Source organism: Pimephales promelas, chromosome 20 (genome assembly GCF_988280905.1).
Source record: "Pimephales promelas chromosome 20, fPimPro1.hap1.1, whole genome shotgun sequence".
In the NCBI taxonomy this organism is placed as follows: Eukaryota; Metazoa; Chordata; class Actinopteri; order Cypriniformes; family Leuciscidae; genus Pimephales; species Pimephales promelas.
Genome location: NC_142788.1, coordinates 10,165,192 through 10,741,907, shown reverse-complemented (window position 1 = coordinate 10,741,907; position 576,716 = coordinate 10,165,192). Strand labels below are relative to the sequence as shown.

The 576,716-nt window shown below is 40.7% G+C and overlaps 6 protein-coding genes, 2 long non-coding RNA genes and 1 pseudogene across 17 annotated transcripts in view; 3 read left to right on the top strand and 6 right to left on the bottom strand.

Annotated features, from left to right (window-relative positions):
* bmp7b (bone morphogenetic protein 7b) overlaps positions 1-1,587 on the top strand; it is a 58,992-nt gene extending 57,405 nt beyond the window's left edge. The window contains exon 7 of the mRNA XM_039669955.2: positions 1,056-1,587. Within this exon, the coding sequence (XP_039525889.1) occupies positions 1,056-1,205 (150 nt within the window). The 3' untranslated portion in view covers positions 1,206-1,587. The remainder of the gene's footprint in view (positions 1-1,055) is intronic.
* A 238,420-nt stretch (positions 1,588-240,007) lies between these two features.
* Positions 240,008-299,321, top strand: ppp1r12b (protein phosphatase 1, regulatory subunit 12B). 5 transcript variants are annotated; one of them, XM_039689911.2, is made up of 8 exons: positions 240,011-240,584; positions 268,510-268,526; positions 268,643-268,775; positions 275,542-275,646; positions 276,014-276,064; positions 277,291-277,341; positions 278,089-278,160; positions 292,944-293,034. In XM_039689911.2, exons 1-7 carry the CDS (start codon positions 240,483-240,485, stop codon positions 278,119-278,121), a joined length of 492 nt encoding a protein of 163 aa, XP_039545845.1. In that variant the 5' UTR covers positions 240,011-240,482; the 3' UTR covers positions 278,122-278,160; positions 292,944-293,034. The 5 variants fall into 5 exon arrangements, with proteins under 5 accessions (XP_039545843.1, XP_039545841.1, XP_039545845.1 ...); XM_039689907.2 differs by lacking the exons at positions 278,089-278,160; positions 292,944-293,034 and adding an exon at positions 290,553-292,022 and having other exon boundaries at positions 240,009-240,584; XM_039689908.2 differs by lacking the exon at positions 278,089-278,160 and having other exon boundaries at positions 240,014-240,584; positions 292,944-299,321.
* LOC120491896 (uncharacterized) lies at positions 250,962-253,217 on the bottom strand. Its single transcript, XR_005625352.2, has 4 exons — positions 253,112-253,217; positions 252,603-252,688; positions 252,380-252,474; positions 250,962-251,171 (listed from the first exon to the last, which is right to left on the bottom strand). It is a non-coding gene; the product is annotated as an uncharacterized LOC120491896 (long non-coding RNA).
* On the bottom strand, positions 298,159-471,074 carry syt2a (synaptotagmin IIa). Of its 5 annotated transcripts, none has more exons than XM_039689932.2 (9): positions 471,001-471,074; positions 331,632-331,853; positions 328,110-328,270; positions 315,041-315,172; positions 312,963-313,130; positions 312,675-312,842; positions 309,127-309,244; positions 305,789-305,922; positions 298,159-305,706 (listed from the first exon to the last, which is right to left on the bottom strand). In XM_039689932.2, exons 2-9 carry the CDS (start codon positions 331,825-331,827, stop codon positions 305,491-305,493), a joined length of 1,293 nt encoding a protein of 430 aa, XP_039545866.1. In that variant the 5' UTR covers positions 331,828-331,853; positions 471,001-471,074; the 3' UTR covers positions 298,159-305,490. The 5 variants fall into 5 exon arrangements, with proteins under 5 accessions (XP_039545866.1, XP_039545863.1, XP_039545862.1 ...); XM_039689929.2 differs by lacking the exon at positions 471,001-471,074 and adding an exon at positions 470,748-470,970; XM_039689928.2 differs by lacking the exon at positions 471,001-471,074 and adding an exon at positions 363,136-363,353.
* Positions 471,075-481,863: 10,789 nt separating this feature from the next.
* On the bottom strand, positions 481,864-546,214 carry LOC120491856 (Fc receptor-like protein 5). The gene is made up of 20 exons (XM_089124597.1): positions 546,190-546,214; positions 544,172-544,426; positions 541,179-541,433; positions 540,306-540,590; positions 539,907-540,158; positions 494,991-495,281; positions 494,263-494,520; positions 492,234-492,524; positions 491,693-491,947; positions 491,074-491,349; positions 490,375-490,632; positions 489,988-490,278; positions 488,322-488,576; positions 486,845-487,111; positions 486,544-486,645; positions 485,899-485,955; positions 483,517-483,573; positions 483,216-483,281; positions 482,524-482,571; positions 481,864-482,367 (listed from the first exon to the last, which is right to left on the bottom strand). Exons 1-20 carry the CDS (start codon positions 546,212-546,214, stop codon positions 482,360-482,362), a joined length of 3,852 nt encoding a protein of 1,283 aa, XP_088980723.1. The 3' UTR covers positions 481,864-482,359.
* Positions 509,198-510,257, bottom strand: LOC148970545 (E3 SUMO-protein ligase KIAA1586-like; annotated as a pseudogene).
* LOC120491841 (uncharacterized) lies at positions 512,401-539,033 on the bottom strand. The gene is made up of 9 exons (XM_089124583.1): positions 538,859-539,033; positions 534,263-534,517; positions 530,625-530,891; positions 527,865-527,966; positions 524,872-524,928; positions 520,849-520,902; positions 520,539-520,607; positions 515,705-515,752; positions 512,401-512,865 (listed from the first exon to the last, which is right to left on the bottom strand). Exons 1-9 carry the CDS (start codon positions 539,031-539,033, stop codon positions 512,858-512,860), a joined length of 1,035 nt encoding a protein of 344 aa, XP_088980709.1. The 3' UTR covers positions 512,401-512,857.
* A 5,755-nt stretch (positions 546,215-551,969) lies between the features above and the next one.
* mybpha (myosin binding protein Ha) overlaps positions 551,970-576,716 on the bottom strand; it is a 37,363-nt gene continuing 12,616 nt past the window's right edge. The window contains exons 6-14 of one of the 2 annotated variants that reach the window (XM_039689837.2): positions 575,930-576,018; positions 575,655-575,850; positions 575,344-575,483; positions 571,122-571,281; positions 567,545-567,714; positions 557,923-558,109; positions 557,650-557,698; positions 552,492-552,540; positions 551,970-552,243 (exon numbers count right to left, since the gene is read on the bottom strand). In XM_039689837.2, the coding sequence (XP_039545771.2) occupies positions 557,664-557,698; positions 557,923-558,109; positions 567,545-567,714; positions 571,122-571,281; positions 575,344-575,483; positions 575,655-575,850; positions 575,930-576,018 (977 nt within the window). In that variant the 3' untranslated portion in view covers positions 551,970-552,243; positions 552,492-552,540; positions 557,650-557,663. The remainder of the gene's footprint in view (positions 552,244-552,491; positions 552,541-557,649; positions 557,699-557,922; positions 558,110-567,544; positions 567,715-571,121; positions 571,282-575,343; positions 575,484-575,654; positions 575,851-575,929; positions 576,019-576,716) is intronic. The other variant, XM_039689838.2, reaches the window with a different exon arrangement.
* LOC120476319 (uncharacterized) lies at positions 563,604-565,843 on the top strand. Its single transcript, XR_016148041.1, has 6 exons — positions 563,604-563,868; positions 564,344-564,398; positions 564,859-564,982; positions 565,283-565,322; positions 565,450-565,510; positions 565,610-565,843. It is a non-coding gene; the product is annotated as an uncharacterized LOC120476319 (long non-coding RNA).

Here is a 576,716-nt window from a genome sequence, read left to right as displayed (position 1 = left end):
ACATTTAGTTTTATGTGAAAATCGCTCTGTGAACTACATCTCCCGGGAAGCGAAACGAGATCCGCTGCTCGTGTGTGTGTGCAGTCTGGTACAAAACACTCAGGTAGGACGGCGTAACGTTAACTCACGATTATAACGTAAGACTGTAGAAACAATGACAGACAGCCTCAGTAAAGTTAGCTTCATTCATTGAGAGAAAATGTGCGCCTTTGGGGTTTGTAGTCTTTGTAATTACGTATTTTCACAGTCTTTTACCTCAACGGGTTTACATCAAACTGCGACTTTCTTTACTTTAAAATCTATCTTTTAAATTGACAAACATCATATGTGTAATTCAGGGCACAATTCAAACGAGATCAAAATATTTGTTATCTCTCGCCATTGACTACCGTTCAATATTTTTCTGAAATAAGGTCCCATGGTTGTCGACCGGAAGGGGAGGGTCTTGGGCTCTCTATATGTCATATAGTTCAATGTTGCTTGCAGTTCTGATGTTGCTAGGCAACCACAGACAGCCTGCAGTAACTCAGGCATACAATGTCCGATCTGCCCCAAACTTCACATGTTTGATAAGAGTCCTGTTCTGAACACATGACCATGCTCATATTTGGTTATATCAATAGCGCCACCTGCTGGTATCAAGAAGTGTGGCAAATACAAATACTTTGACATAGTCCTCCTATATTTATTATCATTACATACTGCCCACCGTGCTCTGTCTTCCTAAAACCGCCGGGTGGTGGCGGCACAGGTGAGAGGGCCCTTTTCATCGCTGCTTGCAGCTTTAATTGTAGTTGTAATTACACAGAGACGATAACAGTATTATTTTCAAGAACTTGCACTTTGAAACCCCATTTTCAAAAGTTTGTGTTTTTATACCCCCCAAATGTGACTGTTGTGTTGGTACTTGAACAGCCAAAACGCATAAACGTCCCCTAAAGTTGCCATTCCTAAAACTACCAACGAGTCAATAAAACCAAAAAAGTGTCAATTTTTAACCTTGCATCTAGCAATACAATAACTTGTTTGTTTTGACCGTATTTTTCTTTTCTCAGGTTCACTTCATCAACCCCGAAACGGTTCCAAAACCATGTTGCGCCCCCACACAACTCCACGCAATCTCCGTCCTGTATTTTGACGACAGCTCCAATGTCATCCTGAAGAAATACCGCAACATGGTGGTCAGAGCGTGTGGCTGCCACTAGAGTCCCATTATACACACACACACACACACACACACACACAGTATAGACAATACACAGACATTCACACATCTGACTGGTCCGCATTTGTTATAAAAAAGGAGCAACCATATGAAGATCTCAGGCCAATCCCAGGATTTTTTTTTTACCATGGACAATGTGCTAAGTTTTCTTATATGTACAACAGTTAATGTTTTAAATATGGTATAAAAAAGGAAATTACCAGAAAAGACACAAACACCAACATTTGTATGCACACATATACATGCTCACATGTACACACTTTTATATGATACTTGTGCTTTCTACTGTGTAAATAGTTTTTCAACAAAAGAAACAAAAGTGTATTTATTTTCCTGGTCTTCCAACATGGAGTCTAAACATCCTTGTCTTCTGGTCTGTTTTTAATGTGTCCTCCACACTGTTTAAAAAAAGAATTTTTTTGGACCATAACACTTTTTATATATATGAAGAGTTCAGATGCAAAAGCCTCTAAATGCCATTTGAAATTTTCTTCTTTAATGATGATTTTTATCAAACTTGTATATTTAAGTTCAGTAATTTCACTTAAATGGCAATGATAATTACCTATTAATTGTTATTTAAGTTAAATTAATGAAATAAAATATACAAGTTTGATAAAAATCATCATTAAATAAGAAAATTTCAAATGGCATTTAGAGGCTTTTGCATCTGAACTCTTCATATATAAATGTTGATTAATTCAATACAAGTCATAAAATTACAACATGTGGGATTACCAGCTGCCATATAAAGTTATACCACAGATACAATAATACATCAGTGTAATGTATGCAACAAATAGCATTCATTTTCATATTTTGGGGATTTTTAGGATTTTATTCATGGATTTGCCAAACTATGCTAGTTTCTTCACCCTTGTGAAAAAGAAGCGTACACTTAAAGTGTACTTCAAGTACACTTATTTGTTGACTAAAAAAAGCACATGTAAAGTATTTTATTAAAATTGTAACCATAGTGTGTTATTAGATATTACATTTAAAGTTAATGGATTTTAAATGTATTCAATTTCAACTTAATCACGAATTAAAGGAGTAGTTCACTTAAAAAAAAAAAAAAAAGTTTTGCTGATAATTTACTCACCCCCATGTCATCCAAGATGTCCTTGTCTTTCTTTCTTCAGTCGAAAAGAAATTAAGGTTTTTGATGAAAACATTCCAGGATTTTTCTCCATATAATTGACTTCAATGGGAACCAAACTATTCAAGGTCCAGATGAGAGTTTCAATGCAAACTGTTCAAAGGGCTTTAAACGTTAAAATTAGCGTTCGTGACTCTCCTGTTCGAACTCGTTCATCAAAATGAACAAATCTTTTTTCGAGTCATGACTCAATAAGACCCTTATTCATCGTCTGGTGTCGTTTAAAGCCCTTTGAAGCTGCACTGAAACTCTCATTTGGACCTTGAACCGTTTGGTTCCCATTAAAGTCCATTATATGGAGAAAATCGTGGAATGCCATCCATCCATCCATCTTCTTCCGCTTCATCCGGGGCCGGGTCGCGGGGGCAGCAGTCTAAGCAGAGATGCCCAGACTTCCCTCTCCCTAGACACTTCCTCCAGCTCTTCTGGGGGGACACCGAGGCGTTCCCAGGCCAGCCGGGAGACATAGTCTTTCCAGCGTGTCCTAGGTCTTCCCCGGGGCCTCCGCCCAGTGGGACGTGCCCGGAACACCTCCCCAGGGAGGCGTCCAGGAGGCATCCGGAACAGATGATGAAGGGATCGCCCAGCCACCCTGCGGAGAAAGCTCATTTCGGCCGCCTGTATCCGGGATCTTGTCCTTTCGGTCATGACCCAAAGCTCATGACCATAGGTGAGAGTAGGAACGTAGATTGACCGGTAAATCGAGAGCTTTGCCTTACGGCTCAGCTCCTTCTTCACCACAGCAGACCGGTACATCGACCGCATTGCTGCAGAAGCTGCACCGATCCGTCTGTCAATCTCCCGTTCCATCCTTCCCTCACTCGTGAACAAAACCCCAAGATACTTAAACTCCTCCACTTGAGGAAGGATTTCTCCACCAACCTGAAGTGAGCAAGCCACCCTTTTCCGACTGAGGACCATGGCCTCGGATTTGGAGGTGCTGATTCTCATCCCAGCTGCTTCACACTCGGCTGCAAACCTCGCCAGTGCATGCTGAAGGTCAAGGTGTGAAGGGGCCAACACGACAACATCATCCGCAAAAAGCAGAGACGAAATCGTGCTGTCCCCAAACCTGACACCCTCCGGCCCCTGGCTGCGCCTAGAAATTCTGTCCATAAAAATTATGAACAGAACCAGCGACAAAGGGCAGCCCTGCCAGAGTCCAACATGCACTGGGAAGATGTCTGACTTATTACCGGAAATGCGAACCAAGCTCCTGCTTCGGTCATACAGGGACTGGACAGCCCTTAGCAAAGGACCCCGGACCCCATATTCCCGGAGCACCCTCCACAGGCCGCCTCGGGGGACACAGTCGAATGCCCTCTCCAAATCCACAAAACACATGTGGACTGGTTGGGCAAACTCCCATGAACCCTCCAGCACCCTGTAGAGAGTATAGAGCTGGTCCAGTGTTCCACGGCCCGAACCACACTGTTCCTCCTGAATCCGAGGTTCCACTATCGGCCGTATTCTCCTCTCCAGTACCCTGGCATAGACTTTCCCAGGGAGGCTGAGAAGTGTGATCCCCCTGTAGTTGGAACACACCCTCCGGTCCCCCTTCTTAAAAAGAGGAACCACCACCCCGGTCTGCCATCCCAGAGGCACTGTCCCCGACCGCCACGAGATGCTGCAGAGGCGTGTCAACCAAGACAGCCCCACAACATCCAGAGACTTGAGGTATTCAGGGAGTTTCTTGACTACCTCGGTGACCTCAGCTAGGGTGATGGATGAGTCCACCTCTGAGCCCTCAGCCTCTGCTTCCTCAATGGAAGACGTGGCGGCGGGATTGAGGAGATCCTCGAAGTATTCCTTCCACCGCCCGATGACATCCCCAGTTGAGGTCAACAACCGCCCACCCCTACTGTAAACAGCATTGGTGGGGGACTGTTTCCCCCTCCTGAGGCGCCGGACAGTTTGCCAGAATCTCTTCGAGGCCAACCGATAGTCCTTCTCCATGGCCTCACCGAACTCCTCCCAGGCCCGAGTTTTTGCCTCCGCAACCACCCGGGCCGCAGTCCGCTTGGCCTGCCGGTACCTGTCAGCTGCCTCCGGAGTCCCACGAGCCAACCAGCCCCGATAGGACTCCTTCTTCAGCTTGACGGCATCCTTTACTTCCGGTGTCCACCACCGGGTTCGAGGATTGCCGCCTCGGCAGGCACCGGAGACCTTACGGCCACAGCTCCGAGCAGCCGCTTCGACAATGGAGGTGGAGAACATGGTCCACTCAGACTCAATATCTCCAGACTCCCTCGGAATCTGGTCGTAGCTCTGCCGGAGGTGAGAGTTGAAGATCTCTCTGACAGGAGATTCGGCCAAACGTTCCCAGCAAACCCTTGCAGTACGCTTGGGTCTGCCAAGTCTGTCCAGCCTCCTCCCCCACCATCGGATCCAACTCACCACCAGGTGGTGATCAGTTGACAGCTCCGCCCCTCTCTTCACCCGAGTGTCCAAGACATACGGCCGCAGGTCAGATGAAACGATCACAAAGTCGATCATCGACCTACGACCTAGGGTGTCCTGGTGCCACGTGCTCTGGTGGACACCCTTATGCTTGAACATGGTGTTCATTATGGACAAACTGTAACTAGCACAGAAGTCCAATAACTGAACACCACTCGGGTTCAGGTCGGGGGGGCCGTTCCTCCCAATCACGCCCCTCCAGGTGTCACTGTCGTTGCCCACGTGAGCGTTGAAGTCCCCCAGTAGAACGACGGAGTCCCCAGTTGGAGCACTTTCCAGCACTTCCCCCAGAGACCCCAAGAAGGCCGGGTACTCTGCACTGCCGTTCGGCCCGTAGGCACAAACGACAGTGAGAGACCTGTCCCCGACCCGTAGGCGCAGGGAAACGACCCTCTCGTTCACCGGGGTAAACTCCAACACATGGCGGCTGAGCCAGCGAGGTGACGTTCCACGTCCCTAAGGCTAGTTTCTGTGTCCAGGGATCGGGTCGCCGAGGCCCCTGCCTTCGACTGCCGCCCGATCCTCTCTGCACCGGCCCCTTACGGCTCCTCCTGCAGGTGGTGAGCCCACGGGAAGGCGGCCCCACGTCGCTCCTTCGGGCTGAGCCCGGCCGGACCCCGTGGGGAGAGGGCCTTAAATGTACTGTTCTCATAAGGGGGTTGTTGAACCGCTCTTAGTCTGACCCGTCACCTAGGACCTGTTTGCCTTGGGAGACCCTACCAGGGGCATATAGCCCCAGACAACATAGCTCCTAGGGTCATTCGGGTACTCAAACCCCTCCACCACGTTAAGGTGGCAGTTCAAGGAGGGGTTTTTTCATCAAAAACCTTAATTTCTTTTCAACTGAAGAAAGAAAGACGTGGACATCTTGGATGACATGGGGGTGAATAAATTATCAGCTAAAAATTTTAACAAGAGTTAACAACACCTTTAAGATGAGCAACACTTTTTGCCAAGCAAATTACACATACTATATATTTAAATATATGACTCAAGATAGAAGTGACATATTTCAGTTTACCATAAATGCTTGTCAGTACATCCAGCAGAAACTTTAACCATATTTCAAAGAAAATAAGTAATTATGAAATTACATAAGAGGGTAACTAAGTGGGTCAAAAAAAAACCTCTAAATTTGCATATAATTGAAATTAAGTGCCCTGAAATCTTTACATTCAGTTCACTTAAATATATATATATTTTTTTGTAATAAATACTTTTTTCAAAAGAATGACACTTTTTTTTCTTTTTCACAAGGACGATGTTTTGAATGATAAACAGTTTGTAAGTGTAATTTGTTAGACAGGTCCAAAATTAATTTTTTGCCAAGCCAACAACAAGTGAAATATGAAAATGGCATAATTACCTTGATATAATAAGAGGATTTTGTTGATTCCTTCACAGCCTTTCAAGGCTCACCTGGAACCTGTCATTTTATTTTCCCTTTTGTTGAAGACACAGAACATTCCCTTCTCCACCCCCCATTTATAAATGGCATTTATGAGGAGCATGTGAGGTGAGGATATCATTCCAGACTCTGATAGTGTTTTACTACAGGCATGGCCCAATAAATAAGTTTGAATAAACACAGGCGGTCCTCTCAGTACAGCGAGCACCTCATACCCCGGCAGTGACCCCGAGACCCACGGCCTCCGCAGGACACGCACACACAACATCTCTCAGTTTACTCTCCTCTCGCTTTCCTTTGACGAAAAAAACCCGAAGGAATGCTAATGGCATTTCTATCCATATATAATTTGCACTGACCGTTATAGGATAAACACCACTCCTTTAAAAATATCTTAGAATCAAATAAGGTCCGGTTGGATAAACTGAAATCTTACTTTAGTCCAGTTGGTCAACAGGTGGTGTACAAATGCTAAAGAAAAGTGAAACACGGGTTTACTTCATATTGTGACAGGCAAAATAATGTTTTCATCAACTTACAGGTTATAAAGTTTATTGTAGCTTTATTCAATGCTATGTGGGCTCTCAGGGTTATTTGGTCAAAATCGCATGTCATAAAATGACAGTATTGGCTGTGATACTGCAAATTTGCGTGCAGCACTATGTTCACAAGTTATGTGGGCGGAGTTATGAGGTTCGACAGTTTGAGGATCCAATGGAGATATGAGGTTTAGTCACAAGCTCTTTTAATACTTTTCATTGGTTATGTGTTTACCAGACACACAGATATAAGTAAAGGCTGACCAATAGTTTATGAAAAAAGCAGTAATTAAAATGTTATTAATTAATAAAAGAGTTTTCTTAGAGTTTTAGAGCATTAGAGTTAAATAATAATAATAATAATAAATATTTGTGAAATAATTGTAATTATTTTTTATGTAATATGCATCTGAATTGTAATTGCCATTGTAATTGGTCCCCCTGAATATACGAGTATAGGCATGTGCCTAAATATCAATGCATAAATCCAGCATAATAGTAATGCTTTATCTGTAACCACGCTTTGAACACAACTGAATTGAATATGGGGGGAAATGAGAGCTAAAGTGCTGCATTTGCATGCAGGATGTTTTGTGCTAATGACAAATTAGCATAATCTTGCTCCAGCAGCGCTTTAGTGTTGTGCTGATAGCAGATTATACTCAGTGTGCTGTGACTGAAGGATTCATAAGCATGTGTGAGAGGGAAAAAAGTTTGTAATGTTAAATGAAAAAAAGTAAAACTACAGTAAAACATGTTAATTGGTTTACATGTGGTGAAAATCTATGTTATACAATGAAAATAAAATATTTTAATATTATACAGTAATTCACCATATAGAAATAAATACAAACGAGGAGTAATTCACTAATGAGTTTGCCAATGTAACGTTAAAGGGGTTTGTTGTTGTGGGAAGAAGGAGGCGGGAATCAGCGAACATTTAAACATTTTAATAGTAAAATGAACAAATACAAAACGAAAGTATAAGCCAACAGCCCCTCATTGACGACTGATGTCCGCACACAACATAAAATCAAGCCTGTTTCTCTCTCGATCTGCCGTTTATGCTCCCGCTCCTCTGTGAGAGATGCGAGACCGGTCGGTGCGTCTCTTGTCTTTCATTATCACTCACGCCACCGGCCTCGCGCCGTCCTCTCGCGCCGCTCTCACGTCCCTCGTCCTGCTCGCCACAGCCAACTAATTAGAAATTTTGTGTGAAATGAATTTCAAACTCTGGTGACAGCTAACGTTAGCCTTGTTGACGAAAGAATGATTTCTCTGATGTACGCTGTTCCGGATTAGTGGGTGTGGCTTGCAGAGCTGTGCAATGTGGTGCATTGTGGGAGTTGTAGTCTTTCATACAAATGCGCCCTTTTCTCGGTCAAGAGGGCACCAAATTCAAAAATTCTTTTACATTTCGACTACATACAGTATATGATCCACTTTCAATAAATATTAATGTTGAAATGGGTGAAATGCTCCTTTAAGTCATATTCAGAGATGCAAATGTCACAAATACTAAAAAAATATAGTTGGTGTTGTCAAAAAGACGCAGTTGTGCGATTTAAAGTTACAGTTACTTTTTATCACTTTTTACTCTGAGGCAGAAACACTGGCTTCCATAGTCATAACCCAGAGAGAGTGAAAACACCTAATGAATAGAGAGCGATGGACACACTGAGGCTGTTACAGGAGAGTCTCCAAACCAACACCTTTATCAGCACAGCCTCTCTGCCCCGTCCCGTCCCGCTCACCTTCTCTCTCCCTCTCTCCAACATCCTGTTTATAGCGGAGGCTGTTTCAGATTAGCGCTAGCTCCGTGCCACCCGCAGACATCCAAATGCAGACCATGTGTGTGTGCGCGAGGTCACGGGGCACACTCCCCACTTTCTCTTTCTCTGAGGCCAGGGGCACAAGCCTGGCCTCTTCTTTCCTCTCATGTATCCCGCTCTCCAGCGCAGCCCTCCTCTGCTCTCCGCAACTTGGGGTCAGAGGTTAATGGGGTGGTAATGTGGGACTAAGAGGGAAAATCTCTACGTCAACCCCCAGAAACCATTAACATCACAGTCTCGCAACCACTGTCATCTTTCAGCATGGCTAACCTGGACTTCCTCTTGGTGTCATGTTGTTTTATGACCTCCTTTTCTTTAAACCCATGGGTCTCCTGCTCGCTCACAAACCTGATGAGGAGAATGAAAAATGGTGAGTATTTATTTCCACCTCAGGACTGATCCTTGACCTATACAAGTCCAAGGAAAGATGCACACAATTTACAATTGAAGAGAACTTTAAGCCCATACATAAAAGTACAATATGTTGAGGCTGCTAGTGTGTGCTGCTGCGCTATGGCTAACATGTTCTGTTGCTGCGTTCGAGTCATCTCGTATAGATCGTAATTACGAGTTCAACACATTTGAACGCCACCACAATGTCGTAAATACCAGTGGGGAGCTCGGGATTTTCTTTAAGCCCCGATCTGTACGAGTTGGAGGCGTGTCAGTGAGAAACATGGGGGAATCAATGGATGCAACGTCTGTAGTTGACGGTATATTTTAATTGAATTTCAATGTTTACTCATTGACACTGTAAGGCTTTTTCATTTATAAAGCAAGCTCTCTGTACAAAATATGATATCTTGTAATATACAAATTACACCTAATGATAGAGTTTACATTGGCTTCATAAGCTAATAAAAAACATAAAAAGAAAAACACACCTGATGCACATTCTTTGTTCTTCTCTTTCTATTAGCAAAGTTAACAAACCTTGCTGTATTTTCGTATGATTAATTAAAAGGTACACCGCCATTTTGCTCCGACGAAACTGACTGGAACGCACCTCACGTCGTAAACAGGACTGCCCCCCTCTTACGTACAGTACAAACAGGAGGACTTGAACGCAGCATGTGCGTTTGTTAGCACATTGCTAGGTGGTTGTTAGAGTAATTTTAAAGGAGTAGTTCACTTAAAAAAAAAAAAAAGTTTTGCTGATAATTTACTCACCCCCATGTCATCCAACATGTTATGTCATTCTTTCTTAAGTCGAAAAGAAATTTAGGTTTTTGATGAAAACATTCCAGGATTTTTCTCCATATAATGGACTTCAGCGGGAAGCAAACGGTCAAGGTCCAAAAGACAGTTTCAGTGCAAACTGTTCAAATGGCTTTACGATTCCAGACGATGAATAAGGCTTTTATCAAGCGAAACGATCGCTCATTTAATAAATAAATAACAACGTTTAAGTTTTATAAGCACAAATGCTCGCCTTGCTCTGTTCTGTGATGAGCGTTTGTGACTCTCCTGAAAATCGTTTATCAAAATGAACGAATCTTTTTTCGTGTCATTTGGTTCATTCAACGAACAAAATGAACGAGTTGACTCGGGAAAAGGTTCGTTCCCCAGATAGCAAACTGACATTAAATCAACGTGGAAATATGACATCGAAACAACGTTGATCTGACATAGTTTTGCTCATCGAATTAACGTTGAACCAACGTCAGACGCGTCATTCTTTCAAAACTAACGGAAAATCAACTTGAAATCAACGCGTTGTTTCAACGTTATGAAAGCAAACCAATTTTCGATTTCATTTAGCTTTGAAGAATGCCGCGTCTGACGTTGGTTCAACGTTAATTCGATGAGCAAATCAACGTTGTTTCAATGTCATGAGAGACGTCGTTTCCACGTTGATTCAATGTCAGTTTGCTGTCATTTTGATGAACGAGTTCGAACAGGAGAGTCACTGTCTTTTGGACCTTGAACCTTTTGATTCCCATTGAAGTCCATTATATGGAGAAAAATCCTGGAATGTTTTCATCAAAAACCTTAATTCCTTTTCGACTGAAGAAAGAATGACATGGACATGTTGGATGACATGGGGGTGAGTAAATTATCAGCAAAAGTTTTTTTTTTTAAAGTGAACTACTACTGTTAATTACATACAAGGTAAAAAAAGATCCAGTTTCTCTCATATACTGCTGTTGTGCTCACTGTGTGAAGAGTTTTCAAAAAGTGACCTGAGCATCAAGAAAAGTGTCTTAGCTAGCGAATGTAAAAACCCGTAACCACAAAGGACACAAGCAAGCCGACCGCAGTAGCTCAGCTCACAGTGTGCTGACATTTTTAATATCTTCATCTCCCAGGGATAGCAAAGTGTCCAATGGCTGCACACTTCAGGATCTCAGCACATGCAGTAGGTCATCCAGGTTGGTATATTGTCTATCTACTGTATCATGAATACTGAGCATTAGCCATCCAATGGGCTTTATGCACAGCTGCACTACTTCCTGAACTTCAGCCAGCTCCTTGTTTCCTGTCTGCCATTATTGGCCAAATTGATTAATTCAGGTGTGTCTGATTATTGTTGCCATGACTACTGAGGTCAGGTACACCTGAATTAATCAATTTGGCCAATAATGGCAGACAGGAAACAAGGAGCTGGCTGAAGTTCAGGAAGTAGTGCAGCTGGGCATAAAGCCCATTCATTTGCCATACCTAATTTTGCATATTAAGACTGGTTATATTTCTTTTGTCCAATAAAAATTTGCGTTTCCAACTTGAAATTACGGCATTTGCAATTTACTAGGCCTACATTTCCATAGTTAGAAACATTGTCCTAAAAAGTATGTAATCAAACTGCTAATATTTGGCAAGGTTCTCTCAAAGTTATGAACAAACGTCCTTCCAATAACAGTAATAGAACAGTTGTTCAATGTTATGGTCTTTAAAAATGTTAGCACAAAAGCATTTTTATGCATACATGGAACTATTTCTCCTGAAAATGTTTAGTTAGGGCGTTCATGTTCAACATTCAGCACATTCAGAAATAATGTTTTCATAACTGTATAGCAACGTTAGAAAAACGTTCTCAGAACATATTTTAGTTAACTTGTTTAGTTAACCAGCCAAATCTTTTCACAAGGCCACATTACCAACAATTCTGTGTATGGAGAGGTCAATGCTGCCCTCTAGTGGTCAACACGCCTCACTGCATGTCTTTATGCTCCTATTCTTTACTGAAGATACAAAAATATCTAGTTTAAAACTTTAAATAAGTCAATAGAAAAATAAATAACAGAAAAGACTGTATAAGATGTCAAAAAAATTGTTTCAAATACACTAAAAATATGTAACCATCAAATAAAAAGTAATATCATAATTCATCTAAACCATAAATTCTTCACTTAAAGTGGTGCTTTCAAATTATTGTTTGTAAGAATTGCATTGTTAATGTATTTGAGCAACTTAGAACCGGACAAATGAGCATCATCATGATTCAAAATCAGTTACAGTGTGTTCCTTCCTACTGCTGTTTAATCTCCTCCCAAAGTCACTCTATCCTGTGTCCTGTGTCTCTCTCTCCCTCCCTCTCAGTCCATCCATCTCTCTCTCTATCCCTTCTTCTCACACCCGCTGCAGTCTTTCCTCCGCCGACATCAGGAACGATGCAAGACTGTTTGCTCAGGTACAGTTTTCAACCTAATCTCTCATCTCTCCAACAGCTGCATGCCCCTTCTGTATCCCGGGATCTCGAGCATCCCTTCTCCTACTGGGACCGGCTCGCCGCTGGTCAGTGTGTGTGTGTGTGTGTGTGTGTGTGTGTGTGTGATCTGTGGCCTTGAGGAATAACTAATGTCTTGGAGTTAAGACACTTTCCGTTAATTGCATTTACTTCTCTGATCTGAGTTCACGTCTTAAGTCTCTTGTAACTTTATGAAGACTTGTGGAATTCTGAGGGAATTGATATTCATAATATCGAAATATGCATTACTCCATAATATTATGTTCTCTTTGCATGTGAGAAGTTTGAACAGTTAATTTTGCATGAATGTTTACATTATTATTCTATTTACGTTATTTATAATTATTTCAAGATAATGAATGCCATTATAAGATGCACGATATATTGTATCAATAATGATACTGGGCAATATTTTATTATTTATTATTAAAATATCGAATATCATCTAATATAGTGTCTAATATTATCTAATATCTAATATATCTAATATTAAAATATTAGATAATATCTACTTATATTATTATTATTAATAATAATAGGAGTAGAAGTAGTACTGCATTTTTTTAAAGTCTGTTGTTAATCTTATTGTATTAAATGTAATACTAAACAGTTCAACCTTTTAATGCTGGGTACTGGATATTATTATATTAATATATGGAAATATTTTTTTTATTATAGATTTATTTCATCTAAGATTCCAGATAAGATATACAGTATAATATATATATATATATATATATATATATATATATATACAGTGTATATATATATGAAGGGTTCAGATGCAAAAGCCTCTAAATGCCATTTGAAATTTTTTTTTTCTTCTTTAATGTTGATTTTTTATCAAACTTGTATATTAAAGTTCAGTGATTTCACTTAAATGGCAATGATAATTACCTATTACTTGTTATTATTGTTTTATTGTTTTCACTATTGTTTTATGTCTGATCTCATGACATTTCACACTTTTTTCATACATATTTTACAATAATTCATACGAATTTGTACGAGTGCGGTCGTAATATTTAGATTCCTCATAACATGCATACGAATCGCTGTGAGATCGGATTGATCTACACACAGTATTTACCTCAATTACATCAGAAGTTACTGTAATTAAATTACAGATAAATGAAGAGTAATCCCTTACTTTACATTTTCAAGGGAAAAGTAATTAAATTACAGTAACTAATTACTTAGTAATTAGTTACACCCAACACTGCTCATAAATGTAAGTACACATTGATGGCCTAATACACAAAACGAGCGGTTTGTGTGAGAAAACGAACAGTATTTACATCGTTTTTACCTCTTGTAACCACAGCCACGTCCAAGTGATCTGAAGGCACGGGCGCTTCGGTCTGCGCTTGCGCCGGAAGTGATCTCTCGCGCCACTGAATCCGACGTCTCTGAGGAACCGGGTTGTAGAGTGTTCCACAAAACCTTGACAACCCGCTTCCACTGGATAAACCTGGACTCTCCATCCTCGCTGTTCTGCTTCAGTGGCCAGATGAGCATACCGCAGTTTCTTCCTCTCATATGCCTCATCTACCGCATCCTCCCATGGCACTGTTCACTCTATCAGTTGAACAATGCGTGTTGGTCGCAATATCTGGTCGAAGGTTAGTGGTGGCAATCTCAGGTGGAAAAATAAGCCGTTGATCAAGATCAGCCAGCATCTTCCAGTCGCTTTCAGCTTCCAGTTGTTCAAGAATTGGTGTCAACACCTTTTCTTGGTGGTTGCTCGCCTGGGCGGAGGAATATTGTCTTCTGCGTGTAATGTTTTGCAGGCGGCAACTTATTGGTCACACTACTTATTGGCCACACTACGCTTGCCTTCCAATGCTAAAGCCAAACATCGCAGTACTTGGTCATGGCGCCAAGTAAACCGACCTTGGCTAAGAGCCACCTTACATCCTGTCACAATGTGTCTTAATGTAGCAGGTGAAGAACACAAGGGACAAGAGGGATCCTCTCCTATCCAGAGGTTTGGGTTCTGCGGTGATGGGAGGACATCATATGTTGACCTTATAAGAAAACTGATCCTACTCTCTTCCATTGACCAAAGGTCTTGCCAGCCCAACTTGCATTGTTCCACACTCTCCCATCTCATCCACTCTCCCTGCTTGGGAGACAAGAACGGTTTGACCTAAAAATATCAAAATTGAAACTACTGCGGAAACAAAGACACCTGCATCTTGGATGCCCTTGTGGTAAGCTAAAACATACCAAACATTAATTTCAAAAAGAACTATCCCTCTAAAGAAAATGAAATATGTTATTAGAAGGTGTAATGTGCTTATGTATCATGAAATAAAGGCACAATGTAAATAAGTCTTACTTAGGCTTAATATTCTTTCAAAAAAGATTTATGACCTTATGATCTGGTCATGTTTTTGTGAGATCTCTTTTGCTCATCGAGGCTGCATTTGTTTGCTATTACAAAGTGTATGCTACACTAAAAAAAAAAAAAAAAAAAAAAATATCCATTCATTCTTAACCAAGGACAGCATCTTACAGGCTATAGCCTACATCCTTATCTTGTTATTGTGTTTTTGTTCACTGCAAAGATGTGTATTTTTTGTGTTATTTCGATTTCTCAGTCCCTCATGTATCCTGTCTCAGGACACACATGATCCCAGTGAGGGATGAGGATGCAGAGTCTCAGAGGAAGGCCAAATCACGGCAGGCCAGACAGACTCGACGTGCTACACAGGTATGATTTATGGACACTGTTGTCCTCGCAAAACACATGGGGCAAAATATGGTACTTCTGTATCATTTCATTAGAATTGCATATTGCCTGATATGAGAGTCAGTAAGCAGTTCATTTGCAGTCATCAAGTTACCACAAAATAAACCAGGACAGGACCCCAATGCGAAGCTTAAATTAAAGCTAGCTTTCTCTATCTATTTACAATGTACTGAATACTGGTGAACACTGCAACGATGTTATTTATTATTTTTGGTTGCAACCCTAGTTCTTTTTTATATGGGCCGGCTAACTGAAAAAAATGATATAGTCCCAGGCCATATAAAAATGTAGGCTAACATTTAGGCTATTTTAAGTTCTTACTCGTCCAGTTCTTCGTAGGCTACTGTATTTCTTACCGATTTGTTGTTCTCTTCTGACCGATGAGAGAGAGAGAGAGAGAGAGAGAGAGAGAGAGAGAGAGAGAGAGAGAGAGAGAGAGAGAGAGAGAGAGAGAAGGCCAAATCCATCATATTAGGACACAAATAATACAATTTCATGATCTTTTCCTAACACATGACTTTTAATATTGTTTGTTTGTTGTTATTGTAATGTTTCTAGGCTTAAATATTAATTATACCAATTATAATGTTCATTTTAATGTTCATATTATTAAACATTATAATACATTTTTATTGTTAATATTTACGTTTTTTTAGACACTACTTTCTGCTATTTTCCATCTTATTCGGAGACAATTTTTTTTTTTTTAAATCATGACTTTTTCATTTTTTATTATTATTTTAATGTTTGTAGGCCTATATATGATTTGCATTAATTTAATTTTTATTTTTAAAGACTTAATTTATTCATGCTTGTGTTAATGTTAATTATCATACATCATTTTTTTACATTTACATTGTTAATTTGAATGTTTATATATATGTTTATATATATATATATAATTTGATTTTTTATTATACATTATTGCCTACTTTATTAATGTAAATTAAATTGAATATTAATATATCGATATTGATACATTTATTTAGCATTTTTTTGTTGAATTTAATGTTTGTATATGTATACACTCATTATTAATATATGTAATGATGATTATTTACTTATTTACTTATTTTACTTTTTATGTTAATGTAAATGACAAATATGATACAACAGGCTTTTAGTTAATTATCATTGAATTTCTTATATATATATATATATATATATATATATATATATATACACACTGTAAAAAATATTGTAGGTTTAACTTAAAAAAGTAAGTAACCTGGTTGGCTTAAAAATTTTAAGTTCGTTGAACTGGAAAAGGTGAGTTAATACAATGAAGGAGATTAATTTAATCATCAGAAACTCAAAATAATAAGTTATCTCAACTAAATAAATTATTATAAAGTTGACTTGACAAAAGAAAAAATGTTGTGATTACTACACTTTAAAAAAATATTGTTGGTTTAACTTAAAGGAGCATTTCACCCATTGTAACATTAATCTTTATTGAAAGTGGATCATATACGTATGTAGTCGAAATGTAAAATATTTTTTTTAATTTGGTGCCCTCTTGACCGAGAAAAGACAGAAAATAACCAAGGGGCGCCTTTGTGTTAAAAAACTACAGTTCCCAGAATTCCCCAACATTGCACAGCTCCGCAAGCCACACCCACTAAACCACCCACCCACCGGAACAGCGCAAACAGAGACGCAAACACACTCTTCCGTCTACAACGCTAACATTAGCTGTTATCAGAGTAAGAGTTTGAAATTCATTTCAAACAAAATGTCTAGTTAGTGGCTGTGGCGAGCAGGACGATCGAGGGCGAGGGATGTAAGAGCGCTGGTGCGTTTGTGCGTTTCTCACGAAGGAGCGAATGCATAAAATGGGGAGCGACGACGGCAGATCGAGAGAGAAACAGGCCTGATTTTATGTTTATTTGTTTCTGTTGTGTGTAACGCTGGCTCACTTTCGTTTTGTATTTGTTCATTTTACTATTAAAATGTTTAAATGTTCGCCAGTTCATGCCTCTTTCTTCCCACAACAAACCCAGTTCATGTTACATTTGTAAACACATTAGTGAATTACTCCGCGTTTGTATTTATTTCTGTATGGTGAATTAATGCATGATCTGAATCTGATCATGTTCTGAAGGCGAAACTATCATAACACAAACGTCCGTGTGCTCGTCTGAAATTCTCTGCAGCAGACGGACTCTGTGTCCGTAGGCCGTGACACGCAGCGAGAGTACTGGCAACAGCAGGCCGCCGAGCTCGACCCAGTCCGGGCGTCTCGACCGACAGCCAGGCGTCTCCTGCTCCTTCATCAGCCTCAGCTGCACTAAACTATACTGCAGCTCGTAAAGATAGCCACGAACATCGGATTCGAGCAGCAGACTTTCAAAACCCTCCTCTTCCATATCATGTTTAGTTTCTTCCATCGTTATCATAACTTCATATCTCCACAGGGCTTGTTAGCTTAGCTTCCAAACAAGATGGCGGAAATTGATTTCAGTCTCTGCAAGTGAAGTCCCACCCACTGATCTGTAATAGGCCTGTGGGTGAGTGGGTGCCACACCCTTGAATAATAATGAGCTTATCATTGTAGTCTGTTGACATTTCAATGAAATGTGACTTCCTGCTTATCGTGACGCAAAATGACGATTTTTACGTCACGATAAGCAAGAAAAAAAAAACACTTATGCTGCGTCCCAATTCGCTTACTTATACTACGTCCTAAAAGTATGTACTCTTTTTGTGAGGAAAAAGTACATACTTTTGAGTGTGTAGCAAAAGAGTATGCAAGCTTTGGGACACTATCACGTCATCTTTAACGGACAGCTCTGTCGCGTGCTGCGTGCATCCTGTCACCGTAAACTGCCCTGTTAATCATCTTGTCACAGTTAAAATCCTCCATTCTATCTAATTTTATTTCCTACCGTTTCGGAGAGCACGTTCATCTGTCAGTTGTGGGTCTTTCATGCTCTCCTCGTGTTTGCAATTTGAATGATGATGCGTTTAAAACGTAATGGCTAAATGTGTCTTTACAAAAGTTCACATTGTTGCTGCAAATGCAATAATGTGGACAATATTGGATAAATTCATTTTCGTCAGGTTAGATACTGATAATTAATCACTCAAAGCTCTTTATCTATACCTCTCTACACAACCGTGGGGACTCGTGCGTCCTCCGTATCGACTACGTGTCTGTAGTTTTTTTTAACACTTTTTACTCGTGTTTGTAGTTCTAACCAAATCCTCGTCCAACGCGCAATGGTTTGTGGGCAATATCAGCCGTTAGAGTGTGCATCGATCTACACTTCGGATTCAGACCGGAAAAAGTAGACCATCCGGCTATCTTTGAAACACTCATTTCAACATACTACGATTTGGGAGGTACTAATTCTATTTTCGAATACTATTTAGGACGGATAGTATGCGAATTGGGACGCAGCATTAAATCCTTATTTCTCCCATCTCAGGGGAAAGTAAGGGAATAAACCACGACCATTCAAAAATATGACTGGGTTTCTAAAGATACAAATGGGTGAAGTGACCCTTTAAAAAAGTAAGTAACCTGGGTTGCTTTAAAATTTTAAGTTGATTGAACTGGAAAAAGTGAGTTAATATAATGAATGAGATTCATTTAATCATCAGAAACTCAAAATGATATGTTATCTGAACTAAATAAATTATTTAAGTTGATTTGACAAAAGAAAAAATGTTGTGATTACTACACTGTAAAAAAATATTGTTGGTTTAACTTAAACCCTGGGTTGCCTTAAATTTTAAGTTGATTGAACTGGAAAAAGTGAGTTAATACAATGAAGGAGATTAATTTAATCATCAGAAACTCAAAATAAGAAGTTATCTCAACTAAATAAATTATTATAAAGTTGATTTGACAAAAGAAAATATGTTGTGATAACAAATCTTGAAAATATTTTTACAGTGCATATATATATATTTATATATATATATATATATATATGCGCTCCCATGTTCAAACGATATACACGTCTGTCTCATGTTGAAACACTCATAAAAAGTGTTCATTCATAGGTTTTCTCATTTTCTCAATTGATTTCTGTTCAGAGTGACCCTGGCTATTACTGTCTTTATTATCAAATCATTTTATAGTTTTGGAGAAAAGTGCAGGCAAACCCAGCCCAATTATCAAAGTGCATTATAGCACTTAAACCATGCCCCATGTTCAAACACTCATAAAAAGTATTCCTTCATAGGTTTGCTCATTCTCTCAAGTGATTTCTGTACAGAGGGACCCTGGCTATTACTGTATGTATTATTAAGTCATTTTACTGTATAGTTTTGGAGAAAAGTACAGGCAAACTCAGCCCAATCATTAAAGTGTGTTCTACCACTTAAACCACGTCCCATGTTCAAACACTCATAAAAAGTGTTCCTTCATAGGTTTGCTTATTCACTCAACTGATTCCTGTTCAGAGGGACCCTGGCTATTACTGTCTTTATTATTAAGTCATTTTACTGTATAGTTTTGGAGAAAAGTGCAGGCAAACTCACCCGAATCATCAGTGTGTTCTACCACTTAAACCATGTCCCATGTTCAAACACTCATAAAAAGTGTTCTTTTATAGGTTTGCTCATTTTCTCAACTGATTCCTGTTCAGAGGGACCCTGGCTATTACTGCATGTATTATTAAGTCATTTTACTGTATAGTTTTGGAGAAAAGTTCAGGCAAACTCAGCCCAATCATCAAAGTGATTCTAGCACTTAAACCAAGTCCAATGTTCAAACACTCTTATAAAGTATTCCTTCATAGGTTTGCTCATTCTCTCAATTGATTTCTGTACAGAGGGACCCTGGCTATTACTGTATGTATTATCAAGTCATTTTACTGTATAGTTTTGGAGAAAAGTACAGGCAAACTCAGCCCAATCTTTAAAGTGTGTTCTACCACTTAAACCACATCCCATGTTCAAACACTCATAAAAAGTGTTACTTCGTAGGTTTGCTCATTTTCTCAACTGATTCCTGGTCAGAGGGACCCTGGCTATTAATGTATGTATTATCAAGTCATTTTACTGTATATTTTTGGAGAAAAGTACAGGCAAACTTACCCCAAAGTGCATCAAAAAGTGCGTTCTAGCACTTAAACCGCATCCCATGTTCAAACAGTCATAAAGTGTTCCTTCATAGGTTTCCAAAACTATAGACCTAATGCACCAGAGAAACGTGGGCGCCATTTTCTTTAGAATATTGTCTTTGAACTTCCGGTTTTGCGGTCACTCTGTATATTTCTATGGCATCGCTGTCGAGGAGTAATTAGCTGGTGAAGTGGATTTACTTATTGTAGAGTTACCAAAAGATATCATGAGCATTGTAATGTTTATCCTAAGCACTGTAAAGCAGATGTCTTAACAAATGTTGACCAGGAATTTTTTTTTACGAGCAGTTCATTCATACGCTGTGAAAATACGCAGACAGGGCACGACGCTGAAAAGGGGCGGGGCTACATAAGGTCTATACAGTAAAATGACTTGACAATACAGTAATAGCCAGGGTCCCTCTGAACAGGACTCAGTTGAGAAAATGAGCAAACCTATGAAGGAACACTTTTTAAGAGTGTTTTAACATGGGACGTGGTTTAATGAAAACCAATAGGTCGTTATGGCAGAGGCGATTCCGTGTATAATAGGTCAACACGGGTATCTCTCCACTGGAGGGTGTTAATGCAAACGTGTAGGCCTAAGTTTCACGTTTGAGGGGGTTAAACCGTGACATCTACACGTTTTCCGAAGTCAAATTAATCCTTTTTTTTACCTTGAAAATAATAAATGTTTTTTACATTTTAAATAATAGACCATTTCAGTGATTGTCAATAAAACAAAATTAAATTTTTCTTGGTTTATTGAAAACCAATAGGTCGTTATGGTAAGTGTAAGTTTCAGTTTAGGTGTAAGTTTTTAGTTTGAGGGGGCTAAAACATGACATCTACATGTTTTCCAAAGTGGACCAACGTGATTATTTCACGTCTTGTCTTGATACCGGAGGGCTGTTTCACAAAACCAAGATAGCGGATTAAGCCGGGATTTTCCAGTTATCCTGGCTGAATTAATCCAGGACTCGGTTTCAGGAAAGCAGTAGCACATAAATTACCATGGCGATTTATTCTGTGCAGCTAGCCTGGTCCAGACCAGGCTAACAGCCAGGCTTAGTCAATCCTCGTGAAACCAATGTTTTTTGTCAGTTATTCCGTTTTGTCATCTATGTTTATGGTTTTGTTAAACCGTGACATCTACCCGTTTTCCAAAGTGGACCAACGTGATTATTTCACGTCTTGTCGTGATACCGGGTTGGGCACTTGAAGTTACAGGAGTTTCTACTCATTGCTAAGCAACGTAACTAGGTCGAGTATTTAAAAGGTTATGGTTAACAAGGTTAATGCGTCTTAACGTCGAAGTAATAAGTTGTTTTAGCGTACCTTTTGCTCAAACGAGGAGCTGGGGGACGCCGGAAAAATAGACATTTTACTCATTAAGCTGCTTCATTAAAAACGTGACATTTAGACGTTTTCTTCGGCGTGGATCAAGGTAAATGAATCCTTTTCACCTTGAAAATAATAAATGTTTTTTTTTTGCATTTTAAATAATAGACCACTTTTCAGTGATCGTCAATAGAACAAAATTACATTTTTCTTGGTTTAATGAAAACCAATAGGTCGTTATGGTAAGTTTAAAAGTTTCACATTTGTGGGGGTGAAACAGTGACGTCCAAACATTTTCCAAAGTGGACCAACGTGATTAGACTTGTTGGCTGGAGAAATGTTGTTTGGCCACTTTGTTTGATATAATCACAACAATTTAACGTAAGCAAGAATGGGATTTGAACTCAGGTCTTCTTGATTTAAGCCCAACGCTTTATCAACTGAGCCACTGAGTCTGACTTCAAGGGTTTATTGGAAGGTTTTTATTGCAGGTTTGGTTCTCTTACGAGAGGTTCTCTCGTATTGCGTAAGCTAGCTTACGCTACGGGAAAGATTCATCTTTGCTGAGAAGTTGAAGCCAAAAAATTATTCCATAATTTTGTAATCATTGTCAACGCAGTCTCTTCTGAGGCAGACCATGAGCGGGCTAGCTAGCGGCTCATTGGTTCGCTCAGAGAGAATGCACGAACCTATGGGAGAGCGGCGCTGAGTCCGCGGCCAATGAGCGGCCGGCATCGAAGAAGAACTAACGCGCCTCCTTTCACAGGCCGTTAGCCGCCTGGGTCTCGAGTGGTCTCCTCCCCCTGAGCAACCACCGAACCGCATGGATGGGAAGTTCCTGCACCGGCGCCCGGCCCCCGCCTGCAGCCGCGCTGCACCATTCCTGCCTGAGTTACACAATGAGCTCACGAAATCCTGGAATGCTCCTCTTTCGGCTCGTAATCGCTCCGATGTGTCCGCTTCGCTGCGCTCAGTGGACGGAGCCGCCGAGAAGGGTTATACTGCCATGCCGCCCGTTGAGGACTCGGTTGCCGCTCATCTCTGCCCGCCCTCTGCTAGATGGCGTTCTTCTCATACGCTTCCCTCTAAAGCATGCAGAGCGACCTCTAACTTCCATGCCCGCGCCTATTCCGCCGCCGGTCAGGCCGCTTCAGCGCTGCATTCGATGTCTGTCCTCCAGGTGCTCCAGAGCGACATCTTGTGCGAAATGGCGAGCAGCGGGAGGCACCCGCCCGTCCTTTCGGATCTGAGAAGCGCTACGGATCTTTCCCTTCGCGCCACTAAAGCCGCCGCACAAGCCCTGGGGAGATGCATGGCCGCCCTCTGTGTCGCCGAGAGACACTTATGGCTCACGCTTACCGACATGGGAGAGTCAGAACGCGCCGTGTTCCTCAACGCGCCTATTTCTCCTACCGGGCTCTTCGGATCTGCCGTCACGGGCATCGTTGACCGCTTCTCCGAGGTACAGAAAGCGACTCAGGCCATGAACTTGTTCCTGCCCCGCCGCTCGAGCTCTTCGACGGGCCGCTCTCACGAGCCGCCTGCCAGAACCCCACAGCAGCGCCCGCTTTAGCAAGCTCAGCAGCCCCAGCGTAGACAGGGCGGCCGCCCTCGCTCTCGCTCAGACAGCCGCCGCAGACAGCCTCCTCCCCGGGGGCCTCGACCCAAGATCGCGCTGAAGCCCGATCAACAGAAAAAGACGGCTTTCTCCCGCTGCGGCCGGACCGCCGTCAAAGCTTCGCCCACTGTTAGTCCCCGTCTCACCGCTGACTGCAGTAGTGTTTACTGCCACAAACAAGCCGGTTTCCCTGCCCGCTTGCGAGCGTCTAAAAGCCGTTTTCAAGGCTACCCAGAGAGTTCACAAAAAGAGCATAAAAGCCTCAAGTGTAAAAAATGTGCCCACAAGCATGTGCTCACGTACACACACAAGCACCTTATGCCCAGGGTCTCTCACAGAGCCCATTCTCACGGAGCGAGCACTTTCCGCTCCAGTAGCAGAGAACATAAGCACGCCCACGAGCCCGTGCGCGTGTCCCCCCTCTGCCCGCTCTGTCACACGGCCCAAAAACTCCTCTCTGAGTGTAAGTCCCGTTGCCACCCACATTATAAGCGTGCCCACACCCAGTGTCCAGCCCGCTATGTGCAGCAATCAGGGCGAAATCGCCATTCAACCGCTAGCCGCATGCTACGAAGCGTGGGAAGCCATCCCCGGCATCTCCCCGTGGGTTTTAAGCATAATAAAGAATGGTTATCGATTACAGTTTCGTCGCCGCCCGCCACGCTCGCACGTGCGGCTCGAATCCACTGTCAGCCCGGCTGCTATGAACACGCTTCGCTTAGAAATAGCCAAGCTACTGCAGAAGGGCGCTATAGAGAGAGTCCCACCATCTATAACCGAGTCGGGGTTTTACGGCCGTTATTTTCTGGTTCCCAAGAAAGACGGCGGCCTCAGGCCGATCTTAGATCTCAGGGCTTTGAACAAAGCGCTCATGAAGAGACCGTTCAAAATGCTCACAGTCAGGAAACTCCTCGCGCACGTCCGCCAGGGGGACTGGTTCATCTCTCTAGACCTGAAAGACGCCTATTTTCAGATCCAGATAAACCCTCATCACAGGCCATTCCTACGTTTCGCCTTCGAGGGCCAACTTTACCAGTATGCCGTTCTCCCGTTCGGCCTATCCTTAGCACCCCGTACGTTCATGAAGTGCATGGATACAGCGCTCGCCCCCCTGCGAAGTCAGGGGCTGCGCATACTGAATTATCTGGACGACTGGCTGATTCTAGCAGATTCCCAGACGGAGCTGCTGTCGCACCGCACAGTTCTCCTCAGCCATCTGGAAGCGCTGGGACTCTCTGTCAACTGGACAAAGAGCTCTCTCCAGCCCAGTCAAACTATTTCGTTCCTTGGAATAGATTTGAACTCTATCACTATGACGGCTCGCTTATCCACACAGCGCGCGCGCCGTGTTCAGCGCCTAGCCGCCTCGTTTCAGATGGGTACCCATACATCTCTGAAATCGTTTCAGAGGATGCTGGGTCATATGGCTTCAGCCTCCGCTGTGCTACAGCTGGGTCTTCTGCACATGCGCCCCCTTCAACTCTGGTTAAAGAGCCGCGTAACCCACCGCGAGTGGACGACGGGCCGCCAGATGATCAAGATTACGCAGACATGTATCACTGCACTGCAGCCATGGTCAGTAATCGAGTGGTTTCAGAGGGGCGTTACCATGGGGACTTTTTCTCGCCGGAAAGTCATCTCGACAGACGCATCCAACTCGGGTTGGGGTGCGGTTTGCGAGGGCTCACCGGCCGCCGGCCAGTGGTCGAGCCACGAGAGTTCCCTACACATAAACTGTCTGGAAATGATCGCGGTCGAGAACGCGCTGCTGTTTTTCCTCCCGCGCATACACGGTCACCACGTCCTGATTCGCTCCGACAATATGGCCGTGGTATCATACATCAACCGTCAGGGCGGCGTCAGATCCAAGAATCTCTTTCATCTGACACGCCGCATCCTATTGTGGTCCCAGAGTCACCTGCTCTCGCTCAGAGCGACGCACGTACCGGGCCACCTGAACGACGGCCCAGACATGCTGTCCAGGAACCTGGTCTCCCCCGGAGAATGGTCCCTGCACACTCAAACAGTCCAAACGCTGTGGCGCCTATTCGGCAGAGCGGAGATAGATCTTTTCGCGTCAGAAGAGAACGCTCACTGCCCAATATTCTTTTCAAGGAGCGAGGACGCGCTAGCCCAGGATTGGCCCCGCCGCCCGCTCTATGCTTTTCCCCCGATTTCCCTGCTTCCGCAGGTCATTCAGAGAATCAGGGACTCACGCCACTCGGTGCTCCTCATAGCCCCGCGCTGGGAGAATCAGATTTGGTTCCCGGAGCTAACGCGGCTGTCACAGACAGCCCCGTGGCCCATTCCAATCAGAGCAGATCTCCTCACTCAAGCCCGCGGCTCGATCTGGCATCCCCATCCACAGCGCTGGGCGCTTCATGCATGGGTGACCAACGACTACGCGTCGAATTGCCAGAAGGAGTTATGAACACGATCAAACACGCCAGAGCGGATTCTACCAGAAAGCTCTATGCTGCAAAATGGTCTGTGTTCTCCAAATGGTGCACCGACAAAAATTTGGACCCACGGACGTGCGAGGTTTCGTCTTTACTAGTGTTCCTTCAGGAGATGCTGGATAAGGGCAGGTCCCCATCCACTCTGAAGGTTTACGTGGCAGCCGTCGTGGCGTTCATTGAACCCCGGCGCGCCCAGTCTCTGGGCAAAGACGAGCTAATCATCCGCTTCCTCAGGGGAGCCAGAAGGATGAACCCCCCTCGCCCCCCTACGGTGCCGGTCTGGGATCTTTCTATAGTTCTAGAAGCTCTGAAAGCCCCACCGTTTGAACCACTTGAGTCCGTGGAGCTTAAATACCTCTCGTTAAAAACCGTTCTTGTGACGGCACTCGCCTCAGTAAAACGTGTGGGGGACATTCACGCGCTGTCTTCGAGCACTGCGTGCCTAGAGTTTGGACCGAATGATTCCATAGTCATTCTAAAACCTAGACACGGTTATGTTCCAAAAGCGATTGGTACCCCTTTCAGGGCGCAAGTGGTCTCTCTATCGGCGCTGCCTGCATCGGATAGTGAACGTGACGCTGACCGCCTCTGCCCGGTTCGGGCTCTCAGAGTGTACACTACACGCGTTGCCGCGTTCAGACGCTCGGAGCAGCTGTTTGTGTCGTTCGTTGGCCGCACCAAGGGACTAGCCGCCTCGAAACAGACCCTATCCAGGTGGATAGTAGACGCGATTGCCTCTGCTTATGCCGCTAAAGACCTGCCTTGCCCTCTGGGCATCAGGGCTCATTCCACCAGAGGCATGGCCTCATCGTGGGCATGGTCCTGCAGGATTTCCATTCACGACATTTGTGTGGCTGCGGGATGGGCCTCCCCCTCCACTTTTGTCAGATTTTATAACTTGGAAGTTCCAGCCTTACAGGCTAAAATTCTGGCGGTCTAGTACTCATAGCTCTCCTATAGAAGCCGCACTATCGGGAGTTCCATCACAACCGGCTCACCCCTTGTGTTCCCCTATGTGCTTATGCATTAGCCTACACATCACGGCCCGCTTCGCCGGCCGCCTTTGGGCGTTTTGCACTAGATGATAACGGCCGCTATGCTGGCCGCCTTATTATCTTCATCCACTTAAAGATTCCCCCGGTGTTCCCCCTGGGATGCTTAGTGGTTACTTAGCGCGCACGGCGTTGACCAGGTGTTCCCGTAGCGTAAGCTAGCTTACGCAATACGAGAGAACCTCTCGTAAGAGAACGAATCGGTTACCTAACGTAACCTCGGTTCTCTCCAGATGAGGGAACGAGTATTGCGTTCCCGGCCGTGCTTGCACCACTAGCGTTTCGCTTCATGCTACAGAATCAACGAATGAGCTGGGAGAGCGACCTTTATACACTGTAGCCACGCCCCTTTTGGCGGGCTGTGACGCAGTGAGCGAGCGCCGTCCGCTCATTGGCCGCGGACTCAGCGCCGCTCTCCCATAGGTTCGTGCATTCTCTCTGAGCGAACCAATGAGCCGCTAGCTAGCCCGATCATGGTCTGCCTCAGAAGAGACTGCGTTGACAATGATTACAAAATTATGGAATAATTTTTTGGCTTCAACTTCTCAGCAAAGATGAATCTTTCCCGTAGCGTAAGCTAGCTTACGCAATACTCGTTCCCTCATCTAGAGAGAACCGAGGTTACGTTAGGTAACCGATTCGTTTTATTTGTTGGAAAAATAAATATAGAAATATAATTTGACACAAGAGGGCAGTATACCCCTATTTATGATTTTGAGTTTAAACTATCACAGTTAAACCGTGACATCTACACGTTTTCCAAAGTGGACCAACGTGATTATTTCACGTCTTGTCGTGATACCGGCTTGGGCACTGAAGTTACAGGAGTTTCTTCCCGTTGCTAAGCAACGGAACTAGGTCGAGTATTTAAAAGGTTATGGTTAACACGGTTAACGTGGTTTAACGTCGATGTAATACGTTGTTTTAGCGCACCTTTTGCTTAAATGAGGAGCTGGGGGACACCAGAAAAATAGACATTTTACTCAATAGGCTGCTTCATTAAACGTGACATTTAGACGTTTTCTTCGGCGCGGATCAAGGCAAATGAATCCTTTTCACCTTGAAAATAATAAATGTTTTTTTGCACTTTAAATAATAGAACATTTCTCAGTGATTGTAGGCTACATAATACAAAATTCCATTTTTCTTGGTTTATGAAAACCAACAGGTCGTTGGCAGAGGCGATTGCGTGTAGAATAGGTCAACACGGGTATCTCTCCACTGGAGCGTGTTAATGTGTAAGTTTCACGTTTGAGGCGGTTCAACCGTGACATCTACACGTTTTCCAAAGTGGACAATTTAGGCTGCTTCATTAAAAACGTGACCTTTGGACGTTTTGTTTCGGCGTGGATAGAGGCAAATGAATCCTTTTCACCTTGAAAATAATAAATGTTTTTTTTTTTTTTTTTTTTTGCATTTTAAACAATAGACCATTTCTCAGTGATCGTCAATAAAACAAAATCCCATTTTTTTTTTGGTTTAATGAAAACCAATAGGTCGTTATAGTAAGTTTCAGTTTCAGTGCAAGTTTCACGTTTGAGGGAGTTAAACCGTCTACACATTTTCCAAAGTGGACCAAAGTGATAATTTCACGTCTTGTCGGCTGAAGAAATGTTGTTTTGGCCACTTTGTTTGATAAAATCACAACAATTTAATGTAAGCAAGAAAGGGATTTGAACTCAGATCTTCTTGATTAAAGCCCAACACTTTATCAACTGAGCCACTGAGCCTGTTGAGTTCAAGGATTTATTGGATGGATTTTATTGCAGGGTTGGTTTTATTTGTTGTAAAAATAAATATAAAAATATAATTTGACACGAGAGGGCAGTATAGCCCTATTTATGGTTTTGTTAAACCGTGACATCTACACGTTTTCCAAAGTAGACCAACGTGATTATTTCACGTCTTGTCGTGATACTGGGTTGGGCACTGAAGTTAAGCAACGGAACTAGGTCGAGTATTTAAAAGGTTATGGTTAACACGGATAACGTGGTTTAACGCGTACCTTTTGCTTAAACGAGGAGCTGGGGAACGCCAAAATAGACATTTTACTCATTAGCATAAATATGTCAATATCTCAGCTCAGCTCTTTTTTTTTGGGTCGAAATTTTGAGTTTCTCTGATCTTCTTGAAACTCTGGATTCTGATAGAGGGCCATGGGACTTGGACCTGAGTGCAAAAATGGAGGCTCTAGACCCTTCCAGAGCTGAGATATTGAGATATTTATAATGGCTCAATATCTCAGTATCTCATAAATATCTCAATATCTCAGCTCTGAAAGGGTCTAGAGCCTCCATTTTTGCACTCAGGTCTAAGTCACATGGCCCTCTATCAGAAACCAGAGTTTCAAGAAGATTGGAGAAACTTATTTTTTCGCCCCCCCCCCCCCCACCAAAAAAAAACCGAAAGGGGTACCACTGTTGTTTTTTTTTTGGGTCGAAATTTTGAGTTTCTCTGATCTTCTTGAAACTCTGGATTCTGATAGAGGGCCATGGGACTTAGACCTGAGTGCGAAAATGGAGGCTCTAGACCCTTCCAGAGCTGAGATATTGAGATATTTATAATGGCTGAATATCTCAGTATCTCATAAATATTTGATAAATATCTCAATATCTCAGCTCTGGAAGGGTCTAGAGCATCCATTTTTGCACTCAGGTCTAAGTCCCATGGCCCTCTATCAGAATCCAGACTTTCAAGAAGATCAGAGAAACTCAAAATTTCGACCCAAAAAAAAAAACGACAGTGTTAACACTTACGTTTTTTTTTTGGGCGAAAAATTAAGTATCCCCAATCTTCTCAAAACTCTGGATTCTGATAGAGGGCCATGAGACTTAGACCTGAGTGCAACAATGGAGGCTCTAGACCCTTCCAGAGCTGAGATATCGAAACTCAAAATTTCTACCCGAAAAAAAAAACGACAGTGGTACCCCTTTCGTTTTTTTTTTTCGGACGAAAAATGAAGTTTCTCCAATCTTCTCAAAACTCTGGATTATGATAGAGGGCCATGAGACTTAAACCTGAGTGCAAAAATGGAGGCTCTAGACCCTTCCAGAGCTGAGATATCGAAAATCAAAATTTCGACCAGAAAAAAAAAACGACAGTGTTACCCCTTACGTTTTTTTTTTGGGCGAAAAATTTAGTATTCCTAATCTTCTCAAAACTCTGGATTCTGATTGAGGGCCATGAGACTTAGACCTGAGTGCAACAATGGAGGCTCTAGACCCTTCCAGAGCTGAGTTATCGAAACTAAAAATTTTGACCCGAAAAAAAAAACGACAGTGGTACCCCTTTCGTTTTTTTTTTTCGGGCGAAAAATGAAGTTTCTCCAATCTTCTCAAAACTCTGGATTCTGATAGAGGGCAATGAGACTTAAACCTGAGTGCAAAAATGGAGGCTCTAGACCCTTCCAGAGCTGAGATATCGAAACTCAAAATTTCGACCCGAAAAAAAAAAAACGACAGTGGTACCCCTTTCGTTTTTTTTTCAGGCGAAAAATGAAATTTTTCCAATCTTCTCAAAACTCTGGATTCTGATAGAGGGCCATGAGACTTAGACCTGAGTGCAACAATGGAGGCTCTAGACCCTTCCAGAGCTGAGATATCGAAACGCAAAATTTCGACCAGAAAAAAAAACGACAGTGTTACCCTTTACGTTTTTTTTTTTGGCGAAAAATTTAGTATCCCCAATCTTCTCAAAACTCTGGATTCTGATAGAGGGCCATGAGACTTAGACCTGAGTGCAACAATGGAGGCTCTAGACCCTTCCAGAGCTGAGATATCGAAAATCAAAATTTCGACCCGAAAAAAAAAAAACGACAGTATTACCCCTTACGTTTTTTTTTTTTTGGCGAAAAATTAAGTATCCCCAATCTTCTCAAAACTCTGGATTCTGATAGAGGGCCATGAGGCTCTAGACCCTTCCAGAGCTGAGATATCGAAAATCAAAGTTTTGCCCCGAAAAAAAAAACGACAGTGTTACCCCTTACTTTTTTTTTTTTGGCGAAAAATTAAGTATCCCCAATCTTCTCAAAACTCTGGATTCTGATAGAGGGCCATGAGACTTAGACCTGAGTGCAACAATGGAGGCTCTAGACCCTTCCAGAGCTGAGATATCGAAACTCAAAATTTCGACCCGAAAAAAAACAACAACAGTGGTACCCCTTTCGTTTTTTTTTTTCGGGCGAAAAATGAAGTTTCTCCAAACTTCTCAAAACTCTGGATTCTGATAGAGGACCATGAGACTTAAACCTGAGTGCAAAAATGGAGGCTCTAGACCCTTCCAGAGCTGAGATATCGAAATTCAAATTTTCGACCAGAAAAAAAAAACGACAGTGTTACCCCTTACGGTTTTTTTTGGGGCGAAAAATTAAGTATCCCCAATCTTTTCAAAACTCTGGATTCTGATAGAGGGCCATGAGACATAGACCTGAGTGCAACAATGGAGGCTCTAGACCTTTCCAGAGCTGAGATATCGAAACTCAAAATTTCGACCCGAAAAAAAAAAAACGACAGTGTTACACCTTACGTTTTTTTTTGGGCGAAAAATTTAGTATCCACAATCTTCCTAAAACTCTGGATTCTGATAGAGGGCCATGAGACTTAGACCTGAGTGCAACAATGGAGGCTCTAGACCATTCCAGAGCTAAGATATCGAAACTCAAAATTTCGACCCAGAAAAAAAAAACGACAGTGTTACACCTTACGTTTTTTTTTTTTTGGGTGAAAAATTTAGTATCCCCAATCTTCTCAAAACTCTGTATTCTGATAGAGGGCCATGAGACTTAGACCTGAGTGCAACAATGGAGGCTCTAGACCCTTCCAGAGCTAAGATATCGAAAATCAAAATTTCGACCAGAAAAAAATGACAGTGTTACCCCTTACTTTTTTTTTTGGGCGAAAAATTAAGTATCCCCAATCTTCTCAAAACTCTGGATTCTGATAGAGGGCCATGAGACATAGACCTGAGTGCAACAATGGAGGCTCTAGACCCTTACAGAGCTGAGATATCGAAAATCAAAATTTCGACCCGAAAAAAAAACGACAGTGTTACCTCTTACGTTTTTTTTTTTTGGCGAAAAATTTAGTATCCCCAATCTTCTCAAAACTCTGTATTCTGATAGAGGGCCATGAGACTTAGACCTGAGTGCAACAATGGAGGCTCTAGACCCTTCCAGAGCTGAGATATCGAAACTCAAAATTTCGACCCGAAAGAAAAAAAAAAGACAGTGGTACCCCTTTCATTTTTTTTTTAGGCGAAAAATGAAGTTTCTCCAATCTTCTCGAAACTCTGGATTCTGATAGAGGGCCATGAGACTTAGACCTGAGTGCAACAATGGAGGCTCTAGACCCTTCCAGAGCTGAGATATCGAAACTCAAAATTTCGACCCGAAAAAAAACAACAACAGTGGTACCCCTTTCGTTTTTTTTTTTCGGGCGAAAAATGAAGTTTCTCCAAACTTCTCAAAACTCTGGATTCTGATAGAGGACCATGAGACTTAAACCTGAGTGCAAAAATGGAGGCTCTAGACCCTTCCAGAGCTGAGATATCGAAATTCAAATTTTCGACCAGAAAAAAAAAACGACAGTGTTACCCCTTACGGTTTTTTTTGGGGCGAAAAATTAAGTATCCCCAATCTTTTCAAAACTCTGGATTCTGATAGAGGGCCATGAGACATAGACCTGAGTGCAACAATGGAGGCTCTAGACCCTTCCAGAGCTGAGATATCGAAACTCAAAATTTCGACCCGAAAAAAAAAAAACGACAGTGTTACACCTTACGTTTTTTTTTGGGTGAAAAATTTAGTATCCACAATCTTCCTAAAACTCTGGATTCTGATAGAGGGCCATGAGACTTAGACCTGAGTGCAACAATGGAGGCTCTAGACCATTCCAGAGCTAAGATATCGAAACTCAAAATTTCGACCCAGAAAAAAAAAACGACAGTGTTACACCTTACGGTTTTTTTTTTTTTGGGTGAAAAATTTAGTATCCCCAATCTTCTCAAAACTCTGTATTCTGATAGAGGGCCATGAGACTTAGACCTGAGTGCAACAATGGAGGCTCTAGACCCTTCCAGAGCTAAGATATCGAAAATCAAAATTTCGACCAGAAAAAAATGACAGTGTTACCCCTTACTTTTTTTTTTTGGGCGAAAAATTAAGTATCCCCAATCTTCTCAAAACTCTGGATTCTGATAGAGGGCCATGAGACATAGACCTGAGTGCAACAATGGAGGCTCTAGACCCTTACAGAGCTGAGATATCGAAAATCAAAATTTCGACCCGAAAAAAAAACGACAGTGTTACCCCTTACGTTTTTTTTTTTTGGCGAAAAATTTAGTATCCCCAATCTTCTCAAAACTCTGTATTCTGATAGAGGGCCATGAGACTTAGACCTGAGTGCAACAATGGAGGCTCTAGACCCTTCCAGAGCTGAGATATCGAAACTCAAAATTTCGACCCGAAAGAAAAAAAAAAGACAGTACCCCTTTCATTTTTTTTTAGGCGAAAAATGAAGTTTCTCCAATCTTCTCGAAACTCTGGATTCTGATAGAGGGCCATGAGACTTAGACCTGAGTGCAACAATGGAGGCTCTAGACCCTTCCAGAGCTGAGATATCGAAACTCAAAATTTCGACCCGAAAAAAAAAAACGACAGTGTTACCCCTTACGTTTTTTTTTTGGGCGAAAAATTTAGTATCCCCAATCTTCTCAAAACTCTGGATTCTGATAGAGGGCCATGAGACTTAGACCTGAGTGCAACAATGGAGGCTCTAGACCCTTCCAGAGCTGAGATATCGAAAATCAAAATTTCGACCTGAAAAAAAAAAACGACAGTGTTACCCCTTACTTTTTTTTTTTTGGGCGAAAAATTAAGTATCCCCAATCTTCTCAAAACTCTGTATTCTGATAGAGGGCCATGAGACTTAGACCTGAGTGCAACAATGGAGGCTCTAGACCCTTCCAGAGCTGAGATATCGAAAATCAAAATTTCGACCAGAAAAACAACGACAGTGTTACCCCTTACGTTTTTTTTTGGGGCGAAAAATTAAGTATCCCCAATCTTCTCAAAACTCTGGATTCTGTTAGAGGGCCATGAGACATAGACCTGAGTGCAACAATGGAGGCTCTAGACCCTTCCAGAGCTGAGATATCGAAAATCAAAATTTCGACCCGAAAAAAAACCGACAGTGTTACCCCTTACGTTTTTTTTTTTTTTTGGCGAAAAATTTAGTATCCTCAATCTTCTCAAAACTCTGGATTCTGATAGAGGGCCACGAGGCTTAGACCTGAGTGCAACAATGGAGGCTCTAGTCCCTTCCAGAGCTGAGATATCGAAACTCAAAATTTCGACCCGAAAAAAAAAAACGACAGTGTTACCCCTTACGTTTTTTTTTTTTTGGGCGAAAAATTAAGTATCCCATATCTTCTCAAAACTCTGGATTCTGATAGAGGGCCATGAGACTTAGACCTGAGTGCAACAATGGAGGCTCTAGACCCTTCCAGAGCTGAGATATCGAAACTCAAAATTTCGACCCGAAAAAAAAACGACAGTGTTACACCTTACGTTTTTTTTTGGGTGAAAAATTTAGTATCCACAATCTTCCTAAAACTCTGGATTCTGATAGAGGGCCATGAGACTTAGACCTGAGTGCAACAATGGAGGCTCTAGACCCTTCCAGAGCTAAGATATCGAAACGCAAAATTTCGACCCGAAAAAAAAAAACGACAGTGTTACACCTTACGGTTTTTTTTTTTTGGGTGAAAAATTTAGTATCCCCAATCTTCTCAAAACTCTGTATTCTGATAGAGGGCCATGAGACTTAGACCTGAGTGCAACAATGGAGGCTCTAGACCCTTCCAGAGCTAAGATATCGAAAATCAAAATTTCGACCAGAAAAAAATGACAGTGTTACCCCTTACTTTTTTTTTTTGGGCGAAAAATTAAGTATCCCCAATCTTCTCAAAACTCTGGATTCTGATAGAGGGCCATGAGACATAGACCTGAGTGCAACAATGGAGGCTCTAGACCCTTACAGAGCTGAGATATCGAAAATCAAAATTTCGACCCGAAAAAAAAACGACAGTGTTACCCCTTACGTTTTTTTTTTTTTGGCGAAAAATTTAGTATCCCCAATCTTCTCAAAACTCTGTATTCTGATAGAGGGCCATGAGACTTAGACCTGAGTGCAACAATGGAGGCTCTAGACCCTTCCAGAGCTGAGATATCGAAACTCAAAATTTCGACCCGAAAGAAAAAAAAAAGACAGTACCCCTTTCATTTTTTTTTAGGCGAAAAATGAAGTTTCTCCAATCTTCTCGAAACTCTGGATTCTGATAGAGGGCCATGAGACTTAGACCTGAGTGCAACAATGGAGGCTCTAGACCCTTCCAGAGCTGAGATATCGAAACTCAAAATTTCGACCCGAAAAAAAAAAACGACAGTGTTACCCCTTACGTTTTTTTTTTGGGCGAAAAATTTAGTATCCCCAATCTTCTCAAAACTCTGGATTCTGATAGAGGGCCATGAGACTTAGACCTGAGTGCAACAATGGAGGCTCTAGACCCTTCCAGAGCTGAGATATCGAAAATCAAAATTTCGACCTGAAAAAAAAAACGACAGTGTTACCCCTTACTTTTTTTTTTTTGGGCGAAAAATTAAGTATCCCCAATCTTCTCAAAACTCTGTATTCTGATAGAGGGCCATGAGACTTAGACCTGAGTGCAACAATGGAGGCTCTAGACCCTTCCAGAGCTGAGATATCGAAAATCAAAATTTCGACCAGAAAAACAACGACAGTGTTACCCCTTACGTTTTTTTTTGGGGCGAAAAATTAAGTATCCCCAATCTTCTCAAAACTCTGGATTCTGTTAGAGGGCCATGAGACATAGACCTGAGTGCAACAATGGAGGCTCTAGACCCTTCCAGAGCTGAGATATCGAAAATCAAAATTTCGACCCGAAAAAAAACCGACAGTGTTACCCCTTACGTTTTTTTTTTTTTTTGGCGAAAAATTTAGTATCCTCAATCTTCTCAAAACTCTGGATTCTGATAGAGGGCCACGAGGCTTAGACCTGAGTGCAACAATGGAGGCTCTAGTCCCTTCCAGAGCTGAGATATCGAAACTCAAAATTTCGACCCGAAAAAAAAAAAACGACAGTGTTACCCCTTACGTTTTTTTTTTTTTGGGCGAAAAATTAAGTATCCCATATCTTCTCAAAACTCTGGATTCTGATAGAGGGCCATGAGACTTAGACCTGAGTGCAACAATGGAGGCTCTAGACCCTTCCAGAGCTGAGATATCGAAACTCAAAATTTCGACCCGAAAAAAAAACGACAGTGTTACACCTTACGTTTTTTTTTGGGTGAAAAATTTAGTATCCACAATCTTCCTAAAACTCTGGATTCTGATAGAGGGCCATGAGACTTAGACCTGAGTGCAACAATGGAGGCTCTAGACCCTTCCAGAGCTAAGATATCGAAACGCAAAATTTCGACCCGAAAAAAAAAAACGACAGTGTTACACCTTACGTTTTTTTTTTTTGGGCGAAAAATTAAGTATCCCCAATCTTCTCAAAAGTCTGTATTCTGATAGAGGGCCATGAGACTTAGACCTGAGTGCAACAATGGAGGCTCTAGACCCTTCCAGAGCTGAGATATCGAAAATCAAAATTTCGACCAGAAAAAAAAAACGACAGTGTTACCCCTTACTTTTTTTTTTTTGGGCGAAAAATTAAGTATCCCCAATCTTCTCAAAACTCTGGATTCTGATAGAGGGCCATGAGACATAGACCTGAGTGCAACAATGGAGGCTCTAGACCCTTCCAGAGCTGAGATATCGAAAATCAAAATTTCGACCCGAAAAAAAACGACAGTGTTACCCCTTACGTTTTTTTTTTTTTGGCGAAAAATTTAGTATCCCCAATCTTCTCAAAACTCTGGATTCTGATAGAGGGCCATGAGACTTAGACCTGAGTGCAACAATGGAGGCTCTAGACCCTTCCAGAGCTGAGATATCGAAACTCAAAATTTCGACCGGAAAAAAAAAACGACAGTGTTACCCCTTACGTTTTTTTTTTTTTGGGCGAAAAATTAAGTATCCCATATCTTCTCAAAACTCTGGATTCTGATAGAGGGCCATGAGACTTAGACCTGAGTGCAACAATGGAGGCTCTAGACCCTTCCAGAGCTGAGATATAGAAACTCAAAATTTCGACCCGAAAAAAAAAAAAAGACAGTGGTACCCCTTTCGTTTTTTTTTTTCAGGCGAAAAATGAAGTTTCTCCAATCTTCTCGAAACTCTGGATTCTGATAGAGGGCCATGGGACTTAAACCTGAGTGCAAAAATGGAGGCTCTAGACCCTTCCAAAGCTGAGATATCGAAAGTCAAAATTCCGACACGAAAAAAAACAAAACGATAGTGTTACCCCTTAAGTTTTTTTTTTTTTTGGCGAAAAATTTAGTATCCCCAATCTTCTCAAAACTCTGGATTCTGATAGAGGGCCATGAGACTTAGACCTGAGTGCAACAATGGAGGCTCTAGACCCTTCCAGAGCTGAGATATCGAAACTCAAAATTTCGACCCGAAAAAAAAAACGACAGTGTTACCCCTTACGTTTTTTTTTTTTGGGCGAAAAATTAAGTATCCCATATCTTCTCAAAACTCTGGATTCTGATAGAGGGCCATGAGACTTAGACCTGAGTGCAAAAATGGAGGCTCTAGCCCCTTCCAGAGCTGAGATATCGAAACTCAAAAATTCGGCCCGAAAAAAAAAAGACAGTGGTACCCCTTTCGTTTTTTTTTTTCAGGCGAAAAATGAAGTTTCTCCAATCTTCTCGAAACTCTGGATTCTGATAGAGGGCCATGGGACTTAAACCTGAGTGCAAAAATGGAGGCTCTAGACCCTTCCAAAGCTGAGATATCGAAAGTCAAAATTCCGACACGAAAAAAAACAAAACGATAGTGTTACCCCTTAAGTTTTTTTTTTTTTTGGCGAAAAATTTAGTATCCCCAATCTTCTCAAAACTCTGGATTCTGATAGAGGGCCATGAGACTTAGACCTGAGTGCAACAATGGAGGCTCTAGACCCTTCCAGAGCTGAGATATCGAAACTCAAAATTTCGACCCGAAAAAAAAAACGACAGTGTTACCCCTTACGTTTTTTTTTTTTGGGCGAAAAATTAAGTATCCCATATCTTCTCAAAACTCTGGATTCTGATAGAGGGCCATGAGACTTAGACCTGAGTGCAAAAATGGAGGCTCTAGCCCCTTCCAGAGCTGAGATATCGAAACTCAAAAATTCGGCCCGAAAAAAAAACGACAGTGGTACCCCTTACGTTTTTTTTTTTGGGCGAAAAATTAAGTTTCTCCAATCTTCCCAAATTCTGATAGAGGGCCATGAGACTTAGACCTGAGTGCAAAAATGGAGGCTCTAGCCCCTTCCAGAGCTGAGATATCGAAACTCAAAAATTCGGCCCGAAAAAAAAAAACGACAGTGGTACCCCTTACGTTTTTTTTTTCGGCGAAAAATTAAGTTTCTCCAATTTTCCCAAATTCTGATAGAGGGCAATGAGACTTAGACCTGAGTGCAAAAATGGAGGCTCTAGCCCCTTCCAGAGCTGAGATATCGAAACTCAAAAATTCGGCCCGAAAAAAAAAAGACAGTGGTACCCCTAACATTTTTTTTTTTTGGGCCAAAAATTAAGTTTCTCCAATCTTCCCAAATTCTGATAGAGGGCCATGAGACTTAGACCTGAGTGCAAAAATGGAGGCTCTAGCCCCTTCCAGAGCTGAGATATCGAAACTCAAAAATTCGGCCCGAAAAAAAACGACAGTGGTACCCCTTACGTTTTTTTTTTTTGGGCGAAAAATTAAGTTTCTCCAATCTTCCCAAATTCTGATAAAGGGCCATGAGACTTAGACCTGAGTGCAAAAATGGAGGCTCTAGCCCCTTCCAGAGCTGAGATATCGAAACTCAAAAATTCGGCCCGAAAAAAAAAACGACAGTGGTACCCCTTACGTTTTTTTTTTTTTGGGCGAAAAATTAAGTTTCTCCAATCTTCCCAAATTCTGATAGAGGGCCATGAGACTTAGACCTGAGTGCAACAATGGAGGCTCTAGACCCTTCCAGAGCTGAGATATCGAAAATCAAAATTTCGACCAGAAAAAAAAAACGACAGTGTTACCCCTTACGTTTTTTTTTTTGGGCGAAAAATTAAGTATCCCCAATCTTCTCAAAACTCTGGATTCTGATAGAGGGCCATGAGACATAGACCTGAGTGCAACAATGGAGGCTCTAGACCCTTCCAGAGCTGAGATATCGAAAATCAAAATTTCGACCCGAAAAAAAAACGACAGTGTTACCCCTTACGTTTTTTTTTTTTTTGGCGAAAAATTTAGTATCCCCAATCTTCTCAAAACTCTGGATTCTGATAGAGGGCCATGAGACTTAGACCTGAGTGCAACAATGGAGGCTCTAGACCCTTCCAGAGCTGAGATATCGAAACTCAAAATTTCGACCGGAAAAAAAAAACGACAGTGTTACCCCTTACGTTTTTTTTTTTTTGGGCGAAAAATTAAGTATCCCATATCTTCTCAAAACTCTGGATTCTGATAGAGGGCCATGAGACTTAGACCTGAGTGCAACAATGGAGGCTCTAGACCCTTCCAGAGCTGAGATATAGAAACTCAAAATTTCGACCCGAAAAAAAAAAAAAGACAGTGGTACCCCTTTCGTTTTTTTTTTCAGGCGAAAAATGAAGTTTCTCCAATCTTCTCGAAACTCTGGATTCTGATAGAGGGCCATGGGACTTAAACCTGAGTGCAAAAATGGAGGCTCTAGACCCTTCCAAAGCTGAGATATCGAAAGTCAAAATTCCGACACGAAAAAAAACAAAACGATAGTGTTACCCCTTAAGTTTTTTTTTTTTTGGCGAAAAATTTAGTATCCCCAATCTTCTCAAAACTCTGGATTCTGATAGAGGGCCATGAGACTTAGACCTGAGTGCAACAATGGAGGCTCTAGACCCTTCCAGAGCTGAGATATCGAAACTCAAAATTTCGACCCGAAAAAAAAAAACGACAGTGTTACCCCTTACGTTTTTTTTTTTTGGGCGAAAAATTAAGTATCCCATATCTTCTCAAAACTCTGGATTCTGATAGAGGGCCATGAGACTTAGACCTGAGTGCAAAAATGGAGGCTCTAGCCCCTTCCAGAGCTGAGATATCGAAACTCAAAAATTCGGCCCGAAAAAAAAACGACAGTGGTACCCCTTACGTTTTGTTTTTTTGGGCGAAAAATTAAGTTTCTCCAATCTTCCCAAATTCGGATAGAGGGCCATGAGACTTAGACCTGAGTGCAAAAATGGAGGCTCTAGCCCCTTCCAGAGCTGAGATATCGAAACTCAAAAATTCGGCCCGAAAAAAAAAACGACAGTGGTACCCCTTACGTTTTTTTTTTTGGGCGAAAAATTAAGTTTCTCCAATCTTCCCAAATTCTGATAGAGGGCCATGAGACTTAGACCTGAGTGCAAAAATGGAGGCTCTCGCCCCTTTCAGAGCTGAGATATCGAAACTCAAAAATTCGGCCCGAAAAAAAAAACGACAGTGGTACCCCTTACGTTTTTTTTTTTGGGCGAAAAATTAAGTTTCTCCAATCTTCCCAAATTCTGATAGAGGGCCATGAGACTTAGACCTGAGTGCAAAAATGGAGGCTCTAGCCCCTTCCAGAGCTGAGATATCGAAACTCAAAAATTCGGCCCGAAAAAAAAAAACGACAGTGGTACCCCTTACGTTTTTTTTTTCGGCGAAAAATTAAGTTTCTCCAATTTTCCCAAATTCTGATAGAGGGCAATGAGACTTAGACCTGAGTGCAAAAATGGAGGCTCTAGCCCCTTCCAGAGCTGAGATATCGAAACTCAAAAATTCGGCCCGAAAAAAAACGACAGTGGTACCCCTTACGTTTTTTTTTTTTGGGCGAAAAATTAAGTTTCTCCAATCTTCCCAAATTCTGATAAAGGGCCATGAGACTTAGACCTGAGTGCAAAAATGGAGGCTCTAGCCCCTTCCAGAGCTGAGATATCGAAACTCAAAAATTCGGCCCGAAAAAAAAAACGACAGTGGTACCCCTTACGTTTTTTTTTTTTGGGCGAAAAATTAAGTTTCTCCAATCTTCCCAAATTCTGATAGAGGGCCATGAGACTTAGACCTGAGTGCAAAAATGGAGGCTCTAGCCCCTTCCAGAGCTGAGATATCGAAACTCAAAAATTCGGCCCGAAAAAAAAAAAACGACAGTGGTACCCCTTACGTTTTTTTTTTTTGGGCGAAAAATTAAGTTTCTCCAATCTTCCCAAATTCTGATAGAGGGCCATGAGACTTAGACCTGAGTGCAAAAATGGAGGCTCTAGCCCCTTCCAGAGCTGAGATATCGAAACTCAAAAATTCGGCCCGAAAAAAAAACGACAGTGGTACCCCTTACGTTTTTTTTTTTGGGCGAAAAATTACGTTTCTTCAATTTTCCCAAATTCTGATAGAGGGCCATGAGACTTAGATCTGAGTGCAAAAATGGAGGCTCTAGCCCCTTCCAGAGCTGAGATATCGAAACTCAAAAATTCGGCCCGAAAAAAAAAAAACGACAGTGGTACCCCTTACGTTTTTTTTTGGGCGAAAAATTAAGTTTCTCCAATCTTCCCAAATTCTGATAGAGGGCCATGAGACTTAGACCTGAGTGCAAAAATGGAGGCTCTAGCCCCTTCCAGAGCTGAGATATCGAAACTCAAAAATTCGGCCCGAAAAAAAAACGACAGTGGTACCCCTTACGTTTTTTTTTTTGGGCGAAAAATTAAGTTTCTCCAATCTTCCCAAATTCTGATAGAGGGCCATGAGACTTAGACCTGAGTGCAAAAATGGAGGCTCTAGCCCCTTCCAGAGCTGAGATATCGAAACTCAAAAATTCGGCCCGAAAAAAAAAACGACAGTGGTACCCCTTACGTTTTTTTTTGGGGCGAAAAATTAAGTTTCTCCAATCTTCCCAAATTCTGATAGAGGGCCATGAGACTTAGACCTGAGTGCAAAAATGGAGGCTCTAGCCCCTTCCAGAGCTGAGATATCGAAACTCAAAAATTCGGCCCGAAAAAAAAACGACAGTGGTACCCCTTACGTTTTTTTTTTTGGGCGAAAAATTAAGTTTCTCCAATCATCCCAAATTCTGATAGAGGGCCATGAGACTTAGACCTGAGTGCAAAAATGGAGGCTCTAGCCCCTTCCAGAGCTGAGATATCGAAACTCAAAAATTCGGCCCGAAAAAAAAACGACAGTGGTACCCCTTACGTTTTTTTTTTTGGGCGAAAAATTAAGTTTCTCCAATCTTCCCAAATTCTGATAGAGGGCCATGAGACTTAGACCTGAGTGCAAAAATGGAGGCTCTAGCCCCTTCCAGAGCTGAGATATCGAAACTCAAAAATTCGGCCCGAAAAAAAAAACGACAGTGGTACCCCTTACGTTTTTTTTTGGGGCGAAAAATTAAGTTTCTCCAATCTTCCCAAATTCTGATAGAGGGCCATGAGACTTAGACCTGAGTGCAAAAATGGAGGCTCTAGCCCCTTCCAGAGCTGAGATATCGAAACTCAAAAATTCGGCCCGAAAAAAAAACGACAGTGGTACCCCTTAGGTTTTTTTTTGGGCGAAAAATTAAGTTTCTCCAATCTTCCCAAATTCTGATAGAGGGCCATGAGACTTAGACCTGAGTGCAAAAATGGAGGCTCTAGCCCCTTCCAGAGCTGAGATATCGAAACTCAAAAATTCGGCCCGAAAAAAAAAACGACAGTGGTACCCCTTACGTTTTTTTTTTGGGCGAAAAATTAAGTTTCTCCAATCTTCCCAAATTCTGATAGAGGGCCATGAGACTTAGACCTGAGTGCAAAAATGGAGGCTCTAGCCCCTTCCAGAGCTGAGATATCGAAACTCAAAAATTCGGCCCGAAAAAAAAACGACAGTGGTACCCCTTACGTTTTTTTTTTTGGGCGAAAAATTAAGTTTCTCCAATCATCCCAAATTCTGATAGAGGGCCATGAGACTTAGACCTGAGTGCAAAAATGGAGGCTCTAGCCCCTTCCAGAGCTGAGATATCGAAACTCAAAAATTCGGCCCGAAAAAAAAACGACAGTGGTACCCCTTACGTTTTTTTTTTTGGGCGAAAAATTAAGTTTCTCCAATCATCCCAAATTCTGATAGAGGGCCATGAGACTTAGACCTGAGTGCAAAAATGGAGGCTCTAGCCCCTTCCAGAGCTGAGATATCGAAACTCAAAAATTCGGCCCGAAAAAAAAAACGACAGTGGTACCCCTTACGTTTTTTTTTTGGGCGAAAAATTAAGTTTCTCCAATCATCCCAAATTCTGATAGAGGGCCATGAGACTTAGACCTGAGTGCAAAAATGGAGGCTCTAGCCCCTTCAAGAGCTGAGATATCGAAACTCAAAAATTCGTCCCGAAAAAAAAAACGACAGTGGTACCCCTTACGTTTTTTTTTTTGGGCGAAAAATTAAGTTTCTCCAATCTTCCCAAATTCTGATAGAGGGCCATGAGACTTAGACCTGAGTGCAAAAATGGAGGCTCTAGCCCCTTCCAGAGCTGAGATATCGAAACTCAAAAATTCGGCCCGAAAAAAAACGACAGTGGTACCCCTTACGTTTTTTTTTTGGGCGAAAAATTAAGTTTCTCCAATCTTCCCAAATTCTAATAGAGGGCCATGAGACTTAGACCAGAGTGCAAAAATGGAGGCTCTAGCCCCTTCCAGAGCTGAGATATCAAAACTCAAAAATTCGGCCCGAAAAAAAAAACGACAGTGGTACCCCTTACGTTTTTTTTTTGGGCGAAAAATTAAGTTTCTCCAATCTTCCCAAATTCTGATAGAGGGCCATGAGACTTAGACCTGAGTGCAAAAATGGAGGCTCTAGCCCCTTCCAGAGCTGAGATAACAAAACTCAAAAATTCGGCCCGAAAAAAAAACACGACAGTGGTACCCCTTACGTTTTTTTTTTTGGGCGAAAAATTAAGTTTCTCCAATCTTCCCAAATTCTGATAGAGGGCCATGAGAATTAGACCTGAGTGCAAAAATGGAGGCTCTAGCCCCTTCCAGAGCTGAGATATCGAAACTCAAAAATTCGGCCCGAAAAAAAAACGACAGTGGTACCCCTTACGTTTTTTTTTTTGGGCGAAAAATTAAGTTTCTCCAATCTTCCCAAATTACGATAGAGGGCCATGAGACTTAGACCTGAATGCAAAAATGGAGGCTCTAGCCCCTTCCAGAGCTGAGATATCGAAACTCAAAAATTCGGCCCGAAAAAAAAACGACAGTGGTACCCCTTACGTTTTTTTTTTGGGCGAAAAATTAAGTTTCTCCAATCTTCCCAAATTCTGATAGAGGGCCATGAGACTTAGACCTGAGTGCAAAAATGGAGGCTCTAGCCCCTTCCAGAGCTGAGATATCGAAACTCAAAAATTCGGCCCGAAAAAAAAAACGACAGTGGTACCCCTTACGTTTTTTTTTTTTGGGCGAAAAATTAAGTTTCTCCAATCTTCCCAAATTCTGATAGAGGGCCATGAGACTTAGACCTGAGTGCAAAAATGGAGGCTCTAGCCCCTTCTAGAGCTGAGATATCGAAACTCAAAAATTCGGCCCGAAAAAAAAAAAACGACAGTGGTACCCCTTACGTTTTTTTTTTGGGCGAAAAATTAAGTTTCTCCAATCTTCCCAAATTCTGATAGAGGGCCATGAGACTTAGACCTGAGTGCAAAAATGGAGGCTCTAGCCCCTTCCAGAGCTGAGATATCGAAACTCAAAAATTCGGCCCGAAAAAAAAACGACAGTGGTACCCCTTACGTTTTTTTTTTGGGCGAAAAATTAAGTTTCTCCAATCTTCCCAAATTCTGATAGAGGGCCATGAGACTTAGACCTGAGTGCAAAAATGGAGGCTCTAGCCCCTTCCAGAGCTGAGATATCGAAACTCAAAAATTCGGCCCGAAAAAAAAACGACAGTGGTACCCCTTACGTTTTTTTTTTTGGGCGAAAAATTAAGTTTCTCCAATCTTCCCAAATTCTGATAGAGGGCCATGAGACTTAGACCTGAGTGCAAAAATGGAGGCTCTAGCCCCTTCCAGAGCTGAGATATCGAAACTCAAAAATTCGGCCCGAAAAAAAAAACGACAGTGGTACCCCTTACGTTTTTTTTTGGGGCGAAAAATTAAGTTTCTCCAATCTTCCCAAATTCTGATAGAGGGCCATGAGACTTAGACCTGAGTGCAAAAATGGAGGCTCTAGCCCCTTCCAGAGCTGAGATATCGAAACTCAAAAATTCGGCCCGAAAAAAAAACGACAGTGGTACCCCTTACGTTTTTTTTTTTGGGCGAAAAATTAAGTTTCTCCAATCATCCCAAATTCTGATAGAGGGCCATGAGACTTAGACCTGAGTGCAAAAATGGAGGCTCTAGCCCCTTCCAGAGCTGAGATATCGAAACTCAAAAATTCGGCCCGAAAAAAAAACGACAGTGGTACCCCTTACGTTTTTTTTTTTGGGCGAAAAATTAAGTTTCTCCAATCTTCCCAAATTCTGATAGAGGGTCATGAGACTTAGACCTGAGTGCAAAAATGGAGGCTCTAGCCCCTTCCAGAGCTGAGATATCGAAACTCAAAAATTCGGCCCGAAAAAAAAACGACAGTGGTACCCCTTACGTTTTTTTTTTTGGGCGAAAAATTAAGTTTCTCCAATCATCCCAAATTCTGATAGAGGGCCATGAGACTTAGACCTGAGTGCAAAAATGGAGGCTCTAGCCCCTTCCAGAGCTGAGATATCGAAACTCAAAAATTCGGCCCGAAAAAAAAACGACAGTGGTACCCCTTACGTTTTTTTTTTTGGGCGAAAAATTAAGTTTCTCCAATCATCCCAAATTCTGATAGAGGGCCATGAGACTTAGACCTGAGTGCAAAAATGGAGGCTCTAGCCCCTTCCAGAGCTGAGATATCGAAACTCAAAAATTCGGCCCGAAAAAAAAAACGACAGTGGTACCCCTTACGTTTTTTTTTTGGGCGAAAAATTAAGTTTCTCCAATCATCCCAAATTCTGATAGAGGGCCATGAGACTTAGACCTGAGTGCAAAAATGGAGGCTCTAGCCCCTTCAAGAGCTGAGATATCGAAACTCAAAAATTCGTCCCGAAAAAAAAACGACAGTGGTACCCCTTACGTTTTTTTTTTTGGGCGAAAAATTAAGTTTCTCCAATCTTCCCAAATTCTGACAGAGGGCCATGAGACTTAGACCTGAGTGCAAAAATGGAGGCTCTAGCCCCTTCCAGAGCTGAGATATCGAAACTCAAAAATTCGGCCCGAAAAAAAACGACAGTGGTACCCCTTACGTTTTTTTTTTGGGCGAAAAATTAAGTTTCTCCAATCTTCCCAAATTCTAATAGAGGGCCATGAGACTTAGACCAGAGTGCAAAAATGGAGGCTCTAGCCCCTTCCAGAGCTGAGATATCAAAACTCAAAAATTCGGCCCGAAAAAAAAAACGACAGTGGTACCCCTTACGTTTTTTTTTTGGGCGAAAAATTAAGTTTCTCCAATCTTCCCAAATTCTGATAGAGGGCCATGAGACTTAGACCTGAGTGCAAAAATGGAGGCTCTAGCCCCTTCCAGAGCTGAGATAACAAAACTCAAAAATTCGGCCCGAAAAAAAAACACGACAGTGGTACCCCTTACGTTTTTTTTTTTGGGCGAAAAATTAAGTTTCTCCAATCTTCCCAAATTCTGATAGAGGGCCATGAGAATTAGACCTGAGTGCAAAAATGGAGGCTCTAGCCCCTTCCAGAGCTGAGATATCGAAACTCAAAAATTCGGCCCGAAAAAAAAACGACAGTGGTACCCCTTACGTTTTTTTTTTTGGGCGAAAAATTAAGTTTCTCCAATCTTCCCAAATTACGATAGAGGGCCATGAGACTTAGACCTGAATGCAAAAATGGAGGCTCTAGCCCCTTCCAGAGCTGAGATATCGAAACTCAAAAATTCGGCCCGAAAAAAAAACGACAGTGGTACCCCTTACGTTTTTTTTTTGGGCGAAAAATTAAGTTTCTCCAATCTTCCCAAATTCTGATAGAGGGCCATGAGACTTAGACCTGAGTGCAAAAATGGAGGCTCTAGCCCCTTCCAGAGCTGAGATATCGAAACTCAAAAATTCGGCCCGAAAAAAAAAACGACAGTGGTACCCCTTACGTTTTTTTTTTTTGGGCGAAAAATTAAGTTTCTCCAATCTTCCCAAATTCTGATAGAGGGCCATGAGACTTAGACCTGAGTGCAAAAATGGAGGCTCTAGCCCCTTCTAGAGCTGAGATATCGAAACTCAAAAATTCGGCCCGAAAAAAAAAAACGACAGTGGTACCCCTTACGTTTTTTTTTTGGGCGAAAAATTAAGTTTCTCCAATCTTCCCAAATTCTGATAGAGGGCCATGAGACTTAGACCTGAGTGCAAAAATGGAGGCTCTAGCCCCTTCCAGAGCTGAGATATCGAAACTCAAAAATTCGGCCCGAAAAAAAAACGACAGTGGTACCCCTTACGTTTTTTTTTTGGGCGAAAAATTAAGTTTCTCCAATCTTCCCAAATTCTGATAGAGGGCCATGAGACTTAGACCTGAGTGCAAAAATGGAGGCTCTAGCCCCTTCCAGAGCTGAGATATCGAAACTCAAAAATTCGGCCCGAAAAAAAAACGACAGTGGTACCCCTTACGTTTTTTTTTTTGGGCGAAAAATTAAGTTTCTCCAATCTTCCCAAATTCTGATAGAGGGCCATGAGACTTAGACCTGAGTGCAAAAATGGAGGCTCTAGCCCCTTCCAGAGCTGAGATATCGAAACTCAAAAATTCGGCCCGAAAAAAAAAACGACAGTGGTACCCCTTACGTTTTTTTTTGGGGCGAAAAATTAAGTTTCTCCAATCTTCCCAAATTCTGATAGAGGGCCATGAGACTTAGACCTGAGTGCAAAAATGGAGGCTCTAGCCCCTTCCAGAGCTGAGATATCGAAACTCAAAAATTCGGCCCGAAAAAAAAACGACAGTGGTACCCCTTACGTTTTTTTTTTTGGGCGAAAAATTAAGTTTCTCCAATCATCCCAAATTCTGATAGAGGGCCATGAGACTTAGACCTGAGTGCAAAAATGGAGGCTCTAGCCCCTTCCAGAGCTGAGATATCGAAACTCAAAAATTCGGCCCGAAAAAAAAACGACAGTGGTACCCCTTACGTTTTTTTTTTTGGGCGAAAAATTAAGTTTCTCCAATCTTCCCAAATTCTGATAGAGGGCCATGAGACTTAGACCTGAGTGCAAAAATGAAGGCTCTAGCCCCTTCCAGAGCTGAGATATAGAAACTCAAAAATTCGGCCCGAAAAAAAAAACGACAGTGGTACCCCTTACGTTTTTTTTTGGGGCGAAAAATTAAGTTTCTCCAATCTTCCCAAATTCTGATAGAGGGCCATGAGACTTAGACCTGAGTGCAAAAATGGAGGCTCTAGCCCCTTCCAGAGCTGAGATATCGAAACTCAAAAATTCGGCCCGAAAAAAAAACGACAGTGGTACCCCTTAGGTTTTTTTTGGGCGAAAAATTAAGTTTCTCCAATCTTCCCAAATTCTGATAGAGGGCCATGAGACTTAGACCTGAGTGCAAAAATGGAGGCTCTAGCCCCTTCCAGAGCTGAGATATCGAAACTCAAAAATTCGGCCCGAAAAAAAAAACGACAGTGGTACCCCTTACGTTTTTTTTTTGGGCGAAAAATTAAGTTTCTCCAATCTTCCCAAATTCTGATAGAGGGCCATGAGACTTAGACCTGAGTGCAAAAATGGAGGCTCTAGCCCCTTCCAGAGCTGAGATATCGAAACTCAAAAATTCGGCCCGAAAAAAAAACGACAGTGGTACCCCTTACGTTTTTTTTTTTGGGCGAAAAATTAAGTTTCTCCAATCATCCCAAATTCTGATAGAGGGCCATGAGACTTAGACCTGAGTGCAAAAATGGAGGCTCTAGCCCCTTCCAGAGCTGAGATATCGAAACTCAAAAATTCGGCCCGAAAAAAAAACGACAGTGGTACCCCTTACGTTTTTTTTTTTGGGCGAAAAATTAAGTTTCTCCAATCATCCCAAATTCTGATAGAGGGCCATGAGACTTAGACCTGAGTGCAAAAATGGAGGCTCTAGCCCCTTCCAGAGCTGAGATATCGAAACTCAAAAATTCGGCCCGAAAAAAAAAACGACAGTGGTACCCCTTACGTTTTTTTTTTGGGCGAAAAATTAAGTTTCTCCAATCATCCCAAATTCTGATAGAGGGCCATGAGACTTAGACCTGAGTGCAAAAATGGAGGCTCTAGCCCCTTCAAGAGCTGAGATATCGAAACTCAAAAATTCGTCCCGAAAAAAAAACGACAGTGGTACCCCTTACGTTTTTTTTTTTGGGCGAAAAATTAAGTTTCTCCAATCTTCCCAAATTCTGATAGAGGGCCATGAGACTTAGACCTGAGTGCAAAAATGGAGGCTCTAGCCCCTTCCAGAGCTGAGATATCGAAACTCAAAAATTCGGCCCGAAAAAAAACGACAGTGGTACCCCTTACGTTTTTTTTTTGGGCGAAAAATTAAGTTTCTCCAATCTTCCCAAATTCTAATAGAGGGCCATGAGACTTAGACCAGAGTGCAAAAATGGAGGCTCTAGCCCCTTCCAGAGCTGAGATATCAAAACTCAAAAATTCGGCCCGAAAAAAAAAACGACAGTGGTACCCCTTACGTTTTTTTTTTGGGCGAAAAATTAAGTTTCTCCAATCTTCCCAAATTCTGATAGAGGGCCATGAGACTTAGACCTGAGTGCAAAAATGGAGGCTCTAGCCCCTTCCAGAGCTGAGATAACAAAACTCAAAAATTCGGCCCGAAAAAAAAACACGACAGTGGTACCCCTTACGTTTTTTTTTTTGGGCGAAAAATTAAGTTTCTCCAATCTTCCCAAATTCTGATAGAGGGCCATGAGAATTAGACCTGAGTGCAAAAATGGAGGCTCTAGCCCCTTCCAGAGCTGAGATATCGAAACTCAAAAATTCGGCCCGAAAAAAAAACGACAGTGGTACCCCTTACGTTTTTTTTTTTGGGCGAAAAATTAAGTTTCTCCAATCTTCCCAAATTACGATAGAGGGCCATGAGACTTAGACCTGAATGCAAAAATGGAGGCTCTAGCCCCTTCCAGAGCTGAGATATCGAAACTCAAAAATTCGGCCCGAAAAAAAAACGACAGTGGTACCCCTTACGTTTTTTTTTTGGGCGAAAAATTAAGTTTCTCCAATCTTCCCAAATTCTGATAGAGGGCCATGAGACTTAGACCTGAGTGCAAAAATGGAGGCTCTAGCCCCTTCCAGAGCTGAGATATCGAAACTCAAAAATTCGGCCCGAAAAAAAAAACGACAGTGGTACCCCTTACGTTTTTTTTTTTTGGGCGAAAAATTAAGTTTCTCCAATCTTCCCAAATTCTGATAGAGGGCCATGAGACTTAGACCTGAGTGCAAAAATGGAGGCTCTAGCCCCTTCTAGAGCTGAGATATCGAAACTCAAAAATTCGGCCCGAAAAAAAAAAAACGACAGTGGTACCCCTTACGTTTTTTTTTTGGGCGAAAAATTAAGTTTCTCCAATCTTCCCAAATTCTGATAGAGGGCCATGAGACTTAGACCTGAGTGCAAAAATGGAGGCTCTAGCCCCTTCCAGAGCTGAGATATCGAAACTCAAAAATTCGGCCCGAAAAAAAAACGACAGTGGTACCCCTTACGTTTTTTTTTTGGGCGAAAAATTAAGTTTCTCCAATCTTCCCAAATTCTGATAGAGGGCCATGAGACTTAGACCTGAGTGCAAAAATGGAGGCTCTAGCCCCTTCCAGAGCTGAGATATCGAAACTCAAAAATTCGGCCCGAAAAAAAAACGACAGTGGTACCCCTTACGTTTTTTTTTTTGGGCGAAAAATTAAGTTTCTCCAATCTTCCCAAATTCTGATAGAGGGCCATGAGACTTAGACCTGAGTGCAAAAATGGAGGCTCTAGCCCCTTCCAGAGCTGAGATATCGAAACTCAAAAATTCGGCCCGAAAAAAAAAACGACAGTGGTACCCCTTACGTTTTTTTTTGGGGCGAAAAATTAAGTTTCTCCAATCTTCCCAAATTCTGATAGAGGGCCATGAGACTTAGACCTGAGTGCAAAAATGGAGGCTCTAGCCCCTTCCAGAGCTGAGATATCGAAACTCAAAAATTCGGCCCGAAAAAAAAACGACAGTGGTACCCCTTACGTTTTTTTTTTTGGGCGAAAAATTAAGTTTCTCCAATCATCCCAAATTCTGATAGAGGGCCATGAGACTTAGACCTGAGTGCAAAAATGGAGGCTCTAGCCCCTTCCAGAGCTGAGATATCGAAACTCAAAAATTCGGCCCGAAAAAAAAACGACAGTGGTACCCCTTACGTTTTTTTTTTTGGGCGAAAAATTAAGTTTCTCCAATCTTCCCAAATTCTGATAGAGGGCCATGAGACTTAGACCTGAGTGCAAAAATGGAGGCTCTAGCCCCTTCCAGAGCTGAGATATCGAAACTCAAAAATTCGGCCCGAAAAAAAAAACGACAGTGGTACCCCTTACGTTTTTTTTTGGGGCGAAAAATTAAGTTTCTCCAATCTTCCCAAATTCTGATGGAGGGCCATGAGACTTAGACCTGAGTGCAAAAATGGAGGCTCTAGCCCCTTCCAGAGCTGAGATATCGAAACTCAAAAATTCGGCCCGAAAAAAAAACGACAGTGGTACCCCTTAGGTTTTTTTTTGGGCGAAAAATTAAGTTTCTCCAATCTTCCCAAATTCTGATAGAGGGCCATGAGACTTAGACCTGAGTGCAAAAATGGAGGCTCTAGCCCCTTCCAGAGCTGAGATATCCAAACTCAAAAATTCGGCCCGAAAAAAAAAACGACAGTGGTACCCCTTACGTTTTTTTTTTGGGCGAAAAATTAAGTTTCTCCAATCTTCCCAAATTCTGATAGAGGGCCATGAGACTTAGACCTGAGTGCAAAAATGGAGGCTCTAGCCCCTTCCAGAGCTGAGATATCGAAACTCAAAAATTCGGCCCGAAAAAAAAACGACAGTGGTACCCCTTACGTTTTTTTTTTTGGGCGAAAAATTAAGTTTCTCCAATCATCCCAAATTCTGATAGAGGGCCATGAGACTTAGACCTGAGTGCAAAAATGGAGGCTCTAGCCCCTTCCAGAGCTGAGATATCGAAACTCAAAAATTCGGCCCGAAAAAAAAACGACAGTGGTACCCCTTACGTTTTTTTTTTTGGGCGAAAAATTAAGTTTCTCCAATCATCCCAAATTCTGATAGAGGGCCATGAGACTTAGACCTGAGTGCAAAAATGGAGGCTCTAGCCCCTTCCAGAGCTGAGATATCGAAACTCAAAAATTCGGCCCGAAAAAAAAAACGACAGTGGTACCCCTTACGTTTTTTTTTTGGGCGAAAAATTAAGTTTCTCCAATCATCCCAAATTCTGATAGAGGGCCATGAGACTTAGACCTGAGTGCAAAAATGGAGGCTCTAGCCCCTTCAAGAGCTGAGATATCGAAACTCAAAAATTCGTCCCGAAAAAAAAACGACAGTGGTACCCCTTACGTTTTTTTTTTTGGGCGAAAAATTAAGTTTCTCCAATCTTCCCAAATTCTGATAGAGGGCCATGAGACTTAGACCTGAGTGCAAAAATGGAGGCTCTAGCCCCTTCCAGAGCTGAGATATCGAAACTCAAAAATTCGGCCCGAAAAAAAACGACAGTGGTACCCCTTACGTTTTTTTTTTGGGCGAAAAATTAAGTTTCTCCAATCTTCCCAAATTCTAATAGAGGGCCATGAGACTTAGACCAGAGTGCAAAAATGGAGGCTCTAGCCCCTTCCAGAGCTGAGATATCAAAACTCAAAAATTCGGCCCGAAAAAAAAAACGACAGTGGTACCCCTTACGTTTTTTTTTTGGGCGAAAAATTAAGTTTCTCCAATCTTCCCAAATTCTGATAGAGGGCCATGAGACTTAGACCTGAGTGCAAAAATGGAGGCTCTAGCCCCTTCCAGAGCTGAGATAACAAAACTCAAAAATTCGGCCCGAAAAAAAAACACGACAGTGGTACCCCTTACGTTTTTTTTTTTGGGCGAAAAATTAAGTTTCTCCAATCTTCCCAAATTCTGATAGAGGGCCATGAGAATTAGACCTGAGTGCAAAAATGGAGGCTCTAGCCCCTTCCAGAGCTGAGATATCGAAACTCAAAAATTCGGCCCGAAAAAAAAACGACAGTGGTACCCCTTACGTTTTTTTTTTTGGGCGAAAAATTAAGTTTCTCCAATCTTCCCAAATTACGATAGAGGGCCATGAGACTTAGACCTGAATGCAAAAATGGAGGCTCTAGCCCCTTCCAGAGCTGAGATATCGAAACTCAAAAATTCGGCCCGAAAAAAAAAACGACAGTGGTACCCCTTACGTTTTTTTTTTGGGCGAAAAATTAAGTTTCTCCAATCTTCCCAAATTCTGATAGAGGGCCATGAGACTTAGACCTGAGTGCAAAAATGGAGGCTCTAGCCCCTTCCAGAGCTGAGATATCGAAACTCAAAAATTCGGCCCGAAAAAAAAAAACGACAGTGGTACCCCTTACGTTTTTTTTTTTTGGGCGAAAAATTAAGTTTCTCCAATCTTCCCAAATTCTGATAGAGGGCCATGAGACTTAGACCTGAGTGCAAAAATGGAGGCTCTAGCCCCTTCTAGAGCTGAGATATCGAAACTCAAAAATTCGGCCCGAAAAAAAAAAACGACAGTGGTACCCCTTACGTTTTTTTTTTGGGCGAAAAATTAAGTTTCTCCAATCTTCCCAAATTCTGATAGAGGGCCATGAGACTTAGACCTGAGTGCAAAAATGGAGGCTCTAGCCCCTTCCAGAGCTGAGATATCAAAAACTCAAAAATTCGGCCCGAAAAAAAAACGACAGTGGTACCCCTTACGTTTTTTTTTTTGGGCGAAAAATTAAGTTTCTCCAATCTTCCCAAATTCTGATAGAGGGCCATGAGACTTAGACCTGAGTGCAAAAATGGAGGCTCTAGCCCCTTCTAGAGCTGAGATATCGAAACTCAAAAATTCGGCCCGAAAAAAAAAAACGACAGTGGTACCCCTTACGTTTTTTTTTTGGGCGAAAAATTAAGTTTCTCCAATCTTCCCAAATTCTGATAGAGGGCCATGAGACTTAGACCTGAGTGCAAAAATGGAGGCTCTAGCCCCTTCCAGAGCTGAGATATCAAAAACTCAAAAATTCGGCCCGAAAAAAAAACGACAGTGGTACCCCTTACGTTTTTTTTTTTGGGCGAAAAATTAAGTTTCTCCAATCTTCCCAAATTCTGATAGAGGGCCATGAGACTTAGACCTGAGTGCAAAAATGGAGGCTCTAGCCCCTTCCAGAGCTGAGATATCGAAACTCAAAAATTCGGCCCGAAAAAAAACGACAGTGGTACCCCTTACGTTTTTTTTTTGGGCGAAAAATTAAGTTTCTCCAATCTTCCCAAATTCTAATAGAGGGCCATGAGACTTAGACCAGAGTGCAAAAATGGAGGCTCTAGCCCCTTCCAGAGCTGAGATATCAAAACTCAAAAATTCGGCCCGAAAAAAAAAACGACAGTGGTACCCCTTACGTTTTTTTTTTGGGCGAAAAATTAAGTTTCTCCAATCTTCCCAAATTCTGATAGAGGGCCATGAGACTTAGACCTGAGTGCAAAAATGGAGGCTCTAGCCCCTTCCAGAGCTGAGATAACAAAACTCAAAAATTCGGCCCGAAAAAAAAACACGACAGTGGTACCCCTTACGTTTTTTTTTTTGGGCGAAAAATTAAGTTTCTCCAATCTTCCCAAATTCTGATAGAGGGCCATGAGAATTAGACCTGAGTGCAAAAATGGAGGCTCTAGCCCCTTCCAGAGCTGAGATATCGAAACTCAAAAATTCGGCCCGAAAAAAAAACGACAGTGGTACCCCTTACGTTTTTTTTTTTGGGCGAAAAATTAAGTTTCTCCAATCTTCCCAAATTACGATAGAGGGCCATGAGACTTAGACCTGAATGCAAAAATGGAGGCTCTAGCCCCTTCCAGAGCTGAGATATCGAAACTCAAAAATTCGGCCCGAAAAAAAACGACAGTGGTACCCCTTACGTTTTTTTTTTGGGCGAAAAATTAAGTTTCTCCAATCTTCCCAAATTCTGATAGAGGGCCATGAGACTTAGACCTGAGTGCAAAAATGGAGGCTCTAGCCCCTTCCAGAGCTGAGATATCGAAACTCAAAAATTCGGCCCGAAAAAAAAAACGACAGTGGTACCCCTTACGTTTTTTTTTTTTGGGCGAAAAATTAAGTTTCTCCAATCTTCCCAAATTCTGATAGAGGGCCATGAGACTTAGACCTGAGTGCAAAAATGGAGGCTCTAGCCCCTTCTAGAGCTGAGATATCGAAACTCAAAAATTCGGCCCGAAAAAAAAAAACGACAGTGGTACCCCTTACGTTTTTTTTTTGGGCGAAAAATTAAGTTTCTCCAATCTTCCCAAATTCTGATAGAGGGCCATGAGACTTAGACCTGAGTGCAAAAATGGAGGCTCTAGCCCCTTCCAGAGCTGAGATATCGAAACTCAAAAATTCGGCCCGAAAAAAAAAACGACAGTGGTACCCCTTACGTTTTTTTTTTGGGCGAAAAATTAAGTTTCTCCAATCTTCCCAAATTCTGATAGAGGGCCATGAGACTTAGACCTGAGTGCAAAAATGGAGGCTCTAGCCCCTTCCAGAGCTGAGATATCGAAACTCAAAAATTCGGCCCGAAAAAAAAACGACAGTGGTACCCCTTAAGTTTTTTTTTTGGGCGAAAAATTAAGTTTCTCCAATCTTCCCAAATTCTGATAGAGGGCCATGAGACTTAGACCTGAGTGCAAAAATTGAGGCTCTAGCCCCTTCCAGAGCTGAGATATCGAAACTCAAAAATTCGGCCCGAAAAAAAAAAACGACAGTGGTACCCCTTACGTTTTTTTTTTGGGCGAAAAATTAAGTTTCTCCAATCATCCCAAATTCTGATAGAGGGCCATGAGACTTAGACCTGAGTGCAAAAATGGAGGCTCTAGCCCCTTCCAGAGCTGAGATATCGAAACTCAAAAATTCGGCCCGAAAAAAAACGACAGTGGTACCCCTTACGTTTTTTTTTTGGGCGAAAAATTAAGTTTCTCCAATCTTCCCAAATTCTAATAGAGGGCCATGAGACTTAGACCAGAGTGCAAAAATGGAGGCTCTAGCCCCTTCCAGAGCTGAGATATCAAAACTCAAAAATTCGGCCCGAAAAAAAAAACGACAGTGGTACCCCTTACGTTTTTTTTTTGGGCGAAAAATTAAGTTTCTCCAATCTTCCCAAATTCTGATAGAGGGCCATGAGACTTAGACCTGAGTGCAAAAATTGAGGCTCTAGCCCCTTCCAGAGCTGAGATAACAAAACTCAAAAATTCGGCCCGAAAAAAAAAAACGACAGTGGTACCCCTTACGGTTTTTTTTTTGGGCGAAAAATTAAGTTTCTCCAATCTTCCCAAATTCTGATAGAGGGCCATGAGACTTAGACCTGAGTGCAAAAATGGAGGCTCTAGCCCCTTCCAGAGCTGAGATATCGAAACTCAAAAATTCGGCCCGAAAAAAAAAACACGACAGTGGTACCCCTTACGTTTTTTTTTTTGGGCGAAAAATTAAGTTTCTCCAATCTTCCCAAATTCTGATAGAGGGCCATGAGACTTAGACCTGAGTGCAAAAATGGAGGCTCTAGCCCCTTCCAGAGCTGAGATATCGAAACTCAAAAATTCGGCCCGAAAAAAAAAACGACAGTGGTACCCCTTACGTTTTTTTTTTGGGCGAAAAATTAAGTTTCTCCAATCTTCCCAAATTCTGATAGAGGGCCATGAGACTTAGACCTGAGTGCAAAAATGGAGGCTCTAGCCCCTTCCAGAGCTGAGATATCGAAACTCAAAAATTCGGCCCAAAAAAAAACGACAGTGGTACCCCTTACGTTTTTTTTTGGGGCGAAAAATTACGTTTCTCCAATCTTCCCAAATTCTGATAGAGGGCCATGAGACTTAGACCTGAGTGCAAAAATGGAGGCTCTAGCCCCTTCCAGAGCTGAGATATCGAAACTCAAAAATTCGGCCCGAAAAAAAAACGACAGTGGTACCCCTTAGGTTTTTTTTTGGGCGAAAAATTAAGTTTCTCCAATCTTCCCAATTTCTGATAGAGGGCCATGAGACTTAGACCTGAGTGCAAAAATGGAGGCTCTAGCCCCTTCCAGAGCTGAGATATCGAAACTCAAAAATTCGGCCCGAAAAAAAAAACGACAGTGGTACCCCTTACGTTTTTTTTTTGGGCGAAAAATTAAGTTTCTCCAATCTTCCCAAATTCTGATAGAGGGCCATGAGACTTAGACCTGAGTGCAAAAATGGAGGCTCTAGCCCCTTCCAGAGCTGAGATATCGAAACTCAAAAATTCGGCCCGAAAAAAAAAACGACAGTGGTACCCCTTACGTTTTTTTTTGGGCGAAAAATTAAGTTTCTCCAATCATCCCAAATTCTGATAGAGGGCCATGAGACTTAGACCTGAGTGCAAAAATGGAGGCTCTAGCCCCTTCAAGAGCTGAGATATCGAAACTCAAAAATTCGGCCCGAAAAAAAAACGACAGTGGTACCCCTTACGTTTTTTTTTTTGGGCGAAAAATTAAGTTTCTCCAATCATCCCAAATTCTGATAGAGGGCCATGAGACTTAGACCTGAGTGCAAAAATGGAGGCTCTAGCCCCTTCCAGAGCTGAGATATCGAAACTCAAAAATTCGGCCCGAAAAAAAAAACGACAGTGGTACCCCTTACGTTTTTTTTTTGGGCGAAAAATTAAGTTTCTCCAATCATCCCAAATTCTGATAGAGGGCCATGAGACTTAGACCTGAGTGCAAAAATGGAGGCTCTAGCCCCTTCAAGAGCTGAGATATCGAAACTCAAAAATTCGTCCCGAAAAAAAAACGACAGTGGTACCCCTTACGTTTTTTTTTTTGGGCGAAAAATTAAGTTTCTCCAATCTTCCCAAATTCTGATAGAGGGCCATGAGACTTAGACCTGAGTGCAAAAATGGAGGCTCTAGCCCCTTCCAGAGCTGAGATATCGAAACTCAAAAATTCGGCCCGAAAAAAAACGACAGTGGTACCCCTTACGTTTTTTTTTTGGGCGAAAAATTAAGTTTCTCCAATCTTCCCAAATTCTAATAGAGGGCCATGAGACTTAGACCAGAGTGCAAAAATGGAGGCTCTAGCCCCTTCCAGAGCTGAGATATCAAAACTCAAAAATTCGGCCCGAAAAAAAAAACGACAGTGGTACCCCTTACGTTTTTTTTTTGGGCGAAAAATTAAGTTTCTCCAATCTTCCCAAATTCTGATAGAGGGCCATGAGACTTAGACCTGAGTGCAAAAATGGAGGCTCTAGCCCCTTCCAGAGCTGAGATAACAAAACTCAAAAATTCGGCCCGAAAAAAAAACACGACAGTGGTACCCCTTACGTTTTTTTTTTTGGGCGAAAAATTAAGTTTCTCCAATCTTCCCAAATTCTGATAGAGGGCCATGAGAATTAGACCTGAGTGCAAAAATGGAGGCTCTAGCCCCTTCCAGAGCTGAGATATCGAAACTCAAAAATTCGGCCCGAAAAAAAAACGACAGTGGTACCCCTTACGTTTTTTTTTTTGGGCGAAAAATTAAGTTTCTCCAATCTTCCCAAATTACGATAGAGGGCCATGAGACTTAGACCTGAATGCAAAAATGGAGGCTCTAGCCCCTTCCAGAGCTGAGATATCGAAACTCAAAAATTCGGCCCGAAAAAAAAACGACAGTGGTACCCCTTACGTTTTTTTTTTTGGGCGAAAAATTAAGTTTCTCCAATCTTCCCAAATTCTGATAGAGGGCCATGAGACTTAGACCTGAGTGCAAAAATGGAGGCTCTAGCCCCTTCCAGAGCTGAGATATCGAAACTCAAAAATTCGGCCCGAAAAAAAAAACGACAGTGGTACCCCTTACGTTTTTTTTTTTTGGGCGAAAAATTAAGTTTCTCCAATCTTCCCAAATTCTGATAGAGGGCCATGAGACTTAGACCTGAGTGCAAAAATGGAGGCTCTAGCCCCTTCCAGAGCTGAGATATCGAAACTCAAAAATTCGGCCCGAAAAAAAAACGACAGTGGTACCCCTTACGTTTTTTTTTTGGGCGAAAAATTAAGTTTCTCCAATCTTCCCAAATTCTGATAGAGGGCCATGAGACTTAGACCTGAGTGCAAAAATGGAGGCTCTAGCCCCTTCCAGAGCTGAGATATCGAAACTCAAAAATTCGGCCCGAAAAAAAAACGACAGTGGTACCCCTTACGTTTTTTTTTTTGGGCGAAAAATTAAGTTTCTCCAATCTTCCCAAATTCTGATAGAGGGCCATGAGACTTAGACCTGAGTGCAAAAATTGAGGCTCTAGCCCCTTCCAGAGCTGAGATATCGAAACTCAAAAATTCGGCCCGAAAAAAAAAAACGACAGTGGTACCCCTTACGTTTTTTTTTTGGGCGAAAAATTAAGTTTCTCCAATCATCCCAAATTCTGATAGAGGGCCATGAGACTTAGACCTGAGTGCAAAAATGGAGGCTCTAGCCCCTTCCAGAGCTGAGATATCGAAACTCAAAAATTCGGCCCGAAAAAAAACGACAGTGGTACCCCTTACGTTTTTTTTTTGGGCGAAAAATTAAGTTTCTCCAATCTTCCCAAATTCTAATAGAGGGCCATGAGACTTAGACCAGAGTGCAAAAATGGAGGCTCTAGCCCCTTCCAGAGCTGAGATATCAAAACTCAAAAATTCGGCCCGAAAAAAAAAACGACAGTGGTACCCCTTACGTTTTTTTTTTGGGCGAAAAATTAAGTTTCTCCAATCTTCCCAAATTCTGATAGAGGGCCATGAGACTTAGACCTGAGTGCAAAAATTGAGGCTCTAGCCCCTTCCAGAGCTGAGATAACAAAACTCAAAAATTCGGCCCGAAAAAAAAAAACGACAGTGGTACCCCTTACGGTTTTTTTTTTGGGCGAAAAATTAAGTTTCTCCAATCTTCCCAAATTCTGATAGAGGGCCATGAGACTTAGACCTGAGTGCAAAAATGGAGGCTCTAGCCCCTTCCAGAGCTGAGATATCGAAACTCAAAAATTCGGCCCGAAAAAAAAAACACGACAGTGGTACCCCTTACGTTTTTTTTTTTGGGCGAAAAATTAAGTTTCTCCAATCTTCCCAAATTCTGATAGAGGGCCATGAGACTTAGACCTGAGTGCAAAAATGGAGGCTCTAGCCCCTTCCAGAGCTGAGATATCGAAACTCAAAAATTCGGCCCGAAAAAAAAAACGACAGTGGTACCCCTTACGTTTTTTTTTTGGGCGAAAAATTAAGTTTCTCCAATCTTCCCAAATTCTGATAGAGGGCCATGAGACTTAGACCTGAGTGCAAAAATGGAGGCTCTAGCCCCTTCCAGAGCTGAGATATCGAAACTCAAAAATTCGGCCCAAAAAAAAACGACAGTGGTACCCCTTACGTTTTTTTTTGGGGCGAAAAATTACGTTTCTCCAATCTTCCCAAATTCTGATAGAGGGCCATGAGACTTAGACCTGAGTGCAAAAATGGAGGCTCTAGCCCCTTCCAGAGCTGAGATATCGAAACTCAAAAATTCGGCCCGAAAAAAAAACGACAGTGGTACCCCTTAGGTTTTTTTTTGGGCGAAAAATTAAGTTTCTCCAATCTTCCCAATTTCTGATAGAGGGCCATGAGACTTAGACCTGAGTGCAAAAATGGAGGCTCTAGCCCCTTCCAGAGCTGAGATATCGAAACTCAAAAATTCGGCCCGAAAAAAAAAACGACAGTGGTACCCCTTACGTTTTTTTTTTGGGCGAAAAATTAAGTTTCTCCAATCATCCCAAATTCTGATAGAGGGCCATGAGACTTAGACCTGAGTGCAAAAAAGGAGGCTCTAGCCCCTTCAAGAGCTGAGATATCGAAACTCAAAAATTCGTCCCGAAAAAAAAACGACAGTGGTACCCCTTACGTTTTTTTTTTTGGGCGAAAAATTAAGTTTCTCCAATCTTCCCAAATTCTGATAGAGGGCCATGAGACTTAGACCTGAGTGCAAAAATGGAGGCTCTAGCCCCTTCCAGAGCTGAGATATCGAAACTCAAAAATTCGGCCCGAAAAAAAACGACAGTGGTACCCCTTACGTTTTTTTTTTGGGCGAAAAATTAAGTTTCTCCAATCTTCCCAAATTCTAATAGAGGGCCATGAGACTTAGACCAGAGTGCAAAAATGGAGGCTCTAGCCCCTTCCAGAGCTGAGATATCAAAACTCAAAAATTCGGCCCGAAAAAAAAAACGACAGTGGTACCCCTTACGTTTTTTTTTTTGGGCGAAAAATTAAGTTTCTCCAATCTTCCCAAATTCTGATAGAGGGCCATGAGACTTAGACCTGAGTGCAAAAATGGAGGCTCTAGCCCCTTCCAGAGCTGAGATATCGAAACTCAAAAATTCGGCCCGAAAAAAAAACGACAGTGGTACCCCTTACGTTTTTTTTTTTGGGCGAAAAATTAAGTTTCTCCAATCTTCCCAAATTACGATAGAGGGCCATGAGACTTAGACCTGAATGCAAAAATGGAGGCTCTAGCCCCTTCCAGAGCTGAGATATCGAAACTCAAAAATTCGGCCCGAAAAAAAAACGACAGTGGTACCCCTTACGTTTTTTTTTTTGGGCGAAAAATTAAGTTTCTCCAATCTTCCCAAATTCTGATAGAGGGCCATGAGACTTAGACCTGAGTGCAAAAATGGAGGCTCTAGCCCCTTCCAGAGCTGAGATATCGAAACTCAAAAATTCGGCCCGAAAAAAAAAACGACAGTGGTACCCCTTACGTTTTTTTTTTTTGGGCGAAAAATTAAGTTTCTCCAATCTTCCCAAATTCTGATAGAGGGCCATGAGACTTAGACCTGAGTGCAAAAATGGAGGCTCTAGCCCCTTCTAGAGCTGAGATATCGAAACTCAAAAATTCGGCCCGAAAAAAAAAAAAAACGACAGTGGTACCCCTTACGTTTTTTTTTTGGGCGAAAAATTAAGTTTCTCCAATCTTCCCAAATTCTGATAGAGGGCCATGAGACTTAGACCTGAGTGCAAAAATGGAGGCTCTAGCCCCTTCCAGAGCTGAGATATCGAAACTCAAAAATTCGGCCCGAAAAAAAAACGACAGTGGTACCCCTTACGTTTTTTTTTTGGGCGAAAAATTAAGTTTCTCCAATCTTCCCAAATTCTGATAGAGGGCCATGAGACTTAGACCTGAGTGCAAAAATGGAGGCTCTAGCCCCTTCCAGAGCTGAGATATCGAAACTCAAAAATTCGGCCCGAAAAAAAACGACAGTGGTACCCCTTACGTTTTTTTTTTTGGGCGAAAAATTAAGTTTCTCCAATCTTCCCAAATTCTGATAGAGGGCCATGAGACTTAGACCTGAGTGCAAAAATGGAGGCTCTAGCCCCTTCCAGAGCTGAGATATCGAAACTCAAAAATTCGGCCCGAAAAAAAAAACGACAGTGGTACCCCTTACGTTTTTTTTTTTTGGGCGAAAAATTAAGTTTCTCCAATCTTCCCAAATTCTGATAGAGGGCCATGAGACTTAGACCTGAGTGCAAAAATGGAGGCTCTAGCCCCTTCTAGAGCTGAGATATCGAAACTCAAAAATTCGGCCCGAAAAAAAAAAAAACGACAGTGGTACCCCTTACGTTTTTTTTTTGGGCGAAAAATTAAGTTTCTCCAATCTTCCCAAATTCTGATAGAGGGCCATGAGACTTAGACCTGAGTGCAAAAATGGAGGCTCTAGCCCCTTCCAGAGCTGAGATATCGAAACTCAAAAATTCGGCCCGAAAAAAAAAACACGACAGTGGTACCCCTTACGTTTTTTTTTTTGGGCGAAAAATTAAGTTTCTCCAATCTTCCCAAATTCTGATAGAGGGCCATGAGACTTAGACCTGAGTGCAAAAATGGAGGCTCTAGCCCCTTCCAGAGCTGAGATATCGAAACTCAAAAATTCGGCCCGAAAAAAAAAACGACAGTGGTACCCCTTACGTTTTTTTTTTGGGCGAAAAATTAAGTTTCTCCAATCTTCCCAAATTCTGATAGAGGGCCATGAGACTTAGACCTGAGTGCAAAAATGGAGGCTCTAGCCCCTTCCAGAGCTGAGATATCGAAACTCAAAAATTCGGCCCAAAAAAAAACGACAGTGGTACCCCTTACGTTTTTTTTTGGGGCGAAAAATTACGTTTCTCCAATCTTCCCAAATTCTGATAGAGGGCCATGAGACTTAGACCTGAGTGCAAAAATGGAGGCTCTAGCCCCTTCCAGAGCTGAGATATCGAAACTCAAAAATTCGGCCCGAAAAAAAAACGACAGTGGTACCCCTTAGGTTTTTTTTTGGGCGAAAAATTAAGTTTCTCCAATCTTCCCAATTTCTGATAGAGGGCCATGAGACTTAGACCTGAGTGCAAAAATGGAGGCTCTAGCCCCTTCCAGAGCTGAGATATCGAAACTCAAAAATTCGGCCCGAAAAAAAAAACGACAGTGGTACCCCTTACGTTTTTTTTTTGGGCGAAAAATTAAGTTTCTCCAATCATCCCAAATTCTGATAGAGGGCCATGAGACTTAGACCTGAGTGCAAAAATGGAGGCTCTAGCCCCTTCAAGAGCTGAGATATCGAAACTCAAAAATTCGTCCCGAAAAAAAAACGACAGTGGTACCCCTTACGTTTTTTTTTTGGGCGAAAAATTAAGTTTCTCCAATCTTCCCAAATTCTGATAGAGGGCCATGAGACTTAGACCTGAGTGCAAAAATGGAGGCTCTAGCCCCTTCCAGAGCTGAGATATCGAAACTCAAAAATTCGGCCCGAAAAAAAACGACAGTGGTACCCCTTACGTTTTTTTTTTGGGCGAAAAATTAAGTTTCTCCAATCTTCCCAAATTCTAATAGAGGGCCATGAGACTTAGACCAGAGTGCAAAAATGGAGGCTCTAGCCCCTTCCAGAGCTGAGATATCAAAACTCAAAAATTCGGCCCGAAAAAAAAAACGACAGTGGTACCCCTTACGTTTTTTTTTTTGGGCGAAAAATTAAGTTTCTCCAATCTTCCCAAATTCTGATAGAGGGCCATGAGACTTAGACCTGAGTGCAAAAATGGAGGCTCTAGCCCCTTCCAGAGCTGAGATATCGAAACTCAAAAATTCGGCCCGAAAAAAAAACGACAGTGGTACCCCTTACGTTTTTTTTTTTGGGCGAAAAATTAAGTTTCTCCAATCTTCCCAAATTACGATAGAGGGCCATGAGACTTAGACCTGAATGCAAAAATGGAGGCTCTAGCCCCTTCCAGAGCTGAGATATCGAAACTCAAAAATTCGGCCCGAAAAAAAAACGACAGTGGTACCCCTTACGTTTTTTTTTTTGGGCGAAAAATTAAGTTTCTCCAATCTTCCCAAATTCTGATAGAGGGCCATGAGACTTAGACCTGAGTGCAAAAATGGAGGCTCTAGCCCCTTCCAGAGCTGAGATATCGAAACTCAAAAATTCGGCCCGAAAAAAAAAACGACAGTGGTACCCCTTACGTTTTTTTTTTTTGGGCGAAAAATTAAGTTTCTCCAATCTTCCCAAATTCTGATAGAGGGCCATGAGACTTAGACCTGAGTGCAAAAATGGAGGCTCTAGCCCCTTCTAGAGCTGAGATATCGAAACTCAAAAATTCGGCCCGAAAAAAAAAAAAAACGACAGTGGTACCCCTTACGTTTTTTTTTTGGGCGAAAAATTAAGTTTCTCCAATCTTCCCAAATTCTGATAGAGGGCCATGAGACTTAGACCTGAGTGCAAAAATGGAGGCTCTAGCCCCTTCCAGAGCTGAGATATCGAAACTCAAAAATTCGGCCCGAAAAAAAAACGACAGTGGTACCCCTTACGTTTTTTTTTTGGGCGAAAAATTAAGTTTCTCCAATCTTCCCAAATTCTGATAGAGGGCCATGAGACTTAGACCTGAGTGCAAAAATGGAGGCTCTAGCCCCTTCCAGAGCTGAGATATCGAAACTCAAAAATTCGGCCCGAAAAAAAACGACAGTGGTACCCCTTACGTTTTTTTTTTTGGGCGAAAAATTAAGTTTCTCCAATCTTCCCAAATTCTGATAGAGGGCCATGAGACTTAGACCTGAGTGCAAAAATGGAGGCTCTAGCCCCTTCCAGAGCTGAGATATCGAAACTCAAAAATTCGGCCCGAAAAAAAAAACGACAGTGGTACCCCTTACGTTTTTTTTTTTTGGGCGAAAAATTAAGTTTCTCCAATCTTCCCAAATTCTGATAGAGGGCCATGAGACTTAGACCTGAGTGCAAAAATGGAGGCTCTAGCCCCTTCTAGAGCTGAGATATCGAAACTCAAAAATTCGGCCCGAAAAAAAAAAAAACGACAGTGGTACCCCTTACGTTTTTTTTTTGGGCGAAAAATTAAGTTTCTCCAATCTTCCCAAATTCTGATAGAGGGCCATGAGACTTAGACCTGAGTGCAAAAATGGAGGCTCTAGCCCCTTCCAGAGCTGAGATATCGAAACTCAAAAATTCGGCCCGAAAAAAAAACGACAGTGGTACCCCTTACGTTTTTTTTTTGGGCGAAAAATTAAGTTTCTCCAATCTTCCCAAATTCTGATAGAGGGCCATGAGACTTAGACCTGAGTGCAAAAATTGAGGCTCTAGCCCCTTCCAGAGCTGAGATATCGAAACTCAAAAATTCGGCCCGAAAAAAAAACGACAGTGGTACCCCTTACGTTTTTTTTTTTGGGCGAAAAATTAAGTTTCTCCAATCTTCCCAAATTCTGATAGAGGGCCATGAGACTTAGACCTGAGTGCAAAAATTGAGGCTCTAGCCCCTTCCAGAGCTGAGATATCGAAACTCAAAAATTCGGCCCGAAAAAAAAAAAACGACAGTGGTACCCCTTACGTTTTTTTTTTGGGCGAAAAATTAAGTTTCTCCAATCATCCCAAATTCTGATAGAGGGCCATGAGACTTAGACCTGAGTGCAAAAATGGAGGCTCTAGCCCCTTCAAGAGCTGAGATATCGAAACTCAAAAATTCGTCCCGAAAAAAAAACGACAGTGGTACCCCTTACGTTTTTTTTTTTGGGCGAAAAATTAAGTTTCTCCAATCTTCCCAAATTCTGATAGAGGGCCATGAGACTTAGACCTGAGTGCAAAAATGGAGGCTCTAGCCCCTTCCAGAGCTGAGATATCGAAACTCAAAAATTCGGCCCGAAAAAAAACGACAGTGGTACCCCTTACGTTTTTTTTTTGGGCGAAAAATTAAGTTTCTCCAATCTTCCCAAATTCTAATAGAGGGCCATGAGATCTAGACCAGAGTGCAAAAATGGAGGCTCTAGCCCCTTCCAGAGCTGAGATATCAAAACTCAAAAATTCGGCCCGAAAAAAAAAACGACAGTGGTACCCCTTACGTTTTTTTTTTGGGCGAAAAATTAAGTTTCTCCAATCTTCCCAAATTCTGATAGAGGGCCATGAGACTTAGACCTGAGTGCAAAAATGGAGGCTCTAGCCCCTTCCAGAGCTGAGATAACAAAACTCAAAAATTCGGCCCGAAAAAAAAACACGACAGTGGTACCCCTTACGTTTTTTTTTTGGGCGAAAAATTAAGTTTCTCCAATCTTCCCAAATTCTGATAGAGGGCCATGAGACTTAGACCTGAGTGCAAAAATGGAGGCTCTAGCCCCTTCCAGAGCTGAGATATCGAAACTCAAAAATTCGGCCCGAAAAAAAAACGACAGTGGTACCCCTTACGTTTTTTTTCTTGGGCGAAAAATTAAGTTTCTCCAATCTTCCCAAATTACGATAGAGGGCCATGAGACTTAGACCTGAATGCAAAAATGGAGGCTCTAGCCCCTTCCAGAGCTGAGATATCGAAACTCAAAAATTCGGCCCGAAAAAAAAACGACAGTGGTACCCCTTACGTTTTTTTTTTTGGGCGAAAAATTAAGTTTCTCCAATCTTCCCAAATTCTGATAGAGGGCCATGAGACTTAGACCTGAGTGCAAAAATGGAGGCTCTAGCCCCTTCCAGAGCTGAGATATCGAAACTCAAAAATTCGGCCCGAAAAAAAAAACGACAGTGGTACCCCTTACGTTTTTTTTTTTTGGGCGAAAAATTAAGTTTCTCCAATCTTCCCAAATTCTGATAGAGGGCCATGAGACTTAGACCTGAGTGCAAAAATGGAGGCTCTAGCCCCTTCTAGAGCTGAGATATCGAAACTCAAAAATTCGGCCCGAAAAAAAAAAAAAACGACAGTGGTACCCCTTACGTTTTTTTTTTGGGCGAAAAATTAAGTTTCTCCAATCTTCCCAAATTCTGATAGAGGGCCATGAGACTTAGACCTGAGTGCAAAAATGGAGGCTCTAGCCCCTTCCAGAGCTGAGATATCGAAACTCAAAAATTCGGCCCGAAAAAAAAACGACAGTGGTACCCCTTACGTTTTTTTTTTGGGCGAAAAATTAAGTTTCTCCAATCTTCCCAAATTCTGATAGAGGGCCATGAGACTTAGACCTGAGTGCAAAAATGGAGGCTCTAGCCCCTTCCAGAGCTGAGATATCGAAACTCAAAAATTCGGCCCGAAAAAAAAACGACAGTGGTACCCCTTACGTTTTTTTTTTTGGGCGAAAAATTAAGTTTCTCCAATCTTCCCAAATTCTGATAGAGGGCCATGAGACTTAGACCTGAGTGCAAAAATTGAGGCTCTAGCCCCTTCCAGAGCTGAGATATCGAAACTCAAAAATTCGGCCCGAAAAAAAAAAACGACAGTGGTACCCCTTACGTTTTTTTTTTTGGGCGAAAAATTAAGTTTCTCCAATCATCCCAAATTCTGATAGAGGGCCATGAGACTTAGACCTGAGTGCAAAAATGGAGGCTCTAGCCCCTTCCAGAGCTGAGATATCGAAACTCAAAAATTCGTCCCGAAAAAAAATGACAGTGGTACCCCTTACGTTTTTTTTTTTGGGCGAAAAATTAAGTTTCTCCAATCTTCCCAAATTCTGATAGAGGGCCATGAGACTTAGACCTGAGTGCAAAAATGGAGGCTCTAGCCCCTTCCAGAGCTGAGATATCGAAACTCAAAAATTCGGCCCGAAAAAAAACGACAGTGGTACCCCTTACGTTTTTTTTTTGGGCGAAAAATTAATTTTCTCCAATCTTCCCAAATTCTAATAGAGGGCCATGAGACTTAGACCAGAGTGCAAAAATGGAGGCTCTAGCCCCTTCCAGAGCTGAGATATCAAAACTCAAAAATTCGGCCCGAAAAAAAAAACGACAGTGGTACCCCTTACGTTTTTTTTTTGGGCGAAAAATTAAGTTTCTCCAATCTTCCCAAATTCTGATAGAGGGCCATGAGACTTAGACCTGAGTGCAAAAATTGAGGCTCTAGCCCCTTCCAGAGCTGAGATAACAAAACTCAAAAATTCGGCCCGAAAAAAAAAAACGACAGTGGTACCCCTTACGGTTTTTTTTTTGGGCGAAAAATTAAGTTTCTCCAATCTTCCCAAATTCTGATAGAGGGCCATGAGACTTAGACCTGAGTGCAAAAATGGAGGCTCTAGCCCCTTCCAGAGCTGAGATATCGAAACTCAAAAATTCGGCCCGAAAAAAAAAACACGACAGTGGTACCCCTTACGTTTTTTTTTTTGGGCGAAAAATTAAGTTTCTCCAATCTTCCCAAATTCTGATAGAGGGCCATGAGACTTAGACCTGAGTGCAAAAATGGAGGCTCTAGCCCCTTCCAGAGCTGAGATATCGAAACTCAAAAATTCGGCCCGAAAAAAAAAACGACAGTGGTACCCCTTACGTTTTTTTTTTGGGCGAAAAATTAAGTTTCTCCAATCTTCCCAAATTCTGATAGAGGGCCATGAGACTTAGACCTGAGTGCAAAAATGGAGGCTCTAGCCCCTTCCAGAGCTGAGATATCGAAACTCAAAAATTCGGCCCGAAAAAAAAACGACAGTGGTACCCCTTACGTTTTTTTTTTGGGCGAAAAATTAAGTTTCTCCAATCTTCCCGAATTCCGATAGAGGGCCATGAGACTTAGACCTGAATGCAAAAATGGAGGCTCTAGCCCCTTCCAGAGCTGAGATATCGAAACTCAAAAATTCGGCCCGAAAAAAAAACGACAGTGGTACCCCTTACGTTTTTTTTTTGGGGCGAAAAATTAAGTTTCTCCAATCTTCCCAAATTCTGATAGAGGGCCATGAGACTTAGACCTGAGTGCAAAAATGGAGGCTCTAGCCCCTTCCAGAGCTGAGATATCGAAACTCAAAAATTCGGCCCAAAAAAAAAACGACAGTGGTACCCCTTACGTTTTTTTTGGGGCGAAAAATTAAGTTTCTCCAATCTTCCCAAATTCTGATAGAGGGCCATGAGACTTAGACCTGAGTGCAAAAATGGAGGCTCTAGCCCCTTCCAGAGCTGAGATATCGAAACTCAAAAATTCGGCCCGAAAAAAAACCGACAGTGGTACCCCTTAGGTTTTTTTTTGGGCGAAAAATTAAGTTTCTCCAATCTTCCCAATTTCTGATAGAGGGCCATGAGACTTAGACCTGAGTGCAAAAATGGAGGCTCTAGCCCCTTCCAGAGCTGAGATATCGAAACTCAAAAATTCGGCCCGAAAAAAAAAACGACAGTGGTACCCCTTACGTTTTTTTTTTGGGCGAAAAATTAAGTTTCTCCAATCTTCCCAAATTCTGATAGAGGGCCATGAGACTTAGACCTGAGTGCAAAAATGGAGGCTCTAGCCCCTTCCAGAGCTGAGATAACAAAACTCAAAAATTCGGCCCGAAAAAAAAAAACGACAGTGGTACCCCTTACGGTTTTTTTTTTGGGCGAAAAATTAAGTTTCTCCAATCTTCCCAAATTCTGATAGAGGGCCATGAGACTTAGACCTGAGTGCAAAAATGGAGGCTCTAGCCCCTTCCAGAGCTGAGATATCGAAACTCAAAAATTCGGCCCGAAAAAAAAAACGACAGTGGTACCCCTTACGTTTTTTTTTTTGGGCGAAAAATTAAGTTTCTCCAATCTTCCCAAATTCTGATAGAGGGCCATGAGACTTAGACCTGAGTGCAAAAATGGAGGCTCTAGCCCCTTCCAGAGCTGAGATATCGAAACTCAAAAATTCGGCCCGAAAAAAAAACGACAGTGGTACCCCTTACGTTTTTTTTTTTGGGCGAAAAATTAAGTTTCTCCAATCTTCCCAAATTCCGATAGAGGGCCATGAGACTTAGACCTGAATGCAAAAATGGAGGCTCTAGCCCCTTCCAGAGCTGAGATATCGAAACTCAAAAATTCGGCCCGAAAAAAAAAACGACAGTGGTACCCCTTACGTTTTTTTTTTGGGCGAAAAATTAAGTTTCTCCAATCTTCCCAAATTCTGATAGAGGGCCATGAGACTTAGACCTGAGTGCAAAAATGGAGGCTCTAGCCCCTTCCAGAGCTGAGATATCGAAACTCAAAAATTCGGCCCGAAAAAAAAAACGACAGTGGTACCCCTTAGGTTTTTTTTTGGGCGAAAAATTAAGTTTCTCCAATCTTCCCAAATTCTGATAGAGGGCCATGAGACTTAGACCTGAGTGCAAAAATGGAGGCTCTAGCCCCTTCCAGAGCTGAGATATCGAAACTCAAAAATTCGGCCCGAAAAAAAAACGACAGTGGTACCCCTTACGTTTTTTTTTTGGGCAAAAAAAATTAAGTTTCTCCAATCTTCCCAAATTCTGATAGAGGGCCATGAGACTTAGACCTGAGTGCAAAAATGGAGGCTCTAGCCCCTTCCAGAGCTGAGATATCGAAACTCAAAAATTCGGCCCGAAAAAAAAACGACAGTGGTACCCCTTACGTTTTTTTTTTTGGGCGAAAAATTAAGTTTCTCCAATCTTCCCAAATTCTGATAGAGGGCCATGCGACTTAGACCTGAGTGCAAAAATTGAGGCTCTAGCCCCTTCCAGAGCTGAGATATCGAAACTCAAAAATTCGGCCCGAAAAAAAAACGACAGTGGTACCCCTTACGTTTTTTTTTTTGGGCGAAAAATTAAGTTTCTCCAATCATCCCAAATTCTGATAGAGGGCCATGAGACTTAGACCTGAGTGCAAAAATGGAGGCTCTAGCCCCTTCCAGAGCTGAGATATCGAAACTCAAAAATTCGTCCCGAAAAAAAAAACGACAGTGGTACCCCTTACGTTTTTTTTTTTGGGCGAAAAATTAAGTTTCTCCAATCTTCCCAAATTCTGATAGAGGGCCATGAGACTTAGACCTGAGTGCAAAAATGGAGGCTCTAGCCCCTTCCAGAGCTGAGATATCGAAACTCAAAAATTCGGCCCGAAAAAAAAAACGACAGTGGTACCCCTTACGGTTTTTTTTTGGGCGAAAAATTAAGTTTCTCCAATCTTCCCAAATTCTGATAGAGGGCCATGAGACTTAGACCTGAGTGCAAAAATGGAGGCTCTAGCCCCTTCCAGAGCTGAGATATCGAAACTCAAAAATTCGTCCCGAAAAAAAAAACGACAGTGGTACCCCTTACGTTTTTTTTTTTGGGCGAAAAATTAAGTTTCTCCAATCTTCCCAAATTCTGATAGAGGGCCATGAGACTTAGACCTGAGTGCAAAAATGGAGGCTCTAGCCCCTTCCAGAGCTGAGATATCGAAACTCAAAAATTCGGCCCGAAAAAAAAAACGACAGTGGTACCCCTTACGGTTTTTTTTTTGGGCGAAAAATTAAGTTTCTCCAATCTTCCCAAATTCTGATAGAGGGCCATGAGACTTAGACCTGAGTGCAAAAATGGAGGCTCTAGCCCCTTCCAGAGCTGAGATATCGAAACTCAAAAATTCGGCCCGAAAAAAAAACGACAGTGGTACCCCTTACGTTTTTTTTTTGGGCGAAAAATTAAGTTTCTCCAATCTTCCCGAATTCCGATAGAGGGCCATGAGACTTAGACCTGAATGCAAAAATGGAGGCTCTAGCCCCTTCCAGAGCTGAGATATCGAAACTCAAAAATTCGGCCCGAAAAAAAAACGACAGTGGTACCCCTTAAGTTTTTTTTTTGGGGCGAAAAATTAAGTTTCTCCAATCTTCCCAAATTCTGATAGAGGGCCATGAGACTTAGACCTGAGTGCAAAAATGGAGGCTCTAGCCCCTTCCAGAGCTGAGATATCGAAACTCAAAAATTCGGCCCGAAAAAAAAACGACAGTGGTACCCCTTACGTTTTTTTTTTGGGCGAAAAATTAAGTTTCTCCAATCTTCCCGAATTCCGATAGAGGGCCATGAGACTTAGACCTGAATGCAAAAATGGAGGCTCTAGCCCCTTCCAGAGCTGAGATATCGAAACTCAAAAATTCGGCCCGAAAAAAAAACGACAGTGGTACCCTTTACGTTTTTTTTTTTGGGCGAAAAATTAAGTTTCTCCAATCTTCCCAAATTCTGATAGAGGGCCATGAGACTTAGACCTGAGTGCAAAAATGGAGGCTCTAGCCCCTTCCAGAGCTGAGATATCGAAACTCAAAAATTCGGCCCGAAAAAAAAACGACAGTGGTACCCCTTACGTTTTTTTTTGGGGCGAAAAATTAAGTTTCTCCAATCTTCCCAAATTCTGATAGAGGGCCATGAGACTTAGACCTGAGTGCAAAAATGGAGGCTCTAGCCCCTTCCAGAGCTGAGATATCGAAACTCAAAAATTCGGCCCGAAAAAAAAACGACAGTGGTACCCCTTAGGTTTTTTTTTGGGCGAAAAATTAAGTTTCTCCAATCTTCCCAAATTCTGATAGAGGGCCATGAGACTTAGACCTGAGTGCAAAAATGGAGGCTCTAGCCCCTTCCAGAGCTGAGATATCGAAACTCAAAAATTCGGCCCGAAAAAAAAAAACGACAGTGGTACCCCTTACGTTTTTTTTTTTTGGGCGAAAAATTAAGTTTCTCCAATCTTCCCAAATTCTGATAGAGGGCCATGAGACTTAGACCTGAGTGCAAAAATGGAGGCTCTAGCCCCTTCCAGAGCTGAGATATCGAAACTCAAAAATTCGGCCCGAAAAAAAAAAACGACAGTGGTACCCCTTACGGTTTTTTTTTTGGGCGAAAAATTAAGTTTCTCCAATCTTCCCAAATTCTGATAGAGGGCCATGAGACTTAGACCTGAGTGCAAAAATGGAGGCTCTAGCCCCTTCCAGAGCTGAGATATCGAAACTCAAAAATTCGGCCCGAAAAAAAAAAACGACAGTGGTACCCCTTACGGTTTTTTTTTTGGGCGAAAAATTAAGTTTCTCCAATCTTCCCAAATTCTGATAGAGGGCCATGAGACTTAGACCTGAGTGCAAAAATGGAGGCTCTAGCCCCTTCCAGAGCTGAGATATCGAAAGTCAAAAATTCGGCCCGAAAAAAAAACGACAGTGGTACCCCTTACGTTTTTTTTTTGGGCGAAAAATTAAGTTTCTCCAATCTTCCCGAATTCCGATAGAGGGCCATGAGACTTAGACCTGAATGCAAAAATGGAGGCTCTAGCCCCTTCCAGAGCTGAGATATCGAAACTCAAAAATTCGGCCCGAAAAAAAAACGACAGTGGTACCCCTTAAGTTTTTTTTTTGGGGCGAAAAATTAAGTTTCTCCAATCTTCCCAAATTCTGATAGAGGGCCATGAGACTTAGACCTGAGTGCAAAAATGGAGGCTCTAGCCCCTTCCAGAGCTGAGATATCGAAACTCAAAAATTCGGCCCGAAAAAAAACCGACAGTGGTACCCCTTACGTTTTTTTTTGGGGCGAAAAATTAAGTTTCTCCAATCTTCCCAAATTCTGATAGAGGGCCATGAGACTTAGACCTGAGTGCAAAAATGGAGGCTCTAGCCCCTTCCAGAGCTGAGATATCGAAACTCAAAAATTCGGCCCGAAAAAAAAACGACAGTGGTACCCCTTAGGTTTTTTTTGGGGCGAAAAATTAAGTTTCTCCAATCTTCCCAAATTCTGATAGAGGGCCATGAGACTTAGACCTGAGTGCAAAAATGGAGGCTCTAGCCCCTTCCAGAGCTGAGATATCGAAACTCAAAAATTCGGCCCGAAAAAAAAACGACAGTGGTACCCCTTACGTTTTTTTTTTGGGCGAAAAATTAAGTTTCTCCAATCTTCCCGAATTCCGATAGAGGGCCATGAGACTTAGACCTGAATGCAAAAATGGAGGCTCTAGCCCCTTCCAGAGCTGAGATATCGAAACTCAAAAATTCGGCCCGAAAAAAAAACGACAGTGGTACCCCTTACGTTTTTTTTTTTGGGCGAAAAATTAAGTTTCTCCAATCTTCCCAAATTCTGATAGAGGGCCATGAGACTTAGACCTGAGTGCAAAAATGGAGGCTCTAGCCCCTTCCAGAGCTGAGATATCGAAACTCAAAAATTCGGCCCAAAAAAAAAAACGACAGTGGTACCCCTTACGTTTTTTTTGGGGCGAAAAATTAAGTTTCTCCAATCTTCCCAAATTCTGATAGAGGGCCATGAGACTTAGACCTGAGTGCAAAAATGGAGGCTCTAGCCCCTTCCAGAGCTGAGATATCGAAACTCAAAAATTCGGCCCGAAAAAAAAACGACAGTGGTACCCCTTAGGTTTTTTTTTGGGCGAAAAATTAAGTTTCTCCAATCTTCCCAATTTCTGATAGAGGGCCATGAGACTTAGACCTGAGTGCAAAAATGGAGGCTCTAGCCCCTTCCAGAGCTGAGATATCGAAACTCAAAAATTCGGCCCGAAAAAAAAACGACAGTGGTACCCCTTACGTTTTTTTTTTGGGCGAAAAATTAAGTTTCTCCAATCTTCCCAAATTCTGATAGAGGGCCATGAGACTTAGACCTGAGTGCAAAAATGGAGGCTCTAGCCCCTTCCAGAGCTGAGATAACAAAACTCAAAAATTCGGCCCGAAAAAAAAAAACGACAGTGGTACCCCTTACGGTTTTTTTTTTGGGCGAAAAATTAAGTTTCTCCAATCTTCCCAAATTCTGATAGAGGGCCATGAGACTTAGACCTGAGTGCAAAAATGGAGGCTCTAGCCCCTTCCAGAGCTGAGATATCGAAACTCAAAAATTCGGCCCGAAAAAAAAAACGACAGTGGTACCCCTTACGTTTTTTTTTTTGGGCGAAAAATTAAGTTTCTCCAATCTTCCCAAATTCTGATAGAGGGCCATGAGACTTAGACCTGAGTGCAAAAATGGAGGCTCTAGCCCCTTCCAGAGCTGAGATATCGAAACTCAAAAATTCGGCCCGAAAAAAAAACGACAGTGGTACCCCTTACGTTTTTTTTTTTGGGCGAAAAATTAAGTTTCTCCAATCTTCCCAAATTCCGATAGAGGGCCATGAGACTTAGACCTGAATGCAAAAATGGAGGCTCTAGCCCCTTCCAGAGCTGAGATATCGAAACTCAAAAATTCGGCCCGAAAAAAAAAACGACAGTGGTACCCCTTACGTTTTTTTTTTGGGCGAAAAATTAAGTTTCTCCAATCTTCCCAAATTCTGATAGAGGGCCATGAGACTTAGACCTGAGTGCAAAAATGGAGGCTCTAGCCCCTTCCAGAGCTGAGATATCGAAACTCAAAAATTCGGCCCGAAAAAAAAAACGACAGTGGTACCCCTTAGGTTTTTTTTTGGGCGAAAAATTAAGTTTCTCCAATCTTCCCAAATTCTGATAGAGGGCCATGAGACTTAGACCTGAGTGCAAAAATGGAGGCTCTAGCCCCTTCCAGAGCTGAGATATCGAAACTCAAAAATTCGGCCCGAAAAAAAAACGACAGTGGTACCCCTTACGTTTTTTTTTTGGGCAAAAAAAATTAAGTTTCTCCAATCTTCCCAAATTCTGATAGAGGGCCATGAGACTTAGACCTGAGTGCAAAAATGGAGGCTCTAGCCCCTTCCAGAGCTGAGATATCGAAACTCAAAAATTCGGCCCGAAAAAAAAAACGACAGTGGTACCCCTTACGTTTTTTTTTTTGGGCGAAAAATTAAGTTTCTCCAATCTTCCCAAATTCTGATAGAGGGCCATGCGACTTAGACCTGAGTGCAAAAATTGAGGCTCTAGCCCCTTCCAGAGCTGAGATATCGAAACTCAAAAATTCGGCCCGAAAAAAAAACGACAGTGGTACCCCTTACGTTTTTTTTTTTGGGCGAAAAATTAAGTTTCTCCAATCATCCCAAATTCTGATAGAGGGCCATGAGACTTAGACCTGAGTGCAAAAATGGAGGCTCTAGCCCCTTCCAGAGCTGAGATATCGAAACTCAAAAATTCGTCCCGAAAAAAAAAAACGACAGTGGTACCCCTTACGTTTTTTTTTTTGGGCGAAAAATTAAGTTTCTCCAATCTTCCCAAATTCTGATAGAGGGCCATGAGACTTAGACCTGAGTGCAAAAATGGAGGCTCTAGCCCCTTCCAGAGCTGAGATATCGAAACTCAAAAATTCGGCCCGAAAAAAAAAAACGACAGTGGTACCCCTTACGGTTTTTTTTTTGGGCGAAAAATTAAGTTTCTCCAATCTTCCCAAATTCTGATAGAGGGCCATGAGACTTAGACCTGAGTGCAAAAATGGAGGCTCTAGCCCCTTCCAGAGCTGAGATATCGAAACTCAAAAATTCGTCCCGAAAAAAAAAACGACAGTGGTACCCCTTACGTTTTTTTTTTTGGGCGAAAAATTAAGTTTCTCCAATCTTCCCAAATTCTGATAGAGGGCCATGAGACTTAGACCTGAGTGCAAAAATGGAGGCTCTAGCCCCTTCCAGAGCTGAGATATCGAAACTCAAAAATTCGGCCCGAAAAAAAAAACGACAGTGGTACCCCTTACGGTTTTTTTTTTGGGCGAAAAATTAAGTTTCTCCAATCTTCCCAAATTCTGATAGAGGGCCATGAGACTTAGACCTGAGTGCAAAAATGGAGGCTCTAGCCCCTTCCAGAGCTGAGATATCGAAACTCAAAAATTCGGCCCGAAAAAAAAACGACAGTGGTACCCCTTACGTTTTTTTTTTGGGCGAAAAATTAAGTTTCTCCAATCTTCCCGAATTCCGATAGAGGGCCATGAGACTTAGACCTGAATGCAAAAATGGAGGCTCTAGCCCCTTCCAGAGCTGAGATATCGAAACTCAAAAATTCGGCCCGAAAAAAAAACGACAGTGGTACCCCTTAAGTTTTTTTTTTGGGGCGAAAAATTAAGTTTCTCCAATCTTCCCAAATTCTGATAGAGGGCCATGAGACTTAGACCTGAGTGCAAAAATGGAGGCTCTAGCCCCTTCCAGAGCTGAGATATCGAAACTCAAAAATTCGGCCCGAAAAAAAAACGACAGTGGTACCCCTTACGTTTTTTTTTTGGGCGAAAAATTAAGTTTCTCCAATCTTCCCGAATTCCGATAGAGGGCCATGAGACTTAGACCTGAATGCAAAAATGGAGGCTCTAGCCCCTTCCAGAGCTGAGATATCGAAACTCAAAAATTCGGCCCGAAAAAAAAACGACAGTGGTACCCCTTACGTTTTTTTTTTTGGGCGAAAAATTAAGTTTCTCCAATCTTCCCAAATTCTGATAGAGGGCCATGAGACTTAGACCTGAGTGCAAAAATGGAGGCTCTAGCCCCTTCCAGAGCTGAGATATCGAAACTCAAAAATTCGGCCCGAAAAAAAAACGACAGTGGTACCCCTTACGTTTTTTTTTGGGGCGAAAAATTAAGTTTCTCCAATCTTCCCAAATTCTGATAGAGGGCCATGAGACTTAGACCTGAGTGCAAAAATGGAGGCTCTAGCCCCTTCCAGAGCTGAGATATCGAAACTCAAAAATTCGGCCCGAAAAAAAAACGACAGTGGTACCCCTTAGGTTTTTTTTTGGGCGAAAAATTAAGTTTCTCCAATCTTCCCAAATTCTGATAGAGGGCCATGAGACTTAGACCTGAGTGCAAAAATGGAGGCTCTAGCCCCTTCCAGAGCTGAGATATCGAAACTCAAAAATTCGGCCCGAAAAAAAAACGACAGTGGTACCCCTTACGTTTTTTTTTTTTGGGCGAAAAATTAAGTTTCTCCAATCTTCCCAAATTCTGATAGAGGGCCATGAGACTTAGACCTGAGTGCAAAAATGGAGGCTCTAGCCCCTTCCAGAGCTGAGATATCGAAACTCAAAAATTCGGCCCGAAAAAAAAAAACGACAGTGGTACCCCTTACGGTTTTTTTTTTGGGCGAAAAATTAAGTTTCTCCAATCTTCCCAAATTCTGATAGAGGGCCATGAGACTTAGACCTGAGTGCAAAAATGGAGGCTCTAGCCCCTTCCAGAGCTGAGATATCGAAACTCAAAAATTCGGCCCGAAAAAAAAAAACGACAGTGGTACCCCTTACGGGTTTTTTTTTGGGCGAAAAATTAAGTTTCTCCAATCTTCCCAAATTCTGATAGAGGGCCATGAGACTTAGACCTGAGTGCAAAAATGGAGGCTCTAGCCCCTTCCAGAGCTGAGATATCGAAAGTCAAAAATTCGGCCCGAAAAAAAAACGACAGTGGTACCCCTTACGTTTTTTTTTTGGGCGAAAAATTAAGTTTCTCCAATCTTCCCGAATTCCGATAGAGGGCCATGAGACTTAGACCTGAATGCAAAAATGGAGGCTCTAGCCCCTTCCAGAGCTGAGATATCGAAACTCAAAAATTCGGCCCGAAAAAAAAACGACAGTGGTACCCCTTAAGTTTTTTTTTTGGGGCGAAAAATTAAGTTTCTCCAATCTTCCCAAATTCTGATAGAGGGCCATGAGACTTAGACCTGAGTGCAAAAATGGAGGCTCTAGCCCCTTCCAGAGCTGAGATATCGAAACTCAAAAATTCGGCCCGAAAAAAAACCGACAGTGGTACCCCTTACGTTTTTTTTTGGGGCGAAAAATTAAGTTTCTCCAATCTTCCCAAATTCTGATAGAGGGCCATGAGACTTAGACCTGAGTGCAAAAATGGAGGCTCTAGCCCCTTCCAGAGCTGAGATATCGAAACTCAAAAATTCGGCCCGAAAAAAAAACGACAGTGGTACCCCTTAGGTTTTTTTTGGGGCGAAAAATTAAGTTTCTCCAATCTTCCCAAATTCTGATAGAGGGCCATGAGACTTAGACCTGAGTGCAAAAATGGAGGCTCTAGCCCCTTCCAGAGCTGAGATATCGAAACTCAAAAATTCGGCCCGAAAAAAAAACGACAGTGGTACCCCTTACGTTTTTTTTTTGGGCGAAAAATTAAGTTTCTCCAATCTTCCCGAATTCCGATAGAGGGCCATGAGACTTAGACCTGAATGCAAAAATGGAGGCTCTAGCCCCTTCCAGAGCTGAGATATCGAAACTCAAAAATTCGGCCCGAAAAAAAAACGACAGTGGTACCCCTTACGTTTTTTTTTTTGGGCGAAAAATTAAGTTTCTCCAATCTTCCCAAATTCTGATAGAGGGCCATGAGACTTAGACCTGAGTGCAAAAATGGAGGCTCTAGCCCCTTCCAGAGCTGAGATATCGAAACTCAAAAATTCGGCCCGAAAAAAAAACGACAGTGGTACCCCTTACGTTTTTTTTTGGGGCGAAAAATTAAGTTTCTCCAATCTTCCCAAATTCTGATAGAGGGCCATGAGACTTAGACCTGAGTGCAAAAATGGAGGCTCTAGCCCCTTCCAGAGCTGAGATATCGAAACTCAAAAATTCGGCCCGAAAAAAAAATGACAGTGGTACCCCTTAGGTTTTTTTTTGGGCGAAAAATTAAGTTTCTCCAATCTTCCCAAATTCTGATAGAGGGCCATGAGACTTAGACCTGAGTGCAAAAATGGAGGCTCTAGCCCCTTCCAGAGCTGAGATATCGAAACTCAAAAATTCGGCCCGAAAAAAAAAACGACAGTGGTACCCCTTACGTTTTTTTTTTGGGCGAAAAATTAAGTTTCTCCAATCTTCCCAAATTCTGTTAGAGGGCCATGAGACTTAGACCTGAGTGCAAAAATGGAGGCTCTAGCCCCTTCCAGAGCTGAGATATCGAAACTCAAAAATTCGGCCCGAAAAAAAAAACGACAGTGGTACCCCTTACGTTTTTTTTTTTGGGCGAAAAATTAAGTTTCTCTAATCTTCCCAAATTCTGATAGAGGGCCATGAGACTTAGACCTGAGTGCAAAAATGGAGGCTCTAGCCCCTTCCAGAGCTGAGATATCGAAACTCAAAAATTCGGCCCAAAAAAAAAACGACAGTGGTACCCCTTACGTTTTTTTTTTTGGGCGAAAAATTAAGTTTCTCCAATCTTCCCAAATTCTGATAGAGGGCCATGAGACATAGACCTGAGTGCAAAAATGGAGGCTCTAGCCCCTTCCAGAGCTGAGATATCGAAACTCAAAAATTCGTCCCGAAAAAAAAAACGACAGTGGTACCCCTTACGTTTTTTTTTTTGGGCGAAAAATTAAGTTTCTCCAATCTTCCCAAATTCTGATAGAGGGCCATGAGACTTAGACCTGAGTGCAAAAATGGAGGCTCTAGCCCCTTCCAGAGCTGAGATATCGAAACTCAAAAATTCGGCCCGAAAAAAAAACGACAGTGGTACCCCTTACGTTTTTTTTTTGGGCGAAAAATTAAGTTTCTCCAATCTTCCCGAATTCCGATAGAGGGCCATGAGACTTAGACCTGAATGCAAAAATGGAGGCTCTAGCCCCTTCCAGAGCTGAGATATCGAAACTCAAAAATTCGGCCCGAAAAAAAAACGACAGTGGTACCCCTTAAGTTTTTTTTTTGGGGCGAAAAATTAAGTTTCTCCAATCTTCCCAAATTCTGATAGAGGGCCATGAGACTTAGACCTGAGTGCAAAAATGGAGGCTCTAGCCCCTTCCAGAGCTGAGATATCGAAACTCAAAAATTCGGCCCGAAAAAAAAACGACAGTGGTACCCCTTACGTTTTTTTTTGGGGCGAAAAATTAAGTTTCTCCAATCTTCCCAAATTCTGATAGAGGGCCATGAGACTTAGACCTGAGTGCAAAAATGGAGGCTCTAGCCCCTTCCAGAGCTGAGATATCGAAACTCAAAAATTCGGCCCGAAAAAAAAACGACAGTGGTACCCCTTAGGTTTTTTTTGGGGCGAAAAATTAAGTTTCTCCAATCTTCCCAAATTCTGATAGAGGGCCATGAGACTTAGACCTGAGTGCAAAAATGGAGGCTCTAGCCCCTTCCAGAGCTGAGATATCGAAACTCAAAAATTCGGCCCGAAAAAAAAACGACAGTGGTACCCCTTACGTTTTTTTTTTGGGCGAAAAATTAAGTTTCTCCAATCTTCCCGAATTCCGATAGAGGGCCATGAGACTTAGACCTGAATGCAAAAATGGAGGCTCTAGCCCCTTCCAGAGCTGAGATATCGAAACTCAAAAATTCGGCCCGAAAAAAAAACGACAGTGGTACCCCTTACGGTTTTTTTTTTTGGGCGAAAAATTAAGTTTCTCCAATCTTCCCAAATTCTGATAGAGGGCCATGAGACTTAGACCTGAGTGCAAAAATGGAGGCTCTAGCCCCTTCCAGAGCTGAGATATCGAAACTCAAAAATTCGGCCCGAAAAAAAAACGACAGTGGTACCCCTTACGTTTTTTTTGGGGCGAAAAATTAAGTTTCTCCAATCTTCCCAAATTCTGATAGAGGGCCATGAGACTTAGACCTGAGTGCAAAAATGGAGGCTCTAGCCCCTTCCAGAGCTGAGATATCGAAACTCAAAAATTCGGCCCGAAAAAAAAACGACAGTGGTACCCCTTAGGTTTTTTTTTGGGCGAAAAATTAAGTTTCTCCAATCTTCCCAAATTCTGATAGAGGGCCATGAGACTTAGACCTGAGTGCAAAAATGGAGGCTCTAGCCCCTTCCAGAGCTGAGATATCGAAACTCAAAAATTCGGCCCGAAAAAAAAAACGACAGTGGTACCCCTTACGTTTTTTTTTTGGGCGAAAAATTAAGTTTCTCCAATCTTCCCAAATTCTGATAGAGGGCCATGAGACTTAGACCTGAGTGCAAAAATGGAGGCTCTAGCCCCTTCCAGAGCTGAGATATCGAAACTCAAAAATTCGGCCCGAAAAAAAAAAACGACAGTGGTACCCCTTACGTTTTTTTTTTGGGCGAAAAATTAAGTTTCTCCAATCTTCCCAAATTCTGATAGAGGGTCATGAGACTTAGACCTGAGTGCAAAAATGGAGGCTCTAGCCCCTTCCAGAGCTGAGATATCAAAACTCAAAAATTCGGCCCGAAAAAAAAAACGACAGTGGTACCCCTTACGTTTTTTTTTTGGGCGAAAAATTACGTTTCTCCAATCTTCCCAAATTCTGATAGAGGGCCATGAGACTTAGACCTGAGTGCAAAAATGGAGGCTCTAGCCCCTTCCAGAGCTGAGATAACAAAACTCAAAAATTCGGCCCGAAAAAAAAAACGACAGTGGTACCCCTTACGTTTTTTTTTTGGGCGAAAAATTAAGTTTCTCCAATCTTCCCAAATTCTGATAGAGGGCCATTAGACTTAGACCTGAGTGCAAAAATGGAGGCTCTAGCCCCTCCCAGAGCTGATATATCGAAACTCAAAAATTCGGCCCGAAAAAAAAAACGACAGTGGTACCCCTTACGTTTTTTTTTTTGGGCGAAAAATTAAGTTTCTCCAATCTTCCCAAATTCTGATAGAGGGTCATGAGACTTAGACCTGAGTGCAAAAATGGAGGCTCTAGCCCCTCCCAGAGCTGAGATATCGAAACTCAAAAATTCGGCCCGAAAAAAAAAAACGACAGTGGTACCCCTTACGTTTTTTTTTTTGGGCGAAAAATTAAGTTTCTCCAATCTTCCCAAATTCTGATAGAGGGCCATGAGACTTAGACCTGAGTGCAAAAATGGAGGCTCTAGCCCCTTCCAGAGCTGAGATATCGAAACTCAAAAATTCGGCCCAAAAAAAAAACGACAGTGGTACCCCTTACGTTTTTTTTTTTGGGCGAAAAATTAAGTTTCTCCAATCTTCCCAAATTCTGATAGAGGGCCATGAGACATAGACCTGAGTGCAAAAATGGAGGCTCTAGCCCCTTCCAGAGCTGAGATATCGAAACTCAAAAATTCGTCCCGAAAAAAAAAACGACAGTGGTACCCCTTACGTTTTTTTTTTTGGGCGAAAAATTAAGTTTCTCCAATCTTCCCAAATTCTGATAGAGGGCCATGAGACTTAGACCAAAGTGCAAAAATGGAGGCTCTAGCCCCTTCCAGAGCTGAGATATCGAAACTCAAAAATTCGGCCCGAAAAAAAAACGACAGTGGTACCCCTTACGTTTTTTTTTTGGGGCGAAAAATTAAGTTTCTCCAATCTTCCCAAATTCTGATAGAGGGCCATGAGACTTAGACCTGAGTGCAAAAATGGAGGCTCTAGCCCCTTCCAGAGCTGAGATATCGAAACTCAAAAATTCGGCCCGAAAAAAAAAACGACAGTGGTACCCCTTACGTTTTTTTTTCTGGGCGAAAAATTAAGTTTCTCCAATCTTCCCAAATTCTGATAGAGGGCCATGAGACTTAGACCTGAGTGCAAAAATGGAGGCTCTAGCCCCTTCCAGAGCTGAGATATCGAAACTCAAAAATTCGGCCCGAAAAAAAAACGACAGTGGTACCCCTTACGTTTTTTTTTTGGGCGAAAAATTAAGTTTCTCCAATCTTCCCAAATTCTGATAGAGGGCCATGAGACTTAGACCTGAGTGCAAAAATGGAGGCTCTAGCCCCTTCCAGAGCTGAGATATCGAAACTCAAAAATTCGGCCCGAAAAAAAAAACGACAGTGGTACCCCTTACGTTTTTTTTTGGGCGAAAAATTAAGTTTCTCCAATCTTCCCAAATTCTGATAGAGGGCCATGAGACTTAGACCTGAGTGCAAAAATGGAGGCTCTAGCCCCTTCCAGAGCTGAGATATCGAAACTCAAAAATTCGGCCCGAAAAAAAAAAACGACAGTGGTACCCCTTACGTTTTTTTTTTGGGCGAAAAATTAAGTTTCTCCAATCATCCCAAATTCTGATAGAGGGCCATGAGACTTAGACCTGAGTGCAAAAATTGAGGCTCTAGCCCCTTCCAGAGCTGAGATATCGAAACTCAAAAATTCGTCCCGAAAAAAAAACGACAGTGGTACCCCTTACGTTTTTTTTTTGGGCGAAAAATTAAGTTTCTCCAATCTTCCCAAATTCTGATAGAGGGCCATGAGACTTAGACCTGAGTGCAAAAATGGAGGCTCTAGCCCCTTCCAGAGCTGAGATATCGAAACTCAAAAATTCGGCCCGAAAAAAAACGACAGTGGTACCCCTTACGTTTTTTTTTTTTGGGCGAAAAATTAAGTTTCTCCAATCTTCCCAAATTCTGATAGAGGGCCATGAGACTTAGACCTGAGTGCAAAAATGGAGGCTCTAGCCCCTTCCAGAGCTGAGATATCGAAACTCAAAAATTCGGCCCGAAAAAAAAACGACAGTGGTACCCCTTACGTTTTTTTTTTGGGCGAAAAATTAAGTTTCTCCAATCATCCCAAATTCTGATAGAGGGCCATGAGACTTAGACCTGAGTGCAAAAATGGAGGCTCTAGCCCCTTCCAGAGCTGAGATATCGAAACTCAAAAATTCGTCCCGAAAAAAAAAACGACAGTGGTACCCCTTACGTTTTTTTTTTTGGGCGAAAAATTAAGTTTCTCCAATCTTCCCAAATTCTGATAGAGGGCCATGAGACTTAGACCTGAGTGCAAAAATGGAGGCTCTAGCCCCTTCCAGAGCTGAGATATCGAAACTCAAAAATTCGGCCCGAAAAAAAACCGACAGTGGTACCCCTTACGTTTTTTTTTTTGGGCGAAAAATTAAGTTTCTCCAATCTTCCCAAATTCTGATAGAGGGCCATGAGACTTAGACCTGAGTGCAAAAATGGAGGCTCTAGCCCCTTCCAGAGCTGAGATATCAAAACTCAAAAATTCGGCCCGAAAAAAAAAACGACAGTGGTACCCCTTACGTTTTTTTTTTTGGGCGAAAAATTAAGTTTCTCCAATCTTCCCAAATTCTGATAGAGGGCCATGAGACTTAGACCTGAGTGCAAAAATGGAGGCTCTAGCCCCTTCCAGAGCTGAGATATCGAAACTCAAAAATTCGGCCCGAAAAAAAAACGACAGTGGTACCCCTTACGTTTTTTTTTTTGGGCGAAAAATTAAGTTTCTCCAATCTTCCCAAATTCTGATAGAGGGCCATGAGACTTAGACCAGAGTGCAAAAATGGAGGCTCTAGCCCCTTCCAGAGCTGAGATATCAAAACTCAAAAATTCGGCCCGAAAAAAAAACGACAGTGGTACCCCTTACGTTTTTTTTTTGGGCGAAAAATTACGTTTCTCCAATCTTCCCAAATTCTGATAGAGGGCCATGAGACTTAGACCTGAGTGCAAAAATGGAGGCTCTAGCCCCTTCCAGAGCTGAGATAACAAAACTCAAAAATTCGGCCCGAAAAAAAAACGACAGTGGTACCCCTTACGTTTTTTTTTTTGGGCGAAAAATTAAGTTTCTCCAATCTTCCCAAATTCTGATAGAGGGCCATGAGACTTAGACCTGAGTGCAAAAATGGAGGCTCTAGCCCCTCCCAGAGCTGAGATATCGAAACTCAAAAATTCGGCCCGAAAAAAAAAAAACGACAGTGGTACCCCTTACGTTTTTTTTTTGGGCGAAAAATTAAGTTTCTCAAATCTTCCCAAATTCTGATAGAGGGCCATGAGACTTAGACCTGAGTGCAAAAATGGAGGCTCTAGCCCCTTCCAGAGCTGAGATATCGAAACTCAAAAATTCGGCCCAAAAAAAAACGACAGTGGTACCCCTTACGTTTTTTTTTGGGCGAAAAATTAAGTTTCTCCAATCTTCCCAAATTCTGATAGAGGGCCATGAGACTTAGACCTGAGTGCAAAAATGGAGGCTCTAGCCCCTTCCAGAGCTGAGATATCGAAACTCAAAAATTCGTCCCGAAAAAAAAAAACGACAGTGGTACCGCTTACGTTTTTTTTTTTGGGCGAAAAATTAAGTTTCTCCAATCTTCCCAAAATCTGATAGAGGGCCATGAGACTTAGACCTGAGTGCAAAAATGGAGGCTCTAGCCCCTTCCAGAACTGAGATATCGAAACTCAAAAATTCGGCCCGAAAAAAAAAACGACAGTGGTACCCCTTACGTTTTTTTTTTGGGCGAAAAATTAAGTTTCTCCAATCTTCCCAAATTCTGATAGAGGGCCATGAGACTTAGACCTGAGTGCAAAAATGGAGGCTCTAGCCCCTTCCAGAGCTGAGATATCGAAACTCAAAAATTCGGCCCGAAAAAAAAACGACAGTGGTACCCCTTACGTTTTTTTTTTTTGGGCGAAAAATTAAGTTTCTCCAATCTTCCCAAATTCTGATAGAGGGCCATGAGACTTAGACCTGAGTGCAAAAATGGAGGCTCTAGCCCCTTCCAGAGCTGAGATATCGAAACTCAAAAATTCGTCCCGAAAAAAAAACGACAGTGGTACCCCTTACGTTTTTTTTTTTGGGCGAAAAATTAAGTTTCTCCAATCTTCCCAAATTCTGATAGAGGGCCATGAGACTTAGACCTGAGTGCAAAAATGGAGGCTCTAGCCCCTTCCAGAGCTGAGATATCGAAACTCAAAAATTCGGCCCGAAAAAAAAAAAACGACAGTGGTACCCCTTACGTTTTTTTTTTGGGCGAAAAATTAAGTTTCTCCAATCTTCCCAAATTCTGATAGAGGGTCACGAGACTTAGACCTGAGTGCAAAAATGGAGGCTCTAGCCCCTTCCAGAGCTGAGATATCGAAACTCAAAAATTCGTCCCGAAAAAAAAACGACAGTGGTACCCCTTACGTTTTTTTTTTTGGGCGAAAAATTACGTTTCTCCAATCTTCCCAAATTCTGATAGAGGGCCATGAGACTTAGACCTGAGTGCAAAAATGGAGGCTCTAGCCCCTTCCAGAGCTGAGATAACAAAACTCAAAAATTCGGCCCGAAAAAAAAACGACAGTGGTACCCCTTACGTTTTTTTTTTTGGGCGAAAAATTAAGTTTCTCCAATCTTCCCAAATTCTGATAGAGGGCCATGAGACTTAGACCTGAGTGCAAAAATGGAGGCTCTAGCCCCTCCCAGAGCTGAGATATCGAAACTCAAAAATTCGGCCCGAAAAAAAAACGACAGTGGTACCCCTTACGTTTTTTTTTTTGGGCAAAAAATTAAGTTTCTCCAATCTTCCCAAATTCTGATAGAGGGTCATGAGACTTAGACCTGAGTGCAAAAATGGAGGCTCTAGCCCCTCCCAGAGCTGAGATATCGAAACTCAAAAATTCGGCCCGAAAAAAAAAAACGACAGTGGTACCCCTTACGTTTTTTTTTTGGGCGAAAAATTAAGTTTCTCCAATCTTCCCAAATTCTGATAGAGGGCCATGAGACTTAGACCTGAGTGCAAAAATGGAGGCTCTAGCCCCTTCCAGAGCTGAGATATCGAAACTCAAAAATTCGGCCCAAAAAAAAACGACAGTGGTACCCCTTACGTTTTTTTTTTGGGCGAAAAATTAAGTTTCTCCAATCTTCCCAAATTCTGATAGAGGGCCATGAGACTTAGACCTGAGTGCAAAAATGGAGGCTCTAGCCCCTTCCAGAGCTGAGATATCGAAACTCAAAAATTCGTCCCGAAAAAAAAAAACGACAGTGGTACCCCTTACGTTTTTTTTTTTGGGCGAAAAATTAAGTTTCTCCAATCTTCCCAAAATCTGATAGAGGGCCATGAGACTTAGACCTGAGTGCAAAAATGGAGGCTCTAGCCCCTTCCAGAACTGAGATATCGAAACTCAAAAATTCGGCCCGAAAAAAAAAACGACAGTGGTACCCCTTACGTTTTTTTTTTGGGCGAAAAATTAAGTTTCTCCAATCTTCCCAAATTCTGATAGAGGGCCATGAGACTTAGACCTGAGTGCAAAAATGGAGGCTCTAGCCCCTTCCAGAGCTGAGATATCGAAACTCAAAAATTCGGCCCGAAAAAAAAACGACAGTGGTACCCCTTACGTTTTTTTTTTTTTGGGCGAAAAATTAAGTTTCTCCAATCTTCCCAAATTCTGATAGAGGGCCATGAGACTTAGACCTGAGTGCAAAAATGGAGGCTCTAGCCCCTTCCAGAGCTGAGATATCGAAACTCAAAAATTCGTCCCGAAAAAAAAACGACAGTGGTACCCCTTACGTTTTTTTTTTTGGGCGAAAAATTAAGTTTCTCCAATCTTCCCAAATTCTGATAGAGGGCCATGAGACTTAGACCTGAGTGCAAAAATGGAGGCTCTAGCCCCTTCCAGAGCTGAGATATCGAAACTCAAAAATTCGGCCCGAAAAAAAAAAAACGACAGTGGTACCCCTTACGTTTTTTTTTTGGGCGAAAAATTAAGTTTCTCCAATCTTCCCAAATTCTGATAGAGGGTCACGAGACTTAGACCTGAGTGCAAAAATGGAGGCTCTAGCCCCTTCCAGAGCTGAGATATCGAAACTCAAAAATTCGTCCCGAAAAAAAAACGACAGTGGTACCCCTTACGTTTTTTTTTTTGGGCGAAAAATTAAGTTTCTCCAATCTTCCCAAATCCTGATAGAGGGCCATGAGACTTAGACCTGAGTGCAAAAATGGAGGCTCTAGCCCCTTCCAGAGCTGAGATATCGAAACTCAAAAATTCGGCCCGAAAAAAAAACGACAGTGGTACCCCTTACGTTTTTTTTTTTGGGCGAAAAATTAAGTTTCTCCAATCTTCCCAAATTCTGATAGAGGGCCATGAGACTTAGACCTGAGTGCAAAAATGGAGGCTCTAGCCCCTTCCAGAGCTGAGATATCGAAACTCAAAAATTCGGCCCGAAAAAAAAACGACAGTGGTACCCCTTACGTTTTTTTTTTTTGGGCGAAAAATTAAGTTTCTCCAATCTTCCCAAATTCTGATAGAGGGCCATGAGACTTAGACCTGAGTGCAAAAATGGAGGCTCTAGCCCCTTCCAGAGCTGAGATATCGAAACTCAAAAATTCGTCCCGAAAAAAAAACGACAGTGGTACCCCTTACGTTTTTTTTTTTGGGCGAAAAATTAAGTTTCTCCAATCTTCCCAAATTCTGATAGAGGGCCATGAGACTTAGACCTGAGTGCAAAAATGGAGGCTCTAGCCCCTTCCAGAGCTGAGATATCGAAACTCAAAAATTCGGCCCGAAAAAAAAAAAACGACAGTGGTACCCCTTACGTTTTTTTTTTGGGCGAAAAATTAAGTTTCTCCAATCTTCCCAAATTCTGATAGAGGGTCACGAGACTTAGACCTGAGTGCAAAAATGGAGGCTCTAGCCCCTTCCAGAGCTGAGATATCGAAACTCAAAAATTCGTCCCGAAAAAAAACGACAGTGGTACCCCTTACGTTTTTTTTTTTTGGGCGAAAAATTAAGTTTCTCCAATCTTCCCAAATCCTGATAGAGGGCCATGAGACTTAGACCTGAGTGCAAAAATGGAGGCTCTAGCCCCTTCCAGAGCTGAGATATCGAAACTCAAAAATTCGGCCCGAAAAAAAAACGACAGTGGTACCCCTTACGTTTTTTTTTTGGGCGAAAAATTAAGTTTCTCCAATCTTCCCAAATTCTGATAGAGGGCCATGAGACTTAGACCAGAGTGCAAAAATGGAGGCTCTAGCCCCTTCCAGAGCTGAGATATCAAAACTCAAAAATTCGGCCCGAAAAAAAAAAGACAGTGGTACCCCTTACGTTTTTTTTTTTGGGCGAAAAATTAAGTTTCTCCAATCTTCCCAAATTCTGATAGAGGGCCATGAGACTTAGACCTGAGTGCAAAAATGGAAGCTCTAGCCCCTTCCAGAGCTGAGATTTCGAAACTCAAAAATTCGGCCCAAAAAAAAAACGACAGTGGTACCCCTTACGTTTTTTTTTTTTGGGCGAAAAATTAAGTTTCTCCAATCTTCCCAAATTCTGATAGAGGGCCATGAGACTTAGACCTGAGTGCAAAAATGGAAGCTCTAGCCCCTTCCAGAGCTGAGATTTCGAAACTCAAAAATTCGGCCCGAAAAAAAAACGACAGTGGTACCCCTTGCGTTTTTTTTTGGGCGAAAAATTAAGTTTCTCCAATCTTCCCAAATTCTGATAGAGGGCCATGAGACTTAGACCTGAGTGCAAAAATGGAGGCTCTAGCCCCTTCCAGAGCTGAGATATCGAAACTCAAAAATTCGGCCCGAAAAAAAAAACGACAGTGGTACCCCTTACGTTTTTTTTTTTGGGCGAAAAATTAAGTTTCTCCAATCTTCCCAAATTCTGATAGAGGGCCATGAGACTTAGACCTGAGTGCAAAAATGGAGGCTCTAGCCCCTTCCAGAGCTGAGATATCGAAACTCAAAAATTCGGCCCGAAAAAAAAAACGACAGTGGTACCCCTTACGTTTTTTTTTTGGGCGAAAAATTAAGTTTCTCCAATCTTCCCAAATTCTGATAGAGGGCCATGAGACTTAGACCTGAGTGCAAAAATGGAGGCTCTAGCCCCTTCCAGAGCTGAGATATCGAAACTCAAAAATTCGGCCCGAAAAAAAAAACGACAGTGGTACCCCTTACGTTTTTTTTTTTGGGCGAAAAATTAAGTTTCTCCAATCTTCCCAAATTCTGATAGAGGGCCATGAGACTTAGACCTGAGTGCAAAAATGGAGGCTCTAGCCCCTTCCAGAGCTGAGATATCGAAACTCAAAAATTCGGCCCGAAAAAAAAAACGACAGTGGTACCCCTTACGTTTTTTTTTTTTGGGCGAAAAATTAAGTTTCTCCAATGATCCCAAATTCTGATAGAGGGCCATGAGACTTAGACCTGAGTGCAAAAATGGAGGCTCTAGCCCCTTCCAGAGCTGAGATATCGAAACTCAAAAATTCGTCCCGAAAAAAAAACGACAGTGGTACCCCTTACGTTTTTTTTTTTGGGCGAAAAATTAAGTTTCTCCAATCTTCCCAAATTCTGAGAGAGGGCCATGAGACTTAGACCGGAGTGCAAAAATGGAGGCTCTAGCCCCTTCCAGAGCTGAGATATCGAAACTCAAAAATTCGGCCCGAAAAAAAAACGACAGTGGTACCCCTTACGTTTTTTTTTTTTGGGCGAAAAATTAAGTTTCTCCAATCTTCCCAAATTCTGATAGAGGGCCATGAGACTTAGACCTGAGTGCAAAAATGGAGGCTCTAGCCCCTTCCAGAGCTGAGATATCGAAACTCAAAAATTCGGCCCGAAAAAAAAACGACAGTGGTACCCCTTACGTTTTTTTTTTTTGGGCGAAAAATTAAGTTTCTCCAATCTTCCCAAATTCTGATAGAGGGCCATGAGACTTAGACCTGAGTGCAAAAATGGAGGCTCTAGCCCCTTCCAGAGCTGAGATATCGAAACTCAAAAATTCGGCCCGAAAAAAAAACGACAGTGGTACCCCTTACGTTTTTTTTTGGGCGAAAAATTAAGTTTATCCAATCTTCCCACATTCTGATAGAGGGCCATGAGACTTAGACCTGAGTGCAAAAATGGAGGCTCTAGCCCCTTCCAGAGCTGAGATATCGAAACTCAAAAATTCAGCCCGAAAAAAAAAACGACAGTGGTACCCCTTACGTTTTTTTTTTTGGGCGAAAAATTACGTTTCTCCAATCTTCCCAAATTCTGATAGAGGGCCATGAGACTTAGACCTGAGTGCAAAAATGGAGGCTCTAGCCCCTTCCAGAGCTGAGATATCGAAACTCAAAAATTCGGCCCGAAAAAAAAAACGACAGTGGTACCCCTTACGTTTTTTTTTTTGGGCGAAAAATTAAGTTTCTCCAATCTTCCCAAATTCTGATAGAGGGCCACGAGACTTAGACCTGAGTGCAAAAATGGAGGCTCTTGCCCCTTCCAGAGCTGAGATATCGAAACTCAAAAATTCGGCCCGAAAAAAAAACGACAGTGGTACCCCTTACGTTTTTTTTTTTGGGCGAAAAATTAAGTTTCTCCAATCTTCCCAAATTCTGATAGAGGGCCATGAGGCTTAGACCTGAGTGCAAAAATGGAGGCTCTAGCCCCTTCTAGAGCTGAGATATCGAAACTCAAAAATTCGGCCAGAAAAAAAAACGACAGTGGTACCCCTTACGTTTTTTTTTTTGGGCGAAAAATTAAGTTTCTCCAATCTTCCCAAATTCTGATAGAGGGCCATTAGACTTAGACCTGAGTGCAAAAATGGAGGCTCTAGCCCCTTCCAGAGCTGAGATATCGAAACTCAAAAATTCGGCCCGAAAAAAAAAAACGACAGTGGTACCCCTTACGTTTTTTTTTTGGGCGATAAATTAAGTTTCTCCAATCTTCCCAAATTCTGATAGAGGGCCATGAGACTTAGACCTGAGTGCAAAAATGGAGGCTCTAGCCCCTTCCAGAGCTGAGATATCGAAACTCAAAAATTCGTCCCGAAAAAAAAACGACAGTGGTACCCCTTACGTTTTTTTTTTTGGGCGAAAAATTAAGTTTCTCCAATCTTCCCAAATTCTGATAGAGGGCCATGAGACTTAGACCTGAGTGCAAAAATGAAGGCTCTAGCCCCTTCCAGAGCTGAGATATCGAAACTCAAAAATTCGGCCCGAAAAAAAAACGACAGTGGTACCCCTTACGTTTTTTTTTTTGGCCGAAAAATTAAGTTTCTCCAATCTTCCCAAATTCTGATAGAGGGCCATGAGACTTAGACCTGAGTGCAAAAATGGAGGCTCTAGCCCCTTCCAGAGCTGAGATATCGAAACTCAAAAATTCGGCCCGAAAAAAAAACGACAGTGGTACCCCTTACGTTTTTTTTTTGGGCGAAAAATTAAGTTTCTCCAATCTTCCCAAATTCTGATAGAGGGCCATTAGACTTAGACCTGAGTGCAAAAATGGAGGCTCTAGCCCCTTCCAGAGCTGAGATATCGAAACTCAAAAATTCGGCCCGAAAAAAAAAACGACAGTGGTACCCCTTACGTTTTTTTTTTGGGCGATAAATTAAGTTTCTCCAATCTTCCCAAATTCTGATAGAGGGCCATGAGACTTAGACCTGAGTGCAAAAATGGAGGCTCTAGCCCCTTCCAGAGCTGAGATATCGAAACTCAAAAATTCGTCCCGAAAAAAAAACGACAGTGGTACCCCTTACGTTTTTTTTTTTGGCCGAAAAATTAAGTTTCTCCAATCTTCCCAAATTCTGATAGAGGGCCATGAGACTTAGACCTGAGTGCAAAAATGGAGGCTCTAGCCCCTTCCAGAGCTGAGATATCGAAACTCAAAAATTCGGCCCGAAAAAAAAACGACAGTGGTACCCCTTACGTTTTTTTTTTGGGCGAAAAATTAAGTTTCTCCAATCTTCCCAAATTCTGATAGAGGGTCATGAGACTTAGACCTGAGTGCAAAAATGGAGGCTCTAGCCCCTTCCAGAGCTGAGATATCGAAACTCAAAAATTCGGCCCGAAAAAAAAAACGACAGTGGTACCCCTTACGTTTTTTTTTTTGGGCGAAAAATTAAGTTTCTCCAATCTTCCCAAATTCTGATAGAGGGCCATGAGACTTAGACCTGAGTGCAAAAATGGAGGCTCTAGCCCCTTCCAGAGCTGAGATATCGAAACTCAAAAATTCGGCCCGAAAAAAAACGACAGTGGTACCCCTTACGTTTTTTTTTTGGGCGAAAAATTAAGTTTCTCCAATCTTCCCAAATTCTGATAGAGGGCCATGAGACTTAGACCAGAGTGCAAAAATGGAGGCTCTAGCCCCTTCCAGAGCTGAGATATCAAAACTCAACAATTCGGCCCGAAAAAAAAAACGACAGTGGTACCCCTTACGTTTTTTTTTTGGGCGAAAAATTACGTTTCTCCAATCTTCCCAAATTCTGATAGAGGGCCATGAGACTTAGACCTGAGTGCAAAAATGGAGGCTCTAGCCCCTTCCAGAGCTGAGATAACAAAACTCAAAAATTCGGCCCGAAAAAAAAAACGACAGTGGTACCCCTTACGTTTTTTTTTTGGGCGAAAAATTAAGTTTCTCCAATCTTCCCAAATTCTGATAGAGGGCCATGAGACTTAGACCTGAGTGCAAAAATGGAGGCTCTAGCCCCTCCCAGAGCTGAGATATCGAAACTCAAAAATTCGGCCCGAAAAAAAAAAAACGACAGTGGTACCCCTTACGTTTTTTTTTTGGGCGAAAAATTAAGTTTCTCCAATCTTCCCAAATTCTGATAGAGGGTCATGAGACTTAGACCTGAGTGCAAAAATGGAGGCTCTAGCCCCTCCCAGAGCTGAGATATCGAAACTCAAAAATTCGGCCCGAAAAAAAAAACGACAGTGGTACCCCTTACGTTTTTTTTTTTGGGCGAAAAATTAAGTTTCTCCAATCTTCCCAAATTCTGATAGAGGGCCATGAGACTTAGACCTGAGTGCAAAAATGGAGGCTCTAGCCCCTTCCAGAGCTGAGATATCGAAATTCAAAAATTCGGCCCAAAAAAAAAAACGACAGTGGTACCCCTTACGTTTTTTTTGGGGGCGAAAAATTAAGTTTCTCCAATCTTCCCAAATTCTGATAGAGGGCCATGAGACTTAGACCTGAGTGCAAAAATGGAGGCTCTAGCCCCTTCCAGAGCTGAGATATCGAAACTCAAAAATTCGTCCCGAAAAAAAAACGACAGTGGTACCCCTTACGTTTTTTTTTTTGGGCGAAAAATTAAGTTTCTCCAATCTTCCCAAATTCTGATAGAGGGCCATGAGACTTAGACCTGAGTGCAAAAATGGAGGCTCTAGCCCCTTCCAGAGCTGAGATATCGAAACTCAAAAATTCGGCCCGAAAAAAAAAACGACAGTGGTACCCCTTGCGTTTTTTTTTTTGGGGCGAAAAATTAAGTTTCTCCAATCTTCCCAAATTCTGATAGAGGGCCATGAGACTTAGACCTGAGTGCAAAAATGGAGGCTCTAGCCCCTTCCAGAGCTGAGATATCGAAACTCAAAAATTCGGCCCGAAAAAAAAAAACCGACAGTGGTACCCCTTACGTTTTTTTTTTTGGGCGAAAAATTAAGTTTCTCCAATATTCCCAAATTCTGATAGAGGGCCATGAGACTTAGACCTGAGTGCAAAAATGGAGGCTCTAGCCCCTTCCAGAGCTGAGATATCGAAACTCAAAAATTCGGCCCGAAAAAAAAAACGACAGTGGTACCCCTTACGTTTTTTTTTTTTTTGGGTGAAAAATTAAGTTTCTCATATCTTCCCAAATTCTGATAGAGGGCCATGAGACTTAGACCTGAGTGCAAAAATGGAGGCTCTAGCCCCTTCCAGAGCTGAGATATCGAAACTCAAAAATTCGTCCCGAAAAAAAAAACGACAGTGGTACCCCTTACGTTTTTTTTTTTTGGGTGAAAAATTAAGTTTCTCATATCTTCCCAAATTCTGATAGAGGGCCATGAGACTTAGACCTGAGTGCAAAAATGGAGGCTCTAGCCCCTTCCAGAGCTGAGATATCGAAACTCAAAAATTCGTCCCGAAAAAAAAACGACAGTGGTACCCCTTACGTGTTTTTTTTTGGGCGAAAAATTAAGTTTCTCCAATCTTCCCAAATTCTGATAGAGGGTCATGAGACTTAGACCTGAGTGCAAAAATGGAGGCTCTAGCCCCTTCCAGAGCTGAGATATCGAAACTCAAAAATTCGTCCCGAAAAAAAAACGACAGTGGTACCCCTTACGTTTTTTTTTTTGGGCGAAAAATTAAGTTTCTCCAATCTTCCCAAATTCTGATAGAGGGCCATGAGACTTAGACCTGAGTGCAAAAATGGAGGCTCTAGCCCCTTCCAGAGCTGAGATATCGAAACTCAAAAATTCGGCCCGAAAAAAAAACGACAGTGGTACCCCTTACGTTTTTTTTTTGGGCGAAAAATTAAGTTTCTCCAATCTTCCCAAATTCTGATAGAGGGCCATGAGACTTAGACCAGAGTGCAAAAATGGAGGCTCTAGCCCCTTCCAGAGCTGAGATATCAAAACTCAAAAATTCGTCCCGAAAAAAAAACGACAGTGGTACCCCTTACGTTTTTTTTTTTGGGCGAAAAATTAAGTTTCTCCAATCTTCCCAAATTCTGATAGAGGGCCATGAGACTTAGACCTGAGTGCAAAAATGGAGGCTCTAGCCCCTTCCAGAGCTGAGATATCGAAACTCAAAAATTCGGCCCGAAAAAAAAACGACAGTGGTACCCCTTACGTTTTTTTTTTGGGCGAAAAATTAAGTTTCTCCAATCTTCCCAAATTCTGATAGAGGGCCATGAGACTTAGACCAGAGTGCAAAAATGGAGGCTCTAGCCCCTTCCAGAGCTGAGATATCAAAACTCAAAAATTCGGCCCGAAAAAAAAAAGACAGTGGTACCCCTTACGTTTTTTTTTTTTGGGCGAAAAATTAAGTTTCTCCAATCTTCCCAAATTCTGATAGAGGGCCATGAGACTTAGACCTGAGTGCAAAAATGGAAGCTCTAGCCCCTTCCAGAGCTGAGATTTCGAAACTCAAAAATTCGGCCCAAAAAAAAACGACAGTGGTACCCCTTACGTTTTTTTTTTTGGGCGAAAAATTAAGTTTCTCCAATCTTCCCAAATTCTGATAGAGGGCCATGAGACTTAGACCTGAGTGCAAAAATGGAAGCTCTAGCCCCTTCCAGAGCTGAGATATCGAAACTCAAAAATTCGGCCCGAAAAAAAAACGACAGTGGTACCCCTTACGTTTTTTTTTGGGCGAAAAATTAAGTTTCTCCAATCTTCCCAAATTCTGATAGAGGGCCATGAGACTTAGACCTGAGTGCAAAAATGGAGGCTCTAGCCCCTTCCAGAGCTGAGATATCGAAACTCAAAAATTCAGCCCGAAAAAAAAACGACAGTGGTACCCCTTACGTTTTTTTTTTGGGCGAAAAATTAAGTTTCTCCAATCTTCCCAAATTCTGATAGAGGGTCATGAGACTTAGACCTGAGTGCAAAAATGGAGGCTCTAGCCCCTTCCAGAGCTGAGATATCGAAACTCAAAAATTCGGCCCGAAAAAAAACAACAACAGTGGTACCCCTTACGTTTTTTTTTTGGGCGAAAAATTAAGTTTCTCCAATCTTCCCAAATTCTGATAGAGGGCCATGAGACTTAGACCTGAGTGCAAAAATGGAGGCTCTAGCCCCTTCCAGAGCTGAGATATCGAAACTCAAAAATTCGGCCCGAAAAAAAAAACGACAGTGGTACCCCTTACGTTTTTTTTTTGGGCGAAAAATTAAGTTTCTCCAATCTTCCCAAATTCTGATAGAGGGCCATGAGACTTAGACCTGAGTGCAAAAATGGAGGCTCTAGCCCCTTCCAGAGCTGAGATATCGAAACTCAAAAATTCGGCCCGAAAAAAAAACGACAGTGGTACCCCTTACGTTTTTTTTTTGGGCGAAAAATTAAGTTTCTCCAATCTTCCCAAATTCTGATAGAGGGCCATGAGACTTAGACCTGAATGCAAAAATGGAGGCTCTAGCCCCTTCCAGAGCTGAGATATCGAAACTCAAAAATTCGGCCCGAAAAAAAAACGACAGTGGTACCCCTTACGTTTTTTTTTTTGGGCGAAAAATTAAGTTTCTCCAATCTTCCCAAATTCTGATAGAGGGCCATGAGACTTAGACCTGAGTGCAAAAATGGAGGCTCTAGCCCCTTCCAGAGCTGAGATATCGAAACTCAAAAATTCGGCCCGAAAAAAAAACGACAGTGGTACCCCTTACGTTTTTTTTTTGGGCGAAAAATTAAGTTTCTCCAATCTTCCCAAATTCTGATAGAGGGCCATGAGACTTAGACCTGAGTGCAAAAATGGAGGCTCTAGCCCCTTCCAGAGCTGAGATATCGAAACTCAAAAATTCGTCCCGAAAAAAAAAACGACAGTGGTACCCCTTACGTTTTTTTTTTTTGGGCGAAAAATTAAGTTTCTCCAATCTTCCCAAATTCTGATAGAGGGTCATGAGACTTAGACCTGAGTGCAAAAATGGAGGCTCTAGCCCCTTCCAGAGCTGAGATATCGAAACTCAAAAATTCGGCCCGAAAAAAAAACGACAGTGGTACCCCTTACGTTTTTTTTTTGGGCGAAAAATTACGTTTCTCCAATCTTCCCAAATTCTGATAGAGGGCCATGAGACTTAGACCTGAGTGCAAAAATGGAGGCTCTAGCCCCTTCCAGAGCTGAGATAACAAAACTCAAAAATTCGGCCCGAAAAAAAAACGACAGTGGTACCCCTTACGTTTTTTTTTTTGGGCGAAAAATTAAGTTTCTCCAATCTTCCCAAATTCTGATAGAGGGCCATGAGACTTAGACCTGAGTGCAAAAATGGAGGCTCTAGCCCCTCCCAGAGCTGAGATATCGAAACTCAAAAATTCGGCCCGAAAAAAAAAACGACAGTGGTACCCCTTACGTTTTTTTTTTTGGGCAAAAAATTAAGTTTCTCCAATCTTCCCAAATTCTGATAGAGGGTCATGAGACTTAGACCTGAGTGCAAAAATGGAGGCTCTAGCCCCTCCCAGAGCTGAGATATCGAAACTCAAAAATTCGGCCCGAAAAAAAAAAAACGACAGTGGTACCCCTTACGTTTTTTTTTTGGGCGAAAAATTAAGTTTCTCCAATCTTCCCAAATTCTGATAGAGGGCCATGAGACTTAGACCTGAGTGCAAAAATGGAGGCTCTAGCCCCTTCCAGAGCTGAGATATCGAAACTCAAAAATTCGGCCCAAAAAAAAACGACAGTGGTACCCCTTACGTTTTTTTTTTGGGCGAAAAATTAAGTTTCTCCAATCTTCCCAAATTCTGATAGAGGGCCATGAGACTTAGACCTGAGTGCAAAAATGGAGGCTCTAGCCCCTTCCAGAGCTGAGATATCGAAACTCAAAAATTCGTCCCGAAAAAAAAAAACGACAGTGGTACCCCTTACGTTTTTTTTTTTGGGCGAAAAAATAAGTTTCTCCAATCTTCCCAAAATCTGATAGAGGGCCATGAGACTTAGACCTGAGTGCAAAAATGGAGGCTCTAGCCCCTTCCAGAACTGAGATATCGAAACTCAAAAATTCGGCCCGAAAAAAAAAAACGACAGTGGTACCCCTTACGTTTTTTTTTTGGGCGAAAAATTAAGTTTCTCCAATCTTCCCAAATTCTGATAGAGGGCCATGAGACTTAGACCTGAGTGCAAAAATGGAGGCTCTAGCCCCTTCCAGAGCTGAGATATCGAAACTCAAAAATTCGGCCCGAAAAAAAAACGACAGTGGTACCCCTTACGTTTTTTTTTTTTGGGCGAAAAATTAAGTTTCTCCAATCTTCCCAAATTCTGATAGAGGGCCATGAGACTTAGACCTGAGTGCAAAAATGGAGGCTCTAGCCCCTTCCAGAGCTGAGATATCGAAACTCAAAAATTCGTCCCGAAAAAAAAAACGACAGTGGTACCCCTTACGTTTTTTTTTTTGGGCGAAAAATTAAGTTTCTCCAATCTTCCCAAATTCTGATAGAGGGCCATGAGACTTAGACCTGAGTGCAAAAATGGAGGCTCTAGCCCCTTCCAGAGCTGAGATATCGAAACTCAAAAATTCGGCCCGAAAAAAAAACGACAGTGGTACCCCTTACGTTTTTTTTTTGGGCGAATAATTAAGTTTCTCCAATCTTCCCAAATTCTGATAGAGGGTCACGAGACTTAGACCTGAGTGCAAAAATGGAGGCTCTAGCCCCTTCCAGAGCTGAGATATCGAAACTCAAAAATTCGTCCCGAAAAAAAAACGACAGTGGTACCCCTTACGTTTTTTTTTTTTGGGCGAAAAATTAAGTTTCTCCAATCTTCCCAAATCCTGATAGAGGGCCATGAGACTTAGACCTGAGTGCAAAAATGGAGGCTCTAGCCCCTTCCAGAGCTGAGATATCGAAACTCAAAAATTCGGCCCGAAAAAAAAAAAACAGTGGTACCCCTTACGTTTTTTTTTTGGGCGAAAAATTAAGTTTCTCCAATCTTCCCAAATTCTGATAGAGGGCCATGAGACTTAGACCAGAGTGCAAAAATGGAGGCTCTAGCCCCTTCCAGAGCTGAGATATCAAAACTCAAAAATTCGGCCCGAAAAAAAAAAGACAGTGGTACCCCTTACGTTTTTTTTTTTGGGCGAAAAATTAAGTTTCTCCAATCTTCCCAAATTCTGATAGAGGGCCATGAGACTTAGACCTGAGTGCAAAAATGGAAGCTCTAGCCCCTTCCAGAGCTGAGATTTCGAAACTCAAAAATTCGGCCCAAAAAAAAACGACAGTGGTACCCCTTACGTTTTTTTTTTTGGGCGAAAAATTAAGTTTCTCCAATCTTCCCAAATTCTGATAGAGGGCCATGAGACTTAGACCTGAGTGCAAAAATGGAAGCTCTAGCCCCTTCCAGAGCTGAGATTTCGAAACTCAAAAATTCGGCCCGAAAAAAAAACGACAGTGGTACCCCTTGCGTTTTTTTTTGGGCGAAAAATTAAGTTTCTCCAATCTTCCCAAATTCTGATAGAGGGCCATGAGACTTAGACCTGAGTGCAAAAATGGAGGCTCTAGCCCCTTCCAGAGCTGAGATATCGAAACTCAAAAATTCGTCCCGAAAAAAAAACGACAGTGGTACCACTTACGGTTTTTTTTTTTGGGCGAAAAATTAAGTTTCTCCAATCTTCCCAAATTCTGATAGAGGGCCATGAGACTTAGACCTGAGTGCAAAAATGGAGGCTCTAGCCCCTTCCAGAGCTGAGATATCGAAACTCAAAAATTCGGCCCGAAAAAAAAACGACAGTGGTACCCCTTACGTTTTTTTTTTGGGCGAAAAATTAAGTTTCTCCAATCTTCCCAAATTCTGATAGAGGGCCATGAGACTTAGACCAGAGTGCAAAAATGGAGGCTCTAGCCCCTTCCAGAGCTGAGATATCAAAACTCAAAAATTCGGCCCGAAAAAAAAAAGACAGTGGTACCCCTTACGTTTTTTTTTTTGGGCGAAAAATTAAGTTTCTCCAATCTTCCCAAATTCTGATAGAGGGCCATGAGACTTAGACCTGAGTGCAAAAATGGAAGCTCTAGCCCCTTCCAGAGCTGAGATTTCGAAACTCAAAAATTCGGCCCAAAAAAAAAACGACAGTGGTACCCCTTACGTTTTTTTTTTTGGGCGAAAAATTAAGTTTCTCCAATCTTCCCAAATTCTGATAGAGGGCCATGAGACTTAGACCAGAGTGCAAAAATGGAGGCTCTAGCCCCTTCCAGAGCTGAGATATCAAAACTCAAAAATTCGGCCCGAAAAAAAAACGACAGTGGTACCCCTTACGTTTTTTTTTTGGGCGAAAAATTACGTTTCTCCAATCTTCCCAAATTCTGATAGAGGGCCATGAGACTTAGACCTGAGTGCAAAAATGGAGGCTCTAGCCCCTTCCAGAGCTGAGATAACAAAACTCAAAAATTCGGCCCGAAAAAAAAACGACAGTGGTACCCCTTACGTTTTTTTTTTTGGGCGAAAAATTAAGTTTCTCCAATCTTCCCAAATTCTGATAGAGGGCCATGAGACTTAGACCTGAGTGCAAAAATGGAGGCTCTAGCCCCTCCCAGAGCTGAGATATCGAAACTCAAAAATTCGGCCCGAAAAAAAAAACGACAGTGGTACCCCTTACGTTTTTTTTTTTGGGCAAAAAATTAAGTTTCTCCAATCTTCCCAAATTCTGATAGAGGGTCATGAGACTTAGACCTGAGTGCAAAAATGGAGGCTCTAGCCCCTCCCAGAGCTGAGATATCGAAACTCAAAAATTCGGCCCGAAAAAAAAAAAACGACAGTGGTACCCCTTACGTTTTTTTTTTGGGCGAAAAATTAAGTTTCTCCAATCTTCCCAAATTCTGATAGAGGGCCATGAGACTTAGACCTGAGTGCAAAAATGGAGGCTCTAGCCCCTTCCAGAGCTGAGATAACAAAACTCAAAAATTCGGCCCGAAAAAAAAAACGACAGTGGTACCCCTTACGTTTTTTTTTTGGGCGAAAAATTAAGTTTCTCCAATCTTCCCAAATTCTGATAGAGGGCCATGAGACTTAGACCTGAGTGCAAAAATGGAGGCTCTAGCCCCTCCCAGAGCTGAGATATCGAAACTCAAAAATTCGGCCCGAAAAAAAAAAAACGACAGTGGTACCCCTTACGTTTTTTTTTTGGGCGAAAAATTAAGTTTCTCCAATCTTCCCAAATTCTGATAGAGGGTCATGAGACTTAGACCTGAGTGCAAAAATGGAGGCTCTAGCCCCTCCCAGAGCTGAGATATCGAAACTCAAAAATTCGGCCCGAAAAAAAAAACGACAGTGGTACCCCTTACGTTTTTTTTTTTGGGCGAAAAATTAAGTTTCTCCAATCTTCCCAAATTCTGATAGAGGGCCATGAGACTTAGACCTGAGTGCAAAAATGGAGGCTCTAGCCCCTTCCAGAGCTGAGATATCGAAATTCAAAAATTCGGCCCAAAAAAAAAACGACAGTGGTACCCCTTACGTTTTTTTTTGGGGCGAAAAATTAAGTTTCTCCAATCTTCCCAAATTCTGATAGAGGGCCATGAGACTTAGACCTGAGTGCAAAAATGGAGGCTCTAGCCCCTTCCAGAGCTGAGATATCGAAACTCAAAAATTCGTCCCGAAAAAAAAAACGACAGTGGTACCCCTTACGTTTTTTTTTTTGGGCGAAAAATTAAGTTTCTCCAATCTTCCCAAATTCTGATAGAGGGCCATGAGACTTAGACCTGAGTGCAAAAATGGAGGCTCTAGCCCCTTCCAGAGCTGAGATATCGAAACTCAAAAATTCGGCCCGAAAAAAAAAACGACAGTGGTACCCCTTGCGTTTTTTTTTTTGGGGCGAAAAATTAAGTTTCTCCAATCTTCCCAAATTCTGATAGAGGGCCATGAGACTTAGACCTGAGTGCAAAAATGGAGGCTCTAGCCCCTTCCAGAGCTGAGATATCGAAACTCAAAAATTCGGCCCGAAAAAAAAAAAACCGACAGTGGTACCCCTTACGTTTTTTTTTTTGGGCGAAAAATTAAGTTTCTCCAATATTCCCAAATTCTGATAGAGGGCCATGAGACTTAGACCTGAGTGCAAAAATGGAGGCTCTAGCCCCTTCCAGAGCTGAGATATCGAAACTCAAAAATTCGGCCCGAAAAAAAAAACGACAGTGGTACCCCTTACGTTTTTTTTTTTTTTGGGTGAAAAATTAAGTTTCTCATATCTTCCCAAATTCTGATAGAGGGCCATGAGACTTAGACCTGAGTGCAAAAATGGAGGCTCTAGCCCCTTCCAGAGCTGAGATATCGAAACTCAAAAATTCGTCCCGAAAAAAAAACGACAGTGGTACCCCTTACGTTTTTTTTTTTTGGGTGAAAAATTAAGTTTCTCATATCTTCCCAAATTCTGATAGAGGGCCATGAGACTTAGACCTGAGTGCAAAAATGGAGGCTCTAGCCCCTTCCAGAGCTGAGATATCGAAACTCAAAAATTCGTCCCGAAAAAAAAACGACAGTGGTACCCCTTACGTGTTTTTTTTGGGCGAAAAATTAAGTTTCTCCAATCTTCCCACATTCTGATAGAGGGCCATGAGACTTAGACCTGAGTGCAAAAATGGAGGCTCTAGCCCCTTCCAGAGCTGAGATATCGAAACTCAAAAATTCGGCCCGAAAAAAAAACGACAGTGGTACCCCTTACGTTTTTTTTTTTGGGCGAAAAATTAAGTTTCTCCAATCTTCCCAAATTCTGATAGAGGGCCATGAGACTTAGACCTGAGTGCAAAAATGGAGGCTCTAGCCCTTTCCAGAGCTGAGATATCGAAACTCAAAAATTCGGCCCGAAAAAAAAAAACGACAGTGGTACCCCTTACGTTTTTTTTTTTGGGCGAAAAATTAAGTTTCTCCAATCTTCCCAAATTCTGATAGAGGGCCATGAGACTTAGACCTGAGTGCAAAAATGGAGGCTCTAGCCCCTTCCAGAGCTGAGATATCGAAACTCAAAAATTCGGCCCGAAAAAAAAACGACAGTGGTACCCCTTACGTTTTTTTTTTTGGGCGAAAAATTAAGTTTCTCCAATCTTCCCAAATTCTGATAGAGGGCCATGAGGCTTAGACCTGAGTGCAAAAATGGAGGCTCTAGCCCCTTCCAGAGCTGAGATATCGAAACTCAAAAATTCGGCCAGAAAAAAAAAACGACAGTGGTACCCCTTACGTTTTTTTTTTTGGGCGAAAAATTAAGTTTCTCCAATCTTCCCAAATTCTGATAGAGGGCCATGAGACTTAGACCTGAGTGCAAAAATGGAGGCTCTAGCCCCTTCCAGAGCTGAGATATCGAAACTCAAAAATTCGGCCCGAAAAAAAAAACGACAGTGGTACCCCTTACGTTTTTTTTTTTTGGGCGAAAAATTAAGTTTCTCCAATCTTCCCAAATTCTGATAGAGGGCCATGAGACTTAGACCTGAGTGCAAAAATGGAGGCTCTAGCCCCTTCCAGAGCTGAGATATCGAAACTCAAAAATTCGGCCCGAAAAAAAAACGACAGTGGTACCCCTTACGTTTTTTTTTGGGCGAAAAATTAAGTTTCTCCAATCTTCCCACATTCTGATAGAGGGCCATGAGACTTAGACCTGAGTGCAAAAATGGAGGCTCTAGCCCCTTCCAGAGCTGAGATATCGAAACTCAAAAATTCAGCCCGAAAAAAAAAACGACAGTGGTACCCCTTACGTTTTTTTTTTTGGGCGAAAAATTACGTTTCTCCAATCTTCCCAAATTCTGATAGAGGGCCATGAGACTTAGACCTGAGTGCAAAAATGGAGGCTCTAGCCCCTTCCAGAGCTGAGATATCGAAACTCAAAAATTCGGCCCGAAAAAAAAAACGACAGTGGTACCCCTTACGTTTTTTTTTTTGGGCGAAAAATTAAGTTTCTCCAATCTTCCCAAATTCTGATAGAGGGCCACGAGACTTAGACCTGAGTGCAAAAATGGAGGCTCTTGCCCCTTCCAGAGCTGAGATATCGAAACTCAAAAATTCGGCCCGAAAAAAAAACGACAGTGGTACCCCTTACGTTTTTTTTTTGGGGCGAAAAATTAAGTTTCTCCAATCTTCCCAAATTCTGATAGAGGGCCATGAGGCTTAGACCTGAGTGCAAAAATGGAGGCTCTAGCCCCTTCTAGAGCTGAGATATCGAAACTCAAAAATTCGGCCAGAAAAAAAAACGACAGTGGTACCCCTTACGTTTTTTTTTTTTGGGCGAAAAATTAAGTTTCTCCAATCTTCCCAAATTCTGATAGAGGGCCATTAGACTTAGACCTGAGTGCAAAAATGGAGGCTCTAGCCCCTTCCAGAGCTGAGATATCGAAACTCAAAAATTCGGCCCGAAAAAAAAAACGACAGTGGTACCCCTTACGTTTTTTTTTTGGGCGATAAATTAAGTTTCTCCAATCTTCCCAAATTCTGATAGAGGGCCATGAGGCTTAGACCTGAGTGCAAAAATGGAGGCTCTAGCCCCTTCTAGAGCTGAGATATCGAAACTCAAAAATTCGGCCAGAAAAAAAAACGACAGTGGTACCCCTTACGTTTTTTTTTTTTGGGCGAAAAATTAAGTTTCTCCAATCTTCCCAAATTCTGATAGAGGGCCATTAGACTTAGACCTGAGTGCAAAAATGGAGGCTCTAGCCCCTTCCAGAGCTGAGATATCGAAACTCAAAAATTCGGCCCGAAAAAAAAAACGACAGTGGTACCCCTTACGTTTTTTTTTTGGGCGATAAATTAAGTTTCTCCAATCTTCCCAAATTCTGATAGAGGGCCATGAGACTTAGACCTGAGTGCAAAAATGGAGGCTCTAGCCCCTTCCAGAGCTGAGATATCGAAACTCAAAAATTCGTCCCGAAAAAAAAACGACAGTGGTACCCCTTACGTTTTTTTTTTTGGGCGAAAAATTAAGTTTCTCCAATCTTCCCAAATTCTGATAGAGGGCCATGAGACTTAGACCTGAGTGCAAAAATGAAGGCTCTAGCCCCTTCCAGAGCTGAGATATCGAAACTCAAAAATTCGGCCCGAAAAAAAAACGACAGTGGTACCCCTTACGTTTTTTTTTTTGGCCGAAAAATTAAGTTTCTCCAATCTTCCCAAATTCTGATAGAGGGCCATGAGACTTAGACCTGAGTGCAAAAATGGAGGCTCTAGCCCCTTCCAGAGCTGAGATATCGAAACTCAAAAATTCGGCCCGAAAAAAAAACGACAGTGGTACCCCTTACGTTTTTTTTTTGGGCGAAAAATTAAGTTTCTCCAATCTTCCCAAATTCTGATAGAGGGTCATGAGACTTAGACCTGAGTGCAAAAATGGAGGCTCTAGCCCCTTCCAGAGCTGAGATATCGAAACTCAAAAATTCGGCCCGAAAAAAAAAACGACAGTGGTACCCCTTACGTTTTTTTTTTTGGGCGAAAAATTAAGTTTCTCCAATCTTCCCAAATTCTGATAGAGGGCCATGAGACTTAGACCTGAGTGCAAAAATGGAGGCTCTAGCCCCTTCCAGAGCTGAGATATCGAAACTCAAAAATTCGGCCCGAAAAAAAACGACAGTGGTACCCCTTACGTTTTTTTTTTGGGCGAAAAATTAAGTTTCTCCAATCTTCCCAAATTCTGATAGAGGGCCATGAGACTTAGACCAGAGTGCAAAAATGGAGGCTCTAGCCCCTTCCAGAGCTGAGATATCAAAACTCAACAATTCGGCCCGAAAAAAAAAACGACAGTGGTACCCCTTACGTTTTTTTTTTGGGCGAAAAATTACGTTTCTCCAATCTTCCCAAATTCTGATAGAGGGCCATGAGACTTAGACCTGAGTGCAAAAATGGAGGCTCTAGCCCCTTCCAGAGCTGAGATAACAAAACTCAAAAATTCGGCCCGAAAAAAAAAACGACAGTGGTACCCCTTACGTTTTTTTTTTGGGCGAAAAATTAAGTTTCTCCAATCTTCCCAAATTCTGATAGAGGGCCATGAGACTTAGACCTGAGTGCAAAAATGGAGGCTCTAGCCCCTCCCAGAGCTGAGATATCGAAACTCAAAAATTCGGCCCGAAAAAAAAAAACGACAGTGGTACCCCTTACGTTTTTTTTTTGGGCGAAAAATTAAGTTTCTCCAATCTTCCCAAATTCTGATAGAGGGTCATGAGACTTAGACCTGAGTGCAAAAATGGAGGCTCTAGCCCCTCCCAGAGCTGAGATATCGAAACTCAAAAATTCGGCCCGAAAAAAAAAACGACAGTGGTACCCCTTACGTTTTTTTTTTTGGGCGAAAAATTAAGTTTCTCCAATCTTCCCAAATTCTGATAGAGGGCCATGAGACTTAGACCTGAGTGTAAAAATGGAGGCTCTAGCCCCTTCCAGAGCTGAGATATCGAAACTCAAAAATTCGGCCCAAAAAAAAACGACAGTGGTACCCCTTACGTTTTTTTTGGGGCGAAAAATTAAGTTTCTCCAATCTTCCCAAATTCTGATAGAGGGCCATGAGACTTAGACCTGAGTGCAAAAATGGAGGCTCTAGCCCCTTCTAGAGCTGAGATATCGAAACTCAAAAATTCGGCCAGAAAAAAAAACGACAGTGGTACCCCTTACGTTTTTTTTTTTTGGGCGAAAAATTAAGTTTCTCCAATCTTCCCAAATTCTGATAGAGGGCCATTAGACTTAGACCTGAGTGCAAAAATGGAGGCTCTAGCCCCTTCCAGAGCTGAGATATCGAAACTCAAAAATTCGGCCCGAAAAAAAAAACGACAGTGGTACCCCTTACGGTTTTTTTTTGGGCGATAAATTAAGTTTCTCCAATCTTCCCAAATTCTGATAGAGGGCCATGAGACTTAGACCTGAGTGCAAAAATGGAGGCTCTAGCCCCTTCCAGAGCTGAGATATCGAAACTCAAAAATTCGTCCCGAAAAAAAAACGACAGTGGTACCCCTTACGTTTTTTTTTTTGGGCGAAAAATTAAGTTTCTCCAATCTTCCCAAATTCTGATAGAGGGCCATGAGACTTAGACCTGAGTGCAAAAATGAAGGCTCTAGCCCCTTCCAGAGCTGAGATATCGAAACTCAAAAATTCGGCCCGAAAAAAAAACGACAGTGGTACCCCTTACGTTTTTTTTTTTGGCCGAAAAATTAAGTTTCTCCAATCTTCCCAAATTCTGATAGAGGGCCATGAGACTTAGACCTGAGTGCAAAAATGGAGGCTCTAGCCCCTTCCAGAGCTGAGATATCGAAACTCAAAAATTCGGCCCGAAAAAAAAACGACAGTGGTACCCCTTACGTTTTTTTTTTGGGCGAAAAATTAAGTTTCTCCAATCTTCCCAAATTCTGATAGAGGGTCATGAGACTTAGACCTGAGTGCAAAAATGGAGGCTCTAGCCCCTTCCAGAGCTGAGATATCGAAACTCAAAAATTCGGCCCGAAAAAAAAAACGACAGTGGTACCCCTTACGTTTTTTTTTTTGGGCGAAAAATTAAGTTTCTCCAATCTTCCCAAATTCTGATAGAGGGCCATGAGACTTAGACCTGAGTGCAAAAATGGAGGCTCTAGCCCCTTCCAGAGCTGAGATATCGAAACTCAAAAATTCGGCCCGAAAAAAAACGACAGTGGTACCCCTTACGTTTTTTTTTTGGGCGAAAAATTAAGTTTCTCCAATCTTCCCAAATTCTGATAGAGGGCCATGAGACTTAGACCAGAGTGCAAAAATGGAGGCTCTAGCCCCTTCCAGAGCTGAGATATCAAAACTCAACAATTCGGCCCGAAAAAAAAAACGACAGTGGTACCCCTTACGTTTTTTTTTTGGGCGAAAAATTACGTTTCTCCAATCTTCCCAAATTCTGATAGAGGGCCATGAGACTTAGACCTGAGTGCAAAAATGGAGGCTCTAGCCCCTTCCAGAGCTGAGATAACAAAACTCAAAAATTCGGCCCGAAAAAAAAAACGACAGTGGTACCCCTTACGTTTTTTTTTTGGGCGAAAAATTAAGTTTCTCCAATCTTCCCAAATTCTGATAGAGGGCCATGAGACTTAGACCTGAGTGCAAAAATGGAGGCTCTAGCCCCTCCCAGAGCTGAGATATCGAAACTCAAAAATTCGGCCCGAAAAAAAAAAACGACAGTGGTACCCCTTACGTTTTTTTTTTGGGCGAAAAATTAAGTTTCTCCAATCTTCCCAAATTCTGATAGAGGGTCATGAGACTTAGACCTGAGTGCAAAAATGGAGGCTCTAGCCCCTCCCAGAGCTGAGATATCGAAACTCAAAAATTCGGCCCGAAAAAAAAAACGACAGTGGTACCCCTTACGTTTTTTTTTTTGGGCGAAAAATTAAGTTTCTCCAATCTTCCCAAATTCTGATAGAGGGCCATGAGACTTAGACCTGAGTGTAAAAATGGAGGCTCTAGCCCCTTCCAGAGCTGAGATATCGAAACTCAAAAATTCGGCCCAAAAAAAAAACGACAGTGGTACCCCTTACGTTTTTTTTGGGGCGAAAAATTAAGTTTCTCCAATCTTCCCAAATTCTGATAGAGGGCCATGAGACTTAGACCTGAGTGCAAAAATGGAGGCTCTAGCCCCTTCCAGAGCTGAGATATCGAAACTCAAAAATTCGTCCCGAAAAAAAAACGACAGTGGTACCCCTTACGTTTTTTTTTTTGGGCGAAAAATTAAGTTTCTCCAATCTTCCCAAATTCTGATAGAGGGCCATGAGACTTAGACCTGAGTGCAAAAATGGAGGCTCTAGCCCCTTCCAGAGCTGAGATATCGAAACTCAAAAATTCGGCCCGAAAAAAAAACGACAGTGGTACCCCTTACATTTTTTTTTTTGGGCGAAAAATTAAGTTTCTCCAATCTTCCCAAATTCTGATAGAGGGCCATGAGACTTAGACCTGAGTGCAAAAATGGAGGCTCTAGCCCCTTCCAGAGCTGAGATATCGAAACTCAAAAATTCGGCCCGAAAAAAAAACGACAGTGGTACCCCTTACGTTTTTTTTTTTGGGCGAAAAATTAAGTTTCTCCAATCTTCCCAAATTCTGATAGAGGGCCATGAGACTTAGACCTGAGTGCAAAAATGGAGGCTCTAGCCCCTTCCAGAGCTGAGATATCGAAACTCAAAAATTCGTCCCGAAAAAAAAACGACAGTGGTACCCCTTACGTTTTTTTTTTTGGGCGAAAAATTAAGTTTCTCCAATCTTCCCAAATTCTGATAGAGGGCCATGAGACTTAGACCTGAGTGCAAAAATGGAGGCTCTAGCCCCTTCCAGAGCTGAGATATCGAAACTCAAAAATTCGGCCCGAAAAAAAAACGACAGTGGTACCCCTTACGTTTTTTTTTTTGGGCGAAAAATTAAGTTTCTCCAATCTTCCCAAATTCTGATAGAGGGTCATGAGACTTAGACCTGAGTGCAAAAATGGAGGCTCTAGCCCCTTCCAGAGCTGAGATATCGAAACTCAAAAATTCGTCCCGAAAAAAAAACGACAGTGGTACCCCTTACGTTTTTTTTTTTTGGGCGAAAAATTAAGTTTCTCCAATCTTCCCAAATTCTGATAGAGGGCCATGAGACTTAGACCTGAGTGCAAAAATGGAGGCTCTAGCCCCTTCCAGAGCTGAGATATCGAAACTCAAAAATTCGGCCCGAAAAAAAAACGACAGTGGTACCCCTTACGTTTTTTTTTTGGGCGAAAAATTAAGTTTCTCCAATCTTCCCAAATTCTGATAGAGGGCCATGAGACTTAGACCAGAGTGCAAAAATGGAGGCTCTAGCCCCTTCCAGAGCTGAGATATCAAAACTCAAAAATTCGGCCCGAAAAAAAAAAGACAGTGGTACCCCTTACGTTTTTTTTTTTGGGCGAAAAATTAAGTTTCTCCAATCTTCCCAAATTCTGATAGAGGGCCATGAGACTTAGACCTGAGTGCAAAAATGGAAGCTCTAGCCCCTTCCAGAGCTGAGATTTCGAAACTCAAAAATTCGGCCCAAAAAAAAACGACAGTGGTACCCCTTACGTTTTTTTTTTTGGGCGAAAAATTAAGTTTCTCCAATCTTCCCAAATTCTGATAGAGGGCCATGAGACTTAGACCTGAGTGCAAAAATGGAAGCTCTAGCCCCTTCCAGAGCTGAGATATCGAAACTCAAAAATTCGGCCCGAAAAAAAAACGACAGTGGTACCCCTTACGTTTTTTTTGGGCGAAAAATTAAGTTTCTCCAATCTTCCCAAATTCTGATAGAGGGCCATGAGACTTAGACCTGAGTGCAAAAATGGAGGCTCTAGCCCCTTCCAGAGCTGAGATATCGAAACTCAAAAATTCAGCCCGAAAAAAAAACGACAGTGGTACCCCTTACGGTTTTTTTTTGGGCGAAAAATTAAGTTTCTCCAATCTTCCCAAATTCTGATAGAGGGTCATGAGACTTAGACCTGAGTGCAAAAATGGAGGCTCTAGCCCCTTCCAGAGCTGAGATATCGAAACTCAAAAATTCGGCCCGAAAAAAAAAAACGACAGTGGTACCCCTTACGTTTTTTTTTTGGGCGAAAAATTAAGTTTCTCCAATCTTCCCAAATTCTGATAGAGGGCCATGAGACTTAGACCTGAGTGCAAAAATGGAGGCTCTAGCCCCTTCCAGAGCTGAGATATCGAAACTCAAAAATTCGGCCCGAAAAAAAAACGACAGTGGTACCCCTTACGTTTTTTTTTTTGGCGAAAAATTAAGTTTCTCCAATCTTCCCAAATTCTGATAGAGGGCCATGAGACTTAGACCTGAGTGCAAAAATGGAGGCTCTAGCCCCTTCCAGAGCTGAGATATCGAAACTCAAAAATTCGGCCCGAAAAAAAAACGACAGTGGTACCCCTTACGTTTTTTTTTTGGGCGAAAAATTAAGTTTCTCCAATCTTCCCAAATTCTGATAGAGGGCCATGAGACTTAGACCTGAATGCAAAAATGGAGGCTCTAGCCCCTTCCAGAGCTGAGATATCGAAACTCAAAAATTCGGCCCGAAAAAAAAACGACAGTGGTACCCCTTACGTTTTTTTTTTTGGGCGAAAAATTAAGTTTCTCCAATCTTCCCAAATTCTGATAGAGGGCCATGAGACTTAGACCTGAGTGCAAAAATGGAGGCTCTAGCCCCTTCCAGAGCTGAGATATCGAAACTCAAAAATTCGGCCCGAAAAAAAAACGACAGTGGTACCCCTTACGTTTTTTTTTTGGGCGAAAAATTAAGTTTCTCCAATCTTCCCAAATTCTGATAGAGGGCCATGAGACTTAGACCTGAGTGCAAAAATGGAGGCTCTAGCCCCTTCCAGAGCTGAGATATCGAAACTCAAAAATTCGTCCCGAAAAAAAAAACGACAGTGGTACCCCTTACGTTTTTTTTTTTTGGGCGAAAAATTAAGTTTCTCCAATCTTCCCAAATTCTGATAGAGGGCCACGAGACTTAGACCTGAGTGCAAAAATGGAGGCTCTAGCCCCTTCCAGAGCTGAGATATCGAAACTCAAAAATTCGGCCCGAAAAAAAAAACGACAGTGGTACCCCTTACGTTTTTTTTTTGGGCGAAAAATTAAGTTTCTCCAATCTTCCCAAATTCTGATAGAGGGCCATGAGACTTAGACCAGAGTGCAAACATGGAGGCTCTAGCCCCTTCCAGAGCTGAGATATCAAAACTCAAAAATTCGGCCCGAAAAAAAAAAAACGACAGTGGTACCCCTTACGTTTTTTTTTTGGGCAAAAAATTAAGTTTCTCCAATCTTCCCAAATTCTGATAGAGGGCCATGAGACTTAGACCTGAGTGCAAAAATGGAGGCTCTAGCCCCTTCCAGAGCTGAGATATCGAAACTCAAAAATTCGGCCCGAAAAAAAAAACGACAGTGGTACCCCTTACGTTTTTTTTTGGGGCGAAAAATTAAGTTTCTCCAATCTTCCCAAATTCTGATAGAGGGCCATGAGACTTAGACCTGAGTGCAAAAATGGAGGCTCTAGCCCCTTCCAGAGCTGAGATATCGAAACTCAAAAATTCGGCCCGAAAAAAAAAACGACAGTGGTACCCCTTACGTGTTTTTTTTGGGCGAAAAATTAAGTTTCTCCAATCTTCCCAAATTCGGATAGAGGGCCATGAGACTTAGACCTGAGTGCAAAAATGGAGGCTCTAGCCCCTTCCAGAGCTGAGATATCGAAACTCAAAAATTCGGCCCGAAAAAAAAAACGACAGTGGTACCCCTTACGTTTTTTTTTGGGCGAAAAATTAAGTTTCTCCAATCTTCCCAAATTCTGATAGAGGGCCATGAGACTTAGACCTGAGTGCAAAAATGGAGGCTCTAGCCCCTTCCAGAGCTGAGATATCGAAACTCAAAAATTCGGCCCGAAAAAAAAAACGACAGTGGTACCCCTTACGTTTTTTTTTTGGGCGAAAAATTAAGTTTCTCCAATCTTCCCAAATTCTGATAGAGGGCCATGAGACTTAGACCTGAGTGCAAAAATGGAGGCTCTAGCCCCTTCCAGAGCTGAGATATCGAAACTCAAAAATTCGGCCCGAAAAAAAAACGACAGTGGTACCCCTTACGTTTTTTTTTTTTGGGCGAAAATTTAAGTTTCTCCAATCATCCCAAATTCTGATAGAGGGCCATGAGACTTAGACCTGAGTGCAAAAATGGAGGCTCTAGCCCCTTCCAGAGCTGAGATATCGAAACTCAAAAATTCGGCCCGAAAAAAAAACGACAGTGGTACCCCTTACGTTTTTTTTTTTGGGCGAAAAATTAAGTTTCTCCAATCTTCCCAAATTCTGATAGAGGGCCATGAGACTTAGACCTGAATGCAAAAATGGAGGCTCTAGCCCCTTCCAGAGCTGAGATATCGAAACTCAAAAATTCGGCCCGAAAAAAAAAACGACAGTGGTACCCCTTACGTTTTTTTTTTTTGGGCGAAAAATTAAGTTTCTCCAATCTTCCCAAATTCTGATAGAGGGCCATGAGACTTAGACCTGAGTGCAAAAATGGAGGCTCTAGCCCCTTCCAGAGCTGAGATATCGAAACTCAAAAATTCGGCCCGAAAAAAAAACGACAGTGGTACCCCTTACGTTTTTTTTTTTGGGCGAAAAATTAAGTTTCTCCAATCTTCCCAAATTCTGATAGAGGGCCATGAGACTTAGACCTGAGTGCAAAAATGGAGGCTCTAGCCCCTTCCAGAGCTGAGATATCGAAACTCAAAAATTCGGCCCGAAAAAAAAAACGACAGTGGTACCCCTTACGTTTTTTTTTTTGGGCGAAAAATTAAGTTTCTCCAATCTTCCCAAATTCTGATAGAGGGCCATGAGACTTAGACCTGAATGCAAAAATGGAGGCTCTAGCCCCTTCCAGAGCTGAGATATCGAAACTCAAAAATTCGGCCCGAAAAAAAAACGACAGTGGTACCCCTTACGTTTTTTTTTTGGGCGAAAAATTAAGTTTCTCCAATCTTCACAAATTCTGATAGAGGGCCATGAGACTTAGACCTGAGTGCAAAAATGGAGGCTCTAGCCCCTTCCAGAGCTGAGATATCGAAACTCAAAAATTCGGCCCGAAAAAAAAACGACAGTGGTACCCCTTACGTTTTTTTTTTGGGCGAAAAATTAAGTTTCTCCAATCTTCCCAAATTCTGATAGAGGGCCATGAGACTTAGACCTGAGTGCAAAAATGGAGGCTCTAGCCCCTTCCAGAGCTGAGATATCGAAACTCAAAAATTCGGCCCGAAAAAAAAAACGACAGTGGTACCCCTTACGTTTTTTTTTTTGGGCGAAAAATTAAGTTTCTCCAATCTTCCCAAATTCTGATAGAGGGTCATGAGACTTAGACCTGAGTGCAAAAATGGAGGCTCTAGTCCCTTCCAGAGCTGAGATATCGAAACTCAAAAATTCGGCCCGAAAAAAAAAACGACAGTGGTACCCCTTACGTTTTTTTTTTGGGCGAAAAATTAAGTTTCTCCAATCTTCCCAAATTCTGATAGAGGGCCATGAGACTTAGACCTGAGTGCAAAAATGGAGGCTCTAGCCCCTTCCAGAGCTGAGATATCGAAACTCAAAAATTCGGCCCGAAAAAAAAACGACAGTGGTACCCCTTACGTTTTTTTTTTTTGGGCGAAAAATTAAGTTTCTCCAATCTTCCCAAATTCTGATAGAGGGCCATGAGTCTTAGACCTGAGTGCAAAAATGGAGGCTCTAGCCCCTTCCAGAGCTGAGATATCGAAACTCAAAAATTCGGCCCGAAAAAAAACGACAGTGGTACCCCTTACGTTTTTTTTTTTGGGCGAAAAATTAAGTTTCTCCAATCTTCCCAAATTCTGATAGAGGGCCATGAGACTTAGACCTGAATGCAAAAATGGAGGCTCTAGCCCCTTCCAGAGCTGAGATATCGAAACTCAAAAATTCGGCCCGAAAAAAAAACGACAGTGGTACCCCTTACGTTTTTTTTTTGGGCGAAAAATTAAGTTTCTCCAATCTTCCCAAATTCTGATAGAGGGCCATGAGACTTAGACCTGAGTGCAAAAATGGAGGCTCTAGCCCCTTCCAGAGCTGAGATATCGAAACTCAAAAATTCGGCCCGAAAAAAAAAACGACAGTGGTACCCCTTACGTTTTTTTTTTGGGCGAAAAATTAAGTTTCTCCAATCTTCCCAAATTCTGATAGAGGGCCATGAGGCTTAGACCTGAGTGCAAAAATGGAGGCTCTATCCCCTTCCAGAGCTGAGATATCGAAACTCAAAAATTCGGCCAGAAAAAAAAAACGACAGTGGTACCCCTTACGTTTTTTTTGGGCGAAAAATTAAGTTTCTCCAATCTTCCCAAATTCTGATAGAGGGCCATTAGACTTAGACCTGAGTGCAAAAATGGAGGCTCTAGCCCCTTCCAGAGCTGAGATATCGAAACTCAAAAATTCGGCCCGAAAAAAAAAAAACGACAGTGGTACCCCTTACGTTTTTTTTTTTGGGGCGAAAAATTAAGTTTCTCCAATCTTCCCAAATTCTGATAGAGGGCCATGAGACTTAGACCTGAGTGCAAAAATGGAGGCTCTAGCCCCTTCCAGAGCTGAGATATCGAAACTCAAAAATTCGGCCCGAAAAAAAAACGACAGTGATACCCCTTACGTTTTTTTTTTGGGCGAAAAATTAATTTTCTCCAATCTTCCCAAATTCTGATAGAGGGCCATGAGACTTAGACCTGAGTGCAAAAATTGAGGCTCTAGCCCCTTCCAGAGCTGAGATATCGAAACTCAAAAATTCGGCCCGAAAAAAAAAACGACAGTGGTACCCCTTACGTTTTTTTTTTTGTGCGAAAAATTAAGTTTCTCCAATCATCCCAAATTCTGATAGAGGGCCATGAGACTTAGACCTGAGTGCAAAAATGGAGGCTCTAGCCCCTTCCAGAGCTGAGATATCGAAACTCAAAAATTCGTCCCGAAAAAAAAACGACAGTGGTACCCCTTACGTTTTTGTTTTTTTTGGGCGAAAAATTAAGTTTCTACAATCTTCCCAAATTCTGATAGAGGGCCATGAGACTTAGACCTGAGTGCAAAAATGGAGGCTCTAGCCCCTTCCAGAGCTGAGATATCGAAACTCAAAAATTCGGCCCGAAAAAAAAACGACAGTGGTACCCCTTACGTTTTTTTTTTTGGGCGAAAAATTAAGTTTTTCCAATCTTCCCAAATTCTGATAGAGGGCCACGAGACTTAGACCTGAGTGCAAAAATGGAGGCTCTAGCCCCTTCCAGAGCTGAGATATCGAAACTCAAAAATTCGGCCCGAAAAAAAAACGACAGTGGTACCCCTTACGTTTTTTTTTTTTGGGCGAAAAATTAAGTTTCTCCAATCTTCCCAAATTCTGATAGAGGGCCATTAGACTTAGACCTGAGTGCAAAAATGGAGGCTCTAGCCCCTTCCAGAGCTGAGATATCGAAACTCAAAAATTCGGCCCGAAAAAAAAAACGACAGTGGTACCCCTTGCGTTTTTTTTTTTGGGGCGAAAAATTAAGTTTCTCCAATCTTCCCAAATTCTGATAGAGGGCCATGAGACTTAGACCTGAGTGCAAAAATGGAGGCTCTAGCCCCTTCCAGAGCTGAGATATCGAAACTCAAAAATTCGGCCCGAAAAAAAAAACACGACAGTGGTACCCCTTAGGTTTTTTTTTTGGGGCGAAAAATTAAGTTTCTCCAATCTTCCCAAATTCTGATAGAGGGTCATGAGACTTAGACCTGAGTGCAAAAATGGAGGCTCTAGCCCCTTCCAGAGCTGAGATATCGAAACTCAAAAATTCGGCCCGAAAAAAAAACGACAGTGGTACCCCTTACGTTTTTTTTTTTGGGCGAAAAATTAAGTTTCTCCAATCTTCCCAAATTCTGATAGAGGGCCATGAGACTTAGACCTGAGTGCAAAAATGGAGGCTCTAGCCCCTTCCAGAGCTGAGATATCGAAACTCAAAAATTCGGCCCGAAAAAAAAAACGACAGTGGTACCCCTTACGTTTTTTTTTTGGGCGAAAAATTAAGTTTCTCCAATCTTCCCAAATTCTGATAGAGGGCCATGAGACTTAGACCTGAGTGCAAAAATGGAGGCTCTAGCCCCTTCCAGAGCTGAGATATCGAAACTCAAAAATTCGGCCCGAAAAAAAAACGACAGTGGTACCCCTTACGTTTTTTTTTTGGGCGAAAAATTAAGTTTCTCCAATCTTCCCAAATTCTGATAGAGGGTCATGAGACTTAGACCTGAGTGCAAAAATGGAGGCTCTAGTCCCTTCCAGAGCTGAGATATCGAAACTCAAAAATTCGGCCCGAAAAAAAAAACGACAGTGTTACCCCTTACGTTTTTTTTTTTGGGCGAAAAATTAAGTTTCTCCAATCTTCCCAAATTCTGATAGAGGGCCATGAGACTTAGACCTGAGTGCAAAAATGGAGGCTCTAGCCCCTTCCAGAGCTGAGATATCGAAACTCAAAAATTCGGCCCGAAAAAAAAACGACAGTGGTACCCCTTACGTTTTTTTTTTGGGCGAAAAATTAAGTTTCTCCAATCTTCCCAAATTCTGATAGAGGGCCATGAGACTTAGACCTGAGTGCAAAAATGGAGGCTCTAGCCCCTTCCAGAGCTGAGATATCGAAACTCAAAAATTCGGCCAGAAAAAAAACGACAGTGGTACCCCTTACGTTTTATTTTTTGGGCGAAAAATTAAGTTTCTCCAATCTTCCCAAATTCTGATAGAGGGCCATGAGACTTAGAACTGAATGCAAAAATGGAGGCTCTAGCCCCTTCCAGAGCTGAGATATCGAAACTCAAAAATTCGGCCCGAAAAAAAAACGACAGTGGTACCCCTTACGTTTTTTTTTTGGGCGAAAAATTAAGTTTCTCCAATCTTCCCAAATTCTGATAGAGGGCCATGAGACTTAGACCTGAGTGCAAAAATGGAGGCTCTAGCCCCTTCCAGAGCTGAGATATCGAAACTCAAAAATTCGGCCCGAAAAAAAAACGACAGTGGTACCCCTTACGTTTTTTTTTTGGGCGAAAAATTAAGTTTCTCCAATCTTCCCAAATTCTGATAGAGGGCCATGAGACTTAGACCTGAGTGCAAAAATGGAGGCTCTAGCCCCTTCCAGAGCTGAGATATCGAAACTCAAAAATTCGGCCCGAAAAAAAAACGACAGTGGTACCCCTTACGTTTTTTTTTTTGGGCGAAAAATTAAGTTTCTCCAATCTTCCCAAATTCTGATAGAGGGCCATGAGACTTAGACCTGAATGCAAAAATGGAGGCTCTAGCCCCTTCCAGAGCTGAGATATCGAAACTCAAAAATTCGGCCCGAAAAAAAAACGACAGTGGTACCCCTTACGTTTTTTTTTTGGGCGAAAAATTAAGTTTCTCCAATCTTCCCAAATTCTGATAGAGGGCCATGAGACTTAGACCTGAGTGCAAAAATGGAGGCTCTAGCCCCTTCCAGAGCTGAGATATCGAAACTCAAAAATTCGGCCAGAAAAAAAAAACGACAGTGGTACCCCTTACGTTTTTTTTTTTGGGCGAAAAATTAAGTTTCTCCAATCTTCCCAAATTCTGATAGAGGGCCATTAGACTTAGACCTGAGTGCAAAAATGGAGGCTCTAGTCCCTTCCAGAGCTGAGATATCGAAACTCAAAAATTCGGCCCGAAAAAAAAAAAACGACAGTGGTACCCCTTACGTTTTTTTTTTGGGGGCGAAAAATTACGTTTCTCCAATCTTCCCAAATTCTGATAGAGGGCCATGAGACTTAGACCTGAGTGCAAAAATGGAGGCTCTAGCCCCTTCCAGAGCTGAGATATCGAAACTCAAAAATTCGGCCCGAAAAAAAAAACGACAGTGGTACCCCTTACGTTTTTTTTTTGGGCGAAAAATTAAGTTTCTCCAATCTTCCCAAATTCTGATAGAGGGCCATGAGACTTAGACCTGAGTGCAAAAATGGAGGCTCTAGCCCCTTCCAGAGCTGAGATATCGAAACTCAAAAATTCGGCCCGAAAAAAAAAACGACAGTGGTACCCCTTACGTTTTTTTTTTTGGGCGAAAAATTAAGTTTCTCCAATCTTCCCAAATTCTGATAGAGGGCCATGAGACTTAGACCTGAGTGCAAAAATGGAGGCTCTAGCCCCTTCCAGAGCTGAGATATCGAAACTCAAAAATTCGGCCCGAAAAAAAAAACGACAGTGGTACCCCTTACGTTTTTTTTTTGGGGCGAAAAATTAAGTTTCTCCAATCTTCCCAAATTCTGATAGAGGGCCATGAGACTTAGACCTGAGTGCAAAAATGGAGGCTCTAGCCCCTTCCAGAGCTGAGATATCGAAACTCAAAAATTCGGCCCGAAAAAAAAAAACACGACAGTGGTACCCCTTAGGTTTTTTTTTGGGGCGAAAAATTAAGTTTCTCCAATCTTCCAAAATTCTGATAGAGGGCCATGAGACTTAGACCTGAGTGCAAAAATGGAGGCTCTAGCCCCTTCCAGAGCTGAGATATCGAAACTCAAAAATTCGGCCCGAAAAAAAAACGACAGTGGTACCCCTTACGTTTTTTTTTTTGGGCGAAAAATTAAGTTTTTCCAATCTTCCCAAATTCTGATAGAGGGCCATGAGACTTAGACCTGAGTGCAAAAATGGAGGCTCTAGCCCCTTCCAGAGCTGAGATATCGAAACTCAAAAATTCGGCCCGAAAAAAAAAACGACAGTGGTACCCCTTACGTTTTTTTTTTGGGCGAAAAATTAAGTTTCTCCAATCTTCCCAAATTCTGATAGAGGGCCATGAGACTTAGACCTGAGTGCAAAAATGGAGGCTCTAGCCCCTTCCAGAGCTGAGATATCGAAACTCAAAAATTCGGCCCGAAAAAAAAACGACAGTGGTACCCCTTACGTTTTTTTTTTTGGGCGAAAAATTAAGTTTCTCCAATCTTCCCAAATTCTGATAGAGGGCCATGAGACTTAGACCTGAGTGCAAAAATGGAGGCTCTAGCCCCTTCCAGAGCTGAGATATCGAAACTCAAAAATTCGTCCCGAAAAAAAAAACGACAGTGGTACCCCTTACGTTTTTTTTTTGGGCGAAAAATTAAGTTTCTCCAATCTTCCCACATTATGATAGAGGGCCATGAGACTTAGACCTGAGTGCAAAAATGGAGGCTCTAGCCCCTTCCAGAGCTGAGATATCGAAACTCAAAAATTCGGCCCGAAAAAAAAAACGACAGTGGTACCCCTTACGTTTTTTTTTTGGGCGAAAAATTAAGTTTCTCCAATCTTCCCAAATTCTGATAGAGGGCCATGAGACTTAGACCTGAGTGCAAAAATGGAGGCTCTAGCCCCTTCCAGAGCTAAGATATCGAAACTCAAAAATTCGGCCCGAAAAAAAAAACGACAGTGGTACCCCTTACGTTTTTTTTTTTGGGCGAAAAATTAAGTTTCTCCAATCTTCCCAAATTCTGATAGAGGGCCATGAGACTTAGACCTGAGTGCAAAAATGGAGGCTCTAGCCCCTTCCAGAGCTGAGATATCGAAACTCAAAAATTCGGCCCGAAAAAAAAACGACAGTGGTACCCCTTACGTTTTTTTTTTTTGGGTGAAAAATTAAGTTTCTCCAATCTTCCCAAATTCTGATAGAGGGTCATGAGACTTAGACCTGAGTGCAAAAATGGAGGCTCTAGCCCCTTCCAGAGCTGAGATATCGAAACTCAAAAATTCGGCCCGAAAAAAAAACGACAGTGGTACCCCTTACGTTTTTTTTTTTGGGCGAAAAATTAAGTTTCTCCAATCTTCCCAAATTCTGATAGAGGGCCATGAGACTTAGACCTGAGTGCAAAAATGGAGGCTCTAGCCCCTTCCAGAGCTGAGATATCGAAACTCAAAAATTCGGCCCGAAAAAAAAACGACAGTGGTACCCCTTACGTTTTTTTTTTGGGCGAAAAATTAAGTTTCTCCAATCTTCCCAAATTCTGATAGAGGGCCATGAGACTTAGACCTGAGTGCAAAAATGGAGGCTCTAGCCCCTTCCAGAGCTGAGATATCGAAACTCAAAAATTCGGCCCGAAAAAAAAACGACAGTGGTACCCCTTACGTTTTTTTTTTTGGGCGAAAAATTAAGTTTCTCCAATCTTCCCAAATTCTGATAGAGGGTCATGAGACTTAGACCTGAGTGCAAAAATGGAGGCTCTAGCCCCTTCCAGAGCTGAGATATCGAAACTCAAAAATTCGGCCCGAAAAAAAAACGACAGTGGTACCCCTTACGTTTTTTTTTTGGGCGAAAAATTAAGTTTCTCCAATCTTCCCAAATTCTGATAGAGGGCCATGAGACTTAGACCTGAGTGCAAAAATGGAGGCTCTAGCCCCTTCCAGAGCTGAGATATCGAAACTCAAAAATTCGGCCCGAAAAAAAACGACAGTGGTACCCCTTACGTTTTTTTTTTTGGGCGAAAAATTAAGTTTCTCCAATCTTCCCAAATTCTGATAGAGGGCCATGAGACTTAGAACTGAATGCAAAAATGGAGGCTCTAGCCCCTTCCAGAGCTGAGATATCGAAACTCAAAAATTCGGCCCGAAAAAAAAACGACAGTGGTACCCCTTACGTTTTTTTTTTGGGCGAAAAATTAAGTTTCTCCAATCTTCCCAAATTCTGATAGAGGGCCATGAGACTTAGACCTGAGTTCAAAAATGGAGGCTCTAGCCCCTTCCAGAGCTGAGATATCGAAACTCAAAAATTCGGCCCGAAAAAAAAACGACAGTGGTACCCCTTACGTTTTTTTTTTGGGCGAAAAATTAAGTTTCTCCAATCTTCCCAAATTCTGATAGAGGGCCATGAGACTTAGACCTGAGTGCAAAAATGGAGGCTCTAGCCCCTTCCAGAGCTGAGATATCGAAACTCAAAAATTCGTCCCGAAAAAAAAAACGACAGTGGTACCCCTTACGTTTTTTTTTTGGGCGAAAAATTAAGTTTCTCCAATCTTCCCACATTATGATAGAGGGCCATGAGACTTAGACCTGAGTGCAAAAATGGAGGCTCTAGCCCCTTCCAGAGCTGAGATATCGAAACTCAAAAATTCGGCCCGAAAAAAAAAACGACAGTGGTACCCCTTACGTTTTTTTTTTGGGCGAAAAATTAAGTTTCTCCAATCTTCCCAAATTCTGATAGAGGGCCATGAGACTTAGACCTGAGTGCAAAAATGGAGGCTCTAGCCCCTTCCAGAGCTAAGATATCGAAACTCAAAAATTCGGCCCGAAAAAAAAAACGACAGTGGTACCCCTTACGTTTTTTTTTTTGGGCGAAAAATTAAGTTTCTCCAATCTTCCCAAATTCTGATAGAGGGCCATGAGACTTAGACCTGAGTGCAAAAATGGAGGCTCTAGCCCCTTCCAGAGCTGAGATATCGAAACTCAAAAATTCGGCCCGAAAAAAAAACGACAGTGGTACCCCTTACGTTTTTTTTTTTGGGTGAAAAATTAAGTTTCTCCAATCTTCCCAAATTCTGATAGAGGGTCATGAGACTTAGACCTGAGTGCAAAAATGGAGGCTCTAGCCCCTTCCAGAGCTGAGATATCGAAACTCAAAAATTCGGCCCGAAAAAAAAACGACAGTGGTACCCCTTACGTTTTTTTTTTTGGGCGAAAAATTAAGTTTCTCCAATCTTCCCAAATTCTGATAGAGGGCCATGAGACTTAGACCTGAGTGCAAAAATGGAGGCTCTAGCCCCTTCCAGAGCTGAGATATCGAAACTCAAAAATTCGGCCCGAAAAAAAAACGACAGTGGTACCCCTTACGTTTTTTTTTTGGGCGAAAAATTAAGTTTCTCCAATCTTCCCAAATTCTGATAGAGGGCCATGAGACTTAGACCTGAGTGCAAAAATGGAGGCTCTAGCCCCTTCCAGAGCTGAGATATCGAAACTCAAAAATTCGGCCCGAAAAAAAAACGACAGTGGTACCCCTTACGTTTTTTTTTTTGGGCGAAAAATTAAGTTTCTCCAATCTTCCCAAATTCTGATAGAGGGTCATGAGACTTAGACCTGAGTGCAAAAATGGAGGCTCTAGCCCCTTCCAGAGCTGAGATATCGAAACTCAAAAATTCGGCCCGAAAAAAAAAAACGACAGTGGTACCCCTTACGTTTTTTTTTTTGGGCGAAAAATTAAGTTTCTCCAATCTTCCCAAATTCTGATAGAGGGCCATGAGACTTAGACCTGAGTGCAAAAATGGAGGCTCTAGCCCCTTCCAGAGCTGAGATATCGAAACTCAAAAATTCGGCCCGAAAAAAAAACGACAGTGGTACCCCTTACGTTTTTTTTTTTGGGCGAAAAATTAAGTTTCTCCAATCTTCCCAAATTCTGATAGAGGGCCATGAGACTTAGACCTGAGTGCAAAAATGGAGGCTCTAGCCCCTTCCAGAGCTGAGATATCGAAACTCAAAAATTCGGCCCGAAAAAAAACGACAGTGGTACCCCTTACGTTTTTTTTTTTGGGCGAAAAATTAAGTTTCTCCAATCTTCCCAAATTCTGATAGAGGGCCATGAGACTTAGAACTGAATGCAAAAATGGAGGCTCTAGCCCCTTCCAGAGCTGAGATATCGAAACTCAAAAATTCGGCCCGAAAAAAAACGACAGTGGTACCCCTTACGTTTTTTTTTTGGGCGAAAAATTAAGTTTCTCCAATCTTCCCAAATTCTGATAGAGGGCCATGAGACTTAGACCTGAGTTCAAAAATGGAGGCTCTAGCCCCTTCCAGAGCTGAGATATCGAAACTCAAAAATTCGGCCCGAAAAAAAAAACGACAGTGGTACCCCTTACGTTTTTTTTTTGGGCGAAAAATTAAGTTTCTCCAATCTTCCCAAATTCTGATAGAGGGCCATGAGACTTAGACCTGAGTGCAAAAATGGAGGCTCTAGCCCCTTCCAGAGCTGAGATATCGAAACTCAAAAATTCGTCCCGAAAAAAAAAACGACAGTGGTACCCCTTACGTTTTTTTTTTGGGCGAAAAATTAAGTTTCTCCAATCTTCCCACATTATGATAGAGGGCCATGAGACTTAGACCTGAGTGCAAAAATGGAGGCTCTAGCCCCTTCCAGAGCTGAGATATCGAAACTCAAAAATTCGGCCCGAAAAAAAAAACGACAGTGGTACCCCTTACGTTTTTTTTTTGGGCGAAAAATTAAGTTTCTCCAATCTTCCCAAATTCTGATAGAGGGCCATTAGACTTAGACCTGAGTGCAAAAATGGAGGCTCTAGCCCCTTCCAGAGCTAAGATATCGAAACTCAAAAATTCGGCCCGAAAAAAAAAAAACGACAGTGGTACCCCTTACGTTTTTTTTTTTGGGCGAAAAATTAAGTTTCTCCAATCTTCCCAAATTCTGATAGAGGGCCATGAGACTTAGACCTGAGTGCAAAAATGGAGGCTCTAGCCCCTTTCAGAGCTGAGATATCGAAACTCAAAAATTCGGCCCGAAAAAAAAACGACAGTGGTACCCCTTACGTTTTTTTTTTTTTGGGCGAAAAATTAAGTTTCTCCAATCTTCCCAAATTCTGATAGAGGGTCATGAGACTTAGACCTGAGTGCAAAAATGGAGGCTCTAGCCCCTTCCAGAGCTGAGATATCGAAACTCAAAAATTCGGCCCGAAAAAAAAACGACAGTGGTACCCCTTACGTTTTTTTTTTTGGGCGAAAAATTAAGTTTCTCCAATCTTCCCAAATTCTGATAGAGGGCCATGAGACTTAGACCTGAGTGCAAAAATGGAGGCTCTAGCCCCTTCCAGAGCTGAGATATCGAAACTCAAAAATTCGGCCCGAAAAAAAAAACGACAGTGGTACCCCTTACGTTTTTTTTTTGGGCGAAAAATTAAGTTTCTCCAATCTTCCCAAATTCTGATAGAGGGCCATGAGACTTAGACCTGAGTGCAAAAATGGAGGCTCTAGCCCCTTCCAGAGCTGAGATATCGAAACTCAAAAATTCGGCCCGAAAAAAAAACGACAGTGGTACCCCTTACGTTTTTTTTTTGGGCGAAAAATTAAGTTTCTCCAATCTTCCCAAATTCTGATAGAGGGTCATGAGACTTAGACCTGAGTGCAAAAATGGAGGCTCTAGCCCCTTCCAGAGCTGAGATATCGAAACTCAAAAATTCGGCCCGAAAAAAAAAAACGACAGTGGTACCCCTTACGTTTTTTTTTTTGGGCGAAAAATTAAGTTTCTCCAATCTTCCCAAATTCTGATAGAGGGCCATGAGACTTAGACCTGAGTGCAAAAATGGAGGCTCTAGCCCCTTCCAGAGCTGAGATATCGAAACTCAAAAATTCGGCCCGAAAAAAAAACGACAGTGGTACCCCTTACGTTTTTTTTTTGGGCGAAAAATTAAGTTTCTCCAATCTTCCCAAATTCTGATAGAGGGCCATGAGACTTAGACCTGAGTGCAAAAATGGAGGCTCTAGCCCCTTCCAGAGCTGAGATATCGAAACTCAAAAATTCGGCCCGAAAAAAAACGACAGTGGTACCCCTTACGTTTTATTTTTTGGGCGAAAAATTAAGTTTCTCCAATCTTCCCAAATTCTGATAGAGGGCCATGAGACTTAGAACTGAATGCAAAAATGGAGGCTCTAGCCCCTTCCAGAGCTGAGATATCGAAACTCAAAAATTCGGCCCGAAAAAAAAACGACAGTGGTACCCCTTACGTTTTTTTTTTGGGCGAAAAATTAAGTTTCTCCAATCTTCCCAAATTCTGATAGAGGGCCATGAGACTTAGACCTGAGTGCAAAAATGGAGGCTCTAGCCCCTTCCAGAGCTGAGATATCGAAACTCAAAAATTCGGCCCGAAAAAAAAACGACAGTGGTACCCCTTACGTTTTTTTTTGGGCGAAAAATTAAGTTTCTCCAATCTTCCCAAATTCTGATAGAGGGCCATGAGACTTAGACCTGAGTGCAAAAATGGAGGCTCTAGCCCCTTCCAGAGCTGAGATATCGAAACTCAAAAATTCGGCCCGAAAAAAAAACGACAGTGGTACCCCTTACGTTTTTTTTTTTGGGCGAAAAATTAAGTTTCTCCAATCATCCCAAATTCTGATAGAGGGCCATGAGACTTAGACCTGAGTGCAAAAATGGAGGCTCTAGCCCCTTCCAGAGCTGAGATATCGAAACTCAAAAATTCGTCCCGAAAAAAAACGACAGTGGTACCCCTTACGTTTTTTTTTTTTGGGCGAAAAATTAAGTTTCTCCAATCTTCCCAAATTCTGATAGAGGGCCATGAGACTTAGACCTGAGTGCAAAAATGGAGGCTCTAGCCCCTTCCAGAGCTGAGATATCGAAACTCAAAAATTCGGCCCGAAAAAAAAACGACAGTGGTACCCCTTACGTTTTTTTTTTTGGGCGAAAAATTAAGTTTCTCCAATCTTCCCAAATTCTGATAGAGGGCCACGAGACTTAGACCTGAGTGCAAAAATGGAGGCTCTAGCCCCTTCCAGAGCTGAGATATCGAAACTCAAAAATTCGGCCCGAAAAAAAAAACCACAGTGGTACCCCTTACGTTTTTTTTTTGGGCGAAAAATTAAGTTTCTCCAATCTTCCCAAATTCTGATAGAGGGCCATGAGACTTAGACCAGAGTGCAAAAATGGAGGCTCTAGCCCCTTCCAGAGCTGAGATATCAAAACTCAAAAATTCGGCCCGAAAAAAAAAAAAAACGACAGTGGTACCCCTTACGTTTTTTTTGGGCAAAAAATTAAGTTTCTCCAATCTTCCCAAATTCTGATAGAGGGCAATGAGACTTAGACCTGAGTGCAAAAATGGAGGCTCTAGCCCCTTCCAGAGCTGAGATATCGAAACTCAAAAATTCGGCCCGAAAAAAAAAACGACAGTGGTACCCCTTACGTTTTTTTTTTGGGCGAAAAATTAAGTTTCTCCAATCTTCCCAAATTCTGATAGAGGGCCATGAGACTTAGACCTGAGTGCAAAAATGGAGGCTCTAGCCCCTTCCAGAGCTGAGATATCGAAACTCAAAAATTCGGCCCGAAAAAAAAAACGACAGTGGTACCCCTTACGTTTTTTTTTTGGGCGAAAAATTAAGTTTCTCCAATCTTCCCAAATTCTGATAGAGGGCCATGAGACTTAGACCTGAGTGCAAAAATGGAGGCTCTAGCCCCTTCCAGAGCTGAGATATCGAAACTCAAAAATTCGGACCGAAAAAAAAACGACAGTGGTACCCCTTACGTTTTTTTTTTTTGGGCGAAAATTTAAGTTTCTCCAATCATCCCAAATTCTGATAGAGGGCCATGAGACTTAGACCTGAGTGCAAAAATGGAGGCTCTAGCCCCTTCCAGAGCTGAGATATCGAAACTCAAAAATTCGGCCCGAAAAAAAAACGACAGTGGTACCCCTTACGTTTTTTTTTTTGGGCGAAAAATTAAGTTTCTCCAATCTTCCCAAATTCTGATAGAGGGCCATGAGACTTAGACCTGAATGCAAAAATGGAGGCTCTAGCCCCTTCCAGAGCTGAGATATCGAAACTCAAAAATTCGGCCCGAAAAAAAAACGACAGTGGTACCCCTTACGTTTTTTTTTTGGGCGAAAAATTAAGTTTCTCCAATCTTCCCAAATTCTGATAGAGGGCCATGAGACTTAGACCTGAGTGCAAAAATGGAGGCTCTAGCCCCTTCCAGAGCTGAGATATCGAAACTCAAAAATTCGGCCAGAAAAAAAAAACGACAGTGGTACCCCTTACGTTTTTTTTTTTGGGCGAAAAATTAAGTTTCTCCAATCTTCCCAAATTCTGATAGAGGGCCATTAGACTTAGACCTGAGTGCAAAAATGGAGGCTCTAGTCCCTTCCAGAGCTGAGATATCGAAACTCAAAAATTCGGCCCGAAAAAAAAAAAACGACAGTGGTACCCCTTACGTTTTTTTTTTGGGGGCGAAAAATTAAGTTTCTCCAATCTTCCCAAATTCTGATAGAGGGCCATGAGACTTAGACCTGAGTGCAAAAATGGAGGCTCTAGCCCCTTCCAGAGCTGAGATATCGAAACTCAAAAATTCGGCCCGAAAAAAAAAACGACAGTGGTACCCCTTACGTTTTTTTTTTTTGGGCGAAAAATTAAGTTTCTCCAATCTTCCCAAATTCTGATAGAGGGCCATGAGACTTAGACCTGAGTGCAAAAATGGAGGCTCTAGCCCCTTCCAGAGCTGAGATATCGAAACTCAAAAATTCGGCCCGAAAAAAAAAACGACAGTGGTACCCCTTACGTTTTTTTTTTTGGGCGAAAAATTAAGTTTCTCCAATCTTCCCAAATTCTGATAGAGGGCCATGAGACTTAGACCTGAGTGCAAAAATGGAGGCTCTAGCCCCTTCCAGAGCTGAGATATCGAAACTCAAAAATTCGGCCCGAAAAAAAAACGACAGTGGTACCCCTTACGTTTTTTTTTTGGGGCGAAAAATTAAGTTTCTCCAATCTTCCCAAATTCTGATAGAGGGCCATGAGACTTAGACCTGAGTGCAAAAATGGAGGCTCTAGCCCCTTCCAGAGCTGAGATATCGAAACTCAAAAATTCGGCCCGAAAAAAAAAAACACGACAGTGGTACCCCTTAGGTTTTTTTTTGGGGCGAAAAATTAAGTTTCTCCAATCTTCCAAAATTCTGATAGAGGGCCATGAGACTTAGACCTGAGTGCAAAAATGGAGGCTCTAGCCCCTTCCAGAGCTGAGATATCGAAACTCAAAAATTCGGCCCGAAAAAAAAACGACAGTGGTACCCCTTACGTTTTTTTTTTTTGGGCGAAAAATTAAGTTTTTCCAATCTTCCCAAATTCTGATAGAGGGCCATGAGACTTAGACCTGAGTGCAAAAATGGAGGCTCTAGCCCCTTCCAGAGCTGAGATATCGAAACTCAAAAATTCGGCCCGAAAAAAAAAACGACAGTGGTACCCCTTACGTTTTTTTTTTGGGCGAAAAATTAAGTTTCTCCAATCTTCCCAAATTCTGATAGAGGGCCATGAGACTTAGACCTGAGTGCAAAAATGGAGGCTCTAGCCCCTTCCAGAGCTGAGATATCGAAACTCAAAAATTCGGCCCGAAAAAAAAACGACAGTGGTACCCCTTACGTTTTTTTTTTTGGGCGAAAAATTAAGTTTCTCCAATCTTCCCAAATTCTGATAGAGGGCCATGAGACTTAGACCTGAGTGCAAAAATGGAGGCTCTAGCCCCTTCCAGAGCTGAGATATCGAAACTCAAAAATTCGGCCCGAAAAAAAAAACGACAGTGGTACCCCTTACGTTTTTTTTTTTTGGGCGAAAAATTAAGTTTCTCCAATCTTCCCAAATTCTGATAGAGGGCCATGAGACTTAGACCTGAGTGCAAAAATGGAGGCTCTAGCCCCTTCCAGAGCTGAGATATCGAAACTCAAAAATTCGGCCCGAAAAAAAAAAACGACAGTGGTACCCCTTACGTTTTTTTTTTTGGGCGAAAAATTAAGTTTCTCCAATCTTCCCAAATTCTGATAGAGGGCCATGAGACTTAGACCTGAGTGCAAAAATGGAGGCTCTAGCCCCTTCCAGAGCTGAGATATCGAAACTCAAAAATTCGGCCCGAAAAAAAAACGACAGTGGTACCCCTTACGTTTTTTTTTTTGGGGCGAAAAATTAAGTTTCTCCAATCTTCCCAAAATCTGATAGAGGGCCATGAGACTTAGACCTGAGTGCAAAAATGGAGGCTCTAGCCCCTTCCAGAGCTGAGATATCGAAACTCAAAAATTCGGCCCGAAAAAAAAAACACGACAGTGGTACCCCTTAGGTTTTTTTTTGGGGCGAAAAATTAAGTTTCTCCAATCTTCCAAAATTCTGATAGAGGGCCATGAGACTTAGACCTGAGTGCAAAAATGGAGGCTCTAGCCCCTTCCAGAGCTGAGATATCGAAACTCAAAAATTCGGCCCGAAAAAAAAACGACAGTGGTACCCCTGACGTTTTTTTTTTTGGGCGAAAAATTAAGTTTCTCCAATCTTCCCAAATTCTGATAGAGGGCCATGAGACTTAGACCTGAGTGCAAAAATGGAGGCTCTAGCCCCTTCCAGAGCTGAGATATCGAAACTCAAAAATTCGGCCCGAAAAAAAAAACGACAGTGGTACCCCTTACGTTTTTTTTTTTGGGCGAAAAATTAAGTTTCTCCAATCTTCCCAAATTCTGATAGAGGGCCATTAGACTTAGACCTGAGTGCAAAAATGGAGGCTCTAGCCCCTTCCAGAGCTGAGATATCGAAACTCAAAAATTCGGCCCGAAAAAAAAAACGACAGTGGTACCCCTTGCGTTTTTTTTTTTTGGGGCGAAAAATTAAGTTTCTCCAATCTTCCCAAATTCTGATAGAGGGCCATGAGACTTAGACCTGAGTGCAAAAATGGAGGCTCTAGCCCCTTCCAGAGCTGAGATATCGAAACTCAAAAATTCGGCCCGAAAAAAAAAAACGACAGTGGTACCCCTTACGTTTTTTTTTTTTGGGCGAAAAATTAAGTTTCTCCAATCTTCCCAAATTCTGATAGAGGGCCATGAGACTTAGACCTGAGTGCAAAAATGGAGGCTCTAGCCCCTTCCAGAGCTGAGATATCGAAACTCAAAAATTCGGCCCAAAAACAAAAACGACAGTGGTACCCCTTACGTGTTTTTTTTGGGCGAAAAATTAAGTTTCTCCAATCTTCCCAAATTCGGATAGAGGGCCATGAGACTTAGACCTGAGTGCAAAAATGGAGGCTCTAGCCCCTTCCAGAGCTGAGATATCGAAACTCAAAAATTCGGCCCGAAAAAAAAAACGACAGTGGTACCCCTTACGTTTTTTTTTTGGGCGAAAAATTAAGTTTCTCCAATCTTCCCAAATTCTGATAGAGGGCCATGAGACTTAGACCTGAGTGCAAAAATGGAGGCTCTAGCCCCTTCCAGAGCTGAGATATCGAAACTCAAAAATTCGGCCCGAAAAAAAAAAACGACAGTGGTACCCCTTACGTTTTTTTTTTGGGCGAAAAATTAAGTTTCTCCAATCTTCCCAAATTCTGATAGAGGGCCATGAGACTCAGACCTGAGTGCAAAAATGGAGGCTCTAGCCCCTTCCAGAGCTGAGATATCGAAACTCAAAAATTCGGCCCGAAAAAAAAACGACAGTGGTACCCCTTACGTTTTTTTTTTTGGGCGAAAAATTAAGTTTCTCCAATCATCCCAAATTCTGATAGAGGGCCATGAGACTTAGACCTGAGTGCAAAAATGGAGGCTCTAGCCCCTTCCAGAGCTGAGATATCGAAACTCAAAAATTCGTCCCGAAAAAAAAAAACGACAGTGGTACCCCTTACGTTTTTTTTTTTGGGCGAAAAATTAAGTTTCTCCAATCTTCCCAAATTCTGATAGAGGGCCATGAGACTTAGACCTGAGTGCAAAAATGGAGGCTCTAGCCCCTTCCAGAGCTGAGATATCGAAACTCAAAAATTCGGCCCGAAAAAAAAACGACAGTGGTACCCCTTACGTTTTTTTTTTTGGGCGAAAAATTAAGTTTCTCCAATCTTCCCAAATTCTGATAGAGGGCCATGAGACTTAGACCTGAGTGCAAAAATGGAGGCTCTAGCCCCTTCCAGAGCTGAGATATCGAAACTCAAAAATTCGGCCCGAAAAAAAAACGACAGTGGTACCCCTTACGTTTTTTTTTTGGGCGAAAAATTAAGTTTCTCCAATCTTCCCAAATTCTGATAGAGGGTCATGAGACTTAGACCTGAGTGCAAAAATGGAGGCTCTAGCCCCTTCCAGAGCTGAGATATCGAAACTCAAAAATTCGGCCCGAAAAAAAAACGACAGTGGTACCCCTTACGTTTTTTTTTTGGGCGAAAAATTAAGTTTCTCCAATCTTCCCAAATTCTGATAGAGGGCCATGAGACTTAGACCTGAGTGCAAAAATGGAGGCTCTAGCCCCTTCCAGAGCTGAGATATCGAAACTCAAAAATTCGGCCCGAAAAAAAAAACGACAGTGGTACCCCTTACGTTTTTTTTTTGGGCGAAAAATTAAGTTTCTCCAATCTTCCCAAATTCTGATAGAGGGCCATGAGACTTAGACCAGAGTGCAAAAATGGAGGCTCTAGCCCCTTCCAGAGCTGAGATATCAAAACTCAAAAATTCGGCCCGAAAAAAAAAACGACAGTGGTACCCCTTACGTTTTTTTTTGGGCGAAAAATTACGTTTCTCCAATCTTCCCAAATTCTGATAGAGGGCCATGAGACTTAGACCTGAGTGCAAAAATGGAGGCTCTAGCCCCTTCCAGAGCTGAGATAACAAAACTCAAAAATTCGGCCCGAAAAAAAAACGACAGTGGTACCCCTTACGTTTTTTTTTGGGCGAAAAATTAAGTTTCTCCAATCTTCCCAAATTCTGATAGAGGGCCATGAGACTTAGACCTGAGTGCAAAAATGGAGGCTCTAGCCCCTTCCAGAGCTGAGATTTCGAAACTCAAAATTTCGGCCCGAAAAAAAAACGACAGTGGTACCCCTTACGGTTTTTTTTGGGGCGAAAAATTAAGTTTCTCCAATATTCCCAAATTCTGATAGAGGGCCATGAGACTTAGACCTGAGTGCAAAAATGGAGGCTCTAGCCCCTTCCAGAGCTGAGATATCGAAACTCAAAAATTCGGCCCGAAAAAAAAAACGACAGTGGTACCCCTTACGTTTTTTTTTTTGGGCGAAAAATTAAGTTTCTCCAATTTTCCTAAATTCTGATAGAGGGCCATGAGACTTAGACCTGAGTGCAAAAATGGAGGCTCTAGCCCCTCCCAGAGCTGAGATATCGAAACTCAAAAATTCGGCCCGAAAAAAAAAAAAACGACAGTGGTACCCCTTACGTTTTTTTTTTTTGGGCGAAAAATTAAGTTTCTCCAATCTTCCCAAATTCTGATAGAGGGCCATGAGACTTAGACCTGAGTGCAAAAATGGAGGCTCTAGCCCCTTCCAGAGCTGAGATATCGAAACTCAAAAATTCGGCCCGAAAAAAAAACGACAGTGGTACCCCTTACGTTTTTTTTTTTGGGCGAAAAATTAAGTTTCTCCAATCTTCCCAAATTCTGATAGAGGGCCATGAGACTTAGACCTGAGTGCAAAAATGGAGGCTCTAGCCCCTTCCAGAGCTGAGATATCGAAACTCAAAAATTCGGCCCGAAAAAAAAAAACACGACAGTGGTACCCCTTAGGTTTTTTTTTGGGGCGAAAAATTAAGTTTCTCCAATCTTCCAAAATTCTGATAGAGGGCCATGAGACTTAGACCTGAGTGCAAAAATGGAGGCTCTAGCCCCTTCCAGAGCTGAGATATCGAAACTCAAAAATTCGGCCCGAAAAAAAAAACGACAGTGGTACCCCTGACGTTTTTTTTTTTGGGCGAAAAATTAAGTTAATCCAATCTTCCCAAATTCTGATAGAGGGCCATGAGACTTAGACCTGAGTGCAAAAATGGAGGCTCTAGCCCCTTCCAGAGCTGAGATATCGAAACTCAAAAATTCGGCCCGAAAAAAAAACGACAGTGGTACCCCTTACTTTTTTTTTATTTGGGCGAAAAATTAAGTTTCTCCAATCTTCCCAAATTCTGATAGAGGGCCATTAGACTTAGACCTGAGTGCAAAAATGGAGGCTCTAGCCCCTTCCAGAGCTGAGATATCGAAACTCAAAAATTCGGCCCGAAAAAAAAAAACGACAGTGGTACCCCTTGCGTTTTTTTTTTTGGGGGCGAAAAATTAAGTTCCTCCAATCTTCCCAAATTCTGATAGAGGGCCATGAGACTTAGACCTGAGTGCAAAAATGGAGGCTCTAGCCCCTTCCAGAGCTGAGATATCGAAACTCAAAAATTCGGCCCAAAAAAAAAAACGACAGTGGTACCCCTTACGTTTTTTTTTTTGGGCGAAAAATTAAGTTTCTCCAATCTTCCCAAATTCTGATAGAGGGCCATGAGACTTAGACCTGAGTGCAAAAATGGAGGCTCTAGCCCCTTCCAGAGCTGAGATATCGAAACTCAAAAATTCGGCCCGAAAAAAAAAAACGACAGTGGTACCCCTTACGTTTTTTTTTTGGGCGAAAAATTAAGTTTCTCCAATCTTCCCAAATTCTGATAGAGGGCCATGAGACTTAGACCTGAGTGCAAAAATGGAGGCTCTAGCCCCTTCCAGAGCTGAGATATCGAAACTCAAAAATTCTGCCCGAAAAAAAAAACGACAGTGGTACCCCTTACGTTTTTTTTTTTTGGGCGAAAAATTAAGTTTCTCCAATCTTCCCAAATTCTGATAGAGGGCCATGAGACTTAGACCTGAGTGCAAAAATGGAGGCTCTAGCCCCTTCCAGAGCTGAGATATCGAAACTCAAAAATTCGGCCCGAAAAAAAAAACGACAGTGATACCCCTTACGTTTTTTTTTTTGGGCGAAAAATTAAGTTTCTCCAATCTTCCCAAATTCTGATAGAGGGCCATGAGACTTAGACCTGAGTGCAAAAATGGAGGCTCTAGCCCCTTCCAGAGCTGAGATATCGAAACTCAAAAATTCGGCCCGAAAAAAAAAAACGACAGTGGTACCCCTTACGTTTTTTTTTTGGGCGAAAAATTAAGTTTCTCCAATCTTCCCAAATTCTGATAGAGGGCCATGAGACTTAGACCTGAGTGCAAAAATGGAGGCTCTAGCCCCTTCCAGAGCTGAGATATCGAAACTCAAAAATTCGGCCCGAAAAAAAAAACGACAGTGGTACCCCTTACGTTTTTTTTTTGGGCGAAAAATTACGTTTCTCCAATCTTCCCAAATTCTGATAGAGGGCCATGAGACTTAGACCTGAGTGCAAAAATGGAGGCTCTAGCCCCTTCCAGAGCTGAGATATCGAAACTCAAAAATTCGGACCGAAAAAAAAACGACAGTGGTACCCCTTACGTTTTTTTTTTTTGGGCGAAAATTTAAGTTTCTCCAATCATCCCAAATTCTGATAGAGGGCCATGAGACTTAGACCTGAGTGCAAAAATGGAGGCTCTAGCCCCTTCCAGAGCTGAGATATCGAAACTCAAAAATTCGGCCCGAAAAAAAAACGACAGTGGTACCCCTTACGTTTTTTTTTTTGGGCGAAAAATTAAGTTTCTCCAATCTTCCCAAATTCTGATAGAGGGCCATGAGACTTAGACCTGAATGCAAAAATGGAGGCTCTAGCCCCTTCCAGAGCTGAGATATCGAAACTCAAAAATTCGGCCCGAAAAAAAAAGTACAGTGGTACCCCTTACGTTTTTTTTTTGGGCGAAAAATTAAGTTTCTCCAATCTTCCCAAATTCTGATAGAGGGCCATGAGACTTAGACCTGAGTGCAAAAATGGAGGCTCTAGCCCCTTCCAGAGCTGAGATATCGAAACTCAAAAATTCGGCCAGAAAAAAAAAACGACAGTGGTACCCCTTACGTTTTTTTTTTGGGCGAAAAATTAAGTTTCTCCAATCTTCCCAAATTCTGATAGAGGGCCATTAGACTTAGACCTGAGTGCAAAAATGGAGGCTCTAGTCCCTTCCAGAGCTGAGATATCGAAACTCAAAAATTCGGCCCGAAAAAAAAAAAACGACAGTGGTACCCCTTACGTTTTTTTTTTTGGGGCGAAAAATTAAGTTTCTCCAATCTTCCCAAATTCTGATAGAGGGCCATGAGACTTAGACCTGAGTGCAAAAATGGAGGCTCTAGCCCCTTCCAGAGCTGAGATATCGAAACTCAAAAATTCGGCCCGAAAAAAAAAACGACAGTGGTACCCCTTACGTTTTTTTTTTTTGGGCGAAAAATTAAGTTTCTCCAATCTTCCCAAATTCTGATAGAGGGCCATGAGACTTAGACCTGAGTGCAAAAATGGAGGCTCTAGCCCCTTCCAGAGCTGAGATATCGAAACTCAAAAATTCGGCCCGAAAAAAAAAAACGACAGTGGTACCCCTTACGTTTTTTTTTTTGGGCGAAAAATTAAGTTTCTCCAATCTTCCCAAATTCTGATAGAGGGCCATGAGACTTAGACCTGAGTGCAAAAATGGAGGCTCTAGCCCCTTCCAGAGCTGAGATATCGAAACTCAAAAATTCGGCCCGAAAAAAAAACGACAGTGGTACCCCTTACGTTTTTTTTTTGGGGCGAAAAATTAAGTTTCTCCAATCTTCCCAAATTCTGATAGAGGGCCATGAGACTTAGACCTGAGTGCAAAAATGGAGGCTCTAGCCCCTTCCAGAGCTGAGATATCGAAACTCAAAAATTCGGCCCGAAAAAAAAAAACACGACAGTGGTACCCCTTAGGTTTTTTTTTGGGGCGAAAAATTAAGTTTCTCCAATCTTCCAAAATTCTGATAGAGGGCCATGAGACTTAGACCTGAGTGCAAAAATGGAGGCTCTAGCCCCTTCCAGAGCTGAGATATCGAAACTCAAAAATTCGGCCCGAAAAAAAAAACGACAGTGGTACCCCTGACGTTTTTTTTTTTGGGCGAAAAATTAAGTTTCTCCAATCTTCCCAAATTCTGATAGAGGGCCATGAGACTTAGACCTGAGTGCAAAAATGGAGGCTCTAGCCCCTTCCAGAGCTGAGATATCGAAACTCAAAAATTCGGCCCGAAAAAAAAACGACAGTGGTACCCCTTACGTTTTTTTTTTTTGGGCGAAAAATTAAGTTTCTCCAATCTTCCCAAATTCTGATAGAGGGCCATTAGACTTAGACCTGAGTGCAAAAATGGAGGCTCTAGCCCCTTCCAGAGCTGAGATATCGAAACTCAAAAATTCGGCCCGAAAAAAAAAACGACAGTGGTACCCCTTGCGTTTTTTTTTTTTGGGGCGAAAAATTAAGTTTCTCCAATCTTCCCAAATTCTGATAGAGGGCCATGAGACTTAGACCTGAGTGCAAAAATGGAGGCTCTAGCCCCTTCCAGAGCTGAGATATCGAAACTCAAAAATTCGGCCCGAAAAAAAAAAACGACAGTGGTACCCCTTACGTTTTTTTTTTTTGGGCGAAAAATTAAGTTTCTCCAATCTTCCCAAATTCTGATAGAGGGCCATGAGACTTAGACCTGAGTGCAAAAATGGAGGCTCTAGCCCCTTCCAGAGCTGAGATATCGAAACTCAAAAATTCGGCCCAAAAACAAAAACGACAGTGGTACCCCTTACGTGTTTTTTTTGGGCGAAAAATTAAGTTTCTCCAATCTTCCCAAATTCGGATAGAGGGCCATGAGACTTAGACCTGAGTGCAAAAATGGAGGCTCTAGCCCCTTCCAGAGCTGAGATATCGAAACTCAAAAATTCGGCCCGAAAAAAAAAACGACAGTGGTACCCCTTACGTTTTTTTTTTGGGCGAAAAATTAAGTTTCTCCAATCTTCCCAAATTCTGATAGAGGGCCATGAGACTTAGACCTGAGTGCAAAAATGGAGGCTCTAGCCCCTTCCAGAGCTGAGATATCGAAACTCAAAAATTCGGCCCGAAAAAAAAAAACGACAGTGGTACCCCTTACGGTTTTTTTTTGGGCGAAAAATTAAGTTTCTCCAATCTTCCCAAATTCTGATAGAGGGCCATGAGACTTAGACCTGAGTGCAAAAATGGAGGCTCTAGCCCCTTCCAGAGCTGAGATATCGAAACTCAAAAATTCGGCCCGAAAAAAAAACGACAGTGGTACCCCTTACGTTTTTTTTTTTGGGCGAAAAATTAAGTTTCTCCAATCATCCCAAATTCTGATAGAGGGCCATGAGACTTAGACCTGAGTGCAAAAATGGAGGCTCTAGCCCCTTCCAGAGCTGAGATATCGAAACTCAAAAATTCGTCCCGAAAAAAAAAAACGACAGTGGTACCCCTTACGTTTTTTTTTTTGGGCGAAAAATTAAGTTTCTCCAATCTTCCCAAATTCTGATAGAGGGCCATGAGACTTAGACCTGAGTGCAAAAATGGAGGCTCTAGCCCCTTCCAGAGCTGAGATATCGAAACTCAAAAATTCGGCCCGAAAAAAAAACGACAGTGGTACCCCTTACGTTTTTTTTTTTGGGCGAAAAATTAAGTTTCTCCAATCTTCCCAAATTCTGATAGAGGGCCATGAGACTTAGACCTGAGTGCAAAAATGGAGGCTCTAGCCCCTTCCAGAGCTGAGATATCGAAACTCAAAAATTCGGCCCGAAAAAAAAACGACAGTGGTACCCCTTACGTTTTTTTTTTGGGCGAAAAATTAAGTTTCTCCAATCTTCCCAAATTCTGATAGAGGGTCATGAGACTTAGACCTGAGTGCAAAAATGGAGGCTCTAGCCCCTTCCAGAGCTGAGATATCGAAACTCAAAAATTCGGCCCGAAAAAAAAACGACAGTGGTACCCCTTACGTTTTTTTTTTTGGGCGAAAAATTAAGTTTCTCCAATCTTCCCAAATTCTGATAGAGGGCCATGAGACTTAGACCTGAGTGCAAAAATGGAGGCTCTAGCCCCTTCCAGAGCTGAGATATCGAAACTCAAAAATTCGGCCCGAAAAAAAAAACGACAGTGGTACCCCTTACGTTTTTTTTTTGGGCGAAAAATTAAGTTTCTCCAATCTTCCCAAATTCTGATAGAGGGCCATGAGACTTAGACCAGAGTGCAAAAATGGAGGCTCTAGCCCCTTCCAGAGCTGAGATATCAAAACTCAAAAATTCGGCCCGAAAAAAAAAACGACAGTGGTACCCCTTACGTTTTTTTTTGGGCGAAAAATTACGTTTCTCCAATCTTCCCAAATTCTGATAGAGGGCCATGAGACTTAGACCTGAGTGCAAAAATGGAGGCTCTAGCCCCTTCCAGAGCTGAGATAACAAAACTCAAAAATTCGGCCCGAAAAAAAAACGACAGTGGTACCCCTTACGTTTTTTTTTGGGCGAAAAATTAAGTTTCTCCAATCTTCCCAAATTCTGATAGAGGGCCATGAGACTTAGACCTGAGTGCAAAAATGGAGGCTCTAGCCCCTTCCAGAGCTGAGATTTCGAAACTCAAAATTTCGGCCCGAAAAAAAAACGACAGTGGTACCCCTTACGGTTTTTTTTGGGGCGAAAAATTAAGTTTCTCCAATATTCCCAAATTCTGATAGAGGGCCATGAGACTTAGACCTGAGTGCAAAAATGGAGGCTCTAGCCCCTTCCAGAGCTGAGATATCGAAACTCAAAAATTCGGCCCGAAAAAAAAAACGACAGTGGTACCCCTTACGTTTTTTTTTTTGGGCGAAAAATTAAGTTTCTCCAATTTTCCTAAATTCTGATAGAGGGCCATGAGACTTAGACCTGAGTGCAAAAATGGAGGCTCTAGCCCCTCCCAGAGCTGAGATATCGAAACTCAAAAATTCGGCCCGAAAAAAAAACGACAGTGGTACCCCTTACGTTTTTTTTTTTGGGCGAAAAATTAAGTTTCTCCAATCTTCCCAAATTCTGATAGAGGGTCATGAGACTTAGACCTGAGTGCAAAAATGGAGGCTCTAGCCCCTCCCAGAGCTGAGATATCGAAACTCAAAAATTCGGCCCGAAAAAAAAAAAAACGACAGTGGTACCCCTTACGTTTTTTTTTTGGGCGAAAAATTAAGTTTCTCCAATCTTCCCAAATTCTGATAGAGGGCCATGAGACTTAGACCTGAGTGCAAAAATGGAGGCTCTAGCCCCTTCCAGAGCTGAGATATCGAAACTCAAAAATTCGGCCCGAAAAAAAAAACGACAGTGGTACCCCTTACGTTTTTTTTTTTGGGCGAAAAATTAAGTTTCTCCAATCTTCCCAAATTCTGATAGAGGGCCATGAGACTTAGACCTGAGTGCAAAAATGGAGGCTCTAGCCCCTTCCAGAGCTGAGATATCGAAACTCAAAAATTCGGCCCGAAAAAAAAAACACGACAGTGGTACCCCTTAGGTTTTTTTTTGGGGCGAAAAATTAAGTTTCTCCAATCTTCCAAAATTCTGATAGAGGGCCATGAGACTTAGACCTGAGTGCAAAAATGGAGGCTCTAGCCCCTTCCAGAGCTGAGATATCGAAACTCAAAAATTCGGCCCGAAAAAAAAAAACGACAGTGGTACCCCTGACGTTTTTTTTTTTGGGCGAAAAATTAAGTTTCTCCAATCTTCCCAAATTCTGATAGAGGGCCATGAGACTTAGACCTGAGTGCAAAAATGGAGGCTCTAGCCCCTTCCAGAGCTGAGATATCGAAACTCAAAAATTCGGCCCGAAAAAAAAACGACAGTGGTACCCCTTACGTTTTTTTTTTTTGGGCGAAAAATTAAGTTTCTCCAATCTTCCCAAATTCTGATAGAGGGCCATTAGACTTAGACCTGAGTGCAAAAATGGAGGCTCTAGCCCCTTCCAGAGCTGAGATATCGAAACTCAAAAATTCGGCCCGAAAAAAAAAACGACAGTGGTACCCCTTGCGTTTTTTTTTTTTGGGGCGAAAAATTAAGTTCCTCCAATCTTCCCAAATTCTGATAGAGGGCCATGAGACTTAGACCTGAGTGCAAAAATGGAGGCTCTAGCCCCTTCCAGAGCTGAGATATCGAAACTCAAAAATTCGGCCCGAAAAAAAAAAACGACAGTGGTACCCCTTACGTTTTTTTTTTTGGGCGAAAAATTAAGTTTCTCCAATCTTCCCAAATTCTGATAGAGGGCCATGAGACTTAGACCTGAGTGCAAAAATGGAGGCTCTAGCCCCTTCCAGAGCTGAGATATCGAAACTCAAAAATTCGGCCCAAAAACAAAAACGACAGTGGTACCCCTTACGTGTTTTTTTTGGGCGAAAAATTAAGTTTCTCCAATCTTCCCAAATTCGGATAGAGGGCCATGAGACTTAGACCTGAGTGCAAAAATGGAGGCTCTAGCCCCTTCCAGAGCTGAGATATCGAAACTCAAAAATTCGGCCCGAAAAAAAAAAACGACAGTGGTACCCCTTACGTTTTTTTTTTGGGCGAAAAATTAAGTTTCTCCAATCTTCCCAAATTCTGATAGAGGGCCATGAGACTTAGACCTGAGTGCAAAAATGGAGGCTCTAGCCCCTTCCAGAGCTGAGATATCGAAACTCAAAAATTCGGCCCGAAAAAAAAAACGACAGTGGTACCCCTTACGTTTTTTTTTGGGCGAAAAATTAAGTTTCTCCAATCTTCCCAAATTCTGATAGAGGGCCATGAGACTTAGACCTGAGTGCAAAAATGGAGGCTCTAGCCCCTTCCAGAGCTGAGATATCGAAACTCAAAAATTCGGCCCGAAAAAAAAACGACAGTGGTACCCCTTACGTTTTTTTTTTTGGGCGAAAAATTAAGTTTCTCCAATCATCCCAAATTCTGATAGAGGGCCATGAGACTTAGACCTGAGTGCAAAAATGGAGGCTCTAGCCCCTTCCAGAGCTGAGATATCGAAACTCAAAAATTCGTCCCGAAAAAAAAAAACGACAGTGGTACCCCTTACGTTTTTTTTTTTGGGCGAAAAATTAAGTTTCTCCAATCTTCCCAAATTCTGATAGAGGGCCATGAGACTTAGACCTGAGTGCAAAAATGGAGGCTCTAGCCCCTTCCAGAGCTGAGATATCGAAACTCAAAAATTCGGCCCGAAAAAAAAAACGACAGTGGTACCCCTTACGTTTTTTTTTTTGGGCGAAAAATTAAGTTTCTCCAATCTTCCCAAATTCTGATAGAGGGCCATGAGACTTAGACCTGAGTGCAAAAATGGAGGCTCTAGCCCCTTCCAGAGCTGAGATATCGAAACTCAAAAATTCGGCCCGAAAAAAAAACGACAGTGGTACCCCTTACGTTTTTTTTTTTTGGGCGAAAAATTAAGTTTCTCCAATCTTCCCAAATTCTGATAGAGGGTCATGAGACTTAGACCTGAGTGCAAAAATGGAGGCTCTAGCCCCTTCCAGAGCTGAGATATCGAAACTCAAAAATTCGGCCCGAAAAAAAAACGACAGTGGTACCCCTTACGTTTTTTTTTTTGGGCGAAAAATTAAGTTTCTCCAATCTTCCCAAATTCTGATAGAGGGCCATGAGACTTAGATCTGAGTGCAAAAATGGAGGCTCTAGCCCCTTCCAGAGCTGAGATATCGAAACTCAAAAATTCGGCCCGAAAAAAAAAACGACAGTGGTACCCCTTACGTTTTTTTTTTGGGCGAAAAATTAAGTTTCTCCAATCTTCCCAAATTCTGATAGAGGGCCATGAGACTTAGACCAGAGTGCAAAAATGGAGGCTCTAGCCCCTTCCAGAGCTGAGATATCAAAACTCAAAAATTCGTCCCGAAAAAAAAAACGACAGTGGTACCCCTTACGTTTTTTTTTGGGCGAAAAATTACGTTTCTCCAATCTTCCCAAATTCTGATAGAGGGCCATGAGACTTAGACCTGAGTGCAAAAATGGAGGCTCTAGCCCCTTCCAGAGCTGAGATAACAAAACTCAAAAATTCGGCCCGAAAAAAAAACGACAGTGGTACCCCTTACGTTTTTTTTTGGGCGAAAAATTAAGTTTCTCCAATCTTCCCAAATTCTGATAGAGGGCCATGAGACTTAGACCTGAGTGCAAAAATGGAGGCTCTAGCCCCTTCCAGAGCTGAGATTTCGAAACTCAAAATTTCGGCCCGAAAAAAAAACGACAGTGGTACCCCTTACGGTTTTTTTTTGGGGCGAAAAATTAAGTTTCTCCAATATTCCCAAATTCTGATAGAGGGCCATGAGACTTAGACCTGAGTGCAAAAATGGAGGCTCTAGCCCCTTCCAGAGCTGAGATATCGAAACTCAAAAATTCGGCCCGAAAAAAAAAACGACAGTGGTACCCCTTACGTTTTTTTTTTTTGGGCGAAAAATTAAGTTTCTCCAATCTTCCTAAATTCTGATAGAGGGCCATGAGACTTAGACCTGAGTGCAAAAATGGAGGCTCTAGCCCCTCCCAGAGCTGAGATATCGAAACTCAAAAATTCGGCCCGAAAAAAAAACGACAGTGGTACCCCTTACGTTTTTTTTTTTGGGCGAAAAATTAAGTTTCTCCAATCTTCCCAAATTCTGATAGAGGGTCATGAGACTTAGACCTGAGTGCAAAAATGGAGGCTCTAGCCCCTCCCAGAGCTGAGATATCGAAACTCAAAAATTCGTCCCGAAAAAAAAAAAAACGACAGTGGTACCCCTTACGTTTTTTTTTTTGGGCGAAAAATTAAGTTTCTCCAATCTTCCCAAATTCTGATAGAGGGCCATGAGACTTAGACCTGAGTGCAAAAATGGAGGCTCTAGCCCCTTCCAGAGCTGAGATATCGAAACTCAAAAATTCGGCCCGAAAAAAAAACGACAGTGGTACCCCTTACGTTTTTTTTTTTGGGCGAAAAATTAAGTTTCTCCAATCTTCCCAAATTCTGATAGAGGGCCATGAGACTTAGACCTGAGTGCAAAAATGGAGGCTCTAGCCCCTTCCAGAGCTGAGATATCGAAACTCAAAAATTCGGCCCGAAAAAAAAAAACGACAGTGGTACCCCTTACGTTTTTTTTTTTGGGCGAAAAATTAAGTTTCTCCAATCTTTCCAAATTCTGATAGAGGGCCATGAGACTTAGACCTGAGTGCAAAAATGGAGGCTCTAGCCCCTTCCAGAGCTGAGATATCGAAACTCAAAAATTCGGCCCAAAAACAAAAACGACAGTGGTACCCCTTACATGTTTTTTTTGGGCGAAAAATTAAGTTTCTCCAATCTTCCCAAATTCGGATAGAGGGCCATGAGACTTAGACCTGAGTGCAAAAATGGAGGCTCTAGCCCCTTCCAGAGCTGAGATATCGAAACTCAAAAATTCGGACCGAAAAAAAACGACAGTGGTACCCCTTACGTTTTTTTTTTTGGGCGAAAAATTAAGTTTCTCCAATCTTCCCAAATTCTGATAGAGGGCCATGAGACTTAGACCTGAGTGCAAAAATGGAGGCTCTAGCCCCTTCCAGAGCTGAGATATCGAAACTCAAAAATTCGGCCCGAAAAAAAAAAACGACAGTGGTACCCCTTACGTTTTTTTTTTTGGGCGAAAAATTAAGTTTCTCCAATCTTTCCAAATTCTGATAGAGGGCCATGAGACTTAGACCTGAGTGCAAAAATGGAGGCTCTAGCCCCTTCCAGAGCTGAGATATCGAAACTCAAAAATTCGGCCCAAAAACAAAAACGACAGTGGTACCCCTTACATGTTTTTTTTGGGCGAAAAATTAAGTTTCTCCAATCTTCCCAAATTCGGATAGAGGGCCATGAGACTTAGACCTGAGTGCAAAAATGGAGGCTCTAGCCCCTTCCAGAGCTGAGATATCGAAACTCAAAAATTCGGACCGAAAAAAAACGACAGTGGTACCCCTTACGTTTTTTTTTTTTGGGCGAAAAATTAAGTTTCTCCAATCTTCCCAAATTCTGATAGAGGGCCATGAGACTTAGACCTGAGTGCAAAAATGGAGGCTCTAGCCCCTTCCAGAGCTGAGATATCGAAACTCAAAAATTCGGCCCGAAAAAAAAACGACAGTGGTACCCCTTACGTTTTTTTTTTTGGGCGAAAAATTAAATTTCTCCAATCATCCCAAATTCTGATAGAGGGCCATGAGACTTAGACCTGAGTGCAACAATGGAGGCTCTAGCCCCTTCCAGAGCTGAGATATCGAAACTCAAAAATTCGTCCCGAAAAAAAAACGACAGTGGTACCCCTTACGTTTTTTTTTTGGGCGAAAAATTAAGTTTCTCCAATCTTCCCAAATTCTGATAGAGGGCCATGAGACTTAGACCAGAGTGCAAAAATGGAGGCTCTAGCCCCTTCCAGAGCTGAGATATCAAAACTCAAAAATTCGGCCCGAAAAAAAAAACGACAGTGGTACCCCTTACGTTTTTTTTTTGGGCGAAAAATTAAGTTTCTCCAATCTTCCCAAATTCTGATAGAGGGCCATGAGACTTAGACCTGAGTGCAAAAATGGAGGCTCTAGCCCCTTCCAGAGCTGAGATATCGAAACTCAAAAATTCGGCCCGAAAAAAAAAACGACAGTGGTACCCCTTACGTTTTTTTTTTTGGCGAAAAATTAAGTTTCTCCAATCTTCCCAAATTCTGATAGAGGGCCATGAGACTTAGACCTGAGTGCAAAAATGGAGGCTCTAGCCCCTTCCAGAGCTGAGATATCGAAACTCAAAAATTCGGCCCGAAAAAAAAATGACAGTGGTACCCCTTACGTTTTTTTTTTTTGGGCGAAAAATTAAGTTTCTCCAATCTTCCCAAATTCTGATAGAGGGCCATGAGACTTAGACCTGAGTGCAAAAATGGAGGCTCTAGCCCCTTCCAGAGCTGAGATATCGAAACTCAAAAATTCGGCCCGAAAAAAAAACGACAGTGGTACCCCTTACGTTTTTTTTTTGGGCGAAAAATTAAGTTTCTCCAATCTTCCCAAATTCTGATAGAGGGCCATGAGACTTAGACCAGATTGCAAAAATTGAGGCTCTAGCCCCTTCCAGAGCTGAGATATCAAAACTCAAAAATTCGGCCCGAAAAAAAAAACGACAGTGGTATCCCTTACGTTTTTTTTTTTGGGCGAAAAATTAAGTTTCTCCAATCTTCCCAAATTCTGATAGAGGGCCATGAGACTTAGACCTGAGTGCAAAAATGGAGGCTCTAGCCCCTTCCAGAGCTGAGATATCGAAACTCAAAAATTCGGCCCGAAAAAAAAAAGGACAGTGGTACCCCTTACGTTTTTTTTTTTGGGCAAAAAATTAAGTTTCTCCAATCTTCCCAAATTCTGATAGAGGGCCATGAGACTTAGACCTGAGTGCAAAAATGGAGGCTCTAGCCCCTTCCAGAGCTGAGATATCGAAACTCAAAAATTCGGCCCGAAAAAAAAAACGACAGTGGTACCCCTTACGTTTTTTTTTTGGGCGAAAAATTAAGTTTCTCCAATCTTCCCAAATTCTGATAGAGGGCCATGAGACTTAGACCTGAGTGCAAAAATGGAGGCTCTAGCCCCTTCCAGAGCTGAGATATCGAAACTCAAAAATTCGTCCCGAAAAAAAAACGACAGTGGTACCCCTTACGTTTTTTTTTTGGGCGAAAAATTAAGTTTCTCCAATCTTCCCACATTCTGATAGAGGGCCATGAGACTTAGACCTGAGTGCAAAAATGGAGGCTCTAGCCCCTTCCAGAGCTGAGATATCGAAACTCAAAAATTCGGCCCGAAAAAAAAACGACAGTGGTACCCCTTACGTTTTTTTTTTGGGCGAAAAATTAAGTTTCTCCAATCTTCCCAAATTCTGATAGAGGGCCATGAGACTTAGACCTGAGTGCAAAAATGGAGGCTCTAGCCCCTTCCAGAGCTGAGATATCGAAACTCAAAAATTCGGCCCGAAAAAAAAAACGACAGTGGTACCCCTTACGTTTTTTTTTTGGGCGAAAAATTAAGTTTCTCCAATCTTCCCAAATTCTGATAGAGGGCCATGAGACTTAGACCTGAGTGCAAAAATGGAGGCTCTAGCCCCTTCCAGAGCTGAGATATCGAAACTCAAAAATTCGGCCCGAAAAAAAAAACGACAGTGGTACCCCTTACGTTTTTTTTTTTTTGGGCGAAAAATTAAGTTTCTCCAATCTTCCCAAATTCTGATAGAGGGCCATGAGTCTTAGACCTGAGTGCAAAAATGGAGGCTCTAGCCCCTTCCAGAGCTGAGATATCGAAACTCAAAAATTCGGCCAGAAAAAAAAAAACGACAGTGGTACCCCTTACGTTTTTTTTTTTTGGGCGAAAAATTAAGTTTCTCCAATCTTCCCAAATTCTGATAGAGGGCCATTAGACTTAGACCTGAGTGCAAAAATGGAGGCTCTAGCCCCTTCCAGAGCTGAGATATCGAAACTCAAAAATTCGGCCCGAAAAAAAAAACGACAGTGGTACCCCTTACGTTTTTTTTTTTGGGGCGAAAAATTAAGTTTCTCCAATCTTCCCAAATTCTGATAGAGGGCCATGAGACTTAGACCTGAGTGCAAAAATGGAGGCTCTAGCCCCTTCCAGAGCTGAGATATCGAAACTCAAAAATTCGTCCCGAAAAAAAACGACAGTGGTACCCCTTACGTTTTTTTTTGGGCGAAAAATTAAGTTTCTCCAATCTTCCCAAATTCTGATAGAGGGCCATGAGACTTAGACCTGAGTGCAAAAATGGAGGCTCTAGCCCCTTCCAGAGCTGAGATATCGAAACTCAAAAATTCGGCCCGAAAAAAAAAACGACAGTGGTACCCCTTACGTTTTTTTTTTTGGGCGAAAAATTAAGTTTCTCCAATCTTCCCAAATTCTGATAGAGGGCCATGAGACTTAGACCTGAGTGCAAAAATGGAGGCTCTAGCCCCTTCCAGAGCTGAGATATCGAAACTCAAAAATTCGGCCCGAAAAAAAAACGACAGTGGTACCCCTTACATTTTTTTTTTTTGGGCGAAAAATTAAGTTTCTCCAATCTTCCCAAATTCTGATAGAGGGCCATGAGACTTAGACCTGAGTGCAAAAATGGAGGCTCTAGCCCCTTCCAGAGCTGAGATATCGAAACTCAAAAATTCGGCCCGAAAAAAAAAACGACAGTGGTACCCCTTACGTTTTTTTTTTTTTGGGCGAAAAATTAAGTTTCTCCAATCTTCCCAAATTCTGATAGAGGGCCATGAGACTTAGACCAGAGTGCAAAAATTGAGGCTCTAGCCCCTTCCAGAGCTGCGATATCAAAACTCAAAAATTCGGCCCGAAAAAAAAAACGACAGTGGTACCCCTTACGTTTTTTTTTTGGGGCGAAAAATTAAGTTTCTCCAATCTTCCCAAATTCTGATAGAGGGCCATGAGACTTAGACCTGAGTGCAAAAATGGAGGCTCTAGCCCCTTCCAGAGCTGAGATATCGAAACTCAAAAATTCGGCCCGAAAAAAAAACGACAGTGGTACCCCTTACGTTTTTTTTTTTGGGCGAAAAATTAAGTTTCTCCAATCTTCCCAAATTCTGATAGAGGGCCATGAGACTTAGACCTGAGTGCAAAAATGGAGGCTCTAGCCCCTTCCAGAGCTGAGATATCGAAACTCAAAAATTCGGCCCGAAAAAAAAAACGACAGTGGTACCCCTTACGTTTTTTTTTTTGGGCGAAAAATTAAGTTTATCCAATCTTCCCAAATTCTGATAGAGGGCTATGAGGCTTAGACCTGAGTGCAAAAATGGAGGCTCTATCCCCTTCCAGAGCTGAGATATCGAAACTCAAAAATTCGGCCAGAAAAAAAAACGACAGTGGTACCCCTTACGTTTTTTTTTTGGGCGAAAAATTAAGTTTCTCCAATCTTCCCACATTCTGATAGAGGGCCATGAGACTTAGACCTGAGTGCAAAAATGGAGGCTCTAGCCCCTTCCAGAGCTGAGATATCGAAACTCAAAAATTCGGCCCGAAAAAAAAACGACAGTGGTACCCCTTACGTTTTTTTTTTGGGCGAAAAATTAAGTTTCTCCAATCTTCCCAAATTCTGATAGAGGGCCATGAGACTTAGACCTGAGTGCAAAAATGGAGGCTCTAGCCCCTTCCAGAGCTGAGATATCGAAACTCAAAAATTCGGCCCGAAAAAAAAAAACGACAGTGGTACCCCTTACGTTTTTTTTTTGGGCGAAAAATTAAGTTTCTCCAATCTTCCCAAATTCTGATAGAGGGCCATGAGACTTAGACCTGAGTGCAAAAATGGAGGCTCTAGCCCCTTCCAGAGCTGAGATATCGAAACTCAAAAATTCGGCCCGAAAAAAAAACGACAGTGGTACCCCTTACGTTTTTTTTTTTTGGGCGAAAAATTAAGTTTCTCCAATCTTCCCAAATTCTGATAGAGGGTCATGAGACTTAGACCTGAGTGCAAAAATGGAGGCTCTAGCCCCTTCCAGAGCTGAGATATCGAAACTCAAAAATTCGGCCCGAAAAAAAAACGACAGTGGTACCCCTTACGTTTTTTTTTTGGGGCGAAAAATTAAGTTTCTCCAATCTTCCCAAATTCTGATAGAGGGCCATGAGACTTAGACCTGAATGCAAAAATGGAGGCTCTAGCCCCTTCCAGAGCTGAGATATCGAAACTCAAAAATTCGGCCCGAAAAAAAAACGACAGTCGTACCCCTTACGTTTTTTTTTTGGGGCGAAAAATTAAGTTTCTCCAATCTTCCCAAATTCTGATAGAGGGCCATGAGACTTAGACCTGAGTGCAAAAATGGAGGCTCTAGCCCCTTCCAGAGCTGAGATATCGAAACTCAAAAATTCGGCCCGAAAAAAAAACGACAGTGGTACCCCTTACGTTTTTTTTTTTGGGCGAAAAATTAAGTTTCTCCAATCTTCCCAAATTCTGATAGAGGGCCATGAGACTTAGACCTGAGTGCAAAAATGGAGGCTCTAGCCCCTTCCAGAGCTGAGATATCGAAACTCAAAAATTCGGCCCGAAAAAAAAAAACGACAGTGGTACCCCTTACGTTTTTTTTTTTGGGCGAAAAATTAAGTTTATCCAATCTTCCCAAATTCTGATAGAGGGCTATGAGGCTTAGACCTGAGTGCAAAAATGGAGGCTCTATCCCCTTCCAGAGCTGAGATATCGAAACTCAAAAATTCGGCCAGAAAAAAAAAACGACAGTGGTACCCCTTACGTTTTTTTTTTGGGCGAAAAATTAAGTTTCTCCAATCTTCCCAAATTCTGATAGAGGGCCATGAGACTTAGACCTGAGTGCAAAAATGGAGGCTCTAGCCCCTTCCAGAGCTGAGATATCGAAACTCAAAAATTCGGCCCGAAAAAAAAAAACGACAGTGGTACCCCTTACGTTTTTTTTTTTGGGGCGAAAAATTAAGTTTCTCCAATCTTCCCAAATTCTGATAGAGGGCCATGAGACTTAGACCTGAGTGCAAAAATGGAGGCTCTAGCCCCTTCCAGAGCTGAGATATCGAAACTCAAAAATTCGGCCCGAAAAAAAAACGACAGTGGTACCCCTTACGTTTTTTTTTTTTGGGCGAAAAATTAAGTTTCTTCAATCATCCCAAATTCTGATAGAGGGCCATGAGACTTAGACCTGAGTGCAAAAATGGAGGCTCTAGCCCCTTCCAGAGCTGAGATATCGAAACTCAAAAATTCGTCCTGAAAAAAAAACGACAGCGGTACCCCTTACGTTTTTTTTTTTTTGGGCGAAAAATTAAGTTTCTCCAATCTTCCCAAATTCTGATAGAGGGCCATGAGACTTAGACCTGAGTGCAAAAATGGAGGCTCTAGCCCCTTCCAGAGCTGAGATATAGAAACTAGAAAATTCGGCCCGAAAAAAAAACGACAGTGGTACCCCTTACGTTTTTTTTTTGGGCGAAAAATTAAGTTTCTCCAATCTTCCCAAATTCTGATAGAGGGCCATGAGACTTAGACCAGAGTGCAAAAATGGAGGCTCTAGCCCCTTCCAGAGCTGAGATATCAAAACTCAAAAATTCGGCCCGAAAAAAAAAACGACAGTGGTACCCCTTACGTTTTTTTTTTGGGCGAAAAATTAAGTTTCTCCAATCTTCCCAAATTCTGATAGAGGGCCATGAGACTTAGACCTGAGTGCAAAAATGGAGGCTCTAGCCCCTTCCAGAGCTGAGATATCGAAACTCAAAAATTCGGCCCGAAAAAAAAAACGACAGTGGTACCCCTTACGTTTTTTTTTTTGGCGAAAAATTAAGTTTCTCCAATCTTCCCAAATTCTGATAGAGGGCCATGAGACTTAGACCTGAGTGCAAAAATGGAGGCTCTAGCCCCTTCCAGAGCTGAGATATCGAAACTCAAAAATTCGGCCCGAAAAAAAAACGACAGTGGTACCCCTTACGTTTTTTTTTTTTGGGCGAAAAATTAAGTTTCTCCAATCTTCCCAAATTCTGATAGAGGGCCATGAGACTTAGACCTGAGTGCAAAAATGGAGGCTCTAGCCCCTTCCAGAGCTGAGATATCGAAACTCAAAAATTCGGCCCGAAAAAAAAACGACAGTGGTACCCCTTACGTTTTTTTTTTGGGCGAAAAATTAAGTTTCTCCAATCTTCCCAAATTCTGATAGAGGGCCATGAGACTTAGACCAGATTGCAAAAATTGAGGCTCTAGCCCCTTCCAGAGCTGAGATATCAAAACTCAAAAATTCGGCCCGAAAAAAAAAACGACAGTGGTATCCCTTACGTTTTTTTTTTTGGGCGAAAAATTAAGTTTCTCCAATCTTCCCAAATTCTGATAGAGGGCCATGAGACTTAGACCTGAGTGCAAAAATGGAGGCTCTAGCCCCTTCCAGAGCTGAGATATCGAAACTCAAAAATTCGGCCCGAAAAAAAAAGGACAGTGGTACCCCTTACGTTTTTTTTTTTGGGCAAAAAATTAAGTTTCTCCAATCTTCCCAAATTCTGATAGAGGGCCATGAGACTTAGACCTGAGTGCAAAAATGGAGGCTCTAGCCCCTTCCAGAGCTGAGATATCGAAACTCCAAAATTCGGCCCGAAAAAAAAAACGACAGTGGTACCCCTTACGTTTTTTTTTTGGGCGAAAAATTAAGTTTCTCCAATCTTCCCAAATTCTGATAGAGGGCCATGAGACTTAGACCTGAGTGCAAAAATGGAGGCTCTAGCCCCTTCCAGAGCTGAGATATCGAAACTCAAAAATTCGTCCCGAAAAAAAAACGACAGTGGTACCCCTTACGTTTTTTTTTTGGGCGAAAAATTAAGTTTCTCCAATCTTCCCACATTCTGATAGAGGGCCATGAGACTTAGACCTGAGTGCAAAAATGGAGGCTCTAGCCCCTTCCAGAGCTGAGATATCGAAACTCAAAAATTCGGCCCGAAAAAAAAACGACAGTGGTACCCCTTACGTTTTTTTTTTGGGCGAAAAATTAAGTTTCTCCAATCTTCCCAAATTCTGATAGAGGGCCATGAGACTTAGACCTGAGTGCAAAAATGGAGGCTCTAGCCCCTTCCAGAGCTGAGATATCGAAACTCAAAAATTCGGCCCGAAAAAAAAAACGACAGTGGTACCCCTTACGTTTTTTTTTTTTAGCGAAAAATTAAGTTTCTCCAATCTTCCCAAATTCTGATAGAGGGCCACGAGACTTAGACCTGAGTGCAAAAATGGAGGCTCTAGCCCCTTCCAGAGCTGAGATATCGAAACTCAAAAATTCGGCCCGAAAAAAAAAACGACAGTGGTACCCCTTACGTTTTTTTTTTTGGGCGAAAAATTAAGTTTCTCCAATCTTCCCAAATTCTGATAGAGGGCCATGAGACTTAGACCTGAGTGCAAAAATGGAGGCTCTAGCCCCTTCCAGAGCTGAGATATCGAAACTCCAAAATTCGGCCCGAAAAAAAAACGACAGTGGTACCCCTTACATTTTTTTTTTTTGGGCGAAAAATTAAGTTTCTCCAATCTTCCCAAATTCTGATAGAGGGCCATGAGACTTAGACCTGAGTGCAAAAATGGAGGCTCTAGCCCCTTCCAGAGCTGAGATATCGAAACTCAAAAATTCGGCCCGAAAAAAAAACGACAGTGGTACCCCTTACGTTTTTTTTTTTTTGGGCGAAAAATTAAGTTTCTCCAATCTTCCCAAATTCTGATAGAGGGCCATGACACTTAGACCAGAGTGCAAAAATTGAGGCTCTAGCCCCTTCCAGAGCTGAGATATCAAAACTCAAAAATTCGGCCCGAAAAAAAAAACGACAGTGGTACCCCTTACGTTTTTTTTTTGGGGCGAAAAATTAAGTTTCTCCAATCTTCCCAAATTCTGATAGAGGGCCATGAGACTTAGACCTGAGTGCAAAAATGGAGGCTCTAGCCCCTTCCAGAGCTGAGATATCGAAACTCAAAAATTCGGCCCGAAAAAAAAACGACAGTGGTACCCCTTACGTTTTTTTTTTTGGGCGAAAAATTAAGTTTCTCCAATCTTCCCAAATTCTGATAGAGGGCCATGAGACTTAGACCTGAGTGCAAAAATGGAGGCTCTAGCCCCTTCCAGAGCTGAGATATCGAAACTCAAAAATTCGGCCCGAAAAAAAAAACGACAGTGGTACCCCTTACGTTTTTTTTTTTGGGCGAAAAATTAAGTTTATCCAATCTTCCCAAATTCTGATAGAGGGCTATGAGGCTTAGACCTGAGTGCAAAAATGGAGGCTCTATCCCCTTCCAGAGCTGAGATATCGAAACTCAAAAATTCGGCCAGAAAAAAAAACGACAGTGGTACCCCTTACGTTTTTTTTTTGGGCGAAAAATTAAGTTTCTCCAATCTTCCCAAATTCTGATAGAGGGCCATGAGACTTAGACCTGAGTGCAAAAATGGAGGCTCTAGCCCTTTCCAGAGCTGAGATATCGAAACTCAAAAATTCGGCCCGAAAAAAAAAAACGACAGTGGTACCCCTTACGTTTTTTTTTTGGGGCGAAAAATTAAGTTTCTCCAATCTTCCCAAATTCTGATAGAGGGCCATGAGACTTAGACCTGAGTGCAAAAATGGAGGCTCTAGCCCCTTCCAGAGCTGAGATATCGAAACTCAAAAATTCGGCCCGAAAAAAAAACGACAGTGGTACCCCTTACGTTTTTTTTTTTTGGGCGAAAAATTAAGTTTCTTCAATCATCCCAAATTCTGATAGAGGGCCATGAGACTTAGACCTGAGTGCAAAAATGGAGGCTCTAGCCCCTTCCAGAGCTGAGATATCGAAACTCAAAAATTCGGCCCGAAAAAAAAACGACAGTGGTACCCCTTACGTTTTTTTTTTTTGGGCGAAAAATTAAGTTTCTCCAATCTTCCCAAATTCTGATAGAGGGCCATGAGACTTAGACCTGAGTGCAAAAATGGAGGCTCTAGCCCCTTCCAGAGCTGAGATATCGAAACTCAAAAATTCGGCCCGAAAAAAAAAACGACAGTGGTACCCCTTACGTTTTTTTTTTGGGCGAAAAATTAAGTTTCTCCAATCTTCCCAAATTCTGATAGAGGGCCATGAGACTTAGACCAGATTGCAAAAATTGAGGCTCTAGCCCCTTCCAGAGCTGAGATATCAAAACTCAAAAATTCGGCCCGAAAAAAAAAACGACAGTGGTACCCCTTACGTTTTTTTTTTTTGGGCGAAAAATTAAGTTTCTCCAATCTTCCCAAATTCTGATAGAGGGCCATGAGACTTAGACCTGAGTGCAAAAATGGAGGCTCTAGCCCCTTCCAGAGCTGAGATATCGAAACTCAAAAATTCGGCCCGAAAAAAAAAAGGACAGTGGTACCCCTTACGTTTTTTTTTTTGGGCAAAAAATTAAGTTTCTCCAATCTTCCCAAATTCTGATAGAGGGCCATGAGACTTAGACCTGAGTGCAAAAATGGAGGCTCTAGCCCCTTCCAGAGCTGAGATATCGAAACTCAAAAATTCGGCCCGAAAAAAAAACGACAGTGGTACCCCTTACGTTTTTTTTTTGGGCGAAAAATTAAGTTTCTCCAATCTTCCCAAATTCTGATAGAGGGCCATGAGACTTAGACCTGAGTGCAAAAATGGAGGCTCTAGCCCCTTCCAGAGCTGAGATATCGAAACTCAAAAATTCGTCCCGAAAAAAAAACGACAGTGGTACCCCTTACGTTTTTTTTTTGGGCGAAAAATTAAGTTTCTCCAATCTTCCCACATTCTGATAGAGGGCCATGAGACTTAGACCTGAGTGCAAAAATGGAGGCTCTAGCCCCTTCCAGAGCTGAGATATCGAAACTCAAAAATTCGGCCCGAAAAAAAAACGACAGTGGTACCCCTTACGTTTTTTTTTTGGGCGAAAAATTAAGTTTCTCCAATCTTCCCAAATTCTGATAGAGGGCCATGAGACTTAGACCTGAGTGCAAAAATGGAGGCTCTAGCCCCTTCCAGAGCTGAGATATCGAAACTCAAAAATTCGGCCCGAAAAAAAAAAAGACAGTGGTACCCCTTACGTTTTTTTTTTTTGGGCGAAAAATTAAGTTTCTCCAATCTTCCCAAATTCTGATAGAGGGCCATGAGACTTAGACCTGAGTGCAAAAATGGAGGCTCTAGCCCCTTCCAGAGCTGAGATATCGAAACTCAAAAATTCTGCCCGAAAAAAAAAACGACAGTGGTACCCCTTACGTTTTTTTTTTTTTGGGCGAAAAATTAAGTTTCTCCAATCTTCCCAAATTCTGATAGAGGGCCATGAGACTTAGACCTGAGTGCAAAAATGGAGGCTCTAGCCCCTTCCAGAGCTGAGATATCGAAACTCAAAAATTCGGCCAGAAAAAAAAAAACGACAGTGGTACCCCTTACGTTTTTTTTTTTTGGGCGAAAAATTAAGTTTCTCCAATCTTCCCAAATTCTGATAGAGGGCCATTAGACTTAGACCTGAGTGCAAAAATGGAGGCTCTAGCCCCTTCCAGAGCTGAGATATCGAAACTCAAAAATTCGGCCCGAAAAAAAAAACGACAATGGTACCCCTTACGTTTTTTTTTTTGGGGCGAAAAATTAAGTTTCTCCAATCTTCCCAAATTCTGATAGAGGGCCATGAGACTTAGACCTGAGTGCAAAAATGGAGGCTCTAGCCCCTTCCAGAGCTGAGATATCGAAACTCAAAAATTCGGCCCGAAAAAAAAACGACAGTGGTACCCCTTACGTTTTTTTTTTGGGCGAAAAATTAAGTTTCTCCAATCTTCCCAAATTCTGATAGAGGGCCATGAGACTTAGACCTGAGTGCAAAAATGGAGGCTCTAGCCCCTTCCAGAGCTGAGATATCGAAACTCAAAAATTCGGCCCGAAAAAAAAAACGACAGTGGTACCCCTTACGTTTTTTTTTTGGGCGAAAAATTAAGTTTCTCCAATCTTCCCAAATTCTGATAGAGGGCCATGAGACTTAGACCTGAGTGCAAAAATGGAGGCTCTAGCCCCTTCCAGAGCTGAGATATCGAAACTCAAAAATTCGGCCCGAAAAAAAAACGACAGTGGTACCCCTTACGTTTTTTTTTTTTGGGCGAAAAATTAAGTTTCTCCAATCTTCCCAAATTCTGATAGAGGGCCATGAGTCTTAGACCTGAGTGCAAAAATGGAGGCTCTAGCCCCTTCCAGAGCTGAGATATCGAAACTCAAAAATTCGGCCAGAAAAAAAAAACGACAGTGGTACCCCTTACGTTTTTTTTTTTTGGGCGAAAAATTAAGTTTCTCCAATCTTCCCAAATTCTGATAGAGGGCCATTAGACTTAGACCTGAGTGCAAAAATGGAGGCTCTAGCCCCTTCCAGAGCTGAGATATCGAAACTCAAAAATTCGGCCCGAAAAAAAAAACGACAGTGGTACCCCTTACGTTTTTTTTTTTGGGGCGAAAAATTAAGTTTCTCCAATCTTCCCAAATTCTGATAGAGGGCCATGAGACTTAGACCTGAGTGCAAAAATGGAGGCTCTAGCCCCTTCCAGAGCTGAGATATCGAAACTCAAAAATTCGGCCCGAAAAAAAAACGACAGTGGTACCCCTTACGTTTTTTTTTGGGCGAAAAATTAAGTTTCTCCAATCTTCCTAAATTCTGATAGAGGGCCATGAGACTTAGACCTGAGTGCAAAAATGGAGGCTCTAGCCCCTTCCAGAGCTGAGATATCGAAACTCAAAAATTCGGCCCGAAAAAAAAAAACGACAGTGGTACCCCTTACGTTTTTTTTTTTGGGCGAAAAATTAAGTTTCTCCAATCTTCCCAAATTCTGATAGAGGGCCATGAGACTTAGACCTGAGTGCAAAAATGGAGGCTCTAGCCCCTTCCAGAGCTGAGATATCGAAACTCAAAAATTCGGCCCGAAAAAAAAACGACAGTGGTACCCCTTACATTTTTTTTTTTTGGGCGAAAAATTAAGTTTCTCCAATCTTCCCAAATTCTGATAGAGGGCCATGAGACTTAGACCTGAGTGCAAAAATGGAGGCTCTAGCCCCTTCCAGAGCTGAGATATCGAAACTCAAAAATTCGGCCCGAAAAAAAAACGACAGTGGTACCCCTTACGTTTTTTTTTTTGGGCGAAAAATTAAGTTTCTCCAATCTTCCCAAATTCTGATAGAGGGCCATGAGACTTAGACCAGAGTGCAAAAATTGAGGCTCTAGCCCCTTCCAGAGCTGAGATATCAAAACTCAAAAATTCGGCCCGAAAAAAAAAACGACAGTGGTACCCCTTACGTTTTTTTTTTTGGGCGAAAAATTAAGTTTCTCCAATCTTCCCAAATTCTGATAGAGGGCCATGAGACTTAGACCTGAGTGCAAAAATGGAGGCTCTAGCCCCTTCCAGAGCTGAGATATCGAAACTCAAAAATTCGGCCCGAAAAAAAAAAGGACAGTGGTACCCCTTACGTTTTTTTTTTTGGGCGAAAAATTAAGTTTCTCCAATCTTCCCAAATTCTGATAGAGGGCCATGAGACTTAGACCTGAGTGCAAAAATGGAGGCTCTAGCCCCTTCCAGAGCTGAGATATCGAAACTCAAAAATTCGGCCCGAAAAAAAAACGACAGTGGTACCCCTTACGTTTTTTTTTTTGGGCGAAAAATTAAGTTTCTCCAATCATCCCAAATTCTGATAGAGGGCCATGAGACTTAGACCTGAGTGCAAAAATGGAGGCTCTAGCCCCTTCCAGAGCTGAGATATCGAAACTCAAAAATTCGTCCCGAAAAAAAAACGACAGTGGTACCCCTTACGTTTTTTTTTTTGGGCGAAAAATTAAGTTTCTCCAATCTTCCCAAATTCTGATAGAGGGCCATGAGACTTAGACCTGAGTGCAAAAATGGAGGCTCTAGCCCCTTCCAGAGCTGAGATATCGAAACTCAAAAATTCGGCCCGAAAAAAAAACGACAGTGGTACCCCTTACGTTTTTTTTTTTGGGCGAAAAATTAAGTTTCTCCAATCTTCCCAAATTCTGATAGAGGGCCATGAGACTTAGACCAGAGTGCAAAAATGGAGGCTCTAGCCCCTTCCAGAGCTGAGATATCAAGACTCAAAAATTCGGCCCGAAAAAAAAAAACGACAGTGGTACCCCTTACGTTTTTTTTTTGGGCGAAAAATTAAGTTTCTCCAATCTTCCCAAATTCTGATAGAGGGCCATGAGACTTAGACCTGAGTGCAAAAATGGAGGCTCTAGCCCCTTCCAGAGCTGAGATATCGAAACTCAAAAATTCGGCCCGAAAAAAAAAACGACAGTGGTACCCCTTACGTTTTTTTTTTGGGTGAAAAATTAAGTTTCTCCAATCTTCCCAAATTCTGATAGAGGGCCATGAGACTTAGACCTGAGTGCAAAAATGGAGGCTCTAGCCCCTTCCAGAGCTGAGATATCGAAACTCAAAAATTCGTCCCGAAAAAAAACCGACAGTGGTACCCCTTACGTTTTTTTTTTGGGCGAAAAATTAAGTTTCTCCAATCTTCCCAAATTCTGATAGAGGGCCATGAGACTTAGACCTGAGTGCAAAAATGGAGGCTCTAGCCCCTTCCAGAGCTGAGATATCGAAACTCAAAAATTCGTCCCGAAAAAAAACCGACAGTGGTACCCCTTACGTTTTTTTTTTGGGCGAAAAATTAAGTTTCTCCAATCTTCCCAAATTCTGATAGAGGGCCATGAGACTTAGACCTGAGTGCAAAAATGGAGGCTCTAGCCCCTTCCAGAGCTGAGATATCGAAACTCAAAAATTCGTCCCGAAAAAAAACCGACAGTGGTACCCCTTACGTTTTTTTTTTGGGCGAAAAATTAAGTTTCTCCAATCTTCCCAAATTCTGATAGAGGGCCATGAGACTTAGACCTGAGTGCAAAAATGGAGGCTCTAGCCCCTTCCAGAGCTGAGATATCGAAACTCAAAAATTCGGCCAGAAAAAAAAAAACGACAGTGGTACCCCTTACGTTTTTTTTTTTGGGCGAAAAATTAAGTTTCTCCAATCTTCCCAAATTCTGATAGAGGGCCATGAGACTTAGACCTGAGTGCAAAAATGGAGGCTCTAGCCCCTTCCAGAGCTGAGATATCGAAACTCAAAAATTCGGCCCGAAAAAAAAACGACAGTGGTACCCCTTACGTTTTTTTTTTTTGGGCGAAAAATTAAGTTTCTCCAATCTTCCCAAATTCTGATAGAGGGCCATGAGGCTTAGACCTGAGTGCAAAAATGGAGGCTCTAGCCCCTTCCAGAGCTGAGATATCGAAACTCAAAAATTCGGCCAGAAAAAAAAAACGACAGTGGTACCCCTTACGTTTTTTTTTTGGGCGAAAAATTAAGTTTCTCCAATCTTCCCAAATTCTGATAGAGGGCCATTAGACTTAGACCTGAGTGCAAAAATGGAGGCTCTAGCCCCTTCCAGAGCTGAGATATCGAAACTCAAAAATTCGGCCCGAAAAAAAAAACGACAGTGGTACCCCTTACGTTTTTTTTTTTGGGGCGAAAAATTAAGTTTCTCCAATCTTCCCAAATTCTGATAGAGGGCCATGAGACTTAGACCTGAGTGCAAAAATGGAGGCTCTAGCCCCTTCCAGAGCTGAGATATCGAAACTCAAAAATTCGTCCCGAAAAAAAAAAACGACAGTGGTACCCCTTACGTTTTTTTTTTTGGGCGAAAAATTAAGTTTCTCCAATCTTCCCAAATTCTGATAGAGGGCCATGAGACTTAGACCTGAGTGCATAAATGGAGGCTCTAGCCCCTTCCAGAGCTGAGATATCGAAACTCAAAAATTCGGCCCGAAAAAAAAACGACAGTGGTACCCCTTACGTTTTTTTTTTTGGGCGAAAAATTAAGTTTCTCCAATCTTCCCAAATTCTGATAGAGGGTCATGAGACTTAGACCTGAGGGCAAAAATGGAGGCTCTAGCCCCTTCCAGAGCTGAGATATCGAAACTCAAAAATTCGGCCCGAAAAAAAAACGACAGTGGTACCCCTTACGTTTTTTTTTTTTGGGGCGAAAAATTAAGTTTCTCCAATCTTCCCAAATTCTGATAGAGGGCCATGAGACTTAGACCTGAGTGCAAAAATGGAGGCTCTAGCCCCTTCCAGAGCTGAGATATCGAAACTCAAAAATTCGGCCCGAAAAAAAAACGACAGTGGTACCCCTTACGTTTTTTTTTTGGGCGAAAAATTAAGTTTCTCCAATCTTCCCAAATTCTGATAGAGGGCCATGAGACTTAGACCAGAGTGCAAAAATGGAGGCTCTAGCCCCTTCCAGAGCTGAGATATCAAAACTCAAAAATTCGGCCCGAAAAAAAAAACGACAGTGGTACCCCTTACGTTTTTTTTTTGGGCGAAAAATTACGTTTCTCCAATCTTCCCAAATTCTGATAGAGGGCCATGAGACTTAGACCTGAGTGCAAAAATGGAGGCTCTAGCCCCTTCCAGAGCTGAGATAACAAAACTCAAAAATTCGGCCTGAAAAAAAAAGACAGTGGTACCCCTTACGTTTTTTTTTTTTGGGCGAAAAATTAAGTTTCTCCAATCTTCCCAAATTCTGATAGAGGGCCATGAGACTTAGACCTGAGTGCAAAAATGGAGGCTCTAGCCCCTTCCAGAGCTGAGATTTCGAAACTCAAAAATTCGGCCCGAAAAAAAAACGACAGTGGTACCCCTTACGTTTTTTTTTGGGCGAAAAATTAAGTTTCTCCAATCTTCCCAAATTCTGATAGAGGGCCATGAGACTTAGACCTGAGTGCAAAAATGGAGGCTCTAGCCCCTTCCAGAGCTGAGATATCGAAACTCAAAAATTCGGCCCGAAAAAAAAACGACAGTGGTACCCCTTACGTTTTTTTTTTGGGCGAAAAATTAAGTTTCTCCAATCTTCCCAAATTCTGATAGAGGGCCATGAGACTTAGACCTGAGTGCAAAAATGGAGGCTCTAGCCCCTTCCAGAGCTGAGATATCGAAACTCAAAAATTCGGCCCGAAAAAAAAAACGACAGTGGTACCCCTTACGTTTTTTTTTTTTTGGGCGAAAAATTAAGTTTCTCCAATCTTCCCAAATTCTGATGGAGGGCCATGAGACTTAGACCTGAGTGCAAAAATGGAGGCTCTAGCCCCTTCCAGAGCTGAGATATCGAAACTCAAAAATTCGGCCCGAAAAAAAAAAACGACAGTGGTACCCCTTACGTTTTTTTTTTTGGGCGAAAAATTAAGTTTCTCCAATCTTCCCAAATTCTGATAGAGGGCCATGAGACTTAGACCTGAGTGCAAAAATGGAGGCTCTAGCCCCTTCCAGAGCTGAGATATCGAAACTCAAAAATTCGGCCCGGAAAAAAAACGACAGTGGTACCCCTTACGTTTTTTTTTTTGGGCGAAAAATTAAGTTTCTCCAATCTTCCCAAATTCTGATAGAGGGCCATGAGACTTAGACCTGAGTGCAAAAATGGAGGCTCTAGCCCCTCCCAGAGCTGAGATATCGAAACTCAAAAATTCGGCCCGAAAAAAAAACGACAGTGGTACCCCTTACGTTTTTTTTTTTGGGCGAAAAATTAAGTTTCTCCAATCTTCCCAAATTCTGATAGAGGGCCATGAGACTTAGACCTGAATGCAAAAATGGAGGCTCTAGTCCCTTCCAGAGCTGAGATATCGAAACTCAAAAATTCGGCCCGAAAAAAAAACGACAGTGGTACCCCTTACGTTTTTTTTTTTGGGCGAAAAATTAAGTTTCTCCAATCTTCCCAAATTCTGATAGAGGGCCATGAGACTTAGACCTGAGTGCAAAAATGGAGGCTCTAGCCCCTTCCAGAGCTGAGATATCGAAACTCAAAAATTCGGCCCGAAAAAAAAAACGACAGTGGTACCCCTTACGTTTTTTTTTGGGCGAAAAATTAAGTTTCTCCAATCTTCCCAAATTCTGATAGAGGGCCATGAGACTTAGACCTGAGTGCAAAAATGGAGGCTCTAGCCCCTTCCAGAGCTGAGATATCGAAACTCAAAAATTCGGCCCGAAAAAAAAACGACAGTGGTACCCCTTACGTTTTTTTTTTTGGGCGAAAAATTAAGTTTCTCCAATCTTCCCAAATTCTGATAGAGGGCCATGAGGCTTAGACCTGAGTGCAAAAATGGAGGCTCTATCCCCTTCCAGAGCTGAGATATCGAAACTCAAAAATTCGGCCCGAAAAAAAAAAAACGACAGTGGTACCCCTTACGTTTTTTTTTTTGGGGCGAAAAATTAAGTTTCTCCAATCTTCCCAAATTCTGATAGAGGGCCATGAGACTTAGACCTGAGTGCAAAAATGGAGGCTCTAGCCCCTTCCAGAGCTGAGATATCGAAACTCAAAAATTCGGCCCGAAAAAAAAAACGACAGTGGTACCCCTTACGTTTTTTTTTTGGGCGAAAAATTAAGTTTCTCCAATCTTCCCAAATTCTGATAGAGGGCCATGAGACTTAGACCTGAGTGCAAAAATGGAGGCTCTAGCCCCTTCCAGAGCTGAGATATCGAAACTCAAAAATTCGGCCCGAAAAAAAAAACGACAGTGGTACCCCTTACGTTTTTTTTTTTGGGCGAAAAATTAAGTTTCTCCAATCATCCCAAATTCTGATAGAGGGCCATGAGACTTAGACCTGAGTGCAAAAATGGAGGCTCTAGCCCCTTCCAGAGCTGAGATATCGAAACTCAAAAATTCGTCCCGAAAAAAAAACGACAGTGGTACCCCTTACGTTTTTTTTTTTTGGGCGAAAAATTAAGTTTCTCCAATCTTCCCAAATTCTGATAGAGGGCCATGAGACTTAGACCTGAGTGCAAAAATGGAGGCTCTAGCCCCTTCCAGAGCTGAGATATCGAAACGCAAAAATTCGGCCCGAAAAAAAAAACGACAGTGGTACCCCTTACGTTTTTTTTTTTTGGGCGAAAAATTAAGTTTCTCCAATCTTCCCAAATTCTGATAGAGGGCCATGAGACTTAGACCTGAGTGCAAAAATGGAGGCTCTAGCCCCTTCCAGAGCTGAGATATCGAAACTCAAAAATTCGGCCCGAAAAAAAAAACGACAGTGGTACCCCTTACGTTTTTTTTTTGGGCGAAAAATTAAGTTTCTCCAATCTTCCCAAATTCTGATAGAGGGCCATGAGACTTAGACCAGATTGCAAAAATTGAGGCTCTAGCCCCTTCCAGAGCTGAGATATCAAAACTCAAAAATTCGGCCCGAAAAAAAAAACGACAGTGGTACCCCTTACGTTTTTTTTTTTTGGGCGAAAAATTAAGTTTCTCCAATCTTCCCAAATTCTGATAGAGGGCCATGAGACTTAGACCTGAGTGCAAAAATGGAGGCTCTAGCCCCTTCCAGAGCTGAGATATCGAAACTCAAAAATTCGGCCCGAAAAAAAAAAGGACAGTGGTACCCCTTACGTTTTTTTTTTTGGGCAAAAAATTAAGTTTCTCCAATCTTCCCAAATTCTGATAGAGGGCCATGAGACTTAGACCTGAGTGCAAAAATGGAGGCTCTAGCCCCTTCCAGAGCTGAGATATCGAAACTCAAAAATTCGGCCCGAAAAAAAAACGACAGTGGTACCCCTTACGTTTTTTTTTTGGGCGAAAAATTAAGTTTCTCCAATCTTCCCAAATTCTGATAGAGGGCCATGAGACTTAGACCTGAGTGCAAAAATGGAGGCTCTAGCCCCTTCCAGAGCTGAGATATCGAAACTCAAAAATTCGTCCCGAAAAAAAAACGACAGTGGTACCCCTTACGTTTTTTTTTTGGGCGAAAAATTAAGTTTCTCCAATCTTCCCACATTCTGATAGAGGGCCATGAGACTTAGACCTGAGTGCAAAAATGGAGGCTCTAGCCCCTCCCAGAGCTGAGATATCGAAACTCAAAAATTCGGCCCGAAAAAAAAACGACAGTGGTACCCCTTACGTTTTTTTTTTGGGCGAAAAATTAAGTTTCTCCAATCTTCCCAAATTCTGATAGAGGGCCATGAGACTTAGACCTGAGTGCAAAAATGGAGGCTCTAGCCCCTTCCAGAGCTGAGATATCGAAACTCAAAAATTCGGCCCGAAAAAAAAAAAGACAGTGGTACCCCTTACGTTTTTTTTTTTTGGGCGAAAAATTAAGTTTCTCCAATCTTCCCAAATTCTGATAGAGGGCCATGAGACTTAGACCTGAGTGCAAAAATGGAGGCTCTAGCCCCTTCCAGAGCTGAGATATCGAAACTCAAAAATTCTGCCCGAAAAAAAAAACGACAGTGGTACCCCTTACGTTTTTTTTTTTTTGGGCGAAAAATTAAGTTTCTCCAATCTTCCCAAATTCTGATAGAGGGCCATGAGACTTAGGCCTGAGTGCAAAAATGGAGGCTCTAGCCCCTTCCAGAGCTGAGATATCGAAACTCAAAAATTCGGCCAGAAAAAAAAAAACGACAGTGGTACCCCTTACGTTTTTTTTTTTGGGCGAAAAATTAAGTTTCTCCAATCTTCCCAAATTCTGATAGAGGGCCATTAGACTTAGACCTGAGTGCAAAAATGGAGGCTCTAGCCCCTTCCAGAGCTGAGATATCGAAACTCAAAAATTCGGCCCGAAAAAAAAAACGACAATGGTACCCCTTACGTTTTTTTTTTTGGGGCGAAAAATTAAGTTTCTCCAATCTTCCCAAATTCTGATAGAGGGCCATGAGACTTAGACCTGAGTGCAAAAATGGAGGCTCTAGCCCCTTCCAGAGCTGAGATATCGAAACTCAAAAATTCGGCCCGAAAAAAAAACGACAGTGGTACCCCTTACGTTTTTTTTTTGGGCGAAAAATTAAGTTTCTCCAATCTTCCCAAATTCTGATAGAGGGCCATGAGACTTAGACCTGAGTGCAAAAATGGAGGCTCTAGCCCCTTCCAGAGCTGAGATATCGAAACTCAAAAATTCGGCCCGAAAAAAAAAACGACAGTGGTACCCCTTACGTTTTTTTTTTGGGCGAAAAATTAAGTTTCTCCAATCTTCCCAAATTCTGATAGAGGGCCATGAGACTTAGACCTGAGTGCAAAAATGGAGGCTCTAGCCCCTTCCAGAGCTGAGATAACAAAACTCAAAAATTCGGCCTGAAAAAAAAAGACAGTGGTACCCCTTACGTTTTTTTTTTTTGGGCGAAAAATTAAGTTTCTCCAATCTTCCCAAATTCTGATAGAGGGCCATGAGACTTAGACCTGAGTGCAAAAATGGAGGCTCTAGCCCCTTCCAGAGCTGAGATTTCGAAACTCAAAAATTCGGCCCGAAAAAAAAACGACAGTGGTACCCCTTACGTTTTTTTTTGGGCGAAAAATTAAGTTTCTCCAATCTTCCCAAATTCTGATAGAGGGCCATGAGACTTAGACCTGAGTGCAAAAATGGAGGCTCTAGCCCCTTCCAGAGCTGAGATATCGAAACTCAAAAATTCGGCCCGAAAAAAAAACGACAGTGGTACCCCTTACGTTTTTTTTTTGGGCGAAAAATTAAGTTTCTCCAATCTTCCCAAATTCTGATAGAGGGCCATGAGACTTAGACCTGAGTGCAAAAATGGAGGCTCTAGCCCCTTCCAGAGCTGAGATATCGAAACTCAAAAATTCGGCCCGAAAAAAAAAACGACAGTGGTACCCCTTACGTTTTTTTTTTTTGGGCGAAAAATTAAGTTTCTCCAATCTTCCCAAATTCTGATGGAGGGCCATGAGACTTAGACCTGAGTGCAAAAATGGAGGCTCTAGCCCCTTCCAGAGCTGAGATATCGAAACTCAAAAATTCGGCCCGAAAAAAAAAAACGACAGTGGTACCCCTTACGTTTTTTTTTTTGGGCGAAAAATTAAGTTTCTCCAATCTTCCCAAATTCTGATAGAGGGCCATGAGACTTAGACCTGAGTGCAAAAATGGAGGCTCTAGCCCCTTCCAGAGCTGAGATATCGAAACTCAAAAATTCGGCCCGGAAAAAAAACGACAGTGGTACCCCTTACGTTTTTTTTTTTGGGCGAAAAATTAAGTTTCTCCAATCTTCCCAAATTCTGATAGAGGGCCATGAGACTTAGACCTGAGTGCAAAAATGGAGGCTCTAGCCCCTCCCAGAGCTGAGATATCGAAACTCAAAAATTCGGCCCGAAAAAAAAACGACAGTGGTACCCCTTACGTTTTTTTTTTTGGGCGAAAAATTAAGTTTCTCCAATCTTCCCAAATTCTGATAGAGGGCCATGAGACTTAGACCTGAATGCAAAAATGGAGGCTCTAGTCCCTTCCAGAGCTGAGATATCGAAACTCAAAAATTCGGCCCGAAAAAAAAACGACAGTGGTACCCCTTACGTTTTTTTTTTTGGGCGAAAAATTAAGTTTCTCCAATCTTCCCAAATTCTGATAGAGGGCCATGAGACTTAGACCTGAGTGCAAAAATGGAGGCTCTAGCCCCTTCCAGAGCTGAGATATCGAAACTCAAAAATTCGGCCCGAAAAAAAAAACGACAGTGGTACCCCTTACGTTTTTTTTTGGGCGAAAAATTAAGTTTCTCCAATCTTCCCAAATTCTGATAGAGGGCCATGAGACTTAGACCTGAGTGCAAAAATGGAGGCTCTAGCCCCTTCCAGAGCTGAGATATCGAAACTCAAAAATTCGGCCCGAAAAAAAAACGACAGTGGTACCCCTTACGTTTTTTTTTTTGGGCGAAAAATTAAGTTTCTCCAATCTTCCCAAATTCTGATAGAGGGCCATGAGGCTTAGACCTGAGTGCAAAAATGGAGGCTCTATCCCCTTCCAGAGCTGAGATATCGAAACTCAAAAATTCGGCCCGAAAAAAAAACGACAGTGGTACCCCTTACGTTTTTTTTTTTTTTTGGGCGAAAAATTAAGTTTCTCCAATCTTCCCAAATTCTGATAGAGGGCCATGAGACTTAGACCTGAGTGCAAAAATGGAGGCTCTAGCCCCTTCCAGAGCTGAGATATCGAAACTCAAAAATTCGGCCCGAAAAAAAAACGACAGTGGTACCCCTTACGTTTTTTTTTTTGGGCGAAAAATTAAGTTTCTCCAATCTTCCCAAATTCTGATAGAGGGCCATGAGACTTAGACCAGAGTGCAAAAATTGAGGCTCTAGCCCCTTCCAGAGCTGAGATATCAAAACTCAAAAATTCGGCCCGAAAAAAAAAACGACAGTGGTACCCCTTACGTTTTTTTTTTTGGGCGAAAAATTAAGTTTCTCCAATCTTCCCAAATTCTGATAGAGGGCCATGAGACTTAGACCTGAGTGCAAAAATGGAGGCTCTAGCCCCTTCCAGAGCTGAGATATCGAAACTCAAAAATTCGGCCCGAAAAAAAAAAAGGACAGTGGTACCCCTTACGTTTTTTTTTTTGGGCGAAAAATTAAGTTTCTCCAATCTTCCCAAATTCTGATAGAGGGCCATGAGACTTAGACCTGAGTGCAAAAATGGAGGCTCTAGCCCCTTCCAGAGCTGAGATATCGAAACTCAAAAATTCGGCCCGAAAAAAAACGACAGTGGTACCCCTTACGTTTTTTTTTTGGGCGAAAAATTAAGTTTCTCCAATCTTCCCAAATTCTGATAGAGGGCCATGAGACTTAGACCTGAGTGCAAAAATGGAGGCTCTAGCCCCTTCCAGAGCTGAGATATCGAAACTCAAAAATTCGTCCCGAAAAAAAAACGACAGTGGTACCCCTTACGTTTTTTTTTTGGGCGAAAAATTAAGTTTCTCCAATCTTCCCACATTCTGATAGAGGGCCATGAGACTTAGACCTGAGTGCAAAAATGGAGGCTCTAGCCCCTTCCAGAGCTGAGATATCGAAACTCAAAAATTCGGCCCGAAAAAAAAACGACAGTGGTACCCCTTACGTTTTTTTTTTGGGCGAAAAATTAAGTTTCTCCAATCTTCCCAAATTCTGATAGAGGGCCATGAGACTTAGACCTGAGTGCAAAAATGGAGGCTCTAGCCCCTTCCAGAGCTGAGATATCGAAACTCAAAAATTCGGCCCGAAAAAAAAAACGACAGTGGTACCCCTTACGTTTTTTTTTTGGGCGAAAAATTAAGTTTCTCCAATCTTCCCAAATTCTGATAGAGGGCCATGAGACTTAGACCTGAGTGCAAAAATGGAGGCTCTAGCCCCTTCCAGAGCTGAGATATCGAAACTCAAAAATTCGGCCCGAAAAAAAAACGACAGTGGTACCCCTTACGTTTTTTTTTTTTTTTGGGCGAAAAATTAAGTTTCTCCAATCTTCCCAAATTCTGATAGAGGGCCATGAGGCTTAGACCTGAGTGCAAAAATGGAGGCTCTAGCCCCTTCCAGAGCTGAGATATCGAAACTCAAAAATTCGGCCAGAAAAAAAAAAACGACAGTGGTACCCCTTACGTTTTTTTTTTTGGGCGAAAAATTAAGTTTCTCCAATCTTCCCAAATTCTGATAGAGGGCCATTAGACTTAGACCTGAGTGCAAAAATGGAGGTTCTAGCCCCTTCCAGAGCTGAGATATCGAAACTCAAAAATTCGGCCCGAAAAAAAAACCACAGTGGTACCCCTTACGTTTTTTTTTTTGGGGCGAAAAATTAAGTTTCTCCAATCTTCCCAAATTCTGATAGAGGGCCATGAGACTTAGACCTGAGTGCAAAAATGGAGGCTCTAGCCCCTTCCAGAGCTGAGATATCGAAACTCAAAAATTCGGCCCGAAAAAAAAAACGACAGTGGTACCCCTTACGTTTTTTTTTTGGGCGAAAAATTAAGTTTCTCCAATCTTCCCAAATTCTGATAGAGGGTCATGAGACTTAGACCTGAGTGCAAAAATGGAGGCTCTAGCCCCTTCCAGAGCTGAGATATCGAAACTCAAAAGTTCGGCCCGAAAAAAAAAAACGACAGTGGTACCTCTTACGGTTTTTTTTTTTTGGGCGAAAAATTAAGTTTCTCCAATCTTCCCAAATTCTGATAGAGGGCCATGAGACTTAGACCTGAGTGCAAAAATGGAGGCTCTAGCCCCTTCCAGAGCTGAGATATCGAAACTCAAAAATTCGGCCCGAAAAAAAAAACGACAGTGGTACCCCTTACGTTTTTTTTTTTTGGGCGAAAAATTAAGTTTCTCCAATCTTCCCAAATTCTGATAGAGGGCCATGAGACTTAGACCTGAGTGCAAAAATGGAGGCTCTAGCCCCTTCCAGAGCTGAGATATCGAAACTCAAAAATTCGGCCCGAAAAAAAAACGACAGTGGTACCCCTTACGTTTTTTTTTTTGGGCGAAAAATTAAGTTTCTCCAATCTTCCCAAATTCTGATAGAGGGCCATGAGACTTAGACCTGAATGCAAAAATGGAGGCTCTAGCCCCTTCCAGAGCTGAGATATCGAAACTCAAAAATTCGGCCCGAAAAAAAAACGACAGTGGTACCCCTTACGTTTTTTTTTTTGGGCGAAAAATTAAGTTTCTCCAATCTTCCCAAATTCTGATAGAGGGCCATGAGACTTAGACCTGAGTGCAAAAATGGAGGCTCTAGCCCCTTCCAGAGCTGAGATATCGAAACTCAAAAATTCGGCCCGAAAAAAAAACGACAGTGGTACCCCTTACGTTTTTTTTTTTGGGCGAAAAATTAAGTTTCTCCAATCTTCCCAAATTCTTATAGAGGGCCATGAGACTTAGACCTGAGTGCAAAAATGGAGGCTCTAGCCCCTTCCAGAGCTGAGATATCGAAACTCAAAAATTCGGCCCGAAAAAAAAACGACAGTGGTACCCCTTACGTTTTTTTTTTTTGGGCGAAAAATTAAGTTTCTCCAATCTTCCCAAATTCTGATAGAGGGCTATGAGGCTTAGACCTGAGTGCAAAAATGGAGGCTCTATCCCCTTCCAGAGCTGAGATATCGAAACTCAAAAATTCGGCCAGAAAAAAAAAACGACAGTGGTACCCCTTACGTTTTTTTTTTGGGCGAAAAATTAAGTTTCTCCAATCTTCCCAAATTCTGATAGAGGGCCATGAGACTTAGACCTGAGTGCAAAAATGGAGGCTCTAGCCCCTTCCAGAGCTGAGATATCGAAACTCAAAAATTCGGCCCGAAAAAAAAACGACAGTGGTACCCCTTACGGTTTTTTTTTTGGGCGAAAAATTAAGTTTCTCCAATCTTCCCAAATTCTGATAGAGGGCCATGAGACTTAGACCAGAGTGCAAAAATTGAGGCTCTAGCCCCTTCCAGAGCTGAGATATCAAAACTCAAAAATTCGGCCCGAAAAAAAAAAACAACAGTGGTACCCCTTACGTTTTTTTTTTTGGGCGAAAAATTAAGTTTCTCCAATCTTCCCAAATTCTGATAGAGGGCCATGAGACTTAGACCTGAGTGCAAAAATGGAGGCTCTAGCCCCTTCCAGAGCTGAGATATCGAAACTCAAAAATTCGGCCCGAAAAAAAAAGGACAGTGGTACCCCTTACGTTTTTTTTTTTGGGCGAAAAATTAAGTTTCTCCAATCTTCCCAAATTCTGATAGAGGGCCATGAGACTTAGACCTGAGTGCAAAAATGGAGGCTCTAGCCCCTTCCAGAGCTGAGATATCGAAACTCAAAAATTCGGCCCGAAAAAAAACGACAGTGGTACCCCTTACGTTTTTTTTTTGGGCGAAAAATTAAGTTTCTCCAATCTTCCCAAATTCTGATAGAGGGCCATGAGACTTAGACCTGAGTGCAAAAATGGAGGCTCTAGCCCCTTCCAGAGCTGAGATATCGAAACTCAAAAATTCGTCCCGAAAAAAAAACGACAGTGGTACCCCTTACGTTTTTTTTTTGGGCGAAAAATTAAGTTTCTCCAATCTTCCCACATTCTGATAGAGGGCCATGAGACTTAGACCTGAGTGCAAAAATGGAGGCTCTAGCCCCTTCCAGAGCTGAGATATCGAAACTCAAAAATTCGGCCCGAAAAAAAAACGACAGTGGTACCCCTTACGTTTTTTTTTTGGGCGAAAAATTAAGTTTCTCCAATCTTCCCAAATTCTGATAGAGGGCCATGAGACTTAGACCTGAGTGCAAAAATGGAGGCTCTAGCCCCTTCCAGAGCTGAGATATCGAAACTCAAAAATTCGGCCCGAAAAAAAAAACGACAGTGGTACCCCTTACGTTTTTTTTTTGGGCGAAAAATTAAGTTTCTCCAATCTTCCCAAATTCTGATAGAGGGCCATGAGACTTAGACCTGAGTGCAAAAATGGAGGCTCTAGCCCCTTCCAGAGCTGAGATATCGAAACTCAAAAATTCGGCCCGAAAAAAAAACGACAGTGGTACCCCTTACGGTTTTTTTTTTGGGCGAAAAATTAAGTTTCTCCAATCTTCCCAAATTCTGATAGAGGGCCATGAGACTTAGACCAGAGTGCAAAAATTGAGGCTCTAGCCCCTTCCAGAGCTGAGATATCAAAACTCAAAAATTCGGCCCGAAAAAAAAAAACAACAGTGGTACCCCTTACGTTTTTTTTTTTGGGCGAAAAATTAAGTTTCTCCAATCTTCCCAAATTCTGATAGAGGGCCATGAGACTTAGACCTGAGTGCAAAAATGGAGGCTCTAGCCCCTTCCAGAGCTGAGATATCGAAACTCAAAAATTCGGCCCGAAAAAAAAAGGACAGTGGTACCCCTTACGTTTTTTTTTTTGGGCGAAAAATTAAGTTTCTCCAATCTTCCCAAATTCTGATAGAGGGCCATGAGACTTAGACCTGAGTGCAAAAATGGAGGCTCTAGCCCCTTCCAGAGCTGAGATATCGAAACTCAAAAATTCGGCCCGAAAAAAAACGACAGTGGTACCCCTTACGTTTTTTTTTTGGGCGAAAAATTAAGTTTCTCCAATCTTCCCAAATTCTGATAGAGGGCCATGAGACTTAGACCTGAGTGCAAAAATGGAGGCTCTAGCCCCTTCCAGAGCTGAGATATCGAAACTCAAAAATTCGTCCCGAAAAAAAAACGACAGTGGTACCCCTTACGTTTTTTTTTTGGGCGAAAAATTAAGTTTCTCCAATCTTCCCACATTCTGATAGAGGGCCATGAGACTTAGACCTGAGTGCAAAAATGGAGGCTCTAGCCCCTTCCAGAGCTGAGATATCGAAACTCAAAAATTCGGCCCGAAAAAAAAACGACAGTGGTACCCCTTACGTTTTTTTTTTGGGCGAAAAATTAAGTTTCTCCAATCTTCCCAAATTCTGATAGAGGGCCATGAGACTTAGACCTGAGTGCAAAAATGGAGGCTCTAGCCCCTTCCAGAGCTGAGATATCGAAACTCAAAAATTCGGCCCGAAAAAAAAAACGACAGTGGTACCCCTTACGTTTTTTTTTTGGGCGAAAAATTAAGTTTCTCCAATCTTCCCAAATTCTGATAGAGGGCCATGAGACTTAGACCTGAGTGCAAAAATGGAGGCTCTAGCCCCTTCCAGAGCTGAGATATCGAAACTCAAAAATTCGGCCCGAAAAAAAAACGACAGTGGTACCCCTTACGTTTTTTTTTTTTGGGCGAAAAATTAAGTTTCTCCAATCTTCCCAAATTCTGATAGAGGGCCATGAGGCTTAGACCTGAGTGCAAAAATGGAGGCTCTAGCCCCTTCCAGAGCTGAGATATCGAAACTCAAAAATTCGGCCAGAAAAAAAAAACGACAGTGGTACCCCTTACGTTTTTTTTTTGGGCGAAAAATTAAGTTTCTCCAATCTTCCCAAATTCTGATAGAGGGCCATTAGACTTAGACCTGAGTGCAAAAATGGAGGTTCTAGCCCCTTCCAGAGCTGAGATATCGAAACTCAAAAATTCGGCCCGAAAAAAAAAACCACAGTGGTACCCCTTACGTTTTTTTTTTTGGGGGCGAAAAATTAAGTTTCTCCAATCTTCCCAAATTCTGATAGAGGGCCATGAGACTTAGACCTGAGTGCAAAAATGGAGGCTCTAGCCCCTTCCAGAGCTGAGATATCGAAACTCAAAAATTCGGCCCGAAAAAAAAACGACAGTGGTACCCCTTACGTTTTTTTTTTGGGCGAAAAATTAAGTTTCTCCAATCTTCCCAAATTCTGATAGAGGGTCATGAGACTTAGACCTGAGTGCAAAAATGGAGGCTCTAGCCCCTTCCAGAGCTGAGATATCGAAACTCAAAAGTTCGGCCCGAAAAAAAAAAACGACAGTGGTACCTCTTACGTTTTTTTTTTTTTGGGCGAAAAATTAAGTTTCTCCAATCTTCCCAAATTCTGATAGAGGGCCATGAGACTTAGACCTGAGTGCAAAAATGGAGGCTCTAGCCCCTTCCAGAGCTGAGATATCGAAACTCAAAAATTCGGCCAGAAAAAAAAAACGACAGTGGTACCCCTTACGTTTTTTTTTTTGGGCGAAAAATTAAGTTTCTCCAATCTTCCCAAATTCTGATAGAGGGCCATGAGACTTAGACCTGAGTGCAAAAATGGAGGCTCTAGCCCCTTCCAGAGCTGAGATATCGAAACTCAAAAATTCGGCCCGAAAAAAAAACGACAGTGGTACCCTTTACGTTTTTTTTTTTGGGCGAAAAATTAAGTTTCTCCAATCTTCCCAAATTCTGATAGAGGGCCATGAGACTTAGACCTGAATGCAAAAATGGAGGCTCTAGCCCCTTCCAGAGCTGAGATATCGAAACTCAAAAATTCGGCCCGAAAAAAAAACGACAGTGGTACCCCTTACGTTTTTTTTTTTTTGGGCGAAAAATTAAGTTTCTCCAATCTTCCCAAATTCTGATAGAGGGCCATGAGACTTAGACCTGAGTGCAAAAATGGAGGCTCTATCCCCTTCCAGAGCTGAGATATCGAAACTCAAAAATTCGGCCAGAAAAAAAAAACGACAGTGGTACCCCTTACGTTTTTTTTTTGGGCGAAAAATTAAGTTTCTCCAATCTTCCCAAATTCTGATAGAGGGCCATGAGACTTAGACCTGAGTGCAAAAATGGAGGCTCTAGCCCCTTCCAGAGCTGAGATATCGAAACTCAAAAATTCGGCCCGAAAAAAAAAAACGACAGTGGTACCCCTTACGTTTTTTTTTTTGGGGCGAAAAATTAAGTTTCTCCAATCTTCCCAAATTCTGATAGAGGGCCATGAGACTTAGACCTGAGTGCAAAAATGGAGGCTCTAGCCCCTTCCAGAGCTGAGATATCGAAACTCAAAAATTCGGCCCGAAAAAAAAACGACAGTGGTACCCCTTACGTTTTTTTTTCGGGCGAAAAATTAAGTTTCTTCAATCATCCCAAATTCTGATAGAGGGCCATGAGACTTAGACCTGAGTGCAAAAATGGAGGCTCTAGCCCCTTCCAGAGCTGAGATATCGAAACTCAAAAATTCGTCCTGAAAAAAAAACGACAGTGGTACCCCTTACGTTTTTTTTTTTTGGGCGAAAAATTAAGTTTCTCCAATCTTCCCAAATTCTGATAGAGGGCCATGAGACTTAGACCTGAGTGCAAAAATGGAGGCTCTAGCCCCTTCCAGAGCTGAGATATAGAAACTAGAAAATTCGGCCCGAAAAAAAACGACAGTGGTACCCCTTACGTTTTTTTTTTTGGGCGAAAAATTAAGTTTCTCCAATCTTCCCAAATTCTGATAGAGGGCCATGAGACTTAGACCAGAGTGCAAAAATGGAGGCTCTAGCCCCTTCCAGAGCTGAGATATCAAAACTCAAAAATTCGGCCCGAAAAAAAAAACGACAGTGGTACCCCTTACGTTTTTTTTTTGGGCGAAAAATTAAGTTTCTCCAATCTTCCCAAATTCTGATAGAGGGCCATGAGACTTAGACCTGAGTGCAAAAATGGAGGCTCTAGCCCCTTCCAGAGCTGAGATATCGAAACTCAAAAATTCGGCCCGAAAAAAAAAACGACAGTGGTACCCCTTACGTTTTTTTTTTTGGGCGAAAAATTAAGTTTCTCCAATCTTCCCAAATTCTGATAGAGGGCCATGAGACTTAGACCTGAGTGCAAAAATGGAGGCTCTAGCCCCTTCCAGAGCTGAGATATCGAAACTCAAAAATTCGGCCCGAAAAAAAAAACGACAGTGGTACCCCTTACGTTTTTTTTTTGGGGGCGAAAAATTAAGTTTCTCCAATCTTCCCAAATTCTGATAGAGGGCCATGAGACTTAGACCTGAGTGCAAAAATGGAGGCTCTAGCCCCTTCCAGAGCTGAGATATCGAAACTCAAAAATTCGGCCCGAAAAAAAAAACGACAGTGGTACCCCTTACGTTTTTTTTTTGGGCGAAAAATTAAGTTTCTCCAATCTTCCCAAATTCTGATAGAGGGCCATGAGACTTAGACCAGATTGCAAAAATTGAGGCTCTAGCCCCTTCCAGAGCTGAGATATCAAAACTCAAAAATTCGGCCCGAAAAAAAAAACGACAGTGGTACCCCTTACGTTTTTTTTTTTGGGCGAAAAATTAAGTTTCTCCAATCTTCCCAAATTCTGATAGAGGGCCATGAGACTTAGACCTGAGTGCAAAAATGGAGGCTCTAGCCCCTTCCAGAGCTGAGATATCGAAACTCAAAAATTCGGCCCGAAAAAAAAAAAGGACAGTGGTACCCCTTACGTTTTTTTTTTTGGGCAAAAAATTAAGTTTCTCCAATCTTCCCAAATTCTGATAGAGGGCCATGAGACTTAGACCTGAGTGCAAAAATGGAGGCTCTAGCCCCTTCCAGAGCTGAGATATCGAAACTCAAAAATTCGGCCCGAAAAAAAAACGACAGTGGTACCCCTTACGTTTTTTTTTTGGGCGAAAAATTAAGTTTCTCCAATCTTCCCAAATTCTGATAGAGGGCCATGAGACTTAGACCTGAGTGCAAAAATGGAGGCTCTAGCCCCTTCCAGAGCTGAGATATCGAAACTCAAAAATTCGTCCCGAAAAAAAAACGACAGTGGTACCCCTTACGTTTTTTTTTTGGGCGAAAAATTAAGTTTCTCCAATCTTCCCACATTCTGATAGAGGGCCATGAGACTTAGACCTGAGTGCAAAAATGGAGGCTCTAGCCCCTTCCAGAGCTGAGATATCGAAACTCAAAAATTCGGCCCGAAAAAAAAACGACAGTGGTACCCCTTACGTTTTTTTTTTGGGCGAAAAATTAAGTTTCTCCAATCTTCCCAAATTCTGATAGAGGGCCATGAGACTTAGACCTGAGTGCAAAAATGGAGGCTCTAGCCCCTTCCAGAGCTGAGATATCGAAACTCAAAAATTCGGCCCGAAAAAAAAAACGACAGTGGTACCCCTTACGTTTTTTTTTTTTGGGCGAAAAATTAAGTTTCTCCAATCTTCCCAAATTCTGATAGAGGGCCATGAGACTTAGACCTGAGTGCAAAAATGGAGGCTCTAGCCCCTTCCAGAGCTGAGATATCGAAACTCAAAAATTCTGCCCGAAAAAAAAAACGACAGTGGTACCCCTTACGTTTTTTTTTTTGGGCGAAAATTAAGTTTCTCCAATCTTCCCAAATTCTGATAGAGGGCCATGAGGCTTAGACCTGAGTGCAAAAATGGAGGCTCTAGCCCCTTCCAGAGCTGAGATATCGAAACTCAAAAATTCGGCCAGAAAAAAAAAACGACAGTGGTACCCCTTACGTTTTTTTTTTGGGCGAAAAATTAAGTTTCTCCAATCTTCCCAAATTCTGATAGAGGGCCATTAGACTTAGACCTGAGTGCAAAAATGGAGGCTCTAGCCCCTTCCAGAGCTGAGATATCGAAACTCAAAAATTCGGCCCGAAAAAAAAAACGACAATGGTACCCCTTACGGTTTTTTTTTTGGGGCGAAAAATTAAGTTTCTCCAATCTTCCCAAATTCTGATAGAGGGCCATGAGACTTAGACCTGAGTGCAAAAATGGAGGCTCTAGCCCCTTCCAGAGCTGAGATATCGAAACTCAAAATTTCGGCCCGAAAAAAAAACGACAGTGGTACCCCTTACGTTTTTTTTTTGGGCGAAAAATTAAGTTTCTCCAATCTTCCCAAATTCTGATAGAGGGCCATGAGACTTAGACCTGAGTGCAAAAATGGAGGCTCTAGCCCCTTCCAGAGCTGAGATATCGAAACTCAAAAATTCGGCCCGAAAAAAAAAACGACAGTGGTAACCCTTACGGTTTTTTTTTTTGGGCGAAAAATTAAGTTTCTCCAATCTTCCCAAATTCTGATAGAGGGCCATGAGACTTAGACCTGAGTGCAAAAATGGAGGCTCTAGCCCCTTCCAGAGCTGAGATATCGAAACTCAAAAATTCTGCCCGAAAAAAAAAACGACAGTGGTACCCCTTACGTTTTTTTTTTTTGGGCGAAAATTAAGTTTCTCCAATCTTCCCAAATTCTGATAGAGGGCCATGAGGCTTAGACCTGAGTGCAAAAATGGAGGCTCTAGCCCCTTCCAGAGCTGAGATATCGAAACTCAAAAATTCGGCCCGAAAAAAAAAACGACAGTGGTACCCCTTACGTTTTTTTTTTTTGGGCGAAAAATTAAGTTTCTCCAATCTTCCCAAATTCTGATAGAGGGCCATGAGACTTAGACCTGAGTGCAAAAATGGAGGCTCTAGCCCCTTCCAGAGCTGAGATATCGAAACTCAAAAATTCGGCCCGAAAAAAAAAAACGACAATGGTACCCCTTACGGTTTTTTTTTTGGGGCGAAAAATTAAGTTTCTCCAATCTTCCCAAATTCTGATAGAGGGCCATGAGACTTAGACCTGAGTGCAAAAATGAAGGCTCTAGCCCCTTCCAGAGCTGAGATATCGAAACTCAAAAATTCGGCCCGAAAAAAAAAATGACAGTGGTACCCCTTACGTTTTTTTTTTTGGGCGAAAAATTAAGTTTCTCCAATCTTCCCAAATTCTGATAGAGGGCCATGAGACTTAGACCTGAGTGCAAAAATGGAGGCTCTAGCCCCTTCCAGAGCTGAGATATCGAAACTCAAAAATTCGGCCCGAAAAAAAAAAACGACAGTGGTACCCCTTACGTTTTTTTTTTTGGGCGAAAAATTAAGTTTCTCCAATCTTCCCAAATTCTGATAGAGGGCCATGAGACTTAGACCTGAGTGCAAAAATGGAGGCTCTAGCCCCTTCCAGAGCTGAGATATCGAAACTCAAAAATTCGGCCCGAAAAAAAAACGACAGTGGTAACCCTTACGTTTTTTTTTTTTGGGCGAAAAATTAAGTTTCTCCAATCTTCCCAAATTCTGATAGAGGGCCATGAGTCTTAGACCTGAGTGCAAAAATGGAGGCTCTAGCCCCTTCCAGAGCTGAGATATCGAAACTCAAAAATTCGGCCAGAAAAAAAAAACGACAGTGGTACCCCTTACGTTTTTTTTTTTGGGCGAAAAATTAAGTTTCTCCAATCTTCCCAAATTCTGATAGAGGGCCATTAGACTTAGACCTGAGTGCAAAAATGGAGGCTCTAGCCCCTTCCAGAGCTGAGATATCGAAACTCAAAAATTCGGCCCGAAAAAAAAAACGACAGTGGTACCCCTTACGTTTTTTTTTTGGGGGCGAAAAATTAAGTTTCTCCAATCTTCCCAAATTCTGATAGAGGGCCATGAGACTTAGACCTGAGTGCAAAAATGGAGGCTCTAGCCCCTTCCAGAGCTGAGATATCGAAACTCAAAAATTCGGCCCGAAAAAAAAACGACAGTGGTACCCCTTACGTTTTTTTTTTGGGCGAAAAATTAAGTTTCTCCAATCTTCCCAAATTCTGATAGAGGGCCATGAGACTTAGACCTGAGTGCAAAAATGGAGGCTCTAGCCCCTTCCAGAGCTGAGATATCGAAACTCAAAAATTCGGCCCGAAAAAAAAAAACGACAGTGGTACCCCTTACGTTTTTTTTTTTGGGCGAAAAATTAAGTTTCTCCAATCTTCCCAAATTCTGATAGAGGGCCATGAGACTTAGACCTGAGTGCAAAAATGGAGGCTCTAGCCCCTTCCAGAGCTGAGATATCGAAACTCAAAAATTCGGCCCGAAAAAAAAACGACAGTGGTACCCCTTACGTTTTTTTTTTTGGGCGAAAAATTAAGTTTCTCCAATCTTCCCAAATTCTGATAGAGGGCCATGAGACTTAGACCTGAGTGCAAAAATGGAGGCTCTAGCCCCTTCCAGAGCTGAGATATCGAAACTCAAAAATTCGGCCCGAAAAAAAAACGACAGTGGTACCCCTTACGTTTTTTTTTTTGGGCGAAAAATTAAGTTTCTCCAATCTTCCCAAATTCTGATAGAGGGCCATGAGACTTAGACCAGAGTGCAAAAATTGAGGCTCTAGCCCCTTCCAGAGCTGAGATATCAAAACTCAAAAATTCGGCCCGAAAAAAAAACGACAGTGGTACCCCTTACGTTTTTTTTTTTGGGCGAAAAATTAAGTTTCTCCAATCTTCCCAAATTCTGATAGAGGGCCATGAGACTTAGACCTGAGTGCAAAAATGGAGGCTCTAGCCCCTTCCAGAGCTGAGATATCGAAACTCAAAAATTCGGCCCGAAAAAAAAAAGGACAGTGGTACCCCTTACGTTTTTTTTTTTTGGGCGAAAAATTAAGTTTCTCCAATCTTCCCAAATTCTGATAGAGGGCCATAAGACTTAGACCTGAGTGCAAAAATGGAGGCTCTAGCCCCTTCCAGAGCTGAGATATCGAAACTCAAAAATTCGGCCCGAAAAAAAAACGACAGTGGTACCCCTTACGTTTTTTTTTTGGGCGAAAAATTAAGTTTCTCCAATCTTCCCAAATTCTGATAGAGGGCCATGAGACTTAGACCTGAGTGCAAAAATGGAGGCTCTAGCCCCTTCCAGAGCTGAGATATCGAAACTAAAAAATTCGGCCCGAAAAAAAAACGACAGTGGCACCCCTTACGTTTTTTTTTTTGGGCGAAAAATTAAGTTTCTCCAATCTTCCCAAATTCTGATAGAGGGCCATGAGGCTTAGACCTAGTGCAAAAATGGAGGCTCTAGCCCCTTCCAGAGCTGAGATATCGAAACTCAAAAATTCGGCCAGAAAAAAAAAACGACAGTGGTACCCCTTACGTTTTTTTTTTTGGGCGAAAAATTAAGTTTCTGCAATCTTCCCAAATTCTGATAGAGGGCCATTAGACTTAGACCTGAGTGCAAAAATGGAGGCTCTAGCCCCTTCCAGAGCTGAGATATCGAAACTCAAAAATTCGGCCCGAAAAAAAAAAACGACAGTGGTACCCCTTACGTGTTTTTTTTTTGGGCGAAAAATTAAGTTTCTCCAATCTTCCCAAATTCTGATAGAGGGCCATGAGACTTAGACCTGAGTGCAAAAATGGAGGCTCTAGCCCCTTCCAGAGCTGAGATATCGAAACTCAAAAATTCGGCCCGAAAAAAAAAACGACAGTGGTACCCCTTACGGTTTTTTTTTGGGCGAAAAATTAAGTTTCTCCAATCTTCCCAAATTCTGATAGAGGGCCATGAGACTTAGACCAGATTGCAAAAATTGAGGCTCTAGCCCCTTCCAGAGCTGAGATATCAAAACTCAAAAATTCGGCCCGAAAAAAAAAACGACAGTGGTACCCCTTACGTTTTTTTTTTTGGGCGAAAAATTAAGTTTCTCCAATCTTCCCAAATTCTGATAGAGGGCCATGAGACTTAGACCTGAGTGCAAAAATGGAGGCTCTAGCCCCTTCCAGAGCTGAGATATCGAAACTCAAAAATTCGGCCCGAAAAAAAAAAAGGACAGTGGTACCCCTTACGTTTTTTTTTTGGGCAAAAAATTAAGTTTCTCCAATCTTCCCAAATTCTGATAGAGGGCCATGAGACTTAGACCTGAGTGCAAAAATGGAGGCTCTAGCCCCTTCCAGAGCTGAGATATCGAAACTCAAAAATTCGGCCCGAAAAAAAAACGACAGTGGTACCCCTTACGTTTTTTTTTTGGGCGAAAAATTAAGTTTCTCCAATCTTCCCAAATTCTGATAGAGGGCCATGAGACTTAGACCTGAGTGCAAAAATGGAGGCTCTAGCCCCTTCCAGAGCTGAGATATCGAAACTCAAAAATTCGGCCCGAAAAAAAAAAACGACAGTGGTACCCCTTACGTTTTTTTTTTTTGGGCGAAAAATTAAGTTTCTCCAATCTTCCCAAATTCTGATAGAGGGCCATGAGACTTAGACCTGAGTGCAAAAATGGAGGCTCTAGCCCCTTCCAGAGCTGAGATATCGAAACTCAAAAATTCTGCCCGAAAAAAAAAACGACAGTGGTACCCCTTACGTTTTTTTTTTTTGGGCGAAAATTAAGTTTCTCCAATCTTCCCAAATTCTGATAGAGGGCCATGAGGCTTAGACCTGAGTGCAAAAATGGAGGCTCTAGCCCCTTCCAGAGCTGAGATATCGAAACTCAAAAATTCGGCCAGAAAAAAAAAACGACAGTGGTACCCCTTACGTTTTTTTTTTTGGGCGAAAAATTAAGTTTCTCCAATCTTCCCAAATTCTGATAGAGGGCCATTAGACTTAGACCTGAGTGCAAAAATGGAGGCTCTAGCCCCTTCCAGAGCTGAGATATCGAAACTCAAAAATTCGGCCCGAAAAAAAAAACGACAATGGTACCCCTTACGGTTTTTTTTTGGGGCGAAAAATTAAGTTTCTCCAATCTTCCCAAATTCTGATAGAGGGCCATGAGACTTAGACCTGAGTGCAAAAATGGAGGCTCTAGCCCCTTCCAGAGCTGAGATATCGAAACTCAAAAATTCGGCCCGAAAAAAAAACGACAGTGGTACCCCTTACGTTTTTTTTTTGGGCGAAAAATTAAGTTTCTCCAATCTTCCCAAATTCTGATAGAGGGCCATGAGACTTAGACCTGAGTGCAAAAATGGAGGCTCTAGCCCCTTCCAGAGCTGAGATATCGAAACTCAAAAATTCGGCCCGAAAAAAAAAACGACAGTGGTAACCCTTACGGGTTTTTTTTTTGGGCGAAAAATTAAGTTTCTCCAATCTTCCCAAATTCTGATAGAGGGCCATGAGACTTAGACCTGAGTGCAAAAATGGAGGCTCTAGCCCCTTCCAGAGCTGAGATATCGAAACTCAAAAATTCTGCCCGAAAAAAAAAACGACAGTGGTACCCCTTACGTTTTTTTTTTTTGGGCGAAAATTAAGTTTCTCCAATCTTCCCAAATTCTGATAGAGGGCCATGAGGCTTAGACCTGAGTGCAAAAATGGAGGCTCTAGCCCCTTCCAGAGCTGAGATATCGAAACTCAAAAATTCGGCCCGAAAAAAAAAACGACAGTGGTACCCCTTACGTTTTTTTTTTTGGGCGAAAAATTAAGTTTCTCCAATCTTCCCAAATTCTGATAGAGGGCCATGAGACTTAGACCTGAGTGCAAAAATGGAGGCTCTAGCCCCTTCCAGAGCTGAGATATCGAAACTCAAAAATTCGGCCCGAAAAAAAAAAACGACAATGGTACCCCTTACGGTTTTTTTTTTGGGGCGAAAAATTAAGTTTCTCCAATCTTCCCAAATTCTGATAGAGGGCCATGAGACTTAGACCTGAGTGCAAAAATGGAGGCTCTAGCCCCTTCCAGAGCTGAGATATCGAAACTCAAAAATTCGGCCCGAAAAAAAAAATGACAGTGGTACCCCTTACGTTTTTTTTTTTGGGCGAAAAATTAAGTTTCTCCAATCTTCCCAAATTCTGATAGAGGGCCATGAGACTTAGACCTGAGTGCAAAAATGGAGGCTCTAGCCCCTTCCAGAGCTGAGATATCGAAACTCAAAAATTCGGCCCGAAAAAAAAAACGACAGTGGTACCCCTTACGTTTTTTTTTTTGGGCGAAAAATTAAGTTTCTCCAATCTTCCCAAATTCTGATAGAGGGCCATGAGACTTAGACCTGAGTGCAAAAATGGAGGCTCTAGCCCCTTCCAGAGCTGAGATATCGAAACTCAAAAATTCGGCCCGAAAAAAAAACGACAGTGGTAACCCTTACGTTTTTTTTTTTGGGCGAAAAATTAAGTTTCTCCAATCTTCCCAAATTCTGATAGAGGGCCATGAGTCTTAGACCTGAGTGCAAAAATGGAGGCTCTAGCCCCTTCCAGAGCTGAGATATCGAAACTCAAAAATTCGGCCAGAAAAAAAAAACGACAGTGGTACCCCTTACGTTTTTTTTTTTTGGGCGAAAAATTAAGTTTCTCCAATCTTCCCAAATTCTGATAGAGGGCCATTAGACTTAGACCTGAGTGCAAAAATGGAGGCTCTAGCCCCTTCCAGAGCTGAGATATCGAAACTCAAAAATTCGGCCCGAAAAAAAAAACGACAGTGGTAACCCTTACGGGTTTTTTTTTTGGGCGAAAAATTAAGTTTCTCCAATCTTCCCAAATTCTGATAGAGGGCCATGAGACTTAGACCTGAGTGCAAAAATGGAGGCTCTAGCCCCTTCCAGAGCTGAGATATCGAAACTCAAAAATTCTGCCCGAAAAAAAAAACGACAGTGGTACCCCTTACGTTTTTTTTTTTTGGGCGAAAATTAAGTTTCTCCAATCTTCCCAAATTCTGATAGAGGGCCATGAGGCTTAGACCTGAGTGCAAAAATGGAGGCTCTAGCCCCTTCCAGAGCTGAGATATCGAAACTCAAAAATTCGGCCCGAAAAAAAAAACGACAGTGGTACCCCTTACGTTTTTTTTTTTGGGCGAAAAATTAAGTTTCTCCAATCTTCCCAAATTCTGATAGAGGGCCATGAGACTTAGACCTGAGTGCAAAAATGGAGGCTCTAGCCCCTTCCAGAGCTGAGATATCGAAACTCAAAAATTCGGCCCGAAAAAAAAACGACAGTGGTAACCCTTACGTTTTTTTTTTTGGGCGAAAAATTAAGTTTCTCCAATCTTCCCAAATTCTGATAGAGGGCCATGAGTCTTAGACCTGAGTGCAAAAATGGAGGCTCTAGCCCCTTCCAGAGCTGAGATATCGAAACTCAAAAATTCGGCCAGAAAAAAAAAACGACAGTGGTACCCCTTACGTTTTTTTTTTTGGGCGAAAAATTAAGTTTCTCCAATCTTCCCAAATTCTGATAGAGGGCCATTAGACTTAGACCTGAGTGCAAAAATGGAGGCTCTAGCCCCTTCCAGAGCTGAGATATCGAAACTCAAAAATTCGGCCCGAAAAAAAAAACGACAGTGGTAACCCTTACGGGTTTTTTTTTTGGGCGAAAAATTAAGTTTCTCCAATCTTCCCAAATTCTGATAGAGGGCCATGAGACTTAGACCTGAGTGCAAAAATGGAGGCTCTAGCCCCTTCCAGAGCTGAGATATCGAAACTCAAAAATTCTGCCCGAAAAAAAAAACGACAGTGGTACCCCTTACGTTTTTTTTTTTTGGGCGAAAATTAAGTTTCTCCAATCTTCCCAAATTCTGATAGAGGGCCATGAGGCTTAGACCTGAGTGCAAAAATGGAGGCTCTAGCCCCTTCCAGAGCTGAGATATCGAAACTCAAAAATTCGGCCCGAAAAAAAAAACGACAGTGGTACCCCTTACGTTTTTTTTTTTGGGCGAAAAATTAAGTTTCTCCAATCTTCCCAAATTCTGATAGAGGGCCATGAGACTTAGACCTGAGTGCAAAAATGGAGGCTCTAGCCCCTTCCAGAGCTGAGATATCGAAACTCAAAAATTCGGCCCGAAAAAAAAAAACGACAATGGTACCCCTTACGGTTTTTTTTTTGGGGCGAAAAATTAAGTTTCTCCAATCTTCCCAAATTCTGATAGAGGGCCATGAGACTTAGACCTGAGTGCAAAAATGGAGGCTCTAGCCCCTTCCAGAGCTGAGATATCGAAACTCAAAAATTCGGCCCGAAAAAAAAAATGACAGTGGTACCCCTTACGTTTTTTTTTTTTGGGCGAAAAATTAAGTTTCTCCAATCTTCCCAAATTCTGATAGAGGGCCATGAGACTTAGACCTGAGTGCAAAAATGGAGGCTCTAGCCCCTTCCAGAGCTGAGATATCGAAACTCAAAAATTCGGCCCGAAAAAAAAAACGACAGTGGTACCCCTTACGTTTTTTTTTTTGGGCGAAAAATTAAGTTTCTCCAATCTTCCCAAATTCTGATAGAGGGCCATGAGACTTAGACCTGAGTGCAAAAATGGAGGCTCTAGCCCCTTCCAGAGCTGAGATATCGAAACTCAAAAATTCGGCCCGAAAAAAAAACGACAGTGGTAACCCTTACGTTTTTTTTTTTTGGGCGAAAAATTAAGTTTCTCCAATCTTCCCAAATTCTGATAGAGGGCCATGAGTCTTAGACCTGAGTGCAAAAATGGAGGCTCTAGCCCCTTCCAGAGCTGAGATATCGAAACTCAAAAATTCGGCCAGAAAAAAAAAACGACAGTGGTACCCCTTACGTTTTTTTTTTTGGGCGAAAAATTAAGTTTCTCCAATCTTCCCAAATTCTGATAGAGGGCCATTAGACTTAGACCTGAGTGCAAAAATGGAGGCTCTAGCCCCTTCCAGAGCTGAGATATCGAAACTCAAAAATTCGGCCCGAAAAAAAAAACGACAGTGGTACCCCTTACGTTTTTTTTTTTGGGGCGAAAAATTAAGTTTCTCCAATCTTCCCAAATTCTGATAGAGGGCCATGAGACTTAGACCTGAGTGCAAAAATGGAGGCTCTAGCCCCTTCCAGAGCTGAGATATCGAAACTCAAAAATTCGGCCCGAAAAAAAAACGACAGTGGTACCCCTTACGTTTTTTTTTTGGGCGAAAAATTAAGTTTCTCCAATCTTCCCAAATTCTGATAGAGGGCCATGAGACTTAGACCTGAGTGCAAAAATGGAGGCTCTAGCCCCTTCCAGAGCTGAGATATCGAAACTCAAAAATTCGGCCCGAAAAAAAAAACGACAGTGGTACCCCTTACGTTTTTTTTTTTGGGCGAAAAATTAAGTTTCTCCAATCTTCCCAAATTCTGATAGAGGGCCATGAGACTTAGACCTGAGTGCAAAAATGGAGGCTCTAGCCCCTTCCAGAGCTGAGATATCGAAACTCAAAAATTCGGCCCGAAAAAAAAACGACAGTGGTACCCCTTACGTTTTTTTTTTTGGGCGAAAAATTAAGTTTCTCCAATCTTCCCAAATTCTGATAGAGGGCCATTAGACTTAGACCTGAGTGCAAAAATGGAGGCTCTAGCCCCTTCCAGAGCTGAGATATCGAAACTCAAAAATTCGGCCCGAAAAAAAAAACGACAATGGTACCCCTTACGGTTTTTTTTTTGGGGCGAAAAATTAAGTTTCTCCAATCTTCCCAAATTCTGATAGAGGGCCATGAGACTTAGACCTGAGTGCAAAAATGGAGGCTCTAGCCCCTTCCAGAGCTGAGATATCGAAACTCAAAAATTCGGCCCGAAAAAAAAAACGACAGTGGTACCCCTTACGTTTTTTTTTTTGGGGCGAAAAATTAAGTTTCTCCAATCTTCCCAAATTCTGATAGAGGGCCATGAGACTTAGACCTGAGTGCAAAAATGGAGGCTCTAGCCCCTTCCAGAGCTGAGATATCGAAACTCAAAAATTCGGCCCGAAAAAAAAACGACAGTGGTACCCCTTACGTTTTTTTTTTTGGGCGAAAAATTAAGTTTCTCCAATCTTCTCAAATTCTGATAGAGGGCCATGAGACTTAGACCTGAGTGCAAAAATGGAGGCTCTAGCCCCTTCCAGAGCTGAGATATCGAAACTCAAAAATTCGGCCCGAAAAAAAAAACGACAGTGGTACCCCTTACGTTTTTTTTTTTGGGCGAAAAATTAAGTTTCTCCAATCTTCCCGAATTCTGATAGAGGGCCATGAGACTTAGACCTGAGTGCAAAAATGGAGGCTCTAGCCCCTTCCAGAGCTGAGATATCGAAACTCAAAAATTCGGCCCGAAAAAAAAAACGACAGTGGTACCCCTTACGTTTTTTTTTTTGGGGCGAAAAATTAAGTTTCTCCAATCTTCCCAAATTCTGATAGAGGGCCATAAGACTTAGACCTGAGTGCAAAAATGGAGGCTCTAGCCCCTTCCAGAGCTGAGATATCGAAACTCAAAAATTCGGCCCGAAAAAAAAAACGACAGTGGTACCCCTTACGTTTTTTTTTTTGGCCGAAAAATTAAGTTTCTCCAATCTTCCCAAATTCTGATAGAGGGCCATGAGACTTAGACCAGAGTGCAAAAATTGAGGCTCTAGCCCCTTCCAGAGCTGAGATATCAAAACTCAAAAATTCGGCCCGAAAAAAAAAACGACAGTGGTACCCCTTACGTTTTTTTTTTTGGGCGAAAAATTAAGTTTCTCCAATCTTCCCAAATTCTGATAGAGGGCCATGAGACTTAGACCTGAGTGCAAAAATGGAGGCTCTAGCCCCTTCCAGAGCTGAGATATCGAAACTCAAAAATTCGGCCCGAAAAAAAAAAGGACAGTGGTACCCCTTACGTTTTTTTTTTTGGGCGAAAAATTAAGTTTCTCCAATCTTCCCAAATTCTGATAGAGGGCCATGAGACTTAGACCTGAGTGCAAAAATGGAGGCTCTAGGCCCTTCCAGAGCTGAGATATCGAAACTCAAAAATTCGGCCCGAAAAAAAAACGACAGTGGTACCCCTTACGTTTTTTTTTTTGGGCGAAAAATTAAGTTTCTCCAATCTTCCCAAATTCTGATAGAGGGCCATGAGACTTAGACCTGAGTGCAAAAATGGAGGCTCTAGCCCCTTCCAGAGCTGAGATATCGAAACTCAAAAATTCGGCCCGAAAAAAAAAAAACGACAGTGGTACCCCTTACGTTTTTTTTTTTGGGCGAAAAATTAAGTTTCTCCAATCTTCCCAAATTCTGATAGAGGGCCATGAGACTTAGACCTGAGTGCAAAAATGGAGGCTCTAGCCCCTTCCAGAGCTGAGATATCGAAACTAAAAAATTCGGCCCGAAAAAAAAACGACAGTGGCACCCCTTACGTTTTTTTTTTTGGGCGAAAAATTAAGTTTCTCCAATCTTCCCAAATTCTGATAGAGGGCCATGAGGCTTAGACCTAGTGCAAAAATGGAGGCTCTAGCCCCTTCCAGAGCTGAGATATCGAAACTCAAAAATTCGGCCAGAAAAAAAAAACGACAGTGGTACCCCTTACGTTTTTTTTTTTGGGCGAAAAATTAAGTTTCTGCAATCTTCCCAAATTCTGATAGAGGGCCATTAGACTTAGACCTGAGTGCAAAAATGGAGGCTCTAGCCCCTTCCAGAGCTGAGATATCGAAACTCAAAAATTTGGCCCGAAAAAAAAAACGACAGTGGTACCCCTTACGTTTTTTTTTGGGGGGGCGAAAAATTAAGTTTCTCCAATCTTCCCAAATTCTGATAGAGGGCCATGAGACTTAGACCTGAGTGCAAAAATGGAGGCTCTAGCCCCTTCCAGAGCTGAGATATCGAAACTCAAAAATTCGGCCCGAAAAAAAAAAACGACAGTGGTACCCCTTACGTTTTTTTTTTGGGCGAAAAATTAAGTTTCTCCAATCTTCCCAAATTCTGATAGAGGGCCATGAGACTTAGACCTGAGTGCAAAAATGGAGGCTCTAGCCCCTTCCAGAGCTGAGATATCGAAACTCAAAAATTCGGCCCGAAAAAAAAAACGACAGTGGTACCCCTTACGTTTTTTTTTTGGGCGAAAAATTAAGTTTCTCCAATCTTCCCAAATTCTGATAGAGGGCCATGAGACTTAGACCTGAGTGCAAAAATGGAGGCTCTAGCCCCTTCCAGAGCTGAGATATCGAAACTCAAAAATTCGGCCCGAAAAAAAAAACGACAGTGGTACCCCTTACGTTTTTTTTTTGGGCGAAAAATTAAGTTTCTCCAATCTTCCCAAATTCTGATAGAGGGCCATGAGACTTAGACCTGAGTGCAAAAATGGAGGCTCTAGCCCCTTCCAGAGCTGAGATATCGAAACTCAAAAATTCGGCCCGAAAAAAAAAACGACAGTGGTACCCCTTACGTTTTTTTTTTGGGCGAAAAATTAAGTTTCTCCAATCTTCCCAAATTCTGATAGAGGGCCATGAGACTTAGACCTGAGTGCAAAAATGGAGGCTCTAGCCCCTTCCAGAGCTGAGATATCGAAACTAAAAAATTCGGCCCGAAAAAAAAACGACAGTGGCACCCCTTACGTTTTTTTTTTTGGGCGAAAAATTAAGTTTCTCCAATCTTCCCAAATTCTGATAGAGGGCCATGAGGCTTAGACCTAGTGCAAAAATGGAGGCTCTAGCCCCTTCCAGAGCTGAGATATCGAAACTCAAAAATTCGGCCAGAAAAAAAAAACGACAGTGGTACCCCTTACGTTTTTTTTTGGGGCGAAAAATTAAGTTTCTGCAATCTTCCCAAATTCTGATAGAGGGCCATTAGACTTAGACCTGAGTGCAAAAATGGAGGCTCTAGCCCCTTCCAGAGCTGAGATATCGAAACTCAAAAATTCGGCCCGAAAAAAAAAACGACAGTGGTACCCCTTACGTTTTTTTTTGGGGGGGCGAAAAATTAAGTTTCTCCAATCTTCCCAAATTCTGATAGAGGGCCATGAGACTTAGACCTGAGTGCAAAAATGGAGGCTCTAGCCCCTTCCAGAGCTGAGATATCGAAACTCAAAAATTCGGCCCGAAAAAAAAAAACGACAGTGGTACCCCTTACGTTTTTTTTTTTGGGCGAAAAATTAAGTTTCTCCAATCTTCCCAAATTCTGATAGAGGGCCATGAGACTTAGACCTGAGTGCAAAAATGGAGGCTCTAGCCCCTTCCAGAGCTGAGATATCGAAACTCAAAAATTCGGCCCGAAAAAAAAAACGACAGTGGTACCCCTTACGTTTTTTTTTTGGGCGAAAAATTAAGTTTCTCCAATCTTCCCAAATTCTGATAGAGGGCCATGAGACTTAGACCTGAGTGCAAAAATGGAGGCTCTAGCCCCTTCCAGAGCTGAGATATCGAAACTCAAAAATTCGGCCCGAAAAAAAAAACGACAGTGGTACCCCTTACGTTTTTTTTTTGGGCGAAAAATTAAGTTTCTCCAATCTTCCCAAATTCTGATAGAGGGCCATGAGACTTAGACCTGAGTGCAAAAATGGAGGCTCTAGCCCCTTCCAGAGCTGAGATATCGAAACTCAAAAATTCGGCCCGAAAAAAAAAAACGACAGTGGTACCCCTTACGTTTTTTTTTTTGGGCGAAAAATTAAGTTTCTCCAATCATCCCAAATTCTGATAGAGGGCCATGAGACTTAGACCTGAGTGCAAAAATGGAGGCTCTAGCCCCTTCCAGAGCTGAGATATCGAAACTCAAAAATTCTTCCCGAAAAAAAAACGACAGTGGTACCCCTTACGTTTTTTTTTTTGGGCGAAAAATTAAGTTTCTCCAATCTTCCCAAATTCTGATAGAGGGCCATGAGACTTAGACCTGAGTGCAAAAATGGAGGCTCTAGCCCCTTCCAGAGCTGAGATTTCGAAACTCAAAAATTCGGCCCGAAAAAAAAAACGACAGTGGTACCCCTTACGTTTTTTTTTTTTGGGCGAAAAATTAAGTTTCTCCAATCTTCCCAAATTCTGATAGAGGGCCATGAGACTTAGACCTGAGTGCAAAAATGGAGGCTCTAGCCCCTTCCAGAGCTGAGATATCGAAACTCAAAAATTCGGCCCGAAAAAAAAACGACAGTGGTACCCCTCACGTTTTTTTTTTTGGGCAAAAAATTAAGTTTCTCCAATCTTCCCAAATTCTGATAGAGGGCCATGAGACTTAGACCTGAGTGCAAAAATGGAGGCTCTAGCCCCTTCCAGAGCTGAGATATCGAAACTCAAAAATTCGGCCCGAAAAAAAAACGACAGTGGTACCCCTTACGTTTTTTTTTTGGGCGAAAAATTAAGTTTCTCCAATCTTCCCAAATTCTGATAGAGGGCCATGAGACTTAGACTTGAGTGCAAAAATGGAGGCTCTAGCCCCTTCCAGAGCTGAGATATCGAAACTCAAAAATTCGGCCCGAAAAAAAAACGACAGTGGTACCCCTTACGTTTTTTTTTTGGGCGAAAAATTAAGTTTCTCCAATCTTCCCAAATTCTGATAGAGGGCCATGAGACTTAGAACAGAGTGCAAAAATGGAGGCTCTAGCCCCTTCCAGAGCTGAGATATCAAAACTCAAAAATTCGGCCCGAAAAAAAAAAACGACAGTGGTACCCCTTACGTTTTTTTTTTGGGCGAAAAATTAAGTTTCTCCAATCTTCCCAAATTCTGATAGAGGGCCATGAGACTTAGACCTGAGTGCAAAAATGGAGGCTCTAGCCCCTTCCAGAGCTGAGATTTCGAAACTCAAAAATTCGGCCCGAAAAAAAAACGACAGTGGTACCCCTTACGTTTTTTTTTGGGCGAAAAATTAAGTTTCTCCAATCTTCCCAAATTCTGATAGAGGGCCATGAGACTTAGACCTGAGTGCAAAAATGGAGGCTCTAGCCCCTTCCAGAGCTGAGATAACAAAACTCAAAAATTCGGCCTGAAAAAAAAACGACAGTGGTACCCCTTACGTTTTTTTTTTTGGGCGAAAAATTAAGTTTCTCCAATCTTCCCAAATTCTGATAGAGGGCCATGAGACTTAGACCTGAGTGCAAAAATGGAGGCTCTAGCCCCTTCCAGAGCTGAGATATCGAAACTCAAAAATTCGGCCCGAAAAAAAAAACGACAGTGGTACCCCTTACGTTTTTTTTTTTGGGCGAAAAATTAAGTTTCTCCAATCTTCCCAAATTCTGATAGAGGGCCATGAGACTTAGACCTGAGTGCAAAAATGGAGGCTCTTGCCCCTTCCAGAGCTGAGATATCGAAACTCAAAAATTCGGCCCGAAAAAAAAACCGACAGTGGTACCCCTTACGGTTTTTTTTTTGGGCGAAAAATTAAGTTTCTCCAATCTTCCCAAATTCTGATAGAGGGCCATGAGGCTTAGACCTGAGTGCAAAAATGGAGGCTCTAGCCCCTTCCAGAGCTGAGATATCGAAAGTCAAAAATTCGGCCCGAAAAAAAAAAACGACAGTGGTACCCCTTACGTTTTTTTTTTTGGGCGAAAAATTAAGTTTCTCCAATCTTCCCAAATTCTGATAGAGGGCCATTAGACTTAGACCTGAGTGCAAAAATGGAGGCTCTAGCCCCTTCCAGAGCTGAGATATCGAAACTCAAAAATTCGGCCCGAAAAAAAAAAACGACAGTGGTACCCCTTACGTTTTTTTTTTGGGGCGAAAAATTAAGTTTCTCCAATCTTCCCAAATTCTGATAGAGGGCCATGAGACTTAGACCTGAGTGCAAAAATGGAGGCTCTAGCCCCTTCCAGAGCTGAGATATCGAAACTCAAAAATTCGGCCCGAAAAAAAAAAACGACAGTGGTACCCCTTACGTTTTTTTTTTTTGGGCGAAAAATTAAGTTTCTCCAATCTTCCCAAATTCTGATAGAGGGCCATGAGACTTAGACCTGAGTGCAAAAATGGAGGCTCTAGCCCCTTCCAGAGCTGAGATATCGAAACTCAAAAATTCGGCCCGAAAAAAAAAACGACAGTGGTACCCCTTACGTTTTTTTTTTTTTTGGGTGAAAAATTAAGTTTCTCATATCTTCCCAAATTCTGATAGAGGGCCATGAGACTTAGACCTGAGTGCAAAAATGGAGGCTCTAGCCCCTTCCAGAGCTGAGATATCGAAACTCAAAAATTCGTCCCGAAAAAAAAACGACAGTGGTACCCCTTACGTTTTTTTTTTTGGGTGAAAAATTAAGTTTCTCATATCTTCCCAAATTCTGATAGAGGGCCATGAGACTTAGACCTGAGTGCAAAAATGGAGGCTCTAGCCCCTTCCAGAGCTGAGATATCGAAACTCAAAAATTCGTCCCGAAAAAAAAACGACAGTGGTACCCCTTACGTGTTTTTTTTGGGCGAAAAATTAAGTTTCTCCAATCTTCCCACATTCTGATAGAGGGCCATGAGACTTAGACCTGAGTGCAAAAATGGAGGCTCTAGCCCCTTCCAGAGCTGAGATATCGAAACTCAAAAATTCGGCCCGAAAAAAAAACGACAGTGGTACCCCTTACGTTTTTTTTTTGGGCGAAAAATTAAGTTTCTCCAATCTTCCCAAATTCTGATAGAGGGCCATGAGACTTAGACCTGAGTGCAAAAATGGAGGCTCTAGCCCTTTCCAGAGCTGAGATATCGAAACTCAAAAATTCGGCCCGAAAAAAAAAACGACAGTGGTACCCCTTACGTTTTTTTTTTGGGCGAAAAATTAAGTTTCTCCAATCTTCCCAAATTCTGATAGAGGGCCATGAGACTTAGACCTGAGTGCAAAAATGGAGGCTCTAGCCCCTTCCAGAGCTGAGATATCGAAACTCAAAAATTCGGCCCGAAAAAAAAACGACAGTGGTACCCCTTACGTTTTTTTTTTTGGGCGAAAAATTAAGTTTCTCCAATCTTCCCAAATTCTGATAGAGGGCCATGAGGCTTAGACCTGAGTGCAAAAATGGAGGCTCTAGCCCCTTCCAGAGCTGAGATATCGAAACTCAAAAATTCGGCCAGAAAAAAAAAACGACAGTGGTACCCCTTACGTTTTTTTTTTTGGGCGAAAAATTAAGTTTCTCCAATCTTCCCAAATTCTGATAGAGGGCCATTAGACTTAGACCTGAGTGCAAAAATGGAGGCTCTAGCCCCTTCCAGAGCTGAGATATCGAAACTCAAAAATTCGGCCCAAAAACAAAAACGACAGTGGTACCCCTTACGTGTTTTTTTTTGGCGAAAAATTAAGTTTCTCCAATCTTCCCAAATTCGGATAGAGGGCCATGAGACTTAGACCTGAGTGCAAAAATGGAGGCTCTAGCCCCTTCCAGAGCTGAGATATCGAAACTCAAAAATTCGGCCCGAAAAAAAAAAACGACAGTGGTACCCCTTACGTTTTTTTTTTTGGGCGAAAAATTAAGTTTCTCCAATCTTCCCAAATTCTGATAGAGGGCCATGAGACTTAGACCTGAGTGCAAAAATGGAGGCTCTAGCCCCTTCCAGAGCTGAGATATCGAAACTCAAAAATTCGGCCCGAAAAAAAAACGACAGTGGTACCCCTTACGTTTTTTTTTTGGGCGAAAAATTAAGTTTCTCCAATCTTCCCAAATTCTGATAGAGGGCCATGAGACTTAGACCTGAGTGCAAAAATGGAGGCTCTAGCCCCTTCCAGAGCTGAGATATCGAAACTCAAAAATTTGTCCCGAAAAAAAAAACGACAGTGGTACCCCTTACGGTTTTTTTTTGGGCGAAAAATTAAGTTTCTCCAATCTTCCCAAATTCTGATAGAGGGCCATGAGACTTAGACCTGAGTGCAAAAATGGAGGCTCTAGCCCCTTCCAGAGCTGAGATATCGAAACTCAAAAATTCGGCCCGAAAAAAAAACGACAGTGGTACCCCTTACGTTTTTTTTTGGGCGAAAAATTAAGTTTCTCCAATCTTCCCAAATTCTGATAGAGGGCCATGAGACTTAGACCTGAGTGCAAAAATGGAGGCTCTAGCCCCTTCCAGAGCTGAGATAACAAAACTCAAAAATTCGGCCCAAAAAAAAAACGACAGTGGTACCCCTTACGTTTTTTTTTTTTGGGCGAAAAATTAAGTTTCTCCAATCTTCCCAAATTCTGATAGAGGGCCATGAGACTTAGACCTGAGTGCAAAAATGGAGGCTCTAGCCCCTTCCAGAGCTGAGATATCGAAACTCAAATATTCGGCCCAAAAAAAAAACGACAGTGGTACCCCTTACGTTTTTTTTTTTGGGCGAAAAATTAAGTTTCTCCAATCTTCCCAAATTCTGATAGAGGGCCATGAGACTTAGACCTGAGTGCAAAAATGGAGGCTCTAGCCCCTTCCAGAGCTGAGATATCGAAACTCAAAAATTCGGCCCGAAAAAAAACGACAGTGGTACCCCTTACATTTTTTTTTTTGGGCGAAAAATTAAGTTTCTCCAATCTTCCCAAATTCTGATAGAGGGCCATGAGACTTAGACCTGAGTGCAAAAATGGAGGCTCTAGCCCCTTCCAGAGCTGAGATATCGAAACTCAAAAATTCGGCCCGAAAAAAAAACGACAGTGGTACCCCTTACGTTTTTTTTTTTGGGTGAAAAATTAAGTTTCTCCAATCTTCCCAAATTCTGATAGAGGGCCATGAGACTTAGACCTGAGTGAAAAAATGGAGGCTCTAGCCCCTTCCAGAGCTGAGATATCGAAACTCAAATATTCGGCCCAAAAAAAAAAACGACAGTGGTACCCCTTACGTTTTTTTTTTGGGCGAAAAATTACGTTTCTCCAATCTTCCCAAATTCTGATAGAGGGCCATGAGACTTAGACCTGAGTGCAAAAATGGAGGCTCTGGCCCCTTCCAGAGCTGAGATATCGAAACTCAAAAATTCGGCCCGAAAAAAAACGACAGTGGTACCCCTTACATTTTTTTTTTTGGGCGAAAAATTAAGTTTCTCCAATCTTCCCAAATTCTGATAGAGGGCCATGAGACTTAGACCTGAGTGCAAAAATGGAGGCTCTAGCCCCTTCCAGAGCTGAGATATCGAAACTCAAAAATTCGGCCCGAAAAAAAAACGACAGTGGTACCCCTTACGTTTTTTTTTTTGGGTGAAAAATTAAGTTTCTCCAATCTTCCCAAATTCTGATAGAGGGCCATGAGACTTAGACCTGAGTGCAAAAATGGAGGCTCTAGCCCCTTCCAGAGCTGAGATATCGAAACTCAAAAATTCGGCCCGAAAAAAAAAACGACAGTGGTACCCCTTACGTTTTTTTTTTTTGGGCGAAAAATTAAGTTTCTCCAATCTTCCCAAATTCTGATAGAGGGCCATGAGACTTAGACCTGAGTGCAAAAATGGAGGCTCTAGCCCCTTCCAGAGCTGAGATATCGAAACTCAAAAATTCGGCCCGAAAAAAAAACGACAGTGGTACCCCTTATGTTTTTTTTTTTTTTTGGGCGAAAAATTAAGTTTCTCCAATCTTCCCAAATTCTGATAGAGGGCCATGAGACTTAGACCTGAGTGCAAAAATGGAGGCTCTAGCCCCTTCCAGAGCTGAGATATCGAAACTCAAAAATTCGGCCCGAAAAAAAAACGACAGTGGTACCCCTTACGTTTTTTTTTTTGGGCGAAAAATTAAGTTTCTCCAATCTTCCCAAATTCTGATAGAGGGCCATGAGACTTAGACCAGAGTGCAAAAATTGAGGCTCTAGCCCCTTCCAGAGCTGAGATATCAAAACTCAAAAATTCGGCCCGAAAAAAAAAACGACAGTGGTACCCCTTACGTTTTTTTTTTTGGGCGAAAAATTAAGTTTCTCCAATCTTCCCAAATTCTGATAGAGGGCCATGAGACTTAGACCTGAGTGCAAAAATGGAGGCTCTAGCCCCTTCCAGAGCTGAGATATCGAAACTCAAAAATTCGGCCCGAAAAAAAAAAGGACAGTGGTACCCCTTACGTTTTTTTTTTTGGGCGAAAAATTAAGTTTCTCCAATCTTCCCAAATTCTGATAGAGGGCCATGAGACTTAGACCTGAGTGCAAAAATGGAGGCTCTAGCCCCTTCCAGAGCTGAGATATCGAAACTCAAAAATTCGTCCCGAAAAAAAAACGACAGTGGTACCCCTTACGTTTTTTTTTTGGGCGAAAAATTAAGTTTCTCCAATCTTCCCACATTCTGATAGAGGGCCATGAGACTTAGACCTGAGTGCAAAAATGGAGGCTCTAGCCCCTTCCAGAGCTGAGATATCGAAACTCAAAAATTCGGCCCGAAAAAAAAACGACAGTGGTACCCCTTACGTTTTTTTTTTGGGCGAAAAATTAAGTTTCTCCAATCTTCCCAAATTCTGATAGAGGGCCATGAGACTTAGACCTGAATGCAAAAATGGAGGCTCTAGCCCCTTCCAGAGCTGAGATATCGAAACTCAAAAATTCGGCCCGAAAAAAAAACGACAGTGGTACCCCTTACGTTTTTTTTTTTGGGCGAAAAATTAAGTTTCTCCAATCTTCCCAAATTCTGATAGAGGGCCATGAGACTTAGACCTGAGTGCAAAAATGGAGGCTCTAGCCCCTTCCAGAGCTGAGATATCGAAACTCAAAAATTCGGCCCGAAAAAAAAACGACAGTGGTACCCCTTACGTTTTTTTTTTTGGGCGAAAAATTAAGTTTCTCCAATCTTCCCAAATTCTTATAGAGGGCCATGAGACTTAGACCTGAGTGCAAAAATGGAGGCTCTAGCCCCTTCCAGAGCTGAGATATCGAAACTCAAAAATTCGGCCCGAAAAAAAAACGACAGTGGTACCCCTTACGTTTTTTTTTTTGGGCGAAAAATTAAGTTTCTCCAATCTTCCCAAATTCTGATAGAGGGCTATGAGGCTTAGACCTGAGTGCAAAAATGGAGGCTCTATCCCCTTCCAGAGCTGAGATATCGAAACTCAAAAATTCGGCCAGAAAAAAAAAACGACAGTGGTACCCCTTACGTTTTTTTTTTGGGCGAAAAATTAAGTTTCTCCAATCTTCCCAAATTCTGATAGAGGGCCATGAGACTTAGACCTGAGTGCAAAAATGGAGGCTCTAGCCCCTTCCAGAGCTGAGATATCGAAACTCAAAAATTCGGCCCGAAAAAAAAACGACAGTGGTACCCCTTACGTTTTTTTTTTTGGGCGAAAAATTAAGTTTCTCCAATCTTCCCAAATTCTGATAGAGGGCCATGAGACTTAGACCAGAGTGCAAAAATTGAGGCTCTAGCCCCTTCCAGAGCTGAGATATCAAAACTCAAAAATTCGGCCCGAAAAAAAAAAACAACAGTGGTACCCCTTACGTTTTTTTTTTTTGGGCGAAAAATTAAGTTTCTCCAATCTTCCCAAATTCTGATAGAGGGCCATGAGACTTAGACCTGAGTGCAAAAATGGAGGCTCTAGCCCCTTCCAGAGCTGAGATATCGAAACTCAAAAATTCGGCCCGAAAAAAAAAAGGACAGTGGTACCCCTTACGTTTTTTTTTTTGGGCGAAAAATTAAGTTTCTCCAATCTTCCCAAATTCTGATAGAGGGCCATGAGACTTAGACCTGAGTGCAAAAATGGAGGCTCTAGCCCCTTCCAGAGCTGAGATATCGAAACTCAAAAATTCGGCCCGAAAAAAAACGACAGTGGTACCCCTTACGTTTTTTTTTTGGGCGAAAAATTAAGTTTCTCCAATCTTCCCAAATTCTGATAGAGGGCCATGAGACTTAGACCTGAGTGCAAAAATGGAGGCTCTAGCCCCTTCCAGAGCTGAGATATCGAAACTCAAAAATTCGTCCCGAAAAAAAAACGACAGTGGTACCCCTTACGTTTTTTTTTTGGGCGAAAAATTAAGTTTCTCCAATCTTCCCACATTCTGATAGAGGGCCATGAGACTTAGACCTGAGTGCAAAAATGGAGGCTCTAGCCCCTTCCAGAGCTGAGATATCGAAACTCAAAAATTCGGCCCGAAAAAAAAACGACAGTGGTACCCCTTACGTTTTTTTTTTGGGCGAAAAATTAAGTTTCTCCAATCTTCCCAAATTCTGATAGAGGGCCATGAGACTTAGACCTGAGTGCAAAAATGGAGGCTCTAGCCCCTTCCAGAGCTGAGATATCGAAACTCAAAAATTCGGCCCGAAAAAAAAAACGACAGTGGTACCCCTTACGTTTTTTTTTTGGGCGAAAAATTAAGTTTCTCCAATCTTCCCAAATTCTGATAGAGGGCCATGAGACTTAGACCTGAGTGCAAAAATGGAGGCTCTAGCCCCTTCGAGAGCTGAGATATCGAAACTCAAAAATTCGGCCAGAAAAAAAAAACGACAGTGGTACCCCTTACGTTTTTTTTTTGGGCGAAAAATTAAGTTTCTCCAATCTTCCCAAATTCTGATAGAGGGCCATTAGACTTAGACCTGAGTGCAAAAATGGAGGTTCTAGCCCCTTCCAGAGCTGAGATATCGAAACTCAAAAATTCGGCCCGAAAAAAAAAACCACAGTGGTACCCCTTACGTTTTTTTTTTTTGGGGCGAAAAATTAAGTTTCTCCAATCTTCCCAAATTCTGATAGAGGGCCATGAGACTTAGACCTGAGTGCAAAAATGGAGGCTCTAGCCCCTTCCAGAGCTGAGATATCGAAACTCAAAAATTCGGCCCGAAAAAAAAACGACAGTGGTACCCCTTACGTTTTTTTTTTGGGCGAAAAATTAAGTTTCTCCAATCTTCCCAAATTCTGATAGAGGGTCATGAGACTTAGACCTGAGTGCAAAAATGGAGGCTCTAGCCCCTTCCAGAGCTGAGATATCGAAACTCAAAAGTTCGGCAAGAAAAAAAAAAACGACAGTGGTACCTCTTACGTTTTTTTTTTTTGGGCGAAAAATTAAGTTTCTCCAATCTTCCCAAATTCTGATAGAGGGCCATGAGACTTAGACCTGAGTGCAAAAATGGAGGCTCTAGCCCCTTCCAGAGCTGAGATATCGAAACTCAAAAATTCGGCCCGAAAAAAAAACGACAGTGGTACCCCTTACGTTTTTTTTTTTGGGCGAAAAATTAAGTTTCTCCAATCTTCCCAAATTCTGATAGAGGGCCATGAGACTTAGACCTGAGTGCAAAAATGGAGGCTCTAGCCCCTTCCAGAGCTGAGATATCGAAACTCAAAAATTCGGCCCGAAAAAAAAACGACAGTGGTACCCCTTACGTTTTTTTTTTTGGGCGAAAAATTAAGTTTCTCCAATCTTCCCAAATTCTGATAGAGGGCCATGAGACTTAGACCTGAATGCAAAAATGGAGGCTCTAGCCCCTTCCAGAGCTGAGATATCGAAACTCAAAAATTCGGCCCGAAAAAAAAACGACAGTGGTACCCCTTACGTTTTTTTTTTTGGGCGAAAAATTAAGTTTCTCCAATCTTCCCAAATTCTGATAGAGGGCCATGAGACTTAGACCTGAGTGCAAAAATGGAGGCTCTAGCCCCTTCCAGAGCTGAGATATCGAAACTCAAAAATTCGGCCCGAAAAAAAAACGACAGTGGTACCCCTTACGTTTTTTTTTTTGGGCGAAAAATTAAGTTTCTCCAATCTTCCCAAATTCTTATAGAGGGCCATGAGACTTAGACCTGAGTGCAAAAATGGAGGCTCTAGCCCCTTCCAGAGCTGAGATATCGAAACTCAAAAATTCGGCCCGAAAAAAAAACGACAGTGGTACCCCTTACGTTTTTTTTTTGGGCGAAAAATTAAGTTTCTCCAATCTTCCCAAATTCTGATAGAGGGCTATGAGGCTTAGACCTGAGTGCAAAAATGGAGGCTCTATCCCCTTCCAGAGCTGAGATATCGAAACTCAAAAATTCGGCCAGAAAAAAAAAACGACAGTGGTACCCCTTACGTTTTTTTTTTGGGCGAAAAATTAAGTTTCTCCAATCTTCCCAAATTCTGATAGAGGGCCATGAGACTTAGACCTGAGTGCAAAAATGGAGGCTCTAGCCCCTTCCAGAGCTGAGATATCGAAACTCAAAAATTCGGCCCGAAAAAAAAACGACAGTGGTACCCCTTACGTTTTTTTTTTTGGGCGAAAAATTAAGTTTCTCCAATCTTCCCAAATTCTGATAGAGGGCCATGAGACTTAGACCAGAGTGCAAAAATTGAGGCTCTAGCCCCTTCCAGAGCTGAGATATCAAAACTCAAAAATTCGGCCCGAAAAAAAAAAACAACAGTGGTACCCCTTACGTTTTTTTTTTTGGGCGAAAAATTAAGTTTCTCCAATCTTCCCAAATTCTGATAGAGGGCCATGAGACTTAGACCTGAGTGCAAAAATGGAGGCTCTAGCCCCTTCCAGAGCTGAGATATCGAAACTCAAAAATTCGGCCCGAAAAAAAAAAGGACAGTGGTACCCCTTACGTTTTTTTTTTTGGGCGAAAAATTAAGTTTCTCCAATCTTCCCAAATTCTGATAGAGGGCCATGAGACTTAGACCTGAGTGCAAAAATGGAGGCTCTAGCCCCTTCCAGAGCTGAGATATCGAAACTCAAAAATTCGGCCCGAAAAAAAACGACAGTGGTACCCCTTACGTTTTTTTTTTGGGCGAAAAATTAAGTTTCTCCAATCTTCCCTAATTCTGATAGAGGGCCATGAGACTTAGACCTGAGTGCAAAAATGGAGGCTCTAGCCCCTTCCAGAGCTGAGATATCGAAACTCAAAAATTCGTCCCGAAAAAAAAACGACAGTGGTACCCCTTACGTTTTTTTTTTGGGCGAAAAATTAAGTTTCTCCAATCTTCCCACATTCTGATAGAGGGCCATGAGACTTAGACCTGAGTGCAAAAATGGAGGCTCTAGCCCCTTCCAGAGCTGAGATATCGAAACTCAAAAATTCGGCCCGAAAAAAAAACGACAGTGGTACCCCTTACGTTTTTTTTTTGGGCGAAAAATTAAGTTTCTCCAATCTTCCCAAATTCTGATAGAGGGCCATGAGACTTAGACCTGAGTGCAAAAATGGAGGCTCTAGCCCCTTCCAGAGCTGAGATATCGAAACTCAAAAATTCGGCCCGAAAAAAAAAACGACAGTGGTACCCCTTACGTTTTTTTTTTGGGCGAAAAATTAAGTTTCTCCAATCTTCCCAAATTCTGATAGAGGGCCATGAGACTTAGACCTGAGTGCAAAAATGGAGGCTCTAGCCCCTTCGAGAGCTGAGATATCGAAACTCAAAAATTCGGCCAGAAAAAAAAAACGACAGTGGTACCCCTTACGTTTTTTTTTTGGGCGAAAAATTAAGTTTCTCCAATCTTCCCAAATTCTGATAGAGGGCCATTAGACTTAGACCTGAGTGCAAAAATGGAGGTTCTAGCCCCTTCCAGAGCTGAGATATCGAAACTCAAAAATTCGGCCCGAAAAAAAAAACCACAGTGGTACCCCTTACGTTTTTTTTTTTTGGGGCGAAAAATTAAGTTTCTCCAATCTTCCCAAATTCTGATAGAGGGCCATGAGACTTAGACCTGAGTGCAAAAATGGAGGCTCTAGCCCCTTCCAGAGCTGAGATATCGAAACTCAAAAATTCGGCCCGAAAAAAAAACGACAGTGGTACCCCTTACGTTTTTTTTTTGGGCGAAAAATTAAGTTTCTCCAATCTTCCCAAATTCTGATAGAGGGTCATGAGACTTAGACCTGAGTGCAAAAATGGAGGCTCTAGCCCCTTCCAGAGCTGAGATATCGAAACTCAAAAGTTCGGCAAGAAAAAAAAAAACGACAGTGGTACCTCTTACGTTTTTTTTTTTTGGGCGAAAAATTAAGTTTCTCCAATCTTCCCAAATTCTGATAGAGGGCCATGAGACTTAGACCTGAGTGCAAAAATGGAGGCTCTAGCCCCTTCCAGAGCTGAGATATCGAAACTCAAAAATTCGGCCCGAAAAAAAAACGACAGTGGTACCCCTTACGTTTTTTTTTTTGGGCGAAAAATTAAGTTTCTCCAATCTTCCCAAATTCTGATAGAGGGCCATGAGACTTAGACCTGAGTGCAAAAATGGAGGCTCTAGCCCCTTCCAGAGCTGAGATATCGAAACTCAAAAATTCGGCCCGAAAAAAAAACGACAGTGGTACCCCTTACGTTTTTTTTTTTGGGCGAAAAATTAAGTTTCTCCAATCTTCCCAAATTCTGATAGAGGGCCATGAGACTTAGACCTGAATGCAAAAATGGAGGCTCTAGCCCCTTCCAGAGCTGAGATATCGAAACTCAAAAATTCGGCCCGAAAAAAAAACGACAGTGGTACCCCTTACGTTTTTTTTTTTGGGCGAAAAATTAAGTTTCTCCAATCTTCCCAAATTCTGATAGAGGGCCATGAGACTTAGACCTGAGTGCAAAAATGGAGGCTCTAGCCCCTTCCAGAGCTGAGATATCGAAACTCAAAAATTCGGCCCGAAAAAAAAACGACAGTGGTACCCCTTACGTTTTTTTTTTTGGGCGAAAAATTAAGTTTCTCCAATCTTCCCAAATTCTTATAGAGGGCCATGAGACTTAGACCTGAGTGCAAAAATGGAGGCTCTAGCCCCTTCCAGAGCTGAGATATCGAAACTCAAAAATTCGGCCCGAAAAAAAAACGACAGTGGTACCCCTTACGTTTTTTTTTTTGGGCGAAAAATTAAGTTTCTCCAATCTTCCCAAATTCTGATAGAGGGCTATGAGGCTTAGACCTGAGTGCAAAAATGGAGGCTCTATCCCCTTCCAGAGCTGAGATATCGAAACTCAAAAATTCGGCCAGAAAAAAAAAACGACAGTGGTACCCCTTACGTTTTTTTTTTGGGCGAAAAATTAAGTTTCTCCAATCTTCCCAAATTCTGATAGAGGGCCATGAGACTTAGACCTGAGTGCAAAAATGGAGGCTCTAGCCCCTTCCAGAGCTGAGATATCGAAACTCAAAAATTCGGCCCGAAAAAAAAACGACAGTGGTACCCCTTACGTTTTTTTTTTTGGGCGAAAAATTAAGTTTCTCCAATCTTCCCAAATTCTGATAGAGGGCCATGAGACTTAGACCAGAGTGCAAAAATTGAGGCTCTAGCCCCTTCCAGAGCTGAGATATCAAAACTCAAAAATTCGGCCCGAAAAAAAAAAACAACAGTGGTACCCCTTACGTTTTTTTTTTTGGGCGAAAAATTAAGTTTCTCCAATCTTCCCAAATTCTGATAGAGGGCCATGAGACTTAGACCTGAGTGCAAAAATGGAGGCTCTAGCCCCTTCCAGAGCTGAGATATCGAAACTCAAAAATTCGGCCCGAAAAAAAAAAGGACAGTGGTACCCCTTACGTTTTTTTTTTTGGGCGAAAAATTAAGTTTCTCCAATCTTCCCAAATTCTGATAGAGGGCCATGAGACTTAGACCTGAGTGCAAAAATGGAGGCTCTAGCCCCTTCCAGAGCTGAGATATCGAAACTCAAAAATTCGGCCCGAAAAAAAACGACAGTGGTACCCCTTACGTTTTTTTTTTGGGCGAAAAATTAAGTTTCTCCAATCTTCCCAAATTCTGATAGAGGGCCATGAGACTTAGACCTGAGTGCAAAAATGGAGGCTCTAGCCCCTTCCAGAGCTGAGATATCGAAACTCAAAAATTCGGCCCGAAAAAAAAACGACAGTGGTACCCCTTACGTTTTTTTTTTGGGCGAAAAATTAAGTTTCTCCAATCTTCCCAAATTCTGATAGAGGGCCATGAGACTTAGACCTGAGTGCAAAAATGGAGGCTCTAGCCCCTTCCAGAGCTGAGATATCGAAACTCAAAAATTCGGCCCGAAAAAAAAAACGACAGTGGTACCCCTTACGTTTTTTTTTTGGGCGAAAAATTAAGTTTCTCCAATCTTCCCAAATTCTGATAGAGGGCCATGAGACTTAGACCTGAGTGCAAAAATGGAGGCTCTAGCCCCTTCGAGAGCTGAGATATCGAAACTCAAAAATTCGGCCAGAAAAAAAAAACGACAGTGGTACCCCTTACGTTTTTTTTTTGGGCGAAAAATTAAGTTTCTCCAATCTTCCCAAATTCTGATAGAGGGCCATTAGACTTAGACCTGAGTGCAAAAATGGAGGTTCTAGCCCCTTCCAGAGCTGAGATATCGAAACTCAAAAATTCGGCCCGAAAAAAAAAAACCACAGTGGTACCCCTTACGTTTTTTTTTTTTGGGGCGAAAAATTAAGTTTCTCCAATCTTCCCAAATTCTGATAGAGGGCCATGAGACTTAGACCTGAGTGCAAAAATGGAGGCTCTAGCCCCTTCCAGAGCTGAGATATCGAAACTCAAAAATTCGGCCCGAAAAAAAAACGACAGTGGTACCCCTTACGTTTTTTTTTTGGGCGAAAAATTAAGTTTCTCCAATCTTCCCAAATTCTGATAGAGGGTCATGAGACTTAGACCTGAGTGCAAAAATGGAGGCTCTAGCCCCTTCCAGAGCTGAGATATCGAAACTCAAAAGTTCGGCCCGAAAAAAAAAAACGACAGTGGTACCTCTTACGTTTTTTTTTTTTTGGGCGAAAAATTAAGTTTCTCCAATCTTCCCAAATTCTGATAGAGGGCCATGAGACTTAGACCTGAGTGCAAAAATGGAGGCTCTAGCCCCTTCCAGAGCTGAGATATCGAAACTCAAAAATTCGGCCAGAAAAAAAAAACGACAGTGGTACCCCTTACGTTTTTTTTTTTGGGCGAAAAATTAAGTTTCTCCAATCTTCCCAAATTCTGATAGAGGGCCATGAGACTTAGACCTGAGTGCAAAAATGGAGGCTCTAGCCCCTTCCAGAGCTGAGATATCGAAACTCAAAAATTCGGCCCGAAAAAAAAACGACAGTGGTACCCCTTACGTTTTTTTTTTGGGCGAAAAATTAAGTTTCTCCAATCTTCCCAAATTCTGATAGAGGGCCATGAGACTTAGACCTGAATGCAAAAATGGAGGCTCTAGCCCCTTCCAGAGCTGAGATATCGAAACTCAAAAATTCGGCCCGAAAAAAAAACGACAGTGGTACCCCTTACGTTTTTTTTTTTTGGGCGAAAAATTAAGTTTCTCCAATCTTCCCAAATTCTGATAGAGGGCCATGAGACTTAGACCTGAGTGCAAAAATGGAGGCTCTAGCCCCTTCCAGAGCTGAGATATCGAAACTCAAAAATTCGTCCTGAAAAAAAAACGACAGTGGTACCCCTTACGTTTTTTTTTTTTGGGCGAAAAATTAAGTTTCTCCAATCTTCCCAAATTCTGATAGAGGGCCATGAGACTTAGACCTGAGTGCAAAAATGGAGGCTCTAGCCCCTTCCAGAGCTGAGATATAGAAACTAGAAAATTCGGCCCGAAAAAAAAACGACAGTGGTACCCCTTACGTTTTTTTTTTTGGGCGAAAAATTAAGTTTCTCCAATCTTCCCAAATTCTGATAGAGGGCCATGAGACTTAGACCAGAGTGCAAAAATGGAGGCTCTAGCCCCTTCCAGAGCTGAGATATCAAAACTCAAAAATTCGGCCCGAAAAAAAAAACGACAGTGGTACCCCTTACGTTTTTTTTTTGGGCGAAAAATTAAGTTTCTCCAATCTTCCCAAATTCTGATAGAGGGCCATGAGACTTAGACCTGAGTGCAAAAATGGAGGCTCTAGCCCCTTCCAGAGCTGAGATATCGAAACTCAAAAATTCGGCCCGAAAAAAAAAACGACAGTGGTACCCCTTACGTTTTTTTTTTTTGGCGAAAAATTAAGTTTCTCCAATCTTCCCAAATTCTGATAGAGGGCCATGAGACTTAGACCTGAGTGCAAAAATGGAGGCTCTAGCCCCTTCCAGAGCTGAGATATCGAAACTCAAAAATTCGGCCCGAAAAAAAAACGACAGTGGTACCCCTTACGTTTTTTTTTTGGGGGCGAAAAATTAAGTTTCTCCAATCTTCCCAAATTCTGATAGAGGGCCATGAGACTTAGACCTGAGTGCAAAAATGGAGGCTCTAGCCCCTTCCAGAGCTGAGATATCGAAACTCAAAAATTCGGCCCGAAAAAAAAAACGACAGTGGTACCCCTTACGTTTTTTTTTTGGGCGAAAAATTAAGTTTCTCCAATCTTCCCAAATTCTGATAGAGGGCCATGAGACTTAGACCAGATTGCAAAAATTGAGGCTCTAGCCCCTTCCAGAGCTGAGATATCAAAACTCAAAAATTCGGCCCGAAAAAAAAAACGACAGTGGTACCCCTTACGTTTTTTTTTTTGGGCGAAAAATTAAGTTTCTCCAATCTTCCCAAATTCTGATAGAGGGCCATGAGACTTAGACCTGAGTGCAAAAATGGAGGCTCTAGCCCCTTCCAGAGCTGAGATATCGAAACTCAAAAATTCGGCCCGAAAAAAAAAAAGGACAGTGGTACCCCTTACGTTTTTTTTTTTGGGCAAAAAATTAAGTTTCTCCAATCTTCCCAAATTCTGATAGAGGGCCATGAGACTTAGACCTGAGTGCAAAAATGGAGGCTCTAGCCCCTTCCAGAGCTGAGATATCGAAACTCAAAAATTCGGCCCGAAAAAAAAACGACAGTGGTACCCCTTACGTTTTTTTTTTGGGCGAAAAATTAAGTTTCTCCAATCTTCCCAAATTCTGATAGAGGGCCATGAGACTTAGACCTGAGTGCAAAAATGGAGGCTCTAGCCCCTTCCAGAGCTGAGATATCGAAACTCAAAAATTCGTCCCGAAAAAAAAACGACAGTGGTACCCCTTACGTTTTTTTTTTGGGCGAAAAATTAAGTTTCTCCAATCTTCCCACATTCTGATAGAGGGCCATGAGACTTAGACCTGAGTGCAAAAATGGAGGCTCTAGCCCCTTCCAGAGCTGAGATATCGAAACTCAAAAATTCGGCCCGAAAAAAAAACGACAGTGGTACCCCTTACGTTTTTTTTTTGGGCGAAAAATTAAGTTTCTCCAATCTTCCCAAATTCTGATAGAGGGCCATGAGACTTAGACCTGAGTGCAAAAATGGAGGCTCTAGCCCCTTCCAGAGCTGAGATATCGAAACTCAAAAATTCGGCCCGAAAAAAAAAACGACAGTGGTACCCCTTACGTTTTTTTTTTTTGGGCGAAAAATTAAGTTTCTCCAATCTTCCCAAATTCTGATAGAGGGCCATGAGACTTAGACCTGAGTGCAAAAATGGAGGCTCTAGCCCCTTCCAGAGCTGAGATATCGAAACTCAAAAATTCTGCCCGAAAAAAAAAACGACAGTGGTACCCCTTACGTTTTTTTTTTTTGGGCGAAAATTAAGTTTCTCCAATCTTCCCAAATTCTGATAGAGGGCCATGAGGCTTAGACCTGAGTGCAAAAATGGAGGCTCTAGCCCCTTCCAGAGCTGAGATATCGAAACTCAAAAATTCGGCCAGAAAAAAAAAACGACAGTGGTACCCCTTACGTTTTTTTTTTTGGGCGAAAAATTAAGTTTCTCCAATCTTCCCAAATTCTGATAGAGGGCCATTAGACTTAGACCTGAGTGCAAAAATGGAGGCTCTAGCCCCTTCCAGAGCTGAGATATCGAAACTCAAAAATTCGGCCCGAAAAAAAAAACGACAATGGTACCCCTTACGGTTTTTTTTTTGGGGCGAAAAATTAAGTTTCTCCAATCTTCCCAAATTCTGATAGAGGGCCATGAGACTTAGACCTGAGTGCAAAAATGGAGGCTCTAGCCCCTTCCAGAGCTGAGATATCGAAACTCAAAAATTCGGCCCGAAAAAAAAACGACAGTGGTACCCCTTACGTTTTTTTTTTGGGCGAAAAATTAAGTTTCTCCAATCTTCCCAAATTCTGATAGAGGGCCATGAGACTTAGACCTGAGTGCAAAAATGGAGGCTCTAGCCCCTTCCAGAGCTGAGATATCGAAACTCAAAAATTCGGCCCGAAAAAAAAAACGACAGTGGTACCCCTTACGGTTTTTTTTTTTGGGCGAAAAATTAAGTTTCTCCAATCTTCCCAAATTCTGATAGAGGGCCATGAGACTTAGACCTGAGTGCAAAATTGGAGGCTCTAGCCCCTTCCAGAGCTGAGATATCGAAACTCAAAAATTCTGCCCGAAAAAAAAAACGACAGTGGTACCCCTTACGTTTTTTTTTTTTGGGCGAAAATTAAGTTTCTCCAATCTTCCCAAATTCTGATAGAGGGCCATGAGGCTTAGACCTGAGTGCAAAAATGGAGGCTCTAGCCCCTTCCAGAGCTGAGATATCGAAACTCAAAAATTCGGCCAGAAAAAAAAAACGACAGTGGTACCCCTTACGTTTTTTTTTTTGGGCGAAAAATTAAGTTTCTCCAATCTTCCCAAATTCTGATAGAGGGCCATTAGACTTAGACCTGAGTGCAAAAATGGAGGCTCTAGCCCCTTCCAGAGCTGAGATATCGAAACTCAAAAATTCGGCCCGAAAAAAAAAACGACAATGGTACCCCTTACGGTTTTTTTTTTGGGGCGAAAAATTAAGTTTCTCCAATCTTCCCAAATTCTGATAGAGGGCCATGAGACTTAGACCTGAGTGCAAAAATGGAGGCTCTAGCCCCTTCCAGAGCTGAGATATCGAAACTCAAAAATTCGGCCCGAAAAAAAAATGACAGTGGTACCCCTTACGTTTTTTTTTTGGGCGAAAAATTAAGTTTCTCCAATCTTCCCAAATTCTGATAGAGGGCCATGAGACTTAGACCTAAGTGCAAAAATGGAGGCTCTAGCCCCTTCCAGAGCTGAGATATCGAAACTCAAAAATTCGGCCCGAAAAAAAAAACGACAGTGGTACCCCTTACGTTTTTTTTTTTGGGCGAAAAATTAAGTTTCTCCAATCTTCCCAAATTCTGATAGAGGGCCATGAGACTTAGACCTGAGTGCAAAAATGGAGGCTCTAGCCCCTTCCAGAGCTGAGATATCGAAACTCAAAAATTCGGCCCGAAAAAAAAACGACAGTGGTACCCCTTACTTTTTTTTTTTTTTGGGCGAAAAATTAAGTTTCTCCAATCTTCCCAAATTCTGATAGAGGGCCATGAGTCTTAGACCTGAGTGCAAAAATGGAGGCTCTAGCCCCTTCCAGAGCTGAGATATCGAAACTCAAAAATTCGGCCAGAAAAAAAAAACGACAGTGGTACCCCTTACGTTTTTTTTTTTGGGCGAAAATTTAAGTTTCTCCAATCTTCCCAAATTCTGATAGAGGGCCATTAGACTTAGACCTGAGTGCAAAAATGGAGGCTCTAGCCCCTTCCAGAGCTGAGATATCGAAACTCAAAAATTCGGCCCGAAAAAAAAAACGACAGTGGTACCCCTTACGTTTTTTTTTTTGGGGCGAAAAATTAAGTTTCTCCAATCTTCCCAAATTCTGATAGAGGGCCATGAGACTTAGACCTGAGTGCAAAAATGGAGGCTCTAGCCCCTTCCAGAGCTGAGATATCGAAACTCAAAAATTCGGCCCGAAAAAAAAACGACAGTGGTACCCCTTACGTTTTTTTTTTGGGCGAAAAATTAAGTTTCTCCAATCTTCCCAAATTCTGATAGAGGGCCATGAGACTTAGACCTGAGTGCAAAAATGGAGGCTCTAGCCCCTTCCAGAGCTGAGATATCGAAACTCAAAAATTCGGCCCGAAAAAAAAAACGACAGTGGTACCCCTTACGTTTTTTTTTTTGGGCGAAAAATTAAGTTTCTCCAATCTTCCCAAATTCTGATAGAGGGCCATGAGACTTAGACCTGAGTGCAAAAATGGAGGCTCTAGCCCCTTCCAGAGCTGAGATATCGAAACTCAAAAATTCGGCCCGAAAAAAAAACGACAGTGGTACCCCTTACGTTTTTTTTTTTGGGCGAAAAATTAAGTTTCTCCAATCTTCCCAAATTCTGATAGAGGGCCATGAGACTTAGACCTGAGTGCAAAAATGGAGGCTCTAGCCCCTTCCAGAGCTGAGATATCGAAACTCAAAAATTCGGCCCGAAAAAAAAACGACAGTGGTACCCCTTACGTTTTTTTTTTGGGGCGAAAAATTAAGTTTCTCCAATCTTCCCAAATTCTGATAGAGGGCCATGAGACTTAGACCAGAGTGCAAAAATTGAGGCTCTAGCCCCTTCCAGAGCTGAGATATCAAAACTCAAAAATTCGGCCCGAAAAAAAAACGACAGTGGTACCCCTTACGTTTTTTTTTTTGGGCGAAAAATTAAGTTTCTCCAATCTTCCCAAATTCTGATAGAGGGCCATGAGACTTAGACCTGAGTGCAAAAATGGAGGCTCTAGCCCCTTCCAGAGCTGAGATATCGAAACTCAAAAATTCGGCCCGAAAAAAAAAAGGACAGTGGTACCCCTTACGTTTTTTTTTTTGGGCGAAAAATTAAGTTTCTCCAATCTTCCCAAATTCTGATAGAGGGCCATGAGACTTAGACCTGAGTGCAAAAATGGAGGCTCTAGCCCCTTCCAGAGCTGAGATATCGAAACTCAAAAATTCGGCCCGAAAAAAAAACGACAGTGGTACCCCTTACGTTTTTTTTTTGGGCGAAAAATTAAGTTTCTCCAATCTTCCCAAATTCTGATAGAGGGCCATGAGACTTAGACCTGAGTGCAAAAATGGAGGCTCTAGCCCCTTCCAGAGCTGAGATATCGAAACTAAAAAATTCGGCCCGAAAAAAAAACGACAGTGGCACCCCTTACGTTTTTTTTTTTGGGCGAAAAATTAAGTTTCTCCAATCTTCCCAAATTCTGATAGAGGGCCATGAGGCTTAGACCTAGTGCAAAAATGGAGGCTCTAGCCCCTTCCAGAGCTGAGATATCGAAACTCAAAAATTCGGCCAGAAAAAAAAAACGACAGTGGTACCCCTTACGTTTTTTTTTTTGGGCGAAAAATTAAGTTTCTGCAATCTTCCCAAATTCTGATAGAGGGCCATTAGACTTAGACCTGAGTGCAAAAATGGAGGCTCTAGCCCCTTCCAGAGCTGAGATATCGAAACTCAAAAATTCGGCCCGAAAAAAAAAACGACAGTGGTACCCCTTACGTTTTTTTTTTGGGGGGCGAAAAATTAAGTTTCTCCAATCTTCCCAAATTCTGATAGAGGGCCATGAGACTTAGACCTGAGTGCAAAAATGGAGGCTCTAGCCCCTTCCAGAGCTGAGATATCGAAACTCAAAAATTCGGCCCGAAAAAAAAAAACGACAGTGGTACCCCTTACGTGTTTTTTTTTTGGGCGAAAAATTAAGTTTCTCCAATCTTCCCAAATTCTGATAGAGGGCCATGAGACTTAGACCTGAGTGCAAAAATGGAGGCTCTAGCCCCTTCCAGAGCTGAGATATCGAAACTCAAAAATTCGGCCCAAAAACAAAAATGACAGTGGTACCCCTTACGTGTTTTTTTTGGGCGAAAAATTAAGTTTCTCCAATCTTCCCAAATTCGGATAGAGGGCCATGAGACTTAGACCTGAGTGCAAAAATGGAGGCTCTAGCTCCTTCCAGAGCTGAGATATCGAAACTCAAAAATTCGGCCCGAAAAAAAAAAACGACAGTGGTACCCCTTACGTTTTTTTTTTGGGCGAAAAATTACGTTTCTCCAATCTTCCCAAATTCTGATAGAGGGCCATGAGACTTAGACCTGAGTGCAAAAATGGAGGCTCTAGCCCCTTCCAGAGCTGAGATATCGAAACTCAAAAATTCGGCCCGAAAAAAAAACGACAGTGGTACCCCTTACGTTTTTTTTTTTGGGCGAAAAATTAAGTTTCTCCAATCTTCCCAAATTGTGATAGAGGGCCATGAGACTTAGACCTGAGTGCAAAAATGGAGGCTCTAGCCCCTTCCAGAGCTGAGATATCGAAACTCAAAAATTCGGCCCGAAAAAAAAACGACAGTGGTACCCCTTACGTTTTTTTTTTTTTGGGCGAAAAATTACGTTTCTCCAATCATCCCAAATTCTGATAGAGGACCATGAGACTTAGACCTGAGTGCAAAAATGGAGGCTCTAGCCCCTTCCAGAGCTGAGATATCGAAACTCAAAAATTCGTCCCGAAAAAAAAACGACAGTGGTACCCCTTACGTTTTTTTTTTTGGGCGAAAAATTAAGTTTCTCCAATCTTCCCAAATTCTGATAGAGGGCCATGAGACTTAGACCTGAGTGCAAAAATGGAGGCTCTAGCCCTTTCCAGAGCTGAGATATCGAAACTCAAAAATTCGGCCCGAAAAAAAAAATGACAGTGGTACCCCTTACGTTTTTTTTTTTGGGCGAAAAATTAAGTTTCTCCAATCTTCCCAAATTCTGATAGAGGGCCATGAGACTTAGACCTGAGTGCAAAAATGGAGGCTCTAGCCCCTTCCAGAGCTGAGATATCGAAACTCAAAAATTCGGCCCGAAAAAAAAACGACAGTGGTACCCCTTACGTTTTTTTTTTGGGCGAAAAATTAAGTTTCTCCAATCTTCCCAAATTCTGATAGAGGGCCATGAGGCTTAGACCTGAGTGCAAAAATGGAGGCTCTAGCCCCTTCCAGAGCTGAGATATCGAAACTCAAAAATTCGGCCAGAAAAAAAAAAACGACAGTGGTACCCCTTACGTTTTTTTTTTTTGGGCGAAAAATTAAGTTTCCCCAATCTTCCCAAATTCTGATAGAGGGCCATTAGACTTAGACCTGAGTGCAAAAATGGAGGCTCTAGCCCCTTCCAGAGCTGAGATATCGAAACTCAAAAATTCGGCCCGAAAAAAAAAACGACAGTGGTACCCCTTACGGTTTTTTTTTTGGGGCGAAAAATTAAGTTTCTCCAATCTTCCCAAATTCTGATAGAGGGCCATGAGACTTAGACCTGAGTGCAAAAATGGAGGCTCTAGCCCCTTCCAGAGCTGAGATATCGAAACTCAAAAATTCGGCCCGAAAAAAAAAACGACAGTGGTACCCCTTACGTTTTTTTTTTGGGCGAAAAATTAAGTTTCTCCAATCTTCCCAAATTCTGATAGAGGGCCATGAGACTTAGACCTGAGTGCAAAAATGGAGGCTCTAGCCCCTTCCAGAGCTGAGATATCGAAACTCAAAAATTCGGCCCGAAAAAAAAAACGACAGTGGTACCCCTTACGTTTTTTTTTTTGGGCGAAAAATTAAGTTTCTCCAATCTTCCCAAATTCTGATAGAGGGCCATGAGACTTAGACCTGAGTGCAAAAATGGAGGCTCTAGCCCCTTCCAGAGCTGAGATATCGAAACTCAAAAATTCGGCCCGAAAAAAAAACGACAGTGGTAACCCTTACGTTTTTTTTTTTTGGGCGAAAAATTAAGTTTCTCCAATCTTCCCAAATTCTGATAGAGGGCCATGAGTCTTAGACCTGAGTGCAAAAATGGAGGCTCTAGCCCCTTCCAGAGCTGAGATATCGAAACTCAAAAATTCGGCCAGAAAAAAAAAACGACAGTGGTACCCCTTACGTTTTTTTTTTTGGGCGAAAAATTAAGTTTCTCCAATCTTCCCAAATTCTGATAGAGGGCCATTAGACTTAGACCTGAGTGCAAAAATGGAGGCTCTAGCCCCTTCCAGAGCTGAGATATCGAAACTCAAAAATTCGGCCCGAAAAAAAAAACGACAGTGGTACCCCTTACGTTTTTTTTTTTTGGGGCGAAAAATTAAGTTTCTCCAATCTTCCCAAATTCTGATAGAGGGCCATGAGACTTAGACCTGAGTGCAAAAATGGAGGCTCTAGCCCCTTCCAGAGCTGAGATATCGAAACTCAAAAATTCGGACCGAAAAAAAAACGACAGTGGTACCCCTTACGTTTTTTTTTTTGGGCGAAAAATTAAGTTTCTCCAATCTTCCCAAATTCTGATAGAGGGCCATGAGACTTAGACCTGAGTGCAAAAATGGAGGCTCTAGCCCCTTCCAGAGCTGAGATATCGAAACTCAAAAATTCGTCCCGAAAAAAAAACGACAGTGGTACCCCTTACGTTTTTTTTTTTGGGCGAAAAATTAAGTTTCTCCAATCTTCCCAAATTCTGATAGAGGGCCATGAGACTTAGACCTGAGTGCAAAAATGGAGGCTCTACCCCTTACGTTTTTTTTTTGGGCGAAAAATTAAGTTTCTCCAATTTTCCCAAATTCTGATAGAGGGCCATGAGACTGAGACCTGAGTGCAAAAATGGAGGCTCTAGCCCCTTCCAGAGCTGAGATATCGAAACTCAAAAATTCGGCCCGAAAAAAAAACGACAGTGGTACCCCTTACGTTTTTTTTTGGGCGAAAAATTAAGTTTCTCCAATCTTCCCAAATTCTGATAGAGGGCCATGAGACTTAGACCTGAGTGCAAAAATGGAGGCTCTACCCCTTACGTTTTTTCTATTTGGGCGAAAAATTAAGTTTCTCCAATCTTCCCAAATTCTGATAGAGGGCCATGAGACTTAGACCTGAGTGCAAAAATGGAGGCTCTAGCCCCTTCCAGAGCTGAGATATCGAAACTCAAAAATTCGGCCCGAAAAAAAACCGACAGTGGTACCCCTTACGTTTTTTTTTTTGGGCGAAAAATTAAGTTTCTCCAATCTTCCCAAATTCTGATAGAGGGCCATGAGACTTAGACCTGAGTGCAAAAATGGAAGCTCTAGCCCCTTCCAGAGCTGAGATATCGAAACTCAAAAATTCGGCCCGAAAAAAAAACGACAGTGGTACCCCTTACGTTTTTTTTTTTTGGGCGAAAAATTAAGTTTCTCCAATCTTCCCAAATTCTGATAGAGGGGCATGAGACTTAGACCTGAGTGCAAAAATGGAGGCTCTAGCCCCTTCCAGAGCTGAGATATCGAAACTCAAAAATTCGGCCCGAAAAAAAAACGACAGTGGTACCCCTTACGTTTTTTTTTTTTTGGGCGAAAAATTAAGTTTCTCCAATCTTCCCAAATTCTGATAGAGGGCCATGAGACTTAGACTTGAGTGCAAAAATGGAGGCTCTAGCCCCTTCCAGAGCTGAGATATAGAAACTCAAAAATTCGTCCCGAAAAAAAAACGACAGTGGTACCCCTTACGTTTTTTTTTTTTGGGCGAAAAATTAAGTTTCTCCAATCTTCCCAAATTCTGATAGAGGGCCATGAGACTTAGACCTGAGTGCAAAAATGGAGGCTCTAGCCCCTTCCAGAGCTGAGATATCGAAACTCAAAAATTCGGCCAGAAAAAAAAAACGACAGTGGTACCCCTTATGTTTTTTTTTTTTGGGCGAAAAATTAAGTTTCTCCAATCTTCCCAAATTCTGATGGAGGGCCATGAGACTTAGACCTGAGTGCAAAAATGGAGGCTCTAGCCCCTTCCAGAGCTGAGATATCGAAACTCAAAAATTCGGCCCGAAAAAAAAAACGACAGTGGTACCCCTTACGTTTTTTTTTTTGGGCGAAAAATTAAGTTTCTCCAATCTTCCCAAATTCTGATAGAGGGCAATGAGACTTAGACCTGAGTGCAAAAATGGAGGCTCTAGCCCCTTCCAGAGCTGAGATATCGAAACTCAAAAATTCGGCCCGAAAAAAAACGACAGTGGTACCCCTTACGTTTTTTTTTTTTGGGTGAAAAATTAAGTTTCTCCAATCTTCCCAAATTCTGATAGAGGGCCATGAGACTTAGACCTGAGTGCAAAAATGGAGGCTCTAGCCCCTTCCAAAGCTGAGATATCGAAACTCAAAAATTCGGCCCGAAAAAAAAACGACAGTGGTACCCCTTACGTTTTTTTTTTGGGGCGTAAAATTAAGTTTCTCCAATCTTCCCAAATTCTGATAGAGGGCCATGAGACTTAGACCTGAGTGCAAAAATGGAGGCTCTAGCCCCTTCCAGAGCTGAGATATCGAAACTCAAAAATTCGGACCGAAAAAAAAAAAACGACAGTGGTACCCCTTACGTTTTTTTTTTTGGGCGACAAATTAAGTTTCTCCAATCTTCCCAAATTCTGATAGAGGGCCATGAGACTTAGACCTGAGTGCAAAAATGGAGGCTCTAGCCCCTTCCAGAGCTGAGATATCGAAACTCAAAAATTCGTCCCGAAAAAAAAACGACAGTAGTACCCCTTACGTTTTTTTTTTTGGGGCGAAAAATTAAGTTTCTCCAATCTTCCCAAATTCTGATAGAGGGCCATGAGACTTAGACCTGAGTGCAAAAATGGAGGCTCTAGCCCCTTCCAGAGCTGAGATATCGAAACTCAAAAATTCGGCCCGAAAAAAAAACGACAGTGGTACCCCTTACGGTTTTTTTTTTTGGGCGAAAAATTAAGTTTCTCCAATCTTCCCAAATTCTGATAGAGGGCCATGAGACTTAGACTTGAGTGCAAAAATGGAGGCTCTAGCCCCTTCCAGAGCTGAGATATCGAAACTCAAAAATTCGGCCCGAAAAAAAAAACGACAGTGGTACCCCTTACGTTTTTTTTTTTGGGCGAAAAATTAAGTTTCTCCAATCTTTCCAAATTCTGATAGAGGGCCATGAGACTTAGACCTGAGTGCAAAAATGGAGGCTCTAGCCCCTTCCAGAGCTGAGATATAGAAACTCAAAAATTCGTCCCGAAAAAAAAACGACAGTGGTACCCCTTACGTTTTTTTTTTGGGCGAAAAATTAAGTTTCTCCAATCTTCCCAAATTCTGATAGAGGGCCATGAGACTTAGACCTGAGTGCAAAAATGGAGGCTCTAGCCCCTTCCAGAGCTGAGATATCGAAACTCAAAAATTCGGCCCGAAAAAAAAAAACGACAGTGGTACCCCTTACGTTTTTTTTTTTTGGCGAAAAATTAAGTTTCTCCAATCTTCCCAAATTCTGATGGAGGGCCATGAGACTTAGACCTGAGTGCAAAAATGGAGGCTCTAGCCCCTTCCAGAGCTGAGATATCGAAACTCAAAAATTCGGCCCGAAAAAAAAACGACAGTGGTACCCCTTACGTTTTTTTTTTGGGCGAAAAATTAAGTTTCTCCCATCTTCCCAAATTCTGATAGAGGGCCATGAGACTTAGACCTGAGTGCAAAAATTGAGGCTCTAGCCCCTTCCAGAGCTGAGATATCGAAACTCAAAAATTCGGCCCGAAAAAAAACGACAGTGGTACCCCTTACGTTTTTTTTTTTGGGCGAAAAATTAAGTTTCTCCAATCTTCCCAAATTCTGATAGAGGGCCATGAGACTTAGACCTGAGTGCAAAAATGGAGGCTCTAGCCCCTTCCAGAGCTGAGATATCGAAACTCAAAAATTCGGCCCGAAAAAAAAACGACAGTGGTACCCCTTACGTTTTTTTTTTTGGGGCGTAAAATTAAGTTTCTCCAATCTTCCCAAATTCTGATAGAGGGCCATGAGACTTAGACCTGAGTGCAAAAATGGAGGCTCTAGCCCCTTCCAGAGCTGAGATATCGAAACTCAAAAATTCGGACCGAAAAAAAAACGACAGTGGTACCCCTTACGTTTTTTTTTTTGGGCGAAAAATTAAGTTTCTCCAATCTTCCCAAATTCTGATAGAGGGCCATGAGACTTAGACCTGAGTGCAAAAATGGAGGCTCTAGCCCCTTCCAGAGCTGAGATATCGAAACTCAAAAATTCGGCCTGAAAAAAAAAACGACAGTGGTACCCCTTACGGTTTTTTTTTTTGGGCGAAAAATTAAGTTTCTCCAATCTTCCCAAATTCTGATAGAGGGCCATGAGACTTAGACCTGAGTGCAAAAATGGAGGCTCTAGCCCCTTCCAGAGCTGAGATATCGAAACTCAAAAATTCGGCCCGAAAAAAAAACGACAGTGGTACCCCTTACATTTTTTTTGGGCGAAAAATTAAGTTTCTCCAATCTTCCCAAATTCTGATAGAGGGCCATGAGACTTAGACCTGAGTGCAAAAATGGAGGCTCTAGCCCCTTCCAGAGCTGAGATATCGAAACTCAAAAATTCGGCCCGAAAAAAAAACGACAGTGGTACCCCTTACGTTTTTTTTTTTTGGGGCGTAAAATTAAGTTTCTCCAATCTTCCCAAATTCTGATAGAGGGCCATGAGACTTAGACCTGAGTGCAAAAATGGAGGCTCTAGCCCCTTCCAGAGCTGAGATATCGAAACTCAAAAATTCGGACCGAAAAAAAAACGACAGTGGTACCCCTTACGTTTTTTTTTTTTTGGGGCGTAAAATTAAGTTTCTCCAATCTTCCCAAATTCTGATAGAGGGCCATGAGACTTAGACCTGAGTGCAAAAATGGAGGCTCTAGCCCCTTCCAGAGCTGAGATATCGAAACTCAAAAATTCGGACCGAAAAAAAAACGACAGTGGTACCCCTTACGTTTTTTTTTTTGGGCGAAAAATTAAGTTTCTCCAATCTTCCCAAATTCTGATAGAGGGCCATGAGACTTAGACCTGAGTGCAAAAATGGAGGCTCTAGCCCCTTCCAGAGCTGAGATATCGAAACTCAAAAATTCGGCCTGAAAAAAAAAACGACAGTGGTACCCCTTACGTTTTTTTTTTTTTGGGCGAAAAATTAAGTTTCTCCAATCTTCCCAAATTCTGATAGAGGGCCATGAGACTTAGACCTGAGTGCAAAAATGGAGGCTCTAGCCCCTTCCAGAGCTGAGATATCGAAACTCAAAAATTCGGCCCGAAAAAAAAACGACAGTGGTACCCCTTACATTTTTTTTGGGCGAAAAATTAAGTTTCTCCAATCTTCCCAAATTCTGATAGAGGGCCATGAGACTTAGACCTGAGTGCAAAAATGGAGGCTCTAGCCCCTTCCAGAGCTGAGATATCGAAACTCAAAAATTCGGCCCGAAAAAAAAACGACAGTGGTACCCCTTACGTTTTTTTTTTTGGGGCGTAAAATTAAGTTTCTCCAATCTTCCCAAATTCTGATAGAGGGCCATGAGACTTAGACCTGAGTGCAAAAATGGAGGCTCTAGCCCCTTCCAGAGCTGAGATATCGAAACTCAAAAATTCGGCCCGAAAAAAAAAACGACAGTGGTACCCCTTACATTTTTTTTGGGCGAAAAATTAAGTTTCTCCAATCTTCCCAAATTCTGATAGAGGGCCATGAGACTTAGACCTGAGTGCAAAAATGGAGGCTCTAGCCCCTTCCAGAGCTGAGATATCGAAACTCAAAAATTCGGCCCGAAAAAAAAAACGACAGTGGTACCCCTTACGTTTTTTTTTTGGGCGAAAAATTAAGTTTCTCCAATCTTCCCAAATTCTGATAGAGGGCCATGAGACTTAGACCTGAGTGCAAAAATGGAGGCTCTAGCCCCTTCCAGAGCTGAGATATCGAAACTCAAAAATTCGGCCCGAAAAAAAAAACGACAGTGGTACCCCTTACGTTTTTTTTTTGGGCGAAAAAGTAAGTTTCTCCAATCTTCCCAAATTCTGATAGAGGGCCATGAGACTTAGACCTGAGTGCAAAAATGGAGGCTCTAGCCCCTTCCAGAGCTGAGATATCGAAACTCAAAAATTCGGCCCGAAAAAAAAACGACAGTGGTACCCCTTACGTTTTTTTTTTGGGCGAAAAATAAAGTTTCTCCAATTTTCCCAAATTCTGATAGAGGGCCATGAGACTAAGACCTGAGTGCAAAAATGGAGGCTCTAGCCCCTTCCAGAGCTGAGATATCGAAACTCAAAAAATCGGCCCGAAAAAAAAAAATGACAGTGGTACCCCTTGCGGGTTTTTTTTTGGGGCGAAAAATTAAGTTTCTCCAATCTTCCCAAATTCTGATAGAGGGCCATGAGACTTAGACCTGAGTGCAAAAATGGAGGCTCTAGCCCCTTCCAGAGCTGAGATATCGAAACTCAAAAATTCGGACCGAAAAAAAAAACGACAGTGGTACCCCTTACGGTTTTTTTTTGGGCGAAAAATTAAGTTTCTCCAATCTTCCCAAATTCTGATAGAGGGCCATGAGACTTAGACCTGAGTGCAAAAATGGAGGCTCTAGCCCCTTCCAGAGCTGAGATATCGAAACTCAAAAATTCGGCCCGAAAAAAAAACGACAGTGGTACCCCTTGCGGGTTTTTTTTGGGGCGAAAAATTAAGTTTCTCCAATCTTCCCAAATTCTGATAGAGGGCCATGAGACTTAGACCTGAGTGCAAAAATGGAGGCTCTAGCCCCTTCCAGAGCTGAGATATCGAAACTCAAAAATTCGGCCCGAAAAAAAAAACGACAGTGGTACCCCTTGCGTTTTTTTTTTGGGGCGAAAAATTAAGTTTCTCCAATCTTCCCAAATTCTGATAGAGGGCCATGAGACTTAGACCTGAGTGCAAAAATGGAGGCTCTAGCCCCTTCCAGAGCTGAGATATCGAAACTCAAAAATTCGGCCCGAAAAAAAAAAAAACGACAGTGGTACCCCTTACGTTTTTTTTTTTGGGCGAAAAATTAAGTTTCTCCAATCTTCCCAAATTCTGATAGAGGGCCATGAGACTTAGACCTGAGTGCAAAAATGAAGGCTCTAGCCCCTTCCAGAGCTGAGATATCGAAACTCAAAAATTCGGCCCGAAAAAAAAACGACAGTGGTACCCCTTACGTTTTTTTTTTGGGCGAAAAATTAAGTTTCTCCAATCTTCCCAAATTCTGATAGAGGGCCATGAGACTTAGACCTGAGTGCAAAAATGGAGGCTCTAGCCCCTTCCAGAGCTGAGATATCAAAACTCAAAAATTCGGCCCGAAAAAAAAACGACAGTGGTACCCCTTGCGGGTTTTTTTTTGGGGCGAAAAATTAAGTTTCTCCAATCTTCCCAAATTCTGATAGAGGGCCATGAGACTTAGACCTGAGTGCAAAAATGGAGGCTCTAGCCCCTTCCAGAGCTGAGATATCGAAACTCAAAAATTCGGCCCGAAAAAAAAAACGACAGTGGTAACCCTTGCGTTTTTTTTTTTGGGGCGAAAAATTAAGTTTCTCCAATCTTCCCAAATTCTGATAGAGGGCCATGAGACTTAGACCTGAGTGCAAAAATGGAGGCTCTAGCCCCTTCCAGAGCTGAGATATCGAAACTCAAAAATTCGGCCCGAAAAAAAAAAAACGACAGTGGTACCCCTTACGTTTTTTTTTTTGGGCGAAAAATTAAGTTTCTCCAATCTTCCCAAATTCTGATAGAGGGCCATGAGACTTAGACCTGAGTGCAAAAATGAAGGCTCTAGCCCCTTCCAGAGCTGAGATATCGAAACTCAAAAATTCGGCCCGAAAAAAAAACGACAGTGGTACCCCTTACGTTTTTTTTTTGGGCGAAAAATTAAGTTTCTCCAATCTTCCCAAATTCTGATAGAGGGCCATGAGACTTAGACCTGAGTGCAAAAATGAAGGCTCTAGCCCCTTCCAGAGCTGAGATATCGAAACTCAAAAATTCGGCCCGAAAAAAAAACGACAGTGGTACCCCTTACGTTTTTTTTTTGGCCGAAAAATTAAGTTTCTCCAATCTTCCCAAATTCTGATAGAGGGCCATGAGACTTAGACCTGAGTGCAAAAATGGAGGCTCTATGAATGAGGCTCTCCTCCGCTGCGCGTCGGCCGGTTCACGCCTCGCCGTCGTCCATTAAAACCTGACAATGGACACCTCGTCGGGCATTAACCCTTACTTATAGGGCATTTCAGAATGTTTGTAAACAATAGGCACCGCGATACTTCCGGGTGGCAGAACGCGAGCGGCTTCCATTGACTAACTGAAGAGATCCAGCCGGCAACTGAACAGTTACACAGTTAAAATCATTGTTGTTGATCAAAGTTGAATCTATGGCGAAAATATGTTGTGTTTGGGGTTGCACCACCAGATATACAGCAAAAGGTGTAGGTTTTTTTTATCGATTTCCTTCAGAAAAAAGTAAATCTATCCAGCAGAACCTGTGGGTGAGGAGGTTAAAGCGAGTGGACGTCGTCAAAAGTGCATGTCGTCTTCTAATTATGAGCCTGAGCCCGATTTAAATCCAACCATTTTAATACGTGGGTCGTTATATAACTGACGTTCTCAACCAACTTAGTTATTTCTATTACTTTCCATGTTACTTTCTTTTGAGCGGTGAGTAAATGCTTCTTCATCGTAAATGCTTCTGATTGGCCAATGCGTTCAATAAATCAACACATATGTCTGTGATTGGCTACATCGCTCATCGCTGCAGTCACGTTATAAAATTAAACTCTGCCATGTAACTGTTAAGTCATTTCTATTTTGTTTTAGTTCTTGTTGCTTTTCTGCAACAGATGAATACAAATGTATTAGTTTTTATTTGTTTTATTCATAGATATTTCTAGTTTGCGGGAGTCCCGCGAATCGTTTTATTCTCCTGCAATCCGCACACACAGAGTGCATTACCGCCCGCACTCGGCCATCAGATCTAGTCCCGCGCCGCGGTCTAGTGCGTTGGGAGTGCACGTCGCTAGATCAAAAAAATCTAAGCTTTAATGATCATGTTAACTATGTCTGAATTTCCACCACGTCTGTTCTTGAATCAACTGTTGAAATGTAGATTAGGCTTCTGCCGGCGGTGTGTCTCCCTCCATGCAATTTACTAGTGTTGCCATAGGGACGCTTCGGCTTTTGCCACCCGGAAGAACGTCTTTTATTGTTGTGACGTCATGGTCTGGGTGAATACTCGATTCTGATTGGCTGCAGGGTGTCCGTTAAAAGGTGATAGAGGACACCTAGTAAAGTAGTTCTGGTGAAACTGCCTGTTTACTATTCGAAATGAATAAATAAATGCGCTGCCTACAACAGCTGTGAGTAACCATATATAGCGACATCTTTTGAGGACGTGCCCACAACGTTTCTGGAACGTTAGCAAAGATCTTAAAAAATGGAACTTTACCACGACGTCCTCACAATCTGTCCTGTCCTAATGACTAAATAAAACAATGCAACTGCACAAACAGGCTTTAAAAGTTTTATTAAAATAGGAAAAACAGAACAAATATTTTTACAGCATTATAAAAATGAATAACTGCGCAAATGGCATTAAAAGCATGAACAATAAAAGAGGAAGGGAAGGGGGGGGGGGGGGGGGAGTGTCCTACTTTAGAGAAGTGTCCTATCATTCATCTTCCAAATCTGTCACTCGTGTACAATTGGTCCTTCCAAACCAGCCAAACAGGACATCTTAAACATATGCCCTGTAAAATAATGATCGGAGATTGAATTAATAATAACAATAATCAATAATGATAATAATAATAATAATAATCATGCGCAAAATACACGCGCTTCTCCAGTCTGAAGATATACACTTTTTTCTGGTAAGTTTCAATTCACGACTCTTCATTGAATAGCATCTCATCCTTACATGACTGTTAAAGTTAACTTAGCCTAAATTTTCGTTAACCTGTGCTCTAAAAAACAAACAAACACTGATTTGCTATTTCTAATTGTAGCTAAAATAATTTTAAATGATGTTTCGTTAAGAAATTGCCTAGATTTAATAAATATAACTTTGGCAACCCATGATTACACATTGTCAATCATATGATCATAAGATTGTCACTTGGGGTTATGTTTTATAATTATGGACCACGAATAAAATTTCATTATTGGCTATGTATGTATATTTCTTTTTTTCTTTTTTTTTTTTGATTATTATAACTATTATTTTCACTTGTAGGCTCTGTAATGTATTATTTTGATGGAACGGGTTATTATGGGGGTAAGCTTTAACTTTAAGTGTATCTGTTTTGTTAATGATTTCTGTTAATGCTTTAAATAATAAAAAAGAAACTAAATAAAAAACATGTTGCGTTTATATTCTGGGCTCATCTGATTTTGTGTAGTATAATCTACTTTATAATGATTTTAGTATCATAATGATTAATAAATGCACGCACAATTATTGGTGAATTTGATAAATGGTCCAGGTATGTTTTACTATGCATAAAAAATGTCTTTCAACGTGCAAAATTCAGAATTAAATTAATATACAGCAAATTGTACAAATCAAGTCTGTAGGCCTACATGTAGCCATTAAATAAGCACATTTAGTTTCATATTTGTTGAAATATTATAATGCTTTCCCCCCATGTTGATTATGAAAATTGAGCATGAGATAGGATAAGCAATTATATCTAAAGACATGAAGTGGGTTGATTTGGACTCATTATTAGCCTGTTTTGTATAAAGCTTTCTTTAAAGTGAATTTAGTTTTGTATAAATTGTATCTTAATCATTTTTTTTAATTAATCAACCAATTGCCTGTATTTAATAAATAAGAACAGACAACAGACAATTGCAGATAATATTAACAATGACATGAGCGCGCATTGCCCCTGAACTTGAGTGCATCTCATCATAAATTAACCGAAATACAGACATGAGAAATATATATATATATATATATATATATATATATATATATATATATATATATATATATATATATATATATATATATATATATATATATATACTAAACTATTCCAAACGAAAAGAAATAGGCTGTGAGAGTTGTTACAGTAGCTATTTCAGCATTGACGACTCGCATAATATGGCTACATTATTACTCGCGTGCCAAGCACGCGAACATGCAAGCTGCAGCTGTTGTCATGACTACCGCGCGCAGCGCTCGTTTGTTGTGGAAACCTGCACATCCAGCATACAGCTACTTTTTCAGAGGTAAGTTATACTTCTTTTAAGGTAAATTACTTTTAAAACGTATGAGCCCATTGGGTAAATGGTATTTAGAAGAAAGAAAAGAAGAAGAAAGTAAAATAAGATGTAAGCTACTATATAAACCTCTCTTATATTGTGTCTTTTTCAGAAAATGTACCACTAACGTTACTGTTCACATAATGATTTGCCGTCTTTTTTTACCGTCTACTTGTAAATAAATGCTGCTTTCACCTGATGAACATGTAAACCTCTTATAAAATTGTGTCTTTTTCAGTAAATTTACCACTAACGTTACTGTTCACATAACATTTTCCGTCTTCTTTTCTACCGTCCACTTGTCAGGACTGTTAAATTACCGTTACATATGATTATTTGAATCAAGGTGCTGAGCTATAGTTGTCAACCCTCCCGTTTTTTCCGGGTTTCTTACGTATTTTATCTCTGTTCCCGCTGTCTTCCTGTTTTAGTATTTTCCCGTAAAATATCCCGTATTTTTACGCTCTGATTGTGTGAGACGTAGGCTACAAGCTCGGACCGATTCGGCTTAAATTCGTTCATACTCGGATGCAGCGCCACGCGCGCTGGCCGGAGACACACTGCGTGCGTCTATAGTTTGTCTTTTCGACAACACTTGAAAAATCCGCGATTGCTGTCAATCAAAAGACCCTCCAATTATTATGGGGAAGACCGGAGTCCGGGCCAGCCCCCTCCTCATTCACCCCGAGACGCTGAGCATCCATGGGTGGGACAAAATCACAGCATTTATCCAATGACCGTTTAGTTGGGATATTTTTACGTTCTATTATTATGTAACATACTGTATATATATATATATATATATATATATATATATATATATATATATATCATATAATGTAGCTACTTATTTTAGTGGGATCAGTTTTTCAGAAACTGAATACTATGTGTATTGATACTGCTGTGACTTTGTTTGGATTATGTATTGTGGTAGTATTTGATTGATTGATTGATTGATTGATTGATTGACTCCAAGCAAGGAAACTGGAAAAGAAGACCAGGAACCAAACCTGAAAGGTCTTCCTTTTGCGTCTCATCAGTTAATGGAGCGTGTGCTTTCACTCGCAGTCTGAAGAGTCACAGCACCTCAATAGGTACTATTACACCTTATTTGGGAAAATGTGTACTTAATAGGTATCATCATCATCATCATCATATTAATATGTGTTTTCTCTGAGCATAGAGTCTGAATGGACAGATGAAAATGACAACATCCTATATGGTTCCTATGATGCATCTCTAACACAGCAGCTGACTGAAGACTGTGATCTCAGGACTGACCTGATCGGCCTGCTCACTGAGGTAGCATTATCATTATCACATGTATTTTGCTCATGTGAGAAGCACAAGGTTGTTGATATCAAAGATTCAACAACTTACTTGTCATTTACTGCTACATTTTTTTAAGTTTACAGTTTTTTAGTACATTTAGTAGGGATGCACTGTCACAGTGTCTGGTTGTGTTTCCCTGGGTTCACTAGAGGTCCTCGTTCTCACGGTGTCATTTACATTAGACTACATTTCACAGCATTCTGTTCTGCCACTCATCCAATCATTTCACACATTGTTAGTTGTGTGTGTATATACCCTGTCTGTTTTAGTGTTTGGCACGGAGTCCTACTTTAATGTCCCCACACTTTGGATCTCGTTTTGTGTTTCTTTGTATGTTCATGTCGTTTAGATTGCTTACATGTTATTTGACCCCTGCCTGGACTGAACATAATGGCCTGACTTTATATTTGTGAAATGATGTTACATTAAACACACCTGCACAAAACAAACAACAGACGGACCGAATGAAAATGCAAATTCACTCTCTGACAGTAGGTGGCGCTTATGGAAGGGCAGTGATATAGCCAATCCTTGGTTGCGCTGTACACAAAGCAGCGTGGCGCTTATAAACACGGAGCTAAAGGAAGAGAAAATGCCATTTAAACTTTTCTGGAGACAGTCAGTTCCCTTCCGAGAAGGGATTCATATAAACCCCCACCCCCAATTCAGTATTTATATTTTTCATCCACTATTTCAAGCATCGTGAACAGTGAGCTTGCTGTGCCTGATACAGTTTTGCGTTTGTCTTCAGCGTGTCCCATCTCTGGCCTGTGTTCTGTTTTCTATTTCCACACAAATGAAATTTTGGGTAATGATTGCAGAGATCGGAACAGAGGTCGGCCAAAATAAAATGTCCGGATGTCGATCGTGTGTTTGGAGCAACAACAAAAAAAACACACTGGACAACTGGTCCATCTCTACATTTTTCATAGTTCTTTCTGAATCTTTCCTGTTTTTACAGAGCCCATCAATTTATGATGCAGGCTGAATTTTTACATTTAATGTAAAACGTTTTTGGACTAGGGAATTTGTGTCATGAGTCTGGTTCTTTCTTTCTGTTTTCTTTCCTTTGTCTCCCTCTGCCGGTTAGACATCATCATTTCTTCTCTTTCCACACGCTTACACTTCTATTTTCTCCTCCTTTCATTACCGTCAGCTGATTCTCATATTCTCATCAACTACACACCTGTTCTCTATCTTCTCCTCATCTCCACGCTACTTCTAGCCCTCTCTTTCTTGTCTGAATTGTCGGATTATTGTTTGACCCTAACGTATGTTGGATCGCTGTTGTTTGACTTCTCTAAGTAATTTTCCACCAGCCCTGTACTGTCCTGTCCTGTCTGGTCCTGTGTGTCTGAGAGGATCATTGCCTACCGCTGTGCTATACTGCTTCTGTGTTACTCTCAGCAGTCGCCGAGGAGAGTAGCTGAGGGTCTGACTGCAAGAGCGCTGTACCAGTTCCATAGCTCCCGACCACTCTGGGTGGCCAGCTGAGGCCCCTTATCTCCATCTGCAGAGCTACTTTCTGTTCCCTTCTGTGGAGAGACATTTTCTGTTATTCAGCCTGTGAGGCGGTGATTCATTTTCTTATTAAAGTTTTGAGTGATTTCTGCAACCTACTCTGGACTCCTTTGAATCTGTGACAATTTGTCCATGTGAAGACACATCTCATCAGTCACCACAACACAGTCTCTGATCTGAAGCAACAGGATTTATTTACAGACCTTGCTGAAGATAGATGAACTTGACTTATGCTTTAGCCTATGTAAAGAACTACATTCAAATGGACTTAAAGGATAAACAAGTTAGTGTATTAACTATTGCATGGTTATTATGCTTTCGCACCACAAGATGGTGCTGCTGCATATATCTATGTAATCTAAATAGTATCAAATTACCTTGTAGAAAAATCCTGTTATTAAGTTATACGCCATCTTAAATTTGCACAATATTCCCCATTACAATTATTTTTTTTTGCAATATTAATTTTTTCCTGTCACTTCTGCTCATGTACAGATGGTAAATGGGCTCTATGCACGGCGGTATTTCCGGTGAAGGATTAGGGATGCTCGATAACTTCCGCCGATCATAGAGTCCAATGCAATACCAGGAATTTATATTGAATTTTATACTCCATGGTTATACTAAAGAAACGTTAGTCACAAAAACAGATAAAACAGACACCCCTCGTTGTGTTTATGCTTCTTTTTAAAATTATATTAAATAAACATAACTATATATAAAATTACATCTTAACGTATGTACGTTTCGTTTCAAAGACGGGAGGACAGTAAATATTGAAGACTCTGCCATAATCCCGTTTTCTCCGGTTTTCCTCCGCTTTAATCTACACAACCGGAAATGGACGAGCATCCTTACGTCAAATGCGGAACTTATGCGTGCATATAGCCCATATCTAAGGCAGAGCTGAGCTCGAAGAAGCGATCTTGCTGTCCACCCGTGAGGAGTGTGTGAGGTATCCTGACATTCCATACCATGTAGGGCAAAACCACCCGTCTCCTCCTGCCTCGGTTCCCACTCTTTTCCTACATCTCTAAGCCTTCAACCCTATAAGCTTAATACCTCACATCAAATGAAGGACAATAATGGTGTACAATACAATAAGAAACAGACGTAGAAGGCAGTGAAATAGGTGGAGTAGAGAGACCAAGGACCAAACCTATATGCGGCAGTGAACTTATGCCTTGGAAAGGTACAGTGAATCCCTCTCTCATTCCGTCAGCCGCCTCTCCTCTGATATCGAAGCGCTGAATCACTCTGGGGAAGCCGCTGTGTAATAGGAGAACGCTTCTGTGCAGCTGCGGCCTATATATGTACGCTGATAATTAACAGCGATGCTCATCAGATTGGAGCTGCCCACTGCTTCAGCATGCCACATCAATGTAGTCAATGTAGTTGTGGTCATATTACTGTTGATGGTTACCCTTGAGCTTGTGTGTAAATGTATGTGTGTATGTTTAGTGCATCTATTTATATGTGCTTTATAGGCAGCAGTGCCAGCTTGATGGAACATGTTTCAATGTGACGCTATCAAAGTGTGTGCCATCAAGCTATTTTAAACATGCCTTCAGCAAACCACATTATTATATTAGCCTATATTATATTATAGTTAATGTACCTATGTGTGTCTCTATGTGTGCCGATATCAATTTTAGTTATTTAAATCTTAATGGAGTAGTTCACTTTAAAAAAAAAAAAAAAAAAAAAAAAAAACTTTTGCTGATAATTTACTCACCCCCATGTCATCCAAGATGTCCATGTCTTTCTTTCTTCAGTCGAAAAGAAATTAAGGTTTTTGATGAAAACATTCCAGGATTTTCTCCGTATAATAGACTTCAATGGGAACCAAACGGTTCAAGGTCCAAAAGGCAGCTTCAAAGGGCTTTAAATGACACCAGATGATGAATAAGGGTCTTATCTAGCGAAACGATCGGTCATTTCAATAATAAATAAGTTTTATAAGCACAAATGCTTGCCTTGCTCTGTTCTGTGATGAGTGTTCGTGACTCTCCTGTTCAAACTCGTTCATCAAAATGAACAAATCTTTTTTCGAGTCAAGACTCGAAGGGTCCTAGATAAGACTCATAAGATTCATCGTCTGGTGTCGTTTAAAGCCCTTTGAAGCTGCACTGAAACTGTCTTTTGGACCTTGAACCGTTTGGTGCCCAGTAAAGTCCATTATATGGAGATAATCCTGGAATGTTTTAATCAAAAACCTTAATTTCTTTTCGACTGAAGAAAGAATGACGTGGACATCTTGGATGACATGGGGGTGAGTAAATTATCAGCAAAAGTTTTTTTTAAAGTGAACTACTCTTTTAAAACATACATTTAACTAACCAAATTTGCGCTGCAACGACTAATTGTTAAAATCGATTATCAGAAATGAAAATAATCGACAGTCGCCCCAATAGTCGCGTCTACGAGCTGTGCTCGTAGCAGTGAAAAACAAACAAACATTTCTATGGACAAAAGAAACACATATAGAAAATAGCGGAGGACACAGAGTGAGCTGCTGCTGGAATGGTTCATGATCCAAGTTGTCCGAAACACGAGAATATTATTCTCTTTATATTTACAAGCATTTTAAACAAAAGCATAAGCGTTACTGCATCTTGCACTGTCGTGGCTTGACGTGTTTACAGTGTGCCTCTGACACGTGTTTTCCTCAGCGCATAACTTACATTTTATAGTTATGTAGTTAGCTGTAAATGTTAGAAAGTCCCAGTCATTTAGCATATTCTGACAAACAACAAGCGAGTCTTGTTAAACTTAAATGAACAGCATTATAATTTTTAATTAAGTTGTTTTAATTTCTGACTTTGACTTCCATAGTATGTAAAAAAAAAAAAGTAAGTGATGACATTGAGTAAGTTTACATTTTTGGGTGAACTATCCCTTTAATTGTCCATGTACTATATCAAATAAATTAGGTCTCGTGCAGTCTAAAAGAAAAAAACAAAAAGTCAAAGATTAGCTTGAAGTTGAACTTAAATCTTGAATGTCACACAAAGTCATAATATGGCTGTAAAAATGATTTATGCCAGTTCAACATTTTCTCAGTGTAAATAATACAATTTCTGCTCTATAATAAGACATGGACACTTTTATGATAATGTTATTTAGTGTAATAAAAAGGCCCAAGCTGAAAGGGAATGCTAGTTTGTGATGGAATGTAATGAAATATATGCTGAGATCTTGGCAATGACCCAGAAAGATCCCGTGCTTAACCAAAACTCTGCCTCTTCCCATAAAAGAGCTAAACGATCTGACCAGACCAGTTATAGTGTGAACAGTGTGTGTGTGGACATCAGTATGTATGTGAGTGTACAAGCAGCCGAGTTTGTTTGTATTCATTTTGTTCAGTTGTGATTGTGTGTGTCTATATTTGTTTAGTGTGACTCTGTGTTATAATGGATCTGTCTCTGTATGATTCTAGAAATATATGGCACAAACTAAGTGTGTGTGAGTGCTGCTGTGTGTGTGTGTGTGTGTGTTTATGGTGTAATGGCCTCTGTGTGACCCCAGAAGAGAGCAATGGAAGTTTACTTTCTGCTAGAAACATTTCAATACTTGCATGTCTCCTTTCATATTTTCCACACAGCCCTGCTGTTTCCTGCTGTGCTTATACATACACTTCTCCTCAATCTTACATTGTAAGTGCTGTGTTTCTTTTTTGAACCTCCATGTGTGACATTGTTTTAGCTAGCAATAACACGCTACACCACCCTTTCTACCTGGTGCTGAAATACTGAACAAATCAGCTTTCCTAAAACCATGTGTCTTTCTTTACAGACATTTGGTTTTCTTATTGTGAGAATATGATGGCTATGGCTGATGTAGCTATACATATTATATCTTAAAGGGACACTCCACCTATTTGCATTAAGCTTTCCATTGTTAGAAACCCAGTTATAATATTGAATGGTCGTGCAACACTCTCTCATTTTCCCCTGAGATGAGGGAATTCTGCTATTTACCTTTTTCACTTCCTCCTACAATGACGCAAAAATCGTAATTTTACGTCATTGTATTAGTGAGAGGGAGTATTTATGTAGAGACTACAAGCACTAGTTCCCACTCTTTCAAACCCGCCCATAGGGGGTTGGGCCTAATGTGCTAACAGACCTATCACAGATCAGAGCCGGTGCGTTTGATTTCACCGGCAGAAACTTTTTGAAAATTAGAATGAAGGTACTTAATACGCAGATGGATGCATTATGGAGGATTGGGATTACACATAGTGTCAGCCATCTTTTTTGGAAGCTACGTTAGCAGGCTCTTGTTCTGTGAAGAAAGCCGAGATGACGCCATGCACATGTGTATTATGTGTTAAGTCTACAGTGTGTCATAAGGGTGTCACGATTTTGGATCGAAATTAATTCGAAAATAATTGAGTCTCCCGCATATTGATAGCGGCTCCCTGTTAAAATCTCCCAGAATCTAAAGTGAGCGAGCAAGAAAAAGTGTGCATGCCGAGACAGAAAAAACTGTGCGCATAGCAGAGAGAGTGAGAGGCCTTACGTGTGTGCCTCATGAAGGGCATGTAAGACAGAGAGCATCCTGATTGGCCGATTGATAAAACTCGAGAATCGTTTCGAACCGTGAACTTAGAATCGAAAATGTAATCAAATCGAGGATTTGGAGAATCGTGACACCCCTATTCATCACCATCTAGTGGCCTGGCAACAGAATACAGTGTTTTAGTCATTTTCACTGATCGTTTTGATGATGTCGTCTGTACGGGGTAAACGCAATGGAAAAGCTTCTCTGTTTTAAGCATATTGTTGTCATGTAAATGTACCCTAACACTACACAACAAACATAGATGTTAACGCCACCCAACAATGAATTGAAAAATACAAAGTGACAGGGAATCCATAGTAGAAACCATAGTACCAAACGAAAACTCAACCAAAGACAGACAACAAAACATGACAATGAAACTATGATCTAAACAAGACACAAATGTAACAAATATATTTTAAAATGTAATTTATTCCTGTGATGGCAAAGCTGAATTTCCAGTATCATTACTCCAGTCTTCAGTGTCACACAATCCTTCAGAAATCATTGTAATATAATTATTTGATGCTAAAGAAATGTTTTATTATTATTATTGTTGAAAACGGTTGTGCTCCTTAATTTTTGTGTGAAAAAGTAATGATTTTTTTGACGAATAGAAAGTTTGAAAAGAACCGTTAATTTGAATTAGAGATCTTTTGCAACATTATAAATGTCTTTATTGTCACTTTTGATCAATTTAAAGCATCCTTGCTGAAGAACCCCCCCCCCCCCCCCCAAAAAAAAAAGAACAACAACTCTGAACTTTTGAATGGTGTGTATTCTCAAATGCCATTTCTTAAGTCAAGTTTAAATCAGAGACAAAATATATTTTAAAAAAACACAACTCATTCAAATGAAAGCTGTGAGACAAGAAATTATTGCCATTGTAAATATTTAGCTATATTAAATATGACTGATCTTTGATCAGAATTCAACCGGAAAAAAGCCAAACAATTAATTTCAGCAGCTTTTTTGTTTTCATCTCGTTGATCTCACTGTTGGGATGTGGATCTAAAAGATTAGTTTGTCCTGATTCAAGAGGACAAGTAGAGGACAAGCACTGAACCCGAGTGCTTGCGGATATGAATGTTCCATTTGGAAAGTCATAAAAAGAAGAATAGGTCAAGTCTGCTTAACCCGAAACACAGATGCAGCTATTGAAACTTTGGCTTCCAGACTGAAATCCACTCTCTTAAACAAGTCTCCCAAGGCCCGTTTCCACGGACTTACTCCATCCAGGCTAATGGAAAAGCACAGCTATTGTGGCCGATGTGATGAGGTGCACTGTATGGCTCAGGTTCACCTCTGCAGATGGCTTTGAGTTCTTTTGCATTATTAGTCAGAAACAGACATAAAGAAAGCATGGGAACTGCTTTTAGAGTGCAGACCAGGTCCAAAACTTTTGTTTGATATGAAAAAAACTCTTAACCTTCATATTAAACTTTAAAATATTACTTTAAAATATTAAACAGCACATAATTCATCCTGCATCGTTTGTGCCAGAGACATTAATGAATGCGAATGGTTTGATTGTGGTTATACAATCAAAGAATAAAATAATAATAATAATAATAAAATAATGATAAAACTATAGTTATACTCTACAAAGTTGAGTGAAAATGGTTTTATTTTTTGGTTGACTTTTTTTTTTTAAATATCAGGAAACAGTGTCAATAATCGGTCACATTTAATTCAGCACAAAGAGAGTGCAGGACAAGAGATGTGAACTTTGCTTCACTCTGACAGAGTGTTAACTTAAAGAGCCTTTGACATTTAGCTCAAATGTAATTTCAAACCAATTCCATGACACATATGGCATGGAAAATGCTAGTGGGCAGTCGGGGCAGGGCCACTGTAAACAATTTTTGGATCTTTTACTAAATCTTGAATTCATCATTGGGTGTGTTTCTTAGTATGTGTGTGTTCACTTTAAAGTAGCCTACGCATTTAGATTACACACACTGCAACGCTGTCAAAAATGGTATCTTGTCAAATTCACTGTAAATAATAGTCATAATTATTTAGATGTTATATTTCATACTTCAAAACTGAATGTACTATATAATTTACAAATATAATTTTTAATATGACAACCTACTTGAAAATCATCAATAGACTTTTTTGAAAAAAGTACTTGTGTTGCCTTTGTTACGGAGACACAAAACCGTACTAGGTACTGTGGATGGAGATCATGGAGAAGGATGGTGAGGTTTAGAAGGAATAAGTGGAAGGTAGGATGAACATGATTTTGTGGAAGGAGCTTGAGCGGGCAAGTTATTGGGTTGATTTGTTTAACAATGGACAAATATAACAGGGACTTTCTGCAGGGGAGATAAAGCCGAATGTGGAGAGCCACACTTTCTGCCCAGGCTGATTAGCCTGACTTCATCATACTCATATTCTTGTCTGAATATGAGTCCGAAACTCCTCCGTAGGGCTTTGATTATGAGGCGTGTCTTAACCAAACCATGAAAAAACAAAACTCTGCACTCAATTGGATAGTCGGTAAACCTACAACCAATCAGAGCAACGCAGTAAGTCAACTTCTTTGCATTCAGTTGTCAACAACAGAACTTACTTATTTTAGAAGTAAAATAACGAGTGTTGCTTCTTTTACTTGATCCTCCAAGAGTGCGACCAAAGGAGAAACCACAATGACCACAGGCTTTTCATTACGTCACATCTTCTTAGCGACCGTCAGAGCCAGCTGATAAGTTACACTTTTGCCGAATCATGTAGGAAGGGCGGCAAAAATATCTTTCCGATCGACAAATGCCTTGATTGCAGTTTTCTGTTTGTCTATTAAAATGAATGCGCTGTCGATTTATTTCACAACAGACACGACAGTGGAATCTATACATCTCAATTCTCCAGCTGCAGTCATCTTTGACAACATGATTACGTCCTTGCAGATCATCTGTCCATCATCGTATAAAGCCCGCCCTGGAAATTTGATTGGCCCGAAGGTTTTTTGCCAGATCAAAAATTCTCCTCAATGGATCGAGTCCTGACCGAACTTCCCGACCAAAAAAATGTTATGGGTGGAGTTCGGGCTGGCATCCAGGCTACAGGCTGATAGCTGGAAGCATTGATTTCCGGGCATCGGTGTGGCTCTTCTGGCACGGCACACCCCGTTGAAGGTGTTGGTAAGCTAAGTCCTAGACGCTCTAACTGTCCGAGACCATGGGAATAGAGGAGGTTGGTAACTGAGCATGCATCGGAAGAGGGTGGGCTTCCTGGAGGAATGGCGGAGTCAGTTCGATGCATACTTAGCCCAGGACAGGAAGTGACTCCACTTGTTCTGGCAGTGATGACAGAGGGTACAGTGGAAGCAACCAATCTTCTGAATTTTGATTTTGGTTTGTCCGTCGCTTTGTGGTTGATATCTAGATAACAGGTTAATGGTTACACCTAGTTCAGACAGGACCACTTTGGCAAGTTACTTTGAGTTTATTAAACACAATTTATCTTGTAATCTTTGGCGATATGGTTCCTTATGGGGGTTCTTGCTCCATAATTTATGGCATACAGAGCTTAAGCATTATTGAAAGCATTATGTGATTGAAGAGGAGTTCTGCAGTTTCCATGGCCTTGGGTAAGCGGTTGAGAAGAATCAGAAATAATTCTCTTTGGAGGAATGAGCTACAGAGACGAGCACTTAGGTACACCCACCAGGTGTGACAATGGGCCATGGGGAGCAGAAACAGTTTCCCAGATGGTAACACTGATCCCATGAGTGGAAGACATTGAGAGATGGGAAAAATGTCTTATTCACAGGACAACCCGCGAAGCAGGCTCGTGGTGGCAGCCTCTGTGATGTGATCATCTATGCACCACTGGACCGAGGATGATTTAATGAGGTAAGATGGTTTTAGGTTCCTCCGAGGCCAATTAAATAGAGGCAAAACAAAGCATCAGCCTTGATATTTTTGGTCCCTGGATGAAATAAGATGGAGTAATTAAAGTGGGTGAAGAAGAGGGCGCAATGTTCTTGAACGGGATTTAAGAGGAAAGCTTTTCGAATGTACTGTAGGTGATCCATTAACACCAAGGATGATGGGCTCCCTTCAGCCAATGCCACCACTCTTCCAACACAAGGTTGATGGCAAAAAAGTTCCCGGTTGCTGTTGTCGTAATTCTGCTCCACGGGAAAAGCTTATTGGAGATGGCACATAGATGGGAGGCTTTCCTTGCTGGTGAGGCAAAATGGCTCCCATGCCAGAGGTAGAGGCATCACCTTCATTTGAGTTTGTTTGTATCTGAATGGATTAGTAGATGAGCCGACTTGCACACTTACTTGAGTTGTTGGAAGGTGTGGGCTGGGTCCAGGACAGAGACTTAGGATTAGATTTGAGCAAGGATGTTAACAGAGCAGGGATGGAATTATGGTTCTGGATGAAGTGGTGTTAGAAGTTGGCATAGCATAGAAAGCATAAAATTTCCTTGATAGTGGTGGAAAGGGGCCTGAATTTAACTGCTTCCACCTTCCCCTCGTCCAACTGAATTCCTTCAGGGCTGGTGTTGTATCCCAGGAACTGGATAGCCATCTGATTGAACTCACACTGGAGCCAGATGGATTTTCCAGAGCCTTTCCAACACAAGCGCAACATGGGGGTGATGTTCAGTCTCATTCTGGGTGTACACAAGGATAACATGGATGTAGATGATGACAAAGTGGTGAGGTACTTCCAGAATACCTCATTCCCAAAGCCTTATAATAGAAAGGGGGCGTCGACCAGGCCATACGACATAACCTGATATTCATAATTGTCTGTGGGTGTCACAGAGGTGGTTTTTCATTGGTAAATGGTAAATGGACTGCATTTATATAACGCTTTCATAGACCTAATGGCCACCAAAGCGCTTTACATATTGCCTCACATTCACCCATTCACTTACTCATTCATACACCGACGGCGGTGTCAGCCCATAGACATATACACTAGACCTCACCTTGGGGTTCTAAGCATGCGTCAAAACAACCGCCATCTTGGAACAGGGGTCTTGTCATAGGAAGTAGCTAGGTAACGCTGCTATCTCTGCCTTTACTTCGAATTCATTGATGGTGGTGGACTTTGTGGAGCGTATGATGTTCACGGATGAAATCTGAACTAGGAAGAATGTTTAAAAACAAAAAAAATTATTTCTGGAATCAATGATAAATAATAATAATAATAATAATTCGTTACATTTATATAGCGCTTTTCTGGACACTCAAAGCGCTTCACATAGAGGGGGGGGGGATCTCCTCAACCACCACCAATGTGCAGCATCCACCTGGATGATGCGACGGCAGCCATATTGCGCCAGAACGCTCACCACACACCAGCTTACTGGTGGAGAGGAGACAGTGATGAAGCCAATTGGTGTATATGGGGATGATTAGGAGGCCATGATGGAGAGAGGCGACTGGGCAAATTTGGCCAGGATGCCGGGGTTACACCCCTACTCTTTCGAAAGACATCCTGGGATTTTTTATGACCACAGAGAGTCAAGACCTCGGTTTAACGTCTCATCCGAAGGACGGTGCTCTTTTTGACAGCATAGTGTCCCCATCACTTTACTGGGGCATTAGGACCTACACAAACCACAGGGTGAGCACCCCCTGCTGGCCTCACTAACACCTCTACCAGCAGCAACCTGGCTTTCTCAGAAGGTCTCCCATCCAGGTACTAACCAGGCTCAGCCCTGCTTAGCTTTAAAGGTGGCATATGTAATAATTGAGGTAAAAATATCCAAAAAATGAGCTACACGCATCAAAAGAATGAGAAGAAATAAGTGCAATGATGTAATTAAAAAACTGACAAGTTATAGTGCTGCCGAGATATAAACCTAAATTAGCATGCTAAATGACTAGCCCCGGCCCGGTAGGTGTCGTAATACCAGTTCCGGCCATGGGAGGCGGTATGCGGCCGGGCAACATTACCACCAGCCAAACTGCAGTACACGAGTGAGTCGCGCTAGCGCCGGCTTGTGTGTGTACTTGAACCTGATGTCAGTCGTGTGGAAATACAGCCCATTACTACATTTCAGTTCAGGGAAGAGTTCAAAAAATGATTGGTCGACATTATGCATGAGGAATACATTTTGGTAAGTTGTAGCATACTGTATCTTTCAACAGTGTTCGGGTTCTTTTCCCATTAGCTAGTAGAGATGATCGGTTCACGTGCGCTAGGGATCTGTCGTGTAACATGTACAAGCGCCAAAACGGTATTTATTGTTTGAATTGCATAATAAAATTGACAGAATCTGAGAGCTTAACTAACCTGCTTGCTAAGTGTTAATTGCATGTGTCTCACGGTGAATTCGTGAGAGCTGGCAGCTCTGAATTTCGCTAGGTTGATCAACATCAGCGAATGCTGTCTGTCAAATTAATTCAAACTAACAATAAAAGTGTAATATGAACAAAACGAATACCGTAAACTTAAAATAATAGCCTGCAGGCTTTTATTTTCCCATATCGTCGAAATGCAACAGCTTGTTTTTGAGACAGGCGTCTATGAGTCGGTCTTCATCATCATTTAGTGTTGAGATGTTGTTCATTTAGTCTCTGATCTCTAAAAATCTCCAAATGCTCCACGTGAAACTGCGGTCTTCCGACCTTTTACTATCGTGTCAAATTATTTGAATAATATGCGGAGAAAGAGAGCAAAACAGCGCTCGTTTGTGTTGTTTGAAGACGTGAGTGCGTGCGGCAGCGGCACAACACATTTTCTGGAGGTATACTGCCCCCATCTGTTATGGAATATGGAATATTTTTTGATTTTTAGTTCCAGAAGGCACCTTTAATGGGCAACCAGTCTTGGGCTACAGGGTGATATGGCTGTTGGTCTGACATGTTTGACATACATGTCTGACCATTGGAACAAACCAAAAAAACAAGAAAAATCGCATTCATGATGATTTTGTTTCCGTTAGACCTGTGTCTACTACATTGACGCTGATGCATTAAAGTGGAGGGGCTCCCCTGTTTCAAGATGGCGGCTATATTGACGCATTCATTCAAATGAACTGCCGTAGCCAAGGTGAGGTCTAGTGTATATGTCTATGGGTGTCAGCCATACAAGGCGCCATCCAGCTCGTCGGGAGCAGCTGGGGTTAGGTGTCTTGCTCATGGATACCTCGACACTTGGTCAGGTGGAACCGAGGATTGAACCACCAACCTTTCGGTTTGTAGACAACCTACATGAACCACTGAGCCACTGCCGCAAATCTAATAATTTCGCATTTATAAGAAATGAAGACATAACCTTTCCTCTCGCTCCTTTCCATAATTACAATCAGGGGGGACTGAGACTTTCGAAATCGAAAATAAGCCCCATTAAAGGGTTTAATATGCCACATGCACAGTATTTTAAATCTTCTGAAGTTTGTTCAACAGGTTTTTAAAGTAACATTTTTACAATCTTTTTGTTTAAATTAGTCAAATATAATAAACACTTAAAACCCCTCATACTGAGCCAGAGTAAGAGGGGAAGGAATATGAGAAAACAACTGTGTGAAAAGACTGTGAGAGAGAGAGAGAGATTGTGAGAGAGCGACGGAGCTGAGTGGGACCGAGTGAGAGCAGTTTCGTTCTTTCAGAGTTTGTGTGGAGTAATTGTATGTAGACAGAACAGAGAGGGAGGGCTTTCAGTCGTCTGTAAAGTTAACAAAGAAAAGTCCTCTCCTTATTTAGCTCTCATTGTGTGTCCGCATGAATGAGTGAGTGTCAGAGAGAGAACATCAGCTGGAGGAGATCACAACTGTTTTTATGCGTTTGTGAGAGAGGGAGTGAGACGGAAATAGAGAAAGAGGGAGTGGAGAAAGCGAAGTGTAGAGGTACTTCTAATTGTTTTCATTTTTGTCTAATGACCACCGTGCCTTGCGGAGGAACAGAAACACAGATTGCCTGTCAGTCTCGCGAAACACACGTACTCCGCGTGATCCTCTGGACGCACAAGTTTGCACCTGTTGAGCATTTCTACTTTACGTCCTGCAGTCATGGCCGTCTGCACAGCTGTGTGAAACGGTGCCTGCGTTTGTCAGGGATCGTCCGTTTTATCCAGGAGAGAGATGTCATCGCTCTATTCGCGCAAGGACCTTTCCTCTCGCTCCAGAAAGTCCCTGTCGGACTCACCGCCTTCCTCTCCGTCCCCCAGCACCAAATCCTTCAGAGTAAGAGCAAGCTGTGTTTGCTTAGCGTTTGTCAAATTATTACACAGACATTTCAATAGGCGGTTTTGTGTTCAATTTGACGTAACTGTCATTTTTCACTGGAGGATGTCAAATGTTCATGTTTTTACATGCTAGATTTTAGTTTTTTAAATAGTCTTCAACAGCAGTCAGAGCAGGTTTTACGGGTTAAAACAAAGCTAGTTTTCAAGTGCTTACTTGTTTATTTTGGTGCTTACAGTGGAGTCCAAAAGTCCATATTGAAAATATGGGATTTTGGTTTTCATTTGAACTTGAAAAATAAGTGTTTTAGGATTGTTTTAAGGAGTGTTTTAGGATTTTTTTGACCATTTAAAGCAAAGGAAAGCATTTTAAATTTCACACTCTACACTATTTCTAGGTCAACAAAACAAATGAGTAAATTTGTGACATTTATTGTGCGGACAGACAGTCTGATGTTCTTTCATTGATTTTCTTTGGATTATCACAAGAACCTGATCATCAGGTTTTACACAAATATGGAGATCATGCAGTGCAAGTGCTGCTGTCATTAATCCTTTAAATCTGACATATAAAATAATAGTCAGAAAATATATATTTTTTAATTGAACAGTTTATTTAACCTTCATGACAAAATAGAAAAAGAAATAGAAAAAAGTCTGTGTAGTGTTTTGTTTTGGATCATACTTTATATATTAGGCTTTTGTGATTCATAGTGAAAATATGGAGGGGTTACTCGAGGACGAATAAAATACTGACTGAGCAAAAATATCAAATTTGGTGCAGTTTATTTATGATAGCTTGTGATGTACATCAGTGAGATCTTGAATGAACAGAATGTTTGCATTTATATGCAAAATGCATATACCTATCATTTAAATGCATTTTAGGATTAAATCTCTGTAGTTTTTTTATTGTGGAAGGCAAAATACAATAATGCATTGCAATTTGATGATTGAGAGAATAAACATTCCTCAAAAACCTGATAGATCATATTTAATATATTTGCACGATTTAAAAAAACAAAACAAAAAAAACACCAAAAACTGGATAATCAAGTAAAACTATGCAGTTTCAGTCCAGGAAATGTTCATCTTGAAATATTAGTAACACTATGAAAATAATTTTTACGTTAACTTTGTAAAAAAAAGACACATGCACCACGATCTGAAGGTGGACATTTTACAATTATACTAAAAGGCCTTTGACTTGCTAAAAAAGTGTGATTTAATCAGCAACAGAAGATTGTGTACAGCTGTTTTTTCAGCAAAGTTTTGATCGTGTTGATCATTTAGAGGCTTTAAATTCAGGTATTAAATATTATGCTGTAGGCTTTATAGGGTCAAAACAAATAAAAAACAATATTATTGGGAAATCAGTGTGTATGAACAAAGTTGCATGAAATAAAGTGACCAAATCTATAATCATGTTGTAAATTAAACTCCTCTTTTGGTGCTCATATCACAACAGAGCATGTTTGTGTGTTCATAAGATGGTGGTGTTGTGCTGTGATTGAGGGCTGACATCGGTGAATGAGCAGAGCTGCAGTGTCTGTGATGTAAACACTGATTCAGGATGTAGTGGGAGTAATTCCCAGCGATCACGGTTCACACATTTTTTAAATTACTGGCCACGTCCCTGTCAGGGTTTGTACAGGCAGAAGACTACGAGAAGACTGAAGGTTCAAATACAGACTGTTTTAATCACAATTATACTCATAGAGACATAAGCTGGCAGGTAGCACCACAACATTACACAGACAAGACTGACTGAACAGAGGGGACTAAATACAGACACTGATAAACCAGGTGACACAAATGAATGTAATTAACAAGACACGTGATGAAGATGAACTAATGACAGTGGGCATGGAGACATGTGAACCAAAAGACATGTGACTAAGGCCCTGTTTACACGAGAACGCTCGCGGGTGAAAACGTAAAAATATTTTATCGGCTGTGCCTTTCGTTTACACGGCAAAGGCGTTTTTGAGGCTTAAAAACGCAAAAGAGTGAAACCACCTTGTTTACACGAGAACGCTCGCGGGTGAAAACGTAAAAATATTTTAGCGTCTGTGCCTTTCGTTTACACGGCGACTGCGTTTTTGAGGCTAAAAACCCAAAAATGTGAAACCACCCTCCAGAATGGAAATCTTAAAAACGCTCCACTGCCGCGTTCCCGTGTAAACGGTAAAAACGCAAAAGTCTACTTGACTGTGAAGGTTGTCTGCAGGCGCGTGGACTTGGTGTTGTTGTAGTATGCACTCCTAGCCGCCTGAAGTGCATACTACATTGAATTTCACACACTTTTGCGTCACCATTTGCACGCGGATTTCCCACACAAAACACTCGTCTAAACGCGGAATAAAAAGTGATGACGCAACGCCACTTTCGCGTTTTCTCTTCAGAATCGTTTCCGTGTAAACATAGCCTAAGAATGACAACAGAAGATCAAAACAGACACAGACGTGACAGTCCCACAGTAGTTAACTAATAATTATTGCAGAGCATGAATCGTTTGCAGTGTTGTCAGGAAAGACAAAAGTTTTGTTTGATGGTACTTTGATGGTAGTATTTTTTTTAGCTACTGTAGTTGCCAGGGAAACTTTTCTAATGTATTATTTATTCACTTTTAACTTGATGTACTAAAATAACTAAAAATAAAACTGAAATTAAAATGTATAAAAAACTATATAGGCATTAAAAACAATATTGACTAATACAAATAAAACAAAATGACTAAAATGAAAACTGAAAATGAAAAACTAATTTAAACTATTGATCCTGTTTCCCTGCTCGGTTTAGTTTCGGTTTTCATGTGTATACACCTCTGTTTCCGTTCAGTTCTTTTTCGTTTCTCGTTTATGGATTATACTGGTTTGGCATTCTCCCATGTTTCCCCATATGATCTCCTGTGAGTTACAGATTTATAATAAAGACTGTTTTTGTTGTGTACTCCTGTATCCATTCATTTGTCCTGCAAGCCAACCGTGATAAGAACCAACTAAAAATGTGGAAAGAAACTATTAAAGACAGACTTAGCGACCGTTCACCTCCTACTTGTCGATTAATTTTTAAGCCTGCAATGCCAAACACACTCTGTTTTTTTAAATACCAGCCACAATGATCGGTCCATGGCACACCTGCCCAGAGAAGGTCCTTCGAGGGACGCTTGCTGGCTATGTGGAGTAGTGATCGACCGATATATCGGCCGGCCGATATATCGGGCCGATATTTGAGGTTTTTACGTGTATCGGAATCGGCCGATACACCGCTGCGCGTTCGCCGATAGTTTTTTTTTCCCCGCCGTTATTTATAGACTGGCGGCCACGGGCAGCTCCGTGCTGCTGGAGATGCTGCAGTTCACGTGCCCCGCCCTCCTCCACTAGCAGAGTGCAACCTGCTCTTCACGAGAATGGTAACTTAAACTTTCAAAGGATCTTTTAAATGTTTGACTCCTGAAATATTGTCAAACACTTTGAAAATGGAAACACTTCGCCCTATAACTGTTATGTGCTTGCAACTAAGCAAGTTTGTGGGTCCAAATGGAAAACGCGAATGCCTCGTCTATAAAACTTAACTGCTTGCCATTGTATTAAGAAGCTGCAAATAGTTAAGGTGTAGGTTATCCGTTCAGTATGCATTAGGACTGTCTATGAATATTCTACATTCGAATATCTATTAATTTATTATTAATATTATATAATCTATAAATTAATATTTGAATGTGGAAAAACACGCCCGCGGTTGCAGACTAATAACGTTACCACAGCTGCACCGCTCGCTCGGAGCGCTCACTGTCGGTTCTATACTGTGAAACTTCAAGTCACTGAATGAACTGAAGCCTGCTATATTTGGGACAAGAGTCGCGACTCGCAACCTTAAATTGCTTGCACAAAACTCTTGTTTAGCACTCAACATTTGTTTGTTGTTCATTTAACCGACGCGCAGAGACCGTGAGTGCGAGAGGGAGAGAGAGTGCCTGAGCGAGTCCAGGGCGAGACAGAGTGAGCTCTGCGGTTTTGGCCATTAGTTGATTTACTTGCTTTTTAATACGTTGTCAAATATGTTTAAACTCAAATAAACCATCTAATACTAGTAGTTATGTCTCTTTTTATTAATGTGTCCTGTTATTGATGTAATGCACGTCAACAACAAAACGCGCAACGGGATGTTCGAATATGTTTTTTAGAGGGAATATGCAAACGCCATTTGAGCAATTTTGACAGCCCTAGTATGCATACGGGTGCTGTAACGAACACTGGTCATAGGATTAAGGAATGCCAACGTTATTCTGTGCTTTTTGTGGGAGATTTATTCAGCGCTCACCTGGCTGAGGTTTGGGGCGTGTGGAGTTTGTCTCCCTCGCAATCGCAGTAATATTAGAGACTAGACATGCTCATTTTATTTTATGTAGGAAAATTGAAACCATGCAGTACATAGTTCGTTTCTTTTAAAATGAAGTACAGTGTGCACTGTGCACTTTATTATGCTGTTTGCTACTGTGTGCAATAGTGTAATTATTTAATTTATGCTTAAATATTCATTTTCAGCACTGAACTTTTTTTGTTCTACTTCATGTTTTTAATATTTTTTAAATTGTTTATCTACTTGTTCTTGTTCTACCTCACATGTTTTTACTATTTGTTAAATATTAATTTTTGAAGTTAGTTAAATGTTACTTTTATTAAATTGAGACCTGTAACATTTGTTAACATCATGTTATTTTTAAGATGTAAATTGAGGGAGCAAAATGTATCGGCTCCAAATATCGGCTCAAGAAAATCGGCAGCCCGTATCGGTCATCGGCTAAGGCTGATGGGAAAAAAATCGGTATCGGCACTAAAAAATCCATATCGGTCGATCCCTAATGTGGGGTGGGTGTTCCCCATGATTTGCATGGTTTTCCCCTCAGCGTATGCAACCTCATCAACCCCCTCACCCACCAAGGATCCAATGATGAAGCCCGCACCCACCATGGAACAAGAGCCCGAGCCCGTACCTACCACGGACCCTGAGCTAGAGCCCACTACAGAGCCAGAGCCAGCCACCATGTCCATCCCAGAGCCAGAGACCAATTCCGTCATGAGTCCGGAGCCTATCACCAGATCCATCTAAGAGTCTGCAGTTGCTCTGACTCATTGATATGTGAAATAAGTAGCTACTTCACACCAAATCCCCTCCCTCACCCTCTCTTCTCTTCAACCAGACCCATGGAATTACGTTGATGACCTGATCCTGCTCTATGGCATTTGTATACCGTTATTTGCGTCCTCTCTGCTGGCTCAGTTCACTCCCCTGGATCTGCCTGCTCTGCTGGTGCCGCTCAGCTCCTAGGCTCTAACCTCTCTGGTAGCTTCATACAGCTCTCTGGCACCGCTTCGGGCTTCACGATCCCCAGCTCTGCATGGTCATGCAGATCCCCTAGCTTTGCCTTAGGCCTCCAGCTCCATAACTGTTGGCTCCACCCCGGCTCTGTGCTCCCTCGGCTCCACCGTGGTATGTCAGCCCCCGAGCTCCACCGAGTTCCCTCGTCCCTCCGGCTCCACTTTCATCAGTCATCTCTCTGCCTATGCCATGGACTTCTGGGCCTTTGGCTGTGCCTAATCCCTCCACATCTTCACCTCTTCAACCCTCTGGCTCTGCCTTGGTCCTCACTCCCTCCTGCATCGCCCCAGTATGCTGAGTCCTCCTCTCCACCTTAGTCCCATACGCCAACAGCTCCACCTAGAACTTCCAGGCCTGTGGTGTTGCCCTGTTTGTCTCCCTCTCGGTTCCACCTGGGTCTCCAGGTTTCGCCCAGCAAAGGATTCACCCTGGCTCCTCCGTCCTTTGGTTCCACCATGGGATCTTCCTCTGCCAGCTCCTCCAGGGTCTTGTTCATTGCCAGCTCTACTCCTACCTCTAGAGTTCCCACAGGCCTTCGGTTGTAATTTCTGGTTTATGTTCCTTTCAATGGACTCTTAAATTGTGCAAGTTTCATTTCCATTAGTTTCTGTTTCCGTGCTCTGTTTAGTTTTGGTTACCTTGGTTACAGATTATGTCCTTTGTTTCTAAGTATCAGTATCACATGTGTGTTGTTATGTTTGCCAAGTGTTTTATATACCCCTGTTTCAGCTCAGTTCTTTGTCGGTTTTCGATTGTTGATTATGTTGGTTTGTGATTTTCCTATGTTTCCCCTACGGTCTCCTGTGAGTTACGGATTAGTAAAGACTGCTTTTGCTGGATACTCCTGCATCCAGTTTGTGTGTGCTGCAAGTCAACCGATACAAAAATAACTGCTAATACGTTTTTTTTTTGGTTAGGTTTACTTCGAAAAACATGAGTAGTGTTTGAGACGTGGGTTGTGGGTGGTGCCAATGTTTCGATTTGCGGTTGCTAAGGTGTTCTGGGTAGTTAATAGGGTGTTTCATTGTATCATCCCCTAAACAAAATCATAAAACTGCCCCATCATTTTAAGAATCATTCAGGGCAGAATAAACTACACGCTGAAGAGTAATGAGTCAGTAGTAATAGTGAGGCTTTTTTTGGCACTACCCAAGTGTATATGTGAGGTACTGCAACTGGTCACTATTGTTTTTATTTTCAAGATTGCCATCATTTTTAATCACACTGTTTTTTAGATTGCTCAAATAATCATAAATATATTCTTAAAAGTATAAATATTCCATGTGGTCTGAAATACCTCATGTGTAACAGTGTACTTTAAAAGCAAAACACAGAAACGACACATTTTATATGAAGTACATGTAGTATGTCACACAAATGGATGTTGCTGTCTCTGCTTGACATTTCATATCAACATGCATTGACCATTTCTAAATGTCATTTAGGTTGTGGCAGTACTGAAATGTTTTGAGCCGGTTTGAGTCATCGTGTGCGAGTGTGAAAGAGGGAGAACAGGGTTTGTCTTGTATTATCAGACGTTTATAGAATTATAGAATTTCCCCAATCCGTCCTGAGCTGATCTCACATATAAGCCAATGCTGCACCCAGATAATCCAATATTCCCCTTATTAGATTTAAACACCTTGCCTGGAAAAAAACACAACCATTTTGGAATAAATCTCTTATCTAAATAAAATCTCTGTAATTAAATTTCAATTTTCCAGCAGGAAAAACCTGTCTATTTTACTGTTTTTAAATCTCACCACTCCTGCATAATAGATTGATCCTCCGACAGCATTTGTTGAAACACTTGCTATTTCAGTTTTACTTTTGGCTGCAGTTTGCCACTTCAAAACCCCATAAACAAACTCAAAGCCTGTGAGCGAACAAGACCAATAAAGGCCATGTTGACGTGTGGAGACTGTTTACTTCAGCGAAAAGATGCCCATAAAATCAGCAGGTGCTGCAGATGTTGTGTCTTTAGGAAGGTAATACATGCACGGAATGAAGTTGAACTAGTTTGTCCAATGCTTTTGCAAACTTTCAGTCGAGTCTGACAGTTCAGTTCTGACGTAACTGTACATGCTGTTTTATTTATGACATCAATGACCTCACATCTTTCTGCAATAGTGTTGTGGAAGAAACTATAGAAGTAGTTAGGGGCTAAACTTGTTTTTTCACGTGCTTTTCCATAGTTTTTCTGTGTAAAACACATGCTAGATAGACTTCTTTGTCCATTTAACTCACTTCCCACCTCTTTTGCAGATCTTGCGAATCACAAGATATTCTAAAACAACTCGCCCCGTTGCATTTTTTTCTGCGTCTGTGAAAAATGCGACCTACTGTATGTGAACTAGTCCAGCTACTCTTTTAAAACAGGGAGGGCATGCATCGTTTAAATGTACCTACACTGTAAAAAGTAATAAGTTGACTTTACTAGGAAAAGCTGTGGAAACTGATTGCATCAAAATTTTTAAGCAAATTAGGTAATTTGGTCACATTTACGACTCATTAAATCATGTTTAATTTTGACTTCTCTGTGCATGCTTTTTGACGTGGACCCCCTAAACATCCATTGTATGACTGACAGACAAGAACGGTTTGAACGAAAAATGTAAAAATTGAAAATACTGTGGAAACAAAGACACCTACATCTTGGATGCCCTTGAGGTAAGCTAAAACATATAAAAAATTATTTCAAAGTGAACTATCCCTTTAAACCATGTTATTTCCTTAACAAAGGCGAGTTGATACATACCTCTCACGTCTCAGTGCGTGCACTCAATCGCTCTGGCGCGACACGACACATTGATAGCACTTAGCTTAGCACAGTTTATTCATAAGGATCCAAAAAGAGATGAAGTTAGAAGCGACCAAACACCTCCACGTTTTCCCTATTTAAATACAGTTACACGTTGTTAAGTAGTTACATGACCGAGAATGGTGTATGATTACACCAGTGTAAAATGGATAACTATAATGTATGGCGGAAAAGCACTTGAGAGCACTTTGACTTGGCGCAGTAATATCATCACTCCTAAAAAAAACCTCATCATCAGTAGTGATGATATTACTGTGCCAAGTCAAAGCGCTCTCAAGTGCTATTCCGCCATACATTGTAGCTCTCCACTTTACACGCTTAGAAAAGCGGCACGTTTTATTTTGTCACCATACTTGGTCGTGTAACTACTAGGGATGCACGATGATATCGGGACAACATCGGTATCGGCCGATAAAAGCTTAAAATGACCATCATCGGCATCGGCCGATATGAATATTTCTGCCGATGAGCCTTGCCGATTGGTGGTGTGTTTCCTATGCGCACGTGACGACCACGAACGAAGCATGAGCGGCAGCAACTTAAACTTCCAACTAAGGGTGCGCGTGCGTCTCACGGTTTTTGATCATGGACGATTAAAATCTATCCACGATCTGCTTTTGAAGAAAAATTATAGTAGGCTATCGTGCATTCTATCAGTTCAATTCTGGCGCCTTCATCTCAACATACTGTACAACGCGACGTACATTCACATCACATCACATGTAAACGCAAAGGTAGAGTCGCATGTAAACGCAGAGGGAGAGATCCTGACTTCGCCCTATGCTGCAATATACATTTAGTTTCGCATTCATTTACAGAAATCAGCTGCTTGAATGACAATTGCTGATGTTATTGGATTTTCAGGTGAGATTCTCAATTCATTGAGTTAACGGATGCTCTGAGGTAAAGTTTTCAGACTGCAGACTCGGCAACAATTGTATATTGTAAAGTACAATCATAACATAGAACAGACATTATTATCTTCATCATTTCATGTCATTAAACATAACAATATTACTGGTAATAAAAATTGGTATGGTATAAATATGGTAATAAAATATTACCATACACTGATGAGAAAGCGCGCGTCCGGTGTGCGATAGCTACCTGGAGTTGTCCTAGACGCGACGCGGCGCTGCGCTTCTCGTCCGATGTACGACCCCCTTTACACTCACAAGACACCGCAATTCACAAAAGTTAATTATTTGCATGTGCGTCAAAGTCTTGCAAGGTAAACATATCATTCACGTGGTGTGCTGATGCGCTGTTCTCACATCCGCTTTTCTGAGCGCGTTCACCCGACGCTCACAGGAACTAAAAGCCTGTCACAGCGCCTGCATACTGGACTAATCTTCCGAGTCTTATTGCGCTGATACTGTCAAATACACACAAGGTTTACATAAACAAAGTTGGTTATGTCTAAGGTGAAAGCAAACAGAGAAAATCTGCTTGTCAAATGCGTGTATATTAGACGCATCAAGTGATGCGTTCACGGGCAGTTCTTAAAGAGACAGTAATAATATGCTGCCGCTTGTCCTTAAAGAGATACTGCACCCAGAAATAAAAATTCTGTCATTATTTACTCACTCTAATGTTGTTCCAAACCTGTATTCATTTCTTTCTTGTGCTTAAATATACTATGGAAGTCACTGGAGTACAGCAACTGTTTGGTTAGCCTCATTCTTCCAAATAACTTTTATAATTTCAACAGAAGAAAGAAACTTGAGAGAGTAATAAATGATGACAATTACATTTTTTGGGAGAACAATCCCATTAATATTAATAAAACAAAACACAGAGGATATTACTCACTGCTCTTGACTGAGAACTGTAATAGAAGCTTTAATAAGCTTTTTTTGCACTTAAAAAAATACAAATATATCGGTATCGGCATCGGGCGAAATTAGTTTGAAACTATCGGCATATCGAATAGCGGCCAAAATCCTATATCGTGCATCCCTAGTAACTACTTGTGTAGCTGTATTTAAATAGGGAAAAAGTGGAGGTGTTTGGTTGCTTCTCTGCTTGGATCCTAATGAATGAACTGGGCTAGTTAAGGGCTATCAAAGTGTCGCTGCACGTCAGAGAAATTAAGTGTACGGCGCACTGAAACGAGAGAGGTATGTATCAACTTGTCTTAGTTTAGAGAATAACATAGTTTAATATATATATATATATAATGGTGGAGTGTTCCTTTAAAGACAGCTCATTGCTTGTGGAAGATTTTCAAGATCATCCACAACCACTGTACCTTCCAGAATAATTGCCGTTGTTGTGGCATCAAGATGCAGGGAGTAGGGTATGGCAGCGGTTGCAGACGACTCGGGAATCACTGTCAGAACACATTTCAATGTTGGACATATCTTCATTGTCATCACAGTCCTAAAAATGGGAATAGCAAATAAAAAAATTAGGTCATAAAGCAAGACATATTTTAACGTAACACTCCACTATTTTTTCATATTAAACTATGTTACTCTCTTTACTAAGACGAGTTGATACATACCTCTGTCGTCTCAGTGCGTGCACTCAATGGCTCTGGCGTGCGGAGACACTTTAACACTTAGCTTAGCCCAGTTTATTCATTAGGATCCAAACAGAGAAGCGACCAAACATCTCCACATTTTCTCTATTCAAATGCGGTTACACGGCCAAGTATGGTGACACAAAATAAAATATGGTGGTGTTTGGTCACTTCTAACTTCATCTCAATTTTCATCCTAATGAATGAACTGGGCTAAGCTAAGTGCTAACAATGTTTCTCCATGCACCAGAGCGATTGAGTGCAGGCACTGAGACGAGAGAGGTATTCATAGAGAGGTATTCATCTTCATCAACTCGTCTTTGTTAAAGGGATAACATAGTTTAATATGGAACAAAATGGTGGAGTGTTACTTTAAAGGAAATTAAAATCTTGTCATAATTTACTCACCCTCAAGTTGTTATAAACCTGTATGAGTTTTTTTTTTCATCTGCTGAACTGAAAAGAAGATATTTTGATGAATGTTGGTAACCAGACTGTTGAGAGTAGCCATTGACTTCCATAGTGGAAAAAAAAAAAAAAAAAAAACTATGGAAGTCAATGGCTAATCTCAACTGTTTGATTACCGAACTTCTTCAAAATATAATATTTTGTGTTCGATATAAGAAAGAAACTCAAACAGGTTTGGAATAACATAAGGGTGAGTAAAGAACAACATCATTTCATTTTGGGTGATCTATCCCTTTAAGAGCACATAGTCATTAAAATATGAAACTAAATTAATAACCCTTTGTGTCTAAATGTAAAGGCCTTTTCGAAGAGGACACATCAGTGAATCCAGGGGGAAAAACATTCATCAAACCACTGCATGAAAAGACAAATAAAACTGATGGCCGGTTATATAAATTAAAACTAATATAAAATGTATCTCCTGTCTTTTTTCTTCTAAACTCTTAATTTATCTTTCACTTTCTTTTCTCTAACCCTTACTTTGTTTCACTGTCCTGACTGTTTTTCATGCCTTTATATTTCTTCTTGCCAGATATCAACTGTTTGAAGAACAGTTAGACTGTTAAACAAGAATCACATCAGAGATGAAAATACTTACAAAAGATGTCTTGTAAAAATCATTGTGGTCCTCTCCGAGAACTAGTGGTAGGCCATGATGAAGAACGCTGTTCGTTCCGCATTGATATTGGATTTCTGCAAAGTTATAAAAATGTATATTGAATAGCACTCGATACTAGCAAAACGTCAGAGCAAAAAACAACAGCAAAAGCAACATATGTTTTGCAATTCGAGACATAATTGTGATATGTCGATGAGCTTACGTCATTTTGAATCTGCTGCAGAATCTTAAGTTTGGCCAATGTCTCCAGATTTAGCCTTGAATTTATTGATGAAACGTTGAGTGAATCTGTCACAAAATAAAGACAAAATAAGGTAATAACTGCTTATAGTTACAATTCTTAATTAATGCATCGTGTTATTAATTTTCATGTGAACGACACGTGAGCATTGAACTTTCTAGAAAGAAGGAAAGTTACGTTAGCTGCTAGGCCGCACAGCCAGGGTTTTTACATATTATTAGATAAACCCCAAACTTATAAACGATTAACACAGCATACAAACTGTAACTAATATAAAACACGTGTTCAGTAAAAATCGTTTTTTAATCTAGTAACTTATGCCGCTTGTCTCAACTGGTCTCATTCGACATAAAACTAACGTTACTTCAGCGTGTCTTTTCCTCTTACCGCATAATGAGCAAAATAAATTCTGTTTTTAAGCTTTACAATGACATTAAAGTTGATTTTAGTTGTTCAAGAGGCTAGCTTGCCTAGTTTTGCTGCCGCATCCATTCCCGAACACGAGCTGAAGTCCCTCGTCGATGTCGTCTCGTCTTCCTCAACTTCAACCGTCCAATTGCGCAAATGCGCATGCGCTAGATGAAAAAAAAAAAAAAAAAACCCGAGTTGTTTCGTCTCATGCTGAAACTTAATAACCAAAGTAAATATATAAAGCTTTTACTAAAAATATAAAGGACTGTGAAGTAGCAGCCAATGGGCTTGCTTTTTATCTTCCCAGTTATTTTTTAAGCGTGCAGGAAAAAAAAGATTCAGAACCTATTAACTATATATTAACCTGTTAACTATTTAGCTATTTTCAAACTAATTGTATGGTATTTACTAAAAATGTTGTTAATTTCACTATTATCGTTATTATTATTACTATCCAAATTCTGTGCTCCAGAAATTTGCAACAGAGTGAAAATGCCTTTAGTACAATACACTTACCAATCTTACTAGATTTGTTTAGTTTGACTATTGCATCCACCTGAAAGTTCACAGTACATAGTGTAATCAAGTTAAATCAACTAAGTTTCTAAAGTAAGTTAAATTCACTAGTTTTTCTTAAGTAGAATCAGCAATTACTTTTTACAGTGTACTACCTATCGAATGATGTCATTTAGAATTGAATTGGATACATTTGCATTAGTGTAAATTTAAAGGATACATTTACAAATAAATAGGTAACACTTTATAATAACTACATGCTAATAATCATTAGTTAAGCATGAGTAAACAGTTAATTCATCATTCATAAAGCATTAATAAGCAGTTTATAAATACAGCTATGCTTTCTTCTTGATTTAAAAGCATCTATAATTTGTTTAATAATTGTATTTTCATCCTTTATTAATGATCATTTTATCATTTCTAAATGAAGAATTGCATTTTTTTATAAACCAGTTATTTAAGAGTTTTCAGTGGTTCATAAGATTACTTTGAACGTGTAAGTAAATGATTAATAAACTATTTAAATGTACATTCAAACATCTTATTATTCAGACATATAATGATGGTTCTTAGTGTGTTAATAAATGCTATTTATGTATTTATGCTGTAAGGCAGGGTTAATTCGAGTAGATATAAAGCATTTAGTGGTTAGTTAACTATGTTTTTGAGCTCATATAAATAGAGCACTATTCATGCCTTGTAAAGCATTTATAAAGGAGATTAAAAGGCTGTTAAATATTTATATAAGGCTGTTAAATATAATACAACACAAAATAAAAAAAGGTATTGGTTATTATAGACATTTAAGAAATATTTGAAAGCAATAGCTTGTAAAATTTGTATATACACAGAAAAGAAATGCTACAAAAGCTGGCACTGGCATTTTAAAAGGTTATATGTACCATTTAGGTACCAATGTGTACCATTAAGATACTAATGCACTCTTTAGGTTTAACGGTGGACCTTTTGAAATGGTACTGCCCCAGTGACAGCTTTTAAACCTTTTATTTTTGAGCGTCTAGCTAAGTGGATCATATAGTTTGAGTTAGTGTCTCCCCAGTACTGGTCTGCACACTGTTACAGAGGTTGAATGTTTAGTGATTGTAACGGGAGGGTCGCCACATAATAATATAAGATTAGCTAAAGAAAATGGTCATGACGTTTTAGGTTTCCTCTAATCATAACATATATTTTTTCCCATCAACAAAATTGCACATGTGGGCTTGAAGTTTCCATGACGAGGGGAGGCCTGTGCGCATGAGGTCTCCTTGGGAGTGAAAGTTAAAGAGAACAAAAGAACAAACACACATGTTTTGTTTTTAGTGGCCTTCTTATCCATGTTTATGAATGTCTTTTCACCCCAAACAACAGAATACATAGTAATAAACAGACAAACATATCTGACTGAGTGTGTAAGAGCTGGTTTTAAAAGGATTGTTCACATTAAACATATTATCATTACTCACCCTCACGTCTTCCCATCATGTATTTCTTCCTAAATGCATTTTTTAAAGATTATCCTGGCCATCCTTTTAGAGTAATAGCAAGTACGAGGACTGGCCCAGCTCCAAAAACTCCAAGATGACCCCCCAAAAAACCTAAACATTTTGGTTGATCGGGTCAGAAGTGGACGACACTAAATATAGGTATAAATAGGTCTAAAACGCTTTGAGCTTGTCTACTTTTGACCACAAAAGACTGTCTTCTCTCCACCTACTGAACCTAATGAGTGAACATTATGAGAAGAGCTCTAGCTAGATGGGATTTAAACTTTGTCAGCTGATGACCCAAGTTTGGTTTGAAGATGAAAAACATACCAAGCACAATGTTCTCTCACCATTCCTTATTTATAACACACACCAACCCGATCTCACAGCAATTCGTACAAATTTTACGAGGTGGCTAATTCGTAACAATACGTACGACCTCACTCGTACAAATCAGTACGATTTTTGCTAAATTGTACATGTTTTACGAGTTGGCCAATTCGTATGAATTCATACGAATTACCGAATTGGCCAACTGAATTCATTCTTACCTACCCCTGACCCCGCCCCTAAACCTACCCATCACGTGGGTTTAGACAAATTGTACAAATTCTTACAAATTAGCCACATTTTAAACACTCGTACAAATTCGTAACAACTGGTCGTGAGATAGCGTTGCACACACTCACAGCATGCGGCTGCTTTTGTGGCTCAGAGTAGAAACTGAAGCTGTTGCTCTCCAAATGTTTTTCCATCATCTCTCCGCACGTTCATATATAAATTGTCCATTTGATTGAAAGATGGTAAATAAAAAGATGTAGCACGTGAAATTGCATTAATGAACTAAAAGAAAGTAAACCATCAAATATAACCCCAAGACTTTTAACCTGGCTGGAGAAGTTAACTGAGCAGTTATCAATTAGCAAAGTGAAGGGTTGAGATTTGGATAAGACAGACGTAGACCCAACAAGGAGGGCCTCGGTTTTTACTGGTATTTAACTTAATAAAATTATTAGTCAACCATAGGTTGACTATACTATACATTTAGTAAGGTTAGGAGGGGGGATGAGAAGCATTCGGTTTTGTTGATATACTTGTGTGTCGTCTGCATAAAAATGAAAATTAATACCATAAGAATGAAAAATACGGCCAAGGGGTAAAATATAAATAATAAATAAAAGCGGACCCAACACTGACCCCTGAGGAACACCGTGAGTAACTAAGACAGGCTCTGACTGAGCATTCTGAATCTGTACGAACTGTTTCCTGTCACATAAATATGATGAAAACCAAAGTAGGACATTACTTGCTACTCCAATACAAGCCAATTGTTCCTGTAATACTGAGTGACTAATAGTGTCGAAGGCAGCACTAATATCTAGAAGAATAAGAATAGACAAGAAACCCGAATCAGCAGCCAAGAGAAGATCATTTGTAACTTTAACAAGAGCCTTTTCTGTACTGTGTTTAGATCTGAAACCTGACTGAAAATGCTCAAAAATGTCATTGTCTTTGAGCTGCTTCTATTCTCTCAAGTATTTTAGATATAAAAGGAAGATTAGAGATGGGCCTATAATTATTTAGATCAGTAGGATCAGTGCCGGGTTTTTTGAGAATTGGAGTGATAGAAGCCATTTTGGTAACACTTTAAAATAATGGTCCGTAGTTAACAAGTAGCTATGCAGGAAGTAATAGGTAGTACTGCATTAACACCGAAGTTAATACTATTAACTAATATGGAAGCAATATTAACTAATCATTAAGTAATAGGTAATTAGTACAAAGGTAGTTCCTTGGTAGGTATTTGATTGTTACTAAAGAAATATATCCTCATTGAGAACTACTTGTGAACTAAGAAATAATAACCAATTAATTACTAATCACAAAAGTAACATGTCTAAAAAGTGAACAATTGTGGGGGTTTTACTCTTAACGTGGTCACAACATTTCAGAAGCATGTGCCTCAAATGGGTTCTTTGTGGAAACCAGTTTATGAAGTTTATATATCCTCCCAAATACATTAGCTAGGTTGAGATTGTGACCACTACTCTTGCCAGGATGGACGCATGTTCTCTGTTTATTTAAAACTTAAACATAAAATAATACTAATAATGACAGTTTTTAAAAATAAATCTTAAATAATTAGGAAGTGATGCTGACACTCTCATGATTGGATTAGTTCACTATTATGAGCTCTATTGAATGTCAGTCACATATATCTCAGACTCCAAAGACCTATAACTTTATGTTACAGTAGCTGCCTGAGGAGGACTTCTCTTTAGGACATGAATATAAACATTGATGTTCACTTGTCAAAAACAATTTGTATCTTTAATGAAGAAATTGGCTGCATTTATGTTACGATAAGTGCAAAACCACATCTTCCAGATTACAGTGTTTGTTAGAATATTAGTGCCTTACAGAACCTGTACAGTATGTGTCAAATATAAAATTAAATAACTTGTATCATTTGTGAAAAACATGTTAACGCCTCAATAACTACTTAAGCGTTACCTTGTTATCCCGCAGGAACTACTAGTGATGTGGCCCATTATTTTAAAGTGAAAAACATGTTAACTCCTACTAACTACAAGCGTTAGTTAGTTAGGAGTTAACATGTTTTTCACTTTAAAATAATGGGCCACATCACTAGTAGTTCCTGCGGGATGACATGTTAACTCCTAACTTACTACAAGCGTTACCTTGTCATCCCGCAATGTTTACACAAGGTAACGCTTGTAGTTAGTTAGGAGTTAACATGTTTTTCACTTTAAAATAATGGGCCACATCACTAGTAGTTCCTGCGGGATAACAAGGTAACGCTTAAGTAGTTATTGAGGAGTTAACAGGTTTTTCACAAATGATACAAGTTATTTAATTTTATATTTGAAACATACTGTACAGGTTCTGTGAGGCACTAATATTCTAACAAACACTGTAATCTGGAAGATGTGGTTTCGCACTTATCGTAACATAAATGCAGCCAATTTCTTCATTAAAGATACAAATTGTTTTTGACAAGTGAACATCAGTGTTTATATTCATGTGCTAAAGAGAAGTCCTCCTCAGGCAGCTACTGTAACATAAAGTTATAGGTCTTTGGAGTCTGAGATATATGTGACTGACATTCAATAGAGCTCATAATAGTGAACTAATCCAATCATGAGAGTGTCAGCATCACTTCCTAATTATTTAACTGTCTTTATTAGGATTATTTTATGTTTAAGTTTTAAACAAACAGAGAACATGCGTCCATCCTGGCAAGAGTAGTGGTCACAATCTCAACCTAGCTAATGTATTTGGGGGGATGTATAAACTTCATAAACTGGTTTCCACAAAGAACCCATTTGAGGCACATGCTTCTGAAATGTTATGACCACGTTAAGAGTAAAACCCCCACAATTGTTCACTTTTTAGACATGTTACTTTTGTGATTAGTAATTAATTGGTTATTATTTCTTAGTTCACAAGTAGTTCTCAATGAGGATATATTTCTTTAGTAACAATCAAATACCTACCAAGGAACTACCTTTGTACTAATTACCTATTACTTAATGATTAGTTAATATTGCTTCCATATTAGTTAATAGTATTAACTTCGGTGTTAATGCAGTACTACCTATTACTTCCTGCATAGCTACTTGTTAACTACGGACCATTATTTTAAAGTGTTACCGCCATTTTTAATGGTTGAGGAACAGAGGCAGTGACGGAAATGTCACGCGGTTCCCCTTACCATATTTGGAACATCAGCCCCCAAAGCAATAAGCTGGTAAGTCCCGCCCCTTCCGCTAACCCTCTAGGTTGAAAAATCGTCAATGCAAGTAAATGAGAGAAAATAATTATTTTCTAATCCCGTTTGAATTTTGCAATGAATGTGAACATACAGTATGTTGTCTGTGAATTTTTTATATAATTTTTCATGTAACGAGTTTATTGTATGATTCTTTGGCTAGCAGTTGTGGCTAGCAATTCAAGCCCGAATCTGAACCGGAAAATGCAGATGAGCAACCAAATCGATCAACTTTGCGTATATTTGGGCGGTGTTATGAAACTTTGCCACCACACACTGACGTAGATTTGTGGGGGCGTAAATGAAGCATTTTAGGAAGGTGTGGCTGAGCCTTTACTTTTATAAAGAATATCTCTTTAGGTTTGACATTTTGAGCTTTGTAAGTCTGCAGATCTTATACTTGCACTAACAGTTACATAACACACTTAAGACAAAGGAAAACGAGAAATCACATCATATGACCCCTTTAGAAATTCTTTATGCACTGAGATTATTTTTAGTTTTCAAATATTTTCTCCAAGCCGATGTGCGATGGGAAAAGCTCGAAAAATGGCATCTAGAAAGGCGGATATTACTCACCACTGATCCTGTTATTGGACAGGTTTATTTTTGTCATTTTGTCTAGCTCAACCAGAAATCCATCCTTGGTGTATTAATGAAAGTTCATAAATTGCTGAAAGAGTTCATAAACAAATCAGATTGTTTCAAGGAATCGGTTGATCCAGATCTCAAAACCATTCTGACTCACGAAACATTTGCATCCTTTTTCGAAGTGTGAAAGTTCCCATTCAACATAATTGCATGTTGGCAACCAGCACATTTCAATGTCCATTTGTATTCCATAGAAGAAAGAAAGTACATGGGCTTGAAACAACATGAGAGAAATGTTTCTCAAACAGAGCAGATCAGAAGAAACCAGCCCTTATAAAGTCATCAAACAATTGAAAACAAATGACTTGATCTGTTTTCTCTTAATATATCTGGTTTATCACACAAAGAGCGGTGGGAGCGAGAAAGAGAAAGAGAGTGAGAGCAAGAAAGAGAAAAAGCCTTTTTTTGGAGTTGTGTGTTGTAATACTTCTTTTTGAGTATGGTGATGCTCACATTTTCCATTTTGCAAGCTGGCAGACGGACTAGCTGGCTCTAAAAGAGGGGGATGAAGGGATGAGGGGAAAGAGAGAATTAAAGAGGTTGTGTATAAATACTTCAGCATGAGCCAGATCCTGTAAATGTTACAGTTTGTGGAGTTATGGGATCAGGGTGAAGCCCACAGCTGCATGAAGCAGTCTCAGTCTGTTACATCACAGTATATATGAGTTATAGAGCTCATATGTGCTGAATGCATGGAGAATTGAGCAGACCTGCAGCGCGTACGCCGTGACCGAACACAGTTTCACATGCCTTTGATGTGGAGTGATGGGACAGTTGTCCTGGTGCACTAATCCAGCTAAACCAAATCCTCATTCAACCATTGTAAGAGAATTGACTAAACTGTTCCCAGATAAAAGTGTAAAGAGTGAGCTCTGCCAGCCATGCCAGTCAGGGTGTGAATTCCAGGGGGGTTTGACCCATCAAGTAAGGCTTTAAATCCAAAGGAAGCTAATATAAAGGGGCTTTAAAAAGCTAATATGCTAAGAATAAACTGAAACAAGTAACTGTAGGTGCTCAACCAAAATAGAAAGGTAAATCTAAAGTTGGCACATTATGGTGCCTAAATTTACTATAATCTTGCCTTGGTGACACTTCGATGCCCACAACTCTTCATCAGACCAAAAAAGACAACTCTTAAAGGAGAACTCGGGCGCAAAATGAACCTTTGGTCTAATAACACATTGGTGCCTAGTCGACCGTTCTCTGAGATTTGTTTTCATGATAATCGAATGTAAAGAGTTTTATCTTTAAAAACTGTTTAGCGTATACGCTAGTAAATGGGGGCATTTAATAAGTAAAAACAAATCGCTATTTAATACCACTAACAAGGCTCAAAATAGCCCCACACAAACACAGTAACATAATGAGGGTCCCTACATGCAAAACGAAGCATTGAGAACTTTGACCATTTAATAAGAAGATACTTTAGAAAGACAGTTCACAGTTCAATTTAGTGGCAACGCATTTGTATGTAAAATGGATAAGCAACAAAAATGTAATGAAATGATACGATGAAATTAAATGAAATAAAATAAAACCATTTATAGTGGGAAATGGAAAAATAATAATAAACTTGACAAAACAGTGCCTAGTTATACTGTATATCACACACACTATAGGACAAAATTCAAAAAGATGTGAAACACTACACTACTATACTACAACATTCATAATATATAGAATTCTCAGTTCATATGGAACATTCCAACAGCATTTCAGTAACTACAATTTTATTACAAAATAATCAGCCTTCAGAAAATCTCAAGTGCTTTCCGTCAGACTGAGACAACATAATATTTCTCACTTTATATTCCTAATCTATATTAGAAAAAAAACAAAAGTTTAAATAGACTTTAAAATTGATTGTAACAATTAGGATTAAACAAGATGAACCTCAAAAAAGTGGTTGTATAATTGACGCGTGTGAGTTTGATTATTGAAACCGCGAGCAAGCGTCTGTTCTCTTTAGCATGCTTGTATTTGTGTTGAAGAGGCCATTCCCATTAATCTGATTGAGTGTTATTTTTACTCGCAGGATGGAATGTGCATCAGCGCTGCCTTACATGGTTTACTGTGGTGAAAGTGTGCACTCTCTTTCTCTCTGAGTGAGCTCAGGGCCAGCAGGTGCTCATGAGTAATGATGCCCCCCGAGGACTTTAAACCTGCAGTTTAACGTGATTTACCCAAGTAGGACATGTTCTTGGAACAACACTCCTATTAACCGATAGGATTTGGAGGATAAGGATAAGGTTCTGGGCTTGAACAACACTCTTATTAACATTTCAAACAATTCTCTCTGATTGTAGGTTGAGACTGAGAGGAATGTTGTTCTGGACCAACAAAGGAATCCCCCCCTCAAAAAACAAAAAACAAACAAAAAAAACTGTCCTATTTTGGTCTGCATAACGATGACCTCAGATCCCATAAAGACCAGACATGAGAACAAGACCACCAGAACATACACTTAACCTGACCACACAGATCTAAACAAGACCACCAGCTCACATTGTAAACGTTTCATGTAAACACTTGAATAAGAACTCACTTTGAGAAATCATAGGGATTGCCAGTAAAACAAAAACCAGCCATGGATATCACAACAGTTATTGCAAGTCAGTGCCGCAGGTCAAGCTCTGTTTGTCCTCACCGTGACATGGCTGGAGAGCAAGTCGATGTGCTATAGCCACATAAGGAGAGATGTCTCTGAAACACTGCCTAAACATTCAGATGGACCCATCTCTCCAGTGGCTCTCACCCATCTGTTTATTTCCCTGTAAAAAGCACTAGAATCATGCCAGAAAATAGCATACGCAGTTACGATCAGAGAGATACTCTCACGGTCACATATGCGTGTACATAATTGAAATATATTTCTTCAACTATATTTTCTCTGTATGTATGTATGTTTTACCATTCCTTTATCATTTATCTACTTTCCATATGACTTATCTGTTAATATTTGGTAACACTTTATTTGAAGGGGTGTGCATAAGACTAACATGACACCTTCATAATCATGACATGACATTTGTTATGAATATGAAGGAAGTTTTATGCATGTTTGTGACAACTGTCATTAAGTGTCATTCGCTCAGTTATAACATTTCTAATGCAAATATGACATTGTTTGAGATGTCTTTGTTATGACAACTTGACATAAACCAATACATCACAACCTGCCAGTGTCTTTGTCATGACAACTTGACATTAGACAACACAAACAGTCATAAACATGACATAGCAGATTAATTATCAAACTTAAGAAACCACTTAGCTTTACTGGTTAACATTACATTAAACTGTCAGGTGGTTGGTTTTGACATTTGGCTGTCATGAAGCCATTATAACATTTTAATGACAATTTCAATTAGTACCACTTTGAGGTCACGAAAAATATTCATGACACAGTTATAATGCCTCATGTCAGCCAATGTAAAACCCAACCACATGACAGTTTAACTTCATTTTATGTCAAGTTGTCATGACAAAGACACTGACAGGTTATGTTATGGTTTATGTCAAGTTGTCATAACAAAGACATCTCAAACAATGTCATATTTACATTCAAAATGTCATTATTGAGCGAAAGACACTTAATGACAGTTGTCATAAACATGTTAAACCCTACTTTAAGACATATGTCATGGTTATGAAGGTGTCATGTCAGTCTTATGCACACCCCCCTTATGTAAAGTTTTACCAAATAGTTTATTATATTTTATATATTATTACACTTTATTTCGATGGTCCAATTTAGACATTCTACTAACTATCAGTAACTTGTCATCTACATTTCTACTAACGCTCATCAGTAGTTGACCGGTTAGGGTTAGGTGGTACAACCACCACATCTATGAAAAGTTTCAGTCTGTATTCAGGCCACATCATAGCACTGAAACTGCGCTTGTTAGAAGAATCACAAATTATTTACTTCTTGCTTCTGACCAAGGCTGTATCTCAATACTAGTTTTACTTGATCTTTGCGCTGCGTTCGATACTATAGATCACACAATACTCTTAGATCGACTACACAATTACACTGGTGTTCAAGGACAAGCATTAAGCTGGTTCAGGTCATACTTATCTGACCTCTACCATTTTGTCTACTTAAATGGAGAAAAATCGATCATAACTTCGGCAAACTATGGAGTGCCGCAGGGATCTGTGTTAGGCCCTTTATTATTCTCAATATATATGCTGCCACTTGGTAATATTATAAGGAAACATGGAATTAGTTTCAATTGTTATGCTGATGACACTCAAATATATATTTCATCACTGCCAGATGAATAATTATCCAAATTGACAGATTGTGTTAAAGATATAAAAGATTCAGGTAAGAAAGCAAGACAGAGGTAATACTTATCGGTTCTAAAAACCGTCCACAAAGCCTTTCGCAGCACAACTTTAACATATTAGGATGCCCTGTTACTTTATCCGCTGCAGTAAAAGACCTGGGTGTTACATTAGACTGCAACCTGCCTTTTGAAAAGCATATTTCATATTTTACAAAAACAGCAGAAGCATTGCTAAGCTACGTAACATGCTATCAGTCTCTGATGCAGAAAAGTTAGTTCATGCATTCATGACCTCGAGACTAGATTACTGTAATGCTTTATTAGCTGGTTGTCCTGCATCCTCAATAAACAAGCTACAGTTAGTACAAAATGCAGCCGCTAGAGTTCTTACTAGATCAAGAAAATATGATCACATAACACCGATTCTATCATCACTTCATTGGTTACCTATAAAGTTCCGTATTAATTACAAGGTATTGCTTTTGACTTATAAAGCTCTAATTGGTTTAGCTCCAGTAACGGATCTTCTATCGCCGTACAACCCATCGCGCTCTTTAAGATCACTAAATTCGAGGCTTCTGGTAATTCCTAGGATATCCAGATCCACCAAAGGAGGGAGAGCATTTTCACATTTAGCCCCGACGTTGCTCAGACTCGCTCTCCCAGTTTAAAACTAGACTAAAGACGCATTTATTTAGCCAGGCATTCATATTCATTTTTTATATTACAGTTATTGTAAATTTGGCCTCTAGTTCATAAACGTCAGAGGAGAACTGAGCCTGGGGGGTTTTTTTTTCTCCATTGGGTCATCTGATGGAGTTTTAGGACACCGTCGGGTCACTTGATGGAGTTTTTCGGTTCCTTGCCACTGTTGCCTTTGGCTTGCTCAGTTGGGGATATTCAAATTAAATGACCCATCACACCATTGATCAGCTCTACCAAACTTGATTGTCTTTTTTTTCATGAATAAACAAACACTGTTAAGTTGTCTTAATTGATATTGTGAAGCAGCTTTGATGCAATCTGTATTGTGAAAAGCGCTATATAAATATACTTGACTTGACTTGAGGTATTAAGTTCATGTGGCGTTTTATTTAATGAATATATTATCTGCAAGTACTTTTACAGTTTGAAGTATACTAAAAATGCACATTAATAAAATTAAACGGACTTCGTTTTGAGGAATGCTCATGACTGTCAGATAAAAAAAGACAGACTCTGGTGATGTACTGTACACTGTTGGACATTGTAGTGGACACATTAAACAAACGAGAGTGCGAAAAGTGTCTCAAAGCTCCTGCAGTTACAGCACCATCCCATTTAACAGATCTCATTTGCTGTAATTAGTTTCGAGAGAGCACGAAAAGCTCTTCGTTTTCTCTGCCAAACTCTGTCCGGCTGTAGTGACTGATTTTGCATGTCCTTTTTTGGTGTTGTTCGGATGGTCCCCGTCAGACAGTGGAGACAGTGGACTGTTATTCCTCTCTGGTGCATAATCAAGTGTCCAAACAGGATGTGCTGTCTTTAGCAGAGGAACAGAGGAGATTCTTTCTCTGGCTTTCTCTCTGGACTCAACGACTCTACATATCACCAGACCCGTGTGGAATCTGCACCCGTCGACTGTAGTTTAACTACTTTAAATTATGAGTGGCTTGTAGTTGTTGCCTCCCATCTTTGTTATGGATGTTTCTGCTTGGACTGTCAGACCTTTACACGAGTCATTTACCATCTATGCACATCCTCAGTTGGGACGAAAGGTCATCCGAGTCGTGATGTTTACGATATGCTACTATCTACAACATGCAACTAAAATGGAATATTCTTTCAGAAGATTTACTGTCTATAAGATTAGCTTCCATAAACACAAACTGATTTATAGGCTTATTCAAGGAAAGTATTTTTTATCGGATAGTAATGTATTACAATAGAACATTTATTAGAGAATAAATCCTCTAGAAACTTTTTTTTGTGCAGTCATTGCTAACTGGAGTTGGTGTGATTTCAACTAATAAAAAGCACTCTGCGACAAAATGACATTTTTATGGATACACACATATGCACTAGTTTGCAACGGCATGATATCATACTCTTACTCCGGGATTTTGCACGGCAGATTCCCAGTGACAGAGTAAGAGGTCTAGCAGACTCGGACTCAATCATGTTCAGTCACACCTAAAAAGTCTTCGGTTTATGTAACACGCAGTCACTGTGAACTGATCAGGGGTGCGTTTCCCGAAAGCATCGTTAGCCAACTATGGTCGCAAGTTCTGTCGTTATCAGCATAGTTTAACGAGTCTGTGTTTCCAGAAACCATCGTTCCAACAAACATTCGGAAACAGCATCGCAAAGTTGTGTGGTTTGAACGACAGCTCTCGACCTGTGGTTAGAGGCATCGTTTCTGTATTTCATAACATTTGGAAGTAATAAATCCTTATCTTGAGCAAAATAATCAAGCTGACATTCCGTACAACCCGTGCCTTTCATTTAAAATACATACAAATGGAATTTACCTATTTTAGTTTGTCAAAAGATTGGAAGTAACATGTTTGAAGAGTGTGCATGTGCGAACGTGCTCTACTATGTAAGAACGAGCCAAATATTGAGTCTGGTAATAAAGCAAAACAACTGAGAACAATTAGAAATAGTATTCAGATGACATGTCTGTAAATTATATAAAACAAATCTAGCGTTACTTGGATCTCAAACAGTTTTATTAAAAGTAGTTATTATTCCACCACGCGCGAAACCAACGTGGTTGAAGGATACTTTGCGACAATGGGTTTCGGGAAACAGTCGTGACTAGCTAGTTGATTTTTTCAACGATGCATCGTACTATGGTAGTGAATCAGCGAACTACGTCGTTGTACGGGAAACGCACCCCAGGCCGGTACGAAAACCATCCAATCAGAAAACCATTTCGATTTGTCCACATCAAATTGCTTTTGTATTCAGATAAGTGATTAGACCAATGCAATGCAAATCAAACCTGGCCCTGTGAAAAAAGAAGTGAACTTAGTTGTATTAAATGTTCACTTGTAGTGCACTTCAAATTTAAAAACAAATATTGGTAACACTTCACAATAAGGTTCATTTGTTAACATTAGTGAATGTATTAACTAACATGAACTAACCATGACAAATCCATTTGTTAATCTTTGTTTAAAAATACAGCTGTTCATTGTATTTCAGTTGTATTTAGCATTCACTAATGTTAACAAGATTTTAATAAAGTATTATTAAATGTTGAAATTAACATAAAGATAAATAAATGCTGTATATGCAGTTCATTATTAGCAGTGTTGGGAGTAACGCATTACAAAAGTAATACATTACTGTAACATATTACTTTTTGCTGTAACGCAGTAGTGTAAGGCATTACTAATCAATTTTCAGTAATATTTTACTCGTTACATGTTCAGTGAGGCTTGTATTACAGTTGTATTACAGTGTATTGTCTGCTTTTACTTCTTAAAGGCAACAGACTGTGTGAAAGTTTTAAAGCAGACTTTTAGTGCGTCTGTAACATTGTTTTTTCCTCATAAATGCGAACACGAAAACTAAAATAAAATGAATATTTTAAGTTCTATGGAGACTGGAGAGCCAACCCTTCCTCATCCGATTTGCGCAGTGTAATTAACAGAATTACAAAAAATATATTTTGCCTCCCATTTTTTTGTCACGCATGAATGTGTGTCTTTTCCCTAATATTAAAAATAAAACATAGACTGATATTTGTCTAATATCTGGAGTCCTTTAAGGAAGTAGCCTATATACGTTACGTAGCACGTACATGTATTTTCTGAGAATTTTTATTTCAAGTTTTGACTGCAAATGTCATGTCCATAATGCTGGACTTAACTTCAAATGTTAACTTCAAATAATACTAATAGCCTAATTTAAAGATAAGGCAGAATTGGATCTGGACGGTAAGGAGAATAATGCTGGGAGTTGGAAGAGGTGTGTCGCGATTCTGTAGGTTCGTGGATGGATCTGAGTCGTGTGGCGAATGGCGATTTCGGTTTCATATTGCATATCGTTACAGCCCAAAAGTTAAGTTCTACTTAGTTATTTTGGTGAAAGTAACTCAAAAGTAATAAATGAGTAATGTAACACATTACAATTCTGAGACAGTAATATTGTAAGGTAATGAATTACTTTTAAATAACAGCAACAAGTAATTCCTAATGTATTACAGCTTGGAAGTAACTTGCACAACACTGATTATTAGTAACTAATGTAGTTAACAAATGTTAACTAATGAACATTATTGTATAAATCTTGCCCATATATTTTTTATTATGTTCTTAAAGATAATATATATGGACCATAGTAATAACGCTTAACCAAATTCTGTCATCGTTTAGTCCCCTTCATGTCATTCCACACCCAACAGACTTTCTTTCATCTTGGAAACACAAATGGCGATATTTCGGTCACACTTTAGGGTCAAATTCTCACTATTGCCTATGACTTCTGCCTGAGTAAACTCCTTTAACTGTTTATTAATAGTAATGTAGTTGTTAAGGTATTGGATGGACTATATATGATCATGCCGAATAAGGCATTATTATATGCTTAATAAGAACTAATAAACAGCCAATATCCTGCTAATATGCATGCTAATAAGCATCTAGTGTATAGGTGCGTTTTGTTTATGTTAAATGACAACTTTAGCAATAATTAATCAAACTTTTTTTTTTCCTTTGCAGCAAGACCGGGCGTCAAGGTAAGATTCTCCGTTCTTTTGTCTACAAACATAATTCTTTAATGTGTTTTTTTGTACTGATATATACATTAATAAACTTTAAGATTGCTTACTAAGTGCTTGATGTGAATGAGCAGGTCAGACTCCAGTGGAGTGGAGTCTCCGTCAGACCGACTGTCGGCTCGGACCGGCACATACACACGCCGAGAGAACAGACTCGCCTCTTTGAGCAAAACAGACGACAACTCTGCCAGCAAGGACTATAAGAAGGTCATACCTTTGATTAATAAAATACTTAAAGGTGCATTGTGCAACATTTCATGTTAAAAATAACCGTTTTCTAACCCATTTGTTGCCTGATTGGCTGAATGAGCCCTTCTCCCATTCACTGGCTGGTTCCACCAATTAGTGAAGTTATCTGCCTAATTGTGCATACTTACGTCTCAGAAAGCTATACCCAGACACCAACATAGTGTCGGCCCAGATCTGGTCCACATCTGGGATGTGTTGAATCCGAAGTGTCGAGGTATCCATGAGCAAGACACCTAACCCCAGCTGCTCCCAACGAGCTGGATTGCGCCTTGAAGGGCTCGAGACTAACGGCGTCCTATCGTCCTGGGGACGATAGAAAATGTGTTTAGGACGAACAGAAATATGCAGGATGCCTACAGGACAAAAGACATTTTGTATGTGAGTTCACAGGGCTCGAATTTTGGCGCGGGTATTGCGCATAATTCTAATCATTCCCGCAGGTCTCCTAATTATAATGCGGGATATTCCCGCAATCGTAATCCACATAGTTTATAAAATGCCAGACGTAATTTCACAAACAGCGTGAGTGTTCAGCAGTGCTGCGTCTTCTCTTCTCTCAAAATGTTGTGGAAGGCAAGCATCAGTCGCTGCTGCGATAATACACACTCGCGTTCAGGAGTGGGACATGATGGGATATTCACTTGCACAATCGGGCCAGCAGTGCATCGTGAATGAAGTTTACCATTTGCACGTCTTACCAGTTTAAACATTCAGGTGATTTTAAACTAAGCAGTGCTCGCGCTCTCTGGGATGACTATGCTCACATTCATAGAAAATCCGCCGCAAGAACAGCTGGCCAGTAACAAAAGTTATTTTTCACGCATTCAATTTCGGTCTTCGTGAGTATAATAGTCTAAACATAGTCGGTTTTGTCTTTAATAAGCATAAACTCAAGCCAGCATAATGAACACAGAATCCGTGCTCTTATGCTACGTTCACACCGGACGCGAATTGCGCGTCAAATTCGCGCCTGACGCGTCTAGTTTGACGCTTGACCACTAGTGTTAATTCGCGTGTCAAGAGCGAAACTGCCGCGCGTAAAGTTTGAAGCGAAATTTACGCGCGTGACGCGCGTCAGAATCAAAATCCGTTGGCGGCCATTGTTTTTATGTCGACCGAGCATTCATCAAGAGAGTTACCGCTCTGTATTTACTCTGGAGAGCAGAACAGCGGCGTGGGGATCATCGTCGCCGTATATTTGTGTCCACCGGACGGACCCTTCGGAGCCGAACCGTTTGGCGAGTTTCACCATTTGCTCGCTCCAGGAGCTGCGCTGGATGACGGCCGCTGTCAGCGGTACTTCCGCCTGTCACGCGCCCAGTTTGATGACCTGTTGTCCCGCATCTGAGCGAGGATCACCCTCGCCCTCATCCATCTAATCTAGCTGTCATTTATTTTTGTTTTGATGATAAATAGAGCCAGCCTTCAAAAGTTATTAACCTGTCCTGTGATTTTTTTCTCTCTCTCACGTCCAGACACGAATTTATGCACATATGTTAATTGTCTTTACAACATAATAGGCTACTATTTCTAGATATGGAATGAATAACATTCAATACAAAATGAACATGTCTCGTATATAGAAATGATGTTTTAAGTGATGAAACATTTGCTTTGTTGTGCATAATCCCACCATGCATTTAGAACGCGTGAATGCAGAACGCTCAATTCGCGGCATTCGCGCCAACTTGACGCGCGAATGAGGCGTATTCGCGTCTTCCGCGCCGCGCTCCACGCCTCATTCGCGCCGCAGGAATTTTTCACGCGCGTAAAGCGTCTTTGCATTGACTTAACATTGAAATCATTCGCGCCTGACGCTCTATTCGCGTCCGGTGTGAACGTAGCATTAAAGAGAGAATCCGAGCTTTTAAAGAGACAGCATCCATATGTCTCGGTCATTCATTTTGTCGTCAAAACAACAAGTTTAAGCAATTACAGTTAAAGGAATCAGGATTGATAGCCTATGTAGGCCTATTTAATGTATTCTGGACTAAAACAATATCCAGTGTTATTTTCCTTTTGATTACTTTATTCAGTTTCTGTCTATGAATATAGTGTTAGACCTTCAAAAACTTTTCTCTTTATTTTTTTTTATTTGTATCTTTATTGTATTTATTTGTGCAACTTTTTTCAATTTAATTGAACAATTTAAATCAAGCTTTGTGTTGTCTAAATTCTTAACAACATTTCCCCATTGTAAAAATGCAATGAGTGCAAACATTCAGGCAAGATAAACAATAATTTTGTTTGGAAAAAAATAAGGTATGTTTTTAAGTCACAGTAGTTAAATCTGTATCTGTATTGCTATGTTCAAACTTTAAAATCATTCATATTAACTGCTTAATAGATTTTTTTTTTCTCTGGAAGTATGTAGGTTTGGAAATTTTAGAGAAATTTTAAATTAATGCATTACAGTTGAACTAAACCCATTATATTTTAGTCATCTGAATTGTTAGTTAATTAACAGCTATGGATGATAACAGCAGGTACAGAAACAAAAGTTTTATTTTGGGACGGTTGACATTCACTTTAGGACGGTTCAAATTGTCATTCAGGACGGTTCCAGGACGGAGGTGAAAAAAGTTAGTCTGGAGCCCTGGCGCCTTGTATGGCTGACACCACCGTTGGTGTATGAATGAGTGAGTGAATGGGTGAATGTGAGGCAAATGTAAAGCAATTTGGTGGCCATTGGGTCTGTGAAAGCACTATATTAATGCAGTCCATTTACCATTCTCCGATCACTGCGATTGCCTCTATAATCCTGTAGAGTGAAATAAATAAATGTTAGGGATGCTGACTCTGTACATGCTTTTAAAGCACACAACTTAAGACATATCTGTTTGCCATGGCTTATTCGTCTTAAATGTTTTTATGTTATTCTATTTCTATTTCTATTCTATTGCTATTGTAGTATGTCTCGATTTTTATTTTACAGTGAGAATGTAAAGCACATTGGTCAACTTGTGTTGTTTTAATAGTGCTATACAAATAAAGATGACATTGGCATTGACATAAACAAAAAAGAGGGATTCGGGTCAGAATTTGAGACGGGGCGTGACGTCATGCATGCTCATGTTCACCTGGCTATGTCTGGCAGGTTTGTGTATAGCTTGTTTTCACGTGACGTCATGCCACTGCGTTGCCATGGCGCGAAATGCAGACGGAGGGCAGGAAGTGATTTTCTACATTAGGACGCACTATAACACTCAAAATGCCCATGTTTTGCGTCGTTTATGGTTGCTCAAATCGATCAAACCACGAGGAGTTTTTATCTTGTGCCCAAAGTTGTTGCTCATAAGGGGGAAAAATACAAGAATTTGACAGAAAAACACAGGGGAAAATGTCTTGTAAACCTACGTCTGCGGTCGGGAGGAGCCGAATGGGAAAATGCCTGTGTATGTGTGCTGTGATCACTTAATCAAATGTGAGTTAATACATTATTTATGTGGCTTATAATTACATTAGGTGTTTAAATACACTTAAAGTAAAAAGCCTTGGAAGGTGGTATGATGCAAGCCTGAAGGACAAAGACCAGGTGCAACAACTGCGCAAAGACATCAGTAGTAGCCTACAGGCCATCGACGACAACACCCAGCTACCTGGGAAGTTAAAGGCCTGGTGTCTGCAGTTTGGTCTCCTACCCCGGGTGTTGTGGCCCCTAGTAGTGTATGAGGTTCCAATCTCAACAGTGGAGAAGATGGAAAGAGGAGTCACAGGATATCTAAAGAAGTGGCTCGGAGTTCCACGATGCCTTACCACCATAGGCCTCTATGGAGATGGTGTCCTCAGGATGCCCCTCACCAGTCTAACAGAGGAATTCAAGTGTGCAAAAACCAGGCTTCAGATGACGCTGAATGAATCTCGAGACCTAGTGGTGAGCAACAACGCACCGACCTTGGCAACCGGGCGCAAGTGGAGGCCAGGAAAAGCAGTCCAGCAGGCAACAGCAGCCCTTAAACATGCTGACATATTGGGTCATGTTCAGCAAGGGAGAGGAGGCCTTGGGCTAACTAGCCATGCTGTTTGGAGTAAGGCCACTGCACCAGAGCGGCGGAAGATGGTAGTGCAGGAAGTACGCCAGCAGGAGGAGGCTGCAAGGTGGGCAAAGGCAGTCTCTCTTGCCAAACAGGGACAGTGGACTCGATGGGATAGTGTGGAGAAGAGGAAGATCAGCTGGAAGGATCTGTGGGCTATGGAAGCGAGGCGATTGAGTTTTTCCATCAGAGCAACATATGACGTCCTTCCAACACCGGTTAATCTTCACCAATGGTATGGTGAAGATCCGGAGTGTGCCCTCTGTTCCATGCGAGCCAACCTCAGGCACATTCTCACAGGGTGTAAAACAAGCCTCACCCAAGGACGCTACACTTGGCGTCACAACCAAATTCTAAAAACCCTTGCGTCTGCCCTGGAGAACAAGCGAGCTGCCACCAACTCCCTACCACCCCCAGCAGCATCACACCCCTTACGGATGACTTTTGTCCGTGAAGGGGCAAAACCACCAAAGAGCAGCTCTACACCTTTAGATCGAGACCAGCTGCGCTTGGCCCGCGACTGGAAAATGCTAGCTGACATTGGTCGGCAACTTGTGTTTCCTCCAGAGATCGCAACCACCCCCCTAAGACCTGACATGGTGCTCTGGTCCCGTTCGCTCAAGAAGGCCTTCATTATTGAGCTCACAGTACCCTGGAGGACTCAGTAGATGAGGCTTATGAGCGGAAACATCTGCGCTATGCTGAGCTAGCTGCCGAAGCTCGGCGTCATGGATGGAACACAGAAATCCGACCAGTGGAGGTGGGCTGCAGAGGCTTTGTGGCAACATCTACAATCAGACTGCTTAGAGACCTGGGAATTAAGGGCCAGAGTCAGCGTTCGGCAATCAGAGCTGTATCGGAGGCGGCAGAAGTCAGCAGTCAGTGGCTCTGGATAAAGAGAAAAGACCCCAGCTGGGCCCCGAAGTGAGAGGGTCAGGAGGTATGCGGTCAACAATGCTTGACTCAGGGAGGAGGACGCCCCTGCCAAGCATAGTCCAATGGGATGTTGCCTGTCAACAACAAGGCAACTTCTATGTCTAATTGGGAATGGGACGCAAGCGCAGGTTTGATCACCCTGTCGCTGGCCGCCTTTGGAGAGGGTGTATAGTGTGAAAGGCCGAAACACCCTATGAACCAAAGGTACACTACTGACGATGCGATCCCCAAATTTATGAGGCTCACTGTTCATGAACTCTTGGGAGTGCTTGCACAAAGGTTAGGAACATCTCATCTTGTGTTCTTGGGATCTGAATATGTGGCTGTTTGTGTAACGTACCAGTTTCCGAACTTTGTAAAGTCAAAGTATGTCTGTAAGACGAGTTAGTTGCTGATATCTACAGCCTCGATGGCAGGCAAATCTCTCAATTCAGTTGAAAATCGGTCCTCTTCATAACGTAAGGATCACGTCCAACATATGTTTCGATTTTCTGTTTGTATTTTCTCTTGTAATAGCGTCTAACGTAGTACAGTACGGATTTTACTCCATCTCGTCCATTGCGCTCATCACTCCTTGCCCTCCATCTGCATTCCGCGCGTCAACACAATCACGTGACTGCAAACCACCTATTCTCCGTATCAGCGAAGACAACTCGAGCGACAAAACTTTAGTCAACTTTCGACAAAAGTAGAAGATGAATTCAAAGAGGCCGGCTTGTAGTTCCTTCCAAACCTCAACGCAAACTCCACGTAGGACAAAGAAAATAAAACTTTTGTCTTGTGCCAGGCGTCAGAATAAGATAAGAGTCAACATCGGGAAGCTTTCAACAAATGGAGAGATCTCCGGTCTGCTCTAGGGCTCAAATGGGAGTAATAACTATACAAAGTTATTATACAAAGTAATAACCTATATTGTTCATGAACGTGTTTCCATAGTGATACGATCATAAGTGGATACAGTAAACACATAAAACAGTTCAACATGGAGATAGATGGAAACAAAAACCGAAGTTTTCTACTACCCCCGTTTTCCCCTCACACACACACACACATAAGTGTGTAATCTACACACACTTATGTATGATGTACAAACGCACCAGAGTTCGGGGCGCCGGGAACAATTGCGCTCGGGCTCGGACCACAGCAAACGAGCCCAGAGTGAAAGCACCGTCACCTGCCTCTGCAATTTTTCATATCAAAGCAGTGAAGGCAGGGGTTTAAAGCAGGATTAATCAGCTAGGCGCACACAATGCACAGACTGGTGTGTAGAGCTGAATTGTGAGCCGTTAGAGACGTGAGACCAAAAATAAATAGCTGGTTAATTTTAAAACGACTCGTCGACTAAAAAAAATGCCGTCGACTAATTCGCGGCAGAACTAGTGTGCGTGTGATCCATGAGCGTGAACACCTCCGGTTGCCGTTTCGCTTATCGCCAGAGGGGGCATAGTTCTGCAAAAACTCAGAGACTTGCGCAATGCACCTTTAATGACGTTCATTATAGATATTTTTCCTCAAATACTATCCCAGTTATATAACATTCACAATGCTTACAGTGTGTATTAACTTTCAACTTACATCCAAATAAAATCCAAGTAGTACATAATAGTTTAATGTGATGTTCCTTTTTAATAGTTAATAGCATTCTTTGTTTATCTAGTGCAGACCATTAGAAGTCTTCTGTCGACCAGCGCCAGGAAAGCAGCTCCCAGTGGAGATGCTAATTTAATCTCTTCTTGTTTGTTTCCCTTTATCAGCTGTACGAGGACGCGCTGGCCGAGAATGAGAAGCTGAAGTCGAGACTGGACGACAGCAAACTGGAGCTCACCAAAATCCGCTCACAGCTTGACAGAGTCGCACAGGTGAGAGAACAGTCAGATGGGGAGAGAGATCTTCTTTCTATGGCTTAAATCATCTGTAGGACCATCATCTGCCAAGAGGAGGGGCCTGTATTAAAAACAAAAGCACATACTGGCCCTTTGAATCCAGTCGGGCTCCAGAGGGACTGGCTTTGGTAAAATTCACAGCATCTGTAAGGAATCACAAGCTGTGAAAAAGCCAATAATATGTCTAGATACTGGTCCAGCAGTAATTGCTTATTAAAACATTTAGCTTTTTAAATATTTTACTTTGAATATGTCTTTAACACACCTTCATTTTGTTCCTTTACAGTTTTGTTTCTGTTTGCATTTCTCTTTTGCTCATTATTCTTTCGTGAATGTGTTTCAGAAGCAGGACAGAATATCAGAGAGGTCCACTGTATTTGAATCAGAGAAAAGGGTATATATATATCATCATTATTTAATCTTTATTGACACTTTCTGAGGAATGTTCTCTTCGGTGTTGATTAAGATATATGAGATCGTTCTCATAGTACCTCAATAAACAATGTTTTAAATGTTTTATTCTGCTTTAACACCTTGATTTGAATTTAATTGAATTTAATTTGGATAAATATGCATTTAGAAAATTAATCAATTATTGTTACATACGTTTAAATAAATTATTAATTTTACAAATTATTTTTGGATATCTACTATTGTATGTACTAACATTTAAATTAATAGTTCGATACAATGCGCTTATTGTGTACATACATGTTTTGTTTGTTTTTTTTACATTTTACTTATACTTTAAAATGCCTGTATGTAATTAATTAATATAGTCACATATATAATGACACACCTATACACCGTTTCGGGTAACACTTTGGCATTATTACATTATTATTTTGTTTTACAGTGTCCTTGTTATACATTACATGCAGTGACTATAGTAATTACTAAAAATTGTGCATACTTACATATGTAATTATGCACAATTTTTAGTAATTACACTATATATAGTGACACTATATATAGTGTCGGGCCATATCCGGCCCACATCTGGTACGTGTGGAATCTGGTACCTGATGTGGGCCTGAAACACTATGGGATGCAACTAACCCTAAACCAAACCCCAGTCCTAACCTCAACCCTATAAAAAGTACATGCGGTTAATTCTTATTACACAGTACTTTAATGTACAGTTACACTGCAATACAAAATGAACACAAGGACATTGTACCTAACAATTAACTTTCCTAATGCAAGTACATACCCAGATAGCAAACTGACATTGAATCAACGTGGAAATATGACATTGAAACAACGTTGATCTGACATAGTTTTGCTCATCGAATTAACGTTGAACCAACGTCAGACGCATCATTCTTTCAAAACTAACAGAAAAACGCGTTGTTTCAACGTTATGAAAGCAAACCAATTTTCGATTTTCATTTAGCTTTGAAGAATGCCGCGTCTGACGTTGGTTCAACGTTAATTCGATGAGCAAAATCAACGTTGTTTCATTGTCATGAGAGACGTCGTTTCCACGTTGATTCAATGTCAGTTTGCTGTCTGGATAGTTGTTAAAGACATCTAATATAAAGTGACTTATTTGATTCCATCTATTATTTTATAGTTTATTTAGAAAACTGTAAAATTATTTTTTGTCTGCTTGTGTAGGAAAAAGAAGCATTGGAGAAAAAGGTTTCAGACATGGAAGAAGAATTAAAGGTAAAAGGACAATTTCTAATAAATGTGGCTTTGCAGTATTATTCTGAGCCTGAAGTGGGGTGACGTTCGTGAGCATGTTAACCTCAAAATTTACAAGGACAGTTTGTTTGAATTAACTGATGAAAAAGTCAGATCCCTCGTAGTTTAATTTTAACAGCAAGTATCTACCATGCCTGTTTTAACCGACTCTGCCGCCACCATGCTTGCTACTAGCCATGCGCTCTGCACCAGTGCTGTCAGCGAAGCTCTGTAGCATCTCACAGCTGCAGTAATACATGGTGACCTAGTTCCAGCCACGCCGGGGCCAAAGCGAATCCAGCGCAGAGACACGGCTCGGCTTTTGTTCAGCATTCCAGCAGTAATTGCACATAGCTGGCATTTTGAGGGGCCAAGAAGAACACGGTGCCAAATGTATGAAAGGCTAAATCAGTGTGAGGCAGATGAGATATCTGCGGCTGCTGTAGTCTGCCAGGCTCAGTGGGATAATTCATCCATGTTGCAATTGAGGAAACAAGGTTTCTGGGCGGTTTCGACTCAGATTAGTTCAAAGTTGATTAGATTCGGCCGAGATATGCGGATGACAGTGTCATTTATATTGCAAATGTGCAAAGAGCTTTAGTTCTGAACATCATGTCATGACGCAGCTATTCAAATGCCGATGGGTAGGTCCAACAGACTCTCACTTCAACATTGGAAATGAGAAGACTTGTGTGTGTTTGATCAGTGATGTCACTGTTGCCCCAGCAGACGCCCTCAGTGAGGTTTCGCTACCAGTCCTGAGTTCATCCTCAGCTGGACTGGGGGAAAGAGGGGCAGATGGTGAGTGGTTTTGCCCCACGCGTGGTTGCCTGCTCACACACACATACCAACACACACACACATTACTCACGGCAGTACAACTTGGTGTGGGTCACTTAGATCACTTTATGTCTCTCTTAGGGACTGTTTACACCTGGCCACTTCATGCGTTTTCCCAGATCGGATTTATCAAAACGATTCCATTTACACCTAGTCACATAAAGGTGTTTTCGAAAACGGATATAAATCTGATTTTCAATTCCCGCGCTATATGCAGATTTAATGGAGTGCACGTCACAGAAAGCAACAGATATGAGCTGCATTTTATAGATCATCGGCTAATTTCAAAATCAAAGACGGCAATAAGAGAGAGCGGCAACAGCCCTTGTAAGATCATTTTGTGTGTTAAGAGTAGGGTTGGGTATCGTTTGAATTTGAACGATTCTGATTCCGATTCCTTGTTTCGATTCCGGTTCCTAACGATTCTCGATTCCGATTCTTTTAAGAGCCAGGGTCAAAAAAGTTTAGCTAACCTTGCTAACCAATGGTCTTTCTGAAGGAAATACTCCTTCTGTCACAAATACTCCTTTTGTCACAAATTTTGCATTTTGCCGAGATTTCGTTATTTTTAGAAAAGTGAAGCGACACTTTGGACCGCCGACGTAAGCTACTCGCCAACACTTCCGGTAGACGCTTCTTCGTTGGTGTTGTTCAGCGGTTTCTTCTTCCGCTCGGCGGACTGCGAATATCGAAACTAGGAATCGAAATATGAACTTTTGAACGATTCCGGGAAAAACGAAAAGTTAGTCCCGGTTCCAATCGATACTCGATTCTCGATACCCAACCCTAATTAAGAGTCTGCGACTTACTTTCACTTTGATTTGCAATAGTTTGCACGTTGGCTTGATGAAGAGATGGCCAGATTCTCATCTGTAGTAATGCACGTTGCAGTAGCGTCGTCAATCTGACTATAACATGACATATAGCCTATATAGACCATTTCACAAGATGTAAACAACACTGGTCCAGAAGCACTTCCTGTTTCAGTTTTTTAACACTACATAAAAGTTGGGATAAAATACAACCAACAGAACATATAAAACTGAATCAAAAAGTTAAACAAACATCTTTAAGATGTTTTCTTTACATGTGAAATAAAGAAAACAGTTACAAACTGAAACAGGAAGTGCTTCTGGACCAGTGTTGTTTACATTTTGTGAAATGGTCTATAGCATGCTCTCACACATTTATTTTTTAGCATTTTTGGGAGGAGTAAAATTTACATTGGTTTCAACAACCAGATGCATTTACACCTGCGGCCCAGACCAACTCCTGATGTGGTTTGAGCGATTGGATTCAAATCTGCCTCAAATATGTTTCAGAGGGCATTTAAACCTGGTCTTTTCACGATCAGATAGCTATCCGATCACAGAAAACGCATGAAGTGGCCAGGTGTAAACAGCCCCTTAGCCCCTCACACGTTTGTATTCATACTCAATTTTTTTCTCTGTAAAGCTCTCAAAATAACTTGATCTCTTACTGTAATTTCCTATAAAGACGAGTCAAGTCACCTTTATACAGTACTGATTGTTTCAAAGCAACTTCACAGTAATACACAGGAACTTAATCAATCAAAAAATTAGTTAGCTCAATTCAGTTAGCTAGTTAGCTGTGTACAGTTCATTAATGAAATGGGTTCAAGTCAGCTATAAACAGCTCTTAAAAAGACAGTGTTGTTATTCAGCACAATTCAGTTTAGTTTTGACTCAGTTTAGTTCAATAACTGTAAAGTTCATCAATGAAATGGGCTCAATTCAGCTATAAGAAGCTCTACAGAAGACAGAGTTGTTATTTAAAGGGATAGTTCACTTTGAAATTAATGTTTGATATGTTTTAGCTTACCTCAAGGGCATCCAAGATGTAGGTGTCTTCGTTTCCACAGTGATTTCAATTTTGATATTTTTAGGTCAAACCGTTCTTGTCTGTCAGTCATATAATGGAGGTCTTTGGTCACCACCTCAAAGAGCATAGACAGATAAGTCCAAATTAAACATGATTTAGTCAATCAATCAATCAATCAATCAATCAATCAATTTTTTATTTATATAGCGCTTTACAACAACCATGAGTTGATCAAAGCGCTGGACAGAGAAAAATAAAAAAAAACAACAACATTAAACACAATACAGAAAAGACAGAAAGAAAAAAAAAACACCACTTCTATAAAATCATTTAGTGACTTGTAAATGTAAGTACACATTGATGGCCTAAGACACGAAACGAGCGGTTTGTGTGAGAAAACGAACAGTATTTATATAGTTTTTACCTCTTAAAACCACAGCCACATCACTCATTCCACCACACACACCACGTCACTCATTGTTTACACAGAGATTTCGGAAGTGTTGCCCTTCACTGTGAAGATCTAAACATATTTAGATATACAGGAAATCACAATAGAAGACGATATCGATATATCAACAGACACCGCTGATTTTTTTTTCGCAACCGCGCGAGAGATCACAGCGAGAGATCGCTTTCAGATCACTTGGACGTGGCTGTGGTTACAAGAGGTAAAAACGATATAAATACTGTTCGTTTTCTCACACAAACCGCTTGTTTGGACCATCAATGTGTACTTACATTTACGAGTCATTAAATCATGTTTAATCTGGACTTCTCTGTGCATGCTCTTTGAGGTGGTGACCATAGACCTCCATTATATGACTGACAGACAAGAACGGTTTGACCTAAAAATATCAAAATTGAAAATACTGCGGAAACAAAGACACCTACATCTTGGATGCCCTTGAGGTAAGCTAAAACAAATCAAAAATAAATTTCTGAACTGTCCTTTTAACTCAATTCAGTTCAGTTTATTAACTGTGTAAAGTTCATTAATGAAATGGATTCAATTCAGCTATAAATTGTCGTTATGCAGCTCAATTCAGTTTAGTGTTGATTCAGTTCAGGTAAATAACTGTAAAATTCATCATCGAAATGGGTTAAATTCAGCTATAAGCAGCTCTACAGAAGACAGTGTTGTTATTTAACTCAATTCAGTTCAGTGTTGATAATGTCGTTATTCAGCTCAATTCAGTTTAGTGTTGATTCAGTTCAGTTCAATAACTGTGTAAAGTTTATCAATTATGAAATGAGTTCAATTCAGCAATAAGCAGCTCTACAGAAGACAGTGTGGTTGTTCTTGTTCAGTTTCAGCCCGTTCTCATCCTTTAACGTCATATAGAACGCTATATGCAAAAACGGTGCTATACTACGCACATGGCACCCTTTATTGTTAATATAACATGTGAACCCAAGACGTTATAAATCCTTTAGCGTGAATATGACACGCACACCCTACCAGTGATGCGCGGGTTGATCCGAAATGAGCGGGTGCCTGCGGTCACCCGCGGTTACCCGCAGTTACGGGTCATCCAAAAATGTTTTTAATGATATTCGGGTCGCGGTCGGTCGGGTCGTTTGAAAAAAGATGCCAATTAAACATTTGTATTAATATAGTAGCCTACTAGACACAATTTTTGATGAAATATACAGCCCTACACATTATTGGCTGAATACTGGCACGAAGATAACACACAAGCTCAGTCTAAACAGTTCTCGGTTCTGGTGATTCGAGAACCGCTGTCCTTGTGCGTTCGGTAGTAGCCTACGCAGTATCTATGCGCAGTATCAGCTGCTCGTGCTCATCACTTCTCTCAACAGTGGCACCAACATGTCTCGGTTCAGTGAACTTTTCGAGTTACTGGAGTAGGGAAATTCAGGATATTGATTTATTTCGATTCGGATGGACTGTCAGGCATGTCCGAAAGTGAGTAACTTTAGTAACTTGTGGTTTAGCGCTGACGCAAGACGCGAACTGTTTCGAACGATTCAGTTCGATTTAGTGTACTGGTTCGACCGGTTCACTAAAAAGAACCGGTTCAAAAGAACGATTCTTTCACGAACCGGCCATGTCTATGATCACAGTCTGCAGAGAGATGGAGGCGGCAAGAGAAAAGGTGATGACTGGGGAGTGGAAGCTCCGCAAATACACAAATAGAAAGAGTAAAAGTGTGGGAGACATTTGCTGAAATAATGAAAGATGATGACTGGCTTTGCCTTTGTTATGTGTAGGCCTACGTCTTCTTGCGATGCTGTGTTGTTACACGTCTATGGCCCAATAACGCTCCGATGAGCATTTGCTATTTTTAAAAAATGCGGTCAGGAAGCGGGTCGGGTACAATATTTTTTTTCCTTTTTTTTGCGGTCCGAGTTGCGGGCGGGTAGTTGAAAACTTAGCCCTCACAGCACGTTATATTAACGATAACGGGTGCCATGTGCGTAGTATAGCGCCGTTTTTGCATATAGCGTTCTATATGACGTTAAAGGATGAGAATGCGTTGTCAGTTTAATTCAGTTCAATGTTCTCTAAGTTAAGTTCAATAACAGTGTAAAAGGTTCTTTGGGGAACCAGAAACAGTTCTTCCATGGCATCAGTGCAACAAAAAACAAACATTTTGCAACCTTTATAAAGCGGGAAGCTTTATTGTCACAGAGCTGCTGACATTTGTCACAACTTGGTTTCTAGATGTGTTGAGGACAAATGGATGCCTCACACATCTAGAAACCATTTTGTGACAAATTGAGTCATGGCTAACTGAGATGCCTGATATGACATGCCTACCTCTGTTTGTCAAAGCAATATGTCATTTTAGAGAATAAACCGGTTTAAATATCTGACTATAGATGCTTTTTGTAGAGACAAAACCATGAACCATGAAAGCGCTATGAAGAGATGCTGGATGCCTTGCAGTTCTCTGTTGGCCTTAATACATTGGAGAAACTCAACTGGTCTGGTCCCAGAGCCTTAAGCCGGGAAACCACGTTTGGAAACGGTGTCAAACCTCAGGGTTTCTCCACATGCTGGTTGGGGAAGTTTCTGAGGTTGACCACAAATGCCTCACGTCGATCATTAATCTCAACACTGCGCTGTGTGAGGCTTTTATAAAACAAAATAGTGGTGATTACTACTGTTTTAAAGCTGATGGCAGAACTTTCCTTCAAGTGGTCATGAAGATGTGTGCAGGCCTGTGCTCCTGTCCTTTGTGTGAATGACTACAGTTGCATGCGCTTTGTGTCAGGAGTTTATCCAACTCAGATTTATGTTCTCAGCTGATTGTCTTTGCATGCTTATGTTTCTTTTCTAAAGTCAACATGAAACAATCATTTTGCTCGCTTAATTGGGCATACTTACTATGGTTAAATGTGTCTATATGAGGCAGTTTTAACCTAGTCTCACGTAGCACTTCAGACTGACGGCAGAAGGTCTGGACTCTATCACAACCAATCACAGGCCTTTTTGTTCCGCATCATGTTTAGGCGTGTAAAAATGTGAAGTTGATGTCCCTACAATAACAGACTGTTGTGCATCTAATAAATCGTTCATTCAAGAACTTTGTGCAAGTTTACTCAAACAATGGAGTTGCGAACTTCACATACTTTTATATTTCAACGTTTAGTTGATCCTGATAATTATGAAATATGAAATACTATCTATATGAGTGTTTAGTTGATATATTACTATTATATAATAAAATTTTCTGGACCAGGGTGAACAATTACTTAATACTTAACATTTAACACTGTCTGAATGACATAAATATAGAGTAGAAAGATTAACTGAATATTTAATGTAATATACAGTATTTATATAATAAAATAATTTCAGATTTATTTCAGAAAATGTTTTAACATTTTATAAATATTTCAGTAAGGCATAGAACGTGTATTATAAAAAAATGTAGATAGCACCCGGGTCCGCACGACAGCGTTCACATTATCTATTTTTCAAGCGAACCGTGCCTTGTTCCAACTAAACTACCGGTACCAGTGTGAAAGCTCCCTTAAAGGAGAACTTCGGTCAATTTTAACATTGAGCTCTTTTTTTTTTTTTTTTACATTTGGAGTGCTGTCAGTACAGACAAAAACGTCAAAAATGTTATCCTCTTTTTAAAATTCGCACCCTGTTGACTTCAATGGGGCAAGTTCTAAACCTGCTTTTAGCCTCTTAACATCCTTGATTTGTCATTACAAGTGCACAGCCATGTGAGTGGTGTTATTAACCCTCTGGGCTAAGCCCTTTTTGGTCCGGTTTCTCTATTTTTACATTTGGGCTTATAAACTATATGTAATAGAACACTATGTGTTTGGTATCTATGGATTTAGAAGACCCTAAGCTAACATACGCATGCATGTAATGTGTTTATAAAGGAAGTATAAGTGAAAAATGTACAATATACTAGAGAATTTCAAAAACGGAAATTCGATTTTTGTCATTTATTTCTGCAAATCACACATCACACAACAATAGTGAACAGTATTTGTACAAAAAAATATATATTTGTCAAAGCCTTTGCTTGACAGACATGTGTAATTGTTAAATAATATGTGTAAAGAACAATGAAAAATCTAACTTTATTTACAAATAGTCCTAGGCGATTTCTTAGGAATGCTTAGGATTTTCTTAGCAATGCTTTCTCCTCGTCACTCTCCAGTAATTGTTCCAGAGCCTGTTCTACCGTAAATCGTTTACTGCTTGCCATCATAAAAGTGATAAAATAATAAATAATGCTATAATTGTATGTATATATATATATTATAATTCTTCTGTCTCTCTCTCAGTTAAAGCTCAGCGCGCTCTCGCTCCGGAAAGCCTTTGTTTATACTCGACGCGTCCGTTCGCTTTCTGTTGTCTCCTCCACTCGACGCTGTTTGCGTCATATCCCTTACTATATAGTACCACCCCTTGCAAGGCTACAGAGACCTCCGATTTGCTAGAATACATCATGGTAACCTTCCCCTGATTGGGTATGAAAAATATTTCTCCGTCTGCAATTTTTCCATTGGTTTTTGCTTGTGAATCTGCCAAACAACATCGATTTCATTGGCCTTTGACGGTGTGTACACAAGCCGCCTAAGCTATCACTGTTTTCAACGGAATCTAAAGAAGACGGCAAAAAAGACTGCACCTCTCTATCATGAATAGTTTTTAAAGCACACATTTGTAAAAGTATGTCATTTTAGGCGGTACCGCTCAATCCGTCCCCAGAGGTTTAAGAGTGACCACGGTCAATCTGACTGCATTAGATGTGAAGGATATTAATAAAATAATGTTAATTCAGTCAGCTCACATACCTGTATTTACTTCCTGTTTTCGGGCGAAGTCCACCGTAGTCGATTGTCGAGTTTGCGTGCGCGCAATCATTAACTGTCAGCTGTCAGCTGATGACGGTGCTGTGTGGTCTTCTGAGAATATCAGCAGTAAATACAGGAAGTAAATACAGGTATGTGAGCAGGAAGTAACAGGAAGTAAATACAGGTATGTGAGCTGGTAATAGGGTTGGGTATCGAGAATCGAGTATCGATTGGAACCGAGACTAACTTTTCGTTTTTCCCGGAATCGTTCAAAAGTTAAAATTTTGATTCCTAGTTTCAATATTCACTGTCCGCCGAGCAGAAGAAGAAACCGCTGAACAACACCAACGAAGAAGCGTCTACCGGAAGTGTTGGCATAACCACGCGAGTCGAACATGAGTACCTTACTTCGGCGATCCAAAGTGTGGCTTCGCTTTTCTAAAAATAACAAATCTCGGCAAAATGCAAAATTTGTGACAAAAGGAGTATTTTTACAGAAGGAGTATTTCCTTCAGAAAGGCCGTTGGTTAGCAAGGTTAGCTAAACTTTTTTGACCCTGCCTCTTAAAAGAATCGTTTAATCGATTAAGCCTCTTAACCCTCTGAGACCTAAGGGTATTTTTACAAAAAAAATTCCGTCTGGTGTCATTTACTAAAAAAGCTTGTAAAATATCAACCCTTTGGTGCACAGACAATTGACACACCTCTTTTTTTTCAGGACAAATTGAACTTTCAGCATATTTGTGTTACATTGATGTCACCTGAATGTAAAATAAGTTATGGGACCATAAAGACAAATGAAAAAATAAATCGGAAATGGAATCACTCAAATATTTACTGAAATCACACACAAATAAATAAAAGCTAAGCATTTTTCCTCTGGAAAATAGTTTGTTCATGTCTTTGGAGTCCTGGAGCACAGGAATAAACATTATAACTTGTACAGAACAAAAACTATTGACATTTTTCCAAAAGAAGTCCAGGCGTTTGGGGCCTCATGAAATTCACTGGTGCCAAGCCTCAAAACAGTTCCTATCAGCAATCACACAGAGGGCCACATCACAGGTTTTGCATTTCTATTTTATTTATTCTTTTATTTATTATGTTCTTTTTATACTTTTATAACATTTATACTACTATAATACTTTTTTACAGTAAATAAATAAATGGCACTTCAGCTGGGTCTATCCTGGTAATCTAGTTCCTCATCAAAAAGCTCTGTTCTCCTGAAAATCCATCATCCTGCAATGCACCAAAATAGACCAGCGCTTTATTTACGTCCATTTCGCTGTGTTTCTCTGTGAATCGCGCGTCTCCGTGAGTCTCTATCTCTCTACACTATATCAGCGCTTGGTTCATGCGTAATGACGCACACCAATGTTTACAACGGATCAGCCTGTAATTGGTCAAAAACCATCACGTGAAAACATCACGTGATATCCAGAATGGCCGCTAGCATCGAGCTAGCGGCAAAAATGACGGATTATTTATGAATTATGGACTTCAAGAGTATCAAAGTTGGACATAAATCATTGGATTTATTGCTGAAATCCTCTGAAAGGAAGCACAAGTTCCAGGCTGGATAGAAAACCTTCTGTAAAGGCTAGAAAGACACCACAGACACCCCCGTGATGGCTAGCTCGTTAGCTTTCTGCTGGAAAAAACAGTAAGAAAATCGATAAATATGTCATCGAGTTATGTAAACATTTATCGGAGGTGACGTGTGGCGTCGTCGACGATGCCGTCGGGCTGTGAGGGTTAAATCAGAATCGAGAATCGTTAGGAACCAGAATCGAAACAAGGAATCGGAATCGGAATCAGAATCGTTCAAATTCAAACGATACCCAACCCTAGCTGGTAACGCTTCCTTTTACAGTACAGTATAGTGTACTTACAGTGTACTTACCTAGAAAGTACTGGCTAATATAAGGTAAGTACATGGAACAGGGGTAGGTTTAGGGGTAGGTTCAGGGTTAGTACTAGTTATTACCCAGTAATTGTAGTTACAAAAATAAGTACATAGTATTTACATGGGTAACCATCATTTTTATTAATATCTTTCACATCTACTGCAGTCAGATTGACCCTGGTCACTCTTAATAACACCGCTCACATTGCTGTGCACTTGTAAGGACAAATCAAGAGCCCCTTTCACACAGCGCGTTGATCCCAGGAAATTGCCGGGAAATTGCAAGAACGCCTTCTGTGTGAATGCAAACACGACCTGGGATTGATGCTGGGATCGATGCCGGGTTGGGTACTTAGTAACATTGCCGGAATCAGTCCCGGAACGAGCGCTGTGTGAACAAAAGCCAGGACCAATGCCGTAAGGGGTGTGTCATAGTGATGACGCTCGTGCCATCACGCGACTCTGTTGCTCTTAGAAGAAAGTTTGTGTTCGTCATCAACAAAGAAAGGACGAACAAATGTCTGCGAACTGGAGCGAAGCAGAGACCAGGAGCTCCTCACTATCCGCCCTGAAGCTGAGATCGTTCACCAACTTTGTGGCACGTGTACATGTTTTCGACGCATACGTTACACGTCTCATCCTGACATCATGTGTCTTTCCGGGACCTTTACGGGTTGTGTGTGAACGCACTCACAGATCCCGGTAAATCACTGGCAGTGTGAATGAACCAAAATCAAACAATCCCGGGACAAATGCCAGGTCACATTATCCGTGTATTTTCCGGAATCTCTGTGTGAAAGGGGCTAAGGATATTAAGAGGCTAAAAGCAACTTGCCCCATTGGAGTCAACAGAGTGCGAATTTTAAAAAGATGATAACTAGGGATGCACCGAATATTCGGCCACCGAAAGTTTTCGGCCGAAAACCAAAAATGCACTTTTGGGCCATTTTCGGCCGAAAATTTTCGGTGGCCGAAAGACTTTTATCACTGAAACAATACAGCCGAAATGTTGTGATGACAGAAACCGCGACCTGCACGTGCTTGTCTGAAGCAACATGTCTGCGGTGCGGACGTATTTCAGTGTATCTGAACCCGCGAGGAGACGGAAGCTTTGTTTATCCACCTATATCTGCTCTAAACAATACGTGCCGCCATGACGACGACTCCGGATGTGAGCGGGTCAAGTATAGATATAAACGCCTCGACGCGCACACCGCTCCAAACGGTCGAGGCGTTTATACTTGACCCGCTCGCCGCTGTACTATTTCTTGAAACGACAGGGGAAGACTCAAGTACCTGTCCTCTAACCAGGAATCAGTGAGAAGAAGAAAGATGACAATGTTTATTTTTTTTAGTATTCCACCACCAATACAAAAATAATCATGTTAAACCCAGTAAACCCTGAGATTATTACTTGTGACATTACAAAAAAAAAATATGTATATGAGGACATGTATGTATAGAACTAAATTAATGCTCTCTTAAATATTTTCGGTAACACTTTAGAATACGGTTCCTTCGTTAATGAATAACTACACAAGAACTAATGAGTAACACAATATTAACAATCTAGTAACTATTATTAACTAACAAGAAACTCTGATTAACGAACTAGTAAGTAATAGCGCACAGACGAAAGTGGTAGTTCCCTATTAAGTAATCAATAACTACTATTTTTTTAATTCTTCCCAGAGAACTACTGAAAAAGTTTATTAACAATCTAGTAACTACTATTAACTAAAATAAACTCTTATTAACGAATTAGTAAGTAATAGCTCACAGATGAAAGTGTTACTAGATACTTCTGTGGGAATTACTAATTATTTGGATTCGTATTATAAAGTGAAGATCATTGGAACTAACTAGTAATTACTCAAGTGTTACTACATGATCTAGTCATGATTTGTGCAAATGTTTGAGATTTTTGGTGAACTTTAGTATACTTTTAGAAAATGTCTTTAGTAACACTTGAGTAATTACTAGTTAGTTCCCATGATCTTCACTTTATAATACGGATCCAAATAATTAGTAAGTAATAGCTCATAGATGAAAGTGTTACTTGATACTTCTGTGGGAATTACGAATTATTTGGATCCGTATTATAAAGTGAAGATCATTGGAACTAACTAGTAATGACTCAAGTGTTACTACATGATCTAGTCATGATTTGTGCAAACGTTTGAGATTTTTTGGTGAACTTTAGTAACTTTTAGAAAATGTCTTTAGTAATACTTTAGTAATTACTAGTTAGTTCCAATGATCTTCACTTTATAATACGAATCCAAATAATTAGTAACTCCCACAGAAGTATCTAGTAACACTTTCATCTGTGAGCTATTACTTACTAATTCGTTAATAAGAGTTTATTTTAGTTAATAGTAGTTACTAGATTGTTAATAAACTTTTTCAGTAGTTCTCTGGGAAGTATTAAAAAAATAGTAGTTATTGATTACTTAATAGTGAACTACCACTTTCGTCTGTGCACTATTACTTACTAGTTCGTTAATCAGAGTTTCTTGTTAGTTAATAATAGTTACTAGATTGTTAATATTGTGTTACTCATTAGTTCTTGTGTAGTTATTCATTAACGAAGGAACCGTATTCTAAAGTGTTACCATATTTTCTACATTCACTAAACATGTTTCATTAAGTTTCATGTACATTTGTATTAAACATGGACCTTCGTTCGCTTAAAAAGGCTTTTTATGGTTTTGTATGCTAATTTTTGAAAATGTAAGCAACTAATTTTGACTTGCAAACTGGGTGCTGGTGTGATGAGAAGTTCATGCTCGACTTTGTTTTTATGAGAGAACTTTTAATTTTAAAACCTTTCTGCAGGCCAGTAGATTATTATTTAATGTACACATGAGTGGGGTCAAAAACATTTTAGTTTGAATTTTATTTTATACTGTGCATTGTGCTAAATAAATATTTGTAATTTGTAATTGATTTATTCTTTGAAAATTTTATATTTAATTTATGCAATTGCAATGCCTTGATTTTAGTAAAGTTTGTACACAGTCATAGCCATAAATGCAATGGTAGTAATAATTGGCATAATTTCTTTCGGTGTTTCGGGTTTCGGCCTTGGTTTCCTCTTTTTCGGTTTTCGGTTTCGGCCAAGAATTTTCATTTCGGTGCACGCCTAATGATTAATTAGTATATTAATAATTTATGAACAGATTCATAAATTGGATTCCATGTTGACTTTGCTTTAACTAACTCAAGCACACTAATGCTGTCCATTTTTGATGTTCTCTTACACTCGCTCTCGCCCTCATCCTGTCTGGGTCTCTCTGTATCTCCAGACCCTTCCCGCTCTGGCTCGACTGCAGGCTCTCCGCAGGGGGAACGCGCACCTCCTAGTGGAGAACAAAGCCATGCTGCGCACCCTCGCCCGCCTCTCTCAGACGGCCTCTCTCCCCGAGACGGAGGATCTCTAAGTCCTCTGCTCGCTTCTCTGTCCCTTCCTCCCTCCTGTTCTCCGCTGCACCCTGTAGTCCTCTTCCTCTGCCCCTCTGCTGCACACCTCTCAGGCAGGTCTCGCTCTTTCATTTGTTTCTTTTACATTGGTCAAGCTTTTCCATCCATTCTTTCTTTCTTTCTCGCTCTTTCTCTCCTGGGTCTGGGGAAGGGCAGCCCCTCACATTCCTCCTGCAGGCGATGGCTTTGAAGATATTTATAGATCTTCCAAAACCCATGACCAAACGCCTCTACACTCCAGCAATGTCCAAATCAAATCACAGTCACTGTAGCTTCACATTCACAGGCTCTGCGAACACATAAACACACTAATATTGGACTCCAATATTACTCACAGTTAGTAAAAAAGTAAATCAAATCATTTTAAAAATTACACAAACAAAATAATAATAGAATGATTAACTACCTCCCCCCAAAAACACTAGAATAATATAATAATATTTTTTCTGACAATAACTTTGGTTTGAATGAATAAACTTGATGAATGCTGTAATTTCCTGGGTGTCACAATTTTATGAAATGTTCTGTATTGTTTATTGGACGGAAATCTGATTTCAGGCAGCTTAATTATTATCAAAAATATTATGTTTTTTCATGAATGTAATAAGTTAAGTAATTGTAAATGTATCTGATATATCTAAACGTTTTCTTTATAAAAAAAACATGGGAGTTGTTCCTTTAATTGCTTAAAGCCAGCATGGACAAGAAAAATATATACATTTTTTGGGGGAATTGATGTTGTACATGGGTATTTGATTGGATGGTTGGATGGTTGTGGTTTGCTATTGGTGGCTCTCATGTGAGTGACAGGTTGCCCCGCCCTCACGCTAGTAAACACGTCATCAGAGAAGAGAAGAGATGCAAGAGGGATGGGAAGTTACTTTGATTAAATATTACATTGAGAATATTAAAAAAAAATAATAACAATGATGCACACTGATAATCATTTATAATAACCACTGCAAGATTTCATATATTTGTTTTTGTCAATTTTGATTTCACGGTCACTTTAAAAAACTAGCAGGACATCAAATTGTATCCTATTCATGCTAAATGCCAGTACTGTCACATTTTTTTAAAAATTTTTTTTCAGCAGTTGAAATGTTGTTTTGTTTCGAATTATGTGATATGAAGGCATGAGTGGCTGGGTTTGCTCTCCCATTAAAGTGTGTGTAGTTCTGGCACTATTTTACTCACTGTAGTTGGAGAAGGGTATCCTTCTTTATGCATGAGCACACATTCACATGGTCGTGCTAACTGCCATTCCTTAATAAAGGCCTATTTGAAAATCATAATTTGCGGTGTTATGATCTACAGTAGCATCCATTGCATGTTTGATTACTTGAATCATGTTTGAGTAATGAATCATGCTTTTTACACATAAAACGAAATACAGTCACATCACAAATCGCTATTTTATTCATCATATAGTGTATCCCTATCTCATGGACTTAGCAATTTTAATTTCACATGAACACTTAAAGGGATAGTTCACCCAAAAATGAAAATTCTGTCAGTATTTACTCACCCTCATGTTGTTCCCAACCCCGTAAGACCTTCGTTCATCTTCAGAACATGAATTGAGATTTTTTTGATGAAATCGGAGAGCTGGATCACTCCATACTAGTCCATAGGCTTCATGAGGGATTGAAACTTGCCGGCCTCGAAAAGTTATTAAAGACATCGTTAAAATAGTCCAAGTGACTACAGTGGCTCAATCTTAACTTTATCAAGCGACGAGAACACATTTTGTGCGCAAAAACAAACAAAAATAACGACTTTATTTCAACTAATCATTTCCTTCTCGTTGGGCCTCTAGTCAGTTAAACTAGTGTAATTACGTAGAGCTGCATCACACGTAGGCTCACTATTGGCTGACGCTGGTCATGTACAACAACAGATCATACGTTGTTAAACTATTAACTAGTTTTTGCGCACAAAATGTGTTCTCGTCATTTGATAAACTTAAGACTGAGCCACTGTAGTCACTTGGACTATTTTAACGACGTCTTTAATAACTTTTCGAGGCCGGCAAGTTTCAATCCCTCAAGAAGCCTATGGACTAGTATGGAGGAATGATCCAGCTCTCAGATTTCATCAAAAATATCTTAATTCGTGTTCTGAAGATGAACGAATGAGGTTGGAACAACATGAGGGCGAGTAAATACTGAAAGAATTTTCATCTCTCTCAATCTCATCTTTTTTTTCAATCTCAGGTTTTGACAGAACTCAAGTCTGATAACCAGCGGCTGAAAGATGAGAACGGAGCCTTAATCAGAGTCATCAGTAAACTTTCCAAGTGAGGACGGCCGGTTGAAGAGGGAGGAGAAACGCTGAACAGAGAGAGAACCAAATCTGAGAACTTCACATTGACTTCAACCTGATGGTTTGGGTCATCTCTTACTCTTGGTGCAGCAGCTCCAAGGTTAAAGGGAGAGTTCACCCAACAATGAAAATTCTGTCATCATTTACTCACCTTCACTTTGTTCCCAACTTGTGTGACTTCCTATCATCTGTGGAACATAACAGTAAATATTTAGAGGAATGCCTGAAGTGTTGCTTTTGTTAATACAATGAGATTCAGTGCACTCTAAACAATGCTGGGTTGTTTTAACCCAAAAATGGGTAAAATATGGGAAAACCCAAATGTTTGGTTAAAAATGTAATTTAAAAATTTAACCCAACTTCAACTTTCGCTTTCAACTGTACATTGTTTTAGTTACATTTTTAACCCAACATTTGGGTTTGTCCATATTTGACCCAAATTTGGGTTGAAATAACCCAGCATTTTTTAGAGTGTGGTCACCAAAACTCTTTATTTTTATCAAAATGTCTTCTTTTGTATTCCGGAGAACAAAACACAGCTAAAACTTGCTTAAGATGGTAGCTGGATGTATTCTGGCTTAAACTGGTTGAGGTGGTTGACTAGCTAGACTACTTGCTAGTGGAGCTGAGGAGTGCTAGTGGAAATCTTAAAGGCCTCAATATATTCACAGAAAAGTTCCTTTTCATTCTTCGCTTGGGGGTAAATACAAGTTTGACATATCTTTGTAGCAGTATCCTGTTAGCGAACATCCCGACGTCAAACTACCAGTGGTAGTTCAAAGTTGTTTATCACCCGAAGCAAACTTTTCTGGAAAGTTCACTTTGGCAAGCTCTTTCAAACTCCCAAAATGAACTCCAAACAAACTTTGCTTTGGCCTGGTTTTGTTCGCAATTACTTCACACCAGTTGAAGTATATTGAGGCCTTAATTCACCTGGTTAGAGCTAATAATCCATTTTTGCTGGTGAGGACCTGGTTGGTTAACAGTGTCCCAAAACAAAACCTAAACTAGTTTACTGGTTTCACCACATAAAGCCGGGTTGACCTGGGGCCCGTTTCAATAAGGAGGCTCAACCAACTCTGAGTTAAAGCTTGAACTCTGAGTTGACTTACCCTGAGATGGGAAACTCTGAGTTTTCGGTTACAGAACAGCTGAAATGAGTTAGTTCAATCAACTCTGAGTTGACCGACTCTGAGTTAAGCGCGTGCACCACAACTATAAAAAGCCATTATCAATGGAGCGCAGATATTATGAGTCACCATGGCAACAGCGCCAGACAAAAAGAGGTGTTAGGTGTAATTAATTAACAAGTGATCTAAATATTGTAATTTAATTAAGGGGGTTACTCTTAATTCTTCTGTAATTTAAAATAAAATATGATGCAATTACATTAAAAAAGCTACTGCATAAACTATATACTAATTCAGTATAAAACAATAGTGCATTTAACATACATTTTTAAAAGTTATATGTTTTATGTAACCTTCTCCCTCTACACACTTTGATCAATTCAAGAATAATTCATGCAATTGTATATTGTTAATTTGAAAGCATTAAAAGTGCAGTTTCTTGTCTCTCCTCCTTGTATTAATCAAGTGGTTGAGGTTGATATAGGATTTAGTAATATGTAGACCAATACTTTCTAGAGATAGTAATTATTACATTAATCTAACTACACCGCTGAAGATGTCATTTGTTGTTAATAATTCATAACTATTTTAGAGTAACTGTTATAATATCAGAGGTGAAACTGGAATAATGTTATTCAACCTAAAGTAGTCTACAATTACTTTGATACATTTTTACTTAAGTAAAAATACCAGTCTAAAAATCAAAAAAGTAAAAAGTAGTTAATTTAAAACAGTAAAAGTTGCTGAGTAACTTGTTTAACAATGGGGGTGGGGTGCGGGACTCCCCCATGTGGGGTATGAGAGTTTCACAGTATAAGAACCGTCTCAGAAAATATCACGGTTTATGGTATTAAACAATTATTAAATATATAAACAGCATTATTAAATTACGGTTATTATTATTATCATCAGTTAAAATGAAAATGAGTTAAATAAATTAAACATTTGTTCAATAAAACATATGTAATCAACTAACTTCAATAATTGATTATGAATAAGATTAACGTCTTATTTTTATCATTAATAACTTATTAAATTATGTTTGAAAAACAATTGAGTTCTATTAAATGTTTTTTATTCCAATTTTTTTAATGATTTAATAGAAATATATTATAAAAAATGGTGGTAATCAAATAAAAGTTTAGCAAACATTTTAATCCTTTTACTTTTTGGCAAATTGCTGCAAAACAGATTTAGTCAATTAAAACATGGACAAACAATATATATTCCTTAAAGAATGTGTAAATACATTTTATTGTTAGTGTTTAAACAGCACTTCCTCTTTAAAAAAGGGGAGGAGACCGCAAGAAACTCTGAGTTTACTGAAGAAAACCTGCTCCCGACCAGGTTAGGTTCACAGAGTAAGTTACCATGGTAACTGACTCTGAGTATAAGTTACCTCTCTTTTTAGAAACGGGCTTGACTTACTCTGCTTTCTCGGGTTTGATATACCCACCTTTCTGAAACGGAAAACCCAGAGTTTCCCTCATTTCAGGGTTAACATACTCAGAGTTTTCACTTAACCTCCTTTCTGAAACGGGCCCCTGGTGTTTGCAGTAGGTTTTTCAAAAAACACTGTAGCCACAGCATTGGTTCTTAAAATCTCCCTCAAAAACATCCAAAGAATTGAATGTTATCTTAATGCCCTTTCTAAACTCTAAATGTTTCAAGATCAGTGTACGAAGTGCTAATATCCATCCTGGAAAAAAAAAAAAAAAAAAACAGAATGAATTTCCACACTAGTCCAGTCTGGTTTAAAGGTCTTAAAAATAAAGGTTCTTTATCGGCTAATTATATCGATATCGATAATTATATCTTTATCGGAAATTATATCGATATTTTCCAAGGTATCGTATCAAAATTCCAGTATTGTGACAACACTATAGCCAGTTATGACATTTTGATGAAATATGAGATAAAAAATAAATGGAAAAAAAAGGTTCTTTTTTAAAATTGTTCATTGAAAGGTTCTTTGGGGAGCGAAAATGGTTATTCTGTGGCATTACTACAAAAACAAACAAACAAAAAAACTTTTACATTTTCAACAGCAAAATTTAGTTTTTGAGGCTGGTCAACTCGTTTTTTTTTTTGGTGAAACTGTTTGACTAGAAAACACTTGCTGTTAAGAAGCTTTGCCTTTGTGGGAACACCAGCACACAACAAGCATCCAAACCACAGCATTGTTCACCAACTGGCCTTTCAGCAGGGAAGAGCTGTACACACTGCCATTCCCTTAAAGAGTATTTGATCATCTATCACATCTAATTGTCCTGAAGCAGGCGGTCTAATATAGTCCAGCATGAAATGATCTTCAGAAGCTCTGCCAGAACATTCTAAAAGGAATGTTCTGATGAATGATGTCACTCATTGAACTCGATTCCTGTTCACTTTTACATTTGCAGTGTTTATATATGAACTGACGGGCTGGAGAATGGATACATGATGGCGCCATTATTGAATGTGTTTTATATTTATTTATGCTTTTTTGTTTGTAATTAAGAGCGTCTCTATGGATAAAACAGAAAACACATCACACATATAATATGCCGTTTCAAATGCGTTGTGTTTATTTTCACTGTCCACTGTTTTTAACCTGTAACCTTGAACCAAATCTCACAGCACTTTGTTTATGATTGTGTTTGTTGTTTGCCTGTTACAATTATTAATAACACTGTAAAATGCAGACAATGTAGTCAAGTGCCTTTTTATGTGCAGTGCTGCCCTCTGCCTGCCAGCATGATCATACAGCCATTTTAGGTCCCACCGCTTCACTGTAATGTGGTGTGCGCTTCTGAAGAAATTACAATTCAGTTATGTGGAATGCCAGGTGTGCGTTCAGACTTAAATTCCATCAGCCATTTCTTATCAGACCATCTATTCCTTTTCCCTAACAAAAATAAACTTAAAGTTCATTTTATTAAGTAAACTTTTCAAGTATTCTGTATGTGCACTGCAAAGGGTGAAGATGTATGACTTAAAAAAGTGAGGAAACCCACTGCCTTAAAACAATCAAGTAAACAAACTTCATGTAACTAAAAACAATCAAGTTCACTTAACTCACTTTTTTAAGTTTATTTACTTAAAGGAGTAGTTCATTTAAAAAATAAAAAAAAAACTTGCTGATAATTTACTCACCCCCATGTCATCCAAGATGTCCACCTCTTTCTCTCTTCAGTCGAAAAGAAATTAAGGTTTTTGATGAAAACCTTTCAGGATTTTCTCCATATAATGGACTTCAGTGGGAACCAAACGGTTCAAAGTCCAAATGAGAGTTTCAGTGCAGCTTCAAAGGGCTTTAAACAATTCCAGACGATGAATAAGGGTCTTATCTAGGACCCTTCGAGTCATGACTCGAAAAAAGATTTGTTCATTTTGATGGACGAGTTTGAACAGGACAGTCACGAACAGTCATCACAGAACAGAGCAAGGCGAGCATTTGTAAAACTTAAATTTTTTTTTTTTTTTTAAATGAGCGACTGTTTCGCTAGATAAGACCCTTATTCATCGTCTGTTGTCGTTTAAAGCCCTTTGAACAGTTTTCAGTTTGCACTGAAACGCTCATTTGGACCTTGAACCGTTTGGTTCCCATTGAAGTCCATTATATGGAGAAAGAAAGTGAACTACTCCTTTAATTGTAAGGGAACCTGTTTCCTCGCTTTTTTAAGTTAAGCCAACTGATTTTTACAGTGTTGTAAGTATACAAATATCTGTGTACTAGTATGTGTTATTAAAACACATCTTGGGAGTAAAATGGCGTGCGTTTGAGTGTCAGAAGCTGTTTCTAACTTATACTACATTAAGTTTACTTGGAAAATATATGAGAAATGTACTTAATAAAATAAACTTGAAGTCACTACCACCTTTTATTAAACATCTGCATCCTCAATCAATGTCAGAGCTGTACTAGATCAAATAAATGAAGCAAACCGAGAAGAATATCAGCGTTAAATAACGTACACCAACATTATAATCAGAATGAAGTGTAATTAAAAGGCCTTTATTTTCTCATTTATTTCAGTACAGAGCTGGTAACACACATGATAAATCTGTAGAGCTATTTGGTTCCCTTGACGTCTTTACAAGGATTGCTGATGCTCATGTACTGTCCACTAGGGGGTTGTGGGAAGAGTCTGTGAGCAACGTTTTCTCAAAGTGTCCCATCAAGGGCTAAAGCATGCGATTGATCCACACTAGGCACGACAATACGGACATGAACACACGCACACATACGAGAACACCGAAACGGGTACAAACATAGCCTGAGGGCTAAACCCTCGCAGTCTCCCACCGACGAAAACAAAAGAAAGACCACCACAGATAGAAAAAAAACAGCATTTTACAACTCCAGATAAGCAGAATGAAAAGTGCAAGAGAAGAATGAAATAAAAGAGATACAATGGCAGGCTTTTAAATCTCCCCTCCCCCCTACAGCTTTTGCTATGCGATTGACCAAAGCAGACATGATAGCATCGGCTAGCATTCAAAAGCTGATAACGTCTCTGTTATGGGACTCTCATTGATTTTGTATGACATAAAACAGTCATAGAGCATTAACAAAGACAGCTGAGCTGGTCTTGTAAGCCGAATTATGCACGTAGAGCGAGATAAAGATGGAATAGTATCAGCTGCTCCCACATATCTTTGCTTGCAAGTCTATGGTTGGCGATCAGGAATGTTTCAAACAAATGTTCATTGTGCATGCTGCCATACAGGCAGAATGGCAGTGCTCGAGTAATTCACAAAAAAAAAAAAAAAAGATTATTTATTAAAGGGCCAATGCATTATTTTTTTTTAAAGTCACATACAATCACACTCAAACCTCAAGAAATGCTGATTGAAATGACTCGGACAAGCTGAAATCGTCCAAATGGCATGACGCACGTTTCAGTTTTCCCATAACGAATTTGGGATCGTGAATTATTATCATTAAAATGGTAAGAACTTTTACATCCCGTGTTTTCAAGGCTAAACAGCCATTCTAAACCTCCTATTTAATTGCCCTTTTAATAATGCATGTGTACACATAACGTGTGTGTGTTCATACAGACGTCCCTAGCACACTTTGTGTTAAATCAAGGCGTTTACAAAACTCAATATAGACTGAAATAAACATCAAGACACATTGTTAACAAAAAAAAACGGACTATTGCAAGTTGAACTGCCAATAATTCTTATAACTTAGCAGATTTTAGGAAACAGTGGCCCCGTAGCTTCACAGACTACATGGAATGTCGAGGAGGAACTTCGGCCTACGAAAGGAGGACACGTTTTAGGATCATCTATATAGCTGAGCTCCAAAGATTTAGCTCAAGTCTTATGGCTTTATCTTAGTCACACTCGCACACACAAACTTACTGTTTATTGGCTAGTTAAACGCTGTTATTATGTAAAAGACTCATAAATAAAAGCTTTTTTTTTTGTTTTAGAAAACAATGGGGACTCCAAGTTTTCTGTAACACGACTGACACTATTGTGCTCTCCAAGGTAGGAATCAGTTGGTCCGAAAAAAATCACGTAAAAATGACGTAAAGTCAGATAAAATGGCAGTAAACGTGACTTCTCTCATTGGCACTGACAGTGAATAAGAAGGGAAAAAATAATTTAAAAAAGTGTTCGTTTTTCATGATTCTGTATGATCCAGAACTTTTCAGATACTGATTACTGCTGATTACAGGATCCTACAGGATGGAGGAAAAATATTCACTTGGAGCCCCCGCTGGAATTTTGTTTACTTCCCAACAAACATATTAGGACAAAGAAACATAAAAAATATAAATATAAATGAATACATAAACATTTTTGTTCCTTAACAATATTAGTAGACGGCAAGCATGCGGCTACGGTTTCATTCTATATTATTTCACACAAAGCACTTAACATACAGTATTTGCTCATGATGTCCAGGCATGGATTGAATCTGAAAATGAAGATTAGTCTAGTTTACTTCATATTCTCTCCAGTACCCACTCACAGAAAATAAATACATATTTGATTTGATTAGAAAATATACACGGTATCTTATCCTCCTCCGTTTTGTTATTAAAATGACAAAGAACACCTACTTAGGTACACGATATATTTTTTTTTGCTTCATCTCTGAAACATGCGCATCTTTTTTTTTTGTATTGTAACATGCAGTATCATAAAGTAGGAACTATGCATATATAGGTAAAACTACACGCCTATGGGTTTGGGGAGGGGGTGTTAGTTGCAAGTTATGACTTTTTTTTAATATTTTTTGTGAACGTTCTTTGAAATAAGGGACATATTTGTGTAAGAGATTAAACCTGAAAAAAAAAAATAACATTGACAAGAGTTAACAAAAACAGTGATCCCTAAATGATGTTTCGATACTAGCGGAAAAACAAAAGCATGATAAACAAATAATCACACATTCATTAGACCTGCAAAAATTTCAAACGGCACTGTGAATGTGGACGGAAATACCTGCTATTGCAACTGAACACAGCCTGTCAAATGAGCTGCTTCTGTTTTATCAAGGGAAACGTCACTGAAGCGACTTTCAAACTAAGCCCCGCCCCTAACCACAGCAGATGGTGGTGGGAAATCTTTAAAATGTTAACATTTAAAGGTAATGCTCATTTAAAGGTAATGCTTTTTTTGTGTATAATGAAAGTCAAAACGAAATTGGACCCCATTGACTTTCATTACTTGGACAAAAACTGTCCTTAAAATATCTTCTTTTATGTCCCACAGAAGAAAGAATGTCATACCGGTTTGAAACGACATGAGGGTGAGCGAATCATGACAGAATTTTCAATTTTGGGTTAACTGTGTAAATTTCTCTTCCTCACGCAAAGCCATTGTGGGAATATAGAGCGTGAGCAGAATTGAGTTCTTTTATTGTGCAAATCTGTCCTGTTTCATTATTATTTTGTAAAAGGTCTCAACCATTCTGCAATAAAAACCTTTGTGTGCCCGCAGGAAGACAAAATCATAGGGCTTTTGAATTTCTCGATCACGGACTATACCATGAAAATGGATAAACTACTGCAATCATCCAATCTGATCGTGGCAGTAGAGATATGTTTTATTGTGTTTTTGGTGGAGGATAAAAGTCGCTAAAGTGACGTTTCCTTACGAGAGTGAGTTTTTAATGGGTTACATCATGTACACAACAAAGTCTCCCTCAAATCCACTCGTGGGTCTTTACATGTAGTTTTTTGGCCTGGTTTAAAAGTCTATACTCAATAAATTATGCTCCACAAAAAGGTCTTGATCCAAATCAGGTTTGCGAATTTGCGTAATTTCCCAACTACTTAATAATTGAACCGATATCACAAGGTATCATCATTGCCAAAAGAGTTTCTCCAGGCAATGTGAGGATAAAACGCACAAAGATTTACTCATCCGTCGGTCTTAAGCAAATCATATTCGGAGATTCACATCCTCACACAATAACTCATCATACTGTAAGCCCTAAAGCAGCTTTCACTTGTTACAATTTCCCTTTTTAAACAAATGCAAACTCTGACAGCTCATATTGAGATCGATAGAGCAACATGTACAGAATGCAGTTCCAGTAGTGCAAATAAGTTCAGTGGTTTGGTAAGATGTGTAGTAAATACACACGTAACAGTTCCCTCCATCTACTCTTCTCATAAATCCACAAGAATTTCTGGTTTAAACATTGAGTATAAAATGAAAACAAAAAGTGATGGAAGTTCTCAAAAGGAATAGTTCACTCCAAGTTTTTTGAAATCTGTTTAACGCACTTTCTTCCGTAGAAGACAAATGGAGAAATTTTGAAGAATGTTCAAGCTGCTCTTTTCCACACAATGAAAGTGAATGGCGACCAAGCAAGATGTTTATAGAATTTTGTGTCAGATATGTTGAGTTCACTGGGGTTCTTGACTCTTGAGAGAAATGTCTTAAATGATCCTTTCAATCTTAACACGTTTTTTCTATTGATAAAGTATGTTTACAAGCTGTTTAATTCACATTAAAAATTGTTGAATTAAGCCAAATCCTTAAAATGATTACATGGAGGCTCCTGATTGGTTAACGCGGTGCGAATTGGCGCCAAAGTTCAGATTTTTCAACTTGGGCGGCAGGCGCGAATTCGTGTCAAACAAGTGAGTGCACAAATAGCACTAACTAAATCATTCATGTGTAACGCGCTTAATGCGCCAGACGCTCAATTCGTTCAGATTTTTCAACTTGGGCGGCAGGCGCGAATTCGTGTCAAACGAGTGAGTGCACAAATAGCAGTTACTAAATCATTCGTGCGTAACGCGCTTAACACGCCAGACGCTCAATTCGTTCAGATTTTTCAACTTGGGCGGCAGGCGCGAATTCGTGTCAAACGAGTGAGTGCACAAATAGCACGAACTAAATCATTCATGCGTAACGCGCTTAACACGCCAGACGCTCAATTCGTTCAGATTTTTCAACTTGGGCGGCAGGCGCGAATTCGTGTCAAACGAGTGAGTGCACAAATAGCACTAACTAAATCATTCATGCATAACGCGCTTAACACGCCAGACGCTCAATTCGTTCAGATTTTTCAACTTGGGCGGCAGGCGCGAATTCGTGTCAAACAAGTGAGTGCACAAATAGCACTAACTAAATCATTCATGCGTAACGCGCTTAACACGCCAGACGCTCAATTCGTTCAGATTTTTCAACTTGGGCGGCAGGCGCGAATTCGTGTCAAACGAGTGAGTGCACAAATAGCACTAACTAAATCATTCATGCATAACGCGCTTAACACGCCAGACGCTCAATTCGTTCAGATTTTTCAACTTGGGCGGCAGGCGCGAATTCGTGTCAAACGAGTGAGTGCACAAATAGCACTAACTAAATCATTCGTGCGTAACGCGCTTAACGCGCCAGACGCTCAATTCGTTCAGATTTTTCAACTTGGGCGGCAGGCGCGAATTCGTGTCAAACGAGTGAGTGCACAAATAGCACTAACTAAATCATTCGTGTGTAACGCGCTTAACGCGCCAGACGCTCAATTCGTTCAGATTTTTCAACTTGGGCGGTAGGCACGAATTCGTGTCAAACGAGTGAGTGCACAAATAGCACTAACTAAATCATTCGTGCGTAACGCGCTTAACGCGCCAGACGCTCAATTCGTTCAGATTTTTCAACTTGGGCGGCAGGAGCGAATTCGTGTCAAACGAGTGAGTGCACAAATAGCACTAACTAAATCATTCGTGCGTAACGCGCTTAACGCGCCAGACGCTCAATTCGTTCAGATTTTTCAACTTGGGCGGCAGGAGCGAATTCGTGTCAAACGAGTGAGTGCACAAATAGCACTAACTAAATCATTCGTGCGTAACGCGCTTAACGCGCCAGATGCTCAATTCGTTCAGATTTTTCAACTTGGGCGGCAGTCACGAATTCGTGTCAAACGAGTGAGTGCACAAATAGCACTAACTAAATCATTCGTGCGTAACGCGCTTAACGCGCCAGACGCTCAATTCGTTCAGATTTTTCAACTTGGGTGGCAGGCACGAATTCGTGTCAAACGAGTGAGTGCATAAATAGCAGTAACTAAATCATTCGTGTGGAACACGCTTAACGCGTCAGACGCTCAATTCGCATCATTTGCGCGAACTTGACGCGTGAATGAGGCGTATCTGCATCTGCCGCGCTCTACGCCTCATTCGCGCCGCAGAAATTTTTTACGTGCGTAACACGTCTTTGCATTGACTTAACATTGAAATCATTTGCGTCTGGTGTGAACTCACCATTAGAGATTTTACATACAGTAAATTAAATGCCCGACCTTTGAGGTTCTAGAACTTTTCCCCTTTAAGGCCCTGTTTACACGAGAACTCTCGTGGGTGAAAATGTAAAAAAATATTTTATCGGATGTGCCTTTCGTTTACACGGCGACGGCGTTTTTGGGGCTTAAAAACGCAAATGAAAAAAAAAAAGTGAAACCATCCTCCAGAGTGGAAATCTTAAAAACGCTCCACCGCCGCGCTCCCGTGTAAATGGTAAAAACGCAAAAGTCTGCTTGAAAGAAAAGCTTGTCAAGGCGCGTGGACTTGGTGTTGTTGTAGTATGCACTCCTGAAGTGCATACTACATTGAATTTCACACAATTTTGCGTCACCATTTGCAGGCGGATTTCAAACACAAAAAGCTCATCTAAAAGCAGAATAAAACGTGATGAAGCAACGCCACTTTTTCGTTTTCTCTTCAGAATCGTTACCGTGTAAACGTAGCCTAAAAGTGTATGGCTTCAGAAGACTTGGGATATAATTGGATGATAAATATTTTTTGAAGCTTGATGGTCCCAAATGACTTCTCTTGAACGGAAGAGAGCAGCGTGCACATGCTTTGAAAAATCTCCTTTTGAGTTACACTGCCGCAAGAAAGGCAAATGAGTAAATTCTGACTTAATTTACATTTTTTTGGTGAACTATTCCTTTAATGAGTGGGTTCAGAACATCAAAAAACACACAAAAACTCCAGAATGCAGGTACAAATAAAAGCAGATTAAAACCGAAGCATTGACTGGAACAAAAACACACCTTCGTTTAAAGTGCTCAGGCAGAAGACATCTACAAGAAATCAACACAAAGAAACGAATATACCGATGCTAACAGGAAGACGTCCCTGGAAGCTAAGAATTGCTTATTTCGTGATGTTTCAAGGCTTGTCTCCTTTTTGTCAGGGTTTGTTAGGATGTTGGGCAGTGGAAGAACCCAGCTGACAGCTGGAACCAAAGAATGAAAGAAGAGGTTGTTGTGCAGGCAGTGTAATCGACACCTGAAATATACCGTCTGGTTGGGTCAGGAGCTAGTCCAACTATCTCTCCAGTCCCCATTTCCTTTTTTTTTTCACTTTACTTTAAACCATTCTTCAACTGTCCTTTCAGACTCAACAAACGAAACAACTGATTTCATCTAGATGACCAGCGAATCTAGAAGGAATGTGTTAAATTAGGCAGTGGAAGAGGCAGTGTTTTCTATCCCTGGTCCCCGATGGAAAACTTTGGAATGCTGTTGATCTGTTGGATATATGGGTGTGAATGTGAGCTTACATCTCTTCTGTGAATAAACCTCAAGGATATACAGGCCTATGAACTTGGCCTGTCTTCAAAAACATCTGTGGAAACAGTCTCGCTCATTTACACCCTGATCCACTATCTCGTTTTAGCAGTTGATGAGGCCGAATCGTCTTCTTTAATACCTTTAGGCTGGTGGCCCATGGCTGTAATTCGGTGCTGACTTGGTAAGATGACATGTAGTGCATGTTGAAAAGTGGAAGAAAGAAAGGGAGGAGGTAAAGGAGAGAGGGAAGGAGGGAAGGAAGGAAGAGGAACGGGATTACTTCTTGGCATTGAGGGCTGCTAACGAGGCATCCACCTCCTCCTCGGGTTTGAGTGGATGCCACTGAGCGATGGGCCTGCGTGGGTTCGCCAGCATGTCGGACCAGTGCCGAAGCTCAGTTCCCTGCGCTTTGCTTCCCACCCAGATCTTCCCGATGGCGTCGTTCTTGCCGATCTTATCGTAGTCGAGCACCGTGACCACAGCTTGTATTTTCTAAGAAAGAAACCGATATTGGGCTCAAAGTTTTAAGGAGCACAAAAAGGTCAACTCTTGTGTTGAGCCGTGTGAAGCGTACCTGCATCTGGTCTTGTGGGATCTCAAAGCTGAAGGACTCGTTGTAGTACGGGTTCAGCGTGTTCTTCTTCACGGTCGTCTTCTTCTTCTTCAGTCGCTTCCCATTTTGCAGAAGATGAATCTTCACATAGGGATCTGTAAAGGTTTACAAGTGCCAGTCGTTATGCAATTATATTAGTCAGATAGATAAGATACTACTGTTGTAGTTTTAAGAGTTTTTTATGAGCATGTAGTCATTTAGACCTCAAATATGTGGCTAATATATAAACATAGAGCCTATTTTACAATCCGCCGTCAGCGCTCATGTACCCGCAGAGAACAGCGTCATCAGTCCTTCGGGAATTTGCAACTGGCCCTGTGTAGATAGTGGTTAAAAATAATATGCCGTATTTGATATTGAGAAAGGATCTTCAGTGAAAGTTAAATTATTGCAGCTTTAGATGGTAGCTCTTTATGAGTGAGTCAGAATAAGGACGTTGTTTTAGCAATGTTTTAGCAAAAGACCAAAGACGAGCATATCTCTTTTCTTAGCGCACATTCAAACAAATTTTTGGGATATAATATTATGAACATCAACCTGAACAATGAATGCTATGTCGGATGCAGGTAATACACTCGTTTAGTTGATCTCTCTCCTAATACCATAATGTACTCTTCATAAGCTTCAATGAAGCGACTTAATGTTCCTTTGTTACTAGTTCTAAAGTGGCGTTTTAAGGCAATTGCACAGAGTCCGTAATTTTTGTATGCGTTTTTTTCGTATTCGTGATTTGGTGGCTCTGAATTGTCAAAATATGATTCTTACTCCATTCAAACTACTTGCTACGGACACGAAAAACGCAGAAAAAACGTCCCCGATTCGTTTTTTTTTTCAAACGGACGAAAGTTTCGGAGGCAGTGTGCAAGTGTGATTGAAATAAAGTGAGGTTGTATTTATTTTTTAACGTGCGAAAATTTCGGACGCAAATTTCGGGCCTTTAGAAGTAGAAACGGAGGCTTGGGCTCAACTATCAACTTTTGATTTAAATCCTTGGCAGAAGGAAGTAGTTCTGTAAAGTTTTTTGTTGTTGTCTTTTGTTTGTTGTCAAAGTCACTTTCTTGTTGTTTCTTATTTATTTACCAACCCGACCTCACGGCAACTCTTTGTGAACTCGTAAAATATGTGCGACAAATCGCACGAATTTGCAACCTCGTAAAATTCGTAAGTTGTTTTACAAGTTAACAAATTCGTATGAATTCGTACGAATGACCTACCCCTGACCCCACCCCTAAACCTACCGATCACGTGGGTTTAGACAAATCGTACTAATTCAAACGAGTGAGGTCCTACGAATTAGTACGAATAAGCCACTTTTTAATCACTCTTACAAATTCGTACGAATTGGTTCAGAGATAGCTATTTACAACTGTCGAACTGTTGTATAAACACAATATTACACACGTAGCCGTGCAATATGGCTTTATATCAGCACGGCTACTTGTGTGATATTGCTCATATATATAGGCTACACACACTGAACAAAACGCAACACCAGTTTTTGCCCCCATTTTTCATGAGCTGAACCCCAAAGATCTAAGACTTTTTTTTGTATGTACACAAAAGGCCTATTTCTCTCAAATATTAACAAATGTGTCTAAATCTGTGTTAGTGAGCACTTCTCCTTTTGAAGTGTGGGGGAGGGGCTTCCACACATGAATTTCCCACTGCAAATACACCCGACCAAAATGACTTAAGCCGCCACGACTCCTACACATCAAACGACGATATCGGAAAGATATGTTGTATTATGTTTCCCTATTCAGAATTATTAAAAATTGTTTCTTTGTAAAATTTGGAATAGCACCATTTATTAAACGGTTATGCTCTTTAGTGTGGTTATGTTTGAAGAGAGCCTTAACCGAAGTACGGTTAACAAACAACAACAACAAACAAACAGACATGCATATTCTGCTTTCAGAACATGAATTGCATTCAGTTTCAATATTTTTTCCCCAGTTCCTTGGACATACAGCTCAGGATTTACTTCATAATTTTACTGTGAGTTTTATGCATGCATAATCTCTTATCCTGTCAGCTTTTATGATTTGATTATGTAACTGTCTTAATTTATATTAACAATAATTGTAACCAGGAAAGATATGTTAGCCAAAAAGCTGGGTTTTACAAAGCATGGTCTAGTGATGCACATTAAAATATTGCAATCTCTATTCAAACAGACATTCGGGGAGAGAGAGCAGTTGACATTTATGTACTTATGTACTAAGGAGTGATGAGCCAACACAATGATTGTAATGAAAACTCTTGACAGCTGACTTCTGTATGCGATCCATAATTTTTTTCTCAGCCCACTTATGAATAGCCTGGGGTACGTAGAACAGAACATTTGATGACACATCCTGTTACGGAAGCAGACTCAAGAGATGGTAAATGAAGTTAACAGGAGTTCATAGACAACAATGAGCAGTGACAGAATGCAGGTAAGTGATATGAACAATGATACTTTGGAGAGCGGTGTGCAGGCGATGAGTGGAATGGTTCTTCTTACAGTTGTGGAGATAGATAGCTGCTAAAAAGAACACTGAAGATGTTAGACATGGAGACGCTGGAGATAAAGGAGATGCCAGAGAATCAAGGTTAGTAATATCAGGGTAAGTAGTCTGAGGGGGAGTAATTGCTGACAAAATTTTCATTTTTGGGTGAACTATCCCTTTAAATGTCCCCTCATAAAACCTGCAGAAACCCTGCCATCAGTGTCCCAATATGTAGTAAGTCAGGGTCTTTACTTTCCTTACCAGTGCCCAAATTTGTGTACGCAATAGGGAGCAAGGGAGCTGATTGAGATGCATCCTAGGTCTTTTTTCTGTAATCACTTCCGATTTCTCTCAAGATTCGATAATTAAGGCTTTTAATCCTGGTCCTTGCAATTATTTGGGCAGTGCAGTTTTCATAGCCACCACCAGATGGCAGCAGTGAGAACCGACTGGAGGGAAGCGTGGCGCAGGACTGCAGAGTCAGCACGTGAGCGCTATCTTTTCTGCATGGCTACCGCTGACACTAAAGCACAGGCTTGACACGAGTGCACTGCTGCAGCACTGAAGCCTGCTGTGCATGTCTGGCAGAAACATGACCAATTAATGAATTCATTAAAGCGGAGACAAAGACTGAATAAAATATGCACATAGCATATGCACTAAGCCTAAACCGAAAAGAGAAAACATGATTTTATTGTTATGACATATGCAGCAACCTCCAGTCTTCTGTGTGCGTTTATCTCCACCCACTCTCTGGAGGAGAGAGAAAAAAAAAAAAAAAAAGCAGTGCATTATGTGTGTGTGTACCTGAGAGCCCTCCAACATCCATCTTTTTCAGGTTCTTCGCCTCTAGGATACAGATGGTGAGTTTTCCAGCTGTAGGTACATAGCGCAGAGAGATGCAGATATCTCCAAGCTTTTCAGGCTGTGTTGGGGAAACATAAAATAGTTGGTCTTAAAGAGACAGTCTGAAAAATTCAGTCTGCTATGAATGATGCCAAATGTTGGGTGTCCAATCATGACATGGCCAGTTAAAGTATATGAATTCTGTAAGATTTAAATATGCAAATTGTATAGGCCTATAGCATTTAAATTAGGGCTGTGCAAAAGTTAATTGCGATTAATCGCATCCAAAATAAAAGTCTGTTTTACATAATATATTTGAGTGTGCTGTATATAATTATTTTGTATATATAAATACCTATGCATGCATGTATATATTTAAGAATTATTTGCGCTTAAATTCTGTATATATATATAAATACATAATCTATATTATACAAATATAAATATTTTATATAGGAATAACACATTTTCTAAAACATATACATGCATGTGTGTGTATTTATATATACAAAATAATTATATACAGCACACACAAATATACTATGTAAACAGAGACTTTTATTTTGGATGCGATTAATCGCAATTAACTTTTGCACAGCCCTAATTTAAATATAATATAAATATAGTTGTTCATCTCCTAACAAGGCCACAGATTAAGGTCTGGGTAGATGGTAAGCAAACAATCAGTTGTCATAATAAACGTGTTGGATCCCGGAGAAATGAACAGGAATAAAGATCTGAGCGACTTTAAGAAGGGTTGAATTATGGCAAGGCGACTGTCAGAGTGTCTCGGAAACGTCAAGACTTGTGGTGTTTCTCCAGGTTGGCAGTGGTGAGAATTTACCAACAGTGTCCAAGGAGGGACAAACTACAAACCGGCGACAGGGTGTTGGGAACCCAAGACTCATCGCGCATGAGGGCAACAAAGGCTATCCATGTTTAGACCAAGCCAACAGAAGCTCACACAAAAGTTTAATGATAGTTATGGAAGGAATGCATCACAACCAACCCAATCTCATGGCAATTCGTACATATTTTATGAGTTGGCTAATGTGTACGACCTCACTTGTACGATTTTTGCTAATACGAGTTACCTAATTCGTATGAATAACCAGCCCATTCTCATCCCAAGGTGTCATATACGATGCTTTTGCCAAAGCGTAGATATCCAACACAAAAGGCACCCTTTAGTGTCAATATGAGATGCAGATATATATGGGGCCGGAAGCGCCTCATAGTGGTCTAACCCTAACCCTACCCCATACCTAAACCTACCATAACCGAAGCGTGTTATATTGATGCTAAGTCCGTGTGTCCACCAAAGCATTTTCCCACGCGCCTGGCGTACATTTCCAATTGTTTTCAATGGGAGCGCCACGTTTTTTAAATGCCATGAGCGTAACAAGGCGCTGAGCGTTTTTTTTACTTTCCCAGCATTTTTACTGTATAAAAATGTTCAACTTTGTATAAAACGCAGCGCTCATTACTGTCACTTTTTACCCAGCCGTCCAATCACAGTGGAGGAGGGGCGGGACTAATACCACACTGACCAACTGTCACAACATTCTTTTTGTACGACGACATCAGCTGGCAGAGCTAACTCGAACAAAATGGATGAAAAATAAATTTTTAGTATGAAACAAACTATCTGCAAAATCAGTTACAAGTAAACTGTGCTGTGGATATTCTGTATCATAGCAACAAAACGTCTCAATGGAAAAAAAAAAACGCTGTGCTGCCAAAACCCTCTCAAGCACCGAAAGCACAGTGTCTTCAGCCAGCCCATTCTCACCCCCAAGGCGTCACTTAACTGATGCCTTGGGAAGCATTTGGACATGCTTCAATATCTGACGCTTTAGGCGCCCTTTAGCGTCAGTTAGATGACGCCCTAGGATCGCGTGTACCCTACCCCCACCCCACACCTAAACCTAACCGCGTCCTCTAACTGACGCTTTCCTTTAGAGTCACTTAGATGACGGCGTAGGATCGCGTCATGTAAGTGGCGCCTAAAACGTCAAATATTGAAGCATGGTCAAAGGTGACGCCTTGGGGTGAGAATGCGTTGCTTCAGCAGAGGTTCAGCGTCTGGTGTTTTCAGCTGGCTAAAAACGCTTTGGTGGACACACGGCCTAAAGGGTGCGTTGGATGTTTATGCTTTGGCAAAAGCGTCGTATATGACGCCTTGGGATGAGAATGGGTTGGAATAACCTATCCCTTACCCCACTACTAACCCTACCCATTATTAGACCAATTGTGTGAATTCGTACGAGTGAGGTTATACGAATTTGTACGAATTAGCCAACTCGTAAAATACGTTCATATTGGTCATGAGACAGCGCTGGTCACAACACAGAGTGAATGACACTCTGCTGTGTACGAGGCTGCTTAACCGCAGACCAATCAGAGTGCCTATGATGACCCCTGTCCACCACCGAAAATGTCTACAATGGGCACAGGAGCGTCTGAACTGGACCTTAGAGCAGTGGAAGAAGGTCGCCTGGTCCGATGAATCACGTTTTCATTTCCATCACGTGGACGGCCGTGTACGTGTTCACCGTTTACTGTGGAAGTGATGGCACTAGGATGGGAGATTGTGATGCTCTGGGCAACTTTCTCCTGGGAAACCCTGAGTCCGGCCATTCATGTGGACATCAATTTACACGTGCCACCTACCTAAACCCACTACACCCCTTCTTGACACTGGTGTTCCCTGGTGGAGGTGGCCTCTTTCAGCAGGATAATGCACCCTGACACACTGCACACATTTTTCAGGAATGCCTTGAGGAACATGATTTAACATAGAGCACAAGGTGTTGCTATAGCCTCCAAATTCCCCAGTTCTCAATCCAATTGAGGATGTGTGGGATGTGCCGGATCAACAAATTCAATACATGGCAGCTCCACCTCGCAACCCACAGGACTTAAAGGATCTGTTGTTAATGTCTTGGTGCGAAAGACCACAGCACACCTTCAGGGGTCTCGTGGAGTCCATGTCTTGCCGGCCAGTGATATTTTGGCAGCACGCGGAGGAACAACATCATATCGGACAGTTGATTATAATGTTTTGGCTCATTTTTATTTGCATATTTAAATCTTACAAACTAGATTCGATTAGGAACATTTTCTCACAGAGGATAAGCTATGGACTATGCACCTCGTTGGTAGTTTTCTTCACTGTTAACTTTTAAATGTTTTAAAAAGAGCAGCATGAGCATTCAATTTCCATCTGTGCTCTACAAAAGAAAGAAACGGGTTTGGAACAACATGGGCGGCTGTGAATGAAGACAATTATCATAAAAAAAAAACAGATTTAATTTTCAGTGAATAATGTGTTTCTTCAGTTATTAAATAGTCCTTCAATTATTTGCTAAAAGGAAACATCACATTGGTAACATGTGTTAAGGTAGAGATTATTGGATGAAGGCATTATGAAACATTATTGCCGTCTATTATTAGATGGCGACAGCTGCTCATTAACAATGCGAATGACAGATGAAGGACAGGTTTACCTCTTCTTTCTCTGCGCTGTCCAGGTCTCTCCATTGCTCGATGGGTTGTGCCAGGTCCAGGGTGTTCATGGGGATCTTCACCTCACCAATCACGTCGTGCTTCGAGAAACGGTCAAAGTCGTACACAGACATGACCAGAGTCTTTCCTCCCATTTCAGTGAACGGAATCTAGAAATGAACAATAGCTCATGAGTGCCGGGACACAGTAGTGATTGGGGTGTCCAAACCCTGCCCTGCACACATCTGATGATGACGTTAACTGAAACGGTAATGAAATAAATACTCTACCTTAAAGTTGAAAGTCTCGTTGAAGGTAGGGTTAAGGGTTTTCTTGTGCACCTTGGTGTCAAACTTCTTCTTCTTGTCTGGGAGAATGAAAACTCTGACGTAAGGGTCGGAGGTGCCGCCACTGTCCATGGAGAGAAGATCTGCAGCTTGCAGGATGCCCACTGTTAACTACATTGTAAAAGATTGTCGATCTTAAAAATATGCATGTATTCAAGGTGTAAGGAAAATATGTTATAACATTGTATTTGACTTCAGAAAGTCCCTGAGTTGAAACTTTTTCACAACTAGATGAAATCAAAAGGATTTTCCCCTTTCCCTATCTTAGATCATCTAAAGGTGTGGTCCCAATAGCTGTCAAATTTTGCAGGAAAAAAAAAGTCCATTATTGTCACTCTCAAACCAAGCAGTTCCCTTTCGTCCTGGGAACTCCAACGCGTCGTCGGGGAGTTCCCTGACGAATTGGGATCCTAATTCATCAGGGACTGACAGGGAACGAGGGTTACATACGTAACCGAGACGATTTCTCTTGGACAACATGATTAATCAACGCGACCAAGTTTAATTCGCTGCTAAATTCTAGACTGAGTTTATTCCTATTGGACCTAACTGGATTTCGCCCATTGAAATTCACCAAACAAAGGTAAATGTGACCGCAAAGCGAAGTAACACTAAAACCAGAAAGCATATTCTTTTCCTGAAATAAAATTAACTGAAATAAAATTATAAAAGTGAAGTAATAGTATTTTATTTCCACTAGCTGCCAAAGCCAAATTTCTCATTTTCATCTATTACATCCATCCATTAATTAATTATTCTTCAAACCGCTTTTCCTCTGTAGAATTTAATTAAGTTTATATTGATGTAGGCTACTAAAAAAAAAAAAAAAAAAAAAAACTAAAACTGAAATACTATTTATTTCATGTAATTTTTTTTTAAATACACACAAAACCACAAAAACTTCAGCACCATCATGTATAATTAGGTGATTCTCACCTGAGATACAAAGACACGCATAATAATGAGCCTATACAGATATGCCTAATATATATATATATATATATATATATATATATATATATATATATTTCATGGCTTGCCTCAGCATTTGCGTTTGAATAGTGCGCGCTCTCAGTGGGCGTGGTCACATTAACACATCATACACTATAATTAGATGAAAGGAAAAAAACAAAATCTCTCTGTTTTCATACAGATTACACAGCCCGTTCTCATCCTTTAGCGTCATATAGAACGCTATATGCAAAAACGGCGCTATACTACGCACATGGCACCCGTTATCGTTAATATAACACGTGCTGTGAGGGCTAAGTTTAGGTGTGGGGTAGGGTCTGCGTGTCATATTAGCGCTAAAGATTTATGACGTCTTGGGTTCACGTGTTATATTAACGATAAAGGGTGCCATGTGCGCCGTTTTTGCACATAGCGTTCTATATGACGTTAAAGGATGAGAATGCGTTGCAGCACATCAACTGAGAATAGTTGCTTTTTGATATAAATTGCTTCATTTAAAAGAAGAGAATTTCAGCTTCATAGAGAGAAATCTTTCGTGTCTCTGTGACAAGTATTTAATCAATTACAGTTCGTTTTTCAGACGCGTTTCAGAAAAAAATTTTGCGGAGACAGAGTGAGCTCAAAGCACAGCCTGTTAATTTTATTTATTTTACAAAAAACATTAAATATTAGTGCAGAATTAACTCTGCATTGCTGTCCACGATCGCATCAAAGATCAGTCAAATTACCATGTGATTCATCAAAAGTGGTTATTAAAGTCCCCCTGCAGTCAATATTTCACCAAAATTACATATTTAAATGTTTTTTCCTTGAAAACATCTCTTCATGCCTTATAACTGCTCCAATGTAACTCTACACTCTTGCCTCATTTAGTATACGCGGTTCTATGAATATGCAAATTATCCCCGCCTCCACTCACTCACACCAGCTCAGAGATCCACTCGTTGACGTGATTGGTTAAGGCAGTTTTACGCATTTCTCTTTCCCTTTAGATATTAAAGCTGGTTTGTTTTAAACACATACTGTAAAAAGTAAAGTGATCAAGTTACCTTGTTGTCTGAGAAGTCATAGTCCAGGGAGAACTGTAGTTTTCCAAGCTTCTCCTTCTCTTTAGGTTCCTCCTCTTTCTCTTCAGTTAATCCCATGTCTATATCTTCCTCATCATCATCATCTTCCTGTTTCTGGAGAGACAAAAGCACAGATGGCCGTTACAGGAGAAACTAGAACAAAGGTGATGGAAGGTAAATGAAGTTCCCCAAGCATGGTTCGTTGGGCCAATTCTCCGCTTACCTGAAGTTCGCCAGGTGTCAAACCACCCGGGTGTTACTGTATGTAACTGTGTCAGCGATGACCTTCATAGCAACATGACTTGATTTCACTTTTCCTTTCATGACACCATTTGCAACAATCTACTTTTGTGGGGGGGAATGACAGACAGAAGGATTCTAGTCCTAAAGCAGCCGGTCCGTAAATTGATTCTCAGTCTGCAGGGTATAATAAAACCCAGAGTCTCGCTTGGAGAAAAGATTCAGAAGATACAGAAGGGAAGTGTTGGCGCTTTAAAGCCGATACTCATATCAGCACACATATACGATGATAGACAATTTGGAAGGAACGTTGTGGCATGCAGATACTAAGAGAAGAGTTAGTGTTGTTTTACACATCATTATTTCTCACGGTTCCTCCCTGCTGCTCTTCAAAATGACGATGGAAAACAGCCGAAGTGAATCTTAATGAACTTATATTATCATTTAATCTGTTGGTGATTTCATTTCATATTATGGTTCTGTTGTAATTAATACTTTGGTGCCCTGTGCTGTAATTGAATATTAAAGAAACGTTTTTCTTTACAAGGCTGAGCTATATCTACACAATAGATTATACACGAACACAATTTTGATTGGATTTAATTAAACATAACTTCGTAGTGTAATCATAAAGGAAGGAAAATTGCAGGAAGGAGAAATAATGCCATGGTTTCTGGTGAAAATATGTTCATATTTTCTTTTACAGATAAGTCAAGGCCACTGTCTTTGAGAGTCTATGAATCTTTGCTACTAAAATTCTTGGAATGTGGGCGCTGTTATTTGTCGCTGGATTTGCCAAAGTATGTGAGGTTTGTGGCATTAGTTTGAGGCACTGAGTAGAGAATAAATTTCTGCATGCATAACTAATTTTCTCTATGAATCAGTCTTTTAACATTTGAGTGGACAGATATGGTGTTGAAGGTCTATCCACATTTACTTTAACTTCTCCTGTGCTTTCTTTATAATCGCTTGTGAACGTGCTAATATTTGAATAAGGTTTTAAAATCTTGATCTATCACAGAGGGTTTATTTAAAGGGTTCACACAAAAATCATTTACTTACCCTCATGTTGTACCAAACCCATAAAATGTTCGATAATCTTCAAGACTTCTATCTCTCCATTGAAGGTTCATTCCACCAAAACTTTGATTTAAAAGGCTCATAAAGAGAATGTAAAAGTAATCAATACGAATCAAGTCGTTTAAATCTTCTAAAGGGACACCATCACTTTATAAGATTAACAGATTTAATTTAAACTTTAATAACATTTGGTCAACACAGAGCACATCAAGTACATTATGTCAAATATATGAACTTTTTGAAGCATCAGTGTTTTGGTGGAATGAACTTTCAATGGAAGGACGGAAATCTCAGATGAACAAAAGTCTTATGGTTTTGTAACATGAGGGTGAGTAAACGATCTCTTTAAGATTTTCCAATCACATAGATATGCGGTTCTTGTCCAGAATACCCAGCTAACACAAATATATACAAACTAACATAACGATATTTTCGATGTTCACTGAACTTTCGAAACGTGCATTTTTTGTTTCTTGTTGGCTTTATGATCATTACAGGGATAGTTCACCCCAAAATGAACCTGATTCTTTCTTCTGCTGAACACAAAAGATGATATTTGGAAGAATATGGGTAACCAAAAAGTTGATGGTCCCCATTGTCTTCCATAATATGGAGAAGAAAAAATACTATGGAAGTCAATGAGGAATATAGGGTTTGATTAGCAACATTCTTCAAACTATCTTCTTTTGTGTTTTAAGGTGTAGCCTATTTGTTACACAGTAATTATATTAAGTATAATATACATATACATTAAGTATCAAGTACCGAGTAATATTTAATAACTACACATACTTGCTTTAGGGTTATGATTAAAGGAGTAGTTCACTTTAAAAAAACAAAAAAACAAACAAAAAAAAACTTTTGCTGATAGGGGGATGACTCACCCCCATGTCATCCAAGATGTCCATGTCTTTCTCTCTTCAGTCGAAAAGAAATTAAGGTTTTTGATGAAAACATTCCAGGATTTTTCTCCATATAATGGACTTTACTGACCACCAAACGGTTCAAGGTCCAAAAGACAGTTTCAGTGCAAACTGCAAACTGTTCAAAGGGCTTTAAATGATTCCAGACGATGAATAAGGGTCTTATCAAGCGAAACGATCGCTCATTTAATAAATAAATAACAAAGTTTAAGTTTTATAAGCTCAAATGCTCACCTTGCTCTCCTGTTCGAACTCGTTTATCAAAATGAACTAATCTTTTTTCGAGTCATTTGGTTCATTCAACGAACTAAATGAACGAACTGACTCTGAAAAAGATTCGTTTATTTTGATGAACCAGTTCGAACAGGAGAGTCATACAGAGCATTTGTGCATATAAAACTTAGACTTTGTTATTTATTTTTTTAAATGAGCGATCGTTTCGCTTGATAAGACCCTTATTCATCCTCTGGAATTGATTAAAGCCCTTTCAACAGATTGCAGTTTGCACTGAAACTGTCTTTTGGACCTTGAACTGTTTGGTTCCCAATGAAGTCCATTATATGGAGAAAAATGCTAGAATATTTTCATAAAAAACTTTAATTTCTTTTCGACTGAAGAAAGAATGACATGGACATCATGGATGACATGGGGGTGAGTTAACTATCAGCAAAAGTTTTTTTTAAAGTGAACTAGGTTTAGGGTTAGTTGCATGTAATTATGCATAATATATAGTTATTTCTTACATGCACAGTAACCTATGTAACAATGACTCTATAATAAAGTGTTACCAGAAATTCATTCAGGTTTGTAAATGATGACAGAATCTTTATTTTTGGGTGAACTATCCCTTTAAGGGAACATTCCATTTCATCTTTTGACATTCTAAAACGAGAAGCAACGTGGAACTAAATCGTGCCATGACTAATGTGTGTTTTAAGAACAATATTAAAGACCAGGTAACTTTGAAAGAATGTTCTATACTTGAAGACCGTTTGTTCATAACTTGTTCCCTGTAAGCAGTAAAGTAGACCAGACTTTATGTTGATGATAACCAAAAGTCTCAGTCTGCTAGTCTAGCATTTGTGTCCTCTGAAAGAGAAAGAGTTAATGTGTTAGATAACCTTGTTACATGACTAACACAGTTTGGGGGGTTAGCAGTGACCCCAAGCGAGTTTAAACCGGGTCCCCACTGTGACTGTTCATGAGATCAAGCATGTGTTATGCACGGTGAAGAATTTATGAAGCCTTAAACGCAATGCTAGTGAAACAGCAAATATTAGCTTACATAGATGGAGATGTCTGGTTCAGCTTTGGGAAAAACAAGAAAATAAAATAAATACAAGAATACAAGACGAACGAAAAGAGTTGAATCAGAATGTCTCTAAATAGAACAAAATATGCTTAGGGTGAGGATTTGTCCTTCCCGACCACTCACCCCAAAAATACATACACACACAAATTCAAAAACACACAAAAACAGAGACACTCTCCCTAACACACACGTACATAAAAAAAGCACAATTTCTTATATTCTAACTGACATGGTAGAATGCATTCATGCATGCCAAGACACAAAATGCACAGTCTGAAAATGTCCCGTATTGATTGCATAATTGTTCAAGCCATAGTGAATAAAATCATTGCGATGCTGGCATTAAATCTGGAGGATGATTAATGATGTAACAGACTTATGCAGTATTCTTAATATGAAGTGTGCGGTGGTTCTCTTACGTAACTTGCATTGAGCATTCAGAAGCAGTCATGCTAAGTTACGGCACATTCATCTTAGTAAAGGTGGCAGATGGAATAAGAAACGGTGAAGGAGAAATCAATCACTCACAATAAACGATTATTTGCACCAACAGCCCTGTGATCAAATCAGCACGACATAATTAACCATATTGCATTATGATTTAAGTTCATCATTTCAGATTCTTCCCTAACCCAAGAATAAATACTGGCCTGTTATGTGCCCAAAATGTATGATGTGCTTTATTTGTGAACAACCGCGTTAAGTCAAGATATTAATTATGAAGACCTTTTAAAAAGGTTTTTACATAATAAATTAAAGTTATTGGGGCAGTGAGATATCAAAGGTGAAGTGTGTAATTTCAGCGCTACTAGCTTAGTGGAACTGCAAAGATAATGACTGTCTTCAAAAAGGTTTTCCAGGTCATAGTTCAGAAACAGACAGTCCCGGCTCAAGCCCACACCATTGGTTGAGCCCTAGAGGTCAGTGTTTGGATAGTTAGCAATTCTCTTCTAGCCTACATCATTTGTAAGTCTACATCATCATGGGGTCAAATGCTGCGTTCACACCATATCTTAATTACCGCAATTATGAGATGACAACCCGTGACGTTCTACTCCGAGGTGTTACATGTTTCTATGGCAAGAGAGAGAGAGTGAGCCAATCAGCAGTAGGGGGCGTGTTCACTCATGATGTGCGAGGAGAGAGAGTGAGCCAATCAGCAGTAGGGGGTGTGTCCACTCATGATGTGCGAGGAGAGAGAGTGAGCCAATCAGCAGTAGGGGGCGTGTTCACTCATGATGTGCGAGGAGAGAGAGTGAGCCAATCCGCAGTAGGGGGTGTGTCCACTCATGATGGGGGAGGAGAGAGTGAGCAATTCAGCAGTAGGGGGTCGTATTCACTCATGAGGGGGGAGGAGAAAGTAAGCCAATCAGCAGTAGGGGGCATGTTCAATCATGATGGGGGAGGAGAGAGTGAGCTAATCAGCAGTAGGGGGCGTGTCCACTCATGTAGGGTGAGAAGAGAGTGAGCCAATCAGCAGTTGGGGGAGTGTCCACTCATGATGGGGGAGGAGAAAGAGTGTGCCAATCAGCAGTGGGGGACATGTCCACACATGATGGGGGAGGAGAGAGTGAGCTAATCAGCAGAATGGGGCGTGTCCACTCATGATGTGGGAGGAGAAAGAGTGTGCCAATCAGCAGTGGGGGACATGTCCACTCATGATGAGGGAGGAGAGAGTGAGCTAATCAGCAGAATGGGGCGTGTCCACTCATGATGTGGGAGGAGAATGAGTGTGCCAATAAGCAGTGGGGGACATGTCCACTCATGATGGGGGAGGAGAGAGTGAGCTAATCAGCAGTAAGGGGCGTGTTCACTCATGATGAGGGAGGAGAGAGTGAGCTAATCAGCAGTAAGGGGCGTGTTCACTCATGATGTGGGAGGAGGGAGTGAGCTAATCAGCAGTGGGGAGCATGTCCACTCATGATGGGGGAGGAGAGAGTGAGCTAATCAGCAGAATGGGGCGTGTCCACTCATGATGTGGGAGGAGAATGAGTGTGCCAATAAGCAGTGGGGGACATGTCCACTCATGATGGGGGAGGAGAGAGTGAGCTAATCAGCAGTAAGGGGCGTGTTCACTCATGATGAGGGAGGAGAGAGTGAGCTAATCAGCAGTAAGGGGCGTGTTCACTCATGATGTGGGAGGAGGGAGTGAGCTAATCAGCAGTGGGGAGCATGTCCACTCATGATGGGGGAGGAGAGAGTGAGCTAATCAGCAGTAAGGGGCGTGTTCACTCATGATGTGGGAGGAGGGAGTGAGCTAATCAGCAGTAAGGGGCGTGTTCACTCATGATGTGGGAGGAGGGAGTGAGCTAATCAGCAGTAAGGGGCGTGTTCACTCATGATGAGGGAGAAGAGAGTGAGCTAATCAGCAGTAAGGGGCGTGTTCACTCATGATGAGGGAGGAGAGAGTGAGCTAATCAGCAGTAAGGGGCGTGTTCACTCATGATGTGGGAGGAGGGAGTGAGCTAATCAGCAGTGGGGAGCATGTCCACTCATGATGGGGGAGGAGAGAGTGAGCTAATCAGCAGTAAGGGGCGTGTTCACTCATGATGTGGGAGGAGGGAGTGAGCTAATCAGCAGTAAGGGGCGTGTTCACTCATGATGTGGGAGGAGGGAGTGAGCTAATCAGCAGTAAGGGGCGTGTTCACTCATGATGAGGGAGAAGAGAGTGAGCTAATCAGCAGTAAGGGGCGTGTTCACTCATGATGAGGGAGGAGAGAGTGAGCCAATCAGCAGTAAGGGGCGTGTTCACTCATGATGAGGGAGGAGAGAGTGAGCTAATCAGCAGTAAGGGGCGTGTTCACTCATGATGGGGGAGGAGAGAGTGAGCTAATCAGCAGTAAGGGGCGTGTTCACACATGATGTGGGAGGAGAGAGTGAGCTAATCAGCAGTGGGGAGCATGTCCACTCATAAGGGGGGAGGAGAGAGTGTGCCAATCAGCAGTGGGGGGGCGTGGCCACTCACAATGGGGGAGGATAGAGTGAGCTAATCAGCAGTGGGGGGGCGTGGCCACTCACAATGGGGGAGAATAGAGTGAGCTAATCAGCAGTAAGGGAGCAAGTTCCCTCATGACGGAGGAGGAGAGAGTGAGCCAATCAGCAGTAGGGGGTGTGTCCATTCATGAGGGGGGAGGAGAGTGAGCAAGAGGGAGATTTAAAGAAACACTGTGTAAAGAGAGGTGGCAGAGAGACATTGCAAAAGAGAAAAGGTCAGAGGAATATCACTGGTTCTGATCAGGCAAGAGCTTTAGGACCTAAGAGACACCTGAAAGGGAAGGCTCAGACGCAGAGGTTGCGTTGTTGTTGCATTTTGTGGGCGGAACAAGGAAGGCAGGGCTGTGATTGTTTAGGTTGATCTCAAATAGTGTTTCTCAGAAATCACTTACTAGGAGAGAGATTTTAAAAATGAAAATACACACATCACCTTTAACGGCATTTTAAACTATAGTGCAATAAATGTATGCCCACGCGCACCGACACACACACACACACACACACACACACACACATAATACAAAAGTAATAAAACAAACAAAACCATTGCAATAGGTCTCCTGGTGAAAGGCCGTTTCCCACGCCACCTACTTCATCCCACGGCTTATCTCTACATTTCAGGAAGAAAGTAACAGGTTCTTTGATTGTTTCCACACAATGGGTCATCCAGGAAAGTTACTCTCAAGTCAAGTCATGGTCATTCACTGGTGCTTGTATGAAGGGCATGCATTGGGCTTTGTCTCAAAAGCTGCTTCACCTCATCTGAACATTTCTCCTGCTTTCTTTTATAGGCTTACTGCTTTAAGAAAGGTCTACACGATGTAGGTATGTACTATTGTTAAATAACTTACCTTAGGGATAATTTAAGGGACCAAATCGTGACGGTGGAAATAGGTGGAGCAGCTTTTAGAGAACAAACCACCAACCGTACCCTTTCAACATGCATGTTAGTGAGGATTGGTGTGTTGGTGTCTCTTAATAAGCTAAGATGAAGTTTAAGTTCATAACCAAATGCACATACAATTCTAAAGGGCCATTCCTTCTACCCATTTGGCTTTAACCCCCTAAACCGCCAGTGTTCATGTTGCATGTCAAACTGGTGGAATGCGAGCCCTCCCCAAACCAACCCCAAACTAGTCCTCAAGCAAACCTCAGCAACCCTGCAGCTTGCAAGACTCAGAAAGAAGCCAAATATTTCATTGCCAGCCATATTTCATAGCCCATTTCCCCAGCCCTGGTTTGAGCTTTCACCAGGCGGTCAGAGAGGGGCGCTGCAAGCCATGTCACACCTACCGTAAGATGACAGGTCCACGACAGTCAAGATACACGGAGCACATATCAGACACAAAGCGGGGAGGATAGAGAGAGATGAAGAAATGGAGAGAGAGGAAGAGATTGAACTCACACAAGACAGAATCAAGTAGAGGAAATCAAGTAACACTCAATGGACATGTATCAAAAATGACACATTTTACTTTAAATAGACACATTATGTTATTACATTAAACATTGCATATAACAAATTAAACCAATGACATTTGAAAAGCAAACCACAATGTCCTAAATAATGCATAAATAGCCAGATTGGCGACACATTGTAAACTGATATTCAGTTCATCTTTAGGTTGTTGGTGAATGTTTGCTGGTAGGATTTTATAGGATTTTATCATGAACTTTTATCAACACAGTCAATAATCCAAATAATAAAATTGTATGGTTGAAATGAAAATTATATATTTAAAAATGCATACATTTTTTTTTTATTATTATTTTGATTATTTCAGATAACTATTAAGTAGGTAAAACTAAGATTTATTTAAATGGACTTAATTACAGACCGTTAAACAAATAAACAATATATAAAGGTGATTAAAATGATTAAATAATATAAAATTAAAGCAATCAAATTATTTTGAGAGTGTATCATTTGAGATACTATTTATCTGATTTAACTTCATAGATTTGTCATTCTCATTATACATCTGTTTAAGAGTTACTTTTGCGACATATAAATAATGATATAAAAAGCTAGCGGATAGATATGCATAAAAAAAAGTTACAATAGCCCCTGGTCTCCCATAAATAATAAGCCTAATTTGATGGAGTTTTAGCACAACTTATTATTTATAAAGAAAATTATATATTCGGATATGACGGGGAGAACTTTAATGATTCTCAAAAGAAAATTAGCTTGTCACAATAGCAAACATACAGCACACAGCGGGATCTGACACGACACAGCAACGCTTTAGCTTCAGCTATTTTATTTCAAAAACAGAGATTAAAAAAAAGAAAAAGATTTAGTGCTGCAGTGCATTCGCTGGAAAATGTGTCATTTTTAACACAAAAGCACAAGAGATTAACAGCACATACATTCTTCTGGAAACCAAATTATACGAACACGGCAAATGAATTGATGTGGCGGGGAATCTTTCATGTAGCTTTCCTGCTTTACAGGCAGCAAATGACGTACAACACTGAATATTTTATATTCCATGAATATTAAATGGATAAAAAATCTTTCCAGAATACCAACCATCCATTTGCTTGACCTAGAAGCTATATTAAGGATATGTGAGGTAGGAACACAGACGTTTTTAAATCAAGCTTTGGTGTTTTGAGAATGCTGAGTCTTTCAAATATATTGCATGAGCAAAAGCTTTAAAAGCCATAAACAAGGGAAAGATTCAGATTAGATATTTCTCGAACCCTATTAAACTCATTAGCGACAGTCGGAAATTAGGCATTGGAAAAACGTTAATCTTTCTGTCTCTTTCAACACAGCCGTGACTGGAGATTTAAAGGAATAGTTCACCCAAAATTTAAATTTTAGTCATCATTCACTCACTCCCATGCCTCTCCCACATTTTCCTTTCCTTTGTGAAACATAAAAGGAGATGTTTAGCAGAATGTGCAAGCAGCCGCTTTACCATTCAATGAATGTGAATGAGAACAATTTTATATTGCAAGGTTGCTATTTTTTTAACCCCAGTGACGGGTAGGTTTAGGGGTGGGGTCAGGGCTAGGTCATTCATATGAATTGGGCAACTCGTAAAATATGTCCAAGAATTTGTACGAGTGACGTCGTACAAATTAGCCACCTCGTAAAATACGAACAAATTGCCGTGAGATCGGGTTGTATTTTTACTGCTTAGCTCCAAAAAGACAAAAAAGCACCTGGTTGGTGTGATTAACGATGTAAGCTGTTTTCATCTAAATGTATGATACGTTATGTTATTTTCTTTAAAGGTTATTATAGTTAACTAAATGTAAATACAACACACAAACACTTTAGTTTCATTAACAAATAGCCTACAACTTTAAACACTTAGCTAAACTAATTGCCAAGTTGATGTGGAAAAATACCTAAATCTAAACAATTAAAATAAACATTTAAAAAAAAACAACTATCGGTATATAGACATATTTAAAAAAAAAAAAACTATAAAAATACCATAAACATGCAACACAATTACTAAAAACTTTAACTAAATTACTTCAAATATATATTAAAAAAACAAAACCTAATTCAAAATTTGAATAAAATAATAGTATCTCAGTGATAATCAAAATAACACTGTTTTCCATATCATTTTGGTGCTTGGCATTATGATGACCCTCTACTTTTATTGTCTCTTAAAGAACTAAAGTACTTGGACTTTTTGTGTGACATCTCATTTTATGTCATGAGAAAGAACAATGCATTCTCATCCTAGGGCGTCATACAGGTGACGCTTTTGACATTGCGTCTAAATCTGACGAACATGGCACCCTTTAGTGTCAACATAACACGATTCGGTTCTGGGTAGGTTTAGGTCTGGGGTAGTGTTAAGGCCAATTTATACTTCTGCGTCGAGGGTACGCTGTAGGGGTGCTGTACGCACGTAGGCGACGCCGTCGTGAGCATTTATACTTCTGCGTTCAGGTCTTGGTTGCTCTGCAGTACTGCTCCGAAACGCTAGTTGGCGGTGGAGGGTTTTAATGCTCTACTGTGTTTAGATTCCTCACGGCTAGGTTACTACAAGCAATAGCGACTGAAAGAGAGCGGATCATGTTGGAGTTGGAGCATATTGAGGTGGAAAAACAGTTCACTTTAGTGAAATTACTAAAACTGAAAGGCAGAAATGAGAGAAGACGTCAGAGGATAAGGTACGTGTGGAAATCATAGACAGTGGTGGAAATGCGTGAGAAGGTACGTGCGGAAATGCATAGGAGGAAATGCGATGCTACCAAGCCGACCAATCACCGATCTTGCGGTCCGCGTCGTCGCGACGTGTAGTTACATTTTTGAAGAGGTGCGCGTCAGGCGACGGCGAAGGGTATGCGATATGGGACGCGTCTGTGCGTATGCTACGCCGTACCTACTGCGCGCACCCTACGCAGAAGTATAAATTGGCCTTTAGAGTTATGCCTGGTTCAGATTACACAATCTTTTTTTTTGTCTGTTACGATAGTCACTGTAGCCATGTTTCCATCGACACGTTTTTATCCGAATTAAGTGATATCGAATGAAAAATGCCTTATGGAAACAGTAAAATTCGATGAAATTTCATGAAAATCGACTCAAATGAAATACCTTCAGTCTCATCGGATTTTCTCTTGATCGATATACGGCTAATGCGATAAAAGCTGATGGAAACGTTATTTGCCGAATAAATAATGAATTGCGATTTAGTTTTATGCCCTTTCATGGTTGCAACACGTCAGAAGACGAGTTAATTTCCGGCCAGTCTGTTTGCGCACACATGGCGGATGTCAACAAAGACAGATGTAAGTGGACAAAGCAAAAAGATGCTTCAACCAAAGGGTTTCCGTGAACCACGATCTCCCAGTACTGATGGAGCGCTGTCGTTCCCACACCATAGTCACCTCCGCTGTCGTCGGGCATACGTGCATCGTCATCATCATAGCAATGTTTATAGCGTCGCTGTTTTCTTAGGTTAGTTTTGCTTGTTTTTACGTGGCTTGGTTGAATTGTAATGTAGAATGTGGTCTGTTATTTCTAGTTAACAGACTGCGGCGCTGCTAGTAATAACACACCGTTGCCATGGACGCAGTTCAGAGACGGAACAGACTATTTTCTTTAGCAGAAGCAATACACATTTTTAAATCAATAAACTCGTTTTTAAGTCAATATTTTGTGTCAAATTATTTATTTATTTGGTTGATTTATATGTAGGCTAATAAGCAGGATAATATATAGCGAGGCGGTTGTTATAGCGAATACAACCAACAACCGCCTCGCATACATTATCCCATTCATATGTTGCTATCAGCTGGCACATACGCATTATTAGACTTCAACTTGTGAAATATTGATCATTTTTGGTAGCTGGCGCGATCCGTTTTGTCTAACAAAACTTTGTTCGCAAAAGTTTGCTTGAATGTTGTTCGATTCAGTGCGAAAATAAATGGAAACACCTTAAAATGTCTCAAATCAATTCGATATACCAATTTGATCGCAAAACAGCATGTGACGTCATTACGTACAGGTTTTTATTCGCTTTAAAGCCGTTGGATGGAAACACACTTTCACCAGCTTTATCCGCATGAGTTTTTTAACCGAATTTCAGATAATTCGATTGACAAGTGGATGGAAACATGGCTTGTGTCGGATCACGCGATTTTGACTTCTAAAATCTTGTCGTGTCGTGGACAAGACACGTGTCAGACTACACGTTACTTCCTGACCAGTCATCGCATGCCGTGTTTAACAACGCGCGCAATGTCATCGAGAAGGCGAAACTAGTAGCGAGGATTCCTGGATTGCTCGGCATTGCCTTTTCAGCGTGAGAAATACACGGTGTGGCGTGTGAGTGTGTGAACTGGTTGAATTGCGAGTGTCTCACGGCCATTGCGTGAGACTTGAGAACCCTGCTCGAAGAGGACAGTATGGGCTGTCAATCCTCCATAGACAACTTAAGGTAAAATATTGTTTTCTTATATATTTTTACTTTTAGTTTTAACATTAGCACCATCGTCTCTCTTTCGTTTTGTCTTTTTTGAAAGTTGTGTACGGAAAAGCTTGTGGTCCTATTGGTCAACCTCATACGTGACGGAACCGTCGTGGACGACCGTTAAAAAAATTAAACATGCTAGTCTTTTTGTCGTGATGTCGTGAAGCATCGCAGACGCGACGAAGGTACGAGACGATACGATCGAATCTTGCGACTCGGCGTCCGTTGTCGTTTACGAATCCCCACGACACCCTACGTCAAACGGATCGTGCCAAAATCGGGCTAAAATCGTGTAATCTGAACCAGGCATTTGACCACTAGGAGGCGCCTTCTACCCCATATCTATCTGCATATTCTCATGTTGACGCTAAAGGGTGCCATGTGCGTCAGATGTAAACGCAATGTCAAAAGCGTCTCCTATATGACGCCTTGGGGATGAGACCGGGCTAATCAGAATGAGTGAGTACTGTTTAATGATAGAGTTTATCATTTTGGGGTGAACAATCCCTTTAAGGCTAAAGAGCTTTGGTGTCGGGTGGTCGTACCTCTCCTCCCTTCATGTTCTTCATTCCCATCTCTCCCTTCCCTTTCTTTCCCTTCTTGTTTTTTTTCTTCTTAAGGCAGGTCTTTTTAACGATGCAGAAACAGCAGGTGAGAATAAGGACCACAGCTACGATCGCGATGGCGATGATGGCCCAGGGAGGCACTAAAAGTGAGAGAAAGACAGACAATAAGGGGCTGCAAATACAAATCTAGATTTATCAGGGCCATTAAAGCCCTTAATCAATACAGAACAGGGCTGCGTTTCCCAAAAGCATCGTAAGCTTAATCGTTGATCGTATAACCATTGCCACCAATGGTCAATATGATCAACTTAGGCTTGCGATGCTTTTGGGAAACGCAGCCCAGAACCATAACTTAACTTGCCAGCAGCAATCACCCTGCAATATTGAAACATTCAAGTAGTTGTAACTTTAGTCACTCGCTCTAACGTTAATCTAGATAAATGTGCTCTACTATTACGTAGACGCATATCCAAGTGTTTGTTCGGAGCGTGGAAGCTAAAGTATTAGCGCGATTACAGCATGTAAGTGATCGCTCTGGCACCTCTATTTATTCCTGACAACCGCGGAAACAAGTGTACATACTTTGACATTTTTGGTCGTACAGATAAGAGTAATTCGTTGTTTGCATTTTTTTTTAAATATACATACTTTTATTAGTGTAAACTCACAATAACAAACCGTTGTGCTTTTGTAAAATATAGAAAACAAACAGGATGTGATTTCTGCAGTCTCAGTCTCTGTGGACTGGAGCATGTCTCAAAAGTGAACCGAAACTCACTATAGTATAGGCTACTTGCTTCCCTGACATGAGGAAATACGTCTAGAGAAAGCTTGAAATGTCTACTTTTCAACAAAGCAAGAACTGAAACACTCTCTGATTATGTATTTTGTATTAAAGGTTCATTTACTATTTGCCATTTTTTAAGGGGTCAGTACAGTCAACTTCACCTCTGCATCTGACACTGACTCAGAAAACACTAGATTATTAATAAATAAAATGTATTCTTGCTATTTTATACGGACACATTCATAACCTTTTGCCAGTGCTTTACAGCAAGCTTTATGCGTGCTTGAGCTTGGAATAGACTACAATATATATACACACACACACACATATATGTACAGTATATATTAAAGGCTCATTAAGGTTTAGTATTCCCTCCGGTATATATAGAAGTAATTAAAATAATACAAAAGTGTGAATAGTTGACTAATGCCTTAAATGAATGTCTACACGAGTCAACATAAATCTTTAGTCGGGGGCAGCCCTAGTTTCTACAATTGCTATATTGCAGCAAGGGTGTTGTGTTTGTTTATTGCTCAGATGTACTTAGTGGCAGCTAGGGTTTCTCTGAGTGGTCACTAGGGTGTTGTTAGGTGGTTGCTAGGCCATTGCTAGTGTGTTCTAAGTTGGTACTATGCAGTTTATATGTTGTTCCAGATGGTTTCTAGTCCATTGCCTGGTGGTGTCCATTGCCTAGAGTGTTGTGGTTGTTTTCTAGGGTGTTGTTCTGTGGTTTCGAAGTTGTTCCATGGTTACTAGGGCATTGCTAGGGAGTTCTGAGTGGCTGCTCTGCAGTTGCTAGGTAGCTCTGGGTGGTTTCTAGGGTGTTGTGGCCACATTCTACGGCATTGCTAGATGGTTTATAGAATGTTTCTATGGTTGCTAATATTTCTAGTGTATTGAGTGGTTGCTATGCAGTTGTTAGGTTGCTAAATCTAGGCAATATAAACAGTACTTTATTGCCAAGATTTAGCAATTGATTTTGACACAGTCCATTTGTGATGGGACCTGGGAAAACCCGTTAGATGTCGTGCTGAGCCGTTTTCAGGAAGATCAAAAAATAGTTTGAATGTCAGTCTTTTGTTTCCATTTTTTCCCAGTAAATTATTCTTCTATAACATCTTGTCTCTTATCTCTGAAAAAATATTGGAAAAATCCCCTTGTTTTGTGGAGAAAAATAGCGATAGCATGGGTAGCTGAAAATACTCTCTTTCTCTAAAGCGACCATTTCTGACCATTATGCGCCGAGTCGAAGTGCTCCCAATCACTTGCTGTGGTATTCCGCCATACAATATAGTTATCCATTTTACACGCTTAGAAAAGCGCAATAATTTATTTTATATCACAGTCCTAGGTCGAGTTACACTAACTGTATTTAAATAGGGAAAACATAGAGGTGTTTGGTCGCTTCTGTGCTTGGCCTATATTGAATAAACTGGGCTAGTTAAAGGAGAACTCCGGCGAACAATGAACCTTCAGTCTAATAAAACATCGGTACATAGTCAACCGTTCTCTGAGATTTGTTTTCATGATAATCGAATGTAAAGAGTTTTATCTCTAAAAACTGTTTAGTGTATAATGCTAGTAATGGGGGCATTGAGTAAGTAAAAAGAAATCGCTAGTTTATACCACTAACAAGGCTCAAAATAGCCCCACACTCATACAGTAACATAATGAGGCTCCATACATACAAAACGAAGCATTGAGAACTATGTAAGTGTACAGACCGTTTAATAAGAAGATACTTTATGAAGACAGTTCACTTCGCGTATACAGGCAGAAGCCATCTTAAAAAATAGTCTCGATAAGTCGATCCCCGAACGCCGTTCATACAGTTCAGAAGTTCGTTGAACTTCATAGAGTTCAGATCACTCAGCACGACGTTCGTGGTTTGACTTATCGAGACTATTTTTTAAGATGGCTCCTGTCTGTATACACGAAGTGAACTGTCTTCATAAAGTATCTTCTTATTAAACGGTCTGTACACTTACAAAGTTCTCAATGCTTCGTTTTGTATGTATGGAGCCTCATTATGTTACTGTATGAGTGTGGGGCTATTTTGAGCCTTGTTAGTGATATAAACTAGCGATTTATTTTTACTTACTCAATGCCCCCATTACTAGCATTATACACTAAACAGTTTTTAGAGATAAAACTCTTTACATTCGATTATCATGAAAACAAATCTCAGAGAACGGTTGACTATGTACCGATGTTTTATTGGACCAAAGGTTCATTGTTCGCCGGAGTTCTCCTTTAAGTGCGATTAAAGTGTCTCGCGCGCCATAGCGATTGAGTGCACGCACTGAGACAAAAGAGGTATGCATCAACTCATCTTAGTTAAGGGAATAACATAGTTTTATATGAAAAAAACGGTGGAGTATCCCTTTAAAGGACACATTTCCATAATGACCAACACAATCTACCAGTTAGCGTCTGGTTTAAGACATAATTATAATGCTAAAAATAAATTGTCGAGCGCAAAAATGAGGAAATCATTTTGTGTGATTCATTTAAAAACTCTCCTCCCATAAATTTTGCATCTGAAAGGGAAACTCCTTCAAATGCTTATGCAATGTGAGCCGCAAATATGACTGTGTCCTCGCCGTTTCACTGCGTGTCTTTAGTAAATCCTGACAGTAGTTTTTTTAACAGCGAAACCGAAAGAGGGTTTGCGCTGGCACAAGCTGTACAAGCTGATATAGTCATATACTCACGTGGAAGCTTGTCCATCTCATTGAGGAACTTGTTTTTGATGTCACCAAAGACATCGTTCTTGCTGACTGGGCCCTGATTCTCGGTGGAGTTGTCTGCAGGTGTAGAAACAACTGGGGCCATTGTCAGGACGCTGGCACCGGTGGGCTCGGGGGCAACCATGGCCGCAGGTTTCTTCTTTAACAAATTCCACTTCATGCTTGATGGCTACGCCAACAGAAACCCTGATGGAAAAAGAGAAAATCAAGATGAAATGAGTGTGATGAGATGTTTCTGAATCTCTCAACACCTTCGACATCCTCTTTGATGGAAACAGAATGAAACGACTTTAAACATGCACATGCATTTCCAGCATGGACAGTTCCAACGGTCAACATAATATGACATTTCAGATCTCTCGATTATTGAAAAGTACCCAATAATGTGAAAGGTGCTACCTGTCAGTAAGTGGATTTCATCAGTAATAGTGTAGGGAAGGATTGAAAAAATTAACAGTTAGGTTTAGGGTTATAAATATTATCCATTTATTTATTCTAATTAATGCAGGTAATAAAATGCTAATTTATTTAAGCCAACAAACATGAAAAGCCTGGTTTTATGCCCTGAAATAATCCTTTGCTGTTGTTGTTACTTCAAAAGAAAACATTTTTGGAAATAGACTTTTTTTTATATTTTTAAGAATATATATATATATATATATATATATATATATAAACATAGATTGTAATATATTATGTTAAATGCTGTCACTTGGCAGAACAGCTTTCACCTTTTGAAGTTGAAAGTGAAGTAGTTCTAGTTTCTCTCAGAGATAAAAGTATGAAACTGATTTGTATGAGTGCAAACGTGTCTGTTTAAACTGTTTACTTTAATCCTGCCACATAGAAAAGATCAGATTAAAGCGAGAGTTTTATTTTATTTTTTTTTAATTCATGCCTAAACCTACGCTTCCAAGTTCCAGATGACTCAACTGAAACTGGTCCATCCGTGCCGCAAGGAATGGTAAACATAATGAAAGGAGACTTAGCCCTCTGATTTCATTAAAAACACAGAGATATGGGCAAACAAAAAGGATTTCTCATTTCTCAAGCGCCAATTCTCTGCTCCAGTGGTGGAGAGCCTGTCTCTACCCATTGCATTGCCTGAATAATTTAATGAAGCTGACAATTCAGGGGATAAGCCATTTTATTATTCCAGGTCCTATTCCTGCAGTAAGAATGTATGGCAAAATGCGCTATGCTGCAGTTATGCAATCTGACATTGCATAAGTCAAGTGGCCCACAGACAGACTGCAGGAGGAGCAAACAAAAGAGAAGATGCAAAGAAGGATAGAAACCGCCACTGTGAGTCAGAGCCTCTCGAGAACGCCAGTTTGATTAATGCCACTTCAACACCTGCGAATCTCAATGAAAACATCTGACATTCACACTCAAGCAGAAGTTAATTTGTTTTCCTAAAGATTGTCAATTCAATGAAGAAAATACACTTAAAAACAGGCTGTCTACTTAAGCCTGTGTATAAACAGTTATAGAATCAAAAATATGTTTGAATAATTTAAGAAGCAGTTACTGTTTTAAACATAAACCTCTAAAAATGTTGCTAAGCCTAAAATAAGAAATATATATATTGCAGAAATGTTTAAATTATGTAGAATGAAAATTAAATTATTTAGATGCTATTCTATTTGCTTTGAAGCCATTTTTACTCAGAAATAGCAACGAAGAAACAGCAAGTAACAGACTGAATTAATAGTAGACAGACTGAAATAGTATTTTCTTCTAAAACATACTGAGTTATCAGAACAATAACCCCTGCCTCTGAATTGATACAAGAAGAATATGCGGTATGAAGTTGTCGTATCTGACATATTTAAACAATTTCTGAATTCGGAACCGCATACTAGTATACTGCTGGTACTACTTTTACAATATCTTTCTATGACAAAAATAGGAGAAGTAGAATGTGACTCTGAAATCACCCCATGTCTCAGAGCCTGGATCAGTTTCAAGATTTAACAAATACTGACAAATAATGCACTTGTTTGAACAGCTTGCAACCAGCCCACAGCTGTCCAATTATATGATATTACTAATTCAAAGTGGAAAGGAAGAGACCTGTGATTTACGGAAATTGGCCGATTAAACGATCCCAAGGTAATTTCAACTGGGTTACAGTAAAATGATGGAAATGCTCAACATGGAAAATGATAGATAAATTGTAGCTATTTGGGAAGATGGGAAGTTAATAAACAAAGCAGTTACAACTCAGGAGAAATACAATATCATTTATTTAGGGTGTGGTTCGAGAATTGCGAACCCAAGTGCAGTTTATTTACAGCGAAAATCCAAGAACATCGATCAAACCATAAACAAAATCCAAACCATGACCAAGAACTTGATGTGACATTGAACAGACCTGGAGAATGGAAACATAGAGCAGAAACTTTTTTGAATTCACAACAACTAAGGCAAGGGCGTAAAGTGGTCATATACTAATGAGAATTTTTAATTAAAGTATATTACAAGCTTTTTATTTAGACCCTAAAGAATCATATTAAATTGTATAAAAATGGCATTATATGACCCCTTTAAATACACGATACTGGGGAACATATCTATGACAACCAATGAGAATATGAAACATGCGACAAAGGAATATATTAAAACAAGACACCTGTCACAAATTAGCTCAAGGGAAATATGAATAATTAATTATAACTCATAGTTAATTATAAATATTTGGATCAGTTAATAGAATTGACTTGATGTAGCAGAATTAATGTTACAATCAATTAAATGAGCCTGTTCATCCAGTGAACACTCATCTATCAACTCCAATCTCTTTATCCTTTGAGTTTTTCTTTGAGTTTTCCACATAGAGACGACACCATTGTCAAAACTCCATTCACATGGATCCACAAAAACGACTAAAACGCTGTATTCTGCTGTCAGGCCATTAGATGGCGATGAAACACTATAGAGTGAACACATAATATTAGTGATCGATCGATATATCGGCCGGCTGATAACTCAACTTTTTTTGTTTTACGTCATGTTTTCAATATTTGTTGAATATTGTTCCCATTCAGGGAACTTCAAGCTGCGTGTAACCGCTATGGGAACGCGCCTGCGTGAGTGCGTCATGAAGCACGTATGAAATCAGTCCAATGGCGAGACGTCATAGGCGGGGTGACGTATCGACCAGGAAACTATAAAGCACCCCAAAAACACAAGTCTTCAGCAAGCGCTCTGTGTGTGAAATATATCAGTCTGTGTCTTAAAGTGTTTTTGTCTGTCCTTAGTTTCATCTAGGCAGGAGTTTTTTCACATATAAAAAAAACTATAAGAGACGAATATATATTATGGCGAGCGAACAGCATTTCAGAAAGCGTGTTCCTCCCTGCCCTCGTTATATCACGGGTGGGGATACACATGATCTGTGTGTTGTTTAGGGTTGGGTATCGGTTGGGATTTATCCGATACCAGTACCTACTCTGTATTTTTTAAACGGTTCCGGTGCCTAAACGGTCCTTGAAACGGTACTTAAGAAAACGAAACCGCACACACTTTTGTCAAAAAAATAATAATACCCCTTTATTTACAGGGCCAAACTGGACACAATATTAACTTACAATATAAATACAAGTAACATATGGTAATAATAAATAAACCAATATAAAATAAAAGTTCATATTTACATAATATCAAATAAAACAATATTATATTAAACTATGTAATTATACTGGAGATTAATAGAGATTACTGCCAGGGTAATATAATATCGACATGGCAGGTTTCCATGTTTTGTCTGCTTTAACTAGTAATGTAGGCTAAGTTATCCTGTCATTTACTAGTTAAGCTCTTAGCCAGTTTGATATTTCGTTCCAACTGCGTCTTATACGCAGCTTTGAGTATATGAAAGAGAACGTCTCTGTGTTCTCTGAATAGGGAACGAGACGCTGCGTTCGCTGCCAAATATCTCGCGCTGCCGACAAGTTTCCTTTTTCGGCAGAGAACTCTGAGGAGCAGATGATGCGCGCGCTAATATAATATGACGACGTGAGCGTCAACGCGGCGCGAATGGTCGGTGATTCTTCTATATCCATAGACAATTGTTATTCTGACGAGTAATTTTACATGTGAAATGCAGCCAAACATTTTACGTGTGCATTTCACGTGTGTTTAATCTCCTCGCTATCAGCAGACGTTCGGGGAGTCTCCCCCATATTGATAACGGCTCCCGGATGATCGCAAATTAGTTCAGATCTCTCGGAATCTAGAGCGAGCGAGCAAGAGCGCGCGTGCAAGACAGATCAGATAGTGCTTCAATTAACCATATTGTGCTCGCACGTCGGAGAGGGAGACAGCGAGAGACTGCGTGTGTGCGCCTCATGCCACAGACTCAGGCATCGAAATCAGGCACTGAAAAGTTAATTCTAATTCGGTCTCGTTACTACCGTTTACGTCAGAACCGGTTCACTTATTCGTCACTTCAATCTCCCGCTAGTGAGGAGCTTATGGAGATGATCACTCGAGGTGTAGAGAAACTTAGTATTGAGTGGCCAGTTGAAAGACAGGAGTCTCGCGCTAGAAGCAAATTAGATGAGAGATTTTTGCCCTCGCGAGCTGCACCTCCACGCCGGTGTCTCCCGTTCTTTCTGGATCTCCACACTGAGGTGGCGAAATCATGGAATAGATCGGTGTCAGCCAGAATTTTTACACAACAGACATCTATGTATTTAAGCATTTCTGGTGCAAAAGATCATGGTTATGGGGCGATGCCTAAAGCTGAGGAGATTTCAGCGAGTCATCTTTCTTCAGATACGGCGTCGTCTTTTAAATCACCGGCGTTGCCCACTAAGCCATTGAGAAATACTTCGGCTTACTTGGCGGCAGGTCAAGCAGCAGCATGCTTACATACTATGTCCATTATTCAAGCAGACCTTTTGAAAGACATCAGTGAAGGGGATGAAATAGGTGCTGATGTCATCAGAGAATTAAGACAGGCAGCTGATCTCTCTCTCCGTGCCACCAAGGAGACCGCCAGGGCTGTTGGCCCTTCTATGGCAGCTATGGAGGCTACGGAGAGGCACCTTTGGTTGAATTTATCTGATATGAAAGATAAAGATAAATCGTTCCTTCTTGACGCCCCGCTTTCGACCGCTGGTCTTTTTGATGACTCTGTAAACTCTGTCATGAAAAATTTCAAGAAGAAAAAAAGCAGAATTTCTCAAATTTCTCAAAAAATTTCTCCCCCTCCATGTTTGCTCCTCTCACAGGGCGCAGCAAAAGTGGAGTGTCGCGTCTCGCGCTCCTCCTCAGCAAAACTGGGGCGAGACGCGGCGCTCCCAGGCGAAGTCTTCCAAGGGCAAGACCGATCTGAGGACGGTCAATGTCGCGAGGAAGGCTTCATCGAAGAAGAAGCCCTGATGCCAAACGTGTCAGGGTGCTGAGGGTGGTCCCCATCAGGAGAGGAAGGTGTTCGCCGCAGCACACGGCGCCCGTCCTCTCTCGATGCCCTCAGGGGCCCGTTCTGCCAACCCCGCCTGCGTGTTGGGGTGCAGACGGTCCCAGCGAGCGTTTTCCCGAGGGATGCTCGCTCGCTCTGAGGAGCTATGTAGAGGTCTCAGGCCAGTTGTTACCTGTCGGTGCGCCGTTACAGGGCACTGTGTCTGTCACTCAAAATATTCCAGAGGCCAGTCTCGTGAGACTGGTACCCTTAGTAGAATTTTTGTCGGAATGGAAAAGTCTTCCAACTGTATCTCAATGGGTCCTGCAGACTATCAAGTACGGGTACGCGATCCAGTTCAGGTCACGCCCACCTCGCTTTCGGGGGATTTTAGGGAAGCTCAAATTCAAAATGCTCACTCTCAAGCAGATCGTGTCACAAATCAGGTCCGAGGACTGGTTTGTCACGATAGATCTAAAAGACGCATACTTCCACATTTCCATCCCTCCACAACACAGGAAGTTTCTGAGGTTTGCTTTCGGGGGCGAAGCATACCAATATCGGGTTCTTCCGTTCGGCCTAGCACTGTCTCCCCTGAACTTTTACGAAATGTATGGATGCAGCTCTGGCTTCAGGGCATCCGCATTTTAAACTGTATCGACGATTGGTTGATTCTGGCTCAATCGGAACAGCATGTGGCTCGGCATCGAGATGTCCTTCTCGCCCATATCAAAAAGCTGGGGTTGAGGCTCAACGCCAAGAAGAGTGTGCTTTCTCCAGTACAGAGGACCACTTTTCTGGGTGTGGTTTGGGATTTGACGACGATGCAGGCACGTCTATCGCCTGCTCCTATAGCTTCGATATTCGCAGCCATCAAACAGGCAAAGCTAGGCCAGTCACTCACTGTAAAAGAATATCAGAGAATTCTGGGTCTGATGGCAGCAGTGTCCAACGTTATACCTTGCGGCCTGCTGTACATGAGACCACTGCAGTGGTGGTTCAGGTCCAAGGGGTTCTCCCCGAGGGGAAACCCGCTCCGCAAAATCAGGGTCACGCGACAGTGTCTCCGTGCCCTGGCTATGTGGAAAGAACCTTGGTTCCTGTCTCTGGGACCTGTGTTGGGAGCTCCGTGTCGTGTGACTCTAACGACGGACGCCTCTCTCACAGGCTGGGGGACGATCAGCCGGGGTTGCTCGGCACGGGGTCTGTGGCAGGACCATTATCTTCATTTGCATATAAATTGCCTAAAAATTATGGCAGTGATTTTAGGCTCTGAAACACTTCCTTCCAGACCTGAGAGGTCTTGTCCAGTCAGACAACACATCGGTGGTCTCTTATATAAACCATCAGGGGGGGTCTGCGCTCACGCCCATTATACAAGCTGGCTTGCCAGATCCTCATGTGGTCCCAGGGGAAGCTTCTTTCTGTAAGGGTGATTTATATCCCAGGGTATTAAAAATTAAGGAGCAGACATCCTGTCGAGGCAGGGGCCGAGGCCCGGGGAGTGGATACTCCATCCCAAGGCGGTGGAGCTCCTTTGGAAACATTTCGGTCGTGCCGAGGTAGACCTGTTTGCATCCAGGGAAACATCACACTGTCCACTGTGGTTTTCCCTAAGTCCACCAGCCCCTCTGGGGTTGGACGCGATGGTACAGGAGTGGCCAAGGTCACCCCTGTACACTTTCCCCCCGATTGCTCTGCTCCCAGGAGTTCTGGAGAGGATTCACCGGGACGGGGTCAGTCTTTTGCTAGTAGCCCCGTATTGGCCGGCCGGAGTTTGGTTTGCGGACCTAATTTCTCTCCTCGACGGCTCTCCTCTGGAGATTCCGATCAGGAGGGACCTTCTATCTCAGGCGAGCGGGTCAATACTTCACCCCCGCCCAGATCTATGGAGGTTGTGGGCTTGGCCTCTAAGGGGGCCCAGCTCATAGAATCTGGTCTCTCGACTGAGGTCGTGGAGACCATCCTCCACTCCAGAGCTCCGGCCACAAGGAAATTATATGCCTTGAGGTGGAAAATGTTCACCTCTTAATGAGGAGAACACCAGTTGGACCCAGTTAACTGCCCGGTGTCGGAAGTGCTGGAATTCCACCAGGAGCGTTTCTCTACAGGGTTATCCCACTCCACACTGAAGGTGTGTGTGGCGGCCTTATCTGCTTACCACGTCCCTTTGAGTGGAGCCTCTCTCAGGAGACACCCACTTGTGACTCGCTTCCTTCGTGGCACCTTGAGGCTGAGGCCAGCAGTTCTATAATGAAGTCCAATAATAACTATAATGATTACGATAAAGTTTTAAATTGATAATTGTCAAAGAATAGCCGAGTCCACACCAGAAATATAATAACAGCACAGAATGATATTGTTAGAACCACTTTCAGAACAATTTTTTTTCCAGCTGATGAATGATAAAAACATTGACAGCCAATCAGAATCCATCCTGTTTTAAAGAGCTCTATCATTTAAAGGAGTAGTTCACTTAAAAAAAAATATATATGTAAAATTGCTGATAATTTACTCATCTCCATGTCATCCAAGATGTCCAGTCTTTCTTTTTTCAGTCGAAAAGAAATTAAGGTTTTTGATGAAAACATTCCAGGATTTTCTCCATATAATGAACTTCAATGGGAACCAAACAGTTCAAGGGCCAAATGACAGTTTCACTGCAGCTTCAAAGGGCTTTAAACAACACCAGACAATGAATAAGGGTCTTATCAAGTGAAACGATCGGTCGTTTAAAAAAAGAATAAAAAAGTTTAAGTTTTATAAGCTCAAATGCTCACCTTGCTCTGTTCTGTGATGAGTGTTCGTGACTCTTCTATTCAAACTCATTCATCAAAATGAACAAATCTTTTTTCGAGTCATAACTCGAAGGGTCCTAGATAAGACCCCTATTCATCGTCTGGTGTCGTTTAAAGCCCTTTGAAGGTGCACTGAAACTCTCATTTGGACCTTGAACCGTTTGGTTCCCAATGAAGTCCATTATATGGAGAAAATCCTGGAATGTTTTCATCAAAAACCTTAATTTCTTTTCGACTAAAGAAAGAAAGAAAGATGTGGACATCTTTGATGACATGGGGGTGAGTAAATTATCAGCCAAGTTTTTTTTTTTTTTTTAAAGTGAACTACTCTTTTAAAGTGGCAGACAAGCCTTTATAAAAAAAAAAGAAAGATACTGTGCGTTGGTGTTGATGCAGATCTAATAGTTAACATTGTATTAATAGTTATCATTCTTGATGTGGCCTCAACACCTTCAAAAACAGGCCATTATGTTAGGATGTCAGCAAAACAATGTCAGCAAGACACATAATGACAAGCCTGCAATGCTCATGCAATTACAATAAAAGTTATTTAGATGATTACAGAGCATATGAGGCTGATATAATAACTCATTGTCTAAATCAGACCATAATGAAAATGTGATGCAATGTTTGCCGTTTCCTCCACTTGCCTTTTTTCTTGAGTGTCTTGAGTGTGTTTAACATGGTGATATGATCACTGGACTCAGTGAGATTGAGATCCATCCCCCTGTTTGTATAGAGGAAGATAGAGATGTGCGAGAAGCTTGTGTCCGTGCCTCTCCTCTGGGGTGACTGCATACACTCAGAGGACAAGAGACACTTTGCTTTTTATGGGACCCATTATCTTCACTGCACTCTCACTGATTTTACAGCTCTCTGAGATACTCCTGCTGTTTTATCTGTGTGACTGCCAGAGTACATATTGTAAATACAACAGAACAAATAAACAGACACAAATACAATAGAAGTCTGGCTCAGATAAAGAAGTCTGCTCTGAGTGGATAAGATGTTTAGAAATAATCAGATGTAATCAGCAAAATGGATGTCTATTTTGTCCATCTCGTTTGCCAACAAACTCACTGGATTTGAAACATTTGACTTTCTCAAAGTTTTAGTGAGCACAAAAAACTGGTTCAGGAGTGATCTAGGAAGAGAAGAAGCAGAAATGGACCTGCTCCAAAGGACTCTTTTGGCAGACCAAATCAAACCTTTGGAGATGCGTCTAGATATGACTGTTGAATTCCATAATGATAATTGCTTCAAGGCATCTGCCCAACTTCTCTTGTACAGTGTGGGAGGACATTCTCTATGCAATCTACAAATCAACACTTTTTATTCACTGTACATGTGCTATTGCTTCTTAAAGACGCTAATTGCCCATGGTGATCCATTTTATGACACTGAAGTTTGCATATTGACTTCATGAAGTCTTTGAGGGAAATCATCGTATTTTTGAGAACATAAAAAAGAAGAAAAAAAGAAAGAGAACAAAGAAATAATGAAATGTTACTTTAAAAATAAAGCTCATTGGACATTTTCTTTAGCAGTGGACACTAATTTCACGATAATTAAACCTATTTCACTCCTTTCCCCAATCTCATTATTGTAATGCAAAAACATCATTCTTATTATAAAACAAAAGCAATGCATAAAAATGTAAACTGTGAAGTTGCATAGTTTTGAATTAGTTAATTAAAATTATAGAATGGGAGTAATTGTACTGTTATATAAAAAAAATCTGTATTACAGTAATGATAATCTAATGAGAATCACATCTGTGAATAATGGGAAACAAAAGATATTAACATCTGGAATATGTATGATCAGTTAAAAGTGTATACACACAATTAAGCACATTTCATATACTGCTACAATGTCGAAATAAATCTTTCTGGTCCTATATACAGGCTTTATTTTTTTCTTTTGTCCTTGGTGACTTTTCATTTTTTGTAAGATTACTGGCTTTATTGTTGTTAAAAACATGCACAATTCAATAAAAGCAGACTAATAAACCAATTATGACACAACTATTACTAATAAATCAAATGATCACTGTAAGTCCTCTATTATGCAGTAAATGGTCTTACTCAAACTGAGGTAAACGTATTTGTGATAGCGCACTTCTGGCAACACAAAAGCTATATGACCTGCCAAACATTTGGCTGAACAGAAACTAAAGAGAGAGTGGGTAGTCTCTACAGAATTAGAGCTCACAGTTATGGCATGGTGCATGATATTGCACAAAACAACAAAATAATATTTGAAACATTGTTTTGTGTCCTTGTATTTAGATAAAAAGGACCTTGAATACAATTTGACATTGTGTCCTGATTTGATTTTTAGGATTTCCAAAACACAGCAATGTTACAGCAATTTGATTAGTTCCTTCAATCTTGCAGTTATGTTTGCATAACAATGCTTGTATGTGCCAGTGTGACATCATTAAATATTAGACAAGCTTCCCTTTTACTGACAGGATCAGTTACCGGGGGAAAGATGGCTTCTCATAGAGAATGAACAAGTTTTCTCATTATCAACATAATTTCATCTGTATTCTGAATAACACCCGTGGAGGATTGATTACAAGATTAACCTTTCTGCTCCCTCGAAACAACAGCTAATTAATATCTTAATATTATAAAATGCACATACATGTGTTGCTGAAAAAGTATGGAACACTTACATACTGTACACACACACACACACACACACACACACACACACAGACATATATACATATATATATATATATATATATATATATATATATATATATATATATGATCAAATATTAACTCTTTTCAGTTAATATATTTTAAAGAAAGTAAAACTGGAGCGTTCATCTTTATTAACACACTCTAAGACCCCGTTTACACCTGGTATTAAAATGCGATCTGTATCCAGATAAGTTATCCGGATAATAAGTACTGATTCCATTTACACCTGGCCACATAAATGTGTTTTTGCAAAAACGGATATAAATCCGATCTTCACCTCCTGCGTTATATGCAGATTTATTGGATTGCACGCCACCAAAAGCAACAGATCTGAGCGGCATTTTGTTGATCATCAGCTAATTTCAAAATCAGAGACATCAATAAGAGAGAGTGGCAACAGGCCTGGTAAGATAATTTCGTTTCTTTACTTGAAGATGTGTTAACTGCGTCTGTGACTTACTTTCACTTATATTTGCGATGTTTGCACGTTGAATAGACGCTCAGCTGCTCATCTGCGGTGATGCGTGTCGCGTGTCGCATCTGACTAGGCTATAACATGACGTATAGCCTATATAACACGCTCTCACTCGTTTATTTTTTAGCATTTTTGGGAGGAGTAAAATATACATATGTGGTTTCAACAACCAGATTGCGTTTACACCTAGTAAAGATCCGGACACAATGCGAGCCAGACTACCTCCAGATGTGGTCAGGCAGATCCGATCACGATCCGATCACAACGCGTTTACACCTTGCATTAACATGCGTTTTTTATTATCCGGATAACTTATCTGGATACAGATCGCATTTTAATACCAGGTGTAAACGGGGTCTAAAAGTAACAAATCACTCTAAAAAAAAAAACACACACAAACATAAACTCGCCTAAAGGATCAGGAACACCTGTTCAATTTCTCATTAATGCAATTATCTAATCAGCCAATCACATGGCAGTTGCTTCAATGCATTTAGGGGTGTGGTCCTGGTCAAGACAATCTCCTGAACTCCAAACTGAATGTCAGAATGGGAAAGAAAGGTGATTTAAGCAATTTTGAGCGTGGCATGGTTGTTGGTGCCAGAAGGGCCGCTCAGTTAGTGGGATTTTCACACACAACTATTTCTAGGGTTTACAAAGAATGGCATGAAAAGGGAAAAACATCCAGTATGCGGCAGTCCTGTGGGCGAAAATGTCTTGTTGATGCTAGAGATCAGAGGACAATGGACCGACTGATTCAAGCTGATGGAAGAGCAACTTTGACTAAAATAAACAATCGTTACAACCGAGGTATGCAGCAAAGCATTTGTGAAGCCACAACACACACAACCTTGAGGCGGATGGGCTACAACAGCAGAAGACCCCACTGGGTACCACTCATCTACAAATAGGAAAAAGAGGCTACAGTTTGCAAGAGCTCACCAAAATTGGATAGTTGACTGGAAAAATGTTGCCTGGTCTGATGAGTCTCGATTTCTGTTGAGACATTCAGATGGTAGAGTCAGAATTTGGTGTAACCAGAATGAGAACATGGATCCATCATGCCTTGTTACCACTGTGCAGGCTGGTGGTGGTGGTGTAATGGTGTGGGGCATGTTTTCTTGACACACTTTAGGCCCCTTAATGCCAATTGTGCATCGTTTAAATGCCACGGCCTACCTGAGCATTGTTTCTGACCATGTCCATCCCTTTATGGCCACCATGTACCCATCCTCTGATGGCTACTTCCAGCAGGATAATGCACCGTGTAACAAAGCTTAAATATTTTCAAATTGGTTTCTTGAACATGACAATGAGTTCACTGTACTATAATGGCCCCCACAGTCACCAGATCTCAACCCAATAGAGCATCTTTGGGATGTGGTGGAACGGGAGCTTCGTACCCTGGATGTGCATCCCACAAATCTCCATCAACTGCAAGATGATATCCTATCAATATGGGCCAACATTTCTAAAGAATGCTTTCAGCACCTTGTTAAATCAATGCCACGTAGAATTAAGGCACTTCTGAAGGTGAAAGAGGGTCAAACACAGTATTAGTATGGTGTTCCTAATAATTCTTTAGGTGAGTGTATATATAATCATGAATCTCTGAGAAGGTCGGAAGCTGTGAAGAGGCTGTCATCGTCATATTTGACAAGATGAATCAGGTTTAAAAAAATCACTTGAATGGTCCTCGAGGGAACAATCCTCCTGGGAGAGGAGTAGGATTTGGACCGCTGCTGTTTTCATATTTCTATCACAGCTGGCTGATGCTGGAGTAAAAAAAAAAAAAAAAGCTGGATCTATTCACAGCAGCGTTCTTTATTAAGACTCTCAAAAAGAAACAAATCAATCTTTAAGGGCAAGACTATGGAACAGAGACTAACTGAAAACAAACTCAATACATTGCAAACCAATCAACAAAACGATAAACAGGTGCAGTGTCTTAATCAAACAATAAGGCCCGGTTTACATGAGAAAGCTCGCTGGTGAAAATCGGATATGACTTTCGTTTACACGGCGACAATGTTTTGGGGGCTTAAAATCGCAAAAAAAGTGAATCCGCCCTCCAGAGTGGAAATCTTAAAAATGCTCCACCACCGCGTTCCCGTGTAAAGGGTAAAAACCCGGTAAAAATGCAAAAGTCTGCTAGACAGTGAAGGTTGTACGCAGACGTGTGGACTTGGTGGTGTTGTGTGGCAGTGCTCCACATTGCCACCTAGCCGCCTGGAGTGCATACTACATTGAATTTCACACACTTTTGCGTCACCATATGCACGCGGATTTCCCACCCAAAACGCTCGTCTAAACGAAGAATGAAAACTGATAATGCAACGCCACTTTTGCGTTTTCTCTTCAGACTCGTTTCTGTGTAAACATAGCCTAAGTCACCAAGGAAACAAATGCAAACAAAGGAAACGGATCAGCAAACACTGAAAAACCAACTCAAAGTCCAACAGAAACACAGACCATACATTACAAATGTCTTTACTATCACTTTTGATCAATTTAATGTATAACGTTTTTTAGACCAAACTTTTGAATTGTAGCATGTCACATTTCCTACATAAATATAAAGCAGCACAACTGTTTTCAACATTGAAAATAGTAATGATATAATAGTAATGATTCTGAAAATTCAGCTTTGGTCACAGGAATAATTACATTTAAAAATATATTCAAAAAAAAAAAAAAAACAGTTCTCCTAAATAAATATATTTCACCTTCTATTATAATATAATACTTCATGTATACATATAAACTGATTTATTTGGACATTTAGAGCTAACTGCTAAACTGCTAGTAACATTTCTAAACTAAAAATAAATTTAGTTTAAGTAAAAGCTAAACCTTTTGAATTGTCCCACTGTTCTTTCATTGTTTGTAGCTGATGCCTCTGAAGCTGGTAGCTCAGCCTGTTCTGCCTCACAACCTTGTGTGTGTAATGTTGACAAACTGCAGCTGTTCAACAAGTCCGTAGTTGACAGATAATTTAAAACGTCACAGTCAGATGACCAAGGACTATTGCCCTCTCTAGCCTTCACAACTAGCTTCCTATTCCTTTTACACAGCCATTTTTGCCAGAACCTTATCCCATACATGAGAAAACTACATAAATAAGCTCACCCTATCTCAGGCCCTCAGCTGTAACAAAACGGAGCCCAAAAATATAGTTATGGTGTGGCCGCATTGTCACAGCACTTTTCTACTTTATGGTGGGATTTATTCACGGTGCAGTTTTTGTTAAGAGCATATGGGCTCACTGAAGGGACAAATGTAAGACACTGACCGGTGACACTTCGGCTCAGCAGGATAAATCCTGTGGAACGGTTGGGTCAGCACTCGCAATGCTTGAATGAGAACCCTAGTCATGAAATTTGCCTTCTGAGGCAGGTATTTTGCCTTATAATTTTATTGCTGTTTAAGAGAGGGAGTACTTTGGCTGATAATGATGGCAGCGTGTTTCTATAGGGGCTTTGCAGATGAAACACTCTTATCTGTGATTTATTTTGCTGGGGTTTGGTGAAATGCCTTTAGGAGGTGTGGTTTTGGACAGAGGGGTGTGATTGAAGGTAACAAAATGGCAGAAGTTAGCTAATAGCATAACAGCACCATAATGAGGTTTAGGTCAATTAAGCCCTCTCCAGGGTTATTAGTTAACTGAAACAGAAACTAAAATTATATATATATATATATATATATATATATATAAAATAATAAAAAAAATGGTTACTTGAAATAAAATAAACATTTTAACATGTAGACCTAATACAATAACTAAAACCGAAATGTAAATTACTGTTTAAATAACAACAACAACATAAAGACACATAAAAAAAAAACAACTTTACTAAAATAATCTCTCCAATACTTTCCCGTTATTAAATCTTTTCCCAGTGAATTTTTTTTATTGATGAATAAAGCTAGACAAGTGACAATGAGACACGAGACCAATACATATACTCTGGGCTGCATCCAAATCACATACTATACTATACAGTAGGAGAAATAACAAAAAAAAAGTAGTATGTCAAAATCAGTTGGCCTATTGGCCCTAATTGAGACTTGGATCAGACCAGAGCACACTGCCACACCTGCTGCCCTCTCCACAAAATTTCTTACACACCCCATTGCCTGACCGGGAGGGGTGGAGGTACTGGTCTGCTCATGTACAACAATTGAAAATTTGATCCTTACCATCTCTGTGTGACAACAGCTCATTTGAATAGCATTCAATTACTATCACCAGTACCATTAAAATCCATTTTATAGTCTTTGACTTACAAAACTTAATCTTTGTAGTCTTTGACTTTCAAATAGACTTGGCAGTTTCTTGGGAGGAGTTGGATGTGTTACTCTCATCCTTCCCTGAGGATGGTACTCCTCTCGTAGTTCTTGGAGACTTCAACAACCACCGAGAAAAGTCTCAGTCTGCTGATTTCCACACTCTGCTCGCCTCATTTGACCTCAAAGGAGTATTTATTGCGGCTACTTACAAATCAGGTAACCAATTGGACCTTATTTACATGCATTTCTGCTCCACTGACCATACACTGGGTACTCCACTACACACCTCAGATCACTTCCTCCTCAATCTTAACCCCGACCTGTCTCAGGACACAACACGCATTCCTCCACAGGTTACCTGTTGGCAAAACCTATGCTCACTCTTACCCTCCCGCTCCCGCCTATCCTCTTTTGTCCACACACCTCCCGCTAATCAGCTCTCATCACTAGATACTAACAGTGCAACTGAGACTCTTTTCTCCACTCTTACATCATGCTTGGTCTAATTCTGTGCCCTTTCCTCCAGGCCAGTCCGCGCCACCCCCTCTGCCCCCTGGTTATCTGATTTCCCTTGGAAACATCGTTCTAAACTCAGGGTTGTAGAAAGGATTTGGCATAAATTGAAAGATCCCACTAACCTTGGTCTACAGTATATCAATCCCTCCTCTCTTCCTTCTCAACTAATGTCTCTACTGGTAAAATGACTTACTACCACAACAATATTAACCATTATTCCGACTCTCGCACGCTTTTCAAAACCTTCTCCTCTATTATTAACCCTTCTCCTCTTCCTCCTCCTTCATCAACCCTAACAGCTGATGATTTTGCCACATTCTTCATAAATAAAACAACCACCATCATTGGCCAATTTTCCCCACCACAGACTGATACACACATCTTAATAGCTAACACACACAATCCAATCACCCTACTACCAGTCTGTTTGATCCTATTCCCACTTATCTTCAAGTCATTTCTTCCTCAGTTGTTCCTGCACCTCAAAAACACATCTCTTCACACTGGTACATTTCCCACAGCATTTAAGCAGGCTTGGGTTAACCTCACTGCTTAAGAAACCCACTCTAAAATCTGGCAATCCAGCAAATCTGGAAAATTACAGACCGGTATTCCTTCATCCATTAATTGCTAAAACACTTGAAAGAGTTGTTTTCAACCAAGTCTCTGCCTTTCTTAAACAAAACAACCTCATGGACAACAACCAGTATGGTTTCAAAAGCGGCCACTCAACTAAGACCGGCCTATACTCTCGGTTATTGAAGCTCCGAGGCTGGCAAGAGCAACTTCCAAATCCCAAAACCACCAGATCCTCCTGTCAATCCTGACAAATCCTCAATCCTCATCCTGCTGGATCTGTCTGCTGCGTTTGACAGTTAACCACCAGATCCTCCTGTCAATCCTAAAGACAAAGGGCATCTCAGGAACCGCACTCCAATGGTTCAAGTCTTACCTCTCAGGTAGGCCCTTTAGGATGTCGTAGATGTGTGTCGCAACATCTAGCTCCTCGGGTGCCTCAGGGCTCAGTGCTCGGACCACTTCACTTCTCCATCTACATGTCATCACTAGGATCTGTCTTTCAGAAACATGGTTTCTCCTATCACTGTTATGCTGACGACACAAAACTCTACCTCTAATTCCAACCAGAGGATCCGACGGTATCTACTCACATCTTGGCCTGCCTGACAGACATTTCCTGCTGGATGAAGGACAACCACCTTCAACTAATCCTTGCAAAGACAAGGCTGCTTGTGGTCCCAGCCAACCCAACACGACAACAACTTCTCCATTCAGCAAGGTTCATCATCCATATAACTCCATCAAGGTCAGCAAGGAACATTGGAGTTGTGATTGATGATCGATTGAACTTCACAGACCACATTGCTAGAACTGACCAGGCCTGCAGACTTCCATTAAACAACTTTAGGAGGATCATGCCCTTCTTATCAGAACATGCTGCTCAACCCCTTGTCCAATCTCTTGTTCTTTCCAGACTGGACTATTGTAATGCTCTCTTGGGAGGTCTTACAGCTTGCAGTGTCAAACCTCTGCAACTGATCCACATGCTGCAGCGAGAAAGGTATTTAACAAGCTAAAGAGAGCACACTTTACACCTCTCCAAACACAAATGCACTGGTTGCCAATTGCCGCTCTCATCAAATTCAAGTCACTGATGCTTGCCTACAGCACAACCAACGGCTCTGCTCCCTTTTATTTTATTCCATCCAGAAACTTGCATTCTGCAATTGAAAGTCACCTTGTGGTGTCATCTTAAAGAGTCACAAAATCACTTTCACTGACCTTCACCTGGATTGTTCCCTACTGGTGAAATGACCTTCCTAACTCAACCCGAGCTGCTGAGTCCTTATTCCATATCTATTAAATGGTAAATGGACTGCATTTATAAAGCGCTTTCATAGACCTAATGGCCACCAAAGCGCTTTACTTTTGACTCACATTCACCCATTCACACACTCATTCATACACCAACGGCGGTGTCAGCCATGCAAGGCGCCAGCCAGCTCGTCGGGAGCAGCTGGGGTTAGGTGTCTTGCTCATGGACACCTCGACACTTGGTCAGGTGGAACCGAGGATTGAACCACCAATCTTTCGGTTTGTAGACAACCCACATGAACCACTGCCGCCCCATTAAAAAAAATACATCTACTGTGTTAGACTAAACTGGGAATGGTCACAGCACTTACATATTGTTGTCCTATTGCTCTCCTCATTTGTAAGTTGATTTGGATAAAAGTGTCTGCTAAATAACTTAATGCAAATCTAAACGAATCATGCTTTTAGATTTCTGTCATTTGGGGTGCAAATTTGCAGGGGGCCCTTCGATATGATTATGATATGATATGGTATCTGATCTGATATTATATGATTTGTTACAGCAGGGCTCGGACCATATGAAGGGTCGCCTTCACGGCTAATAATATACAGCCCGTTTTCATCCTTTAGCGTCAAATAGAACGCTATATGACAAAACGGCACTATACTACACACATGGCACCCTTTATCGTTAATATAACACGCGAACCCAAGTCGTCATAAATCCTTTAGCGTAATATGAGACTACCCTACCCCACACCTAAACCTACCCATCACAGCGCGTGTTATATTAACGATAATGGGTGCCATGTGCGTAGTATAGCGCCGTTTTGTCATATAGCGTTCTATATGACGCTAAAGGATGAGAATGCATTGTAATATAATATAACATAACACTTTAATAAACCCTGGATTAGTAACCAGATGATAGGTGCGTTGGATAATAAAACCAGACTAGCAAGTCGTTTTAGCAGATAAGGAACTCCTAACTATCGTTACTTGCAATTTAAAATGAAGTTTATTCACACAACGTTTCAGTCACACGACCTTCATCAGGAGTATGACTTTATTCATGATAAACCCTGGCTTGACATCCATGAAAAATTTGCAATCGTGATAATCCTGGATTTAAAATCCTACTTTGAGGACAAGAGACACTCTCATTTCTCATTTTAATATGACAACTAAAAACATATTTCAGAACATTTTTCGCAGTTGCACTGCAATTGCATCACTCACAGGGATTGTGAGGTGCTCGATCACAGTACAATGAACGAGGATGAAGATTGCAGTGGTGAGTGTGATTCAGAGCAGTGGAATCAGCAGCAGTCTGACCTGGGGCTCTTCCCAGTCTCTGCTGCATCATCCGCCTACTCACTCTCAAAGAGCAGTAGCTTTCCCTAATTAAATTGTTTTAATTAAATTAACGAGCATCACAAGCCAGACTCCAGATGACCAACTTCAACCTTAGTTCAACACATAAATCACTCAAATGATTGCATTCTGGTTTGCCGATAGGCCAGAAATAACAAAATGTCATGTTTGATTTTATGAAATCGTTAAATATCATGATTCTGTCCACACAAATGTTAGGGATGTGAAGTGCTGTCAGTGATTCAGTTAATCTCATGTTGTGTCCACTGTTGTAAGACTAGATTTTTTTTTCCCTATGCAGTAGCTAGGGTGTTGTAAGGATGCACTGGCAGCAATACAAGAAGAAATTTTGAATTAGAAACAACATACATTTGTTGTCCATTTAATCACTCAACAGAAGAAAATCTTAAAGTCCAGTTGCCTAACCCTGTAAAGCCTGACACATGAAAATAATAGTCAGGAAATTATATACTTTTTTAAAGTATAAGGGGAAGACCTCTCTTTAACAAGCTGCATGATTTTACATATTGTTCATCCAGTTATGCAGTTTAATAAACAGGGTTTAAATCAATGACCTTTTGTATGAGTAATTTTAATAATAGGGATGCTTGCATTGCCAAACACCAGTAATTATGTACCGAGCATGACAGACAGGGCTGAATGTGTATTTAGTCATTCAAATATGTCAAACATTTAAACAAGCTGTATAGGCTTATTGCTTTTGCTTATTGAGAGAGAGAAATTAAAAAAAAAAAAAACAGAGACAGCGAAAGAGTGACAAACAAATAATCAAAGTATTAAAGGGAAGTTTAGTTCCACAGCTAGCGTGACGTTTTTGGTCTGAATTCTAATACAAACCAATTATTTGCTTATTATGTAATGCAAGGTACTCAAAATACCATTGAAAAACATCATATCTTTAGTGTGTACCAAATCTAAAAGGGCGTTTAATTTTCAAAGCACAGTGCTCAGTATTTCAGTCTTGTTTCCCAAGTACAGAAGGTCATTTTGGTCAAATCAGTCAAGTACCTGGCTGCAGCACACTTTTTTAGCATCTCGTTTCATGAACATCTCATTGCTGCACCTCGCTTTCACGCTATGAATGATTGTCACCGTGAACTTTTTCTTGACAAAAACTGTTGCCTGACGAATTAGCAGACATGACAGCATAACCAATTAGAAAATGAGAAATGAGTTAACACATCTGAGTTTAGTGGATACTTAGGCTAGATGATGCTTGTTGGCAAAAAAGACATACAATAGTGGTAGAAAATCATCCTTAAAACAGGATATTGTAATGGATAGTCTGAAGGCTAACAGAGTGGAAACCATGTGCAGTTTATTGATAACTGGGAACAGTGGTGGAATGTAACGAAGTACAAATACTTCGTTACTTTACTTAAGTACATTTTTCACGTATCGTTACTTTACTTAAGTAGAATAAATAGTGCATACTTTTTACTTTTACTTCGTTACATTTTGCAGCAATTATTATACTTTCTACTCCACTACATTTCTACAACTTCTGTTACATTTTCATTACATTTTCTGATCAGTTTTTCCCCTGCCAAAACGTAATCTGACCGCCCGTTCGTTGCACGTTTGTCTCAACAGTGACGTTTGGTTGCCATAGATACATCAACTAAATGCGTCTCGCACGCAGTGTGTTTATCGTGCAATATATCCGCGAAAATTTGTTTTTACGTGCATAGGAAACGCACCGTGTGTAATATACGTTTGGTTAGGATTATAGCAAGCCAAGAGGTTCAGAATTACACCATAAATTAATCGCGTTTAATGCCAAACATAGTTATTAACATATACGTAGTAAGGATAAGCATGGTTTATATTGCCTAATTGCAAGCTTGTTTCAGAAATGGTGAAAACATTTTTTTTCCATCATTATTGAACATCATTATAGGAGTATTAGGTTGAATGAGTTAGAATTAAATGTTTTATTAATCGTTAGAAAATAAATAGTCATTAAGAGAATAAATTGTTATGCAAGTACTTTTACTTTTAATACTTAAAGTACATTTAAAATCAGGTACTTTTTACTTTTTACTTAAGTATGGTTGTCATTGTGTTACTTCTACTTTTACTAAAGTAAATATTTATCTGGTTATTTGTACTTTTACTTAAGTACTGAGTTTAAGTACTTCCTCCACCACTGACTGGGAAACAAGAGAAAAAACAAACAGACACGACATAAACATGAGCACTAGAACTTGACTTGAACATAACTATTAAAGACAGTGGATTACATGAACAAAGCGACAGTGGGAACATGAGAGCTATGTACTATATTGCATACTTCCCTACTACACTAAACAAAATTATAAACGCAACATTTTTGTTTTTGCCCCCATTTTTCATGAGATGAACTCAAAGATCTAAGACCTTTTCCATGTACACCTCTATGTACAAAGACCAAGGCTATTTCTGAAAAATATTGTTCACAAATCTATTTAAATCTCTGTTAGTGAGGACTTCTTTGCCAAGATAATCCATTCACCTTTCAAGTGTGGCATATCAAGATGCTGATAGACAGCATGATTGCAGAGGTGTGCCTTACGCTGGCCACAATAAAAGGCCACTCGAAAATGTGCGGTTTTATCACACAATGCCAAAGATGTCACAAGTTTTGAGGGTGATTGCGAATGGAATGCTGACTGCAGGGATGTCCACCAGAGCTGTTGCCCATGAATTAAATATTCATTTCTCTACCACAAGCCGTCTCTAAAGACGTTTCAGAGAATTTGGCAGTACATCCAACCGGCCTCACAATAGCCCACGTGTTACCACTCCAGCCCAGGACCTCCACATACAGCATCTTCATCTCCAAGATGGTCTGAGACCAGCCACAGACAGCTGCTGCAACAATCGGTTTGCATAACCAAAGAGTTTCTGCACAAGCTGTCAGAAACCGTCTCAGGGAAGCTCATCTGCATGCTCGTCGTCCTCATCGGGGTCGCGACTTGACTGCAGTTCGTTGTCGTAACCGTCACATTCGATGGCGTCTGGCACTGTTCTCTTCACAGATGAATCCTGGTTTTCATTGTACAGGGCAGATGGTAGAGAGCATATATGGCACCGTGTGGGTTAGCAGCGTTGTGGATCGAGTGGCCCATGGTGACGATGGGGTTATGGTATGGGCAGGCGTATGTTATGGACAACGAACACAGGTGCATTTTATTGATGGCATTTTGAATGCACAGATACCGTGACGGGATCCTAAGGCCCATTGTTGTGCCATTCATCCACGACCACCTCATGTTGCAGCATGATTATGCACAGCCCCATGTTGAAAGGATCTGTACACAATTCCTAAATGCTGAAAATATCCCAGTTCTTGCATGGCCAGTATACTCAACCGAACATGTAACCCAATGAGCATGTTTGGGATGCTCTGGATTGGCATAGACGTCAGCTTGTTCCAAGTCCTGCCAATATCCAGCAACTTCGCACAGCCAACAAATATATATATTTTTTTTTTTCGAGTCATTTCGTTCATTTTGTTCGTTGAATGAACCAAATGAGTCGAAAAAATATTCGTTCATTTTGATGAACGAGTTCGAACATGAGAGTCACAAACACGCATGACAGAACAGAGCAAGGCGAGCACTTGTGCTTATAAAAACTTACACTTTTTTTTTTATTTATTTTTGTAATGAGCGATTTTCATCGTCTGGTGTCGTTTAAAGCCCTTTGAACAGTTTGCAGTTTGCACTGAAACTGTCTTTTGGACCTTGAACCGTTTGTTTCCCATTGAAGTCCATTAAATGGAAAAATCCAGGAATGTTTTCATCAAAAACCTTAATTTCTTTTCGATTGAAGAAAGCAAGACATGGACATCTTGGATGACATGGGGGTGAGTAAATTATCAGCAAAAGTTTTTTTTTTTTTTAAAGTGAACTACTCCTTTAAGTGTCATTCGCTCAATTATGACATTTTTAATGCAAAAAATATCTTTTTTTTTTAGATGTCTTTGTTATGACAACTTGACTAAAACCAATACAGCATAACCTGTCATAAATATGTCATAAACATTATAGCAGATTAATTATCAAACTTCAAAAAACACTTAGCTTTATGGGTTAACATTACATTAAAATGTCATGTGGTTGACTTTGACATTGGCTGTCATGAGGCATTATAACTGTGTCATGAATATTTTTCGTGACCTCAACTACAGTGGTACTAATTGAATTTGTCATTCAATGTTATAATGGCCTCATGACAGCCAATGTCAAAACCAAACACCTGACAGCTAAGTGGTTTCTTAAAGGGGAAATGAAGCAGTGAATCAAGTTCACATGATTTACAAGATGGATTTACAATATAATCAACAATTATATAAAAAAAAAACATGACAAATGTAAACATTTAGAAGAAAAAGAAAAAAAACTTTATATCTTTCGCCGCCAGGGCAGGTGACGTCACAGGGTTGGTTGGCTCAAGTTTAACAGGCTCTGGGCATTGAAAATCGCGACATCAAACTGTGTTTACACCAGTGTTTTGACCGCGAACGACTAATGTTAGGTAAAACATTCCCGCACCATTATTCCACGCTGGCGGCGAAAGATACAAAGTTTTTTCTTTTTTTCTTCTAAATGTTTACATTTGTAATGTTTCTAATTGTTGATTATATTGGAAATCCATCTTGTAAATCATGTAAACTTGATTCACTGCTTCATTTCCCCTTTAAGTTTGATAATGAATCTGCTATGTCATGTTTTTGACAGGTTGTGTTGCCTTAATAATGTCAAGTTGTCATGACAAAGACACTAACAGGTTATGATGTTATGGTTTATGTCAAGGTGTCAAAACAGACATCTCAAACAATGTCATATTTGCATTAGAAATGTCATTATTGAGTGAAAGACACTTAATGACAGTTGTCATAAACATGCATAAACCCTACTTCATATTCAAGACAAATGTCATATCATGGTTATGAAGGTGTCATGTCAGTCTTATGCACACCCCTTCAAGTAAAGTGTTACCGATATTTTTTTCCAGGAGAACAAGACAAAGACACTGATTACAAAATTGATTTTTTTTTTTGCTGTGTCTGCAGACTATATTTATTTCTGCACCTCAGCAGCACAGTCACACATACCAAAGACAGCAAGCAAATACGACAAAAACAGAAAGCAGAACACAGACCGACTATCAGCCGAAACACAAAGTGACAAAGAATTAATGGAAACTATAACCATTCTGTACAGTATGTCATCACTGTCAAACGTAAGAAGAATGAGAATAATCTAAACTGTAGTCCCAATAATACAGAGGAGCTTACTATCAAGATCCTACAGCTCACCACATAATGCCAGAGGATGCAGGAACAGGAAGTCCTGCTGTAAACAACAAACCGTCTGAGACAGTGAACACGTCCTAGACAGTCAGGACACCACACATGAGGACATGAGGACATGCACTGGCTGAAAATTCCTTGTTCCCCAGCAAGGACAACTACAGATGGAGCATGTTTTCATTTTTACTTTCTTTTCCGTTACTGCTGATCAGTGTTTAGTCAGAGTTTTCATTATGACTGTCAAATGATTACAAACTTTAATTGAATTAATTACATGATATGCCAATTATTTCATTGAATTAATCACAACTAGCCACATAAATTAAATTTGTTGAGATATTTGACTGTGGTAATTTAATAACATTGCATTATGACAGATTAAATCTTTGAATACATAAATAAAAGTGGCATTTAAAGGGATAGTTCACCCAAAAAATGAAAATTAAGTCATTAATTACTCACCCCCATGGTGTACCAACCCCGTAAGACCTTTGTTCATCTTTGGAATACAAATGAAGATATCTTTGATAAAATTTGATAGGTGGATCACTGCTACAGTACATATCTTAAGGGATTGAAACTTGACGCTTTTGACAATGCGTATACATCCAACACACATGTCGGTTAAAGGGTGCCATCTGCATTGGATGTACAGTATACACATTGTCAAAATGTGGGAAGAGAACGGGTTAGGCAATGTTACAAGGGTCTTGCAATCCATCTTTTGGCCATTCAAAATTACAGTATCTGTGCATTCTGACATTTATTTTTCATTCCTAACTATCAATTTAAGCTAAAAAAAAAACTGACATAATATACTTTTAGTTCAGAAATTAAAACATTTAATCATACAACATATTCAACATTCAAGCTGAAATTGCCAAAAACCTTAGTGTTTTTTTCTAATCTCTTAACTCTGGTAGGTTAAGGGATGTTCCCATTAATTCTCACATGTACGGCCATATTAAAAACAGATCTTGTCCTTAGGCATTTCGTTACTGATGGTTGAACATTTCCGCTGGAACGCCATCTGATTGAGCTCAGTGAGATGAAAATGAGTGTTCCCCGCACATCCCAGCGGCTCCAGACCGCTCTGTTTCCCATTTAATGAGGTTTTTGCGGCCCTTGGGCCGAAGCTGGACGTACAAACAAATGCGAGGGTGGAAACTATTCACAGACTATAAAACGACTGCTCGCATCACATAAACTAAATCAACTCTCAGATTTGTAGATTACAACTGAAATGTCACACATACTAATTTCAAATCAGTGTATTACTTATACTCAAAAAAAATTGTAACACTGTTAGACAACAAACGTTTTTGTGGACTCCTTTAACAAGATCCATGGGCTTGTTTTAGCCTCAGTGCTTTATCCTCAAGATAAAGCTGCTGTTCCTCATTAATTACGAATTGAATGTTTAGTTTATTGTCACCGCTATGGCTTTTCAATTAAGCAGCTGTTTTTACTGAGGGCAATACGGCTTCACTGCACCGTGACAAACAGGCGCACAACCACACCCTCTTTTCAGAGGAACACATTAGCCAAATAAGCTAGTTCACACTGGCTTCCTCTACTCGTGGATGGATGTCACTGATGCAGATATGGCCGCACCTTTTGGGTAGGAGCAAAGCCTCTACCTGAGCTGATGCTGAATTATGTTTAGTGCTGGTTTGGTGGTAGACTAATTAGAGTATGGCGTTAGATATGGAAAGGTCATGTAACTTGTGTTGTAGAAATAAATTTGACATTGATATGGGGGTAGGTAGGCAGGCATAGAATCAGAGGCATAAGGTACTGTAAGTAGCCTAGTACATATAACAATAATACAACAACGCATTGACATTTACTTTTCACTTTTGATACTTAGAGGATGCTGTGTGCAAGATTGTGGCCAAAACTGGTTCTGCAATCACTTTCAAATTAGGGTGTATGCCCACCTTCCCCCATGACTTAAGGTTGCCAGATATGCTGCAGGTTTCAGCAGGAACATAGGCTGCTACAAGAAGCTTCCAATGGCAAGTGACGAGTCCTACACAGTGAGTTTTTTTTTTTCTGTTTCGGACTTTGTAACAAAGTATTTAGGATTCATATCGAGTTTTTTAGGGTTTCACAACTTTTTTATCCGATTCCGTTTGCACACTGTAAAAAATGATCGTGATTTTAAAAGTAAAAGACTGTAAAAATGCTACAGTTAAAAAAAACTGTTAATTGGTTAACAGAACCTTTCCTTACCATATACGGTAAATAACTGTGATATATCTTATGGTAAATTTCATGTAATTTTACTGTAAAATACTGTTAAATTTACAGTTTTTAAAGTGAAAATTAACAACTCCTCGTATAATTTACAGTGAAAAAACGTAAATTGACATTCCCACAATTCCCTGCATGACAATCCACACTTGATGCATTTTTGCTGAAATAACTTGTTTCTTCATAGTTTGCTTAGTCTTTTTCTAATCAGTTAGGTACATTAGGGTTTTATGTGACATTTAATGTTGTTAAATTAATGTTTATTGCCTTTTTAAAATTTCATGTGTGTTACCATGATGGTGTTTAATGTTTGAGTGAATGACACTGTGCCGCTTCTATATGTTAATATTAAGTTTCTTGTGAATGAGCTACATGTGATGTGTTTCCATATATCATGTGATTCTCATTACTGCTGTGATTGGGGGATGTCAGTTTATTACAATGGTATAAAACAGATATTAACACTTCAAATGGTCAATAATTTAACATTATATCAGATAATTAAATACGGTTAATTTCCGTAAATTTTAAGTTAAGGCTGTAAAATCTTATTACCGTAAATTCTTGCTACCGTATTTTATACGGTAAATTTCTGGCAACCACAGCTGCTGGTATTTTACCGTAAATTGAACACATTTTTTTTTTTACAGTGTATTTGCCGCTGTGGTAACTAGAGAAGAGCTGGCAACCCGAATGCCGCAACACTACTGAGTCCGTGATTGGTAGATCGGTGGAGGGTGGAGCATCAGACCAAAACACAACTTGACAACATCAACATCAATCAAGGGCTGCGACTTCACTTTTTAAATGACAATATCCTGGCCGAACTACTGTTGTCAGTGATATAAGTATTTGAAATGAACACGATTTCTTAATGTCTGGTGACATATCAGGGAAAATTTTCAAGTACTTGTGTAAAAATCGATTTTTTTTTTATTTACTTAATAATATTATACCTCTCAAGTAATATTAGTAATATTTGACCTCTCAAGTGAGGAAGTTGTGTACTTTGTCCACCTCCGAATTAGAGTGTTACCAATGGAACAGGGAATTCTATTCCCAGGAAATGTGTGTTCATAAAAAAATGCTTTGGATAGCGGATTTGACACATGTGAAAAAGTAAATTCTGACTTAGATTATTAACATGACTTGAAATGACTTTTCTTCAAATGAGATTGCAAAGTGTTAATGAAGAATCTTTCAGCAGCTTTTGTCCGTACAATTAAAGTCAACGAGGTGCAACATTGTTAAGCTCATTGATTCTTGCATGTCACGTGACTTGTCATGATGTCATAAAGTGATCGTATTACCTCAGAATACTTTGATTAAACCACTGGACTACTTTTATGTCTTCTTTATGTCCAACTTTTAATATTAAACCTTTTGACCTAATTGACTATGTGTGGACAAAACAGCAAGATACCCAAATAATCTCTCATCTGTGTCCAGCAGAGAACAGAAAGTCATACAGTTTTTGGATTACATGAATTTATACTTTTGGGTGAACAAACCAGTTGGGACACCTGCATGCAAAACACTATTTTATGGCTCCTGAACTCATAGAGAATGGTTGTTTTTATGGGGCTTGTCCTTTATGCATTTTTTTAAATCTACAAACAAAAGAATCACATGGTTTGAGCAAATGATGGCAAGCATGATAACTTTGTAAGAACACTTATTTCTTGATTGAGTTTGAGACAGAACACTGTCAATAAGGACACGACAGTGATGATTCCCAAACTAATGAGCTATATCCCGAAAGGAGGCGTTTAAGAAGAAGACAGGGGTGTTACACAGTGATTTTGTCCTTCTAACAATTCTATAGAGCAACTTTTAAATAATGTTCTCCTGCTATTAAAAGCTATGATCCATTGGAGTACTGACCATCACTTGTGTCTTATCGAGTACAATTCATCACAACGTAAAATCTGTTTTGCGAGACGAGATGGGAACAAGTGTCCATGATGATAAATGACACTAGCTGTTTTACGGCTTCTCTCAGATTTATTATTGTTCAGCTGCATACTGGGAAGATACGTTCATTTTTTTAAATGATGATATTTATTTTTAATACATTAGTTACCAATCCGCTGAGAGAAACCATAAAATATAGATGAAGGGAAACGTTTACTTGACATACTATCTTTATCATCATAGAAACATCAGTGGATAAACACATACAACTCATATACAACTCCAATAACATTTCCTATATACACATTTCACTGAAGTTTCCAGCTGAAATACGTGTTTTACTGACAGTATTTCTTTTCACACAAATTATGATTACAGGGGCAGATTATTAATTAATTAGAGTTCCTTGCACAATACTATGTTGTGAATATAGTGCATTAACATTTTACAGCTACTAATTGGACATTTAATTTATGAACTTCCAAGATGCTATAATTAAAACAGACTTTGGAGACAATGAATAAAAATAAGAAAAGGAAACTCTTACAGGAAAAGGTTCTATATAGAACCTTAATATGTTCCATCAGTGCTATATATTTGGAACCTCTAAAAGGTTCTATACAGAACCCCTTTTAAAGGGATACTCCACTTTTTTTGGAAATAGGCTCATTTTACATCTCCCCCAGACAAGTTCTGGTTTCATTGACTTCCAAAATATATACTATGAAAGTCAATGAGACCAGAAATTGTCTGGTTACTGATATTCTTCTAAATATCAGAAAATCGGCTGAATGGATTCGAAAACAGTAAAACCAAACTGTTATTATCCCTATCATTAAGGGTTATTACACTGTCAAATGCTTTAACAACAGTGTCATTGATATTTCCCCTTACCTCAAGTAAAGTGGAACACATTGGACTAGTTAGGATTTCTTGGTTAATGTCAAGTTGTCATAACAAAGACATTTTAAACAATGTCAACTTCGCATTAAAAGTGTCATAATTTACCGAATGACACTTAATGACAACAGTCTTGAACATTCATAAAGACTCCTTCATGTTCATGACAGGTTTATGTCATGTTTATGACAGTGTCATGTCAATCTTATGCACACCCCTTCAAATAAAATGTTACCAAAGGTTTTGTAAAATCAGAAAAATCAGTAAAATCAGAAACATGATAATTGAACATGCAGATGTCATATATGATGGATAATCCTTCACATTTCATTTATCAAACACATATGAACACACACTGAACACAAGCACCCTAAAAAGGAGCAAAAACAACCCAACCAGGCAATACCTGAAACCAAAGTGGTCAGACGAGCTATAAAGCACAAATACACTCAACACATCTTTAAATTTCCCTTATTATATCTAAGCTCAATGCCACACTGTACTGTACTCAAGCTCAAGGTCTGAAGCCTTGATGACACAGCATTTGTCCTTGAGAATGTCCCTTCCTTGTGATCCCCAGTCCTCCGCAGGAGAATCCCAAGAGAGCGAGAGAGAGAGCGAGAGAGAGAGAGAGAGAGAGAGAGAGAGAGAGAGAGAGAGAGAGAGAGAGAGAGAGAGAGAGAGAGAGAGAGAGAGAGAGAGAGAGAGCTGCCGATAATCTAAGGAAGTTCCCTTTTCATTCCACTGTGTCAAACTGACACTTCTAGGATCCAATATAACAACCAACTCAAGCGTTAAGCGGAAACACAATATATTTGCAACCAATGTGACAGGAAATGTAAAGCCAGTTCAATCTGAGAATATTTGAAAAAAAAAAAGAGAGATACTGATTATCAAGTTTTTTTATCAAGAGCACAAGATCGAAAAGGGCATTTAAAGGAAGGAAAGCGGCATGTATTCTGTTTCCAGCCTCTCTGCTGTACCGCAGAGCTCTTTTAGTGCACACCATTGTCTGTGGTCTCTCCCCGTGATCTGATCTTACGGCAGCTGAACCAACGAGGCGCAGCATATTGTCTTGCCGCCGTTCGTTGGTGGAGAGGAGGGTGTCGTTCCTATTGCCCCTCCGGGGAAACGCGGCAGCTGTCAGCGGGACTGACCTTTGAAAACTCTCCAGGAAAGAGACCAGCTCCCATTGACGGACAGAGTAAACACCCACCAGCCGACAGCTCTCGGCTGACTTTGCCCTTGCGCACTGTTCCGGGACCAGCTACCCGTGAGGGGTCTGTGACTCCAGCCTTCGTGAGGTGTGACAGAAAGCTGACCCGAGATCAGTGCGCACCACAAGTTCAACTAAACTAACCGATAAAAGCGGATAGAGACGCGCCGACTGGGACAAACACTCCAAGCTCGGGACCATTGCAGCCCTTCCGATCAAACATCTTAAAGCATCACTTTAGAGTCCACTTTTCTTCACACTCAACCTATAAAAGATGCTTTAGAAGAGTTACCCAATGTATGAATCACACTGCAGTACTGCCACTCTCGAACAGGCTTCCCTCTCCGCTGCACGATTAAGTCATAACCATCTAGTGCCCACCTTCCCGTATCCGGATTATCCCATTTTGCAGCACCTCTGAGAATATAACACATTGATAAACCACACACCTGACTGCAGTGATCTCCTCGGTCCTAATCCTCAATGAGCGTCTGGGCCATACACCAGCGAGGCACTTAAGGGTTAACGTTTCAGCGGCGCGTGGATGTCTCCTGCTCGTGCTCTTCCATCAGCCCGAGAAACTGCAGTCATTCCCCCTCTCCACTCGTTACTGCAGCACTACGCACACACACACTCCAGTGAACACACACATACACCCCTCCCCTCCTTCTGTGCGCTTTCTCTGCCACTTTCTCTCTCCCACAGAGAAATCCCCCCCCCCCTATCAAATACACACACCCTTTTCCCTCTCTCTCTCTCCGTTTTCCTTCCCCCACCCTTCCCATTCCATCCTCTTCCTAAGCTGCCTGATTGGAGATGCTGCTCACACAGCTCTGCATACATCCCGCTTCTTTTTTTTCCTCACGTCTCCGTCTCTTGCGCTGTGGGGTAATCAGCTCGGGTCAATATGAAACACTGCCACGCCATCCTCATCAGACTCTGTGACCTCAAAACACCCTGTTGTTTTTCACCGAAATGTAGTCTGTAAAATACAATACTGAATGGCTTTCTGGACAGAGGAGGGAATATGGAGAGATTAAATGAATTTATAAAGAGGGGTGCTGCAGAGGTTTTGCCGTTCACAATATGTTGCAGCAGAGAGAACGAACGACAGAGGAAACCCATAAAGATAGGGCGTGAGAATAGCCGTGGACTCGTGTGTAAGGGATAATGTACAGTCAGGTGTCATTTTTGCTAAATAAACTCACTGTACATTATTCCACTTACTACTTAAATAAATAAATGTATGGAGATGCAGAGTGACATGAGAGACATGAGACTAGTACACAAGCCTGGGACAATATGTCAGTGTTATTATAAAAAAAACATATCCGAGTAGAGAATGCCACGAGTGACCAATCAGAACCAAGAATTTCAGGGAGCTGTGTATTAAAAAATAACCAATATAATCAGTGTCAGTACTAATTAACCATAGCTATTTTTGGGGATTTTAATTATTTAATGATAATAATAATAAAACATAATTTTATGTGTTTACTCGCATGTCATTTTACCATTAACCAATATTGGAGAACCATGAACGTGATAATGTGTTGTTAATTTATTAATATTATTATTATTTTGCCCAGCAGATCTATAAAGGTGGAGCTGGGGAAGGTGGAGGGATGCTGAAGGCATGCTGCTCTGCTAAGGCAAACGCTAACCAAGTATTTGAAGGTTGAGCAGCGAGCTCATTGGCTACTGATACAACCGGAACCAATCAGCTGTGCCCTATAGAGAATGATGTGATTGCAAGCAGATTGAGTTAAGGACTATCAACCTGTGCCATCTAGAGTTTCATGGCAGAACTTTGTATAGCTTACAGTATGTAAAGGATAACGTACATCCAGCCGGTTGTTGTTGATGTACATTATCCCGCTTCTTACACGGCTACTTTCCACATTAGTAAATAATTCAGCGCAGTCTAAGTTATATGACGTCTTGGGACGTCTTTTGACCATACGTCAACATCCGCCTTTTTAGGGTACCCTTAAATGTCGGTTAGATAATAATTAATGAAATATAAATAATTAGACACTATTAGAGTCTAAATATTACATTAGCTCTTTAAACGCAAAGCTTCCGCGGAGAGAGCAGTTGCTGGTGTGTTAAGTTCACTAGACGGATATTTAAGGGATATGGTACACAGCCATACCAGTAGGGTTGGGTATCGAGAATCGAGTATCGATTGGAACCGAGACTAACTTTTCGTTTTTCCCGGAATCGTTCAAAAGTTAAAATTTCGATTCCTAGTTTCGATATTCACAGTCCGCCGAGCGGAAGAAGAAACCGCTGAACAACACCAACGAAGAAGCGTCTACCGGAAGTGTTGGCATAACCACGCGAGTCGAACATGAGTACCTTACGTCGGCGATCCAAAGTGTGGCTTCGCTTTTCTAAAAATAACGAAATCTCGGCAAAATGCAGAAGGAGTATTTTTACAGAAGGAGTATTTCCTTCAGAAAGGATTATTTCCTTCAGAAAGGCCGTTGGTTAGTAAGGTTAGCTAAACTTTTTTGACCCTGCCTCTTAAAAGAATCGGAATCGAGAATCGTTAGGAACCGGAATCGAAACAAGGAATCGGAATCAGAATCGTTCAAATTCAAACGATACCCAACCCTACATACCAGTCATTACACAGAATTTCACCACATAAATAATTATGGAGATAAGAGTTTTAAAAGTTTAGAAAAGTTTTAAAATAGTCACAAAATGGCAGCAGCTGCGTTTGTATGAAACAAGAGAGAGCGAATCCACGATACTTGATGGCATAAATAACTGTAAACAAAATATTGATTCAATTGAGTTTTAACATTTTATTAGCTCACCAAAAGGAAAACTTCTGAGAAGAAAACCCGTTCCTAGCAAGCGCTGCTGACATCAGTAACCCGGATGAGCCTGCGTTATAAGTCATCAGCGGTTGTTATCAGGGAACAACATTTACATTTATTCATTTATCTGACGCGTTTATCAAAAGCGACTTACAATTGCTATATATGTCAGCGGTCACAAGCCTCTGGAGCAACTAGAGGTTAAGTGTCTTGCTCACATTGACACATTGGTGTCTCGGAGTGGATTGGAACCCGGGTCTCTCGCACCAAAGGCATGTGTCTTATCCACTGTGCCATCACCACCATGAAAACAAACTGCTAGATGGTGCGATTGACCAATCAAAATCAAGTATTCCACAGAGCCTTATAATATATATATATATATATATATATACAGTATATATATATATATATATATATATATATATATATACAGTATATATATACACAACATATATACTATATTAGGGCTGTCAGTTAAACACGTTATTAACGGCGTTAACGCAAACCCATTTTTACGGCGTCAATTTTTTTATTTCGCCCGATTTTCAGCCTTTTTGGCCTAGCAAACTTTGTAGTTTTCTTTCACATGCTTTTGCAACAGGACGCGGCATTCGCATGCTGCGCTATGAAACCCATTTATTTCAATGGCTTGCGCCGCGCGAGGACGTTTTGTTGATTTGCCGAACAAAACGCAAGCGGATCTAACTAGACCGTAAACAAAACAACAGGAACGTCGCACACACTCGCTTGAGTTTGCGAGCTTGCCGGCCAAATAGTAGGTTAACGTTACGTTTTGAGAGGATGACGAGCGCGAGACGCCAAAATAGATGCCAATAAGATTCTGAATGGGAAGTTTCCTTTTAAAAAGTTGACAAATGGTTCCACTGACAAGACCAAAGTTGATAAGAGCATTAAAATGAGAAAAAAAAAAATGGGCAAAAAGAAATCAAGAGACATTTAGAATAGATAAAAATGTGCGATTAATTGCGATTAATCGCGAGTTAACTATGACATTAATGCGATTAATCGCGATTAAATATTTTAATCGTACAGCACTAATATATATAGCAAAACAATGAACTACAAATGAAATTTAGTAGTAGAAAGACATACTTGACTAATCTTTGGAATCTTTAGGAAAATAAACTAGTAATTTTATTCTTTAAATTTGCATACATTTCCTTTAAGCCTAAAGCACACCACAATTCAATGCTTAATCCAAAACATTAATAAAACCTATTTTTTAAACTATATCTAGTATATCTTATTTTATGCAATACTTATTAAAGATTCACTAAACAACATTGCACTGCCAGTTCATTAGGTATTTTATTATTGACACTAGGTAAAATGAGCACTTCTATTCAGACACAGGACGCATAATGTGATAATTTAAGTCCATGAAGTCCATCATGCTTGATGATGCTTATGAAACCATATGTGGGCTCAGAGAAAACAATTACAATTCAAAATATAACCATAGTCTGCTGTAAAAACCTGTCTTATAGGTGGCTTATGATGCATTATGGTTGTTTGTCATTTGGTCAAATATTAAGTGTAGCAGCTGTACTACCAGATGGTGGAGATGTGGTTGAGCTGGTAGAAAATTTGATCAAGCTGATTGGAATAATCTAGAACCAACAAGCTACCGTGTTTCATAACCACATGTCTACATTAAACTGGTATATTAACTGTTTTTTCAATCTGAGCCCATGACGAATATAGTCTACCAGGTAAACCAGGTCCACACTTGATGGTTAATACATAATCAAGCTTGGACCATATACAATCTAGTCGCCAAATTAAAAAAAAACAGCAACCGTCTGAAACTAAATGTTTGCTCGATTTTACTAGTCAATCACTGAAATATTTTTTTTAAATAATGCAACATACTCTCTAAAGTCACTAAAAATATCTGCAAACAAAAAATATGCTTTATCCATTTTGGATAGAATTTGAACTGGAATTGAAACCAAGCAAAATGACTACTTGGGTTAATCGCACACATGAAAAATGTTCAGTCAATACCAAATATCGATATATAAAGATCAAATAAAAACACTAAATAATGGGATTCAGTTCTGTGACCTAACAGTCACATCTAAAATGTCACAAAAGCTATTTCAGCATTTGAAGAGTTCTGAAAATTCCTAATGATACAGACATTCAACCTATAATTTACCATATGCATCATATACAGTACCATTTTGCTGCATCAAACGGTTTCGTCAACCTCAAATCAATGCAAAAGCATTTTCCTGCAGCTAATGGAAGCACTGAAGTGCTCAAAAGCCCCTCATTATTTGTGACTGAAAATAAAACGATAGCCGTGAGGTAAATGTAATGAGAGAAAAACGTACAGTAGACAATTCCAGGGTTTAACTGGTGTTCCCCAGCGTTCATCGCTCATGTAAGTGTTAATGCACACCATGGTTTGGCGTATTAGTCTGTGTTGGTCCACTGTGATTTCAGTCTCGGCCACCTGGGAGATCGACAGCTGGAGACTCACAAGGCTTTTATTATGTGTCACAAAAAATTACCCATCTCCCTTAAGTGTGTCTGCCTCCTTCAGAGCTGATGAAAATGAAATCAATAACGCCTCAATCACTCTAAGCAGGAAAGAAAGGTATGGCCTTTACCAGTCCTCCACCTAGTTCACAGCGAGAGCTGGATCGTTTGGTCCTTACACAATGTCAATATTTGCCACAAACACAAGCACAACATTATTTACATTTACAGGGAGACTGATTATTTTAGAAGCAAGATCTTGGAATGGTTTAAAAATACGCACAGTTCTCTTTTCAAGAAGCAAATACACTAACTAGTGCTCAAAAGTTTCAAAACATGGCCTGTGGTAATTGCTACGCTCAAGTGTCCCAAAAAAATCAACAGACTACATCAGAAAATACAGATGTACGTTAGCATTTCTTGAGCACTAAAAGACATTCGAATGGTGCAAAACAGCCTTTGTAGGAGCTACAGCATAGTGACCAGCCACCATATCTAAGTGATCGAAGTAAGATGCTTTCAGAAACTAGCCCTTCAGTGACCACAGAGTATTGACTGATTCTGGATCTATTACACACTCTGGTGACCTCAGCTTGGACCCCAAGTGAATTTTGTCCTGAAGCGTAGCAGAGACCGGATGGAGCTCGGCATTCACTCTTTCTGATTCCTCACAAGGACAATAGACCGGCCTCTGCAGTGTGGAAACCTGTTATCTTTAACATTATTCTTCATTGATATCATGATCTAGATCTGGGTTTCTGGAACGGGGGTTTGAGAGTTGATGAAAAGCTAGCGATGAAACAGAATGTCAAAAAAATAAAAAAAATAAACGTGGCACTGCACGATTAATCGATATAAAATGTGACATAGCCTGGTGCAGTTCTCAAATCAGATGCATTTCTGTGGATAGGAATTGACAGCATTTCACCAGTATTCTGCAAAAAGAAAAGCCAAATATTTGAAAATATTTGGTCACACTTTCTATTAGGATCCAATTCTCCCTATTAATTAACTTTTAACTATGACCTTCCCCCTCAATAATTACTGCTCATTAATAGTTAGGTAGTGGTTAAGTTTAGGTATTGGGTAGGATTAAGTGATGTAGAATATGGTCATGCATCAAGGCATTAATATCTGCTTTATAATTACTAATAAACAGCCAGCTACTAGTAATATATGTGTGCTAATAAGCAACTAGTTAATAGTGAAAATTGGACCCAAAACTAAAGTATTACCATTTTTTTTTGTGCATTATATTTCTGGACTTTTTGCCTTTATTTAGATAGGACAGTAAGAGGACAGACAGGAAATCATGAGAGAGAACAGAGGGGAATTGGACCTGGAGCCATGACGAACTCAGATCTCTGAAAGTGCAACCGCGCCATACATTGGAGCACTTTCCCAACATGGCTATGGCTCAGACAAAATATTGAAATCCAACAATCCATCCATCCATCTTTTTCCGCATATCCGGGGCCGGGTCGTGGGGGCAGCAGTCTAAGCAGAGATGCCCAGACTTTCCTCTCACTAGACATGTCCTCCAGCTCTTCTGGGGGGGACACGAGGCGTTCCAAGGCCAGCCGGTAGACATAGTCCCTCCAGCGTGTCCTAGGTCTTCCCCAGGGTCTCCTCCCAGTGGGACATGCCCGGAACATCTCCCCGGGAAGACGTCCAGGAGGCATCCGGAACAGATGTCCAAGCCACCTCAGCTAACCTCTTTAGATGTGGAGGAGCAGCGGCTCTACTCTGAGCTCCTCCCGAGTGACTGAGCTTCTCACCATATTTCTAAGGGATCGCCCAGCCTCCCTGCGGAGGAAGCTCATTTCGGCCGCCTGTATCCAAGATCTTGTTCTTTCGATCATGACCCAAAGCTCATGAGAGTAAGAACGTAGATTGACCGGTAAATCGAAAGCTCCGCCTTGCGGCTGAGCTTCTTCTTCACCACAACAGACCGGTACATCGACCGCATTACTGCAGAAGCTGCACCGATCCGTCTGTCAATCTCCCGTTCCATCCTTCCCTCACTCATGAACAAAACCCCAAGATACTTAAACTCCTCCACTTGAGGCAGGAACTCTCCACCAACCTTGTAAATGTTGGTGAAGTGGGCCAACCTGAAGTGGACAAGCCACTCTTTTCCGACTGAGGACCATGGCCTCGGATTTGGAGGTGCTGATTCTCATCCCAGCTGCTTCCATCCCAGTGCATGCTGAAGGTCCTGGTCAGAAGGGGCTAAAACGACAACATCATCCGCAAAGAGCAGAGACGAAATCGTGTGGTCCCCAAACCTGACACCCTCCAGCCCCTGGCTGAGCCTAGAAATTCAGTCCATAAAAATTATGAACAGAACCGGGGACAAAGGGCAGCCCTGCTGGAGTCCAACATGCACCGGGAAGGGGTCTGACTTACTGCCGGCAATGCGAACCAAGCTCCTACTGCAAAGCATCCTGACGGGACACAGTCGAATGCCTTCTCCAAATCCAAAAAGCACATATGGATTGGTTGGGAAAACTCGCATGAACCCTCCAGCACCTTGTAGAGGGTATAGAGTGTCCCACGGCCTGGACAAAAACCGCACTGTTCCTCCTGAATCCAAGGTTCCACTATTGGCCGTATTCTCCTCTTCAGTACCCCGGCATAGACTTTCCCAGGGAGGCTGATAAGTGTGATCACCCTGTAGTTGGAACACACCATCCAGTCCCCCTTCTTAAAAAGAGGGACCACCACCCCATTCTGCCATCCCAGAGGCACTCTCCCCGACCGCCACACGATACTTCAGAGTTGTGTCAGCTAAAATATTGAAATATTAATTTAAAATATCAGGGGTTCTAAAATAATATATTTTACATCTAAGTGGTTCGGCTGACAAAACAGTTTGGGACTCCCTGATTAGATCAAAGCCAAAATGAGCGAACAAACATTTTACGACAGCTGAATTTACAACCTCAACCTCTCTGCTTTCTGAAAGCTCGCGCTAAATGACTCACAATGAATCCTCTCCATATTTAATCAGATACAGTCATTTGAATAGTTGGAACTTAAATGAAGCAACATTTCCAAAAATGAGAATTTTCTGCTCTAGACGTTTTTGTTCATACCAGGAGGCAATTAAATACATTTCATGAGAGTAGTTACAGATCTCTAATCTAATAAATTTTAATAGCAGCAGTGCATTTGCAGTTAAAGGCGGCCATAGCCAGAGGCCTTTGTGACTCATAACCTACTAAAACTACTGTGGAGAATCAAAAAATATTACATAAGCTTAATGTTATGTCAGTAGTAAGAATCTAAAACCCACCGGTAGTAACCTAAAAACAATACTCCCTCATTTTGCTAAAAGGCTTTCGTAAGTGTTTCCCCATGCAGTCCCACAAGGGAGTGTCTGGCCTCTTCAGTAGGGTGTAGTGTTTCAGCTTTGGAGCTGGTGTGAGTGTGGAGGGAATACCTCCAGATAGAGCATCCTGCAAACAGCTTGGAGTGGGAGCGGGGCGGGGCAGCTTTGGCACGGGTAGGACGTTCTTGGCCGCTATAAACCAGGTCCTCTCACTGGGCTTGTTTTGTTTATCATAAACAGACTGAAATATTATGCTAACTAACATTTTTAAGGTGACGAGTGTCATTCACTGTAAAAAAAAAGAACATCTGAGCATCCAAACACATGCAGCAACACTGACTCAACCAACATCTACTTATTCTTTTTAATGATATGATAATACTTGATAATTTTATCCAGCAAAGATGCATTATATTGATCAAAAGTGGCAGTAAAGACATTTTTGATGATTCAGAAATGCTGTTTTTGAAAAAAACTTTTTATTAAAAAAAATCCTATTGGAAAAACTATTTTCAATATTGATAATAATAGTTTTACTTTACTTTTAATAATTGTCTTTTACGTGGTGAAGAAATCTTAGATCAGTTAGTAACTAGCTTTAAGCCAGCAACCGCCGTAAACAGGATTAAGATCAACCATACAGAAGGGCAATTTTAAATAGCCATATTTTGACATATGCCATATGATTGTCACTGTGGTTTCCTCATGCACAGACTAAAGAATCCGATTATAGACACAAACTCAAACTTTAATAATGGTACACTGCAAACAAGCTGACAAGCAGGGAAAACACAAATAAACGCAACGCAACAGAGATCAGACAAGGAGTGAAAGAAAGGTTGAATCTTAAATAGCAAACAGAAACGAGATAATCATACACAGATGAGACAAATGAAATCATAATGATAGTAACCATAGAAACGAAGGAGTTGAGGGAAAAGGACAAAGAAAAACAGGAACCAATCAAAACACAAACTGAAAGTCCAAACATGCACTGACACAGTACATGTTAAATATATATTTTTAGATTAAATTCTTAATTGTATTACTGTTTCTTGTTGTATTTCGACGTGTGCACTGGAAGCTTCAGTACAAAGAAATTTCATTGTGTATGTGCAAGCACTTGGCAATAAAGCTCTTTCTGATTCTGACATTCCATGCCTACCTTTCACATTTACTTGAAATACAGCAAAGTGCACTTAGAAACTCTTGAATTTAGAAATTTGAGCTGGTATCCACAGGACCTCGGAAAGACCTAAAATAACCAGCACTAGAAATATTGACTTGGAGAAACTGACGTCAATATTCCAATGGCTGAGCAAAAGCCTCTGAGTGTGGAGTAATCAATAGCTTTTATGACGGGGACTGAGACAGCTCTCTGATAGTTAAAGGGCCTATAATAATGAGGTTGAGCACTGCACATTTACATCATTTGAAACGCACTAGGCAGAATGACATCACACCTCAGAGATCTTTAGTAGATATGGGATTTAAAACATCATAATTTACACTTTATCAGTGACCTCACATGAAATGTTTACACCTATATCAGTTAAAAATCAATTGTCTTGCAAGTCAGTGTAAATGTGATTGTTTAGTTTTTCTCGTCTTGATCGAGCATCTTAAACACACACACACGCACGCTATCTAATGTACATTTTTCATATTTCATCAGCCCCTCTCATGGAGTTTTAAGGCAACTATCAATTAGGGAAATGACTCAGATCAATTGTTGAGAGTGGGGTTTCCAAAGAACAAGTTTCATAACACATAAAATATATCCCATAAATCACAGTAGCAGCTCCCCTGCAGCTCTTGAATTATCACACTCCAGCACACCCATCATGGCGCCGTCTGGCTGAACAAATCTCCTTCATAAAACTGCATTGTTGTATCATTGTTGTATTGAGTATGGTCCACTTAAATGGGTGAAAGAACCCTGGACATAAACTGCCGAGCAGAACATAATTCTCAACCTGCTGGACCACTGCTGTCCATCACTTTTCAAAGGCCACTCTATATTTTCCAACATTTATTGGATGTTTCTGCTGGAACTAGGACAAAACTGCTTGTTTTAAAACTTTGACTTCAAACTGAAATTTTGAAAACTGATATATTAAAGTAATTCATTATTTTAGAACTGTATGCTCATCAATAAAAAAAAATCTATTAACTCAATGTTATTCTATTTAGATTTTAAATTGAAATAATTTTTTTTTTTTATATATGTTTTTTAAATATATTATTAAAATACACTCACCTAAATTATTAGGACATTATTATACTGTGTTTGATCCCCTTTCGCCTTCAGAACTGCCTCAATTCTTTCGTGGCTTTGATTCAACAAGGTGCTGAAAGTATTATTTAGAAATGTTGGCCCATAGGATAGCATCTTGCAGTTGATGGAGATTTGTGGGATGCACATCCAGGACACAGCAAGAAAACATCCCCCACACCATTACACCACCACCACCAGCCTGCACAGTGGTAACAAGGCATGATGGATCCATGTTCTCAATCTGTTTACGCCAAATTCTGACTCTACCATCTGAATGTCTCAACAGAAATCGAGACTCATCAGACCTGGAAACATTTTTTCCAGTCCAACTGTCCAATTTTGGTGAGCTCTTGCAAATTGTAGCATCTTTTTCCTATTTGTAGTGGAGATTAGTGGTACCCGGTGTGGTCTTCTGCTGTTGTAGCCCATCCGCCTCAAGGTTGTGTGTGTTGTGGCTTCACAAATGCTTTGCTGCATACCTCGGTTGTAACGAGTGGTTATTTCAGTCAAAGTTGCTCTTCCATCAGCTTGAATCAGTCGGCCCATTGTCCTCTGATCTCTAGCATCAACAAGGCATTTTCACCCACAGGACTGCTGCATACTGGAGGTTTTTCCCTTTTCACACCATTCTTTGTAAACCCTAGAAATTGTCGTAGGTGAAAATCTGAGCAGATTGTGAAATACTCAGACCGGCCCGTCTAGCACCAACAACCATGCAGCGCTCAAAATTGCTTAAATCATCTTTCTTTCCCATTCTGACGTTCAGTTTGGAGTTCAGGAGATTGTCTTGACCAGGACCACACCCCTAAATGCATTGAAGCAACTGCCATGTGATTGGTTGATTAGATAAGATTAGATACCTTTAGGTGAGTGTATATTAAATATATTATCAATATTTATTTTTTCCTATTAATAATTGCTTTATTTTAGCTCACGACCAATTATTATTTTATTTATTTTATTCTCACGACCAATTCGTACGAGTGAGTAAGAGGTGGCTAATTTGTACAAATTCGTATAACCCATGACCCCGCCCCTAAATCTACCGATCACTGGGGTTTAGACAAATCGTAAGAATTCGTATGACCTCACTGACGGGTAGGATGGGTAGGCTAAGGGGCGGGGTCAGGGGTATGTCATTTGCACAAATTCATTGTATTTGCATAATGTCTAGACATGATTGGAATACTTATTTGTCCATCTAGAGCGTGTTTACATTGAAAAATTTAAGGTAGCACAGTCCATTGGTAAAACTTTTGGATTTTCCAACGCTAGTTCACGAGTCACAACCATTACGCTGATTTCACGCAGCCGTAATTTTGAAATGGCTCCGGTGGGAAGAAAATCGGAAGTGTCGCCTTTAGTCATAGGAGAGTCGCGAATGCGATGGCGTATTGTTGTGTTTAATGTAGAAATTTGTTATTCTAAATATTCTAAATATGTTACTCGGTGTAAAATCACCTTATACGTACGAATACATACGAGTGAGTGTAAGGTGGCAAATTTGTACGATTTGTCTAAACCCCAGTGATGGATAGGTTGAAGTACGGGGTCAGGGGTAGCTCATTTGTACGAATTGGGCAACTCAATAAATATGTACGATTTAGCAAAAAAAAAACAAACGTGTGAATTGGTATGAGTGAGGTCATATGAATTAGCACGATTTAGCCACCTCGTAAGATACCTACGAATTGCTACGAAATACCTATGAGATCGGGTTGGTTTTTTGGTACAGAGTGAGAGCTTATTAATTATGAAAACAATTATTTATTTTTGATAATTATTATTTTATTTTTGTTCGTTTTTCAGAACTGTTGTTTCATTTTGTTTTATTTTGAAATTTCTACTTTAATTCACTTTACGAAAATGATTTTTGACCAATTGTTTTACTCTTAGTTTCTGTTTTCGTTTACGGAAATAACCTTTCTTGGTAGAAGTTTAATCTTGAAGACATTTTTGTGTATTTTGGAACTGCAAGTGCAGGGTCTCGAATTAAGCAAAACCAATATATATATATATATATATATATATATATATATATATATATATATATATATACATAACAGCCACATTGCTGTATGAGTAATAGAAACATAGCAGCATCTCTAAGATAAAATAAAAAATGCATTTAGGGGTTGCTGAACTGCAGCTGCTCTGCTCAGTGTCTCTGGGATAGTCCCAATCCCCATAATAACCATGACTACTATCTCCAGATGCGGGAAAAGTCAGAGATAAACTGGTTTAATCTCTCTCTCCGCAAGATTTCCTTCTCTCTGCCTCTCTCTACACACACACATATTTTCGTCGCCTCTTAACAGCATTTTTCAGACTCCTGCTATTTCTTGAAATTAGTACTAATGTGAGAGCACATTAAAAGATCTGTTCGCCCATGACTAGCTCATCCCCCGAGAAACTAGACAAATCTTTCATTTGACTACTTCATTTCTACTTTCGATACATTTCTAAACAATTGTGGCCTGCCACACAAATATGAAAAATGGCATTATTTTGACACAGCTAAATCCATAACCGAATTACACCTACGCTGTCTTGTTAGCTCTTCCTGTAGGGTACACAGACAGGCAGGAGGTACCAAGAAGCATCATTTGGCATTGGCCTTCTACGAGAAATTCGAAAGAAGACTATTGCAAATAAAAACACATAGACCTAAACAGAAACACTCCAAGGCAGAAGCTTGCAACCCTTTGATAATATTACGGTTGTTAGCCCTCCCAAACCATGAAGAAACAAACCTAATGTGGCAGATCTGAGACAATCACTTTAAGGAGAATTGCCTCTTCTCTTGAAGGAGGTAATTGGATCTTTCTCCTACTTGTTTGTTTCCCAAGAGGGCAAAATGGCAAAAAAGGAAGACAAAGCATCCCTCAATGGTTGTGAATCTCGGGTTAATTGTTTTATTCGTGTCCAGGCTGAAAGCACTAAACGCTTCTGTCCACTCTGATGATTCAATTCTAGGAATGAGGACACATACAAGACAAGAGAATAGAGGACAAAGTGACATGCTGCTTCCTTCATGGCATAAAGTGCAAAATCGCCTTTAAAAGCCACAGTCAAAACACATTTAAAAGGAACAAAGTAAAACTGAGGCTTTACAAAAAAAAAAAAAAAAAAAAAAAAAAAAACTCAGAGTGCAAGTTTCCTGCAGAGTTTAGTGCCAATCTACCCCAACACACCTTTCTGGAAGTTTCTAAGGAGCAGAACTGGACAGCCCTGTTTGCACAAGTCATGTAACTGGTGACACAAAATACCAGCCAAAAGTCTTCTAAGTTGCTTACACAACCCTGGATACGTTTACATGCAACCAAATAATTCGTTACTAATTGGGTTGACGGCTCGATCGGACAGAAAAGTCTTCATTTAAATCGATCCGATTGAGCTTCATCCGAATGAAATTTCGATCTGATTGAAAGGTATGGTTTATTCCTTTGCTATTCTGATCAAGAGAACATGTAAACACTTGATGTCTGTACGTGTGACGCACAGAACGAGCTGTTCTTCCTGATGAATAAAAGTGTCTGATAAATGAGTGTTCCGTCATCCTAAAATTCTCACTTCACTCAGTGTCTGTGAATTGGAGCAGGACAATGTTCCACTTACTCCAATGACCCATTTGTTCCATTTACTCCAAATTATGACCAGAAATGGATAAACATTAAGTCTGCTGGTAAAAACAAATAATAAAAAAAAAACAATGTAAGAACATAGTTATTATGCGCAAACAGCGGGAAACGACCCCCGTTCACACTCACCGTGAAAAAAAAACAAAAACTCTGTGTTATCCATTCCAGGCCAGTATATGGCGATGTCACTTTGTAAAGAAACACGACATGCCTATAGACCATAGACAGTATAAGAAGTGGACAAAGCCATCTTATTGGAACTCCACTGATACAAGTAAAGCCCGTTTTTGGCGGTTTTTTAGCACTTCCGTTCCTGACGCGCAGGCTCAAACCGACTCAAACAGAGCTTGACGACGTAGATGTGACGTGAGCAACCCATCTGCCTTCTAGTGGCTGTGGCATGAGAAATCTGAATCATTCCCTTCTGAAACTTGCAGAGGCGGAGAGTTTGAGTAGGAGCTGTCCATGAGCTAGGACCAGGAGAAACTTTTGCTAGGTATTCTGATTAATTATTTTGTCATTTTGCCTCCACGTTTCCCCGATTGCACGCGAGCTTCTTCTCCTGTCCATACGGTAATCTCTCTACTGTGCGACAGAGAGTTGCTTGGTTATGACGCAATCGTTAGCCTACTTTTCAAAAAACTAATTCTACACGGCCATAATATAAGCTACAAGGTAATGGAGCGTTTTATACATTGTTGTGTTTCTTTAGAAATAAATAATGGACAAATGGGGTCTTCAAATGCCTCAGATGTGAAGTTGTTCGCTGTCAAAGTTACACCAAAATGAATGGGAGTAAATGGAAATGCTAACGCAAGTGAAGTTCTGCTACAAGATGGCAGCTCCCACGAGGCTTCAACTTCCGGCCGATGGATTACCCCCTTGCTATAGACTAAAAACATATTACGCATGCGCATGACATCAACATTTTCACAAATTCACATTTTTTGGGGTGCACTTTGAATCCGGTTTTCAAAAGCTTGAGTTTTCAGGCCCCTAAAACTACGTATCGCATTAAAACCAAACACATACAAAAATGTATAGTTTAAAACGATTTTGTGTAAACTGCACCTTAATCAGTGGTTTTTAATCCTGATTAAATGAGTAAATCACAGTGGATGGCAAGAATTGATTGTTTAATCTCGTAAAATGTGTCCTACCTAGTGGGCGACAATCCGATGGCGAAACAGAAGAGAGATGATGATGTTGGTGCTAATTGGTGGAATTATACAATTGAGGAAAGGTTTGTGTAGCTATGGCAACAATACTCCTGACTTTATAATGTTTCCACAAGCAGACTGATCTCATGAAATGGCGTATGTATGACACGCCAATTCGTATTTCCATTTTTGGCGTGCTATCAACACGCATAATCGCTTTTCAGCGTGTTTATTAACGCCGTTGACTTAATGTTACATTACATTATATATAAATATAAGACCTACCCCACCCCTGTCCCTAAACCTACCCGTCACTGGGGTTAATACCATTTATGAGTCTTCCCCTACCATCCTAGGAAAAAAAAAAAAAGCTCCCCAGATGTAGATCTACATTTTGCTTCGTTTTGCTCGGACATTTAACGGCGTGTACATACACGCATACATGCGGATAGCTCAAAATACCTATAGATAACATGCCACTTTACTTGAAATTGGCGTGTATGTTTACGCAAAAGTCATGATATCATGTTGCCACAAGGGACTACCATGACAGGGTGAAAAAAGATAAATGCTAGCGAATGATAGTGGAGGCGCTACAGCCACCCGGTCAGTATAAAGTTTGTTCACGCTCTTGTTTCCAGAAGTCAGTCGCTATTTCCGTCTTTTCTATGACATCATGCATGTTGTTAAATAGCAAGCAATGATTGGTTGGAAAGCAATTCCTGGACATGTTCCTGGAATTTGCTCCAAAAATTTCGTCCTAACCATATCCCTTCCCCTAAACCTAAACCTACCCATACCTTATCCTTAAAATCCTTAAAAGTGATGTAGAAGCACCTAACCCTGGCTGTAAGCCTAAACGTGACAAACTGTAAACCTCAACTCTGATCTGTTGATTGGAATGTTGTTCAAGGATCTACAAAGATGTTGATCCAGAAACATGTTGTACTTGGTGAAATTACGTTCACCTTGCAGTCTAACATATTTCTTGTCCATGATATGATTTTAGGAGTCAAAATCATATAATCTGACACAGTGTCGATCATGATTCCAAAATATTGTGTCGTCTGAACCCAGCATTAAAGAACTACTCGAAGATAGAAAATGCTAATAAAACCAACAGAAGACAAAAAAGTGGAATCAATTACAATGGATGTGCGAGGAAATCGGTCATGCATTTGAACATTTCACATATGAAAAACTGTAAAGATAACAACTCAGTGGTGCCCTCTACAGGTCACAAAGCAGTCATCAAGCACACCAGTACAGGCTCATGATACAATGGAGGTGAAACAGATGGTTAAAAAATGAAGCATTCCCTCAAAGTAAGTCCATGCAACCAAAAACATGGCTCTGAATCACCACTGAATTATTCTATAAGCCAGGTCTCAGTTCAGCCTCCACCAGTGCACATGGACCAAAAGAACCCTACACAAATCCATAATTCTGCAAGAGCTTTCCACACATTGTACAGAAAAGCCCCATGGAAGGAGATTGGGAGTTAGGCTTTCATTTACTCCGAGCAGTGCCAACACCAAAGCAGCCCTCTGGAGAGGGACACACAATCACAGTGAGCAGGTGTGACCAGATCAACAAAAAATCTCAGCTGTGTAACGGTAGAGGAACTGAAGTACAAACGGTGCAAAAATACTCAAATACAGCTGGAAATGCCACAGGGCTTCTCATAGAATGACTTTGAGGTTTCCAGCTATCAGAAAAAGCAGCACTCTTTGAAAATGTCATGCTATTCAACATACACGTCCTAGATTATTAGGCACTACACTGTAATACAAAAAGAAGATTTGTCGAAGTTGTAAATAAAGCAGAGATTATTGCATTATGTTTTACAAGGATTCTACTTAATTAAAAACTGTTCCCTAAACAATTGTCCCCATGTATTTCACAACAAATACTGGTAAATACAGCAACATTTAGTAGTAATTGGCTAAATAATATTATCAGCTTTTACTTTGCACAGGGTTCGAACACACAGCACACTAAAGAAAGACAAATCATGATCATCTTCAATGAGTATTAGCGGCACAAGATGGCAGAGTTTTGTGTGCCGTGGCAGATTGCAGACAGTTGGGTGTCTGTCATAGAGGTTATGTAATGAGTTTGGCTTTTGTCTCTAAACTGCTGATGCCGCATATGGAGCGGTGCATGGTTAAAAAGAGCTGCCTTTTTACATTCGATACCTTCAATGAAGTGCAGAATGCTTGAGAACAGTTGGCAGATAAAGCACACAACTAGGACTCTAGGATTCTCTTTCTGCTGGCCTATTTTTATTTTCTCACGAATCACAGTATCAAGCAGTCTTGTATAATAATAATAATAATAATAAAAAACAACACAAGAACATCCAGTAAATGTTACAATTTATAACTAATTTACAAACCGGTGAATCTAACAGCCCTTTTCTGCTGAATTACTAAGGCCTCACTGGTTCTAAAAAAGTTTACTTTTATTTTAACATTGACAACCACCATAATAACACAGGAGGTCAAGAGAAAAAGTCTAGGTTACGAGTGTTACCCCTGTTCCCCGAGAACACTGAGTGAGACATTGCGTTGATGACGCAGAAGTACAATCCCACCATACTGAGGGAAATGCATGCCAATTATGACTCGTAACAAAGCGTCAGAACTGGTAGTTTGAACCTAAAATGCCAAGAAAACACTCCCCCTTCTTGTCACAGGCTTTCAGTGACATTATTCCCTACGGTCACTGACCAAGCAATAAGCCTCAAAGAGGCCTCCAAACAAGGAAAAGCCTACCAAGGCCGCTTTAGGGCTTGAAACTAACAGCTTCCATGGAAGGGGTTGATTTAAGGGAATATGGCCAGGGGGTCAGAAAGGTGACCCATCCAGTAACTTTCTGAGGGGGACATAAAGTCAACCCTATGCCACCAGGGAGGCTGACCTGATCAAGTTTACTGAGTCTTGCCAACAACCTATCTGTTTTCCTAAACAGAGTCTCTCACAAAAACCAATTGGGAAAAACTGGTACCCCAGGCAGTGCGTTGGCTCTAATAGAGCACACTCAACCATCCCAAATGAGAGGGAGTACTAATCTTTCTCTACCTGAGCCCACTACCAGTATGACCCTGTCTATGTATCAGGGTCGAGGCCTATTATCTTGTAAAATTTACAAGACAGATTTTATATTCTCTACTAAACCCAAAGGAATGGAGGTCTCAGTAAGTGACCAACGGCATTCGATCTTATGAGTTGAATTCTATATTCGAGGGGCTTAGATGAAAAATCCTTTTTAACTTAAGGCCTTGCCAGCTACTACAATCAATGCTGTAAAGGGCAGAGCCCTGTGCACACTGCTTCTTACTTCCCCGAAAGAAGGTCCATAGCAGACTGATCTCATGAAGTAGTGTGTGTATGACATGCCAATTTGTATTTCCATTTTTGGCGTGCTATCAAGATGCATAATCGCTTTTCAGCGTGTTTATGAACGCCGTTGACAATTACTGTATATATAAATATATGACTTACCTCAATCCCGTCCCTAAACCTAACCGTCACTGGGGTTAATGGCATTTAGGACTGTTCCCCTACCATCCTAGGAAAAAAAAGAACGCTCCCCAGATGTAGATCTACATTTTGCTTCGTTTCGCGCGGACATTTGACGGCGTGTACAGACACGCGGAATCACTCGGACGTTAATGCCGTAGACATACAAGCATACACGCAGATACACGTGGATAGCTCAAAATGCGTAGAGATAACACGCCACTTGACTTGAAAGTGGCGTGTATGTTTACGCAAAAGTCATGATGTCATGTTGCCCATAGATATCTGCATGAGAGGCTTATCGAAAGTAGCCTGCTATCTATGCTGCTATCTACCCTGTTACACCACTAGCATTTACAACTAAAGCAAAAGGCGGGGCTTGGCCAGAAGTCACTTGTAGTAAGAGGAGGCGAGTACTACGAAAACTAGACTTACAGGAAAAAAATCCTGTTGGTCAAAGAAACCTACACTCAGATACTGAGAGGATTGAATGCTAAGCAGACCGCCACCAAAAATCCTAGATAGCCAATATCGAGGCGGCCCCATGAGGGCCGATATACAAATATATACAGTATGTCTGAAGCTCAGAGCTATAATCTCATAACCTCAAAATGAAGTGAAAGGAGATATACTGCTCTAGTTTAAGGTGGCTATCAAAGTATGATCTTGTAGTTTTATCTGGAGCTTGACAGAGCGGTGGCTTACTTAATGGCATTTATGACTGTTCCCCTACCATCCTAGGAAAAAAAAGATCGCTCCCCAGATGTAGATCTACATTTTGCTTCGTTTCGCGCGGACATTTGACGGCGTGTACAGACACGCGGAATCACTCGGACGTTAATGCCGTAGACATACAAGCATACACGCAGATACACGTGGATAGCTCAAAATGCGTAGAGATAACACGCCACTTGACTTGAAAGTGGCGTGTATGTTTACGCAAAAGTCATGATGTCATGTTGCCCATAGATATCTGCATGGGAGGCTTATCGAAAGTAGCCTGCTATCTATGCTGCTATCTACCCTGTTACACCACTAGCATTTACAACTAAAGCAAAAGGCGGGGCTTGGCCAGAAGTCACTTGTAGTAAGAGGAGGCTAGTACTACGAAAACTAGACTTACAGGAAAAAAATCCTGTTGGTCAAAGAAACCTACACTCAGATACTGAGAGGACTGAATGCTAAGCAGACCGCCACCAAAAATCCTAGATAGCCAATATCGAGGCGGCCCCATGAGGGCCGATATACAAATATATACAGTATGTCTGAAGCTCAGAGCTATAATCTCATAACCTCAAAATGAAGTGAAAGGAGATATACTGCTCTAGTTTAAGGTGGCTATCAAAGTATGATCTTGTAGTTTTATCTGGAGCTTGACAGAGCGGTGGCTTACTTAAGTAGAATAAGCCATCTCAAACAGAAATGTCTGTTTGATGCTCGGATGAACGGTGGCCTAACTAGAAATGTTTCATATAATAAGGTCAGCCTGTTCACTACCAGAGATTGACACTACCCACTGTATAAGCCTTGACGACTCTAAAGGGCCGTTCACACTAAGCACGATAACTATAAAGATAACGAGAAAGATAACTATATATGCGTCCACACCAATGACCGATAACAGTCTTTTTATTCTAAGCATGTGGTTTCAAAGTAGCGAAAATGGATGACTGCTGCTGCTGCTTTACGTTACAAACAAATATCGAAAGAAAAACGGGCGCTTTTGGGTACACGATATCCTTAAAAGACGAGAGGAGTTGGGAGCGCATCTAAAAACAGATCTAGCAAGTCTAGTGTATATCTAACAGTGGATTTAGCTGACGAAGTCATTGATGGGATAAAAACATCGCCTAGTTAACACCTTTATGTATACAATTCCTTTTTCACTGCAACTTCAGCAATGTTGTCAACTAGCGTTGGATAGCCTACCTGAGGTAATTTTGTATGCTAAACTGTATAATATCTCTATGTGAATACTTCACACTGCTTATTCCCAGGATACGACCGATTGCTTTCCATATATCCATCTTTTTTAACATATCCTTGAAAAAGGGGTTTGACTTGTCAAACAGTGGAGGATTTTTTTTTTTTACCTCGACGATTAACTGCTCTGCAATGTCATCTGCCATTTTAAATGCGCGAGACCTTTAAGTTAGAATGGATTCTGATTGGTTGTCAGTGTTTTATCGTTGGACAGCTGGAAAAAAAATCGTTCTGAAAGTGATCCCAACAATATTGTTCCTCATGTCTTTATCGTTATAGCTATGGTGTGAACTCTGTTATTCTTTAATATGAAGAACAATTTTTAGAATTATATCTTTATACTTATCTTTATAGTTATCGTGCTTGGTGTGAACGGGCCTTAGATCAGAGGAGGCCTATGGGAAGGGTATGCTACCTATATATGGGAACTTTAGGGCCCTATTTCCTATAAAAACCATACCTAACACACCCCTTAATACTTTATAACAGTTAACCAAGGTCAATTGTTCAACCTTACTAAAAAAAAACTCTTGTAGAGGGAGGAGACCTACAGAGCTCAACTTGCTGCCAATAGAGTGATGGCCTAAATTACATTTTTCCATAAAGAGCTCAAAAGAGCTCAAACCCAATGCCAGACCTACAGAAGGGTTGATTTAAGAAGTGCCTGGGGTGAGGAAGTGTGCAGATTCAAAACGCAGTGTTATGCAACATTTAATGCAGCCGACTGTGCCTTTGCCTCTCTGAACTTTCCCATCACCGTCTCGACGGAGGTGCCGAAAAGATCAAAAGGCGACTCTGGTGCATCGAGAGGAAAAGCTTTATTTTTCCCCAATGTCATCCCAGTTCAACCATAGATGCCTATCCCTGGCCCAGAGAGCTAATCTGTAGTGCAGCACAGCTCATTTACACTGCGTCAGGAGAAAGACTCCGACCTTGGTCCAAATCTTTCAGCAGATCAGCGTGGTGTGTTTGCAGCAAAGCCATTGTGTGCAAGGCATCACCAGCCAGACCATTTAAGCGCAATGTTTGTTTAAAAAGCAGGGCCAGAGCACTTTGTGTCGATGCCTCAACAACCGTGAGATAGTTTGAGAACCTTTCGTCAATTGAGGCACTGACAAATATCAGTGTCCGCGCATCTCCTGAACATCAGAATAGTTTGCTCGTCGCTAGACAGCAATGTCTCGTTACCTTTCGAAAGGGAACCACATGATGAATCAAAGTTGACACTAAAATAATGCAATAACCATTAATTTAAGAACATAAGATGTGACATAAAACCCTAAAGTACATAACAACAAAAACAAAAATTATCAAATGTGAAGTGTCACGCAGGAAAAAGTTTCGTTTTAATTATGATATTACAAAATAGAAAAAAAAAACATTATTAACATTTATTTGTTTAAAAAATCAGTAAAACTGTAATAATGTAAAATATTGTTACTACAATTTAAAATTGCTTTGTGTTGTAATATATTTTAAAATGCAATTCATTCCTGTGACAGCACAGCTTAATTTCAAGCAGCGTAGCCTATTTCATAATTAAAGGCATATGAGTGTGGGAGTTATATAATCTGTATAGTAAATCAACTAATATATATGATGTATGTATATGCATATAAATGACTAGCAGCAGCTAGAAAGAGTGGAGAGTGGGCACTAAGCAACCATTGGAAAGTCATTGACTGGAGAATGTCACATTCCTGTCACAATGGCATGGCAAAAAATATAAGAAGCAGCTAAGGTCACAAGTATCAGCCACTCCTATCACAACTATATCATTCGAGGAGACATTCAGCATTTCCTTGAGCTAGAGAACACATTCAGCAGTGAGTGAAAGTCAGCGTGAAATGAAGAGAACACCTCAGTCATCGCCTGCTGCTAAACCCACAAGCATTATCAGAAAAGAGCAAATGGTATATGTTTCACTAGCACCATATCTGTACACCTTTATATCTGTGAAACCTCCAGTTCATCCACAGGCCTTTATAAATATTCATCAACTGGTATGACTAAGTCACCAAGAAAGATCTGTGGAGAAGAGCGGGGCATAAAACGGAGTCAGTTGACATGCACATTAAACATCAGGATGTCTAGATGCAATCTCCAAAGAAGACAGGCCTGTATGGGTTGAAGTGGTGTGCAAGCGACACAACAGGCTTCACATGTACAAAAATACAGTAATTGTATCCAGCCATTGTTATGTTTTCAATCACACACATTCAGTTTACAGTTACTCCAAAGAATTTGTAGAAAACGTTTTATCTTACTGACCACAGAATAAAAACAAAAACTTTCCAAAGTCTCATGCTACCAGTTTGACTCAATTTGATGAAACCTTAACTGCCTGAATGAACACCATCAGAGTTGTTACTGAATGAACATCTGACTCACTTAAAGGTATAGCGGAGGATCTTTCCGAATTTTAGAGAAGACCCGCCCTCTCCAATTTTTTTAAAAAAATGCACATGCACAAACACAACACTCTTGCTCCCGAGAGGGAACGTCTATACGCCTTGCACAATTATGTTGCAAATTCTGAACTAACTAAAAAACATTCATAAAAAAGACAACATGTCAAATGCCCTTCCGTGTTTTATTTACTTATTATACTGATCGATTGAGTGACCGAGGACTCAAGACATGATATGTGCAACCCTGCATCACACGAAATACGTTCTGAGGAAACTATTTTGCAAATCGCAATTACGTTACATAGCAACATATAAGCAGTGCTATTACGTTGGTCCTTAACCTAATATCTCTCATTGTTAATACGTTGTTTTTATACATAGTTGCATATGGAGAAGTAGCTTGTTGCATTTGTGTAATAATAAACACACAAGATTTTAGAATATTTCAGCGTGATACCATTTACCATTTTGGACAAAAGGCTACTTTAGACAAATTGAGATGTTTACCGTGTCTATGCGGTGCATGACTCGTGCCAGGGCTAGCATTGTAGCTTCCATTAACTTTTACTAGTGATTTTAAATGGATTTCTCCAAATAGCGTGACAAACTTTACCTGTGTAGTAGAATCTTCGTGACTGCGGCATCAGTGAGAAGCCCAACCTGTGCTTTTAGCGCACGCCAGCGTGTGATATTCACCCAAAATCTCTCTGGTCTTGTTTCTATATTTTGTGGCCTTTCTCTTCTTATCATAGACTTAGTAAACATTTTTTCTCTTTCGACCCTCAGCCATTTTCAAAGGAATGGCTGAAACCGTAACTCCGACATAATACACCTGAAAGTGAAAACTCCATAGGGATGAGCACGTAGCCTACGGCGGCCTTACGTAAACATATCACCAGAATGATTGACACTTAGGTGGACCAATAGTATAGACTACCCACCCGGAAAAAGAAAATCCTCCGCTATACCTTTAATGAACTAAAAATTCTGTCAAGTCTAGTCACGTTTATTTACATAATGCTTTATACAGTAAAGATTGTTTCAAAGCAGCTTTGCCGTGTTGACAGGGAAATGATTCAACAATGCAAACAGAGTTTATTTCGGCTGTACATCAGCTCTAAAAGAAAACAGTGTCATTGTTCAGCTGGAGTCATTTCAGTGTTAATTCAATTCCATTATAAAGATCATCAAATATTTAATTAGTTAATTTCATCTATAAAGCAGTTCGGCAGAGAACAGTGATTTCATCGTCCAGCTCAGTTCAGTTTTCATCCAATAATGTCAGTGCAGTCTAATCAATTACAGTATATTGTTGAAAATGTCCTCTTTGTGTAAATAACATTAAATATTAAAAGGGGTCATGAACTGGCTTTTTAAATTGTATTATATTGTTGTCTAAGGTCAAGTTATGACGTTCGCTTGGTTTTTGCATTCAAAAACATCAAAATGAATAAGTAATAGGCTATTTTAGCTAGCTGAAAAACGCTCGGGTTTTATGGGCGTCTCGCAATGAAGACTTGGAAGTAAACGCCCACTGCTGTGAGTGGACAACAGTTTTGCATATTATAATGAGTTTCAACTCACCCGTCGATGCACTTGGGGGAAATTGTTGTAAAAACATCCAATGTTGTAAAATGGCAACCGGAGTGATTCGACCATACATGTTCAACCCAGAGTCCGTGTGTTGCACCATTACTGTCAGATCCAATATAGACGGCACAGCACCGTTCTTTACTCTTAATCGGTCTACAAATCCAGTCTTGTTTACAAAACAATCCTCAGTGAAATGAAGCGAACAGACGGACGATGTTTTACCTCATTAAAAATAAAGTTTATCCATGCAGTCCTGTTGGAATCCAGAGGAAGCTTATGCAGCGACTGTCGTCTTTCACAACCAGGCACTGCACAATATTCTGTATTGATCATTAGCTCGATCTGGTTTGTCATCACAAGGTAGACTATGTTATTTAGCTATGCGTGTAATGTGCGAATCGGTGGGAGGGGCTAAACCAGCCGTGTTGAAGTAGGCGTTGATCATCTTCTGCAGGGGTGGTGTTTTATCCTCTTTGTCATCATAGTTCCCCACTTTTAAAAACGAGTCATTTACTGAGCCTGGTCTCAATAAAAGCTTTTATTGGACTGACAAGGACGTTTTCAGTTCTTAAAGGGTTAGTTCACTCAAAAATGAAAATTAAGTCATTAATTACTCACCCCCATGCTGTTCCAACCCCGTAAGACCTTCGTTCATCTTCGGAACACAAATAAAGATATTTTTGATTGAATCTGAGAGCTATATCAGTCCTAGATAGACTGCCTAAGGGACTGGCTCTTGACGGCCCAGAAAGTCATTAAAGAAAAGGTTTAAATATTCCATGTGCCTACATCGGCTCAATTATAAGTTTATCAAGCGACGAGACTACTTTTTGTGCGAAAAAAACATAAATAACGACTTTATTCCACTATTCCATTACTTCCTTATGGGCGCATGCGCGAGAACTGAGACGAGGACGTTCTCATTCGTCTACTTCTTGTTAGCGGCTGCTCACCGCTTAGGAGTTTTACCGCCCCCTACCGTATAAAATGATGATCCATATATAAGGCGCTCCGGATTATAAGGAACACTGTCGTTTTTTGAGAAGATTAAAGGCTTTTAAGTGCACAGCGCGCATCTTCCTCTGCTTGTAAACAGAAAGTTTTGCGCTTCCAGCTATATCAGCACATCATCTTATACGGTAGGGGGCGGTAAAACTCCTAAGCGGTGAGCAGCCGGTAACAAGAAGTAGACGAATGAGAACGTCCTCGTCTCAGTTCTCGCGCATGCGCCCATAAGGAAGTAATGGAATAGTGGAATAAAGTCATTATTTATGTTTTTTTTCGCACAAAAAGTAGTCTCGTCGCTTGATAAACTTATAATTGAGCCGATGTAGGCACATGGAATATTTAAACCTTTTCTTTAATGACTTTCTGGGCCGTCAAGAGCCAGTCCCTTAGGCAGTCTATCTAGGACTGATCTAGCTCTCAGATTTAATCAAAAATATCTTTATTTGTGTTGGAACAGCATGGGGGTGAGTAATTGATGACTTAATTTTCATTTTTGGGTGAACTAACCCTTTAAATTTACAGGATATTCTTATAATATGATGACCTCCTAGATGTCAAAAGCTCAAGGAAAAATTGTTTTCTCAGTTCATCACCCCTTTAACACTAACAATTTTAAGGGCGGCCAGCCTAAAATAAACTCCGGATTTAATTGTTAGTAAGGTTGTTAAAGTCGTGTTTAAGTATGTGTAGGTATTGGGTGGATTAAGAGATGTAGAATATGGTCACGCAGAATAAGGCATTAATATGTGCCTTTATAAGTTCTAAACAGCCAATATCCTAGTATGCATGCTAATTGGTAACAAGTTAATAGTAAGAATTGAACCCTAAAATAAAGTGTTACCAAGATCATTATTAAACAAATAATAACAACATAACGGCATATATACTGTTTAATTCTACTCTAATGGGCTCTATGCACGGCGTTATTTCCGGTGAAGGATTAAGGATGCTCGATAACTTCCGCCGATCATAGAGTCCAATGCAATACCGAGAATTTATATTGAGTTTTATACTCCATGATTATACTAATGAAACGTTAGTCACAAAAACAGATAAAACAGACACCCCTCGTTGTGTTTATGCTTCTTTTTAAAATTATATTAAATAAACATAACTATATATAAAATTACATCTAAACGTATGTACTTTTCGTTTCAAAGACGGGAGGACAGTAAATATTGAAGACTCTGCCATAATCCCGTTTTCTCCAGTTTTCCTCCGCTTTAATCTACACAACCGGAAATGGACGAGCATCCTTACGTCAAATGCGGAACTTATGCGTGCATATAGCCCATTGTGCCCTTTTAAATATGAATTCTAAAAGTAATCTGAATAAGTTGGCTTTTTATGTAATCTGATAAAACTTGGGCACCCTGACTCCATTTAAATCACATGAGGCCAGCCAATCAGATTTCAGCATGCTGTTTTTTGTGAGCTCTTACTATTTCTGTGTGCAATTTGCATCAGCCGGTCTGTGAACAGTCCATGGGGGGTTTATTGGGGTGCTAAAGGTATTGCATAGATATCTGACCCAAAGGCCTGAAATGCTCCAGAACTTCACTTCTCTCCTCTTTAGGATTTGATTATCTGTTTCTGTGAAGCAAATCCCTCTTTTCCTAAAGAGTGTGGTGATAAATCTATTGGACGGTGATTGGCTCTACCCCAGCTGTTCTCTTGGACAATGCTGCTTGTATGGAGAACCAAAGTCATCCATCACCGGCTCCCTTTACAGCTCTAAACAGTCACGCCTGAAAATAATGTTCACTCAGCTGCTGATTAATTGCAACTCTCTGTGGCTCAATATGAATATCCTGTAAATACTACTGTGCTGTGACATGCTGTTTGAAATTACACACACACACAAATACTTCTTATACACTCTCAGAAAAAAGGTACGAAAGATGTCACTGGGGCTGTGGTAAACTTTTGTCCATTTTAGGTACCAATATGTACATTTTAGGTGCTGATATGTACATTTTAGGTGCTGATATGTACATTTATATGTACATTTTAGGTGCTGATATGTACATTTTAGGTACTAATATGTACATTTTAGGTGCTAATATGTACATTTTAAGTGTTGATATGTACATTTTAGGTACTAATATGTATATTTTAGGTTCTAATATGTACATTTTATGTGCTGATATGTGCATTTTAGGTGCTAATATGTACATTTTAGGTGTTGATAAGTACATTTTAGGTGCTAATATGTACATTTTAGGTGCTAATATGTACATTTTAAGTGTTGATTAGTACATTTTAGGTGCTAATATGTACATTTTAAGTGTTGATAGGTACGTTTTAGGTGCTAATATTGTACCATTTAAGGTACCAATATGCACCCTTTAGGTACAAAAGTGTACCTTTTGAAAAGGTACAGCCCCAGTGACAGCTTTTGTACTTTTTTTTCTGAGTGTACTGTACATAAGAAGTAAACCAGCTGCAGATTATCATTATAGAATGGAAGCATTTTTTTCACTGTAATATAAAAAAAAATCTCAATATAGTTTACAAAACAAATATATTATATATCCCAAGTTTTATTATTGTTAGAAAGAACAAGAGAATATGTGTAATATCCGAGATTTTAAAATACAAATATGTCATTACCATTCCAGTAATCTAAATTATGAAATAACTCGTCTTGTCTATTTGGTATTCAAAAAGGTTGCCTTAAATTGATACTTCACCCAAAAATAAATATTCTGTCATGATTTATTCAAATCATAATGAGGAGATATCTTGTGTTCTGCAAAAGAATTTGCCATACAGGTTTGAATGTAGTTACTTTTTCTTAAAGTACATGGGTCACTGTGTTTCTGAAACTTAACACTCAGATTTCAGATTTCATCTGCACTGTCTTTCCATCCTTAAATGCAAATTATTATAATCTTTCCCAGAGGCAAACGGTGGAAGTAATGCAGTATGACAAACTGGCAATGAGTATTAACCTTTGGCCCTTCAGGATTTTTAATATGCGACAGGATCCTTTTTTGCATGATGTTTCATTTAATGAGAAGTATTAACAAAAGAAAATAGACTTTTACTTAAGTTTAATGTGCAGTTAGTAATATTTTGATTTGTATGTTAAAAAGTATTCAGCTGGTCTGGTTATGTCTGCCACTATGAAATGACCAGTGTGGATTAAGAGCAGGAAGATCAACAATGGACATGATCTTCTCAATAAGGCAACTTCAGGAGAAGTCCCACGAGTAGAGGCGACCACTCTACATCTCCTTCATTGATCTGACTCGGTCAGAAGGAACAGACATTTTACTTTACTTTAGAGGACTGGATGCCAGGGAAATGATCAGAGAAAGGCTATTTGAAGACGATGCTACCCTGGCAGCACATCTTAAAAAAAGCATTAACGCGCCTCATCAACTGCTTCGCATGCTTGCAGTGAGTTTGGACTCGCTTTTGACCCCCGCAGAACTAACATCATGGGACAAGATGACAGCAGCATCTCCAGCATCTCTATTAGTGATTTTGATTTATGTTTGAGGTGATACATCTCCATATTAATGACAGTCTTGAACTGTAAACTCTCAAGTGTTGGCTTTTTAAAATTGGTTATGTTTACATGTCTATTCAACACATTCTCATCCCAAGACGTCATCTAACTGACGCTTTTGACCATACGCCAATCCGTCATCCGACACCCTTTAACGTCAGTTAGATGAAGCTATCCTAGGCCGTCATCTAACTGACGCTTTACCTTTAGCATCAGTTAGATGAGGGTGGATAGATATGGTCAAAAGTGTCAGTTAGATGACGTCTTGGGATGAGAACGGGCTGGTCTATGATGAACGACTTGCGAGCACCTTTTTTTTATTTTGGGTATGTCATTAACGTCCCACTTGCCAAAATTAAGGGGGTTGAGTGGTTCAGTGGGCAAGTATATAACAGTCTTGGGATGGGGGTTGAGTGGTTAAAGTGTCAGGTCAGTGAGCAAGTATATAACAGTCTTGGGAAGGGGTTGAGTGGTTTATAGTGTCAGTGGGCAAGTATATAACAGTCTTGGGAAGGGGTTGAGTGGTTAAAGTGTCAGTGGGCAAGTATATAACAGTCTTGGGAAGGGGGTTGAGTGGTTAAAGTGTCAGTGGGCAAGTATATAACAGTCTTGTGAAGGGGGTTGAGTGGTTAAAGTGTCAGTGGCCAAGTATATACCAGTCTTGGGAAGAGGGTTGAGTGGTTAAAGTGTCAGTGGGCAAGTATATAACAGTCTTGGGAAGGGGGTTGATTGGTTAAAGTGTCAGTGGGCAAGTATATAACAGTCTTGGGAAGGGGTTGAGTAGTTAAAGTGTCAGTGGGCAAGTATATAACAGTCTTAGGAAGGTGGTTGAGTGGTTAAAGTGTCAGTGGGCAAGTATATAACAGTCTTGGGAAGGGGGTTGAGTGGTTAAATTGTCAGTGGGCAAGTATTTAACAGTCTTGGGAAGGGGTTGAGTGGTTAAAGTGTCAGTGGGCAAGTATGTAACAGTCTTGGGAAGGGGTTGAGTAGTTAAAGTGTCAGTGGGCAAGTATATAACAGTCTTGGGAAGGGGGTTGATTGGTTAAAGTGTCAGTGGGCAAGTATATGACAGTCTTGGGAAGGGGGTTGAGTAGTTAAAGTGTCAGTGGGCAAGTATATAACAGTCTTGGGAAGGGGGTTGAGTGGTTAAAGTGTCAGTGGGCAAATATATAACAGTCTTGGGAAGGGGTTGAGTGGTTAAAGTGTCAGTGGGCAAGTATATAACAGTCTTGGGAAGGGGGTTGAGTGGTTAAAGTGTCAGCGGGCAAGTATATAACAGTCTTGAGAAGGGGGTTGAGTGGTTAAAGTGTCAGTGGGCAAGTATATAACAGTCTTGGGAAGGGGGTTGAGTGGTTAAAGTGTCAGTGGGCAAGTATATAACAGTCTTGGGAAGGGGTTGAGTGGTTAAAGTGTCAGTGGGCAAGTATATAACAGTCTTGGGAAGGGGTTGAGTGGTTAAAGTGTCAGTGGGCAAGTATATAACAGTCTTGGGAAGGGGTTGAGTGGTTAAAGTGTCAGTGGGCAAGTATATAACAGTCTTGGGAAGGGGTTGAGTGGTTAAAGTGTCAGTGGGCAAGTATATAACAGTCTTGGGAAGGGGGTTGAGTGGTTAAAGTGTCAGTGGGCAAGTATATAACAGTCTTGAGAAGGGGGTTGAGTGGTTAAAGTGTCAGTGGGCAAGTATATAACAGTCTTGGGAAGGGGTTGAGTGGTTAAAGTGTCAGTGGGAAAGTATATAACAGTCTTGGGAAGGGGTTGAGTGGTTAAAGTGTCAGTGGGCAAGTATATAACAGTCTTGGGAAGGGGTTGAGTGGTTAAAGTGTCAGTGGGCAAGTATATAACAGTCTTGGGAAGGGGATTGAGTGGTTAAAGTGTCAGTGGGCAAATATATTACAGTCTTGGGAATGGGGTTGAGTGGTTAAAGTGTCAGTGGGCAAGTAAATAACAATCTTGGGAAGGGGGTTTAGTGGTTAAAGTGTCAGTGGGCAAGTATATAACAGTCTTGGGAAGGGGTTGAGTGGTTAGAGTGTCAGTGGGCAAGTATATAACAGTCTTGTGAAGGGGTTGAGTGGTTAAAGTGTCAGTGGGCAAGTATGTAACAGTCTTGGGAAGGGTTTGCGTGGTTAAAGTTTCAGTGGGCAAGTATATAACAGTCTTAGGAAGGGGGTTGAGTGGTTAAAGTATCAGTGGGCAAGTATATAACAGTCTTGGGAAGGGGTTGAGTGGTTAGAGTGTCAGTGGGCAAGTATATAACAGTCTTGTGAAGGGGGTTGAGTGGTTAAAGTGTCAGTGGGCAAGTATAACAGTCTTGGGAAGGGGTTGAGTGGTTAAAGTGTCAGTGGGCATGTATATAACAGTCTTGGGAAGGGGTTGAGTGGTTAAAGTGTCAGTGGGCAAGTATATAACAGTCTTGGGAAGGGGTTGAGTGGTTAGAGTGTCAGTGGGCAAGTATAACAGTCTTGTGAAGGGGGTTGAGTGGTTAAAGTATCAGTGGGCAAGTATATAACAGTCTTGGGAAGGGGTTGAGTGGTTAGAGTGTCAGTGGGCAAGTATATAACAGTCTTGTGAAGGGGGTTGAGTGGTTAAAGTGTCAGTGGGCAAGTATAACAGTCTTGGGAAGGGGTTGAGTGGTTAAAGTGTCAGTGGGCATGTATATAACAGTCTTGGGAAGGGGTTGAGTGGTTAAAGTGTCAGTGGGCAAGTATATAACAGTCTTGGGAAGGGGTTGAGTGGTTAGAGTGTCAGTGGGCAAGTATATAACAGTCTTGGGAAGGGGGTTGATTGGTTAAAGTGTCAATGGGCAAGTATATAACAGTCTTGGGAAGGGGGTTGAGTGGTTAAAGTGTCAGTGGGCAAGTATATAACAGTCTTGGGAAGGGGGTTGAGTGGTTAAAGTGTCAGTGGGCAAGTATATAACAGTCTTGGGAAGGGGGTTGAGTGGTTAAAGTGTCAGTGGGCAAGTATATAACAGTCTTGGGAAGGGGGTTGAGTGGTTAAAGTGTCAGTGGGCAAGTATATAACAGTCTTGTGAAGGGGGTTGAGTGGTTAAAGTGTCAGTGGCCAAGTATATACCAGTCTTGGGAAGAGGGTTGAGTGGTTAAAGTGTCAGTGGGCAAGTATATAACAGTCTTGGGAAGGGGGTTGAGTACTTAAAGTGTCAGTGGGCAAGTATATAACAGTCTTGGGAAGGAGGTTTGGTGGTTAAAGTGTCAATGGGCAAGTATATAACAGTCTTGGGAAGGGGGCTGAGTGGTTAAAGTGTCAGTGGCCAAGTATATAACAGTCTTGGGAAGGGGTTGAGTGGTTAGAGTGTCAGTGGGCAAGTATATAATAGTCTTATGAAGGGGGTTGAGTGGTTAAAGTGTCAATGGGCAAGTATATAACAGCCTTGTGAAGGGGGTTGAGTGGTTAAAGTGTCAGTGGGCAAGTATATAACAGTCTTGGGAAGAGGGTTGGGTGGTTAAAGTGTCAGTGGGCAAGTATATAACAGTCTTGGGAAGGGGGTTGAGTGGTTAAAGTGTCAGTGGGCAAGTATATAACAGTCTTGTGAAGGGGGTTGAGTGGTTAAAGTGTCAGTGGGCAAGTATATAACAGTCTTGGGAAGGGGGTTGAATGGTTGAAGTGTCAGTGGGCAAGTATATAACAGTCTTGTGAAGGGGGTTGAGTGGTTAAAGTGTCGGTGGGCAAGTATATAACAGTCTTGGGAAGGGGGTTGATTGGTTAAAGTGTCAATGGGCAAGTATATAACAGTCTTGGGAAGGGGGTTGAGTGGTTAAAGTGTCAGTGGGCAAGTATATAACAGTCTTGGGAAGGGGTTGAGTGGTTAAAGTGTCAGTGGGCAAGTATATAACAGTCTTAGGAAGGGGGTTGAGTGGTTAAAGTGTCAGTGGGCAAGTATATAACAGTCTTGGGAAGGGGGTTGAGTGCTTAAAGTGTCAGTGGGCAAGTATATAACAGTCTTGGGAAGGAGGTTTGGTGGTTAAAGTGTCAATGGGCAAGTATATAACAGTCTTGGGAAGGGGGCTGAGTGGTTAAAGTGTCAGTGGGCAAGTATATAACAGTCTTGGGAAGGGGTTGAGTGGTTAGAGTGTCAGTGGGCAAGTATATAACAGTCTTGGGAAGGGGGTTGAATGGTTGAAGTGTCAGTGGGCAAGTATATAACAGTCTTGTGAAGGGGGTTGAGTGGTTAAAGTGTCAGTGGTCAAGTATATAACAGTCTTGGGAAGGGGTTGAGTGGTTCATAGTGTCAGTGGGCAAGTATATAACAGTCTTGGGAAGGGGGCTGAGTGGTTAAAGTGTCAGTGGGCAAGTATATAACAGTCTTGGGAAGGAGGTTTGGTGGTTAAAGTGTCAATGGGCAAGTATATAACAGTCTTGGGAAGGGGGCTGAGTGGTTAAAGTGTCAGTGGGCAAGTATATAACAGTCTTGGGAAGGGGTTGAGTGGTTAGAGTGTCAGTGGGCAAGTATATAACAGTCTTGGGAAGGGCGTTGAGTGCTTAAAGTGTCAGTGGGCAAGTATATAACAGTCTTGGGAAGGAGGTTTGGTGGTTAAAGTGTCAATGGGCAAGTATATAACAGTCTTGGGAAGGGGGTTGAGTGGTTAAAGTGTCAGTGGGCAAGTATATAACAGTCTTGAGAAGGGGTTGAGTGGTTAAAGTGTCAGTGGGCAAGTATATAACAGTCTTGGGAAGGGGGTTGAGTGGTTAAAGTGTCAGTGGGCAAGTATATAACAGTCTTGGGAAGGGGTTGAGTGGTTAAAGTGTCAGTGGGCAAGTATATAACAGTCTTGGGAAGGGGTTGAGTAGTTAAAGTGTCAGTGGGCAAGTATGTAACAGTCTTGGGAAGGGGGTTGATTGGTTAAAGTGTCAGTGGGCAAGTATATAACAGTCTTGGGAAGGGGGTTGAGTAGTTAAAGTGTCAGTGGGCAAGTATATAACAGTCTTGGGAAGGGGGTTGATTGGTTAATGTGTCAGTGGGCAAGTATATAACAGTCTTGGGAAGGGGGTTGAGTAGTTAAAGTGTCAGTGGGCAAGTATAGAACAGTCTTGGGAAGGGGGTTGAGTGGTTAAAGTGTCAGTGGGCAAGTATATAACAGTCTTGGGAAGGGGGTTGAGTGGTTAAAGTGTCAGTGGGCAAATATATAACAGTCTTGGGAAGGGGGTTGAGTGGTTAAAGTGTCAGTGGGCAAGTATATAACAGTCTTGGGAAGGGGTTGAGTGGTTAAAGTGTCAGTGGGCAAGTATATAACAGTCTTGGGAAGGGGTTGAGTGGTTAAATTGTCAGTGGGCAAGTATATAACAGTCTTAGGAAGGTGGTTGAGTGGTTAAAGTGTCAGTGGGCAAGTATATAACAGTCTTGGGAAGGGGGTTGAGTGGTTAAATTGTCAGTGGGCAAGTATATAACAGTCTTGGGAAGGGGTTGAGTGGTTAAAGTGTCAGTGGGCAAGTATGTAACAGTCTTGGGAAGGGGTTGAGTAGTTAAAGTGTCAATGGGCAAGTATATAACAGTCTTGGGAAGGGGGTTGATTGGTTAAAGTGTCAGTGGGCAAGTATATAACAGTCTTGGGAAGGGGGTTGAGTAGTGAAAGTGTCAGTGGGCAAGTATATAACAGTCTTGGGAAGGGGGTTGAGTGGTTAAAGTGTCAGTGGGCAAATATATAACAGTCTTGGGAAGGGGTTGAGTGGTTAAAGTGTAAGTGGGCAAGTATATAACAGTCTTGGGAAGGGGGTTGAGTGGTTAAAGTGTCAGTGGGCAAGTATATAACAGTCTTGAGAAGGGGGATGAGTGGTTAAAGTGTCAGTGGGCAAGTATATAACAGTCTTGGGAAGGGGGTTGAGTGGTTAAAGTGTCAGTGGGCAAGTATATAACAGTCTTGGGAAGGGGTTGAGTGGTTAAAGTGTCAGTGGGCAAGTATATAACAGTCTTGGGAAGGGGTTGAGTGGTTAAAGTGTCAGTGGGCAAGTATATAACAGTCTTGGGAAGGGGTTGAGTGGTTAAAGTGTCAGTGGGCAAGTATATAACAGTCTTGGGAAGGGGTTGAGTGGTTAAAGTGTCAGTGGGCAAGTATATAACAGTCTTGGGAAGGGGGTTGAGTGGTTAAAGTGTCAGTGGGCAAGTATATAACAGTCTTGAGAAGGGGGTTGAGTGGTTAAAGTGTCAGTGGGCAAGTATATAACAGTCTTGGGAAGGGGGTTGAGTGGTTAAAGTGTCAGTGGGCAAGTATATAACAGTCTTGGGAAGGGGTTGAGTGGTTAAAGTGTCAGTGGGCAAGTATATAACAGTCTTGGGAAGGGGTTGAGTGGTTAAAGTGTCAGTGGGCAAGTATATAACAGTCTTGGGAAGGGGTTGAGTGGTTAAAGTGTCAGTGGGCAAGTATATAACACTCTTGGGAAGGGGATTGAGTGGTTAAAGTGTCAGTGGGCAAATATATTACAGTCTTGGGAATGGGGTTGAGTGGTTAAAGTGTCAGTGGGCAAGTATATAACAGTCTTGGGAAGGGGGTTTAGTGGTTAAAGTGTCAGTGGGCAAGTATATAACAGTCTTGGGAAGGGGTTGAGTGGTTAAAGTGTCAGTGGGCAAGTATATAACAGTCTTGTGAAGGGGTTGAGTGGTTAAAGTGTCAGTGGGCAAGTATATAACAGTCTTGGGAAGGGTTTGAGTGGTTAAAGTTTCAGTGGGCAAGTATATAACAGTCTTAGGAAGGGGGTTGAGTGGTTAAAGTATCAGTGGGCAAGTATATAACAGTCTTGGGAAGGGGGTTGAGTGGTTAAAGTGTCAGTGGGCAAGTATATAACAGTCTTGAGAAGGGGGATGAGTGGTTAAAGTGTCAGTGGGCAAGTATATAACAGTCTTGGGAAGGGGGTTGAGTGGTTAAAGTGTCAGTGGGCAAGTATATAACAGTCTTGGGAAGGGGTTGAGTGGTTAAAGTGTCAGTGGGCAAGTATATAACAGTCTTGGGAAGGGGTTGAGTGGTTAAAGTGTCAGTGGGCAAGTATATAACAGTCTTGGGAAGGGGTTGAGTGGTTAAAGTGTCAGTGGGCAAGTATATAACAGTCTTGGGAAGGGGTTGAGTGGTTAAAGTGTCAGTGGGCAAGTATATAACAGTCTTGGGAAGGGGGTTGAGTGGTTAAAGTGTCAGTGGGCAAGTATATAACAGTCTTGAGAAGGGGGTTGAGTGGTTAAAGTGTCAGTGGGCAAGTATATAACAGTCTTGGGAAGGGGGTTGAGTGGTTAAAGTGTCAGTGGGCAAGTATATAACAGTCTTGGGAAGGGGTTGAGTGGTTAAAGTGTCAGTGGGCAAGTATATAACAGTCTTGGGAAGGGGTTGAGTGGTTAAAGTGTCAGTGGGCAAGTATATAACAGTCTTGGGAAGGGGTTGAGTGGTTAAAGTGTCAGTGGGCAAGTATATAACACTCTTGGGAAGGGGATTGAGTGGTTAAAGTGTCAGTGGGCAAATATATTACAGTCTTGGGAATGGGGTTGAGTGGTTAAAGTGTCAGTGGGCAAGTATATAACAGTCTTGGGAAGGGGGTTTAGTGGTTAAAGTGTCAGTGGGCAAGTATATAACAGTCTTGGGAAGGGGTTGAGTGGTTAAAGTGTCAGTGGGCAAGTATATAACAGTCTTGTGAAGGGGTTGAGTGGTTAAAGTGTCAGTGGGCAAGTATATAACAGTCTTGGGAAGGGTTTGAGTGGTTAAAGTTTCAGTGGGCAAGTATATAACAGTCTTAGGAAGGGGGTTGAGTGGTTAAAGTATCAGTGGGCAAGTATATAACAGTCTTGGGAAGGGGTTGAGTGGTTAGAGTGTCAGTAGGCAAGTATATAACAGTCTTGTGAAGGGGGTTGAGTGGTTAAAGTGTCAGTGGGCAAGTATAACAGTCTTGGGAAGGGGTTGAGTGGTTAAAGTGTCAGTGGGCAAGTATATAACAGTCTTGGGAAGGGGTTGAGTGGTTAAAGTGTCAGTGGGCAAGTATATAACAGTCTTGGGAAGGGGTTGAGTGGTTAGAGTGTCAGTGGGCAAGTATAACAGTCTTGTGAAGGGGGTTGAGTGGTTAAAGTGTCAGTGGGCAAGTATATAACAGTCTTGGGAAGGGTTTGAGTGGTTAAAGTGTCAGTGGGCAAGTATATAACAGTCTTGGGAAGGGGTTGAGTGGTTAAAGTGTCAGTGGGCAAGTATATAACAGTCTTGGGAAGGGTTTGAGTGGTTAAAGTGTCAGTGGGCAAGTATATAACAGTCTTGGGAAGGGGGTTGATTGGTTAAAGTGTCAATGGGCAAGTATATAACAGTCTTGGAAAGGGGGTTGAGTGGTTAAAGTGTCAGTGGGCAAGTATATAACAGTCTTGGGAAGGGGGTTGAGTGGTTAAAGTGTCAGTGGGCAAGTATATAACAGTCTTGGGAAGGGGGTTGAGTGGTTAAAGTGTCAGTGGGCAAGTATATAACAGTCTTGGGAAGGGGGTTGAGTGGTTAAAGTGTCAGTGGGCAAGTATATAACAGTCTTGTGAAGGGGGTTGAGTGGTTAAAGTGTCAGTGGCCAAGTATATACCAGTCTTGGGAAGAGGGTTGAGTGGTTAAAGTGTCAGTGGGCAAGTATATAACAGTCTTGGGAAGGGGGTTGAGTACTTAAAGTGTCAGTGGGCAAGTATATAACAGTCTTGGGAAGGAGGTTTGGTGGTTAAAGTGTCAATGGGCAAGTATATAACAGTCTTGGGAAGGGGGCTGAGTGGTTAAAGTGTCAGTGGCCAAGTATATAACAGTCTTGGGAAGGGGTTGAGTGGTTAGAGTATCAGTGGGCAAGTATATAATAGTCTTATGAAGGGGGTTGAGTGGTTAAAGTGTCAATGGGCAAGTATATAACAGCCTTGTGAAGGGGGTTGAGTGGTTAAAGTGTCAGTGGGCAAGTATATAACAGTCTTGGGAAGAGGGTTGGGTGGTTCAAGTGTCAGTGGGCAAGTATATAACAGTCTTGGGAAGGGGGTTGAGTGGTTAAAGTGTCAGTGGGCAAGTATATAACAGTCTTGTGAAGGGGGTTGAGTGGTTAAAGTGTCAGTGGGCAAGTATATAACAGTCTTGGGAAGGGGGTTGAATGGTTAAAGTGTCAGTGGGCAAGTATATAACAGTCTTGGGAAGGGTTTGAGTGGTTAAAGTGTCAGTGGGCAAGTATATAACAGTCTTGGGAAGGGGTTGAGTGGTTAAAGTGTCAGTGGGCAAGTATATAACAGTCTTGGGAAGGGGGTTGATTGGTTAAAGTGTCAATGGGCAAGTATATAACAGTCTTGGAAAGGGGGTTGAGTGGTTAAAGTGTCAGTGGGCAAGTATATAACAGTCTTGGGAAGGGGGTTGAGTGGTTAAAGTGTCAGTGGGCAAGTATATAACAGTCTTGGGAAGGGGGTTGAGTGGTTAAAGTGTCAGTGGGCAAGTATATAACAGTCTTGGGAAGGGGGTTGAGTGGTTAAAGTGTCAGTGGGCAAGTATATAACAGTCTTGGGAAGGGGTTGAGTGGTTAAAGTGTCAGTGGGCAAGTATATAACAGTCTTGGGAAGGGGTTGAGTGGTTAAAGTGTCAGTGGGCAAGTATATAACAGTCTTAGGAAGGTGGTTGAGTGGTTAAAGTGTAAGTGGGCAAGTATATAACAGTCTTGGGAAGGGGGTTGAGTGGTTAAATTGTCAGTGGGCAAGTATATAACAGTATTGGGAAGGGGTTGAGTGGTTAAAGTGTCAGTGGGCAAGTATGTAACAGTCTTGGGAAGGGGTTGAGTAGTTAAAGTGTCAGTGGGCAAGTATATAACAGTCTTGGGAAGGGGGTTGATTGGTTAAAGTGTCAGTGGGCAAGTATATAACAGTCATGGGAAGGGGGTTGAGTAGTTAAAGTGTCAGTGGGCAAGTATATAACAGTCTTGGGAAGGGGGTTGAGTGGTTAAAGTGTCAGTGGGCAAGTATGTAACAGTCTTGGGAAGGGGGTTGAGTTGTTAAAGTGTCAGTGGGCAAATATATAACAGTCTTGGGAAGGGGGTTGAGTGGTTAAAGTGTCAGTGGGCAAGTATATAACAGTCTTGGGAAGGGGGTTGAGTGGTTAAATTGTCAGTGGGCAAGTATATAACAGTCTTGGGAAGGGGGTTGAGTGGTTAAAGTGTCAGTGGGCAAGTATATAACAGTCTTGGGAAGGGGTTGAGTGGTTAAAGTGTCAGTGGGCAAGTATATAACAGTCTTAGGAAGGGGGTTGAGTGGTTAAAGTGTCAGTGGGCAAGTATATAACAGTCTTGGGAAGGGGGTTGAGTGCTTAAAGTGTCAGTGGGCAAGTATATAACAGTCTTGGGAAGGGGTTGAGTGGTTAAAGTGTCAATGGGCAAGTATATAACAGTCTTGGGAAAGGGTTGAGTGGTTAAAGTGTCAATGGGCAAGTATATAACAGTCTTGGGAAGGGGGTTGATTGGTTAAAGTGTCAGTGGGCAAGTATATAACAGTCTTGGGAAGGGGTTGAGTGGTTAAAGTGTCAGTGGGCAAGTATATAACAGTCTTGGGAAGGGTTTGAGTGGTTAAAGTGTCAGTGGGCAAGTATACAACAGTCTTGGGAAGGGGTTGAGTGGTTAAAGTGTCAGTGGGCAAGTATATAACAGTCTTGGGAAGGGGGTTGAGTGGTTAAAGTGTCAGTGGGCAAGTATATAACAGTCTTGGGAAGGGGTTGAGTGGTTAAAGTGTCAGTGGGCAAGTATATAACAGTCTTGGGAAGGGGTTGAGTGATTAAAGTGTCAGTGGGCAAGTATATAACAGTCTTGGGAAGGGGTTGAGTGGTTAAAGTGTCAGTGGGCAAGTATATAACAGTCTTGGGAAGGGGGTTGAGTGGTTAAAGTGTCAGTGGGCAAGTATATAACAGTCTTGGGAAGAGGGTTGAATGGTTAAAGTGTCAGTGGGCAAGTATATAACAGTCTTGGGAAGGGGGTAGAATGGTAAAGTGTCAGTGGGCAAGTATATAACAGTCTTGGGAAGGGGGTTGAGTGGTTAAAGTGTCAGTGGGCAAGTATATAACTGTCTTGTGAAGAGGGTTGAGTGGTTAAAGTGTCAGTGGGCAAGTATATAACAGTCTTGGGAAGGGGTTGAGTGGTTAAAGTGTCAGTGGGCAAGTATATAACAGTCTTAGGAAGGGGGTTGAGTGGTTAAAGTGTCAGTGGGCATGTATATAACAGTCTTGGGAAGGGGGTTGAGTGCTTAAAGTGTCAGTGGGCAAGTATATAACAGTCTTGGGAAAGGGGTTGATTGGTTAAAGTGTCAGTGGGCAAGTATATAACAGTCTTGAGAAGGGGGTTGAGTGGTTAAAGTGTCAGTGGGCAAGTATATAACAGTCTTGTGAAGGGGGTTGAGTGGTTAAAGTGTCAGTGGGCAAGTATATAACAGTCTTGGGAAGGGGGTTGAGTGGTTAAAGTGTCAGTGGGCAAGTATATAACAGTCTTGAGAAGGGGGTTGAGTGGTTAAAGTGTCAGTGGGCAAGTATATAACAGTCTTGAGAAGGGGGTTGAGTGCTTAAAGTGTCAGTGGGCAAGTATATAACAGTCTTGGGAAGGGGGTTGAGTGGTTAAAGTGTCAGTGGGCAAGTATATAACAGTCTTGAGAAAGGGGTTGAGTGCTTAAAGTGTCAGTGGGCAAGTATATAACAGTCTTGGGAAGGGGGTTGAGTGGTTAAAGTGTCAGTGGGCAAGTATATAACAGTCTTGAGAAGGGGGTTGAGTGCTTAAAGTGTCAGTGGGCAAGTATATAACAGTCTTGGGAAGGGGGTTGAGTGGTTAAAGTGTCAGTGGGCAAGTATATAACAGTCTTGAGAAGGGGGTTGAGTGCTTAAAGTGTCAGTGGGCAAGTATATAACAGTCTTGGGAAGGGGGTTGAGTGGTTAAAGTGTCAGTGGGCAAGTATATAACAGTCTTGAGAAGGGGGTTGAGTGCTTAAAGTGTCAGTGGGCATGTATATAACAGTCTTGGGAAGGGGGTTGAGTGCTTAAAGTGTCAGTGGGCAAGTATATAACAGTCTTGGGAAAGGGGTTGATTGGTTAAAGTGTCAGTGGGCAAGTATATAACAGTCTTGAGAAGGGGGTTGAGTGGTTAAAGTGTCAGTGGGCAAGTATATAACAGTCTTGTGAAGGGGGTTGAGTGGTTAAAGTGTCAGTGGGCAAGTATATAACAGTCTTGGGAAGGGGGTTGAGTGGTTAAAGTGTCAGTGGGCAAGTATATAACAGTCTTGAGAAGGGGGTTGAGTGGTTAAAGTGTCAGTGGGCAAGTATATAACAGTCTTGAGAAGGGGGTTGAGTGCTTAAAGTGTCAGTGGGCAAGTATATAACAGTCTTGGGAAGGGGGTTGAGTGGTTAAAGTGTCAGTGGGCAAGTATATAACAGTCTTGAGAAAGGGGTTGAGTGCTTAAAGTGTCAGTGGGCAAGTATATAACAGTCTTGGGAAGGGGGTTGAGTGGTTAAAGTGTCAGTGGGCAAGTATATAACAGTCTTGAGAAGGGGGTTGAGTGCTTAAAGTGTCAGTGGGCAAGTATATAACAGTCTTGGGAAGGGGGTTGAGTGGTTAAAGTGTCAGTGGGCAAGTATATAACAGTCTTGAGAAGGGGGTTGAGTGCTTAAAGTGTCAGTGGGCAAGTATATAACAGTCTTGGGAAGGGGGTTGAGTGGTTAAAGTGTCAGTGGGCAAGTATATAACAGTCTTGAGAAGGGGGTTGAGTGCTTAAAGTGTCAGTGGGCAAGTATATAACAGTCTTGGGAAGGGGGTTGAGTGGTTAAAGTGTCAGTGGGCAAGTATATAACAGTCTTGAGAAGGGGGTTGAGTGCTTAAAGTGTCAGTGGGCAAGTATTTAACAGTCTTGGGAAGGGGGTTGAGTGGTTAAAGTGTCAGTGGGCAAGTATATAACAGTCTTGGGAAGGGGGTTGAGTGGTTAAAGTGTCAGTGGGCAAGTATATAACAGTATTGGGAAGGGGGTTGAGTGCTTAAAGTGTCAGTGGGCAAGTATATAACAGTCTTGGGAAGGGGTTGAGTGGTTAAAGTGTCAGTGGGCAAGTATATAACAGTCTTAGGAAGGTGGTTGAGTGGTTAAAGTGTCAGTGGGCAAGTATATAACAGTCTTGGGAAGGGGGTTGAGTGGTTAAATTGTCAGTGGGCAAGTATATAACAGTCTTGGGAAGGGGTTGAGTGGTTAAAGTGTCAGTGGGCAAGTATGTAACAGTCTTGGGAAGGGGTTGAGTAGTTAAAGTGTCAATGGGCAAGTATATAACAGTCTTGGGAAGGGGGTTGATTGGTTAAAGTGTCAGTGGGCAAGTATATAACAGTCTTGGGAAGGGGGTTGAGTAGTGAAAGTGTCAGTGGGCAAGTATATAACAGTCTTGGGAAGGGGGTTGAGTGGTTAAAGTGTCAGTGGGCAAATATATAACAGTCTTGGGAAGGGGTTGAGTGGTTAAAGTGTAAGTGGGCAAGTATATAACAGTCTTGGGAAGGGGGTTGAGTGGTTAAAGTGTCAGTGGGCAAGTATATAACAGTCTTGAGAAGGGGGTTGAGTGGTTAAAGTGTCAGTGGGCAAGTATATAACAGTCTTGGGAAGGGGGTTGAGTGGTTAAAGTGTCAGTGGGCAAGTATATAACAGTCTTGGGAAGGGGTTGAGTGGTTAAAGTGTCAGTGGGCAAGTATATAACAGTCTTGGGAAGGGGGTTGAGTGGTTAAAGTGTCAGTGGGCAAGTATATAACAGTCTTGGGAAGGGGTTGAGTGGTTAAAGTGTCAGTGGGCAAGTATATAACAGTCTTGGGAAGGGGTTGAGTGGTTAAAGTGTCAGTGGGCAAGTATATAACAGTCTTGGGAAGGGGGTTGAGTGGTTAAAGTGTCAGTGGGCAAGTATATAACAGTCTTGAGAAGGGGGTTGAGTGGTTAAAGTGTCAGTGGGCAAGTATATAACAGTCTTGGGAAGGGGGTTGAGTGGTTAAAGTGTCAGTGGGCAAGTATATAACAGTCTTGGGAAGGGGTTGAGTGGTTAAAGTGTCAGTGGGCAAGTATATAACAGTCTTGGGAAGGGGTTGAGTGGTTAAAGTGTCAGTGGGCAAGTATATAACAGTCTTGGGAAGGGGTTGAGTGGTTAAAGTGTTAGTGGGCAAGTATATAACACTCTTGGGAAGGGGATTGAGTGGTTAAAGTGTCAGTGGGCAAATATATTACAGTCTTGGGAATGGGGTTGAGTGGTTAAAGTGTCAGTGGGCAAGTATATAACAGTCTTGGGAAGGGGGTTTAGTGGTTAAAGTGTCAGTGGGCAAGTATATAACAGTCTTGGGAAGGGGTTGAGTGGTTAAAGTGTCAGTGGGCAAGTATATAACAGTCTTGTGAAGGGGTTGAGTGGTTAAAGTGTCAGTGGGCAAGTATATAACAGTCTTGGGAAGGGTTTGAGTGGTTAAAGTTTCAGTGGGCAAGTATATAACAGTCTTAGGAAGGGGGTTGAGTGGTTAAAGTATCAGTGGGCAAGTATATAACAGTCTTGGGAAGGGGTTGAGTGGTTAGAGTGTCAGTAGGCAAGTATATAACAGTCTTGTGAAGGGGGTTGAGTGGTTAAAGTGTCAGTGGGCAAGTATAACAGTCTTGGGAAGGGGTTGAGTGGTTAAAGTGTCAGTGGGCAAGTATATAACAGTCTTGGGAAGGGGTTGAGTGGTTAAAGTGTCAGTGGGCAAGTATATAACAGTCTTGGGAAGGGGTTGAGTGGTTAGAGTGTCAGTGGGCAAGTATAACAGTCTTGTGAAGGGGGTTGAGTGGTTAAAGTGTCAGTGGGCAAGTATATAACAGTCTTGGGAAGGGTTTGAGTGGTTAAAGTGTCAGTGGGCAAGTATATAACAGTCTTGGGAAGGGGTTGAGTGGTTAAAGTGTCAGTGGGCAAGTATATAACAGTCTTGGGAAGGGGGTTGATTGGTTAAAGTGTCAATGGGCAAGTATATAACAGTCTTGGAAAGGGGGTTGAGTGGTTAAAGTGTCAGTGGGCAAGTATATAACAGTCTTGGGAAGGGGGTTGAGTGGTTAAAGTGTCAGTGGGCAAGTATATAACAGTCTTGGGAAGGGGGTTGAGTGGTTAAAGTGTCAGTGGGCAAGTATATAACAGTCTTGGGAAGGGGGTTGAGTGGTTAAAGTGTCAGTGGGCAAGTATATAACAGTCTTGTGAAGGGGGTTGAGTGGTTAAAGTGTCAGTGGCCAAGTATATACCAGTCTTGGGAAGAGGGTTGAGTGGTTAAAGTGTCAGTGGGCAAGTATATAACAGTCTTGGGAAGGGGGTTGAGTACTTAAAGTGTCAGTGGGCAAGTATATAACAGTCTTGGGAAGGAGGTTTGGTGGTTAAAGTGTCAATGGGCAAGTATATAACAGTCTTGGGAAGGGGGCTGAGTGGTTAAAGTGTCAGTGGCCAAGTATATAACAGTCTTGGGAAGGGGTTGAGTGGTTAGAGTATCAGTGGGCAAGTATATAATAGTCTTATGAAGGGGGTTGAGTGGTTAAAGTGTCAATGGGCAAGTATATAACAGCCTTGTGAAGGGGGTTGAGTGGTTAAAGTGTCAGTGGGCAAGTATATAACAGTCTTGGGAAGAGGGTTGGGTGGTTCAAGTGTCAGTGGGCAAGTATATAACAGTCTTGGGAAGGGGGTTGAGTGGTTAAAGTGTCAGTGGGCAAGTATATAACAGTCTTGTGAAGGGGGTTGAGTGGTTAAAGTGTCAGTGGGCAAGTATATAACAGTCTTGGGAAGGGGGTTGAATGGTTAAAGTGTCAGTGGGCAAGTATATAACAGTCTTGGGAAGGGTTTGAGTGGTTAAAGTGTCAGTGGGCAAGTATATAACAGTCTTGGGAAGGGGTTGAGTGGTTAAAGTGTCAGTGGGCAAGTATATAACAGTCTTGGGAAGGGGGTTGATTGGTTAAAGTGTCAATGGGCAAGTATATAACAGTCTTGGAAAGGGGGTTGAGTGGTTAAAGTGTCAGTGGGCAAGTATATAACAGTCTTGGGAAGGGGGTTGAGTGGTTAAAGTGTCAGTGGGCAAGTATATAACAGTCTTGGGAAGGGGGTTGAGTGGTTAAAGTGTCAGTGGGCAAGTATATAACAGTCTTGGGAAGGGGGTTGAGTGGTTAAAGTGTCAGTGGGCAAGTATATAACAGTCTTGGGAAGGGGTTGAGTGGTTAAAGTGTCAGTGGGCAAGTATATAACAGTCTTGGGAAGGGGTTGAGTGGTTAAAGTGTCAGTGGGCAAGTATATAACAGTCTTAGGAAGGTGGTTGAGTGGTTAAAGTGTAAGTGGGCAAGTATATAACAGTCTTGGGAAGGGGGTTGAGTGGTTAAATTGTCAGTGGGCAAGTATATAACAGTCTTGGGAAGGGGTTGAGTGGTTAAAGTGTCAGTGGGCAAGTATGTAACAGTCTTGGGAAGGGGTTGAGTAGTTAAAGTGTCAGTGGGCAAGTATATAACAGTCTTGGGAAGGGGGTTGATTGGTTAAAGTGTCAGTGGGCAAGTATATAACAGTCTTGGGAAGGGGGTTGAGTAGTTAAAGTGTCAGTGGGCAAGTATATAACAGTCTTGGGAAGGGGGTTGAGTGGTTAAAGTGTCAGTGGGCAAGTATGTAACAGTCTTGGGAAGGGGGTTGAGTTGTTAAAGTGTCAGTGGGCAAATATATAACAGTCTTGGGAAGGGGGTTGAGTGGTTAAAGTGTCAGTGGGCAAGTATATAACAGTCTTGGGAAGGGGGTTGAGTGGTTAAATTTTCAGTGGGCAAGTATATAACAGTCTTGGGAAGGGGGTTGAGTGGTTAAAGTGTCAGTGGGCAAGTATATAACAGTCTTGGGAAGGGGTTGAGTGGTTAAAGTGTCAGTGGGCAAGTATATAACAGTCTTAGGAAGGGGGTTGAGTGGTTAAAGTGTCAGTGGGCAAGTATATAACAGTCTTGGGAAGGGGGTTGAGTGCTTAAAGTGTCAGTGGGCAAGTATATAACAGTCTTGGGAAGGGGTTGAGTGGTTAAAGTGTCAATGGGCAAGTATATAACAGTCTTGGGAAAGGGTTGAGTGGTTAAAGTGTCAATGGGCAAGTATATAACAGTCTTGGGAAGGGGGTTGATTGGTTAAAGTGTCAGTGGGCAAGTATATAACAGTCTTGGGAAGGGGTTGAGTGGTTAAAGTGTCAGTGGGCAAGTATATAACAGTCTTGGGAAGGGTTTGAGTGGTTAAAGTGTCAGTGGGCAAGTATACAACAGTCTTGGGAAGGGGTTGAGTGGTTAAAGTGTCAGTGGGCAAGTATATAACAGTCTTGGGAAGGGGGTTGAGTGGTTAAAGTGTCAGTGGGCAAGTATATAACAGTCTTGGGAAGGGGTTGAGTGGTTAAAGTGTCAGTGGGCAAGTATATAACAGTCTTGGGAAGGGGTTGAGTGGTTAAAGTGTCAGTGGGCAAGTATATAACAGTCTTGGGAAGGGGTTGAGTGGTTAAAGTGTCAGTGGGCAAGTATATAACAGTCTTGGGAAGGGGGTTGAGTGGTTAAAGTGTCAGTGGGCAAGTATATAACAGTCTTGGGAAGAGGGTTGAATGGTTAAAGTGTCAGTGGGCAAGTATATAACAGTCTTGGGAAGAGGGTTGAATGGTTAAAGTGTCAGTGGGCAAGTATATAACAGTCTTGGGAAGGGGGTTGAATGGTAAAGTGTCAGTGGGCAAGTATATAACAGTCTTGGGAAGGGGGTTGAGTGGTTAAAGTGTCAGTGGGCAAGTATATAACTGTCTTGTGAAGAGGGTTGAGTGGTTAAAGTGTCAGTGGGCAAGTATATAACAGTCTTGGGAAGGGGTTGAGTGGTTAAAGTGTCAGTGGGCAAGTATATAACAGTCTTAGGAAGGGGGTTGAGTGGTTAAAGTGTCAGTGGGCATGTATATAACAGTCTTGGGAAGGGGGTTGAGTGCTTAAAGTGTCAGTGGGCAAGTATATAACAGTCTTGTAAAGGGGGTTGAGTGGTTAAATTGTCAGTGGGCAAGTATATAACAGTCTTGGGAAGGGGGTTGAGTGGTTAAAGTGTCAGTGGGCAAGTATATAACAGTCTTGAGAAGGGGGTTGAGTGGTTAAAGTGTCAGTGGGCAAGTATATAACAGTCTTGAGAAGGGGGTTGAGTGCTTAAAGTGTCAGTGGGCAAGTATATAACAGTCTTGGGAAGGGGGTTGAGTGGTTAAAGTGTCAGTGGGCAAGTATATAACAGTCTTGAGAAAGGGGTTGAGTGCTTAAAGTGTCAGTGGGCAAGTATATAACAGTCTTGGGAAGGGGGTTGAGTGGTTAAAGTGTCAGTGGGCAAGTATATAACAGTCTTGAGAAGGGGGTTGAGTGCTTAAAGTGTCAGTGGGCAAGTATATAACAGTCTTGGGAAGGGGGTTGAGTGGTTAAAGTGTCAGTGGGCAAGTATATAACAGTCTTGAGAAGGGGGTTGAGTGCTTAAAGTGTCAGTGGGCAAGTATTTAACAGTCTTGGGAAGGGGGTTGAGTGGTTAAAGTGTCAGTGGGCAAGTATATAACAGTCTTGGGAAGGGGGTTGAGTGCTTAAAGTGTCAGTGGGCAAGTATATAACAGTCTTGGGAAGGGGTTGAGTGCTTAAAGTGTCAGTTGGCAAGTATATAACAGTCTTAGGAAGGGGGTTGAGTGGTTAAAGTGTCAGTGGGCAAGTATATAACAGTCTTGTGAAGGGGGTTGAGTGGTTAAAGTGTCAGTGGGCAAGTATATAACAGTCTTGGGAAGGGGGTTGAGTGCTTAAAGTGTCAGTGGGCAAGTATATAACAGTCTTGGGAAGGGGGTTGAGTGGTTAAAGTGTCAGTGGGCAAGTATATAACAGTCTTGTGAAGGGGGTTGAGTGGTTAAAGTGTCAGTGGGCAAGTATATAACAGTCTTGGGAAGGGGGTTGAGTGGTTAAAGTGTCAGTGGGCAAGTATATAACAGTCTTGAGAAGGGGGTTGAGTGGTTAAAGTGTCAGTGGGCAAGTATATAACAGTCTTGTGAAGGGGGTTGAGTGGTTAAAGTGTCAGTGGGCAAGTATATAACAATTTTGGGAAGGGGTTGAGTGGTTAAAGTGTCAGTGGGCAAGTATATAACAGTCTTAGGAAGGGGGTTGAGTGGTTAAAGTGTCAGTGGGCAAGTATATAACAGTCTTGGGAAGGGGTTGAGTGATTAGAGTGTCAGTGGGCAAGTATATAACAGTCTTGTGAATGGGGTTGAGTGGTTAAAGTGTCAGTGGGCAAGTATATAACAGTCTTGGGAAGGGTTTGAGTGGTTAAAGTGTCAGTGGGCAAGTATATAACAGTCTTGGGAAGGGGTTGAGTGGTTAAAGTGTCTGTGGGCAAGTATATAACAGTCTTGGGAAGGGGGTTGAGTGGTTAAAGTGTCAGTGGGCAAGTATATAACAGTCTTGGTAAGAGGGTTGAATGGTTAAAGTGTCCGTGGGCAAGTATATAACAGTCTTGGGAAGGGGGTTGAGTGGTTAAAGTGTCAGTGGGCAATTATATAACAGTCTTGGGAAGGGGGTTGAGTGGTTAAAGTGTCAGTGGGCAAGTATATAACAGTCTTGTGAAGGGGGTTGAGTGGTTAAAGTGTCAGTGGCCAAGTATATACCAGTCTTGGGAAGAGGGTTGAGTGGTTAAAGTGTCAGTGGGCAAGTATATAACAGTCTTGTGAAGGGGGTTGAGTGGTTAAAGTGTCAGTGGGCAAGTATATAACAGTCTTGGGAAGAGGATTGAGTGGTTAAAGTGTCAGTGGGCAAGTATATAACAGTCCCGGGAAGGGGGTTGAGTGGTTAAAGTGTCAGTGGGCAAGTATATAACAGTCTTGGGAAGGGGTTTAGTGGTTAGAGTGTCAGTGGGCAAGTATATAACAGTCTTATGAAGGGGGTTGAGTGGTTAAAGTGTCAGTGGGCAAGTATATAACAGTCTTGTGAAGGGGGTTGAGTGGTTAAAGTGTCAGTGGACAAGTATATAACAGTCTTGGGAAGGGGGTTGAATGGTTGAAGTGTCAGTGGGCAAGTATATAACAGTCTTGTGAAGGGGGTTGAGTGGTTAAAGTGTCAGTGGGCAAGTATATAACAGTCTTGTGAAGGGGGTTGAGTGGTTAAAGTGTCAGTGGGCAAGTATATAACAGTCTTGGGAAGGGGTTTGAATGGTTGAAGTGTCAGTGGGCAAGTATATAACAGTCTTCTGAAGGGGGTTGAGTGGTTAAAGTGTCAGTGGGCAAGTATATAACAGTCTTGTTAAGGGGGTTGAGTGGTTAAAGTGTCAGTGGGCAAGTATATAACAGTCTTGTGAAGGGGGTTGAGTGGTTAAAGTGTCAGTGGTCAAGTATATAACAGTCTTGGGAAGGGGTTGAGTGGTTCATAGTGTCAGTGGGCAAGTATATAACATTCTTGGGAAGGGGTTGAGTGGTTAAAGTGTCAGTGGGCAAGTATATAACAGTCTTAGGAAGGGGGTTGAGTGGTTAAAGTGTCAGTGGGCAAGTATATAACAGTCTTGGGAAGGGGGTTGAGTGGTTAAAGTGTGAGTGGGCAAGTATATAACAGTCTTGGGAAGGGGTTGAGTGGTTAAAGTGTCAGTGGGCAAGTATATAACAGTCTTGGGAAGGGGGTTGAGTAGTTAAAGTGTCAGTGGGCAAGTATATAACAGTCTTGGGAAGGGGGTTGAGTGGTTAAAGTGTCAGTGGGCAAATATATAACAGTCTTGGGAAGGGGGTTGAGTGGTTAAAGTGTCAGTGGGCAAGTATATAACAGTCTTGGGAAGGGGTTGAGTGGTTAAAGTGTCAGTGGTCAAGTATATAACAGTCTTGGGAAGGGGTTGAGTGGTTCATAGTGTCAGTGGGCAAGTATATAACAGTCTTGGGAAGGGGTTGAGTGGTTAAAGTGTCAGTGGGCAAGTATATAACAGTCTTGGGAAGGGGGTTGAATGGTTGAAGTGTCAGTGGGCAAGTATATAACAGTCTTGTGAAGGGGGTTGAGTGGTTAAAGTGTCAGTGGGCAAGTATATAACAGTCTTGTGAAGGGGGTTGAGTGGTTAAAGTGTCAGTGGTCAAGTATATAACAGTCTTGGGAAGGGGTTGAGTGGTTCATAGTGTCAGTGGGCAAGTATATAACAGTCTTGGGAAGGGGTTGAGTGGTTAAAGTGTCAGTGGGCAAGTATATAACAGTCTTAGGAAGGGGGTTGAGTGGTTAAAGTGTCAGTGGGCAAGTATATAACAGTCTTGGGAAGGGGGTTGAGTGGTTAAAGTGTCAGTGGGCAAGTATATAACAGTCTTGGGAAGGGGTTGAGTGGTTAAAGTGTCAGTGGGCAAGTATATAACAGTCTTGGGAAGGGGGTTGAGTAGTTAAAGTGTCAGTGGGCAAGTATATAACAGTCTTGGGAAGGGGGTTGAGTGGTTAAAGTGTCAGTGGGCAAATATATAACAGTCTTGGGAAGGGGGTTGAGTGGTTAAAGTGTCAGTGGGCAAGTATATAACAGTCTTGGGAAGGGGTTGAATGGTTAAAGTGTCAGTGGGCAAGTATATAACAGTCTTGGGAAGGGGTTGAGTGGTTAAAGTGTCAGTGGGCAAGTATATAACAGTCTTAGGAAGGTGGTTGAGTGGTTAAAGTGTAAGTGGGCAAGTATATAACAGTCTTGGGAAGGGGGTTGAGTGGTTAAATTGTCAGTGGGCAAGTATATAACAGTCTTGGGAAGGGGTTGAGTGGTTAAAGTGTCAGTGGGCAAGTATGTAACAGTCTTGGGAAGGGGTTGAGTAGTTAAAGTGTCAGTGGGCAAGTATATAACAGTCTTGGGAAGGGGGTTGATTGGTTAAAGTGTCAGTGGGCAAGTATATAACAGTCTTGGGAAGGGGGTTGAGTAGTTAAAGTGTCAGTGGGCAAGTATATAACAGTCTTGGGAAGGGGGTTGAGTGGTTAAAGTGTCAGTGGGCAAGTATGTAACAGTCTTGGGAAGGGGGTTGAGTTGTTAAAGTGTCAGTGGGCAAATATATAACAGTCTTGGGAAGGGGGTTGAGTGGTTAAAGTGTCAGTGGGCAAGTATATAACAGTCTTGGGAAGGGGGTTGAGTGGTTAAATTGTCAGTGGGCAAGTATATAACAGTCTTGGGAAGGGGGTTGAGTGGTTAAAGTGTCAGTGGGCAAGTATATAACAGTCTTGGGAAGGGGTTGAGTGGTTAAAGTGTCAGTGGGCAAGTATATAACAGTCTTAGGAAGGGGGTTGAGTGGTTAAAGTGTCAGTGGGCAAGTATATAACAGTCTTGGTAAGGGGGTTGAGTGCTTAAAGTGTCAGTGGGCAAGTATATAACAGTCTTGGAAAGGGGTTGAGTGGTTAAAGTGTCAATGGGCAAGTATATAACAGTCTTGGGAAAGGGTTGAGTGGTTAAAGTGTCAATGGGCAAGTATATAACAGTCTTGGGAAGGGGGTTGATTGGTTAAAGTGTCAGTGGGCAAGTATATAACAGTCTTGGGAAGGGGTTGAGTGGTTAAAGTGTCAGTGGGCAAGTATATAACAGTCTTGGGAAGGGTTTGAGTGGTTAAAGTGTCAGTGGGCAAGTATACAAAAGTCTTGGGAAGGGGTTGAGTGGTTAAAGTGTCAGTGGGCAAGTATATAACAGTCTTGGGAAGGGGGTTGAGTGGTTAAAGTGTCAGTGGGCAAGTATATAACAGTCTTGGGAAGGGGTTGAGTGGTTAAAGTGTCAGTGGGCAAGTATATAACAGTCTTGGGAAGGGGTTGAGTGGTTAAAGTGTCAGTGGGCAAGTATATAACAGTCTTGGGAAGGGGTTGAGTGGTTAAAGTGTCAGTGGGCAAGTATATAACAGTCTTGGGAAGGGGGTTGAGTGGTTAAAGTGTCAGTGGGCAAGTATATAACAGTCTTGGGAAGAGGGTTGAATGGTTAAAGTGTCAGTGGGCAAGTATATAACAGTCTTGGGAAGAGGGTTGAATGGTTAAAGTGTCAGTGGGCAAGTATATAACAGTCTTGGGAAGGGGGTTGAATGGTAAAGTGTCAGTGGGCAAGTATATAACAGTCTTGGGAAGGGGGTTGAGTGGTTAAAGTGTCAGTGGGCAAGTATATAACTGTCTTGTGAAGAGGGTTGAGTGGTTAAAGTGTCAGTGGGCAAGTATATAACAGTCTTGGGAAGGGGTTGAGTGGTTAAAGTGTCAGTGGGCAAGTATATAACAGTCTTGGGAAGGGGTTGAGTGGTTAAAGTGTCAGTGGGCAAGTATATAACAGTCTTGGGAAGGGGTTGAGTGGTTAAAGTGTCAGTGGGCAAGTATATAACAGTCTTGGGAAGGGGGTTGAGTGGTTAAAGTGTCAGTGGGCAAGTATATAACAGTCTTGGGAAGAGGGTTGAATGGTTAAAGTGTCAGTGGGCAAGTATATAACAGTCTTGGGAAGAGGGTTGAATGGTTAAAGTGTCAGTGGGCAAGTATATAACAGTCTTGGGAAGGGGGTTGAATGGTAAAGTGTCAGTGGGCAAGTATATAACAGTCTTGGGAAGGGGGTTGAGTGGTTAAAGTGTCAGTGGGCAAGTATATAACTGTCTTGTGAAGAGGGTTGAGTGGTTAAAGTGTCAGTGGGCAAGTATATAACAGTCTTGGGAAGGGGTTGAGTGGTTAAAGTGTCAGTGGGCAAGTATATAACAGTCTTAGGAAGGGGGTTGAGTGGTTAAAGTGTCAGTGGGCATGTATATAACAGTCTTGGGAAGGGGGTTGAGTGCTTAAAGTGTCAGTGGGCAAGTATATAACAGTCTTGTAAAGGGGGTTGAGTGGTTAAATTGTCAGTGGGCAAGTATATAACAGTCTTGGGAAGGGGGTTGAGTGGTTAAAGTGTCAGTGGGCAAGTATATAACAGTCTTGAGAAGGGGGTTGAGTGGTTAAAGTGTCAGTGGGCAAGTATATAACAGTCTTGAGAAGGGGGTTGAGTGCTTAAAGTGTCAGTGGGCAAGTATATAACAGTCTTGGGAAGGGGGTTGAGTGGTTAAAGTGTCAGTGGGCAAGTATATAACAGTCTTGAGAAAGGGGTTGAGTGCTTAAAGTGTCAGTGGGCAAGTATATAACAGTCTTGGGAAGGGGGTTGAGTGGTTAAAGTGTCAGTGGGCAAGTATATAACAGTCTTGAGAAGGGGGTTGAGTGCTTAAAGTGTCAGTGGGCAAGTATATAACAGTCTTGGGAAGGGGGTTGAGTGGTTAAAGTGTCAGTGGGCAAGTATATAACAGTCTTGAGAAGGGGGTTGAGTGCTTAAAGTGTCAGTGGGCAAGTATTTAACAGTCTTGGGAAGGGGGTTGAGTGGTTAAAGTGTCAGTGGGCAAGTATATAACAGTCTTGGGAAGGGGGTTGAGTGCTTAAAGTGTCAGTGGGCAAGTATATAACAGTCTTGGGAAGGGGTTGAGTGCTTAAAGTGTCAGTTGGCAAGTATATAACAGTCTTAGGAAGGGGGTTGAGTGGTTAAAGTGTCAGTGGGCAAGTATATAACAGTCTTGTGAAGGGGGTTGAGTGGTTAAAGTGTCAGTGGGCAAGTATATAACAGTCTTGGGAAGGGGGTTGAGTGCTTAAAGTGTCAGTGGGCAAGTATATAACAGTCTTGGGAAGGGGGTTGAGTGGTTAAAGTGTCAGTGGGCAAGTATATAACAGTCTTGTGAAGGGGGTTGAGTGGTTAAAGTGTCAGTGGGCAAGTATATAACAGTCTTGGGAAGGGGTTGAGTGGTTAAAGTGTAATTGGGCAAGTATATAACAGTCTTAGGAAGGGGGTTGAGTGGTTAAAGTGTCAGTGGGCAAGTATATAACAGTCTTGGGAAGGGGGTTGAGTGCTTAAAGTGTCAGTGGGCAAGTATATAACAGTCTTGGGAAGGGGGTTGAGTGGTTAAAGTGTCAGTGGGCAAGTATATAACAGTCTTGAGAAGGGGGTTGAGTGGTTAAAGTGTCAGTGGGCAAGTATATAACAGTCTTGTGAAGGGGGTTGAGTGGTTAAAGTGTCAGTGGGCAAGTATATAACAGTCTTGGGAAGGGGGTTGAGTGGTTAAAGTGTCAGTGGGCAAGTATATAACAGTCTTGAGAAGGGGGTTGAGTGGTTAAAGTGTCAGTGGGCAAGTATATAACAGTCTTGTGAAGGGGGTTGAGTGGTTAAAGTGTCAGTGGGCAAGTATATAAAAGTCTTGGGAAGGGGTTGAGTGGTTAAAGTGTCAGTGGGCAAGTATATAACAGTCTTAGGAAGGGGGTTGAGTGGTTAAAGTGTCAGTGGGCAAGTATATAACAGTCTTGGGAAGGGGGTTGAGTGCTTAAAGTGTCAGTGGGCAAGTATATAACAGTCTTGGGAAGGGGGTTGAGTGGTTAAAGTGTCAGTGGGCAAGTATATAACAGTCTTGTGAAGGGGGTTGAGTGGTTAAAGTGTCAGTGGGCAAGTACATAACAGTCTCGGGAAGGGGTTGAGTGGTTTAAGTGTCAGTGGGCAAGTATATAACAGTCTTAGGAAGGGGGTTGAGTGGTTAAAGTGTCAGTGGGCAAGTATATAACAGTCTTGGGAAGGGGGTTTAGTGCTTAAAGTGTCAGTGGGCAAGTATATAACAGTCTTGGGAAGGGGGTTGAGTGGTTAAAGTGTCAGTGGGCAAGTATATAGCAGTCTTGAGAAGGGGGTTGAGTGGTTAAAGTGTCAGTGGGCAAGTATATAACAGTCTTGTGAAGGGGGTTGAGTGGTTAAAGTGTCAGTGGGCAAGTATATAACAGTCTTGGGAAGGGGGTTGAGTGGTTAAAGTGTCAGTTGGCAAGTATATAACAGTCTTGAGAAGGGGGTTGAGTGGTTAAAGTGTCGGTGGGCAAGTATATAACAGTCTTGTGAAGGGGGTTGAGTGGTTAAAGTGTCAGTGGTCAAGTATATAACAGTCTTGGGAAGGGGTTGAGTGGTTAAAGTGTCAGTGGGCAAGTATATAACAGTCTTAGGAAGGGGGTTGAGTGGTTAAAGTGTCAGTGGGCAAGTATATAACAGTCTTGGGAAGGGGGTTGAGTGCTTAAAGTGTCAGTGGTCAAGTATATAACAGTCTTGGGAAGGGGGTTGAGTGGTTAAAGTGTCAGTGGGCAAGTATATAACAGTCTTGGGAAGGGGGTTGAGTGGTTAAAGTGTCAGTGGGAAAGTATATAACAGTCTTGGGAAGGGGTTGAGTGGTTAAAGTGTCAGTGGGCAAGTATATAACAGTCTTGGGAAGGGGTTGAGTGGTTAAAGTGTCAGTAGGCAAGTATATAACAGTCTTGGGAAGGGGTTGAGTGGTTAAAGTGTCAGTGGGCAAGTATATAACAGTCTTGGGAAGGGGTTGAGTGGTTAAAGTGTCAGTGGGCAAGTATATAACAGTCTTGGGAAGGGGGTTGAGTGGTTAAAGTGTCAGTGGGCAAGTATATAACAGTCTTGAGAAGGGGTTTGAGTGGTTAAAGTGTCAGTGGGCAAGTATATAACAGTCTTGGGAAGGGGGTTGAGTGGTTAAAGTGTCAGTGGCCAAGTATATACCAGTCTTGGGAAGAGGGTTGAGTGGTTAAAGTGTCAGTGGGCAAGTATATAACAGTCTTGTGAAGGGGGTTGAGTGGTTAAAGTGTCAGTGGGCAAGTATATAACAGTCTTGGGAAGAGGATTGAGTGGTTAAAGTGTCAGTGGGCAAGTATATAACAGTCCCGGGAAGGGGGTTGAGTGGTTAAAGTGTCAGTGGGCAAGTATATAACAGTCTTGGGAAGGGGTTTAGTGGTTAGAGTGTCAGTGGGCAAGTATATAACAGTCTTATGAAGGGGGTTGAGTGGTTAAAGTGTCAGTGGGCAAGTATATAACAGTCTTGTGAAGGGGGTTGAGTGGTTAAAGTGTCAGTGGACAAGTATATAACAGTCTTGGGAAGGGGGTTGAATGGTTGAAGTGTCAGTGGGCAAGTATATAACAGTCTTGTGAAGGGGGTTGAGTGGTTAAAGTGTCAGTGGGCAAGTATATAACAGTCTTGTGAAGGGGGTTGAGTGGTTAAAGTGTCAGTGGGCAAGTATATAACAGTCTTGGGAAGGGGTTTGAATGGTTGAAGTGTCAGTGGGCAAGTATATAACAGTCTTCTGAAGGGGGTTGAGTGGTTAAAGTGTCAGTGGGCAAGTATATAACAGTCTTGTTAAGGGGGTTGAGTGGTTAAAGTGTCAGTGGGCAAGTATATAACAGTCTTGTGAAGGGGGTTGAGTGGTTAAAGTGTCAGTGGTCAAGTATATAACAGTCTTGGGAAGGGGTTGAGTGGTTCATAGTGTCAGTGGGCAAGTATATAACATTCTTGGGAAGGGGTTGAGTGGTTAAAGTGTCAGTGGGCAAGTATATAACAGTCTTAGGAAGGGGGTTGAGTGGTTAAAGTGTCAGTGGGCAAGTATATAACAGTCTTGGGAAGGGGGTTGAGTGGTTAAAGTGTGAGTGGGCAAGTATATAACAGTCTTGGGAAGGGGTTGAGTGGTTAAAGTGTCAGTGGGCAAGTATATAACAGTCTTGGGAAGGGGGTTGAGTAGTTAAAGTGTCAGTGGGCAAGTATATAACAGTCTTGGGAAGGGGGTTGAGTGGTTAAAGTGTCAGTGGGCAAATATATAACAGTCTTGGGAAGGGGGTTGAGTGGTTAAAGTGTCAGTGGGCAAGTATATAACAGTCTTGGGAAGGGGTTGAGTGGTTAAAGTGTCAGTGGTCAAGTATATAACAGTCTTGGGAAGGGGTTGAGTGGTTCATAGTGTCAGTGGGCAAGTATATAACAGTCTTGGGAAGGGGTTGAGTGGTTAAAGTGTCAGTGGGCAAGTATATAACAGTCTTGGGAAGGGGGTTGAATGGTTGAAGTGTCAGTGGGCAAGTATATAACAGTCTTGTGAAGGGGGTTGAGTGGTTAAAGTGTCAGTGGGCAAGTATATAACAGTCTTGTGAAGGGGGTTGAGTGGTTAAAGTGTCAGTGGTCAAGTATATAACAGTCTTGGGAAGGGGTTGAGTGGTTCATAGTGTCAGTGGGCAAGTATATAACAGTCTTGGGAAGGGGTTGAGTGGTTAAAGTGTCAGTGGGCAAGTATATAACAGTCTTAGGAAGGGGGTTGAGTGGTTAAAGTGTCAGTGGGCAAGTATATAACAGTCTTGGGAAGGGGGTTGAGTGGTTAAAGTGTCAGTGGGCAAGTATATAACAGTCTTGGGAAGGGGTTGAGTGGTTAAAGTGTCAGTGGGCAAGTATATAACAGTCTTGGGAAGGGGGTTGAGTAGTTAAAGTGTCAGTGGGCAAGTATATAACAGTCTTGGGAAGGGGGTTGAGTGGTTAAAGTGTCAGTGGGCAAATATATAACAGTCTTGGGAAGGGGGTTGAGTGGTTAAAGTGTCAGTGGGCAAGTATATAACAGTCTTGGGAAGGGGTTGAATGGTTAAAGTGTCAGTGGGCAAGTATATAACAGTCTTGGGAAGGGGTTGAGTGGTTAAAGTGTCAGTGGGCAAGTATATAACAGTCTTAGGAAGGTGGTTGAGTGGTTAAAGTGTAAGTGGGCAAGTATATAACAGTCTTGGGAAGGGGGTTGAGTGGTTAAATTGTCAGTGGGCAAGTATATAACAGTCTTGGGAAGGGGTTGAGTGGTTAAAGTGTCAGTGGGCAAGTATGTAACAGTCTTGGGAAGGGGTTGAGTAGTTAAAGTGTCAGTGGGCAAGTATATAACAGTCTTGGGAAGGGGGTTGATTGGTTAAAGTGTCAGTGGGCAAGTATATAACAGTCTTGGGAAGGGGGTTGAGTAGTTAAAGTGTCAGTGGGCAAGTATATAACAGTCTTGGGAAGGGGGTTGAGTGGTTAAAGTGTCAGTGGGCAAGTATGTAACAGTCTTGGGAAGGGGGTTGAGTTGTTAAAGTGTCAGTGGGCAAATATATAACAGTCTTGGGAAGGGGGTTGAGTGGTTAAAGTGTCAGTGGGCAAGTATATAACAGTCTTGGGAAGGGGGTTGAGTGGTTAAATTGTCAGTGGGCAAGTATATAACAGTCTTGGGAAGGGGGTTGAGTGGTTAAAGTGTCAGTGGGCAAGTATATAACAGTCTTGGGAAGGGGTTGAGTGGTTAAAGTGTCAGTGGGCAAGTATATAACAGTCTTAGGAAGGGGGTTGAGTGGTTAAAGTGTCAGTGGGCAAGTATATAACAGTCTTGGTAAGGGGGTTGAGTGCTTAAAGTGTCAGTGGGCAAGTATATAACAGTCTTGGAAAGGGGTTGAGTGGTTAAAGTGTCAATGGGCAAGTATATAACAGTCTTGGGAAAGGGTTGAGTGGTTAAAGTGTCAATGGGCAAGTATATAACAGTCTTGGGAAGGGGGTTGATTGGTTAAAGTGTCAGTGGGCAAGTATATAACAGTCTTGGGAAGGGGTTGAGTGGTTAAAGTGTCAGTGGGCAAGTATATAACAGTCTTGGGAAGGGTTTGAGTGGTTAAAGTGTCAGTGGGCAAGTATACAAAAGTCTTGGGAAGGGGTTGAGTGGTTAAAGTGTCAGTGGGCAAGTATATAACAGTCTTGGGAAGGGGGTTGAGTGGTTAAAGTGTCAGTGGGCAAGTATATAACAGTCTTGGGAAGGGGTTGAGTGGTTAAAGTGTCAGTGGGCAAGTATATAACAGTCTTGGGAAGGGGTTGAGTGGTTAAAGTGTCAGTGGGCAAGTATATAACAGTCTTGGGAAGGGGTTGAGTGGTTAAAGTGTCAGTGGGCAAGTATATAACAGTCTTGGGAAGGGGGTTGAGTGGTTAAAGTGTCAGTGGGCAAGTATATAACAGTCTTGGGAAGAGGGTTGAATGGTTAAAGTGTCAGTGGGCAAGTATATAACAGTCTTGGGAAGAGGGTTGAATGGTTAAAGTGTCAGTGGGCAAGTATATAACAGTCTTGGGAAGGGGGTTGAATGGTAAAGTGTCAGTGGGCAAGTATATAACAGTCTTGGGAAGGGGGTTGAGTGGTTAAAGTGTCAGTGGGCAAGTATATAACTGTCTTGTGAAGAGGGTTGAGTGGTTAAAGTGTCAGTGGGCAAGTATATAACAGTCTTGGGAAGGGGTTGAGTGGTTAAAGTGTCAGTGGGCAAGTATATAACAGTCTTGGGAAGGGGTTGAGTGGTTAAAGTGTCAGTGGGCAAGTATATAACAGTCTTGGGAAGGGGTTGAGTGGTTAAAGTGTCAGTGGGCAAGTATATAACAGTCTTGGGAAGGGGGTTGAGTGGTTAAAGTGTCAGTGGGCAAGTATATAACAGTCTTGGGAAGAGGGTTGAATGGTTAAAGTGTCAGTGGGCAAGTATATAACAGTCTTGGGAAGAGGGTTGAATGGTTAAAGTGTCAGTGGGCAAGTATATAACAGTCTTGGGAAGGGGGTTGAATGGTAAAGTGTCAGTGGGCAAGTATATAACAGTCTTGGGAAGGGGGTTGAGTGGTTAAAGTGTCAGTGGGCAAGTATATAACTGTCTTGTGAAGAGGGTTGAGTGGTTAAAGTGTCAGTGGGCAAGTATATAACAGTCTTGGGAAGGGGTTGAGTGGTTAAAGTGTCAGTGGGCAAGTATATAACAGTCTTAGGAAGGGGGTTGAGTGGTTAAAGTGTCAGTGGGCATGTATATAACAGTCTTGGGAAGGGGGTTGAGTGCTTAAAGTGTCAGTGGGCAAGTATATAACAGTCTTGTAAAGGGGGTTGAGTGGTTAAATTGTCAGTGGGCAAGTATATAACAGTCTTGGGAAGGGGGTTGAGTGGTTAAAGTGTCAGTGGGCAAGTATATAACAGTCTTGAGAAGGGGGTTGAGTGGTTAAAGTGTCAGTGGGCAAGTATATAACAGTCTTGAGAAGGGGGTTGAGTGCTTAAAGTGTCAGTGGGCAAGTATATAACAGTCTTGGGAAGGGGGTTGAGTGGTTAAAGTGTCAGTGGGCAAGTATATAACAGTCTTGAGAAAGGGGTTGAGTGCTTAAAGTGTCAGTGGGCAAGTATATAACAGTCTTGGGAAGGGGGTTGAGTGGTTAAAGTGTCAGTGGGCAAGTATATAACAGTCTTGAGAAGGGGGTTGAGTGCTTAAAGTGTCAGTGGGCAAGTATATAACAGTCTTGGGAAGGGGGTTGAGTGGTTAAAGTGTCAGTGGGCAAGTATATAACAGTCTTGAGAAGGGGGTTGAGTGCTTAAAGTGTCAGTGGGCAAGTATTTAACAGTCTTGGGAAGGGGGTTGAGTGGTTAAAGTGTCAGTGGGCAAGTATATAACAGTCTTGGGAAGGGGGTTGAGTGCTTAAAGTGTCAGTGGGCAAGTATATAACAGTCTTGGGAAGGGGTTGAGTGCTTAAAGTGTCAGTTGGCAAGTATATAACAGTCTTAGGAAGGGGGTTGAGTGGTTAAAGTGTCAGTGGGCAAGTATATAACAGTCTTGTGAAGGGGGTTGAGTGGTTAAAGTGTCAGTGGGCAAGTATATAACAGTCTTGGGAAGGGGGTTGAGTGCTTAAAGTGTCAGTGGGCAAGTATATAACAGTCTTGGGAAGGGGGTTGAGTGGTTAAAGTGTCAGTGGGCAAGTATATAACAGTCTTGTGAAGGGGGTTGAGTGGTTAAAGTGTCAGTGGGCAAGTATATAACAGTCTTGGGAAGGGGTTGAGTGGTTAAAGTGTAATTGGGCAAGTATATAACAGTCTTAGGAAGGGGGTTGAGTGGTTAAAGTGTCAGTGGGCAAGTATATAACAGTCTTGGGAAGGGGGTTGAGTGCTTAAAGTGTCAGTGGGCAAGTATATAACAGTCTTGGGAAGGGGGTTGAGTGGTTAAAGTGTCAGTGGGCAAGTATATAACAGTCTTGAGAAGGGGGTTGAGTGGTTAAAGTGTCAGTGGGCAAGTATATAACAGTCTTGTGAAGGGGGTTGAGTGGTTAAAGTGTCAGTGGGCAAGTATATAACAGTCTTGGGAAGGGGGTTGAGTGGTTAAAGTGTCAGTGGGCAAGTATATAACAGTCTTGAGAAGGGGGTTGAGTGGTTAAAGTGTCAGTGGGCAAGTATATAACAGTCTTGTGAAGGGGGTTGAGTGGTTAAAGTGTCAGTGGGCAAGTATATAAAAGTCTTGGGAAGGGGTTGAGTGGTTAAAGTGTCAGTGGGCAAGTATATAACAGTCTTAGGAAGGGGGTTGAGTGGTTAAAGTGTCAGTGGGCAAGTATATAACAGTCTTGGGAAGGGGGTTGAGTGCTTAAAGTGTCAGTGGGCAAGTATATAACAGTCTTGGGAAGGGGGTTGAGTGGTTAAAGTGTCAGTGGGCAAGTATATAACAGTCTTGTGAAGGGGGTTGAGTGGTTAAAGTGTCAGTGGGCAAGTACATAACAGTCTCGGGAAGGGGTTGAGTGGTTTAAGTGTCAGTGGGCAAGTATATAACAGTCTTAGGAAGGGGGTTGAGTGGTTAAAGTGTCAGTGGGCAAGTATATAACAGTCTTGGGAAGGGGGTTTAGTGCTTAAAGTGTCAGTGGGCAAGTATATAACAGTCTTGGGAAGGGGGTTGAGTGGTTAAAGTGTCAGTGGGCAAGTATATAGCAGTCTTGAGAAGGGGGTTGAGTGGTTAAAGTGTCAGTGGGCAAGTATATAACAGTCTTGTGAAGGGGGTTGAGTGGTTAAAGTGTCAGTGGGCAAGTATATAACAGTCTTGGGAAGGGGGTTGAGTGGTTAAAGTGTCAGTTGGCAAGTATATAACAGTCTTGAGAAGGGGGTTGAGTGGTTAAAGTGTCGGTGGGCAAGTATATAACAGTCTTGTGAAGGGGGTTGAGTGGTTAAAGTGTCAGTGGTCAAGTATATAACAGTCTTGGGAAGGGGTTGAGTGGTTAAAGTGTCAGTGGGCAAGTATATAACAGTCTTAGGAAGGGGGTTGAGTGGTTAAAGTGTCAGTGGGCAAGTATATAACAGTCTTGGGAAGGGGGTTGAGTGCTTAAAGTGTCAGTGGTCAAGTATATAACAGTCTTGGGAAGGGGGTTGAGTGGTTAAAGTGTCAGTGGGCAAGTATATAACAGTCTTGGGAAGGGGGTTGAGTGGTTAAAGTGTCAGTGGGAAAGTATATAACAGTCTTGGGAAGGGGTTGAGTGGTTAAAGTGTCAGTGGGCAAGTATATAACAGTCTTGGGAAGGGGTTGAGTGGTTAAAGTGTCAGTAGGCAAGTATATAACAGTCTTGGGAAGGGGTTGAGTGGTTAAAGTGTCAGTGGGCAAGTATATAACAGTCTTGGGAAGGGGTTGAGTGGTTAAAGTGTCAGTGGGCAAGTATATAACAGTCTTGGGAAGGGGGTTGAGTGGTTAAAGTGTCAGTGGGCAAGTATATAACAGTCTTGAGAAGGGGTTTGAGTGGTTAAAGTGTCAGTGGGCAAGTATATAACAGTCTTGGGAAGGGGGTTGAGTGGTTAAAGTGTCAGTGGGCAAGTATATAACAGTCTTGGGAAGGGGTTGAGTGGTTAAAGTGTCAGTGGGCAAGTATATAACAGTCTTGGGAAGGGGTTGAGTGGTTAAAGTGTCAGTGGGCAAGTATATAACAGCCTTGGGAAGGGGTTGAGTGGTTAAAGTGTCAGTGGGCAAGTATATAACAGTCTTGGGAAGGGGTTGAGCGGTTAAAGTGTCAGTGGTCAAGTATATAACAGTCTTGGGAAGGGGGTTGAGTGGTTAAAGTGTCAGTGGGCAAGTATATAACAGTCTTGGGAAGGGGGTTGAGTGGTTAAAGTGTCAGTGGGAAAGTATATAACAGTCTTGGGAAGGGGTTGAGTGGTTAAAGTGTCAGTGGGCAAGTATATAACAGTCTTGGGAAGGGGTTGAGTGGTTAAAGTGTCAGTAGGCAAGTATATAACAGTCTTGGGAAGGGGTTGAGTGGTTAAAGTGTCAGTGGGCAAGTATATAACAGTCTTGGGAAGGGGTTGAGTGGTTAAAGTGTCAGTGGGCAAGTATATAACAGTCTTGGGAAGGGGGTTGAGTGGTTAAAGTGTCAGTGGGCAAGTATATAACAGTCTTGAGAAGGGGTTTGAGTGGTTAAAGTGTCAGTGGGCAAGTATATAACCGTCTTGGGAAGGGGGTTGAGTGGTTAAAGTGTCAGTGGGCAAGTATATAACAGTCTTGGGAAGGGGTTGAGTGGTTAAAGTGTCAGTGGGCAAGTATATAACAGTCTTGGGAAGGGGTTGAGTGGTTAAAGTGTCAGTGGGCAAGTATATAACAGCCTTGGGAAGGGGTTGAGTGGTTAAAGTGTCAGTGGGCAAGTATATAACAGTCTTGGGAAGGGGTTGAGCGGTTAAAGTGTCAGTGGGCAAGTATATAACACTCTTGGGAAAGGGATTGAGTGGTTAAAGTGTCAGTGGGCAAATATATAACAGTCTTGAGAAGGGGGTTGAGTGGTTAAAGTGTCAGTGGGCAAGTATATAACAGTCTTGTGAAGGGGGTTGAGTGATTAAAGTGTCAGTGGGCAAGTATATAACAGTCTTGGGAAGGGGGTTGAGTGGTTAAAGTGTCAGTGGGCAAGTATATAACAGTCTTGAGAAGGGGGTTGAGTGGTTAAAGTGTCAGTGGGCAAGTATATAACAGTCTTGGGAAGGGGGTTGAGTGCTTAAAGTGTCAGTGGGCAAGTATATAACAGTCTTGGGAAGGGGGTTGAGTGGTTAAAGTGTCAGTGGGCAAGTATATAGCAGTCTTGACAAGGGGGTTGAGTGGTTGACTCAATCCCTTTCCCAAGTATATAACACTCTTGGGAAAGGGATTGAGTGGTTAAAGTGTCAGTGGGCAAATATATAACAGTCTTGGGAAGGGGGTTGAGTGGTTAAAGTGTCAGTGGGCAAGTATATAACAGTCTTGTGAAGGGGGTTGAGTGGTTAAAGTGTCAGTGGGCAAGTACATAACAGTCTTGGGAAGGGGTTGAGTGGTTTAAGTGTCAGTGGGCAAGTATATAACAGTCTTAGGAAGGGGGTTGAGTGGTTAAAGTGTCAGTGGGCAAGTATATAACAGTCTTGGGAAGGGGGTTTAGTGCTTAAAGTGTCAGTGGGCAAGTATATAACAGTCTTGGGAAGGGGGTTGAGTGGTTAAAGTGTCAGTGGGCAAGTATATAGCAGTCTTGAGAAGGGGGTTGAGTGGTTAAAGTGTCAGTGGGCAAGTATATAACAGTCTTGTGAAGGGGGTTGAGTGGTTAAAGTGTCAGTGGGCAAGTATATAACAGTCTTGGGAAGGGGGTTGAGTGGTTAAAGTGTCAGTTGGCAAGTATATAACAGTCTTGAGAAGGGGGTTGAGTGGTTAAAGTGTCGGTGGGCAAGTATATAACAGTCTTGTGAAGGGGGTTGAGTGGTTAAAGTGTCAGTGGGCAAGTATATAACAGTCTTAGGAAGGGGGTTGAGTGGTTAAAGTGTCAGTGGGCAAGTATATAACAGTCTTGGGAAGGGGTTGAGTGGTTAAAGTGTCTGTGGGCAAGTATATAACAGTCTTGGGAAGGGGGTTGAGTGGTTAAAGTGTCAGTGGGCAAGTATATAACAGTCTTGGTAAGAGGGTTGAATGTTTAAAGTGTCAGTGGGCAATTATATAACAGTCTTGGGAAGGGGGTTGAATGGTTAAAGTGTCAGTGGGCAATTATATAACAGTCTTGGGAAGGGGGTTGAGTAGTTAAAGTGTCAGTGGGCAAGTATATAACAGTCTTGTGAAGGGGGTTGAGTGGTTAAAGTGTCAGTGGCCAAGTATATACCAGTCTTGGGAAGAGGGTTGAGTGGTTAAAGTGTCAGTGGGCAAGTATATAACAGTCTTGTGAAGGGGGTTGAGTGGTTAAAGTGTCAGTGGGCAAGTATATAACAGTCTTGTGAATGGGGTTGAGTGGTTAAAGTGTCAGTGGGCAAGTATATAACAGTCTTGGAAAGGGTTTGAGTGGTTAAAGTGTCAGTGGGCAAGTATATAACAGTCTTGGGAAGGGGTTGAGTGGTTAAAGTGTCAGTGGGCAAGTATATAACAGTCTTGGGAAGGGGGTTGAGTGGTTAAAGTGTCAGTGGGCAAGTATATAACAGTCTTGGTAAGAGGGTTGAATGGTTAAAGTGTCAGTGGGCAAGTATATAACAGTCTTGGGAAGGGGGTTGAATGGTTAAAGTGTCAGTGGGCAATTATATAACAGTCTTGGGAAGGGGGTTGAGTGGTTAAAGTGTCAGTGGGCAAGTATATAACAGTCTTGTGAAGGGGGTTGAGTGGTTAAAGTGTCAGTGGCCAAGTATATACCAGTCTTGGGAAGAGGGTTGAGTGGTTAAAGTGTCAGTGGGCAAGTATATAACAGTCTTGTGAAGGGGGTTGAGTGGTTAAAGTGTCAGTGGGCAAGTATATAACAGTCTTGGGAAGAGGGTTGAGTGGTTAAAGTGTCAGTGGGCAAGTATATAACAGTCCCGGGAAGGGGGTTGAGTGGTTAAAGTGTCAGTGGGCAAGTATATAACAGTCTTGGGAAGGGGTTTAGTGGTTAGAGTGTCAGTGGGCAAGTATATAACAGTCTTATGAAGGGGGTTGAGTGGTTAAAGTGTCAGTGGGCAAGTATATAACAGTCTTGTGAAGGGGGTTGAGTGGTTAAAGTGTCAGTGGGCAAGTATATAACAGTCTTGGGAAGGGGGTTGAATGGTTGAAGTGTCAGTGGGCAAGTATATAACAGTCTTGTGAAGGGGGTTGAGTGGTTAAAGTGTCAGTGGGCAAGTATATAACAGTCTTGTGAAGGGGGTTGAGTGGTTAAAGTGTCAGTGGGCAAGTATATAACAGTCTTGGGAAGGGGTTTGAATGGTTGAAGTGTCAGTGGGCAAGTATATAACAGTCTTCTGAAGGGGGTTGAGTGGTTAAAGTGTCAGTGGGCAAGTATATAACAGTCTTGTTAAGGGGGTTGAGTGGTTAAAGTGTCAGTGGGCAAGTATATAACAGTCTTGGGAAGGGGGTTGAGTGGTTAAAGTGTCAGTGGGCAAGTATATAACAGTCTTGGGAAGGGGTTGAGTGGTTAAAGTGTCAGTGGGCAAGTATATAACAGTCTTGGGAAGGGGGTTGAGTAGTTAAAGTGTCAGTGGGCAAGTATATAACAGTCTTGGGAAGGGGGTTGAGTGGTTAAAGTGTCAGTGGGCAAATATATAACAGTCTTGGGAAGGGGGTTGAGTGGTTAAAGTGTCAGTGGGCAAGTATATAACAGTCTTGGGAAGGGGTTGAGTGGTTAAAGTGTCAGTGGGCAAGTATATAACAGTCTTAGGAAGGTGGTTGAGTGGTTAAAGTGTAAGTGGGCAAGTATATAACAGTCTTGGGAAGGGGGTTGAGTGGTTAAATTGTCAGTGGGCAAGCATATAACAGTCTTGGGAAGGGGTTGAGTGGTTAAAGTGTCAGTGGGCAAGTATGTAACAGTCTTGGGAAGGGGTTGAGTAGTTAAAGTGTCAGTGGGCAAGTATATAACAGTCTTGGGAAGGGGGTTGATTGGTTAAAGTGTCAGTGGGCAAGTATATAACAGTCTTGGGAAGGGGGTTGAGTAGTTAAAGTGTCAGTGGGCAAGTATATAACAGTCTTGGGAAGAGGGTTGAGTGGTTAAAGTGTCAGTGGGCAAGTATGTAACAGTCTTGGGAAGGGGGTTGAGTTGTTAAAGTGTCAGTGGGCAAATATATAACAGTCTTGGGAAGGGGGTTGAGTGGTTAAAGTGTCAGTGGGCAAGTATATAACAGTCTTGGGAAGGGGGTTGAGTGGTTAAAGTGTCAGTGGGCAAGTATATAACAGTCTTGTGAAGGGGGTTGAGTGGTTAAAGTGTCAGTGGGCAAGTATATAACAGTCTTGGGAAGGGGGTTGAATGGTTGAAGTGTCAGTGGGCAAGTATATAACAGTCTTGTGAAGGGGGTTGAGTGGTTAAAGTGTCAGTGGGCAAGTATATAACAGTCTTGTGAAGGGGGTTGAGTGGTTAAAGTGTCAGTGGGCAAGTATATAACAGTCTTGGGAAGGGGTTTGAATGGTTGAAGTGTCAGTGGGCAAGTATATAACAGTCTTCTGAAGGGGGTTGAGTGGTTAAAGTGTCAGTGGGCAAGTATATAACAGTCTTCTTAAGGGGGTTGAGTGGTTAAAGTGTCAGTGGGCAAGTATATAACAGTCTTGGGAAGGGGGTTGAGTGGTTAAAGTGTCAGTGGGCAAGTATATAACAGTCTTGGGAAGGGGTTGAGTGGTTAAAGTGTCAGTGGGCAAGTATATAACAGTCTTGGGAAGGGGGTTGAGTAGTTAAAGTGTCAGTGGGCAAGTATATAACAGTCTTGGGAAGGGGGTTGAGTGGTTAAAGTGTCAGTGGGCAAATATATAACAGTCTTGGGAAGGGGGTTGAGTGGTTAAAGTGTCAGTGGGCAAGTATATAACAGTCTTGGGAAGGGGTTGAGTGGTTAAAGTGTCAGTGGGCAAGTATATAACAGTCTTGGGAAGGGGTTGAGTGGTTAAAGTGTCAGTGGGCAAGTATATAACAGTCTTAGGAAGGTGGTTGAGTGGTTAAAGTGTAAGTGGGCAAGTATATAACAGTCTTGGGAAGGGGGTTGAGTGGTTAAATTGTCAGTGGGCAAGCATATAACAGTCTTGGGAAGGGGTTGAGTGGTTAAAGTGTCAGTGGGCAAGTATGTAACAGTCTTGGGAAGGGGTTGAGTAGTTAAAGTGTCAGTGGGCAAGTATATAACAGTCTTGGGAAGGGGGTTGATTGGTTAAAGTGTCAGTGGGCAAGTATATAACAGTCTTGGGAAGGGGGTTGAGTAGTTAAAGTGTCAGTGGGCAAGTATATAACAGTCTTGGGAAGGGGGTTGAGTGGTTAAAGTGTCAGTGGGCAAGTATGTAACAGTCTTGGGAAGGGGGTTGAGTTGTTAAAGTGTCAGTGGGCAAATATATAACAGTCTTGGGAAGGGGGTTGAGTGGTTAAAGTGTCAGTGGGCAAGTATATAACAGTCTTGGGAAGGGGGTTGAGTGGTTAAATTGTCAGTGGGCAAGTATATAACAGTCTTGGGAAGGGGGTTGAGTGGTTAAAGTGTCAGTGGGCAAGTATATAACAGTCTTGGGAAGGGGTTGAGTGGTTAAAGTGTCAGTGGGCAAGTATATAACAGTCTTAGGAAGGGGGTTGAGTGGTTAAAGTGTCAGTGGGCAAGTATATAACAGTCTCGGGAAGGGGGTTGAGTGCTTAAAGTGTCAGTGGGCAAGTATATAACAGTCTTGGGAAGGGGTTGAGTGGTTAAAGTGTCAATGGGCAAGTATATAACAGTCTTGGGAAAGGGTTGAGTGGTTAAAGTGTCAATGGGCAAGTATATAACAGTCTTGGGAAGGGGGTTGATTGGTTAAAGTGTCAGTGGGCAAGTATATAACAGTCTTGGGAAGGGGTTGAGTGGTTAAAGTGTCAGTGGGCAAGTATATAACTGTCTTGGGAAGGGTTTGAGTGGTTAAAGTGTCAGTGGGCAAGTATACAACAGTCTTGGGAAGGGGTTGAGTGGTTAAAGTGTCAGTGGGCAAGTATATAACAGTCTTGGGAAGGGGGTTGAGTGGTTAAAGTGTCAGTGGGCAAGTATATAACAGTCTTGGGAAGGGGTTGAGTGGTTAAAGTGTCAGTGGGCAAGTATATAACAGTCTTGGGAAGGGGTTGAGTGGTTAAAGTGTCAGTGGGCAAGTATATAACAGTCTTGGGAAGGGGTTGAGTGGTTAAAGTGTCAGTGGGCAAGTATATAACAGTCTTGGGAAGGGGGTTGAGTGGTTAAAGTGTCAGTGGGCAAGTATATAACAGTCTTGGGAAGAGGGTTGAATGGTTAAAGTGTCAGTGGGCAAGTATATAACAGTCTTGGGAAGAGGGTTGAATGGTTAAAGTGTCAGTGGGCAAGTATATAACAGTCTTGGGAAGGGGGTTGAATGGTAAAGTGTCAGTGGGCAAGTATATAACAGTCTTGGGAAGGGGGTTGAGTGGTTAAAGTGTCAGTGGGCAAGTATATAACTGTCTTGTGAAGAGGGTTGAGTGGTTAAAGTGTCAGTGGGCAAGTATATAACAGTCTTGGGAAGGGGTTGAGTGGTTAAAGTGTCAGTGGGCAAGTATACAACAGTCTTGGGAAGGGGTTGAGTGGTTAAAGTGTCAGTGGGCAAGTATATAACAGTCTTGGGAAGGGGTTGAGTGGTTAAAGTGTCAGTGGGCAAGTATATAACAGTCTTGGGAAGGGGGTTGAGTGGTTAAAGTGTCAGTGGGCAAGTATATAACAGTCTTGGGAAGAGGGTTGAATGGTTAAAGTGTCAGTGGGCAAGTATATAACAGTCTTGGGAAGAGGGTTGAATGGTTAAAGTGTCAGTGGGCAAGTATATAACAGTCTTGGGAAGGGGGTTGAATGGTAAAGTGTCAGTGGGCAAGTATATAACAGTCTTGGGAAGGGGGTTGAGTGGTTAAAGTGTCAGTGGGCAAGTATATAACTGTCTTGTGAAGAGGGTTGAGTGGTTAAAGTGTCAGTGGGCAAGTATATAACAGTCTTGGGAAGGGGTTGAGTGGTTAAAGTGTCAGTGGGCAAGTATATAACAGTCTTAGGAAGGGGGTTGAGTGGTTAAAGTGTCAGTGGGCATGTATATAACAGTCTTGGGAAGGGGGTTGAGTGCTTAAAGTGTCAGTGGGCAAGTATATAACAGTCTTGGGAAAGGGGTTGAGTGGTTAAAGTGTCAGTGGGCAAGTATATAACAGTCTTGAGAAGGGGGTTGAGTGGTTAAAGTGTCAGTGGGCAAGTATATAACAGTCTTGTGAAGGGGGTTGAGTGGTTAAATTGTCAGTGGGCAAGTATATAACAGTCTTGGGAAGGGGGTTGAGTGGTTAAAGTGTCAGTGGGCAAGTATATAACAGTCTTGAGAAGGGGGTTGAGTGGTTAAAGTGTCAGTGGGCAAGTATATAACAGTCTTGAGAAGGGGGTTGAGTGCTTAAAGTGTCAGTGGGCAAGTATATAACAGTCTTGGGAAGGGGGTTGAGTGGTTAAAGTGTCAGTGGGCAAGTATATAACAGTCTTGAGAAAGGGGTTGAGTGCTTAAAGTGTCAGTGGGCAAGTATATAACAGTCTTGGGAAGGGGGTTGAGTGGTTAAAGTGTCAGTGGGCAAGTATATAACAGTCTTGAGAAGGGGGTTGAGTGCTTAAAGTGTCAGTGGGCAAGTATATAACAGTCTTGGGAAGGGGGTTGAGTGGTTAAAGTGTCAGTGGGCAAGTATATAACAGTCTTGAGAAGGGGGTTGAGTGCTTAAAGTGTCAGTGGGCAAGTATATAACAGTCTTGGGAAGGGGGTTGAGTGGTTAAAGTGTCAGTGGGCAAGTATATAACAGTCTTGAGAAGGGGGTTGAGTGCTTAAAGTGTCAGTGGGCAAGTATATAACAGTCTTGGGAAGGGGGTTGAGTGGTTAAAGTGTCAGTGGGCAAGTATATAACAGTCTTGAGAAGGGGGTTGAGTGCTTAAAGTGTCAGTGGGCAAGTATTTAACAGTCTTGGGAAGGGGGTTGAGTGGTTAGTGTCAGTGGGCAAGTATATAACAGTCTTGGGAAGGGGGTTGAGTGCTTAAAGTGTCAGTGGGCAAGTATATAACAGTCTTGGGAAGGGGTTGAGTGCTTAAAGTGTCAGTTGGCAAGTATATAACAGTCTTAGGAAGGGGGTTGAGTGGTTAAAGTGTCAGTGGGCAAGTATATAACAGTCTTGTGAAGGGGGTTGAGTGGTTAAAGTGTCAGTGGGCAAGTATATAACAGTCTTGGGAAGGGGGTTGAGTGCTTAAAGTGTCAGTGGGCAAGTATATAACAGTCTTGGGAAGGGGGTTGAGTGCTTAAAGTGTCAGTGGGCAAGTATATAACAGTCTTGGGAAGGGGGTTGAGTGGTTAAAGTGTCAGTGGGCAAGTATATAACAGTCTTGTGAAGGGGGTTGAGTGGTTAAAGTGTCAGTGGGCAAGTATATAACAGTCTTGGGAAAGGGTTGAGTGGTTAAAGTGTCAGTGGGCAAGTACATAACAGTCTTGGGAAGGGGTTGAGTGGTTTAAGTGTCAGTGGGCAAGTATAACAGTCTTAGGAAGGGGGTTGAGTGGTTAAAGTGTCAGTGGGCAAGTATATAACAGTCTTGGGAAGGGGGTTTAGTGCTTAAAGTGTCAGTGGGCAAGTATATAACAGTCTTGGGAAGGGGGTTGAGTGGTTAAAGTGTCAGTGGGCAAGTATATAGCAGTCTTGAGAAGGGGGTTGAGTGGTTAAAGTGTCAGTGGGCAAGTATATAACAGTCTTGTGAAGGGGGTTGAGTGGTTAAAGTGTCAGTGGGCAAGTATATAACAGTCTTGGGAAGGGGGTTGAGTGGTTAAAGTGTCAGTTGGCAAGTATATAACAGTCTTGAGAAGGGCGTTGAGTGGTTAAAGTGTCAGTGGGCAAGTATATAACAGTCTTGTGAAGGGGGTTGAGTGGTTAAAGTGTCAGTGGGCAAGTATATAACAGTCTTGGGAAGGGGGTTGAGTGCTTAAAGTGTCAGTGGTCAAGTATATAACAGTCTTGGGAAGGGGGTTGAGTGGTTAAAGTGTCAGTGGGCAAGTATATAACAGTCTTGGGAAGGGGGTTGAGTGGTTAAAGTGTCAGTGGGAAAGTATATAACAGTCTTGGGAAGGGGTTGAGTGGTTAAAGTGTCAGTGGGCAAGTATATAACAGTCTTGGGAAGGGGTTGAGTGGTTAAAGTGTCAGTAGGCAAGTATATAACAGTCTTGGGAAGGGGTTGAGTGGTTAAAGTGTCAGTGGGCAAGTATATAACAGTCTTGGGAAGGGGTTGAGTGGTTAAAGTGTCAGTGGGCAAGTATATAACAGTCTTGGGAAGGGGGTTGAGTGGTTAAAGTGTCAGTGGGCAAGTATATAACAGTCTTGAGAAGGGGTTTGAGTGGTTAAAGTGTCAGTGGGCAAGTATATAACAGTCTTGGGAAGGGGGTTGAGTGGTTAAAGTGTCAGTGGGCAAGTATATAACAGTCTTGGGAAGGGGTTGAGTGGTTAAAGTGTCAGTGGGCAAGTATATAACAGTCTTGGGAAGGGGTTGAGTGGTTAAAGTGTCAGTGGGCAAGTATATAACAGCCTTGGGAAGGGGTTGAGTGGTTAAAGTGTCAGTGGGCAAGTATATAACAGTCTTGGGAAGGGGTTGAGCGGTTAAAGTGTCAGTGGGCAAGTATATAACACTCTTGGGAAAGGGATTGAGTGGTTAAAGTGTCAGTGGGCAAATATATAACAGTCTTGAGAAGGGGGTTGAGTGGTTAAAGTGTCAGTGGGCAAGTATATAACAGTCTTGTGAAGGGGGTTGAGTGATTAAAGTGTCAGTGGGCAAGTATATAACAGTTTTGGGAAGGGGGTTGAGTGGTTAAAGTGTCAGTGGGCAAGTATATAACAGTCTTGAGAAGGGGGTTGAGTGGTTAAAGTGTCAGTGGGCAAGTATATAACAGTCTTGTGAAGGGGGTTGAGTGGTTAAAGTGTCAGTGGGCAAGTATATAAAAGTCTTGGGAAGGGGTTGAGTGGTTAAAGTGTCAGTGGGCAAGTATATAACAGTCTTGGGAATGGGGTTGAGTGCTTAAAGTGTCAGTGGGCAAGTATATAACAGTCTTGGGAAGGGGGTTGAGTGGTTAAAGTGTCAGTGGGCAAGTATATAACAGTCTTGTGAAGGGGGTTGAGTGGTTAAAGTGTCAGTGGGCAAGTACATAACAGTCTTGGGAAGGGGTTGAGTGGTTTAAGTGTCAGTGGGCAAGTATATAACAGTCTTAGGAAGGGGGTTGAGTGGTTAAAGTGTCAGTGGGCAAGTATATAACAGTCTTGGGAAGGGGGTTGAGTGCTTAAAGTGTCAGTGGGCAAGTATATAACAGTCTTGGGAAGGGGGTTGAGTGGTTAAAGTGTCAGTGGGCAAGTATATAGCAGTCTTGAGAAGGGGGTTGAGTGGTTAAAGTGTCAGTGGGAAAGTATATAACAGTCTTGTGAAGGGGGTTGAGTGGTTAAAGTGTCAGTGGGCAAGTATATAACAGTCTTGGGAAGGGGGTTGAGTGGTTAAAGTGTCAGTTGGCAAGTATATAACAGTCTTGAGAAGGGGGTTGAGTGGTTAAAGTGTCAGTGGGCAAGTATATAACAGTCTTGGGAAGGGGTTGAGTGGTTAAAGTGTCAGTGGGCAAGTATATAACAGTCTTGGGAAGGGGTTGAGTGGTTAAAGTGTCAGTGGGCAAGTATATAACAGTCTTGGGAAGGGGGTTGAGTGGTTAAAGTGTCAGTGGGCAAGTATATAACAGTCTTGAGAAGGGGTTTGAGTGGTTAAAGTGTCAGTGGGCAAGTATATAACAGTCTTGGGAAGGGGGTTGAGTGGTTAAAGTGTCAGTGGGCAAGTATATAACAGTCTTGGGAAGGGGTTGAGTGGTTAAAGTGTCAGTGGGCAAGTATATAACAGTCTTGGGAAGGGGTTGAGTGGTTAAAGTGTCAGTGGGCAAGTATATAACAGTCTTGGGAAGGGGTTGAGTGGTTAAAGTGTCAGTGGGCAAGTATATAACACTCTTGGGAAAGGGATTGAGTGGTTAAAGTGTCAGTGGGCAAATATATAACAGTCTTGGGAAGGGGGTTGAGTGGTTAAAGTGTCAATGGGCAAGTATATAACAGTCTTGGGAAGGGGGTTTAGTGGTTAAAGTGTCAGTGGGCAAGTATATAACAGTCTTGGGAAGGGGTTGAGTGGTTAGAGTGTCAGTGGGCAAGTATATAACAGTCTTGTGAAGAGGGTTGAGTGGTTAAAGTGTCAGTGGGCAAGTATATAACAGTCTTGGGAAGGGTTTGAGTGGTTAAAGTTTCAGTGGGCAAGTATATAACAGTCTTGGGAAGGGGGTTGAGTGGTTAAAGTATCAGTGGGCAAGTATATAACAGTCTTGGGAAGGCGTTGAGTGGTTAAAGTGTCAGTGGGCAAGTATATAACAGTCTTGGGAAGGGGTTGAGTGGTTAAAGTGTCAGTGGGCAAGTATATAACAGTCTTGTGAAGGGGGTTGAGTGGTTAAAGTGTCAGTGGGCAAGTATATAACAGTCTTGGGAAGGGGTTGAGTGGTTAAAGTGTCAGTGGGCAAGTATATAACAGTCTTGGGAAGGGGTTGAGTGGTTAAAGTGTCAGTGGGCAAGTATATAACAGTCTTGGGAAGGGGTTGAGTGATTAGAGTGTCAGTGGGCAAGTATATAACAGTCTTGTGAATGGGGTTGAGTGGTTAAAGTGTCAGTGGGCAAGTATATAACAGTCTTGGGAAGGGATTGAGTGGTTAAAGTGTCAGTGGGCAAGTATATAACAGTCTTGGGAAGGGGTTGAGTGGTTAAAGTGTCTGTGGGCAAGTATATAACAGTCTTGGGAAGGGGGTTGAGTGGTTAAAGTGTCAGTGGGCAAGTATATAACCGTCTTGGTAAGAGGGTTGAATGGTTAAAGTGTCAGTGGGCAATTATATAACAGTCTTGGGAAGGGGGTTGAATGGTTAAAGTGTCAGTGGGCAATTATATAACAGTCTTGGGAAGGGGGTTGAGTGGTTAAAGTGTCAGTGGGCAAGTATATAACAGTCTTGTGAAGGGGGTTGAGTGGTTAAAGTGTCAGTGGCCAAGTATATACCAGTCTTGGGAAGAGGGTTGAGTGGTTAAAGTGTTAGTGGGCAAGTATATAACAGTCTTGTGAAGGGGGTTGAGTGGTTAAAGTGTCAGTGGGCAAGTATATAACAGTCTTGGGAAGAGGGTTGAGTGGTTAAAGTGTCAGTGGGCAAGTATATAACAGTCCCGGGAAGGGGGTTGAGTGGTTAAAGTGTCAGTGGGCAAGTATATAACAGTCTTGGGAAGGGGTTTAGTGGTTAGAGTGTCAGTGGGCAAGTATATAACAGTCTTATGAAGGGGGTTGAGTGGTTAAAGTGTCAGTGGGCAAGTATATAACAGTCTTGTGAAGGGGGTTGAGTGGTTAAAGTGTCAGTGGGCAAGTATATAACAGTCTTGGGAAGGGGGTTGAATGGTTGAAGTGTCAGTGGGCAAGTATATAACAGTCTTGTGAAGGGGGTTGAGTGGTTAAAGTGTCAGTGGGCAAGTATATAACAGTCTTGTGAAGGGGGTTGAGTGGTTAAAGTGTCAGTGGGCAAGTATATAACAGTCTTGGGAAGGGGTTTGAATGGTTGAAGTGTCAGTGGGCAAGTATATAACAGTCTTCTGAAGGGGGTTGAGTGGTTAAAGTGTCAGTGGGCAAGTATATAACAGTCTTGTGAAGGGGGTTGAGTGGTTAAAGTGTCAGTGGGCAAGTATATAACAGTCTTGGGAAGGGGGTTGAGTGGTTAAAGTGTCAGTGGGCAAGTATATAACAGTCTTGGGAATGGGGTTGAATGGTTGAAGTGTCAGTGGGCAAGTATATAACAGTCTTGTGAAGGGGGTTGAGTGGTTAAAGTGTCGGTGGGCAAGTATATAACAGTCTTGGGAAGGAGGTTTAGTGGTTAAAGTGTCAGTGGGCAAGTATATAACAGTCTTGGGAAGGGGGTTGAGTGGTTAAAGTGTCAGTGGGCAATTATATAAGTCTTGGGAAGGGGTTGAGTGGTTAAAGTGTTAGTGGGCAAGTATATAACAGTCTTAGGAAGGTGGTTGAGTGGTTAAAGTGTAAGTGGGCAAGTATATAACAGTCTTGGGAAGGGGGTTGAGTGGTTAAAGTGTCAGTGGGCAAGTATATAACAGTCTTGGGAAGGGGTTGAGTGGTTTATAGTGTCAGTGGGCAAGTATATAACAGTCTTGGGAAGGGGTTGAGTGGTTAAAGTGTCAGTGGGCAAGTATATAACAGTCTTAGGAAGGGGGTTGAGTGGTTAAAGTGTCAGTGGGCAAGTATATAACAGTCTTGGGAAGGGGGTTGAGTGCTTAAAGTGTCAGTGGGCAAGTATATAACAGTCTTGGGAAGGAGGTTTGGTGGTTAAAGTGTCAATGGGCAAGTATATAACAGTCTTGGGAAGGGGGTTGAGTGGTTAAAGTGTCAGTGGGCAAGTATATAACAGTCTTGAGAAGGGGTTGAGTGGTTAAAGTGTCAGTGGGCAAGTATATAACAGTCTTGGGAAGGGGTTGAGTGGTTTATAGTGTCAGTGGGCAAGTATATAACAGTCTTGGGAAGGGGTTGAGTGGTTAAAGTGTCAGTGGGCAAGTATATAACAGTCTTAGGAAGGGGGTTGAGTGGTTAAAGTGTCAGTGGCCAAGTATATAACAGTCTTGGGAAGGGGGTTGAGTGCTTAAAGTGTCAGTGGGCAAGTATATAACAGTCTTGGGAAGGGGGTTGAGTGGTTAAAGTGTCAGTTGGCAAGTATATAACAGTCTTGAGAAGGGGGTTGAGTGGTTAAAGTGTCAGTGGGCAAGTATATAACAGTCTTGTGAAGGGGGTTGAGTGGTTAACCCTCCTGTTATCCTCAAATCTGATAACACTTTTTACCCTCTGGGGTCAATTTGACCCCAGTAATTTAAACCTCCACAATATGTTTATTTTTTTTACAAAGGTTTGTCTCAGTTAATGTATGTCTTTGTTGATTACTTAAGTAACGTTTTAAGTTGACATCCACCCACCACCCCCCTCCCCACCCCACCTAACCCCACCTAACCCCTTATACATCCAGAATACCCATTGCACGACTATGGACAAATTTACAAATCAACATAAAATCTTACTGATTTGACCTAAAATTGGAAAAGTATAAATACATCTGGGGTTTTATTTGTTTTATAATGTTTCTAAGTATAGATTTATGCAATCTATGACATTTGGAAAGAAAAACTATTTATTTTATCAAGGATAGTAACACGAGTTATGTTTGGGGTCAATCTCACAAAAATTATGTTTTCTCCTCCCCCATGGCATGGGAAACATCAAATTTCTCACAAAAATGATGTTTTCCCCTCCCCAATACACAGGAAAGAATTATTAGTTATCTTGAGAATTATGTCACATGTCATGTGAACTACTAGTAGTTCTCGCAATATTACAGATATGGTTATGTTTGGTTAGAGCCCTAAAACAGAGGGACGTTTTTTGAAAATGATATTGAATATGTAAAATTACAATGAACATTATAAATTCAAATTATAACATGTTATAATGACCTCAATATAACAACCAAAACAAATGTGTGTGAAATTTTAATATTTCTTCTGTTTTATTATACAACTAAAAGAGCCTGGGGTCAAATTGACCCCAAGGAACACCGATGCTACAAAATTTGTACAGGACTTTGAAAAAAATATTAGCAGGTTAATTTTATGTTTACAGAGTTGTCCCCATTAAATTAGGAAAAGTCATTCAATTTGAAGCAAAAAAATAAAAAATAAATTATGTTTTTACAGACGTTAAACATTGAATGGGGTCAAATTGACCCCAAGGATAAGAGGAGGGTTAAAGTGTCAGTGGTCAAGTATATAACAGTCTTGGGAAGGGGTTGAGTGGTTAAAGTGTCAGTGGGCAAGTATATAACAGTCTTAGGAAGGGGGTTGAGTGGTTAAAGTGTCAGTGGGCAAGTATATAACAGTCTTGGGAAGGGGGTTGAGTGCTTAAAGTGTCAGTGGTCAAGTATATAACAGTCTTGGGAAGGGGGTTGAGTGGTTAAAGTGTCAGTGGGCAAGTATATAACAGTCTTGGGAAGGGGGTTGAGTGGTTAAAGTGTCAGTGGGAAAGTATATAACAGTCTTGGGAAGGGGTTGAGTGGTTAAAGTGTCAGTGGGCAAGTATATAACAGTCTTGGGAAGGGGTTGAGTGGTTAAAGTGTCAGTAGGCAAGTATATAACAGTCTTGGGAAGGGGTTGAGTGGTTAAAGTGTCAGTGGGCAAGTATATAACAGTCTTGGGAAGGGGTTGAGTGGTTAAAGTGTCAGTGGGCAAGTATATAACAGTCTTGGGAAGGGGGTTGAGTGGTTAAAGTGTCAGTGGGCAAGTATATAACAGTCTTGAGAAGGGGTTTGAGTGGTTAAAGTGTCAGTGGGCAAGTATATAACAGTCTTGGGAAGGGGGTTGAGTGGTTAAAGTGTCAGTGGGCAAGTATATAACAGTCTTGGGAAGGGGTTGAGTGGTTAAAGTGTCAGTGGGCAAGTATATAACAGTCTTGGGAAGGGGTTGAGTGGTTAAAGTGTCAGTGGGCAAGTATATAACAGTCTTGGGAAGGGGTTGAGTGGTTAAAGTGTCAGTGGGCATGTATATAACACTCTTGGGAAAGGGATTGAGTGGTTAAAGTGTCAGTGGGCAAATATATAACAGTCTTGGGAAGGGGGTTGAGTGGTTAAAGTGTCAATGGGCAAGTATATAACAGTCTTGGGAAGGGGGTTTAGTGGTTAAAGTGTCAGTGGGCAAGTATATAACAGTCTTGGGAAGGGGTTGAGTGGTTAGAGTGTCAGTGGGCAAGTATATAACAGTCTTGTGAAGAGGGTTGAGTGGTTAAAGTGTCAGTGGGCAAGTATATAACAGTCTTGGGAAGGGTTTGAGTGGTTAAAGTTTCAGTGGGCAAGTATATAACAGTCTTGGGAAGGGGGTTGAGTGGTTAAAGTATCAGTGGGCAAGTATATAACAGTCTTGGGAAGGCGTTGAGTGGTTAAAGTGTCAGTGGGCAAGTATATAACAGTCTTGGGAAGGGGTTGAGTGGTTAAAGTGTCAGTGGGCAAGTATATAACAGTCTTGTGAAGGGGGTTGAGTGGTTAAAGTGTCAGTGGGCAAGTATATAACAGTCTTGGGAAGGGGTTGAGTGGTTAAAGTGTCAGTGGGCAAGTATATAACAGTCTTGGGAAGGGGTTGAGTGGTTAAAGTGTCAGTGGGCAAGTATATAACAGTCTTGGGAAGGGGTTGAGTGATTAGAGTGTCAGTGGGCAAGTATATAACAGTCTTGTGAATGGGGTTGAGTGGTTAAAGTGTCAGTGGGCAAGTATATAACAGTCTTGGGAAGGGATTGAGTGGTTAAAGTGTCAGTGGGCAAGTATATAACAGTCTTGGGAAGGGGTTGAGTGGTTAAAGTGTCTGTGGGCAAGTATATAACAGTCTTGGGAAGGGGGTTGAGTGGTTAAAGTGTCAGTGGGCAAGTATATAACCGTCTTGGTAAGAGGGTTGAATGGTTAAAGTGTCAGTGGGCAATTATATAACAGTCTTGGGAAGGGGGTTGAATGGTTAAAGTGTCAGTGGGCAATTATATAACAGTCTTGGGAAGGGGGTTGAGTGGTTAAAGTGTCAGTGGGCAAGTATATAACAGTCTTGTGAAGGGGGTTGAGTGGTTAAAGTGTCAGTGGCCAAGTATATACCAGTCTTGGGAAGAGGGTTGAGTGGTTAAAGTGTTAGTGGGCAAGTATATAACAGTCTTGTGAAGGGGGTTGAGTGGTTAAAGTGTCAGTGGGCAAGTATATAACAGTCTTGGGAAGAGGGTTGAGTGGTTAAAGTGTCAGTGGGCAAGTATATAACAGTCCCGGGAAGGGGGTTGAGTGGTTAAAGTGTCAGTGGGCAAGTATATAACAGTCTTGGGAAGGGGTTTAGTGGTTAGAGTGTCAGTGGGCAAGTATATAACAGTCTTATGAAGGGGGTTGAGTGGTTAAAGTGTCAGTGGGCAAGTATATAACAGTCTTGTGAAGGGGGTTGAGTGGTTAAAGTGTCAGTGGGCAAGTATATAACAGTCTTGGGAAGGGGGTTGAATGGTTGAAGTGTCAGTGGGCAAGTATATAACAGTCTTGTGAAGGGGGTTGAGTGGTTAAAGTGTCAGTGGGCAAGTATATAACAGTCTTGTGAAGGGGGTTGAGTGGTTAAAGTGTCAGTGGGCAAGTATATAACAGTCTTGGGAAGGGGTTTGAATGGTTGAAGTGTCAGTGGGCAAGTATATAACAGTCTTCTGAAGGGGGTTGAGTGGTTAAAGTGTCAGTGGGCAAGTATATAACAGTCTTGTGAAGGGGGTTGAGTGGTTAAAGTGTCAGTGGGCAAGTATATAACAGTCTTGGGAAGGGGGTTGAGTGGTTAAAGTGTCAGTGGGCAAGTATATAACAGTCTTGGGAATGGGGTTGAATGGTTGAAGTGTCAGTGGGCAAGTATATAACAGTCTTGTGAAGGGGGTTGAGTGGTTAAAGTGTCGGTGGGCAAGTATATAACAGTCTTGGGAAGGAGGTTTAGTGGTTAAAGTGTCAGTGGGCAAGTATATAACAGTCTTGGGAAGGGGGTTGAGTGGTTAAAGTGTCAGTGGGCAATTATATAAGTCTTGGGAAGGGGTTGAGTGGTTAAAGTGTTAGTGGGCAAGTATATAACAGTCTTAGGAAGGTGGTTGAGTGGTTAAAGTGTAAGTGGGCAAGTATATAACAGTCTTGGGAAGGGGGTTGAGTGGTTAAAGTGTCAGTGGGCAAGTATATAACAGTCTTGGGAAGGGGTTGAGTGGTTTATAGTGTCAGTGGGCAAGTATATAACAGTCTTGGGAAGGGGTTGAGTGGTTAAAGTGTCAGTGGGCAAGTATATAACAGTCTTAGGAAGGGGGTTGAGTGGTTAAAGTGTCAGTGGGCAAGTATATAACAGTCTTGGGAAGGGGGTTGAGTGCTTAAAGTGTCAGTGGGCAAGTATATAACAGTCTTGGGAAGGAGGTTTGGTGGTTAAAGTGTCAATGGGCAAGTATATAACAGTCTTGGGAAGGGGGTTGAGTGGTTAAAGTGTCAGTGGGCAAGTATATAACAGTCTTGAGAAGGGGTTGAGTGGTTAAAGTGTCAGTGGGCAAGTATATAACAGTCTTGGGAAGGGGTTGAGTGGTTTATAGTGTCAGTGGGCAAGTATATAACAGTCTTGGGAAGGGGTTGAGTGGTTAAAGTGTCAGTGGGCAAGTATATAACAGTCTTAGGAAGGGGGTTGAGTGGTTAAAGTGTCAGTGGCCAAGTATATAACAGTCTTGGGAAGGGGGTTGAGTGCTTAAAGTGTCAGTGGGCAAGTATATAACAGTCTTGGGAAGGAGGTTTGGTGGTTAAAGTGTCAATGGGCAAGTATATAACAGTCTTGGGAAGGGGGTTGAGTGGTTAAAGTGTCAGTGGGCAAGTATATAACAGTCTTGGGAAGAGGGTTGAGTGGTTAACGTGTCAGTGGGCAAGTATATAACAGTCTTGGGAAGGGGTTGAGTGGTTAAAGTGTCAGTGGGCAAGTAAATAACAGTCTTGGGAAGGGGGTTGAGTGGTTAAAGTGTCAGTGGGCAAGTATATAACAGTCTTGGGAAGGGGGTTGAGTAGTTAAAGTGTCAGTGGGCAAGTATATAACAGTCTTGGGAAGGGGGTTGATTGGTTAAAGTGTCAGTGGGCAAGTATAAAACAGTCTTGGGAAGGGGGTTGAGTAGTTAAAGTGTCAGTGGGCAAGTATATAACAGTCTTGGGAAAGGGGGTTGATTGGTTAAAGTGTCAGTGGGCAAGTATATAACAGTCTTGGGAAGGGGGTTGAGTAGTTAAAGTGTCAGTGGGCAAGTATATAACAGTCTTGGGAAGGAGGTTTAGTGGTTAAAGTGTCAATAGACAAGTATATAACAGTCTTGGGAAGGGGGTTGAGTGGTTAAAGTGTCAGTGGGCAAGTATATAACAGTCTTGAGAAGGGGTTAAGTGGTTAAAGTGTCAGTGGGCAAGTATATAACAGTCTTGGGAAGGGGGTTGAGTGGTTAAAGTGTCAGTGGGCAAGTATATAACAGTCTTGGGAAAGGGTTGAGTGGTTAAAGTGTCAGTGGGCAAGTATATAACAGTCTTGGGAAGGGGTTGAGTAGTTAAAGTGTCAGTGGGCAAGTATATAACAGTCTTGGGAAGGGGGTTGATTGGTTAAAGTGTCAGTGGGCAAGTATATAACAGTCTTGGGAAGGGGGTTGAGTAGTTAAAGTGTCAGTGGGCAAGTATATAACAGTCTTGGGAAGGGGGTTGATTGGTTAAAGTGTCAGTGGGCAAGTATATAACAGTCTTGGGAAGGGGGTTGAGTAGTTAAAGTGTCAGTGGGCAAGTATATAACAGTCTTGGGAAGGAGGTTTAGTGGTTAAAGTGTCAATAGACAAGTATATAACAGTCTTGGGAAGGGGGTTGAGTGGTTAAAGTGTCAGTGGGCAAGTATATAACAGTCTTGGGAAGGGGGTTGAGTAGTTAAAGTGTCAGTGGGCAAGTATATAACAGTCTTGGGAAGGGGGTTGATTGGTTAAAGTGTCAGTGGGCAAGTATAAAACAGTCTTGGGAAGGGGGTTGAGTAGTTAAAGTGTCAGTGGGCAAGTATATAACAGTCTTGGGAAAGGGGGTTGATTGGTTAAAGTGTCAGTGGGCAAGTATATAACAGTCTTGGGAAGGGGGTTGAGTAGTTAAAGTGTCAGTGGGCAAGTATATAACAGTCTTGGGAAGGGGGTTGAGTAGTTAAAGTGTCAGTGGGCAAGTATATAACAGTCTTGGGAAGGGGGTTGATTGGTTAAAGTGTCAGTGGGCAAGTATATAACAGTCTTGGGAAGGGGGTTGAGTAGTTAAAGTGTCAGTGGGCAAGTATATAACAGTCTTGGGAAGGGGGTTGAGTGGTTAAAGTGTCAGTGGGCAAGTATATAACAGTCTTGGGAAGGGGGTTGAGTGGTTAAAGTGTCATTGGGCAAATATATAACAGTCTTGGGAAGGGGGTTGAGTGGTTAAAGTGTCAGTGGGCAAGTATATAACGGTCTTGGGAAGGGGTTGAGTGGTTAAAGTGTCAGTGGGCAAGTATATAACAGTCTTGGGAAGGGGTTAGGTGGTTAAAGTGTCAGTGGGCAAGTATATAACAGTCTTAGGAAGGTGGTTGAGTGGTTAAAGTCTCAGTGGGCAAGTATATAACAGTCTTGGGAAGGGGGTTGAGTGGTTAAATTGTCAGTGGGCAAGTATATAACAGTCTTGGGAAGGGGTTGAGTGGTTAAAGTGTCAGTGGGCAAGTATGTAACAGTCTTGGGAAGGGGTTGAGTAGTTAAAGTGTCAGTGGGCAAGTATATAACAGTCTTGGGAAGGGGGTTGAGTAGTTAAAGTGTCAGTGGGCAAGTATATAAAAGTCTTGGGAAGGGGGTTGAGTGGTTAAAGTGTCAGTGGGCAAGTATATAACAGTCTTGGGAAGGGGGTTGAGTTGTTAAAGTGTCAGTGGGCAAATATAACGGTCTTGGGAAGGGGTTGAGTGGTTAAAGTGTCAGTGGGCAAGTATATAACAGTCTTAGGAAGGTGGTTGAGTGGTTAAAGTGTCAGTGGGCAAGTATATAACAGTCTTAGGAAGGTGGTTGAGTGGTTAAAGTGTCAGTGGGCAAGTATATAACAGTCTTGGGAAGGGGGTTGAGTGGTTAAATTCTCAGTGGGCAAGTATATAACAGTCTTGGGAAGGGGGTTGAGTGGTTAAAGTGTCAGTGGGCAAGTATATAACAGTCTTGGGAAGGGGTTGAGTGGTTAAAGTGTCAGTGGGCAAGTATATAACAGTCTTAGGAAGGGGGTTGAGTGGTTAAAGTGTCAGTGGGCAAGTATGTAACAGTCTTGGGAAGGGGGTTGAGTGCTTAAAGTGTCAGTGGGCAAGTATATAACAGTCTTGGGAAGGGGTTGAGTGGTTAAAGTGTCAATGGGCAAGTATATAACAGTCTTGGGAAGGGGTTGAGTGGTTAAAGTGTCAATGGGCAAGTATATAACAGTCGTGGGAAGGGGGTTGATTGGTTAAAGTGTCAGTGGGCAAGTATATAACAGTCTTGGGAAGGGGTTGAGTGGTTAAAGTGTCAGTGGGCAAGTATATAACAGTCTTGGGAAGGGTTTGAGTGGTTAAAGTGTCAATGTGCAAGTATATAACAGCCTTGGGAAGGGTTTGAGTGGTTAAAGTGTCAGTGGGCAAGTATATAACAGTCTTGGGAAGGGGTTGAGTGGTTAAAGTGTCAGTGGGCAAGTATATAACAGTCTTGAGATGGGGGTTGAGTGGTTAAAGTGTCAGTGGGCAAGTATATAACAGTCTTGTGAAGGGGGTTGAGTGGTTAAAGTGTCAGTGGGCAAGTATATAACAGTCTTGGGAAGGAGGTTTAGTGGTTAAAGTGTCAATGGACAAGTATATAACAGTCTTGGGAAGGGGGTTGAGTGGTTAAAGTGTCAGTGGGCAAGTATATAACAGTCTTGAGAAGGGGTTAAGTGGTTAAAGTGTCAGTGGGCAAGTATATAACAGTCTTGGGAAGGGGGTTGAGTGGTTAAAGTGTCAGTGGGCAAGTATATAACAGTCTTGGGAAGGGGTTGAGTGGTTAAAGTGTCAGTGGGCAAGTATATAACAGTCTTGGGAAGGGGGTTGATTGGTTAAAGTGTCAGTGGGCAAGTATATAACAGTCTTGGGAAGGGGGTTGAGTAGTTAAAGTGTCAGTGGGTAAGTATATAACAGTCTTGGGAAGGGGGTTGAGTGGTTAAAGTGTCAGTGGGCAAGTATATGACAGTCTTGGGAAGGGGGTTGAGTGGTTAAAGTGTCAGTGGGCAAATATATAACAGTCTTGGGAAGGGGGTTGAGTGGTTAAAGTGTCAGTGGGCAAGTATATAACAGTCTTGGGAAGGGGTTGAGTGGTTAAAGTGTCAGTGGGCAAGTATATAACAGTCTTGGGAAGGGGTTGAGTGGTTAAAGTGTCAGTGGGCAAGTATATAACAGTCTTAGGAAGGTGGTTGAGTGGTTAAAGTCTCAGTGGGCAAGTATATAACAGTCTTGGGAAGGGGGTTGAGTGGTTAAATTGTCAGTGGGCAAGTATATAACAGTCTTGGGAAGGGGTTGAGTGGTTAAAGTGTCAGTGGGCAAGTATGTAACAGTCTTGGGAAGGGGTTGAGTAGTTAAAGTGTCAGTGGGCAAGTATATAACAGTTTTGGGAAGGGGGTTGAGTAGTTAAAGTGTCAGTGGGCAAGTATATAACAGTCTTGGGAAGGGGGTTGAGTGGTTAAAGTGTCAGTGGGCAAGTATATAACAGTCTTGGGAAGGGGGTTGAGTTGTTAAAGTGTCAGTGGGCAAATATAACGGTCTTGGGAAGGGGTTGAGTGGTTAAAGTGTCAGTGGGCAAGTATATAACAGTCTTGGGAAGGGGTTGAGTGGTTAAAGTGTCAGTGGGCAAGTATATAACAGTCTTAGGAAGGTGGTTGAGTGGTTAAAGTGTCAGTGGGCAAGTATATAACAGTCTTGGGAAGGGGGTTGAGTGGTTAAATTGTCAGTGGGCAAGTATATAACAGTCTTGGGAAGGGGGTTGAGTGGTTAAAGTGTCAGTGGGCAAGTATATAACAGTCTTGGGAAGGGGTTGAGTGGTTAAAGTGTCAGTGGGCAAGTATATAACAGTCTTAGGAAGGGGGTTGAGTGGTTAAAGTGTCAGTGGGCAAGTATGTAACAGTCTTGGGAAGGGGGTTGAGTGCTTAAAGTGTCAGTGGGCAAGTATATAACAGTCTTGGGAAGGGGTTGAGTGGTTAAAGTGTCAATGGGCAAGTATATAACAGTCTTGGGAAGGGGTTGAGTGGTTAAAGTGTCAATGGGCAAGTATATAACAGTCGTGGGAAGGGGGTTGATTGGTTAAAGTGTCAGTGGGCAAGTATATAACAGTCTTGGGAAGGGGTTGAGTGGTTAAAGTGTCAGTGGGCAAGTATATAACAGTCTTAGGAAGGGGGTTGAGTGGTTAAAGTGTCAGTGGGCAAGTATATAACAGTCTTGGGAAGGGGGTTGAGTGCTTAAAGTGTCAGTGGGCAAGTATATAACAGTCTTGGGAAGGGGGTTGAGTGGTTAAAGTGTCAGTGGGCAAGTATATAACAGTCTTGTGAAGGGGGTTGAGTGGTTAAAGTGTCAGTGGGCAAGTACATAACAGTCTTGGGAAGGGGTTGAGTGGTTTAAGTGTCAGTGGGCAAGTATATAACAGTCTTAGGAAGGGGGTTGAGTGGTTAAAGTGTCAGTGGGCAAGTATATAACAGTCTTGGGAAGGGGGTTGAGTGGTTAAAGTGTCAGTGGGAAAGTATATAACAGTCTTGGGAAGGGGGTTGATTGGTTAAAGTGTCAGTGGGCAAGTATATAACAGTCTTGGGAAGGGGGTTGTGTGGTTAAAGTGTCAGTGGGCAAGTATATAACAGTCTTGGGAAGGGGGTTGAGTGGTTAAAGTGTTAGTGGGCAAGTATATAACAGGCTTGGGAAGGGGGTTGAGTGGTTAAAGTGTCAGTGGGCAAGTATATAACAGTCTTAGGAAGGGGGTTGAGTGGTTAAAGTGTCAGTGGGCAAGTATATAACAGTCTTGTGAAAATATAACAGAGGGAAAAATGGGAGCCTTCAGCAATGAGGATGCACCCAAGGAAAGGTGCTACCCTAAATTTCTTTCCGCCTGATTCATCCTCCCATAATCCTGCTCGCGCAACCCCTCTCCATTCCAATAATTTGAAGCCGAATGAGCCATGCGAGAAGAGTATGTATGTCTCCATGAATCAGACACATTAGTGTGCAGGTCTGGGAGAAAAGGAAAGCTTACCAGAGCTGCACGCTTACGACTCTTCAGACAGTGTTTCAGACAGCGACTCTCCTGCGTTTCGAGCAGGACCTGTTCAAGCTTAGTTGGGCTGCTAAGCTTATTTAAGCTCTACTAGCTCATCATTAAATAACACACAGCTTGTGACCATCGCCAGGCTTAAAAAAAAAAAAAAAAAAAACAGGGATTGGAATTGCCAGCTTGCCATACTCTGCTGAGTTGTGGTCTACTGGGAGGCCTACATTATTTACAATGCAGATAATAAGGCATATTTTGTAGATCATTTGCATTCACCCTGCCTCAAGTTATCTTTGGCTAGAGCTTATATTATGGGATTGTAAGAGGCATTTTTCTGGAAAGCCTTGGGTATGTTTAAGTTATTGTCTCACAGAATTTTTCCAGGCATATAAATGTTTAATTCAAGTGCTCTTATTGTTCATTTTGTACACATAAGTTTCCCGATACACTGTTAAAATATTTCGACAGTTAATTTAAAGTAGTTCACTAAAAAAAAAACTTTTGCTGATAATTTACTCACCCCCATGTCATCCAAGATGTCCATGTCTTTCTTTCTTCAGTCAAATAGAAATTAAGGTTTTTGATAAAAACATTCCAGGATTTTTTCCATATAATGGACTTCATTGGGAACCAAACGGTTCAAGGTCCAAATGAGAGTTTCAGTGCAACTTTAAAGGGCTTTAAACGATTTCGGATGATGAATAAGGGTCATATCTAGCGAAATGATCATCATTTAAAAAATAAATAAAAAGTTTAAGTTTTATATGCACAAATGCTCGTCATGACTCGAAGGGTCCTAGATAAGATCCTTATTCATCGTCTGGTGTTGTTTAAAGCCCTTTGAAGCTGCACTGAAACTCTCATTTGGACCTTGAACCATTTGGTTCCTATGGAAGCTTATGTGTAGCATTATTCAATTTGAAATGTAATATGCTAAATGACAATGCAATATGTAAAATGGCATTGCATTTTGTATTTAAACTTACATTTTACATTACCATTCTAGCAACGTTTGGTGCAAAATTAAAATGAAAAGACTTAATTTACATTTGCCATTTCATACACTAGTTTTAATATGCATAATTGAAACGCTTTATAAGTGGCAAAATTGAAATGAAAATGCATTACAGAAATGATTAGATATGTGTGACATATTCAAGCAAAAACTGTGGCAAAATGATCATTCAAATGCTATTTTTATTAATTGCATTTACACTCACAGTGAAGACACTCGCGATTGCATTTTCATGAAGTGCCCCGCGATGGATGTAGCAAAATTCATGCACTTTGAAAATGCAATCCGAGCCGACCACGCCCCCTCCTGGCCTGTCAATCACTGCATCAAGGCGGGCCTCGGCAACAACAGGTAAACATAGCATATGGCTATATTACGTGTTTTGAGCTGTTGAAAAAAGTGCCGCGGCAGAGCTAATACAAGCGTTAAATCATTTAGCAGATAAACTGGAGCGTGAACAGAGAAAAGGTAGTATTTCCGAAGATTATTACGCGTATATTAAAATATAATTAAGTTGTTGTTTACTTCAGTCCACACTAATGCATTCGGCGATGTAACGTCCATGGACTAACTCCATAACTTACAAGGCCACGATATCTTTAACTTTTAACCCATACATCTCTATGGCCTCGCCAGGGATCTCCACATGTGGCCTCCCCGCTCCCCTAGGCCTATCCGAATATTACAACTGTTCTTCCACCACCTTTAAGAGGTCAGCAGCCAAACGGGTGTCGGCGCCTAATAAGGCAGAAAATTCTCCCAGACGTTCCAACAACGTACTGTTCTATCACCTACATACACGTAATAATCTTCGGAAATACTACCTTTTCTCTGTTTACGCTCCACTTTATCTGCTAAATGATTTAATGCTCAAATTAGCTCTGCCGCAGCATTTTTTTTCAACAGCTCAAAACACGTAATATAGCCATATGCTGTGTTTACCTGTTGTTGCCGAGGCCCGCCTTGATGCAGTGATTGACAGGCCAGGAGGAGGTGTGGTCGGCTCGGATTGCATTTTCAATGTGCACATTGAATTTTGCTACATCCATTGCGGGGCATTTCGTGAAAATGCAATCGCGAGTGTCTTGACTGTGAGTGTAAATGCAATTAATAAAAATAGCATTAGAATGATCATTTTGCCAGTTTTTGCTTGAACATGTTACACATATCTAATCGTTTCTGTAATGCATTTTCATTTTCATTTTGCCACTTATAAAGCGTTTTAATTATGCATATTAAAACTTGTGTATGAAATTGCAAATGTAAATTATGTCATTTCATTTTCATTTTGCACCAAACGTTGCTTGAATGGTAATGCAAAATGTAAATTTAAATACAAAATGCAATGCCATTTTACATATTGCATTGTCATTTAGCATATTACATTTCAAATTAAATAATGCTACACATAAGCTTCCATAGGTTCCCAATTAAGTCCATTATATGGAGAAAATCCTGGAATGTTTTCATCAAAAACCTTAATTTCTTTTCAACTGAAGAAAGAAAGACATGGACATCTTGAATGAGGGTGAGTAAATTATCAGCAAAAGTTTTTTTTTTTTTTTTTTTAAGTAAACTACTCCTTTAAGACATGATTCATATTGTAACATACAGTATAAAATACCTGATTTCAGTTAATTAAATATACATATATATATATATATATATATATATATATATTCAAACGGTCTGAATTAACCAGAATAAAAATCACAATCTTACTTTTTAATGATCACGTCTGGATGAAAAATAGATCACAAATCCCCTTGAAATACAAAAATCAACAATTCCAACTTTTTTATAGAACATTGCAGTATTTATAATAAATGATTTGTCTATGCACATTATTATTACTATTTTTTAAAATGCATGTTCCCTCATAATCCTTAAACATCATGCAGCAACTTCTCTTCTCTTCTCTGATGATATGTTTACTGGCATGGGGGCGGGGCAACCTGACACTCACATGAGATCCACCAATAGCAAACCACAACCAGCCAACCATCCAATTAATTTCACATGGACAAAACAAGTCCCACCTTTCATTTGTCCTTGTTTGAGAAGTCACTAATAGGGAATAGAGAGGACTATCAGACCCCCCCACGCACAAACAAACACACACACATTTCAAAGGTGTGAATGTTTATCACCAAATTACACATGGCTCTATAATCTTAGAGTTGAATCAACAATCATTCAAGGCCAGGAAAGGAGAGGACAGGGCTAATCGATTCTCAGTTAGCAGCCATGTGGTAATTGTGGAGGTATCAGCCTCCCGAGGTGAACTGCTGTGAGCTTTAAAGTCTACAAATGACTCCAGCCCTTCAGGGAGAACGTGGATAGCGCCTCAAATGGGTGGAAACACAAATGGCAATGCATTGCTTAGTGCTGCTTGTGTTAAATGTGTTACTTGTCAGCTGATTTTCCAGTTAGACTAGTAGTTTATGATATTCCACAAATACGACTGTAATTTATAGTATAAGGCTTGTAAGAAGACTTAATATATTCTATAACATCCCCATGTTTATGTTTATCTGAGTGTTAACTCGAGCCACCAGTGATTTCTGTGACATTTATTTATGTTGTGCTCCCTAAAAGAATCGTACACTCCACTGCTGCAGAATTTCTATTTAATATGACTTATGAGATAATGTTGCTGATGCCAATGCAAAAACAGGGGAAATTATTTTTCCAATAACTTCTCAAATTATTATTTCTCTGCTGAAAGAACACTTTCTCGCTCTATTAGTCATATAAGATGCAAATGACGCCAGACAATGTGCAGTCTTTCCATATTCAATTTGTCATATCAATGCCTTTGCATTTGGGTGTTCTTTAATGGTTCCGTAAACATTTCATTATTCTTTTTTTTGTTGTTGTTGTACATTTTCTGTTAGCCTGTTCAAAACTCACCACCACAATGCTAATGTGTTTCTGGGGTCTTGCTGTGCAGCTGCTAGGAGTATTACTAGACGTTGGGATTTGATTGCATATTGCCTCAAGTTAATTGACCTCATGCCCAGATTTCCATGATATTGTGGTCTGTAGACATCCTTAACATATAGGTGTTGTTTTCAGTGCAGTGTTGAAGTGTTTACAGTGCTGAAAGGGCAGGACAGCTCTGTGTACAGACCTCATTTGACATTCATGTCTTGGGAGGCCAGTCTGTCTCTCTCTCTCTCTCTCTCTCTCTCTCTCGCTCTTTTGTAGGATTGCTTTTGCTCTATACTAGAAGTAAACAGCAGCTTTGATCAATGATTCCTCCGCGCTCTCCTGCCTCACACGTTCACTCTCCGGCAGATGGTGGACGTGCAGCACAATATACTACAGCAGAGAAACCTCAAAGTCTTGACTTTAATGCACCTCTGTGACGCCCTCAGTCCAAATGTTCAATAAACCTAAATCATTTTTAAAATGCAGCATATGAAGGTCTGTTACTGGCAGGCTACTATGAACCTGTATTATTAATGATAAAGGACTTTCTGTGCGATAGTTAACATCACAGAAATTTAACGTTAAAAAGCTTTTTTTTTTCAATTTCACACATCCATGTGTAAATTTGCATTAATGTTTCTGCATTTACAGAATATATCCAACATGAAAGTCAGGGTGGAATTTCTATGCAAGTAGCGATTTAGCACCAGACGCCTCTCAAATAGCAGCTGAAACGAAATGATCAAATACTTCAAGCTGTTGAAGCATCTTGTGTTCAGATGCAATGAGCTGTGGCTCTTATATAGCCACTGCTTGTTCAAGAATGGTTTAGTCCTTTCATAAAAATTTAGTAAAAACACTAAAGTCTATAAAACGTCTGAGTTGTGGTTACGTATGTAACCCTCGTTCCCTGAGTACAGGGAACGGAGACGTGTCGTCGGGGAGTTCTCTGACGAATTTGGAGGGAACTCCCTGACGACACGTTGGAGTTCCCAGGACGAAAGGGAACCAATAGTTTACAACGTTCTCAGTGGTTTGGTAGCATTTAAAAAGTTTTACACCTCAAAGGAGTAATTCACTTTTGAAAAAAACTTTTGCTGATAATTTACTTTCATCCAAGATGTCCATGTCATTTTTTCTTCAGTCAAAAAGAAATTAAGGTTTTTGATGAAAACATTCCAGGATTTTGCTCCATATAAAGGATTTCATTGGGAACCAAACGGTTCAAGGACCAAAATACACTTTCAGTACAAACTGCAAACTGTTCAAAGGCCTTTAAACGATTCAGACGGTGAATAAGGGTCTTATCAGGCGAAATGATCGCTCATTTAATAAATAAACAACAAATTTTAAGTTTTATAAGCTCAAATGCTTGCCTTGCTTTGTTCTGTGATGTGCATTTGTGACTCTTGAACAAATCTTTTTCCGAGTCTTTTGGTTCATTCAACGAACGAAACTCGAAATTGACTCGAAAAAGATTTGTTCATTTTGATGAACGAGTTCGAACAGGAGAGTCACGAACGCGCGTTTTTAAACTACGCCCTTGGCAGTTTAAAAAAACAGCTTGTTTCATCAAAACCACTGTAGTGAGTCAGGAGTTGGAATTGAGAGTATTGAAAACAATCAGGATAGAGTGTTTTGGCATCTATTTCGTCCCCTCTATCTCCGCTGGGGTCTGCCCACTTTTTCCAATATTGCCAGGGGATGGAGTTAGGCTCTGACCAGGGGTTTAGTTACCCATTAAAGGGTCATTTATTTTTATACATTTTACGTTAATGCATTTGGCATAAACACTTTTATCCAAAACAATGTTGTTTTGTCATCGAATCTGCTAAAGAAATGAAGTCCAACAATCCTGTGGTACAGAATTAAGCAATATGGTTTGGTTTAAGGTTAGTAATTAGTAATAACTTACTGTTATTATTATAGTAAGTAACGTAACAAGGATACTGTAAAATAAAGTGTTACCAAATTGTCTTATGAATTATTGTTTAATTTACAAGGTAAAAGGTTTCCTTTTTGCTTTTTATTGCACTATTTGGAGCAACCCTAAGTGTATTACCACATTTGAACATTTATTTATCTTAAAAAAAAATAATAATAATAATTCAGTTACTTCCCTCTGCATGAGTTTTAGGATGTGCAAATGCTAGAGAGTCCTGTTACTGAGCTCCATTGCAGGTTCATGTGAGAATTTAAAGCTGGAATTATAAGAAATTTTTTTAAAAAAAATCAGCACATATGAGACAGCCCTGACCTTGAAAAGCTTGTTAGCCCTTTCAACAATCTTTACTTGGTTCAAGCCATAACATTCCTTTCTTTCTTTCTTTCACAGCACAGGAAGACTGCTTTTAAGATTCTCGTTTGGCACTGCTGTGTTTACTCACTGTGCACTCCTTTACAGGAGAACAGCCATTTTATTTATGGCTAAATGAACACATCCTTTCAGCCGGATTGGCAGAATCTGAATTATTTGGGATGCACAACATGATGCATCGCCACAAACATGCAGAGGACAGTGTGTACTCTTTGAGAATACGGTCATCGCTTGAATATGAATTGATGGCAGATAAGCTGTGATGTCCTCCTCTGTCTGTAACATCCCCCCATAGCACAGAGGAACACAACGTGATAAGCCTAAAGTACAAAGGGAATACAGTAATAGCGAAGCACTAGAGGAGCACGGTAACGCTCAATCATGCTTGCTCTAAGCTCCGCCCCTGACTCCTCCTCTCTGCCTTCCCTTTGGATTAATTATGCAGCTCACTGCAGCATTTTCAGTGGTGCCTGCAGTTTGTCCTGCCACAACTCCATGTTCCTCTCTCTCTTCCTCCTCCTCCTCCTCTTTCGCTCTTTCTCTTCTCTATTCTTACCGCCTCTATTCTTGGAGGTCTAAATTTGATTAAATTCTTCCCCCCTCTCTCTCACTCCCTCCCTTAATTCTCCGCTCTTCTTACATCACCATGACAAGAAATAAGGGTGCAATTCAAGCTCGTCTGAAAACACACACAGACAAAGCTTCAAGCACTGCCATGCAAGAAGGATCATGAAGGGAAACTACTGCATACTCCCCGGCTAATGCCTGGACGAGAGCATTTAAGCCTTGTGGGCTCAGACTGTAACTGCACGGTCTTATTTCAGCGATTCACCGCAGCTGTTCATCAATACATGTAGCTGTAAATAATGCAGTTATTCCAAATTGCTCTCCCTGTAGGTTTCATTCTATAGTTTGCATTCCTTTTTGTCTCTTTATATGACTGGAATACCACAAATAATAGTCTAAGATGGGCTTAACAATTTACGTATAAGAGAAGATCCTGGAGGACTTAAAGGGGAGATATCATAAAAATCTGACTTTTTAAGTGTTTAAGTGATATAATTGGGTCCATCTACCCATAAAATGTGAAAAGTGACAACCCAGTAACTTTACTTCTTCTTTATTTTCTTTTCTTTATTTATTTATTTATGCAGGGACCATGCACAATTTTTAACATAAAATTACCATTTCATGTATTGTACCGGATTTAGCCAGAGGCTATTTTTCATCCGCAGTCCCCCAGACAAGACAAAGTTAACAAAACAATTACACAAACAATACCAATGTTCACATAAAATAGATGCACACATACTGTCAAGACCATAGAACAACATAAATAAATTAATCAATCAGTCAATCACTCAATTTCGGCAAGCCTTTCACTGCAAGCATGTCAAACAATCAGCCGATCAGATTTCACTCCCTTTCTGAAGTAGGAAGGGGATCTTAAAAATATTACAGTCCCTTATCTGCATGTTTCCACCCATGGCCCCGCCATTTGGTTTTGGCAAGTGATAACAGTGTAACCAGTTCTAATGTAATGGCAAAAGTTCAAGCAAAGCATGCAAACTGTTCTGCCGTTGGCTGCACAGACGAAATTTTTGTAAATATCATAATTTGTTAACAAACAACTAGTCATTACTTCAATGAGCTCATTGTTTCTGCCTTAAATTATTATGTTGGTTAATTATGTTTTTTAGTTAACTGTACATTTCTGAAATACATAACTTAGACAGTTACCTCTGATAACAGAACACTTTAAATTGTAATGTGGTATATGCATTTTCTGTAAAGCTGCTTGAAATGTGAAAAGTGCAATACAAATAAATGTGAATTGAAATTGAATTGAATGATGGTACAGGTACATGCAAGTCGATGAGTTTCAATGAGTATCACTGACTACGTTTACATGCAAAAATTTTCGGGTTATGGTCGGGCTAATGTCACTATTCGGGTTTCTAAAACATTAGGAATAACCTGTTTACTTGCGTGAGCAGAGAGAGTTTCTCCTGTATACATGGAATTGCAATATCCCGATGTAAACGGCGACGTACGGACAACCTTAAGACGCAATGCATTTCCGTTTTTTCTTCCTGTATCCAAAGACAACAACAATACAAAAACAACAGCACGCGGATAACGCGATCTCCTTTGATTGCGCTTTGATGCTGGTAAAGTTACTGAGCTCGCTCCAAAAGTATGCTGTGCTGTGTCTCGCCATGTTTACTTGCGGTATACTACACGCGGATTTTTGTATGCGCCGAGAAGTTTCTCTAATCAAAAGACCAAGATGCCTTGCGAATAGAACATGCGCAGAACACAAATCACTATGGGGATATGCTGATACGTGTTTACATGACCAAAAATTCGGGTTAGAAAAGGGGTACCCCAGGTATAATATGCCGGGTTTTAAAATCCGGCATATGAGCATATTCAGGTTTTTGCCAGTGTTTACATGGCCGTTCACGACCGGGTTATTGCTAATATCCTAGTTTTGAACGGTTTATTGGCTGCATGTAAACGTAGTCAATGTGAATTAATGTAACTCAACAACAACTACATAAAGGTATCCACTAACCATTCAGAATTCCCGACTCTCTCCATGTCACGGATGGTTGCTGGCAGACAGATGAGGAAGACGTATAGGATTTAATTCAAAAGGTGTATTCTCTAAAGATTTAACAGAAATGAAAACGGATAGCAACACAAACTTAAAATAATGCCCCCCTCCTGGTTGGCGTAAACTCACACCGTGAAAAGAAGGTAAAGGGGATGAGGGGATGGCGAAGAGATGGTTAAGGGGGCTGGCAAAGGGATGGCACAAAGAGGCAGATGAAGGTTCTGAGGGTGGACGGACGACCGGGAGAAGGACGAACAACAAAGTCCAGGGTGGTGATGAAGGTGGAGTGAGCCAAGGGGTGGCCTTGAGCAGGGGCTGATGGATTTCCATCCAGGACACAGCCAGGGTGATGCCCCACGGTAGCTTTGATGGAGGAAGGAGCCATGGACAAGGCTCGAAATTGCGACCATTTTGGTCGCATATGCTCCTGAATTTTAACCTGTGCGACCTAAAAATATATTTGGGAGCATTAGTGCGAGTGCAAATAATGGTTGTGGTGCGACTTGTTTTCATCTCTCTACAAAAAGATCGCAAATTACTGTGTACCTTATGTGCGCTGATACGCGGTGGCCGGACCATCATTTTATCATAACCAATCAAACTTCATCCTTACGTTCTTAACTTTAAAGCAGATTTTAGATTGGTTAATATCAGCTGTCAATCACTCCCTTTCGCGGCGCTCCGTTGTCACGTGTGCCAATATCATTGCGGTCATAGCAGATAGATACTATCCGCGAGAACACCGCAGTTAAAGTGTCGTCAGCTCACTCTTTCATTATCGATGGAGACACCGACCTGTCTGTCAAGGAGTGAGTGATCGTGTATGTCTATGTCCGCATCCTGCTTGATGGACAGCCCACGAACATCCTCGTCGGACACGTTGAGGTGGAACATGCCAATGCTGATAGTGAGGATGTTTTTCGTTTTTATTTATATTGTTTTATTAATACATAGCTTATTTAGTATTATATAGCAATATATGAGTAATATCATAATAAATACTTTGCTTGTTTCATTAATGGATGAATCAGCGTTTTTTTTAACAAATCTCTTGAATGAATGATTCAATAACAAATACATTTAAGTCACTTGTCGCCACCTAGTGGAGTAACAATGTGATCGATACAATTGTTATTTGAAGCTCCATGTTACTTTCAAAAGGTGCTCGTCTCCATTTTGATCACTTCTGTAGACGTCAGTGTTTATATCCAAACCATAATCTTTAATTCTAGTTCCGATTCAAGTTCTTCTGTGATAAGAATATTTGTAACACAGAAATAACATTACTGCGTAGTTGAATATACTCTCTGGGTCAGCAGGAGCACCATAATTTTCCGCTGTGATTTATAATAGACATGTTTAATAGACAAAGTTGTCATTTAGGAATGAAAATCAGACATTAGATCTTAGATCTTCATTACATCCTAACGCAGTAGAAGATCTAATCCAAATCAGCATTGAGGGTCCTCCTTTGGAGGCGTTCGATGCCTCAGCCTCAGTGAAGAGATGGATGGAGGAGGGACAGAGAGCCTGAAGACCAAATTTCAAATCCTGGCCACAGGATGTGTAAAGCCCCAGTGATTGTTGGTGTTGATTGGTGTTGTTTTTAAATAAAAGAAATTTGTTTATATATAATTTGTAGTTGTGGTGATCTTTAATTTTTGGTGGGTGCTCCTTAATTTTCGCTGGTGCTCCTAACTTTTTGAAGTTGGTAGCACCAGTGCTACCAAGTAAAAAAGTTAATTTCGAGCCCTGATGGAGGAATACTGATGAGGGCCGCCATGGAGCTGACCGGAGAAGATGATGGCGAGGACAAGTCCACAAGTCCGCCGCGGAGGTGAAGCGATATCGGACCTCGTGGAGCCGACGTGCCAAGAGAGTACGGGCAAGACCGAATGGCTGATGTTCCTCGCCAAGGTAGAAGGTGGAAGGAGCGCCGGTGCGGGAGCCAGGGCGACAGGTCGAGGCAGGTCGTAGGCACCGAGGCTGCAGACAGAGCTCCTCATGCCCAGGAGGAGATGGCTCCCGACAGGTCCGAGGTGGTGCCAAGTTACTGAAAGGCAGAGGTGATGCCGAGGGACTGAAGGTTGACGGAGATGACTGTGTGTTTTCTTCACTTCCAAAGCTATTCCTCTTTGATTCAAAGGATGAGGATTCTGGCTCGAATTGATACAGTAAAAATAGTGATACTGTTTGTTTCAGTGTTTATCAAGTGCAGAGAAAGTTTCAGAGAAGGGATTCAGATGATGGTCATTTTGTTTCTGACACACACTATAAGCGGTAGACCAATCACAACAGACTGGGGCATCTGACCAATCAGAGCAGAGTAGGCTCAGGGAAAGGAGGAGTTTAGACTTAAGAATTCAAACCTTTTGAGATACCACGAGAAAAGAGGTGATGCTTTAATCTATATTATGAGAAAATTGGATACATTGGATACATCTAAACCTATTGTTGCAGACCTTCAAAACAAAACTAGGAACTTTTAAAATGGGGGCACTTTAAAGACTGATAGTGCTTATACTCATAGGCACTGTCCCAAATAGAACACTTCACATAGACTTACGGCCTTTTGGACTTACAATGGCCACAGTGTGCGTGTGATCGTGAAGTCCATGACACCATCAGTGGTGGAATGTAACGAAGTACAAATACTTTGTTACTTTACTTAAGTACATTTTTCACGTATCTTTACTTTACTTAAGTAGAATAAATAGTGCATACTTTTTACTTTTACTTCGTTACATTTTGATGCAATTATTATACTTTCTACTTTCAACTTCTGTTATATTTTCATTACATTTTCTGATCAGTTTTTTCCCTGCCAAAATGTAATCTGACCGTCCGTTCGTTGCACGTTTGTCTCCCCAGTGACGTTTGGTTGCCATAGATACATCAACTAAATGCGTCTCGCACGCAGTGTGTTTATTGTGCAATTTATACGCGAAAACTTGTTTTTACGTGCATATGTAACGGAGGCCAGCTAGTAGTTTCTGTGCGAGTAAACCTCACTCCCCGATCTCAATAGGCACTCTAGCGACAGACGCTAGAGGCTGCAGTCTTTAGCCTCCTTGTTAGCGCGCCTGACTCTCATGCCGAAGACCCGGGTTCGAGGCCCGCTCGGAGCGGGGCGAGTAGGACCCGGGTGTGAGGGGTTACATTGGTGCCGTGACCCGGATGAGAGTGAGGTTTAGGGGGGTGAGTGTAACGGAGGCCAGCTAGTAGTTGCTGTGCGAGTAAACCTCACTCCCCGATCTCAATAGGCGCTCTAGCGACAGGCGCTAGAGGCTGCAGTCTTTAGCCTCCTTGTTAGCGCGCCTGACTCTCATGCCGAAGACCTGGGTTCGAGGCCCGAGCGGGGCGAGTAGGACCCGGGTGTGAGGGGTTACACATAGGAAACACACCGTGTGTAATATACTTTTGGTTAGGATTATGGCAAGCCAAGAGGTTCAGTATTATACAATAAATTGATCGTGTCTACTGTCAAACATAGTTATTAACATATAGTAAGGATAAGCATGGTTTATATTGCCTAATTGCAAGCTTGTTTCAGAAATGGTGACAACATTTTTTTTTTCCATCATTATTGAACATCATTATAGGGGTATTAGGTTGAATGAGTTAGAATTAAATGTTTTATTAATCATTAGAAAATAGTCATTAAGAGACTAAATTGTTATGCAAGTACTTTTACTTTTAATACTTAAAGTACATTTAAATTCAGGTACTTTTTACTTAAGTATGGTCGTCATTGTGTTACTTCTACTTTTACTAAAGTAAATATTTATCTGGTTATTTGTACTTTTACTTAAATACTGAGATTCAGTACTTCCTCCACCACTGGACACCATAGGCTGTATTATTATTATTGAGTCAATATGCATCCTCACTGCGCACTTTTGATGATCGCTCACCGCGGTTAGACCTGACAGTTAAAGTGTCGGTACATCTGGTCAGAACACGTAGTTGTGACAAGGCAGTCTGATCCTGACTATTTCATCTTAATACAAATAAATTTGAACAGAGTTCAACAGAAAAATATGTCGACTGTACATGTTGCTGCCTTTCACAGTTTCACAGACCTTGAGAAGCTTGGCAGTTCTGATAGTGTTTGTTGGAGTTCTCAAATTGATATAATAATATTTTTAACTGTGACTTTAACTGTTTCTACGCTATGACAGGCCTCATGGATCAATATTTTTTTTTTATATACATTTTGGTGATATATCAAGCTTTCAACAAAATTCCTTTCCTTAATTCATAAAATATACTAATTAAAAAATGAATTGCCTAAATTTAAACTTTCAGCACCAATGACAAAACAAACTGCCAGTGTTGATACAACATAATATATGGCAGGTCGTAGGCACCGTAGTATTTTACAAAATTTGTGAGATAAAAAAAACAACAACAACATATTGCTTCTCGTGCTTGTTTAGAATCTGTTGATCTTTCAAATCCGAAGTGATGCATTATTGTGTCGGATAATCTAATGTAATATAGATATATTGACATTATATTGTATATTAAAGGTTGCTTTTTAATTTATATCCCCTTGAAAGCATATTTAAGTGAGTTTGTACAGAAGCAATGCACTGCTTTTACCTTTACTCTCTGAGTAGGATGACAGGACAGAGTACCAAGTAAAAAATATTGAAATTTTAACTTAAAACCAATAATGCATTCTGTCCACTCAAGTGGACATCTGCAAAATCTCTTGGAAAAATGTGAAATATATATATATATATATATATATATATATATATATATATATATATATATATATATATATATATATATATTAAATCTTTTTCATGCCCTAAGAGCAATTAGAATACATATGGGGAAAAATAACATGAGGCTGTAATAACTCATGCATGAAAGGGTTAATAGTGTCTTCAGGATGGGTTTTTCTATTCCTTGGGATTCGAAACTCATGACCTTGGCATTACTTAGTGCCATGCTGTCAAACACGAATGACTTAAAAGCTCTTCAACACAAAAGAATGTGAAAGCATTTGACGCTCATTTAGAGACATAGCACATTTTGACAGGGGATGTCACCTTGTGCAGCCGGACCTCGCTGTGACACCGCATCAGATTGAGTGATGCGCTCAGAGGCCAGGAATACTATTTTGGATGCACCACATGGGGGTTGGTCAAACACTTTATGAATATCACATAGAACACACGGGTACGATGCACATTAGAATAAGAGTAATGTTTGGAGTGTGTATGCTGCACTTTCAGTGGGGGGGGGGGCTGGGCGCTGCAACATACCGCAGTGCTTGAAGCTTTCAGCACACCCACTCCATCATCTCCTCTCTCGCTCATACTCACCCACAGTGCCCCTCTGTCTTTTATGTTCCTGTACCATTCTCTCTTTCTCCAACACATGCTCCTCCCTCTTTCTTCTGCCCTACATAGACTACTTCCTCTCCTTTACACTGCTTACACAACACCACTCTCCGGTCCTCATATACACACACTATGAACGGGTAACACACACACATAGGCCTACACACTTCCCCTAATGTAGTAACACGCATAGTCAAGCTTTGCTGTACCAAGATTTTTCAGCTTGTCATCAAGCCCAGCAGGAAGACCAGTACTTGTTCGAATGAATCGATTGTAATCTGACTTCCATTACCTCATTAGTATTATTTAAGGATCACATTTAAGCAGTTTTATTTGCAGTGGTAATGTGTTTCCTATTGAAAGAGGAAGTTAGGGCTAGACATTTTGAAGAACATGCCTATAGTCCTTTAGGCTACACATACATTAAACCGGATACATTTGATTTTTTTTTTTTTTCCATTTTAAAGGGGTCATGAACTGGCTTTTTAAATTGTATTATATTGTTTTCTGAGGTGAACGTATGACGTTCGCTTGGTTTTTGCATTCAAAAAAATGAATAACTATAAGCTATTTTCTACCCTAGCTTTGAGACCAGCTCAGAAACGCACGGATTTTATGGGCGTCTCACACTGAAGACTTGGAAGTAAACGCCCACTGCTGTGAGTGTTGTACAATGTTGTAAAATGGCAACCGGAATGATTCGCCCATACATGTTCGACCCAGAGTCCGTTTGTTGCACAATTCCTGTCAGATCCAGACGACACTGTTCTTTACTCCTAATCGGTCTGTAAATCCAGTCTTGTTTACAAAACAATCCTCAGTGAAATGAAGCGAACAGACGGTTTTACCTCATCAGCTGGAGTGGAACGTCATTAAAAATAAAGTTTATCCATGCAGTCCTATTGGAATCCAGAGGAAGCTTATGCAGCGACTGTCTTCCACAACCAGGCACTGCACAATATTCTGTATTGCTCGGTAGCTCGATCACGAGGTAGGCCTATGTTAGCTATGCGTGTAATGCCTGAATCAGTGGGCGGGGCTAAACCGGCCGTGTTGAAGTAGGCGTTGATCTTCTTCTGCGGGGGTGGTGTTTTATCCTCTTTGACGTCATAGTTCCCCACTTTTAAAAAACGAGTCGTTTGCCGAGGCTGGTGTCAATAAAAGCTTTTATTGGACTAACAAGGACGTTTTCAGTTCTGAAACTTACAGGATATTCTTATAATATGATGACCTCTTAGATGTCAAAAGCTCAAGGAAAATTTGATTTCTCAGCTCATCACCCCTTTAAAACGCTCTCCATCTACACTAGCATTTACAAGCATTTTCCAAATGTTTCTAAAAAAACAGCTAAATTCACCTTACATAGAGTGTTTAAATCCTCATAAAAGCTTATACTGAGATGATACAGATGAAACAAGCATCATAAAGTTCTCATGCTATTCTTCAGACAGGATCATTTTATTTAACAAAATATCTCACCATTCACTGATGTATCCAGTTCGCACTCAGGCACCATTATATGCTTAGTCTAAAATGCAACTGCTCTCATGTTTTATTGCAGGACAGCAATTGCGAGTATTTTCTGCCCTCTTTGCAAGACTGTGATATGAAGAGTGTACAAAGAACATAACTTTGACAACATTATGAAAGTGAATGGCACATAACTGGCACAATACCGCTATACGCATACATATCTATCAATTCAATGAGAGTTGCAAGACTAAACATGCGTATCGTTTTCAAATATCTCCGTTTTCAAAGTCCACACTACAACACAAAAACACCATTTTCAAAGTTATCCTCCTGGGAACACATTTACAAAACGCTGTCTTCGCATGACAAAAATGTGTCTCAGTGTGGATGTAAGGCCAAAACGGAGAGAAAAATTAAAACGTATCAAATGAAAACGTATTAGTGTAGACAAGGACAATGAAATGAAATGAATGCACACCATGATTTGCAGCTTGCTATTGCTAGTCAGAATAACAAAGTACTTAGTTAATTACCTTTATTATATCTCAATTATATGTTGTTTGTTGCATGTATCACAACAATGCAGAAATGAAATATCTGGCGCTAAAATGCTAAAAAATAATGTAGCCTTATGAGATATTGCGCCACCTACACTAATGCCTAAACCTAACGTCTCGGGGTACTATTGTAACCCTTGTTCCCTGAGTGGGGAATGAGATGCTGCATCGATACTCAACGCTTTGGGGAATGCCTTCGGCATGATGTGTCTGTAATGGAACTACTCCAATCTTAATTGGTGCTATGCCTTTCGTCACTCGTGACGTTGCATATGACGGTGATCCGAAAGCTATAAAAGGACATTGGAACATAGCCGTGTCAGCTTTTGAAGGGTCGAAACAAGTCGTTCTGAGGAGGGCGAAAAGTGTGGCCGAGGGATGCAGCGTCTCGTTCGTCACTCAGGGAACGAGGGTTACAATATTAAACCGAGACATTCCCTTTCGCAAGGGAACTCCCGCTGCATCGATACTCGACGCTTTGAGAACTGACTACCCACGCCGCCACACCGAGAGAAAAACGCCCTAGCGTGAAGCATCTGGCACACTCATGGACTATAGGAATAAGAAGGAAGATCTAACCTAGATTGTCATAAGATTTTGTGTAAGATTTTGTGATTTTGTAACGGACGCCATGGATGGAAACCCCAGACAGTAAAGAAATTTTAGATGAGATGTGAAGGCAAGAGCACACCTCGTACATCAGTTGAGAGGTTTCCGTAGATCATGATATTGCCAACAGGCACCTCAGTGTCGAGGCAGAAATAAGCATGAACGGGAGGTTCCGTTAGAGAACAGGATGGAACGCCAGTACTGAAGCCAGTGGGCAGTCTTTAACTGGGTTCAATGCTGTACCTGAATTTCCTAAAAAGAGATATTTATTCTGGGACCATAGGAGAATCTGATGCAGCAGTCTAGAAAGAGGGTTTGATTTTAGGCCTCCTTGGCAGTTGATGTAAGAGACCCACGACATATTGCCAGTCCTAATGAGAACACGATGGCCTCTGTGGTCTATAAGGAAGTGACTCAGGGCAAAGAATACGACCAACATCTCCAAGAGATTAATATGCCATGAGAGATGATGGTCCTTCCAAGCACCTTTGGTGCAATGGGCCTCCATAATCGCAACCGAGTCCGTGTGGGACCCATGTGTAGTCAAAGTTTTTCTCTGACATGGTGCTCCCAAAGCCAGGCCTTGAGACAGAAACCATGGTTTCTTCCACATGACAAGAGCACGAAGGCATCTGCGCTTAACTCTGATCATGCAAAAGGGGTTCTCCATCGGAGAAAACCTCTTGGTCCTGAGCCACCACTGTAAGGCCCCCATGCAGAGCAGATCAAAAGGAATTACAATGGAAGCTGCTGCCATGAGGCCCAAAAACTCTTTGAAAGTGTTTGACAGTGATGGCCTGGTGTCACCTAATACTCTTTATTGTGGTTAAGATACTACTTCAGACAATTGTGCCCGCATCGTGACTGAGTCACACTCTACTCACAGGAACGTGGTCCTCTGAAGAGGAGTTAAGGAAATTTTATTCACATTGAGTGTCAACCTCAAGCACCTCAAATGACGCAAAACAACATCTTGATGTTGAATTCACCTTTGGCTAAGCCTCTTCCCCTTAGTTACTGTTGCTACTTCCGTCAAACTTCATCTGGACTCTGGTTTGGTATCAACATGGCTTATGCTATGACAGCTCTTCCTGCTGAAATGTTATCAAACTTTTATAAGGCAGAAAATAAAGTGTCTGATAGAAGTAGGCAAAAGGGGCTGCAATATGCATTCGAAGGCTATATTCAAGACATACAGGTGAAACGCCAAAATAGAGGCAAAAGCATAACGTTACTGGTCACAGTCAAAAAAATGAACCACCGCATATCCTACTAATCGAGACGGAGGCTGGGACTAACAATATCAGGGAGCAAGAATGTTCATGCAAAGCTGGGTAGGTCTCTATTCACTTCTATAATCGTTATTACAAAGCAAACGGACTACACGAGTATAACGTATTTATTGGCAGCGTGTGCTAGCGTATCAACAACCAGTATGTGAAACTAAATCATAACCTAAAACATTATAAAATGGTCTAACTAGTATAACTTCACAGTAAGGTTAGAAGCAAGAAAGATGTGCTTGTTGATCTTTGAGGGGTTTAGCTGAATGAGGACGTCCATACAGTTTAATCCAAAGACGACACTTGTCAGGATTTGACTTCGGTTTTGGGAAGGGAAAAAAAAACACCCCCCTCCTACCTCTCTGGGAAACGCGTATCTGTGTTACAAATGCCCGAAGAAACAACGTTTAACCATATTTTTGATAAAACTACCGACCAAAAATATGAGACGCCTGTGTTTAAAGTTAATGGAGCACTGTGAAAAAGTGTCTGACCTCTGTGGGAGCTCGTTCTTGGCTGATCTGTGATTGGTCAATCTACATTCTAGGGCGTGGCTTAGCCAAAGGCGAATTGACAGTTCTTCTGACTGAGCCAGAATGAGCCAGTCTTCTACACTCTCCTAAATGATTATTAGGAACACCTGTTCAATTTCTCATTAATGCAGTTTGTTAATCTAATCAACCAATCACATGGCAGTTGCTGGAGAGGTGGTAGGCGATGAAGAAACTATGAAACACTAATTCACTGAAACACAAATGAAGAAACTATTCTTGTAACACTAATATATGTTGTTGTTATCAACATATCATGTACACAGTCATTTAGATCTTCAAAGTACCAGGTTATAGATACCAAATATGCCACACATATGATTTTGGTTAACCATAGTATTCAAAGTCTGAAACATTTACCCATTAGAGTTTACAAGAAAACCAAACAACATACAGGAAAATTAAGCAGTTTTAAGAGATATTGAACATTAGATACATGTTAATACATTTATCACATGGTTATACACTCACCTAAAGGATTATTAGGAACACCTGTTCAATTTCTCATTAATGCAATTATCTAATCATTGAAGTTGCTTCAATGCATTTAGAGGTGTGGTCCTGGTCAAGACAATCTCTTGAACTCAAACTGAATGTCAGACTGGGAAAGAGCGTGGCATGGTTGTTGGTGCCAGACGGGCCGGTCCGAGTATTTCACAATCTGCTCAGTTGCTGGGATTTTCACGTACAACCATTTCTACGACAGAACATTTTGCATGCTTTGCTCAAACTTTTGCTTTAGTATTGGTTACACTATCGGCGCCTTGGGTCGAAACGTGCAGATTAAGTGACGGTAATATTATAATAAGATCCCCTTCCTTCGTCAAAATGGGAGCAAAATCTGATCGGCTGATTTTTTTGACATGCTTGCAGAGAAAGGCTTACTAAAACAAAGTTACTGTTGTCACTTTTCATAATGACTGGGTTGTTAGATGCACCGGGGACCCGATTATAGCACTTAAACATAGATAGTCAGATTTTTATTATGTCCCCTTTAATGTACAAATCACGCACTATGGTAAACGTGCTTTTAGATCATAGCATAGTGTTGTTCAATGACAACTGCACAAAAATAAATACTTTATTAATCAATAATCTTCTCCTGTGATCATAATAGTGTGAAAAGGAATGAAATGTGTTGGTGTTTTACAGCATGTAATATTAACTTCAGCTAATGACTTAATTGTATGTATAGATACATTTTTGAAGGTTTACAGATTATTCTAACAAGACTTTATTGGATATAAATCAACTCTATATATAGAGCTAATACACATGGAATAAAAGCCACAAAACTAAAGGCTGGAGGGCCACTGTCCTGCAGTGTTTAGCTCCAAAACACCTGCCTGGAAGTTTCTATCAATTCAGCAGACCGTGATTAGCTGGCTCAGGTGTGTTTAATTTGGGTTGGAGTTGAACTCTTCAGGACAGTGGTCCTCCGGGAACTCATTTTGAAAACCCCGTTTTATAATAAGACATGCCGCCCTCTACTGGCCGGAAAGCATAAGCTAATAAAAAGGCATTTAAGGTTTAAGCGCTGGTTAAGGTGCAAGGGAAGGGTTAACCGAATAAATATAGATGTAATTACTGAAAAAAAATAAAATAAAATACAGATGTAATTATATGCAGGTAATAATAATATAAGTGCAATGCAAAAACATGTATGTACTGATTGATTTAAATGTTCGTACAAGTTAAAGACAAAGTGGGACCAACAAAGATATATACATTTGAGAATTTTTGCTCCTGATGTATTGATATGATATCTTAACATTTGATATAACTTGCACTCTTTTTTAATTTTTATTTTGCATTATTTTAATCATAAAGGCGATCTTGTAAATTGATTACATAAAGAACCCTAACATAAAATAGAAGTAGGCTATTATCACCTCTTTAAACACCACAGCCAGTAATAGTCAAAACTAAGCATTCAGAGAGTTGTAGCACACCTTGTAGTTATCCATCAAATGAATAACAAAATCGTTGTTTGCCTTTAGTAATATAATAAAGCAGGTGTATGTTCTAATGCTGGATGTTACACAATAGTCCAATCTGCACTGTCCCAATAAAGAATCACCCATGCAGAGTTGGTAACATGCCCTCAAATTAAAGGATTTCTGAGTATTTTGTACAATGGAAAAGTAAACTGGATTTTTTATGTAGACATCATATTTTAAAATGGCTACTTACCATATGTGCCGAGTGTCCCAAAGAAAAACTAAATGGGATGTTAAGCCAAAAGCCTCAGAAAAGCACTATATTGGCTAATCTCTCCTCTCTGAGATTGCCTTTAAAGAATACGCAGTGGCTTCAGTCGTCCGGCGTTATTCACAGTAAACTGACACAGAGTTGAAGATCAGTTGATGCAGAAGCAGAAGAGAACATACATGCAGGATATTTCCTCTGCTCACTCAGCCCTTTAATATTTTACTGCTGTACTTACCAGCAGTGTCTCCTGATTGGCTGAGCTGCTCCACAGTAATGTATGCTCTTGCCTTTAATTGGATGGAGACAATTCATGAGGCCCGTCCAGTCTTATTCCTGTTCACTCTAGTGTGCACTCTCTCTCTCTCTCTCTCTCTCTCTCTCTCTCTCTCTCTCTAACTCTCTCTCTCTCTCTCTCTCTCTCTCTCTCTCTCTCTCTCTCTCTCTCTCTCTCTCTCTCTCTCTCTCTCACACATATGAGGGAGAGAGAATAGCTGATCTGTGCAATATCAGAGGAAGCGCAGGGGATAAATGACATGTAGATTTAAAAATATAGATGAAGGCAGAAGAGAGAACAAACAGTTAACATATTAGCAGTTCTACAATAATTAATTTTGAGAGTGCAGAAGTGTGACTGTGTGTGTGTGTGTGTGTGTGTGTGTGTGTGTGTGTGTGTGTGTGTGTGTGTGTGTTAATAAAGAGGAGTCTTTATGTATGATTATGGATTATTTAAATGTTCATAAAATAGATTCAAAGGGTCATGATAGGACAAAAGGCAGGACACACTTGCTACATATAAGTGTATGATGGAAATGTTAAGTGTTCTTGCAATAAATGGTAAAATGTTTTGTGTGACCAGTGTGTTTATGATTACAATAATACATTAAAATTATGATAACAAATAACAGTTTGCAATATCAAGTGACAGAATTTAATATTATATACACTCACCTAAATGATTATTAGGAACACCTGTTCAAGTTCTTATTAATGCAATTATCTAATCAGCCAATCACATGGCAGTTGCTTCAATGCATTTAGGGGTGTGGTCCTGGTCAAGACAATCTCCTGAACTCCAAACTGAATGTCAGAATGGGAAAGAAAGGTGATTTAAGCAATTTTGAGCGTGGCATGGTTTTTGGTGCGAGACGGGCCAGTCTGAGTATTTCACAATCTGCTCAGTTACTGGGATTTTCACACACAACCATTTGTAGGGTTTACAAAGAATGGCATGAAAAGGGAAAAACATCCAGTATGCGGCAGTCCTGTGGGTGAAAATGCCTTGTTGACGCTAGAGGTCAGAGGAGAATGGACCGACTGATTCAAGCTGATAGAAGAGCTGTAAGAGCTGACTGAAATAACCACTCGTTACAACCGAGGTATTCAGCAAAGCATTTGTGAAGCCACAACACACACAACCTTGAGGTGGATGGGCTACAACAGCAGAAGACCACACCGGGTACAACTCATCTCCACTACAAATAGGAAAAAGAGGCTACAATTTGCAAAAGCTCACCAAAATTGGACAGTTGAAGACTGGAAAAATGTTGCCTGGTCTGATGAGTCTAGATTTCTGTTGATCATGCCTTGTTACCACTGTGCAGGGTGGTGTAAAGGTGTGGGGATGTTTTCTTGGCACACTTTAGGCCCCTTAGTGCCCATTGGGCATCGTTTTAATGCCACGGGCTACCTGAGCATTGTTTCTGACCATGCCCATCCCTTTATGGCCACCATGTACCCATCCTCTGATGGCTACTTCCAGCAGGATAATGCACCATGTCACAAAGCTCCAATCATTTCAAATTGGTTTCTTGAACATGACAATGAGTTGACTGTACTAAAATGGCCCACAGTCACCAGATCTCAACCCAATAGAGCATCTTTGGGATGTGGTGGAAAGGGAGCTTCGTGCCCTGGATGTGCATCCCACAAATCTCCATCAACTGCAAGATGCTATTCAATCAATATGGGCCAACATTTCTAAAGAATGCTTTCAGCACCTTGTTGAATCAATGCCACGTAGAAGTAAGGCAGATCTGAAGGCGAAATAGGGTCAAACACAGTATTAGTATGGTGTTCCTAATAATCCTTTAGGTGAGGGTATATATATATATATATATATATATATATATATATATATATATATATATATATTTGTACAGTTAAAATAAATGGAACTGGATGAGACCAGAAGCCTCTACACATTCAGGTTACTCTAAGTTGCATTGATAAGGTGAAAACACACACGATCTGTGTTTGGGAACAATGTCATTTTAAAGGTTTATCACTCAGAAAAGCTTTTGAACATTTGAACATTTACCAGATGAACAGCATTTATTTTTCTTTATTTTTGCAAAAGGATAAATTAAGATGATTTCACTTTGATTTTTGTTAGATGAGTTTTAGACTCTCTCACTATTCTGTTGTTATCTGTGTGACATCAGTTTGTGTGTCATCAGCCTAAACACCCAATTGATTTCTCTCAAATGTGTTTTCTAGCATTTTATCATGTTAACTTTGAAATACATAAAGGGACAGAAACTAAGCTACTATATTTCACCACTAGATGGCGATAAGGTTAATGAAATGAGAAAGAAGACAGTGTTTATTCCTGGGCTGGCCGATGTGAAATAAAATATTATTATTATAATATTAGTAGTAGTATTAATTACTGTTTTTAATTGTATTATATATTATGCTATTTTATATGACATATAAAGACATTGCATTTTTCTTAGGTTCTAGTGTAAGCTTGCAATGCTACTAGCATAATACTGTATATCTACAGTTAGTTTATTTCTAGACCACATTTACTACCGTTTTTTGGCCGACCAAAGTGCTGTACAATAATAACAATACAATACACATTGCACCAACAACATTCCTACCATAAGTCAAATATGGTGCATTAAAAATAAAATAAAATAAAAAGAATTAAAAAGAACAAAGTAGATTACATATTAAAAGCTAATCCAATCAAATGAGTTTTTAGTGATGTTTTAAACTCAGATAGATGGGAAGCTATTTTAATTTGAATGGGGAGATTATTCCATAGAGTGGGGCCCACCACTTCAAAAGCTCTAGTTCCCCCCTCTTTATCAAGCGGGTTCTAGGAATAAGAAGGAGGGATTTGTTTTTTCTGACCTCAATTCCCAGTTTGAAGTACAGTATATGGGTGAAGTAAATCCGATAAATAAGTTGTCGCAAGATTATTTAAAGATTTGTATACTAGTTACCAGCTATTCATGTCATGTACTGTAGCATCAATATGCGAACAATATTTTTTTTGTACATTTTTTTTTTCTTGTGAAAAAAAAAAAAGTAAAATGATATATGGGTGAGAAACTTTGTTTCTTTACATTACATTTATGGTCACTGTTTTCTCCAATGCATTGATTGACACTGTCTGCTAATTCAGACTGATCTCATGAAGTAGCATGTGTATGCCACGCCAATTCGTATTTCCATTTTTGGCGTGCTATCAAGACGCATAATCGCCTTTCAGCGTGTTTATGAACACCGTTGACTTAACGTTATATAAATATATGACTTACCTCAACCCCGTCCCTATACCTAACCGTCACTGGGGTTAATGGCATTTATGACTGTTCCCTTACCATCCTAGGTAAAAAAAAGATATGACTTACCTCAACCCCATCCCTAAACTTAACCGTCACTGGGGTTAATGGCATTTATGACTGGAGATTTGACTGCGTGTACAGACACGCGGAATGACGCGGACGTTAATGGCGTAGACATACACGCATACACGTGGATACACGCGGATAGCTCAAAATGCGTAGAGATAACACGCCACGTGACTCGAAAGTGGCGTGTATGTTTACGCAAAAGTCATGATGTCATGTTGGCAGTGCTAATAGCCAATAAGTACTGTATCATAATTCGTCCTTGATCCCGCCCACTTCTTCCCCTTCTCCCCCTCTGGAGAATAACAATCACATTTAAGATGCAGGCCCTGATTAAAAGACGGCACCCACCACCTTTTCAAGATGTACCTTTTGGAAAAAGGCTTTTGAGAACCAAATCTTGTCTTTTATAAAGAAAATATTTTATTTGAAAATATAATATTGGTCAAATGTACCAACAATCACAAAAATAAACACTTTTTGGCATACCTTAAAAATAACCTAGTTCTCATTTCAAGTAGATTTCACAATGACTAATTTCTCACATTTCTTATGTACTCTGACAGATGTTGGCATGTCAAAAAACACAGGCGTTTAATCCGCATGACCTGATAAATGTATCTGATCCAGGCCAGGGAATAGGGATGGCTCGATACCACAATTTTGGCTTCAGTACGATACCAGAACCTAATACCTCGGTATCGATACCACAGTCGGAAAAAAGGAGTCTAAATTTAAGTGAAACAATTTTATTAAACACTGCTTGAAACTCTCAACTACCATATGTGCAAAGTTATGTGTATAGGTAAAATTTTGATTTGGGGAAAAAAACACTGATATTAAAATAGGTTAATATCTACAATAATAGATTAACATAACAGAATAATGAAATGACGTAAACCATTAGCTGTCATGCATCAACAGAGAATTATCAACATTTATTGCATTTATTCATCTTGGTTTGGTTACTGTTTGTGTCTGGGTTCATATTATGCATTGCAAAAAGTAATGTTATGATGCTAAACATATATTAGGATATTACATTTTGAGGTCATACTGATTGATCTAGATTAATCAATGCTATATTGTTAGGCCAGGTTCCTTAATGAATGTTGACAAATGTAGCTTAATTGTAGTAGGCTAATATTATTAATATTTATATTACTAACATCTCTCTCTCTCTATGGGTCGCCACAGCGGCAGTAATGCCATTCATTACCATCACTTTTATGCTTTATTAATTCAAATTAAAAGAATATATTTGTTAGAAATTGCAAAAATGATGAGATCATGAGACGTAAAAACTGAATTGGTTCTTGTCATGCAAGAAGATTTGAGCTTTCGTGTTTACCGTATCATGTTTAATTGATAAGCTCTTATGTATGTGCGCTGTTTAGTGTTCAATAAAAGTCTAAATTAAATCAGTTGAATGATGAACTCACCGGTCGATCTCTTGAACACGTCAGGATGAGCAACTGCTTCGGCAGATTTGATGTCCATGGAAACTGAAAGAAAAGTTTGCAGAGTGGTGCATTGAGGTCTGTATCTACACTATTCTCATTACTTTAGTAGGCAAAGTAATGCCTTATTTCACTCATACTGCTCTCTCTAATTATTAATTTCGGGCGTGTAGAAATCCGAATGAGCTTCATTTCCACCGTGTTCCTTCGTTTGCCGGTTTCGCGTGACTCGCGTCAGTTTCGGTAGCTCACTGCCGCCTAGTGGAGAATTTCGGAACAGCAGCTCATCAAATGCCGAATTTAAAGGCGGGGGTTGACTGCTTTTTTTCTTTGCATGATTGTTTTTATGGGGTGCAATATAACATGTATTCGTGGTTTTTCTTTTTTAAGTCTTATTTTTCATAAACTTCACCTTTATTGTCAGCCACACTCTCCTCTGTCCTCGAACGAGCGGTAGACTTCCTGATTCTATGAAACCACTCCCTCAGAAACAGGCTATGGGCTCAGATTGGTTAGTTTGGCCCGGTGTGTTGTGATTGCATGGCTAAACTGTCGCTCACGTTGTCCGGAAGGTTAACGCTGAATATTATTCGAAAATAACATAAAATATGTAATGGAATTCGAATAGTATTATAGAGGAATATTGACAGCCCTAATACAGACTAGGGGTGCACGATATTGACAAAAATGTGATATTGCGATATCGATAATGAATATTGCGATATCAATATTAATTTCGATATTTTTAAGCGGATGAAAAAATACAAAAGTTATTGGAAAACGCATCAAAAAGATTAATAAATAAAACAAGTTTTCTTACAACATAAGATTTATTTCAACTGACAGTCATATTGGACTGGTACAGCATTAATAAATAGGCCTAAATAATATGTCAACAGAACAGGACATGTTAGTTGTGTACACTACACTGTAAAAGATAATAAATAAATAGCAAGTCTACAGAACACACTATGCAACATAAACCCCACTATATGTGTTTTCTTTGACCGAATAGCTATCTGATCGTGAAAAGACCAGGTGTAAATGCCCTGTGAAACACATTCGTGACGTATTTGAATCTAATCGCTCAAACCACTTCAGGAGGCGGTCTGGGCCGCATTTGAAACTGGACAAATGTAAATGCATCTCGTTATTGAATAAACCACATATGTAAAATGTACTCCTTCCAAAAACGCTAAAAATGAGAACGTTACAGGCTTGTCATGTCATGGCCAGATATGACGACGCGCGCGACTGCAACACGCATCACCGCAGATGAGCAGCTGTTGAACATTTCCTTTTCATCAAGCCAACGCGCAAACTATCGCAAATCAAAATGAAAGTAAGTCGCAGACGCTTTTCACAGTTATCTTCATTAAAAGTAAATAAACTAACTGATCTTATTTTACCTGATGATCTTCATAAACAAATCATAAATCATAACGCATCATAAACAAAATGTTGCATAAATATCGCGACACTTTCGACATGGATATCGAGCAACGTGATATCGCGATAACGATATTGATTCGATATATATTGTGCACCCCTAATACAGACGTGTTTTATATATCATTTTAATAAAAATGACATCACATAATAACCCATATGGCACTGTCAGTGAGTTTATTCGCCCATATGTATACACATAAAACATGAAATCAGTTTTAAAATCAAACATTTTAAAAGCCATTACCTTTACGGGCGAAACGTGTCATGAGCAGTCTATGGTATGAGCTCCGGTCCACATGTAAATATGTGTCGAACAGACTGCAGTTTATCAGTTTGAGGCAGAATCAGACCGAGAAAGCCGCGATGAAGAGAGTCAAACAGAACCTCACCACACACGGCTCTTACTAAAAATTTCTGAATGATAATTTGCTACATTTTTTAATTTTATACACGTTTGTTTTACACATTAGCATCTGACTGTCTGGCTACACTAGCAACTGACTGGCTACTAATGTTAAACACACAGAGCGTTGGCAAGTTTGCGTTGGCAAATCGAAAATAACGTCATAAAACATATATACATGAAAAATACATTTACAACATTAGTACTTATACAAAATTCAGGTCCATAATGTTTGTACGCGTTGTCGTAGACACAAAATAGCATAACTAGTAGCCTAGTGGCTATAAATCCAGCGCTGGCATTTGAAAAAAATAAAACACAAGGCTACGTCTTGAATTATACATGCAAATACATTTAAAATGATTAAGTCTTAGCCTACTTACAGGTTGTGGCCCAACAACTGCTGCCTCTTTAAATTTGGAACTGCTTGATGTTTTAGTAACAGTTTCTTGCTGAATCCGGCATTGAACTCGTGGAGATTCTGGAAGCTGTCTTCCGTAAAATGCGGAGCACAGAGAGCTAGATTACGATCGTCATTTTCTGGAACTTAATCAAACATAAATTGTATCCATTGTTGACGAAGTACAGCGTCCGTGGGAAGCCAAACACAGAAGACCTGACAGCTGGGTGAACACAACACACTCGACGTGCCGCACAAATATGCGCATGCCCTTTTCTGCATATTCCGGAGGGAGGGTTGATGCAAATGTGTGGGTTAGTGATGTACCATAACCCAGCTGTAGTCCCAATCGAGTCGTTTTTGTAGGCAATATACTTCCTGATTTTTAAAAGACGATATCTCTGCTTACACTAAACTTTCAGCGCTGCAACTTTGCAGATACTGTTCATGCACCAACAGCAACATTACACACTATTTAAAATGAAAAAAATGAAATCGCAGTCAACCCCCCCCCCCTTATAAAATGAATTCCAGCACAGTGCTATACATAAATTACCCTTCACAATAGATAATTCCAGGTGTCGGCGGCTTTACATTGTGGCTCCTTCCACCGTCGACTGTCATCCCATTAAGTCATTCATCCCATCTGCTCCTCCCCAGTCGTCGTCCTCTGGCAGTCTGTCCTTCCCTACTCCTTTTATCATCCCTGCGTCATCTCCTCATGCGGCTCCAAAGCCCTGACCATCCCTCTCTCTCAATAAGAACTGTATGGACTGTAATCTATCTGTTCGTTTTGAATCATTGCGGTTTAATAGCTATTACTGTTTCTTCGACTTGTGGGGAATTGGATTTACCTCTATTTATCACATTAAGCTTACTTCTATCACTTTCACTGCAAAGCTCAGCTAGTCCTCCAGCCCTGCCACTGCTGGATGCCTGTGGCCCTTTGTCTTCCCTAGGAATGTTTTGCTATGAATTGATTCCTCAGGTCATGCAACCACCAGCCTTGCCCGAGTTAGAGGATCCTGTGGATCGACCTCCGATCCCTTCGCTCTACCTCGGACTGTCGACCTATCGGCTCAACCTTGGCTCCACCAGAGATCCTCGACCTTGCGGCTCCACCGGGTTCAAACATCCCACCGGCTCCCCTTGGTCAGTCATCGCTCTACTTTCGCCACAAATTTGCGAGCCTTTAGCTGCACTCAGTCTGTCTTCACCTATACAGTAACTATGACTGTTACAGGGCCCCTATAGAGTAACTATGACTGTTACAGGGCCCGGGTGCCTCCTTGTGGCGACCACTGGGGAGGGTGGTTTCCACCCGAGTTAAGATCCGGGCCCACTCCGCACAGGCTAGCCGGGTTTTCTACTGGTTTCGTCAAAGAATAATTGAAACAAATTTTCTGGTCCCTCTGGAATCCAGGGCAACAGTAGAAGTGGAAATGCTAAGGAAGCTGACCATGATTTATGACTGTCTTGACTGTGCCAGATCCTTTCCATCGGCGAGAAGTCTGGGAATGCACAGGCACCACCAACATGCCTCAGAAGTGAACCTTTAAAGGAGCAATGCCCTTCAGCACAAAAGGAAAGGATGGACAGAGATGCAGGACTCTGAAGTGTGAAAACTTGCAGACTCTCTGTGGGAAGAGGGGATCATGAAGAAAGATCTATTATCTCTCCTCCAGGGAAATTTTCAACATCATTCCATTGAAGCTCTGAAAAAGAGACTTTAAATCATCAAATGGGACCTGCAGAGATCTAACACAGAGCCAAGCCAGAACATCCCAATTGATACAGATACACAAACAGATCTATTATCACAGCCCCGATCATTAAATCTGAGGGCTTGGACTGAGGAGGAAGATATTAAGCTGTACTCTAGAGCAGATGATGCTGTACTCTAGAGCGGAGATGACCAAAAAAATAACTGACAGACTAACTATGGCTGAAAGATCAGCGGAAGCTATTTGGAAAAGCCTATCAGAGTGGAGGTGGAAGCTTGGTGTTGGTGGCCAGAGGGGACACCCATCCACGACTTTAGATGCTCATCCACAGATGTCTCTCTGTGGCCACCATCGCCGCCATCGACTGACCGATTGCGGCAGCGGCTTGGTGGCTCGGAGAGCAAGATCTGTGGTAGAGCGCAGCTCAGCCACCACCCTTCAGGAGACATTCCTGCCTCCTGGTTGAGATCCCCCAGCAGGTCGTCCTGGTATGCCTGCAGCACCACCATGGTGTGAAGTACAGCAGCGGCCTGACACACGCCGTTGTTTTCATCGCTTTGAATGGCAGGGTTGGCTTCGTAATTTACAGTGTAATGGAGAGTAAAACAAAGGCAGAACACCATATAATCTGATGGGTATCATTATTTGATAGAACCAGCACAGTAACTTCATATTGACGTGCGGCTAAACAAGGGTAGAGTGCTGTAACTCAATATTTGAGCTTTCCAAAACAAAGCCAAAGAGCCGTAACTGCTGTTACAGTGTTCTGCCTTTGTTTCTCATCGGCTGTGGGAAGTTACGGTTAAGACAACCCATTATTGTCTTGAAAAAACAACGGAGTTGCCTCAAGATACTCCACATGTTAAAGGAGGTCTTGAATGAGCCAAAAAACTCATTTTCGACCAAAAACGAAGTTGCGGTCTTTTGCCTTTGCAAGGCAGTGTAGTATATTGAATGTCTGTAATTAATTGGAAAAACAGCTCCGAGGATTTATCATATCACACAAGCTATGCATTCAACACTATCTCACGACCAATTCGTACGAATTTGACGCATGATTAAAAAGTGTCTAATTCGTACTAATTCGTACGACCTCACTCGTACTAATTCGTACGATTTGTCTAAACCCACGTGATGGTTAGGTTTAGGGGCGGGGTCAGGGGTAGGTCATTCGTACGAATTCATACGAATTGGCCAATTCGTAAAATATGTACAATTTAGCAAAATCGTATTAATTCGTACGAGTGAGGTCGTATGAATTGTTACTAATTAGCCACTTTTTAATCATTCGTCGAATTCATACGACTTGGTCGTGAGATCGGGTTGGAACTGTTGCAGTTATTGGTTAGATAATGATAGAACATTGAAACTTCATTACATTTTTGAAATAATCCATTAAATAATTTTGATGAGCTTGCACTAATATTTTTTGTTCCACTTGTTGGTGCGTTGTCTTAAGGACAGGCCCACAATAGGGGACAACTCATGAATATTCATGTTTACTATATTGAACAATTTTTCATAATAACTGAATATTACAGAACACTTAAGGAACTTTGATCAATTTATAGATGAGGATACATGCACGGCCGAGTGGCGTATGCACTCAATTTTCAATGAAAGCCATCACATCATGTCTAAAATATAACCATAATGTCATACCATAATGAATCAGGATAAGACAAAAAGATTGATGATTTATGGACTTCAACTTTGTTCATTTTGAACAGAAAAAAAAATCCTTTGTGTGTCTTTCAGTCAGTTTTGTGCAAATATAATGTCCTCTCATTTCCTTAATATAAATAGAACCTGAATGTTAATTAGAATTCAAAGGAAATTTATGCTGTTGTTATTATTGTTATTATTTCTGTAACTGCATGATGTTGAAATCAAGTAAATTGTGAAGGCGTTTGGATCACATTATACAATTCTCATAGTTTTGACTTCAGTACGCATAAAATTAGTGTACAGTATTTGGCTTTTAAAAACCAGTCAAATGAAAGTCTAACTTTGTGTTAGTCTTACATGTTTATTTAAATGTAAAAATCCAGAACCAACACACTAAAAACACGAACACACACAGAAAGAATTTCTCAAATTAAAGGTGCACAAACTACATAATTATTTTGAAGCAGGTGGCACTAATACATGGTGTCCTGTTGTAATGTTTGTAATTGAAAGTAAGAAATTAATCAAACTATGTACAAATATAACTTCTATTAACTTCTATAACTTCTTCTACAATTGTCATTTCTTGCTGTCCATCATTCATCTCTCCTACAATCATTGTCTTCATTTAAGGCATCATGCTGTCTCCAAAACACTGCTGTTAATTTCTACATTGCTCAAGCAGTAAAGCTTGTATTCAGCCTTTAAAAGTATACAAAATGCTGCTGCTACTAGACAAAATGCCATGCTAATACAATCTTTTTTAATATAAGCATATGCCATTTAGCTGCCTCAGTGCAAATATAGAAACTCCATTGAGATGTTGATTTCTGACATAATGGTTCAGATTCCTGGAGAGGCAGAAACATGACAATAAATTCAAAATATGTTTTTAAGAGTTTATCATTCTTGAATTTGTTTATCTAGTGTCTGAAATTGTTCATATGACCTTTAAGACCCAGTAATAAAGAGCACAAAGCGCCATTAAAATAGTGTAATTTAACTACCTTTAAATGATGTCAGGCCATTAGCTTCTGCCGCTGGTGAGTCTTCATCTTTAAGAGAACAATTATGACAGTCATTTGTGATAACGGATTTCTGAGATTGTGCAATTATTCTTCAGAAACATTATTATACTCCTGCATTTTGTGTACACTATTAAAAATAAAGGTTATTTTTGGCATTGGGAAAACTTGATTTGGCATTAATCAAAATTAATTTGGCATTATTCATTCCATGAATATCTTTTTAAACATCAGTGGAACCTCTGAAAGTTCTTTTAATAGCAAAAATGGCTCTTTTAAGATCTCCGTGAAAAAAGCCTCCTTTGGAACCTTTATTTTTACAAATGTAATGTAAAAAGAATGTGTTGGCAAAACAATAGGAAATTGGTGCAGAAGTTTACATCAATCTTTGTGAGTTATGAAAAAATTGAATAAAATTATGTTGAGGAAGTTGATTGCTCCAAAAATTAATTGAGAAATGCAGTTACACACAATATTAAGTTAATGTAATGATCAACATTATTATGTCAACAGAACTTAAAACGTTTAACTAAATCAATATTTTTTTTTTACTTTTAAGGTCCCCTGAATTACATTTTAGAGTGTACTAAAATTGAAAGGATTGATTTATGTTATTTCATGTTATGATATGGATGTTATGGGTCACATTGGTAGATGTTTGTAAGGTATCTTACCTTTAATCACACCATCCACATGAACGTCTGAAACACGATCAGTGAGCAGTTCTTTTTCCTCACATTCTGAATGATATTAGAAAGAGTGTAGTGATTTAGTTTTAAAATCCAAAATCATAATTCAATTAATTGTAATACTAGCAAATTCAATCAAAAGAGCAGAAAGATTTACTTGTTGATTCACTAATAGTTTTTCATATACTGTTATCACAAAGGCTTGGAATATGAAATAGTACCATAAGTGAATGAGTACATGTGTTTTAGATTGTAATGTCAGCCAGACACAGTTAAAGGTGCATACCTTCCATCTCTGTGGGACTGTTGTACCCCTTGTACTCCTCCATGGGTAAAGCCGTTTCTGCAGAGTGATTAAAGACCCATAACAAATTAAATCTGGATACATTTTACATACACACACACACACACACATACACACATCTTGCTTTTTCATGTTCCCTTTTGAGGGAACTCATGCTGCGTCAAATGACGACACTTTAGGGAACGCCCTTGACGTGCAAGTGTCTGAAGCAATTGTGAAATTGAAAGTGAAAAGTGAAAGTGAAAATGGCGAGTGACAAACAATTCAAGAGGTGTGTGCATTCTTGTCCCAGATACATCACAGGCAGGGACACACACAACCTTTCGATTTTTCTCTGCTGGTCATCTGCTTCAGGGTACCGAAAACGATACCCTGAAGTATCATTTTTTGTGGCACATATATTGCCTGCAGATGTTGGCGGTTTACAGAGTTCTGAGGAGCTTCCTTCCACACCTCAAGGACCACCACGTCCTGATTCGGATAGACAATATGTCGGTGGTGACCTATATAACTTGCCAGGGAGGTCTGAGATCGCACTTCTTTGCATCAGATCCTCCTTTGGTCTCAAGGGAAATTGTTGTCCCTCAAAGAAATGTATATCCCCAGAGACCAGAATTCAGGAGCAGACATCCTGTCAAGGCAAGGGCTGAGGCCTGGGGAATGGAGACTCCACCCCAAGATGGTGGAGTCGTAATGGGAGAGATTCGGCCCAGCGGAAGGGGATCTAATCACATCTCAAGAGACAACCCACTGTCCTCTGTGGTTCTCCTTCTCCATTGCTCTGCTCTTGGGGGTTCTATAGAGGGGTCATTGGTAAAGGGTCAGTCAGCCCTTATAGCCCTATACTGGCCAACTCGAGTATGGTTCTCGGACATTATATCACTCCTGGCAGGCAGAGAGCTTCCCCTCAGGAGGGACCGGCTTTCTCAGGTCAGGGGCACAATATATCACCCCTGACCAGAGTTATGGAAACTGTGGGTTTGGCCCCTGAGGGATTCAGTACCTAGAGACTGGTCTTTCAGCTGGAGTGGACGAGACTATACTCAACTCTATGGCCTGAAATGAAATCTCCTCTTGGTGTAAAGAGCATGGGTTGGACCCACTTAGATGCCCTCCAAGAGGTTAGATGTCCATGGTTAGATGTCCATCACTTACCCTGTACACACCTAAGGTGTACGTGGCAACAATTGCGGCTTTCCTCACTCCTGTAAGTGAGTGATCACTGGGGAGACACCAGTTGGTTGTACGGTACTTTGTGACGGCTTTCCTACTGGCTATAACATCCATTTAAATGGTTGGGGATCTTCAAGCCCTGTTTATTTATCCTCCCTGTTGCTCCAGGGAGGGTGAAAGCTATCTTGAATCATGAAGTGTGGCATGGGTTACGATTCTACTGGCATTCCACCGCAAGTGTCGGCGGAACAAGAGTGACTTAATTTACTCTTCGCTGTGCGAGCTTTAGAGATTTATTTTTAGAGGTCTTCTCGATGGAGGAAGTCAGACCAATTGTTCATTGGGTCACCCAGGAAAGAATCCATGGGCTCCAAAAAAAACAACCAGTTTCTGGATTTTTCAGGCATCTTCTTTGGCCTACCAGGTGCGTGGTATACCTTCACCTCTGGCCATAAGGGCTCATTCTACTGGAAGCATGGTGTCTTCTAAGACCTTCTCTCTGGAGTTTCCCTGCAAGGAATATGTGATGCTGCAGGCTGGGATACCCTGCATTCTTTTATAAGATTTTACAGTCTGCACCTTCCTTATATGCTGGACTCATAGGTGCTCTCGTCCTAAGCTTTGCCTAGACAGCTTCACACTAGAACAGGCAGAAGTCGGTGTGGCCTAGAGGGTATTTCATTCCCCAAAGTGTCGCCATACAACACAGTCCGAGTTCCTTCGAAAGGGAACATCTCGGGTAACGACTGTTTCCCTTGTTCCCTGAGAAGGGAACAAGATGCTACGTCTCCTTGCCACACCTCTGTATGCCTGAGAGCAACTTACTTCGACATGTAAGAAGCTAACTCTATTGAGTGGTGGCATCTTTTTATAACATTCTGCAGGGGCATGCTACGTCATGATCAAGATTGGGCTAGTTTCACATGTGCTTTAGACGCTTGCACGCAGAGTCGTGTTTCCTTCTCAAGGAACAAGGGTTACAGTTGTAATCAGAGATGTTTTATGAGGACTTTCCATAAACATTTTGGTTTTTATACTGAACAAACACACACACACACACACACGTCATGTCTTCCTGTTTTATGGTCACTTTCCATAGACATAATGATTTAGGGACCAAAAATGTCCCCAAAAGGTCGGAAATTTCAGGTATTACTATACTTGTGGTAACATTTGGTCCTCATAACTTACGGTTCTTGGAGTCTGCCATTGAGAAAAATAGGTCCTCTGGCACGGTTTCTTTTTTCTCTAAAGATAATGATAAGAAACAAAAGTTTTGAGTTGAACACACAACTCGCACTATTTATTCTACCAATGGGCATGGAATAGCGCATAATTACTGTATGCAAACTGGGATGCACCGTCAGTCTTGGTGAGCATAAGAGACTTCTTTAAAAAACATTTACAAATCTTGCCAAACACACTTCTGAATGGTAGATTATGAAAACAAACTCAAAATGGCTGAATCCAAGTCAGTGGCTTACGTTTTGAATAGCAATTTAACATTTTTAGGCAGCAGCTATTTACACTAAGCGTACTAGAGGGTAAATAGTGTTTACACTGAGTGTAAATAATAGTAAACACTTTTTAACCCAACTGCAAATATCAACAAATGGAATCCAGTCTACACTTCATCCATCGATACATACTATTCAAAGAAAGTGGAAATAGAAGTTGTACTGCATTATTTGAAGTAAGTCTGAGCAATGGGCGACACATGTCTGGTTGTTGGTGCGTAGTGTAAATAGACACTGCTTGTTTTTTTTAATGATTAGACCAGTATCATTAATTAAGATGCTTATTTTCAGAAGTATACTAATTGGTTTCTGTTTGTACCTGGTTTACGGGTGATTCTTAGAACGAGGCATCCAATGATCAGGATTACAATACAGCAGACAACACATCCTGAGATGGCCAGCAGAATTTTTCTTTTTAATACTGTAATTATGAGGGAAGTCAATCAAGTTAAATGTCTATCATGGTAACAGAATACTTATCTCACTGTTTTTCCCCTACATTTTTACTCTAAATGTATGATCTTGAAAATCTTGATGATAACTTGACATAGTTCCAATTCACAAATCATACACATCTATTGTATGAAAGAAGTTTAAAAATAAATATTTGAATTACTCACTAATATTATTGGCCGTGAAGCCCTCACTCAGAGCGGAGTACAGTGGTCTCTCTGTCCTTATTCCCTTGCACTTGAATTCACTTTTAATGTTTTTTTCAGTTGCTGCCACTTTGAACACATCTGACGACTCATTGAGCCTCTGTTCATTCTCGAACCAGGCGTAGCTCCACTGTCTGCCGTCTGAAACGTTACACCTGAGGGTCAGGATATTCCCAGCCATGATGTCGCTCAATTCGGTCTCCATATTTAGAACTGCAGGTGGACGAGCTTAGAACAAAACAAAATGTTGCTTTAGAAATACTATGTTATAAAATATGTCATACTGAGCCTTTTTTTTACTTTATTGCCTTTGCTTATACAATGAAATTCTGATGGAGAAATCTGATTTGCCTCATTAAAAAATATATATATATATATATACTGTATATATATTGGTAACACTTTACAATACGAGTGCACTAATAAGCATTAATTCTAATGCACAGATAATACTGAATTAATGTGTAACTAATGATTATGTAAACTATTCATTAACGATTACCACATTAGGAACTAATTAAGGGCCTGTAGGGTTAATGTATTAGTTCATACATGAATTGTTATTAATTAAATATGTAATTGTGGATTAATTCCATAATAATTCATTTTTTAACAAATAGTGTTAATTAATATGTTAATTACCAGAATGAGCCAAAGCCTTGTATTTCAACTTCTAGATAATATGACAGGTACACTAATATGCATTAATACATGATTAATTACTTAATTGTTAGTGCAAATTCATGTGCAAATTACTACCATTGCCAAATGACTAGTTAATAATGATGTGCCCCAACAAGTAAAGTCATAACATAATGATACCATTACAAATCATTAGCTAATGATTACTTAAAGCAGACAACTGGAAGTTGAAGTGCATAGCTTTGACTAATTGTGGTAATTAACACATTAATTTACACTATTACTTAATAAAATATGTTATTCAGAAATTAATACACAATGACACACTGAATTAATAGCAATATGTGTATTACTTAATCTATTAACCATATAGACTCTTTATTAGTTGCTGATGCAGTAATCATTAATTAATGGTTTAGTTCTTCATGAGTCATATATTAACTCATGATTATCTGTACATTAGTTAAGTATGAATTAATGTATATTAGTGCACCCGTATTGTAAAGTGTTACCAATATTTTTTTTTTACATTTTACATTAAAGGTGCTATATTTATTTTTAGCGGCCTCTATCTGTGATATTTCAGATTGCAACCATTTTTTACAAGAGCGCTCGTGCTCTTGCGCTTGCTCGAACACAAGAGTGAGCTGAGCACTCATGGTACACGGCCACACTGAGACTTTTAACACATCAGAGAAAGCATCACACAGCATGCTGGAAACTCATGTAAACTCCCACTGCAACGTTACAATAATAGGCTACTTTTATCAGCTTGACGTCGAACTAACTAACTTACCTTCAACTTGTACTTGAAACGACTCACTGTTCACTGGGAAGTCTCCTCTCTTTGCTGTGCAGTGATAGTCACCAGTGTCAGAGAGAGATAATACGTTGATAGTGAAGGTTGGATCTCTGGACCAATGTTTTGAGCCTTTATACCAGTCATACTGCCAACCATCACCAGACATGTTACAACCAAGCTGGATTTTCTCCCCAGTGTAGAAGGAATCAAACCACTCATCTTTTCTAATGTCTGGTTTTGGTGTGTTATCTAGGAGCAACAGAGGATACAAAAAAGAACAGAAATAATGGACCACTTGCAATCGATAACTGCTTTGAGTGTGTTTGTTATTCTAGGTGATCTGAGAACATGAACTGAATTTCCAACTGAAATTCACGTTCCCCTCTAAAGTACAACGGTTCAAGAGTAAAGAAGTTTATTTGTTTATAGTACATAAAGGCATAGTTTATACAGAAATGAAAAATCTGTCATTGTTTACTCACCCTCATGTCATTCCAAACCTGTAAGACTTCAGAACACAAATTAAGATATATTTTGATTTTATGTTTTGTCCCTCCATTGACAGCTATGCAACTACCACATTCAAGGTCCAGCAACTTAGTGAAGACATACAGTAAAGACATTAAAGTAATCCATGTAATTCAATTTAACCTCAATTTTATGAAGCGGAACAAGTGTTGACTCATGATAATGTAGGCTCTTGCGCGAACACATGCTGGAGATTAATATTTTGTGATTAAAGTGGTAAATTATGTTGACGTTTTTTGCAAACAAAACACTTGCATGCTTTAAAAAACTGGAGTCACATGGATTTTTTTAATGATGGCTTTACTACCTTGACATAATGAACCAAAATTAAAGTCTTATGGGTTTAGAATGACATGAGGGTGAGTAATTAATTAATGACATAATTTTCATGTTTGGGTGAACTATCTGTTTAGAATCAGCATAAATTTGTTAACTCTATAAATTGTATAAAAATATGGCATGGCAATGGCAAAATAATGGCATGAGTAAACAGAGTTTGAATATGGCTTTTGAATAAGGAAGATTCAATGATAAATATATAAACCTAGTCATGTATTTTAAACATTTGGTTGATTAGAACTATTGCACAAAGCACAGTATTTCTTTGTTTCGTTCGTGTATAACTGACACATGCATTACTTTAAGTGTGTTAGTTTGTGTAAAGCTCTGTAATCCATAGACTTACATTATTGTTTGAGTGAATAGAAAGCCTAACAAAATCCTCATTGACCCCTTTAAGGCACCTGACTATCTGAATTCCTTTGTTAATTTATGACTTTTTGTATTTTCATTTCCAGGTTTTTCTCTTCAAGTAGCCTATACAATCTCGATTTTTTTTTTTTTTTTCATTGAGATGCTATTTTCAAATTTGGACATTGCCACTAGTGTCTGACCTCTGAAACTATTTATCATGAGTAGACAGGAAACAGCAAATTCTGATCATTGAGTGTCTGACCTCTGAAACTATGTCATAAGTAGACAGGAAACAGCAAATTCTGATATGAACCACTGTACATTGATACAGGCCAATCCAAATCTTAAACATCCTAAAATGTAAACTGTTTTCAACATATATCGGTTATAGAATGTTTTTTTTTTTTTTTTTTTTTTTTTCTGAAGCAATTTTACTTGCCATGAATTTGAAGTTTCAAAGCGTCTGCTTGTTTTGTAGTCACTGGCGTTCTCTTCAGATGTTTTCCTCTGCAGGAATACTGTCCTGATTGACTCGCTTTTGCTGAGCTGATTGAGAGTGTGTTTCCGGAAAAGGAAATGTCCTTGATAGCTGAAAGCGGAGTTCCATCTTTAAACCATTCATAGGCCCATTCATTTGAGTCTCCATCAATTGAACACTTCAGAGTCACTTTTTCATTTGGATAAAATTTTTTCCATTGAGAACCTATTGACAGTTTTGGTTTAGGCGGCTCTGCACAGATAAACACCACAATAATGTAAGAGAACTGGACATTTTTTTTTTGACATATTGTATTATGCTTTGATGTATAAAACATTTCAATCTTACCTCTTATATTCAGTTTTGTGGAATTTACAAATGTCATCTCTCTCCTTGTTATGTTGCAAGTGTATTCCCCATGATGATCAAGTGTAGCATTACGGATAGTGTAAGAGTCATGATTGATCACTTGCACTGAATCTTTTTGCCACTTATATTCCCATTTTGATGTCTTCTGTTTTATACTACAAGTGAGTTCGACTCGTTCCCCGGTGTAGATTTCTTGGTATGATGGATCTTGCTTCAAAAGGACAGTTGGCTTTGATCCTTTAGAATTATTTAAAAAAATATTTATATTTATAAAATAATGCATAATTGTTTTTATACATAGAATACAATGTATATTATATTTTATAATTATCCTTTATAACTATAAAATAATTTAGAGACAAAAAATAAATGTAGATTTATGCATTTTTATAATTTTAATTGAAGCCCCTTGGAAATTTTCCTAAATTGAGGCTGGCAATAAACCAGCACCAAAAGTCAATAGAAAATAATTGCAAGACACACAAGATATACATTATAACATAAGCCTGATACTATGAATTATGAAAAACTAAAGAGCTGTGTTCTGAAACCATAAATAAGTAAAATGGCTGTATTTCACAACTTAACTAAGTATATAATACAATTATAAATATAACTTAGTCAGGACATGCTGCTTTTAGCTAAACTGACAACAGATGTTTATGTGCGAAAACTTACCATGAACTGTTAACAAATGTGTTTTGCTTTTTGCTGTTTTCACTGTCCTGTCCTTCAGTTCAGCTTGACACGCATACTGCCCTTCATGACTGGACTTCACTGAGAGAGTGAGAGTGTTGTCTTTTATGATTGTTTCATCAGTGGGGTCTATTTTTTCGGAGCCTTGGTACCACATATACATCCAGTTTTCGGATTTAGGAATTACACACTGCAAAGACACTTTTTCACCAGGAAACGCTTCTGTCCAGTCTGACTTGACTTGTGCTTCAGGTAGATCTAAGAGACAAAAACAAACCAAACTGTGTAAGGTGAATGTGTTCATACAGATCCTAATGCTAGCACTAAGTCTAATGAGCGACAAAGTTAATTTTGGTATAGCTTAACCGTTTCTTTTTTTTTTATGAAATCAATTAGGCTACAATACTTTAACTCTCTTGACTCCATGTCATTTCATTTAAATTTGAACATTGACAGACGCTTCCATCTAAAGAGGGTCTACATTTAATCAGTCCGTACATTTCCTGGGAACTTTACTGAGGCATTGCAAACTCAATGAATGTACAATGGGAGGAATATTCCACAATAGAAATGACTATAAACAGGTGCATTATTGACTCACCTTCAACTCGCACTTGTAGAGTCTCACTATTCACTGGGAAGTCTCCTCTCTTTGCTGTGCAGTGATAGACACCAGTGTCAGAGGGAGATGATGAGTTGATAGTAAAAATTGGATATGTGATCAAGTGTTTTGAGCCTTTATACCAGTCATACTTCCATCCATCACCAGACATGTTACAACCAAGCTGGATTTTCTCCCCAGTGTAGAAGGGCTCAAACCACTGATCTTTTCTGATGCCTGGTTTTGGTGTGTCATCTAAGAATCACAGGGGTAGAATTAGTAATGATGAACTCTCTTCAAACTATAAATGCTTTGGGTTGCATATGCTTGCTATTATTTATAATTCAAGACTAAACGAATTGACTCATACTGCTAATATTGTCTGGCCACTCTCAAATATTCACATGAACCACTGTACACAATTACAGGCCAATGCAAATGAAAATCAGCATAAGATAAACAGCTTCACCATTGAGCTCTTTTGGGTGCGTGCCAATTTCATTAATATCTATTAATCAAAGAATATCATAAGTAGTTATACCATAAATTTGAAGTTTCAAAGCGTCTGCTTGTTTTGTAGTCACTGGCGTTCTCTCACGATGTTTTCCTCTGCAGGAATACTGTCCTGAATGACTCGAATTTGCTGAGCTGATTGAGAGTGTGTTCACAGAAAAGGAAAAGTCTGTGTTTGCTGAAAGCGGAGTTCCATCTTTAAACCATTCATAGTCCCATTTATTTGAGTCTCCATCAATTGAACACTTCAGAGTCACTTTTTCATTTGGGTAAAATGTTTTCCATTGAGAAGCTATTGACAGTTTTGGTTGGGGCGGCTCTGCAGAGATAAACAACACAATAATGTAAGAGAACTGGGTATTTTATTTTTATTATTTTTTTTAAATATTCTATTGTTGCATAACCAAACTGTAACCTGAATGTGTTCACACAGTGTAATGCTAGCATTATGTATTTAGCTTAACAGTTCCTTAAATTCAATTAGTCTGAAATACTTTTTTAAAGGAGTTGCTCACTTTTAAAACTCACCCCCATGTCATCCAAGATGCCCATGTCTTTCTTTCTTCAGTCGAAAAGAAATTAAGGTTTTTGACGAAAACATTCCAGGATTTTCTCCATATAATGCACTTTACTGATAACCAAACGGTTCAAGGTCCAAAATACAGTTTCAGTACAAACTGTTCAAAGGGCTTTAAACGACACCAGACAATGAATAAGGGTCTTATCTAGCAAAACGATTGCTCATTAAAAAAATAAAAATAACAACAAAGTTTAAGTTTTATAAGCTCAAATGCTCGCCTTGCTCTGTGCTGTGATGCACGTTCGTGACTCTCCTGTTCGAACTCGTTCATCAAAATGAACAAATATTTTTTTTTCTTGTCATTTGGTTCATTCAACGAACAAAATGAACGAATTGACTCGGAAAAAGATTTGTTCATTTTGATGAATGAGTTCGAACAGGAGAGTCACGAACGTGCATCACAGAACAAGGCGACGATTTGAGCTTCCATCCATCCATCATCTTCCGCTTATCCAGGGCTGGGTCACGGGGGCAGCAGTCTAAGCAGAGATGCCCAGACTTTCCTCTCCCTAGACACATCCTCCAGCTCTTCCGGGGAGACACCGAGGCGTTCCCAGGCCAGCCGGTAGACATAGTCCCTCCAGCGTGTCCTAAGTCTTCCCCAGGGTCTCCTCCCAGTGGGACGTGCCCGAAACACGGCCCCGGGAAGAAGTCCAGGAAGCATCCGGAACAGATGTCCAAGCCACCTCAGCTGACCCCTCTCGATGTGAAGGAGCAGCGGCTCTACTCTGAGCTCCTCCGGAGTGACTGAGCTTCTCACCCTATCTCTAAGGGATCGCCCAGCCACCCTGCGGAGAAAGCTCATTTCGGCCGCCTGTATCCGGGATCTTGTCCTTTCGGTCATGACCCAAAGCTCATGACCATAGGTGAGATTAAGAACGTAGATTGGCCGGTAAATCGAGAGCTTTGCCTTACGGCTGAGCTCCTTCTTTACCACAACAGACCGGTACATCGACCGCATTACTGCTGAAGCTGCACCGATCCGTCTGTCAATCTCCCGTTCCATCCTTCCCTCACTCGTGAACAAAACCCCAAGATACTTAAACTCCTCCACTTGAGGAAGGATCTCTCCACTAATCTGAAGTGACCATTTGAGCTTATAAAACTTTGTTATTCATTTTTTTTAAATGAGCGATCGATTCGCTTGATAAGACTCTTATTCATCGTCTGGTGTCGTTTAAAGCCCTTTGAAGCTGCACTGAAACTGTCTTTTGGACCTTGAACCATTTGGTTATCAGTAAAGTGCATTATATGGAGAAAATCCTGGAATGTTTTCGTCAAAAACCTTAATTTCTTTTCGACTGAAGAAAGAAAGACATTGACATCTTGGATGACATGGGGGTGAGTGCGGGTCTACTTTTCATCATTTCATTCATTTTCTGGGAACTTTACTAAGGCATTGCAAACTCAACGAATGTACAATGGGAAGAATATTCCACAATAGAATTGACTATAAAGAGTTACATTGAGGACTCACCTTCAACTCGCAGTTGTAGAGTCTCACTATCCACTGAGAAGTCTCCTCTCTTTGCTGTGCAGTGATAGTCACCAGTGTTAGAGGGAGATACTGAGTTGTTGGTGAAGGTTGAACCTGTGATCAGAAGGTCTGTTTTGCCTTTATACCAGTCATACTTCCAACCATCACCAGGCATGTTACAACCAAGCTGGATTTTCTCTCCAGTGTAGGAGGGCTCAAACCACTGATCTTTTCTGATGTCTGGTTTTGGTGTGTCATCTAAGAATCACAGGGGTAGAATTAGTAATGATGAACTCTCTTCAAACTATAGACCATTTTGCAAGATGTAAACAACACTAGTCCAGAAACACTTCCTGTTTCAGTTTGTAACTGTTTTCTTTATTTCACATGTAAAGAAAACATCTTAAAACTGTTTGTTTCACTTTTTGATTAAGTTTTATATATTCTGTTGGTTGTATTTTATCCCAGCTTTTAAGTAGTGTTAAAAAACTGAAACAGGAAGTGCTGCTGGACCAGTGTTGTTTACATCTTGTGAAATGGTCTATAAATGCGTTGGGTTTCATATGCTTGCTATTATTTATAATTCAAGACTAAATGAATTGACTCATACTGCTAATATTGTCCGGCCACTCTCAAGAGTAGACAGCAAACTGCAAATATTCACATGAACCACTGTACACCAATTTCGTTCATATCTATTAATCAAAGAATATCATAAGTAGTTTTACCATCAATTTGAAGTTTCAAAGCTTCTGCTTGTCTTGTAGTCACTGGCGTTCTCTCACGATGTTTTCCTCTGCAGGAATACTGTCCTGATTGACTCGCTCTTGCTGAGCTGATTGAGAGTGTGTTTCCGGAAAAGGAAATCTCCTTGATAGCTGAAAGCGGAGTTCCATCTTTAAACCATTCATAGTCCCATTCATTTGAGTCTCCATCAATTGAACACTCCAGAGTCACTTTTTCATTTGCGTAAAATGTTTTCCATTGAGAACCTATTGACAGTTTTGGTTGAGGCGGCTCTGCACAGATAAACACCACAATAATGTAAGAGAACTGGACATTTTTTTGTCAGGACATGCTGCTTTTAGCAAAACTGACAACAGATGTTTATGTGACAAAACTTACCATGAACTGTTAAAAAAAAATGTGTTTTGCTTTTTGCTGTTTTCACCGTCCTGTCCTTCAGTTCAGCTTGACACGCATACTGCCCTCTATGACTGGACTTCACTGAGAGAGTGAGAATGTTGTCTTTTATGATTGTTTCATCAGTGGGGTCTATTTTTTCGGAGCCTTGGTACCACATATACATCCAGTTTTCGGATTTAGGAATCACACACTGCAAAGACACTTTTTCACCAGGAAACGCTTCTGTCCGGTCTGACTTGACTTGTGCTTCAGGCAGATCTAAAGGAAGAGATCAAAACCAAACTTATTCTAAAACCCAAACTCTAAAACAACATTAACCAAACAGTCTACTACAAACAGTCTACAGTCTAGTAAACTCTAATGACTAGTTGACATGCAGTTGCAAAGTTACGTATAGTTACTTGTAGTAGCACTTTCATTGAAAATTTGTGTAACCAAAATACAATAGGCTTTATATTATTTACCTTCTAGAGTTACGGTGTACCCTTCACTTTCTTCAGACTCAGAAGATCCAGTTTTTGCCTTGCATCTATAAATTCCACCATTTGTCCCATTGATGCTGGACTGATGGTCAGTTTCGAGTTTAACAGAGTCCTTATACCAGTCGTATTGTAACTCAGATGCTCCTTTAGGGACCTTACAGTGCAGAGTGACCGTCTCTGTGCTGTACAGCACATTGTGAGTTGGGTTCAGAGAAATGGTGGGCTTTGGAATCTGAATCGTAGGCTCTAATGAATGAATAATCCTTAGGTTAGAGTAGCTGAATACCAACACTTTTTGATACAGTTGTTTAACTTAAAAATAAAGCAGTTAAATAAAATATTCCTTAAAAATTCATATGACAAACCAGAAACAACTTATAGTATCTTACCAGTGCTCTGTTGAGACGTTACTTGCACACAGACTGCCACTATAATTTAAAATAGATTCAGAGAAATGCTAGGTTACAGTATAGTGATTTCCTAGTTTTATTGGTTTCGAATATAAAGGTACCTTACCTGTCAAAAGTATTTTTTTCAATATTTCCATTTGCAGCAGTCAAAGTAAGCCTCAGTGAACACAGACCTTGCGTGAGTCTTTGCAACAAGAAAAGCTTCCTGTTATAACCACTTTTGGTGGAAACCTGACAGGAAATCATGACGTCTTGTCTACTTCCATTTCACCTTTAAAGCTGACTAAATGTATGATATTTTGAATAACCTATTTCCTTTTTTTTTACTTGTAAGAAAACAATGTTAAGTGAACCTTGCGAGTGTGTGCTTATCCAAGCGTTGTGTGTTATCTGAGAGGCAGTGAGCCTGCAGTATATAACAATAACGAGATATATGATTGTGTGCAATCATGAAAAACGTTGTATATAGCATATTTAACCTCTAGAATGCACCTGTGGACAATTTAATATTATAATATATATATATTTTTTTAATTATGAATACTTACCAGTTCTGAAGTTCTGTTATTGTTCTGGTTTCTGTTTTAAGTATTGTGGGTGTGGTTAATTGCAGTATTGTTCAAAAAATATTGATGAATCTAGTGTTATCTGAACTTCCTTTTTTCCTCCATAGCTCTGCTGAATTTTGACATGCATTCAAATAGTATCACACAAATATCACAACAAACATTTATAGCAATGAAATACCTTTAGTTTGAAAAAGAGGAACCTAAAGAGTACCTTTCTAAAATGTGTACACATCAACAACAGATAGAGAGGAATGACTTGAGGAACATTTAAAGAATATGATACTTAAAACAAAGATGGACTGAAGTGTACTGTGCACTTTCAGCACATTTGCAGCACAAATACAATGTCTTCTGCAGCATATTTCTTAAGTTTTAAACAACAAATAAATATAGACAGTTATTATATCTGACAGAAGTTGTTATATTGGACATTTTTAAATAGTTAAAGGTGGGTTTTAAAAGTTAAAAGTTTTAAAAGTTAACTTCACATTCAGCCAAGCCTCCTGATCTGGCATGTGGTGAACCAACATCCTGTATGCAGTCTTTAACAAAATTTATTGAGGTGGGGCTGCAACAAACCCAAAGCATTTTCTCAAAAAACAGCTCGGCAATAATATGTATAAGGGTGGTTTTCCTATATGGGTTTCAGGTCTGCAGAATGACTGAAGAAACATTATCAGCAAGATGGTTTAAAAATAAAAACTTCTTGTCTATTAACACCCACCTTACTTATAGCAATGATGGAAATACGTGCAGTTACAATAGCAAAATATGTTGGTGAGCGTTGCAATAGTGTGACAATATTGTATTGCAATTGGTAGCACATTAATGTTAATACCAAACCGAAACTAATTAGTACACCAACTGTAATTGAAAGGGCTTGATGACGATATTTTAAAAATACACTTAAAGGAGTAGTTCACTTTAAAAAAAAAAAACTTTTGCTGATAATTTACTCACCACCATGTCATCCAAGATGTCCATGTCTTTCTTTCTTCAGTCGAAAATAAATTAAGGTTTTTGATGAAAACATTCCAGGATTTTTCTCCATATAATGGACTTCAGTGGGAACCAAACGGTTCAAGGTCCAAAATACACTTTCAATGCAAACTGCAAACTGTTAAAAGGGCTTTAAACGATTCCAGACGATGAATAAGGGTCTTATCAAGCCAAACGATCGCTCATTAAAAAAAAAAAAAAAAACAAAGTTTAAGTTTTATAAGCTCAAATGGTTGCCTTGCTCTGTTCTGTGATGTGCGTTCGTGACTCTCCTGTTCGAACTTGTTCATCAAAATGGACAAATCTTTTCACGAGTCAATTCGTTCATTTGATTTGTTGAATGAACCAAATGGCACGAAAAAAGATTCGTTCATTTTGATAACAAGTTTGAACAGAGCAAGGCGACCATTTGAGCTTATAAAACTTTAACTTTGTTATTTTTTTTTTTTTAAATGAGCCATCGTTTCGCTTGATAAGACCCTTATTCATCGTCTGGAATCGTTTAAAGCCCTTTGAACAGTTTGCACTGAAACTGTCTATTGGACCTTAAACTGTTTGGCTACCAGTAAAGTGCATTATATGGAGAAAAATCCTGGAATGTTTTCATCAAAAACCTTAATTTCTTTTCGACTGAAGAAAGAAAGACGTGGATATCTTGGATGGCATGGGGGTGAGTAAAAGTGAACTACTCCTTTAAAATAGTAACACAATAGACATATGAGATAATAAAAACTTAACCATTAATCGTACCCAGCAATGCTATATGCTATATATGCTATATATAAAATGTTATCTAAGGCATAGAGAGAGAGAGAGAGAGAGAGAGAGAGAGAGAGAGAGAGAGAGAGAGAGAGAGAGGAGGCAAAGAGTGCCCCAGAAAAGTGACCGAGAGGAAAAGAAGAGAAAGAGCAACATTTACATCTATTTACATCCATTACATTTACATTTATTATCTTTTATCCTTTCCTTGACCATGTGACTGAAACCCAAAATGAGAAATTCAAACTGAGCAATCAGAAGATTACAACTTCCTCCACCATACTAAAGGTGTGACAATAACCCCCCCCAACCCACCTACAACCAATGACGCATTGTTAAAGTTATTTTGATAGCTGTGGCCTTATAGTTAGGAAATGTCAACCAACATGTACAGCCAGTTCTTCCAGTAATTAGCACTTAGTACATATTTAATAGAGGTTAGTGATCTGTTGTCAATATATTCAAATAAATACATTTTAATACAAATAATAATAATTATCATTGCTGCCATTGTCTGTGCTGCAGAGTTTTCCAGTTAAAGCTTTTTTAACTGAACTAGCAGATAAGACCACAAGTCATATATTAGAAACCCTTCATGCCTCTGTTTCTAAATCTGTCATCCGGCTGGTTTATCAGAAACAGACAAATGGCAACAGCATCCGGTGCAAACCTGGGACCTTTAAATAAAATTTGACAGAATTTCACAAACAATAGGATTTTTTTTTTCTTTGTTGACTGCAGCACTATATAAAATAAAAATAAAATAAGAATAAAAAAGCACAATATATTGTATATGTAATTTATGATCACATCGTTTTTGCATATCATATATAGATTATTGTAATAAGATTATTATGTCATTGGAAACACTCTCAATCACAAGGAAACCTGTTACTTACTATGCAGTTTTAAAGCTCCAATGATATCAAAATTGGTGAATGGAGAAAAAAAAAGACTAAATGTTGGGTGGGACTTGATTTGTCTATGTGGAATAGTTTGGATGGTTGTGGTTTGCTATTGGTGGATCTCATGTGAGTGACATGTTGCCCCGCCCTCACGCCAGTATACACCTCATCAGAGAAAAGAAGCGATGTTGAGAAATGATGTTGCAAAACGGAGGGGAGGTTACTTTGATTAAAGATTAAAGGGTACATGAATAACAAAATAATCTATAATAAATACCATAATCTTTTGATTTTGATAAACTTTTTTATTTTTTCTTTGAAACTCTTTCCTTTCAGTACTTGGAAATGAAACAAGAGGTGTCAACTTGAGGTGTGTCCGGCAGTCATGATGCATTGATTTCCGTTCTCTGCTCTCTGCCAGATCATTTTCAGTTTTTGCACACACGACCACTAACAGTCACTCTGGCCTCTTTGAGTTGAAGCGGCAGCATTCTCACAGTTTGCACAATGTTGTTCCTCATATATAACAGGAGTTACTACAAACAGTATAACTGCATGTCCATGGTGGGAAAAAAAAACAAAAAACATGTATAGTTGTTATTTTTAGGTTCTATGTTTTTTTGCAATGTGACCATAATTACTGCAATAAATAATAATAATAATAATAATAATAATAATAATATATTTTATTTTATTCATTTATATATATATATATTATTTTTGTACTATATTAAAAAGCAGTAAATAATATTTATATCTTATTCATTTATTTATTATACATATATTAATATAATTAAAAATATAAATATGATCATATATTATTGTATTATAATCTGAATGTAAGGATAACTTTTAGTGACAAAATAAAGCCAGTGACACTCTTTTGTGAGATGCAACCAAATACATTTTTGCACATATAATGTCATTTATATTTTTAAGATTTTATGTATTCCAATCTAATGTATCTTTTATGCGCATCTTATTTCCTATAAAGAATGCAGTCACCTCTGGTAAAAGAGAAAAGCAAATTGTCATCAACATATCTCTGTGCCCATCCAGTACTCACAGCCACACATTATATGTTTTAAAGGTTGTCAGTGATTTCAGGCCCAAACAAAAATGATCACATTCATCTAATCTTTCCTAACGATCCCCTAGCTCACAAGCAGGCTGTCAAAAAAAACACATCTCTGTAGGCAGCCTATATGCTCTGAGATACAAAAACAAATGGGAACAACCACACTGTGACCAGCTTATTCCACCTGGCAAAAACATTTTTTTTTTTCCTCCTAGCCATTCTCCAACTAAGTATGCTGCACTTTTGGCCCAAATCACTTTTGCTGATTTTTTTTTTTTAATATTAACTTGCTCATGAATGTAAGTCTGCCCACTAATAAAAACTGTTATGTCATCAGCATATGCTGTCAGTTAAATCGGAGGAAAACGATTTTCACATTTAAAACCATCTAACTTTACTCTGATTGTATTTAACATCGGTTCCAAACAGTGGTTAAAGTGGCAGGTGGGTGAACCCTAACATTTTGTGTAGGTGCAAAAGGGAAAAATGACTCACCGAGGGACAACATATGTAGTATGGTGGTATAGCAATACTTTTTGCATCAAGAGTGTGGCTGTGAATGTGGTCACCCCATCGGGAGCAGCGAGATTCGTTGATATTAATGAATCTATTTATTTATTAATTTATCTGAGGTGCCGGAACACGTTCCGGCCCACTTTAACCCTAAAGCTATTGAATACAGCATGCCTGATTGGGCACATCCTTGTCTTGTACCTCTTTGAATTTTAAAAGGACTAGATAAGGCACCAATGACTTTCAATATACTTTCAATGTCACAATAGAGCACTTTAATCATAGCAACAAACTCTGGTGGGAAATCAAATGATGTTTCATTCAGTCAAAAGCCTTTTCTTGGTCCAGAGAAATAAGACCCACCTTTTGATCAGAGTCTAGAGACTTACAAAACATCTCTAATTAACGATATGTTGTCAACTATCGATCTGTTGGGTACACAGTGAGGATGGTCTGTATGGATGACCTGCCTCAATACCTCCCTCAGTCTGTTGGCCAAAGTTTTCGACAGGATTTTGTAGTTGGTGCATAACAAAGACAACCTCTCTGAGGTCACCTTTCTTAGGGAGCGGAGTTAAAACTGCTCTCTTGCAACTTATTGGCAGTCGCCCTTCAGACAGACTGCTACTTAACATCAAGTCTTCTCCCAGGAAGTGCTAGTATGTCTTATAAAATTCCACAGGCAGCCCATCTAAACCTGGTGCTTTGTCATTTTTCATGCTTTACAGTGCTTTAAAAAGTTAATCTGTTGTCGAAAGATGCACCGGATCAGCACACGACTCCTCAGTTATCTGTGAAAGATCTCAAAGGAAGCGATTTGTTGACTGACTCACTCCACATTTACAAGCATACCGCTCCCTGTAGGAGCTAACAGCCATTTTCCGAATGTCAGAGTCCCTAGTCCCGTCCACAGACCGTGAACATTTAATACTCTTTTCTTTTGTTTTGGCCATTTTTCTTTTCCAGACTAAAGAATAATCAGGCGGGGGGAAATACTCTTAATACCCCTTGAGCTCTAGTGTCCAACTGATCAGCTAGTGCAACTTTTTCTCCTTAAGAGTATGAGTTTGGCCTGGATCTCCATGAGCTGCACACAGCCCCTGGAGCTCTATATTTTAACGTTCCAATATCCCACCATCGCTGCATTGAAGTGAATTCGAAAAAAAGTAACAATTTACATCTTGAAACCATATGTGGTTCAATATGATTTCTGTCAATATCATAACATGTACAATTAAAGTCACCAGCAAGAATAAATATGTTTTCCATATTACACTCTTCGCTATTTCAGGAAACTATGGTTACAGTCGTCACCTGAGGCATTGCCTTTCGAGGAAACTCACGATGCGTGGTTGACGCTTTGGGAATGAGAATGCCCAAATCGCCAAACGTTCAAGTATCTAAGTGTCAGCCTGTTGTCAACTAAACACTAAGCACCTGGGACCCTGGGGCAGCATCCAGGTCCATGCTGTAAAACCTCACAAATGTGAGCGGTGAGAACCAGCCTGCCGCTTCACAAACGCCTTGGAGAGAAACCCAAATAATAAGGCTCTGACCGCCAAAGGACACGACTGGTCAGAGTATTCGTAAGCAAGTGAAATAGCCTCGACTATCCACTTGTTAACCGTCTGTTTATAAGCAGGAAGACCTTTCTTGTGTGATACAAAACAAACAAATAGCTGGTCAGAACTTATCCACAGAGAAGTCCGATGAACATACTGTAAGTGTCCAGTGGGTAAAAGGAGGAGGACAGAAAGTCAGCAGCACAATAGGCTTTGGAATTATGGTCAGCACCTTATATCGGCTGTTTTGGATATAAGAATGACTTGACCATCCCTGGTGCAAACTCAAGGCAAGTGGGGGAAACCGAAAAGGCCTGAAGGTCTCTGACTCTTTTGAGGGACGAAATAGCTAGCCAAAAATTGGTCTTAAAAGTAAGACACTTTACTGAAACTGAATCTAAGAACTCGAATGGAGCCCTAGACAGGCCTTCTAAAACTATTGCATGGTCCCAGGCAGGCACGCTAGTACGAGTTGCAGGCCTCAGCGTCAGTGTGCCATGAAGGAAACGTGTGATCAGGGGGTCTCGACCCAACAATGTGACCAAGCAATTTCTTTCGAGCCAGCCTTCTCAGAGTGAAGAACAACCCCTCGGAACCGGCTTCTGCTTCTAAGGCTTTGGCTGCCGTGGTGTATATGAGAAACTAGATGGCTGGAGCTGCTTACACACAGCAGCCCCAGGAGTTTGGACATAGTGAGGGAGGGATAATTTAACTGCCTCTGACTGTAATTTGGCCACCTGGAGACTCTCGACGACCGAAATAACCGCGTTACAGAAGAGACCAGAAGGAAATGGGAGCATCAAGAAAAAAACAAAAAAATGGTATCCTTCTCCTTGATCTCTGTCAAATTGAGCCAGAGGTATCTTTCAGTGGTCACAAGGGCTGCCAGCCCATATCCCCCAGCAGGTCAGCCTGATATGCTTGTAGTACTGCCACAGTATGCAAGCAGGCTCTGGCTTGAACCACTGCCGTATATGCTTTTCCCACTAGATAGTGGTGGCAATCTCAGGTGGAAAAAAATAAGCTATTGATCAAGATCAGCCAGCATTTTCAAGTCCCTAGCAGCTCCCAGTTGTCCTGAGCGAGAACTGGTTAGAAATAGATTCCTTTAATGGTTTAGTAAGAGAAGCCGATGGCTTCAAGATCGACGCTGAACCGTGAGACACAGCTAGCAAGCGTCTGTTCTATCCGGGGCATTGCCCCATATCCATACTCTCTCAACCCCCTAATATATGAATATACATTAACTTGGGGGCTGATGCAAGATGAGTAAGGTTTTTCCCATGAGCTAGACAGCTCACTGTGCAGATCAGGAAAAATGGAAGGCGCCGTGATGGGGGTGAAACAATAGAGGGAAGGAAGCGAACGCCCCTTTTATCTGCTGGCCATTCAATATTTAATTTATCTACAGCCTTAGTAATCACTTCCACCAGCTCCTCATATGCTGGGGAAAGAGATGGCGAATCCTCTTCCCCCATGATTGTGTCATTTTTCAATGCCCAGCACATCTACCTCCTCGGAAGTAGAGCACTGAAGCCTTGTTCTCTCTTTCCCTGGGCGGAAGTAACCGCAGCGCTGGCTTCCGATACCAGAGAGAGGGCAATGGATCCTTTGGGAAAGGGAGGAGAAAAGATCCTCTGACCCGTCTCCACCCTGGTAAAGAGATCCATTTGAGATCCTTAGGAATGCTGCCTTGCAGATGCGGGTCCTGCACCCTGAGAACCGCGAACCTGAACACTTTCGTGAGAGCGAAGCATGTGAAGCGATAGCTTCTAATAATGTTGGGAGAAACGTAGGGTTGAAATTGTTTTGGAATTGTTTTGCCATAGTGTTTAGACATATAGTGTATATATATATATATATATATACATATCTATCAAACAGACAACAGTAAATACATCAGACAGATTGACACAGATCACTTGCTGAGGCAACAGAAGCTAATGCCGGTTTGAACTTTGCAGATGTGCTTTATCTCTTTCTGGTCATGACGTCACCCGCCCAGGAAGCTCATTCTTTCTATTGGACTAGTTGACATGCTTCATACGCATCAATGCTGGAGGCGTTCCCAAAGCGCCATCGACGCATCTCGAATTCCCTCGAAAGTGAATGTTCTCCTCTTCATTAAAGATTTCATTCTCTACCTCATCAAGCTCAATATCCATTATCTCAACACTTTCATGTTTCCCTTTTTACACCCATTACTTCCACTGTCCTCTTTCTCCACATGTACTACATTTGTTTCTGCCCTTTCATCAGATTGCCTATCCTTTTCCACATTAATTCCTTGGTCTAAATTTTGACTTTTGAGGTTCGTTCTCATCTGCAGAGTTTACTAAACTGCCCTTTTCAGAGCACTACATGCCCTTCTTTTCCACATCCATAGCTCTTGTTTTCTGTTGTAGCAAAAATGACATAGGCTACGTTCACACTGCAGGCTGAAACGACCTAATTCCGATTTTTTTGCCCCTATGCGACCTGTATCTGATTTTATCATGACAGTCTGAACGACACAGATCCGATCTTTTCAAATGCGACCCAGGCCACTTGGGTATGTGGTCTAAATCCGATATGAATCCGATCTTTTGAAATGCGACTTCAATCTGAACGGCCAGGTCACATATATCCGACCCGCACGTCATTGCACGCACCTTTAGCTAGCCAATACACGCTTACTCCAACGCGTTTCTGCACTGTTATGGGCCGCTGCAGACATGTCTCTTCCTCAGTGTTGTGCCTGAACGCGTTCAATGAACGATAGTGCATGAACGCGTTCATATACTGTATTACTGCCTGATGAACATTACTGTGAACATGTTCGTTCTGGTGTCTGTGAACGTGCGCTCTCTGTCAGTTTAACTTCGTACAGTAGGGTGCCAGATTGATTTCTATAGAGCCTTCCAGGCGAAAACCTAGCTAAAACACATGTAAACATGCCTTAAAATGTAGCGAAAAAACACCCAATCTGGCAACACCAGCCACCAGTGTCGCACCGCGGCCGCCGGTGACAAAGCAAGGAGCGCGGAGGACGCGCACTATCAATTAAACGGGTTTTATGACGAGGTCGGTGAGGATCAGAAAAATCTTAAATTAATGTACAAACTTTGCCCGTCGATAAAATAATTGTTGTCTGTGTTATGGGCTGTGGCAATAATAATAATAATAAAACAAAAGCTCGCAACAATATGGAAAAAAAAAATATTCCGCAAACAAGTGACGTCGTTGACCGTTGATTACTCTTCTGCGCATGCGCGTCACTTCTGGGTCATTTCACGTTCACACAGGAGATCACAAAAGGTCGCATTTAATTGGAAATGTGAACGGCCTTGCAAAAAAATCGAATTTTTTCAAAAAATCGGAATTGAGCATTAAGCCCTGCAGTGTGAACGTAGCCCTAATCAAAGCCATCAACTTTAAACTTGAAAGCGTATGAGTGGTTTTAGGTTTTCAGGTGCACTGTCTGGGTGCACAAGGAAATTTCTTGTATGCTTGTGTACTGCTTGTTCTTCACAAAGATTGAACCGCCTGCACAGTCGTTTCACTTCTGCCTAACCAATTTTAACCTTTCTTTAACCAGGAAAGTCCCATTGAGGTTAAACACCTCTTTTTCAAGGGAGTCCTGGCCAAGAGGCAGCAAAAAACACAATCAATTACATTTATAAAGGACATACAACACAAATAATTAAAAACATTTACAATTAAAACAGGTCATTTCCGGTTCTCTCAATCTGGACTTAAAAGCATTTAAAGCTACACTGTGTAACTCTTTTAGTTTATTCTTAGCTAAAAACACTTAGTTCTTTCAAAAATATGTGTGCTCATTAATGTATATTTACTTCGTTAATAAAGTATTCTCTTGAGTGTATAATATACCATTGGAAATACATACGGGTAAGGGGTTCTAATGTCGGTCGCCATGTTGACCCTTCATCTTAAAAGTACATTAGCCAACGAGGGACATACGCGTTAATTCAAGCTTCGCCTTTCGCGTTTACGTTTCATTTAACACTCATGGACGAGGTTGAACTGGAAGCCATGTTAATCTTGGACTACATTGGCCACCGTAGGAGTTAAAACGAAACCAAAATTGAGAGGAACAGAAACTAATGTTCACTGGATGGTCATATATGTTTACACTGCTAGATGGGGGTAAAAATCACACAGTGTAGCTTTAAAGAAATAAGTTCAGATAATTTCCAGTCTTTTTGCGAAAAAATTCCATGCAGAAGGAGCGGAGTAAACAAAAGCCCCTTTTCACAGTTCTGTGCAGGCAAATGCAATAAAGAGCAGCAAATGATCATTTGATCGCAATGATTAAGAACCAACACTTCTCCATGTGGTTAAACTACTGATGTAGGATGGCAACAGACCAAGCATGGCCTTATAGATAAAAAATATGCCAATGCCCTGATCTCCTGTTGAACAACGATGGCCATCCCACTCTGTAATATACGTAATTCACAATAATGGGTATTTTTTTTTACAATTTGTAATAAATCTCAGAGATGCATGATAAACAGTATCAATCTTATGCAGACATTGTGCTGAGGCGGTCCTATATACCAAGTCACCATAATCAGATAAATAGATACAAATATTGCAGTGATTAGCAGCTTTTTTGCTTTAAAAGAAAAACAAAATTTATTTAGAAAGAAAAAAAGACAGCTTAAGTTTGAGTTTCTTCAAAAGGTTATCTATATGAGGTTAGAAGAGAGCATTATCAAGCAAAATGCCAAGGTACTTATAAGAATGAACCACCTTGAGAAACCTTCTTAGTATTACTAAACAGCATTTTAGTTTGGTCTTATCAGTTTGGTCTTATCAGCATTGAGCTTCATCAGCGTGTGTTTAACCACATCAAAAGCTTTCTGCAAAGATGCAACTGATCGAACCAAAACAATAAATAATCTTGTCATCAGCATAGAAATGCATATTAACCTCAGGCACATTTTGGCCCAGTTCATTTATATACATAATAAACAAGTGAGAACCCAATATTGAGCCTTGTGGCACCCCCTTGTTGACCTTCACTAATGCAGAACATAAACCATCACATTTATCCTGTCACTCAGATAATTCAAACCAGGAATGTGCACTATCGGCCAATCCCAGACAAAGTTGCCTATGCTTTAAAACAGCATTGTCCACTGTGTCAAAAGCCTTCGACAGATCAAGAAAAAGTGATGCACAGATGCTTTCTATCAAGGGCAAAAAGTATGTCGTTAATTACTTTTGTAACAGCAGTGATGGTACTGTGCATTTTTCTGAAGCCTGATTGCAGTTTAGAAAGAAGTTCATTTGAGTATAAAAACTTTTATTTGGTCTGAAACAAGGAAATCTAGATTCTTGAACAAGGGAAATTAGATATAAGCCGATAATTAGTTAAAATTGCTGGATCACCTCCTTTAAACAAAGGAATAACAAAAGCTGACTTCCAAACTGATGGTATGTCATTGATTTGAATTGACAAATTAGAAAGAATTGTAAGGGGCTCAGCAACAAAATCAGCCGCGTTTAAAAAAAATAAGGCTCTATTAAGTCTGATCCAGGAGGTTTTCTGTGATCTAACGCTTGCACCTGCTGCACAGTAAAATAAACACAATTTAAAGGCTCTCCAGAAAACACTGGGGTGTATGTGCATGGAGTGACAGTGGCTACGTCCACATTTATCCGGATACATTTGAAAACGGGTTTTTTTTTTTTAAAAAAACCCTCTCCGTCCACACTAGCGTTTTCAGCCGTTTTCCGACGTTTCAGTGTGGATGAGAAACTTCTAAATTCACTTTACTGCACATGCGTGAAACTTCACAAAAGCTCACTGAGATAATAATGTTATCGCACATAACAGGATAATTTTATTTAGCAAAATATCTCACCATCACTGATGCGTCCAGGTCGCATTCAATCATCCTATGGTTGGTCTAAAACGCAACTGCTGTCCTGTTTTGCCGCAGGACAGCAAATGTAAGTACATTATCTGTCATCTTTGTAGTGCTATGAAGAATAGCACATATTAAGTAACATAGAAAGTAACATATTTTAGCAATAGTTTAAAAATGAATAACACATAACAGGCACAATACGGATAAACATGAATATCTATTGGTACTACATGGATCACATGACTAAATTTACGTCATCGTTTTGAAATACCTCCGGTTTCAATGTCCACACAACGCGAAAACGGCGTTTTCAAATTTATCCACTTTGGAGAGCGTTTTCCAAACGATACGTTTTTGTTGACTTAAAACGCCGTCTCAGTGTGGACGGAAGGCCAAAACGGAGAGAAAAATATACGTTTTCAAACGAAAACGTATTAGTGTGGACATGGCCAGTGACTACTCCTGTCGACTTGGGCAGAGAACCAACTGATACAAAATGCTCACTAAAAGCAATTTAAGACATCAACTTTGTCGTAGACTGGGAGGGAGTTTTTAAGACAAATTTTGGGAGGGCTTCATTACTTTTATTCACAGATAGAGACTTAATGACTTTCCAAAATTTCTCACTTCTCAATTTTCACTTGTGACTGATAAATAATATTCTGATTTAGCCTTTTTAATAAGAGGTACATTAGTACTGAAAATGGACCAGTCAGTGGCAGAATCTCCAAGCTTTACCCTTTGCCACATTTCGCTGATGGATAATGTCTGACAACCATGCCGTATGCCAGGTGTTGATGGCCAATTGTCAGTATACAAAACGCTGAGATCACGAAGCATTTCACCCTTAAATGAGAGGTGCTTCTCCATGTTGTTGATCACTCTGATGGTGCGCTTCAGAAGCTTGTCTGCTCTCAAGAACATGATTGAATGCACCTGGAGTTGCTGAGACAGGTTTGCAAGTTCAGACAGTGCATCATAGATGAGTTCAAGGTCACACAGGAATTCCTTGCTTTGCATAGGATGTGCCAGGCCTCTGTAAGTTTGTCTCTCTTTGCCGTTTCTTGTTTGGTCTCCTGCAGCATTTTCAAAGTGTCTGTTTGGTGCTTCATACAACCTCCACACAGCCTTTACAGAGCGGAAGCTGCTGGCCACCCATACTTAAAACTCTGCTAATGTGTGCCATGTATTGTGAACCCACTCCTTGCGCTGCTTCCAGAAGCTCCCATTATATTTAATTGGGCTGACTGTAGAGATTATGGATCTTATCCATGAACGCTTTAAAGTGATTGACTGCCTGAACCTCATCCACACCATTAGATACAGACAGTTCCAAATGGTGTGAAGAGGTTAGGGTACCTTGCAGTCATCCTGGTTGCCACACCAGAGTTCTTGCCTAACATGACACTGGCTCCATCTGAAAAAAATGGGACCCAGTTCTTTTGAAGCCACTCTTAACTGAAGCCTCCAAACAGTCAAGTAGAGCTTTTTCTAAATCGCCTGCCCTTTGCCGCTCCTGCTCAACCAGATCCAGAAATACAAATTCAGTAGTGGCTACCTCTACTGAGGCTTTTAAGTTGACTTTTGAAGTAAAGGTTCTGTGGCAAGGCAATACAGCATACCAGACATGGTACTGTACATCCCTGCCTAACTCCCCACTCAACTTTGAGCAGAGTAAACAAACCACCATTAATGTTAGTTAATTCCCAGGAGTTTAGAAGCATCCAAAACATCTCTAATTTTTTTTTTTTGTATTGATTTTTATTTAAAGGGACCATGTGCAATTAATAACATAAATGTAAACATTTGATGCATTACACCAGAGTTAGCCTTAGGCTAATTTACATCTGCAGTCCCCCGGCACAAATAAATACAGATACATACGACACAGATTAAAATATCAATACTATTCAAGAATATTTGGCATATCAAACATAAAACATCCAACATTCTTCAAGAGCATATAACATGTACTTAATAACCTCACTGACACGCACACACGCACGCGCACACACACACACACACACACACACACACACACACACACACACACACACACACACACACACACACACACACACACACACACACACACACTCACACACACACTCACACACTAAAATCACAACATACAACGATATGTCCACCCACAACCCCTTCTCAACCCTATAATAAAAAGGTAAATGTGACTGAAAAATAATTTTACTTAATAATAAATTAGTGGATACATTGTTGCGAAAATTTTAAATGTTTTTTTATATTATCTTTAAAGTGCCCAAACGAATCAGATGTTTTTATATTGTCTGGAATTATATTCCATTGTATTGCAGCTTTGATAGAAAAGGCTGTCTGCCCAAATGCTGAATAGCGAAAGGGTACAGTACAGCTATATACAGAATCTAGTCTAGTGGTCCTCACAGAGCCACGGTAACAGATAAACTCACGCAAACATGTGGGGGCCAGACCTTTTAAAATTTTATAAACTGTGCATAAATTTGAGAACAATCTAAAATTTTCAAAAGTTAGTAGATTATACTTCTGAAGTATGTCACAGTGATGGTGCCTGAGTGGCTTTTTGTCAAGAATTTTGAGGCCTTGTTTGTACAGGGATTCTAAGGGCCTAATTGTTGTTTGCAAATTAAAGCAATATTATCAAAAGTAGACCTGTGGGGAATGGACTGATCAGAATGTATCAATTTGCTCAAAACTTTACTAAGTCTTATAGCCAAAGTTTCAGACAAATTGTTGTATTCTGACCGTAAGAGTGAAACAGGGTGCCAATCGCCGATACACTGAAGATCCCCCTTTTTTAGGTAACAGTGTGATGGCTGCTCTTCTGCGGCTTAGGTGCAATAGTTTACAATCAAGGTTGTTTTTGAATGGGGTTTTGCTAAATTGCCTGAAATAAGGTCTGTGGTGAACAAAGCCTCTAAAAATATTTTCACGTTTTGATCTATGACATAAAAAACACCAGTTATACTTGTGTTTTTTTTAACTTAATTGTGTCCGCTTATGTTTAAAAAAAAAAAAAAAATTACACAGGCTTCAACATGTACATCATTTTCATTGAAGTTCAATCCGAAATGCGTCCGAAAAAAAAAATGTAACTAAGTAAATACTCTTCACAGAGACCGAAAGATTTCTCTTTATGAAGCTGAAATCTGTTCTTTTAAATGAAGTAATTTACATAAAAAACAACTATTCTCAGTTGATGTAATCTGTATGAAAAGAGAGAGATTTCAGTCTTTTTCTTTTCACCTAATTATAGCGTAATGTGACTACGCTCACCGAGAGCTATTCAAATGCTAATGTTGAGGCAAGCCATGAAAACGCCCACATCAGCTGATAAAACATCCAGTTTAATACAAATCTTACCTCGTCCTTACTTTTACCTTGTCTTGCTGAGCAGTGAGGAATAATACTATCTAATAATCCAGGAAAATTTACCTTAGAAGTGCTGGTAGTTTCATTTCGAGGAGCACGGATTCAGCTGACGTATAATCATTTATTATTAAGTGCTTTGTTTAAATCGCGTTATTGAATAGTGTCTGTAAACTGCACAAAGACTGTTTAAATACCGTTAATTGCTCATTGTTGCAGTTAGTCTGACACTCCCAGCCATGCTGGCATGCATTTTTGTCTTATCTGCACTTGGACCAGATAATTGCTGCTTGCAGCTATATTTATTATTATGTCTGATAGCTGCAATAATGTTGTAATCAAGTCTGTGATGGTGTTTGTGTAGAACTGCAATTCTCATAAACAGTAAATGAGTGTATTTGGTTTTTGAAAACCAGTTGATTGGATGATCAAATGAAAGTCTAGCTTTGTGTTAGTCTTCCTTGTTTATTTGAATGTAAATAATCCAGAACCAACACGCTAAAAACACAAAACACAAGCACACACAAAAACAATATCTCAAATAAAATACAAAGATGAGCAGAAGCTGTCGATTAAGCAGGTGGCAGAGTAGAAAAAAAAATCTTTTGTTCAATATGTAAATTAATTACAATGAGAAATTAATCTAGTAGATGTATTACAATCAATGTTTTTTTTCCCTATGGCATCATATTAATACTTAATATTTATATTTGCAAGTAGAGCAAATCAAACAAACCATATAACTTTGATTACTTCGGATAATTGTCACTTCTTACTCTTCGTTATCCGTACTAGACAAAGTGCCGTGCTAATGCAATCTTTTTTTAATAAAAGCATATGTCATTTACAGTAGCTGCCTCAGTGCAAATATAGAAACTCCAACTTGATGTTGATTGCTGACATAATGGTTCAGAGTCCTGGAGAGGCAGAAACATACAAGTTCAAAATCCGTTTTTATAATAATAATTGTTACAGATATAGCACTTTTCTCTGTACTCAAAGCGTCTTTTTATACTTGAAATTGTTAAAGGGACAATGTGTACTTTTTTAGGTATTTTATTATCTAAAATTAATTTTTGCATTCATAAATGTCCTCAATGGTGTACAAATACCTCTGCCAATTATCTGACTTTTCCTCGTAAACGAAGAATTTATTATCTTTATATACATGGGACGGGTAGGTCCACGGAGGCTTCCATGTAGTTCCGCCATCTTGAAAAACTATAGTAGCAGAGAGGGACGAAGAGTACTAGGCCAACGCATTTCCACAGTGTGTTTTCGTTCAGAGCTAGCGTGACGTAACTGAAAGCAGCAGAAATGGAGGAGCACAGCAGTGAGAGGTGCTTGTCACTGTCCCGGCAAGATTCACAGTCAGTAATTCATACTGTAAGATTCATTTGTTCATTGAGTTAAGTTGGAGTTTGTTTGAAATAAAAAAAAAAAACTATTCATCTTAACCCTTTCACACGTAAGTTTAAAATATTCTAACTGACCCCCCAGCGTGAGTTTTTCAAGGAGACCGTTATTTAGAACTTGCCACTTTAATGTTTCCATGGTGACGCGTCATTGCTTGTCACGTGACACAGCACAACCAGAACAGAGCGCGGAATGAGTGATGATCTGCTTTTATGTCATTTTTCCTTTTTTATTAAAAATATTCAAAAATGTATTAGATATATCATGAAACACTGATATTCCGATTGTCAAATATGTGCAAGTGTATGGGTTTTGTTGTTTAGACATCTTTATAATGATCGCGTTAGTTGAGCTGTATGCACAACGGGCGGCGCCATTTTAGTTTCGTTTTCAGTTCAGAGAATCGGATCTGTTGGATTTATAACGTCAATTCATCCACTTATTACGAAATACATGATAGTAAGTGGCTGGTGAACTGGGAGAAGAATAGGATCAAATGTTAAGCTACTTACACAATGTGTATCTGATATGAATAAAATGTGTCGTCTTATTATAATTGAAAGGATTATTATTGCCGCTTCCATAGACATCTGTGTGTATTTTACAAACTCAAAATCATTGTTTTGCTAGTACATATGTGTATTTAAATGTCTGAAACCTAAAATAAACATTATGTGGTTGAAAACACTCAATAGTTGTGATATATGACAGCGTCTGTCTCTGGCTGAGCGCCAGCCAACGCGCGAGAGCAAGTTTGAATTTAGCAGTTGCTGACGTGCGCACTGAACGTTCTAATCACACCGGTGTGATCGTACGCTCCAGGGACCAGCCAAGACTGATCACACCGGTGTGATCGTACGCGTGAAAGGGTTAAGGAACACTCGACGAAGTGCTATTAGAAGACATCCTGTCATATATTTTTGGTTCATAACGGCTACCATAGATGCAACGTGCATTTGAAAAAGATAGGTGCTGGAGAGCACAATACATTTGAATGCAAAATACAATTTCACTAGCCTGACTTCGTCATACTCATATTCTTGTCGAAATATGTTACTCAAGTGTTACTGTTGCATGTCGAAATGAATGAATTCCCAGACGTGCATATAGTTTGATGGGTTCGTTTTTAATCTCTTCACTGCTTACATTACACGGCATTCAGTCGCAGTACACTAGCGCTGCGCGCGCTCACAACACTACTCTAAACACTTCTTCTTCTCTTCCTACTCCACGCCCGCACCTCTCTTCTGTGGGCGCCCTCTCCTGTAGGATCACTATAACTATATGCCTGCTTGAGCTTTACTCCCTATAAACTAATGCATTTGCATCAACGTTAATTTAAACACATTTCCCCATCATAAATTTATAATGCAAACGAACTAGATGAACTATAACAATAAAATAACATAAAATAAAAACATTTGGGGGGTATTCCTTCTCTGAACACTAACATTACAGGGAATGTTATAATGAGCCCCACATTACTAGATGATCTAGTCATGATTTGTGCAACCGTTTGAGATTTTTGGTGAACTTTAGTAACTTTTAGAAAATGTCTTTAGTAACACTTGAGTAATTATTAGTTAGTTCCAATGATCTTCACTTTATAATACGAATCCAAATAATTAGTAACTCCCACAGAAGTATCTAGTAACACTTTCATCTGTGAGCTATTACTTACTAATTCGTTAATAAGAATTTATTATAGTTAATAGTAGTTACTAGATTGTTAATAAACTTTTTCAGTAGTTCTCTGGGAAATATTAAAAAAATAGTAGTTATTGATTACTTAATAGTGAACTACCACTTTCGTCTGTGCGCTATTACTTACTAGTTCATTAATCAGAGTTTCTTGTTAGTTAATAGTAGTTACTAGATTGTTAATATTGTGTTACTCATTAGTTCTTGTGTAGTTATTCATTAACGAAGGAACCATATTCTAAAGTGTTACCGCAATTTGATATGCCCGAACATCTTTTGCCTGATCATAATTACTCCTCAATGGATCGAGTCCAGACCGAACTTCCCGACCAAAAAATGTTGTGGGCGGAGTTCGGGCTGGCATCCAGGCTACAATTTCACGGCTAGATGGGATAAATTCATACACATTGTCCCTTTAACCTAGAGTCTCAAGTTTCAATATTTCACACTGTACATTTAAAAACCTGGATGGGACTTTTTATTTGCATATTTACATATTATTTATAAGGTTACTTTTTATGACAGAACAAAGTGCATGAATATTTAATAAAACATTGAGGCAGTTTATGACCCAGGGTTAAAAGATATTAACTCATGCTTAGTGTTCAAAACGGCTTTAAACTAACTTCATTTTACTACCTTTAAATGATGTCAGGCCAATAGCTTCTGCCGCTTGTGAATCTTCATCTTCAAAAAAAATTAAAAAAAAAAGAGTCATTTGTGATTACTGATTTGCTCCCTTATTTCTCAGAAACATTGTTATACTCCTGTATTTTGTGTACACTCTTAAAAATAAAGCTTCTTTATTGGAATTGATGGTTCCATGAAGAACTTTTAATATCAGAGGTGCCTTTTAATTACACTAAAGGTTCTTTATACTGCCAAAAAGGTTCTTTAGTTGGTTTTCATACAGAAAAAAATACCCTTTTAAGAATTGATAACTAAATGTTATTAGGTTCCCTTTCAATCCGTCATGTTCGACTGGCGTAGTAACGTACCAACGAATTGGGATCTCACCTGAGAGCCCAATCACCTTTGAGTGTAAACTAAACAAGCCAATACATATTTGTATGCAAGATTTGTATGGCATGCTCTGACCTGCAGGGTGGGTATAAATTTGAAAGCGGGTGCACTCACAGTTCAGCTTTTTGTTTCTGAGCAGAGCACTTGTGGCGCTACAGCGGTAGTCACGATCTGCAAGAGCATTTTCTGCTCTTTCAATGAGAGCCTAAAAGAGCTTTCCTTTGGGCCGTTTCCCCCGTGGGCCTCAATTAACTTACAGTAGGTAACACAGGAGTTACACAGCGTCCTTTTAAAGTTGTTGTTCCACCCTTGCATCTTTGCATGTAATTGTTCCTGTCCTCACCTGACGGCCATGTTTGCTTCATTCATGGGTGGTTCATGTAAAAGCACAGCCGTCAGTCTTCTTGACACTGTTGGGAGATCGAGGATCTCAGCGAGAGTTTATAGGCCAGGCAAAATCCCCATAGACTTCCCGCTCCTCAGTGTGTCGTGTGCCAACGAGCCGCCGGCTGACAGCATGGGGTGTCACAGCAACCCAACACGTCACGAGCCGCTCTAGATAAGGATCCGGATGCCGAGAGCTGTATCGCAGAGATGGCTATTACACTCTGGAAATGAAGATGATGCTCAGCTTCCCACTGTAACGGTGTGCACATTTTGAATCAGATCAGAATAGTTGACAGTGTAGGATTACAAATTTAAGAATAAATCCTTTCATAATATCTCGTGAAAAACTAAGGTGAACTACACTGTATTAGGCATTCAAGGAGAACATGATGGCGATCTCAGCTGCTTATCCTTCAAGCGGTCGGTGAAACACCACCCCTGAGATGTGCGACTTTGGAGATGGACAGAGCTGCTCTTTCCCCGGAGGAGGGACGGGTGGAGAATATTTTTTTCAGTTTTGTTTCTGTTACACCACTGGCCACACAGCCAGCGGTACCCACATTTTCAATGAAAGAGCAGTGTCCTCTATCTCTTGGTCTTAAGGGGGCACTGTTGGTGGTGCACAATGCTATGCCTTACCACTCTCAGCCTTCTCTTTGTTGTCAGCCGGCAACAGCGTGCGCTTTGAGGATGCTTCTCGAGGAGGAAGCCTCCTCAAGCACCCTCTGCACTACCAGGGAACCAGATAAGTATTGCACCACACACTCAGACACCACTTCAGGGGTCACTACGGGGGGAACACTTTGCCTTCAAAGGGAGGGCATATCAGTACAAAGTCCTCCCCTTCTGGGGGGAAATCCCGTCCCGTCCCAATGCCAGAATAATCTCTCCCATTCCCTCCCACTCCCGCCATTTGGTCTATTCTTAAAGGGTTAGTTCACCCAAAAATGAAAATTCTGTCAGTATTTACTCACCCTCATGTTGTTCCAACCCAGTAAGACCTTCGTTCATCTTCGGAACACAAAGTAAGATATTTAAGATATTAAGATCACTCCTGCATACTAGTCCATAGGTTTCTTAAAGGGAATGACTCTTGCTGGCATCGAAAAGTCATTAAAGACATCGTTAAAATAGCCCAAGTGACTACAGTGGCTCAATTTTAACTTTATCAAACGACGAGAATACTTTTTGTGAGCAAAAACAAACAAAAATAATGACTTTATTTCAACTATTCACTTCCTTCTCCATGGGCCTGTAGTCAGTTAAAGGAGCAATGTGTGACTTTTAGCGACATCTAGTGGTTCGGTTGCGGGTTTGCACTAAGGGCTCAGCCCACTGCTCACCCCTCCCTTTCGAAGAAGCTACGGTTGCTAAAACGGGACAAACATCTCGTCGGCTGAGACAGCAGAGAATAGCCAGAGTAAGCCAAGAGTGTGTAACATTGTCACTGTTTCTGTACCACAGTCCATTATAAACCACATCATGAATACTGTTTACAAAGCCATAGTCAGGTGAGGATCAAGGGTTTTAATATATAATTTAATAAAATAATAATCAGCTGATTGTCTCACAAACGTAACCAGCAGCACATTTCTCCCCACATACTGTAGCAAACCCATAATACAGCGAGGGAGCAGCTATATATTTTTTCTAACAGGGTAGTAATAGTTTAGCTGGCTAATATGAGCTGTTACTGTGGCTGAGCTGGGACGCGTCCGAATCGCATGAGTCCAAAGGTCGGAAGTGCGCGCGCTGTTACAATCATGTCATCTCCGAATCCCATAGATACTATTTACTACACACAATAGGCTTTTTTTCTCTGATTTTTAAAATTCTTCGCGATCGACTTTAGTGATAAAAGACTTTAGTAAAAGTCTCTATCGACGGGTTAGTGATTCCTGTAACGTACTGTTTTACGGTCAATGACATGAATACTAATCATCAGCTGTCTCACGAACGTAACAGCACATCTATCCCCAACATAACAAACCCATAACACAGCGAGGGAGAACTAAGTTACATGAAACAATCCCAACTACATATTTTACACCACTCACAAGGGAAAAGTCACTACTCACGGAGTGTATGGCTAGCTTCCAGCTTTCCGCTACTTCTCTTTCAAGGTAGTGATGAAACGCGTTCTGTAGCGCTGTTTGTTCGCGTTCGGCTACGGTAGGAATATGACGTCACAACATGGCGACCTTCATAGAAGGGGATTCCCTCGGTTATGGAGCTATTAATGTCTCATTCTAAGGTAATAAAAACATTACGGCTAATTAAGTAAGTTCTTTATACACCACTGAAAACATAGTTATGAATGTCATATTGCATTTCTGTTAATAGATACTCAACTTTGTTACACATTGCACCTTTAACATAGTGTGATTGCGAAAAGGGACTTCACACGTAGGCTCACTATTGGCCGACGCTGGTCATGTGTGTGATGCGTGTGACGTACAATAACAGAAGCTTATACGCTATTAAACTAGTAACCTGACTCACGCAGAGGGAGAAAAAAACGAATAGTTGAAATAAAGTCGTTATTTTTGTTGTTTTTTTGCCCACAAAAGTGTTCTCGTCGTTTGATAAACTTAAGATTGAGCCCCTGTAGTCACTTAGACTATTTCAACGATGTCTTTAATGACTTTGAGGACAGCAAGTCATTCCCTCAAGAAGCTTATGGACTAGTATGCAGGAGTGATCTTAATATCTTAAATATCTTAATTTGTGTTCCGAAGATGAACGAAGGTCTTATGGGGTTGGAACAACATGAGGGTGAGTAAATACTGACAGAATTTTCATTTTTGGGTGAACTAACCCTTTAAGGGAAAGTAGCAGATAAGTCTTTGGGAATTTATAACCAGAAAACCCACATGCAGTGCTGCGTTAGTGTCTTCCTGAGACTTACACTAGGAACACACACACCACTGTGCGTCCCTGTCAGGTATACCTTTCTTACTCTTAGAGTCATTTTTGAGCAATTGATGTTAGGAATTGGCTTATAATTGTTTACTTGTGTAATTGGCTTGATACATTTGTACCTGACAAATACAATTCAGACTCTCCTGAAATCATTATGACCAGAGGCTGATGCTACCTCAGACCTGTGTCCAAGATAGGTCAAACCAGGTGCATGTATGAACGGCGCAGTAGGCACGTCATCTGAAGACCTTTTGATATCTGTCTATCATGACTTGGCAAGTTGTACAGAAGTGGCTAAATAAACTACACTTTTCTGTACACAAACACTAGGCAACCTACTAACGAGTTATTACTGACCAAAATCAGACTGGCAAGATAGTGTCTGTGAGATCCACGTAACCCAGGGCATGTGACTGGCATTGTGTCACTAATTAACAGATCACTGAAAGTGTGAAATCATATTTGATATATGATCAAAATCTTAATTTGATTTAATCTTAATTTCAAATTGGACTCAGATTTGGTTTGGAGCTAAAGCAATATTGAAACTAAATTCTAATAAATGAAGTGAACTTCACTGGAGTGCTGAAAGTACATACACACATTGTATTTTCGGCCACTGCTTTGGATTCCGCAGTTGGGCTGATGGGTGGTCCTTAGAGGCTCTCAGGTGAGATCCCAATTTGACATGGGGTTACATACGTAACCAAGATGTGTTGTTTATCACTATCAAAAAAAAAACTCTTTTGGGAACTTTATTTTTAAGAGTGTAATGTACACACTCTAAAAATAATGTGTCAGCTCAACAACAACAACAAACTGACACAACAGTTTGCATCAATCTTTTTGAGTCATGACAAATTTGAATGAAATTATGTAGAGGAACCTAATATGTAACAAAAAAAACTTTCTGTTTTTAAAAGTTGATTCCTCAAGTCAATCCAACTACTTGAGTAATGCTGAAATTTGAGTTTACAAATTTTAATTACACACAATATTAAGTTAATGTTATTATAAACAATTATAATTATTATGTTAACACAAATTAAAATGTTTATTGAAATGAAAATGAAATGATTAATTTATTTTACAAAATGCTATGATATGATAGATATTAGTCCATGTTTGTTAGGTTTCTTACCTTCAATCACACCATCCACATGAACAGCTAAAACATGATCAGTAAACAGTTCTTCTTTTTTCTCACATTCTGAAAGATATTAGAGGGATTGTGGTTTTAGTAAACCTGTTATATAAATCTAAAATCATAATTCTGACTTGTTAAACAAGCAAATTCATGCAAAATGCCAGAAAACATTACTTGTTGTACTTCTTGTCACATAATATCATCAGAAAGGCTTGGGATATGAAAAAGTACCATTTGTTAAAGTAAATGAGTACATGACTGTGTTTTTGATTGTAATGTCAGCCAAACAGTTAAAGGCACATACCTTGCATCTCTGTGGGACTGTTGTCCATGTACTCCTCCAAGGGTAAAGCCATTTCTACAGAGCAATTGAAGACCCATACAAATGCATATACACATACACATTTGCGCGCACACACACGTTTTATAGTGACATTTCATAGACATAACAATTTGTATACTGTACAAACCAGCCCTACCCATGACAAAAAAAAAAAAAAACGTCTCGGTTACATCTGGTAACCCTCGTTCCCTGTCCAGTCCTCTACGAAGGTACAGCAAACATGGCGACGGGACGCGACGTCTCCGTTCCCTACTCGGGGAACAAGGGTTACCATATGTAACCAAGACGTTCCCTTTCATATGGGAATTCCTACGTCTCGTCTGAGGAGTTTCCAACAAATTGGGATCCCAAATAAAACGTCATGGTGCTGACCACTTCCAGCGCCCAGCTGAGCTACCCGCCAAGCAGTTTCTTAGTTTATTTATGGCAGGAGCTAGCTAGGAAGAAATCACACTGCTGTTCCGCAAGACCCACTCAGTGGATTTGGATAACACTGTGGAAAGGTGCCCAATCTGTAGGAGGAAACGTTGCGGAGCCCCTGGCCCGTCCGAAGGGAGGCACTGGAATACACGTATGTACTAGCCTGTAGGGTAGTGAAACATACGGGATTCCTTGAGGTAGTCCCAGCCCATAGGGTGGGAGCGTACTCAGCAAGGACAACAGAATGAATCTGTCGAGGGGAAGACACAGAGCTAGCCCGTAGGGTAGCTGGAACGTGGAGAGTGGTCACGTGGAAACCACCGTGAAGGTCACCCAGTCTATTAACAACTTCTTATAAGAGGTAACAGACCTGGTGCCGGGTGATCCACCTCTCCTGGTGCCGGAGGGTGGTGGAGGAATTCATGAGGTTAGCCGTTTGTTGGGGAACCAACAGAGCAAAAAAGCGCACGGATTCGGCTCTTAAGGCGGGAGTGGCGCAGCAAGCCGACAGAACCTATTCCCTCAAGCCACTGGCCGTAGCGAGTAAACGGGAAGAAACTGGTTCAACACATAAGCTATAAAACCTGGCAAACATGTTTGGTGTCACCCAGCCCGCAGCTCTGCAGATATCTTCCAGCGAGGCACCTTGTGCTAATGCCCAGGAGGAAACGACACTCCTAGTAGAGTGAGCCATCAACCTGGGTGGGCAAGGCATGTCTTGGGATTCATAAGCCCGGACAATAGCATCCACTAGCCAGTGGCCTAACCTCCGCGTCCCGTTCAGGGACCAGATATGGAGTCTCCACAGGTCTGGACGTGGGTGACATAGAGTTCCCCGTCTCTGAGAAAGAAGGTCCTTCCTCAGATTGATGGGCCAGGGAGGTGCTGTCGCGAGGAGCATGAGTTCCGGAAACCAGGTCCAGTTGGGCCAATACTGCGCAACTAGCAAGACCTGCTCCTCCTCCTCCCTGATGTCCTCCCTCCCTCCCTGACAGTGTCTGTGCGAGAAGGCTCACTGGGCTGGAAAACATATATTTGCATAGGCCCTGGGGCCAGCTGTGTGTCAGTGCATCTGTGCCGAGAGATCCTCTGGTCAGGGAGTAGAACAACTGGCAATGGGAGGTGTCTGGAGAAGCAAACAGATCTATTTGAGTGGCTCCAAAGACTCGCCATATCAGCTGGACCGCCTAGAGATGGAGTCGCCATTCTCCTGGAAGTGGCGTTTGCCATGAGAGCTCAACTGCTGCACAGTTGAGCGCATACGGGATGTAAACACCACGAAGCTAACTCAAAAACACATGACTCCATATCAGGAGATGGCGGGCGAGTGGCAACATACGACGGGAGCATAGACCACCTTGATGATTGATGTACGCTACAGCCGCAGTGAGGCGCGCAGTGTGACTGACAGAGTCCAGCTCCATACCGAGATAAGAGTTCCTCTGTGTGGGGCAGAGTTTGCTCTTGTCCTGGCTGCTGTGGTTCCGGAGCACCAGGTCCCTGTGATCGCACAACAGATCTCACAAGTGAGCTATTATCAGCCACGACTTTCGTGAAGACGCGGGGCGACAGGGCCAAACCGAAAGATAGATAGATAGATAGAAAGATAGATAGATAGATAGATAGATAGATAGATAGATAGGAACTTCAGGTATCCAGTAGCATGTAACATACATGCACTAAAACATAAATAAAGGGGTGTAAAACATACAAGGGTCGGACCTTGTACTGATATGCCCGACCCTGGAATGCAAACCGAAGAAATGGTCTGTGTCGAGGCAGAATCGAGACATGAAAGTACGCGTCCTTCTGGTCAATCACTGCAAACCAATCCTGGGGACGGATGCACTCAAAGATGCGTTTCTGCGTAAGCATTTTGAACGGTAGCTTGTGAAGGGCCCGATTCAAAACACGCAGATCCATGATTGGTCGTAACCCGCCGCCTTTCTTGGGTACAATGAAGTAGGGCTGTAGAACCCAGATCTCATCTCAGATGGAGGGACTGGCTCGATCGCGTCCTTCGCCAGCAGGGCAACGATCTCTTTCCTCAGGACAGGGGGGTTGCCACTCCGCACTTGGCTGAAGAGGACACCCCTGTACCTGGGAGGCCGGCGGGCAAACTGAATTGTATAGCCGAACTGGATGGTGCGAATGAGTCACCTGGATGGTCTCGGAAGCGCTAGCCAGGCTTTGAGAGACTGAACCAACGAGCCCACTCGGACCACCGGTGTACCCGCGGAGGGGCACCGAGGTGGAAGGCATGGACTTGGGAGGTGGGAGGCAGTGCTGCGGCTGAAGGTGGGGTCTGTGTGTGTGGTGCAACGCTTACCTGCCTCCACCGGGGGGCAAGCAGCAGGGAAGGCCCATCTTTCTCTGGAGCATTCAACTGCTGACTGTCCCGAGGCAAAGGTCGGAGGGGAAACGAGGAGCGAGGCTGGGGGGCGTCAAGTCCTGGATTCCGAGAGACATGGAGTCTCCACAGACGAGAGCGACGAGTCCGAGGCGGCATCACTGGCACCTGAGGGCTGGGGCGAGGGGACTGAGAGTGACGAGGCAATTGAGCGTCGTTCTTGACTGCTAGTCTCGACCGTGGGTGACCCAGAGGAAATGGAAACTGCTCTTTTATTGACAAATTGGGTACCGCCAAACGCGGAACAGGGAACAGAAACAAAAGGAAAAAGAAGATTCTCTAAACAGCCCTCCTTCTGGGGAAGGAGAGGTGCAGAGGCACCCTCCTGAAGAGCAGACACTGTATCCTCTGGGTGGCCCATCTCAGGGTCGCTTACCTCTCCTCTTGCCATGGGGTTTGGTCGAGGCCTGAGCGGGCTGGGCATCCCTCTTGCAGCCGGCACCCTGTCCCTTAGCTGACTGCTGCTTGGGCTGAGCATGGGAGGAGGCGGCAGCAGGAGGGCACCCTCGGCAACGAGCAGCCGGAGGCGAGACCGACTGGAGTTACACTGCCCTTACAAGCGCGGGAGGGGAGCGAAGGGTTATCCCGCCAGGAGAAACGGAGGTGGGACACAGCTGCATCGTCACCGGGCGCTCCACTGGGCCTTCGTATCCCAAAGCTGCCCCGCCATTGAGGGTGGTGAGGGAGGAGGAGGGAGTCAATCTCAGTCTAGCCGCCAGGGAGTTTACCAGGGAGATTGCTGAAGTGCCGTCACACCAACACAGAGAGGCCTTCAGAGAAACAGCAGACTCGCTGAGCGTGAAGATAAATGTAATCTTGAAGCTCATCACTCAGAAGACACTTAGTTTGGCTCCGAAGCTAAAAGCAAAGTGTGTGCATTCGCTTCCGCTTTTATACCCACATTGATAGGCGGGACGTGGAATGCAAATCCTGCATGCCAATATTTTTGGCTCGTTTTAATTCATTCAAAGGCAATTGGTCTCCCTAACGTGATTCCAATTCATTGGAAACTCCTCTGACGAGACGTAGGAATTCACATACGAAAGGGAACATAATTTAGTATGATTTATAAGCTGTTTTCCTAATGGTGAAAAAAATGTCTCCACAAGGTTAGACATATAATATACAGAGTATACATGTGGTACTATACTTACGGTTCTTGGAGTCTCCCATTGAGAAAAACAAGTCCTCTTGTACAGTTTTTTTCTTCTCTAAAGATAATAAAAAGAAACAAAAGTTCTGTAATTAAATGTCAAATGTAAATAATATAATTAAAAACACAGAAGCTAAATGTTACTATTTTACTGTATTATTGATAAAAAAAAAAATAAAACAAAGTTTCGTCCCAAATGATGAAGTAACATCCAACATCTAATCCAGAAATTTTTTTGTAGTTTACTGTATTGAAGTGTTATTTTTTTATGATTTATTTATAGGCTGCATTAATTTCTTTATAGGTTGCTTTATATATATTTCCTTTTTGTGTTTGAATTTTAATCACAATATTATCCAGAAAAATCACAACTAGATGTTTTACCCCCAATCATACAGCCCTATTGTTTCTCCTGATTTCAGCATGGACAGTTTTTTTTTTTTTTTTTTTTTTTTTCAGGGACCAAATGCCAATGATGAGTCCTGTTGATCTTTGTACGTGAATAGGGTAATATGAAAAAGCAAACAGCTTGGAAATGACATAAATAAATACATACAATCAAAAAGCCATTCTTTTAATCTCTTCACAGTCTTTATTCACTCCCTCCTCGCATACAGCTTTCTTACACAAAACTCATTTTAAAGCAATTATTTTTGTATGTGAATGAAAGGGTGATTTTCACATAGTTTTGAAGCTAAATTTCTAGGCTACATGATACAAGTATCAAAATAATCAGTATGGGTTTCACTGCCATTTAAAAAAATTTCAGAGGCAGACGAGGAGCAACCTTGAGCTCAACCGAACAATGGACAGGGAGCAGAGCAGAGTGACTCAAGTACAACCGACGAGATGGCCCATATAGCCTCAGATGGTAGCATCTCAGCGTCGGGCTAGTGGGCCTTATCAGCTGATGACAGGGTGAATGAAATTTGAAACGCCCAACCAGGAGAGCTCTCGATGCTTTTGACGAGAGTTCAACACTCATGGCATCGGACGGATGGAGAATGAGAGGGCGTAGATGCTCGACCAGGAGGCCTCACACCATCCAACCACAGATAAGAATACTCAATGTGGCAGTGAAGAAAAATGATGTCAGTTAAAGTTAGAGTGAGGCGTGGCAGTATCTGGGGCTTGCTGAAGGCTTGCTGCCGCGACCTGACTCTCGTCTTCTATCGTATGAATCAAAGACGTGAAGGAGTGAAGTTGTGAGATGAAAGGGCAGCCTTGAGGGAGTTTGTGCATAGTGGAATTTAAGTGGCTGGAATAATAATTAATAATAATAAATAATAATAATGAACTCTATCCGAGTACATGTCCAAAAATTGTTTTAGCTCATGGTTTCCTTCTGGCTGATTGGATTCCAGAGCTCAGCAAAAACCATGCAGGGCTGAGAGATTGATTATTAAATGTTTTGCAAATATTCTTTGATGAGGAAAAGCCTAAAACATTTTAAAACCTGCGTATATTCGTTTCTGACCCATCGGTTTGATACTGTGATTTAATACTGTAATCACTGTTTGATGTTGAATGATCATCAAACAGCAAGAATCTGATTTAGATTATAATTGTTTCTATTATCTGTTGCTGGTTGAAAGTGGGGAGGAAATCACATTATGGAATAAATGTTTTTCTCCAAAACACGTTGGCCACAATTATTGGTACCCCTCGAATTAATTACGAGCAAAATATCTCTGAAGTATTTTCCCATTAATGTTTACCTTTTTTTAGAACACCAAGGTGATTAGGAACATGAAATTGTCCAGCCATGAAATTATCCAGACTTCTTGTTTAACAGGAGTTTAAATATGAGGAAACACAAAGGCAAAATTCCCTTAATCATCCGTCACAATGAGTAAAACCAAAGAATATAGTTCCGATGTTCATCAAAATATTGTTGACCATCACAAAATAAAAAGCGGCTGTAAGAAAATAGCAACAAAAAAAAAACAAAAAAAAAATGAAAATCCTCATTTTGACCATCAGGGCAATAATTAATAAGTTCCAATCAATGAAAAATGTTACGAATCTGCTAGGAAGTGGACGTGTGTCTACATTGTCTTAATGGACGGTGAGGACAAAGACTCTGCAAGGATCACAGATAGAGAATTTCAGAGATTACTTGCAGAGATTAGTCTTGGGGGTCAGAAAGCCTAAAAAAAAAAAATAAATAATCAAACAACCCCTGCATCACCACATGTTGCGTGGGAAGGTTTTCGCTCATCCAAAAACAAACTCCAGCAAATTTAGTTGTCAGACATGACTGGATCTTCAAACAGCACAGATTTCTGTAGTCAGAAAAAACTAAAAAATAGATTTTTGGCAGCAAACATGGTAGAGTGGTTTGGTGCACACAAGGATAAAAAGTACTCAATGTGTACAATTTGATATTGGATCTTTAATGTCGTGGGCCTATTTTTCTGCTGGGGGTCTTGGATATCTTGTTCAGAGACATGAGAGGCATAGTGCAGAGATTCCCAAACTGTGGTCCGTTAGGGTACTGCAGGTAGTCGGTAAAAACGGAAAATAAAATATAAAATATTTTACCAATAAATTCCCATTAAACAAGTAAAAAGAATATGTAGGCCTATATTTATAAAAAATGTAAATTAAATTGTCAAGCTATTGTGTGATTACTAAAATAGGCTAGTGGCACTCGGCCGTGACGTTCAAGCTCTGTGTCGTCAGAACCACAACACCCGGATCGGTGGATAGCAACAGGTTAGGTGAGCATTTACTTAGTTGTTTGTTTTTAATATTGGTCTATATTAGACAGACAATACAAAGAGGAAGGGAAAGATTTTGTGTTTTTGTATGTACACAGTGTTGATAAGGCTCCAGATCTGTGCATTGAGACTTGTAGTGTAAATGCAGCCTGGGTGACATGAGGCTGGTTGCTAGTGCTTGGTGTAAATAGATATTGCTTTTTTTATGATGTGATCAGTTTCATTAATTAAGACACTTCATTTCAGAAAAATAGTTGTGTTTTGTTTGTACCTGGTTTACGGGTGATCCTTAGAACAAGGCATCCAATGATCAGGATTACAATAAAGCACACGAGACATCCCGAGATAGCCAGCAGAATCTTTCTTTTTAATACTGTAATAATAAGGGAAATTATGAAGTCAATCAAAAGAACTCAACATTCCATTTAAACATTTATGTAGAAATTATATATAAAAAGTGTTTTTTGTCCATCATAGTAACAGGATATTTATCTCACAAAATGTTTATTTTCTTCATTTTTTATCTAAATGATTGTTCCCTTTAAAAAGCTACTCTCAGTGCTGTGCTTGATTCAGTAACTCTTTTTGTTGTGACCAGCTGTGAAATATTTGTGAAACATGTCAGTGAAATTGACTTGGACAGTGATGTCATCGTAATGCACACTCATCTGAGTCTACACCCTAAAAAATGCTGGGTTGTTTTAACCCAATTTTGGGTCAAATATGGACAAACCCGAAATGTTGGGTTAAAAATGTAATGTAAAAATTTAACCCAACGGCTGGGTTAGTCCATATTTGACCCAAAGTTGGGTTAAAACAACCCAGCATTTTTTAGAGTGTATAATTAGATGTCCCACAGGTGCATTGACAGGAGACGGGTCCAGCACTCGCTCTCTCTTCAGACCATAGCTGTCAACATTGAACATTGAAAATAATGAAAGATTTCTCGGAATCCGTAGCCAAAATAAGGGATTATTTTTATTATTTTTTTTTTTTACATTATTAAGAGCATAAGAAACAAATGAAAAAAAATATATATATTCTATTCCTATGTTATGCTATGACCTCTGTAGTGGACACCAGGACTCGATTGTTTAAAAAATGACATGAAAATATATATAGGCAAAAATAATGGACATTTTTGACATATGAACATCGTTTTTTTTTTTGGCCTGGAAACGCTTCCAACACGCTTGAGTGTCGCGTGGAAAATAGGCATCTGGTTCTATTTCTAGCATGCACGCGTTTGCGCGTGTCACGCAGGCAGTGTGCAAGCTCTAATCTGTTAACATGGGAGCCGAAATAAAAACCATAGACAGTAAAATAAAAACGGCCACGCCACGCAGCTGAGACGCACGCAGTCAATGTGTCTCCGGCCAGACATCCGAGTATGAACGACGTCAAGCCGAATAGGTCCGAGCTTGAACGTCTCACACAATCAGAGCGTAAAAATACGGGATATTTTACGGGAAAATACTAAAACGGGAAGACAGCGGGAACAGAGATAAAATACGTGAGAAACCCGGAAAAAACGGGAGGGTTGACAGCTATGCTTCAGACCCAGATGTCCTTTTGCTCAATCCCGAAGTGTGCCTCAGCACTTCTTCGGCTCTTGTGGAGGTCAACGAATCTCTTAAAATCCTGTATGATTATTAGTTGCCTACCTCCGAGTGTTCCTCACGTGATGACAAAGCGTGTGAGGAATTACTCAAGATGGTTACTTGCGCGGTGGCCATATTACAGCGAGAATGGCCACGTGAACAAGAGACCCCCCTAACGCTTTAAACTTGTAGACAGATTTCAGTCTGGTGGTCAAGAGTAGGGACCCCAACAGCGTATCTCTCCCATTCTTTGAAGACCTCCATAACGAGTTCTCATTCATATGGGAAACCATTTACTTCTCGTGTCTTTGTGTCTTTCAATGTCGACATTATCGATTGTCGTTGGCGAAAAGGCACGGGGATATACGATGATGCCACAGGTCGAAGGGATGCCCACAAGCTATCGCTCACCTGGTTCAGTATCATTCAATAAACCAACTCTCCCCACTAAGCTGTGCAGAACCACGTCAACACTAGTGGGGGAAGGGCTTCAAACGGCAGGTCATGGCACACCATGGAAGGACCAAATGCAACCACAGATTAGGCACACAGGGAGAAGGGCCGCCGGCCACCCAGCCTCATCCTAGTCCTTCTGGAAAACGTGAGGCACAAAAATAGAGCGTGGCAAGTAGCACCCCCCCCATCCCCCCCCCCACCCACCAAGACTGAGGACCGGCTCACTGCACTCATCAGCCTCCAAAATGGCCAAACCTCATGACTATCATCTTCAAAAAGAGGAAGACCTGATGGTCTTGCACCCAGCTCTGTATAAATAAATAAATCAGCCCGCCCTTTCCTATCACCCCCTTGAAAAACCTCTGTGCCATCCCTGCCGCTTCAAGTGTTTTGGGAAGGGGCAGAGGTTTCCAGCGAAATGTTGAGTGTTCCATTGTTCCTGTTGTTTCACAGGACTCATGGGACCTTTACACGTACTTGTGAGTTACTACCCAGATAGCAAACTGACATTGAATCAACGTGGAAATATGACATCGAAACAACGTTGATCTGACATTGTTTTGCTCATCGAATTAACGTTGAACCAGCGTCAGACATTCTTTCAAAACTAACGGAAAATCAACTTGAAATCAACGCGTTGTTTCAACGTTATGAAAGCAAACCAATTTTCGATTTCATTTAGCTTTGAAGAATGCCGCGTCTGACGTTGGTTCAACGTTAATTCGATGAGCAAAATCAACGTTGTTTCAATGTCATGAGAGACGTCGTTTCCACGTTGATTCAATGTCAGTTTGCTGTCTGGGTACACACTACACAACAGTGAGGGGTCCAGACATCCCCAGTTGTAAGTCAATTTCATTGATGTGTTGCACACATATTTCACAGCTGGTGAACAAAACGTGTACCCAGAGCACTGAATCGGCGCATTTTAATTGGATGAAAGAAGTTTAATAATATATATTCGCATTACTTACCAATATTATTGGCCGTGAAGCCCTCACTCAGAGCGGAGTACAGTGGTCTCTCCGTCCTTATTCCCTTGCACTTGAATTCACTATTACTATTTTCTTCAGTTGCTGTCACTTTGAACACATCTGACGACTCATTGAGCCTCTGTTCGTTCTCGAACCAGGTGTAGCTCCACTGTCTGCCATCCGAGACGCTACACCTGAGGGTCAGGATATTCCCAGACATGATGTCGCTCAATTCGGTCTCCAGACTCAGAACTGCAGGTGGACGAGCTTAGAAAAAAAACAAAATGTTGTTTTAGAAATAATTTGTTATAAAATGTATTTCATACTGAGTCTTCTAATTCATTCTAATCAATAGGCATCAGTGCTTTTACTTTTACTAGTTTTATTTAAAATGCACTTACTTGTGAACTCACTTTATTTATACCATGTATGTTCAAAACATACCATACAGTAAACTACACTTAAAGGGATAGTTCACCAATGATGAAGATTCTGGGTAACACTTTATTTTGATGGTCCTTTTTAAACGTGCAGTTGACTATTGCTCAACTAACTCTCATTAGACTATTAGTAGACTGTCTGATCCATGTCTGCTAACTCTTTTATTGTGATGGTCCCCCAACATACAACTTTTGAAACTACACGTCAACTTAATCTAAAACTGAATCAAAAAGTTAAACAACCATCTTTAAGATGTTTTCTTTACATGTGAAATAAAGAAAACAGTTACAAACTGAAACAGGAAGTGTGTCTGGACCAGTGTTGTTTACATCTTGCAAAATGGTTTATAGTAACGAAGTAGAACTACTTAAGTACTGTACTTAAGTACTAAAATGCTGTTTTTTATTTTTAATTTTTATACTTTTACTTCAATATTTTTTTGATGTTCTGCTAGTTACTCGTTACAAGTTGCATTTGGCTTTCATGCTGCCTAAATCACATGCCAGTTTTATAGGGTAATGGTATTGATTGACACACACATTGACAACTAATGCAGGGGTTGTCCTGCAATGACATTTTATTAGCGGCCGCCAAAGCAAATTTGTATCCCCCCAAAGCTTGATTGCTAGTTCAAACTTTTGACTGCTTTCTTTAATAATTACATGAGACATTACTTGTACTTTTACTTTTAGTACTTAAGTAGTGAATTTTAAAATAAACTACTTGCAATGCTTAAAGGACAACTCCGGCGCAAAATGAACCTTTGGTCTAATTACACATTGTTACCTATTCAAACGTTATCTGAGATTTGTTTTCATGATTGCTGAATGTAAATAGTTTTATCTCTAAAAACAGTTTAGCCTATAACGCTAGTATAATGCTAGTATATAGGTCATAGAGTAATGACAAATAAAAATCGCTTGTTATTACCACTAACAAGGCTCAAAATAGCCCCACACCAAGACGATAGCATAATAAGGGTCCCTACATTCAAACCGAAGCATTGAGAACTTTGTCAGTGTCCAAACAGTTTAATAAGAAGATATTTTATACACACAGTCAACTTCGCGAATACAGGAAGAAGCCATCTTTGAAAAATAGTCTCTACCAGTCGATCTACGAACGCCGATCCATGTGCGCTGGTGAGACGATAAGGTGAGCGCGAACAGTAGGCTACGTGTACATATTGAAGAGAAGAAAACGGTTCGTGTTTGTGTTTCTTCCGGAAACAACGGACCATATGAGATTCTGCACAGTTCAGCACACTTGGATCGGCGTTCGTAGATCGACTGGTAGAGACTATTTTTCAAAGATGGCTTCTTCCTGTATTCGCGAAGTTGACTGTGTGTATGAAATATCTACTTATTAAACTTTTTGGACACTGACAAAGTTCTCAATGCTTCGGTTTGAATGTAGGGACCCTTATTATGCTATTGTGTTTGTGTGGGGCAATTTTGAGTCTTGTTAGCAGTAATAACAAGAGATTTTTATTTGTCATTACTCTATACATATACTAGCGTTATACTAGTGTTATAGGCTAAACTGTTTTTAGAGATAAAACTATTTACATTCGGCAATCATGAAAACAAATCTCAGATAACGGTTGACTAACAATGTGTAATTAGACCAAAGGTTCATTTTGCGCCGGAGTTGTCCTTTAAGTACAACAAATGTTGAATACTTTAGTACTTCTACTTAAGTGTGGTGCTAAAAGAGCACTTCAACTTCTACAAAGTCACTTTTTTGATAGAGCACTTGAACTTTTACTCAAGTCCGGGTTTCTAGTACTTTATACATCTCTGGACATCGAATAGCCCGCGAAACCATATAAAACAACAATGGTTTGTTTACATCTAGGTACCACAATTCCTTGCGCTCAGGTAATTTGGCTTGACTGGCCTGGAACGCTACAAAGTCGTGAGTCGTGGGTTGAAGTCATGATTTACGTGCTCAAAACCTGTTTGGAACGCAGCATTAGTCAAGGAAGCGTGTGGCTAATCGTGACAGATAAAGACGTCTTTAGCATCCACACTTCTATTTATGAATCAGTGTTGAGAACTACTGTTAGTTTACCCTCCCTGGTTTAAATGTTTAAAGATAATTAAAGGGGTGATGAACTGAGAGATCAAATTTTCCTTGAGCTTTTGACATCTAAGAGGTCATCATATTATAAGAATATCCTGTAAGTTTCAGAACTGAAAACGTCCTTGTTAGTCCAATAAAAGCTTTTATTGACACCAGCCTCAGCAAATGACTCATTTGTCAAAGTGGGGAACTATGACGACTAAGAGGATAAAACACCACCCCCGCAGAAGATCAACGCCTACTTCAACACGGCCATTAGCCCCGCCCACCAATTCGCGCATTACACGCATAGCTAAATAACATAGATATCTACCTCGTGATGACAAACCGGATCGAGCTACCGAGCGAGCAATACAGAATATTGTGCAGTGCCTGGTTGTGGAAGAAGACAGTCGCTGCATAAGCTTCCTCTGGATTCCAATAGGACTGCATGGATAAACTTTATTTTTAATGACGTTCCACTCCAGCTGATGAGGGTAAAACCGTTTGTTTGCTTCATTTCACTGAGGATTGTTTTGTAAACAAGGCTGGATTTGCAGAGCGATTAAGAGTAAAGAACAGTGCTGTGCCGTCTATATTGGATCTGACAGTAATGGTGCAACACACGGACTCTGGGTTGAACATGTATGGGCGAATCACTCCGGTTGCCATTTTACAACATTGGACGTTTTCAAAACAATTTCCCCTAAAGTGCATCACGGGTGAGTTGAAACTCATTATAATATGCAAAACTGTTATCCACTCACAGCAGTGGGCATTTACTTCCAAGTCTTCAGTGTGTGACGCCCATAAAAACCCAGTGCGTTTCAGGTAGGCTCAAAACTAGGGTACAAACTAGCCCATTACTTATTCATTTTGATGTTTTTGAATGCAAAAACCAAGCGGATGTCATAAGTTGACCTCAGGCAGCAATATAAGAAAATTTAAAAAGCCAGTTCATGACCCCTTTAACAGTTTAGAAATTTAGAAAAGTAGTCAAATGTAATCAGTTGAATTACTTTAATTAAGTAATTGAAATAGTTGCACTACTTTTTACATTTTAAATAGGGTAACTCGTAATCTGTAATCTATATACAAAGTAACCTTTACCAAAATAGGCACTAGAGACTCACCTTCAACTCGCACTTGTAGAGTTTCACCATCCACTGAGAAGTCTCCTCTCTTTGCTTTGCAGTGATAGTCACCAGTGTCAGAGAAAGATGCTGAGCTAATATTAAAGGTTGGATCTGTGATGAAGGTTTCTGAGTCTTTATACCAGTCATACTCCCATCCATCACCAGGCATGTTACAACCAAGCTCGACTTTCTCCCCAGTGTAGAAGAAATCAAACCACTGATCTTTTCTGATGTCTGGCATTGGTGTGTCAACTAGGAGGTAAACAGAGGTATAAAAAATGGACCACTTTCAAACAAAACTGGAGTTGCATGTGCTTGTTGTTCATTATAATCCCCACACAAACTAAATACAATTTCTCACTGAAAATCCTTTTGAACATAGTCATGAAGCTGTAAACGCTGACACAAACCTCATTATACAACGCATTCTCACCCCAAGGCGTCACCTTTGACCATGCTTCAATATTTGACGTTTTAGGCGCCCTTTAGCGTCACTTACATGACGCGATCCTACGGCATCATCTAACTGACGCTAAAGGAAAGCGTCAGTTAGAGCAGGGGTTCTCAAACATTTTGGTGCCAGGGACCCCTTTCAGGGGAAAAAAAATTCCAAGGACCCCCCTCATATTTATAACAGTTATTGAGCACAAAGTTAATGTGTGAGCGGCAAATGAAATATTTTTGCACAAAATGAATGGTCTCCACCCAGGGTACTATGCAGGAATTTCTAAATAGCCTACTGAGGTAACAAAAGTGATCTTGCTAGGAATCACTTAGTTAGGATCCCTCACTTAGGAATTTTTGATGTTCTTGATCTACACATGTGCATTTTAAGGTGTTTTAAGGCCCCACAATTGGATAACTATAGATTTAGTAGAAGCATGTCAGTCAGTGGCATACATTTTTTTTTTTTTTGTCAAGATGTCACGAAACACAATCACATATTCCAATCAGGAATGGCCTTAAAAGAGAAATGTTTCAATAATTAGGCCTATTCTGCACACAAATAAAGCCCATAAGCAGTGGTGGAGGAAGTACTGAATCTCAGTACTTAAGTAAAAGTACAAATACCCAGATAAATATTTACTTTAGTAAAAGTAGAAGTAACACAATGACAACCATACTTAAGTAAAAAGTAAAAAGTACTTTATTTTAAAGGTACTTTAAGTATTAAAAGTAAAAGTACTTGCATAACAATTTATTATCTTAATGTCAATTTTCTAATGATTAATAAAACATTTAATTCTAACTCATTGAACCTAATAGCCTACTCCTATAATGATGTTCAATAATGATGGAAAAAAATGTCACCATTTCTGAAACAAGCTTGCAATTAGGCAATATACACATCATGCTTATCCTTACTATATGTTAATAACTATGTTTGGCAGTAAATGAGATGAATTTATGGTGTAATTCTGAACCTCTTGGCTTGCCATAATCCTAACCAAACCAAACGTATATTACACACGGTGTGTTTCCTATGCACGTAAAAACAAATTTTTCGCGTATGAGTTGCACGATAAACACACTGCGTGTGAGACGCATTTAGTGTGACCGGGTTGATATACTGTATCTATGGCAACCAAACGTCACTGGTGAGACAAGCGTGCAACGAACGAACGGTCAGATTACGTTTTGGCAGGGGAAAAACTGATCAGAAAATGTAATGAAAATGTAACAGAAGTTGTAGAAATGTAGTGGAGTAGAAAGTATAATAATTGCTGCAAAATGTAACGAAGTAAAAGTAAAAAGTAGGCACTATTTATTCTACTTAAGTAAAGTAAAGATACTTGAAAAATGTACTTAAGTAAAGTAACGAAGTATTTGTACTTCGTTACATTCCACCACTGCCCATAAGCCTATAAATACAATGATAATGGCATTATGTTTAATAGTTGCGTGCGTTGTTAATTTGAGCTACTGTAATATAGCTAAAAAAAACATACAGTAGGCTATATGTTAAATATATGAATCCATAATGTTAATCTCATGGGCACAGTATGTTTCTATTGACCTGCTTTTTCCTTTTTTAAAGTTGAGCTTGATTAATACTTTGCAAACTGATTGTTTCAGTCGTTTTTTAAAACTTTTATCTAAAACAGCTGTTTAGTTCCTATGTTAATTTAAGGCCTACATCTTATCTCGCACTTTATGACCGTTGACTGAAACGTCGTGCGGGGAACTTTGAGTTCACTCCGACTCAAACATTTTGACATTGACGAGCTATCGTTGTTAGTCTGCTGAAGCACCTCAGACGAGAAGGTCAGTATCATCGCGATGTGCATCCTTGCAACCTCAGTTGTGGGTACGGCCCTGTCACTATGCACTTTTATTTTGATAATGATCAGACTTCTAATGTCAAATCTACAGTAGCAGTGCTAGAACTGACTATTGTGCGCGCACGCGAGACGCCGGCGCGCGATTACATGGGAATTTTTCCTCAGCAGTGGAAACAGGAATACTCTTATTTATGGTCATAGATAAGACAAGAGTGCATCATCCGAAACGGTAAAGTGTCCATTTTTTTATTTGTGTATAGGCTACATTATAAATGACTACAAAATGTCATGCCTTTTAAAAATACAGAAAAGAACCGGATGCGGGTTCATGCCGTCTCTCTGTCTCCTTTCTGGCGCACGTCCCGCAAAATCAACAGCAGCGAATCTACTTGACGCAAAGACATAGATTATCTATCTATAGAAAACTTTAAGTGTCTACTTTGTATTGTTTTATGTTAAATGCTTTATATAAGTTACTTAGGAATAAACAGCATGTTTTCAGATGATAAAGAAAACATGACTCATAGCATGGAAAAAAACGTTAGGTTGTAAATTATTTCGCGGACCCCCTGGCTTTAGCTCGCGGACCCCCAGGGGTCCGCGGACCCCACTTTGAGAACCACTGAGTTAGAGGACGCGGTTAGGTTTAGGTGTGGGGTGGGGGTAGGGTACACGCGATCCTAGGGCGTCATCTAACTGACGCTAAAGGGCGCCTAAAGCGTCAGATATTGAAGCATGTCCAAATGCTTCCCAAGGCGTCAGTTAAGTGATGCCTTGGGGGTGAGAATGGGCAAGAAGAAAAGTGCAACAGTAATGCAGCTAAACATTTCAAAATTTCATATGGCTGTCACTTTTTGAATTGTTTTTTGTTTCATTTATGAATTTCAAATGTTTCAGAAGTAGATTCACTTGCCATGAATATGAAGTTGCAAAGCTTCTGTTGTTCTTGTAGTCACTAATGTTCTCTCACGATGTTTTCCTCTGCAGGAATACTGTCCTGAATGACTTGCTTTTGCTGAGATGATTGTAAGTGTGTTTCCAGAAAAGGAAATGTCAACATCATCTGAAAGCTGTGTTCCATCATTAAACCATTCATAGTCCCATTCATTTGAATTGATTGAACACTTCAGAATCACTTTTTCTTTTGGGTAAAATGTTTTCCATTCAGACTCTATTGACAGTTTGGGTTGAGGCTGGTCTGCACAGGAAACAACAAGAGTAATGAACAATTGCCGTGAAAAAGTGAATGAAATGTATACTTTAGCCAGAAACCTCCCTAGAGAAAATATAATACATTTAAGCACAATTTATTTGTAAGTAATTTAGTATAACTAAATGTATCTGTGCCACCCTATAAATAGGTATACTTCTTTAACTAGTCAGTTAAATTGCAACTACTAATTTTGTACTTAAAGGGATAGTTCACTTTGAAATTTTTTTCTGTTATGTTTTAGCTTACCTCAAGGGCATCCAAGATGTAGGTGTCTTTGTTTCCACAGTATTTTCAATTTTGACATTTTTCGGTCAAACCGGTGTTGTCTATCAGTCATATAATGCAGGTTTAGGGGGTCCACCTCAAAGAGCATGCACAGAGAAGTCCAAATTAAACATGATTTAATGACTCGTGAATGTAAGTGCACATTGATGGCTTAAGACACGAAACGAGCGGTTTGTGTGAGAAAACGAACAGTATTTATATAGTTTTTACCTCTTATTAACAGCTATGTCAAACTGATCTGAATCAGATGTCCAACTGAACCGAACTGAACCGTGTCCAACCTTATGCCGGAAGTGATCTCTCACGCATCTACGTCACGCATTGTTTACATGGAGATTTTGGAAGTTTTACCTTTCACTAAACATATTTAGATTTACGGGAAATCGCAATGGAAGACGATTTCGATATATCTAAATATGTTTAGTGAAAGGTAAAACTTCCGAAATCTCCGTGTAAACAATACGTGACGTAGACGCACGAGAGATAAATTCTATAACGAGATAACGAGTCATTAAATCATGTTTAATTTGGACTTCTCTGTGCATGCTTTTTGCGGAGGACCCCCTAAACCTGCATTATATGATTGACAGACAACAAAAAAATTTTAGACCGAAAAATATCAAAATTGAAAATACTGCAGAAACAAAGACACCTACATCTTGTATGCCCTTGAGGTAAGCTAAAACATATCAAAAATTACAGAATTACAGAAGAATAATCCCTTTAATGCGTTTCAGTTGTCCTAAAGGAGTGCTTAAGAATAACAATATTCCACAATATAAATGACTATAAACAGGTACACCATGGACTCACCTTCAACTCGCACTTGTAGAGTCCCACTATCCACTGAGAAGTCTCCTCTCTTTGCTGTGCAGTGATAGTCACCAGTGTCAGAGGGAGATACTGAGTTGATAGTGAAGTTTGAACCTGTGATCGGAGGGTCTGTTTTGCCTTTATACCAGTCATACTTCCATCCATCACCAGGCATGTTACAACCAAGCTGGATTTTCTCCCCAGTGTAGAAGGGCTCAAACCACTGATCTTTTCTGATGTCTGGTATTGGTGTGTTATCTAAGAATCACAGGGGTAGAATAAAAAAATAATAGACTCTCCCCAAACAATAGCGGCCTTGATTTGCATGTGCTTGTAACTATCTATAATTTGAGACTAAATTAATTTAATTATTTTACTAAAAGTGTCTGGTTTCTTCACTGAACCCTTTTTAGTGTTCATTTCATTAATCTATTAATTATAGACATCAAGAAGTTTTACCATGAATACGAAGTTGCAAAGCTTCTGCCTGTCTTGTAATCACTGACGTTCTCTTCAGATGTTTTCCTCTGCAAGTATAATGTCCTGAATGACTCGCTTTTGCTGAGCTGATTGAGAGTGTGTTTCCAGAAAAGGAAATGTCATCATCACCTGAAAGCTGATCTCTGTTTCTAAACCATTCATAGGCCCATTCATTTGAATTGATTGAACACTTCAGAATCACTTTTTCATTTGGGTAAAACGTTTTCCATTTAGACTCTATTGACAGTTGTGGTTTAGGCAGGTCTACATAAAAAATAAAAAAAAAAATAAAAAAAAAACAACAACAGTAATGAACAATTGACTTGGAAGTGAATGAAAATGATATTTATAGCCAGATGCCCAAATCTCTTGATTCCATGTCATTTCTTTTACATATTTGGCAGATGTTTCCAAAGTGACTTGCATTGTGTGTAAGGTAAAGATCAGAATGTCATCAATTTATTCATTTCCTGGGACCTTTACTAAGGCATTGTTAACTCAATAAATCAACAATGGGAAGAATATTCCACAACAGAAATTACTATAAAGAGTTACATTGAGGACTCACCTTCAACTCGCACTTGTAGAGTCTCACTATCCACTGGGAAGTCTCCTCTCTTTGCTGTGCAGTGATAGTCACCAGTGTCAGAGGGAGATACTGAGTTGATAGTAAAGATTGGCTGTTTGATCAAGTGTTTTGAGCCTTTATACCAGTCATACTTCCATCCATCACCAGGCATGTTACAACCAAGCTGGATTTTCTCCCCAGTGTAGAAGAAATCAAACTGATCTTTTATTATGTCTGGTTTTGGTGTGTTATCTAAGAATCGCAGGGGTAGAATAAAAACTAATAGTTGAAATAAATTAATTGAATCACACAGCTAAGTGTCTGGCTTTTTTTTTTTTTTTGAGTGCTTGTTAATGTCATTCATATCTATTAATTATAGAATATCACAAGTAGTTTTACCATAAATATGAAGTTCCAAATCTTCTGTTGTTCTTGTAGTCACTAACATTCTCTCACGATGTTTTCCTCTGCAGGAATACTGTCCTGAATGACTTGCTTTTGCTGAGCTGATTGAGAGTGTGTTTCCAGAAAAGGAAATGTCATCATCACCTGAAAGCTGATCTCTGTTTCTAAACCATTCATAGTCCCATTCATTTGAATTGATTGAACACTTCAGAATCACTTTTTCATTTGGGTAAAATGTTTTCCATTCAGACTCTATTGACAGTTTTGGTTTTGGCAGGTCTACACAGACAAAACAATAAAAAAAAACAACAACAACAGTAATGAACAATTGAGTTGGAAAAGTGAATGAAATGTATATTTATAGCAGCACAGTCTCATCCCAAAACATCATATAACTGACGTCTTGGGACGTCTTTTGACCATACGTCAACATCCGCCGTTTTAGGGTACCCTTAAACGTCGGTTAGATGACGTTATCAGATCCTAACCCTACCCCAGACCTAAACCTACCCCGTCACCTAACTGACATTAAAGGTAAAGCGTCAGTTGTATGACGTCCCAGGATCGTCACGTAACTGACGTTAAAGGGTACCCTAAAACAGATGTTATATGACGTCTTGGGATGAGACTGTGTTATTTATAGCCAGATGCCCAAATCTCTTGATTCCATGACCATGTCATTTCTTTTACATATTTGGCAGATGTTTCCAAATGGCAATTTACATTGTGTGTAAGGTAAAGATCATCATTTCATCAGTTTATTCATTTCCTGGGAACTCTACTGAGGCATTGTTAAATCAATGAATCAACAATGAGAAGAATATTCCACAACAGAAATTACTATAAAGAGTTACATCGAGGACTCACCTTCAACTCGCACTTGTAGAGTCTCACTATTCACTGGGAAGTCTCCTCTCTTTGCTGTGCAGTGATAGTCACCAGTGTCAGAGGGAGATGCTGAGTTGATGGTGAAGGTTGGATCTCTGATCAAGTGTTTTGAGCCTTTGTACCAGTCATACTTCCATCCATCACCAGGCATGTTACAACCAAGCTGGATTTTCTCCCCAGTGTAGAAGGAATCAAACCACTGATCTTTTCTGATGCCTGGTTTTGGTGTGTTATCTAAGAATCACAGGGGTAGAATTAGTAATGATGAACTCTCTTCAAACTATAAATGCTTTGGGTTGCATATGCTTGCTATTATTTATAATTCAAGACTAAATTAACTGACTCATTCTGCTAATAGTGTCTGGCCACTCTCAAGAAGAGTGGACAGGAAACTGCATAGCTTACATGAAGACTGATACAAGCCAATGCAAGTGAAAACAGCTTAAAATATAAACAGCTTCTTCATTGCGCTCTTTTGGATGCCGGTCAATTTCATTAATATCTATTAATCAACGTCGTAAGTTGTTTTACCATAAATACGAAGTTGCAAAGCTTCTGTTCTTCTTGTAGTCACTAACGGTCTCTCACGATGTTTTCCTCTGCAGAAATACGGTCCTGAATGACTCGCTTTTGCTGAGCTGATTGTAAGTGTGTTTCCAGAAAAGGAAATTTCCTTGTTTCGTGAAAGCTGATCTCTGTTTTTAAACCATTCATAGTCCCATTCGTTTGAATTGATTGAACACTTCAGAATCACTTTTTCACTTGGGTAAAATGTTTTCCAATCAGACTCTATTGACAGTTTGGGTCGAGATGGCTCTGCACAGGAGCAAATAAAAAACAGCAACAGTAATGTACAATTGACATGGAAGAGTGAATGAAAATTATATTTATAGCCAGATGCCAAGTTTATTGGTTATAAAATTGTTTAGTCTAAAATAGATATTGAACTCTCTTGATTCCATGTCATTTCTTTTACATTTGGCAGATATTTCCAAAGTGACTGGCTTATATTGTGTGCAAGGTAAAGGTCTGAATTTCAAAATTTCCTGGGAGCTTTACTAAGGCATTGTTAAAGGAAAACTCCACCGTTTTTTGAAATATGGCTTATTCACATTCTTTCCTACATTTAGATAAGTGTGCAAATGCATTTTTGTCTCAGTGCATGCATTGTTTTAGTTTGACAGCGTCGGCGCTAGCTTAGCTTAGCACAATGAATGGATTCCTTTGTTGCCAGCTAGCATGTCCTGAGTAAAAGTGATTAAAAAAAATAAACAAACCCACGTAGTTACTTCTTGTTCCCTGCGTATTCACAACGAGTACAAATAGCGACGCAGATTAACACTAGGCGATTTCCTAGGCAGATATTGACTTGGGACTATATTAGGGGGAAGCACAGGCGAAGCACTGCTACTGGGGCGCAGAGACGTCACTCAACACATGAAATCCCACGACTTCCGTAAACACACCGGCTTGAATAGTAGCTACCTGACTATTTTCCTTACAGTACATGACTGGCGATGAACATGTCTGATTTTGTGAGAGACGAAGAGGGTGACATCTCAGACAGTCAAGAGCCAGAGCCATAACGTTAGGCTACCTATTTGAACCAGAGTTTTCAGAAGAGGAGCTGCGTGCTTTAGAAATAGACCGAGAGGAGGAGGATGTTGCGATCGCTCAACAGCCTGAGGACGTGAGGATGAGGGCCAACACGAACTGGTGGTGTGAATGTGCCAACCTATGCCAACTGAAATAGAGTGTCTGTGCTGTGGCGAGTGGTGCCGATGAGCGTGCCCGCAGTTGTGTCACAGCTAACGTTACTGGGGATTTCACGGCACTGACCCTGATCCATCCTGCAGTACTCGTTTTTTTTTTTTTTTTTTTTTTTTATCCGGTGTGATAAGGTGAACTGGAAAAAACGCGCCACGCCGAATGGACCAAATGGATATAGGTAAGTTATAATGATGACAGGTTGTTCATGTTAAACAGGTAGAATTCAACATGACGTTCGTAGTCTAGATAAAGCTTCTCAGCATCGATCTTACAACAGAATAAAGACACCGATAAACATAAGGAAGAGAGTAATAAAAGAACTTACTTTGTTCTGCCTGCGCTTTGAAATTAGATGGGACGGCCGTATCTTTCAGACGTAGTAACTTTACCGTCTTTCTGGGCACATATTCCATTTTTTCAAGGGTAACGTTAGTCCTCCGGTGCAAAATGCTCTTCGCAAACAAAAATGTTTTATTTTGTCGTGTGGCGTTGATGTAGGCTACAGATCTCCAGAGCAGCTAGCCATTTATTTCTCAGTTTCTGTAAAACATTACATTCGTGTAGTTCTTTGCTTGTTCTCACAACCTTTTGCTATGCAGGTAATTACCATGTTTGCTGTAACTTCTCAAAATAAATACTCCTAAAGCGAAGACTTGTTCTTCTTCTGTTTTTTTGTGAGTTTTTTTTTTTTTTTTTTTTTACGCGCTGAACACCGGTATGTTTATGGAAGTCGTGGGATTTCATGTGTTGCGTGACGTCTCTGCGCCCAAGTAGCAGTGATTCGCCTTAGCAGCAGTGCTTCGCCTGTGCTTCCCCCTAATATAGTCCCAAGTCAATATCTGCCTAGGAAATCGCCTAGTGTTAATCTGCGTCGCTATTTGTACTCGTTGTGAATACGCAGGCCACAAGAAGTAATTACGTGGGTTTGTTTATTTTTTTTAATCACTTTTACTCGGGACATGCTAGCTGGCAACAAGGGAATCCATTCATTGTGCTAAGCTAAGCTAGCGCCGACGCTGTCAGACTAAAACAATGCATGCACTGAGACAAAAATTCATTTGCACACATATCTAAATGTAGGAAAGAATGTGAATAAGCCATATTTTAAAAAACGGTGGAGTTTTCCTTTAACTCAATAAATCAACAATGGGAAGAATATTCCACAACAGAAATTACTATAAAGAGTTACATTGAGGACTCACCTTCAACTCGCACTTGTAGAGTCTCACTATTCACTGAGAAGTCTCCTCTCTTTGCTGTGCAGTGATAGACACCAGTGTCAGAGGGAGATGCTGAGTTGATGGTGAAGGTTGGATCTCTGATCAAGTGTTTTGAGCCTTTATACCAGTCATACTTCCATCCATCACCAGGCATGTTACAATCAAGCTCGATTTTCTCCCCAGTGTAGAAGGGCTCAAACCACTGATCTTTTCTGATGTCTGGTTTTGGTGTGTTATCTAAGAATCACAGGGGTAGAATACAACATAATACACTCTCCCCAAACAATAGTGGCCTTGATTTGCATTTGCTTGTAATTTTCTGTAATTTGTGTCAGGCCGCTGCCAAGAAGAGAAGACAGGAAACTGCATAGCTGACATGAACACCGATACACAGAAATGAAAAACAGCTTAAAATATAAATTGAACTCTTCGCCATCAGCAAGTGGATGCACCTTTCATACTGTACATAATCAAAGGGTGTTATGTTTCAAGCTTTGTATAGATATATTTATCATGTCTGTGAGGCAGGCATAGGCTGTGCTTTGGTTCATTTTTGAGACGAGCTCCACTTCACGGAGACCGAGAAGGCAGAAAGCGTGCCCTGTTAGTTTTCTTTATTTTACAAAAGCACATTTTCTCCTTATTGTGAGTTTACACAAATAAAAGTAGCTTGAAGAAGATGTTTTATAATTAAATAATGTATTCTTGTCTGTATAACCATAAATAATAGAGTATTTTAAGTTGTTTCCACTGTTGATAGGAAAAAAAAATGCCAGTGATTGCTCTGGTGCCGCCATGTCATGCAGTAAGCGGTCTTAATAATGTGCCTAATAATAATAATAATAAAACATTTATATAGGTAAACATTAGAGCGAGCAGCCCTCTTCATGTTTATCAAATCATGCTTTTTTTTTACCTACCGTGAGTAAGCGATGCGCCAGATGCAAAAAAGGCAGCTGTGGTGATGTGCTAAGAGCATAACCTTAGTATAGAGAGAGCCGGGGGATGCAGAGATGTTGCTGCGTCTTTATATTAACATTTCTTATAGTTTAAATGATCAGCCCTCAGGGGGGCCCTCAAAACGCCTGACCCCAGGCAATTGCCTTTCTTGCCTGCCCTATTGCGATGCGTATTAGTAGACGGTATATATCTGCTAACACTTTATTTTGATGCTCCTCCAACAGACATTTTATTGACAAGTAACTTTGCAACCCGAACCTTACCTGTCAAACAGAATAATCCTTAGGTTAGAGTGGCTAAATACCAACACTATTTAATGTATAACTTACAGTTAAAAAAATAGTCATTATAAGTTAAAAGTATATTAAACTTTTACATTAAAAGTAGGGCTGTGCAAAAGTTAATTGCGATTAATCGCATCCAAAATAAAAGTCTGTGTTTACATTATATATTTGTGTGTGCTGTATATAATTATTTTGTATATATAAATACCTATGCATGCATGTATATATTTAAGAATTATTTGCGCTTAAATTCTGTATATATTTATAAATACATAATCTATATTATATAAATATAAATATTTTATATATGAATAACACATTTTCTTAAATATGTACATACATGCATGTGTGTGTATTTATATATACAAAATAATTATATACAGCACACACAAATATATTATGTAAACACAGACTTTTATTTTGGATGTGATTAATCGCAATTAATTTTTGCACGGCCCTAATTAAAAGTAAACAAACCAAAAATCACATATTGAATAAACAATTTTAAAAAATCGTACCTGCAGTGCCCTTTTGCACACAGACTGCCACTATGATATAAAGAGAAAATATGGGTTACAGTATAGTGATTTCCTATTTACCCCCCCCCCCCCCTTTTTAAAAAATTAAAATTAAAATATGTACCATTTAGGTTGTACCATGTACACTTTTGGTACCAATTTGTATTTTTGAGGTACTATACACTATTTAGGTACAAAGGTGTACCTTTTGAAAGAGAACTGCCCGAGCTTTTCTAACTTTTTTTCTTCTTCTGAGCGTTCATTTCCAATATAATTATTTGGTAATTATTATTTGGTAAAAAAACACTTTACAATACGGGTGCACTAATATGCATTAATTCATGCTTAACTAATACACAGATAATCATGAGTTAATGTATAACTAATGAAGAACTAAACCATTAATTAACGATTACTGCATCAGCAACTAATAAAGCATCTGTATGATTAATAGATTAAGTAATACATGAATTGCTATTAATTCAATGTGTCATTGTGTATTAATTCCTTAATAACATATTTTCTTAACTAATAGTGTAAATTAATGTGTTAATTACCACAATTAGGCAAAGCTATGCACTTCAATTTCCAGTTGTCTGCTTTAATTAATCATTAGCTAATGATTTGCAAAGGTATCATTATGTCGTGACTTTACTTGATGGGGCACATCATTATTAACTAGTCATTTAGGGATTGTAGTAATTTGCACATGAATTTGCACTAACAATTAAGTAATTAATCATGTATTAATGCATATTAGTGTACCTTTCATATTATCTGGAAGTTGAAATACAAGGCTTTGGCTCATTCTGGTAATTAACATATTAATTAACACTATTAGTTAAAAAAACGAGTTATTATGTAATTAATCCACAATTACACATTTAATTTAAAACAATTCATGTATGAACTAATACATTAACCTTACAGACTCTTAATTAGTTCCTAATGTGGTAATCATTAATGAATAGCTTAGATAATAATTACTTACACATTAATTCAGTATTATCTGTGCATTAGTTAAGGATGAATTAATGCTTATTAGTGCACCCTTATTGTAAAGTGTTACCAATTATTTTAATAAAGGCACCCTACCTGTCAAAATGATGATTTTAAAGGTTTCCATTTGCATCTGCAGTCAAAGTAAGCCTCAGTGAATACAGATCTTGCGTGAGTCTCTGCAACAAGAAAAGTGTCAGGAAATCATGACGTCTCATCTACAACCATTTCACCTGCAGAAGAAAGCTGACCAAATGTCATGGAGGTATTTTTAACCTCTAGAATGTTCCTGTGGCCAATTAAATTTTATATTATATTTTTAAATTATTCATACTTACAAATTCCGAAGTTCTGTTATTGTTCTGGTTTCTGTTTTAAGTATTGTGGCTGCTATTGTTCAAAAAATATTGATGAATGCAGTGTTATCTGAACTTCCCTTTTTCCTCCATAGCCCTGCTGTATTATGACATGCATTCAAACGGTATCACACAAATATCACAACAAACATTTATAGCAATGAAATACATTTAGTTTAAACCTGAGGAGCCTAAAGAGTACCCTTTTAAAACGTGTACACATCATCAACAGATAGAGGGGAAGGACTGGAGGAAAGTTTAAATAATTTTCACACTTAGGTCTGTCCAGCAGAGGGAAACAGAGAGCACAAGACATTCCACAACTTCCTACTGATTTCCTGTTCATTGTTAGCTCAATAGGTGCGTTCCATTCGACAGGGTTCCTACGCAGTGTTCACTGCTCCCTACTCCCTGAACACGGTATATCAGTTGAAGTGGACTTCACTGACTTCCTGTGAAGTGATGTATCGATGTTCCCTTATTCCCTATGCCGTTTGCAGTGCCCTTCGAACTGAACATGTTCGTTCCCTTCGAATTGGAATCTCACTTAAGATGGTGAAATACCCTGTGAAGTCCACTTATGATCCAATGTAACGCACCTTCTGAGATAACCTGGGGGGTATTCCCATAGACAGTAGCCGTTTCTTGTCTGCACTTATGTTCTTGTGGACTTGAGAAAACGTCATCAGTCACTGCCCAAGCACTGTTCCAATTCAAAGTTCACATCTAGCCAAGTCCACTTCAAATCCCCGGATGTGTTCTTGATCCGCCCCGTTTACCGAGGATGCATCGAGAGGTGACTTGTGCGGACTTGAGATAGCCAGGTATCCCAGAATGCATCTCGCGTCAACCAGCAAGCGTCAATGGGAGAGGAGAAAACCCGCTTAATATCAAAATACTACTGTTATTGTGTCATGAAATGTAATTTTCATGAAATGTGTCATGAAAGAGTGTTTCAGGCGAGAATGTGGTTGTTTAAATCGCAAATCTGTGGTTTATTTAGCTAGCACCTATTTAAAAAATGTATCTGACATTTTCGGAACTTTGACATGCAAGCCTTCACCGGCGCCCAGCGCTCATCAACCCCGACTGGAACAGCTTATTCTCGGCTAGTGCTTCAGACGTTTGCCGCTGGCACAGATGTTTCGTCTAGTGGATAAACTTGACGTATAATTCGTCTTGTGTAAAAGTCTATCTTTGGTCTCGTCTCATTTAACTAGTTTGTTCCATGGCAAAAAAATAAAAATAAAATCGTTTTATTGTGTTATTATAAATAAATATTTTTATTCATTTATTTCATTTTTTTACATGATCTTCACTAGGCTGTATGAACAATAAAATAAAATGAACTCTGTCTTTGTTTGTTAAATGTCAATAAAAATCAAAAATGTTTCATATTTTTAAATTGGAAACAAAAAGATCATGTTCATTTTGTTATTAATATATGGAGTGAAAATAATCAATATATGCCTGAACCAAATGGCCAAATATGTTTAAGATTTTTTTTTTTTTTTTTTTTTTTTTTTAAGTAAAGAGGCAAAGTGGTGTTTCATAACAAATTCCGTTTTATTTTTGACGAAAAGAGGCAGAGTTGTAGCATATTTGGTTTTATTGTTGCCTAAAACAACCCGGTCTCATCCCAAGACGTCATATAACTGACGTTTTGGGATGTCTTTTGACCACGGCCCGGGATCGCCATCTACCGACGTTTAAGGGGGCCCTAAAAAGGCGGATATTGACGTATGGTCAAAATACGCCCCAAGACGTCAGTTATATGACTTTTTGGGATGAGACTGTGTAACCTAAAACATATATAAATAGATAATCGGAGTAGCCAGAGCGTGCTGAGTGACACGATCAAGTACGCTCTGTTCCATTTGCAGAAGAACCGGACTTGCGTCCTCTCGGCCTCGGGAGTTCGTTCTCCTGAGTCGTACTTGGCAAGTCTGAACTAACAAGGACGCAAGTCCGAACTTTGCGTATACTTGGTTTTGAGAAACGGCTAGTAAAAGAAATGGACAGAGCGACCCCATTGATTTCAACGGAGAAGACTGAAGCTTGATTATTGCACTTCCTGTCTGATGTCTGAGCGACTGCACAGGCTCAAACTGAGCTTCTAGTAGCTGTGCCAAGACAAATCTAAATCACCTAATTCCTCAAAAACGTTCTTGAAATATTTTGTCCCGTTGCTTTTATGGACTCTCTATCTAAAATAAAATAATTGAGTGCATTGATGGAACCCACATTCCTATTAAAAGAATTAACAGAAAGTCAGTCCATAGCATCGACGTGCGGGTAACAATAGATTTTTGGGCGCTAAATCTTTGGGTGTTTAAACCATTAAATCCCTCTAATTAATGGTCCATAGGGATCCTGAAGGCTGTATTTCAGTGCCTGCGCGGGTCAGTCCAGCGAGGGCGAGTGACATTGCATCTGCTTGCCTTTTCTCCTCCATTTGAAGCTGTATAAGGTCCATCTCCATGTCACTTTTTCTAATCAGCCTTTGAAGATGGACCTTATACAGCTCTTTAGTTTGGCAGGCAACTAGAACGACAAAATATTTAAACATGGTTGATGGTTCAACACGATTGTAATACAAACACAGACCAAATATTTAAATGAGGAAAGAAAACTGCGGAACATTTCTTACACTGCAGAGATTCTGCATGGAGGTGAATGGAGGTAAATGGACTCCCCAGCCATATTCTGCAAAATTACATTTTTTTTATTCTCGCATGTTTAAAAGGGGGGGATGCATTGTATGAATCATACCTCTATGGGGCTCCTTGCATTTTTGTGATTTCTGTCACAGCAAAGGTGGTCTCTTCATCCCCATCCACAGTACAAATAATTAAGGATGCTTGGTCTAGCAAACAGAAACCTGAAGACAATTAAACCAATTTTAGTGTATATTCTCAAACAAAAAAACTAAAAGACAGACAATAGGAACATCTAAGAGCACTAGAAATAAGATTACAGTATACAGCATATTATGCAGTAAAATAAAATAAGCATGTATAATGCACAAGTGAAACAATGACCGTAAAATGCATTCAAATGCCTTATTAAATGGTGGCAAACAGTGTTGATGATTTTAGAGATTAGAGACACTGATAAAAACAGTGAAAACATCAATAAATCCTAAGTTTTAATATAGTACACACCTGCATTTTACTAAGCCACTTGTGTAGCCGAGTCCGACGAATTGCCCCCGGGAATCAACGTCGACCACATGTCGCCCTTTATTAAGGGACAGTGTTAGCTCCTCAGCTGGGGTGAGGGAAGGTAGAGGTGGACCCCAGCCTGTGTTACAGGCCTCAACCTTCTTTCTATTACATACAAAACTAAATTACAAGCATAGCATCAGTTCTGGCAGGTCATTCAAGCTCACATCAGCTGACTCTCTGATCCACATCTACCTATAAACCTAGGAATATACAGAGCGACTGCAAAAACGGAAGTTCGGCGCCCACGTTTCTCTGGTGCATATGAGGCCTATCACTGTCTAGCCTACATATATAAGCTCCTTCACTATTATCAGCAGTTACTGTATCGCTATTCTCAGGAGCTAATTGAAATTCAGCAGGCAAACCGCGTCATCTCACAAAGAATCCTGCAATCGGAAATTTGGCGAGAGGAATTCGTTTCCCACAAGGATTTCACCTAAAAGAGATTCACCACATTTTTCACAAGCTGCCTGAATTGGAAATGACTTCGGTCTGCACTGCTGCATTATTGACACTCTCCATTCATCTCTGAAAGTCTTCACGAAGCTAAGCTATTGCATTCAAGAGATCAGCAACTATTGCTGTGATTGGCTACATTGCTCACTGCTGCAAAAACACATGTTGTTATATGAATAAAGTTCAGGAGGAACACGTACAAACGATCTATCCAATCACCATGTCATTCAAACCTGCTGTCATCAATCAGCTATCAACACGTCTACCCAATCAGATATATATATAGACCCGGGTTCGAATCCACTGTGAGACACCAATGTGTCCCTGAGCAAGACACTTAACGTCTAGTTGCTCCAGAGGCGTGCAACCTCTGACATATTATAGAAATTGTAAGTCGCTTTAGATAAAAGTGTCAGCTAAATGAATAAATGTATATATATATATATATATAGCTTACTCACCTATGTTCCTCAGGAGTTTTCAACATCCCTCCAGCTTCTACCCCCGTAGAACCGGCCTTGCAATTATAAGCAGAGCTAATGCTTCACCATTTTTGTAATTGGGGGCAGAGTAATAGTTTATAATGTTTATGATATCACATAACATCAGCAACAGTTTAAAAAGCACACTTTTGTTAGAAACTGGTTTCATCGGTTTGTATTTGCAGAGTGTTCCAGTTAAAGCTTTATTTAACCTATGCACAATCTTTGACCTAGCAAATAAGACCACAAGTCATATATTTAAAACCCTTCATCTGTTTCTAAATCAATCATCCGTCTAGTTTATCAGAAACAGACAAATGGCAACAGCATCCGGTGCAAACCTGAGACCTTTAAGTACAATTTGACATATCATTTCAAAAACAATAGGATTTTTTTTATTTGTTCTCTGCAGCACTTAATCCAATAAGAATAAAAAAACACAATATGTTTTAATTATAATTTAAAGATTAGTATTTAATATTGCAATAAGATATTGCGGGGTTTATTATTTTATTGGAAACACTCTCAATTACAAGGGATTTCATCATGAATAAACAGGTTCAGACATCTAAAGTGACACTTGAAATACATGCAAGAAATATAAAACTAAACATTCGTATTTATGCCTGCACTAACTGGTTGTAGCTTTTAAGCCAAACAGGAATCTATCCAATGTTTTTTGTATTTTGTTGAAAGAATGAATCACAGAAGTGAGTCTGAGCCTCTATTATTGTGCACACTTCAGCTCATCCTCCTGCACCACTGTAAACATCTACAACAGGAAAAAAAAAGAGAATAAAGTGTGTCAGACTCCATTCCCCAGAATGCATCTGTTAAACTACAGCAAATGCACTGAATATGTGTGGGACTGCAACAGTACTGACGGTCACTGAGACATATTACATATTGATAGACTTGCATTCAAATAAGGTTATTTCTTATTCTATTCGATATATAATACAGGAAGACTAGTATTTGTATATTGTATAAATAGTGTAGAGTTATTGTAGCTTTGCTCACCATTGTTATTCTATAGTATATAATGTCCTGCTGCTCCTTAACATGAGAGCTGCAAAAAAAAAAACAATGATGTTCACATCATTACTAACAAGTATTTCTCCTTTTCTCAAAGTCAAAAGTAGCTACCCACAGTAATTTAACTAGCATTGGAAAATAAAGTTGATATTTCAGTTATAGTTACAAATTTTGGCAATGCTGGGAATTTTAAGCTAAATTTTGTGTAACTTTGCTATAGTCAGTAAGGTATAGGTAAACAGACGAAGATGGTTCTAACACAAGTTTTTTTTTTTTTTTATAAAATATCCACAAGGTTAATAAAAGGTAACAACACAGAGTAAATGTGAACGTGACCAGACAGAATGAACGTGAGGGTAAATCTTGGGTACAAGTCAAACTGAAAGTCCATGATAACTAAGACAAACTGTAACACAGGCACTGTGGATTGTGGTTTTCCAAAGTTACTAGCCACTCAGTATTTTCACTGACCACAATTTTGGAAAAATGGCCATGTGTATATATATATATACTGTGGTCCTGGTCAAGACAATCTCCTGAACTCCAAACTGAATGTCAGAATGGGAAAGAAAGGTGATTTAAATAATTTTGAGCGTGGCATGGTTGTTGCGGTGCCAGACGGGCCGGTCTGAGTATTTCACAATCTGCTCAGTTACTGGGATTTTCATGCACAACCATTTCTAGGGTTTACAAAGAATGGTGTGAAAAGGGAAAAACATCCAGTATGCGGCAGTCCTGTGGGTGAAAATGTCTTGTTGATGCTAGAGGTCAGAGGAGAATGGGTCGACTGATTCAAGCTGATAGAAGAGCAACTTTGACTGAAATAACCACTCGTTACAACCGAGGTATGCAGCAAAGCATTTGTGAAACCACAACACGCACAACCTTGAGGCGGATGGGCTACAACAGCAGAAGACCACACCGGGCAGTAGTGTAGTCTACGTGATACGCAGGTATACGCCGTATACCCACTAGAAAATGTCAAGGATTTGCGTATACCCACTAGGAAATGTCAAAGATCTCCGTATGCCCACTTTAAAAAGCGTGAGGATTTGTAACAACATCGTTTTGTGAAATAAATTTCCCCCCTAAACGTAAGGCGACAGAATTTCATGTTCCCTTAAGTTCTGTTATAATCAGATTCAGCGCGCGAGCCGCAAGCAGAGAGCACGTCAAAAACAGAGGACAGGGTGTGTGTAGTGTGTGTGTGTGTGTTCGTGTTCATCTGAGCCTCATTGGTCTGTCACTGCTCGTCAATGTCAGAATATTTGAGATGACAAATCAAATTAAAGTAGGCGGGCTTTATTTCAAAGACGCTGCTGAGCGCGAATTTCAGCAGAGCGACTCGACGCTTCAGTTTACTGGCAAGTGCGAGAAAAGATGTAAGTGGCTAAACTTAACATTTCATATTTACATTTTTTAGGTCATAAATGTTAAACGAATGACAAAAAATAATCAGGCAAACTAATAGGCTATAGTTTTGTCTAATTTCGCCATTTTGAAGTGAAATAAATAGTAACGTGGCTCATGCAATTTAATAGTTTACTGTCATTGCGAGGGGACAAGAAACATTAACAAAGACCTTTTCATCATTTTAGCCACAAGAGTAATAACGAATGTGTACATATTGAGAATATAATAAAAATTGTAGCCTTTATTACATTAAAAAAGCTCAGCCTTCGAAGGGGAAGAGAATTTAGTGCCCACTGACATGGTTTTAAAGCTATTTCTTATTCTTTTTTTGGTCTTCAAACGTCTTGAAATGCACATCAGAGAAATCAAAAAAAAAATGAAGCACCAACCTCAAATTTAGGACATCTGTGATTATAAAGCCCTGTCTAGATCCTAAACTAAAGTGTCACCTTTTTTTTTTTTTTTTTTAGAAAAAATCCTAAGTGATGATCAAAATCCTAGTGACGCCCCTGCTTCATGCAACCTGTCAAAATCAAAGTTTAAAAGAAATATATTACTATTGCACAGTAGAGTATAGGCCTACTTCAAGTAGTCAAGTAGGCCTAATAATATTATTAGTTTATTAAAACACACAGAAGCTCAAATGTCTTTAATTTTAAATTTTTTTAATTTTAATTTTTAATTTTTTAAATAACAGTTTATAGTGATAAATAAAGTAACTCAATGGAATTATGAAAGAAATTGCATAGTAAAATGTAATTTATAAAATAATAAAAATCAAATCTATTAAGACAGAACTTTAAAGGAATATCACACAAGTTTTGAAAATTTTTCGCAAATGGGTGGTGGTGGCGGCGGGCGGGGCTGCTGGTATATCACAGTATACTCACTACAATAAACTAGACTACACCAATGACACCGGGTACAACTCATCTCCACTACAAATAGGAAAAAGAGGCAACAATTTGCTCACCAAAATGTTGCCTGGTCTGATGAGTCTCGATTTCGATTTTTGTAAAGAGAATGATAACATGGATCCATCATGCCTTGTTACCACTGTGCAGGCTGCTGGTGGTGGTGTGATGGTGTGGGGGATGTTTTCTTGGCACACTTTAGGCTCCTTGGTGCTAATTGGGCATCATTTAAATGCCACGGCCTACCTGAGTATTGTTTCTGACCATGTCCATCCCTTGATTCACTAATGGCTACTTGAACATGACAATGAGTTGACTGTACTAAAATGGCCCACAGTCACCAGATCTCAACCCAATAGAGCATCTTTGGGATGTGGTGGAACGGGAGCTTTGTGTCCTGGATGTGCATCCCACAAATCTCCATCAACTGCAAGATGCTATCCTATCAATATGGGCCAACATTTCTAAAGAATGCTTTCAGCACCTTGTTGAATCAATGCCATGTAGAATTAAGGCAGTTCTGAAGGCGAAAGTGGGTCAAACACAGTATTAGTATGGTGTTCCTGAAAATCCTTTAGGTGAGTGTATATTTCAATGATATCAAGAACACTTAATTGCATTTATTTTATTCTTTCAGATGCCTTTTAAAAAGGCTAACATTGAAAAATGTATATATTATATATACAAATTCAACCCCCCAAAGTAGCAAGTAGGAGTGAATGCGTTAAACGCCACTGATGAAATACATCAGCAAGCTCTTTAAAATTGGCATGGAACTTAGTTATACTCTTTTATCCCATATTGTGAAATATATGACGAGTTAAATGGCTTCTAGAAAAAGAAAAAATGTAGGGTGGGAGTTTGCAATTGGTGGAGTCCCGCCCTCGCACTTGTAAACACTTCATCAGAGAAGATAAGAGATGTCGCTACAGGAGGGAGGGGAAGTTACTTTGATTAAAGATTACACATGATAAAAGAAAATAAATTAGGATATACATGGACAAATCATTTGTAATAGAAACTGCAATATTCCACAATTGTGAATTGTCAATTTGGATTTGATGGTGCCTTTAAGAGGGTAAACGTTTCTTGTTGCATTAAAAAGATGGTATAAACGTGTTCTTTTTCTTCGTAACTCTTACAGTTCCTAGGTTTTAGGTGTTGCTTGTGCATTCAACAAACTAATCTTTCAGTGCTTGGGAACCAAACATGAGGTGTCAACTTGAGGTCTGTCCGGCAGTGTGTGGCAACTGTCAGAAGTCATTGGTGCTGTGCTTTTTTTTTCCGTTCTCTGCTTTCTGCCAGGCCACAGTTTCATTTTTAGCCCACACAACCGCTAACAGTCACTCTGGCCTCTTTGAGCTGAAGCGGCTGCATTCGCACAGTTTGCAGGCTCCTCCATGTATGGGAGTCTCACAGCGGGGAACAGCTGCCAGCACACGTCAGAGACTCTCTAATAGGGATGCTAGACGCACAAAGCGTACAGATGCCTACAATAATCTTTCGTAGGGTTTTTTTGCGGCCAATTTGGGTTCCCCAAACATTAGATTTTGATATTTCCATGATGCAAATGAACCAAGTTTAAAACTAATTTAATAATAATAATAAGTCAACTTTCATTTAACCCTTGTGCTGCATTAGATTTTTAACACCGTTGAGTGCATTAAGGACCAAAAATGGCCACATATTAAACATTGCCTAAAATATTATATATTATTATTATTTTCCACTTTTACCAAGTTAAATCTTTTAAACAGCATCAGTCCTCATCATAACTACCAAAAATGTATTCAATTTCAGGATTTTAACCCTTTAATTACCAGTTTTGTTTGCGAAACCATCGATTTGTATAAGAGGAAAAAACACAAAAATTCAATTATTTTCAATAAACTAAATGCAAAGAGAAAACTTTAGATTTGGATTATCACAGTCCCACTTTGCAAAAAATCCCACTTAGCGCGTTAGAGACCAAAAATGGCCACCTATTAAACATTGCTTATTGCCTAAAATAAGGTGCATTTCCACCCATAGGGAATAAATATGTAGTGACGTCATCTGGTGGAATACACTATATAATGCAAATATAATGCTTTTGCTTCAAAATGAAAGGATGTTTGTGCAAAAATCATGTTTCATGTATTATTGACAGCCTCAGATTTAAACAACGTTTTAATGGGTTTCAATGGGCCATTTTTGGTCTTTGTGGTGCTGAGTGTTACTATTTGATCTACACAGTGTGTGTTATACATATTTTGCAAAATGGGATCACATTTTTTACATGTATCCAAAAAGTCACAATTTTGCCAAATTTCATACCATTTGCATTAAAACAGCCAAAATGGTCAAAGAAATTAAACTGCAAAAGACCAAAAATGTCCCTAATGCAGCATAAGGGTTAAACCTGATGCTGAATGTCTTTCAAAGAGCTGAGTGGTGAAACAGCAAACCATTCCTGGAGGCATAGTGTGCATTCAAAAGGATTTACAGACCCTTTAAAAACCAAGTTACAACATAACAGACATACTTTTGATGCGCATCAGCTTTTCAGAGATATTTGAGTAATCTGCACGTCCATGGAGGACAAAACAAGTAGGTGTTGTTTTACGGATCAATGTTTTTCATAATTATTTTTGTACTATGTTACTATTATTAATGTAGTCATATATAAAAATATACACGCTGACATTTATTTACACACAGACACACACATATACTACATAAAAAATAATAACATACACAAATTTAAAACAAAAAACGTTTATGAGATTAATTGTGATTATGTATTTCAATCTAAACCATGTTTTTTATTTACTGACCTGTGCACATCATCTTATTTCCTATCTTTTTCTTCTTGGATGGTCACCTCTGGTAAATGAGAAAAGCAAACTGTCATCAAAATATCTCTGTGCCCATCCAGTACTCACAGCCACTCATTATACGTGCTTTAAAAAAGTCAGCACAAAAAATGATCGCTTGCCATTCCTTTCCCGGATAAACACCTTAAAGGATCAATGTCACTATAATCAGCTGAAAATGCAACTTGTGTCATATTAGCGTGTCAGGCACAGAGCAAACGATCCTGTACTTACGTTTGACCTCCAGCCTACAGGCAACTGTGGCCTCACCAAGGGAATTCTTGGCCCTGCAAGTGTAGACCCCGCCATCAAAACTGGATGGTTTGCGGATTTCGAGCGAGCACACTCCCTGGTTGTTGATCTGCCTGTATTTGGGATCATCCCCTATGAGCATCTGATTCTTCAGCCACTCGATCTTAGGCTGCAAACAAAATCCATGTCATTTCAACTGATGTAGTAAAACAACCCGGTTGTACCAACGTCTGTGGCACGTTGCAATGTTACTGTCTACGTTGTTGCTCTACATTCAGCAACCGAGAGACGACGTTCTGACATTTTTATTTATGCTAGATATAGATATCCCCCATTTAGCATGTTATGTTTTGAGGTTCATTTTTAATTAGTCAGTTGTTAGATAATTATATACATTTTAAATAATGTTTATCCTTATTATTATTTAATGGGCCTAACAGTAAACTAATTATAATAAACACCTGCAACTTGTACACTTTGAAGAGTAAAAATGATGGAAGGTTGCGTTAATGCAACTTTATTAAAACTGCATATGGTAAGCTAAGCTAAAGCTAACCCAGATAGCAAACTGACATTGAATCAACGTGGAAATATGACATCGAAACAACGTTGATCTGACATTGTTTTGCTCATCGAATTAACGTTGAACCAACGTCAGACGCGTCATTCTTTCAAAACTAACGGAAAATCAACTTGAAATCAACGTGTTGTTTCAACGTTATGAAAGCAAAACAATTTTCGATTTTCATTTAGCTTTGAAGAATGCCGCGTCTGACGTTGGTTAAACGTTAATTCGATGAGCAAAATCAACGTTGTTTCAATGTCATGAGAGACGTCGTTTCCACATTGATTCAATGTCAGTTTGCTGTCTGGGAAGGCAGATAAGAACATTTAATGAACAAAACCAGGTTCTGTGTATGGCAGACAGGGGAGCATAGGCAAAAGCTGGGTGATATATCTCGATAACTGGAATCCATCCAGGAAACTTTACATGTATATTAACACAGTACCGTTTAAACACTCTTGCAATTAAACAAAATCAATTTTAATAAGGTGTAATTAATACATGGATGAAACTGAGAGGCATTTATTAGACCCGCAGCAATGCTGTGAACTGATGTAACTGAAGCTGTATAACCCAACTCCAGTGCTAATGCTTCCCTAACGTCATTAATTTTATCTCTCACACACACTTAGAGGTGTCATGGTCGTTATATAAAATGTCACACGTCTCAGTCCCTGAATATCTGCCCCCTCGTGGTTCATCGGCTGCACCGCATGGGTCAGATTTACAGAGGCATTTCAGCATTCTGTTGGCATGTACTATAACATTAGCATGCTAACTGATGTCCCACTGCTCAATTTGTAACTTTCCAGAAAAGAGATACCGTCTACCATTGGTTCCACACACAAATTGTGTCCACAAGATGCTACATTTTTTTTTCCAGACATCAAGCTAGCACAGAATGGCAATGTTTAATGCCATGCTAATGTTTAACTTGTCTAAACATGCTAGACATGCTAGAAATCAAGCTAGCACAGAATGGCTAAACAAAGGTGTTTTAGGGAAGATTGAGATGAGGTCTTAATTAGCGTACACTCCATCACGAATTAAACATGTTAAACATGCTAACTCAAGTGAAACTTGTCTAAGTAAAATCACTTTTAGCAGTTGAATGCTAGTTCATCCTCATTCAGGCTGATGCTAAAGCTTTGCAGGAAATAATGAAGGAGTTATAGTAGCCAAGCTGAAGCTATAATCGTTAGCTATGCTTTTTGAGGACCTATGGAAGTCAAAAACAGATATTGCAGATATGTCACTGCACAACAGATTGTAGCATGGATCTTAATCAAACATCTGATTATATTGTGCTGATCTTATATATTCACAAAAATGTAGCATGTGTTCTTTAAAGACTATGCTGTTTAATCAACTGGCTGACTTTCACAAACTGGCAGTATTAAGGGCTCAATGATATAAGACTGTCCAAGATTAATTAATACATCTGGAGAATGAGCATCATTCCTTTGCCTTATGAAAACAATTTCCAATGGGAGGAAGAAGCTAACATAACTATCCAAAAGGAAGCAGTTACCATGTTTGTCCACTGGGCCAAATAGTTCAGAGCAAGGTGAGGAACGGTTCCAAGTGCATTTCCAGTACATGAGCTTTCCCAGACAGCAAACTGACATTGAATCAACGTGGAAACGACGTCTCTCATGACATTGAAACAACGTTGATTTTGCTCATCGAATTAACGTTGAACCAACGTCAGACGCGGCATTCTTCAAAGCTAAATGAAAATCGAAAGTTGGTTTGCTTTCATAACGTTGAAACAACACGTTGATTTGAAGTTGATTTTCCGTTAGTTTTGAAAGAATGACGCGTCTGACGTTGGTTCAACGTTAATTCGATGAGCAAAACAATGTCAGATTAACACAGTCTCATCCCAAAAAGTCATACAACTGACGTTTTGGGACGTATTTTGACCATACGTCAATATCCGCCTTTTTAGGGCCCCGCTTAAACGTCGGTAGATGGCGATCCCGGGCCGTCATACAACTGACGCTTTACCTTTAACGTCAGTTAGGTGACGGGTTAGGTTTAGGGTTAGGTTTAGGTATGGGGTAGAGTTAGGATCCCATAACCTCATCTACCGACGTTTAAGGGGGCCCTAAAAAGGCGAATATTGACGTATGGTCAAAAGACGTCCCAAAACGTCAGTTATATGACGTCTTGGGATGAGACCGGGTTGGTCAGATCAACGTTGTTTCTATGTCATATTTCCACGTTGATTCAATGTCAGTTTGCTATCTGGGTTCTTCCTCCAATGTTTAGTTACTGTACATTATCACACTGTGATTTTATAGCACCAAATTGAAAAAAAAGCAAGTTTAACCGTGCCAACTGTTCCCGGATAAAAATGATGGATAGGCACAGTTTCACAACGATGGTGGAAAATTTGACTTATACTACAGGGCTGTTGAATGCTTGATTCTGATTGGTTGAAACGTTCTAAGGTGTGTGCAATTATTTTCAGGGAAAACGCACAGCTGAAGTAGTTTCAGGCAGGTTTGGCCGCATTACAGTTCCATATCACTGCGCGTAGTTAACTGTCATAACGGAAAACAGGATACAATTTATAACAAGAAAAACAAACAAAAAAACATGCAGCCCCATGCGCTTGATCTGCAATTTTCGATGTCTAACTTCACAATCAATTGAAACATACAGTTTAATTTGAATAAATAAAGTATGTCCTATCTATAATAGGCTAAATAGAAAATTAAACTGAATAGGCTATATAAATAAATGTATAGTCCTGCTGCACGGATTTTCGTAATTATTCCAGATATTATAACAAATAAATAATTATTGATAGACCTACTTGTTAAAAGGGCCTTGTGTGTTTCAAAAGGGCCTTGTGTGTTTCATTTATTGGGTTTTCTACTGTCTGAACAAATTAATTAAAACGAATTTAATAAATAAATAAATAATATTGACACACATGCTTTTCTGTCTCATTATTTCAACATCTCTCTCTCTCTCTAATAACTGCATTAATAACTGCATAGCGGGGACACACTTAGGCCTACTAAGGCCAGTTATGAATATAATTTGATACTTCTGACTGATCATGCCCAAACACCTGTTCAGCACGTTCAGTCTGTGTCCACAGTTGATGTTTAAGACCTGCTACAGTCAATGGAAACAGTCGGTCTTCGAATATTTCAGCGAGTCGTAAGTGTTTCCCCCATCATTAGTCTGCTATCAGTGGCTCAAACCTCCGTTACTAACTCTAAAATGACGTTTTGGAATTAGCAACGGAGGCATGGGATTAGATGCGTAAGAAATTAGTCCTACATACAAGAGCATTTTAATGACAAACGTCTTGATATGAATTATCTGAACAATGTTTTGAGGTGTGGTAACTGTAGTATAAGCGAAATAATTGACTTCAGGCCGTTGAATTATCCGAAAATTGATGCACACCCGAGGTGTAGCGGCCACTCCGCTTCGCGTCGTGACCGCATTACCACCTCGGGTGTGCATTTTCGAATAATTAAACAGCCTATCGTCAATTATTCCTTACATCGTGATGTTCTCCAGTGGCATTCACGGTTTTAGGTTTCCAACTTCATTCAAAAAACTTGAGACACTCTGGAACTGGTTTGGTGCCAAAAAGAAATTGAGCCAGATCATGAAAATGTGGAGGAAGGGTTTTTGAATGTCACAGTCTTTATATAAAATTCACTAATCCTTGACTATGTGACATTCTCTCCCCTTCTGACAATGAGAAACTTGTTCATGCATTTGTAACATCCAGTCCTCTTCCTGACAACCTGAGCAATTGACTTTCTGCCCGTTTAAAATGTCTCTCAAAACACATTTGATCACTAGGGTCTTTACTTGATTTACTTTGTGTTTCTCTCTTCTTAATAAAGTAAACTTTGGAAAAGTGTATTGTTTGGAGCATGTTACCCATTCTACTGAGGAAGCCATGACTGTGTTCTTGAACATGCTATGTTCTATCATGGCTTTGACGGTTTTACATTTCTAAATCCAACATTCCCAAGAGACCCTGGACATCTCTGGAACTTTGTTAGCACAAAATAGACAGCAGGCCGCATCACTCACTGCATGAAAAGTGGGATTTTCGTCAGTAAGCGGCACTGTAGATTGTCGTGGAAGTTCAGGTTTACGACTGCACACGGCAATTTACAGGCAACACCCAAAACTGCCGTGAATTGCCGGAAATTGACGTAGGCCTTGCTTGCCAGTTGTCCCCCCATGACCCCCCTTTTCCTAAATCTAGAGGAGGCTTTGACATGTAAATGAAAATGCTGTGAGCTATACACATGCAAATAAGGGTAGGGGAGTTTCACCCCAGGTAACATTTTTCTGAAAGATATACCTCATTCTAGGAATGTCTCTGGTAGAAATAGATCAGGCTCACAGTGTTTTTTTGTTTTTTTTTACATTACACATAATGCACAACAATTACAACAATAGCATGATATCCAAAAAGATAACAATCAACAAATAATAATTTCACTATAAATAAATAAGAAAAAATAAAAATAGGACAGAATTGAAAAAATAAAATAAAAAGGGGAAAAGGACTATCTATTATGTATAATATAATGATTTAAGAGAAAGCTAGAAACCAGTAATTTGTACTACTTAAAGAAAGAAAATAGCATACACATTGATTCACTTTCAATTAGCTTCAATATTCTTTAGTAAATACAATTGTATAACTACATTTTTTATCGATAGAGAGACTCAATATACAACTGAAAATCAGACCAAAAAAAAAAAAAACTTCAAACAAGGTTTAGAATTATTAATTTTACTCTTATGAATATGAAATTTACCTAATAAAATTAAAGGATTCATCATAATATTTACAGAAGCAGTTTTCAAATTATATGATAACATCTTTGGATGTTAATTCACAGTTATAACCAGATGGTTTTTTTGGGTTTTTTTTTTTTTTACTGGTTTATTTATTTTAGGTAGCCTAATCAAGTTATTTATTTATGCACACCCTGTATTTGTATTTTTCATTTCATGGTAGCCTATATTAGGTCTATCCAACTTATTCCTAATTTAAAAAGAACTAACAGCAACAGAAAAGTCATGGACAGCCGAGGCCGGACAACTCTATCAAGAGCTTTGATTTCAACCACAGTCGAAATCCAGTGAACGTCACTCTGATTGGCTGAGGCAACATATCATCATAACCCAACCTGTAAAGCCAGCCACTCTGATAGGCCGAGGCAACATGCGAGCCATGTGGCGCGAGCGGCGCGATTCAGCGTGTTTTTCACATGGTTGGTTTTTCAAGCAGAAAATAACGGCACAGATATTCAGCCTACATCGCCGTCATGATCACTGGTGAACCCATCTCCTCTAAATTGAAGGTAAGTTCGTCCAATCTAGTGAATTCTATGTCCATGTCTACTTATGCTAGTGTTTGGTAGTTTAGCGTTATTGTCTTAAACTTCACAAACCTGCTGTGATTACTGCCGCGAATGTTCAAGGGCGTTAACCTTAACGGCACAGTTTTTTTGTTTTGCGTTAGCTTGCTGCTCTTAATTCTTGACACTAAATTGTATTTTGCACGTTGTTATCTGGCTGCTAGTAGCTACCATTCTTTGCTAGTAATCAAACTAACTCGTATTGGGTGTTCAACGGGCTTTTCCCAATGCGTTTACTCTGAATATCGTCAGAAATTATATGTGCCAGGATCATACAAACTCAAAGTTCGTAATGTGCTTGTATGCTCTAGTGTAGGCTATCCTTGTTTGTAAAACTGCAACGCTGTTGTGTGATGGAGTGAAATCTTTAACTCCATCTGTTTGTGATGTTTGTTAACGCATTTGTTTTGTCTCTCAGGTGCTGTAAGGAGTGAGGTGCCCTTCCCTGATAGGAGAAAAAACACCTAAACAAGGTAACGTTACGTGTTGTGATCTCATCCTCTTTTCTTTTGATCAGGCCCCAGTCAAATAAACAGTAAAACTAAACTAATTTGGTATTAACGTCTGTGTTTACGGATGACTTTGAGAGTAAGACAGTGGTGAAAACGCCAAAGAGAACTGGAACATGGCATGTTATATTCATAAATGTTTGGCCAAGTTTAAATGTTACTAGGTCCAGTGTTCGATTCACCATCAGGTCCTGCACAGAGATTGTTCGAGGCACACCTTCAGGTCCAGACATGATGGGTCACGGCACGTGTGAGGCACACAGTCTTCAAATCACTGCTATTACTTTGAATCTGAATCAGAAAGAGCTTTATTATCTAGTGTGCTTGCACACATAAGGAATTTGTTTGTGTGCTGAGGCTTCCAGTGCACATATACTAACACAACAGGAAACGTATTATAATTACAAAATTATTTTAATTTCAGGTATAACCATATGGAACTAATAAATCCATGAAGACCGATCCCGTAGTGATGCCCCCAGTCCCCCGCCCAGGTCCAGACATGATAAAAGAGTACAGCGCAGTGATCTCAGCACATGACAGGCACGGTGAGTTGTCGGCTGCGTTCACATTAAGCTCATTTAGGATTATTTTGCTATTCAGGTGGTGGTCATATGACCCTGGATGCCTGTTACACAGTGTACACATTGCTTTGAACAAGAAATCAAGTAATTTAGAATTTTTTTACAATTAAGGCCGCAATTTTCATCAAAGTACTTTGCAGTTCACCAAGTTTTATAGATATATCTCTAATTGTTACAATATTGCAGATTTATTATTTATCATCTTATAAATATGTTCAGTTTCATCATTTGATAATAACTTGTATAACATTTTTTGTGGTGTAGATGCAGTGACTGAGACTGGGAGATGCAGTGACTGAGACTGGTAAGTATTGATCTATTGGCAGTGGAGAAGACACTTTTAATAGACACCTTCTCTCTTGTGAGCTAGCAAACTTTGCTATTCTAATTAGAGCATTGCAAACCTCACCAAATGTGTTTGTTTATTTCAGTGTTCCAGAAAAAGGTCCTGAAACTACTGGTCGACATCCGCCATCGCCTGAAGGAAACCAGGTAGTGGATGCAAAGGAAACATATTTTTGCTTACAAATGTGGGGACTTGGGGCAGATTGTTGCATACATCTAAATCATTGGTCTTTTTCAATTTTGCAGAAGGGATCATGAAATTTGGTTCCACAGCCACTGAGGTGTATGTACATCAAGGTGAACGTGTGTGAGCACCTCAAGCACGCGTCGCAAAGACTTGGAGGTGGAGGATTCACTACGCCCCGATGAGCCTACAGGACTTGAATTAAGAGTTTTAAAGGGATAGTTCACTTTAAAATTAATTTTTGATATGTTTTAGCTTACCTCAAGGGCATCCAAGATGTAGGTGTCTTTGTTTCCACAGTATTTTCAATTTTTATATTTTTACGTCAAACCATTCTTGTCTGTCAGTCATATAATGGAAATCTATGGGGATCTCTTAAAAGAGCATGCACAGAGAAATCCAGATTAAACATGATTTAATGACTCGTAACTGTAAGTACACATTGATGGCTTAAGATACGAAGCGAGCGGTTTGTGTGAGAAAATGAACAGTGTGTGTATGTATATATATATATATATATATATATATATATATATATAAACTGTTTGTTTTCTCTCACAAATCGCTTGTTTCGTGTCTTAGGCCATCAATGTGTACTTAATTTATGAGTCATTAAATCATGTTTAATTTGGACTTCTCTGTGCATGCTCTTTGAGGTGGTGACCATAGACCTCCATTATATGACTGACAGACAAGAACGGTTTGACCTAAAAATATCAAAATTGAAAATATTGTGGAAACAAAGACACCTACATCTTGGATGCCCTTGAGGTAAGCTAAAACATATCAAAAATTAATTTCAAACTGAACTATCCCTATAAATTACATCCTTATTATTTGTTCACAATTCTGCCTCCACTGTACATTGTGTTTGATATATCTGGTGCCCAATTCTGATGCCATTCAGGGCAATTTATTTTTGAATAAAGATACAATATATTATTGATTTATTTGTATAACTGTAGTGCTGTATGTATGTTATCCCATGTTTCCAGAGGGTGGAGGACATGTTTTCTGTGCTTTGAAGATGTTCTCCTATGCTTTGTACATTGTGTGTTTGTTCTAATAAAGCTATTTCTTTGAATAAACAGTATCTGGCATATGTTCCTTTCCTCAATAAATTCATGTCCTTGATGGTAATAATAGTTTAGTCCATAGGATAACAATGACATGAATATACAACATAATAGCATATCATATGAATATATATAAATAAATAATTATTATTATAATTTTATGTAAGCTGACCAATAATAACAGATCTGCCAACCAATCACGAGTGATTATCTTGTTTAAATGTAGTGAATTTCAACCAATACTGAGTGAGGAAATTCAAGCCATTCTCTGGCAAGGCGCGCGCAGTGCTGCTATTCATATGCTAATTAGGGCCATTCACACCTCCGCGAGCGCTCCATGCATACGTCATGGTTCGTTTCCGTCAATATGTGGCACAGTGGAACGCGACGTTCACAGTCTGTAAATTGTCGTTAACTGCCGAAAATTAGGGAGATTTCCGACAGTTTACGGGGACGAAAATCCCACTTTTCATGCAGTGACTGCAAGCTTTAGTGAACACAAATTTCGAAGTGTCCTAGATGACTACCTCATCAGGATTTAAGTTTTTGCATCCATCTCAGCTGTTCTCGAAACTTGATTCTATGTCCCCCTCCTTGGGAATGACAAGCTAACATAGTGCCCATGACTGTTTACCAGCTGGCTTTAGTAGTCAGCAGGAATGACCAACATCACTGTGCTTTTTGTGCCTTATGACTACAGCTACGGGTATACTTAAGCTATTTATTGAGCTTGAATATCCCAAGGACGTTTGGATATGTTGATGCCATCGTTTGGATAATTAACAACTGTTGTTTGAATTACAGCGATACACAGAAGTATATTTGTAGCGACTCATCAGCTAATTCCTGGCTCAAAACATAGCTACTGGTTGGTACATTGTCCACAATATGAAATGTAAAAGGAAGAGAGACCATCCATACCTTTGGACTGCCTCGGACTGCACACAGTAGTTTAGTGTTGTAGCCCACAGTGGCAGCTCTGTCGTTGAGGAGAGCTGTGAACTTGGGAGCCTCACTGAAATCGTGCTCCTTGTACTCTGGTGGTTTGTAGACAATACCTACAGGACAGGGGAGAACAACCTCAGCCGGGACTGACAGTTGTCAGGAGGGTATAGCTGTTACATGACATTAGGATGTGCAAAGCTACAGGTTTTAAAGAGCACCTATCATGGATTTTTGAAAATGACTGTTCATGTAGTGTGGAATATAGCTCTAAGGGAATGAAAACATCCTGCAAAGATTTATATCTGAAAGTGCACCGTATATAAAGTTATTGTCTTTCAAAAGTGAGAGTCGACTCTGAGTCTAGGAAATGAATTGTTTTTGAAACGAGTCATTAGCTGTTACGTCGTGACATAGATACAAAACATTAGCTCATTGGCCGCTCCAAACAACTGCGCGCGCAGACGGGAGTGTAAACTTGAAGTCTAAACAAATTCAATTACTTCGAGAAGACGCTGTGTTCTACATTGTAAAGACAGTTCAGCCACTTGTTTTCATTGCCCAGGGACGAGCATGTGAAGAATCAGTGGTTAGAGTTCATATTTGCAACGATACCACAACAGTATAGAACAATTGTGTTCTCATCATTTTAATGACGAATCATTCCAAAACATAAACGAATTCAAATGTGGATTCGCAAGCCGGTTGTTCCCGAAGGAGGGCTCAGTGTCCAGTGTATATGGATCAGGTTCGTCCTCCTCCGAATCACAATCTGTAAGTATTATTAATAATGTTTGCTGTTATGTTTTCTGCAGCATGCACAATATAGTTATATTGTGTTGTGTGTGTTGTGTACATTCCGTGCAGCTTCTAAGCAGGGTAAACTTAGTTTTGTTTTTGATATTCACCAGACATTCACTGAAAAAATGGCAATTACCTCCTAAACGCCAAATATGACTTCGCTCTATATAATAAGCACTGCCCCTCAAAAGCCGCCGCAATGTGAGTTTTGCCGGGAAAGCTCGCTCTTGACGGAGACGCGAGTAAGGGACCGTGTGGAAAGTGCACTTTTTCTGACACGTTTGTTCAAACACTATATACAATTTTCAAAACTTGACAAGTGTTAATAATCCTGGTTATGGGCGTTCCGTTGCTGACAATCTCTGCCTACAGTTTACCAATAACAACTGACTGGGTCATTTGACCAATCGCCGCAGATTCGCGTCACTCAAAGGAGGTGTTTGGGAAATGAATCGTCGAACGAATCATTTGGGAGTCGTTGAGCAAATCGGGTAAAAATAAATGCATATTATAAGACAAATAAAGTGTTTTTTTTAATCCTTGCATGCACGTTAAACTGTTTTTGGGAACTCCCAAAACAAAAACATGAACATTTCAAATGCTATGATAGGGGCTCTTTATAATCAATTAGTTGGTTGGTTTCTAATCAGGTTCCAATCGGACACGTTCCATATAAGGGGTGAAATCCAAGCTGCAACAGCAAAAGATGTCCGTTTGAATGTTTATGGCTGTAGCACCTATGAATTTAAGACATGGGTGCCCAATCCTGCTCCTGGAGGGCCAACACCTTGAGAATCCTTAAGACCGTAATCCTTAAGACCTTGGCTGTATGTATTCCTCTACCCTCATTCACTATTCCCTACATTACACCACTGATATAGTCCACTTGAGTGAATGAAATTGAGGGAGCAAAAACTGAGAGCAGGACACTGAAATTAATTTGCAGTAATTCTCAGAGCATGTGGATTCTTTAACAGCTAGCTCTTAATTGTACGTTGGTTGAATACTCAATGTAGAGGTGCATTGTGGGATTGAATGAGTGAACTTGATAATGTCCATTGTGGTCTCAGACATCATTACAAATGGTAGTCCCTTCTAATAGTGCACTTTATTTTGAAAGTCCACTTTACACTATTGACTCTAATAACTGTAGGCCTTTAAATTGTAAAGAAATTTGCCTATTGTATGGAGTGTGGGCACTGAGCACCCACTGGCAGAAACATAAATTGGCGCCTATGGCTGGTACAGGTATATTAAATTAGGGCTGGAGCTAAACTCTGATGGAAGGTGGCCATCCAGGTGCAGGACTGGACCCCCTTGGTTTAAGGCAATGCTCTCTAATAATGAACCAGTTCTAATGAACTGTATAACACTACTAGGCCTATCTGTAAGTTTGGTGCAGGAATAGTAGGCTATTATGCTTTCAAGTAACATCACGGCGGCTGTATTTTGACATTGCTGCCCTCAAATGTTAATCCAAACTAAAATAAACCTTTGTTTATAACTGCTACACTATTACATTTCAATTTGTCCAAGGAGCTGTTTTGTTTTATATGCTCCTAAGAAAAGTCAAGTATAGTTCCATCATTGCTCATCATACTCAAGTTAAAATCATCATACTTTATGATGTTAGTTTTAATAAAAATATAATTTAAAAAAATTAAAATCAAGGAAATTTCTCTGCCATTTCTTTCTTTTTTCTGTATATGAAACGTACCGAACCGTGACACAAGTGTATCGTATCCAACCGAACGGTGAATTTTGTGAACCGTTACACCCCTAATAAATTATATAATTTATATCCAACAAAGACAGCATAGAATGTGCTAACCTAAAAGCCTTGTTCTTGCAAAAAGATTTTGGCTCAGGACAGAAGGTTACAACAGGCTGGAGGTTAAGAAGCTCAGTGTCCGCTACTTCCGGATGTAACAGATGTACTTATGCAGAGAGATGACTGATGCATGTTGCTAAATTATTTTAAGTTTTGCAGCACTCCAGCGTAATCTATTTCATTATGCAGACCCCATGTATGATAACTGTCGCACTCAAGGCAGAGCCAAGTCTTATCTCCACACAATGAGAACACTTAGTACTGCATGTGCTGTCGATGTTTGCTGCCAACAAAAACACCCTTTTTTTTACAGTTAATTTAGGAAGTTATTAATATCAATTATCTGCTGTTTGCAACTTGCCATATTATAAAGAATGTGAGATTTTGTGCAATCAATGACCCTCTTTTTAAATATTTTTGTGGAATATTACCCTCACATTTGTTTTTCTTGGTTATTTGATGGATATAAATCTCAAAAGAACAGCTTTTATTTTAAATATTAATATTTTGCAACTTTACTGTCACTTTTGATTAATTTAATTAATCTTTGCAAAATACAAGTATTAATACTGTACATTTAAAACATAAATCTTACTGACCTCAGAGTCATACTTTGTTGCATGACAACCAAAAACAGCCTGCAGTTATGATAGTGAAGTTAATTACTTAGTGGAAGAATTGTTTATTGTGATTGTTGTATTTATTTATGTCATGGCAACTCTCCATGTGGCATAGTAATGGATATGACAGTGTTGATATATTGGTCTTGAATATGTGTGTATTTTATCCTTCTGCTGCCAGTAATAAGCCACTCAAGGACATAGATTAGTAAGTTTACTAGGCATTAATTATTGTTTTCATTTACTTTTCTTCAGAAACCAAGTTAACTTGAAGTGCCATAAAACAATAACACTGTGACCTCACCTGTTTTCTGAATATGAGCAGCATCTTTTGTTACAGCAGCAGTCTCACTCTTTCCAACCTTGTTTTCGGCAAAAACTCTGAAGGTGTATACATTTCCCATCACAAGGTCAGTGATTGTGGCGTTCAGCCTGTGGAAGTGCTCGAGAACCGTGAACCAATCCTGCCAAAAACAGAAGAACAATCACTAAATTGAGCACAAGCAAGGGAAATATTTCCCTGTGGGTTCCCATCCGATAAATAAATCGTAAACAACGTGATTTGCAATTACAGTGTTAAATATCTTTGGCTTTGGCAAAAGTGCTTTTAGTGCAGTATGTTCTCTAGATATCTTGTATTCACATCAATCTAGCTGTTTACTATCACGATTCGCATCATGACAGTCAGAGTTACGAGATGTCATTATGGAGCGCTCTCTCTCTATCTGTCAGCACTTTACACATTCCCAACCGGATGATCCCCCGCCAAGAAGTCATCTGACCCATGCCTCGAACACCCAGATACAAGCTTATAGATAGACTCGTCAAGTCCATATACAGAGTCTCAAGACCCTTCGTTTAGATTTACAGACTTGACAGGAGGTTAAATTAAGCCTTGCTTAAGCATGATGACATACATCCCACTTTAAAAACAAACAAAACGAACAAAAAAACATGGTTTGAGGAGGATTGACTGATTGCTGTCAGTTTTCACTGTGGGAAGTGGATGTGGTTTAGGCTATCAGAGTATTTGAAATATTGACTGTCACCTTCAGAAGGTCAAACTCAATATTATGGTATATGAGTTGATTTTGGTGGCTTTTTATGGATTTTTCTGATTTGTATTAGATATAATATGTAATACAGTTAAATATTAGGGTGTTAAATTTACCTGTCACAAAATCGGCATGGGGAAGTCTTTTGCCCTCACGCTAAATTCTTGATGAAGTAGATTCCTAATGAAATGACTTTTAAACAATGGTAAATGTGCCTGCATCTTTAGCTTAGGGAAATATATTAGTTAGTGGAATAACTACATCAAATTTAGAAATAATAAATAACAGCCCATTCTCACCCCCAAGGTGTCACTTAACTGACGCCTTGGGAAGCATTTGGACACGCTTCAATATCTGACGCTTTAGGCGCCCTTTAGCGTCAGTTTGATGACGCCCTAGGATCGCGTGTACCCTACCCCCACCCCACACCTAAACCTAACCGCGTCCTCTAACAGACGCTTTCCTTTAGCGTCAGTTAGATGACGCATTAGTATCGCGTCATGTAAGTGACGCTAAAGGGCGCCTAAAACGCCAAATATTGAAGCATGGTCAAAGGTGACGCCTTGGGGTGAGAATGCGTTGTAAATAAATAATTAAAATATATACAATTTTATTTTATATTTTATTTTAGGGATTCAAACTAAATGTGGGGCCATAGGTGAAGTGTGTGCATATCGAATATCAATGCGCGTTATTCGGCAGCGTTTTTCAACGCGTTTTTGTGTTCACACCCAAGCGATTTTCGCTGACGATGAGCGAGAACATGAACATTTCCTGACATTAGATGGCGCTTAATGTAAAAAAAGAAATAGCCCGCTCTTTATGCTTTATAGCTCTTCATGCCAAAGAGACCAACACTCTCAGAAAAAAAAGGTACAAAAGCTGTCACTGGGGCGGTACCTTTTCAAAAGGTACACTTTTGTACCTAAAGGGTGCATATTTGTACTTTTTTTTCTGAGAGTAACGATACCAGCAGCTCAACATTCATCTTGCCCATAGACATCCTGCCTTGCATCTTTCTCGTCTTCCGGCAGTGTAGACGGTGGCGTATATCTTCTTCGCCGTTGTGTATGTGTGCTCGGATAGACCGTTTCTCATTGGTCGGATAGTTTTTGATGCGGCGCATCAAACCAAAAAAAAAACCCAAAAAAAAAACGAACGAGACATTTTTTTTAATGATGCTTTTACGCATCAGTGTGCGCACTCACATTGGCACCCTTTGTTTAGTCACAATGCGTTAAACGTCGGCGAATATTGCGTGCGAAATCCGTCCCAGTATAAACAGGCCTTAAGGCTGCGCCACGGACTCAAGACTATTTTATCACTCAAACTACTGACTAATGCTTCTACTGATTGCTTTTAGAGGGAAAAACTGCCACTGACAGCTGGTTGATGATCAGTAATAATAGTACATTGGAAAAACAGATTAGATAATTGCACTCTTGATTGCGTCAAAGGTTTCTGTTTAGAGTGTTTTGCAGCGTTGTAGCCAATCACAAACAAATCTGTTGATTTCTTGAAGGAATGGCTAATCATCCACTTAACAGTCAAAACGCCTGATTTTGTGTCCAGTCCGGAGTTCCGCATTCTCACAAACCCTCTCTTTATAAGTTAACTCAACAAACAAAGTGTCTACATTATAGGCTAAATCAAAGATTCGTTGTGTAGCCAGCTTAAAGGAGTAGTTCACTTTTGAAAAAACTTTTGCTGATAAATTACTCACCCCCATGTCATCCAAGATGTCCATGTCTTTCTTTCCTCAGTCGAAAAGAAATTAAGGTTTTTGATGAAAACATTCCAGGATTTTTCTCCTTATAATGGACTTCAATGGGAACCAGGTCCAACCGAGGTCCAAACGACAGTTAATAACAGTTTCAGATGCAGCTTCAAATGTCTTTAAACATCATGGGTCTTATCATGCGAAACGATCGGTTATTTCAAAGCTTATTCCAAAAATGTAACTTTTCTAAGGACAAATGCTAGCCTTGTAATATATTGTGAGGCGCGTTTGCAACGTCACGTAATACGTAATTACGTTCAAAAGGTCACGGGCGACGTAGCCGGAAGTACAGAATCAAAATCGTCCGACATCGTTGTTTTACCTTTTAATTCCTTTTTTGTAAACGGCGTTTGAGTTAGTTTTCACATTTAACCTATGAGTTCAACTTGTAAACACTCTGACTCTGTACTTCTGGCTACGTCGCCCGTGACCTTTTGAACGCAATTACGTATTACGTGACGTTGCAAACGCGCCTCACAGAATGGAGAAAGGCTAGCATTTGTCCTTAGAAAAGTTACATTTTTGGAATAAGCTTTGAAATAACCGATCGTTTCGCATGATAAGACCCTTATTCATCGTCTGGTGTCGTTTAAAGACATTTGAAGCTGCATCTGTAACTGTTATAACTGTCGTTTGGACCTCGGTTGGACCTGGTTCCCATGGAAGTCCATTATAAGGAGAAAAATCCTGGAATGTTTTCATCAAAAACCTTAATTTCTTTTCGACTGTAGAAAGAATGACATGGACATCTTGGATGACATGGGGGTGAGTAAATTATCAGCAAAAGTTTTTTCAAAAGTGAACTAATCCTTTAATTGATAAGTGGAGCTTTGTGAGATCTCAATGAATTGAGATGTGTGACAGCTTGTCTACATTATAGACCATTTTGCAAGATGTAAACAACACTGGTCCAGAAGCACTTCCTGTTTCAGTTTTTTAACACTACCTAAAAGCTGGGATAAAATACAACCAAAAGAACATTTAAAACTGAATCAAAAAGTTAAACAAACATCTACATGTGAAACAAAGAAAACAAAGTGTTTCTGGACCAGTGTTGTTTACATCTTGCAAAATGGTCTATAGTGAGTGACATATAAAGATGGTGATAGTGATATAGTGATAGTGTAGTGATTATAAAAGTACCGCTCTTTGCATGCTTTCTTGGCAGTGTAATCCATTCAGAATTCGAAGGAAACTTTTCGCTGACTTAGGTAAAGCAATGGTTATTTATTATTGGAACTGCCATGTCAAATCATGCTTACAGTTGGCTATATGCTTGCTTTTCTGTTCTAATTATAGTAGTTTGTGAACATAGCCACTTTAATAACACATCATTCATCAAGAGCGTTTATGCTGTTGGTTAAGCTACACGACATGTAACTGTTTCATGACACTCTACGATGAATGTGTTTTTAAGGAGGAAGCGCTTCTAAATGACCTCTGGTGTGGGATAGCCCAGATGTGCAGGACTGCAGACATCTAATGTGTTTAAAACTAGCTCCATTTCATTTAATTTCATGTTATGTTTGATAACAGTTTATTAAAGTGCAATTTTCTTATCCCAAAAAACACTGTTCCTTAGATAAAGAAGACATGGAAGTACTATAGTCCATTTTCTGAGAGCGGAAATGGTGCTGGCACATTGTATTGTATTAATTACTCTATTGATGTGCCAATAATGAGTTACCTACTCCAGTTTTCTTGTCAGCCTTTTGAATGGTGTATCCAGTGATCTCAGTGTTGCCGTTGTCTTTGGGAGGGGTCCATTCCAAAGCTGCATTGAAGCCCCAACAGTCGACTAGCTTGACAGATGTAGGAGGACCGGGCAGATCTACAGTACATACAACCATTAAAAATGATTTAGCCTCCTTAGTGGATCATTTTACACTGCGAGGTCTTACTCGGTAAACAGAGGTGTCAAGGAATGGTCTAAGAATGAAAATGCAAGGTGGACAGAAATAGCCAAGGTCTAAGAAGAGCTCTAGATCATAGCATGTCTCACCGACAATCTGAATTATGAGGGTAGCCTTGTCCTCGAAGCTGTCGATCTTCACGGTCATCTCATAGCTGCCAGAGTCGTCTCGCTCAGCCTTGCGGATAAACAGGATGCTATCCTTGTCGCTGTTGCGGATATTTATCTTCTTCGTATCCAAAGGCTGGCCATCCTTGGTCCAAGTTATCACAGGTTTGGGTTTGCCCTACAAAACAGAGAATTATCGAACATATTAGAGCATACACGGTTGTTTGACGTATGTACATATAAAACTCTGAACTTACACAGAAGGGGATAACAAGATTGATCTGTTCGCCAACATGCTTGACGTATCTTGACCTCAGGGCACGGGGCATGCGGATCTTGGGTCGATCTGAGAAACAAAACAAAACACAAGAGCAAGTTTAGATGTATTTATTATTTACTTTACGTTTGAGATCATATTTAGATTAAAACGGCCTTATGAGCTGTTTTTGTTGGCTTGTATTTTGAATAAAATAATCAAAACAAAATCAATTCAATTAAATTGGTCTTATTTTGAAATGCATAAAGTGTTAAATCGCGCAAACTGACTTTCCTAAATTTGAAAATGGCAATAGATACACTCACCTAAAGGATTATTAGAATCGCCATACTAATACTGTGTTTGACCCCCTTTCGCCTTCAGAACTGCCTTAATTCTACGTGGCTTTGATTCAACAAGATTCTGAAAGCATTCTTTAGAAATGTTGGCCCATATTGATAGGATAGTATCTTCTTGGCTGGAGATTTGTGGGATGCACATCCAGGGCACGAAGCTCCCGTTCCACCACATCCCAAAGATGCTCTATTGGGTTGAGATCTGGTGACTGTGGGCCATTTTAGTACAGTGAACTCATTGTCATGTTCAAGAAACCAATTTGAAATGATTGGAGCTTTGTGACATGTTGCATAATCCTGCTGGAAGTAGCCATCAGAGGATGGGTACATGGTGGCCATAAAGGGATGGACATGGTCAGAAACAATGCTCAGGTAGGCCGTGGCATTTAAACGATGTCCAACTGGCACTAAGGGGCCTAAAGTGTGCCAAGA

Bases quoted from the DNA above. Each gene is read 5' to 3' on its own strand.
- syt2a (XM_039689932.2), bottom strand. From the start codon at position 331,827: ATGAAGTGGAATTTGTTAAAGAAGAAACCTGCGGCCATGGTTGCCCCC. The intron at 312,843-312,962 runs GTAGAGTATTTA...GTTCATTTCTAG, and splicing joins ACGAGACTTTCAACTTTAAG to ATTCCGTTCACTGAAATGGG. The intron at 309,245-312,674 runs GTAAACCTGTCC...TCCCCAACACAG, and splicing joins ACAGCGCAGAGAAAGAAGAG to CCTGAAAAGCTTGGAGATAT.
- ppp1r12b (XM_039689907.2), top strand. From the start codon at position 240,483: ATGTCATCGCTCTATTCGCGCAAGGACCTTTCCTCTCGCTCCAGAAAG. The intron at 275,647-276,013 runs GTGAGAGAACAG...AATGTGTTTCAG, and splicing joins AGCTTGACAGAGTCGCACAG to AAGCAGGACAGAATATCAGA. The intron at 277,342-290,552 runs GTAAAAGGACAA...CTGTATCTCCAG, and splicing joins ACATGGAAGAAGAATTAAAG to ACCCTTCCCGCTCTGGCTCG.
- LOC120491841 (XM_089124583.1), bottom strand. From the start codon at position 539,033: ATGCCTGGTGATGGATGGAAGTATGACTGGTATAAAGGCAAAACAGAC. The intron at 520,903-524,871 runs GTAAGTATAGTA...ATTGCTCTGTAG, and splicing joins AATGGGAGACTCCAAGAACC to AAATGGCTTTACCCTTGGAG. The intron at 515,753-520,538 runs GTAAGAAACCTA...TTTTTTTTGAAG, and splicing joins TGTGGATGGTGTGATTGAAG to ATGAAGATTCACAAGCGGCA.
- LOC120491856 (XM_089124597.1), bottom strand. From the start codon at position 546,214: ATGAACGCTCAGAAGAAGAAAAAAA. The intron at 495,282-539,906 runs GTGAGTCCTCAA...TTATCTGTGCAG, and splicing joins TCTACAAGTGCGAGTTGAAG to AGCCGCCTCAACCAAAACTG. The intron at 488,577-489,987 runs GCAAGTAAAATT...TGTTGCTCCTAG, and splicing joins TTTGAAACTTCAAATTCATG to ATAACACACCAAAACCAGAC.